The following is a 468,906-nucleotide window of genomic DNA, read 5'->3' on the forward strand; positions in this document are numbered from 1 at the left end:
TGCTTTACAAGACAGAACTGTCTTGAAAGCCTGCCTGTATTCTACTGCTTAGTGGTTCCTCTTGATTTTGATGGGGTTTTGCACATTGCACAGTGAACCTCTTTTGTGGCTTCTTCTTCATACCTTTATAGCACCCAAAAAGGCAAAAGGATGCTAGGAAATAACATCCGGAAAGGATAGTTTGCAAAGCCCCCAACAGGACACAGGGTACAGGGGTACAAAGCAGGACAGGATCTTTCGTACCTGTAACAAAAGAGCATTTTGGATATGTCCACAATTCCTACTAATGAAGAAGAGGGTAGTGATGGGTTTCTGGCCCTGCAAAGGACAGTTGGATTTCCATATTATCACCTTGCCACTTTTCTATAGGGTTAGTATTCAGGAACCCCTAGGCATATTTTATGCCTTCCCTTCAATCTCTTTTGGAGTGATGCTTGGAGAGGCTGCAACACATGGTAAGACAGATGTACAGTACTACCTCAGACATGTGTGCCACAAGTTTTCAGCTGCACCAAGCCCACTGTTCTTAACCGGGCAAGCTCCATGTATATGGCCATTTAAGAGATATTTGGGAAACCTGTTCTGTCAAAACAAAAATGGATTCTCAGCCCTTCAAAAACTATTACTTTTCCTCAAGTCTTTTAGCAAAGGAAATCTCTTTCCCACAAATACTATGGGTGGCCAAGTAGAGCAGATGCTCAGAATTGAAATGAATATTCATGCATATTGGAATCCTGGCTATAGAAGACTCAGTCTTGAAGAGCACTTAGGTATTCACTTAATTTTATTTATATGAGTAGCCTCAATGACATTAACAGGCATGAGGCTCAAATAATTGCTGGGTAACTGTCCCGAGTTACAGAACAAAAGTAAGAGAAAAGAGAAGAGAAATGGAAAGAAAAACAATGCAAAGATTAGCTGATTTTTTATGATTATTTCATGGGAAATTTTCTTTTGTATATCATTAAGTTAAAATCTATGCATAAATATGTATGCCTGAAGTTTCCTTAAGACACATTAATCCTATATTTTATTACCTTGCACATTTCAGATGAGTAGGGAAAAAGATTCCTTGACCCAAAGAAGAAAATTGATTCTGTCTATAATTTATGTAAAGTTTCTGCATATCTCCTAGAAAAGATTGTAATTAATTTTAAAGGCCTCTCAAAAATATTCACCCAGTTTACTCTGAGAGACTGTGCTTCTAAGCTTCTGCTGTTTGTCAGCTTTTAGTCATTCCATACATTCTATCTTGCCTGCTCACTTTTGGAGACAACCTGGAATAACTTCAGCCTCTCCTGGTCAGCCAGAACTGTAGGGTCTTTCAATTGCCCATAACCAATCTCTACATCCATTTAAGATGCCCTGTAGCCTCCAGCTACAGCTTCAGAAAGGCATGCAACTTCCTCTTTAGGCAGAACAATGGCACCTAGAGAGTGAGTTAGGACACCCTGAAATAGGTGGAGGTCCAACTCAGTTGTCTAAACACAGTGTCATCTGAGATGTCCTGGGAATTCAATACATCATATGCAGCAGGGAGCAGCTAGGGATGATGCTGTCCCAGAAGTAAAGGGGAGCTGGGAGCAAGGCTGACAGCAGGGCAGGTGAGGCAAAGACCTCACCAGCAAAGGAGAAGCACCACGGTACCCCGGAAAGGTGAGCATAGCAGGTCCAGCGATGGTACCCAGGGTTAGTTAAGAGCCCAAATTGCCAGATGAGACCATAGTGATAAGGTAGATCCAGGACAAGGGCACAGTCAATAGAAGTCAAACAGATACTGCTTAAATGCAGCTCCCAAGAAAAGGGTGGGAGCTGCTGCTGCTGTGCCTTATAGCAAAGATTTCTCAGACAGCTCCTTGCAATCCCAGAGACCTCATCTATGTTGGTCTGACAGGAAAGAGGAGTTCAGCCCACCACTCCTGAGATGACACCAGACACCTATGCCTAGGCAGCTGAACAGGCATGTATATTGGTATCTAATGCCATATGAGGTATCCTCATTGAGTTGGCACAGGAACCAAAGCAGTCTTCTAGCCTTCCAATGCAGGTACAATACCCTGGCCATTTCAGATGTCACTGGATGACTGCATGGACAACTGAATCATTATTCTAGCTGCTGACCATCTCAATGGCTCTGTAGGCTGCACTGATTACCTCTCCTCTGATTATATTTTCCGTGTGTGTGTAGGCATCTGCCTACAGGTGCATAAATTCAGATTCTTAATCTTGAAGTCTGACCCAACTCTTCTATACAGTTTAAGGAATTTGTCAGGAAAGAGGTAGGCAGTTAGAGAAAATGGTCTCTAGAATTCCCAGGCACTGCTACAGGTTGGGCAGAGAAGAGATTCAGAGCAGCCCTGCAGAGAAGGACTTGGGGGTGTTGATTGATGAGAAGCTTAACATGAGCCGGCAGTGCGCGTTTGCAGCTCAGGAAGCCAACCATATCCTGGGCTGCATCAAAAGAAGCGTGACCAGCAGGTCAAAGGAGGTGATCCTGCCCCTCTACTCTGCTCTCGTGAGACCTCACTTGGAGTACTGTGTACAGTTCTGGTGTCCTCAACATGAAAAGGACATGGAGCTGTTGGAGCAAGTCCAGAGGAGGGCCACAGGGATGATCAGGGTGCTGGAGCACCTCCAATTATGAAGACAGGCTGAGGAAGTTGGGGCTGTTCAGCCTGGAGAAGAGAAGGCTGCGTGGAAACCTCATAGCAGCCTTCCAGTATCTGAAGGGGGCCTATAAGAATGCTGGAGAGGGACTCTTCCTTAGGGACTGTAGTGGTAGGACAAGGGGTAATGGCTTCAAACTTAAACAGGGGAAGTTTAAATTAGATATAAAGAAGAAGTTCTTTACAGTGAGGGTGGTGAAGCACTGGAATGGGTTGCCCAGGGAGGTTGTGGATGCTCCATCCCTGGCGGTGTTCAAGGCCAGGTTGGACAGAGCCTTGGACCACATGGTTTAGCGTGAGGTGTCCCTGCCCATGGCAGGGGGGTTGGAACTAGATGATCTTAAGGTCCTTTCCAACCCTAACTATTCTATGAGTCTATGATTCTACGAATCAGTGGTTCCTCTTGTCTGTCCAACAGAGAGAGACATAAGGCTTTTACTATCATTATTCCCTAGATCTTAGCTGTTGTAAAACAGAACCATCTGCACTCACCAAATTAAAATCAAAATTAGATTATATATTTTACATGTATGTGGATATATATGTGTATAAAAAGCACCTAACTATAAAAGAAGAGCAGAAAATCTTACTGTATTGGTGGGAGTATTTAGAAGTCTCAGCAATCTCATTTTGCAATAGTCCTTTCCACATATCCACTGCAACAAATTTCTTTGAGCATACATCCAGACACCGCAGGCTCAGAAGTAGACTTTACTATGTCCTTTCTGGATAGAAGTTTAAAGATGCTGGGCTAAAGCTTTAGCTTTAGTGTTCTAAGACATTATTTTCTTCTGCAGATCATGTTAGGGCTATAAGAGAAAGGGACAACTTCATGAGAAGAGAACTGGGAACTTGAGAGGTGCATGGATGAGAGACACAGGGTAAGAGGCATCAGACACCCCATCTGAAGTCACTGTGTGGAAATAACTGCTTCTGTCTGTGTGCTTCATCTGCAGTGATGTGGAGAAATCCTTTCCCCAGGTTTGAAAGAAAAAGAGCATTGAAGAATAGGAATTGTTGCTGTACCTTGGTTAAGGCAGGTTATGTGAGCCATACATCGAAACTTTAACACACATCTAATTAGAGGCTGTTTCAAAATAACACACTTCCTCTTTCTTAGTACATTGTTATGCTTTAGAGGGACTGCATTTGCTGGAAATGGAGGACCACTCAATCTAGAAGAAAACTTTCCTCCAACACCACATGCCCTCTCTCCCCTTAAGATCACATCCCATTTCTTTTCCATGCCTCTGTCCCTCCTAACTTCTTGTCATGAATCACAAACAGCTATACTTACTTTTCTTTAAAAGCAAGTTAATAACCATGGCATGTGGTGATCCTACCACAATGCCTCCTCCTGCCCACCACCGTAGTCCCTTTTGAACTCTATTGTTACATTTTTTTAGAAGATTTGGAAAGCTTCTGTAAATTTTCTGGCCAGAGTACACTACATAGATACTTGTTCTCCGAGACATACTGGGAGTGCTTTGTATTAGGTCATAAATATGTATTTACATGAGGCTGATGCTGACAACAGCTATGAACCTAATAGAAAATTTTGCATTCAACAAGAGAAAAGATTTTCCTTTTTCATCAGCCTGTAAGTCTTGCTCTCAAATTCATTTCTTTCCACTGGATACAATCTAATATGGTTTGAGAGTATCATAGCAATCTTGATGCAGCACCTGTTGAAATATACATGGCCACCTCCTGGGGTGTGGATAAAACCTCAAAATGGAGAATAAATAACTTATTATAAAGAACTAGATTTCCAGTTGTTATTCACGGTAATATAAAAGAACTCCTGCTTTATAATTTAGAAACTCCATCGGGTTCATATCTTTATAGTATTTTGAAAGCATGCATCAGGTAGAAGGAAAGAATAAGCATTTACTTTTCCATTAAGAAGGGTAGAAGGAGGGGAGTGCTGTGCTGCTTTGTATATAAAGGTACTAGTCAGTGCTGAAAAACTGAAAATGAAAAAGCTACATACATTCTCATAAAAATAAATAAGGAGTTCATTTCTTTCATCTGTGAAAGAAATATGTTAAAGAAAGGTCCCATGACATTAAAACTTTAAGAGAAAAAAAAAAAACGAAACAACCAACCAACCCAAAAAATCTTAAACAAAGATGTACTAAGGTTTTGGGTCACAGAGTCAGGAGACATCAGCATGAGAACAGATTTGTGCTTCTGGCCCCAAACCAGGTGGAGAATGGATTCTTAGTGGGGGTTATGGGTTCCTATTGCATGCAAGGTGGGACACTTGCTACATCAATCATCCATGGTGTCTCGGTGGCAAACCACAGACCAGTGAGACACCTGACACCGAACTGAGCTTCTTGGCGTCTTGGTCAGAACAAAATCAAATGCCATGATATCACAGCAAGTGGAAATGAAAAATGCAATATAGTGAACAATAACATGTAACAAAAATCGGAAAGAGATTTGAAGATACCCACAGTAGGCTGACATTTGGACGTTGTATTTCAGTTTCAAAAAAGATGGCTATTATGTGAAAGCTATGGAATGTGACATTTTTCACCAACTAGCACTAGGCTTCTTGTTGTATCTGTTACGTACTTTCTCTGCATGTATCTGTATCTGTGCGAAAGTGCAAGAGAACGTAGTTTTTCATTACAACTTTGCACCACTTGAAACAATCAAATTATCTCATATTCTTTCTCTTTAGGTTGTTTTTCCTGTCCTAAGAATTGGCTTGGCTTTTTGAAGCCACCTGGAGAATATGGATGAATCTCGCCATTCACTCCTTCAGCCATAACCTTGATCTAAAGTACAGAAACACAACAGGAGCTGTCTCAGGATGGTATATGTGTAAGACAAAAAGAATCTAGATTCAAGATACCAAAACTTGCTCTACTGGCTATATCTGTACTGCTAAATTAAACAGTGGCAGGGCACAGGCCCTGAAGCCCAATTGTCTGTCCTGTTAAATGGTTTGAACAGTCTGTGGCATGCTTTTCCCAAAGCTAACTAGTTTTCTCCCCCAGAAAATTCCAGACACAGTTTAGGAGTTAGCATGGGCTGCGGTCCATTCCTAGTAGACATGTAGGATGCAGCTACCCTGTGTTAAAGAACCAGTACTATCATGCCATATCCATAGCCAAAGGCTTTAATACCACCTAGTTTGCCATATAGATGTAGCCACTTCATCAAATCACCATGGCATGACTGCAGGCTCTTCTAATGTTTTTTAACACATCACATGCTACAGCTACTCCAAGCAAAAGAACCAGTGAAATGCAGTGAAAAACAATGATCAATTATGCATACTTTTGACAACAGTTGGGAGCAATTGGAATTCAGCACTTACTTATTTGCATTAAAAAAAAAAAAGAATACTAGGAGGATAGTCTTATGCCTGACCACGGATCTGTCTTGGCAGTAGGTTTGAGTCCTAGCTGTGCTGAGTCTTGCTGTGTAACCCTGGGAGTTAGACTTCATATTCCTGAGTCTCAGCTCATCAATAAAACTGCAATGACAAAACATCTCAGTTCTCAGCTAATATACCCAGCTCATCAGGGCAGTGTATGTACATCTATTAGTATCATTTTGGACAGCGTGAAGCTCAATGGGCTCTCACTCTCAATTTGGGCCTCCAGGCTTCTGGAATACACCAAACAATAAAGTTCTATATTTTGAATAGCTTAGTAAATCATCTATTGGAAAAAAAGAGTTTTCACGGAGCTCGCAGTGTGCCTCATCATGGGATGTACTGCCAAAATTGTAACAATTAGCTGTCTATCTTAGGTACTTTTGTGGCTCTCAGAACCATAGTATATCAGCATATCACAAACTGTAACAGATTTTTCCTTCCCATACGACTGTGAGGCTGAGAAGCCAGTGTTAGCATCCCTGTTTTACAGCAGTCAGTGAGACCTGTATCTGAACCAGGGGAACTTGGCAGCTGGGGAAATATAATGCTTGGTCCCAGTGCCACTGCCGTCTCCCTGCTATGTCCTCACCATAAAGGAAATCCCAGCCTGGAGGCTGGAAGGGGCTATGACATACCTTACCCAGATCCCAAATGTGGAGGGATGAAGGACCAGGATCTCCAGGGGCACAGCAGAGCACATTTCTCCAGCTGCCTGGAGCTAGCCGCGAGACTAAGTCATTTGGAAGTCTAAATGCCACTGATTTCAATAAGGTTGATTTTAAATGTACCTATGAACCCAGGCTGAGAGACAAATCTGTGCTCTTAAATTGCAGCCAGATCTGATCATAATGTAAAATAGCTTACTCATGATAGCTACAAATTGAGCCAGTTTGAGTACAATTGTCTGCATGAGCTGTGGGGCTGACCAAGGTTACAGAGGACATTACTGACAAGAAAAGCCATTTCTCCTCCACAAAGTCTGAGGCAGATTCTGCAATCTCTAAGCTATTTTACCTTTTAGATACAATCTCTGTCCTGGGTGGGGGAATCTGGGAGTCAGAATTTTGTTTTCAAAATACCCTTTTCCCATCTCGGTGATAACTGACCAGACAAGTTGTCTTGCAACTTCTAGAAATGAAGTGGTTACAACAGATTAAGTAGTTTCTCATTTCAGGAATAGATTTTACTCACGTAACTGTCAAACTGAGTCCATATTTTAGGAATAAGCACCCTGTAACCCTTTTGTCTTGGTTATAGAGAGGCCAGGAATTGGAAAGGGACTACCTCTGGGTCCTTAGTGGGTCTGTCAGGCACAAGGAAATGTGGTCACTGATTTCTTCCCACTAGACCTTGAAACTCTAGGCAAGGTCCTTGAGCCATCACCAGTGGTGGAGGAGGGACAGAAGGAACTGATGTTTTAAAACCTACTTTGGAGATAAATGAAGCTGCAAAAATCATCTGCATTTTGAAAGAGAATTAAAGATCAATTAAAAGCTAAGTATGTTCTTTTCAGGTGATTTTCCCAAAGGAAATAATATGTAAATTTACATTTGCCAGGAAGCAATGTAAATTTGCTTCCTGGCAAAGAAGTGTGGCCTTCCTGGTTCTTCTGCAATATGTGTCAGAACTGTCATTATTTTGCTAAGGAGACGCACTTGGTGAACGAGACAGAGGTAGAAGCTGAGGAAATGGTTGGTTGAACAAAGCCATCCTTTCTTTTCCTTCTGTTAGGCAGCACTTAACAGAAACCGAGGTGTAAGCTAGTTTTCTTTTCAGCATGAGGTTGGGGAACACACAAGATCTTTAAATGCAGGTCAGCACCTTAGCCAGTGAGGAAGAAGTAATTAAATTACATTTGTCCAGGCTGGTTGTTAAGTTGTCCTGGGTGGCTGAACAATAGGCTTTTCTGAGCCTGGAGAAAATACATGTTTTTCCAATTAGATGAAGCAAGAAGAAGACAAAGAGGTATAGGAAGAATGCTCTAAATGACAAGAGCTGCAGAGACAGAAATTCTCATGTTTGTATTGCTAAGACAGCATAAAAGGAGTTTAAGAAGCTTGTGAAGAAAGAAAGAGGACGTAAGTAAGGCAGAAAAAATTCAGAGGCCTGAGTATCAACAACGTGTAAAAGAGACCAACATTTTCTTATTATCTTTGTATTATACTTTCTCAATCTGTAGTGGAGTTACATAAATCTAACACCAATAGCTGCAGTACTAGTAAGGGTATGGAGAACCTGTAAACAGCTCCTACTCCACCTGCCCCTGCTCCAGGCATTCCCCAACTTCAACCTCTCAGGCTCCAGTACATGCTGGGCTCAGTGTCATAATCTGGAGAAACGCTACTTTGAGAGGTAGTAATTTGAGATTTATGTTCTTCACCAAAGAACATGGTCTTCCAGGACACAGATTTGCTGTACATTGGGGAATGCACACACACTCACCCTGTGTGGTATTTTCAGTAAATCTGAAAAAAAAAGTTACACCTATATTCCTAAAAATAGATTTATGTGATCATTTCAGGCAGTGAAATATGAACATTTTTAAAATAAGTGGTTTGTAACTCCTATCACCGCTGTCTTTTACTTAAGATATTCAAAATTTCTATTGTGCTGATTTAAAAATGAACATTTTCTTTTACTTTTGGGCATGAAGACTCACAATGTATGTTATTGTAACAGTTTTCACAATATGTTGTTCTGAAAACATTATGTTGTTTTTTGTGATGTTACTAATCTTGCTTTGTGTCTTTTTCAGCATTCCGTTACTGGTAGCCTGTGACACTGTGAATGATCATTCGTGTATTTGCATGTCTATGCAAGCCAAGATCTGTGTCAAAGGGAGCAATAATCCTCTGGCACACACACTTCACACAGAAGGTTTTCTATTTTTATATAGTCTTTTGTCCCATTACTTTACTTCATTTCCTCTCTTCAAAATAGGAACAACTGTTGCTTCGATAGCATTTAGGATCCAATATGACAAATAAGTGTTTGTAATAGATATTCATCCAAGATGATTCAGTCATGTCAAAGAGGCTTTTCTCAGACACATGAGGGTGGCCTTTGGATTGAAAACAGCATAATTTGTGTCAAAAAGTCATCAGGGAAATAAAACAAAACTCCAAGAAAACTCCAAATTCAAAACGCAGATCTATCTTCCTTCCAGCAGCTATCTCAGTTGGAGAGAGCTTCAAGGACACGCTTGCACACACATACCTCTGTAGGACTCTATCAAATGTGCACTGTGGTCACTTGTTGACTAGCAGGTCAGTATTTTGGGGAGCAGCTTCCATGGTATGGCCTCCTGAACAGCTTTTCCTATAATGCTTCTTGTAATTACCTAGTTTAATGTGGCTGTAAGACCACCATAGAGTTGGGGTGTTCTGCAGTTTTCTGTTAATAGAAAATTGACAGAGATCCAGAATATATTTTAAGTTGGGTATGGACTTAGAACTCCTACTTATGGTAAGAGAAAGCCAAGAATATGATATATTTCGATCCTTATGCTTCTGATATATTTCCTGTCTTCTTCTGTATTTTTTTTATTGCTATTAATTTCAATTTAATTGGAAAGGACTGGTCTCTTTTGCTCTAAGTACCACATACATTAATTAAAGTATGGAAAGAAAGATTAAAAAGAAAGATATTCAACTTTTTTTTTTTATTATTAGACCAAATATCCGGGTCCAGTAGGTCATCTTAAAACATTCCTCAAAAACACCCTTCACAGCAACTACAAATATAGCTCTTTGTCCTCTCCAGGACAAAGACCAAAGTAGAAGGCCAAACAGATGAAGAAATACAACCTGAAAAGGAGATCAGAGCACAGTGTTTTAAGCTATATGTTAGGGAAGACATCAGTTACAATTGTTGCCATGTAACAAAGACTACAATTGCAATTAAACAAGCAAATGCAATATAATAAGAAGAAAAATCATAATACCAGTATATGAAATAATGATATACTATTATAATGCTGTATCCAAATCAGATCCTGTCATCTCAAAAAAGTTATTAAAAATTACATGTTCAGAGGCAGGTTGAAAATCATTAAGAGCACAGAGGTCACTTACGTAAAATCAGAATGAAAAGACTGGGATTGTTGACTTTGCAAATTAGAAGACCTAGAAAGCCTACATAAAAACATATAAAATAATGAATTGCTCAAACAGGCAGATTGCTGGCTCTGTTCTCCTTTGCCAAGGAGACATTCAACGAAAATGAAAGATAATCAATTCAAAGCTGATAAAAAGTAATCATTTTTCATCCAGTGCATGATAAGACTGTGGAACTCACAAAGAAGTCTTGAGATCAATAGTCTAGTAAAACCCAAAGAGGAACTTGCTTTCCTATTGACAACAAAAATATCCCTTCTTCTAACAGCAACATAAAAAAAGTATGCTGGAAGGAATAAACTTTCCAAGGTTTAAATCAAATTTTGATGATTGTGGACTTCCTTGGACACATCACTTGCACCATTCCCGCATGTTCATTGGCTCCTGCCAAAGACAAAAGTGGCCTCAATGGCCTCAATTCTGATCCAGTATGACATCGTTATGTTCCCATCTTTTCATAAACAAGCTTCAAGGACACGCTTGCACACACATACCTCTGTAGGACTCTATCAAATGTGCACTGTGGTCACTTGTTGACTAGCAGGTCAGTATTTTGGGGAGCAGCTTCCATGGTATGGCCTCCTGAACAGCTTTTCCTATAATGCTTCTTTCTTTACACATCAGGCTGCAGTACCTAATGAAGGCAGAAGCTTACGTATTGTCAAATAGCTCACAGAGTGGATTTTCTATCTATTCTTTTTCTCATTGTGATAGATAGCACAACTCTCCTTCCTCTCATTTACAAAGATTTTTCTCAAATGAACTATGAATAATTAAAATCTAACTCCATTGGTTCTTTTTTTTCTTAATTGAAGAAATTAAAGATGTATGTAGTGTGACTTCAAGGACTGCATATGAAAAGACATACATCATTTTATTCAAGTATAGCGCTTTAAATGGTACAGCACATATTTTTTTACTAATTCATGCCTCATTCAAGTTAAATATTTGCACTATATGTGGCAAATTAAGCTAATAAAAGCAATTTTATTAAACACTAGTGTTTTTGTCACATCTGCAAACTCCAATTTTTCCATTCTTGTGCTCACTGAGCAGTAACAGTTTCTGTTCTACATTTTCTTCTCCCTTTCTTTTTTTTTTCCAACCCCAATGTTGAGTTATTGCATTTATATTATTAATAAGACTGTCCATAGCTAAATGACTGAAGTATAGATTCATTATGGACATAAGCCCTCTTGCTGCAGGGCACAAGCATATTGCTGGCTGTTTGGGGTTAGAAGAAATCTCCCCAAAGGTCTGGTGTTACAGTTATTCATTAGGAGATTAGTTGCACCCTCCCTAGACATATCTCATTATGATGACTTTTGGAGACTGGATACTGGAACAGGCTAATAACTTAATGGGTTCTGTAATGCTGTTCCTCTGATCCTAACATATCACTGCTAGAAAACTTATTGAAGATCATTACTGGAGGCTAAAGAATAAGCAAAACCTGGTAGCAAATATTTTCCATATGGATCACTTGTTAATGAATTTTATCTATGGCTAATGAATAGATGGTAGGCCAGTAGATCATTGGATCATTGTATGAATTTATTCACAATGCACTCCTAAAGACCTTTCTTTCTTTTTCTTTTTACAGACATGCAGGTGTTAGAATTCTGCACCTTATTCTATTTCAGTAGTTTTTCTACCTATATCCATTTTTAAGCCATCCGGATAGTTATTGTATCTTCAGTTAATTATACACGACAAAACATAGAAGAATGAGGAGAAGTTGTTTGGTGAATAAAGGATTTCATTGTGTCTTATTTCCATAATCCCTCCCATCAGACTATTTGTAGTTCCTCCGTCTCTTCTGAAACATACCACTGCTACAACTCCCCACCATTCCTTATGGCATAAAATCCCTATCAGTTTCCCAAAGACACCTCCGGACCTTCTTTCTCCACTTTGTTTGCCTGCTAAGGTGGTGAAAGATTACTTGGGCTGCGGTTAGCTCAGCACTACTTAGTGCTGACCAACCACAGCATGCGGAATGGCCAGTTGGCCATTGCCAAACAGAATAAATAAGGATTGAACTGTCCTTGACATGACCCCAGCTGGAATAAGTCTCATCTACTAAGTCGCGGACTTTCACAAAACTTGTGGGAATGTAATGTCTTTGAAACCTTTACTCCTCTGTCAAACGGAGCTGAAATTGGCCCCCAGGTTCAGAAGTTATAAGGAGGGAACTGACAGACAGTATGATGGCATAAGCATTGTTTCCTTAGTAAACCTGGCTAAAAATACCAAACCTTAAAAGCAAGAAAATGAAGAGCAAAAAACACCATAAATTCTACAGTGCTCCCATGATAAACAAAAAGACATTATTCTTGCCAAGTGCAATGGAATGAGATTTCACCAACACATAACAGCCTGTGAAGTGCTGACTGCTTGTCGAAGTCAATGGTGCAATAGGAAAGTGACACACTGCAGAATTAGCAACACACTTAACTAGTCACTGCTCTCAATTAGATGTTGGAAGCTAACATATCAAAAATCAGTGTCTGCATGATCTGCCAGGGATTACAGTTCTGTGATCCAGTGGCTCCCATTAGAGGTAGGAAATGCTGGTTTGTAACTACTCTTTAACCTTGGCCTTAAACACTTGAAGTCTTGGGTGATATTCACCTGGTATGAATTCAGACACCTTCCTGGAGGTGCCCAAGATAGAAGGCTGATCATCCTAGCCTCTCATTACAGGTGCTGGAGAAAGACTGGATTTTCTGAAGAGCATCTCAAATCAGCTGCTGTGCTGATTTGTCCTCTGAAGGATTTTCTAACTCTCTATTGACCAGCAAAAGAGGCTTATGACACTCATCTCCCAACTTAAGCTCCAAAAATTGATGTCTAAAGTTATGTAGAAACACCACCACCCTTTAAAATGCTTGTAGAAAGACTGATTTTTGTTAACATTTTTGCTTTCCATTTCTTCTTCTCTTGAATGGCAAAGCAAAAACTCTTCATTTATTTGTCATCACATATTCCCTTGCACTGGACTACGGAACAGATACATTAATTGGTCACAGTTCCCTTTTGCTGGCTGTGCAAAAATAGAGCTCAAGCAATGCTGATCCATGCTTCATGAAAGGTGAGGTCTCTCTCAGGCTCAGTCTATATTTGTTGCAGTTTTGATGAAACAACTAAATGCTGGGCAACTAAGAGCCCAGACAAGCAGTTAATTTTAACTAATTGTTTCTATGTCTTTCTGCACTGAAAAGTTTAGGGCCTAATCTGGTTTCTGTGAAAGCAGTAGCTTAAATAAAATATTTAGACCCAGAAGAATGTATCTTACCAGTCTAAAGTAATTGAAATGCACACTCATTTAAAAACATTTGGAGTCTGAACTAGCAGACTGTATCAATAAAGGGCAACAATAGTAAGACTAATCTGTGGTAGCCTGCCTTGTAGGGTGATTATTGATGTATATGGAGAGGGCAAGCTACCTGGCCTTCTAGGTGCTATGCAATTTCGGTTCCCTCAGCAAAGCCTAGACGCTCTCCAATACCAATGTGTGCATACGTTCAAAGTGGTAACGTACATATGCTTAAAAACCTGGTCAACAATGCATTGATTTTCAGGCAAGCTATCCTTTACCAACAAGGGTTCAACAAAGTGGGTAATTATATTCATAGATTCACAGAGGGATAAACTGTGGCTTTGCCAGGAGCTCAGAGGAGGGACAGCAGGATGATTCACTGCCAAGGAGGAGAATGGGAAATGGGCTGTGTTTCAGAGGCCACAATCTTTTCCCCATTTCCCTTCAGCACAACCATCTCAGCTCCATTATTTTGAACAGCTTGCTTCCCCTCAGGCACTTGCAATACCCAAGTCTGCAGGAGGTGCAGAACCATGACCTAATCTATCACCTCTGCGTGTCCACAGGGAAGTCGCTCCTCCAATGAAGTTGCTCTCTACAATGCATGGGTCACCCTACACCAGAAAATGAGAGGAATGCTGCACATGTTGCACTAGATGCCATGAATTAGCGTGGACAGGGAAAATAAAGATGAATGTCCCCCTTTTTGCCTCCATACTATTGAACAGTTCAGATTAGGGCAAACCAGGCTGATAGCCTGCACTGAGGAAAATCCACAGCCATGTCTGTGCCTTTAGACCAGAAACATTCTTAGAAACCATGCATCCAGATGTAATCAAAGCTTTTCAAAAGCCCAGCAGGTACCACCAGGATGCAAGCAAACTTTGGAATTTCCACCTCCCATTAAATTCCTCACTTGGAAATGAAAATCAAGTGAGATTCTCATTTATAGAAAGGTCCTTTTACATTGCAAAAAGGTATGAATAAGAATCAAATATATTGTGTTGCATACATATAGCTAATATGCGTGCATGTGTGCAGAGTATCTTGTGTGAAAGGAAGCGCTCCAGTATTTGTTCAGTATTTCATCTGCTAATACAATTTCAATGTTTAAAACAAATGTTACTTCTACAGCACACTCTTGTAAGCCATACAGATGTAGCTTGTTCCACCAGGAAGGATTTATTAGTCTCAAATCCTAGCCAGATTTTTTCTTTTTCTTGTATGTTGTAGTATTCATAAGACAATTGAGTCTGGGAACTGGAAAACATCCTCACATGCAAATCTACATATAAAGCATACCTTTTAATTTATTGTTTAGATATTAGGTGCTGTGACAAGGTAAGTCATATGATGTGTAATTGGCCCAGTGAGGATTTATTGGTGTGTATAATGTATACACTTTTATTAAAGTACAAGAAGACAATTACTTTGTCAATCATTTCTAAGATGAAAAGGGCCTGGAGAAAGCATTAATTTTTCTGCTGTCACTTTTGGCACTGTAGTCCTTTCTATGTACAACTGCACTTTTAAAAATATTGCTACTGTGCTTTAATCATAAATAATACAGATGTTTTCTGGCTTCTGATTTGATGTAAAAAATGGTCAGATGTGTTCACATATGCAGGAACATGCACACACACATCAAGCAGCCAATATCTGAGTTAATAATTTATAATTAAAAACCCAAATAGATAAAACAACACATGGGAATGACACTGGTGTCCCTGTTTTGTCAGAGGAGCTAAACTCCATCTACAGGTATAATCTACCCAAGGCAATATGCATATTTCCATCTATGTTGACGTTTTTCCACTTTGTTGGAAATAAGACCTGTATAATCATCATAGGAAATGAAAGGATTTTATTTGCTTTGCTGTCCAAACCCTTTCAGTTCCACCCATCACTGCAAGCAACAAGGTCAACTGTCTCTGCTCCTGCCTCCTTGTTTCATCTCCTGTGTCAGCTTTTGTTTGATTGTACGCTGTTCTTGGGAACCACAGCAAATTTTGTTACAAACCATCCACAAGATAGATTTAAGCAACAAAGCAGAAAAGGTTCTGCCTTTGGTCATACATGGAACAGATTAGCCTAGAATTTGACTGGGTTGTCTGCTGGGATATTTGTAAAGGAAAAATAACACTAACTTGTCCTTAGGCAAAGCTGAAGTCCATCTCTGGCTCCATAAGCTTCTACGTGCAAACACCTTACAGTTCAAAAAGTTTACAAGGTACTGGTTCATACCACTCAATCCATCGTAGGCTACCACCTCTTTGGAACTCAAATCTAGTTCTCCTTAAACTAGATAAACATCCATTTGGACTGCTCAAAGAATTTCAAATATAACAACTCTCCTTCGAGCTGGCATTTCAACAATATAAGAAGCCAAGAATTCCTAGGATAACAATTCTTTCGGTCACTTCCCAAACATATTATTTACACGTACATACACGATCAATTGTAGATCTATATCAAGCCTGGGGAAGGGGTGTGCAGAATATGCCAAGCCACTTAATAACCAGGTACCAACCCAGTCTCTCATTTATTGGCCACCCGTTTTGTAGTCCATTCATTCAGAACCTGAACTAAGCCATGTCAGGAGGCTGTAAACCCACACCAGTAATCCCGACAAAAAACGTGCAGCCAAGGGGGCTACATGGGCCCAGGTCTGCTCTTGGAATGAAGAGATGGTGGCCAACACTCCTGAATGGGATGTCTCCTGAGGTCTGAAGCTTGAAAAACGCAAGTGTTGGCCTAACTGTTCTGTTGTGGAGCAGCTCTGACTTAACTTCAGAGGGAAGAGAGTCAGAGTCATACCAAACAGTCTGGAATGGCACAGCCTCTTCCATTCTCCCATGCCACATCACCTCCCTTTTTTGGCCAAATATTCTTCTGCTGTGGGGTTTTTTCATATGTAACATCCAAAGCATTCATGAACTTGAGTCTTTAGAGAACTGCAAAATAACATAGCATCACATTGCCTCCCCTGTCCTCTTTCCAGCTTGGTAGAAACCTTTAGATCTGCTCTATAGAGCCTGCTAGCAGAGGTAAGAGAGTAGCTGACAGTAGCTACTGCTTCTCATCATCTGGATGCAGATGGGGGGAATAATGTGTATTTTTCCAATGTGGTTTACAACTAAAGCCAGATGGAATGGGATGGTTCATTTCAAAACAGTTAGCCTTCCCCATAACCCCAGAACAGGGGGCCTACTCCCAAAATTCTCTTGCAAGTAGTCCATGACACAGACTAATCCCAGGACCATGCCTGAGCATCGTTTGGGAGCGTGATGATTTGTGCAGACCAAAACTGTACCGGTACTATACACACATCTTCCCCCAGTTCTTTACTAGGATTTTTCTACTTTTCACCTCTGCTTCCAAACCTCTGAACTTCTGATCCCAACCACTATGGCCACATCCATCTTCCTCCTCCTGCTGTGCTTCATGTCCCAGCCATTCTCAATGCAGCAGTCCCCGGCTTGCCTCATCTTCTCATGGCACTCACTGGATTTGAAAACCTTAGAAGCTAGAACACCCCTCCAGTGACAAAAAAGAAAGGCACAGAAAGATGTTTCAGAGACTAACAGGTTGGCTAAATGGAGGTAGCTGTGTGCAAGGACAGCACTTCTCTAACACACAGGCAATCTAACTGCCAAACTCAAGTCCTTGCCTGAAATAACAGTTAAAAGCAGAAGAGGCAAAAACTTGCTAATAAAACAACTGTACGATTTTTGTTTTAATATTGGCAGAAAACATATTTTCCCTGACCCAGTTTTTAAAAGTGCTGATTCCTTTTTCTTTAAAGCTTCCTAAAATATTCAGCTAAACAGAGACACTTTTCACATTTTGGGAAAGTTTTAATCCAAATTATTACAGTCTGGCAAAGTTATAAGTCACTGAAAACAGAATTCAACCATGATAAGGACTGAGCAACCTTAATCACAGGCTTTGCTACTGTAGTTAATCCTCAGAGGGGGTTATTACACCAATAATAATTTTAAAAGATTATGGAATTACTTAATTTTTTATTTCTTGACTTGGAGAGATTTCTGGTCTAAACATTTTTGATGTCTAATTATGATAGGGGAATACAGCACTAGTAAAAGTTATTGCAGTGCACCACTCAGACTGCTAGGTTTTGCTAAGAAAAAAAGTTTCTTGTTAGGGGCAACAGTGGAAGAGTTGCAGAGACCTTACTGCTCTTCCTAAGCCTGGATTTTCTTCCACAGGATAATACAGTTACTGGCAACAAATTCACATTTCTGTACTGGAATGCATTATTTTGTTATCTTCTGTAAGAGAGGGAAAATTCAGGAAAAAAAATATATGTACATTGATTTTATTGCTTTTTAAGTACCATAATGCTGTGAACATCATCCCTTAACTGGCAGAAAGATGGGCTGCCCTGGACCATTCCAAAAGAACACACAGTTCAGACTAGAAAGCAAAAAAAGTGATAAATCTCCCTTTCAAATATCAGCCACCATTCTTAGCATCGTTGCATCAGGCAAAAGCATTCTGGTTTTTAAAGCTTCAAATTAGGAGTGAGGAATAGTTGGTTTTAATTTTGTTTAAAAGCTGGCCAATGTTATATTTGCTTATTTAAGCTTCATTAAATTCAGGTTCCCATCTGCCTCTTTTTCATACAGTTTTCAAATCCTAAGTAAAAGCGTTAGTCCTCTCTGCTGGTTATAACAAACCATTCCTGTCAGTTATTCATCTCTTGACAAAAAAAACCCTCCACCCTTAAAAATTTAGCTGCTAGCTCTATATAAAAAGCAACAACACTACCAAAAAAAACCCCACAAAAAAGCCCCCCAAAACCACAAACTCCTGGCCTTTCCAAACAGGACAATATATTTGTAACAACATCTTTACCGAGTTCATGTATCTTCTTTATTGCCCTTCATAAACAGGCTATTGGATCCTTTGGACTTCCAATGTGAAAAATGAAAGAATTTCCTCCCTTCCTTGCCTCTCTTATCTCATAATTGCTTTGTTCAGAGCAGTAGGAGAGACCAATATAAATGTCTCTGTTGTTTTATTTGCCCTTTTCAAGCTCATTCATACTTTTCTCGAGGGCATTTTTTTCCACTTTTCCTTTTGAATGTGTATCTGTTTACTGCTCTGTACACACAAGGAAGCTAAATTGTTCAAGATTTTATTCCAGAGCTTTATGTAACACAGATAGCAGAACAAAATACTTTACAATGAGATTTCACAGTGTCTTGTGATGATGGTACAAGGTAAAAAATTTAGGGATGTGTTCAGCCCCGAGGAATACCCGTATCACCGAACTTTTGTTCTCAAACGTGTTAATCCTCGGAGCATCCATCAGCCATCCTTTCTTCCAGACATCTTGGGCTACATTGTTACAGCCGTTGTTTTGTTTCATGAGGAAAAGGATGCAGGAGGTGGCTGGATACCAACAGCTGGACTGTAGGGTTCACAACTCATGAACATCTTGAAGTATGGCAAATATGACTGGAGAAAGTAAAGAGGTGGTTTCAGGGAAGATGTTATTTCTCATGATTTCAGAGGTATAAATTGTGGTGTGGAGCTTCAAAGAAATCCCAGGACAGGATACTGGTCATATTGGTTTTGCATGGCAAGGTTTTGGTATCAGGGGGGCTACAGGGGTGGCTTCTGTGAGAAGCTGCCAGAAGCTTCCCCTATGTCCAACAAAGCCAATGCCAGCCAGCTACAAGATGGACCCACTGCTGGCCAAGACTGAACCCATCAGAGACAGTGGCAGTGCCTCTGGGATAATGTATTTAAGAAGGGGATAAAGTTACTGCTGAGGAGCAGCTGCAGCTGGAGAGAGGAGCGAGAATATGTGAGAGCACCAGCTCTGCAGACACCAAGGCCAGTGAAGGGGGAGGTGCTTCAAGCACAGGAGCAGAGATTCCCTTGCAGCCTATGGTGCAGCCCATGGTGAGGAAGGCTGTGTCCCTGCAGCCCATGGAGGTCCATGGTAGAGCAGATCTCCACCTGCAGCCCATGAAGGTCCATGCTGGAGCAGCCTGTTCCTGAAGGACTGCATCCATGGAAGGGACCCACACTGGAGCAGTTCATGAAAAAATGCAGCCTGTCAGAAGGACTCACATTGGAGAAGTTCATGGAGGACTGTCTCCTGTGGGATGGGCCCCACACTGGAGCAGGGGAAGAATGTGAGGAGTCCTTCCCTGAGGAGGAAGGACCGGCAGTGATGAACTGAACACATACCCCATTCCCAAGGGCAGGAGGTAGGGAATTCAGCAGTGATTTTGAGTCCAGAGGAAGGGCAGGGTGGGGGGAAGGTGTTTTAACATTTGGTTTTATCTCTCATTACCCTACCCTGATTTGATTGGCAATAAATTAATTTCCCTAAGCCAAGTCTGTTTTGCCCATGATGTTAATGCTGAGTGGTCTGTCCCTGTCCTTATGTTGACCCATGAGCCTTTTGCTGTATTTTCTCTCTCCTGCCCAGCTGAGGAGGGGAGTGACAGAGTGGCTTTGGTGGGCACCTGGTGTCCAGACAGAGTCAACCCACCACACCAGTAAAGATTTGCTTCCTGTGGCTGAGCCTTCTTGCCATGTAACTGCTAACCAAAGTAGGCACATGCTGCTCCTGCCTTCCTCCACCTTCGTACCTGCAGCTTAGAGAAAGCACTTTGCATGTCTCTAGCAGGCAAAGGTTGGAGAGCATCATGGGCCAACTTAACCTACGTTTATATATATATATAAAAATATATGTAAAAATATATAGATTGATAATCTGGAATTAAAATTCTAGAACCGACTGTAACATTCTTCCATAATCTTTTGCTAGCTGAAATCTGGCACAGCACAAAATCAGTGCCTGTGTTTTCAGATGACAGCCTGTAAGGTATAAGACTGGTATGGGACTAAAGGTGATATGCTATTAATTATACAACAGAACCCGCATTGAGAATCTAGACAAGGAAGTGTGGAAATGATCTCTTAAGCGAAATTGTCATTTGGTGTTTCTTTCTATCCTTTTTTTTCCTCTGTAGGTTCTTACACCACGTTCACATCTGTAGCATCCAGTGGAGCATTAAGCAATGTGACTAACATCTGTCAAACGTGTGGTGTTTGCTTATGTGAGTGCTTACTTGGAGTGTTCCCGAGGCTTGGCAGCTGGTTATCTTTTGTGATCTAAAAATCAGTCAAGAAGGACTTCTGACAAATCAGAGATTTTTCCACTCTTCTCCTTACTAATCACAGCAGTCATTCTCTTGCTGAGGTGAAGACCAGTAAATTGTGGGATTGACAAACAGAAGTACCCAGAGACACACACTGCATGGGATGGTTGAGCAAGGTAAGTCTCCTGGGGAATAGTGGAGAGCAACACCCTGTGCTGCCTCATGAGATGAATTGAAACCTCAACTTCAATTTTAGCTGACCATGTTGTGAGGGTCTGGGAACATTTTACCCAGGAACTGGGGAAGATTGTCTGAAATATCTCATTCCAGAAATCCTCCAAAACTGACAATCCTGCCACTGTACGATGTGGGTGAGAGCTCACTTTTCTATGGCCAGCTCTTTTGTGATGATCAGGCTGCTGGGTAAGGCAGATTAATAATTGTTTTAATAAGACAGAATAAAAAGAGGAACATAGATAGCAAGTAAATCTTACATCCCTTCAGACAATGGCACCCCATGTTTGTGCAGCATCACAAAGACCCCTGATGGATTTCCCCATGGCACGCTGCACAGAGTAGATCCTGCCCATGGAGAGAAACATCTCGGTTTTGGTCATTCAAGCTAATGTATCATTTTCTTTACAAGAAAACAACTCTATTCACAAAAGACTTTTGCATGACAACTTCTCGCTGCACTGTTAGACAAAGGCAAGGCCAGGCAGGCAGTGTAATCACCAGTACCAGGTGGGAACTGCCTGCAGGACCACTCTTACGATGAGCTGGCTGAGGTTGTGCTGTGGCCAGGGCGTTTGCCCAGCACAACAGAGCCTGAAGGCCATGCTAGACAGGCAGCACAGTGCAGCACAGCACAGGCTGCTCAGTTAACTGCTATGTGGATCACCAACTCTGCAACATGCAACCATCTCCTGCTCAAGACCAATACATTCCACCTCTTGATCCACATAGAGCTATCTTTCCCAAGTATAATTAGAGATTATATTAATGACATAGGAGCTTCTCAAGCCCTAAATAAAATATCCAATGGAGCAGACAAAGCCTGTTCAGGGTCACTAACTCTTCAAATACATCATCTTCTGCATGGTTCCCAGTACAGGCAGTGAAAGAGGTGGTTCGGGGAGGTTCTGCCTTGGTTCTCCAAGGAAACAGGAAAGTTGGGTGGTTGTGTATAGCTAAGGCTCCAGGACATACTACCACCTCTCTTGGGTCCTTTCCTTGTTTCTGGTCTCCATTTCAGGCTCATCTTGAGTCAGAGAACAGCTGTTGTTAACCCAGACAAGCCTCTTATCATTGACAGCATAGATACGTAACTCCATTTGAGTTACTTAATGGCCCTCTCTTCTGGTGAAAAGGTGTGAGCTGTCTTTTTATGGCAATACAGCCTTGGTCAGCACTGCAGGGACTAGAATTTAGCCATCCCAGATCCCAGGTTCAGAGATAACTACATCCTACTGACTCGTGTACTGAATAACACTATCGAGAGAGGGAATTCCATACGGGATCGTACCATCAGTGAGAAGTCTTCTGACAGCAGCGCTGTTTCCTATCAATGCCTGCTGCAACTGTGCCTCGAAGCTGGTCTCACACCACTTAAGCTCATTACTCTGGGGCTCACAGCCTCCCTGAGACAAGCAAATGTAGCTTGTGGCCAACAATGTCAAACATGACAGAGGGATCCACAAGTATGAGAATGGATGTTTGCCTTCCATGATGTCCAAGAAATCTATTTCAAAAGCTGAGCTAGACATTATATCAGATAAACTGTATTTTACCATTTATAAAACACTTGAAGTACAGTTACTGAAATACACTTATTTAATAAAATATTGAAAAAAATACCTAATAAAAATTAGCTCAATTAACTGAAACATTTTTCTTTCTACCACTAACCTAAGACATATGTAAAACTTTATGATGTTTAATGGCTGTCTGGGCTCCTGCTGTAATGACTTCAAGCAGCTCACTGAGCTATGATGCTTTTGCCATGTGAAGTTTAAATGGAGGGCAAGACATTCAGAGGGAAATTTCAAAGAGAAACATGCCAAGCTGGACTTGATGGAGGCAGAGAGGTCAGGAGAGAACAGGTAGATTTGTAAGTCGCTGACGCAAAGCAGATAGCTGAAGCCATGTGAGGCGGTGATCTCTCTGAGAGGAAGATTTTAAATGAGAAAAGTGAGCCAAGGACAGTATCAATAATCTGCAAGTAATTGCCTGGTTTTACACATGATGTCAGAGACTCTGCAGGAAGTGCCTCTTGGGATTCACCTTACACAGTGCAGAGGAATTAAGCATGGAAGGAGACAGAGGGTGTTTCTACAGCAGTACTTCAGCTCTGGTCAGGATTCTGTGCTAGAAGTAAATCTGTAGGCTTATAACACAAGTGGTCTCAGAGAAGGCAAACTGGACTCATTGAGGGTTAAATTAAACCAAAGGATGTCCCTCAGGTGCACTCCATCTGCCAATAGGAGTTCATTTCCCTGGATGAGAGTAGACCCAATACAAAGTAAAGCCTCCAAAACAATTTTAGTGTGGATGTCAGGTCTTCAGCACCACTCCTCTCAGTGTTACAGCCCTCCTCTACAGTGCCCCACTACTTGCTAATATAAGCAGAGTGGTAATGTAAAGCATAGTGCTACAGACTTCCTGTATGGACTCACATAAATCACTTCTCTATGTCTATGTCCTTCATATATGAAATACACTTAATACCACATCCTGCGCTCACTCGGACATGGAAAGGGTAAAATTGTCAACATACATCAGGCACTCAGACACCATGGTGACAAGCATCCCTCTACATGGCAGGGAAAACATTCTGTTTGAAACAAGATTTGACTAGTGTTCAGTAAATGAGATGGGGACCTTACCCTGAGCACTGAGGATAAACATATGGACCAGACTCCTTGATTTAGTGACCCGTGCCCTTTCTTGTGCACTCCAAAAAATGGGTCCTGCTGAAAGGGAATATGACAACCAATTGAAGAAACAGCATTACCAGCTCTGAGTGATGGGTACCTCACCTTGCTGTCTTCATGATCCTTTGAGATACCCCAGGATGTTCCTCCGCTCTGAAAGTGCATAATGTTCTGCCATTGTTTCATTCAGGCAGTAACAAAAACCAATTCACTGTATAACAGCAAGGAAAGGCTCTGTACACATTTATCAAGTGCCTCCCAGCTGATCTCATTGCTTGAAACCTGGTCATCATTTTTTGTGATGTTCTTGAGGTTGATTCATTCCTGTATTTAACCCAGCTGCATTCTGCTGTAGAAACCATTGAATTCAAACGAGAAGCAGTGGCCTGATACCTCATAACTTTGAAAGCTTTTGCTAATTAATTCTACACTCAGCAGAACTGCTACATCTATGTTCTGTAGCAATCATCAGTGCAATGGTTACTGACTTAAATGTAAATCAGTCTTTTCACAAAAAGAGTGCTCTTGCCTCTTACTTCAACAGCAGTTCTTCCTCAAAACGCCTAACTGTACAAACCCTCTAACAGGATCTGTTCCTCTTGCTGTGAATAACTTCATTAAAGCTGCAAATGCTTGCAGAGCATCAAGTAGCAAACTGCAGAAGCCCTATATTAAAAGCCCATGTTCCACCTGTAAAGCTTTCTATTTAAATCAGTGAAATTCCTGAATTAACTCTACAAGGACAGTTAGATTTTTGGAGCATTCGCTTTGACACACTTTACTAGCTTTTCTGGGAAAACAGTCATCTCATCCAAAAATTTTCTCAGCTATTGAATTCATGTTTGTTTGCTCGTTTCTGCTATTTGCACACAAATCTCTTTCCACTACACTTGCATCACTGAAAAGTGAAGATCCAGACTCCCAACACCAAGCTGTAATAGCATAAAACATTTTTCTGCTTTGCTGGCATGTTACATTATAGAGGCTGTCTGTAATCTTAGTAGAACAGACAATGTAAAAAACCTCCTTTCTTATATCAGAACTTGTTATTAAATTTATATCCATTTCTCATAATAACCTACATTTCCCTTTATCGGAACTCTGAAAAATAACTCCTCTTGCAGGACTTGAGCATGGCATTTGATACAGTTGTCAGAGGAATTCTGATGTCCCGTCTCGGATACATGGCAGGGGATTAGTGGGATTGTGAGTAGATGGCTTCAATCATTCCTCACAGACAATACTGAGTGAGTCATGAAGACTTTCTACTTCCAGGGCTATCACCCATGAAGTTTCGAAAGAGCCCACCTAATTCAGTGTTTAGAAGAGGGCCCTTAGTATGAAATAGTTTGGACTAAAACAGAGGCAATATACTGTAGCCACCCAGTGCTAGCTGGAATTGCCTCCACGCTGGAATTGCCTCCACGCCTCTGCTGCCTGAGGCCCCACCTGCACAGCTGTCTGAAGAGCTGATGGCCAAGGTGAACCAGGCTGCCAGAGGGGGAGAGCGGTGACCTCACTGCAGCCGTACCGAGCTAGGACAGCCAGCCTTTTCACTGCTCTGCTGACTCAGAGGTCCTGACGTTTGTTATAAAACCACAGTTTTCAATGGCAAATGAGAAGAACCAGTCTCCAATCAAAACAAGAGGTGATGTGACCTGAAACAGCCTCTCTCTTCTATCAAATCTACAGCACCTTTTATCACCTCTTTCCTGAGATACAACTAAAGACACAGAAGCCAAGCACTCAGTCACCACTCCACTGCTGAGAGGCCTGGCCTACTTCTGCCAGCCCAAGAAAATCCTCTGATCAGACATGTTTTTCTCCTTAGTGTACGTCTGGCATATTCATGCAGAACATTTTATTAATATCTTCATTCGTGGGGTTTGCAGAATATCCTCTGCTTCTTGTCTACAGAACTTCAAAAGTGCAATTAATTTTAAATAATGTAATTGAAATTAAAACTCAAATGCACCTGTAGCAGAGAGAAGAAACTTCATTGCATGTGTGCAAGAAAAGGCAGCCAGACAATCCGTGCTCTGACTGACCCCTTTGCATCCAGTTGTCCAGTTTACTAATAAATTATCCTGGGATAACATGTCTCTTGTGATGCAGCTGTAAGATAAATGTTTTTCAATACTTCTCTGCCTAGATCTAATTATTCATCCTTCTCACCTTTTTATGAAGTACTGCTATTTTAGAAACTCTTACTAGGAGTAATATATATAATATCATACCTACCAACACAAGAAAAATAATTTGTATCAGGGATAACATATTTGTGCTTTTTGCAGGGATCACATAGATGTATTGATCTTCTTTGTTTTGGAGACCTAGTCAGCACAGTCTGGAGGCAAGGTTACATACAAGAGACACAAAGTACTTATTACTTTCACATTACTTTAACAAAACCAAATAAAAATGTATTTTTAAAAATGTTCCAAGAAATAATATATTCAACTAGCCCATCCCATAGGCTTTTAGAGCACATTCTTGCAGGAGCTCTCTGGTGGCACAGAAATTATTTTTACCAGAGATCTGCTTAGGAGGAAACAGAAGAAAAGGCCTCCAGCATTCAGCTCAGATTTATGCAGTATTTTTTCCAGTCTGCATGGCAGAGGGACTTCACATGCTTTCCAGTTTATTCCATGAGCCTAAAATTTGCACCCTGAGCTGCTGGCTCATCTTCTGCCTGTATTTTACTTTTTCAGAGCTCAGCATAAGCAAGCCCTCTGGAATCTGGACAGACTATATTCCTGATGTTTCATATCCATCCAGCCCAGCAGCCCCAAGATTGGATAATGGATTGTGACCCTCTAACAAAACCCTGTCACAAAAGAGATTGAGAAAAAGCTTATTTCTATACCTATCTTCCCATTCACATCTACTAGAGCTTCCATTAATCTTCTGATTCTCAATTTCAAGATGAATCAGAGTAATTGAGACATCACTTCTTCACTCTTAAGTTTTTAAGCTTAAGGTTTTAAAGTGGGAATCTACCCTTTAATATCAGGATACTGAGCCAGCTATCCAGCTGACGTAAAGTGATGACACTGTTGCTACACGAGCATTTGCAAGCAGAGGATCTGGCTCCCCGCTCTGCGTGGAGCTTCAGTAAGCCCGAAAGAGCCATTATCTTTACTACCCTAGTTAACACCTTGGTTAATTGAAAGATTCCAGAGTAAAATAGCTCCCATGACTCTGTAGTAAAACTGCAGTCCATTGATTATGAACATTTGTACAGCTGAAGTTAGAAAAAGTAGCAAAGGAGATACCACATTTACAGTGGTATCTCCTTTCCCTTTTTGGCTGCACACTGAAGACACCTAAACAACTCAAGCAAAACAGTTATGCCACCCTTAAATTGTTTGAGGATGACATGGTTATTCAAGGAAACACAGCCACAGTTAGGACCTGCTTCTTATTACAGCTGTGCTAGGTACACACAGGTAAGTCAAGGTAGTACCTAGTCTCTGAATTTACAATCTAAGTAGACCAGATAAGAAAGTAAAGTATTACCCTCCTCTGAAGATAAACCAAGTCCTAGTTAGATGAAGTGATTTACTGACAGGAAGGGTTTCTCACAGTCAGGAATTTAACTGAGATCTTTTAAGGTGCAGCTCAGCACCTTCGTTACTGGATCATCTATCTTCCCCTTAGGAGTAAAGGTTTTTCCATCATATAAAATTCTTCCTACGGGTCTAAAAGGTTAAGCTATCAAGAAATGTGACTTATACCTGGCAAGATTTGTCAGGAAAAGAAAAAAAAAAAAGGAAAAAAAAGGGAAAAAAAGAAAAGGAAGAAAAAAGGAAAAAAAAAAACAGAAATAAAACATAAGTAATTTTTTACATCTTCAAAGCAAAGCAGAAAATATTAGCTAATTCAACCTTACAAGACCCCTACGAGTTAAGTACAGGCTACACTTCTCAAATGTTTTTTATTCCTCCCTTTCTCTTTCCTTAGCATGCAACCAAAATTACAAACAAGGTGGATAATGCTTCTGTGTGGTAACCATGGTAATCAGCTGTATCAACTACTGTAAACGGCAATATACCCAAGAAGTCTCCTAAACACATACCTACTCCACTCTCACACGAGGTTTGCTACATGCAACCACTATGTCCTAAAACCAACTTGATTCTTTTTGCTGAACAATCTGTTCCAGGTGATATTCAGGAACTGCCCTTGGCCAACGTGTTTTAGGGGTGGGTAAGCAGTCACTGGTTGCTTTGGAAAATCCTAGCCCAGTGCCAATCCACACTTTGGATATTCCCTGGCTAACAGCACCCTGGTCTCTATTCTCACAGATCCTGTTCCCCAAATAGGGCAACCTGTTCCATGACAACTCTTTCTATCCAGATTAAATTAGCATCTGGACTGTTAGTAAAGATTATTACTCGGGGAAGAAGTAAGATTTAAATGAATGGGGCCAGAGACACAATGTTTTGAGGGGGCGGTTTTCATCAAATTTTTGCATTTCCCTAAACAGCATCGTTCCCTTCATTGCTTTAAGCGAACATGTTTTCACACAAAGTTACTGGGCAGCACCTTGAGGATACAGGTATGTTTTCCAGACTACTGAATATAGACCGCATCAGCATGAGACTGACCGATGCTCTGCTTTTTGGATTACTTCGGCTGAAGAAATATGAAAGCCAGTCCTTTCCTCTGAGTGCACTGGTACAAGATGGCAGGCACCTCTAACTAGTATGACCTCTACCCTTTAGTATGCCCTACCTCAAACGTTTTTGTATTAACCTTATTTTGTTTCACAGCTTAATTCCTCCAGGTGCTTTGTTGCCACATGATGGCTAAGGCTGCTTAGTTTAATAATGTCAAACACTTTTTTTTGAAGCTAAGGGTGCTCTTACTTGGAGAGGTAATTTTTCACATGCTAGTGGTTGGCTAAAACAGAGGTTCAGCAGGTTGAGGAAGGATTTGAGCACGCTAAAATTACTAAATCCAACATGACTTTGGAACAGACAAGATATGGTTCAGCTGCCATTGTCCTGACAATTTGGCACGCCAAAATTCACCTTTTGGTCTCCAAAAGCTTATATAAATAAATGCAGCATACCTGGCCGATTCTGCAAATCGTGCTGTTATTTAGACAAGCATTACAGTCAATCCTGGAGAGAGCACAGTCTCAATCTACAAGGTCTGTGCTCTGTTTCTAGCAACAATTTTCATACCGGTATTCATTACCAAAACACTTCACATGCTTTATACCCACAAGACCATCTCTGGATGGAGAAGAGAGAAAACCAGAAAATAGTGTTGGCCACCTGCAGAAAGAAAGGAAGACTCAGACAATACTGACATTTGGGACTGAAACCCTGGGTTTATAACACAAAGACTGTTGGCAAAGAAATGCAGAGCGACGTCCGTCACAGCCCATGTAGCTCTGGGTGTCCAGCTACACTGGGGTAGTGTACAACAGTGCACGACTGTGACCTTTCAATACAGAAGTGGCCAAAGCTCAGGATTCAGATTTAATTCTGAAGATAAATGCACAGTACCTTATTAACTGACCCACGAGTCCTGGGAGATTCAAAGGCTGAATTAAAGCTACCAAATATGTACTTGCAATTCTAACAGTCATTTGCAACCAGGTTCTTAAAACACTCCCCAGCAGGTCCCCGCACTCCCCTGCTTCCCTAAACACTGCAAAATTTGCACGTTTTAATTCTGTTCTAGTCCACGTAGTTTTTTAGCCCACCTTGCTCACCAGTAGCATTATCAGTACATGATAAACACCTCTCAGGTATCATTCATCTTCTCCTTGTTATTAAGGTGAACTGTGTGTGCAGCATAACGTTTTGTTTTAAAAGGACTTGGGGCTTTCAGGGGGAGAAAGGAGGAAATTAATATAATTGTCCATTTTTATTCTGGAGAAGGGACGTAAAAGAGGCAGGCATCCCAGAGAGTAGGAGGCCATCAGGTTTGCGATCGTCCTTAGTGCCTCAGCTTCTTTATTTAGTGTGAGGAAAACACAGGGTCAACTCATTAACGCCTAATTAATAGATAAGAAGAGGCTCCGGGTTGTTCAGTGTCTTTCCCTCTGGTTTGAAGAATCGCACCGCACCTGGAACTCTGAATCTGGAAAGGGATAGATTGAAACCAGCACACTCGCCCATACACCACGGGGGACATTGAGGGGCACGGAGGGGGGACAGTGGAGGGCATTGAGGGGGGGCAGCAGCCGGCGGGCGGCCTGGCGGGAGCACGCCCAGCGCCCCCTGGCGGCCAAAGCCACGGGCTGAAACCGTCGCTTCCCCCCTCCCCGGCTCCCCGCGACCTGTAAATCCCGCGCACCACAGTGCAGAGGGAAACGCGAGGGATGTCCCGAAGACCTGCCCTGCCCTTTTTGAGTTAAAACATGAGCTTTGCTCACCCTCTGAAATGCCGTTAAAAACTGTAGAAGAGACTAACCCTTCTGTTTCCGCAGGACTCTCTTGTGCAGCTAAATTAAGGCAAACGGTGTTCTTTTTGATTACTTCATGTTTATGTTTTCTAATCCGAAGTCTTTGCCTGAATCGGATTGTTAAATACCACGGAATGCTCCGGGGGCTGAGCGAGAGGAACCAGGCCACGGGCAGGGGGGGACAGTGGCATGGAACGAGGGAAATGAAAAGGGGAGGGAAGTAATAGACATCATGCTATGTACAGACAAGCAGAGAAAGGGATCTAAAGCGGAGAGCCTGGGTTGCCTGAGAGTTTTATCTGAAATGCAAATATATTTAACTGTTTATAAAAGGGAATTGGCAGCTCTTCTGCCCCTAAAAGGGAAATTTTCGACACCTGAAGATCATGTTTATGAAGTAGAAAGGTGAGTATAAAATCATTGCTAAATCAGGAACACTGCTTCCTAAAGATGTCTCTCGTTTAAAGAGAGATGGTGCTACACCTACTATAAAACAATGAGCATTTACAAGGCAAGAATGTTGTCTGTGCCATGATATTTTGCATTGCTTCCAAAAATGCAAATAAGGAACATTTCAAAATACATCCTAAGGTCTGTCATGTTTTTCTGAACATTAAGCCTAGTTTTGTGCTACCCCTTAGAAGACCTTTATAGGATATAGAAAGATCAAGAAATCAAAAAACAACAACAGCATACTCCCTTAACTTAACTTAGATCCTGATTCTACATATGGATACATACATAGAAGAATTTCATTTTAGAACTGTAAATATTTATGTGTCTCCTGCAGCAAGTGCACCTCAGAAGGAAAGAAGGAAAGCTCTTAAAAACTGAAAGACATGTTAAAAACCAAGCAGAACCATTTCATAGCTATTGTATATAGGTAGGAAGGTTATATGTTAATGCACAATTAAGGATTTTTTCCAGTGGAAGCACAGCTCTCCTGATCAGAACTCCTTAGAACAGAAATGCAGGGCATCTCCGATAAAAATCCTGGATTCTCTTAGGTTGAATCATTCCCCTTTTCAGTACTTGCTCCATCCTCTCCCTTTGCAACTGATGGCATCTGGTGTTGGACTGCAATCACTGTCCTGCAAAGAAATAATTCTAGTATTGACATTTATAGCTTTACAGACATGTACCCTGAGAAAGGTATATGGGTAAAGATTGGCAGGAAAATAAAGGTGACAACACTAATGGTGTACACACCATTTAAATAAAAAAGGGAGGGAAAAAAGCTTCATACAAGCTCTTGATCAGATTAAACATCCTTCTCTTAAGGAAGGAAGTGAACCAAAACTGATGGGAGCTGAAGACAGTGGAGTTTTGAAGTGCTGCATGTCTGTGAAGAGAGTCATTCCAGTTCTTCTGGAAATCGACTACATTCCCCAGCTACCTACTGTTATATTGCACCAGGATATTATTGTACAGTCTTGCTACACAGCCCTCCATTATAGAGCAGCATTATTGGCATTTCAATGTTCAATGAAGGCTAGAATTGCCACAGAGGTTTCAATTAAAGAAAATTCAAAATGAAAATGGAGGGGTAAAAAAAAAAAATAAAAAAATAAAGAAGGGAAAGAAAAAGGTTGGGTTGAAAGTTTCCAGCTAAGGTATTTCTGGCTGTCTGTAACTGTCTCCTTTTTCCCCCTCTTTCCAGAAGGGAAGTCCTAAGCATCCATTTAAACTGACATGTGTTTTGCGGAGTTCTTGGGAGGAACTAAAATGCCATCGTTCCAGTGGTGTAGTAATAAATAAAAAATAGATATCCTTACCCATTTGGTATAAACTCAATATTGCCCAAGTTAGAAGGGGGTAAACTACATTTACCTGTATTCACCCTCGGCTGCATCACTGCAGGAGACTACTAGGACATACCAAAAGTAGTTATTCAGTCCATAGCAGGCTGTAATCACTATTTTTCCTAACTCCTAGTCTGGTTCAAACACTGTGTGGTACCCACCACAACCACGCAGGACTCCATATAGCCTTACCTAAACAGAACAGCCCAGTAGAATGGGTTTTTACCAATCACTTTCTGCACATCAACATACGACACTGGAGTGCTCCCTGGGTTAGCAGAGAGCACAACTGCTTGCAAAATGTGGTTTACGTTTGCCTCTACTACGGTTTGATTTTTTAATGGTTTATCTTTTATATTAACAGTCTGGACAAATTGGGTTAATTGTTTTGTTGGCTGTAACAGAGCCTATATTTGAGTTCAAGATTAACGTTGCAGCCAGTTTCCAAGGTGATGGCTACTTAATTATTGTTTATGTAGAAGTGATTTAACTAAATGCCAAAAAAATCCTGGCTAAAACTTGAAAACAAGAAGGGTCTGTAAAAAGCTAAACATAAACCTAAAGAATTCAGGCGAGCATGTGAGATCCTGGCTATAAGGGGGTTTAATTCCCTCAAACAATTTTATGTCAAGAACACCTTGCTGTAAACTCATTTGTAATGAGTTTACAACTCTTTAATTGCACTTTCACCGTTCAGTTACTTTCTTTAAAACTTTGCACAAGACACGTCTGGAATGAGAGGCGATGGTGGAAGGCAACAGCCATACTTGAGAGGGTTTTTTTCCATGCACAGGTCTCGCTTCAATCCTTATTTTTATATCTTGATTGCATTTCACAATAGCAACCAGGCACTCCAGGCAGTGTTTTTAGGGCAATTACTACAATTCTTGGGTGGTCACTCTGCATTAGATTTCATGCCTTATAAAACAACATGAGGTGTGCTATAATGACTCAGAAATATACAGCCTTTCATGTCCTATTGCTTAATTAAGGAGGGTGTTTTGCAGTACAGATATTATTGCTAGTCTGTGGTTTTTAATTTTACTACACAGTAAAAGCAACCTAATTCATACCCGTAATGGCCAAACCTGCAAATTAGTGCATTTTCTGAATTAGAAAATAAGTGAATAAACTGCAGAAAGAAAATCTAAGTGTGAACACCACAGTATTAAAGCAAATGTGCTCATTTATCCTGGGAAATGTAGCTGAGTCTCGTTCTGGTGGTATTTGACAGCATAACACCTTGGGTTTTTTTCAATACAATGAGGCTTCAGACCCCAGCCCCACAATGAGCTCCCTGTGTGCAGACTCCTGTGCAAACATGGATTTCAGCAAGGCCTACTGGGAGAGCTATCTGAGCATCACTTGTGGCAGTACTGAGAACGGGGGAACAAGATACTGGAAGGACTTGTTGAAACAGTAAGGTTTTGTGGCCATTATAATTTCTGTGAGGTGGTGAAATAAAAGCCAGTGATCTTCCAGTGACTTTTACATTAGCGTAAACACTGTAACTTTCAAAGCTATGCGTGACACCAATAAGTAGATAAGTCGCAAAATCTGACCTACTTGAATAAATATCTATAATCTGACCAACAGTGTGCTGTAATCTCCATCTCTCTCCTTTTTATAAACCCACTGCCCTTTCTTCTGGGATGTGCAAAATGGCCAACTGCCCAGACAACAGCTCGTGGAGTAAGTGCACTGACTCTGCCCTCTCTCTTTCTCCCTGTACAAGAAGTGAATAAAACTGTTGACCCCGACCCTTGCCCCAAATAATTTTGACACCAGCAATTCCCCAATGCAGACAATGAAAAGCACAATTTCTAACAAATGCCAGCCGTGCCAATGCTCTAGATTCAAAGCCTGATGTTTGAAGGCCATGGGGCAGCATGTAATGAGTACAGGGATTTGTATAGGATCCTCCGACAAGATACAAATGTCCTCTTCTAAGCACAATGGTCCCTGCTGAAGGAGCTGTTTTCTCCAGCTTGCTCCATCACTCTCCATCATCCTCATCTAGGCAGCTCTGCCTGCCTCATACCTCATGTGAATATGCCCTAACCTACAGCACTTTGCATGAGCTGGAGGACATGAGCAATGGTTGCCTACTTAAGCTGTTTAAGACAACCTTGGGTCAAGTTGGCCGATTTGGCCGAGAGAGATTCTTAGTCATCTTGGCTAGATGAGGTCATTGGCCAAGTTGGCCAAAACACCTTTCCACCAAGGCTCTGCATAGCTCTTCTTGAGCAGCGAAGTCAAAGAGCTCAGTCAGTATTGTAGTTTTTGTCCTGCCTTCAGAGAGTTTCAGCTCGCCAAACTCCTGTCTGCACCTAGCTAATAAACATTAATGCTTAATTGTTGTCCCTAGTCTGGTGGAGGTATGTTTAGTCAGCAAATAACTGTCTACTGAAGAAGTTCATGAGGTCACCTTTACAGCTTCAGTCAGAAATTCTAAATCATCCATAGACAGATTGCCTGAGTCATCACAGAGGTGCTTCCACAACTGCCTGGTTCATGGTGTTTCACTGCTTCCTTCAGAGCAAATCATGCTAGTCCTATGCTAGTATTGCTCTAACCTGCACTGACAACTTCTGGGCATGAAACTGTTATCCCATGGTGGAAGGGAATTTGTGACCAGTCTGGGAGCCAGGTTTCATCCCAGGTTCATGAAGAAGCACGTGATGGCCCTCCTGAAAGTGAAGAAACACTGTACCTCTGCCACAGGAAATATAGTGCTCTTTAGTCTGAGATCTGGCTGCTTGTGACCATGAGCCCCAAAATTACTGAATACTTTTGAAAACTATTCTGGGTCTATGACCCACAGCAGCAGTTATCTTAACAATCTGTCCACAGTGCCACGTGAAGAAATATTTCCTTCTATTGACTCAAGATTTATATGCAACCTACTTCAATGAAGCACACTTATTTTTCTCTTTCCATTGGGAAAATGGGGGGGAGGGGGAGAAGAAATGGCTGCTCCAGTTTTATTTATGCTCTCTGTAATCATAAATATCTCCATTCAGTCTCCCTCTTACAAGCAAAACAATCCAACACTGCAATCTCTTACATGCCAGGCCCACTATTGCACTCATTGTAGTCAGTGGCCAAAATTCATATGGATTTCACAGGGAATAAGAGTAGGCTTTTTATATAAGCTCTCCTTATACATCTTGCCATCTGTGCTGAAGTAAACAAAAAAAAAGGAAGCCATATTAAAATCAAGCTCAGCTGGAAACAGAAGGAGAGAAGGAAATACCAGCAATTGCTAAATATAAAGCAATGAACAGTTTTAAAAGGTGTTACAAATAATGGATGGCTTTTTTAAAAAAGTTACAGCTGCTCTATATATGACTTTCTTAAACAGGTCTATGTTGTGGCTCTTTCTCTAGTGAGTATTGGCTTTATTAATATAATGCATAAAATAATCTATAATACTCATTAACAGTATAGACAGCAATATAAATTTTTTTAAATTATTGATAATTTTTCACTCCTGCAAGGAGAAAGACTTCTTCATTACAACCCCAGCCCTGTTATGGGCTATGTGTACGCTCAAATTTGCACAGTTTCATTTAGCACAGAACCACACAAACCCTGGGATTTATCCCCAGACATTTTTCTCAGGAATAACAGGGCAAGGCTCTCTTTCTACAAAATATGATGGTGTGGCACAGGCTTTAAAATCAGTAAAGCACCCCTGTTTAGGAAAATACACCTAAGAAAAGAAGCCTTAGGCACGTGCTTATGTACTTCCTTGAATCAGCCTGATTGCTATACTCTCCCTGAGGCAGAGATAAGGTTTGCAGACACAGGTCCCAAATTTGGGCCAGCCCAGAGATAATTTAAATGCATCTCTTTCCTCTCCCTCTTTTCACTACTGAAGGAGCTGGGTTTGCTGCACATCTTAGTCCTATCTGCCTTTATTAGGCTTTTTAGAAATGTGTGAGAAAAAAATAAAAGAAAATTCAGCATCCCAGACATCTTCTTGGGTTTAAGATCTTAACAAATGAGGACACAGCTGGGCTACTTGGTGTGTGGATTTGCTAGCTGTAGGATTAAGTCCAGCTGAGCTGAAGTTTATAAACCAAGTTATTGACTTTAAAAATTCTCAAACCACTTATCAAAACACACCACATTGAAAGAACACCCTTCCCAGAATCAAATGTGGTAAAGCTTTCTCAATTATAGGCAGCCTGTCCCCATACAGCCGCCCTCACTGTAACCCTGCTAGTCTCCTGCATTTACTTTATTTCACTTATTTCAAGACTCACTCTCAAGTTGCTCTGAAAAATAGCCTTTTCTATCTTCTATCCCAAATAAGCAGGGTGTAGGCAGCAAAAGGTTGGTTGAATATAGCCCAGCTCTGAAAGGGGAAACAAATAGTCCCACATGAGGCATCATCCTCCCCCAGCAAAGCCCAGGCTGCCATTAGGTGCTACTCACCTAAAAGGATTTGTTTCTAGCTTGAAGTTAGCACAGTGCCTTTGTACACTGCTTTTCACTAAAGGTCTTATCCAGCTGCCATTAAAATCAATGAAAAGGCTCCCATTGACTTCAAAGGAATCGAGATATACCATATATTGCAGCAGATGAAAAATACCAAAGGAAAAGAAAACCTCTGTCTTGTAGCATATACTTTCGATTTTTATATAGTCTTCATCATAACAATGTTCTGAAGGGAAAGGATTGGAAAATCTTCCAAGTCTGCCAATGCTGAAAACTGGGGGAAAAAAAAAAAAACAAAAAAAATTTTTTTTACAAAATCAGACACTTGCCCATTTATTTCAATTTTTTTTTCCGTCAAAAATTGTTTTAAATAGCAAATATGTGACTAGTTTAAATTCTAAACTACCAATAAAGCCAGGAAAGTATTTTAAAACAGATAATCTTTAGAGGAATACATATTCTGTCTGCCCACTTACTCGTCGGTCACCAGACTTCCAGCTCCACCTTTCTGTGACTTCGGAGCCTTAAAAAAAAGAGTCAGATATTAGTGCTTTTATTGTTTGTGTCTATAGGGAGGATCCCAGCACCCGCTTCTCAGCCCAGCACTCTGTGACAGACATAAGATGGGATAACATATATAAGAAAAAGAAGGATTTATTAGAGTACAGAAGAAGGCTGGGCTAGAAATCCAGCCATGAAGCTTTATAGATGCATATATTTAAAACACCTTTCAGCAGCTTTATATACCATTAGAGTTATTGGATTTTTCATCTTTGACTTAGATATGAATTATTTAATTAGAAACTTCAATACCTGCATAACTTTGAAACCCTTCTGCTATTATTCAAAAAAAATATTTGCACTTAAGAGAATTTCCCAGCAGTCCAAACTTTTATTGAAAGCAGTAGTACAACCAAGGTAGGCTAGGTTATTCAGGTAATTCAGATCAGGCTACACTTTGGTTCAGATTGCATCTAGCTTTCCTTGAATGTAGTGACCCAATATTTGGTTATCATTTAGTGAATATGATTTTCTACCAAATTATTACCTCTGGATTCTTGGAATCCAACACAAGACATCTTGAAAGTATCCAGACATCTCTAATTTTTTTTTAAACACTCATTTTAATTAATTCTCTGGGTTTAAAATATTTTATAATTCAGTATCTTCAGCAGGTGTTTCTCTTTTTTCCCCCTAGTAGACTACTTTGAAGGAATCACAGGCTGCTGAAACTCTACACAGGGCATTTGTCCATTACGGAAAGGAGATCACAAAAGCATTTCAAATCCTGCTGTTCAGAATAAGAACAAGTCTGTTTCTACCTCACATGGTCGGGTTGCATGCGTGGTGGGTTCAAAGAAGAATGATGGGGAAAATACTCTGTATATCAGATGCAATTATATATTCCTATGTATAACCGACTGCAAAAACACAACTTAACCAAAGGGATCCCTGCTGACCTGCGCATGGAACTGCTCCACCTGAGGAATTCCCATCCCATGAAAGGTTCTGCAGATGAAAGATGCAGGCAACACACCGAGTCTGCCCTCTGGGGTTAACCCCTCAAACACTCTGGGAAACACAGGCAGGCAGCATCCTTCCAAGGCAGCCCTACACAGGCCCTGTGGGCTTCTGCTAAAAATCCTGACATGCTGGCACATGGGATGCTGCCAGGAGGACAACACACGCACCTGGAACACACATGCAATTCCTCCCTTGCAACCACCATCCCACCATCTGTGCTCAGAACACCACTTAGAGCTCAGAGACCCAATACATGTCTGCAGGATTCACTGTTGAATGATCAAATCGATCATGCATTTCACAGCTGACATCCTCGTGTGGGCACAGGTCATGTGAAATCACCATCAGAATATTCTGCACTGAGAGGCACTGGTTTGTACATTTTTATTGGTATCTACCAAAATATTAGTGAGAGCTGACAGAAAGCACGCTGGACATTTAGGATTTGGCATCATTTAATGTATGATTTTTTTTCTTCTTTTCCTAGAGAGCAACACCCCCATTTTATGGAAATATATCCAGCTTGACACCAGCCAGACAAAGAAATGAAGGTTTGAGTGGATGACTGAAGAGCTTGGGGTCACAGCCCATGCGGTTCACAGGACAGCAACCCCTGACACCAGGGAGGGAGGGAAGGGCTGTTTTAAAAGGAAGAACAATGATGAGCCTGTTTGATTTGGAATCCTGATAAATAATGAAAGGACAAGATAACACAGTAGTTTTCACTGACCCTAATGTCAAAATGTTTCCTCTTCCTTCTGCTTCATGTCCGAGAGTATTGACATTACCACCTTGCATTTATAGTACCCCTACCTTGACAAATGCAGGTGCTGGAAGTGATTCATTCTGGGACTCCAGCCTCACAGTTGCTAACCTGTGCGCCTAACTCCACATGAGTAGCTGAAGACCAAGGGATTACTCCTGGAAGTCAAGTGAATCACGTGTGTGTGTTTGGCTGAGGGTTTCTGACATGAAGGAGTCCCAGCTCCGCAGGATGCAAGGATTAGTTTTTTATCCCTAGTGCCTAACAAGATATTGCTCTTTAAAACAGTCATTGGTGCACAGGAATAGGAAATATAAATGCCACTTCCAAGAGAGAGGAAAATGTTTTCAGCGTAGTGACAAATATCCTGAAACAGTCTGCACTGGTGAGTGAACAGAGGATTACATTTAAATTCAACATTCTAATCTTAAATTTCTAAAATGATTAGCCATTTACAGGCTGAATAACAGCTTCTGCACTCATTCCAGCTAGTATAAAAATCATAAAGGTTAGCAAACTGCGTGGATCGGAATATAAACTAATCGGCATCTGGGATTGGGAAGAAATCTCCTCCAATTCATTGGCAAAGGCTTCCTCAAATACAGAATGGAGCCCATTATTCTGTTTGGCTGTTAATAACTCAGGTGACATTTGCCATATGCCATTAAAGAGCCTCAGGTCAATATGAATCTTATCTCTGTTAAGGCCTGCAGATTTGGCCTCAAAATTGTGAGTCCACAATTCAACACGTGAGTTGCACGTTCCCATTTTTAAACAGTTTTTGAAAGCAGTAGAGGTTATTTGGGAATCGTGATGCCAAGGTGCAAGGGAAGAAGCCATGGAGGGGCAGAGAAGAATGGAAATAAGATTTTGACATAGGACAAATATCAAAGTAGGTGATCTTTTTTTCTTAGCCAACAGCACTAAAGTTGTCTTTTTAAGCTGGAATCACAGTGTATCTCCAATCAAATCACACTCAAAGCAGTTATTCTAGTATGTCCCTAGCTGCATTTCCACAGTAATTTAGGTATGTTATTCATTGTCATGGTTTCTTACAGAAAGGGAAATAAACTGAAGGAATTGCTTTCCATAGTTAAAACAAAGAAAAATATAGGTTTGACCCTAAAGTAAGGATAAGATTGAGCCTGTTCCCCATTGGTTTTTCTGGAATAAGGCTTGAAAGCCTTATACAGGTGGAATTAAGCCTCAGTTTGTTATGCTTCAAAACCTCTGGAAAAATCACATCTTGTGCAAGAGGGGATCTGGAAAATCATTTCGGCATCTCTTTCTGGAGGGGCTATCCCTCCTACTGAGAATTGATGAGATGCGTTGAGTGATGGTGGTAGTCCTTGACTGGAAGAATGAGTTGGCTCCAAGAAACTGATAATTCTAGAGCTGCCAAGCATCCCAGATAGGAAAAACCCTCACTCCCAGATGTCTCTTGTTGCAGTGTCTGCATCCCATGGACCTGCAGTGCAGACCTGCTGCCCCACCTGCATCTACGGGCAGCCTACACCATCCTTCTGGAGTGCTGGTGGAAAGGTTATAGAATCATAGAATGGTTTGGGTTGGAAAGGACCTTAAAGACCACCTAGTTCCAAACCCCCTGCCACGGGCAGGGACACCTTCCACTTGACCAGGTTGCTCAAAGCCCCATCCAACCTGGCTTTGAACACTTCCAGGGAGGAGGTATCCGCAACTTAGTTGAAGAGTTATGTTTTCCCCAGAAGAATCGAACCACCAGGTCTATGATTACCATCTAAAACCAGAAGCCCATCTTACCCTACCTGGCAGGGGCCAAAGGAGGATGTCTAGGAAAGAACCTAAACCAGGGAGATTACATGGTGATACCTTTCTAGCACGCGTTCCCTGACTACAGCTAATTGCAGCAGGTTTCTTAAGCCAGCACCAGTGCCTCTGTGTTCTCTAGCTCTCCATAAATGTTTTTTCTTTGGTAATTCATCCGAGACCTTTCTGAACCCACATAAACTTTTGGCATTCAGATGACTCAGGTTTGTGAATGTCCTGTATCAAGAGGTTGGCCAGTACAAATCGTGAGCAGAAAAAGCTCCCTCGGGCTCTTTTGAAGCCGGTGCCTGGTATCTGCCTGTGCTGGCCTTAAGTCCAGAGGTGATGCTGTCACACACCTGGAAACCATGCCAATCATGACACCTGACAGGGCAGCCAAACACACTCTGTTTACAGAAATATGAGAAGTTATTAAGGTTATATCTCAATGCTAAGTGAGCGTCTGCAAGCCAATAGCCCCTGCACTATGTGAAATAAAGGATCCCCAGAGGTTCCTCCTTGAGCTCCAGCCAGCAAACACCTGCTCACACACAAAACTCTCCATTCAAGCTAAAGGGACGACACCTGTGATCAGTCACCCCCATGATGATACCTGTCTGGTTTCCCAACTGGGAGAAAACATGTTCCAAGCCACGCCGAGTGATTGATGGGCTCCGTGCTAATATTTGTTTCATAAGTCATAAATCTGCTTTGCTTACGTGGTTCTGGGGTAACCATAAAACACCCACTGAAGGTGGAAACTGCAAGAATTTCAGGCGCTGCCAATGAGTGATAACTCACTGTAGTTTGAATATCTTATGCATTACTAAATCAAAACTTAAATTACAGGCAACTTTTAAAAGACACTAATATGATTTCTGAGCCTCTGAATACCTTACAGATCTCTCCTTTAAGCACTGAAATTTTTTAGGCATAATACATGCAGGCCTGATGCTGCAAAATACTAAAAGCCCTGAACTGTGGTTACCAATTGATGTGGACGGTTCTTTTCCTGGGCTTTACAACTACATGCACTCATTGGCAGAAACTAAGGTGAGTGTTCACAAAAATCATTAAGATAATTTCTGAAAATCATTAAGGTAAGTAACATAAAAGGCAAAGTCCTTGTAGAAAATAACATTAACAGAGAAGTAAAAAGACTGTTCTATACTAAATATTCTCTCTAACACTGTGAGACTAGTAACAGACCTTTTTTTTTGAGACAGAAGGAAACTTAACACTGTCTAAAATCATAGAATCACAGAATCATAGAATAGTTTGGGTTGGAAGGGACCTTCAAAGGTCATCTAGTCCAATCCCCCTGCAATGCGCAGGGACATCTTCAACTATATCAGGCTGCTCAGAACCACATCCAGCCTGGCCTTGAATGTCTCCAGGGATGGCACATCTACCACCTCTCTGGGCAACCTGTTCCAGTATTTTACCACCCTCATTGTAAAGAATTTCTTCCTCACATCTAGCCTGAATCTCCCCTCTTCTAGTTTAAAACCATCACCCCATGTCCTATCAAAGGAAAAGGGTATCAAAATACTCAGGCACAGCACGAGATACAAGGAAACCTACTCTTCAGAAATACTATTGACTCTTCTTTGAAGAGTATGATGGAGAACTCTCAGATACAGCGATTGTGTCAGCCACAATACACAGGGAATGTAATGGAAAACACAACAGATAGGACCAGCTGCTGGGAACACTCCTGTGCTTAACCTACTTGTGTGTGATACCCTGGAATACATCAATTTCCCCAATATTCAAATACAAAGGGTTTTAAGATAAAGAAAACTTGCATCCAAGCAACGGAAGGAAGGTATTCTCCTCTTCCTGTCTGAAAAGGCTATGAGATTTCTTGCATTGTATTGTGGCATTTCAAAATGGTTGTAAAAGCCTGCCCCTAGGCATAAAATCTGCTCACTTACTTTGTAGCAGTGTATCAGCTAATGAGCTCTTATTTGCCTTTCCAAATTAAATTACTTGTTACAGGTAGGAGGACTTTTGCAGTGGTGGGTTAAAAGTAATAGAATGAAAAAACCACATTAAGCAACTTTTCTAGTCTGTTCTAATTCAAAGCTACTTTACTGTTCTTCTAACGCAGAAGTACTAACCTCACACATCAAGTAAAAGTTGCTGGCAAACTCCAAGGAAAGGTGCCCTTTTCTTTCACCATCAGACAGTGGCAATGCTGCTGTTCTCCTCCGCCTCCAGTGGTTATGTCATCTCTGAGGTCAGTTTTCTGCTTCTTGAACATGACTTCTCTGTTTCCGAAATGTGAAATCGGCATCAACAATCGGTAGCAACTTGAAGAAAGAAGCCTTGGGCTAACAAATAATAATAAAAAAAAATCCTTATTTTTGTCCACAATGAGAAAAATCTACAGAGCTGCCACCTAAGGGCTTTCATTGCCTTTGGCACACACGGAATCCACATTTAGAGAGTGCAGCCTAAACATTTTCACTCACTGAGCTCATCATTTATTTCGGTGGCAGACATCCCTATGTGAGACAACCTCACCTGTCATCAATCCCTCTTTAGATTAAACATGAAAGGGGGTCTATCCTCCCATTAGCACAGGGGAGATGTACTAATATGGCTCAAATTAATGTCCTAATCATTCCTTGACAGAATAGAATTTAAAATATTCCAGCTCTATCGCTCCAAAATCATACAGTCTGAGTCTGATCATTTGAAAATTGGTGTTGGTCATCAGGGATCTCAGATTTCAGCTGAATTATTCACAGTGTCGGGCACAACCACACAAATTACGCTGGGGCAGAGGGGAAGGGGAACAAAAGGGGTAAAATGAGGAACCTCAATATAAATCTAAACACAAGGCAGTTCAGCCAAAACCTGACTTCTTCCCAGTTATTTAGTTACAGAACAGTATTTTCCTCCAAATGAGTGCTTGCAGAAAACACCATCTTTGCACATACTTGCTTGAATACACACTCTTATGGGTTTTCATTCTTACTGTTTACTGGGGCCCTGGTTACATTCTCCAGCCAATTTACTCATATAATGTGTTTTTTTCTCCCTCTGGCTACCGTGAAACAAAGCTCCAAAAGGGATAGGCAGGAAAAAAAAATTCCTCTCACTAGTGTTTTTCTCTCCTAAATAGTGAGGAATTCTACTTCCCTGGCACTGTTCTCACTATTTACATGCATGTAGCTGTGTACATACCCCAGCTTACTTACCCGTGCTCCACACAAGGGATATAACTGAATAGGGTTATTCATAATCAAACCCTCATATATCTCAGCCCATGCCACGATTTTAGTCTATGCTCATGGGGTTGTGATTAGTCCTAGAGAACATTATGAAAATGAAGCTCGCTAATTATTACTCTGAGTAACAGAGAAAAGAATGCAATAGATTCTCCAGGAAATACTATAAGAGAATCGAGATTTAGGTGTTTGCATTTGTTTGTTTGTAAATGTTCTCATTACCTCATCCGTAAGAATTACACTCCATGAAAGAACTACCAGGGGAAATTCTACAGACTGTTCAATGAAAGAAGGCAGATGATAGATTATCACATCACTCCTTTTGGATACAAAAGCCTCTGAATTTTCAAATGCCAAAATTTTGTGCAGAATATTCATCACAATATTGTTAATCATATCCTTATTGACTATACAAACCATTTATAGGAAGTTTCACAGAATTTAAAAACAGAGCTGAGAGCCTGAGCTCCTATATATCTCAAAGCAATATGTTTTATCCCTATTTTAAAGCCCCAAAATTAAATCACAGCAGTTTAGTCCCTGGGAGAGTAGATTTATGTATAAAAGGAAAAGAACCCATCACTAACCTCAAGAGTTCTGCAAAAGAACAAATGGACTCAATGAGAAACCTCTAGATGATCCCAGTGTGCCTGATGTACTGGAGAAGCTATGTAACCTTCAAGACCACAGCCAACCTGACACAAGGCAAAAGTCCTAATCAATTTAACTACTGGACTAGTTCGACCATAAATATGAAAGGAAAATAGAGCACTGAGGCACCTATGAGCAGGGAAGAGTGGGTTGTGGGTTTGCTCCAGTGCAGAACACTGGCAAAAAGCCAGCCAAGGCCACCCATTCATCTCTGATGCTCCAGAAGAATGCAGAAAAATGAAATTACTCCAAAAAACCAAGATAATACGTGGCCAATTTCATCCAAGAGAAAAAAAAATCCTTCCTGACAGTCTGCGAGACCTCCCCAAAGCCGCAAAACAAGAGAATGATTATTTGATAATAATTACTCTCTTTTGAAACTGCAAGTGTTACGAGGACACTGAGAGCAACACCAGCAGTGCTGGTCCCCAGAGCCTCACGAGGGACTGAGTAACAGGAGGAATAACAGGTTCTCAGACTGCGAGACGAGGAACTGCCACCAATCTCCTGACAAAGCTCCCACTCACACATGCACAGAAAGATATACAGATTTTTCTACAGAGGGAATGAAAGCATGTATTTAAAAATATAATTTTAACGTCCTCTTAAACATCTCTACCTGTGACAGCTCTTACAGGACAAACAGTTTTATTATTCAGGGCTCTGTGCGATAGGAAATCATGTGTTCTTTTAAGGGTGGATTTGTCTAACTTAAGCTTTCAACCACTGGGCCCTGTAATGCCTTTGTCAGGTAGATAAAGTGGCTACTCCCTCTTGGATATCTTTTCCACGGGTCAGTACCTACCTGTGGTGACCAAGTCACTCCTCAGCTTCTTCCCTGATGAGCTAAATAAGTTGAGCTGCTTATGCCTCATGTTGTCACACTTGTTTTCTGAATCCTTTTTCATACCTTTCCTTTGAACTTACCTTAGTATTTCCACATTGCTTTTGAACTGTGAACACCAAAACTGGACACAGTTCCTAACAGTAGCCTTACCACTGTTGTGTATGCGGACAACATCAAATCCTCTTATCAGCATGATACTACTCTTTTTTATATCTCAGGATTGCATTGGCCTTTTAGCCAAGGAATTACAGTGAAATTTCATTTTGATGTGCTTATCCAAAAAAGAATCCTAAATCTGTTTCAAAGTCCTTGCTTTCCAAAAGAGAGCCTCCTGCCCTGCTTAGACTCTTGTCTTGATTCTTTATTACATTGCCTTGAACCTAGCTAATATTCAAACTTTTTTTTTTTTTTGACCTCTTCATCAAGCACTTCAGGTCACTCAGCTGCAATAATTTGCCCCTTTATCACTTATTTTTCCATTTCTTCACTGTTACCCTGTGCCATGTGTAAACCTGATTCTGTATCATTTCTTTGATCAGTGATAAAAACATTTGGCCTTTACTCAAAACCTGATTCCTAAAGGAATCCATTAAAAAAGAGTTTTATATAACATCCAAAGTCTGTGCAAAGCATTAATCAAATCAAAACTGGGAGCACCACCAACATTTTATATCTGACTTTTACCAGGGATCAAGTACAAAGGAGGAAAACTTGTTCTAGTTAGATCAGTGATGTCACCCCCTTCCAGAATGTTGTGAAAATGAACCCCCCAACACCTTTAAGATACTGCAGGGACAACCTGTTTGCCTCAAACACCTACCTCATATGTAAACTTCAGGGTAAATCAGCATTTCTAAAATGGATGTCTGTAGGTATGTGAGACTTTCGAGTGCCTCAAGGCTCCAAGGTATGCTGATATACTGCCTGGCTATACCTCAGATCTATCCCTAGGGAAGCCCCAGGTATCATCTACTTCCTCCTATCCAGTTTTCTATGGGCCTGAAGGGACCTGCTCTGGTCAGTCTGTATCGAAGTTGGGGTGTAGCACTGTTTCCATCTTACTCCAGAGCCTAGAAATAGTTCCCTGTAGTCAATGGCAACTAATGCAGGTAGCAACTAAGTCTTCTGGGAGGCTTCAGTAGCACCTACTTGTCTCAGTTTCATCTCTGTGAACCTACTTCTGGTTCTTTCCACAGTCTGGTTTATGACGTACTTAACATTTACAGGAAAATTCAGTATTTAATTAAGCTGAATTACACCCCAGCATTGTGCTGAGATTGTTTTGGAGGTCATCTAAATATACAGAAAAATGATGTATAGCTGCTTAACCAAAATATTATAACATAAATTTGGGTCTCTCTGTCAAATGACAGAATGGCAGCAGCTCTTCTCCATGCCCAGGGTATCACAACACTGTTCCACTCAGAGCTGAAATGGATTATTTGACAAGAATGGGGGGCATGATGTGTCTTCTAAAGGAAATGTGACTGACTCATTTATGTTTTTTGTTCTCACTCTCTGTTCTAGTTATGCCACAGATGGCAGAAAATAGTAGTCAAACCAATTTAATACAGACATTCAGTTCAAAATGTCATGTATTTTAGTTTTCCCTGTATAATTATGAGGAATAGGTGGAAACATATTGCTACTGTTTTAGACAAACAAATCAAACAATGTAACTCCTACAAAATCACCCTTAAAGTCTCATTCCTCCTACTTCCCCCCTCATAAACCAGTATAGTGGAGTTATTTTGACAAAACTCAAGCAACTGATGCAATGACTTCAGCAGCAATAAAAATGCCCCTCCATGTGACTGAGTGGGACTAGAGGTGACTGGAAATAAAGTTGTTGTTAAACAAAATCTTCATAAACTTTCAAAAAGCCCTAAAAAATGCTTGACTTTTCATCTATACCCAACCATTAAAGATTTCCAAATAATTCAAGAGAAAGCTCTATACTCTGCCAATATAGTGAAATAGATCTTTTACTTTTATTACTGCCCATCAGAAATCAAAATCACGACTCCAGCAGAACCCCCTTCTCTCTTCTGGGGGAAGTTTTAGCGAATGATTCTGTCATAACTAGGAGAAATCAACTCAATATACTGCTTGCTCTTAGAGAGCTCTTTTAGAGACTCTTCTAATTCCCTTGACAAGTCAGGGACAAGGAGGTTTTGGCTCACACACCTAAAATCACACAAATTGTTATTTTGCCACTCTTGAGCAAATGACTTCGTAACCTTTGCCCACAGAGCCAAACAGTTTGCAGTCAGATTAAAAAGCAAAATGCCTGAGAAAATCAGGGATGTGTAAAGTTGGGGAGTTAGATTATAATCCTCTTGCGAAAAAATACAGGAAGAATGGTCCGATGTTAAGGAGATGATTACGTAACTTCCTCATCTCTTCACAAAATAATTTTAGTCACTCTGTAGGTTGTCAACCGAAGTCACTGTCTGACACTTCTCTTCTTGTCTGGAGGTTGATTTGTCTCACAAGAATAGTTGCCTGCCTTGATGATTAGCCTATGAACAACTCAGAGGGGTGCACGGTTTGGGACGTATGAAGTAGAGGATCCCTTTCTAACCAGCTCCCAGTGACAGGACAAAGTACCTGCTAGCTCTGCCTTCCCACCCCTGCTTTAGTTACTCAGCAGAAGAGAGAAGGTTTGCTCAGGGAAGGAGGTTTTCATTAAACATGGTGTGCCCACAGAAGTCAACAATGTTTTTCACCAAATTCCACAGGTTAGCAGTTTTAATCCATCTTAAATTTATATTTTGGCAATTAACTCAAGCTGCACATCTAAAAATTACTTTAAATGTTGTTTCTTGCTTCCTTTGGGGATTATCTTTCTGCTGAATGCTAAGGATAATTGTAACAGATATGTACAGATGAATGCTAAAAGGACCAGCAAACAGTCTTTATACTTCAAATAAATAAAAATACATGATTGAAAAAACCCTAAGGTGTTTTCCTGATCTCCACTGACTTTTTTCAGAACCCTTAAACCCTGGATATATATAAAATCTCTATTATGATATTTTCTAGATATTCTGCCATATCTATTACCATTTACAGTCAGCATAAAATTAATGCATTGACATTAGTATCCAAGTTGTAAACCTGTAATTAAGGATATCTTCATTAGCTGAAAGCAGGAGTCAAACCTTGAAGTTAAAGTCTGAGCAGCAGACATTCCTCTTTGGATATGGCTTAGAAACAATTTTGGAAATGAAATGTCATTACCTTTGAAAAGGCTCAACCTGCATCACAAAGTATGATTTTTTTAGTAACAATCTAGAGAATTACATTTTAAGTCCCTTCAAGTAAATTAGAATTTCACTCCCTTAACCGTGCCGAAACCTAGGAGATAAGGTTTACCATAAAGTGGGAAATATTTATGGGAACCCCTTCGCAAAATCCTGGCACTCATTGGTCCCTACGATTTGCCCACAGGTAATCTAATAGCATTGCCATTAAATATTTTGCAGACTAAAATGAAATCTCCAATAAGATGAATAGATCTGTGTGTCTTCTAATATTTTATCAGAAGATGGACTTGATGCTCTGACAATTCAAGATGCCATTAGTTTTGATATGATCAGCAAAGACAGGGGAAGTTTCATTATTCTCATTCTAATACATGCCTTGTAACATAATGATCTATTGCTAAAAGCAGAAATCTCTTCTTTCACTGGAGCAAGCTTTACCAGCCAGGAAAGTCTTGCAGGCTATCAGCTGCCTAATCCAAAATTGGGATTCTCACAAACAACCCTCAGCCTGTCAAGTCCAACCCTGTAACAGATTCTATTAAAAACCCCACACATCCATCCAAATAAAACCCTCAGCACAGAATATTTGTTTTTCAGTAAATAGACCTTTTGTTTCACTAACATTTTAAGGATTTTTTTACTTTCAGTGCTATTACTTGGACACAGGTTTTCCTCCCATAAAACATGCACTAAGTGAAAAGACAGGACTTCCCGAATTTTGAGAAGGAATGTGAGTGGCAGTGCATCATTCCCAGTGACAGGAATAGCATGCCAAGCACAGAGGAATTTCTCCAGATCCAGGTATTAACCTTAATTTAAAAAAAATTCTTGAACACTGTGGCTTCAGGATGCCCCCAAATTATTCTTCAGCCACCTGTCCCTCTCTACAGCCCCACCTGTAGATGCCTTTCTTTCAGAAACAGAACAGGGAAAAAAAGGCATTAAAAATAATAATAATAATAATAAAGTGAAGCAGTTCCTTCTCAAATTACGGAAGGTGCTAAAATAAGAAAATTGAAGCAAGAAAATTAATGTAGAATGCTAAATTTAATGTAATCATATGCTTATTCTTCATGAATATGAAATTGTGGCTCTAATTCTGAGTTAAACTGGTTTAGGTCTAGAATAAAGTCACTAAGGATCAAAAAATTCTTTGAAATTCATCACCTGTAAGTGAAATCAGAATCTGACCCCATGTCAGCATTTGTAAATCGGGTATTTAACAAAATTTGAAGGGAAAACCAAGGATAAGATTTGAGTTCTATCTTCCTGAAGTGAAAGAGTACAGAAGTACATTCCTAAAATGAAAAACGCAGAAAACAGTTAGTATAAGAGACCTATAGAGCTTCATAGCTTAAAAGTGCTGTCCAAATATTAGCTAAATCCTTACTATAAACCTGTGAGGCAGATAAGATGGGAGCACTTATGCTAAAAATAAATAAAACCTAGAACTGTCTGACATAACTGTAAGATTTTATTAAAAATAAATAGGGCTGGTCGGTATCCTTAACCTCAAGGTCACAAAACAAAGTACTAGGCACTAGAGGGTGGCGGCAGAAGCCAGTACTCCAAAATCACTGTGTCTAATTAAGGATTCCAAAGAATCTCTGCTTTATGCTCTCTCCTGTCTCGGAGCATTCGCCGCGAGAACATTCAAATGCCACCGGGAGACTGACATGCTACTTGTTAGGTCAACAGTCCCATTGAGACTTCTTCTCATCAGCTTCGTTGGATTCTGGGTCAACTATATATGCTGGGCAAATAACACCGCACCAGGGCAAATAACACTGAACGGAGCTCTCGTGTTTAAAAAGGGAGAAAACTCAGGGGAAAAAAAAAAAACCAAAACAAACCCCAAAACAAAAGCTGTGTGGAAATGGGAAGAGTGTGTCGTGTGTGCGTTTGCTAAATAATTCAGATTTAAACTGTTCTGAACTTCTGACCCTCACACTCCACTGCGATGTGCAGGACTGGAGGTTTCAGTGTTAATCCACGATATATTAATGGCAAAAATGTATGGAGGCTTCCTCTTGCAGAGTGAGGCCATATTCTGCTAAAAATGTTGTAATATTAATGATGATGGCCGGGTTTAGAAATGTTTTAGTCCGCTGCAATAATGTATTTTCATTTTTAGTGAGATTGGGAAGAGAAAAAAAATGAAATTGCCCTTTTAACACTGCACCGTGCTTCCTCGCAGGCATTGGGCAGCGCGTGTCCCTTTTTCAATAAAAACATGGATTTGCCTGTTTCTGCCGGGTTGTGCGCTCCCCTCCCTCCCTTTGCTTTGCTCAGCTGTCGTTTGGCACAACTGCCTCCCTTCCAACACGTTAGAGCATATATTCTTCCACGATGCATTTTTAACTGGCAAAGTAAGGAGAAAAGAATGTGATTAAGCTTATTTTTATGCTTACAGGAAATACAAAAGACACAGTGTTCTATGTTTAAAACTACAGCATATGCAGCTTTGTGTGCACATCAGAAGGATCTCTACAAAGCAGCACATGAGGATACAAGACTACACAGGGTAAAGAGACGGATGCAGATTTCCACGCGTAAAATCTGTGGTGACTCCAAGCACGATGGATATTAAAAAAAAAAAAAAAAGAATAAAATACGAGCGGTGTCAGGAGAGAACCGCACCGACCTATTCAAACAGTCCTGCGGACTTCAGGAGGCTTTGGATCACGTCCCGGGAGAGGGATGGTTTAATAAAGCTGGGTAATATTTCTTTCCAACTACCCGCTACTTTTGAAGGCAGTCGGGAGACCGGTGACCTTTCCGCAGCCGCGCTCTGCCCGGCACGTCCCCGCCGCGTACCGCGGGGAAGCGCTCGGCGCACAGCTCTGCGCTCCGGGCCGCGGAGCACCGCAGCGCACCGCACCTGCACCGCGCCGGGGGAACCTCCGCAGGGCTCGGCCGGCAGCGGGCCCGACCCCGGGGCAGCCTCCCGCGGGGCGGAGCGGCGCGGCGTGCGGGGCGGGCCGGGCCTGGCTCCACCGCCTCCCGCCGCAACGGTGATTGGCCCGGCCCGCCCCTCGCCCCGGCGCCCAGGCCGCCTACCTCCCCGGCTAAAGCGGGCAGTAGGTGAGGGGAAGGCGGCCAGACGGGAGCATGGTCGCGGCTCCGCAGCAGCCCTCGCCGCCGCGCCGCGCCCCCCTGCCTGGCCTCCAGCGCGGCTCCCGGCGCCCGCAGCTGCGCGGGGCTCTGCGTTAGCGGCGGAGGCTGCAATGCACAAGCCGCCGCCTCCCGCCGCCGCGCATCCTCCCGCCGCCTGAGGACGCGGCCGCGCACCCGCGCTGCTAGCCCAGGGCCGCCTGCGCCCCCGCGGAGGGAGGTAAGCGGCGCGGCGGCTGCGCGCCCGCGAAGCTCCCGCCGCCGGCAGCCGTGCCGTGCGGTGCGGTACCGGGCATCGCCGGGCTGGCGGCTGCCCTGCGCCTGCGCTCGCTGCCCGCATTAAAAACTTCCTGCGTGCCTCCCGCCGCCGGGGGGGTGCTGCGCGGGGAGTCCGCGGGGGATCGTAATGTTGTTATGATGATTTTATCTTTTTGCCAGGGTTTTTTCCACCTTGGCGTGGGTGTCCTCACCCCCGTCGCACACCCACAACTTCAGGCGCTCGCCCGCGCCGCAGCGTGGAGCGGGGTCGGCCGCGCACCTTCCCTTCTTTGCCCGCTCCCCTTTTCCAGCCCCAGGGGCCGGCCGCGTCCCCCTGCACCCCTCACCCCTCCTTGGGGCCGCTGTCCCGGCGGATCGTCCCTTCCCACCCGTGGGCCCGCACCCGCAGCCGTCCCCGAAACTGCCTGGGAATGGCTCGGGCGCACCCCGGCAGGCAGTCTGCCTGCCTCCCTTCTTCTCTCTCTCTTCCCGAATCCCTCCGTCGGCTCCCTGTGCCCGCAGCACGTTTCCATTCCCCCCTCCTTTCCCCTCCTCCCCACGCGTGATGTGTACGAGGAACTTCTCGGCGCAATACTGCTTAAATATATTTGTTGTGGGGTTTTTTTTAATCACTTTGTACGCGTTGCCCACGCCGTGCCTCGCCACGCCGTGTGACGTTTCCTCGCCGGTGAGAGGTTTTGTTTGGCTGCTGCTCGGCATTCCTGTTGATGCTTTTTTATTTGGGGGTTGTTTGCTTTTAACTTATCTTCGAGCCGAAGTGCTGTCTGGCGCACAGAGGCGCATCCCCTGGGTACCTGTTTTCAGAAGGTCTTGCTTAGGATGGGAGGGAAAAACTACTTTATTTTTGTTTTGACATTGCGTGCATGTGACTAGCTGTCCTTGTCGTGAGAGGATGCAGGTTTGTGCTCCCCGGGATTTTGGGTTCAGGTTCCTTGACCTCCCCGGAGGGTGAAGAAAGCTCTGGAGGAAGGGAGTTCTGGGGATGGATGGTGGTGTTTTTCATACACTCCGTAAATAGTGTGTGCTCATACTCTCCGGGATTGCTTTAATTTTTTCCCCTCTGGCTTCATTTTCTCAACTAAAAATATTCCTAGAACGCTGGAGATGGATTTATCTCCCACCACCACCAAAAATTACAGAGCCCTGGTCATGTAGTCAGTTGCTTAGCTTTTGTTTATTTTATGTGAAAACTGTTTAGAAAAAATAGTGTTCTGATAACTAGATTAAGGGGGATTTAATCACTTTTCCATCAATGAAGGAAAAAGCCATGCATGTTTGCTGTAGGCTTTTTCTTGAACGGAAGATTATAGAGCACATTGCTGATAAATGAAGAAACTTTCCTTATCTTGATATCCTTTAAAACAACTGAGTAAGTGTGTATGTGTGTACGTGTAGGCACGTGTGAGTCTCTCGCGCTGATTTAAGCACATTTGTCAGGCTATCCTTTTGAGGGCAATTTTGAGGTACTTAAAAACCAAACTACTGTAGCTTTAAGGTGACTGCAGATAGCAGTATTCCTGTCTCTTATAATTAGCAATCTGCTGAAACTTTAAATCTTCCTCGATGGATGAGATGATCTGTGAGAGAAGAAATAGTATTCCAGCAAGCTCTTCTATTTTTTTTCTTTTTTCCCCCCACCTCCAAAACAAAGCAACAGTGTGTCTCTTCTTTATATTATTGTTGTATTCTGGTTTAAAATGCTAATGGCTTGCTTTTTTTTTTTTTCTTTTCCCATGTGGAGGAAAATAAAGTACAGCCATATTTTACACTGACATTTATCTGCGTCAAACTTTAGTTATGCTCAGGAGGTTGTTTAATCTTCTCTGAATAATGTGCAGGGTGGTTGTTGGTTTGTTTTTTTTTTTTTTGTTCTCATAACCTGTCCTCATTGTGTGTATTTATGGAAGTTGTCTTCAATTTAAGATGAAATATGGGAGCTATGCAAGTAATTTAGTGACCCATCCAGTATACGACTTAGCTAGCATATGTAAACTATGTCTTTCATTGCCTTGTATCATATAGATATCTTTTTTGATTACATCCATTTTGATATTTCATAATATAAACTGAATAACGCCTATCATATTTTAATTGAAAATTAAAGTTTGGGGTTTGAGTTAATACCTCTTCTAAAATACAAGAGTATCACTGTGATTTATTGAAAAGTCAAACATCCAGTTATACCATGTAGTTGTCTCAGAGGGAAGGACCAGTAGCACTTAATTTTGATGATTTTTTGTTCATGTTCGTTTAGCTTCCTGTAGAGGGTCTTAAATGAACTCTGAAATACATACCAGGTTCTCAGTCTGGAAAACTGCCTGACTTCACTGTATTTGTTGTCTCCGGTAGCTTATGAAATGCGTGCACAGTGTGTCAACCTTTCCCTTAACAACAAAACCTATGAGCAAATGTTCAGTGTGAATTATATTACTGAAATAAAATATTCTATAGTTGTCATGGTTACAAATAGAGGCAGGGTTACTGGTTTTCATCTGCATGCTGGGGAGGGGGAATCTAGTTTTGTCACTTTTTAATTACATTTCTAATGAGTGATGGTCATACTTAGGGTACCCAATATATTAGGTACACGGCACAGTGAATTAGATTTTTGTCGAAGTCTTGCTGAAATGAAACAAAAAGTGTTGGTGTGCAGGAGCAATCCTTTTCTTGTTCATTTGTTTTTTCCGAAGCAGAAATCTTGAGGGAAGAAAGTAACCACCTCTGTTTTGTCTCCTCTTCTAGATTAGCATGCTGCCAGGGCTGCTGCTCCTTTTCTTCAAACAATAATAAAAAGTATATAGTGTGTATGTTGACTAGAAACCCTGTTAATGAAGGGAGAGGAAGACATGGATCTAGAAATTAAATATGATTTTGGGGTTTACTGTGCACCGTATCTGGTGCTATCACTTTCAGTGCCTGTTTGTGAGGAGACTTCATTATCCCCAGGTTTGCTGCGCTCATCTTGCCAGTGATATTGCTTTGCTCCCATGTGTCCTTCTCCCAGTTTGCGATCCACTGTTTCCCTTGGAGTGGCTCCAGTTCAGCACCGCGCTAGTGGCCACTGGGATTGGGGCCTTAACTATTTGTAGTTGTTGATGCTCATCCCAATGTTGTTCTGCTTCTCCATGCCTATCTGCAATTCAGGCTTGTTTTCCTGACCTTTGAATTTAGTTCAGAGAGCCAATGGACCCAGTTCTCCTGAAGCACAAAAAAAATAAAGCAGGGGTAGGAAATCACTAATTTTTTTTCCCCTTCCTTTCTTCTCTGTGTACAGCCTCTGTGTGAGTTTCCACCACTGCACAGCTTTACGGGGAAGGAGGTACTCCTGAATCTGAAAATGGAGAGAGAAATTCCAGTCTGTCCTGTCCTGGTTAACCCCAGTCCCTTCCACTATATCCTTGTTGTGGGATTTAGTTTTTTAATCTTAAAACTGATCTGGCTTTTTTTTTTTTTTTTGTTTGGTTTTTTTGGTGTGGTTTGTGTTTTTTTTTTTTTTTGTTTGGTTTTTTTTGTTGTTGCACTTCTAAGTGTTGGGCTCTGTTTAATTTTTTTTTTTATTTTGTTTATTTTTTTAGCATCCCTTCTTTAGGTTGAGCATAGCATTACTCAGGTTCTTGCAGTTACTTGTCCAATCGATGCTCTTGGACTTGCTGCCACAGGCTGCAGACTTAGGGAGCCCAAATACCTGAGGGCCTGATCCTGCAGCTGCTCTATTTGCAGAGCATCAACTTCATAGTGCACCACGGAGGTCTAGGTCGTTTTCAGATCATTAATTCTTTGTGCCGTAATCAAGGCTTTTAGCTAGCTAAAATCTCAGCATGTGTTAGTGACTGGCTTGGTCCTTCAGCTTTTTTTCCGCTATATCTTCCATTTTTCAGTATTTGGCCTCACAGTGTGCTGATTCAGTAACCTTAAATATGACACAGTATCATTAAAGTCTGTGATTTATTTGTGTATCTGTTCACCTTATTAATATACGTCTCTCCACAGAATTAATACTGTATAAATACCTGTATCTTTAAGCCCATAAATATACAAATCAGATAATATTGCCTTGAATATACTTGCAGGTACTTCAATTATTGTATTAACCCTTTGTCACATTTTTTTAAATTCCCTTTTTGGCTTTGTATTAGTTTACTCAGTGTGGGGAGTGGTTTTAGCATCCTTTTATGCAGTTAACTCTTTTCTCAAGTTACTCATAAGCGGATGGAGCTCCTGTGCAAAGGTTGAAGACTGTCTTCTCAAGAAGTTACCTGCCAACAGCAGCTCTGGGTGTGAGGCTGTATGAAACGTAAACAGCTTTGACATGCTTCTGTCACTTCTGTGTTTCCTTTGTTACCAGAAGTACAAAGAATTGTTCCTCAGCTATAAAGAAAGAGATTAAAAGGAAATAGATCAGAACTCTCTTATGGGAACGCCTTTCTGTCAGATTCTGGAAAATCAATGCACTTCACAGGGTGTGAATGTGCCATTTACCTGTTCTGGTTAAACCAGAACTAAATGGACATGGTATGAGAGATGCCCCAAGAAGCCTTCTTAGCCCTGTTGTATGTGGCTGGTTACCTCTGTGCTGTCTTGACCACCTAATAAATGACAGTAACTGAATTCCTAGTTACACTCTTCAATAAATAATTTTGTGTTGTGGATTAGCATATTGGAACATGGGACCATTCTGTTTATTTTTTGTGCTGCTTTTTTTTAAATCTGTGCTGCCTAGGTGTATGTTTTCAAATATCCTCAACTTGGGTTTTTGCCAGAGTTGGTATTAACGTCAGAAGAACACATAGGTTTTTGGTGGTCTTAATCTTCAGGTAACTTATAGTCTGGCTTGCACTGAAGCAGTCTGCTTGAACTGCAGACAAAGACTTATTTTAAAATGAATTCAACATTGCTTTTATAGTGTTTTGTGCAGTGGTTGTGTGTGGGTTTTTTTTTTTTTGTGTGGGTTTTTTTTTTTTAATTCCTTGCCATCCATTACAATATGCCATATGACATGTGATACTAAGTGCTAGGACTTCAGTTCACGTTTGGTTTACCTTACTGGAAGACATGAATATACGGTTCTTGGGTTTGCTTCCAGTTTTGGACTAAACTCTACATAAATACGGGTAATATGCAATTTGAGAAAACCAGATTATTTCTAGGGGTATATTTTGGAACACTTTCAGTGCAGCAGTTTGCAAGAAAATCTGCCACTGATGCAGTTCCTCTGCACCATTGCTGTTAATGAAAGACTGTTAGGTGTGCATGCAGTAGGAGTGGATTTTAGGCTGTCAGTGTAGCTGAGAGCTAACTGTGAAGAATCCCTCAAGTTCATACAGGGGTATCTGAGGCAAGAATGGTGTCCTGTATAGGTCTCAAGACATGCCTCATTTGTTGAGCTGGACCTTATTCATACATCTCTTGATATTCTTGAGAGAGACTCTTTGCCAGTCTTCCCTCTTTTTAAAACAAACAAACAAAACCAACAAAAAATCGACCCCAAAACTGATCTGTGTGACGGTGCAGATGGTAGAAATCCTGGATTTAAAGTGTGATTTAAGAGCTTTTGCTTTAGACACTTCTTAAAGTCCATGCTGATGAGTAATTAATATTTAAATTGGATAATTCTACTCTGATAGGTGCTTTGTCAGACCTTGAAGGATTTTGGTTTTTTTTGGTCTGCAAAAGCAACGCTAGCGGTTTTGCAGATTGCAGCATGTTGTAACTATGCAAAGGAAGTTTCTCTCCTCAGACTGAGGCTTAAAGATGCTGTTTCCCGTAATTAGAGGGAGGAGAATTTAAATGCTGTTAGTTTTTTCAGCCACAGGTAAACTCTGGATTAAAAAAGGGAGGTAGAAGGGTTCAGCAAGTCCATTGTAATAATCACATGATGGGGAGCAACTTTAAAGTGGATGCAGCTGTGTTTACCTGTGCTTTGAAATACATATGTACTACGAATTTTGGTTGACTTGTAGCTTGCTCAACACCTGAATTCATTAAATGATTCCTGACATATTGTATACTTCAAAAAATGAGTTTTTAACTTTCTCTTGATTTTTATTGTCTCTTGCTTGCCTAGAGTGGAACAATGCCAAATTGGAACACTTAATATTGCAAAATGTTTTTGGGCTTATAAAAGTCTAGAAAACGCTTTTGAAAACATATGAAGTGCTGCAGAATAACTAAATTTAGGCAGTATCTTTTTGAGCTTACTCCTTTACCCCATCCATCCATAAAGTCTGGCAATGGAGGGGGGGAGGGGGAGAAGTTGTTAATTCTGTATGAAATTTCTTTTGGTTTGTAATGAGGGGTAGAGTGTAAAAATACATGCGTATGTAAAATGTGTAAACTAATTCAACTGTATCAACCTGTACACTATGAAACAGCTCCTCCACGGTGCTTGCATTCTTAGGTGTATCCTCAGTATATTGATAGCAGGGTGGGTCAGCAGAGCTGTTGGGCATGATACTATTGTTGCTTGGAGTATCAAGGCTAGGAGCTCTGATGACAATGGAAGCTGGTTCTTCTGGTTTGGGTTTTTTCCCCCTCTGCCCTTTTTTGAATGTCTTGTTTTAGTAAAATGTGTTGGAGGCTATAAGGAGTATCTCAGAAGAACTCTGTGAATGACAGAAATAAAAAGAATAAACTCTTCTATCTAAAACTGTAGTCCCTGGAATAGGTAGATATTTCTGGAAGGTAGGAATAACTGAGTGCCTGATAATATGACACTGGTTAAATTGTAAGGGTTCTCACTAAGAAACAGGAGGTTCATATAAATAGCTGCTTTGCAGATAGAACTCCTTTCTTTGTTATCCCTTCTCTCTTGGGGAGAGGAGTAGATGCAACAAAGCTTGTCCAGATGTTCTCCATCATGACTGGACTGTTCTGCTTTCCCCTAAACAGTGGGTTCTCCCCCAGTTTCACAAACAGCTTGATAGATTACATCTGAAAAGCCTGGCTACTACTACAGATGCTCTGTAGTCTATCCTATTTGGAGTAGAGAAATCTCAAGTACACTAAGGATGTAGCGTGGTGAGAGGTTATGAAAAAATGCTGTACTTCAGTTCCTTAGAAGGGTGGAAAAAAGTGCATGGTCATCTGAAAGATTTTTTTTTTTTTTTCTTGTCATAAAACACAAGGCAAAATATTAAATATACTGCACCGCCCTTTTTGTTATGCTATTTTTTGGCTGATCATATGAGGAAAATAGATATTGTTTAAACAAACTCACTGTTCTGAGTGTGTCTTCCTTCTCTCCCCACGTTGTTTCACATTTCTAAACATTGAGCATACCAATCAATATCCCATTAAGAGGAGAATTAACTTGGGAGAAGCTTGCATGTATTTGCATGTAGTAGCTTATTTCTTGGTCCGTGGTTTTGTGTTGCCTTTCACCATGTCATATACTTCCCCCCCGCCCCCCCCCCCCCCCCCCCTTAAGAACACTCCAAATATTTGGGCAATTACTTCTAATAGTGAGGTTTACCATGCCCCATCTTAATTTTGTCAACGTGAATTGCTGGTACAGCTGTCTGCAATGCTTTGCTTGCAGGCAACATCAGTCAAATGCTTGTAGCTACCTTTTTGCTTCTGTTTTATAATAGCTGGACATCAAAGTATGAGGCTTCAGATCAAATGTTGCTCTTGGTTACACATGTGTAGTTAACAGAAATCAATGTTGCATAGACAAAAATGAAAGTTGGATTTGATCTTTTTGAGTTAACTCTTGCCTCATTTACACTTGCGCTAGTCTGGATTTTCTGTGGGCTGGATTGAATGCCCAATCTCAAATTTGGAAGTTGTGAGACTTTGGCTGTCTGTGCCAACACTTCATTTCTTATGGTGTTTGTACAAGTCCGAAAGTAAAACCCATCCTCTTGCTTTCTGAAGTCTGAGCCTTGAAACTGCAAGCAAATGTAATGAGATTTGATTAAAAGCGGTCTATAGGGGATGCTGCAAGGGATGTGGCTCTGTGGGACCTTCTGGAAAACCTCTTGGTTGATCTTGATGTGTGAATTGTCACAAGAGCAGCTGAACTGTGGACCAAATCCTGATCTAGTTAACACTACCTGTGTTAGCAGACATGTTCCAGTATGAACCTGATGTTGCACAGTGTTTCTGTACCCTGAGGAATGAATCACTTGTGAAATTCAACTGTGAAGGTCTTAAGGTCAAAGAAGGAGTCTGTAAATCTCAGTAGATGACAGTAGCTGCAAAAGAAGGGGTTGAGGAGTGGGCATATTTTCCACTCTCTAGTTTGTGTGGTCTAGGTGCTTCAATACCTTTTTTTCTTCTTTTCTCTCACAGTTCTGTATTGTATAAAATGGGCCAAATTTGTCCTTGGCTTGGATCAGTGGAGTTAAATGAAACATTTGGTACCCTGAAAACACTAGATAAATGTTCTGGCTGTTCTTTAAGATTATAAAATCCCCAAAGTAAAACCTATTTTCTAGTACATTTTTCTTTTTAGACAAGAAGTGTGTAATTTTACGATTAAACTTCTGGGCAGTTATAGTTCTGCAACATCACAACCTTATCTCTCTGTGAACTAAATGGCAATGGGAAGTTGTGGCTGATATTTGAGTTGTTATTTATAGGAGGAAAAAATAGAGTATAGAAATGGTGTAGGAATTAAGGAAACAAAAAGGCTTTCCTGAAGTCTCCAAAATACAGGTCTGACTTTAAAGTGGTACTCAGATACACAAATGCATCTGCAGATGGAGAGGAGGATTGTGGTTCACTTGCTGCCGTAATACTCCTTACGTTTTGTTTGTTTTTCCTCTGTCTTGGATACAAATTTTGAAAGCCCATTTGTGTGTGTGTGGAGGGGATAAAATTGCAGTGAGTTTTCCTTAAACTCACCGTTTCAGTATCACACTTGAGCAGTTCACAGCAGCATCCTTCAAACCTTCTAAAAACTGTTTTTAGACAAATCTTGTGGTTGCAACAACTAAGTAACTGAAGTGTTGTATTTCAAGAATAATACAAGTAAAACAAACAAAAACCCCGAATTCTGTGCTGCCTTCTTTATTCAAAGAAATTCATGCAGCTGCAATGCTCTGATGGCAGAGTTAAGGTGGTCTGGGCTGGAGATCAAGAGTGACACCCAGCTGGGTCAGCTTGAGAAGCTTGAACTCAAGTGATGGAAATGATGCAGGTGCAGCTTGAGCCCAGGCATCCATTGCTTGAGGTGATGGTTAATCAGGGCATTAGGTACCTCTGTACTTTTCACCTGGAGAAGCCAGTGGGCTGGTAAGACTTCTGCTGCATGTAATCTGAGTGGAAGTCCTGGTTAACCATTTCCTTCCTTCTATTTTCAGGCTATACTGTTAATCATGCAGTTATTCATCTTTAGGAAAACATGAACAGGCTCAGATTCCCTCAAGGTACTTACTGAAATGATACTGCATATGGCAGATTGTAAGTCTTCCTCTGTTTAAATTTTATCCTGTGAAGTTAGAATATACCAGTTCTTGGTTTTGAGTAGTTCTGTAACATCTTGAATTTTACTATAGCCACTTCCAAGTTTGCTAACAAGGTATCTTTAAAATCATATAGTACAACCCCCTTATTTTTATATATAAAGATTGTTATTTTTTTTCAACAATCAGAACTGTACAGCCTTGGGCCATCTTCTTGATTGGAAAACTGAAAGATACACGTACCCCTCTCCCCCACCCCTACCCCCCTAACCAAAAACCCCACCAACACCCCCCCCCAAAAAAAAAAAAAAAGCCAACAAAAAAACCCCAAACAAACAAAAGCAAAGTGCTGTGGTGTTTTCCTCTGTGCTTGCCAGGCGTAGTAGCATGAATTTTATTTTTGTTAGAAATATTTTATGTATTTGTTTTAAGGTGTCAGAAAGGGGAGGGGGCAGTGTAACTTACACTTGTAATTGCTATTCTAACAGCAAAGCTGCTTTTGAGAAAAAATTAACCATCAGGTTACTATTCAAGAAATGTTAGTACTGATTTTACCTGGATAATCTGTTACTCTTAGGCAGAAACTTCAGAGAATGGGCATTGCGTTATAACTATTACATGCACAAATCAACCATTTAATCTTGGTTTGCTGTGTCTGATAACAGAATTATGTTTCACTGTAGCTGCAGTCAACACACTGTCTAAAAGTGTGTGGAAGAATGATGATGGTGAAGTGGTGATGGAGTTTATGTAGTACAATACCAAGTGACAGCATTGCTAAGTAAAACCCTTTGCCTCTGTCCTCAGATGAAATGGTAAATGTAACTCTGAATCTCTGGGTGGGCTGTTGGCAGAGAGGAATAAACAGGAGATCTTTGAATCTGAAACTAAGAGTTTCTGATCTTTGATCTTAAAAACATCTGCTAGCCAAGCCTGGAGCTGGCTTACCAATTGGTATGTGACCTGGCTGCCACTAGAGAGGGACGGAGCTCTATAAAAAGCAGGGGTGCTTTACTTTATATAAAGTGCAGATTTCAAATAAATAATAATTTTAATTTTTTTTTATTTTTTACAGCTTTGTTTTTCTTTCTGAGGGTAGAAAAGGAGAGGGTGAGTGTTAAATCACACCATTATTTATACCCAAGAACAACTTCATAACCAAAGTTTTATTGCCCAGAAACATCTTTAAAAAGACGGAAAGGCTTCACGTTCCATGTAGAGATCAAACTCACAAATATTCTTACCATAAAGCAACAATTAACTGCAAACTGTACTTTGGAAGCTGAAAACAAATTTCTAACCAAGCTGGGTGAACAGGGAAAGTGCCATATCCTGTATGAAACGGAAGCACAAAGGCTTCCAAAAGAACTTGGAAAGGCAGCGCAGTTCTTAAATGTTTTCCTTAGTGTGACGTGTTTTTATTCTGCTTATCTTTATTTAGCTGTGGCTCTGAAGTTCTGCTGCTTCACCACCACTCCCTCCTTCTCCCCCTTTTTCCCCCTCAAAAAAACAAACAAACAAAAACAAAAAACAAAACAAAAAAACAAACAAACAAAAAAAACCCCAAAAAAACAAACCAAACAAAAAAAAAAAAAAAAAACAACCACCAAAAAAAACCAACCAACCTAGAAACTGGGGGGCCAACTTCAGTTCTGTGTGTAACTGCAGCTGCTTTTGGCTGCATTAGGGTTGGGTTTGCATTGTCTGATCTGCCAGTGGTGCTACTCTTCCAGTTTGTGTTGTCAAATCAGTCTGTTTTACATACATATATAATACATATTTTCTCAAAGTAACTGCACATGCACTCTGCCCGAAGTTGCTGAATTACCTCTTCTGTCACTTTATCTTAAGCCTTCAGTTCTCTTTATATTTACTTTTATCTCATTTCAGATTAATGACAAAACACCACTCACAATTTTTGAGCATCATAGGAATGAAACATAGTGTTAACTTCAGTATATTCTGGAGAGTTTTTTTCCATCTTTGCCTTTTCTGTTTAGGCAGTAAACACTCGCGGGACAAGGGCTATTTTTCGCCTGTACAGTTAGGGCATCCTTCCTAGCTGTGCTTTGTGCCCTAACATGACAGAAATGATTCATAAGCTCTGAAAATGCTGCTGCTCTTCACCCCTTTCTCTGTTTTAGTCTACGAAGATTCTGTTTTGCTGAGGCAAAGGAAAATGTAATACGACTCTCCTTTTCTGTTTCTCGTAATTGCTTATTTTGGGGGAGGAGAAAGTATCTTGAAGAGGTAAAATTAACATTAAAATAATTTTAGGAATCATAGAATGCTCTAATAGTTTTGTTTTTAACTTCTAGCTCATATTCTAATCCAGAGAGACTTAACAGCAAGCATAGGCTTGCTAGTCGGGGTATATCTGTTTCTTCTGGAAAGCAAGTATGTTCTTTGTCTCACTCCATTAAAAATAGTAATCCCAAGAATATATTGAAGGCTCTGAACTATTTAGGAGGTGGTTGTTGCTGTAGAGGTCCACAGTCACGCCCACCAGAGGGCATTTTATCACCAATTTCTTGGGGAGAAAGTTTTTTCTTAAGTCATGAGTAAAGTAGTAAATATTGGATGGAAAAGCAGTATATGAAACATTGTACAGATAGCTTTTTTGTTTACGTATAAATACATATGCTTATTTCCTGGCTGTATTTATATGTAAATAAGTAATGATGTCAGCTTGAATGGTTGGGTTTCCCCTCTGCTTCCTAAATACTTTCTATTTTTACTTAGGGATAATCTGAGAAAAAGGAATTCTTTAAAGCTCTCCCACAGCTGGTATAGCCATTGGTTACCAGGAAACTGGCCTCCCTACCAAACAAGTGCAGCAGATACTCTGGATGATTACAGTGTACTTCTGCTCCCCCCCTTTCCAGGGCACGCAAAAGCAGAGGCTGCTGTTCAGGAGCCCTACTCATTTAGGAGGCTGGAATTTGCAAATATACTTAATTGTGAAGCCCCTGGATCTTCAGGAGACACTTGGCAGCCGGGGAAGCGTACATCTGCCAGATGGACCTGACGTCTTGCGTTTGGCAGCAGTTAATGCTGAGGCGTGATATGCAAAATCCAAGAATGACAGCTAGGAAATGAATTTTTATTTTAAAAACTGTATTTTGGTTTTGTTTTGTCTTTTCTTTCATCTGTCTTCCGTTACGAAATAAAGCCTCTGCAGGAAGGAAAAACCCAACACATTTCTCAAAATACCTTCTCTTATCCCTTTTCAGGATGCTTCCTTGTAAGGTTGACATCTTTGCTGAAGGTTGGGCTGCCCCAGTTCAGATGTGTGACCTTCCTCAGCCTGGTACAGCACACATAATGTGATTAATTCCCTTTGATTCCCTGTGGACAAATACATTCACTCCACCAGAGCCCCAGTGACTTGTTTGCAGCCTCAGCAGAGGCCTGGGGTCATCTGAGACTAAACTGCAAACCTGGGCAGGGATCCGAACAGCCAGTGCTGTAACATGTAGGCAGAGCAGTGGTAAAAGCCTTTCTCTCTGTGCAGGACCCTCTCTGCATGTGTATGGGACGCACTGTGAATGATCTGCGTAGAGACTTGGATACTCATCATAAGTAAGGCTCTGGGACCTGTGGTTAGGACCCCATCTGGATGAGGATGGAAATTATTTGGAACATGTCTGTTGCTTGCTAAGAGTAGCTCATGTCATGAGGGTGGTAATGATGAAATGTAGAAATTTTTTTTCTTGTTCTCCAAACTGTTCAGGTCAAAAGGCAGCACCTCGTTCGGGTGGAACAAGCACAGACCTGCAGACCTCCCACTGCTCCACCCTGAATGAAGTGCACTCACAGAGGCTTTGATTTCTTTGAGAATCTGACCCTAATCTGCAGAGGTTGGAGTGATCTTGTTTAGAATGAAGGGGAGCGGAGATAGAAGCCAACAGTGTAGTTCTCTGGAGCACAAGTATTTGGGGAGAAACAGTGAGGATGGATGCACTCTCTCTCTTGTGTGGTGTTAGTGGGGAGGCAGAATGTGCTGTGGCCTCCCCTTTTCCTGGGGATTCATGGGAATCATTCATGGGAAAAGTGGAAGAAATGCTGTGGTCTGAACCACATCCCACTCGAGATGGGATCAAGACCCTTAACAAATGGTGGTTGGGGAACTGTGTGGAAACAATTGCTCAGACCTTAAACAAAATGTTTGCAATGAAGGTGAGGTGGAGAATTAATCAAGACTAGCTCCTGCCTGATCATCAGCAGGCACTCTCCTAGTAAAATGCCTGAATGTTTTCAGCCTCTGTATTCAGAGGATAGATCCTTCAGCCAGGAAATACTTCTTTTTCCCCCAGCAGTGTTAGTGTCTCTGCAAATAAATGACTTATAAAAGAATTTTATAAATCCTTTAGGACTGAAACTTTGAACAGCGCTTCTAGCTAGATAGATTTGCTTTCCAGAACTATCCTGATGATTTGATAAGACCTGTGTCTTTGTCTTTGCCACCTTGTCTTCTGTGAGTTTACTAGCGTAATACCTGCAAGGGTTGTAAAGATAAGTTGTGGGTAAGAGTGGAGTTGTTTGTTTTGGTTTTGTTTTCTTTTTTTCCTTTTAATTAATATTTAAGGGCTCAAGTATAAATTAGCATTAAAAGGACTTTGGATCTGATCCTGTAGTTATTTCCTTTACTTTTAATTTTGCCTGTGGTGATGAGCTGGGCTAAGTATAAATGTGGGGACCGAGCTGTAAAGACTCAAGTGAGCCAGTGTTGTAGTGGGTGAGTTAGTCTGCTAAGAACTTTGTTAGGATTAAAAAAACCCCAAAGACACCACCCGGTTAGGATAAAAAAAAAAGTAGATGGCAGCACTAAGCTGTTCTGAGGGAGAGAGGATTTGAAGGTGAGAAGGATGAAAAAGCCTGTTAAATCTGCAATTATTGCAGCAGTGCAAAGCTCCCGCAACACTATAGTAACTCATATTAGCAGAAGAACCTTGCAATCTGGTTTCCCTGCTGTTACACTGGGAATAGATACTACTGCTTCCTCTCATTTCATTAGCAAGGACCATATGAGGTCTCAGTGTAATTCTGAGCTAAAACAAGCTCATATCTAGGTTTCGTACAGAGTGACTTAAGGATTTGACCTGGCTGCCGTTTGTATCTTGATGCTAACTTATTAGTACTATTGTTATTGTATCGGAAACAATTCATTGGCTTCCAAAGTATGTGCAAAAACATACTTACTTTCAATATATTTTAATTTTGGCGTGTAGGTCTGTGGCAAAGTTCTGGGGGTTATTTGCTCAGTTAGGAGGACCATATAGCCAGCAGTGTTGTTTGACAGAAGTAGCCTGTACCAGGCTGAAATCTTATAAACATGCTGATTATCCGGTATTTGAATTAGTATTTTGATGTGCTTCAGCCGAAGCCTTTCATATTGAAAACAGCTACTTGTCACCTTTGGTTAACTTGGCTGCTTTGATCAGTCTGGTGTCGAACACTGGTTTAAGGCACCTCTGGAGCAGGAAGGCCGGGGGGGAAGGAAGGGGAAATGGTTGCATTGGAACCAGGTGACCACCCTGCTTGGGAAATACTTTTGATCAGAGAAAGGCTGTCTTTCATTTTGTGAACTCTAGAATAAAGGAGGGGAAAAAAAAAAAAAAAAAAATCTCTATTTTGTTACTCTTCTTGCACTTCGAGGCAGTCTGCCCACCAGAGTTGGCAATATGTGCCTGGGGAAGGGGAAGAAAGTTGGATACTTTCAGGAAACAGAATGGAGAAAGGTCCATGTGGTTTAATTTTGATGTAAGCACAAAACCAGCTGTTTCCAACTTTGAAAACAGTGCCCTCCTTGGGAGCAGGAGATGCTGCTGATGGTGCAGAAAGTGAGCTTCCCCCAGAGCAGGTGGTGTGTGGAGAAGGGCTTTGTAGGGGATGCAAACCAGCAGGGAGCAGAAACGGGTGTCACCTGCTGGGTATGAAGGTTGATTTATAGGATTTAAGTGTTTTATGGAAACAAAGGCTTGCAGAGCCTAACTGAATCAGCTGGGACCAGAGCTGCAGTGCCTCCTTCACAGATAATGTCTTCCCCCTGCTCATAGCTTGAAGTCTCCTGTTGGAAGGTGTCTTATGGTGCTGGAGGATGTAGTGGAGAGCATGATAGAACCATATCAAAACTCAAGTTGGAAGAGAACTGTAATGATCATCAAGTCCAACTCCTTGCTTCTCACAGGACTACCTAAAACTAAACCATATGACTAAGAGGGTTGTCTAAATGCTTCTTGAACTCCAACAGGTTTGGGGCTGTGACCACTTCCTTGGGGAGCCTGTTCCAATAATTGACCACCCTCTCAGTGAAGAACCTTTTCCTAATATCCTATCTTAATTTCTCCTGATGCAGCCTCATTCCAACTCCTCAAGTCCTGTCGCTGGTCACCAGAGAGAGGAGATCATGCTGCTCCCCTTGAGGAAGCTGTAGACTGCCATGCGGGCACCCCTCAGCTGTTTATTCTCTAAGTGGAACAAAGTGAACTCAGCCACTCCTCCTAAGTCTTGCCCTTGAAGCCTTTCACCATCTTGGTCACCCTTTGGGCACACTAATATTAGTCTGACATCCTTATATTGAGGTGACCAAAACTGCACACAGTATCTGAGGTGTGGCCACAACAGTGTGGTGTAGGGTGGGACCGTCACCTCCTTTGACTGGCTATCTATGCAGTGCTTGATGCACCCCCAGGCACTGCTGGCTCATGTTCAACCTGCCATCAACCCAGACCCCGGGACCCAAATGAGGAGGATCCTCTCTTACCCCAGGTGGCTGATCCAAGAAGCCTGGGGCCCTAGTTAGGGCCTTTTATGGGGGGAGCACAGGCCCTAGGGCCTGTCTTGGTCCAGGCTGGGTGGGATATTGGTTCTTTTTAGTATCGATGACTAAAAATAATTGGCAGAGTTGTTGGCCATGTGTGCTTGTCTGAAACCCATGTCCGGTCCTGCCTAAGAGACACCATGTGTCAGTGGGAAGGTGCCAAATCTCTCTCCTGCCTGAGGACTCGGAGCTCCTGCTCAGCTGCCGAATGCCTCAAGATGGCTGTTGGCTTTATCTAGTGAGGAGTTCAGGAAGTGGCCTGGTTGTTTTTTGAATCTGTCATTAGTATTTTAAAAATCAACAAAAAAAACTCTTAGGAGGAATTGTTACTTCTATTCTACAGCTCCCCCAAGGTTAACTTCTCATGGAGCTTCTGCTAGTAGGTGGGTTAAAAAGGGATGATCAACATCATAGAATATCGCAAGCTGGAAGGGACCCATAAGAATCATAAAGTCCATCTCCTTGCTCCTTGCAGGACTACCTAAAATAAACCATATGACTAAAAGCATTGTCCACTTGCTCCATGAACTCTCAGGCTTGGTGCTGTCACTTCCCTGGGGAGCCTGTTCCAGTGACCAATCACCCTCTCAGTGAAGAACCTTTACCTCATGTCCCATCCTAACTTCTTTTTGATCAATTTAATCAGTTGCAAATAGAAAACAGATTGCATGGCTGGATATTTGGTGTAGCTAATAAGAAAACCCCTAAAATAAAGTAAAATAAAAACCAACAAAAACCCCACCCAAGAACATTTTACACAGGTTGGTTAGTAGCTTCTCCTGTACCGATAGTAACTAACATTGTTATTATAAGTATTGTAGGAATTTGGTGGGATTTGACTGCTAAAATAAAATGTATTTTTAGGAAAAGGCAAGTAAATTTTACTTCTGGAGAACTGGATGTGTTTTGAGGATGCTTTTTAGTATTACAATTTTTCGTGCCCTTGAGCAGCTGAGGTGGTTAACTGATACGCGTTAGGGAAGGAAAAGCTGGTTCATCTTGTGGATCTAATGGTTCTGTTGTGTCCTCAGAAAGAAGGTGTCAAATACGATAATGTTTTCTTTGTCTAAATTCAAGTTCATGTGTATTGTATCCAAATGAATGTCAGCTTAAAAACAGGCTGACCATGGAGTTGTCAGACTTTTGGTCCATCTAATCAAGTACCTACTTCCAGCAGTTCCCATGGCCAACCATTTATAATAGGAGAATTAATGCTTTGATTCAAGCAGTTGTAATTATCTTTGTCTCTCACTACCTTTCAGGGATTATTCCGGAAGTTAAATACCTTGTACTAAGAGTCTTTTTTTATCATGGACTCTTAAATCTCTTGATATTCTTAATCATGTAAATGTCTCTGATTGCTTTGGGGGGATTCTTGCATATTTGGCCTTGACAGCTGCTTCTGGCTTCAAGCTCTGCAGCCTGGTTAGACGTTTTGAGACTATCTTATTTTTATCTGTTCTATAACTTGTAGCTTTTATTGAATTCCCTTTTGTTATGAGACCAAGAGGAGAGAAACTGAAGTTATGACTTCTCTCTGCTAGTCATGATTTTACATTTTTATTTCATCTATAAGTCTGCTATTCAGTCTTCAGTCTGCCTTCAAATAAGCATCTCCACATCCAAAATATTGTTGTTACGGTCCTCTGAGGCCTCTTTTGAGTCTGCAGTATTTCCCTTGGATTTGGGTGTCTAGCACAGAGAGCAAGGAAGCAATACTGTCGATTTGATAGTGGCACTTGAAAACTGCATTATTGTTCACGCTAAGACACTGAAGGTTTTTTGGGATTGTTTTCTCTGTCTCATCGGGCAGTAGTTTCAGGACTTTCCATGACCTCCCTGGAATGGACCCATATGAATTTAGCTGAAATACTTAAAAGAAGTCTAGCTTGCCCTCCCCGAGGGCAATGAGGGCAATTGAGATGAAATGACTCAATCTATTCTGCTTATTTCAGTACAGGTTGTAGTGTCTTTAAGGGTGGGAGTTTCCCTTTTACTTATCTCAGTGGCTCTTCTGAGCGGTCCTGCAGGTTAAGACATTTTTAGGAGTCGGATCTTATTCTGTCTTTGAAACTAGGCTAATGTCAATAAATTTGTGGATGGATGCTGATTTCTCAGGTGTATATCAAGGATCCTGCAGTTATGTAGCTTTCCATTCTTTACCAAGGCTCACATCAGTAGGAGATGGCGATTTGCTAAAGTTTAGCTGTTCCCTTACTGTTCTGAGGATTAGACACTAACTTTTGTGTCTTCTTTTACTCTCATGAATACATGAAGAGAAGGGGAAGAATGACCGGTATGACTCAGCGTACATCATACCCTCTCTATTTGACAAGCTATACAGCCCCTGAGGTTTCTGTTGGCTTAAGCTGGAGCAGTAGTATCTTTACTGCTGACAGTCTTGCGTTTGAGAGCCCCAGGTCTATACTGCAGCGTGCTGGTGTGTGTTGGATTGCCCCAGCTGAGCAATGTCCTTCTCTGCTTGTGTGTCTCATTCCCATCCCACCCATTCTTCCATGTTGCCTTTCTAATGAGTCAGGTTGAATTTATTTCAAAAACTTGATCAAAAAATACCCCAAACCCAACCTGCCCCACAACAAATGTGGTTTCGGCTTATGCCTGTCATTTCTCAGATGGTGGAATAGTTGTCAGAAGGCTTCTACTTCGCTGTTTATTTATGCTGATTTAAGCTGAACACAGCTGATTTATGAAATATATCCTAAACAAAGTTAGCTGACTAGCAAGGTGTTGGGTTTGGGTTTTTTTTTTTTCTCCACTTCATGGGAACTTAATTACTGGGGGTAGGAAGGATTTGGGTGTCTGGTGTTTTCCTGGTTTTATTCAATTTTCATGAGAATTAGATCCAAACATAAGTACCGTGAATTTCTTTCAGGCTGCAAATTCTAAGAAAATATCGCTTATAAACACTGAAACAAACAAATAAAGATGTATCCCTTGCTTGTTTGCTTTGAAGTAATACTTGTATATAATCAAATGACTCCAGAAGCTGGCAGACTGCTTTAAGAACAACATCAAATACGATTAAAGAAAATACTCAGTTGGCAACCATTGGACCTTTATCACAGTTAAGGCTTCTCGGTGCTCCTGAAACACTGTGAGAATGAATAAATAACCATCTTTGGAAAATCTGAGGCGATAGTGACTGTTTGGCCCGTCTTGCTATTCAGCTGAGTGACTTTCTGCATTTCTGCAGTGCCTTTCACTCATGTATGTCAGACTTTGCAAAGCTGTACGGGTGGGGAAGCTGAAATGCAGAGAGGAGAAGGGATTTGCCTGAGGCTCTTAGATCAAATGTATTCCCAGTTCTGGTGGCAAAAATTGCGAATAGCACATTTCTCGCTAGGCTCAAGTAATCTGTTGTCCTAGAGGCCAGCAGTATTTATTTGTGCCTAGGCAGTCTCGAAGGTGACCTGCCCTCAGGGGTGGGTTGGTGTGTCTCGCTTGCAGTGTGGAGGTGAAGCTTTCCTTGTGCTTCAGGCAGGATGTAGTGATGACAGGCAGATGTAATTTTATTAACTGCTAAGGATGGTCTTATAAAAGTAAAATTTACTTCTAGTATGAGTGCCCATACTAGTCCTCACAGAATGGATGGAGAGAAAACAGTGATATTTTATAACTTTTTTCCCTCCAGAGGAGTCCTTCACCTCTGAAAGACTGAGGAATCTTCTTTGTCATATGCTGCCACAGCAGTGCCTGTGGCTTTCAGCACTTGAATTTTGCCACTTTATTTTGTGAAATATCTGTTCTTCATTTCAGTTGCACACTGGGCTGTAGGATGCTGCAGGCTCCTTAGCGAGACCCTCAGCCTGCTCCAGTGTGCCTGTGTGGTGGCTGATAGCCCCAGAGACTGTGTCAGAGCTGGTGAATGTGGTATGCAGAGGGATAGCAAAAACCAGACTGGAGCTCTAGCAAAGACATGATTTCAAAACTGGGACTGGGGCAAGGTTTTCTGAGCTTGGCAAAGGAGACTATGATGAAGATTGCCTTGGAGCTAGCGAATACAGGATAGTTTATGTAAGCAAAACTGGGAGAAAAAAAAACCCTGAAAGTTGCCTGTGCTTTGTGACAGCTTCCATGGAGGTAGAGGTTGAGGTTCTGTAGATGAGTGGCTTAGGCAAGGTGGCAGAGCTGTCATGCTAGAGGGAAATGCCTGTATTTTTGGTTTGGTGGTTATAGGATGCTAGTGTAGATTAGAGCTGCAGGTTCCTAAATGGTTGGGTTATCTGTGCTGATTGTTGCTGCTTGCTTCCTTAAATGAGATGCCTCTTGTAAGGTTGGGTAGCAGGAGGCAGCAGTGTTCTGGTTACGTAGAAGAGTGTGGGTAATTCTAATCTGCCATACAGTGCAAAGTGATACCTCCAGCACCAGGGCTGTGCAGTGAGCCTGTGCACTGTCACCGTGGCAAATGGAACTGATAGACGTGTGTAGGGCAGTGATTGGCCAGAAGGCTATCTTGATGGGTAGTCCTCATCTTATTGCTGCTGAATGGCTATGGGGATTACTCTATATTGCCTGCAGGTAGGTTTTTTAACTTGTAAAACCAGTGAGTCCTGAGGTAGGAAGAGCCTTTTATGCTGTTCTGGGAATCTGGTACCCAGGCACCAGCAATAGCTGTCAGATATCTCTTTCTCAGTAGCACAAGAAAGCCAGGGCTGTGGGGTGGGACTGACACTCTTCAGCAGGAGGGTATCCTTACAGCATAGAGCTGGAGCTCAGGCCAGGATCAGAGCAGCAGTGGGAGATGCCGCTGCAGAGATGAGTGGTGTAAGCAGCGGGTATCAGAGCAAGTAGAGTGTTGGAAATGTGAGGCCCTGTCCAGAAGAGAAACATCCGTGGAAGGAAAGTGGGATGTGCAGGAAGGAAATGATAGAGCTTTTCTTGTTTGAGCTTAAAGGAGAATTAAGAGGATAATCTGCTGTGACAGCTGCCAGGTAGCTACTGTACTGCTGCGTTAGTGATGCACCAGTCCTTTCCTAGCACCCGCAGCTGGCAGCTGCTGATAGAGGGATGTAGCCATGGATGGGCCAAGTGGAGACAGTCCCTCTGTTTGGAAGAGGGAAGAACTTGGCTTATGGGGAAAAGGAGAGCAGTTATACAAAGCAAATACTTCCTTTCTGCTTGGAATACGTGATGATGCTAAAACCCTCACAGGCTGGGTTGGATGGGGTTTTGAGCAACCTAGTCTAGTGGAAGGTGGCAGGGGGTTGGAACTAGGTGAGCTTTAAAGCCCCTTCCAACTCAGACCGTTTTATCATTCTGTGATTTCCAGTCAAAATAGGCTGCAGTGTTGCTTCTGCAATTCTGAAAACTTTCAAGAAAGCAGGAAGTAGCAACTGAGAAGGTTGTTTGTGCTGATCTTACTGCTGAGAGCTGTTAGGTGCTTGAGCCTTTGAGTTGTTCAAATTGTTTTATTTCTGTATTTGAAAACCGTCTGAGAAGCAAATTACTGTCCAGCTATTTTCCAGTTGCATTCTTGTATATTCCAGTTGCATTCTCATAGCAGTTGACCTTGCTTTCAGCCTGAGAGCGTTGCCAACTACCTCCCTTTTTCTAGTTACTACTTGATTTAATTGCCTTATCTCTTAGTTCTTGCACTGATGGGGTTTCTCCCCATCAGTTAAGAACCTGCTTATGCAGGTACAAGGTAAGTCTTCAAGATTTGAATGGTGGCTGTGGCAGAAAACAGTTAAAAGTGTTCAACCTTTTGGGGGAATATGTTACTTCCTGACAAACTGGATGGGCCACCTTATTTTTTTCTTTCTATAAGCAAATCTGTGGGCTGATGGGGCTTGCTCTGACCTTAGGATCCAGAGGTCATGATTTCCCATTTCCCTTTTTTGGCTGTTGGTAAGCATTGCTTTAGGAATGAGAAGTTTCTGCTGGCTTTGGTATTTGACTGTCATATAAGTACTGTACTGAGAGCCTGTCACAGGGCAGCTTTTCTAGAGGTGACTTCCTTCCTTCATCTGACAGTGACATCTCACCCAACCAACAAAGCTGTGTATGCCAAATTATGTGCTGGTTTGGTAGCTCCAGTGCCTGGACCACAATCTTTTCTTATCATGGGACCCGAGTCCTGGAGTTGGGGTGTTCCCTATAGTTACCCGCTGCCTGGGAAGTAATCCTGGCAAAGTGCACACATCTGTCATTACTAACTGGTCTCTGCAAGCTTCCACCTACATACATCTCACCTAAGAAGCAAAGGTTTGTGCTTTGAATTTGAGATGTGTCTGGGTTTACACTGTCCTGTAAAAGCTTATGATTACAGAGTTAACTGTTTGGTTGTTCTTTATGTCAAAAAGACAAAACTAACAAAACAAATAGACATAGTAAGAAAGTATCCTTTAAAAACACATTTGACAGTCAAAAGAAGCCTGTTTCACACTTACAAAAGAAAGTGCTGGGTGTTTTCACAAATGGTTGCGTGTGTTACTGGTTTATGCCACTTGTGGACAGTTCAGCAGTTAAGCAGTGGTGGAATGCAGGGCAATAATAGGGAAATTCACACTGATGGAGAGTGAGCTTAAACTATATAAAGACTTAAACCGGTAAAAGCTCTAACTTAAGTCAGAGGAGAATGTTGAAATGTGTTAGTTCAGAGAAAGAGATGTCCTTTCGAATCCAGCTGGACATTTTTAGCTTGAAAAGAATATCAGCAACACAGATAGATACCAAATCTGTTCTGTAAAGAGATGTCAGTCCCACTGCCTGAAATGAAACCTTCTCCAGCTCCATGCAGTACCACTGATAGATCCTTCCCCACAAGGAGGTTCAGGAGCAGAAAATGTGGATCATCCATCAGGCAAGTTTCTTGAGGTCTTTTACTATCTTTTCATCACTTCTAGTGACAGAGGGCAGCCAGCATTTGCTATATCATTTGGTTTTGGGCTGATTTATGTTTTCCAACAACAAAAAAGTAGCATTGGGGAAAAACAGTAGCGTGAGAGTGAGTTCAGTCCTGCAAAGTAGACAGGCAAACTGGTCTGCTAGGAAGTATCATAATTAAAAGCAAACTACAGTTGTCAAAATAAATGGACAAAACACAGTTTATGGTACATTAACTTGTTTGCTTACTTGCGCATAACCAAATTCTTTTGGATTAGCAGTTGGTCTCCTGCTCATTAGTGAGCATTAATTAGATTCTATTGTGGTACGTATTGGCAAATTTGAGACCAGGGAAAGAGAAGGAAACAAGAGTTGTTGGGACCATGACCAATATACTGTTAAGCACTCATTGGCTTGATCTGAATTTAAAGGCACAATTTCAGCTTTTCTACATGACAGGGATGCACCAGCTGTCTGCAACCTGCCAGGACGGCAAGGAACTTGGTGTTGCATTGTCAGTCACAACCCAGTTGCTCTATGATTCAGGTTAGATCATTATTTGGGTTTGTTTTTTTTTTTTTTAAAATATCAGAGGTACTGCAGACCCTCTTGTGCTGCCAGACCAGGGCCACGGTCTGACCCTTTGCTTCTCCCTGTCATGCTGGGATATAAGCGGTGCAGCTCAGCCTTTTTTGTGTTCCACCCATTGGAGCTGCAGCTGCCTCCACTGTTACTCATAGCTTTCCCAGAAGATAGAAAATGAAATTGGGGTGAGTCTTGCCCGCTTCTTTGTTGTCTGTGAGGCTGTGAATGCCATTAGCGAAAACTGACCGTAGAAGAAATTCTAGTGTTGCTGTTGGGAGAGCTCACGGCTGTGTCTGAACCATTTCTATGCTACCGACATTGGGAATGAAGCACTGGTTTCTGTCGCAGTCACAAATTTGATCTCTGCAACAGAGGAGACTTCTGCATGTGTGTGAAGGTAGCAGAGGAGACACTTTAGCAAATGCATTAATTCTTAGAGAATGATTATGTGGGGCAGGGTTTTTCCCCCTCTGTATCAAGGAGGTTTCTCTGTTGACTGGTGAATGTTATATGAGTTAAGAGGTACAGGAAAGAAACTGCATAATTTGTTTATCTGTGTTTTAATCAGATGTTAGCACTTCACAGTTCCACATTTGTGTCCTCCTAGCTATCTCAGCAAGCTTTTTGGATAACAGTAAAACACGAATCATGTCACTCTTATCTTTTCTTGCTTCACCAGGCAGGACTCAAATGAGGAGGTCAGTTACACTGATACTGAGCCAAAGAGCCTCAAGAGGTTTTTATCCAAGGAAAGACCACAGTGGCAGACGCACTGAGGTGATGAAGCTCCTTAGTGTTTCTAGCATCCAGAATGCCAAGGAAGAAGCCATTTTTTTCCTCATATCTGAATGTTATTTCTTCATCTTGGGTAGCAGGTAAAGAGCTTGCTCCTCTGTTTGTGAAGCACTTGTTGATCGGTGTTCTCCTGTCCTTAGCATAGGTGTTTGTAGAATCTATGGTCAGAGGTGTACTCGTTTATATTGTCTTGGTAAGCTTGGCACAGAATTGGTGCTTTTCTGTATATCCTTAATCTCATCTGGAATATGTTTCTAATAAATGTATTCTAAATTTTGTCCCCAGAGTCTTACTTCTATTGGAAATATGATTGACATGTATATCTTGTGGTGTGGGTTTTTTTTGGGTTTTTTTTTTTTTGGGGTTTTTTTTTTTGTTTGTTTTGTTTTGGTTTTTTTTCAGGAAGCTGCTTTATTCAGAGAAATACAATAAGCAAAACCAGACTGAAAGAGTTTGTTATGCTTGGTCTCCAGTGCTCCATTAACTGCATACTGCTGGCAAGTTTGGAGGGTTACAAATAGTTGTCGTTCATGCTGAACTCCTTATTTCCAGGGTATTACAACCTCACTCTAAAATGCTGAAGTACTTCCAGTGTTTTTAGATGAGACACAAGTTAATTTTAGAACTTGCGGTAAAGCAGATTGATTAGTAACTTGGGGTAGATAGAGCATGAAGAGCGATGGAGTGTCATAACTATCTGGAAGAGTCATCTGTGTCTAACTGAACTCAAGATGATGTCATATCTCAAGCCACTCTGTGGACACTGAAAGCTACAAAGATGGATTTTCCCTTTGTTGTCATAGGGAATCATCTGGATCAACTCCAGATTGGAACTTGCTTGGCCCTTTTAGTCTCCGGCTGAGAATTTTTTCAGGCATACTGGAAATAGTTCATCTAGCAAGGCTAATCAGCAAAGCCAAGCCAAGTGCTGTATTAAGGTCAATATTCCTGCATAAGAGAAGGTTTCTTGCATTATTTCCGTGTGCGTATTTTTATTTTGCTGTGATTGATGGGCAGCACTTAACTGTGTGTCTCATTGCCAGGTCGGCTGAGCTAGGCTTGTGAAGTATCTTTGGTTACGCAGTGCTGAATGTTTGAATGCTAGGCTGTCAGGTGCACTGCCAACCATTAAAATACAAAGATTCAAATTGGTTACCTTCGAAGAGAATACAGTTCATAAGAAGTCCTGAGCTCAGGTCCATGAGATGAATTAGGCAGAGGAACAGTTAAATATGAATTTCTCAACATTGTACTGTGAAAACACTGAAGCTACCTGTCTTGGTCTGGTCCATAGCTGGAAACGTAGAGGTGAGACTCTTCTAGGGTATGCACTGTAGTTGCACTGTAGCATCAGCCTTTTGGCAACACTTGGACTCAGCGGGGCTTTTATTTTTCTGCCTATCATTGAAAACTTAATCATTGAAAAGGGACATAATTGCAAGAATATTATATTGGGATTATTCTAATAAATGCCATTGGAGTTTGGATTCCTAAACCAGATTCACTAGGGGAACATCAGTTCCTATCTTGATCTAGTCTCTAGGATTTTTTTTTAAGCTGACTTTATTCTGTGTATATAAAAAACAAAACTGAGAACCAAATGGGTTTTGAGGAAGTTGTTGGACCCCATAGAGTTGAGCAGAATGCTGCTGGCCTTCTAAAATTATGCTTTCAACCTCTGTACAAGGAATATAAAGTTGGGACTTTTCCACAGTCATTTGAATCTTGCTGTGTGCTTTGAATTTATCTGCAGGAGCGGGTGGTGTGTTCTTCCCTTTCTACTTTCTACCCCCTCCCAGAACTCTTTATTTCTACATGTTTGTGCCCTATTGGATGTAAAATAAACATACTTGCTCCAGAAGGCTTTGCAATGCAAAGAAGAATAGAGATCTGCCCTTCCCATGGTGACAGAATGCCTAAATAAATAGCTGCCAGTGTGAGCAAGTAAGCTGGAGTAATAGTAGTTTAACCACTGCGAAATATATTCAAAGAGCTATTAGTATTAGAAGAAAGTCAGCTAAAAATGTCTGCCCCTTCCTGCTGTTACATGGTGGGTAGAAGAGAAATATTTATCAATTTTCCACTTCCCCCCCATGTTTTTTGATTTGAAAATTCTTATTGAATGGTGTAAGGGGATTGTCATCAACTGGGTATGCAACTAGAAGTATTTTTCCATTCAGTAAAACCCCTTGTATAATTGTCTGTCCCACCACTTTCTAGTCCTGGAAACAGCCCTTTTCCCGCAAAAGGATGGAGAGTGCTGCAATATGAGAGCTCGCTCGCAGAAAAATGTGTGCCTTTGTTTTAAAGACAGCAGTAAAAGGATTTGTTTTGGGTGTTAAATATGTCAGCGTTGTAAAGAGCCAGCAACCCACTTTGTTTTTAAATGTTTAAATAATTGTTCGCATTCTATGCCTTCTTGAATTATGATTAATTATACAAGTCACAACTTGGTAAGAACCAACCCATGAATGAAGTAGGAGTTTGGTTTTCTGCCTTTTTTTATCTGTGAGGGGGTTTTATTTTATTTATTTATTTTTTTTCTTTTTAAAGGCTGGCTCAGAGAGGCCAGCTGGCATTATTATAGAGTAATACGGGAGAGGTGTGAGCATCAAGGAGGCACAGCGTGACGGAAGGCAGCCAGAAGGATTAAGGTATCTTAGAACTTCTTTGCCGCAGGCTTAGTCTGGTGGCAGAGGGAACGTGTAATTCCCGCTTTATTTATTTTATCTGTGGTGCGAGTGAGGGAAGGGGTTGGAGTTTTGCTGTTGCTGTCTGTGGGATGGGAGCAACAGAACTGGCACTGGACTGCTGTGGAAGTGCAGATGAAAGAAACAGGAGGCATGTTGTAAGACACCTTTTTCCTAAAGCTGCCCTCCTGTTTGGCATAAAAGGAGAGTAAATGGGGCCATTCGAATGGCAAAGGTCTCAAGGGGGGATTTGAAGTAATAAAAGCATACACCGCACATGCACACCACTTCAGTGTTAATGCTTGGGTTGGCAGAACTCTACAAATATTTTGAAGTGTTTGCACTGCATATTCAGGAACTAATGTTGCCTCCTATTGTAGACAAATGTCCCATTTAACCTCTAAGAGGATAGGCTACTTCTTATTTATGCCCATGTTTGTTTATAAGCAACAAAAATAAAGCAGTAGGTATTCATATTTTTGAGATTCGTTTTTATGGAAATTCAGGGGACACTTATTTGAATTAGACTCAAACCACAGCAATGTAAGTCTGCTTCAGGACTTGGGTTTTATATTGCAGATGTCATTATACATGCATACAAATTGGCATTATACATATACATATTTACATGCTTATATATACACATACATGTATTTATGAGTGTATACGGTATATATGTTTGTTGAAAGTCCACAAAACCAATAATAAACACCCAAATTGTAATTTGAAGTTTTTCAGATTTATTTTAAAAACCTAGGTTTGAACTTGACAGTATCACTTCAATACTTGCACTGACAGTATTTCTTAAATAATTCCCATGTTTGGTTTTAAAACATAAGTACTTGTGCCTCTTATCTTCTGTGGCCACTGTTCTAAGAGAGAAAATCAACATTCTTTGTAGCTATTTTACTTTCAAGGTATTGAGCCCTTGTGCCCTAATCTCTCTTGGAAGGGATTGTAAGAAGTGAAGTGCTGACTTCCTGCCTGTATTTAAATCCTCTTTGAGAACTTTTAATCTTTTTTTATTTAATATTTTCAAGTCCGTTTGGAGCACAACACTCCTTACAGCTGCAGAGACACTTGAGTTTTAGGAAGGTGAGCACAACCTGTTTCATGATGATTGAGATCTGTATGCTGGCATATTTAGTAAGCCCTCAGGAGGGAGGTTGGCTGGACCTTAGGAACAGCCCTTAAATACACATGCGTTCACCTTCTGTAAAGCTGCTCATACTTCTGGAAATACCTCGCTCTCAGTAGGTATGCCAAAAGGCTTAACGCTGGCATTACATAGTATTGGGTTGACTAACATTGTTGCCTTAGCCGGTCTGAAGTGGCTAAGCTAAATGCCACCCAGCCCTTCCGGCCCTATTTACAAAAGTAGTTTCAGAAAACTTGGAGAGCTAACAGGTGATGGGCACATCTCAAAATGGTGGCAGGTCAGCATGGCTGCAGAGGGACGCTAATTCTTTCTTATTTCTGACTTGAACTTTTTGGAAGGAAATCTTTCCCTTCTGTATTTCTGGGATATTCCTGAATCAGAGCATTGATTGTTTTATTAAAAATACTTAATTTCTAGGTCTGATTGACATTTTTGAGTTGTGGGTTACTGTTTGTTTTTTCAATTCGTGTCTGTTATGTGGCAAAAATATTTTTGTTGTTAGCATACCTGTACTTCATAGCTTCTTAATATTATCTAAACATTGTTTAGCGTAACTTGTATGGCCAAAACCATAACAAATGGCAAATGCTTTTATTAATTTTTTTTCCTGCTCTTCATTGAATTACCCTAATTGGTGCAAGATGAGCCTACACCTTAGCAAGAGGGGAAGGAAAATTGCAGCTGGCAAGATTAAAGCCTAATCTGAAGTGAGTGTTGATAAGATAGATTTGAAGAGGGAGGCCATGTTGTCACTGTGGCACTGTTAAATCTCTCTCCCAAAACAATTGCATGTAAAGCTCCACCTGTGTGGCTAATCATGTTTGCATTGTTGAACATTTCCATAGCACAGCAGTGCTCGCAGTGCTACTTTAGATTAGATTAGCTGCATACTGTGTTGAATAGATAGCATTTTGAGTAGCAATGTGTCAAATGAATACAGCCCATATAAAGTGAGTAAAGCAGCATCTTCCGCTCTCTTTCCTCTGCCTTACCCAAACCTGCAGGCCTATCTCCAGGAGGCTATTTAAACTCATTAGAGTTGACAGCTTAGTACGACTGACCAGAAAAGTGATCTGAAAATGCTTTTTTTGTCTGATGGAGAAGGAGACTGTTTTACCTAGAGAAGAATATTTTAAGAAGTAGCGGTACCCCAAATTCACTTTGTCTCGTACAAAGGGAGCGCATCACTGTTTCTTCTGTTGCATAGCAATTCCGTGATCAAGCCCTGGATGTACAGTCGTGCATAGACTAAAATCTGGAAGTAGGTTATTAAAGAGAATAAATATGGGGGGTTTTTTTTGCATAGGTTCTTAGGTCCTAATTAGAGATTATTTTTTTGCTTTAGACAGCAAGGGAGGTGATGCAATATGAGAAGGGTGCATGTGGCAGTAGCATATGCTCCTGGGGCTGTACCTTTCTCAGATGGCTGACATGGGGATGTCACTGTGTTTGTACACCTATCTACAGAGTGCAGCGGTATCTTGGCAGCTTGTGGATGCCTGTTGTTGTATAGAGGCAAAAATAAATATACAGCTGTGGCAGTGTGCATTGCTGGACCAGGTGAGTTTGTTTTCAAAGTACAAGCCTAAATATGCTGCTTATTTTGCGGGTGGTGGGGGGAAACGTAATAAAGTTAGCTTGGAGGAACAGATGCCTTCTGGACCACTTTAATAGCTCTACTGATTGTAGCTCGGATAGACAACTGCCACTGGTTTTCTTTTTAGTACATTCACAGTGTCATGACTCAGGCAAGCAGATACTCAATTATTAATGACTTATCTACAAAGGAAAATAATTAAAAACAAACCCAAAGCAATAGAGCACTTAATTAAGAGTTGGTGGAGTTTCCACTCTTTCTTAATGGAGAGCTTCCAAGACCAATTTTAGCTTCCAGAAAGAGTACCTGCTTCAGCCTGCCTGATTAAAAATGCTTCCCATGTAAACCAGAAGTTGGATCATACTTTTAGGCAGGCAAATAAGCTTATTGATTAGACACTAATTGGAGTTCTGGAAGTGGAAGGGAGCCTGTATGTATTTCAGAGACTTCACGTAGAAACCTGCATTAGTGTTCTATTTGAGACATCATTGATACCAACCTGTACATGTGTATGCTTCTTTCTTTCAATGTCTTCCTCCCTACCTTGCATTTGTGTGTTTTTTCTCTTCATGCTAATGTGGTGTAGACTCTGCTCCCTTTTGCAGTCCTGCAGATGATCCCAAGAGCAACTTATAAGAGGCCTAAGGAAATTTTGTCCCAGATAGAGGACCAAAATGTCTTAACTCATATCTCTTATGTCATCTCTTGGTATCCTGTTGACTTGTGAACTCTCTCGGGCATTTCAGCAATGTCACTGTTACTGTCCTTCCTGTAGTAATGTAGATTCTGTTGATGTCTGTCCCTCTTCCATGTCTTCAAAAACAACCTGTAGCGAATTTTCCCCACAATAGAAGGAAAATCCAAATGTCTTAAGTAGAATTGAGGTTTTCTGAAAATGCAAGTCAGCAGAATCCACTTATGAGGTGGGTTGTGAATCCCCTTGTGGAAGAGCTGTGTATGCAATGTGTGCAAATGGTCCGCTCATCTCTCCAAGAGGCCGCATCCAGCCCGGCTCCTATGTTCTGTCCTGGTTTCCTGGCATTTCCTGCCCCAGCATGTCTGTGAAGCTCCTCCAGTTCAGAGAATGCAGCCCTACCAAGTCTTGTAGGAGTAAGACTTGCATGAATAAAAAGCTGTTTAGGTCTCAGGAATTAAGTGGTTTCTGTTCATGGCACCAGAGACCATGGTCAGCTGTTTACTGTAATAGAAGAAATCAACTCATTGCAGCTGAATTAAATTTCCAGAGGTGTTTATTTCCTTACATCTCTTGCTGTCTGGTTTTGTGTGTTGCTGTACATTTGCTTTTTTCCTTCAATGTCTTCCTACCCTGTGTTTCTGTGGTTCTTATTTCCACACTAGTGTGTAGTGTAGAGTGTCCTCGCATTTGCAGTCTTGTTCTGTTCACCTTCTGTCCATGAATGTGTCTGTATTTACAGAGGATGCGTAAACAGCAAGTGCGCTATGTAAGTGTTTAAATGGAATTTGGTAGCTTGAAATAAGGAGCAAAACCAGCAGGACGTGACCAAAAACTGATTTGCAAACCAAATGGGTGAGTGTTGTGTTAAATGAAGTCACAGTCCTTTCTCTGTTATTTTTTTCTTGTCTTAGAGTGCTGGCAGTGTCAGTGCTGGAGGGTTTTATTTTCCCCATAGTGCTCTATATGCTGTGTTAACTGGCAGTAGCTAGCTGATCAGGAAAATGATCTCAAGTCTTGTCCTCATGTCATGACTGACATGTTTTTTTTGTTTTGCTTTTTCCCCCTCGAGACATAATACACCGGAGGAGGGCTTTAATTTAATTACTTGGAAAGAAGAGTCGGTGAGTGGTCACTCAAGATCTTGCAGAGGGTTTTAACCTACAACTCATTAGCATAGCTTGCTAAAAAAACCCCGAGCAGGCAGCCTTTTACAATCAGTGCAATCATCTGCCTTAATTATGTTACTATGTTCCCTATACAGAAGTAAGTAGCCAAAATTAAATTTTATAAGGAAGCTGTTAATGAATCTGAAGTCACTCAATTTCTGCCTTTTCAGTTAAATTAGAGATAATAAATAGCCAAAACGTTGGCAGTGTCCTAAAACTTTTTTCTGGCTGAACTGTGCTTCCTCAGAGAATTAATGAGCAGAAAAATTATTTAAGGTGCAAGTTTTCTGTCTTTCCTGCTTCTGTGGATGTCAGAGGCTGGACAGTGGCATGATGTCCTTCAGGTGGATGGGCAGAGAGAACAGCATTTCTGAAATGTTGGGCTCCTGGTTTGCATCAGTGATGGGCCCAAAATCACTAGCAGCAGAAGGGAGAGTTATGCTTTAAGTGTCATCCCTACCTGTAAGGGGACTTTGGCAGCAGTGGCATCATGGTGTTTATGTCCATGTTGCCTTTCTGGTTACTTGTTCAATGCGTTTAGTTAATGAAGTTTTGTTTTCTCTGAAGGCTCAGCTTTACATCAGTCCTTAGGCACATGCAGGCAATTGGTTGCCACAGGTAGGAAAGCAAACACCTGAGCAACTTTGTCAGAGGACACGTTGCATTAGCACAAGCTATCTTACTATTTTTTCTTTCTGTGTTTTACTGTAGCTATTCTTTGAAACTTAAGTACTGATCTATCAAAACCTGTATGCTCAGAGTTTCCGTAAATCACCTTTGATGGGAAAGCTGAACAGGGCCACTCCTGCCGGTATATGCATCTTGTCAACTAGAACGTGGTCCTCTGTTGAGAACTGCAAAGACTAACATGTTCTCCCTCCCCTGAGGCAAATAAATACCTTTTGACAGTTAACTTGCTAACTGTATATTTGTGCATTGTGTTAAGCATGATTCCTGACGTATGTTATTACCTTGCAGTAACAGATAAACATCTCTTTATGCTGGCTGGGCCAAAAATATTTTTCTTGCTACTTTGATTTATAAGACTGTGGCATTTTTTGAGGTGTTTTTAAGCAAACATGTTCTGTAAATGCAGCTGTCTTGTTCATAATACAGTTTTGAAAGGGGATTGTTGATTACTGGACCCTTAAAACTACAAGACAAATTTTGGTCCATTTAGGAAATTCATGTCCATGATACAAAGTAGTCCAGCTGAGAGCATGTGGTGTGGTGGCTCCTTTTTGTATGTAAGATGTTTATCAGTGTGGTGGGGATTGTTTGGGCATTTTTTATTTTTTTTTTTTTGCCTCTCTGTTTCTGTTACTAAATGTTAGGAAGCTTAAGGAAAATATCATCTGCATTTTTAACCTTGGTGAACAACCAGCCTGCTCTGAAGCTCCTGATTAGTGCAGAATTTGATCAGAAAGCATGATTGAGAGTAGCAGCTTGTCACTGTGTGTGATTAATGACAGCTCCACCTGCCATGGAGCTTCCTAAGTGGTAACAGCAATCCAAACTCGAGTGTCCTCTTCACTGAGTCGCAATTTAGGTTGCAGATTTATTCCCTCATGTCTGCTCTGCCTCCCTCCCCCTCGTGTGGAAGAGTGTGAAGCTGAAAGAAATGGATCAGAAATACCTGTAAAGGTGGAGGATTGTCACAGGGAATTGCTGGCTGGTGCGGTGAAATAGTGGCGCAGAGCGGCGCAGACCTGCATAGACCTATTGGTGGGTTTTGTTGTGGATAGATAGCATATATAAATATAGATGTGCTGTGCTGCACTCAAAAATAAGTACTGCTAGTGCAAGATGCTATGCAGAATTAGTTCAGGTGCGCTCACCATGCCCAGGCAGGCAGTCCCACCCACTACCCAAGCTGGTCTAACTAGATTTTAGCCATTTTTCAGGATAGTTCTGTAGTAAGTCTCAATCAGAACTCTTGCTACTTTCTGGGTTTTTATCTGCATGTTTCTCAGTTCTTAAGTCAAAACTTAACATCTGCACCCCAGTATCTCTCCCTGCTAAGCTCCTGTTTGGCTTGCACTCAAAGCAAAGCCTGCACAGCAGTAGGAGCAAGCCTCTATGTCCTCCTTGGCTTTTGAGAGCAAGCCAGTCTGGTACTATACTATTCTGGAGAAATAAAGGTGCCTGGAATGTATTCCTCAGTAGTTGACGATTTCTGCATGAAGACGTGCAGATACACTAAGTCATCCTGATTGATCTCACTAATACTGTTCTGGAGCAGAGTCTTTTATATTGCTAGTTGTGCAAGCCACAGCCTAGATTATAGGGACCTCCCTGGGGAAAGCATGTCGCTCTCTGTAATTGGCAAAGAAATTAAACCTCTACTAGAAATGAAACTATGAGAGTATTGCTAATGGTAAGGAACGTGCTTCAAAATTGTGTATCAGGTGCTTCTGCTCCCTTGTTCTGATGCCTCAGGTAAACACTATACATAAATGGTACTTACAGTTTTGTAGCTGACATATCCTCAAATAAAAATACTTAAAACCAAACAATTTTTGTTTTTCCCTGGCATTCAGCATCAGCTGCAGGTGGTTTGTCCTGGTAAAGCAGGCGATGGTCAGTAAAGCAGGTAAAGCAGCAGTGCACATGATGGTAACGATGTCTTGTGATAGGAAGCACAGGCAGTCTGCAGGAAGTCTGTAGCAGCGCTGGAGGTCCAGAAGAGAAGAATTTGAGAGGTGGCCGTGGTGGATTGCAAGAATGACTCAAGCACATTCTAGCATTGATCGCCTTTCTTAAAATAAAAGCTGCTTGCATTCATGGCAGTGAGGGTGGGATTCAGGGTGGGATTCATTTCCACTTACTTCAAACATCTAACTTTAAGCTCCTTGCCCCAGGGTGCCTGCACAGTCAGGAGAAAGAAATAGATTGCCCTCTGAATGTGCCTGTTCTGAATATTGTATGTGCTGAACTTAAGCTGAGGTTGGCTTCTCGTGGCTGATTTGTGCTTAAGACCTGTTCCGTTATTATTAATGTCATGAAGTTCAAACAGGCCAAGTGAAAAGTCCTGCACTTGAATCAGGGCAGTCACCACTCCCAGTACAGACTGGGTGGTGGATATTGTAGATGAAAAATCGGATGTGACGCAGCAATGTGTGCTTGCAGCTCAGAAACAAGCTGTATCCTGGGTTGCATCAAAAGGAACATGGTCAGCAGGTCAAGGGAGGTGATTCTGGCCCTCTACTCACATGAGACCCCACCAGCAGTACTGTGTTCAGCTCTGGGGCTCCGAACGTAAAGATGTGGAACTGTTGGAGTGAGTCCAGATGAAGCCGTGAAGATGCTCAGAGCACTGGAGCACCTCTGCTATGGAGACAGGCTGAGAGAGTTGGGGTTGTTCAGCCTGGAGAAGGCTCTGGGGAGACCTTAGAGCAGCCTTCCAATGCTGAAAGGGGCTACAAGAATTCTTGAGAGGGATTCCTTACAAAGGCATGTAGTAACAGGACAAGGTGTAATGGTTTCAAACTGAAAGAGGGCAGACTGAGATTGGACATAAGGAAAAAACTTAACAATTCAGAAGGGAAAAAAAGGTGGTTCAGAGAAAACCACTTTGGTGTCGGTTTGTGGTCACATTGGATGTAGCGTGGCGGCTGCATTCATTACAGATTCCGTCTGAAAGTTTCGGCTCTGGCTGCCTCTGTGCTGCTGCTCGCTTCCAGCGAGCCTCCTCTGGGTAAAAGCTTGACACTTCATTTTAAACAAAAATAGCGATTTCTAGCCCTTCTGTTTTGAATGCAGTAGGAGAGAGCCTGTGCATAAATGGCTTGTGCTTCTCCAGTGCGAATTAACATCAGCGTTTTGTCTTTAAAAAAATGTTACCACATTGTGTTGTTACATGCCAGTATGACAACCTAATAGGACCACTGCATCCAACTTTTCCCCTCTCTCTCTACATACTGCGGGAACTGCTATCAATTTAGTTAATGAGGAAGCCAAATACAGTAACTTGCAAATACTTGTATTTTGGTGTCTCTACAATATATGGGCCTGTCTCCTCTAGTGCTTTGGTTTCAGCAGATAATACACTAGTTATTTCCATTTCGTATCCTTACTGCATAGTCTAAAGAGCAATATCTTTCAAAATGCAAGCATAGAACGTAAAGCCTGGAGAAATATTTGATCCGATTTGCCTTTAAAATGTGCATTTGTGGGGAAGGAAATGCTAGAAAATGTATGGATGATAGGAACATCTACTGTGCTTATATTTATAGCTTGGCATCACCAAGTATATGAACACATCAGCTCATCCTTTGATTTGAGGTGTTAAGGGAGTATATTTGTCCCTAATTGAATTTGGGGCCATCAGGGAGACTGTGGCTTGGCCCAAAATCCAGCAGACCTTAGTAAAAGAGGCAGCGAGAACCCAGTCCTGCTGAATCTGAGTGCTGTTCGCTACCAAGCTGTTTGGAAACAGGGCACGCAACTTCTTGAGGATGCAGAGGAGCATGGCTTTGAAACACTGTGAGCATTCGTTGATCTTGACAAAGTCCGAGTGATCCTGGCTGTTCCCAAGGCCAGGTGGTGGTATCATCTTGCCTGTGGTGGTTCACTGTGCGAGTCACTTGCCACATGTTCAAGGGAATTAAGCTTGGAAGAAAGCACTTAAAGGCTTAACTTATTCCCTGCAAGCTAAGAGGATACAGCTGGGTACTTAGCTTGCTGACACATGGTGACTTGTTATGGTGTGATGTCTTGATCAAGAAACTGAATGATTGGCAAAATTGTTTATGCTGCAGTGCTGATAATATTTTTATAAGCAGCATGGAACTGGTGGTGGTTGAGGGTTTTTATTCCTTTCTGTTGTGTTTTGGTTTGAGCAGTTGTGCAAAATGAATGGTATTTATTTAGTTGATACAGAAATATATTCTTGGTCTGTAATTTTGAGTTATCTCTTTCCTGATACATAATTCAGTTACTGCCTTAAAGGCAGAAAGAGCTTTAAGTATACTGTTGTTTACTTCTGTCAAAGCAGAATTTTACCTGCTGACCTATGAAGGACTCTTAAGATAAAGTTAGTTTTGCAGTACATGAAATGCTGTTAAACTTAGATAAGTCTAAACAGAATGAAGCTGTTGCGAAGTCCAAGTGATGTGCAGAAAACGTAGCATAAAGCGTATGTTTAAGTTGCAAAATAAAAATCAAAAGCCCTTGGTAAAATTGCTTAGTCTATAACTCAGAAACCAGATGCTTGAGTTGCTTAGAAGTAAAAAAATATTAGCTTTAGTTTATAGAGAGTGGAAAACAAATGTTACCCTATGTCTGCTGTCAAAAAAAAGTGACTGTAAAAAGGTGATGTCTTGCTCAGCAGGTCTGTATCTAGCTGGTATTTCAGGGTCTATTTTCCTCATTTTCTCTTCTTCCTTCCCCCCGATGAATGCTTTTGCTCTTGTTGGTTTTGCAGAGCTAGCACAGTGTTGATGGTGGGGGACTGGCAGACGCAGCAATCAGAATTATCAACTGCTTTGCCAAACTCGGTATTGCTGACAGCTGTGTGAGCCCACTGGGGACACTGGGATGTGCAGGTGTCCCTGCACATGGGCTTGGCCTGTGGTCCCAGTATTACTGCTAGTGATGGGCAATGAGAAAAGAGTCCAGGATGACTCAGAAGTGTAGTGCAGGGTTGGCAGGTGGGAATGTTGAGAGAACATCTTTTATTTGTAAACTGAGACTTGAGATAGCAGCACGGAAGCACAGTAAATCTGGTGTATCACGGAGCCTCTTAAAGTCCTTTTTTTCTTTTTTTTTACCTCTTCCCCTCCATATCCACTCAAAGGAAATTTTGTTTTCAGTATGCTTAAAAGAAAGCTGCTTGCTTGGAGTATGGGAAAGAAAAAAAGAAAAAAGCTGAAACTCTAGTTTCTTCTATGTGGAATATTCCATTTTGTGAAAATTACCTTAAACCGATAAGGCTATGAAGAAGTTCATTGAGAATTCAGGCCATTTTGTGCCTTAAAGGCTTCTCCCTCAAGAAGCAAAGAAAATAAGAATAAAAATAAATCCAACCATCCAATTAAATACTGGAATTTTGAAAACTTAGGCGTAGTAATTAAACAGAGCCCCTTCCTCCTTTTATTTTTTCCACCTCTTCTAAACAAGCCCAAAGCACTTTGCAAGCTATAAATGGAGGTCATACTACACAATCCAGTCCCTGTGGTCATTAGCCAGAAAACTGAAATACAGATGTCTCTGGGGCAAAACAAAGTAGTTTTTAAGTAGGACAGAACTTTAGGACAAGGAAAGGATGTCATCAAGCTGAGCTGAGATTTTCAAGGTAACTAAAGAAGATGAGCCCTTAGGTTGTCATTTTAAGGGTCTACAGACAGCAGGGACCGCAGCAATAATAAATAGGTATTTATTATTGCATTTACCTCTGTTCTCAATGCCCCTTTCTCACTCCATCTCCCCCTTGATACATGGGGTTTAGTTTGTAACATCCCATTTTGAAGTTGTTATTTAGAAAATCTGTTGTTCTTCCATTAAAATGTCATGGGAAGATTAAAGGACATTCTCTTCAGCCAAAACATAGGAAATTTTTTCTTAACTTGGAATAATTTCACTGCTCCGGTAACTGTGGAAATAAAATAATCCTGGAGGACTTGTTGAAATGGAAGTATAAGCAGGCTTTGAAAGCCCACATGTTAACTGGAAAATAAAGCACCTTCTGAAACTGTGGTGGTTGATAGATGTTCACAGTGTTTTGACAATAGGTGCTCTAAATTGTATTAAAAAAAAAATAAAACATCAGTGTTTTTAATAATTAGTAGTTGGTTTTTTGTTAAAGACATTGTTTTGCTAGATTCTGTCATCTCAAATACAGTTCCATGAAATTACCAATATTCAGTTGTAGCAATTACCATTGGTTTTATTTTTTAACTTCAGCCTACACTAACGGTATCCTACGGTTGCAGAAGAGCACCCAAAGATGTCATAAGCAATATTTCTAATTAAAGCTTCAGTCAGGGAAGAGTTAGAAGCCATGCAGGCCTCAAACAATAAAACTTAACTGCATTGCTGTGAACATGGGATTTCTAACCATCATCCCATTTTGTTAAAGGATTTTTTAAAAACTGTTGATTATACCACCATCTGGGGACGTACAATAATTCTCAGAAGTGTGAGAAGTAGTCTCTATAGTAATTCTGTGTAGAAAAATGCTGTTTGAGTGGTGGTGAAGCTCATGTGGGGCAAAGCTACTGCAGGTTGTGGTGTGTTGACATAAATGTAATGGGACTCTTTGGGAAGAGTCCTTGCAAAACTGACTGTGCAAGACCCACTTATAGAATGATGGGTATGCTTGTTGGGAAACATATGCAGGAGGTGCTCTCTGTCTCCAGAGTCATCGGGCAGGGTTTTTGACTTGCTCTGTACAGGTGCCGCAAGTAAACCTAGCTTTTGGGTGTTGGGGGTGGGACAGAGTCTTAGTAATAGAATCATAGAATCATAGAATAGTTAGGGTTGGAAAGGACGTTAAGATCATCTAGTTCCAACCCCCCTGCCATGAGCAGGGACACCTCACACTAAACCACGTCGCCCAAGGCTCTGTCCAACCTGGCCTGGAACACCGCCAGGGATGGAGCATTCACAACCTCCCTGGGCAACCCATTCCAGTGCTTCACCACCCTCACAGTAAAGAACTTCTTCCTTATACCTAATCCAAACTTCCCCTGTTTAAGCTTGAAGCCATTACCCCTTGTCCTACCACTACAGTCCCTAAGGAAGAGTCCTTCCCCAGCATCCTTATAGGCCCCCTTCAGATACTGGAAGGCTGCTATGAGGTCTCCACGCAGCCTTCTCCTCTCCAGGCTGAACAGCCCCAACTCTCTCAGCCTGTCTTCATACGGGAGGTGCTCCAGCCCTTTTATGATCCTCGTGGCCCTCCTCTGGACTTGCTCCAACAGCTCCATGTCCTTTTTATGTTGAGGACACCAGAACTGTACACAGTGCTCCAAGTGAGGTTTCACAAGAGCAGAGTAGAGGGGCAGGATCACCTCCTTTGACCTGCTGGTCACGCTTCTTTTGATGCAGCCCAGGATATGGTTGGCTTTCTGGGCTGCGAGTGCACACTGCCGGCTCATGTTAAGCTTCTCGTCAACCAACACCCCCAAGTCCTTTTCTGCAGGGCTGCTCTGAATCTCTTCTCTGCCCAACCTGTAGCAGTGCCTGGGATTGCCCCGACCCAGGTGTAGGACCTTGCACTTGGCTTGGTTAAACTTCATAAGGTAATGAGTTGAGTGATACTCAACTCTCCTTACAGAACTAGAGTAACATATACTGCCCTTCCTATAGACCTACGATGTTATTTCAACAAACAGTAGCCCCAAGTGTAATGTCTGTGGAAGGGAATAATGGAATTAAATAGGAATAACTGCATGGTCTTGCTCTGTAATCCACCTCTGGTGATACTGACCATAAATCTTTGGCTGAGCCTGGTTTTAATATTAAATAGGACCCTGCATTTTAATGGAATGAGTGCACAGCTGAGACATTAGGTCATAATCCACTGTTGCCTCTGATAATTCATTTACCTCTTCAGTCTGTCTGGTCTGCCTTTGAAGCTGTGAAATGGGTAAATTCGTAATCCCTTCCAGAGGGAACTGTGGGAAGGGTTGCATGGCATTACATCCTCCCGTAGGAAGGTCCCAGGGGAAGCACTTGTTGCAAAGATGCTGCAGCAATGTCCCTTCCTCTCCCCACCCCCGAAGTGTATGGAAGTACTGTGTCTTAGAAGTGAGAAGAGGACCAAGAACAACATGAGGTTGACTGTCCATTAGAAAAGGGTATAGGTTGTTGATGGAGAGATATCTTTGGGGGTGGGCTATCCCAGCAAAGGCTGATAGAGCACCTGGACGCTTGCCTGGAGGCTGTGTGCAGGGAATAGGATGCTGCTCTGGAGACCATTCATCTAGTCTTCTCCTCATAGTGTCTTTTGCTGGCTCTGATTTGTTACTGCAGGTTTCAGACCTTCCCTCAGCCTTCCTGCTCTTTTTTTTTTTTTCTTTTTTTCTTTGCCTCAGATACAGCAAGACAAAATTAAACAGGAATTATGAAATGATATGACACCCATATAGCTCTTACTGCCCTTTCTTTTTGTAGGATCTACCTCTTCTTCTTTTCCTGCTTCCATCTCTGCTATTTTTGCTGGATTTTTAGAGCCGGTAGTGCCAGTTGTGCATGGTGGATAGAGCTTTAACAGTGGTTAGTTCCAAATTGTTTTAACATGAAAATAATAAGCGCTGAGTGCTACTAAAGTCGAAATACCCGTGAAAGAACAGGAGGCTGTTCCTCTCAGGTGATGTTTGCCACTTCTCGATTCAGCCTCTCCTGCTCATCTGCGAGGTCATCAGGGAGGTCCTCCAAATCCTGGCTTTAATTTCATGATTTAACTTTGTCCAGGTTTGTGTCATAGGTTTCTTGTTGCTGTGGCTGTTGAGAGTGATCCTATTGGGTCTGTGGGCACCACATCTGTCTGACATGGAAGCACAGGTAGTAAATGTACCGGGAGCCTGGCTGTTCGCTGTGTTATTGGATTTTTCCTCTAGGATTGTTTTGGTTTGGTTTTTTTTTTTCTGCATAAGTATATTGCAGCAAAATCACTGGAGCTCTTAAGGTCTATAATTATTTGACAGTGTTTCAGATGAGCATTACTTTAGGGCTAGTAACCTTCAACTGCTGTTTATGATTCAAATAATGTTAATTAAATATATTGATGTTGATCTATATGATGGAGAGAGACCAACTTCTCACCAGAAGCACAAGTTGAAATGAACACATTACACAGAAGAGAATCGGGCTATTTTTTTTTTTAAAGATATTTTGAGATAACTCTTTCAGAGACAAGACTCTCTTTAATTTAATGTCTGGACATTTTTTTCCTTTTTGGAAATGGGGAAACTGTTCTTTCCTCCAGCTATTTTCAGTGAACCAGTTCCTAGAATTTTATTGAGAAACAGTAACATTTAGGTCATATGAAGTAGGCTGTTGGAGGCTTACTTGAAATATATTGTAAATATCATAGCAACAGTTATGAAAGAAGGAATATAGTCACCTCCCAGTATTAAACATCAAGTAGCTCAGCTAAGCTATTAATTAGAACTATATGAAATGCAGTGTAGTGCCACATTAGGCTGTGTGAATGAACCAGCAAGATTTTCTATCAGAGGAGAAGTAACCATCCAAGAAAAGTACACGTGGGAAGATGAAAGCTGGAATATATTTTTAAAATGGAATAAACTAGAGGGGAAAAATAATAGTTCCATTCTTCATCAGAAGAGGCTCTTCAGTGGACAGCTAAAATCTTTGGGACCCAAGAGCTGCATATGCCATCCAGGCGTAACCACATCGCAATGCTGAGAGATCTGCAAGGATAAATTAAAGTTCAAGAGCTGTAGACATAAAAACCTTCCTGAATGTCATATTTTTTTCTTAGAGTTGAAAGGAGTGTCTTGAAAGCCTGGGAATAACTTGACAGAAATTGGTAAGAACTACTAAGTATACATATATATCTATATATATATATTATTGTTTACACCAAAGTCATGCAAGTGTCAGAAGAGAACATTAAAAACTGTCCTAAATAAGGGTTTGGTTGAGTATAGAGAGTCCCACAGTGGCACCTGGTCAAATTGAGAAGCTAATCTCTATCACAAACTATCAAACATTACACTTTGGCTCCTGGGTAAGTGCTCATTAGTGGCTGGGAGCTGTGAGTGTCACTTTTCAAGTGCCGGAGAGAGCTTCTCCCAGGTGTTGTGACTACGCCAGTTCGGGTGAGGTTAAGTCAGGCCAGAAGAGGCACTTACATGGCTGTGTTGGCCCATCATCCCCAGACAAGGGGGTTATGTGAGCTCCTGGTTGTCTCTTGAGGCCACCAGGGTGGAAGGGACCCAGGTAGTGTGCTGCAGAGAAGGTAATGGAAGGTACATTCGTACATGAAAGGATGGGTACATAAGAGTTTTTACCTGAGCAATTTTGCCTGAATCCAGCCCTAAGTATACTCCTGAGGAAAAGTGGATAGTTGCAGGGAATTTGGCCACCAGCCCAGCTTTCAGACCACTTGTAAATAGAGTGAAGATGTAGTCTTCAGTGTCCAGTGTTTTGACACTTTGATTTGTCTTTGGCAGTTATAAGCAACAGATACAAGCAAGGATGGAGTGCTTGTGATGTTTCCCTGTGGGTGATCCCTGTTTAGAGAAATGTGATGTGAGAGGTGGGAAGCAGAGGGGTTTTCTTCCCCTTTATTTTCATATTATCATCATTGCTCACTGGTGTCATTACAGAGGGGTCGTTGAGGCAGTATTAAGTCTGCACTCATGCTACTCTTTCCTTTGGAGTGGTAGAAGGAAAAAGGTTTGGTAGCCTGTGGCTTGTCTTCATCTTCCCTGTCTTCAGGCAGCTGTGGTTCAGCATGGAGCTGCCTAGACAACCTTTGTAGTTGGGAGGCAGATTGGGCACATGGGGTGGATAAAGCAGACTTGAAGTCCTTTGAAAATCAATTAAATTTGCCTGTCACTTGCTCTTCAAATATATCCCAAGTGGTATGTTGATGGGTTGGTTTTGGACTGAAGTGCTGTTTTGCAGAAGATGCTGAGCTGTGTGGTATGTTGGGTTTTTGGTTTTTGGTTTTTTTTTTGGTTGGGTTTTTTTTGGGTGTTTTTGGTTTTTTTTCCTATGTGGGTTTTTGTTGTTTTGGGGTTGTTTTTTGGTACCTGGTAAAAGAAAAGGGCCATAAAGTAAGAGCTTATGGGACTGAAAAATGAATGGGTTGGAGCCTACCCTCAGTAAAGCAGATTGGTGGGGAGCTCTAAAACAAAATCCTCTCTGCCCGCAAATGATCTAATTGGGAAATGAACACAGGAAAAACAAGATTGTGAGAAAATCAAGCTCTGGAGTCATAGGGTAAGTAGCCAGTTGTGGTTTACCTTCCTGTTGCCACACTCCAAATGCTGGTGGGGTTGTAAATGGCTCTCTCTTAAAGGTATGCAAACCAGGCTGTACAAAGCAATGATTTAAAACAACAACAATCTTTTATCTTTGGTGAAGCCAACAAATATTATAAAATCTAAATTGTCTGGAAGAAGTAGTTTATCTTCAAATCCTGACAGCATTCAGCAGCTGAAATATATAAATGCACTCAATTCTAGCTTTGGAGATGAGATTTAATGAGATGCTCAGAGGGAAATCTTCGGATGGGCTTATATAAACCATAGAAGTGGGCCACTATGTTGTCACAGATAACTATTTTTTCAACTTTTGATCCATTTCTATAAGTAATCATTTTATCAGACAGCACTTGGGTCTACTCCTTACTTGTCCTTTCTGAAAATAATTTTCAACAGTAACAAATAATCATAGGCTGGAAGTGGAGTCCTGTCACTGATGCTATGGAATAACAACTGATGAATGTTGCGCAGTGCGTGAGCTGCTGGGCTCTGCACAGGTGCAGGATGCACCTTCCTGTAGTTCAAGCCTAGCCTTCCAGTTTGGGTATGGCGCAGGAAGAATGGGAGAAAAAAAGGGGAAAGGTGTGTTGTGGGTTAAAGCAGAAAAGAAAATGGTTTGCTGTTGGTCTGTTATCCTAAAAAAATAGTGTAACCAATATCTGAAAGGTATGAGAGCTCACACTTCCTTACAACTGACTTTCTTCTGACATAGCACTCTAATTTCACTGAGCAATCTGCCCTTCTCATTCACCACTTGGTATAGCTCAGTGATGAGAGATGTTACCTGATCTCAGCATCTGCTATTTAGTAGGGAAATGGCCCAGGATGTTTTTAGAAAGAAAGGTATTCTTACATTAATATGAAAACGGAGCCACGGAACTGATGGACAGGGGCAGAGCAGTTGTCGTTGTCTACCTGGACTTGTGCAAAGCGTTCAACACTGTCCTGCACGACATCCTTGTCTCTAAATTGGAGAGACATCAATTTGATAGATGGACCACTCAGTGGATAAAGAACTGGCTCGATGGCCGCACGCAAAGAGTTGTGATAAATGGCTCGATGTCCACTTGGAAACCTGTAACGAGTGGTGTCCCTCAGGGATCGGTGTTGGGACCGGTCCTGTTCAACATCTTTGTTGGCGACATGGACAGTGGGATTGAGTGCGCCCTCAGCAAGTTTGCTGATGACACCAGGCAGTGTGGTTCGGTTGATACACTGGAGGGAAGGGATGCCATCCAGAGGGACCTTGACACGCTTGTGAGGTGGGCCGATGCCAACCTTATGAAGTCTAACCAAGCCAAGTGCAAGGTCCTACACCTGGGTCGGGGCAATCCCAGGCACTGCTACAGATTGGGCAGAGAAGAGATTCAGAGCAGCCCCACAGAGAAGGACTTGAGGGTGTTGGTTGACGAGAAGCTTAACATGAGCCAGCAGTGTGCCTCACAGCCCAGGAAGCCAACCATATCCTGGGCTGCATCAAAAGCAGCGTGACCAGCAGGTCAAAGGAGGTGATCCTGCCCCTCTACTCTGCTCTTGTGAGAGCTCACTTGGAGTACTGCGTACAGTTCTGGTGTCCTCAACATAAAAAGAACATGGAGCTGTTGGAGCGAGTCCAGAGGAGGGCCACGAGAATCATAAGAGGGCTGGAGCACCTCACATATGAAGACAAGCTGAGAGAGTTGAGGCTGTTCAGCCTGGAGAGGAGAAGGCTGCATGGAGACCTCTTAGCAGCCTTCCAGTATGTGAAGGGGGCCTATAAGGATGCTGGGGAGGGACTCTTCCTTAGGGACTGTAGTGGTAGGACAAGGGGTAATGGCTTCAAGCTTAAACAGGGGAAGTTTGGATTAGGTATAAGGAAGAAGTTCTTTACTGTGAGGGTGGTGAGGCACTGGAATGGGTTGCCCAGGGAGGTTGTGGATGCTCCATCCCTGGTGGTGTTCAAGGCGAGGTTGGACAGAGCTTTGGGCGACATGGTTTAGTGTGAGGTGTCCTTGCCGATGGCAGGGGGGTTGGAACTAGATGATCTTAAGTCCTTTCCAACCCTTACTATTCTATGATTGTATGAAATTATGTTTTGGCAAAGACTGTGCTTTTAAGAAGTAGGATGGCCCTTGGAAACACCAAGAATCGCATTAGATCTTAGAAAAAAAGTTGTGCAATTCAATCTGGTATATGCTCACTAATTATGAACTGAAGTTTCTGGAAGCAAAAGAATGCTCTTTGTTTTCGCTGTTGTTGACAGCTCAAAATAAGTTAGTCTAAAAAGTATTCGCTCTTAGTTTCTCCTCCAGTGTGAACGTGAGCTGTAGATACTGGAGTCTACTGCTCTTATTTCTTGCAAAATGTATGTCAGAAGGGCAATTAGGAACAGCAATCAACATTGTGGGTCTAGCTATCCTAGGCACTGCTCGAGGTCCCGAAGGTAATCCTTCCCCAGAATGAACAAATCAAATGCATGGAGAAGGGGACGAGAAACCTACCACATACCTGAAGCTCTAGATGCGTTTTTTTGATCTGAATCTAGTGCCATACTTTCTGGATTATCTAAGCCTGCTTCTTTACTATGCCATCAAAGCAGTCTTTGGTGTGATTTAGTGTCAGTTACTTGCCAACTAATGGCCACCTCTCAGGTACCACAGGATTATTTTTTTTCAGCGTTTTCTACATTTTTCTCCAATGGCTTAACTATCCATGTAGATGTTGGCGGACCATTCTATGATTCTATGTTTTGGCCTCAGCAGTATGACAGATTTAAAATAGTTTCATGTTTTCTTGAGAAACCTCAATTTTGATGACTCTTGTTTATTTTTTGACTTAACTTATTTTAATACTTGGTCTTTCCCAGAGGATTTGTTTTGAAGGTATTCAAATGTCCAGCTGCCATTTCAGATTTTGTTTTCATTGACAGGCAGTAAGTTGGAAATCACTTTCAAGTCATCTCCCAGGTCACGCCAGGATGTGTCCTGTCAGTACTCTAAGGGTTTGTTTCTTCTTGTTAAGTTGGGACAATTGTTTGTGTCCATGTATTCTTCTCCCTTCTTACAACTTGGGACTGTTGAGCCTTGGGTTTTACAGCCAATTAATATTAAAAAAAATATTCAAAACTCAAAAAAATTCAAGTTAAAACTGAACTCCGGATGGGATCCCCTCCCCTCCACACTTCAGTCTTTGCTTGTACGTTGGCTGACTTACTACTTGGAGAAGAAATGTTCATCAGCAATTATATTCTTCTGATCAGAATCACACAGTAGCTTGGGTTGGAAAGGACCTTTAAAGATTATCTAGCTCCAACCCCTCTGCCATGGGCAGGGACACCTTCTGCTAGACCAGGTTGCTCAAAGCCCCGTCAAGCTTGGCCTTGAACACTGCCAGGGATGGAGCAGCCACAGCTTCTCTGGGCAACCTGTGCCAGTGGCTCACTCAATGTGTTGCTACATGAAAAGTAGTGGGTAACTTTTCATGCATTTTGGAGTGACACCTGTGGTAATAGTGCCTTTCCAGTGGGAGAAGGGGGTGTTAGGGTTTGTTGGATGTTGGGGTTTGGTGTTGGGAACTGTTCTAAAACTGTTTGTTCATATTTGAGTTTAGTTTACCATGCAGGATACGTGCAGATAGTCATGTTTTACTTCTGTTCCATGTAACAACACATAAGCAGGTTTCTGTGAAGGCATCATAAGGGGGTTTATCCTGGCCCTGTGGTTGAGAAAAGAGACTGGGAGGGCATTTTTCTAGTGACATGCTATTGTTAAATTTTGAGCTCGAAGGCTGTGGATTAACTACAGGTTGGCTGCTTCCTTTTCCCATGGTAAAGATAATGCTGGAGGAAACTTCCTTGTTGGAAGGAGCATAATGTCTCTTGAGGTCATCTTAATCTGATATTTTGAGTATAACTGAGTTGTTCTGGTTTTGTACTGTGTGCTTTTCCAGGTCTGGAAGAATTTGGGGATTTTTTTTACCAGTCATCTGTTTGTCGCAGAGTTTCAACACTTTCTCCAAGCTGGTTTTCACTGGCAGCTTTCCTCTAAGCTGCTGTTATTTTTCATGCCATTGTCTGTGGTGTGAATTAAGCAGCTTAGCCATGACTATTCAATTTCTCTGTTAAAGCTGGTGTTTTTAAATAGAGTTGGGCTGCTTAGCACCTCTCCAAAGTTTGTGGGTATCCTCCCATTACACTCTGTTAGTGCAGGTTTGTACTTTGTCTGTAAGTGATAGCAGCTTTCTTGGTCAGGCTCCTGAACTTATAAGGTGTTTTATTTTAGCTTCTTGCAAAAAATAACAGTTTAGTATCATTAACTACATAATTCTTATTTTCAGACTGTTTTTTCCTTTTCATTTTATTTCTAATGTCAGCTGTTTATTTCTCTGAAGCTGTGTGTGAGAAGTTAAATGTGTTGTATCATCTTTCCTACAGAGAATATCCTGTCTCTGATTTCTGCATCTCCAAAATTACCTTCCATTGTGGAAGTGGTTAGTGTACAGCCTATAACATGTCAATTTTGAATTGTGTTGGATACGCATCTTACAGTCCATAAAATCTTTTATTGATACTGATCTGAAATTGCCAGTGTTTAGTCCTCCAACATGGATTTTTCTCAGTACTTTTTGTTTTGCCTTTTTAAAGTTTGGGTTTTGTTCTTGCTTTGCATGAAAAGTGATCAGATTAGATGTCAGCTGCACTACATACTTTAATATCCTGGATAAGTTGAGCTACGTTTTCATTCCAGTAGACAGGTTTTTAATCTGATCTGTGGGTAGATATCTTACTAGCGGAATGAATATTCTACCAACAAGAAACCCCAGAGTGGTTCTGTCAGTCTTTTGCCACCTGACTCTTTATTATTCTTATTTATTTATTTGCTTCCAAGCATGCTTACCAATTTCATTCTTCTTTCTGATTGTTGTCGGGGCTCTCCAATGCAAGCAGATGTCATGGCTGAGGACACTGTCACAGTTTGTAGCAAGCTGTGAGTTCAGCAGCACAGTTGTCTGTTGGTGTGCAGCATCCTGTGATTGTCATTTTCCTATATCACATTTGAAATGCGGCTTGCAGAAGTTGGCTGTTAATTGGCTTCCAGTCCTTCAGCAGTTTTTCAGCATTAGAAATCCTAATTTAGTGTTGTATTTCTGCAGGGAGAGAGAACCATTTTCCCATCTTGGTTCATCATGCCTATGACAAATTCTTATATTTAGTTATGTCTTTTAACCCACTCCTCAACATCAACATAAGCTGTGGATTTTGAGAACATGCTCATCTGTTTTCTCTTTTACTTGTATAGCTTTTGACCTTGCTCATTTCTAGTATCCCAGAGAGCTATAATTGTAGCTGGTGGAGAAGTATTCATTTTAGAAATTGCTGTTGCATTTGGAATATGTTACTGCCACTCCTCTGTGCTTTCCCCAGCTGTGCGGTACTGTGCTGCTGGAAAAAGGGGAGATGTGAAGCACTCCAGTACCCAGTTCTGTCAGTCAGGCCAGTCAGCCTAGCTTGAGAAGTCATCAAAGGGGATTTGACTAACCCAGGCAAAGAGAGGCTTGCAAAATGCAGTGGACATTAAACCATTACTTGGCAAGTAACTGTTACACACGACAGAGCATAGTAGCTGTCTTCAGCTGCTCCTGAATGTCTGTGGGCAGAGCTGGCTTGTCAGAGCTCCACTACAGATCATTTCTCTAAAGGCTCAATTTTTAAGACATTCTTTTCATGTACAGTTGTAGTGGCAACCTTGTTTGGCGTATTAACTGCCCTGCTTGGGTACCTCTGCTTGTCAAGTCTGCAGTTCACTGCTGAGGGTAACTGGGAAGTCAGTGGGTCTGTAGCACAGCAGATAACTTGCTTTTCATGTGATCCTTGCTCTTCTTGACCTGCCTGTCTTGGCTTAGCCTGTAATGGAGAAAGTTTCATCTCTTGGTGTAGCTTGCAGGGTTCCTATGATGCTCTCAGGTCTCTTCTGCCATTTCTACATGCAGACCCTAAGGAAGAGACCACTGTCCCAGAAGATATTAAACTTTAAATGATGTCTTTCTCTACTTTCCCATGGGTGCTTTCCCATTTTTTAGACAAAAAAATGTACTTTTGAGAGTTGCAATGGTTACAAAATCGTTCTTAATGGTTTTTTTTAGATCCAGTTTTGTGTGCTACAGGGAAGTACCTTTTCCTGTTGCAGTTGTCAAATTTGTCTGCATAAGAAGTCCAAAATGGTACTTGACTTGTTATGTAGTGTGGCATGTTGATCTGTAATCTTTAGTCCTTTACCATGTGTAGGTTTCTTGGCTTTCCTCCTATGTCTGTAACTATATATTAAGCTATATATATGTAATATATGTATATTAAAAAAATGAAAGCAAGAATGTCTTCTGAATGCAACATGAGTGTTATTTGAACATCTTTTTTATTTATGTGACATGGAATTGCAGTGATAAAAAAATGTGCAAGCATGTCCCTCCAGCTTTCCTTGGGATCTTGGACAGTGTTACGTATTACTTGTAATGCCTGTAATCACAGATGGAGACTGTGCTGCAGGGGATAATCTCTTGTTGTTTGTTACACTGAGTGCTTTTTCTTTTCTTCTCCTGTTTTTTTAATGAGTCCCTTTCTGAAGTAGGCTAAGCCTAGTTGTCCTTTTATCAAATCCTAGTTGGTGATTGCTATTAGCAACAAGATAACACGTTTTCACAAGCTTGCACCTGGTTTATAAGAAAAAAAGTGTGTGTGCTGCTTTGCACATAAGCTTTGCCTCTTAGGTTACAAGGATTCAATCTGAATAGCTGATTCATGTTCTGTACGTAGCTATCTAGTACTTTGGCTCTGTGAGAAGCTGTAATGTGTTTTGTTGGGCCTATAGTTCACTAAATTAAGTAACCTGGAAAAGTTAAATGCAGAGATTTTCACCTCTGTTAAACAGCTGTGATCTACAGTTGTAAGGAATGGAGAGCAGAAGCTGAGTTGCCACTGCAGGTATGATTTTTTTATAAGAAATAAAGCTTGCTCGATGGGGCATCTTTGTAGCCTTCATCAGTTAATTGCTTGATTAGAACTTGAGTTATTAAATCAACTATGTAAATATCCGTGAAGTGGTTACTGAGGTCCTCCCCAGCAACTCTTCCGGAAGCAGAAAAGGACTGAAAAAGCTGAATCCAACATTCCTTACAATCAGTGAAAAGCGTGTTTTATGTTTCTGAACTTCGGATCAGGACCTATGGCACTAGAAACAATGAAGTGATTTAACAAATCAGCATGTGTTCTATTTGTTCCCTACCACCCACCCCACCACTCAGTTTGGACTATCTTAATTTTACTAATAGAACCATATTGACTTAATATGAGTTTCTTGTCTGTGGTATTATCTCCATGAGCTTCTAAGATGCCAGCAAGGCAGAGTTTTAGAGGGGACTGGACTATTACAAACTGATGTAGGGAGAAAAAGAAAATAATTGGGGGTTTTTGGCACAACCCCTGAAATTTCCATGTGTCATCTGCAGAAAACTTGAATCTCCAGTGTTTACATATCTGACTCTGTGCTTAGTCTTCTGACCGACAGTAAAAAGCGCCCACATGTCTCAGCAGTGTTTTGTGTAAATGTGTTTTTAGGAAGCAGAATGTATCTGTTCTGGCTGAAGGAGATAGAAGTGCAATTGTCAGTTGTTCAGCTTAAGTAGTTCTTAACTCTGTCTTGGGGGGGGAGGGGGGGGAAGACAAGAAAATAACAAAACCTCAACAAAATAATGAAACAGATGGAGAGCATTTTTTCTTAATCTTTCTGTGACAGGCAACATCCTTCTAACAGAATTACCTGTATTAAATTATGGATGAACTATATAGCAAAACTAACACAAACTTAAGTATTTTACAGCCATTCCCCCCCATGTGTGTCCCAAATGGCATTCCTCTATAGATACTCCTGTAATTTCATCATGGGACAAGCAAAACTATATCCCCATGCAGCAAAACCCTTCGTAGTGTTGGGATTTCAGTGGAACAAGTGGGAGCGAGTAGCTCTGAATCCATTTTTGTTTGCAGCCCTCAGGTGAATATTGCAAGAAACTTCCTGGCACTTGTTAAACTTCCTGGGAAGCCCTTTTCTTGGTGAATTAGCTTGTGTATTTCTCATGTGGAGATTGTCCAGGAGTCCATCTGGACATAAGAGGCTGCCACCCCGGCAGCGTGCGAGTATGGTTCTTGGATGGAGGTGCTGGGGAGATGCTGCCTATGCCTTCTCAGGGCAACCAGAGCCTTTGCCTAGCTGTTTGGAGACACCAAGGAAGAAAACAAGATCAGTGCTAACTACTTCCCAAGGGGGCCTTTGCTCAGCCCTCTGTGTCAGAAGCTGGTTGTTGTAAAACAGTCTTCTGAGTGATGAGCAGCAAGCCTCCAGGCTTCCAGGGCAGTGGGTGAGAGCAATGGGGTCAGCTAACTCGCTTCCCTAGCTTGTACAACTTGCAAAAAGTGGGGATACTTCATGTGAAATAGAGCGGCTGATCACAACAGGGCTTTTGTTTCTCCCTCAATACCAGCTCCATTAAGTTGCCATTTAAAGCAGCATAGGCTGAAGTCCCAGATGTGGGTTAGGCCATCCAGGTGTTTGCCACTTTAGGCTCTCTATACCTGAGGTTGCTTTAAATGCTGTGATTTTAATTTTATCTTGATCTGTGTGGCTACATCTATACTGGTAAACTAAACAGGGCCAGGACACGGGCTCAAGTGTAATTGTCAATTGCGTGATCTTTGCACCCTCCTGGGCAGGGTTTGGGCTGAGGGTTTTCCCTGGACCATGCCCGGGTGTGGAGGCATGTGTTCATCTGGAGGCAGGATGGACAGAAATCACCGAGTTGTAGAATCACAGGATGGTTTGGGTTGGAAGGGAGCTTAAAGATCATCTAGTTCTAACCCCCTGGCATCCCCTGCCATGGTCAGGGATGCCTTCCACTAGACCAGGTTACTCCAAGCCCCATTCAGCCTGGCCTTGAACACTTCTCTTGGGAAAAGAGTTTTGGTATGTAGGTGGGAATTACACTGTACCAGAGAGTTGGGGCTTGCTAAATTCTGTTGACTGGTATAATATATTTATTAAGGTGAAGAGCCTTTTTGATGTTTTGTTTTGGATTTTTGGATGCCTGGAGCTCACAAGCACATGTATGTACATACAGATATATGATATGAGATGGCAGAGCTGTTTTCTGCTCCATAAGGGAGTGCAGTGGTGGGGATCAGGCTTGCCTTCCTCTTGTGCCACAGCAGGGAGTAAAGAGCCACCCTGCTGGGAGAGGTGGAAAGGGTCCTGCATGCAGGCTTCCGTCCTAAACTATGCCTTGATAGCCTGATGCTTGTAGCTGTCTCATGGGGACTGAAGGTGGGATTTCAGATCTCAGACACCGGCGGGGGTTGAAGCACAAATGTCTGTGTTAACGCAAGTGCTTCAACCACTGAGCCATTGAACGGAAGGGAAACGATGCTTTTGAACTGCTTAAGGGGAAGAGGTAAAAGCGGCTCCCCCTTTTTTATTGCTCTTGGCAGAGGGGAAGGGAGATGAAATGAGGAACAAACTGGTAGGGAAAGCACACTTCGGAAGCTGACATGAGTGTTTTTCCTCCCTGGAGAGAGCCACATTTTAGGATTGGTTCCTCTCTGCAGCATTTCCCAAGCTGAAGCTAGACTCCTGCCTGCCCAGCATCCCACCTTCCGGGATGCCTTGCAGTGCTGTGTGCCAGCTGGGAGCACGGGCAGCACACTGCCATGAGCCATGTTCCTTGGTGTGTGTTCCCATCTTCTGCAAACTCTGAATCATCTTTCATGACCTAATCTGTGCCTGGTAATGAAGAGTATTAAGACTCGTTCACACAATGTTTTAAAGGTGGTGTATAACTAGAGGCCCATGTGATTTTTATTATTTTAAACATACTTTTTATGCTGTTAAATATTAATTCCTCTTTAATAAACCTGAGATGATTCTGTTACTTGGTCAGGTCTAATTCAGAGGTTTTGGAGGTGCTTTTATAAAATACTAGTGGGGTTTCACTCCCTTTTCGGTACTGTATTCATTGCTGACACAGTTCCATGGATTTGATGAAATTAACTTTTCTTGATCCAAGAGATTAAACGTGGCTGTAAATTTTTAAGCAGAACCAGTTGCTGCAGTTCCCCATCAAAGAAAATCATGTGGGCTTGAATGAGTAAGACTTAGGGAGAGAATTCTCCTGAGGAAGCTGATTAGTAAATACTTAAGTAATATCTTTTTCTTTCCTCTCCCCCTGCATCTCCAAACCTGAAACAACACAAATGATTCCTAGATCAAAAGAACGCTTGAGTCCCTTTTATCGGACAAATATCACGAACGGTAGGCTCTTAATGTTCACTTGAGTAACAGCTCAGGCTTTCACGATTCCTTTAATAAACTTGAAGTGGGTCATAATACCCACCACTGCATCCTTAAACTGGTATAAATCTTGGTTTCTAGAGTTTTAATTACAGTCGCTGCTCCCATTAGGTGGTCTTGTTTCATGGCAGGATGCTAGACAGCTCTCTTGCTCTAAGTCGTTTATGTGGACTGCGGGTATGTCTGTCAAACCATAATGAGCAATGAAAGAATGAAGAACGTTAATTTAACTGATGCTGCTTTTGCTGTTAACGTAAGTACCACCAGCTGCACCTCGTAAACATTGGTGTTCGCTTGCATGCACGTCTCTATTCAGCGAGACCTACCGTGATTGATAGAGGCAGAATTAGACTGATGGTTTGCATGCCGCAACTTTTCTATGGCACTACTTCTGTGAATGCTTTTTTTTGTTGCAAGAGACAGCTCCTAAATTTTAATTGCTTTTCAAACTAGCGAATGCTGCTTGTGTCAAATGCTGATAATTGGTTTCTGACATAGAGGTATTATAAATTAAGGAGAGGTCATCTTAGATAACGCATGTATTACCTGGCGGAGGAATGATGGTTGGGTAGAAGTGACAATTTGGAGATGCTCGCTTTGGTGTGCGGGGGTTCTCAGTGCTCACACACAGCTTCTTAAACAATGGGCCCTAATAGGAAAAGACTGGCTGCAACAATAGCAGTGCTTGAAGCCACTTTATAATTAGAGAAATTACTGAATAATGCAAAAGTCCACTAATGGTGTTTTTTCTGGCCCATTAAGCGTTCATGTAAACCTTCAAAATAAAGCTGCATACCTCCTTTTACCTGTCAGCTGTGGTGTGCACTGAGCAAAAGCACATTTGGTTCCTTTCAGGCAGGTCGTTAGGAGGGTGGTGAACCCCAAGAATTTGACACAGGCCACTTGCGCTCCAGTGCCAACTCATGTAGAAGCATCTCTCCCTCCCTCCCTTGCTCCACTGATTAAGGTGCTCTTGTGCCTCTTTGTATGAAGCTGCTTCTCACTGATATCTTGTCCAACATTTTCTTCTTTGCCTTGATGGTTTCTTAAAGTGTTTTTCATCTCTAGCATAGCTCCATTCTCACTCTGTCCTGATACACTCAGTTATTTCAGAGGTGATTTACTCCACGTTTCTGTTTTACTCCAAATATACATCAGGGTGAAATGCTCTAAATCAAAATGACTGCAGTTAGGATTTAAATTATTTAGAGTTTAAAACAAGGAATACTCATTTAAGTAATTTAGTTATTTTGTTCTGTATTGCATATAACTTATTTCCGTAATATTCACCAGTTAGTGATAATTGAAATGTTACATCTTGCAACTAAATACCTTAAATTTATACCACTGTTTGCTAATCAAAATAATATCTCTGCACACTGTTAGGTTTTAGAGCTTTATATTCTTTAATAAATATTGTAGCTTTATTAATTTTTTAACATGTTGATTAATTCATGGCAAGCCATACTTTGGGTATTTCTCTGAACACCTATCATCAGTGAAACTCCTTGTTTTGAGTAGAGATGGGAGCGATGCAGAGTGAGACGGAACTGGTGGTTATGACTCATAGGACTTGATGGTTATGGCATCAGACTACAGGCCGAGGTCTGGTCCCTGCTTCAGGGATACATCTGGGAGGGACAAGAACTGTAGTGCTCCCTGGCTTCTCACGTGTCTCCTACCTATAGGCAGTATCTTACACTGCCTCTTTTTATGAGTGTTTTTGATGTCTTACTCAGAGCAAAATAAACTGGATCTGTAGCAGTGTTTGGGTGCTGCTTCATTTAGTTTCTAGATTGCAGAGCCAGATTGCAGCCTCACTATTCTGACTAGCACAGTTCTGGTGTGTATGGAAACACAACAGTCTTGAAAGCTTTCAGGCCAAGTAGAGGAAAAACCCCCGCAGAAGTGGCCTTTAAATCGTTAATACCATGGATGTAAGCTCATAAAGCTTGCCAAAACCACATTGGATACTAATGTCCTCCTTTAGTTACAGTCTACCCCATTACTTGTGTGTATCTAGGCTTTAGAGTTTTTCAGATTGATTTCAAAGAGAATTACACATATGCAAACTTTTGGTGTCCATGCACTTAGGTGTTGTAATGAGATTTTCCAAAAACTTGTGCACAAACTTCTAGCGACCTAAACTGGTTATTACACGGCCCCATGCTTACAAGGCTATAATATTAATCCGTAATACCTTTCTCTCCCACTTGCTTTGCTCCTTCCAGCCTGTGACTGGGAAGTTAACTTTTCTTGGCCCTATTTGGAGTGACTTGGTCCCAGTAAAGAAAATACTTTCTGAGTAGCTTCTGGCTATGTTGAAACAAAGGAAAAATGTAATTCTAGACAGACAAGGCTGAAAAATCTGACTTCTTGGGAAAGGTAACAAAAGGAAAAGATAAAAATGGTAACACTTAAGCAATTATAAAAGTAATAATATAACTATATACTTGAGCTTTATAGTGTTTAAGTACACAAACATGCTTGAATTGATCTTGGATGGAAAGAAGATCTTCCATGGATGTTTTTTGTATAATTTCAAGTTACTATCTTTTTACTCATATCCTGAAGAGAATTTGCTGGTATCATTTAACATTTTCTTTAAACCTTAGTCTGTTTGAACCCTTACATTAAACCTAAGTTTTAATACTCTATTTTTAAGTTAAATTTGAAATTATTACATTTTAATCCCATATAACTGAGAAATATTTACTTTAATAAAATTTAGCATAAATTTCATTATTCTTTCTTAAGGGAGAGCAACATTTTACTCTCTTGTAGGAGTATTTCCATTTAGTGGACATCTAAAATTATTTCATTTATAGCAGCTAAAAATAAAAGTATTTCTTCCATAAATCAAAGGATCATTTTAATGAGCCTGACAAACAAAATTCCATTAAAATTTCAAATCAGCTCCTAAGTATGTTTCCATTTGGTATCTAGTTATTTTTGGTTGCTTTCCCCCTGCCCCACCCTCGAATATGTGAGCAAGCCAAAGAAGAGCCCATGTGGGTGTATTCAGATGCTGTTTCCAGTGTCATAATGTGTAACTTCAGCAGAAGGCCTATCCTCCCCCTCAGTGTTAATTCCTCATGCTCCTTCCACTGTCCGTCACAGGTTTTGGGTGGATCTGGTGAAACAAATCTCAGTTCCTCTGTCTGTGTTGGCACACAGCAGCTTTTCCAGTGCTGCTTTCAGCAGTGGCACTGAAGGCATCTACTGCGAAAGCCTTGTGCTGTCTGTTGTATCAAGACAGGTTTGGCAAGAAATGGCAGTGGTTACTAAGCCGCCTTCTTGCCACAGAAGTGATCTGAAACTCACAGTTTGGGGAAGTGAAGAAGGGATAAGAGACCAAGTAAGTTATGGAAAGGTGACATCCTTACCATCAGGTATTTCCTTAATCTAGTTTCAGATTGTGGTTGTATTACTAATCCCCAGTGTATATACACATAAATATACAGTGATTTTTATTCTCAAGAAGGAAAAGCTGCTTTATTTAGAAGGTGGGAAAACCTAGTGGTGGAAGTGAACAAGGAGATATGCCAGCCTTCCAGCTCCTCCTATAACATATATAGTGTCTAGATAAAATGTAGCATATCTGTTTACATGGAAGCCATAAAGTCAGGATAAAATTGATGAAACTCCTAGCTTCAGTACTTCTCATGAGTTGGTAACAATATTTCCTCTTCTTTCTCTCTGACAGTGGATTAAATATTCCATGTTTAAAATTGAATGGGTGGAGGAAATTAACTTTTCTTGAACAAAAAAAAAAAAAAAAACTCCAACAAAAAAACTGATCTCATATTAGAAATAAGTAAAGGCAGGATGCATTAAGCAATCAACAGGTACCATTTTTGTTGTCAACGGCTCCACTTACCTCGTGCTAGTTTTCAGCAGGATTCCAGATAATATACTACTAACCATTATTTTCTCACCTAGTTTGCTTAGTACTGACAGATAATAGATGATCCTATTACAAATAGATTTGACACTGCATCCATGAAAATGTGAAAATTGGAGTCTCTCATCATTATTTAAAATGTGTGCTCACTCACTCAAATGAAGTATAAGAGGTATTGGAGATAAAGTAGGCCAGATTGCTGGAAAGGCTGCTTCAGTGTCACACAGGTTAATGCAGATGTATTATGTATTTATATAGCCTATAGGAGGGTAACTTTTTAGCAAATGATTTGGACTGAATGTGCACTTGATCAGGACTCTCATTAATAACCCATGGCCACACTATTCTCATGGTGAGAAGTTACCTTTGCAATCACAAAGATTAATTCTTGGGCTGTCTATTGTAGTTTGGGAGAAAGAGTCCAAAGAAACAGGTGAGTCGTGTGTAATGTGCTGAACAGAGACCCATATAGACTGAGCTATAGATTAAGGTCCTGTGCTATTCCTGACATTTTGATTAAAATGGCCATTTTTTTTTTTCAGCCACAGTTCTAGAAATTGGAACAGTACTGCTTTTCTTTGAAGGAGAGGCATGCTCACACTACCTGCAGCTGAGTGTGGGCCCACTGCCAAACTGTATAACATAAAATTATGTCCTCAACATAAAAAGGACATGGAGCTGTTGGAGCGAGTCCAGAGGAGGGCCACGAGGATGATAAGAGGGCTGGAGCACCTCCCGTATGAAGACAGGCTGAGAGAGTTGAGGCTGTTCAGCCTGGAGAGGAGAAGGCTGCATGGAGACCTCTTAGCAGCCTTCCAGTATGTGAAGGGGGCCTATAAGGATGCTGGGGAGGGACACTTCCTTAGGGACTGTAGTGGTAGGACAAGGGATAATGGCTTCAAACTTAGACAGGGGAAGTTTAGATGAGATATAAGGAAGAAGTTCTTTACTGTGAGGGTGGGGAGGCACTGGAATGGGTTGCCCAAGGAAGTTGTGGATGCTCCATCCCTGGCAGTGTTCAAGGCCAGGTTGGACAGAGCCTTGGACCACATGGTTTAGGGCAAGGTGTCCCTGCCCATGGCAGGAGGGTTGGAACTAGATGATCTCAAGGTCCTTTCCAGCCCTAACTATTCTATGATTCTATGTATCCTCCATGCATGAGGTACCAAAGATAAACTGTCATTTTCCTGTTGGGTGTTAGGTCGTATTCATGTTTCCATGAGAATTCAGTAATCAGAAGTTAGTAACTAATGCGATGATGCACCCAGTGGGATTTGATGCAGAAGAGGGAAGAGTTCATTAAACATGAGACAATCAGCATTTCCTTTCATACTGGTAACTTGATTTCCCCATTTGATGGGTCATGAGAGACCAACATATTTGAAGTTCTTTGGAGCAACATTTTCAGTTGATTTGTCCTGGACTGTTACAAAATTTCATTATTTCACACAGGCCTTGCGCATCTCTGGATCTGAGTCTTTGCAGAAGCCATGCAGCACAGAAAAATGGTTTTGATAGACCTTTTCCTCAGCAGTGCGTGCCTGTAGCGTGGCATTCAGGTTGTGCAGCTTGTGGAAGTGGTCTAGGACTAGGCAGTTGTCTGGACTAATCACATGAAGGCAGTCAGTCTTTTAAGAGTCTTTGAATTATGCATATGACAAATGAGGACCATAAGAGAAGGCACTGAGTGAGAAGAATTTGAATGGAGCTGTTAGATGAGATGGAAAGGTTGTACCTGGAAAGTACATCACCAGAGAGCTGGAGCTGTGAAGAAGGCTTTTGTACTAATCCTGACATCACTCATAGACCATGAGGAGAAAACTGAGGAAGTAAACAGCAGCATCCCTGCTGCTGGAGCATGATCATTGTACATACTCTCTGTCATTAGCATATTCCCTATCAATAAATGGGCGTGTGATAGTTTTACTCAAAGCCTTTGATGACAGGCTGCAGGACGCTGACTGGGGCTGTAAGACAAATAACAGTAGTCTTCTCCATGGGTGCTGTCTGACTTTTAAAAAATAAATAACTTCCTGACTGCACCAGTGCTCGTTTCTGAAGACACAAGCAAGCTCTCTGTCTATTTAGCTGCTGAAGTTGCATGTGTTTCAGTCAGAACTGTAAACAAATGTGTCAAGGGAAGCAATGAAGGGAAGTTCTTCACCTGGAGTGTTCACGTCCTTCCAGATATGGCCAAAGCATCACAAAGATGGTAATAACTTAATGATGTGAAATGACTTGCTGTAATTCCTCATTCAGAGTAGTTGTGTGGGGACCATCCACCAAGCTTATTGAGAAAGCTTGCTAGTTGGGAGGCGCTGGAGGTAGCACTGATGTGCCATCCACCAAGCAAGCAACTGAAAATACGTGATTGCCAGGAAAATAGGAATTCTCTAGGAAGATGCTTTCCCTCCATTCACCTCATGTAGGCATCTGGATGATTGCAGGCAGTGCTGACACTTCTTGGGCAAGGTTAGCTCTCAGGCTGCCCACTGATCAAAGTTTCTCAGCACCATATGTAAAGAGCCTAAACCCTATGTTTTTGTATAGCCTAATTCTTAAATTAAATCTAGCATCTCAATTTTAACAGCATGATCTCATCACACAATTGAATGAATTCTGTGATGGTCAGATGGGCTAAAATTAACAGTTTACACCAGGAGAAAAAAATCTTGCTGTGAGAGAATTGCTTCTTTTTCTAATTATTCTCATGGAATCAAAAGTTTGATTGACTGTAACCTGCTAATCTCCCACACTTCCTCTTCGGTCTTCACTTGCTTTCTTCTCTCTCCACTAAAGAGGATCTATTGTAACTTCTCTGTTTATTCTGCTGTTTCTTCGGGGTTGACAAATTAAGCTGAAGATCTTTTTTAGTGTTGTAACTGCGAGGTGTAGAGAGGAGATGAAGAGCTCCATTAGACCAGTGTGCTGCTGGCAGTCAGCTTTGGAAATTTGGTTCATTGGTTGGGAAAAGTGGCCAGGATCTGTACCTCAAAGGTGTGACGTTTTGAGGTTTGTTATGCTAACATTGATTTGGGGTATAATGAATGGAACAGCTGATACAGGATTGAGACAAATATAATTAATGCCAACCAGCATGAATTTACAGAAAATGGATCCTGTCAGGCTAATCTGGTATCTATTAAGTGTTTTTAATGTGATGGCAAGTTTGATATTTATGGCTTCTACAAGGCATTTGACTTGGTCACACCATTTTGATTAAAAAGTGGAACAAAATAATTCAATTATTATGTGTGAGGGTTGGGAATCGAGCCTGCCCATCTTCAGCCATTTACAATTTGGTGTCCTACTCTAAACTAGTTGTCGTAGGCTCCCTCTGAAGTTGGTGGAGAGGAGAAGAGAGGGTTATTGCTTCTTCCCTGACTTGACATCAAGGGAACATGAGCTCGGAGGAAGGACAAAGCTGTTGTTGCCTGTGTTGGCAATCTTTGTGCACATCCATAGAAGAACTTCAGGGAGGCTGTGCTAAATCTGGGTCTGACCATACTGCAGACACTCCCAGAATATTGTGTTGAGGTCTGTCTGCACCTCAAGGAGGTTGATGAGATAGGGAGAGATGGTAGAAGAGTAGTGATAGTGATTAAGGAGTGGAAAGATGTGCCTTTAGGCCACTGGGATTTCTTGCAATCGTTCATTACCCTAATCCAAGAGAAAGAAAGGATTGATTAGCTTTTCTAAGTGGGAAATTAAGAAAGGAAGTGTCTTCAGTCTGTTGAACAAAAATACAGCAAGATGTGTTGTCTGGAAATGAAAGCCAAGAAAATTCATAATAGAAACAAATAGATCTTGACAGCAGGAATAATTAATCACTAAAACCTTTCACCAACACCCAGAAGGTATCACTTAGAAATTCAGTAATCATGACAGGGTTTTTATTTTTAATTCCTGAACATGGCAAGAAATTGAGTCCCGTGCCTTTATAATATGCAAGAGAATCAAACTAAGGTCAAAAAGGGACTGCTAGGATTATCTAGTCAGTAAATAACACTGTGAAGAGAATAGGGCTTCCCCTGCTGTGGGCAACTTGTCAGTCCAAAATGAGTCAGAGAAAATGGAGATGGTATTTGTGGGATCAGAGGTGCCTTCTGTCAGTCCCGCTGTACCCAAAGGGTAACGCCTAGGTAGACATGTAGCTTTGAAAACCTTTCTGGGATACACTATGATGGTGGCCATGTCACACAGTAGGAGTGTCATCGCTTTAGCTGTGTTTCTAACTTTCAGACTACTTTGTACTTTATAATTGTGTGAGAATGTTACGTTCTCTTGCAGTATGGCGGTGTTTGTTCCAATCGTAGGAGAAAGTTGCTTTTATCCTTTCAAGCATGGGCTGTTCTTTCCAAGCTAATGATACTGTGCTCTCCCTTCCCATTTTGCAGCATCACACCAAAAGGGCAGCTCTTAGGTTTTTCCCCTCACCCCTGCTGTATCTGGTACATCGTGAACCAAGTGCAGTTCATGTTTCCTGCTCTGTCTGTCCTTGTGTTGTTCAAGGTTTCACATAAGACAACGGGGGTACATGGACTTTGCTAAGAGCCAGGTACTTTGCCACTGTCCTGGCTCTTCTCCAGCAGCCTGTTCCTATCCTGCTGCTCTCCAGCTGCCTAATAGCATTCCTCCTACGCTACAAAAAGCATGATGTGGCTGTCTTCACATCACCTGCAGTTGGTTATGTTACCTGACTCCCTGGTAGTCCCTGAGAGTCTTACTGGAAGAGCAGGACTTTGTATTAAAAATCTGCAAATGGCAAACCAACAGGTTTTGTTCTGTTTCTGCTTTTTCTATTGACTTTTTTTGACAAAAATCTGGAAAAGACCTTGAACTGCAGAAAGTTGGTTCATGATGTCAAAGAAGTTGAGGTCTTTTCAGTCTCAAATGCTTCAGTGCTTTAAATGCTAGTCTCTCCAGCTGCTTCAGTAAAGCAATGGAGTTGAGAAAATCTATTAATCAAGCTGTCCTAAAACTTTCCAGCCTTTTAATCCCAATGCCTTCCAACCATTTAAGAAGGTATCTTTGCTAGTCTTTGCTTCAGTAAAGAAATAAAAGATCTTTCAACACATGTACTTGCCTATTACCTTCATTGGATCTCCAGCAAAGCCAGTGAACTTCAATGAATTGTGAAGAAGCTGACTCCACATTAAGGAAATCTAGCTCTTTTACTAGACTGTATGTATTTGTCTTCAAAGAAACCTCACTATTCGGGTGAGCAGTTTTGAACTGAACATTGCAGATCCATTAGAACTCTGCATTCATTTGAATAAGCAGTCTTTTCAGCAGTCTCTTTTTTGCATGAGAATATTTTGCATATCTTTTCTGAATGTCACACATCTTGGTAGCTTTCCTTAAACTTTTACAGGAAAATAAAAATTAAATAGGCTTAGAATGAGTAAGAAATTCCTGTTTGCAACATCGGTCATTTGGTTCTGAGTCTTGCCACAGAACACCACAGAAATTAATGTTTGGAGAATGCAGTTCTATGTTTTAACATGGTTTAGGGGAAGGACAGTGAATACATTCTTTGAGGATGGGCTCCTAAAGTGCCTGTCTATTTTCTTCCAGAGAGTTTTGTTCAGTTGGGCAGGTGTGCATGCTTTAACTTCATTTAGAACATCAACTAAAGGCCATGTGAAGAATAAAAGGAAACTTAATGGGCTACTAATGCTAGATGTCTGATCTTCTAGGTCTGTAAACTCATTACTAACCTTTGTACCTCTTGCAGTGTGTTGAAAGTATTTTTTTAGAAAAAAGTGGTTGTAAATTATCTTGGCAAACTTTGTCATAATTGCTATTTGCATTTGAGCTGGCAAAAATAGCTTTGTTTATGATCTGATACTTTTAATGGCATATTTCACTGTTTCCATTTAAACTTCGAAGTGACATCTTTGTTTTTCCCTTTTAAAGAGCAGCATAATCCAGATGTCTGTCAAAAGAGTTGTTGGTGTAGCATTTTATGAGTAATTCTTCTGTTTGATTTTTTTGTTTTTGTCAGAAATGTTTACCAAGCTCTTATAAAGCTCCCCATGAATATTATTGATATACTTCATTTTAAAGAAGTGATTATCCATGCAGGAATACAAACTGAACAGTCAGTTCAAAACCCCAAATGTTTTCTCAAAAGTTATGCGATGTTGTAGGAGGAGTTAATTCGTTGATGTAATGGAACAGGGGGCTCCTGAGCTAAAATGATTCTCCCCTTCCCTTTGTCCAACTTAACTTTTTGAAGCACAGGTCAGCATTCATGTTTGGGGGACTTCTGAAAATGTGTTACGCAGAATATTCTCAGGGTTACTGTGAGTCTGCTTAAATCTTTGATGAAGAGATGTAAATAGTTCCCTGCCTGATTTCAGAGAGGTGAATGTGATTGTGAGAAACATTGAGTAAAACATACTGAGTAGTCTTAGGAGTCCAGCAATTGCCATTTCAAACCTGGAGCTGTTACTACATCCAGTGTTGCTCTCATCTGTGGCCATTAAAAGAGTTATAGAAGTAACTTGCCCTTTAGGCATGTGCAGACATCCTCCTCTCTGGTCATTTTTCTCAGGTGATTCCTTAATCCTGGTGGCTGCAGCATAAATACTTATGGAGCATGATGAGGACTGGCAGCATTGCTAGGCTTTTTCCAAGCATATCAGAATCCTTTTGGCTTGTAAATGCTCTGGGGTCTGCAGCCCTTGCAGTGTTTTAGCCTGCAAATTAGTGGTTGGCTGCTTGTCAGCTGGGGAAAAGAGAGATCTGTAAAATATGTAATAAATAATAGATTAGGGTTAACATACACAATAGCATTCTGCGGGTGTCATGGTGCAGAGCAGTCGTTTCTTCCCATAAAGTCAAGTGGAACTATGAAAATGGATGCATCCATGCATTTTTTCTATCCCAGCCTGCAGTTCGTGGCCGCAGCTTTGCCCAGCTTCAGAGCCTACGTAGCTTCTCGTGGGATCTGTAATTACACCCTTCTCAGACCACTTGCTCAGTTTCTGGCAATGTTAGGACAACAGGTCACACAAATCATTATACAGATCTTCCTTGTGGAGCTGGAATAGTCCCAATCCAAATACACTAAAGATAAATGGGACTGCACAGCAGTAGTCCCTAACCTGCGCAGCACTGAGAGCTTTGGGTGCGTTGGTCTGTACTTAAATCCTGTGTTCATACAGCTTCCCAGTTGTGCTAAGTTCGGCTATTTGCAGGGTGACTCATTTTGATTTGCCAGACACGCTGCCTATAAGCGCCCTTCTTTTACTGCTTATGAAACAGCTACTTAGTCTGCCTAGTGAGTGTTCCTACCTTATATTGCAGTTGGTTCCCCCCTCCACTCCCCCATTCTGATTTGCTTTCCTTTGTCTTGTTGATTTGCAAAGATGCTCCAGCTGTGCCTCTGAGCATTTCATTGCCTTTCTTCAGCCCCTGGCCCAAGCTGCGGTACCTGACACAGGGAGGAGGTTACATTTGCAGTGTAGAGCTGCTTGTAAAGGGTGTTTTTAAAGCACTTTATGCTTCAGTTGATTTATGGCTTGTCTGCACGGGCAGGCATTCATAGAATATTTTCTGTGTTAAACTTTTCCTGATTAATTAAACTACAATAACTCTCTTATGTCCTTGACTTCATCCTTCTTCCTCTCCTAATCGTTTTTTTTTCAACTACAAGTGAGACAACATGGGCAGGTGCCACATGATGTGTTGCATCCTCTCTGAGGTCCATGTTGTGTGCCTCTGCTGCAGGCTGTTGGGCGACCTCTACTTCAGAGGAGCTCTGAAACAGTCCCTCATTGTTGCCAAATGTTGCTGCCTGCTCCTCACTTTACTTTAGATCAGGAGGATGCTGTTTAAATCTGCATATGTTTGTCTAACCCTACGCAGCTCTTGGCGGATGAGCTGATCTGCTGTATTGCCCTTGGATACTTCATCTGTAACAGAGAAACTCTGAAGCAATGTCCTGCTACATAAGAAAATTGTGGTTCTGACTTGACATCATATGAAATCATACTCTGCCTCATCCTTTCTTGCCTTTTGGTAACCTCTTTTTGAATTTACTAGTTAAAGCCGAAGCACAGTGAGCTTTCTGTTAGCTGCTTGTGCTGTCACTATATGTAATTGTTTGCTGATGCAGGGTAATTCTACTTTTTACAACCCAGAACTGCTGAAGTTCAGGGGATTCTGATTGATCTAGCTGCTTTCTCCAAAACATTCAGACCTGATTCTCACCGATCAGGTCTTTTGAGCCTAAGACACTTCTAACTGTTCCATCCCTTCATGAAGATGCCTGTGTTGATGGGGTAGGTGAGCTGGCACCAACTCTATGATGTTTTGTCTGGCCTCCTGCTACTTTTACCCTGGAAGAATGAGCTGCCTACTTCATGAAGCTTGCTACTATAATGATGCAATATCTAAACCAGATGCTTGGCTTCCATCAGGTTGCTTCAAGTCATTTCATTTAGAAGCTTAGGTACAGTATAGGATATATGACCTCTCTGTATTGAAGTTGTTAGACTCCCAAAGGAGAGACAAGGGTGCTGCTATAGGCTTCTGTAAAGTACCTTCAACTTCGTAAGTATTGATAGAGGGAATTGAGGCGTTACCTTTACAAATAGCACACTATGATGAGAAATGGCCACTCTTGGTTTTGGTGTTTAAATCTCCTTGCTGTGCTTCTGCCTCTTCCAGTTACGGTATTTCATTCCAGTGGTTCAGAACTGCCTGGCTGGTGTTGCTCTCCTCACTCGCCCTCAATAGCAACTGCAGTAAAGTTTTGGTAAGATTAAAATCCTTCCTGATAAACAGCCACGATTTTCTAAATTGGGGAAGAAAACCCCATCCAAATGCTAGTAAATAATGTAAATTGCAATATGTTAAACGGTAAAGACCATTAATCCTGTCTTTGTGTTGCCACAAGTAATAATCTTGACTCTTCTTTGGGTCTGCATGTCCAGGAGCACGCAAACAGATTTTGAACTTAATCCCGTCTTTGTGTACCATTTTCATGGTGAGGGATTATTGCTTTCCTTGCTCCTTTTTCTTCCTGATCCTTCTTTCTTCAGATGTCCCATATCCAGCTGTGAGGTCTGTTTTGCCTTTCCCTGTGGCACTGCCATCTAGAGTCTGCAATATGCTTTGTTAATATTCTTCATGTCTTTCATTATTGAGGTGGGAAAGAAAAAAGTTTCCTTCATGTAAAACTGTCATGGGCATCTTCTCTATCAGAAACCCATTGCATTTTTTCTTACTGTCAAAGGCTCTTTCTCTATTCTGTGAGGGCCTGGAAGAAGAGTCCTGAGATGGCTTTGAAAAGTGAATGTTTCCCTAAGGAGATCTCCCAGAGCATCTCTGGCCTAGTGTTGCCCTTGGAGATGATGGGGTAGCTGTGACATGATGAGTCACTATGCAACGGAAAAATTACTCCCTTGAGTTTTTTTCTTTCCTTTCCATAAACTGCTTCATGAAAACAGTGCTCTTTCCACAAACAGAAAGCAAAACAAAAAAGAGATTCTATTTTTATTTGAGCTTTTTCAGGCGGTCCATGCTAAATTCTTTAGTCATGTTGTAAAAGCCAGAAATACTCAGTTGAAATGTCCCAACGAAGCATTCAAGAAGTGTTAAATAGATAAAAAAGTAGACCAGCTATTTGAACAGCCTTAACTCCAAAATGAGTCTAACCCTGTAAACAAAGCAGGCTGAGGAGAATGAAGGAGATCTGTATGACAGAGAAGACAAGAATCATAGAATCATATGATGGAGAATAATGTGGATAAGATGTTTGCATATCTGCGTCTTCCTCAGACCTTTCATGTGCTGCTCCCTTGTATTATCTTGCTTTAGGTTTTAAAAAAGCTAACCTTCAGTTGGCTGGTGGCTATAGCAGGCTCTGTTTTTTCTGCATGAACGATTAAAAATTGTAGATGTTTTGCCTGTTTCATAGGATCACAGAATGGTTTGGGTTGGAAAGGACCTTAAAGATCATAACATTCCAACCCCCTGCCACAGGCAGGGACACCTTTCACTAGACCAGGTTGCTCCAAGCCCCTTCCAACCTGGCCTTGAACACTGCCAGGGATGGGGCAGCCACAGCTTCTCCAGATGTCTTGTCAGCCCCTTTAGTCACTGGCAGCTGCTCTAAGTTGTCCCCAGAGCCTTCTCTTCAGGCTGAACAAGCCCAGCTCTCTCAGCCTGTCTCCATAGCAGAGGTGCTTCAGCCCTCTGAGCATCTTCATGGCCTCCTGTGGACTCACTCCAACATGTCCATGTCCTTCTTATGTTGGGGGCACCAGAGCTTTCCTAATCTGATCCCTGGCTGCTCAGACAGTTTCTCTGTATTCCTCCCAGGCTACCTGTCCTTGCTGCCTTGCTTGCTTTATGAGATTAATTTTGGGATGCCAGCTGGCCCTAATCCCATCCCTTTAAACCTTTTTTATAATGGTCTGATTTTTCTTTTTCCCCTCTTCCTCTGTGTGATGGTACATCTTGCCTTGCAGCCAACTCTTATTACAGATCATTCATTACAGCGTGAGCCATTTGGTCAGCTAGTCAAGCTTAAGTTGCAGTGTGCTTCATTTGCAGAAATGTAGTAAGATTTTACCAGTTTTATTAAACTCTCTTAAAGGAATAGCGCATGACCAAATGGAGCTCATTGCTTGACTGATCCATCAAGTGACCGTGGATAAGTCATTCAGTTCTTCCGTGCGCTTCTATTTCCTGTTCCTTTACCATCACCTCTTTGGACTGTAAGGTCTTTTCACAAGGGAAATGATTTGGTCAGGCTATTTAAACATAACAAAAGTCATACAAATATTCTGTAATAACTGTGCTAGCAGCGTAGGGAGATATCTTCCAAGGAGGTGTTTTGCATGGTAACCCTTCTATAGTTTACAGGTAGATTTAGTAGAGTGTTACTCTACCACCTCAAAATTATTATAATTAGGTAAAACATAAATTATATATAGAATGAAAAAGGCTTAAGTTGAGGTAATGGGAGGGAAGCCCTGATTGCATTGTTCAAAGGAAATGCACTTGTAAACTTCAGATTAGTTTGTATAACTGAATTACTTGTATGCAGCAATCTTGTTGTTCTAAGAATCTTCTTAGTAGAAACTGAAACTCCGGTGCTAAAATGTGTAATCAATAGGTACTGTTACATCCACTTAAAAAAAAATTGTATTGATTTGCAGATAATGGCAGCAGTTCTTTCTTGCAGGATTACATGCCACTTCCTGTCATAAAGATTACTTCAGTATATATTACGTCTGAGATGGAGAACATAGGTATAAAACTGCTTTGCTTTAATGAATAGTCATTTTACTCTGGGCATTAAAATGAGATATATTTCTTTAAATTTATCTCTAGGGATTGTTTTGATTTCACGGGCAAACCCTGTTTTACCAAAGACTCTAGAACACTATTAAGCTTTTAAATAATCTTAGATTGACTTGTTTCTGCAAGTGCTTGAACTCGTCTTCTCTTTGATAGCAACTAATTAAGCAAAAGATTGTGCTCCTTCTGGTCTCCTCCACATCCTTGATTAGAGGGTTAACACCATGTTATCTTGGGTATTAGAAATTCTTTGCTAAACCCTAAGTATCTACCAGTAGCATCTAACTCTCTGTGCTTCGTAACAAATTTGTCACCTTCAGGGGATTAAATTCTTCATGCCAATCATGGTGGTCTCCCACTGTGCAGCTGTTTTTTGTGGTTTTTGTGGTTTTTTTTCATTGTGCCATAGCTCATGTGAAGCTTATTCATATTAAGCATAGGTGACTTCCTGTATTAAAATTACTCTTTTCAACTATTTCTAGGTAACCTGGCTTCCCAGAAACCTCCTGCTAAATGCAAGGGTTTCCTGTCCTGTTTACTGACTGTTACACCTGAGGCTGATTTTGATAGACATTCGGGATATCACAGGGTAAGTGTGCAGATACCTGTTCTTGTTGTGGTTTGTTTTTAATTTCATGGTCTCTTATTTGCTTACATGAACGCAGTTTGTACTGTGCTTTTCCTTCCAGTGACTGCAGCAAGTCCCTATCGGAGCATGTGCAACTGAGCATCTGTGTTACAATAGAAAATAATGTGGTAGGATGAATACTAATGCTGTAAACCTGATTAGGAGTATTTGAATTTGGTGGTAGCTCCAAGAGGGAGCAGTCTTCTGTGTGTACAGATTTGTAGGCCTGTATCTTACAAAACTGTAAAAAGCTCTAAGGCACTCATTTGGGTGTAGTGAACATTTTGAGTTTTAGGCTGACAAATGCGCATGTATTTTTATATTATAAATGACACATTTTTCCTAAGGTACATAATTATAAATATCTGTGAAGTTTGCAAGATCAAGTTTAAATATTTGGAAAAGGGAGATTAAAGGTTACTTAGTTTCTTGGAGGCATGGGAAGGGGAAAGAAAGAACTGATTCCCTCTCTTATACAATTCTACTATGCACATCAGAGCAGAAACTGAAATACTTCATTATGGAATGACTCTTGTGGAATTTTTCACTTCCCAGCTACTGGAGGAAAGTGTAATTTAGTGTGGGTTTTTTTTTTTTTTTTTTTTGCCTCTTCCTCAGTCTTGATCCTCTGCTTCTACTGTCTCTTCTAACCTACAATTTTTCTTGCCTCACCCCTTTCCTAGCTTCTTTCTGCAGTCTTGTCTTTTCTTCATGGAGCTAATCCTGACTCTCACTGCTGTTTATCTTTCTTGTCTTCTTGGCCTCCTTTGGCCAGCCTTCTGGCTTTTCCCAACCAGTTATGTAGATTCGTGGGATAATTCAGTCTGGAAGGCACCTGTGGAGATCATCTAGTCCAGCCTCCTGCTTAGAGCAAGGTTACCTAGAGCAGGTTGCACAGGGCCCTGTCCAGTTGGGTTTTGAGTATCTCCGAGAATGCAGACTCCAAAACTTTGTTGGGCCCCTGTTGCCATGTTTCAACACCTCATGAAGGATATTTTCCTTGTCTATAATCTGAATTTCTATTGTTGCAGCTTCTCTTTAATTGTCATATCTCTATGCCCTTCCAAGAATAGGCTCACCCTGTCTTCTCTGCACCTTCCTTCCCTTTGAGCAATTGGAAAACATAGTGAGATCTGTAGGTGCTCAGCCTGTGTTCCAGCCATCAATACCCTCCCCTGGATTTGCTCCAATATGTTAAAAGCCTTCTTGTTCTGGAGGCCTCACAAATCCTGCAGGTGGGGAAGGATCATTCTCTGGACCTGCTGGCTGTGCTCCTGCTAACCTAGCCCAGGATGCACTTTGCCTTTGTTGCAAGGGCATATTGCTGGCTCAAGTTCTACTTCTTGTCTGCCAAGACCACTAAGTCCTATATTTTTTTTTTTCCTATTTTTAATCTGTTTAATCTTTCTCACACACTGTTGTGCAATCCTTACTTCCAGTGCTTACTGTTCCTCCACAGGTTTCCTTATTGAACACTTCAGTATCCCCAGTGCATCTTGAACGTGATGTTTCTGGAAGCCTCTTCCCCTTAATGAGTTTGAACTACATTTTGCAAACAGTGAAAGCCCATTTCCAAGTCTTTCACTCTTGGAAATGGGAATATTTCCCTGAGCAACTAGCTTAAAGCTTTCAATGTAGCTTTGATAATATAAAAATCTTTTTCAATTCCTATCATTAGTATGTGCACAGTAAAACAGGAAATTGTGTGTATGCTTAAGGTGTGTCCAGGTGTGTATGGGAGAGTGTATTTAATCCTTTTCTGTGCTGCCAGTATACAGTCATAAATAGTGTATATAGTAATACATATACAAAACTGTTGCTGGAAATTGAGCCTGAATTATGAATAAGGCTTTTATTTTATATGTCTGCTTTATGTTTGTCCCTGCATGTGTGTGCAACACTGCAAATTGCAGATACCAACAACTGTAGTTATAGTTGTACTTAAATGAAATGTTCTTCAAATTCTATTTTTTTTTTTTTAGTAGCCATCACAGTGAATAATGTCTCTGTTTTTTCCTGTGTTTTAATATAGAGTCTGTATGTTGGGAGATATGCCAGAGAATGGACACAGGAATACAGTCTCAGCCTTAGCTTGACACACTGATCAGATGGTCCTTGGGGAAGGGAGACGTGCTCCTGCAAGCTTTGCTGACTGGTTCATTTTTAAGTGGCCTTAGGGGAAGGACCAAGAGGGCATCAGCAGTTCAGTACTCAGATCACACTTAATAGTTTGGCCGGGGTGGCTGAAGCTCATGTGCCAGTTCCTCGGTTTATGTCTGCCAAGAAGGGGAGCAAAAGAAAGCCACGAAGGGGGCAAGTGGAGCAGAGGGATTGAATGTGCTGAGTCAGGGAAAAAATAGTTGAGCAGAAAGTAAGAGAAGTGGAAAGGAAGAGAAAACATACAGAAATGAGGCTGAAGACTTTAACTTGCAAGAAGTGTTTCGGTTTTAATTCTGAGAAATGTCCAACTCATGAAGAAGTAGTTATACTAGAGCAACTCATAGAGTGGTGAGTGACAGTTTAATTCATTTTCTGTGGTGGGGAATGTCTAGCAAATCTGGGTTGTGATAAGTTGCAGCATCATCTAGTCACATCAACATGAAATGCTGAGGATAGTTTTAGGCTGAATATCAAATTATTCAAAGTTATTCTGTTAGGTTATGGTATGCCTGTGGGTGTTTCTGGCACTGTAGCTGTGATCTGGTTGTAACAAAAGTTAAAAAAAAAAAGAATTTAATTTGGAAATGAGAAGCCAGTTATGTCTGTGGCTCCTCCTGAAGCCTTGTGTTAAGCGTGAGAAGTTGTTTGAAAGGGGCTTGAACTCCAGGATGGACTTTGTCTCCTTCTGGGAATGGGCTGCATGTAGGAGTTGCACATTTGTCTGTCTTACCCATTTCTGGATATTCCTCGTCCAGCTGTTCCCCTTAAAAGGCCTTTCAACTTGCTTAGTTTTTCTGCAGGATATAAATGTATTTCTTAATATTAACTGTAGCCCTGTATATCCTGACAATCACGTGCAGTTGTAATTTTTGTATTCCAGCTGAGGGAGTACTTAACCCCATTTTTTTCTGGTTCAAACTGAATTAGTTTTCACCATATGCAGCACCTCTTATGGAAGGGGGGGGGGGATTTGAAATGAAGAAGTTGAGAGCTGCTTCTGTGATGCGGTTATTTTAATAACCATGGATCTCTCTGCACAGCACTGATTGCTTTTTTGGAGTAGTTCTTAGGAGGAGAGAGGGTCAGGAAGGTATGTAAACTCAAAGCGAGACTTCAAATGGCCACGAGCTTGAACTCCTAATTAATGCATTTTGCTTTTCATTTTTGTAGTTTATAGGTGGGTGAAAGCCAAGATTTGGGTTTCTTGCATTTCATCCTTTTCAGGAGAAGGAGCAAGCCGAATGAAGTAGAAACAGTTAGTCATAGAAGTCCGGGGTTACACTTTTTGTATGAATTTGTGATAAGCTTTGGGATGCAGCAGAGAAACCAGGGAATAACTTCACTTGTTTTTGGTATGATGTTCATAGAATAATTCAGTTTGGGAAAGACCTTGGGAGGTCATCTTGTCCACCCTCCTGTTCAAAGCAGGCCAAGTGCAGAGGCAGAGCAGGTTGTTCAGGGCTGTGTCTCTGGCCAGGTGAGTCTTTTAGTACCCGCACCGGACAGGGCTCTGCAGCCTCCCTGGGCAGCCGCTCTGCTGGGCAAGCACCCGCTCTGAATTTTTCTTCCTTATGTCTTACCAGTGTTTCCTTTGTTACAGCTTGTGTCTGTTGCCTGCTTTACTACATGCCACAGAAAGACTCTGTCTCACTGTGTGCTCCAGACCTTTAACCATCCACTAAATCATGACAAACTGGAGATCTGTGTTTATAAAGAGCTCGGATCAATGTTTGTCAAGCATGTACACATCAGGCAGTATTTTTCCCTGTGTGTTTGAGTCCATTTAACAGCATCTGGGTTGTTTTTTTTTTTTTTTTTGTAAACAGGGCTCTGATTTTGCTGTGCTGTTACGTAAGGGAGCAAGGCTGGAGTGAGGCACAGGCAACATTCATACTAACATGTCTATAGGTGCCAACACAAAACCTATGTTCCTTTCTGCCTATACATATACTTGTCAGGTAGGCCTAGATTTACTCACAGAGCTTGGCATTAGATGTGGTTCCTGTTCCTATCTCTGCTACAGCCACATTTGCAGTAGTTTTGCCTTAACTTCCACGTCATTAAAATGGAGATTATATACTCTTATTCACAAGAGTGCTGCAAGTCCTATGGTAACTGCTAAATGCTTTTAGTCACTTGGGAGAAAACAGCTATAAAAAGGAAAAAAAAAGAAGTATGTTTATAGTATAAACTATGTGCTTGTAGTTATACAGGGTTATGTTAACTCCATACTCTTCATAGGCTGCCTTTAAACCAAAGTAGTATGCTTTTCTGATACGTTGTGTTACTGTACAAATTAGATCCTTTTATCCAAATTACTTGTTGGAATTGAAGGAGACATACACAAGCGTTGCTAGGGTGGCCTCATTTTTCACATTCAAGATTTGGAAGTAGAAACAAAGCTTAGAAACTTGGGATTCTTTTAAAATCAAGTCCTTTCATAGAAGCAGTTAAGTATTCTTTTTGTCAGCTTTAATAATAATGAGGTTTTGGAGCTGGGATGGGTGATAATTGCAAATGGCAAAAAGTCATCAGACGTTACTCAGATTGCAGATTTTATTAATCGTAAAAGAAATTATTCACCTAGAAAGGTTGTTCTGTATGTGCTCATTTACATGAAGGCTTGCTGCCTAATTTATTTTATTAAAAAAAAAAAACCAACAACAAAAACCAGCCTACAAAAAACCCCCACCAAACCCACCCCCAAACTTCGTCCTGTTCTTCAAAACCTTGACTGCTTTGTCCTTCACATACAGTTTGCTTATAATGTCATCTGTGCTCCTGCTTATCCATGGAACAAATCTTATTTTGGGACAAATTTTATTTTTGCCTCTCCTCTCTCACAAATTTATCTGCTGCTTTTTGGATTTATTCCATCAGCTGATTACTGTGCATCTCCGCTGCATGCATTTCCTCCACAATTAAAAAGGATGATTATCTTTTATGAATGACTTCTTAGGTAGATGAGTTGTGTGGCCCTTTACATGTTTCTGATCTCCTGAGGTGTTGGTTTTTGCAGATGTAAATTAATTTTTTATCCGTTTTCTCCCACTTCTTTTATGTTGTTTTCAACATGAGTCTTCATTAAGTAAAGAAATTGAGCACATGCTTCACGATAGGAATACAATTAGTCAATGAGCTTGCCCTGTGAGCTTAAAATAGAGTACATACTTTAGTATCTCTTTAATTGGGGTGTTGGATGGTAAACTCTTCGGGGTATGGCTACAGCCTTTACATGTTCTGCTAGAGAATTCACAGAGAGAGCATTGCTACCGCATGAATATTCAATAACTGCCTGCCTGCCCCTTATTCCTTATGCTGAAATATTAATACAGCAGAGATTCTGCACCTAATCTTCCTGAGATGAGGTGCGTGTAAGTAATCCTACTGACAATATCCTGCATGGACCCAAGCCTTTTTGCAGGGTCATGCCTTTCTGGACCGTGCTGAACACCAATTACTCTCAGTAATGCAGCTGGATCTACAGCTGCTGTTGCTAAAATGATGATGCGCTTTCCCATGGAAGGCGAGGAGCATTGGCTCTGCTCCCGGCTGTGGGCCACTGGGTCACCGCTTCAGCCTGCGGAAGGACATTAGCTCCAAGGGAGGTATAAAGCTACTACTCATCGTAGCAGAAGTTCAGACGTGTGGATAGAGAAGTACATTACTATAATTCCCATTGTGACAAAGCTCTCTTTGAACTTTGCCGCTACCAAATTGAGATCCTTCAGCTGGCATTTTCATCACTCGGGCCGTTTCAGGATCAGATTGCAGGTGACTCGGTGGCAAAACAGCTTCAGAAGTACAGGATTCCCGTGCTCTGCCATGCTCTGGGCTGTGACTTGAAAACAGGATTTCACAACTGATATTGAAGACTTCTGAGTCTATTTTCTAAACTAATATTTAAAATATGCCCACCAGTTCTGGTCTCAAAGTTGGTTGTTCAAACTATAATGTATTTCAATACAAAATTATGCAGGCTAAAGTGGAGATTGGTACAGTAGTGGAGCAGAGTCTTCTGTTTCACATATATTTGGAAGCTGAGAAAGCTTCTGCTGAATTCAGACGACACAGGCTTGTCAAATTGTTCACAAAGAAACGATTGCTCTTGGATGGAATTAATTTGCAGTATCTCATTTGCCATCTTAGTTTTGTCATGAATTTCCCCTACTTGGCAGCCTGAAATGCCAAGTGAAAAAGTGTTTCAGTGAGAGATAATATAATATACTAAGAAAATGTTATTGATCACAGTATGCTTTTACTGGAAGATGACTTTTTCTGACCGGAACACAAGGGACTTTGCCTTGTTATAGTAGGAAAATATATTGTAATATGCAAACAGGATTATTGTTAAGGTCACAGCAACTTTGTTTTTACATTCTACTTCCTCTGGAAGCGAGCTTTTCCACGACTAATACTGTCAGCTGGGATAGAGCAAGAACAATTTCAGTTTTAAACTTAAAAAAGGTTACAGCAAGGTTTTTATTTTATGAAGGAAAGAAATGAATGCTGTTTTCCACATCACCAAAGGTCAGAACTTGTAATTCAATAGGCATTACTGTAGGCATTTTGTTATGGTGATGGACTGTATTGTGGTGGTTCTTTGTCAGAACCAATTAATGCACATTTTCTCATCATACATGTATTTTATGTGTATGTTATAGACAGAAAATGTTGCACATTTTGTTTTAGAGTGACTTCCACATGCAAGGACTATCAAGCACTTAATTTTCCCAGCTAATGTGGGAAGATTAGCCAACTGGAAGAGTCCATGTTGCTCACAGACAGCTTATGTGTACATCATCACTCTGTAAAGCATGAGGACATAAATTTTGTGATGGGATGCCCAGTACAGGCAGCTTAGAACACTAACACTTTTGAACATGTTTGATTTAAAGCGGGCTCCCACTGCATAAACAGTAGCTCAAAGCCATTAAGGTCCTGCTGCAGTGGGATAGCTTTCTGCTGAAGGGCCCAAAACTTCCCCTCAAGAATAAACATGACATTAAGATGCTAGTTCTTAAAGGTATTTCGAGCTACTTCTAATGAAACTCAGCCAAAACACATTCTGCAAAACTTAACTCTTTACCAAATCTTACCTATGTGTGATTTAGGTTATAGTGTTGAGAGTCATGTTAATTGAGACAGGAAACACAAACTCATTTGGAATACATCAGTGAGGGTTGCACTGCAAATCCAAGAATATTGTATTTTCTGTGTTTGTTTTCCTTTTGTCCTGCTCCATTTCCAACACATCCCTCCAGTGGTTTTCTCTGGTTTTGTTGCAATCAATCTCCACTTGAGTGAATCTGAAGATATAAACCTGACTGCAAGAATTCATCTCTGATATGGTAGTGGGTTACTAACCTGCTCAAGGTTTCCACATGGCAAAATGATTTTTTTACTTCAACCAACCATTTCCTGCACGGGCAAAGCAGTATTGCTAAAATTCTTGCAAATCGTTGTTAAATCCTGAAATTTAGTTTTATTTCTTTTACTGCTTTTTGTAAATTGATCTGGACAAGAAGTTCGTGTAATTTAGGGGAACAGCTCTTAGCTGCATGAAAGACCTATTTCTGTGCTCCCCTTTTGCAGGCTCTTCTTCTAACATGCAGATAGCCACGTGCAGGAGAGACCCTGTTTGTGTTATTAAAGTAAGCAGATAATAGTTAGAATTGAAAAGTTTAGATTCTGGCTTTTAAGAGAGAACAACAAAAGAAAATCCAGGTCCCTAGGTCATCTTCCCCCCTTCAGCTGTGAGAATTTAGTATGGTTTATTTAGTACAGTAAACAGGACTCGAAGTGCAAGTGTAGTAAAGGTTATAGAGGAATATTGTTAGATTTCCTGCAAGAGTAAATCTGTTGTTTGTACTTCTTAGGATGTTTAAAAATACACAAAACCCTCTGTTATTTTCCTCCATTGCTTAAAGAGGAGGAGAGTTACTGCTGTCGCTTCACTTTCCAGTCCCCATGGGATATTAGTTTAAGACAACTTTGCTTGTAGGATCAACTCAGCGAGTGCGGATGTCTACCCTGTGGGACTTGTGCTCCTAAAGATGCTTTGTGTTGCCGCATGTTTTCCTACCACTTGGCAGGAAAATGATGCTCAGCCTTTGTAATTCTCTTCGTCTTCCCAGGATGTGCCAGAGCTCGCCCTGCTCACAAAGCATCTCTTGTGCAGGCATGAGTCTCCAAAATGATGTGGCAGTTTGGGATGGCTGGTAATTTCTCCCTCTCAGCTGTGTTCGGTAAGAATAGGTAGAGTTTCAACACATGTTGTTTCAAAATAACTCTATTAACACAGCTGTTCAGCATTTCCTCGCAACCTTTTGTGACTAGCTCTCCAGAATGCTGTTTAAAATATCACTGGAATCGGCTAAATCTGGCCAGCCCCATGGATGAACTCAGGTACTTGTGGTTTGATGTGCCTGAAAAGATGAATTATTTAAACATAAATCCATTTAGTTTTCATGTTCCCTATCCTCATGAACTGAAAGATGAGGGGAAAGGGAGAGGGAAAAAAAAAAAGAAACCCTGTGGGAGAACAGTTTGTGCTGCTTAAATCTTAACTAAGGTGTTTGGTTTTGAAATGGTTCTTGGTGGGCACTGTAAAGACAGGAAGGTGTCTTTCTCTTTTACTGCATTCTGCACAGAGTGTGAAAATTCAGTGGTAAGCGGAAAAGATGACAATCTATAAAATCCTGCTGTATGTTTGGGGAACAGTTTGCTATAATGACACAAAAGATATCTCTTAATCTATGCTCCTAATTGTAATGCAGTAAAGAACAGCATCTCTGCTTACGAGTTCGTGAGCGAAAACATTTACACTGAGTGTTTATGGGGACACAGAGAGGCAGTTCTTGATGAGCGCAAAAGGCTTAGGATCTTTTTTCTGTGTACAGGAGTTTGGGTTTTTTTAAAGCCTTTTGCACAGATGAGGTAAATTGAAAGATGCAGAATATCGTATCTCTGATTGTGGTGGGAAGATCACAGCCAGATTTGAATCTTCCCCTGCTCAGTCGTAAGCCTGCTCATGAGGTGCTTTACATCTGTGCGAAAGACAACTCTGCACAGCCTGGATTTGAATAATAGAGTTGCCGTTAATGTCCAACATAAAGATGATTGGTTGTAGGCTTGATTTATGGGAAGCCAGAAGTGGTGAAGTATATGGTACACAAGGGGATATTTATGCTGCTAATGCTTAAAACACAGCCGAATGTTCTGTGTGCTGTAGATGCTTTCAAATGGCAAAAACAACGGTGCATATAGCAGTAAATCCAGTTATTCTGATAGTTGAATGGCCCTAGATCAGGATCTGACTGTGCAGTCTCTTCAACATGCAGAGCAAGTCTGGTAAGCCCCTGTTTAGTTACTGCCTGTTACAGGATTATCAGCTTTGAATCAAAGAAAATAATTTCAAATATGTTAGGATTTAGGGTGTATTGTTTCATCTTCATCAGTTCCTAATGCAAGAATTGTTTTTTCCAATTTATGTGCAAATAGGCTTCCAAAATCTGTTGCTGTGAACTGAGATTTTGTCAGATTTTTTTTTTCTTCACCAGATTACTCCTGTTCTGCTAATAACTGTCAAATTGCACCTCAACTCAGCATTTTCTTGATTTATCTTGCCTGCAGTAGCTAACAGTAGCTCTCTGAGGTGTATCACTTGGCTGCTTTGCAAACAGGGTGCTCTTAAGATACTCAGCTGTGCATTTAGATTTTTTGCAATGTTACAGCAATTATATTTGATTTTCAGAAGAAGAATTCATTGTCGAGTCAAACTGGGTGAATTTTTCAAGATGCAGAGGGCTTTTTCTCAGATGTTCGTAAGCTGAGCAGGCATACTGCATTCATCATTCTGTAATGTCTAAAACATATACTAGCTCGATGTTTTTAGTCTCTCTTTTTTCATCAAACAAAATATTAGTCTGATCTTCCTGCTCAATAATATCTTCTGCTCCATTTGCACAAGTCCTTCCCTTCCTAGGTTTCTCCAGCAAAATATTTCATAGGGAGGGAGGTACTGGAGAGCCATTGATTTAGGGCTGGTTAGTAACTCTTCTCATCTAATGTTGTTAGTGATGGTTTCTTCTGGCCACTTCCTTTCTGAGGCAGAAAGGTGTCATTAATTAAAGAGCATTTGCTGAGGTTGAGATGAATTCTGTCCGGTACAGAAAGTTTACCTGCATTCTCTTAAAATACCATTTCTAAACCATTTTTTACATTTGAAGCAATTTATTTCTCTCAACCCACTACTTGAGGAAAAAAGACTACAGGAAAAAAACCTGTAGGTGACTTCTGAGCTTCTGCAAGCAAAGCACATATTAGCCCATCTTAACTTGCTAAAGAACTTATCGTTTTGAAAGAAGGTGTTCAATATTAAGAAAACATAGCTGAATACCTGTCTCAGTGTGCTGTGTAGACTCGAACCAACAAGATCGATGCATCCAAATTATAGCAGTTTTATCTAGTGTGAATGAGATGCTACTTACATTTTCAGGTAAAAGAAATCAACAACTATTAATTTGGCAGAATTATTTATTTCTTTCTGATGATATTTTCAGTGTATCTAATCAGAGCACTCATGAATAGAAATGAAACAATTTAAATAGAGGCAGTGTACATTGTATGATCTTGTTTTCTCAAACTGTTCCGTAATGCGGTGAATAAATTTATCTGTTCTACTGAAAAGACTTCTGCAGAAATCATATACACTGCTTTCACTGCTATTATTAAATATGACTGTTTAATAACTCTTGGAAGATGGTTACTTCTGCTTTTGCTACAGGCACCTGGAAAAAAAATGTTCATTTCAGGGGAACAGAAGGGAAGAGTAGTCTTACAGAGCCTGAAAATCCAGACAGATGCACCAGGAGCACTTGACTTGAGAGGCGTGCTAGAAAATTATGAAATTATCTTACTCCGCTCCCCAATCCCTTGAATAGCAAGGTGCAGATTTACAGAAGGTAAATTAATGAGTTAAAAGAGGTTGGTCTGAATCAACATTTGAGCTCCTTGGAGGCCCAGGAGCAAATGTTCACGAAATTACGTGGTGACACTTGAATTTTACTCTGAATCATTGGATAAATTTGGGACACTGTGGGAGAGAGGCAGGTTTTGGGTGCCCTCACCACTAAACAACTGTTGACTGTCCATCAGGCCTGCAGGGAAACCAATGGGCTTTGTGGAGGTCTGTGTTGTCCTTGATGTTGTACTATGGACTGTGCAGCTTGGGATGGTGGTGGCTGAGGGTGACAGCAACGAACTTTGTTCCTGATGGAGAGCATTGTCGTAAGTGAGGTGGGGAATCTGCACTGGTTAAAATGCCTTTTTAGTGAAATCTTCCATCCAAAATTCAAATTTGTTTTTTAAAAGATAATATTTTGAGGTTTTGGAAAGCTGATTTTTTTCTTTCTTTTATTTCCAACCCTCCCCTCCCCCTGGAGATGATTCTTTTACACACCAGTTGGAGTATTTTTTTTTTTTTTTTTTTTTTTATGAGGAGCTTTATTTAGTCCTTGGTAAGTAAGAGCATAAATAGATCAGATAGGTGAGACTAAAGCAGCTGGAAAGTAACCAGGAAATCAAAGTGTTGTCTTATTCCTGCTATTGAAAAGATGAAGATACTAGATGCCATCATCATTTCTGTTATAGTGCTTTTAAAAGCTGCAACTCCAGTGTGTTTGGGTAGGTTTTTTGTAAGCAAAGTCTCCTAACTCACACCCACTGTACTAATGGTTTTAGATTGCAGTAGTTACTTTGTAGGTACTAGAATACAAATGTTTGCTTCTCTTCACTAAAGTCCTCCTAGGACCCTTCAGCATATGCCTTGGCACTTTTCCACTCTTTTTAACTCTCCTTATCCTTGGGAAATGGGTATGGACAGTGTAAGGGAAACTGGCTGCTGTGTTTATGATCTTTTTATTTTATTTTATTTTATTTTATTTTATTTTATTTTATTTTATTGTATTGTATTTTATTTTATTGTATTGTATTTTATTGTGTTTTGTTTTGTTTTATTGTGTTTTATTTTGTTTTATTTTGTTTTTATTTTTTTTTTTTTCCCTCGAGGAATTTTAATCCCAGAATGAATTCTAGCACTTACATGCTCTTAAAAACCTTTCTGGCAAGCATCACCTCTTAATCTTTTTACATTTCTTGTGATTAGCAGTGCTTTCTAATCCCAACACCAGACCCAACAGCAACTGTTAACTGCACTTCTTGCTTTACAGCTAAATCTAATCCTTTCAGCAGTCTAAGGCCAGCATTGTATTTATCACTCTGAAATTACTAACTGTAAGACGTTGTGGCAGTTCTTGAGTTGTTTTTTCTCACTTTCTCTTTCCTTGTCATGGATTGATAAATGCAGCAATTAGTATAAGGTTATTTCTTATATATATGTGATGATTTCCAGAAAAAGATAAAAATAGCTGCTTCTTCCCCCTCCCTCCTTTTTCTCTTCCAGTCTCTCTCTTTACTTTCTTTTTATTTTCTTCTTCTTCTGGTCCGGAAGAAGCAATTTGCTTTCTACCTGAGTTTATGATTAGTAGCAAGATGTGTAGGTGGAATATGTTTTAGTGTCTTTTTTTCCTCTCTTCCTTTCCCTCCCCCCACACCTATTAATATATCTGTTAGTAAGCTAATGCTATTAGGTTATGCAGACTGTTCCGTGTACGGGGAAAGATAAGACAGCCATCAAATCCTCACAGCGCCCCAAAAACGTCTTTCCATTCTGCCGAAGGCTCTGTGTGTGTTTGTCCATGAGGCAGCAACAGATTTTATATCCAGTCACTTAGCAAAGAAAGGGTAAAGAAATTGCTGTTATATATTTACTGCTGTGGGTTGGGTTTTTTTTTTCCCCAGCACCTGGAAAGTTGTGTGGGTGTTTACAATCTCTACAGGAACTGCTCTGAATTTGCATTAGGAAAGGGGGAAAGGGTATGCTAAAGAGCTGCAAACTTACTTCTCTGTGCTGCTTGATATTTATTTTTTCCCCCCGGGAGGGGTAGGGAAAGCTTTAGCCAGGAGCATACCGTCCCCCAAATGACCCTATTTGCTTAAATCCTAAAATAACTTTTTAGGTGGATGAAAAGAATGGCAAAGAGAAACGAGGCGCAGAATAAGAAATAGCACTTTGCAGTAGCCAACTGTGTCTTCTGCTGCTGAGGTCTTTCCATGGTCTGTTTTTCTTTCCCCAACCAAAAGAAAGACGAGCTGTATTTGTTGCTGGCAGTGCAAGCTTGACAAAGTCTTTCAGATTTTAAAGCAAGGTAGGAAGATTTTATATATGTTTATATATATAAATGTGTATTTATTCATTTATGTATTTGAAGAGGAATGGTCTTCACTTTGTTAAGATCTCATGTCTGCAGATTTTGGTATCTGAAAGCTCATCCATTTTCTCTGTCAGGGCACTAACGAAAGATGGTATTTCTCTCTGTGCTCTTTGTCTTGGTTATATCCTTAGACCATGTCAGCTCTGGCAAAAAAATGCTACTTTTGTATTTAAAACAGTAGCAAAAATGCAAAGCAGTATCTCGTTCAAAACAATCAAAATGTAATTGTGTCCTTGCCCTTCTGACCTCATTAAATGTATAGTTACTTAATCCACTTTAATCCATTAGTAGCAAGATTGTGTCGTGGTTGGAAGAAGAAACTGGGCTTTCATCTCTGCTCAGACAGAGCTGCTCCACTTCCCTGCTCAGGGGAGAACATGTCAATGCTCAGGCACTTGGTCTTTCTTCATTTTATGTTGAACAGCCGGGAAATTCCAGGGAGCTGCATCCTCCCCATGCACATATGTGTGCGTACCCCCACTATCCCTGCCTGCTCTATTTCTGGTTTCCCAGGGTGGTTTTGGGGCTAGTTGTGTCTCTTCTAGCAGTTCTCTCTCCATCTTCCTCTGTGCTAGAGTTCAGCCAAGGTCCCTGATGAGTTTGTACAAGCTTGTAAATGTTTTAGCTGTGATTTATTTAGCCTTGACTTTCCCAAGGGGTAAGGGGCCATAATAGATGATGAAATAGGGTTGCTACCCTTTTTAAGATTTCTGTGCTTCACATCTTTGAGGTTCTTCTTCCAGATAACTTTAAAACTTTAAGGGATTGGGCAAAAATCATAGTAAGTGCACAAGTCAGAATTAGGCTTTGTAGTCAAATCGCTGTTGGGGAGAAGCTGGGATGCTGGCTGGGCTCTCCCTGGCAGCCCGGTGGGAGACACCAGTCCCTACTGGTCTTCTTACCTGCAAATGCTCACAGCTGTGGAAGGAGGGGGTGAAGTGAGAGCTGACCTGGCAGCTGGCAATATTCATCCTGGGTCTGAAGTTAACTGTTGGGATGCCTCACTGCAAGCACAGGGATTATGGTGCATAAAGGAGAGGTGGCGCAGAGGGGAGCTCTGAATTTTAGGGTATTAATGCCTTTACTACCATATTCAGTGGGAAGCTGGCTTACTGAGGATATATGACAAATTAGGAAACTATGATGATTACAAATTGGGGTGAATAATACAAGAGAGGTGTGGGGTGATTACACAGTGTAGGAAAAAAAGGTTGGTACCCTGCATAAAACATAAAGGAGTCTGGGATGACATTATCAGACTTGCTTCAGTGTCGCTGGCAGCCATGGAGACTTTTGAGCTTGAGTGCTGCAGTTGTTTTACACTGTTTACCTCCTTTTCTCTGGCTGAATTTCCTAAAGACAGAGATTTCCTGAGCCCTGCCTGTGTAGCTGTTCCCTCTCCATTCAGTGCTCCTGTTTCCTGCACAGCATCGTACCTACATACATGTAACATAGAAAAATCACTTTAGATTGCAAAGATAAGAAGGAAAACATATTTATCAGGCATTTCTCTACTTCAGCAAAGAGAGAATATCTGTTCCTTGAAGTCTTCTGACCAAAAGCCATTGAAGAGTTATTAATGAAAGAAGTTAGATCCCCCTGTCTTGCTTTTAGTTCCAGTTTTGAGATCCAACTATGGAACACACGTGGTGGGAGGCAGGTGATCTCATTACCTTGCTCTTCCTTCCAGTATATCTGGTGAAAACTTTTTTTCTGGTATGTATTGTAAAAATCAATATTCCAGTTGATGGGAAGGAAGGAGCGGTATGCAGGTTGATACCTAGGGATCTGCACTCTGTTAGGTGTGAGACTGCTTTCTCTCTGCAACAGTTACAATCTCATTTTTACATACTGTCTACAAATTTTGGGTTTATATACATAAGACCTGCTTTTGTGTTTTATGGTAAGTTTCAAAGGGACAGAATTGATCAAGGCTGCTATCATGAATTGTAGATGTTCACTCCCATGAAAATTGCTTGTATAAGTAAATAGTATTCCATAAAGTGACTGTCCTAATCCCTTACATCGAATTTTAGTCTTTTTTTTTTTTTTAGCTCTGTAAATATAATTTCTTCAGTAGTTTTTGAAGCTTGGAAACTGATAACCTTCAGGCTAGTCTGTGCCTTAGAAACCTCTTCGCCTCCCTCAAAATAGCATAAGCAGTGACCACTGAAGCTGAAAGGGAAGAAGATAGTGATTAAAACTTTAATACAAATGGCTGGAAAACAGGGGAAATATCTCAAGTTCAGAGGACACTAAGATTTTATGAATAAGAAATTTTAGCACTGATATGGTTCCGAATCCCACCAGGACAGCAGTAATTATAGACACAGCAACATTTATCTGAGAGATCTCTTTCTTTACCAGTCCCCTTCATTGATGCCAGCTCAGGTTTGTGACTGCACGGCCGAGGTGGCTCTGACCATCAGCACTGCGGGCCTCGCGAGGGGGTTAGTGAATCGATATGCAAAGCATGTTTTTAACTGCTTGAAACCCAGGAACGCGCCGTACCTGACCACAGCCTATTTCAAGGTCTGTCAACTTTGAGGATTCAGTGAGCTGGCAGTGTCTTTTTTTTGAACATGCCCATGAAAATAATTGTGAATGATTAATTTTAATTACTGCTGGCTGAGGACAGATCCTTGGCTGTGTGGATGGGGTTTTATTACACTGTGTGGAAGAGTTATCTGAGCTGGGAAACTCTCAGACTTCTTTCAGTATGAAAGGTGTGTTCAGGAGAGAGCAGGTTTGCAGGAGGCTCTTTTCCCATCGCCCATAATCACTTAATACTGGTGTAGCAGCTGCCGGAGGTGTGTGCGTTAGTGCAGAAAGCACTTGAGACTAGGAGGGGGTGAATAGCTGGAGGTGAAGATGACCAATGGCTAGTCCTGTTGCTTTACAGTCTCTCTTCCACTTGCTTTGTTCCTCTAAACTGGAATTGAGCAGAGAGGATGAGTACACTGATCTGAAACGACTGTATTTCTAGAATAGCTTTAAAATGCATTCCTTCTACCTTATTTGGCCACAATCGTGCAGTAGTATTTTAATCTCTGTCAGCATTTAGAGTAGTTGTCCTCCAAAACAATCACGCTCAATGTACCTTCTGTAAAACCTAATCCAGGGATAGTGAACTATTTTCTCTGTTTCAGAGGTGTAACTGAGACAAAGACCGATTAGAGACTGCCTTACTGAAATCCGGCTACCTAAATTCCATCATTTGTGTGGTGTCTCAAAGTCTGTTGGAGAAGGAATAAGTTTGAGCATCATCTCACCTGTAACAGCTGGTCTCCTAGTCTCACTGAAACATCTTTTCTCTCAGACATGAAAACAAAGTGTCTTCATTCCAGTTTAGGAAGATTTATTTATTTTTAAGGTTGGAGTATACATTTAGATACAAAGATACCCAAGAGACAAGTGGAAGTCTATCATGTAAGCTGCTGGCTTCAAACTCTCAAATCCACAGGTGAAATCTTGTGCTTGACTTTACTCCTAGCTCTTCCACTGGCTTGCTTTTGTGACTTTGGTCATTTGACCTTTATTTTTTTCTTATATTTTAGCTTTTCTATTAAAAATATTCATCTGCTGGGCAGAGACTGAATTTGTTTGTTCCTTTTCTTTTTATATTCTTGCACAATACTAACAGAAAAACTTTCAGTTGGGAATGTGTAGATCAGAATCAAAATTGCTTGCAAAAATATCATCCAGTCGTTAAAAAAAAACCCAAAAGAGTACCTAATTTAGAAATGTCTGCTCATGGAAATATTTATTCTCATCCAATGAAATTCAGTTTAGTATTACTAGTCTTCAAACTATAAGAGTGTGCAGATCAGCAGCACTGATTTATGTCCCTACAGAGTTTTAAGGAATATTCCTAATCCAAGAGTGGTTTTCAGAAAGGTTTCCATAGAAGGCCTGCTGCTTCTGATTTGAGTCAAGTTCTGTATACAGCTAATCTTCAAGCCCTGGGCTGTTTATATATTCCTTAAAATGTGTATTTTTATTCTGATTAAATATTTATACAGTCCTTATCAACTTGATGTGACCTTGGCCTTATAGATGGAGGCAAGCAGTACATTTCCCTAGGAAATTGTGTGAAGGTGTTGGGAGTGGAGCTTGGACCCACTGGAGTCTCAGACTGGTGTTTGGGACCATGAATAATGCCTTCTTCATTGCCTAGATGGATGACTAAATAGTCCTTGTAGCATACTGTGATGGTAATTTTTTTCAGTTTAAACTGATCATGGTCACTTTCACAGCACATAATTGACTGCCAAAAGTTGGCAGACCAGACAACACCCGAGTCTTGTACCAGCCTGTAGAAATGGTTGGAAGGTGTCACCTTTTCTGATGGTTGGTAAAGTGGGCTTGTTCTGTCCTCTTCCTTTAGCTGTGTTTTCAGTTTAGAGATTAGATAACAAAGATTATGGCAATCTGCCATTGCGTTTTCTATAAGGTTTCCTTTTGCCAGGATAATAATAATCTGGACCCTCTTTTAATTAAATTAGCTCAAACAATGAACTGTATGAAAACTGCATTGGGACTTTAATGCAACTGATGCATTCTTTTGAGTAGACTTGTATGGCGTAGTGCTTGGTTTAGAGACTGACGGGGAAGGGGAGTTTTTGGGCTTGCAGGGAGGGAGGCATTTCTTCATACTTCAGTTTTCTTTGACCAAAGTCTTTAATTTGGCAATTTGAGCAGGAGTAGGGTTTTTAATAGGCTACCTCTGTTGTTATTGTTTCTCAGGGAAATAGAAGTTGGAAATAAAGGCTTTCATCTGAAGATTTTTCCTGTGCTTCTGTATATTAAATGAATAAATGAAGTTGGTTGTTACTACAGTAATTGCTGAGATCATAACTGGTCAGTGGGAAATCTCCTTTTACGTACTGACTACTTCTTGGTCATCTTTAATTTTTCTTAGGTCATGTATGTTTTTCTTGGTTTTGTTGGGTTTATTTTTTTTAATAGATCAGTCTTTTCCCTCCACCACTAACTACCTACTTAGCCTTGCATTTTGTACAGCACTCTTACTTCGTATCTTTTTCCTCCCTTCCTTTTCTTTTTGTACAGTTAAAACAAAGATCAAAATACATGCTTAGGGAATATGAGATAAATTGGAGAACAAATTGCAGAAGAGGGAAAAGTCAAATGTACTGTTAAAGTACGTAATTCCTTTTTGCCTTTTTTCAGGGTTTCCTGGTATAACATGACTTGTTGAGTGTTGTGTGGTTACACAAACATCTTTATTTTTTTCTAGCCTTGTCTATGGAGTAAAAGTTAAGTAAATGGTCTTTCCTAAAACATATGTGGAAAAGACATATTGTGATGTTATCAGTCACAGTTGTACAAGGGGAGTATTTGTTCCTGCACAGTTTATGCAGTGTTGCAAGTACCAGGAACCCCTTCTGAGTCACCAAGAAATTTGCAGTCAAAGTTTTCTAGTAATCTGCCTACCTGTTTGTCAGGAGGTGATGGAGAAGATGTGGAAGGATTTTCCCTCATGAGCAAACTTTGCTGAAGCCCCAGCTGCTGATTTATTTTTGTCCACGTGCATTTTAATATGTAAAACATAGAGGCAATATGATTTATCCTAGCTGAAGGATTTTGCAAAAGAGCAGATTCCATTTTTCCTATAGCTCTGAGTTGATAATGACATCAGTAACACTTCAGCCAGGTATAAAAAAGACCCCCAGCAATGTAATTTCAGTGCAGAAGCGAGCAGAAGTCAGGATGACTCTTAATCATGCTTGTATGTCCCAAGTGCAGCACACGATAGAAGTGTTTTAAAGAAAATGTCAGCAAAGTGCAGTAGTTTCCATCCCAAAATACTTCGGTACATATCTCCCAGGTGACAACTTGTTCTCTGTCATGATGACAGTGCCTCTTGCAGCTACAGAGTGGTCTCCAGGAGGTCATTCGTGGAAAGGAGAAAGTACAAGGGACCTAGGGGATCCAGCTTAGCTGGAAACAACACAGCTTTATTTCAGTGCTAGCTGTGTGGCAGCACCAATGTTGTGCATTGGAGATGGTGGTGTGTGAATGTGGAAAGGACAGCTTGAGTCTAAAGCCTGACATTTTGGGGTGGCAGTGAAGACTTTTTTCAGGCTGCAGTGCTGTTGGTTTTCCTCCCAAGTGAAGTGGGGGGAATGTGCGTGGGTCATACCTGTTGTGTGTGGCGGTCACTCACACCACAGGGCTGACTAGCAAGAAATGCAGCATTGCCGTGCTGCCGTCATATTGGACCTTGACCACACGAGTCAGCTGGTCAGTCCTTCCCAGATCTGCCAATTGTCCTCTTGGTCTTGAACTGACTCCAGAGTAGTGCTTGGATTAACAAATAGTCATGTGTTTCTTGCAGGAAACCTTGAGTGACCCTCAGAAGATTATTATGATTTGTTTTTGAATGGCTATTTTGATTAAATGGCCTGCCCTGCCACACACAGTGCAGCGATGTCGTTGCTTTTGTTCACAGAATAATCACTGGGGATTTGTGTCTGCATGCACATACAACAGTGTCTTCTGCTTTCTGTAATGACAACAGTAGCTGTAGTGAGAAGAAGCTGGGGAAAATTAAGGAAAGAACAAGCCCCTAAAACTCCTGAAAGAAATAGAGAATCCATATTATATTTTTAAGAAGTCTTGTGAGTATTCTTTTTAAGGGACTGTTTTCTGATTGTTTTCATTGTCTTTCTCTCCTCTGAATTACTCACTTCTGTGTGTTGGAGGATTCTTCAAACTGCTAGGTTTGTATTAACACACTAGGTTCATATTAGTAGGAAAATTATGCAGATTTTGTACAGTTCTCTTCTACCCCTTTCTTCTGCTGTTTTCTTTTAATCAATCTGCAACAGAGTCCAGCTACAACAGATAATTCACTGCTTTTCAGGTCAGGTGAAGGTAGGTCGGTGCAAAAGGCACTTTAATGACATGTGGAAAAGCTTCTTTGCTAATTGGATTGCAATACATGTGTTACTGCCCACTTTAACTCAACAGAATAATTTTAATCTGATTCCCTCACTGTTATTTTACACTTAGAATTTGTGACTTTCAACCTTTTTTGCAAGAAACAAATATTATTTATGAGACTCATAGAACCGCTGAGGTTGGCAGGCACCTCATCCAGTCCAACCTGAGGCTGCCCTCAGTCTCCGCATGGCCTGATGCTCAGAACGTAGAGTAGTTGGGAAAATCCAGAATTCAGTGATCTTAATGGGAGAATACTACTTAAGGTTAAAAATCCCCAACACACCATAGTTATTAAGTATGCTTAAATTCTGGTTTACACACAGGTATCCTTCTGCTGAGCTTAATGGAATTATGTGTGTACTCCTCTGACCTAGGACACCATTTAGTCACTGTCTCTGTTCACCTGTAAATGTAGAGTATCTTGATTTTAATAGAACTGTTTATTTTACAGGTTTTTTCCTTTCCCATTGCTGATACCTTTTTCTACACTGAAAAGAATTACATTTCCTACCTGTGAACTCTGCTGCTGCAGCAAGTTGGAAAACAGAATGCTAAAGGCATTCGTTGGTACTTACTGAGTCTGTGTTGCAGTCACAGAAGTAATTGCAGTGTCATGCAAATATACCCAATCTAGCTTGGTATATACAAATATACCAAACCAGGTTGTTCACAAGCTGATAATACTGTAGCCACAGATTGAGGGGGTTCATAATAAGCTGGTGTACCCTGCTGCTGCTTGAGCTAATTTATGGTGCTTATATTTACCTTTGCAATCCTATGACCCTGTCTGTTACTCCTGCATGACATGCTTGTAGGTGGGTTGTTATATTTATTATTTTTTCCTAGGAAAAAGCCCTTCTTTCTTAGTATTTTACACTTCAAAATTCCTTCCCTCTGAGGAACTTTGGTCAGGCAGGAGTAAGGTCAAGCAGCAACCTGTTTCATTGGGGAGCACAGCTGCTTCTTGTGTGGATCTCATCACCTCCCTGCTGCAAGGGTCCTTACACAGAAAATGACTGTCTTTCAAGAGAACACTGTCCTGTGATATAACTTATCTCGCTTAAGTCAAAAGCACTTACGCACATGAGGGAGGTCAGGGAACGCATAGCCACTCTTTTGACTGATAACCACAGCCGTGCAGTATTGTCATGCGAAGGAAACGAGAAAAATAGATAATTGGGTTGGAATTATCCAGAAATTTAACTCCACAGGGATGATGACTTATATGGTAGGTGGTATTTGGTTTTCTACTTTCAGTGCAAGAATGTGCTTTTAGCAGCCCAATAACCCCGTGCTTGGGAAATGCTTTCTGTGCTGTCTTACTAAGGAAACAGTGACGCAGAATGACATTAGAACCAGCTTTTGTTGCTGGTGAGCAGTGAACGTTTCTTAAATACTGCTTAGTGTGCAGGATTTGACAGCCTCGCAGGACATGGCAGTGCTGGGGCAAGCTGGACTCTCTTTATGAATGCGATGCACTCTTTGCGCGCCAGGCTGCGAGGGCTTATAGCCTTTGTTCTCACTAACGTTACTGTTGTATGCGAACATATAGCACCACTTCTCTTTGTCTTCTGCAAAAATCCCAGCTCATGTGTGGCAAATTGTTTCGACAGTTGGCTTTCCATTAGCAGGGAGGGAGAATAGCAAAGAGCTACTGTCTAGACCTACTTGCAGAACTATTCTGGTGAAAAGAATAATCGTAAAGGAAGTTCCTGTTTCTAGGACCTATTTGTACATTCTGACTCCTCTCCGTATAATAGGATTACACATTTCTTATCGCAACTGCAAACTGGATGTGTGCCAGCCATAAACTGTGCATAGTGTGAAAATACGATTGCAGGCAATCTTTTTTTTCCCTCTCTTCTCGTTTTTCTCACCATTCCTTCTTATTCTGGATTAAGGCGGGGGGAATCATATTAGACAGTGTAGGATGAATCACAGAGCATCACTTAAAACATTACTGTAGCCTGGTATATAGAGGCAAAACCACTTGACCAATGGAAACTAATTACAAGAAGTGTGCCTTAGGAGGAAGAGATACTGATGTTTGAAGTGTTTCCTTAATGCATACATTTGAATCTGGGGGGAGAATGAAGATTCTGTCGCTTTGAGGGAATCTTCATCTATTCATATGGTAAACATGGGAGTGACACCTGTAGCTGACTGACTGTGGACAGGCACTCACTGCGTTGCATTACTGTTTTACTTAACATGGGGTTTTGATTTACACAGTACTCTGGCAGCAGTTCAGTTTGCCTTGCAGTATACTGGGCTGTAGTATGTTGAACAGATTAAATAATTGGGGCCTGAGGTAGTTTAAAGCTAAATAAATGCTGGAAAGGGAAATCTAAGCAAAAAAGAGGGAGAGAAGACCACCCTGTTTGAAATAAATAAATAAATTAAAAAAATCATCTACGTAATCAGAAGTGGAAGTCTTTTATGGTTCATACTGTTAAATGCTGCTCTAGCCATCTGCAGAGAAATGTGCATGCCTGGAGTCTGGCCAGACTTCAGCATAGTTTTGCGAGGAGAAGATGGCCCAGATTACCCTTCCTCAGTGTCCATACCAAGCATGTTCACTATAGCTATTTCAAGACTTTAAAACTTTGGTCTGGGAAAGCGCAGTATGTCTGCTGGGATGAGCCACAGCAGCCGTTTTCAAGGTTCAACGTCTGTTGAAGATTGGCTGAACTAGGAACAGATGTGGCAATGTCAGATGGCTTTTGGGATCTTCTCTACGTCTCAAGGCTGCAAAAATAAAAATGTCTGTCATGTACTAGCCTCCATTTCTGTAATACGGTCTTGCAAGGGGTGAGCTGGTCATCCTTTTCTTGGTTTTTGGACTACGTTGCAAATTTTGGGCAGAAGAAAAAGAGTAGTTTTATTCCTCTGTCCCAATTTTGGAAGGACCAAGTTTTGAAGATGTTTGCTGGGTTATGTCACCTATGAGGTCTTGTGTTTGTCCTGGATCCCTCTTTCAATGAATCTTTTCCTCCCTGAAACAAATGTGAACTCAAGAAGTGTGCCTGTAGAACTGCCAACGCGGGCTGTACCGGCAAGGTTGCTATCACAAATGCAGCCTCGGCTGGGTGGGGGAACACCACTGCTTTCAGTCCCCTTGCTCATGCAAGTCAGGGTAGTAATGGTTTGTGCTAAATAAGCGCATTTGATGTCTTACTGAAGAAAGCCTACTTACTGAGTTGGTAGAAAAAGGAATATTTTTTAACTGCATTTTGCTGGCCATTTGCAGGGAAGGTTAAGAAGTTTTAATCAGGGTAGAAATTCCTTGCTAAGTGCATCATACAGAGAAGTTGGATGGGGAAAAACTCAAGTCAGAGCTATGGCCGCTAAAGGCAGCAAGTGCTTCTCAAGTGTAGGTGGCATCTTGGCTGGGACAGCTCTCACTGTGTTCTTGGACCACAGGCTTTTATTAACTCAGTTACAGAAAAGCCTCATCAAATGGAGTTGTATTAGTCATGGTTTTGAGGAGGGGTTTTTGAAAGGGTGGAGAGGAAGGCTAACACAACATACACTGGTTCCCTCTTGGAGGAGATTTAAGACTTCCAAGTCCTCTTTTCCCACCCTGAACCTTAACTATATTGTGCCTTTTTAAGCGCAGTAATTCTGTAGGTTATCGAAGTTATAGTCACATATCCATAAGGTTTCTCTAAACTTTTAGTGTATGAGGTTCCAATTACATGTGCTGTTGGATTCTGCATGCTAAATTTGGTTATTTCAGTAGTTGATTCTAAAGGTATAGGTGTGGAGTGGATTGATACATTTAGTCTGTAAATTGTATGTAGAAATTGGCAGAAGTCATCTGCATTTATTTCAGTATTCAAACACTGTTTCATGCTTTTATTTGTAAGGCATGGGAAATGAGTGTTTAAAAAACCCCACCACCAACAGAAGAGACTTAGCATAAAACTATATTGGGAATTAAACATACAAGTTAGGAAATTAAAAGTTCCTGCAATAAATGTGACTGTCATATTACAGGTATACTGCAACATAAATTTCCCAGCCTCTACAACATTCTAATGTGTGCAAGATGGTTGATGTAGAGTGGTTATGAGAATTACAGCCTTGTTTTTCCTAACTAGTTCATTTAAATTCTCAACCTTAATGTTCTGCTAACCTTCCGTTTTCTTGCTAATCTGCTTTAGGAAAATAAACAAAGTACAAACCTTAAGTATCTTGCAGCTCAAAGTGACGTGTACCTGGAGGGAAAGAGAGAACGTTAGGCTGCAGTAGGTTTTTGTGGTTTCGTTTCCTTGGCCGCTGATGTTAATGTTGAGACATTCCTTGTCTTCATGGAACCTATCAATGGACCTGTTGGATCTTGTCTCCATGAGACCTTGGAAAATAGGACAGAAAACAGTTACTCATAGTCAGTAAAGCATTTTTCTGTCCCCCATGTGGGTGAGCTCAGCCTTTGGGGATGCTGAGAACTCAGCTGTGTAGAGCAAGGTGACAGTATTGCATCTCTCAAAAGGTAGGGAAGGGACTACGCTGTCCCACTCAGCCTTTAAAGTTCTTTCTAAGTCTGCATCCTCATTGCAGGTACATCCCCATCTTGTTGACTGAACACATGCTGAGATCACTATTGTGATACAATACTCACACAGCCAAGAAAAAGAAAGTTTCGGAAGTAGCCTCTACAAACTAAGTAGAGGCCACTGGGAGATGGAAAACTGATTTTTCAAAATAAATCTCTGTTGTATTTCATATGCAATGCAACACTAGTCCCTTTTGAAAATCTCTTGTGGTTAAACACTTCTATCATGTCCTCACCACCTGCTGGAAATCCAACACAAAAACAAGAATAACCAAATCTTAAGTTGTAGCAGCTGAACCTGTTTCAAATAAATCGCAAAAGCTATTGTTTACGATAAATGTTATCTGATTGCTGGCAGAACCTGTGTTTATTGCTTTTGTGTATTACAGTCTCTTGTAATTTGGACAACTAAAAATTGTGTTCCTTTTTCCATTGTACAGAGAGATTTGTAAGTAGACAGACATCTATAATTATACTTAGTGGGATTGGAGAGTGTATAAAGCATAAAATGAAATTGTCTGGTTTTAATCTGAAGTAGCATCACATCAAATTTTCCACTTTTTTACATATCTTGGAACAAACATTTTTCTCATTCTTTGAATAACATTGGAGGACATTTAGGGACTGTCACGAAGATACTCTGTGCAGACCGTTTCCATGTACTCAATATTTCTGTTTTTATGTACTCGATATTTTGAAATGTTTGTACTACAAGTCAAACACTGGGTGTTTATTGTACTGGTGGTCAAGGAAAGGTAGAAAGTGCAGTCTGACGAGTGTCAATGACTATCTGGAGTAAATCTTTCATTTCGGCACAGTAATTGCTTCTTTTTCCCCCCCTCTGATTAAAAAAACCAAAAAACAACAAACAACAAGCCAGTGCAAATGGATCTTTCAGTTCACTTTTTTCCGTGTGTTCTGTCAGTTCTCTTCAGAGCTCATTCCTTTTTACTTTTTTCCTGCCCCATGAGTAATGAAGAACAGAAAACCCCAAATCATGTATAAAATCCCAAGTTGCAGCTGTAAAGTCACAGCTCAGATAGATATATCTGTATATTTTGGGGTGCTCTTGACATTGTGTCTTCGTTATTTATTTGCAGTTCATAACTAACTTTTTCTCTCGGGATAGAAGAATATGCATATATTATTTACACCTTTTGATTTTGACAAATAATGTCACACTTCATGCTTTCAGAGCACTCAACAACCCAGTCCCAACAGTCAAGAACAGGCAAGTGTATTCCACCACACTCAGGCTTTAATTTGATATTAAGTGTGCCTCACTGCTGCCCTGTTCTGATTTTGTGTACTGGTGGTGCTGGCCAAGGCTGGGTGGCTGTGGGATTTCTGCTGGCTGCCTCAGTCATCTATGTTCGTACCATCTAGACCCAAGGAAGTGAAACAATGCGAACTTGAGATGCCAACTCAATGAGAGCTGCCTGCTTTTGGCCAGGAGAAATGGTTTTAATTGCCAGTAACACCTGCGTGTTGCAATCCCTGTAATACAAGGAATGAGGTTATTCACCAGAAGAGAGGGTTGATCTGTGATTTTTAATCTGTTAAAGTCATGTCTATGCTGGGGAAGTCAGGATATGTGTGTTTGACTAGGTAGGAACTAGCCTTAGTGTGAGTGCCTGCTGGCCAGTCATGAGGGCAACACCTTTACCCTCCGCAAAAGCAGGGGAGGGAAGGGGAGGACTGGTTTTGAAAAGACCATTTTGGGAACACACCAAAAGCACTTCTCTGCTTTTGAATCAAAAGCAGCAGAGGTAGGCCCTGTGAAAGAAAATTTTCTTCCTCAGAGTTTCATGACCCAAATTCCTTTTAACCCAGAATACTTCATCATGCTACGAGCTTTGGATCATTGTGATTGCTTGTCTTAAAAAGAGATATTTTGATGGAACTTAATCTGAATGTTCACTGTTTCATAGAATGTGTATGTAGGAGCATATCTGAATGCCAGATTTGTGAAATGTGTTTTTGCAGTATTTGTTCCTCAGCTCTACGCATGCCTTGTAGTAACACAAATTACGTTGAATAATTGTGATCGTGGTGCTGGGTCAAGAAAAATGTACCATGATGTCCAAGAGCAAAAGGAGCAGGTTGGTTTCGATTCTTACCAAAGACGACCAGCCTACTTCTGTCTTTTGAAATTGCAGCTTCTTGTCTTCTAGCTAAAGCTAGTGGTCTAGGATGGATGCACGGCACAGTGATGATACTTGCTCAACTGGAGGGAATTCATTTCACAGATGCTTATGCATCCTGTCATGCCATAAAAATGAAGTGGTACTTGATGGATCGGATTTGAAAAATGACAGGCTCCTCAGGTACATAATAGGTATGCCAGGAACTGTAAGATCACAAGGCATCCTGTAGATTGAGTTCTCTGCAAGGTCAGGCAGCCACCGTCTCACATGTGCAGTCCAGAGATGCTCTGTAATTGTTACAGAGATGTAACTGTCCACTCTCTGTTCCTAGCTACTAAATTTATCCCAATAAGCTGGAAGAAAAGACGAAAAGCCAAAGGACAGCATGCCATTGGGAGAGGGGAGGACTCATCATGGACGTTGGCAGTTCTTGAGGCTCCTGCAATAGCCGGGAGCTGACTGGAGGTCCCATGGTAGACCTGTGGCTGGACGTGCAGTACACTGCTGTATTATTTGTCCTCTAGAGAACTAAAGAGCAGGCTATGACCTCAGCTCTTCTCCTGTATTTTCAATATTAAGGACAGATTTTTTCCTTCGCTTTCCAGTTTAAATTAGAATTCTTGCATGACTTCAGTCTTCCTTCTGCTTTAAAAGCCTGGATTAGAAAAGTAATTTTAAAACTTACAGAATCATAGAATCATAGAATAGTTAGGGTTGGAAAGGACGTTAAGATCATCTAGTTCCAACCCTCCTGCCATGAGCAGGGACACCTTGCACTAAACCATGTCGCTCAAGGCTCTGTCCAGCCTGGCCTTGAACACCGCCAGGGATGGAGCATTCACAACTTCCTTGGGCAACCCATTCCAGTGCCTCACCACCCTCATAGTAAAGAACTTCTTCCTTATATCTCATCTAAACTTCCCCTGTTTAAGTTTGAAGCCATTCCCCCTTGTCCTACCACTACAGTCCCTAAGGAAGAGTCTCTTCCAGTGTTTGTTTGCATCTGATCTTTTGCGGCTGTGTTTCTGCCTCTGTGTACCTGACCTGCAAGGGTGGAATTCAGACATGGTTTTGAGTGTCTCACCATGATGGCATGGTCACTGCTGACAACTTACTCTGTCAGCCTGTAGCAGTAGTTTCTCATGCTGTAGATGAGGAGTAAATGTCTGAAAATCAAATACAGCTGTAAAACCCAGTGAAAGAAACATTTATTTCCTCTTTCTGAAAATGCGTCGTCGTCCCATTTCAAAGATAAGGGAATGCATCCGAATAAAAAAACCCCCTGCTTTAATTGTGTTTTGGCCAGTGAAAAAACAATGAAACTACTGTCAGTAACTGCAGGAAGCTTTTCTGTGTTGCACAATCCAGTTGGGTCAGACTGGATGAGTCATAGAATGGTTTGGGTTGGAAAGGACCTTAGGATCATATAGTTCCAACCCCACTGCCATAGGCAGGCATAAAAAAATCAATCCATTGTCCTTTTACTGCTGGGACAGCTGAAGTTTAGAAAGGATGAGCATGCAGAACTTCCTGCTAAATTGGCAACCTGTACACGTGGCATGCCCAGACTCTCTTTGCCCAACACGATGGAGAGATTTAGGCTTCTTGGAATGAGTATGCAGCTGCCTTCTGCTGGTTGGTAGAAAATTGTAGCATTAAATACCCTTTTCCAAACATCTCAAAGCTTCAGACATTAATGTCTATCTACTCCTAATGTTTATTTTAGGACCTTCTTCCAGGTTCTCTGCTCCTCTGACCAAAAATCTGAACTGGCATGTGATGTCCTTATTTCATATCATTAAAAACCAGTGCCAACAGTTGAAGGTGACAGATGGTTTGGTGGGTAAGAGCAGTCAGTTCATTGGTATAGAGGTTCAGAGGTAAAACTTGGAAGCAGCTGTGAAGTTGGGAGCTCAGAAAATATAAGTGGCTCCTGTCTGGGTTGTATTAGTATTGCAGTTGTGTAGGCTTGAGAGACCCTTTCGCTTATTGTTTGGGTCTCTGAAGAAATGCTGACAGATCAAGGAGAACTCATGGAAAAGGTGGGATGACTCTAGGTGCCCATGCTGATGTACCAAAGCACGTTGAGAGAAGCTCTGCATGTGACAGAGCTCCCTGGGGTCCAGGCAAGGCGAGGAGATCCCCTGAGCCTTGACAGCATTCCAGGCTGCAGGCTGCACCCTGCACCTCACTCCCAGGGCACCAGAGCAGCCCTTTGGATGTTTTTCATCATCTGTAGCAATGTTTTCCCTAGGCCCATATATTTTCCCTTTTGTATAGGGCTCTGCTTCCTTGCCTGAGGAACAGTTGCAGACATCTATTTCCCTCATCCTTTCTGAGCCCTTTTCTAAGCTTCCTTCCCTCTGCAAGTCTTTGATATATTCCCTTCCCTTCCTGATCTGAAGACTGGTAAGCACAGCAGGTGAGGAGTGTTAGTGCTGCATCTGCTGCTAATTGGGCTCACAGGCTCATTCAGATAGCACTGGCAAGTGATGTACTGAGTTAATCAGGAGCTGGGGTTTGTAGGAGAATGTTCATATTATGTAGGGTAAGTAGAGATTTGCATGTCAGCTTTTAAAATTGGAGCTTACCAAAATGAGACTGGCTGCTGCTTTCGGTTGTTGGTCTCCCCGTGGTCCCCTTTACCTGGGATGTCTCGGCACCTTTACTCTGTTCATCGTCGCAGCAGCCTAGGAGTGTGAGTGGTGCTGCCACCCCCAGCTAGGAGATAGGCAGGAGGTTAAACAGTGTGTTGCATTCGGTGGTGACGCTGGCTTAAGCAAATTCCTGGCTGTTTCCTCCTCCAAACAGTACATGAAGAGCTGACATATGTTTCCTTCTGCAGCCCCGGCTATGAGGGCAACCATCCCTGCAAAGGGGCTGGAGAGGCAGCCGGGGAGGGGGAGCTGCATCCATCTCGAACAGCAGCAGCTAGCACTGCCTGAGTGTATCTGTCATCATTGAGGAGGTTCTTCCACCTGGCTTGGACAGCATGTTGGCTTTGCAGCCTTCCTCCTGATTGCTTGTTCCAGCCTGCCCTCAGTTTAGCTGCTGTAACTGACTCATTGTGGATCCTTTAGTAAGTGCAATGCAAAATTACCCTCCTTCCTCCAAAATAAAACAAAAACTTGCTTTTAACATCTTTCTGTTCAGTAATTCAGTCTACAGTGTAGCGCCTGTGGGCTCTCAGGGCAGCACAACTGTGGAGGCAGCAAATGGCAGGCAGGGGGAAGGCAAGAACTTCTTAGGCTGACTTTGCTTTTGAAGCCAAGGTATCCGCTAACTACAGCTTCAGTGTTTTTGCCTAAGGTCATGCAAGAACGCTTGGCAGAGCAAAGAACTAAAGTGGGTCTCCCCAGATCCAGGTTACCACTCTAACCCCGGGACTGTTTTTCTTCCAGCACTTGAAAATGGTCTGAACCTCCCATGAGGTACTTCATGAGAGCTTTTTAGGCAAAGATTTTGCTCTAAAAAAGTGCTACTGTTTGCTTTGTAAGGGGAAGCTCTTGTTCCTGTTGCCTTTCTGATATATCCCTTCTGTTCTTGGCTTGCTAACTTGATGATATCACTCCCCATGCATTGGGCAAAAGCTGTTTTTCCTCTATTCAAAGAGCCAGGAGGAGCAGCTGCTGTGCTGACTCTAATCTCTAGTTCTTCCCGCACTCCCGTGGCATGCCAAAGGGAGCTAGGACTGAGGAGGTGTGTGGAGAACGCAGATGCAGAAGTGAATTTGCTGTGTCATCCTTGAGTCTTACAAGCCAAGAAATGGTTTGCTGATGTTTGTTCAGGAAGGATCCAGAGTTTGTGCAGCGTGTTGGGGGAACTGCTGATCACTGGATATGGAGCACTCCCAGGCTCTTTGTCAAAACGACCTGCATCCTCAGCAGAAGTCCTCAATATCCAGTGACCTTCTTGCGACGCGGTATGGGAAATGAGTTTTTAGTACATTTCACCTCCTGCCACAGCATGCCTGTATATTGTAGGTATGGGTACAACAGCATCTTTCTGGTTGCGTGCACGCAGTAGAAAAACTGTATGAGCCATTAATTTCCCTTCCTTGCCTTCCTTACAGGCAGCTTCATTCAGGTACTCTGACATCCCCTTTTTCCAGAGGACTGTTGTCTGTTTGGGTCTTTGGTGCTTAACTCCACTGAATTTGTGTGTATGGAAACATTTAAACTTGCTCCTCTTTTTTTTAATGTCCTTTTCCGACAGTCATATCTCATTCTTTTTAAAAATAGAGTATTGGCTTCAGCACTACCCACAGCTCAGTCGTGCAGGTGCCTGGATAGATTATTCCATGCATGCATCTAGTGTTCACTCCGGCAGTCTTCTGTAATTGACAATTAATTTTTGAATCTTTTTCCATGCTGTTCTTTCACCTGGAGTGCTGGGTGTACTGGATCTCTGCCACGTCATATTTCTTGGATAAAGTCACTGTGGCTTCTTGTCTTACAATGTCTGACTCCAAGCCAGTGCGACTTGTTGAAAAACAAGAACCCTGCAAAACACAGTGTGGGTTGGAAGATTCATTAAAAGAGGTGGAATAGTTGCCGGAGAACAGTGTCTATAAAGCAAAGTCAAAAATCTTGATCTATCCAGAGAAATTTCAATACCAAATAACGCAATTAGTCAATGCCTTTGTCACAACTGTTGCATTCTTCATTCTTTTGTTGTGTGAAGAGGGGATGACATAAATAATTTTCTGGAATGCCTTATGTCCATCCCATTCAGATGTATGAAATTCCTCTGCAGTGGTGCTTTGATTTCTAACCTTTAAAAGTTATGAGCTGTGACAGAGAAAATTGTAAACTCCCATTTGTTTTGTGTGCTTGTGTGGGGAAATTCTGTCTCGGTCCGAGCACCATGGAGCCTACAGTGCCTTAAACTGATTTATGAAGCCTTTTCCTTTATTTGCTTGCAGCTGGTATGTGTAAGTCCAAATTCAGTTACCACACCTGCAGTAAAACAGTAATATATAAATGTTTCCTAACGTGGGAGAAAATCCATTAGTGGTTGAATTAAACCTTTAAAAGACTCTTATTTCCTCAGCGTTAGACTACTATAACTTTTATGTGTTATTTTAACATGTTCTGAAGTGTTAGGCAAACTACAAAGAGCTGCTGAGTATGTAGGTGATGGTTGTTAAAGTATTTTAAGAATGGTTTGCTTCTAATAAAAAGGACCCTGTCATGTAGTTCAAGGCCAGCTTGGACTGGGCTTGGAGCAACCTGGTCTAGTGGAAGGTGTCCCTGCCTATGACAGGGGGGTTGGAACTAGATGGTCTTTAAGGTCCATTCCAACCCAAACCATTCTGTGATTCTATATAAATGACCTATCAGCTCTAGTGAGAGGGTTATAAAGCAGTCAGAAGTTGGTGACTTGACAGGTTTTGTTGTTTTCTTAACCTAAGAGCACATCTCTGCCTTTGTAATACCATTTAGGTTTCATTAGGGATAAGGAAAAAGCTTTAGAGAATGACAGGAGAAATGATCCAGTATTTGCTAATGAACATTCTCCTCCTCCATCTTCTCCATCCCCTTCTTCCCTTTGCAGTCGCAGTGATCTGAGCTAGGAGTGGAGGGTGACTTGCAGTCTCCTCCACATCCCCAGCCGAGGATCCCTGTATGCACGGGAGTGCTGTAAAATGAAATACTGAACTGCTTGAGTGCATCCTGCCTCAGCAGGAAGAGTTAGGGCCCTGGCGGTGGCGTGGGTTGGCTTTTCATGGTGCCCCATTAGATCTGTCATCTAAGCTGCTCATTTGAGCATTTCTACAGTGTTAAAATGAGCCAAAGCTTAAACAGTTGAAGCTCAGTAAGTCTTGGATGAACCACGTAATTTTGCTGGCATGTTGTTGGCCATATGGATGCCGCTTGCATGAACCATTGGGCAGTGGCAAAATTTGGAGGCCTGACTTACAATTTTGTCTTTCTGTTGCTGTAATTCCCCCTCTCCTTCCTTCTCTCTCTCTCTTTCCTTCCCTCTTGCACCTCCCAAAATACATTTCAGCCAACATTTCTGAGCAGGTACAGAGAAGTAAACAAGTTGCATCCCCACACTAAATTGCTTTCTCTCCCCTTTCCTCCTCAAAAGCACAGAAGGGAATAGAAAAGGAAGATTAGTTGTGTCGGAGCTCCATCCTGGTGCCATGGGTTGCTCAGAGCCGAGTGTGTATGCTTTGTCTGGGATAAATAACAGTGAAACTCTGTCTCAATTTTCTCTGCAGTTTCTCCCACTTGCATTCATTTTAAAATTTCATTCCTCACTCTCATTATTGAGAGGCCTGCCATTGCGTGCCCAGGGGAGTCAGGTAAAACATTTTTATTTACTTTTGGCTTGGTTCAGTTCTACTTTCAGCTTCCTCTCTTCTTCAATTTTTTTTGTGTTTTGTTTTGTTTTCAAATGATTTTTGGAGGATGCGGGGGGGGGGGGGCTTGCGAAGAGGGAGTGACATTTATACTGTTTATGAGATGCCTTCAAATGTAAATCCATCTCCTTCAATGTTAGACTGCTGGATAATTCTTTCCCTGTATGGTTATCTCAGTTTGTTCTTTCTGTCTCCACCACTGGTTGTAGTCTTCATGTCAAAAAACATCTACACCAGGAATAGAGGAAATTCTGGAATTCTGGATTGGTTAATAGATTATTTGACAGTTTAGGGGTACCAGTCAAGCTATGATTTTGCAGTCCAAAGGTCTCAGCAGCCGCAGTGGTTTAAAGAGTTCACCCTTTTTCTGTGTGTTTGTTCTCCCTGCAGCCTTTTCAGGCTGCCTGTTCAGTTGTGCTGATGCTGTAGGTTGAGAGAAATGCCGTGAACCAGATTATCAACTGGTCTGGGCTAAAAATAATCCTCCAGCATAGGGAGGAGGGGAGGAGTGGTGGGTTTTTTCCTGCCTGCTTCAGTTCACCACTTTGCAGGATAACCCTACAAATGGTTGCAGCAGCTCAAACAGACAGACAACACAGTCAAGCAAGGATGGGAACAAGACACTAGAGGTTGGGGAGAGGTAGGAACTCCCTAAACTGACTTTCCAGCTGAAATTTTGGCTTCCCACCTGTCAGCTGGGTCTTGATGCATCTTGCTGCAAAGGTTTTCTGATGTTTTTTTCATGCATCTCTCTAATTTGTGTTCTTGCAGCAGCTACCATATTGATATCTCTGTAGTCAATACGTTAATATAAGCCCACCTTTGCTAGCAGTTGCTGTGGTTGCTGAGGCAGACACACGTTTGGCTGCTGTTGATCTGAAAATAGTAACCTTTGCAGAAGGCCAGAGCAATAATATATTAAACCACAGCCACTAAATCTGTGAGAGCACATCTGTCAACACACCCAAATATAACAGGTAATGCAAGCTTCCCCTTCTGCAGCATTACTCAAAAGGGACATCGACTGATACAAAATTTACACAGTGACTTCCAAATCAGTGACTAAATGGCTTCTGGGGTGAGAATGATGAGTATTTCCCTGCCTATGTGACAGATAAGTGAGGATGAGGAGGAGTTTACAGAAGAGTCTCAGGAGGCTGAGATGCTTTCTGCTTGACCGTAATGGGAGAACCGTGGACAAACTCATGTGGGTTAGCAGACCACTAGACTATCTAAACGCTCCTAAGGGGCAAAGTTCAATCAGCTTTCACTCCAAAGGGCATTATCAGGGTATAACACTAATCCTATGTAATGGTGCTCTAGGCTGACACAGGTACTGTGAAGTAGATTTTGGTGATGTAAGATTGCCCTTACTGGTTTAGCAAAGACATTAAGATGCTGTCAAAGTCGACAGGCCAAAATTCTTTCTTAAATTACACTGCTCTTATGATTGATGGCAACGAGTCTTTGCCATGAGCAGTTATCAATAGTTAACATGCCGTGAACTCTGTAGTATTAAAATTACTAATTATTTTTGATCCTCTTGACTTTTTTAATGTTTGGTTGTAGAATTTGTTTTATTTTTTAAAGGATCGTTTTTTTCCGTTAGCTGTGACCATTGTGCCTTGAACTTGGAAGTGCTCTGCTTGGTCAGCCAAGTGCTCATGTCCCTGCGTGTGCCGGGCCAGACAGGGTCTATGGGATGTTGTAGCCTGCACTCATAGTACTAGGTCAGATTTTGTCTCTGCAGTATTACTTTGATTTTAAAGCACGTGGTAGAGGCAGGAGTGAAGTCATCTTAAAATATTCACAAATACTCAGATGCACTTAGGAGGGTTGTAGCAGAGGTTTCCTAATCTTTCCCTTTTCAGGGAAAGAAATAGAAAAATATTCTGCAGGTCACTTCAATCCTTGTTCAGAAAATCGGTGGATTTATTGAGGCTGGAGGCATCCTGCTGTTCGGGTTGCTGGGAAGGAGAGGGTCCAAGGTTCCTATTCATGCATGATAATCCTGGTTTTCCTCATTTCTTTCCTTTTTTGCCCCCCCCTTCTATTGCATTACTGTGCTTTTGCTCCCCACCCTCCCTGGCCATGTGTGCCCCTCCATCTCTGCACATTGTGTTGCTTTTCCCCTGCTGGGCCCCTCTCTTGTGTATAATGGCAGCAGCAAAGTAAAATCAGTTGAAATGCTGATCTCGAAGCACTGGCACATAGTGCTTTAGAGATTAGGATTTTAGTGCATTATACTCGGCTGCTAGCGGAGCAGAGCGCTGTGACAAGGAAACGCAATGCCGGAGCCAAGGGTTCAGACTTGGAGCTGTAGCCCTGATCCCTCTGCACAAAGCACGTTGTGCTTCTCTTCCTGTGGAATGTTTTGTTGAGCATATGAGTGGAGGGGCTTGGGTTTACTCAGTAGACAAAGAGGGGTATCCAGGGGCAGGTTGAGAGCCTTTTCATCTAAATCACATCTATTAGTAAGAAAAAAACCCAAAACTTTACTGACAAAACAAAAAGAAAAAAAAAAACCTCAGCAAGATTTTTCTGACCTTTTCTTGTACCTCATTCTTTCTTTTCCTTTGTTGTATTTAGTTCTTTAATTTTCCCAGAAGCTAAGGAACATAAATATTTTTTTCCTCTTTTTCGCGTAAGCTTACAAGCTATGTTGCTGTTGTAGCAATTTGCTCTAGATCCTGGTCTCCTCTTCGAGGTTCTTGGACGATGCAGGCATTTTGGGAAATGCAATCTAATATGAGGACTAGAAGTAGTGCTGCTGCTTGTCCAGTTTCCAACGAGCCTGGCTGGGTTTTGCTGTGTGCTTGCCAGTTGCCACTGGAGCTGCTGCCTGTATGCAGGTTAGTCTGTAAGTACCCACAGCTAATTTTGGAAGGTGAACCACTGGGTTTTTTTATGCTTCAGAGAAGGCCATGCTAATGAATGCCCTCAGCTAGTGCCTGCTCTTCATTGATTTTGAAAGAATCATTACTTAACAACATAAATTAATTCTAAAAACTTGTAACCTCTAATATCTTTATCAAATACCAGATAATCACACATTTTTCAGTGTATAGTTTCTCCATTGGCTTAAGGCCACTTAGTTATATAAATATTAACACTTTCTACTGCTAGGTTTAAATCCTATTTAAAAGTGCTTCTATTCAGTATTCAACAGGGAAAGAAATAAAGTACCAGGAGAAATTCTCTCTTCTGGAACAATGAAATATTTCTCCACCACAGACTGAGGTTTGTGCTGTGTGCAAATGCCGGTGAGCATCTGCCTCTCTTCAGCTCTTGCTCTGTTCAGAAGCTCTTACTGCTGCTTACTTTCAACATCCCATTTCTCTTCCTCCTCAGCACCATGCTTGGTTCCTCTTCCCTCTCATTTTCTTGTAACTTCGTCCGTTGGTACCACTTTCCTTTCTGTCTTTCTGCTGATTTTTGCTGTGCGATTTCTGCCCTGCTGTCTTCTAGTTTTTCTTCTTGGCCTTGCCTTGACCTTCAAAGTTGCATGAGTTTTCCCTTTTTTGAAAAGGGCCACTTCTTGGACCTGGGTGTTCTAGCCCTCTTTCTTTTCTGATTGCCTTCTCTGGTCACTGTTTTATTCCATACTGTAGGTTTCTTTCCTGCATATTCTGTGATTTAAACATTCTGGTCTACTTTTCTCTTTTTTTATTGCTTGACATAACTTCCCCTTCACAGTCATTCTTAACTGGGATTTTCCCTTTTATCCTCTCCTATTACCTGTTGCTATGAAGCCACGAGGCACAAACCGCACATCCCCTACTGGTTTCCTGCTTTTTATATTCTTGGCAGCTACTTTTAACAGCAGATTCACTTTTTCATTGCATGCAGCCCTGCCCACTGCACTGACAGACTCAGAGGGTATTTTACCCAGCTGTAGTTCAGGGTCTGTCACTGCCACCTTCTTCCAAATTCTTTTTTTCTCCCTTTTCTTTCCCTGCTCCTGATTTTGCTACCTTCCACTGATCATCCTCTTTCAACCTGTCGTATGTATTTTCCATATAAAACCAGTGTCTGGTAGCTTTGAGGCATTCCACAAGTGGCCATTTGTATTTCTGTTGTCTCTTTTCCCTTGTAAACATGAGAGTTGACATTCGCCTTGCTGGGGTCAGGCACAGTGGGAAATAAAAAACGAGAGTCCTTGAGCTCAAGTCCTCCTTAGCATAAGCTGAACACACACCTGGCTGCTGTGCACCACAACCGGGAGGTGCATGCACATGAGCCATCCCATATCCCATTGCTGTGGCTGCATCCCTAATCCGCTCTCTCTTGAGCCTATGCTTGAGCCGTTGTGCCTGCCTGTGATCTGCTCTTGGTCCCTTCTGGTCCGCCTGGATTCTGGCTCTGAAGAGCCTCCCCTGCTCATCTTCTCTCTTTGCAAAGATGCTGAAAAAACAGCTGCAGGACAGGAAGCAAGACAAGGGAGAGAAAAATATCAAAATATCAAAGGCAGTAAAGTGGCAGAAAGGTCAACAAAAGTAGGGATGAATTACAGCCTTTCAGCTGTAGCCAGGAAAAGCACACTGGAGACTGATGCCTGTTTCTCCCAAGGGAGAATGGAGGCCAGAGAGCTTCCAGCATATGCTATACCCTGTAAATAAATAAACAAATAAGTAATATGCATATGGCAGAATTGTGAGTATAACAGAATTGCAGAATAAAAAAATGCCTGATTTTTTTTTCCAGAAGTGGTAATGTTGTACAAGGGGAAATCCAATTATAAATCACTGCTTTTCACCAGAAGCATCAGTTTCTAAGTGAACACTGTCAGGGTTGGCCTTCTGAATGACAGTCCCCAGTCTGCCACCAACACACACGTGGCTTTGATGGGTGGTGAGCTGTCCTGGGTGTTACTTCGTGGGATTTAGTAGCATTTCCTAGCTCTCATGTAAAGTGCCTGTCCTGGAAGCAGCTTGGCACCATGTTCAACATCCCTCCTTGCGTGCCATGTTTTCCCTGCGAAGGAACAGGGACCCCGATGGTGGATGCTCGCTGGAGACCTGGGGCAGCACAATGTTCTGTCCCATGGTCTGGAGGTAGCTGTAGCACATAATGCAAGCCATGATGTGTTTGAAAAGCATGAAAATGAAGATTTGTGTCAGAACCTTGCTTCTTTAAGTAAAAGGTAGGAAAGGTCTTGCAATTGAGAAATTTTTACATCTGACTAACCCTCATCAGTGATAGTCTTGTTTTTATGTGCTAGCCTATCTGATACGCATGGCTGACCTATAAAGCTGCATCAGATCCAGTGCAAGACCATGGCTGTGAGGAGAGTGTTCATGGTCAGGTTGTATGAGGCCTTGAGCATCCTGATCTAGAGGAAGGTGTCCGTGCCCGCAGCAGAGGGATTTGGCTAGCTGATCTTTAAAGGTCCCTTCCAGCCCAAACCACTCTGTGATTCTATGAAAACTATAATGCCAATATTGCTATATTTTAAGAGGAGCTAATTTATAACAGCAGACATGCTAGTATTGGTTTTGCTTCCATAGCAGGGAGAGAATATGTAAAGAGGGTCCCAGGTTTTCTTCTCTCTTGTGCCTCAATGAAGCTATTAAGGTAATACTGTAGAGTCAAGCTCAACATTCCATCCACAAGCATCCAACCTCCAACACATGCACTAGAATTTTGTAAAAAGTGTATTTGAGTTACTGTGCAGCAAATCTGTGTCTTTGGCATGTCTGTGTGATCAAATCACCATAAAAATACATCTGTACCACATTTTCTGTGAGCAGCCTAATGCCCTCCATTTCAGACTGCTGTGCGGGCAGTGCTGGTCCCTGACCTGGTGCTTCTTTTGATATAGGAGTGAGGGAGAAATGAAGGAATGAGAATCCTGCTAATTTATTTATTTTGTATGTGTATTCTTTCCACAAGTAGCTGGTGCAATATTTGGGCCAGGTAATGATTGCTCATCTCCGGATCTGTTTCATTTCTCACTCCTAGCTACCCAAGAGTGGTTTATCGGGTTCTGCCCTTCGTCTCTTAATTTAGGTGATGCTTTGGGAAGACCCTGCGCTGGGTATGGTGCAGAGCTGCTGCTTGCACCCTGCTGGTTGCTGCCTGCTACCAGGACATCTGAGAAGCTGGTGTGCTCTCTGACCTCGGGCCAGCTCAGGAGCAGCTTAGTAGTACCAGACGCAGCAGGGTCTAGTGGCCTGAAATCCTGCGAGCCAGGGAATAATCTGCAGCATGACACTGATTCTCTGTGCCCATCAAGTCCTGCCGCCTGTTCTGTGGTGCGGACCAGTCGCTGTATGGCTGTAGTGCAGCTACACAACCTTTAAGCTTGCTGCTGCTTGCCTGTGCTCAGGGACTGATTTTACAGGGCTCTTGCTGTGTGGGAATGAAGGGAAGCCCCAGGGCTGGACCAGTTCTCACTCTTGTCAGAGAGGGTGGTGTCGATGCAATGGGTGTAGCGCTGCAGAGGAGGTATGGGTGCTGTTGGGCAGTTGATGCCTGTATGGGATGGAGTGGCCCATTGCTTTTCCCACTGTCCTTTACCTGATGTGTGTATAGGATTGCTGTGCCGCAGCCATGGGGAGCTCAGCAGAGCTGTTGTCATTCCTTGCCTGCTCTCATTCTGCCAGGTTATACAAGAGAAAGGCTTGAGAGATGGCCCAAATTGTGCAGAGCCAACAGGTCTACCCCCTGCACCACTCTGGCTGTGCGCCTGTAAAACCAGTTTATTTGTGCCCACTTGCTTGGGCAGAGTGCAGTGTGAGTTTATGCACAGTCAAACCTGGAGTTCCTATCTTTAGGTATAAGCTCCGGGAAGGGCAGGGTAAAAACCAGGCAAGAAAAACTAAAAAGTGGTGTGTGTGAGAGCATGGGAAAACAATGCCAGACTTTTCCAGCAGCTCATGTCTAGAAAAGCAAAAGTCAGGGCATTGTTGCTCTTGGCACCACTGAGGAGCAATGCAGAGAGGGCACATGTGGCACGGTGCCGTTGTGCCACTTTCTCATGAGGTTTTCCGGGTGCTGAGCTTTCCAGGAGCGCTCTGCCTCCTGCCAAACCATGTGTGTGGCAGCCTTAAACTAGTGGGATGGGGTAACCATGGGATGGGTTGGTCTGGGCATCCCAGGAAACCTGTTCGGTGCTCTGTGAGACTTCACAGCTTGAAGACTGCAAGCCATATCTGTAATCTGATGTTTTTCACATTCTGTTTATTCACATACACAGAGGCATCTTTTTTTCCTGTGAAAGAAAAGTGTTCGTTTGCTCAGCATTTTACAGATAGATGCTGTCCTGCCATGAAGTGCTATGATTGATGCAGGGAAGCTGCTTCCAGAGGAGAACCTTCTGTGACAGGCGCAGGTGATGCCAATTGCTGGATCAGATTTTGCTGAGCCAAATGAGGATCTAAGTGGTGGTCAGACTCAGACCACTCCTTCTCATGGAGGTAGTGATACAGCCACACAAAGGACGTTTCTGCTTTTTAGTAACTGGCTCAAGCTGTATAAATAACCATTTTTATTTGGGTTTAGTTGTACTTGTGCAATACAAATGAGAAAAACAACTCTCCTAAGAAGTTTACATTGGAGAGGGACTCTCCAGTGGTTATTTTTCTCGTGCATCTGAAAAAAAATGTTTTAAGCTACAGGTCATTTGTAGAAAACCTCATGAGCATCAGTGGGAGAGTAAGGCATCCCATATTTATTTAGCCACCGTCTTCACGTGCTTTAGCTATGTGCGTGGCAGTGATGGCAGCCTCCGGTCTCACTACTTCCTTACTTACATATTTGTACTTCAGATGTATGTTACAGGGTTGTTTTTTTTTCACTGTTGAGAGGCTGAGGGCTTCCAGAGGGGACTGTGTCACTGCTGTTGGGGCCTTACTGCACATGGCTGTAGTCGATGATGAGCACAAACTTATTAAACAATGAAACGTGAGATTCCCTATCAAGTAGTGTTGTGCTGCTAATTTGGGTGTGAGGGAGATGGTGAGGTCATGAGAACGGGTTGTTAGGATATACTGGTCAGTAAGCAGGGAGGGAGCAGTCAGCAACATTGGGGAATTAATTCTTGGACAAAAAAATCATAGAATCATAGAATAGTAAGGGTTGGAAAGGACCTTAAGATCATCTAGTTCCAACCCCCCTGCCATGGGCAGGGACACCTTGCACTAAACCATGTCGCCCAAGGCTCTGTCCAACCTGTCCTTGAACACCGCCAGGGATGGAGCATTCACAGCCTCCCTGGGCAACCCATTCCAGTGCTTCACCACCCTCAAAGTAAAGAACTTCTTCCTTATATCTAATCTAAACTTCCCCTGTTTAAGTTTGAAGCCATTCCCCCTTGTCCTACCACTACAGTCCCTAAGGAAGTGTCCCTCCCCAGAATCCTTACAGGCCCCCTTCAGATACTGGAAGGCTGTTATGAGGTCTCCACACAGCCTTCTCTTCTCCAGGCTGAACAGCCCCAACTTCCTCAGCCTGTCTTCATATGGGAGGTGCTCCATCCCCCTTATCATCCTCGTGGCCCTCCTCTGGACTCGCTCCAACAGCTCCATGTCCTTTTTATGTTGAGGACACCAGAACTGTACGCAGGACTCCAAGTGAAGTCTCATGAGAGCAGAGTAGAGGGGCAGGATCACCTTCTTCGACCTGCTGGTCACACTTCTTTTGATGCAGCCCAGGATATGGTTGGCTTTCTGGGCTGCAAGCGCAAACTGAAGCCGGCTCATGTTAAGCTTCTCGTCAACCAACACCCCCAAGTCCTTCTCTGCAGGGCTGCTCTGAATCTCTTCTCTGCCCAACCTGTAGCAGTGCCTGGGATTGCCCTGACGCAGGTGTCGGACCTTGCACTTGGCTTGATTAAACTTCATAAGGTTGGCATCGGCCCACCTCACAAGCGTGTCAAGGTCCCTCTGGATGGCATCCCTTCCCTCCAGTGTGTCAACGGAACCACCCAGCTTGGTGTTGTCGGCAAACTTGCTGAGGGCGCGCTCAATCCCACTGTCCATGTCACCGACAAAGATGTTGAACAGGACCGGTCCCGACACCGATCCCTGAGGGACACCACTCGTTACAGGTTTCCAACTGGACCTTGAGCCATTTACCACAACTCTTTGTGTGCAGCCATCGAGCCAGTTCTTTATCCACTGAGTGGTCCATCTATCAAATTGATGTCTCTCCAATTTAGAGACAAGGATGTCGAGCGGGACAGTGTTGAACGCTTTGCACAAGTCCAGGTAGATGACGTCAACTGCTGTGCCCCTGTCCATCAGTTCCGTGGCTCCATCACAGAAGGCCACCAAATTGGTCAGGCAGGATTTCCCCTTAGTGAAGCCATGTTGGCTGTCACCAACCACCTCGTTGTTTTTCGTGTGCCTTAGCATGTTTCCCAGGAGAAACTGTTCCAAGATTTTGCCAGGCACAGAGGTGAGGCTGACTGGTCTGTAGTTCCCCGGGTCTTCCACCTTCCCCTTCTTGAAAATGGGGGTTATATTACCCTTCTTCCAGTCATCGGGAACTTCACCTGACTGCCAGGATTTTTCAAATATGATGGACAGTGGTTTAGCAACTTCATTCGCCAGCTCCTTCAGGACCCACAGATGGATTTCATCAGGTCCCATGGACTTGTGCACATTCAGGTTCTTAAGATGGTCTCGAACCTGATCCTCTCCTACAGTGGGCCTAAGGTCTTCATTTTCACAGTCCCTGCATTTGTTTTCCAAGACTTTCATGGTGTGGTCAGAGCATTTGCTAGTGAAGACTGAGGCAAATACAGGCAGAAATATCTATTTCTGTGACTGCTTTAAAAAAGCAAATCAACCACAAGGCAGAAACAGGCTACCAGAAAACCTTTAAATATAGAGAGAGTTAAACCTGGGTGATGTGGATAGGGTCAGATCTGCTCTTATGGGCATTTTCTCTTTGTAAGACCTGAGAGTTGGGATTTTTAAACTTTTTTGGTTTTTTAAAATGCTTCTGTGCAGACACGATATTACACTGGCATTGATTCGCTGAGTTTGTTTGTCAGCAGTAAAATGAATGAAATTCTAGAGGTACAATTTCAACCAGCTGCTGTTGTTTACTAGTGAGACTACCAGTGACCCTTAGCATCTATAAATACTTCACTGTGAATTAAAGGCAGTGAACTATCCAGTAGTTTTTCTCTTACTCGTGTTTCCCAGTTATTTTTTTTTCCTCTGCCTTCTCCCCCCCCTACCCCCCCTTATTGTTATTTTCAGTCTCGTCTCTACTGCTTCAAGAAAAGCCAAACATTAAGAGGAAGATTTAATTTCTGGCAAACAGGAGACTTGGTCATTCGTTAAAAGACTTATCAAGTTGTTAGACCGTGTGGAGATTTTTGTCTGGTCTGTGTGGTTCTGACTTTTGGTAATAGCCTTTTAAAGTGAAAATTCAGATTTAAAATATCTGAGCATTATTTTTACCTCTCCTGAGCTCATCATTCTTACTAAGGAAAAAGTTGTTTGCAGTCATTGATTAGCTACAGTTGCTAACTTCCTCATAGCTTTCGGCAATATCGCAGAAGGACTGCAGTTTCTAAGCCTCTTTTTCTTTATTTGTTGTTTTTTGGGGCTTTTTTTTCTTTTGACTAACTTTGGAGGTTTGACATGGACCAATAGGTCTTTTATTTTATCACAAGACATGAAAACAAACACTGTTTTTTCTCAAGCCTAGCCCATCTTATGAGCTGCTATGGCAGGATGTGCTTCTCAGTAGTCCGACATCTCGCTGGGTAAAATTCTCCTGCTCTCTCCATGATGCTGAGCATCTCTGCCAACAGAACTGTTACTTCCCCTTAGACACAAACTTGGACAACATCACCAGCCCCACATCAGAGTTTCTCCAGGCCTTAACTAGCTTTCGTTAGAGGTTTTGGGTTGGTTGGATGTTCAGCTTTTCCACCTCCTGTGAGGGTATGCTGAGCTTTCAAGTCTCTGTGCTCTTGCTACAAGGAACGAGGTTAGAAATTTAACTTTTCATGCTGCAGAGCAAGCCGATGCCTCCCTGCCTGGCCTTATACCTCTAGAAGTTGGTGTGGATGCTGTCAGCTGGGTTAAGCTGTCAGCGAGGTTAGAAATTTAACTTTTCATGCTGCAGAGCAAGCTGATGCCTCCTTGCCTGGCCTTACACCTCTAGAAGTTGGTGTGGATGCTGTCAACTGGGTTAAGCAAAATCTCTGACAAAAGGGCAGTGTTGGTGCCATTCATAAAAAACCCCGAACAGCCAGATGGAGGTGGTTGCTCCATGTGGGTCTGTGGTGGGATGTGAAGGGAGATCTCACACTTCTCGGCAGAGCATTGCGAGCACCAGACAGCTTCTGTCAATCTCTGCTGCTAAAGCTGTTCCGCTTTCCAGAAGGTGTTTCTGCATTTTTAGAAGGTTGGAGCGACTGAGAGACTCACTGCCTCAGGATTAGTGCTGTCGGTGGTGCTGCTGACTGTTCCTCCCACTTTGTACGCAGCACAGATGCTTCTAAACCCAAAAACTGGGAATGACCCATCAGAGAAAGGGTGGGAGTTATCCAGGAACATCTCTATTTTTACTAAAATGAGCCCAAAAGGGGCAGGATGTTGGACTCAAATGATCCTTCTGGGTCCCTTCCAACTTGAGATATTCTGCAACTCTGTGATTTCCGTATAAAAAAGAAATCATTTTTTTTCTTTATATTTTATGTTTTATTTTGCTCAGCCACCTATTTTGTTTCTAAACCAACTTATTCACACAGCCCCAACTCCTACAGGGTTTTTGAAGTTAATAAACTCATAAGGACAGGCAGTGCAAAATTTGTAGCGGATCAAAGTGACATACAGCAACACACTGGGAATATGTAAAGCAAAGAAGCAACCAGGTTTGGGGGTCAGCTGCTTTTTGATCCCAGGCAATGGAGATTTTTCTTCACCAAATACATTTCTCATTTTCCAGTCAACTGTTGTGACAGTCTTTTCTTTGAACCTTCCTACTGGGAAATTTTTCCAGCTGCAGCTTTTCTTTCACTGAAGAGAGCATCTTTTACTATCTAGAAATAGTGGTTTTTACAACAGGGTAGCTGAAGTCATTCAAGGACTTACTTTTTCAGTCTGCTGTCATTGAGCAACCACACAACTTGACAAAATGGCTGAATATCGAGGTATGATTTATAGCTGACCTCCCTAATTTCCTACCCTAAAAAACATAAAAACTGCTTCCAAACTTCTCCACATGAGAAATTTCCCTTAATTCTATCATTCGTGTCCAAAGTACAGTGAGAAGCATTTTCTCTCTCTGATGATCTTTGTAGTATCGCAGTGAGGACAAAGAGATGTTAGTCTCTGGAAACTTTTGCAGAGAAGCTTATTCCTGTTTGCTAGTGTTTTAAAGTAGGAAATTAATTCTAAGCTATTTCGCTTAAATGGCTGAGCTTTGTCTTTTTACCTGCAATTAAAAAAAATCAACATTTGTTGAAGAGAAGGAAGATAATTATATAGTAAAATTGTTGCTATTCTCTTCTTTTAAAGACAAAAAAAAAAAAAAAAAAGAAGGAAAATAAATCCAGCGGAACAGATGTGAATCTGCAGACCTGCAGTATTTAAGAATAATTGCTGTACCCGATGTAAGATAGTACTTTTTTCCCTCTATAATTTCAGCATAGGTTTTTTTGTGTGTTTCCAGGAGGGCAGTGCTTTTTCGTAAACTTTTTCACAGGCTAGTCCCTGTTTCCTGAGCTCGATTAATCCTTTTTTTTGGAAGTGGCGTGCTTTTATTCCCTGTGTTGTTATCGCAGCAGGAAGAAGGGGAAATGTGTGATGATGGAAGAATTTTAACGTTTATGTATGCCACACATGAAGTTAGGAATCCCGTGAGATTTGCTTGTGTTCTTGTATATGTGTGGATGAACATCTGTGGAATGACAGCTTAACAACTTCCTTCTGACATTATAAGGGGGCCATAATGGTACTATGTTGGGGTTTTTTAGTTGCCTTTTTTTGTGTTAACTGTTTCATTTCCTTGCTGATTTCAAACTTTGTTCATTCCATCCATCAATAGGAATGTTGCATTGCCAGGGAGTCGATTAGACCTTGAATTTGAAATTAATAATGTCAGAATACTAAGCCTGGATCTTCAAGTAACTAGGGTCCAAACTTGGGCTCCTTCCCTATTATTTCCTGTACTAACGTGCTTGCTTGAAACTCTTTTTCCTTCCCCTGCTAATCTCCTCCTCCATTGTCTGCTTGCCATTCTGCAGGTAGTCTAATTGACAATTATACCTCAACAACCTGAAGATGCAGAGGTGAATACGCCTCACTGCTTTGTGTCTGACAGAGTAGACATAAATTTAAGAGAGCAGAGAGATGCTGAAATTCTCCATGAAGTCTTCAGGCTGTAATGCCTGGACATGCTGGGCTGGGAAGGGCGCTTGGGTCATTATGTCTGGTCAGTACTGGTGGATCTCCATCCTTTAATAAACCATTCAAATCCATCTTACAACCTGGCTTGCTTTGTCTCTTTATTATTGCATTGTGTGAATTACGTTTGCGTTAGCTGTACACAAATGAGTATAAACGTATCACAAGTAAGGTTCAGCCTCGAAATGGGAAATAGGATTTGAAAGCAGCATTTTAGCAAGTTTTTGCATTAACTTCCCAATAGGAATAATAAAGACCAAAAAGGAAAAATCAACCCCAAAACTCCAATAACACCAAAATGCCTCACAAGCTATTTTTGAGGGCCTGATCCAAATCCCAAAGCACAAACCTAATCAACTTCATAATGATTAGAAAGTCTAATGTACTTTCCTGGTAATCTCTGCCTCAAACCCTTAATTTCTGTTTGAGCTATAGCAGATCTTCTAGGACATTAAGTTGTCTGGTTTACAAATTCCAAGTGATCAAAAAATCCACACCATGCTTGGTTTTTGGTTTGGGCTTTTTTTTTTTTTTTTTTGGGTGATTAATTACTGCATGAAGCCAAATGGTATTTAATGCACATTAACTATTTCTGTCTTGGCTTTAATTTTGGTTTTGTCTTCCTGTTGTATCTTCTTCCAATAAATTAAAAACCTGTCTTTAGAGACAGTGAGCAACTCCCTTGTTAACCTCCTTCTTGAGAAGATAGCTTGCATTTCTTATCTCTGTCGTTTATAAGGCAAGTTATCCATGCATTTGCAGATTTAGTGAATAGTTTTTGATATAATTTCTCTGTTTTAAAACAGAGACAGTAGTACTGACTTTGCTAATTCTCTGTGTTTTTCCTGTGTACTGAAAGATTTTATTCAACCTCATAAGTGCGACATTGCATAGAAATCTAATGCTCAGTTTGTAATTTATGATAACTCCTTCTTAGCAATGGTGTATTGATTTCCCTAGCCTCTTCTGAGAGAAGAAAGGGTGGCTTGAATATTAGAATTCTCCTACCATGATAGCTCTGTTTAATATTGATTATCATAACCATATAAACTCTTGAGATCTGTTTGATAGAAAGTTGCTAGAAACTTTGAAAAACACATAATAGCTTCCAAGTAAATAGTAGAGCACTTATAACTGGTACTTCTTACATTAGGCAATTCAACTCCTGTGTGTGAGAAATATGTTTATGTTAAAAATCCTGACATAATTTTCTGCTTGGGGAATTGAGACTTGCTAACAAAATTTAATATGCAAAGCGAAAATCTACATTTAAAAGCCCTTTTTATACAAAGACACAAAAAATTAGCAAGTTTCAATAAGTGAATGACTAACTTCAAGAAAAATTTGCACAAACTGTATAACTTGTAGAGGTGGCAATCTCACGTCAGCAGCATAGCTTGGTGGACGTGGAGCTGCCATAGTGGAGCAGCACCCAGCCACCCTGCGTAACTGTAGGGCAGGCACCAGAGAAATATCACCTTTAATGAAAACTCTACAAAGGATGAAGGTGGGCAGAAGGTTATCATCGCAAGTGAAATTTGGCCAGGATAGCTGGGGTGAGTGCTGCTGCTCCCGGGATAATTGCCATCAGCCTGACTAGCGTTCAGGATCTCTGCTCGACAGCTCATCTGAAAAAAGAGTCATAAAAACTGATTCAGCTGTAAGCACACAACAGCAGCCACCTGAGATAAATAACTTTGCTTTAATGGCATCTATTTTTCTTTGTAAATGGCTTTAATGTCTGCTGTGCTATATAAAGGCTTTCTGATATTCATTATTAAAGTTCTATGTAATGTATTTTAGCCAAATCTAATTTGAGAAGTGAAATGCATGGGAATATGCAACCCAAGAAGAGCTCCTAAGTCTCCAAGTCCTGCCTAAGAGATACAGCTGTGCTGTAAACTTACCATGCTCCCTTGTGAAACCCTTTAGCTTAAAACTGCTGTCGGGAGGCTCTTCCCCTCTTCTGCTGTCTTGTGTTTAGAAGTAATTTTCTGATTTCTAACCCAGTTCTATTCTGTGCTGGTTCTGGCTGCAAGAGTTAATTTTCTCCATAGTATCTGTTATAGGGCTATGTTTTGGATCTGTGCTGGGAACAGTATTGATAACACAGGGTTGTTTGGTTGTTATTGCTGAGCAGTGCTTACACAGAGTCAGGGCCTTTTCTGCTCCTCACCCCCCCAGTGAGCAGGCTGGGTGCACAAGGATTTGGGAGAGGACGCAGCTGGGACAGCTGACCCCAACTGACCCAAGGGATATCCCATAGTGTATGATATCATGCTCAGCATATAAAGCTGGAGGAAGAGGAAGGAAGGGGGGACATTCAGAGTGATGGTGTTTGTCTTGCAAAGGAAGCACTGAGAGTGATGAAGCCCTACTTTCCTGGAGATGGCTGAACACCTGCCTGCTGATGGGAAGTGGTGTTTTGCTTTGCTTGCATGCATGGCTTTTGCTTTATCTATTAAACTGTCTTTATCTCAACCCATGAGTTTTCTCACTTTACCCTTCTGACTCTCTCCCCCATCCTGCTGGGGGGGGCAGTGAGCAAGTGGCTGTGTGAGTCTCAGTTGCCAGCTGGGGTTAAACCACAACATATTCAGAGTAGGTTTATACCACAATTTGTCAACGTTATTTTTCAGTGTCTCTTGAAGACCACAGTTGGCTCCTCAATTCTAGATCATTTTCATCAGCCATGAAAGAAAATACTGTTGTATGTCTGATAATCCTTACCAGATTTACGCTTCCAATGAATGTTTAAAATAGAGTCTGGAACACCAAGTACTCTGTAACGAAAAACTTGAGGTTTTGTTGGGAGTAGAAGCTACTACAATTTCCAGTAATAGTTTTGCTCTCCTAGCATGCTTGTTCTGACTCTTCTCATCTCTGAAGACCAGCACTCAGAAGCTGTGGGTGATTCTGTTTAAGGCTGACTTTCTCCTTGCTGGAGTTTTGAGTTTTCAGATGTGACTCTGATGGAGGCATTTCACACTGAGCTTTATCGCACGCTTTTACCCAAATATTTTATTCAAAAGCAAACCATGTTTTTATTACGAGGAGTTTTCTTTGCTGGTCCTTGAATAAAAGGTGCTTCAGCCAAACTTGTCTTGGTACACAGCCCAGGTTATAGTCCTACTAATATTGCCTGAAATTCGCAGACCTGAGCAGGACACCTGCAGTAATACATATTAATTTGACCCTGCAATTCCATTAACAAGTGATAGGACAAGAGGAAATGGCCTCAAGCTGCCCAGGGGAGGTTTAGACTGAATATTAGAAAAAAATTCTTCACTGAAAGAGCAATCAAGTATTGGAACAGGTTTTCCAGGGAAGTGCTGGAATCACTGTCCCTGTAAGTGTTTAAAAAAACACGTAAATGAGGCCCTTAGTGACATGTTTTAGTGGTGGACTTGGCAGTCCTGGGGTGAAAGTTGGACTTGATGATCTTAAAGGTCTTTTCCAATCTAGTTGATTCTATGATTCTATGATTAAAATAAATCACACATTTGGATTTTAATCCTGAAAACATGTACATCAGAGTACCAAAGATATGGAATCAGTAATCATCTTTCCTGAACCTACAAAAATGTTAACATCCCACAATTAAGGTTGGAATTGGTTTTGGGGTTTGGCGATAGGTGAAGTTTCACTTCCCACTGTAGTTTTGGATTTATGTTCCACAGAAGTTTTAATATGCAGTTGCACTAGGAGGTTATTTAAGAATACTCCTAGTTTCAGCTGATTTCCTTAGCAGATAATTTTGTGTGCTTCACTTTGCTCTAGCAATTTCCATAGCCTCTCCAATAAAATACTAAAAAGGATCACAGTAGCTTTACCGCTCCCCGTAACATTTAGCCTGTCTATTGCATTATAGCAAAATATTGCATTTTACATGCCAAGCCTTAAAACCTTTTTTCTAAAAATGGTAACTGTATTTAATAACTAATTACTCTAATGATCCTACAGAAGTGCTCGAGACCTGTTTTAGTAGTGGTGTCAATTACAACCATCTGCACGATGAATAAAGGAACCGTGGCCCAGCTGTAGAGTTGAAACATGTTGGCATTTTCCTACGGGCAGCCATATGGTACTTAACGAAAGCGAATTGTTCACACTGCAAACAGCTCTGCTCCTGATGAATGGTAACGTTTTGTTCTGGAAAATGGTTCCACAAACACGGGGAATATTTTTAAATGCTGAAAGCGTATCTGTAAGTGACAGGCTATAAATGGGAAGATCTTTGGAAGGAGAGGGAGATGAGAAAGGAATTGTTTCGTTTGCCTAAGGGTGTTCTAGCACAGCCTTCCTGTCTCCTAATAGCAGTATCTTTTTTGTGCATACATAGCCCTGAATCTGTAAATTTTATTTATTTTGGTAAGGAAGAAGATAATTAGAAATGTAACTCTCATTTGCCATCAGCATGCCCAAGCTTGAAGCTAGTGTGAGCTTTAAAATAGCGAAGCTGAAGCTGTGAAGAATTAATAACTCTCTGCCTTGCATATGTGCAGACATTTTCTTACACTTGGAAAATGAGCTTCAGAGTTGTAACCGCAGTAAGTATGTGAGCACACAGGTTAGAAACAGGTCCTGGCTTCTCAGCACTTGGTGTTAGTCAGAGAAAAAAGGGCAGGTAACAAATCAGCTGTAGAAAATGTCTTCCATTGACTTTTATTAGAAACAGAAATAGTTGTTGGCTTTTTTTTCCCCACACATGACTGTCGAAGAATGGCTAAATGAACTCATTTTGAGATTGATAACTCTTTGCCCACCCCCAAATCATTAGCCCCAGATCTGAACTGAATCAACAATAGGCTGTTCCCATTTCATGGTTGATAGGCAACTGTTTGGGTAATGAGTTTGGTCTCAGTTCAGTTCCTGATATCTGTCTTAAAGAAGTAGCTGCTACTAATAACCCTAATGACCTGAATTGATCATTTTATTAATCTCAGAAATTGATTTTTTTTTCCATGTGGCTGATTGCTTCTGTACATGAGATGTAATCAGAAATCTTGCATCATCTGAATTATTGTTTGGTTGATTGTTGTTTTGTCCTGCATAGGTGTTCTGTGTAGATGGAGTTTGATGATTGTTCCTCAGGTTTTGTGCACAGATCTCAGTGAGGTGGTACAGCATTCCTCACGGTGAGGCACTTTCTGCCTTTTGCCAAGAGAGGGCTGTTTTTATGTGCCAGCACTCCTGCATGTTTGTAGGCATTGGAGCTGCTTAAAACCTCTTGATAGATCTTGCAGTAGTTTTGCAGAAACAGCATCGTAAAAATATCTCACCAGCCTGTACCATGCAAGTTCTCATTACCTGCGAACAGAGCTATTTGCAAATTCACAGCAGCAGTAGGGCTGCAACTCCAAAGCCTTTTGAACTGGGAGCATCTGTCACTTGAGCTCAAAGCTAATCTTTCTTAGCTCTCCACAGCACAGGGTGGATACTGCTGCTGAGAAGCCTCAGGTAATGAAATCGTGGGCCCTACTGCTAAAGCCTTCTAACACAAAGTCTGAGAGTTAACACAAGGACAAAAAAACCCTCCAGTACTAGTATCAGCCTCCTTGTAAGACACTGATTTTATGTCTCCTGTTCAGAAATCATGATCTTATGTTACAGGTATAGCTGAAATGCAGGCAAGCAACCAAATCATGGTGAGGTGCAAACACACTGTGACGCCTGTGAAACATGTAGGATTGTGATCCAAGAGGCATTAAGCAGCTAATGGCAGCACATTGTGCTCCGTATCCTTCTTGCTATTTGATCTGTTACAGCAGTACTGTCTACTGCAATAAATCTTCCTCACTTTTAATTAATAGCTGTTCATCTGTACTGCAATAATTTCAAGTAATGTTTATGTTAAAAAGAAAGTAGGGGGAGTTTTGGGGGAGATATCTCCAGGCAGGAGCATAGTAAAAAGTCTTTTCATGCAATTGAGAATTAAATACTCTAATTTGAGATCAACACATTTAGTGTGTGTTTTAAAGAGGAAGGCATAGCCCTTCTGTAAGAAGCCTGCTTTCTAAATCAAACGCAGATAAGCTATGTTTTTAACTAAGCCCTACAGTATTATTTAAGGTGTAATTCTGCATTGCATTTTCTCAAGGGCAGTGCCAATTTTAGAGGTTCCTGCAGCTCCTGTGTTGCAGTTTACAGCCTGTCCACCTCCCTCCTCTGCCCTCTCACCTTTCCTGTGCAACTTCTTTTTCACACAACCATATTATCCTTTAGATCAGAGAAATTGTTTTAACTTAAAAATGCAGAAAACAAAAAGAAAGGTAGACCCATGGTTTCTGAATGTGAAGATGTGTATTACCTTGAAGGAGAGGTTATGAAGCTTATAAATGTTACTTGCCTGGTGCATAGCACACTAATTCTGTTACAGGTTTCCGTGATGTTTGCTCCTGAAGGGAATGAGTGGAAAAACCACAAGTCATAGATGCTCACAGTGTGGGCTGCTGGGCTTGCCAGGCCTGCCGGAAGCCCACAGAGCTTGCTCAAAAGGCAGTCTGCAGAAAGCTGATTAAAGGGAAATATAGTGGTAATAAACTTTAGTCAACCTATTTAAGTAGAATACGTTTGAGGACCCAGCTCAGGATGCCTATTTGGTGTATTTCTCGATGCTGTTGTTCATTCTTCTGGATTCCTGTGTCTTGGAACACATTGGTGAAAGCTGGGATTGTTGTTTTGTAGCCATGTGGTCATGCAGTGGAACTTGGAAATGTCACCCCTTAAATATTATAAGCGTAAGAGCATTTGATACAAATGAATACATAAAGTTTCTGAATCTGGATGCTTGGATCTCAATTCAGTTGGCTCAACATAGGCATCCAGCACTATTTAAGATGCTTCAGGGTCTCCCGTCGTGCCTCCAGCTTGCCATGGCAGATGGGTATGGGTTTCCTGTAGGTCTGTTGTCATATTTGCATTGCCGACACTGTGAAGTTATTTCTTATACCCTGGGGCATCTGAGGTGGTGCTAAATGCTTGTGTTTAGGCAACGGAATCAGCCCTTCGTCCTGGAGAGCAGTGCAGCCAATCTCAGCTGTTCATATATAATCAACATAAAGGAAACTTTCTAATTCTAATTTAAGGTCCACATTACTGGCAGCTTGCGTTTGGCCAGTGAAATATTAATTTTGGATGATTTCCACTGGGAGGTATAGCAGAGCCATGTCCGCCCATCAGGGACTATATCCGTACAGTAAATTGAACAGTGCCAGGACCCAGCTTAAGCATTATCCACAACCACACAAGCGTTCCTGTTCTGGGCATGGTTTGACATCCTCAAAGACCAGCTGATGAAAAATGGCTAGATAAATGGGCAGAGTGGTGAACCAAAAACTAGAACATTTCCTACTAGTGTGCCCCAGGAGGAGGAATAGCCACACACCTCCATACTGGATGGGGCCAACCATCTGGAAGCAGCTCTGCAGAGAAGGCCCTGAGAGTCCTGGTGAACAAGCAGCTCACCACATGTCAGCAGTATGTGCCTTTGTGGCAAAGGCGGCCAACTGCCTCTTGGACACTGCCCAGCATTAGGAAGAGCATTGCTTCCCCTCTACTCAGCCCTCTTGAGACGCAGCTGAGGTTCTGGGTCCAGTTGTCAGCTCCCCAGGGCAAGGGACATGTGGACTTACTGGAGACAGTCCTGCAAAAGCCAACAGAAATGGTTAAGGGACCGGAGCTTCTCTTGTATGAGGAGAGACTGAGAGAGCTGGGACTGTTCAGCCTGGAGAAGAAAAGGGTCAGGAGGGACCTTAGCAAGGTAGTTAAATATGTGATGGGGGGAGTAAGGAGAACAGAGTCAAACTCTTCTGTGATGCTCATGTGGCAGGGCAAGAGGCAATGGGCACAAGCTGAAATGCAAGACATTCCATTTAAAGACAGAAGAAAACTTTTTTACTGGGAGGAGGGTCAAATGCTGGAACAGGTTATGAAGTCTCCATCCTTGGAGATACTCAAAACCTGACTGGACATGGTCCTTGGCAACCTGCTGTAGGTGACCTGGCTCTGAGCAGCAGGGTTGGACTAAACTATCTCCAGAGATGTCTTCTAGCCTTGGCAGTTCTGTGTTGTGTGTAATTCTGTGACTCTTAAGGCTTAATCAAATAAAGTATTTGGAGCTTAACAGCTACTGCATGTGTCAAAGGTTGTTCCAGTGATGTGGCAGCAATTCAAGCTTTTCTATGTCCAGATGCGTGGAGTTCTGTTCCTGTAAAAGATGCTGTGATTTTTGGTGTAATTCCCTCCCAGCATCTGCTGAATGCATCAGGAATTGCCATGATCCTCCTCTTCTTCACAAGTGGTGTAAGTTGTGGTTGGAGAAACTCCACTTTTCTCTCTCCATAGCAGTGCCGTCATGTGTAATCCAGCAGAGGCTTCCTTTGTTTAGCAGGGGAGGCAAATAAATGTCTATGCTGGAGTGTTGAAACAGTGTTGTTCAGTATTTTGGCCTGCAGATTTAATCATTGCAAGCTCTTCCCACTGACGCTTTAAAACCGAATTTTTAGAAAAATGAAAAATTGAGCCAATGGAAGATATTTTGTTTGGACTTCAACAGTTTTTCCATATACTGAAGAAATGCCTTCTCTGATTAAGGGAGATGTCTCCTCCGGTTTCCTTTAGAAAAATATTTACAATTGTTGTTTTAGTTTGGAAACCTCTTCCGTATTAAGGCACTTCAGCTACATTAAATATTAAAAAAAAAATTAATGACTGCAGAGCTGTGCCATTGCATAAAAGACAGAAACTGAAACCACTTATGAATAGAATTGGAGCAGACTAGTGTACATTCCAAGGAAAGTGAAATGCAGAAATAAAACATGTAATCAGCAGTTATCCTAGAATCATTCTTAGTTTTAATAATCTGTGTGTACACATCCCAAAGTATTTAAAGAGAAGAACTTAATATTATATGTATTTAGTAAATCTGACTTTGTTTTGGATGCCACAGTATAATGCTGCAACAGACAAGCTTCGATTTGCTTCATGTGAGTTTTTTTTTTTTGAAGACAGGATCTCTACCATCTTTGCTTAGATGAGAACTGTACAACACTTACATACTTTCAGCACTTAGCAGTGTGGTAAGTTATTTCTGATTTGCAATAATTCACCTTGAAGCAGGACACCAAATTAGCTATAGGAAGCCTCAGAAATGATGAGAGTTTGGTTCTGCTTTGGAGCATATTGCTGAGGGGTTGTTTTCATACAAGAGAAAACCAAGTATAGCAGAACTGAATTTAACACATAGCAGATAGTCATTGTAGTTTGGAATGTTTTATAGGTTTAAACCTTATTTTTACCTGGCAGTCTGGAGGTAGGATGATGCTGGCCTAATGCCTGCTCAGTGCTGTGGTATACGTTGGCTGCCAGCTATTCTTGCTTAGGAGATGGTTGTTTAATGTGAAAAAAAAATTAAGACCTCAGTGTTGTTTGAATAAACTGTGGTGTAGGTGGATTTGTTGGCAGGATAAAGGTGAATACACATGTACATTTTTACAACAGGATAACAGTCAGCTTTTGTTGAAGAAGCTTGTTTGTAATCGCCTTTGAGTTTTGGTTCTGGTAAGAGCTGCTGGCACTGGGGTTGACTTCTTGCATATCTTACATACACAGTATCATGCCAACTCTTCATCTTCTTGCCCAAAGCTGAGCTTATCCCTCGGAGCTCCATGCTGTCATACCCCAAATCTTACCTTCCCATGTAACACCAAGGAGAGCTGCAGTGGGAGGCACTGTGGTTCACCAGCTCCCTGGCTCCTCTTTGCTTTCTGTTTTTGAGGGAGATCCCAGCACATTTTGGAAACTCTGTCAATGACTCTCTCCACCCACGGCAGATACACAGAGACTCCTGAGGCAGAATAGGACAGTTGTTTAATGCCATGGAGCAGTATGAAGTGAAATTTAGGTGAAAGAGAGCACCATATTCAATTAGCTGCTGATGGAATTGGAGTAGCCAAAACTCTGACTGTCAGAATGGATGCTGAGTCCAGAGAAAAAGGTAATGATGTTGTGCAAAAGGGTCAGAGAAAGGTGTCACCTGCTCTTGTCTAACGTTATTAGTAGTAAATGATTGAATAACTGACTATATTTTTATTTCACTTAATCCTACGCAAAATCTCCCAAGCTGGGGTCATGGACTGAGATCTCCTTATGTTAGATAGTGTGTGCACACAGAGTAAAACCAGCATTTGGAGTCACTCCAAAGTCTAATGCAGCAAAGATGGGCTGGACCTTGGGAAAGGGTGGTACATGAGATGAAACAACACAGTCAGAGGGATCAGGAGTCAAAGCACACCCTGTCAAATGGTCACATTTTCTGTGTGTGGCACCAAATATTTTGAAAGGAGGGACAGATTTGCTTTGTTCTGCCCTCTTACAAGCTGCTCTGTGAATCTTTGTCTGTGTTGGCTACAGACGAGTGGTGTTGGAGCATTGTGCTGAGATGGTGAGGGCTGACATTGCTGATCAAAGGTGGGAGTCAGCGTACCAGGAGTGCAGAAGGGGTGATAGTCCTAAAAGGCGTGGAGAGCAAAGATGCACACACTGATGCAATGGAGAAGGCAGAGGTCTAGGAAAATAATCCCTGTAGCAGCCATTTGAAGAGGTGACTGAGCTTCCTCCTTGCAACACTTGACCTTGATAGGGTTTGGGATTTCCAGTGAGACAGCCCAAGGGACACAGCTGTGCCTGTGATCGGGAAGGAGGCTTTGTGGGATGTTGTGACTTTCCTAAATGAGCCAAGCTGCATGCATTTTCATCCCAGGGAACATAAAAAAGCTATTTAAAAATTGATGTGCATACATTAGACCCGGTCCCCAGCCTCTCTCTCTTACCCTAGGTTTCAGAGTACTACCTGAGAAATCAGTGTAAAATTACTTTGAAGAGAAAAAACTAAAAAAACACTTTCAGCAGATCAGAAATAGCAGTATCACTTTTACAACATTCGGACAAAATACATATAATTGACACAGCACAGTGATAGGTAGCACGAGGACTCATTTTTAATGCACTTAGAGAAGGAGCCATGAGATAGATACACTGGTATGATACAGAGAGAGAAGTAGATTTGTTATAGCCAAAGCTGCATCCAGGTTCCACAGACCAAATCTAACCCTCTTCTTCCACAACTTCCTATAGCTTTCACTAGGAAAAAAAACATACAATTGTGAGAACTGCCAGGCTCACTTTGAAAAATTACTAGAATTTGTCTTCAGATTTCAAAGAAAATTAATCAAATTGAGTTTTATACTCCAGTTGTCCAGTGAAATCTGCAAGGAGGATACCAGGGCTATACATTGTATTTTTGCTTCTGCATTTGCTTTACTGTTTAGATTTCAGTCTCATATAAATGTCAACCAGAGTGGCCACCCAAAGCTCTGAGTGCCCCTGATGTATGTTGTAATATATGGGAATGTCACAGATACAAAGTAAAACTGGATAATTTCACAATCCAGTGAAAGGCATGTAAGAATGGTTTAAAGGAAGGTTGTATTCTTGTTTAAAGCAGATATTTTTAGTGTCTTTCCATGGCAGAAGCTTATAGCTAGCCCATATGAGAAACTCTAACTGGATGCCTATTGTAAATGCAAATTACTTTAAGGAAAGAGCTTTTTAAAAGGTAATTTTTCTATTTTTAATTAGTCATAAAACTAAAAGCTGATATGGAAGTATTGCCACAAAAGTAATTAAACTGGACTTCAAAGAAATGAATTTAATTATTGTTGTGCAAGTTTGTGTACAGACGGCCTAAATTTCAGAATAAATATAGCCTATACTGAGGTATTTTCTTTTTTTTTCTATGCTAGTTCTAATGCATTAACTGAAAAACCTGTCTCAAGGATTCGCAGTTTCACTCCCTCAGGTAAATTGTTAGAAGAGCATAGAAACACCCTTAGGCCTTCTTGTCATTTTTCTCAGATGGTGGCAAGAAAAAAGGAAAAAACGAAGGCAAGAAATTACTAAAATCAAAAAAAAAAAAGAAATTACTTGGCTGTATTGCATGTCTTGTTTTGACAAAATCCCAAACACTTGCTTAGTGAACAGGTTGCCCAGAGAGGTGGTAGATGCGCCACCCCTGGAGACATTCAAGACCAGGCTGGATGTGGTTCTGGGCAACCTGACCTAGTTGTAGATATCTGTGCTCATTGCGGGGGGGTTGGACTAGATGACCTTTGAAGGTCCCTTCCAACCCAAGCCATTCTATGATTCTATGAAATTAAAGCAGCCGGTATAAAATGTCTGCTTACGCTGCACTTGTGCTAGTCTCCCTTTTTTCCAGACCCCACAGCCTCTGGTTTAGGAAGGTTTCTGCCCCTAGGTGATAACATCAAGGACAACTTCATAACACATGAACACAGTTGGTTTGATAAGTTTTTTCTACCTGGAGATCTTGAGCAGCCTCTGGATACCACGAACCTCTGGAAATATCTGAAGATGAAGTTACTTGTTTTTTCTGGCTGTATCTGGTTTATGGCAGATTTACCCATAGCCATCCCAACATGCTGGTGAAAGAGTGAGCAGGCGACTCAAGCTAAAACTCTGGTTTAAAACACACAATTTGCTTTAGCCACCTCTGTTTTGGGGTTTTTGGTTGGTTTGGTTTGGTTTGTTCTTCAAAGTATCTGAAACACCCATTAGCTGGACTGGCTGCTGGGAACAGCCCAGGCGGGAGGGTGCTTCAGCTCCAGCTCCTTACAGGCTGAGCTGCTGGGAAAGTCCTCAACAAGTGTTTTAGAAAGTTTCTTTTGGCACCTCAGAAATCTCTAAACAGAGCTGTAATTCTCCTGCACTGCCTGAATTAAAGCAAGGAGATCTTCATCTTGTCGATGAAGTCTGTCTTGTTGCAAGATTTTAACATATAAATATTGACCAACTCAAGCAGCAGATAAGATGGTGTGAAAGTAAAAGTAATTCCTCAGACGGTGACATGACACACAGTGTGAAGTCCAAAGAATATAGAGAACAACTGAATTATTTGTACTAAAGGGAAGTTTCTATTTAACCTGAAGGTAGCTGCCAGTGTCACCCTCGCTGCTACCAGGATGTAGGGGGAGAAGTGGTTGTAGTTCTGCTTAGTCCTTAATGCTTACTTGACCTCCAGTAGTGGGTGGGCAACAAAGAAAAGCATTAGCTTCATAGCATGAAAAGAAAGCTGAGAAAGAGAACTGAAGACCCTGGCTTTTAATGTGTCTTTTTAATTATTGCTGGAGAAATCAAAAGGCATGTTTCTGCAGAAGACCAGAATTGAAGCCCTTGTTGAAATAGCAAGGATCTGCAAGTTTTAAATACCTTCTCAAGCCTGGCCCAGCAATTCAACTCCTGTCTTCTGTGTTTCTCATGGGAGAAAAAAAAAACCCAAACAACACACCACATATATTTATAAATCCTTCATCTATTTTAACACTTTTATTCTCAGTACTTTAGTATATGCTGCTTAAAATGGACATGTGTGCAGCCTCATTATCTGCTGCCTGAATGACAAATGATTTATCAAGCACTGATAGAGCACCCAGCTTCATGCTGAATGGAGGAAGGCAGTGGCAAGGACTCTGGCTTCAGAGAGATTAACTTCCAGATAGGCAAATAATAATAACCAACAGCCCATAAGCAAAGGACCAGAAAAGAGGAATCGAGACCATAAAGCAGAATCACAATGATCCAAACAGACAAAGGGAAGCGGATTTGTGTATCTGAGCTTGAAATATGATAAGTGAGTGGCAGATTAATGTTGCTAGGCTCCATGATTGCAGTGACATTTGAAAGAGGGAAACGTGGGGAACGGCAGTGCAGGAGAACAGCAAAGATGACAGCAGCCAGTGAGAAGGGAAAGAAGTGGAGTCTTAGGCGGGGATGAAGGGTGCAGGACCCCAAAGGTGAGATTGGGGAGCTACAACCTCAGGGAGGGTTTTGTTCAAGAGGGTGGCATGGTCCGAGCTATGAGGTATATGGCATGTATATCAGTTGCGTCTGTGAGGCTGGAGGAAAGGCAGTAAGAACATATAGTTTAATAGTTCAGGCACTATAGTCCATGGTGCCTGAACTATTAAAACACCAGGATTTTGCAAAGGTTCATTTAGAAGATACCCAGGAGTTTATGCTTTCAGGTATTGCCATTCACATTACTATCAATATGTTTTGATCTGATTTTTCTCCCTGATGGTGGAAAATGCTTTTGAATGATTTGAAGTAAGTCTTGCGACATACAGTAGGGTTCGATTTATGCCTGAGCAATGCTGAACTTAAATCCGACAGTTAGATAGGCGATGGAAAGTTACCACCCTCCTGCTTCTGCTTAGGCACCTGTATTGGTTGAAGTGACTTGTAGTTAGGGTGTAGCAAGAGCTGAGCATCAGTGGTAGGTCCCAAGGGGGTGGGTGGGTGTCATATCTAATCTCTACTCTGTGCTCTGATACCAAATCCCTCACCCTGTGGCATGGGAGAACGTCAGTTCACGGAGAACCACCAAAACACTGAAAGTTTTGATTATAATGTGACATATCGCCTGTTAACCTGCATGTATGGAGTCACCCCATTCCAGCTAAGATTTTGATGTTGGTCTGTTGTGCTATGGCATTAATGAGAAATTAATAGAAATAAAGCTGGTACCATCTAAGCGCCATCAAGCAGTGTAGCCCGGAAGCTTGACCACAGACCTGCATCAGCATCTCAGACCTTTCCTGTCACTCTGTTCATGACATAGTTTGTGACATTGAGGAGGTCACCCCCTGCCTCAATTTCTCCATCCAGCCTAGATTATAATTTCCTCTACTTTTATGTCATACTCCATACTGCAGAGCTGAAAGTGTTGCATCTTTACAAAATAAGAGGAACAAAATGCTAGCAGAGTGATGGTATTTATTTTCAAAGAACTTGATAAAGAACTGCAATTCAGATACTTTGGAGTGAAAGTGCCCTGGTTTTTGCAGCTCTTCTGTGAGATGGCATTGCTCTCAGAGAAATGTTCGTATAATAAAATACTGTGAAATGACACTATTGCCAAATGAGATTGTGATGAATAGAGCATTTGTAGTATTAAATCCATGGGTACTTTACATTGTTATGACAATAATAGTTTGCATTGTTGTAATAAGTTACACTTCTTCTTCTTTTAAAAAATAGATTTAGTTAGACCTTAATGCGTCTTGGAAAACATACCCTACACTGAAATCAGATGTGCATCTTTTGGAATAAAATTGCTTTAAACATACATAAAGGTACATTGCATGGCACATCATAGGCATAGAAATAAATGATGTTTATCAGTGTGCCTTATGTAACAAGATTGCAAATACATGGTCCTTTTTGTAGTTCAGGTGTGGCATAATCATTGCCATAACTCTTCTGCTTTTAGTAAACAAAATTACATTGCAGCTGACACTTGAAACTCTTTTATTAGAAACACCCAGGGACAAAGCCCTGCATTGAGGGCGGGGGGATTAAACATAGCATTTTAGAGATTTTATTCTCCTTTCCCTAATTATAGATAAGGAGTACCATGCTTACAGCTCAGCTTCAGAGACCCTTGAAGGATTTTATGATCCTGCAGCTGCCAGTGCAGTTGGTTGAAAACCTTCCATTTTCATAATGGGAGCTGGGATGAGACTGCATTCCTAAACCGGCAGGAAAAAAGCGCTTTGGCTTAACAGGTGCCATCGATGTTGAAAGGATGATTTTGAAGATTATTAGCTGGTATGACTAAGATTTATGATGCAATCTGCTTTTTTTCCTCTTCTTTAGTACAGATAAGGGGGGTTATTATTGTTAGTAGAAATACCTATTAAAATAAACCCCATGAAGCAGTTTCAAGGATTTGATAAAAATGAATATAAAGTTGAAGTTCCCTGCTTATCTTTAACTCCAGTGATTTTCATGTGGTTATAACTCTTCCGGCATGGGATAAGGGAGCAGAACTGTGATTTTTATCCTCACTCTACAATAGAAGGGAAAAACAGGTTTTGTATTCCATTCATTAGCACATTACTGCTCAGGTTTGCATCTGCATGGGTTAACAGAGATTGCATTTAGGTGGGAGTGAATTGGGAATTTGCATGGATGGCTCATTTTCAGGTTGCAATCAGTGGTGCCTTAATACCAGGTTCTACAAGTAGTTCTAGGGAGTCTTTCCTATCAATGATGTGCTCAGAAGAGATGGAGAAGCCTAAGGGGGGCAGGGGGAAGTGTCAAAGAACTCCCCTTCATAATGCTTTTTGCTGTCAAATGTCTGGGTCTCAGGCTTCCGGTCCTGCCTGCTGAGTCACCTCCTCCCTCCCCCCTACTTTTTGCTCTCTTCTTGCATCTTAAGACTTCCATGACTTGATCTGTTGATCCATAGAAGTTATTGGCAGCATCAGCTAGAACTTTTGACAATATAGTGTGGCTTTATGTCTGTCTTGGCAAGTGTACAGGTGTCCATCCCAGGCAGAAGGGGAAACCGAATGATGCTGAATTTCCACAAGAACAGTAAGATATGGTATTGATTTTTTCTCAATTTCCCTCTTTTTATATTTTTGGGGGGGGTTCTTGTTCTGGGTTTCAAAGGCAAACAAGTCACTTTTCGTGTTTCTTTTGCACTTGTTTTTGGGGTATTATTTCCCTGTTGCTGAATTATTTTCACTTATAGCCTTGTATTCTGAAACCATTTTCTATAGAGCAAATAGTGTGACCAGATTATGACTTAGGTTTTAACTAAAAGCTAAAAATTTTAGGTTTCCTTTTTTGATTAAAGAAAAAGTAACAGTGACTCAGAAAACATTTTTTTAAAGTATCATTGCTGAATATTAAAGGAAGGGTTTGTAATTTGTATGTTTAAGAAATCTTTTTCTTCATGTAATACCCAAGTTGAGGTTTTAAATGAAATCTTTTAAATGTGTGTCTCTTTCTGAGGATTTGGGGAATATTTGTGGCATGTTGGAGGTTTTTATATATATACACCATTTGTTCAATCCAGATTTTAAATGCTGTTGACTTAGACAATTAAATTAGGTTGCAGGTTGTACAGCTGAGCATGATCTTGTGTCCCCAGCAATGCTGGGGAACGCTGCATTTGCAAAAATACTATTTTGGCTTTTGACTTTTAGTCCAGAAACTTAACCTGGAGTCTACTGACATTGGTTTGACCAATACTGTTTTTACTTGGCAGTGCATTTTTTATCTACTAGGGGATTTTCTTTGGGGAGGGAAGGAGAGGAGGTGTTTCTGACTGTTCAGCATACTGCTGTTTAAGATTTGTGAAAAACAAATGAGTTTTTGTGTTCCCAAGGAACAAAAGATTTTGCATTGGTAGAAGAGGATGGCGATCATTCCTCAGCATTCAAATGCCTGTTGGGAAAGAAGAGATCTTTTAGTAACCCTGTTACTAAAAGCATTTGAGTTCTCCATCAGTCTCATGATAGGGTGCACTGATGCCTCCACCAGAAGGTTCTTAGATGCAGGGATTCCTGTCTTGGCGGAGCTTTGAGGTCTTGATCAAAGCAAAGCTTCAAGACCTGGCTCTGCTTGCTTTCTCAAAAGCCTTTTTGTGCCTTAGCCAGGTGATAGGATGTCTTGGATTAAACTTCCAGTTGTTTGGTTGAAAGCTTAAATGCTTTTTCCAGTGATTTCCTGGAAGCCACATGGAGTTTTGCATTCTCCCCGTAGTTTGTGCAAAGAGGTGTGTATGTGCCATCCCTCGAGCAGGCCACTTTTAAGCAATTGAACGCTGAGACTTTCATTCTCACTTTATTAAAAATGACTAGAAAGAAGTTCAGAACTTTTGTATCAGATACGTGTTACATCTATTATGGTGTCAGACAACTAAGAAAAAAGTCACTGGCTAATGAGTCTTAATTGTAACAAAACATCAAATCATTGTCACTTCTGCTGCAGTAAATGGCATTCATTAAATTAATCCACTCCATTATAGAAGTATTTTGCAGAGAATACCATGACCCTACTGCTTCTGTAACAGTAATAAGCTGAACATATCACTGTGGCACTATTAGATATATTAGATATATATGTGGCACTATTAGGTATATTAGAAAGCAGTTTGAAGCATGGCTGCATGACCTGAAGCAACATCAGCAGGTCTCAGGTAGCATGTTTGAAAAAATAAGCTACCTTAATTAGAGACGGGAGTAAAGCAGACCCTAGATGTGATCATTCCTGTAGCTTAGCAATGAAGGAAATAAAAAGCCGGATCAAGAACCTCTGGCTCCGTTTGCTGAGCAGCACAAGCTAAAACAAAGCTTAGACCTTGAACTGGGAATGGAGAATTTTGAAATCTGGATATTGCTCCTTTTTCTTCACTCTTATGATCCCTTTTTAACTTCAGATCTAAACCCACCATGCTGTCTCTCCCCTTTTCACCCCGGTATTGCAAAACAGAGAACTACATCGCGCCCCAATGCTCTTTTTACTATGCTGCCATCAAAAATTTCTGGCAGGAGTTGCTTTGACTTTTAACAGCGTTCTATTTCATACCATATGTGTACATACACCAAAGGATGATATACCGTGTTTGTAACTAGGGAATGGCCTGCTTTATTAAACATCCCCCTTGCCAACAGTAAAAATGAACAGCCACAGTAAACACAGATGCAGGGAGGGAAGAATAGTCCGAGCTGTGTCGCAGCGCATTGTACCTAAGGCAGAAAACGTCAACCTCTAATTGGCTCTGAATGCAGCCCGCCTACTTAGCAAAATAGGCTGCCAAAAGCAAATTGCCCTGGTGCTCCATGCACCGCGCTGCCATCCCATTGAATTCAGTCGAATAGGAGGCTTTTGCCTTCATTTTCCAAACTCTCCATGAGTTGGCAAAAAGCTGTCGTGGGGAGAGCCTCTCTATCTAGAATAAAATCCTCTGGAGGACGCATTCCCTCCTTTGCTTCCTCCAAGGGTGCTGCCACTCCAGTTCTCGAAATTTGAAGATGACTGCAGGGGGGAAGGGGAGTGTGTTTGTTTTGTGAAGAGGTGATTTATTTATTTATTTTCTGGGAAAACGCATTTTGGCCCAGGAAGAATGAGCAAAATGACAATCTGTCTTGGAGCTCTTAAGCTACTAAGAACAACATTCAGTGCTTATATGTTGTCACGTTGCCAGCAGCGGGTATGCAGAGGCAATGCAGTAAAGAAGAAATTAATGTATGCAATCCTTAAAATTACTCTATTGAGAGCCAATACTTTGGTTTTACTTACAAAGTTGTAATCACCAGGTTTGGCCCAACATTTGCACTCAGGCACTAGGATGTGGCAGGGATGTTCCTGGAACAAACCACACTGCAGGGTTTAAGTCCATGAATTCCGTCACAAATAGCAATGGTTGGTCAATAGGTAGGTTTTCCTGCTGGCCGCTGAAATTTTCCCTTCTAAGCTAATAAAATTCATTGTCCAAAGCTGAAGTCTCCTGTAAGGGGTTAGCAGTAGAGAGCTGAACTGGGAGAGAGAGGGGTTGTTGGTTCTCCTAAAGGTTTCTGCTAAATAACTTATTTAGGAGGGAACTTTTTTCCCCCCCGGTTTTTGGATGAAACTATGCTTAGAAGCTTAATAAATTATAAGCTTGTCACTTCCATTTCATCAGCACTAAATTCCCACCTGCTTCTTCACCTCTACATCTGAGAATAGGATACAAGTCCTTTGTTCTTTTTAATCGTGTTGGCTTGCCAAACTGTTGGTACTTCAGGTCACTCTTGCTCACCTAATGATTTCATTTAGGGGTTTTAAGATAGAAAAAGTAGCCAAGGAAAGAAAACAAAGTTTTGAAAGCCACCTGTATGGGTCAGTCTTGTTTGGGGGTAGGGAAATGTCTTGGATGAATTCTCGCTTGGACATGAAATAAAGAGGGAAAGGGACCTGAACAGGGGGACACAGTGGAAGGGGAGATGGTGAGTAGAAATATGAGACAGAATGGAGATGTGGTAAGGATAGAGGAAGAATGTTGGTTGAAAGAATGATCAACACTGGGGGAGAAAACTGGGAAAAGCTGTCAGGGGGCTTCCTTCATGCCACAGAGTCCCAGCTTTAAGCTGTGCCTGAAGGTAGTTCATTATTGCCCCTTCTCCCTCCCCACCCTCCTCCAAGCTTACTCAGGACCTCATCACTGAGCTTTCCTGAAGCCTTTTCCATCACCCCAAGACCCCACTGCTGCCAGGGCAAGGAGCCCTGAGCTGCCCCCAAGTAATGATATCAGAAGCGTGGAGAGGTGGGCACAGTACCTTTTAAATGGCTTGTATGACGAGAGGATAAGATAGTGAAGTTTTCTTGTCTGCTTCAGAGAGCCCGTGGTTCCAGAGTGAAAAACAGTCCTGAAAAGGACTTGAATTCAGTGTTATTGGATATTTCCATAGTTGTGACAACTGTTTCATTTCTCATTTAAAAAAAACAGAGACTTGTGATTTGGCTCCCCCTCCCCAAGGAATTCAATCTTGGCCATTTTACTAAGGGTATTAAAATCCACAGGGAAATTGTTGTTTCTTTTTCGTTCTGTATGCACATTACTGACACAACATGACTTGTGTAGACTTCAGTGTAACCTGTACTTTAGCTGGTCAATGTAATTTATAACAGAAAAACTACATATTATAATGACATAGCTTTCATAATACGTGTGTGTTGCCTCCACTCTGCTGTTTTATGGCAGTACTACAAAATATTTTACCAGTGTCTTGGTAAATCCTATAATCTTAAAAATGAAATGGCAAAAAAAAAGTCTCTCTCTGACCAAGAAGGCAAAAGTGTGTACTTCGAGCAGTAGCTGAACATGTGAGTGCTTGAGGAAGATAATGGCATGTTTGCTAAATTGCAGTAGCTTCAGTCCCAAAGAGTGGTGACAGCAGAAACCCCAGTGTCTTCCCTCATGGGCTTTGGCTGAGCTGCGGTGTTTGGCTAAGCCTGCCCAAAAGCCATGTTAGCATAGTGGTAGGGACATGGTGCTAATTTGGCATGTCCTTGGTTGGTTTTCTTATCTCTCTCTAGTGAGCTCCAAAGCTCTTTTGAGCTGAGCCCAGAGTCACACAGGACGTCTCAAGAGATCAGAGGATTATACCTGCTCCTTGCCTTCAGTCTAAAGCTGGAGTTAAAAACCAGACAGTACCACCTAAAAGAGAGCTCTAGCCCAAATGCTGTGCTAAATGTAGCCATGGGAGTAGCTGGGTTTATCAGCATCCAGCTCCTGGCATGGAAGCCTGTGAGCCCAGAAGCTTCCTTTAATGCCACATGCTTTAATTATATAGGGAGCCAAAGCTGGAAACCAGATCCCTTGGCAGGAGGAGTCACACTGTATTACCTCTCTTCAGTGCTCAGCTGAGAGTATCTGTGTGTTTTGGAGGAGCTTGTGGCATGACACCATGGGATTTGGGCAGTGGTTGCCTCATTTGGGAATTTCCAGTGTTCCTGCAGTGATAAATGCCCAAATGATATTCCCTTTGACTTACACAACAGCAGGACGCTGGGCACCTAAATAGCTTTATTAGCAATAACATGGTTTCCTGCCTTGAGGGGTTTTGAACATGTTTAAATTGGAAACAGTGTTGGAGCTCTTCTCTCTCTACCTGAGGCTTTCTTCTAGCTTTGATCCATATTCTTTCCATCCTCAGTTCATCAGTTGGTAACTTGCATGTGTGTGTGCATTTACCAAGCGAAATTTTAAACAGACCCACGTGTAACACCAAGAGCAGTCTCTCATGTGAGTGGTACTGCAGGCTTCTGTGTCATAGCAAGGGATGCTCTTGTGTTGACTGTCAGTGGATACAGCACTCACTGTCATGGTGTCTAGGGCTGGCTTGGGCTTTCCATTCAGCCAACAGATGACGTTTCCAAAAAGAAACTTCTACAAAATGGGGAGTCTCTCGGAGATAATTACATGGTTGTATAAATAATGAGTGAGATATTATCTTCTAGCTCTATAGTCGCATCCATGGAGAGAAGAGAGAGCTTTCTTCAGGAGCAGGAGAGTTCTCTCAGCTCAATTAAATGGATGCATAGTACCAGCCTGACACTGAGCATTTGTTCCCACAGGAGGCTGTTAAAGGGAAAAACAGTTAATGTTGCATACAGCCTGTGTTTGGACCTCCTGCTTGGATTATGAGAAATGTTAAGGTTAAAAAAAACCCCACTCATTATCTGAGTTTCGAAACCTGACTGGATCCTGAATGCTCTCTGCAGCAGGGCTCACCTTTTCCACTGGCCGATTAGCTTCTTGTTATCTTGTTGCAAATGCCTGGCTTCACTATTCCTGTACTTTATTTTAAATAGCTTTTGCTGTGTGCAATTGAATATACTGTAATCTTCTTATCAAATACTAAAGCTCTTTAGTGATGCCATTTTGAAACATACTTCAGTTTTTAAATTGCAAATTCTTCTCTGACTGGAAGGTCTCTGTTCTTGGTTTAGGTAGTGGTTGAGAATATATGTATATATATGTGTGTGTGTGGCTGTATATAAATCCTTGGAAACATACCATCCCCTTTTCTGATAATGTATATCTGTGAGTTTCTGTCTAAAACACTGGAAAAGGTAACAGATTACAAAGGTGGTAGCTGCACTCCTGCATCATTTTGGGATGTTTTTCCAGTGGTTTTTTTGGGTTGCATTTAGAACCTCCAAAGAGGCAGATAAATTCTCCCTGAACAAGGTTTTCATTATTAGTTTTTATTATTTAAGTGGAAGAACAGGGCTGGTCTAGTTTTAAGTACATAGCTGAAAATCTGAGCTCATATATTCTGGTTTCAGTCAGTAACTTGTGATGTGACTTGAAACAAAATCACTTAACCTGTGAGTCTGTTTCCCTACCTGTAAAGTGGGGTTGAGAGTAAGAGGGATGCCATGAGCATTAAATATTTAATGTTTATAAAGTGCTTTGAAGACAGAGAGTGCCACATAAATGCTTATCATTGTATTACAATACGAGGAACTGGATAACCTTGTGTAGGAAGGAGAATTTTGCTAGAAACTGTAACTTTGGGAGTGAAGACTAAAGAGGGAGAAGAAAGGGCATCTTGTAAAATTGTGTATTAAGAATTTTGAATGAAATGCACTGGAGAATCTGTCTCTAAAGAATTAGCAGAGGCAGTCGTCGGGGCTGTTGAAAATAACCTTCAGAAAATCATAGGATTCAATAAATAGACAAAGTTGAATTTTCTGCTAATAAAGAGGAAAAATTCTAAACAAATTCCTCTGTTTAGCTTGGCCACAGTAATCAAGCATGTAATGGGGCCATTATGTGAATGCTGGGAAGTAAGACATCTAGTTATAGACAGGCATTATTTTGAAGTGTATGTCTAATCCACCCTCAGTGCATGTTATTATTTACCTAGAAGATCAAGGAAATAGAATGGATATGTACCTTATTCAGGAAAACAATTGGTAGAGCACTCCATCTGTGAAGATCAGTCAAGCAGCTCATACACTTACGTCAGCTTAGAAATTATTTACAAGTGGATAGGTAAAAATATACATACAATGTATGGAGCAAATTTTTGTGAGAAACTGGGACTAAAGCACATGTCTTCAAAGCATGTAATAAAGGAAAACCTTAGCCTTTGTAATGATGCCAGAGGTCTTCCCCATGGTGTCCTTCATAAATACACTGAAATATTGCAGATACAGAAATATTCAGGCCTTTCTGTCCCTCCTCCCTACTACTACAGAGAATGAGTGCGTGAACTGCCTTGGGTGGTTCTGGAAAAGAAAAAAGAATTAGTTTTCTTTTGCTGCAGGACTTTGCTCACTGCGGTGGGTTGGCCGTGGCCAGCATCCAACCCCCCCAACCCAGCCTTGACTCCCCTCCTCAACAGGACAGAGAGAGAAAATAAGATGGAAAACCTCATGGGTCAAGACAAAGATGGGGAGGTCTCTTACCAAGTACCGCCATAGGCAAAACACACTCAACTCAGGGGAAATGAGTTTATTGCCAATTAAAATAGAGTTGGATGGTGAGAAACACAGCAAAAAGTTAAAACAACTTCCGCAGCAGTCCCCTTCCCAAGCTCCTTCATTCCCAACTCTTCCACTCTCCCCATCCCCAATGGGAGGTTGGGGAATGAAGGTTGTGGTCAGTCCGTAACAGCTCCTCTTGCTTCTTCCCTGCTCCACCATGCATCCCTCCCATGGGATACAGTCCTTCACAAACTGCTCTGAGGGTACTTCCCAGGCACTGCAGTCCCTCAGGATAAACCTATTCCATTGTGGGTCCTCCACGGGCCACTGCTCCTGCCAGAGCCTGCTCCAGTATGGGCTCCATCCCATGAGGAATGGACCATGAGGTCCTCCGTGGACTGCAGCATGGTTATCTGCTTCTGCTGTGGTCCTCCCATGGGCTGCAGGGTGATCTCTGCTCTGGCACCTGGGGAGCACCTTCTCCCCCTCCTCCTTCTCTGACCTCGGTATTGGCAGGGCTGTCCTCACACTTTTTTCCTCACTCCTCTCTGCCCATGCAGGGTTTTTCCCTTAGAAACGTCTCATGGAAGCACCGCCAGTTTGGCTGGTGGGCTGAGCTGTGCCGTGCTTTGGAGCCATCATGGAATTGGCTTTGAGCAGTATGGGCAACCCCGGCTCCTCCTGCGGACACCACTCCCACATCTCCCCAGTTCAGAGAAACTACTGGGGGAAAAAGGTGTTGATGAGAAAGGTATGTTAGCTCATTGCAATAACCAGTAATTTTACTTTTCTGTTATTTATTTTTATTTTTGAAGAGGGAACTGTTCAGGTGTTTATGGGCAAGCTTAGACATGTCGTAGAATGGTTTGGGTTGGAAAGAACCTTTAGGATCATCTGGTTCCAACCTCCATGTCATGGGCAGGGACACCCTCTACAAGACCAGGTTGCTCAAAGCCCCGTCCAGCCTGGCCTTGAACACTGCCAGAGATGGGGCAGTCACAGTTTCTCTGGGCAACCTGTGTCAGTGTTTCACTACCCTCACAGGGAAGAACTTCTCCTTAGTATCTAATCTAAATCTCCCCTCTTTCAGTTTAAAGCCATTACTCCTTGTCCTGTTCCTTCATGCCCTTGTAAAAAGTCCCCCTCCAGATTTGTTGTAGCATCGCTTTATATATTATAATTTTATGTATGACTTCCCTACCCCTATATCTGTCAGGCAGGCAGGTTGCTGGATGAGGCAGGAGGACTGTGCTGTTCACATAGTCAGAGCAGAGCAATCATAACGGCCTCCTGTGCTTTTTGGCCTTAAAAATCTGTAAATTAGTAAGCCTAACAGGAATGGTGCAGTGACTCATCCGCACGGCAATCAAGGTGTCACAGCAAATCAAAAGTTTCCACTGCTGCTTTGAGATGGGGATTCAGAGAAAATGTTGATGGTAATTAAAAGAATTGCTCAGACAAGGCTGTGAAACTCCGGTGTGCCTCATAAGATATGCGTCTTATCTCCAAACTATTTATGGCTCCATCTTGGGTAGTACGTGCCTGCGCTTAGAGTGGTGGAGCAGGATGTGGCTTCCCAAAAAAAGGTGTGAAGGCACCACATAGGGCTGGATTTGGCATTCAGTGTCTTTCCCCAGTGTTCAGAGCTGTGACTTTATTCTCTCACAGGGAATCATCTGCTAGGATTATTTACTGGGAGTGCAGTACCTGGGCCTGATCTTCCGTACCCACTTCTGTTTATGCCTAAGAATTGATTAAATGATGGTAAATCACAGTCTCTGCTTTTGGCTGCTGTTTTTGCTTTCTCAAAGAGCCTGAATTTCTGGCCAAACTGATTAGATAAGCTGCAGCTACATTGTTGCTGTTACGTAGGGTGTATGCTTCTCTTAAGAGCTGTTAGGTTTACACGTGAGCAGTAACTCTACTCAAAGTGATGTCTCTCTAATATATTCATTTTTATCTCCTTGCCATGTTTTAGATCTCTGTGAAAACAAACTCCTTAGTAAGTTTTGTAGCAGTAATAAAATAATTTGCCTCAATGTCTCTCTATTAGATGTCACAACACACTTTTGTTTTTCCTCCTCATGTTTATGGGGAGATGGCAATGTGAGGAAAGATTAGTCAATCAGGAAAATGATCTGTTATTTCCCTTCTCTTTTCATCTATCCAAAAAAACCTGATGGGCTGTGATGCAAAGTGTCTCTAAGCAATGCATATAATGTATGCGATTACTGGATGCTCAGCAGCCAAATGCAAACATTGCAGAGTAGAAACCCAAGGTTTATCTAAAAATAAACAAAAAAGGAAACAGAAATCTGTACTTCAGATTCTACACACAAGCTGTTCAAACAGTCAGATCTTAATAGCAGATTTAAAAGTGTGAACAGCAATGGCCTTGGTTTTTTGCATGGTTAAAACTTGTCAGCAATACAGTCTTTTGAGTGATAATAACACTAAAAGGCTTACAACAGACTGTCCTTGGTGTGTTGCAGAAAAGGGAAAGACCTTACAGGACCAAGTATCTGTTGACCTGGGGTCAGTGTGGAATCTCTGGTCATTGTTGTAGGCTGAGAAGCTTATTGAGGAAAGAGCAAAATCCATGAAATCATTGCATTGCTTAACCATGCAGCAAAAGGTCAGAAGAGAACAGGCCTCTTCAGATTATATTTAGTAACTATGAAGATTTTGCTTGTAGTACTTGCTTTGCGACACATAGTATTTTGCCCACCTTTCTCCCTGCTCCTCTTCTGAAAAATTTCCCCTGATCTAATCTGAAGGTAATCACATGCTCATGAGCAACTTTCTTCATTTTTCAGCAAACCAGACAAAATTATTCTAAAAGCGAAGTATGAATTGTTTTGCTCCACATGTTTATTGATGTGCCAGGCCGGATCCATTCTGAAAGACGCAGGGATGGGACAGTAACAAATAAGTATGCGATGTGTCCAGATATTGAACTATCCTCTGCTGCATTCCTGTAAATTGAAGTGACTACTGTTGCTGTTAAGGTTGGCTTTACACATATTTTTTGCTGGTGTTGACATCTACTGGATAAATTCGCTACCGGCAGGAGGAATACGCGCTGTTTCAAAGAACAGGAGAGTGCTGTTCCCCTCCTCTTGGGAAGCTCGCACTGCACAGCTCTGTCTTGCAGAGTCATATACCCTCACTGCTTCCTTTTTTGCTGTTTTCTTTTTGTTGTCTTCTGTTTCCAAAACTGTTGTTTGAACAAATATTGAATTTAAAGATAGTAAATTGCAAGCGCGTTTGGGCAACAGGCTGATGAAACAGGTGTAGTCTTGCTTTCACAGACCTGAATTTTTCTGTTTTGCCCAAGGCAGTAAAGGGAAATTAGTTTATTAGTTTCACTTTGGTCACTGGCGAATATCATCCCCCCTCACAAAAATAACACTTTAATTCTGCTTGATTTGAAATAATTGACCAATCAGGAATGAGGCATGTGAAGGGAGCTATCAAGACTGAATTACACTGTAGGCCTGGAAGATCAATTGTTAGGGAGGAGAGCTGAGACACTGCAGCCTTATATTACACCTGCCTGTTTATTACACTTGGCCTGAGGGGAAGGCAATGCACCATTCTGATCTGTTGCCTCGGAGAAGTATGGATGTGAAAGGAATGCAAAATAAGGGAACAGCAAGTTATTTTTTTTAATGTTAATACATTTTGTATTGATATTGAGGACATTTGAGTAAACTCAGCTTCTAATTTATAGAATAGCATATGTGTTTTTCCTTCTTTCTATGCCAATATTCTTTGCTAAATTCAGTTGAATTTTTTTTTCTTTTTTAGCTTCCCAATAATACTTGTAGTGATTGACTGGTAGCAGTAGCACAAATACTTAGTAAAATTAGTCCCACTGGTAGATTACTCAGATGCTGCAGCTCTTCTTCTTACTCCTCCTTCCTCTGTTCTTTCTGCCTATTTTAATGATTTCATTTTAAGAAAAACGACCGGAGGCACAGTAGAGAGAGAAAAAAAAAGAAGGAATTGCAGAAAAAAAACGACTGATGGACTTATGCTTTGGCAAATCCACGGAACAGAAGTGAGGCCAGATGTTTGCTATACAGGCATTTGGCATATAAGAATCTCACTACAAGACTGCATATAGAGTTTTTGACAGCTGTGGTTGAGTGAAAATGGATGATTGCTACTTGGGATAAAATGCAAACATTTTGGCCAGTGCTTGCAAATCTAGGGGATTTAAAGTTATATTCTTAACTAGATTCTTGGTATTCCTAAATCCACATTGAGCAGGTGCTTTCCAAACATGATTTGATTTCTGTCTGTAATTTTTAAAGGTTCTACGTCACCTAACATATCTTGAGAGGGATATGGTGAGTGGTTCATGCTTCTGAGAAATGAGCTGATTCTTATTTGATCATGTTATTTCTAAAGCAGCTAATTAAAAGCTTCAGACCTCTGGCCTAGAGAAGGTAGGTTGCTGATTTACTGCATTCAGCAAACAGTCTTCATCCAGCAGTTGAAAAGATAAGACATGAGTCACTGGTGGCAATTTTAAGTGAGAAGCAAGAAAGGATGGAGGGAGAAGTGATAACAGGGATAGCTTTTAAGAGGCAGAGGGGCAAGCTGAGAAGCAGTTAACTTTGATACTGAGTGTGGTATTAATTCATTAGGATGGTGGCACTGTCCCTCTAATTCTTGAAGCATTGCCTTTCAAAACGAAGCAAAAATAGCAAGTGGATGTAAGTGATACCTATTCTATTGAACCAACCAAAAATAAAATCCATTTTATGAAACATGGTTAGGCCACAAGAGGTGATGAGCTGTGACTGCAGATGGACAGATAACGTGGGCTCTGGCCAACTTCAGTGACATGCAGTGCACCAGGAGGGGAACATTTAGATTCAAAAGTCCCAAGTGTCTGCCAGGTGACCAGAAGTCCAATATTTCCAGCCAGGAAAAGGAGTTCCTGGTACTGATATACTGGTACTAGTGCTACAGGTGCCGCGAAGCAAACAAATGTGTGGTGGAAATATGCAGAGAAATTCCCCTCTCCTGGCCCTTCACGACTTCCAAAAATGCAACAGGAATGTATATGGCTCCTTAAATGAAGACTGAGGTAGCTTTTGTGGCTATGGGAGTGGAGGTTAGCAACAGTCCTGCATTTAGGGCACCAGAAATTGGAAGACCTGTGGTTATTCCCCTTGTAATATCCCTTTGAAAAGATATTGCATAGTCTCTGGAAATTCAGTTTCTTATTGCGGGATCGGGATAAACCGTACTGTCCCACCTCAGTGTGAGGTGAATCATGTTAAAACCTCAGACGTTCATGAATCCATGTTGATACGAACTGTGCTACTCTAATGTGCAATAGATTTAACATTTTTGGGTTTTATTTCTGAGGCATTTTGCATCTAATAATCACTTTTTATATACCAGATGCTTAGTGACTGTTTTGTGCTGTAATTGTATGTGTGGTCTTGATTTCGGAGATATATATTTGTCTCCTTTTAACAAAATGTGTATCAGAAAACTGTGTGGTCAGAGGTCAAGGTCCTGGAAAAGAAATTTTATTATGTCCCCTGGTGCTAGCTGAAGCTTTTTAAATGTGAAGAATAGCAGGGTGGGATGACAAAATATATCCCCCAAGAGGGTAATTCGAAGTACAGTTTCGTTATTATACAGTTTTGCAGCGAAACATGTGATCCAGAGAGCCTATACTGGAAAATACGCTGCATTTAACCCTTTCCTTGGCAAAGAGCTTTCTGCTCTAATAGTTTGACTGATTGATTGGTCTTCCCCAAGGGCTGGAAAACTGAGAAGGGCAGTAAATCAAAGGAAATTTCTCCTGCCTTGCCCAAATGTAATTTGAAGACCTAGTCCCCTCCTTCTCCCTTCCGTAAGAAACCAGCCCCAAAAGAGCGAAAATCCTGTTAATTAAATTTTGTGAGATTTAATTTGTGACATTTGGCAATGCTGACAGTAGCTTATTCTACATTTCTGCTTTATTAACTATGAAGTCTTAGGCGAGATTAGGTATGTCAGGTCCTGGCAACCACTTAATGGATTTTTAGAAGATGGCCCATTTCCCCAAAAGAAATCTAGTCATGTTCCTGTCTCCTCTCCTCTACCTCTCCCTGGCCAGCACCTTTGGACCCTGGCCACCAGCTGACATGTAGCCAGCCCCTGTGCTGAGAGTCGGGTGCTGGCCCCTAGCTCTGCTATGTGAGTCTCTGCACAAACCCTCCGCAAACCAGCCTTTAGCATAGCAGCTATTGGCATTTGGTTTTCTTTTGTTTGCTTTTCATGCTAATGAGATAATTTAATTAGGAAAGTCAATGTTTTGGGCAGTGTTTTGCAAGCAGGAGTGTTGCAGAGGAACATTATGTTTTTCTCTCTCCCCATTTTTAACAAGCCTGGGTTCCAGACAGTGCCAGCCACCCGGGACTCTGTAGAGGTATCTGAGGAAGTTATTATGCCTTTGTGTAAAGTTCCAGTGAATTGTCATTTAGCAAACTGCTGTGCAACATTCCAGTCGCGTTGCTGCAGAAGAAGCTTGGAAAGCCCAAGAATCTGCAGCACACTGCAGCTAGAATTGATTTTTTGGGAACAGAGGGTGGTGAGGGTTGAGTTCTGCTCTGAGCTGTTCTGGGAGAAGAGCAGAGAGGTGGTTTGCAACAAGCTGGGGGGGGGAGAACCAGATCAAGTGGGAGATCTTACCAATAAAAGCCTGAAGAGAGAGGAATGGAGTTAGGAATTTTCTAATTCCGGATACATATCCCAAAACAGTATATTTTTACATATTTTCTATCAATTTATAATCGTCAGTAAGTGCATCTAAGGATGTGGTTGAAGGCCTTTCAAAATAGTCCAAGACTATTGGTCTTAGAGAGCTGGGGTTGTTCAGGCTGGGGAAGAGAAGGCTTCAAGGAGAACCAAGAGCAGCTTCCAGTATCTAAAGGGACCTAAAAGATATCTGGAGGGGCCTACAAGGGCATGTAGGGACAGGACAAGGGGGAATGGCTTTAAACTGAAAGAGGAGAGATTTAGATTAAACATTAGGAGGAAGTTCTTTCCTCTGAGGGGAGTGAGGTGCTGGCGCAGGTTGCTCAGAGAAGCTGTGGCTGCCCCATCCCTGGCAGTGTTCAAGGCCAGGCTGGATGGGGCTTTGAGCAACCTGCTCTAGTGGAAGGTGTCCCTGCCTATGGCAGGGGTTGGAGCCAGATGATCTTTAAGGTCCTTTCCAACCCAAACCATTCTATGATTTTGTGATGGGGGCTTCCCCAGAAAGAACCCCCTGTGCTTGATGTAAACCCTATAACTTTGTATGCATCCAAATTTGGCATGCAGCAGGGTTAAAGATGGGTCTAGTCTTCATCTGTTCAAACAGTGTGCGCAGCAGGACCACGATGCCTCTGGCCCTCACTGGATTTTACTCAACCTAGCAATGCTCAGGATCAGTGGATTGCAGGATGTGTTATCTACTCCACTCAGGTTGTAAAGGGATTAGCATTTGAAAGCAATGACAAAATATAGGAAACGATCACATTGGAGATAAATTTCCAAGAAGTTTAATAATGAAACATACACATACAGGTATTTTAGCAACCCCTTCTTTAGGAAGATCATATTCTCACAACTTGGAGGGAAAGAAACCAGACTGGTAAGGTATGGTGTCGCTCTCACTGTGGCTATATTTTGTTGTTCTTCAGTTGGATAGGTCTAGTTTACCTGTTTACATATCCAAAGAGATTTCCATATCCATCTTAAGTACTCAGAAATAATAAGTGTCCACACTTTTCTACAGTATTTTAAGACAGAGAACCAAAAGTCTCATTTGTGCTCCTTGCATAGTAAACACTATCCTGAGGAGACAACTGTTGTCTTGCCTTTTTTTTAATGTGTCCCAAAGCATTACCTCTTCCAGCATATATTTGGAAAATTAAATCCTATATAATCTCAAATCTACTGCTCCTTTATCACTTGCAGGGTTAGGATTTGGGCTTTTTTTTTTTCCCCCCTTCTTTTTTTTCCTTTTTTTTTTTGAAGATCTGATTGTAGCAAAGCAGCTCAAGTCTCTGCCTTGTCTTGGGTTTTGCAAGAGCTTTATAACTGTTTACAGGACTAAATCAAGGGTTTACAAAAGTAGACCTTGCTTGATAATAAAGTTGTTTCCTTGTCCCTCAAATATTTTTGGGTCTTATCTTTCTACACAGCTGCTTGTAGTTCAGCTTTACAGAATCTCTTGATTGGATTCCTGCTGCCTTCGTCTAACAAAGGAGCTTTCAAAGAAGTCACCCAAATGGAAAAAAAGAAGTTCAGTAAAAATTGTGCAAATGGATTAGTCAGATCTATGTAGACTTATAACAGTGATTCCATATGGGTCAAAGAAAGTCTTTGTAGGTTATAAATAATGTTGAGCTCGAATAAAACATTTTGGTTTTCACACTTCCAAAGTGAAGAGCAGCTCCTGAAGCTGCAAGGTCTGCTGGTACCCTACTTTATTTTAAGTTTTTCTAAAGATGCATTTACATGTGTGCATTACAGGTGCATGTATGACCCTACTATTGAGTTATATCTAGAATTTATGGCGACATTGATGTATTTCAGTGTGATTTTGGTGCCATGTGCATAAATTATGTCTTCAGTCCTGTGCTTAGGAAGAGGTGACTGTGTCAGTATGCTCTGATAAAACTGCATCCAGTAACATCTTCCCTGCAGCATATATCTGAAATCATTCAAGCTTAGGTACTTAGACATCTTCTTTATCAGTTACAGTTCTTCATGCTAGATCTGATTACAGGAAATCTCTCTCTTCTTCCTCATCTTCTTTTTGGTGTGGATTTCATAAAATACTTAGGCTTTACATGCACTTAACTGCTTTTGAAGCTTTCTAATAGACTGTTTTATCTGTGCTGCCATTCATCTAGTCTGAAAACACATAGGGCTATTTAGCTGCTTATTTTAATGTTACAGACTCTTTCTTTCTTATTTTCTTCCATTTCCCTAATGACCAGGTATCTACTTCCGTTGCTCTGTCTCCCAGCCTCTCTTGCTGATCGCATTTCTCTAATGTTATTATTTAAAAGGTAAATTTAGAAACAAATGCTTACCCAGGAAAAATTTAAATTAAAAGGTTGACCTTTATTTTTGAAGTCACTTAATGAAGTTGACTAATGGTCTAAGAAATCTGATTCTCTATCTTCAGACTGGCTGAAAGCCTGGTTTTCCTTATATTTATATCTGTGAGGACAGGCATTTTAAGGAGGCCTTGACTGGATAAGCATGGAGAGCAAGGAAAAAGCTGCTCTAAGGCTCAAGCCAGACTGTCATTTAGAGCAACATGAATAGGAAGCATTTTCTCTGCAGAACAGTGAGTGTTTTGGGCTTGGGGGAAGAAGGGCTGTGTTTAAATGTATCAAGAGTAAAATGGAATGTTAACCACTTAAGTTTAATATATCTGTAGCAATGATCTGTTTGAACCTTGTAAGAGGCCTGTAGTTAGCACGCTGCTATCTCAAATGCCTCTGGTGGTTTTCTTGCCTCTGTATATGTGTGTGGAAGCAAGGAACAAAGGAGCTTGCACAAGAGATGTGGTGAAAAATGAGTATGAGGAGGGAAGTGGCTTTTCAACTAAGAAGGTAAGAGGATTTCCAAATGGCCAAAGTGTTTAGGATAAATTTGGAGGCTGACTGTATGCATCTCTGTATGTTCCCGACATTTTAGTTCTGCAGAAAAACTTTCTCAAATTTTGTTGTTGAGTAAGCTGTTTGTATGAGACATTTCTAACACTCGTGATCATGGATAAAATTATTTTCTCTAGCAGGGGTACTCTCACATTTTACTTTCCCTCAGGAGTGATAGATTTAAAGCAATTTCTTTTTATGGTCTTTCTCACCTGCTACATTGCATATTTTGGCCTTGGAGGGCTGGGGAAGATGCCTGTCACATTCCTCAGAAGGGCTTTCAGTATTGTTTCATTAGTCTGTTACTCTTCCCTGTTCTACCCTCACAAGCCCATCTTGCTGTAAAATAAATTATGGAGGAAAGGGTCAGGTGCATGTATAATTCTCGTGCCTGGCTCCGGAGCACTTTGCATGACCGTTCTCTGAAACTGAGAGAGCTGTCTGTGTTTTGGCATGATTTTTGCAACTCATACACAGGATGCAGTCTCGGGGGACTGAGATAGGCATTTTGTTGGCTTTGCCATATCACTAAATCTCATCTCAGATTTGTCATGGGATTTTTATTTTCCTCTGGTTGCTCTATCTCTCTTCTTTAGCTTTTAGCCTTTTCCACAGCCCTACCTTAATACCAGTTTGATCTCCTTTTTGCTTTGAATTTATCAGTTCATCCAGTAACAACTATGCGTTTCTCTTCTCTTCTGTCTTTTAAGCAGGGTGGAGTTTTTTTCAGTCTAAGAGCTTTTGTTCCTTTTGGCTGCACAGTAAATTCCTTTTGATTCTGTGTGACAAACAGGAACACACGATTCCTTTCTAGTTGAGATTAAAGATGCCTGGCTACTCCAGTGATTATGTCTTGAGTAGAGTGTGAGGGAAGGCCTGTCTCATTGACTTTACCACCTTCACAAGATAGTATGTCAGCTGAATTAGCTGTACAGAGTGGTTTTCAGCGCTAACAGCATGCAGTATGCCTCCTCCTGGATTTCTGTTCTGAGATACACAAATCATACATTCTTGCTGTTGCTGGTTATGTCTATGTTGTGTGTTTATGGCTCTGATGTAGGATAGATGTATCTAATACAGCTTAAAGCTTATCTGATCGAGAACGGACTTCTGTACGTGGCAGTGGGGAGCTTCATGTTAGCTGAAAAATTGTCCCCAGAACTGAGGTTGGTAGAGCTGTAATTAGCCAAGGCTTAGCTGGGGCTGTAACTTCGGTGCAGACAGCACTGGGAATTCCCCAAGTCTGAAAAACAAGGTAAAAACCTTCTTTCTCTTCCTCAGTGCTGTTTAGGTGGACCTGAGGAGAACCCTCTGCACTCTGTCTCCCCAACAGAAAGGGGTTTTTATTGTTGTTGTTTATTCTTAAAAAAAGACAAATTCCAAAAGAATCCAAGTCTGGATAATTTTAGCTTAAAATCATGTATTCTGGAACTGGTACCAGCTGAGTTAGGATGAAAATGCTCATACATCTTTGATTACAGTGACTGCTGTCCTCCATGCTGTTCATGTGCGGTTTCCACTGGCCTCTCTCACTGTCATTTCTCAAGATGGTTTATGCTGCCCTGTGTAAAGTTCTGCGCAGAGGAATGTGATGATTATGCTTGGCTCAGGACATACTTTGTTGGAGAAGTTTTTCTTATGAGTGCAAAATATGCTTAAAGCATTATTATTATTATGATCCTTGACAAAAATAGTCTAGACAAAGCATAAACTCTGGATCCAAAAATACATTTAAAAATTAGCTAGCCTGTTCACAAACCATTTCTTACCTCACCCAGCAGCTATTTATGAGAACATTTTATATTGGTTCTAATTTTATGCAATTAATAGCAAGCACTAGCAGCTGAATACTCATTTATTAGGTAGTTATCCCCTCTGGTTTTTCTGCACATCTTGTTGCTGTCAAATATCTTTGTACCCAGCCAAAAATGACATGTTGAAGCAAGCAGTATATATTTAATGCAGTGCATAGAAAAATCTGTGACGTTCAGCCCTGGCTTTTATTTTTTCTTGGAAAGATCATGAAATACAGTAGCTGGACAAAGAAGTGAATTTGCTCATGAAGAGGGTGGTGAGTTTTAAGTAAACTTCTTAATTCATGGCTTAGTCACAGGCTTTTTTCCTGCTTGTTATTGACGTAATTGCCTGTCAGTCTCATCTGATAGTAGAATTGCTGGGGGCATGGTGTCTTGGATCGTGTGGCAAAAACTGCTAGCTATTGACTTATGTGCATGTGTGCCTCTGCTCTCCGCTGAATTAAATGTCAGATATACTCGAGCGTGTGGGTGGGAGGGGGATATGTGATTTGGTTCTCACTGGTTGCCTTGTCAAGAAGTACACTAACACAGCTAATGGAGATCCTTGAGCTCCAGAGGAGAAGGGCATTCCATTGACAGCCCCCATCCAAACAGTCAAAAAAGATAGCTTTATTCAGTGGTGGAGACCATGCGGATTTAAAAAGAAATTTTTCCAAAGGCAAGGAATAATAAAGGATATTTTTGAAATTGTAGCTTGCAATTTATAGTCTCCCTTTTTGCCTGGCTTTTCAAAAGGTTCATGAAACTGAAGGAAGGGGAGTTAAACCTGTGGAATTTCTAACCTTAAAACTATCTTTAGGTACTGATTTTATTCTGAGATGGTTGCCACTAGAGGAAAAACTTGCTTTCTTCACTCTGCTAAACCAGAAGTTTCTGTTTTCACTACAGCATCTTCACAGCACTTGTGCCTCTGTTTTTTGCCATGTTCAGTGTATAGCTGTCATGTCCACACAGTCCTCTGGAAAATATGAAATGGGATTTCTGAATTAACATATCAGATGGCCACAAAAATACAAGAATGAAGAATCTAAGTAAATATCAGTGAATCATCAACCCTCAAATCATCGAGTAAAATCTTACATGAAATCCTACCAGAACAAAAATAGCTGGCTCTGTTTGATTAAGAGGAATGTTAATTTTGTGGTCAACTACTACAACACTGCTTGGGGTCCCAATATACTCTCTTGCTGGAGGTGTTACTCCTGCGGAGAGGCAACATAACCAGCACAAATGCAGCTTCTTGGGAGATTTGGTTCAGCCTTTTTTTGAAGATAATGATTGTGGGAGGGAATTTTTGTTTTTTTTAATACACATCTATATTACTGAATTTTTAACTGAGGAAGAGTTTTCTTTGTCTGAGGCCCGTAGCTCCCTGGTGGACCAGGTGAGCATTTAATTATTTAGTCATAATAGTTGGGTTTGTTTGCCTTTTTGGTTTTATTTCTACCAGGTGAGTAACTAACATTGTTCATAGGTGCACTGTGTTATACCACTTATAAGTTATATCTCTTTTAAGTAGTTTCTTATCTTGAAGTTTCTAGGTGAGCTTTGTTCCAGCTCCCTCCTCAGCCATTATAAGCAGATCGGGGTTTTGTATCTAAGAATATATATCTAAAGAATTATCTGTCCATTTTTGTATCTAAGAATTTTTGAAGTAAGATTGGCTTCAACTGACCTGATGTTATTATTACAAAGAACTTACTGGATCGCATTGTGCACATAAAATAAATCAGATGCTGCAGTGACCTAGATACTCATTATTTATTTATGGGAATAAATATAGTTAGCATGTATTTATACTGTTCTTCAATTCCAGATGCTGTAAACTTTCACTTGCTTTGATCTCAGCTGGGAAAACAGCATTATTGCCACCATTCTGCAGGTTAGGAGACCTTGGCAGGAAGACTGACGTAACTGCTCTAGGCTGCATAACATATAATTATGAGAACTAGGATTAGATGTTGGGAGTCTCAACTCCCAGCATTGTGTTCAGACATCTTGCTCCTGGCAGATAAAATCTATGGATAACAAAGACTGTGGAGTTAAGTCATGATAAGAAAAGGATGATCACACAAAGTGAGTTGTTTATTTGATCATATTAGGTATATTAAGTATTTTAAGCCTAGCCAGAAGCACAAGAAGAGGTGGGACATGTTGGCCTGCCCTGGAGAGCAGCCACACTGCAGAGAGCATAGGCGTCACAGGGTAAAGCATTCTGTGGGAGCTTCAAGTGTGGAGGTCTAGCAAAAAGGAGGAGAAGAGGCTGTGTAAAACAATATTTGGCTTTGAAAATAAAGAAGTAATGGCTAGATTTGAGAGGTAGATTTTTCTTCCTGTGATCTTTAGGATTAATACGTGGTCACACTTCAGGTGCAGAAAAGAGCTGCATGAAAGAGGTGTGGAAAAGAACTGACCTTAAGACTACTGAGAAAACTGCAAGACAGAGCTCTTGGAAACATTTTCCTGCTATCAGAATATTGAATGATGATTTTCTTCTAACTTGGCTTTTCATGATTTGTGTGCTATTGCTTGTTATTCTGCTGGAGAGTTTGAGCAGATCATGTTTCCTCAGGTCTGAGGTATTGGTCTCTCCACCACATGCTTGTAGTTGGCCAAACTCTCCCATTTGTATTCTGGATTACCATGCAGTACAACCTTGCTCTCTTCCTCCTGACAATTAGCTGGGAGAAGGGGAGAAACAGTGCTATTCTAAGCAGAGGAGGCACAACAGGCTCTTGCCCCAGTGCTTGTAGAGTATAGTTGCTGTGCTGGGACTTTATTCGTAACACCTCTTTGGTTTTAACCTTCCAGGCAAGCTCTCAAGTTCCCTTTGAGAAGAAGCTGCCCTCCATCGAGATGTCACGGCACCACAGCCGGTTTGAAAGAGATTACCGGGCCGGGTGGGATCGCCGGGATTGGAGCTCCAACGGCACTCACGTCAGCAGCACCAACTGCAGCAGCGCCGTGAGCACCAACACCAACAACCGCCCCGGGCTGCTGCCCCTGCCCATCGTCCCCTCCCGGCTCCCCACCCCAGCCACCGCTGCCTGCACCACCGTCAACAGCGATGCGATCACGAGCTTGGTGGCGAACTCGTCTCCAGCTTCAACCACCAAAGTAAGAATATAGCTCTTTTTGGTTTTTTCTGGCGTTGATGTCTTGAGGGATGTTAGAAATGGAGCTTCATCTGTTCCTTTGAAAGATGCGTGTTCATGGTATAGCCAAGAGGAGGAAAAAAATATTCTGTGGGCAGTGTCTTTTTTATTCTTTTGTGTGCTGTGCATACACTAAAGTAGGTTTTTCTTGCTCCAGGACTGAGAGTTCCCATGTTCCTGAGAGTCCTAAGCAGAGCAAATGCTCCTTTCCTTTCAGCACTGCCTGGATTTGGGCTTTCTGTTGTTTTCCCTAGAACGTGTGGTTCCCATTTTGCTTTTGGGAATGATATTCTTGTCCATTGACCAAGGCAGAGCTGTGGTTGACAACAGGTGGATGTGGTTTTCATCCAGAGGGAGTGGAAGGTGACTAAAGGACATCATTTTGGCTGAATAGCGTTTTTTCTTCTCTTTAGTTGGTACTTTCCTGTAAGATTCTCAAAGCCTTGTTCTGAGCGCAGATTGGAGTGTTAACAGTGGGACTGCTATAACCAGGCTCTCTCATTTGTGCAGAAGTGCACACTAAGGAGTAACAAAATGTTAAGTGGCAAAGAATTGAAATCACTAGTAAATCGTTGGACTTTTTTTGTTCTAATATATAATTGGAGGGAAAAGGGCGACTTTTCCATTTTTTTAAAAACATTTAGCTCTTTCAAATCTGCAAAGTATAAGTTGTTATTCCAGTAGAAAGTCGGGATTTCTTTCTGCATGCAAATTCAGGTAGAACAGCTGGGGAATAGAAAACCCTGGCAAATTGTAAAGGTGACCACAGCAATAGCAAAGTGAGCCAGAAGCACTGCTGATTTTCTTTTTATGATATTTAACATTTTCTTTCAACTTTGTTTCATTTTAATAACTACAAGTGCCAAATACAGCAGATGCAGACACAGGGAAAGGAGACAATAAAGTTATTTAAAGTAAGCCAAGAGCAAGCTGAAATTTTACTGCAGTACCATTATTATATTGATTTTTTTTTCGCACTGTAGAAAAACAAGGTCAGTGCTGCAGGAGGAAACATTAGGGCTAAGTTTACAGTGTGATTGGTTTTAAAAATTTTCCATGGCCTCTTAAAATTATTTTCGTTTGAAAGAAGCCATTCGGATTCTGTTCAAAACATATTTAGAGTTCTCCAGATGCTATCCACAGATAGATGCATTTCAATCATGCTTTGTCTGCACATGATTGAGGCAATTTTGGAGCCAGAGGAGTCATTTCATTTATCATGACCTTTGTTCCTGGGTCTGCTTAGAGTCCAACAATTGTCTGGAGCTGATCAGCCCTTCTCCCAGATGTTCAAAACCATTTTGAAACGTAGCAGTGCCAGTAAACCATGTGTTTATTGGGGGAGAGGAGGCAGGAACAGCAAGTTAAATGTCTTTTGATCATATGCTCAATGTGAACTGTCCTCTAAATTGCCTTATTAGACAATTTTCTGATGACTTTCATTAGTAAGAATGTTTCTGGCATGAATAGATCAAAAGCAATAAATAGGCAAGAATGGAGGTAACATGGGATGCTTTTTATTCTGAGAACTGTTAATCAGCTGTGTAATCTCCCATAAAATAAATGTGTAGAAATGCATACAGTGTTTGCCCCAGCCTCTTCTGCTGAGAATCAGCTAAACAGCTCTAAAAAGTCAAAATTACATGTACTGAAGAGGAAAAAACTTTGAAAAAGAAGTGAGGTAGGATGGATGGAGATGCAGATATGGCGCCCAACAAGCTTCCAGTGAAACAGTGTCAGAGAAAACATCAGGTGCTCATACATACTTACGTTCACCCTGCCTGACTGTCTCTGTCCTTCACACAGAGCAGATTTACATGTGTAGTTAGCAATGTAACCAGGCAGTGCCTTTCCCTTGTAGAATCCAGCTAATGGTTAGGCATAAAAAGTTAAATCTATATAAATAAGGAAATCACAAGTCAGAAGAATAACGTAGTCACTTGGTTTATTAAAAAAAAAAAAAAGACAGGAATGTGCCAAGTTACCTTGAGCTGTAGAGAGTTCACAGTCTACCCTCTGCAGCCTTTTTGTGAGCCATTTTGTTAGCATGGGGTACCAGCTCATGGTAGCTGGTTTTCTTAGCTGAATTTCTTAGTTCCGTTTTGTGGTCAGGAGCAGGATATTTGATGGCTTAGCTGCCCTTCTGCAGTCTGAACCTTCCCCAGATTTCTGGCAGATGTCATTAAAGACAGTGGCAAGGGGGTGCCCCACACAAGAGGCAACATGTTGAGTAAAGTATCATGGTGTTATGGAGCAAGAAGATGGAGAACCTAGTTCTCCTTGTCTCATTGTCCAAGGATATGGGTACAGCCAGCACTCGAGGCTGAGGACAGAAAGGACTTCCTGTGTCATCCAGTTACCAGTTTTGACTTTATCATATCTTCCTGGGCTGGTTTGAAGATGTCAAAGCGTAGAGACCAATGTCCATCTCCCTTCATTCTGTGTTCTTACTAATTAATTATCATCCAAGTTAAAAGTTTGAGGGTTTATTTTGTTTTGGGTTTTTTATAAACTATTTAGTCTGTCTTCACACTTTTGGTCCTTGGTTCCTTTAGTTTCCCGGTGTTTGCCAGTTTTAGTAGCATTCCAAATAACAGTGTATCTTTTGCATCCGCTTCATTCTTTTGCCTTTGAAAATAGGGGTACCAAAATCGTATGCATCTTTTCAGCATCAGGCTTACCCTTCTCTAGCGTGGTGCTAAAATCTGCTCCCTTCCTTTGTTCCCACGTCTGCACAGCTAATAATTGCTCCAGGATTCTTGCCAAAGAGCTAAGTCAATAGTTATTAAAATATATATATAAATGCTATTGTCCTCCATTACATGTTATCAAACAGAGTCATAATCTTGTTAAAGACTGAAGTCTGTTTGACAAGATCTGTCTTCTGGATACCTGTATTGGTAGACATTGGTCGAATTCCTGTCCTTCAGCTCCTGATTAACTGAATCCTAAAGTAACAAATTCAAAATGGACGAAAAAACTTTTCTATCTATCATGTAACTGGGTTGTGAAACTCGCTGCATTGGTGATGAAATTCATAGATAAATGGTTCTAAGGATCACTAGACTATCTAATCTGGCTGAACCATTTGGTCTATACATTATTATGTAAATGTCTGTAAGATTAAAGACTTCACCCAAAGTTATGTGATATGAACAGAAAAAGCTGTGGAAGGGAGAGAAAAAATTGATCAAATTAAATGTTGGAGAGAGGTGAAACCATTTTCAGAGGGAAGCTTGAGCTGTATAACTATGAGGGAGCTGGGTTTGGTCTGTGTTTTTATGCTTCTAGAAGAGCTTTTTACATCTTTTTATGGAGGGCTTTAGAAGGGTTTTATTACTAATTATTAATGTGTAGAAGAACTTTAGAACTAATTATATTTTGCAGACCTTTGAAATTTATTCTCAAAGCGTACCTGTAACCTTCTTACCACAGATGCTTTAGTACAAATCACACTTAGTGGATCTGCCACATTTAAGTAGTTATGGACGTTTGGTCTGAGTTATTTAAGCAAAAATAGCTGTATTTTCCTCAGCTTTATTTTTCCTGAGCAGAATGACAGTGATACTTTGCACTGCTGTAACCCATTTCATCGGGGGCTGCCAGAAGACATCAGAAAACCTGTTTAAACTTCAATAACCTCTAAGAAATAGTTTGATATTACACTCCCAGTGTAACAACATGGAAACTGAGGTACTTGGAGGTAGTGATTATTGGGTTTTCTGCTCATTCTGTGCCACTGTGAGCAAAGTTCCAGCTTTTTTACTCAATTTGGCTTTTCTGCCTGGCTGCTGTATCCAAAGTGTTGGGCCACAGACCAGCAACCAGAGTCAGCGCAGTTTGAAGGGATGAGTCCCTTGATGGAGATACTTCCTCAACCCCTTGAATGCCTGAAGTAGTCAATAGGAGAGTGCAATTCCTGCCATTAAACTGTTGGGTTCAGATCAATTCGTTGCCCTCTGAGCCCAGCCATGTATGATGATTGAGCTCTGGTTTGGGTTTGTCTGTGTGCAGTGGGGCTTTGGGTTTTTTTCCAGCAGTGAGGTTATTTGTTGGTAGAAGGAAGCTATCGAAGAAATCCATATAAGACTGCAGCACTGCTTAAGATATTGGCAACAAAACAGTCTAAAATTCATTTAAGGATGCTACACACCATTCCAGCTATGTTTTCTGTTCATCTCAGCAGCACCTTCATTCTTTGTTGCTTTCCCGAATTATTCTGCAAGTTACTTGTACAATTTTCTCCATCAAAGCTCCTGTATCACAGCTTCAATTTAGAAGGGTTGTCATGGACTGTAATTTGAAATTTTCTTGCCAAGAGATTTTTTGGTTATAGAACATTTACTTTTATCATCTCTATATTATTTTTAAATGCCTGAAAAGACTGATACATCAACAGAATTCTGCAACACCAGGCGAGATCTAATTTTTTTTTCCAACCTTAATTTTAAAAACCCTTTGCTTGGAACATAAGTTGATTCTTAGGCCCTCACATACTTAATGACTTGTTATTCTCAAGGTTAAACCTATGACTAATTTTATAAAAATGGCAATCTTTAGTTTTGGTAAGATTTTCTCTAGTTGAGCTCAGGGATAACTTCATGGTTTTATGTCTTTAAATAGCATAACTGAGATGTGATCCTCGCCTCCTGTGCTTAACAGTACTCCCATAGCATTTAAGAGTTGTGTGTTGTTGGTACTGTAGATTTTATCCCACTGTGGTTAGCCACAGTTATGATGTGGGAGAGAAGACAGAGATGGTAAACCATTTGTTAACCTCTCTGGAAAGTCAGACAAGAATTGCAGGGAGAAAATCGCCCCCATTGTCTTTGTCTCCGTGCATCACTGCAACTAAATAGCGTTAAAAAATGCGTGGGGATGGAATAAAATTCTCATGCTAAAAGAAAAACAAGTCAGTATGTCTGAGGAACGCATGGTAGAAAGGAATAAAGTGAAACAGCACAGAGGTAAAATGTTATATGCTGCTTTCTTTTACGGTCCGAAAAAAATGCAGTTCCCTCAACAGTCTGTCGTATGCAGATGATTTGCTGTACATTGCAAAATTTGCGTTGTCTGTTCTCTTCCTCTCGCTTTGGAGGTTATGATTTGCTAAGCTGGTGTATGGCTTCCACAAATATTTAAAATATTGATTAAGCAGAGGAAAAATAAACACGAATTGTTTTTCAAGTTACGCCTTATGTTGTACATGACTAATTACACACAACAATTTGTTCTGCAGTGGTAACTGAAATTTATGTACTCTTTTTATTATAAAACATAAGATGCTTGCATAAAGAGAGAGATTATAAATATTGGAATACAACAGTTGCTAGAAAACAGTCAAAACATGCAGTGATGAAGTATATAGTATTTGCTGTTCCAACTTCTCTGTGCAAAGCTACTCTTTCACTCCCCTGAGGGTTTGTGTTGATAGCTGGCATAGTTTTGTCACCATTTCCGGTAGTAGCTTATTCATTCTTTGACCTGAACACGATGTAGCAGTCCAGCCCAAATGCAAGAGTGGCAAAAGCTCTGTTAAAATCCTCCCGATTCTTTTGGCAAATTACCGTGACGATAAGTGAGGCTTCAGTTGTGGGATGTCAAATAGTGCAACTGATTTTTTCCCAGGAGCATATTTTTACCTATGGATAAGTTTTTAAAATAGAGTAATGACCAGTTTCATTGGTAAATGAGATGCAAACCCATTCCCACCTATGCAGAGTCTCCTGGTGCATATGAAACTCTAATTATGGCAGACTATTACATGAATGTATAGAAAATCAGCAATGCCCAAAGTACATAACACTTGATGGTTCATAACAGAAGGCAAGGACACATTTTGCCTTGCACCCCAGTCACATTCTCCTGGTTCTCTAGGTTTGAAAGTTCAATAAGCTTTGCACAATTTACCTTTCGGGGTCACACGTCATTTAATTGGAGTGCAGCTTCCAGTCTATGCCTTCTGTGAGGAGTCTGCAAGCAAGGAAAAATGGCCAAAGTGTGACATTGTCAATGGCATGCCTTCGCACCAGCCTAGATAGGGTGAAAACAGCAGAGAGCACCACAAGAACATTATCATGGTATCCTCCTGGTATCCTCAAATAATTCTGAGAGTTGCTTTTGAGGAATGGACAGAGTTTATAGCAGGAATGAGAGAAGGAAACACAGGCATTTGATTGTTGACTTCCAGGATGCTTTTTTCTTTTTACTAATTAGAAATTGACCAATAATCTCTGCAAATTGAGTTCAGCAATGACTTTTGCTGAAATCATCATATTGAGCTACTGTGGAAAAATTACAACTCCTGGGAGGTAATTGTGCCACCACAGGACAAGAAAGCAAAGCGAGATCAGTGGTGGGTTCCAAAACTGATGTGTCAAAGGCCTTGGAGCAGAGGAACCAGTTCTTCCCTTTGAACAAAATGGAGAGACACCTGGGGCATTTTTCAAGGCTCGTCTGTAGAAGGCTATTCTTAATGATCTGTTAGCCCTCAAGAGGGCTTAAATTGTGCTGATGATCTGTCGCTTCCTCTTTCCAATTTATTTTAGTATTTTTTCTCAGGTGTATTTTTACATATTTTTAATAGTGTGGAAATTGGAACATACAAAACGTGGTTTTAGTTTGTCAACTTTTGCAGATATGTTATTGGACTGAAATTGGTCTTGAAGCCCCGGCAGACTAATTAATCTTTAAAGTCATAAAAAACTGCTTGGGTTTTTTGACTTGCAATGCATTTGTCATCTGTTGAAAGAGCTAAGAGGTCTGGCCAGTTTCTAGGCCCAGTTCCATTTGAAGATGAAAGGCAACTTTTTTGAAGCACTAATTGACGTAGCCAAATGCTTACAAAGTTGCAAACATGACAGCCTTGGCTAAAGAAAAAGCAGTATTTCTATCACTTTGATTAAAAAGTATCTTAGCTTCCAAAAGGACTAAATATCAGTAATAAGAGCAACCTAAACAAAATGTGTTGGGCGGGATTTAAGTGCTTGATTATTTGAAATGGTTTTGACTTCTTTTTATTTTCTTATTTCTTTCTCATTGTTACTTTGTTTTCATGTGTATCAGTTGCAGATTATCCATTAAAAATGCAGGAGAATATATACTTCTGCCATTCAGGAGGTGTTAGAAAATCTGTCCCAGCCTCCCAACAGGCTAAAAGAGCCTGCCTGAGAGCAAGGAACAGTGTTTCTAAAGGTAGATAACCAGAGTTGTAGATGCATAAAAACCAAAGATTGGTTGCTGTCGTTTAGGAACAGATTGCTATCGTCACCATCAAACACAGCTACAAATGAACTTTACAAGGAATCACTTGTTGGTTTCCTATTATTTTTGCTGTCAATGCTTAACTTTGCCAGGTAGGCCCTGGAAATTATCTGGAAGAAAGCTGATCCTTTCTCAACTAGGTAATTTCAGATTTTGGTGTTGCATGGAGAGGGTGTATGTCACAGAAATCATTGAGGGAGAGGATAGGTTAAGGTAAACGTTGAATACAGAGGAGCCTGATACAAAAAGTTTGTAGAAGTCTGTACAAGTGGTTGGGTGAGATGTCTCCATAACATAATTTTTTTATAAGTAACAGGAAAACAATGGTCATTTTTAAAACACTATTTTAATGCATATCAGAGGAGAATGAATTGTTTGCCAAACATAATCTTTTCTCAGTGGCATTGGTTTCCTCAAATTGCTGATTGATTGATTTGCAGTTTTCACTTTAGAACTTGCTTTCCAAACAAATTAACCAGATGAATAAAAAGTGAGAAAGAAATAGAAGTGAGCCAAGCTTCACCTCTTCCTGTGATTTCTATGGGCCTTGAGTTCCTGCTTGATACGATAGTTGTCTGTGAAGCATGATAGACGTAAAGATAAATGTGAAAGTGAGGAGCAGTACATTAAACTCTGCTGTCTGGCTCCTTGTACTGCTGAGTGCTGCACCTGCAAACGCTGGACACGGGCTAATGCGCTCTGGGCATACTGGGAAGCTCTGATCAACCAGAGCTGACGCTTCAAACTAACATTAAAGCATTGACACCACCCTGCCTGCCATCCTGAAAGTCCTCTTGAAAAAGTGCCCAGACCTTTAAGAGGAAGACGAGGATCTTGTGATGTGATGGCATGAAACAGAGGCAGCCTGTGCTGTTTCGGCAGCGCATTGCTCTGTCGGTGCCGCAGGAGGAGTGCCAGGAGTCACATTGTACCAACGATGCTGAACAAGGTGCAGATGTCTTCTGCATAAATGGAATTATAGTGACTCACTATCTTGTGAGTGGGCAAAACACAGGCTTTTTGCCAGTGCTTGCAAGGCTACCACAGGGGAGACCACGAAAGGAATTCCTCACACTTTTTCCGGACTCCAGTTTCACTCTCTAGAAGCAGCTCAAAGATTTATAATCGACCATTACTTTTCAAAATAGCATGCAGAGAAGGATAAACTTGTGGGTACCTAAGTTATTTTGTTGGCATTTCTCTCAGACTTTAAAGCATTACTGAATGTCGAAATGTTGGGTAACTGCTGTAACACTCTGTTCTTGGATGAAATAGACACTTCTCAGCAAGAAAAATGCACGTTTCACTTTGGTTTGGAGGAACTGACTATTCTGAATTCTCCCAGAACTCATTTTGCCTCTTCCGGTTTTGGTTGTTCTCTACTGCTGTCAAACTGAAACGTATGTGGCTGTTACCCACTACAATTTAGCATCACCAAACTGGTTCACTTTGGAAAACAAAGCTTGTGGAAATACTGCAGAGAAATATATGCTGTCCGTACAGTGATGTTTGTGTGTAAAGCGATATGCACCCACTGTATAAATAATGAATAATAACTAGTAATAAATTCTTCATATCATAGCATTACTTCTTACTGTTTATGATCCCAGGTCTTTTATGGTAATCCTGAAACAAAGCACTGAGAAGTATGTGAATAATATTTACTCCTGCTAAGTTGTTGCACAAACATGTCAAGAAAGAGAAGCTTTTTTGGCTGTGTAATTTGAATGTTTAAGATTGTATACTGTTTATATTATAATATTATATATAATTAAAGTTATCCTTTTATCCCAAAGGAACACAAAGTGTTATACGAAGTCCATGCATTCAAAATCAGTGAAGTAATGCATCAAGGTACATTTGTCAGTTAGCAAGTGAAGCACTCCCAAAGACCAATGCTGGGTGTAATCTGACCACATGTTCCCCTGCAATCCATATATTCTTTTATAGAAGTGCCAGTCTTTGTAAGACGAGCTGTGTTATACACACGACACCCTGCAGAAGGATCCAGTAGTTCATCAGTGACAGCCTCCTGGTGGCGCAGAAATTGCTCAGCCAGAGTACAAGAGCCAGGCAGACATGGCTGGAGGCCATCCTGCCTGAAAATGGAAATCCTGCACAAAAGAGGTTTATGGGAACAGGGAGAGTCACAGAATGTTTGAGGTTGAAAGGGACCTCTGTAGGTCATCTGGTCCAACATCCTTGCTCAAGCAGGTCCACCTAGAGCCAGTTGCCCAGGACCACGTCCAAGCATCTTTGAGTATCTCCAAGGATGGAGACTCCACAACCTCTCTGGGCAACCAGTGCCAGTGCTCAGTTACCCTCACAATAAAATAGCGTTTCCTGATGTTCATAGAATCACAGAACCTTTTAGGTTGGAAAAGACCTTTAAGATCATTGTGTCCAACCATTAATCTAACACTGCCAAGTCCACCACTAAACATGTCCCTAAGCAACATATCTACAGGTCTTTTACATACCTCCAGGGATGGTGATTCAACCACTTCCCTGGGCAGCCTGTTACAATGTTTGAGAATCCTTTCGGTGGAGAATTTTTTCCTAATATCCAACCTAAACCTCCCCTGGCACAACTTGAACATTTTTTTATTGTCTTTCATGGCAGTAGCTAGATTAAGGTCCAGTTGGGCTTTGGCCCTTGTGATTTGCTCCCTGCATAACCTCATGACACCCTTGTAGTCCTCGTGCATTGACTGACCCTTCTTCCAAAGGTCATAAACTCTCCTTTTTTTCCTGAGTTCCAGCCAAAACTGTCTGTTCAGCCAGGCCAGTCGTCTTCCCTGCCAGGTTGAAGTTCCCCACGAGAACAAGGGTTAGCAATTGTGAGATTTCTCTCAGCTGCCTACAGAATGTTTTGTCTGCCTCTTCATCGTAGTTGGGTGGCCTATAACAGACTCCTACCATGATTTCTGCCTTGTGGGTCTTCCCTCTGATTCTTACCCACAAACACTCAACCCTTATTGTCACCATCATTAACCTCTAGACAGTCAAAACTGTCCCTAACATACAGGGCTACCCCAGTGCCTCTGCTTCCTTGCCTGAAGAGTTCATAGCCATCCATTGCAGCACTCCAGTTGTGAGACATCCCACCATATTTCTGTGATATCAACTGTATCATAGATTTCCTGCTGCAAATCTTGCTTGAAGGTATTTCCAGGTACACAATGGATCAGGACGTGACTGGCAGCCAAAGATAAACTACTTTACCAACCTGCTGAACTTCTATGAGGAGATGACTGGGTTGGCTGACAAGGGGGGCCCTGGGGCTTTTATTTACCTGACTTTGGCAAGGTTTGACAGTCTCCCATGGTATCCTTTTAGCTAATGCGGAGGGATATGTAGTACCAGGCTCGGGGAGGGCAGTTGGCAATAGTTCAAAGTCCCAGTGGCAGTGGGATGAGTGGTCAATATTGGGGTTGATAACATTGAATATCTTTATTAATAACCTTTGCATTGCAATAAATACACAAATAACAAATTGAGAGGAGCAATAAATATATTAGAGGGCAGCACTCCCATTCAGAAGGACCAAGATGAGCTGGAAAATGGCCTGCTAGTAACCTGATGAAGCTCAGTAAAGGCAAATGCAAAGCCTTGCACCTGGAATGAAATAAGCCTGTTGAGGCTGAGCAGCAAATGGATAGAAAGCAGCTTTACAAAACGGGACCTGCTTCCTGTCCTGGTGGAGACCAAGTTAAAAATGAGTAGCAGTGACAAAGAAGGTCAACCAAATGGTGGAATGTGTTAGCAGAAGAGTAGCCGAGAGTTCAAGCTAAGTGCTGTGTCTGTCACTTCCATGACTACATCTCAAGTATCATGTCCAGTTTTGGGCTGGCAAGCATAAGACAAAAACTGACCTGCAGGAGCAAGTGCAGTAAAGAGCCACCAAGGTGATTTGGGGACTGGAGCATACAATGGGGGACAAGACATGCAATGAGAAGCTGTGCTGGAACTGTTGAGTGTGGGGAAGGGAAAGCTCAGGGTGACTGTGATTCCTCTTTATGGTTGTCTAATTGGGACAGTATAAAGAAGAGGGACAGATTCTTCTCAGAAGTGTCCTATGAAAGGAGAGGCAGCAATGAGCGCAACTTGTAGCAAGAGAAATAATGATTACATATAAGAAAAAAATATACATAAATTCTCCAGAATTGTAGCAAAGTCCCAGAACAGCTGCAGAATCTCTGTCAGAAACACTGCAAGCTCAGCTGGACATGACCTGGAGCAATCTAACATCAAAGTTTGCCTTGTTTTGAGCAGGAGTGGACTAAGCGGTCTGCACAGGTCTCTTCCAACCAAAAGCATTCTATGATATGATTCTGACATCATCCTAAAAAATGAATCACCACTGAAATGTACCTCACAAGGCAAAGGTGTGGTCAGTTTGCTTTAAAACAATACCCAAAATCCTCATCCACCAGTAAATACTAGAACTTTGGATTTATTTTAGGCCTTCTGAGCCTAGCTCCTATCTTGGCATAGTCATCACAGTTTTGTTTTTGAACAGCTTGTTTCCTTTAGAATTTCTGCCTCATGCTGGGATGGAGTAAGACTGAATAATTTATCTTCCTTTTCCTCAAAAGCTGAGCAATACTTACACCCCACATGGATTTGAGACATTATTATCTTTCTAAGCTTCCATTAATTATCTTTATCATCCCTGCTTTTAAAGGTCTAGCATTTATCTTTGCAAGGTTCTCCAAGCTGAATTACAGAGGAAAATTTGAGTGTATTAATTCCATTCTTGCTCATGAAGTTTTAAACTCCATTTCATAAACATTTTTCCACTGCTTTCAATAATTCTTCTGATAGTTTTCCTGTGACCAAAGTGTCTCGTGTAGAATTGATGGCTTTTAAGGTCATCATGCGCATGCATAATTACCTCAGATGTGGTGCTTTGATTAAGACATACACATACATACAGTTTTTGAAGATATGGATCACAAATACTTTGTTTGCCACATACAAAGCTGCCATTCACCTTGTTTTCTCAGGCTGCTTGGAAGTATGAACTGCTTTACAATAACATTTAGCTCTGAGGCCGTGAAGGATAATGCTGTTTCAGGGGTTTTTTACATCTCATCTAACTTATGGATTGGACAGCTGTTTCTGGTCTTTCAGTAGATCCATCTTCATTTCCATCTTCATGTTATGTAGATAATTCCCAAGTTTTCCTGTAAGTTGCCACTTTTTCCACCACTAGTTGCTTTGCAAAGGGAGAGAGCAGCAGAAGTTCAGTGTCAGTGCTCTGTAAAGACGGGAGCATACTCTTTGATGCAACAAACTGAGTGAAGTGACCCTTTTAATATAACCAGAGTAGAGCAAGACACCGGTAAATTCATCCAGGCAGACCCAAGCTTCACTTCACTTTGTGTTCCTCGTGTGTTCCCTGTGGACTACATTGCTACTCAGGTTGTGCTAGGTGGAGGAGAGGCTGGATTTTCTCAGCCTGGTGAAGAGAAGGCTGAGGGGGATGTGATTGCTCTCTTCAGCTTTGTAGTGGGTGCTTATGGAGAAGACACTGCCAGGTGTCCACCACTTCTCAGGTGTCCAGAGCTATTGTTGCATACCCTGAAGTTATCGAAAACTTAAGTGGACAAAGCCCCAGCCAGTCCAGTGTAGCATTAGCCTGCTCTGAGCAGGGGATGTGCCTGGTGGCTTTCAGGAGCCCCTTCCAGCGGAACCAGTCTGGTTATTTTGTGGTAGTGAAAGTCTGCAAACAGCTGTGGAGAGGAGTCTTTGAGAAAAGTCGGTCTAGACTTAAAAGGTTTCCATCAGAGAAGAGAGAGGTGCCACCTGCCATGCAAAGGTAGTTATGGAAGTTATGCTGACCTTGGCAATAAGTCTGCAAAAGCCTTGTGACCTGTTGGCAAGGAAGCAGATTTGCTTTGTAGCAAAGACCTTTTGGGTCGTTCTTTTGATACAGAGCAAAGAAGGTGTTCAAAACCAAAGAGAAATAAGGCAACTACAGCGGTTGTTGGGCAGCATGCCTATTTGTATCAACTCTTTGAACTAAGAGATTAAACAAAACTTAAGCAATGCTGCAAAGTTGTGGACTAGTCCAAGCTTTCATCCATTTATCTTTCCACCTTTCTACTTCACTCTTGACATCTTTGTCCTTCTCCCCCGTTCTCCATCAGACACTTGATTTAAATTCTTCTGATGCATCCCACAGCATATCTGACTGTCCTGGAAGCACCATAGCTTGCTGGCAACTACGCCTGAATCATGGGTAAGAAATGAAACACACTCAGCACTAACCACAACTATTTTGACCTTCTGTTGTTTTGGAAAATAGAATACCTCTGTGGAAATAAGATGGTCTGGAAAATAAAACTTAGGAAAAAAACCCAGAAGAATAAGGGAAGGCATCATGAAAATGCATAGACATCTTAAATTTGGTCAGATACTCTTGCTTTTCCTTTTTTTTTCCTGTCTGTGTTCCAGCCAGCTCTGCTCACAGTACAACTGCATTTGGCTAGGTCTATGCTAGCAGATTAAGCAGTGCCAGGGCACGGGCCCAAGAGCTGGAACTTGACCATCTATACCATTAAATTGTTAGCACAGGCTCTGCCTTGTGTTCGCCCTGGACCAGCTAGCACTGTCATAAACAATTCTCAGGCATGGCTTGGGGATTAACATGGGCCAACAGCCATTCCCAGTCAGCACTGTGGATATAGCCACCTTGTTTTGGAGGGTAAAAGTATATAATCCTGTAAATGTGACCAGGCTATATCATTTGGCCTCAGAGCCGTAAAACAGGTCCTGGCCCTGCTTAGTTTTCTACTTACTGGGATGGCTTTGTGTTTGAGGCAAGATTAATTGGTTTTACTTGACTTTACAGTTCCTTACTTGACCAAGTTGTATCTGAACAATAAGTAGCATGAGCACATCTCCACTTTGTGTATTTTTTCAGACAGCACACCTGTACACTAAGATGGTGTGGTTGGTCCCTTTTGTAAATTGTCATAGCAACTAAAATAGTTTGTGAACCCACTTTCCCATTACAAATAGAAATATATAGTCTGAGGGAGTCCAGAAGTATATCTTCTAGGGAATTGTTTCAGCTATTTTCCAGAAACCTTTGTGATAGTTTTGCATGTGGGCCACCAATTGCTGGCAAATTCAGTTCCTGTATCAGAATGAAGAATATGTTCTACAGGTGTTACTGGTGCCAGGGAATGATTTTTATCTTTTCTGTTGGATCCAGAAATAAGAGGGTGTGTTAGATACTGGATGGATGTTGGCATACAGGGGGTATGAAAGATCATGTTAGCCATTAAGTGTTGAAGTAGAACCACCTCTCGCTACCTGCACAATTGGTTTTTCACTTAGCAGACTGTCTGTTCTCCTCCTTTCTTACCACAGCATTGAATAGAAAATAGTACAGCTTTCTGCCAATGAAGGCCCAATAAACCTGTGATAGTTGCCAAGACTGGGGAAATTCCAAGAGTATGGTGATATCCTTTTGTCCTGCCCCATTTTCATCTGCACACTTCCATTTCCAGCTGCCCTTGATACAATTATGTACTCATTTTGATTTTTTGGAGATAAATTACGAATTCCTTTTAGTAACAGAAGTTGCCTGATTCCATGAGGAGAGCTCCAAACTGCCTTGTTGGTGCATCCTGCTGCAAGAAGAGAGATACTTTCAGCGTTTTAGTCATCATATGAACTAAAAGTAGTGTTCTCACAAGTGGCTCTCGCAGACTGCGCATACCACAGCCTATGCAAACAGAATTAAAGTAGCATGGTTAATGTATGTGTCTCCATGTGGGGTGGATTTCGTCTTGATTTTCAGTCAGTGCTAACAAATCTAGAGACATTTCAGTGCCAGATATTTTATCTGAAGTATTTATCACACGATATGTCCACTGGTCCGTTTATGATGGCACCTGGGCAGAAATCCATGGGCATATGTTATATTTGGGATACTTCCCCTCTGAAGAGGCTATAGAAACAAAGCCTGGTGAATCTCACCTGTGGCGTTATGTCTTGAAGAGCTGCGGTGACTCACTTTCTTCATCCCATCAACCATAAAATCTGCCAAATCTACCATAGCTTTGCAGAGGAACAGTTTACAAGTCTGTTTGATGAACAGCTTAGGGGTTAATAGTGGGGTATTATGCCAGTCAGGTTCAGTCAAATGTAATGCTGTTAGCACCAGGTAGTTGTTCAGTGCTGTTAGAAATGAGCTTCTGTTTCTCAGCCCTTTTCCCTTTGTATTTCTGCTTCATTGTGTTTAGTGCCCTGGCTGTTCGCTTTTCCTTTGGAGGTGAGTGTTCCTGGACAGAATAAAAGTACATAGATGGAGCAATGTGCAAATGTGCGTACTGCTGCTGAAACCCTTTAACAAGAGCTAGACTGCTTGGAGAAAGAAAGAAGGAAAGAAAGAAATGCAGTTGCAGGAAGTGAATCTAAATAAGCTCCCACTCCACCTTTTTCAATTTACTGGAGGAAATATCTTTCGTCATATCATTTGACTTTCTGATTGTTAGATCAAATTGAGCCAGTTGGAATGAGCGTTGGTGATCAAAACACAAGTCGTGAAAACCTCTGTTTAGCTGCTTTCTGGTCTCTGTGCAATTGGTTTGCTTAAATGTGCTGTAATAACCTTTTAAGAGTCATGTACCCATTCTTCACTGAGGACCCTGCTGTGCATTGTGATTATGTTATCTGTTTCCTCCCTGAATGCTTAACATGATCAAAGTGGTGTGTTGTGGGGCTTGATTTGACGGGGAGTTTTTCTTTTTGTCTAGGTCTGTTCACACGCACCCCCCAGGCTTTGACTTTCAAAATACAAACTTGCATTGCTTGTTACTTATTACTCTCTGTGTGTCAGTCCTCCTCTTCTTCCCCCCTCCCACTGCTCCCATCCCTTTCCTCTTTAAAGTATCTGCTTAGTATAGTATTGAGCAAGTATGCTGAGTAGCTCTCATAATTAGGTAATTTGAATTCAGGGGTGGATGTTAGATGTTAAGTCATGGGATGGAGGCTGGTTGTGTTGGAAGGCAACGTATTCTGTCTCGGGTAGGAGAGAGTTGAAATGCCCTTTATATCAGCACTGCTCACCAACAAGCCAAGGGTTTAGTGCTGAACAGAAATGCAATTGCATGGCCTTGTTTGCCCTCTTTCTCAGGGAAAGCAGCAGATGTTGACAGTGAATATAGTGAAGTGCGAACGGGTAAAATAATGAACTGAAGTGATAGCTTAATGGAATTATTAATGGGATTTGTGTTCAAATAGTGAACAAGGATTGATTTTTATTAGCATAGGTTTTACACATGTAAACTTACGCAAAAGATTATAGCACAATTTTCCTTCTCTGTTTGTAGAGTACGTAGTATGTGCAGGGTTCTCCGAACTTCTTTAAATATTGCCCTTTCTCCCACTTAGCTCACAGTGCTTCTCAGTGTGTAGCACTCCATGTAAATCTGTGTAATATACCCAGAGATTTAACTGAGCAGCAAGGAAACCTTGAAATTAGAACTGAAGTAGTAGGTGTTCAGTGGGAGTTTGGTGTTTGCTTGTTCATTCTCACCAGAATAAAAAGTGGGAACATGAGAGCTCAAAATGCTAAAGTGCAGCTCTCGGTGAGCTGCGAGGCCTCTGCTAGAAGTGGCTATATACCTACAAGGTGTTGGTGGAGATGTCATAATTATGAGCTGACATTTAAAGAAATGTCAGAAGCATTCAGACAACCCCCTGCTAAGATTCCACCCATGTATCTTTCTGTGTCCCCAGTCCTGCCATCTGTTATCCCAACGACTCCGGTTTTGATTATCTTTTTGTTTGCTTTTCTGATAAATGTTTTGTTTATCCTCTATGCCTTGCATGTGTGTCCAGAGATTGTTTGCAAGCCCCTTGCCCTCTTTGTACGTGGATTTCTCCTAAAGAACTATTTACCACCACGATGCTAGCAAAATCTGATCCTCTGATTATGGCTGGGCTGCGAGTATTTGTGAATGCATCTGTATTTAGGAGCTGACTTTGCCAAATACCTCTTTGGAGTGTATGTACAGAAACACATGGTATTACCCAACTTTGTTACCTGTCATCTACTTACTTGCTGCTTGTGTTATTTTCTTCACACGTTTTCTTGGCATTTTTGGATGTGAGCTGGGCAGGGACCATGCCATTCTTGGCATTTGGGAAGTTCTTTGTTCCATTTAATAGATAACATGTCTCTTGAAAATCAAAGAAAAATGCTATATTGCCTTTCTACTCTGGTGCAGCAAGGTCTGTGCAAAGTTCATTGGCTTCTTCCAAAGCAGCTGCCATACTCTACTGGTATTATTGATAATGTTAAAGTGTGTTTTATGCAGCTAATCCCACTTCAGTCCGTAAAGGATAACAGTCATAATGGGCAAGACAGTGCATTCATACAACTTGATGTTCTGCCTCCAGTAGGAGATTCATGTTGCAGGCACGGTATATTTGTACTTCCACAGTGTGTACTTCCCACAAGCTGCAGCTTGAGGATTTCCTTAACCACGTGTCTTTGTCTTTCAACCATCTGGTAAAACATGAAGTATTTGCTTGCCTTCAAGCATGCAAGTAGCCCTGCTGACCTCAGGATGGCTATGCTCATACCTACTGTTTAGAATGTTTTTAATTGTTTAGATGGATTGAGACTTTCCTATGAAGAGATACCCATGGCAGGTAGCTGCTAGTGAGCGAAACTAAAGGAGCTGAAGTGTGCTTGAGTCTGCCTGGTCCTTAGGGGTGGTTTTCATTAGGGAGGGTGAGCTCATCAGACACACGTTGAGGGAGGCATGCACAAGAGGGACAGGACTCAGCTCATGTCCATTCACCTTGCATTACCTGGCCCAAATGACCAAGTAATTTCCAGCTGGGCAGAGGAGGGAAAGCCCGCTGAGCAAGCCGTGACTTGCTGCTTGGAAGCTGTAGTTAGACACTTACCTAAATACTGGCATTTTAACAACGCTAAATGTGCATGTAAATTATGGCTGGTGATCATGTAGAGTCAGATGGATGCAAGATCAAGGTCAGATGCATAGTGTTGTAGCAAGACTAATCTCTGATGGCTGTTAGTCCTTTCTGTGTCTGAAAAAAAATTGCTGACCATGTGATTTTTTTATTGTAGAGTCACATTAGTCCTGGGGTAGAAAGTATTGGGTAAAATATATTGTACCCATAATTCATATTAATGGAAATTCAATAATGGCAACCTGTCATCCATAGAAATTAGAAATGAGTCCAAATGTTGTGCTATAAAAACATTAAAAAGACATTATGAATTACAATCTATTGCACCATGTTTTGCTCGTTATAAATAATGGAGGGAAAAACTAGTCCTTGGAAGTTTTTGGACTGTCCATTTTGAAAGAAGCCAGCAATTACTTTCTAGAGCTGACTGTGCACCATTGATCTGACTTATGGATTTCATAAATGCAGTGGTCTGCTAATTTAATAAACTTGCTCAATCTGGTTTTAAACAGGGTACAGAACTTTGAAAAATGATTTCCTTTCAAACTGAAATTAACTCTTATGGCTTTTAAACATTAGATTGTGATATTTGCTTCCAGTTTTTCATTAAAATACCTTCTGCTTTCACATTTTTCCTGGGATGGGCTAGATGCTTGAGGCTCATGTTTAATTAGATTAAAAACTCATATTTCACTTATGTTAATTTGGCATCAAGCTATGAATTGGAGTGCTTAGGCAAACCTTTATTTGGTTCTACATTGTCAATAAAGTTTACAGCTGCTTACAAAGTTTAGCACTGCCAAAAGCTTAGATGTAATTGTTCAGTAAGCTACGACTTGTCATATACTGGACAGAATATTGATACACTGGATGTGCTATCTTGTCTGAGTAGTTAGTATGTGAAGCTGCACATTTTGGGGGAAAAACTCACAGTGTTTTCAATAAATTTGCAGCAAGCTGAGTAAAGGGAGAATGCCTTTTCAAATTAATGTGTACTCTCAAGCGTGAGGTGTGATTATTTCTGTCTCTAGACTATTTTAGCTGTTGTAACCACAGTAAGCCATAAAATGGTTCAAGCTGCTCTTGAAATCTGGCTGCTTTTGCTAATCTAAAACCTACCTGTTGGACTTTAAGCGTAAAGAGGGCAAACAGTGTGATGGCAAATTCTACCCACTGAGCATCAGGATTTGGTAATAGGATATCCATAATATCCAGTGAATCTTGTCATTTGAATTCTTTCCATCTGGAGACATACCTACTCTGTTGGAGCATATAGTGTAACTAGGGACCTAAGTCTTCCATGTCAAACAAATTCTAAACTTTATACATTGTAGATCCATTCTTCCTTCCATACACCACTGTGTGCAAAATGTATTGTATCATGAATTAGCATTGACAGGGTAACTGAAGGATCATTGGTCAGATGCCAGGTTTAATTCATTTGTTATCAAGACTGAGAAACAAATTTGACAGTGACAGTAATAATTATCTTCTTCTGTAAAGAAATGCAATACAGGCTTATACATTTTGGTTAAAGGGGAGATGAGATAAGGAAAAGTAAGGCAATTATACCTATCATGCACTTTTGACCTGTGTTTTTTATCAGTCTTGACAAGCATAGAAAGTATGATGGTACATCCTGGCCAAGAAATACCTAAATTCAAATAAAATAACTTTCGACTGCTACCATATTTGTACTGCAGACTGATAAATTGCTTTTTCAGAAATCAGCTCTGTTACATTTTTTAATAAAGTTAATGGGCTAGGACAGACAGTAGTCGGTTGCTGTCTGCTTAGTGTATTCTGGTTACAAAATGAAATTCCTCAATCTTATTTCATATTACAGGTTTGGGGGTTCAGAGGAAGGAAATGAAAAATCAATAGCATTTGCAAGACAACAGAATATTGGAGCAGCAGGATGCAGGGAAACTAGCTAGTGACTGGTCTTGAGGACTCCCGCTAATATGTTTTTTCCTTTCCCTTCTGCCTCTTACAGATACAGGACTAATATTACTTACTTTTCTTTCTTTCTCTGTTGGATTCCTTGAACAGCTCTTATGAGCTATTTGAACATGGACCCCTTTTAAATTCCTGCCTAGGCAAAGATCCAGTATTTGCTGATATTCAGACCATTTTGGGGTGTTTCCATTCTGAAAGGTGTTTTGGCAGAGCCTGAGAAGTGTGTTGGTACAAGCATGAGTGTTTTGGAAAAATGACTTGCGGAAGAAGCAAGCTTCTGCAGGATGTAGGGCAGGACCATGGACACATTATTTATATATTAAGCTATCTGCATATTTAGGTACTGTTACAGACTTTAGAGCCTAGTTTTGGAAAAGTCTTGTCTAAAACTAAATGGAGATGCTCCAAGAAAAGTGTCTGTAGAAGTGCAAGTTTGTAGCAAGTCTTTGATTTGTCCTTATGTGGGGAAATATAATGATGTCAGGCCAGTGGCGAGGAAGCAGTGCTCTGTGCTGTTCACTGCTACCACAGTTGAGCTTGTCAGCCCTTGACCAAACTGAGAAGTTGACAGTGTCATCAAGACCAAGCCCTGAAGGCCTGGCCAAGAGGCTGCGTTAGTCATCTGAAAGACTGAGCTCATGGGCTGTGTCTCGTGGTAGGAATGAAAGAACAGACTTGGCAACATTTCCCTTGCAGAAGCGATCTTCCTGAAGACAGCAATCTTTCTGCTGCTCAGTGGGCCATTCTGCACATCTGTGTCCTCTCTCTTGATCCTTACAAAACATTCCTTATCTCTGTTGAGTTTTCTCCTGACTCATCAAGTCTTTCAACTGTATCTGTGCTCTTCCTAATGAAAAAAAAGAAAATAGAAAAAGTCCTTTCTTTTTAATGAAATTTCTTGTATGAAACCAGAAAATCTCAAATCGTTTCATTGATCTGTTCTGTTTTGTTTTATTACTTAAGCACTAAAAATGAAATAGATGAGACATAAATGAACTGACTTATCTTTTGTTTCTTTCCTGCTCTTGGAAGGCTTTGGTTTTTGTGACTACTATACAGGCTTGTCATATATAATGCACTTTTTTTTGCTTCTCATACATTTTCATGCCTTTCCATTTGTCTTTGCCTCCAGCAGTGTTGGGTACCTAGAAGCTCTCTGTTGCTCTCCTGGGAAGAGGCTAAGTCTAGCAGATGAGGCATAAGGAAAAGTTTAGGGAAACCTGGAGCCTAATACCATTTCACTTGACAGCTTCTGATGAATCACTGAAGCTTTGTTGGACCTTGTATATCTCTATCTATCTAAATGTTGGGCATCTATTTAAAGTTAGCTGGTAGCCTCCCTTTGCATTCAACAGAGAGGAACAGCACTCTCCAAAAGATATTTTTTCCCATCCTAAAGTAGGCAGGTTGAAGTTCTCTTTTGGTGTGGTTTTCTGTTCACACTGGCTACAGAGGGACCCTGTAGATCACTTCTGGATATCTGATATTGAAACAAAGCCCATCCTCATGTTCTTTAACATTTTATCTGTGTCAGTAAAAGCTGCATAAGTGCTTAAAGATCTAAATGTGAAAAGAATATGTGTTCTGTAAATCGTTATTGATATTTTAAGTATCATTACTATCCACCTGCTGAGGGAACAAAGTCACATCTTGCTTATACTGAATCATTCGAGTGGCAGCAACTTTGCCCAGCATTTCACAGCATACATTTATTTCCCCTTTTTATTTTGCTTTTCCTTTTGCTGCTCTTCACTAATGCAAATTTTTCTCATTTGTGGCACTAGTACGAAGCACTTGGCCCATTACACATAGCTTAGTCATAAACAAGATAGTTGCTCTTTCTCATGAACAGAAAAGTGTCAGAAAAATTCATTCTGGATTGTCAGTGACATTATCACACTGGAGTTTGCTGTTACTGAAAATTATTTTCTCTGCAGAGACAGCACTCAACCTCAAGATTTTGAGGGAAATCCACACAAATAAAGCAGTTTACCATCTCTAGTCAAATTGCTTGTTTTCAGTTATGTGGGAAGACTATAAAGGAATATAATGGAGTATTTGGAGAGGCCAGGGGGAGCTGGGAAATGAATACAAAGAACAAAGAAGTTTTGAGGCTGTTGAGGAGATGGGGCACTGTTTTCAAACCGAGTAAGGACAAAAACAAGCAAGACCCTTGGGTTGGCTTTGAAGCACTAAGCGGGGGAGCTCAGCTGCAACAAGCCTCAGCTTGTGCTCTTTTCCAGAGTGTGTGTACTCTGATGGACCGCCATGCTGAGTAACACTTGCAGGAGGTGCTCTCCCTATTGTAGATGTATAGTTGCTATGATTATAAAGGCAGGTAAACATTTTCCATCTCTGTTACCTGTTAGTGGGGGACGCTGAATGGTGCAGTAGTGGAGTGGTGAGGGAACTAGTGGGAGATCTGAGAGGTTTGGGTTTAGCTCTTGCCTTTGTTCTTCACGGGGGTCTAGGTCTTGAACAAATTATCCAGGTGTTTGAGTATCAATTGCCTCCTAATTTCAGTAGCATTTAGCTGCGGACAGCTGCGGATTTGAACTTCAGTGTTGTGTTTCAATAACTGTAAAAGAGGAGAAAGCACCCATATCAAACAGGTATTTCTGAGGATAAACACATTGAAGATTATGAAGTACTCCAAGGTTACATCCATATTTGTACCCTGAACACCCAGGGTATGGGCCCAGTGTTTTACAATTCCTAGAACTATGCAAGAACAAGTTGCACTAAGCAGCATAGAGGTAAATTGATTTAAATTCTACCAAGTGTTATCACCTTATAGTATATCACCATTGCTAGAAAAACTTAGAGCTGGCTGAAGGGAGTTGGGGAGAATAAAGACAGGTGATCTGGAATACTCTGTAGTCCAGGAAAACACAAAATAAAACAGCAAGAAACCAAGACACTGTGACATGCCTATAGGATGATGCTGTTTGCAAGAACATGATTCTAGGCTTTAGAGACTTCAGAAAGAGTTTCTAAAAGCAAACTCTAGGTGATACAATGACACCATTTTTAAAGATAACTGCCTCAGCTGCCTACCCCTTTGCCACAGATTCATTTACAGCAAGGACTGCAGGATGAGGATGCACAGCTGCAGCCTGATGGCCTATGCTTTTGGTTTGGTTTATGAATTGAAACCCATCGTTCTGCATAAAGCTGATCAGCTCAACTGCTGTAGTTGAAGCTTAGACGCACCTTCTGTTCTACTGTCCTATGAGATGGCCTTCTGGAGCCAGCAGCATCTTAGGCCTCACGGCTTAAACCACCAGGACTTACCTCTTAAAGCCCTCAGGAAAGGGCATCAGAGTTTCCTAGATAATCACCTCAAAATTAGCTGTCACTCTAATAGTGTAATTAAGAGAGACAGCAAAGACCTTGGTTGTATTAAAAAAAATAGACAAAGTATTTTGATTAAAGTCTGTTCTATTAGTAAGCTTGATGCTTAAATACTCTGTCCAGTTCTAATGTCCGTGATTGAAGAAGATGGAAAAATACTAAACTAAGTCTGAAGGAGGACCATAAACATTATCTGGGCCTGGAGAATAAGTCATAAAACATGTTTCAATCTATTCAGTTTGCTGAAGGAAGGTTGGAAGATGATTGCTTAAGTGCTGACAAATGGAAAAATAGCTGAAGTGGAGTTCATGTAAATCTTGCAAACAATACTGAGTGACTGGAATGAGCAGTTAGATGGGACCAAGAAATCAAGTCATCCCAAATGATCTTATGAGTTCTCTCAGCCTTAGGTGGTGCATCTAGAAGTACTGGAGCGCTTGATAAAAACTGCACTTTTAAATGACTAGAGGGCTGCAATCTTCCACTTAGGTGCTGTGGTGTCTTTCAGTAGCCTCTTGAAAGGTTTTGATTTGAGTGGGTCTTCACTCCAAAGATCTATATTGCAATTACCATAAATATTTAAGTGATTTATTTGAAGTGCATTCTCTTAGTTGTAGAAATCAGAGGAAAACAAGTTATATATGTATTTTTATTTCCCATGAAGACTCCTGATTTTAAAGGTCTTACTATTCCTTCTAGAGGTCTCACTGCATGCATTAGAGCAGAGTTTATCTAATACAAAATTATTGGATGATGTGACTTGGAAGTCTTTGTGGGGAAAATGAGAAAGAAACTCCCGTAGCTGCAGCACTGTTTGGGATCTAAAACTGTAGTTAGAGAAAGGTGCTTGCTGTGTTAATCCTGCTTAGAACTTTACCATGGTTTTTATCAGGTTTACTGCAAATGTCAGGTCCGCAGCTGGACTGTGTGGCTAAATGTCCACATTTGTTTTCTTTTGTTCCACTATTTTTATTTTTATAATACTGCTTTCTGCCCAGGTTTTTCCCTGCCTTTGTAGCTCTTAAGTATGTGCTTTAATCATATTGCTCATTTTATCAAAATAGCTATGGTATGGTAGCTAGGATTGCACTCAGTTGTTAACATAATGTAGCAATTAATCAGATTGCAGTGAGTATTTTAGGATCATTCAACAATAGGGCACCAGGGAGACCATTCCTTGTGTCTAGCAATATGTAAACCCATGTAGATCTCTCTATAAGACTTGGGCACAGAAAAAGGGGGATGTGAAAACAAACTGCATGACAGATGTCAGTCACTGTCACATCACAGAAGACTGCAGTGAAAGGCAGTCAGTGATGCTGCTGAGCTGCTGGTGAATGGGGCATAGGAGTCCATACAAGGTAGCGCAGCTTGGGGCTCACAATGCTTCATTCAGCTTTTGGATTTTGCCTTGTTACCTCTCTATATTTGGCCTGACATTTCTCATGTCCAAACTTCTGAGAGCCTTGTAGGTAGGTGTATCATGACAGCGTTAGAAATACGTACTTTAAAGTCACGGCAAATCCCATTTAGTCTTATAACAATGAAATGTTTATGTAGTTATAAAACACTCAAGCATCTGCCCTATCGTGGTACACGCTGCTTATCTTTCTTATTACATTTTTCATCCTGTTGGCATTAGTGTTGCCAACTCCAGATGTTCCAGTGTTGTGACGCAGTCCCCAAAATCGTAAGATTTTTACAACATAATAAATTTGGGGTTGGTTTGGTTTCTTTTACGATTTCTGAGGTATGGTCAGGTTGCATTTCACATTATCCCCCATAACAATCATGGTTAGAAAATGTTTATCTTCTTTTAAATAAAATCAGACCTGGCTTCCATGAATTATTTGGAGCCACATCACTTTAGGTCAGCCACAAAACAGGGTGCTCCCAAGGGGGGAGAGAGGGAAGAATAATTCAAACACTAAAATCCAGAGTTGTAAAGCTAAAAATCCCTGGCACCTAACCCTGAGGGTACCTGCAAGTTCCATAGGTTCCTTACTTTTTGACAGTTCAGAACACCCCTGGCATCTTCAGTTGTGTATCTGTACGTGCCAGGACTGGCTCTGGCTTACAGTTAAACCTGTCTGGGACTTGGAAACCAATATTCCTTTACCAGAATCCACTGAGCAGCATTTCTCAGAGTATGCCTTACAAAAAAAGAGGATTTAAGGAAATATGAATACAAGACAGGAGTTCGGCAGCAGCTTTCTTTTTTTTTAAACAGCACCAGGAGATCTTAAAACTGTCAAAAACTGTGGGGAGCCAGGATTTTTGGATAGAGCATTCCAAGTGGCAGGTTCATCATCTCTGCTCTGGGGTCAGGTGTGTGCTCTCTGGAGAAACTTTTTCTTTCAAGACCTGGCAGTGGATGCTCTGCTCATATTGAAGAGGGAAAGGAAAAAGCTGGGGTCCAAAGAAGAAAGAAGGGATATGCCCTGTATTCACCAAAAGAATGCAAGCCCAGCAGGTGTGATCCTGCTGTTTAAAAGAAACAAAAAAAAAATCAAAAAGGAAAAATAATTTTTCATTAAAACAAGAGAAGGACAAAAAAGCAGTGTCCAAACACACAGTCCTGGGGTAAGGCTTCAGAGCTACCAGGCAATTTTTGGCTTCAGATCCTATGGATAGTGAAATGAAGGTAAGAGTGTTGGAGACTTAAGTTGTTTCTCAGTCAAACTGATAGAACACATAACTTCATAACGTTGTGGTTAAGAAAGGCTCTTGCTGTAGTTACACATTCAATTTCAGTAGGTTGGGGTGGTTTTTTTGTAAACATGATTCTAATTTTGCAAATAGTAGAATAACTCTTTCGGTCTTGCAAGAATATACTTGTGATGATTTCACTCTCAAGTCAGTCTGTTATTAAAAGTCAGTCCATCTAAAGCTTGCAAATCCAGATTGCATGTGTCCTTTGGAGGTGAAAAATCCAATTACAGTGGCATGCGTCAGGGACCCTTCAAGCCTGGGAGGTGGATTTATCTCGATCTGAATAACGGGGGTTTGTAAGAGAGCTGGCATCACAAGTTGCTGGGCTCTGGAGAGAAGCATTTCCCTGCAGATATAAGCCAGGCTGCTCTTGTAAGAGGCAGAGGTTCTCAGTGCATCAGTCAAGCCTCAGGTTGTCACACGTCTGAAGCAGTATGAAAAAAACCCTTTAATTTTATAGAATAACCACAGTATCAGACCACTACCCTATGAAATAGAAGACCTACTTCAGTTGCCTCCTCAGTTTGAGGAAATTCAGACTTACACTTCCTAAGTCTACAGGACTGTTAACATTTCTGAATAATACTCAGTATTCTAAGAGCAGAGATACAAACCTGCCTCTCACCTCCCCATCCCACTGTGGGGCTGCAGACCCAGACAGCCCTGAGTGAAGTGCAGGAGGATTTGAGACTTGCTCCTTCCCTCAGCTTTCCTCCTGGTTTGCAGATACTTAATGAGGTTCTTGCCTTCTGGAGTTTTCTGCGGAATTTGCTGTGAGACATAGGGTATATATGTATGGTACATAGTGTATCAGGTCCAAATGCCTGACACAGAGTTCTGGGTTCTTCTTGGACCGGGAAACCATGGGGAGAGCAAAAATGGTCCAAAAATATCCTGCCCCCCACCTAGAAGATGAAGCTATAGAAATAGACTTCTGCAATTCCCAGGCCTGCACATATACAGCAGTGAGATTTTAAAGCCCTGGTTTCAAGTGTCAAAGTCTGCAGCAGTATCAATGATGCCTAAAGGGGACTGGAAGCAAACAGCAGAATATTTTTTAAGGCAGGTCTGTGGCTCCCAGCACAACCCTACTGACAGCTCGGTGGGTGCACCAGCACAGGGCAGTGGGTCATGGTGCTGGGCTGTTGGGTATTGGATGCAGAAGAGTTGAACAGACAGGGATTAATGGTGCTGCTGCTCTGAAGCCATGGATTAAGAATATTTTTGGCTTTAAATTTCTGCTTATTTAGGGTGGAGAGCTGTGAGCTTTGACTTTTTAATCCATTTTTGATGTTGTTACCGTTTGGATCTTTCTTGGATTTATTTGGACCTGGAGGAGTTTTTTTGAGGGTACTTTTAATTGGATGTGAAGTTAAGAAGATCCATTTCTTGGTCCATATTTCTGGTCACAGGAAATAACTCTTCAAGTCTTTTTTTAAAAGCCCTACAATGTAGTGTTTTAAAAGTTGCCTTGCAGGTCCAGCTGAATTATTCAGCCCTCTATCCTACCATAGTCACCAATTCCACAGTATGAATAGATTAATCAGTATCAGTTATTTACTTTTTGATTGTAAGAAATTAACTGGGCTGTAATTTCGCATTGACTTTCTATTTGCGTTTTAAAGAACAGTGTAAAAGTGAAGTCCTGACTGTTGGGTTTTTTTACTGTGTCCTTAGAATACTTAATAATTCCATCTCTATCAGTGGAGGCAACTGGCAGTCCTGTTGTAGAAGGAGATGAACATGCATATTGGCGAAGCAGACCATATACAGCAGACTGTCAGGTAACAAAATTCCAGTGCAGTAGGAGAAAAACCCCAAACTTGTAGCAGAATCACTTAATACAGACTCCTCAGTGTTCCTGTCTGGAGCACAGAGGGCAGCGAAAATTGTTTAGGGACATGGACAATATTCCATAAATGTAAAATTCTCCAAGCAAGTGGCTACAGTCTCTGGCTCAACAAAAGATTTTTCTACAGCTGAAAGTAACTTAAGTAAATACGCTGTATAGACATGGGCTGGGGGGAGCTCAAAGGAAGCCCAGGATTAGATGCAGAGAAATCTATGCACTGTAGAAATTTACAGTTTGTTGCATCCCACTCTAGATGTCTGTTATCTTACAAGACTGAGATGGGTGCGTGCTGAAAATGCTATTTATTTAGGTACCTAAATCAATTATTTCAATTATTCTGGATCCAGGCTTTAGTATGAAACCTCCAGAACCTCTCATCTTACTGCAACATTAAATGGAAACATTTAGCAGTTTGTACATCATCCTGGTAATATTATCCCATGCAATTTCCTATGGTTTCTCATACTGAAAAGACGAGAGACTACATAAGAAGTTTGGTACGGAGGTGGACAAAGCAGTAAGGAAAGTAAATTGGCATCTTTCATCATTATTTGTGCAGAAGCTGGTAACATACTTTTCCCAAGCAGCAAGACTGACACTGTGTTTAGAGTGGTGACGCTGAGGACCTGGTAAACACAGTTGTGTTAATAAATGGAAATGTGCCTGGACAGGTCAGAAAGTACGTTGCAACACAAGTATCTTTGAAAAAGTGTGAACAGAGGAATAACCCTATGAATCATTTGAAAGGATGGAGTGTACAACTGTGATCATTATCCAACCTCAGTAAATATAGCTCATCTCAGTTGTGGGCTCAGTGAAGGTCTGTGTTAGTATAGCCGGTAGTCAACAGATAGTTTGTTGAGGTTTTCACTGAAAATAAGCATTCAGGCCTCAGATAGAAAGGATAAGACTCAGTTTCATTAAAACTAAGTTCCTACAGGCATTACAGACTCAATGGGCTACCTCACCAGCTCTACAGCTTCATGAGAGTGTAGATCTCCTTTAGGACCTGTGTTGCGTCACCCAGACTGGTGCAGATGTCTGAGTTACCTCAGGCATTTAAATCAACACCAGACACCAAAGCGTAGGCAGCTGAACCTCTACCACCATTAATTTATTTTGCACTAAATGGTGAAGCTTTTTGCAAAGGCAGCAGAAATGCAACGAGTCAGCACATTGCTGGAATTAGCAAGTCATGCAGCAGTGAGGTACCCATGTGTCCTGTCTTCCAGCCATCAACTATGTCCATGACTGTCCTTCAGGGAAGGGCAGCAGAGATTCTGTCCAATGAGTGATGGGATTTTGAGGACTTAAAACGGAAAAGAGGACAACTTCAGACTAAACCAGGGGTACAGCTGCTAATAGTGAGCTTTACTCCATTGCTAAGTGATATGGAGGAAGCCCTATTACTCTTGACTACATAATTGGATGGGATATTGCTACAGAAACTATATTAGGGGTCAATCCTGCACTATCAATATGAACTGGATGAGCTAATGGCTGTTTTTCCTATGCGGTGTCGGTGATCAAATCAGAATGGCAATCTAGCTGGAATGAGCAAAAAAGAAATTACATAGTGGATTTCATGGAAAATTAAGGCTTTGGGTTGCTGTGCATATCAGTAGTCTTGGGTAAATCTAAACCTGTGAGTATTTTCCATCATTTTTCACTTTTCTCTTTCTAAATCTTCAGCCTGATGTAGTTCCTTCAGTGATTAGATCCACTTTTTTATTTCATTTTTATTGTACAGTTGAGGCAAATATTTAAGGAAAAGAAGTGGGGGGTTGGGAGAGGACCAAAAGTTAATGTTATAGCTTTTTAATTAGAAGTCTTTTAAATTACAGCAATTTTATACTCTAGTAAGTTTTCAGGGCCATTTAGATTCTAAAATACCTGCCAACTGGGAAAGCCAGCAGTTCAGTTGTTTTATTTTTCCTTCATTACGTCTGCAGCAGAATGTGGCTTTTATAGACATTTGCTTTTTCCCCAACGTTTCTTGCTGATGTGTTTGTGCCACTGCAGTCTTCAACATGCTGATTCTATGTCTTCATCGTGTGTTTATCACCTCTAATCATCTTTGTTGGGTTTTAGGTAGGGAATTGGTTACTCTTTTGGGTATTGCTGTTTAAGGTGATCTGTGGCTGCAGGTCTGTGTGCACCAAGAGGAGACATCCATTAAATATTCTTGCATGCTCATCTGCCTTCAGTCTGCTCTGTGCGCCCTTGTGCTTGCACACGGCGGGTTTCTTGCCTTCTTGTCTTGCTCGCTGGTGCCTGGAAGAGTCATCTGGAAATGGTGACATTGCCATCAGTACAGCCCAATGGAGTGCTAAATGAGAGGCAAGTCATGTTAACAGTCTCGCACAACCCTACGTCTCATGAATATTTTAGTTCACCAGCAGAGCTCCTGTTGTGCTGTACAGTCTGTACTGTGTACAGCAGCAGTGCTCTGGAATATAATTGGTGAACAGGGAATAAAATAGTGTTTCATATTTGGAAATTTTCTGTTATTCTTAGAAATAAGCTTAGTAAATTAATGTAATGGTGGCAGGAAAATCCAGGGGAATTTATTTCAGTCAGGTTAGACTCACAGGGCGTCGGTGGGGTTTCATATGAGAATAGGTCAACTGTACATTGAACTATCAAATACACATCTAAAATAAATCAAAGAGTTGGAAATATTAAAAATCAGACCCAGTTATTATCACCCTGCCTTTTGATGAAGAAAAGACTGTTCAGAAACAAATAGGCAAAAAGACCTTCAACAATTTGAGTTTTCTCTTTTTAAGCTTAACAATAATGCAAGAATTTGTTTTCCTGAGGGTGCATGGGTGTTTGTTTGGTTTTATTCCTTAATCTTCAGAAAGTGTAGATGAGACAACGCAAAGTAATAATCAGAGCACAGAACCCTGATCTAAGTAGATCAGACGCTCCAAAGAGCCTCTCATTGCATTCAGGAAATGCCTACAGTATCTGTCAGTATGTTTTGTATTAAACTACTGGCTGACGTGGCTGGGATGGGACGTCAGAGACGGTTACAGGATGCTTGATGATATGTATGAAGCCACCTGTTGTATATGGACAAGATAAGATCAGGCATGAAGGATAGCTAGAGGTATTCCTGTTGATTCCCTGAATCTTATTCTCTGTTTTGTTGGGATTTTTTAATGCAGTTATATTCTTACAGAGAAATATATATATTCTGGTTTAGTCTGAGTTTGTCTTTCCCAAGTGGCTTGAGTGAGTGTCTGTCAGAGGAAGCCCTGCAGTCTTCACTTCCTTCTTTTATTTATAGCTTGTTGGTTAATGTTGTTGCTGTTTATGATTCATAAAGAGTTACTTTATCAAACTGTTTTCACAACAGCTAGGTAAAATTGGAGAGGGAAAAGCCTATATTTAATTATTAATGTGGCCAGTGTGATTTGTGGCAGATGTTGTTGATGTGCTTTCCACTACACTGAAGAAAAACTCTCTTGAACACGCTTGACTCAGTTTCTGAGCTGCTTTCTCAGAATAGGTCCCTTTTGTGAGTCTCTTACTTCTGAGGTATGTGTCTGAACCACAGCTCAAGGCTAGCTGCAGAGATAGACTGCATTAACAGGATTGAAAATGTCCCAGTTCAGGAAAATATGACCCTTGAAGAGACCCCAGCTGCTGTAAGCACCATCAGCAGGCTTGCAGCGGTCATTAGCATTTGGGTGAAGGTGGTGGGCTCAGTGCAGAGCCTTCCTCCAGGAATATCGTCAGTGTTCTCCCTTCCCTTTGCACAGCGTGACCCGATTTTCCTTGCATTTAATTTTTTCTGCCTAGTGACACTGGAAACAAACAAACAAACAAACAAACAAGGTTATTCTGTGAATATCCCTCAGACTCCTAACCCAGAGGTAAGGGTCTCTCCTGGCTGACTGATGTCCCGTCAGCCAGGGAAGAATTTTAAAGGGTCTGTGTGGCTCAGATACATCTCCAGCTGACAGCTCTGTTGCAGAGGGTTGTTTTAAATGCGAGTTAACTGTCAACACCGAAGCACACAGCATGAGGAGAAAACTTAAGTAGAAAACTTAAAGTTCTGCCGCGACATATTTCCAAGCCTTCTCCTCATGCACTCTGGGACATGCTGCACCAGGAGCCAGCCAGCCATGGTTGGGCAAAGCTAATGCCAACAGAGAGGAAGATCTAAAACAGGGCACTCCCTTCCTCCCGCTTGTTTCTCTGCTGGGGCATTTGGCTCATGTGGCCTAAAAAGAATGAAAAAATTTGGCAACTTGGTTGGCAGGTCACCTTTAAGAGGCAGCCAAGTCCTACAGTGGTTATCAGGCAGATCCTAGCTGCAAAGGCATGCCATCGCCTGCGGCTGCACAATAAACACAGATGTGGCAAAGACAAATAGCGGGCAGAAAGGAGAATTTGAGTGGGAAGCGAAAGCAGCTTTTGCAGGGACGCGTGACTGGAAAATTTAGTAAACCAAGCAAATTGCTTACCAGAAGCTTAAATAGGATTCCTCTGGTATCCAGCAGGATTCACGATGAGTGAGCGATTTATAAACCAGCACATCCACAAAGAGAAACAGCTTCACTGAAACCAGCCAGCCAGCACCTTAGCAATGCGCTGAAATCACTTCAGTAAATAACTTGCTTTTTTTTTCTAAATAATACTTCAGCATTCCAGATTGTTACCAACATATTTGTTTGGCCTTGAACTTTGCAAGTGTGTTTAAAAGCAAAATATTTAAACAGCATTTCCTATGTTTGTAAAGCACTGACTTGAAAGTTGTATTGTGACTTGTGCAGGGGTTGATGAATCACCAGTACCTGAGGCTGCATGGAGAATCCGAGTCAGGCTTTGTTTTGAGGTGTTAGTGATTCATCAGTAGTTCCTGGGGAAATAAACTTGAACTCTGGTCAGGGCAGATAGATAAAAAAAGCCTTCTGGTTTGCCTTTTAATCCTGGAAAATAAAATAGATTTCCAACTAAGAAAAAAAAGAAACAACAAAAAAGCGTTGTATGAAATAAAGGGAGGATTGGGCAAAGGAAAGCAGTTATCACTCAAAGATAAACACTGTGTAAAGGCAGACTTAATTCTGAAGCTTTTAAGGGCAGTGGACAAAGGAGTTATTTGGCCTAGGTCAAAGGTCTGTTCTCTGCTGTAGCCTGTTAATTGTTGTACTAGATGTTGTTAATTAGGTACTGGTTTGGTAACTATCAAGAATTTTTCCAGGGATAATGAAAATGCACTCAGCGAGGCTTGCAGGAGCAGTTCCTCTCAGTATTGCTGTATTCATGCAGATATAAATCTCCATGGTGGTGAGAGTTGGGTCTTGCATCCTGTGACACAAGGACCTTTGTCTTCCGTAGGAACCAAGAGCAGGGAGAGAGGTTTCCCCTCTGTTTATGGGTATGTCTGTACTGTAACTTCTGACAAGTTCTTGAGCATTTGACACCTTCTCAGATGGGCTTTGTAGCCCTGTGTGAGATGGGTTTTAGAAAGCCTTCTGGGTTATTCCTGTTTGCTGCGCAATGCCCTGCAACCACAAGGGCACTGAATCCCCTATATGGTCTGAGACAACTGAACCCCTCCTCCCTTCTCCATCACGCCAGTTTGTAATGGCAAGGCTGCTACCTGAACTAAGTTAGCTCATTTAAAGGCACTATAACTGTGGTAGAAGCATGTCTTCAGTTTGATACAGCAGATCATTTGACAATAAATATCAGGGAGGCAATTGGAAGCACCAGCTCTGACTGAAGTGTGGGAATGAGTCAGCTGTTTGGCACGTATTCAGTTTTAATCGTTGCTTTTGGAAAGAAGATGCATTTTTCTGCCTGCCTTGTTTATTATAAACAATGCACATGTTATCCTTTTGAAACAAAAGTAATACGTCTGCCAAACAAAGTGTTGAGAAATTGAAGCTTAACAAATGCAGATAAATTCAGAAATTAGGCCTCAATTTTCAGTAGTGAGGGCAATTGACCAAGAGGTCAATGTACCAAAAGATTTTTTCACTAAATCTCCATCACTGTTGATTTTTATATGAAGATTAGATGCTTCTTTACAAGATGTGCTATAGATCAAACAATAATCAATTCAGGGAAGGTTTGTGGCTTCTATTATGCAAGAGGTCAGGTTGGATAATTTCAAAGGTCATTCTGGCCTTCTCCATGAAAAAAAGACCATTGAAAAAATCACAGTTTATATAAAATACAATTCTCCTCTTGCCTGATGTTAAATGAATTGCAAAAGCATGTTTGAAGAAATCTGTCAGATTGTTCAGAACACTGTTAAGAAATTGCAGCTGCACTGGAGACCGGAACACACTGTATTTTGAGGATAAGCAAATAAAATTTGTTTCTAGCAGGATAAATATACATTCATAACCCACGTGGTTTTAATTTATCACCCTATCAATGTCTTTGAGGACAGTTTTAGATTAGAGATTCAAAGTCTTATGTCACTTAGTCCATGTGTGAAGTGTTCTTCACTCTACTGTCCAGATCACACTGCAGTGCCTGCTGTGGATTAGTGTGTTGGAAGCACATACAGTGTAGTACTCTGGGGTCTCTTTCTTTGCTTTTGTTTGGTTTACTTTGGTATCATCTTTGTTACTGATGACAAGGTCAAAGAAATTTGCCCTCCACATGGAGCATACTTTTTACTGACCTGGAGTAGGGTAGGATTCCCCTCGCCAGCTTCCTGGCCATGGTATGCTGCCTTCGCTTGAAGAGCTAAGCTGTTGACTGCCACCTTCATTCAACACCTTGGCACAATCTTTCAAGTATTCAGGACCAAGGCTCTGGAACAGCTTAGGCAGAGGCCAAGACCTTGCATTAGAAGTCCAGTTTGCTGTGCAAGTAGAACAGGAGACACAGAGAAGATGTATTGGACCATCCTTGTGATGGGTGGTTGGTGTTGCTGGGGGTATGCACAACACTTGAGTCATAGCTTGCTGTAGCCACACGTATTGTACCACGTCCCAAGAGCGTTGAGTCTCCTGGTCTACAGCAGGCGGTATTTTGTGTTGCTGCAGATCACTCAAAAGTTTTTAGTGACTGTGAAGGTGCCTGCTCTGGTCCTTGCTACCCTGTGGCATGGAGGCCCTCAAGGTGAGCAGGGAGGTGGAGAGCAGCAGTTCTGGCAGAATTCTCTGTGGTTTTAGTGTCACTCTACACTGGAAAGCAACGGCAGCTCCAGCAAAGTACTACATGGAAAAGGACAGGACACATGTTACAGCCCCAGCATCTTTGAATTATTTTTTTAATATCTATTCCAGAGTTTAGGCTGCTGATGCACTAATCTTAAGTTCTTCTTTTTCATTCTTCCCCCTATGTAGCCATATAGCAGTCACCTCATAGGTTAGGCAACACAGCATTATTTTTGCTTCCATTCCAGTTGTCCTTTTGTTCGTGTGCTCCATCACATATTTTCCAGAGACAATGTTGTGATGCTTAAGAAGACAATGCAGAAACCTCACCTCAAATCTGAGAGTAATGTAGACTAAAGCTCATGATATGAGTCATATTTCTTGGAGACAGAAGACCTAACACTGGCATAGTAACAAGGTTATACAATATTAAGGACTGTTATCACCAGTAAAGTGAAGACATTGTGATTATTCCTGATCATGCGTGCATCCAGTCTTGTAATACCAAGCCTATAGCGTTGATTTTGCAGGACTTTCTGCTATAGAACAACCAAGCTGAGTTTCTTTCTCTCTTGTGCTTCATAAAATTTCAAAAAATTAATTATGTTGATGGTTTGTTGTGCAGTGTATGTTGCAGTAGGATTGGGTCCAGGCAGCTCTTAACTGTGTATCACATCAGGCAAGTCACAGCACTTCTTTGCATCTCTTTCTCTGCCATCCTCTTCCTGTCTCTTAGTTCTTCTGCAATTTTTTGGAGCTAGACACTCTCCTGAGGCAGGTACTCATTCTTATGTATTCCTGGCATGTCTCGCCCCAGCTGGGATTGTAAGATGCTGCTGTAATAGAAACAAACAAATAATAATAACTAGAGATAAGAAGAAAAAAGTATCCAGCTTGAAATATGGATCCCAAGGTGCCTGACAGAGAGAAAAACTAAGCACGTCTTAGACAGAGGTCATTGAAGGAAAATAAATAAGGATGCTCAGCTGCCAGATTTACAGGCTCCTGAGAAAGCTACAATTAATAAAATATATTAATTGAGAAGTGTGAAGAAAATCTGAAAGATTAACGTTTATATATCCTGAGAATAAACATTTCATTGAGAAAAGGCAACGTTTATATTGCATAGCATAACCAAGCTCAGAATGACTATTATAGCTAAGTAGAGATTTGTGATGCTCTGACACAACGCACTGAGTACGTTATCAGTACGTAATACATTAGTCATTACGTCGTACTCACAGTGTTTCTAATGGACTCACAAACTTAAAACATCTTAGCAGCTCAATATGGGATGGCTGCGTGTGATTTTTTTATCAATGCAGCTAAAAAGCCTTGCAAGTAGCTACAGTAGATCTTGAAACTGTAACTGTTATTTCCAGCATGGACATTTCACTTTTTCAGACCCTCCTGATAGCTGTGGATTTTTTCATCTTCTCTGTCAAACGCAGATTTCGTGCTGCAGGTGAACATTTAAGTTGTAACTTCCCCTACATTTCCTATGGAAAGAGAGAAAAGGAGGTTGGTACAACCTAACCTTTGCATTTTCTTTCAGTCAGTCATGTTTCCTTTACTTTGTCATCACTGAAAAAGATATTTTATGCAGATCACAGTTCTGCTTATCATCAGCTTGATTGATCCTTATGTATTCCTTATATATTATCTGCCAGTGCCTTCCAGTGGGTCAGGATTGGGACTGAAGACTTTTTTAATTAAGTAGATTCCGCCCTCCCCCCCCCCATTTCTTTCCTCAGCCACATGAATTCCACTTCTTGGAGTGATTTTCATAGATGCTATTCTTTATTCCTGAAAGCAGGTTTGTTCTCTCTGGTAGCTTTACTTCAGATAAAATATTTGTTGGGAGGGGAAAGAGTAAAGTTTCAGACTGAAAACAAGGCTAGGACATAGCAGGTTGCGGAAAGGATAATGTTTGCTCAGTAGGTTTTGTCCTGATACTGTAGCATCGTGTGATACAGCTGCTCTCATTAAAAGAAAAAGAGAGAGGGGCGACCTGCTAGGTCATGTGTCCATCAGTGCTACCGCTACACAACTCACTTCATCAGGATACCTATCTTACCTTCTTCTGTCCCAAAATTAAGCTGAAAAACATGACTTCCAGCTGATTTGAGAGCAAGAGTACCAACCTTAACTCCGGATTTCTTCTTGTATTTTAAATGCAGCCTGTAACATTACTCCGAGTGTGCTTTTTTGTGATGGACTGGTTGTTTGGCTTTTATTTTGTGTCTGACATTGGTGTCTAAGACCTCTGCCTCCCAGTCATTCTGCTATTTGACTCCTCCCTAACATTGCTATGGCATTTTCAAGAGTGAATTCCGCTATTACTCCAGGGTGTTTTCAAAGTCCTTGTGGTCAAGTTCAATTCCATTTATTTTTGACATGTGTTTCCTACTTCAGAGACCACAGTGCATCACATTACGTTTCTGTCAAACTTTGTTTCGCCATAACTTTATGACTCTTCTTCATTGTCCCACTTTCTGCTGCCAAGTACCACAATCCCTAATTATTGTGTTTACATATATGACATCAATCATAGACTAGGGTAGAGGGTTGGATGCAACACCTATACCCACTGTTATCATGATGGTGAATAATTGCTTCAAGTTTATTTTTTGTGTCTTTTTCTGTGACTCATGTCATTTTGAAGTGTGAATTTTACATATGCATCCCATCTAATTTTAAACACTTAAATGAGACACCAAAGTTGGAATGGCATCCATATAATCAGAGATGGGTATCCAGTGAAAGTCTGACTCAGCTCATCGCTGGCCGCAGAGAGGGAGCTTTGAGAACAACATGCCTGAAACACCTCTTTCAGTTACTTAGAAAATGAATCCAAGCCAAAGTTTCCTAGTTCCAAACACTGGAATACGTGAAATTGCTGTGGATCTTGATCTTTTACCCAAGTGCTTGCATTCCTTTTAAATAAATGTCACTCAGATTAAATTCACATGAATTTTATTACAGTCTTCAATGAGTTAAGCAAATGTGCCTTTGAGAACGGTGGACACTCTACATTGTTTAAGAGTTTGGCTGTTCTGGGAGGAGGAATGGAACCAGTGACATCCTCATGGTACCAGGGACCATGACAGGTGAAGACATGAGGAAGTCAGTAGGAAAAAAGGAAATCAGGGGATTTCTGGGAATGGCTTGGTTTGCAACGAAAAACAAAAGAAGATTGGCAGTATTATTTAGAATACCATCTTTCTTCCAAGTGATCTAATTCAGAAGTAGAAGTCACTAAGGTGGTAAGGGTGGAGGGAGAGCTGGGATCTGATTATAGTTATGAAAAAGGAAGAATTGAAGGACCGTCATTGACTGCACAGATAGGCAGTGACACTTGGGCAGAGTAATCTAATCACGAAGGCCTGGACTGAGAAAATACAAGTTCTTTTCCTCAAACCAACTCTGTGACCTTGAAAAAATTGCTTGACTTCTGGTATTGATACCTCCTCGTGGGAATTATCCATCTCACCATTTAGGACATAAGGTCATGGGAGTCGGGCAACCTCCTATAGCGCTGGGCCAGTGCCTAGCACGACTGCACTCCCATTTGGACTCCTAGCCATATTAAAAGCAATGGTACTTTAATACACTGCCAGCCTGGGCAGGAGGAAATTGGGAATCTCTGTGTGAAAATTCTGAGTGAAATAACTGCTTTTCTCTCAGCAAACCACCTGGGAGATTTGTTTTGTTTTGCTTTGATAGCTTCTGACACTGTGTCTTATATTGCGACTTGTCAAATTATGTCAAAATAGTGATATGCTGCCGTGTTACAAACCGTATTTATTGTTAATTTCACACTAAAATGTTATTTCATATCACTTCGGAATCTGGTGCCATATTTACTGATTTCTGTATTCCATCTGGAACTTATCAGCCTTTCCATGATGTCTGCCAGTAGCCCGAAAGTTTCTTTCCTGATCTTCTCTAATACCCAGGGAGAACTTCCATCTGGTCCTAGAGATCTGTTGCTTTTAAGTTCCTCTGGATTATTTTCTTTCTGTCTTGCTGAAATCACTTCAGATTGTGGTTGTGACATGGGCATTTTTCCTCTTTTTCGAAAGGCGTTTAGAATATACTAGTTTACTTTTAGCTTTCAGGGTACCCTGCAGTTTGCTTCAATTTTCTCTCCCATTCCTTCCCATGATTCCAATTCATGTGATTGAAATTCTTTTGTAATTCTCCATTAGGAATTAGTAAAACAGCAAAAGCAAGAAATTAACGTCCCTAGCCCATGGGGCTTTTCACAAAGTTAGATGAAATTAAAGCAAAATAATGAGTAGAGACACAACTGAGTTTTTTGCATTCTTTGAATTTCCTTTCATAATTTATGTAGTAAATATTTTCTTCTTTCTCTCTCTTACTTTTCTTCTTTTCTTATCTTTTTTGGGATACGTGACTTGTTATCATGCGAGTGAATTTACATACCAAATGGTTTTTAATGTTGTGTTGCTGCTTAGGGTCATGACATGTATTTATTCTTTTTGAAACATGAGTAGTTTTAATTATTTTTGTGCTACTTGTGTAATTCTGGATAGCTGCTAGCAACTGAACTTTTACATTTGTGTTGGTGTTATTAATAAAGTATTGTTTATAATTTTATGAAGATTTACTGCTGCTCTTCTGTGTAAATTAAAACAGTCATTTACAGCAGAGGCAAAGCTTTCAGTCGTACTCCAGGAGAGTCCGTTTCACATTTATTCCAGGTACTATACTTGTTCTCCACCTTAACCACCCACTTCTATCAGATCAAAGTTACATGTGTAGATATGTCAGGAGGTTGGATTACAGAAATGTTTCCATTGCCTAAACATTAATAGTCTTGACAGCATCTACTTTTCTTTTAATTCAGGTTGCCAGAAGAATCTACATCCCTTAACATAAGCATTTGCTGCCTTTTGATCTAGTACTCAGTCCTTCTGTGTCTCCGCAACCCCAAGAGATAGCATGGTGCTCTCCATCTTTGCAAATACACATCTTATCAGCATGTATTGACTCCATCGCTTGCACCAAGGAGTAGCCCTTGCAGCTACAGAGTGCAAGCAGGGGTGCTAGAGGGGGTGAGTTACTCCTTGTTATGAGTGGTCATGGAAGAACTGATGTGTAAACTAGATTTTGTCTTGTGTTTTCACTATTGATCTGAAACTCCAGCTAAGGAAGGTGGTGTGAGATGCTAGAAGCTTCTCTGTTGCTGAGTGCGCTGTAACTGTGCCCCTCAGATTGCTGCTCTGTACACTTGTGATCCAGAGGGAAGAGACATGGTCAGCTAAATGTCAATAATTATTTCTACCAGTAATAACTCAAAGATGTGATTGATATGATTTGTCACTCACATTTCTCTTCATCCTTCTGAGCCCTCACTGGCTAGGGGACAGCAAGTTGATCACAGCTTGCACTGTGGTTTTTTACTATTAAAAAAGGAAAGAAAAGAAATGTAAAGTGGGAGATCAGAAGGTTGTTGCATTGCCATTTCTTCACTGGAGACACTGTATGCCTCTTTATTAAAAATTCTCCAATACAGATTATACCTTAAGCAGAGTCTAAATCAACTTATATTAGATCAAAGTATCTTATTTCCAAAATCAGCAGTTAATGCCACCTCATAATACTCACTGTTATTAATGTAGTCTTTAGAATGACAATGGAATTTCACTTTGTTTTTCCCTTGGGTCAATATTTTCTAAATCAGCTTTGTTTTAATCCAGATTAAATTTCATTGTAGACAATTTTTTTTGTCTTTTCAACAGGTTATAAATATGTAAAGATAGTTCAAGGAAACTGAAAGAAGTTTTTCAGAAGCACTGAGAGAAGCCTTTGAGACAGTCAATACACTAATACTAATAATCTTATTTTTTCAATAGGTCTTGCTCTTTCTTTCTGAGAAATAATAGTCTATGCAACATGGGATTTGACAGAGAATAACAAAAAATGTTACTCTGTTAAATTGCAAAGATATTTCAGTGTGCCATTATAAAAGCAGCAAAAGAAATTAGAATTGGGTAGTTTACTGAAGCTTATGAAGCTGTAAAAAAAAAAGGGATGGAGGAAGAGGAAGCAAAAAAACCCCAAACTATACAGAAGTACTTTGGCAAGTGCCTTCTAACCAGTGATTCTGAAGCCTATATGTTGTTTCGGGGTTGCAGAAGTGCTGGACTTGCTGTTTCTTGGTAGTGCCATTGGGTCTTTTGTTCCTGACGGTTGGTTGCTGCAGATTTGCTTGGAGTGAGCCGAGCTGCAAAAGCCTTGATGAGGCGGCTGCTGTTCACTGCCCTAGTTCAGACAGAGCTTCTGCTGTAAAGTCATCTGTCAAGGTGGTGGTTGAATTCAGACGCCAGCCAGTGCCGCCCTTCTCTCACTCTCCAGTTTGGTTTTGATAGCTTCTTCTGCTCCTGAATATAAATTTGGAGAGCGGGTTGGCAGCAGGCGTGGGATTGCTTTTGTTTCTGTAGTGGAAAACTCTTAATCTTTTCTTTGATAGTGATTTTCAGAGCTATCCTTTTAGTTCTGTCAGGGGTATATCAAATCAAAACCACTCCTATTCCCTAGAATTAAGGCACGCATCTCTGAAAATAAGATTTCTAAATTTTCCAGATTTCAATAAACTAATATCCCTTTTCCTTGCTGGTCCTTGCAGAACTAACTCTGGTCTTAGTTTTGGAGCTAACACATTTTATGCTCAAATGGTGCCCCATATTAGGAATTGCTTATAGCATCAAATAAAATCACACATAAAACATCTTGGCATTCATGTAATTGTAGTCAAGCAGTTATAATATGGAAAGTCTGTATTCAAATAAAAATGTTTGCAAATATGCATCTAAGATCTTATATAATCCTAACCACTGCAAACACTGTGCAGGTAGTTGGTATCCACAGAGAAGTACAGTTTTACCCCTAGAAGTGTTTTCCCTAATATTTGTAGAAACAGAAAGTTCTTCTGTATGGATACTTCAGTCTTTTTTTTTTTTTTTTTTTGGCAGGGGTGTGGGGTTAAATTAGAGCTTGGGGATTTTTTTCTCTCGCTGAAAGAAAAGAGGCACAATGACCAGATAGTTTATAATTTTAATAGTATGTGCATTACCCCCTTTTTTAATAGTTTTTTATAAACAAGGTCCTAAAAATTCTAACCACCAGACACTTTCCAAAGATACAACCATCTTACAAAGTTCTTATGATAATTTCTACCAAACTAGTATGTTGTACATGAGGGCTGTTCTAAGATGACTTTGTAGGTTTATTTGCTTATTGGCAACATGATTTCTAGATTCCCAACCTGCTGCATAGTATGATTTGTAATTAAGGATGCTTCGTGTGAAGTAATCTACATAAAGCACCATGGTAACTGAAAGGCATGTAAGTATTTTAAGTTCAGGTATAAAAAGATACAGAGTATTAAATGTTAATTCCAAAATTGCATTTGGGATCCTCTGTAATCTCATGCTGTAGTAAGAAACTTGTCTTCATGGCTGAGAAGATAACTATGGTCTTTAGAACTTGTGGTCTACCTCAATTTGGTGGAAAGAGATCCTCATAGCTTAAACATGTTTTGTGACTGAACAAAGCCAGTCTGCATGAGCCCAGCAAAGCATGAGGTAGCGCTAATGCAGTGTTAATTTCCTAGCAAGATAAGAATAATTTAAAATAATTGTATTAACAAATCCATTTGCTTGTGCACCGCACATTTCCACCAGTTCCAGGGTGGAGGAATGTAATGCAAGTTCACTCTGGGGTTTTTCCTTTTCCTGTGAATATTTAGGATTTTGCTCACGAAAGGAGCAGCACTTAAACACCTTTGTGTCCTTACACCCTCCACTGTGTTTTATTTTGCAAAAATGCAGTGTGCACATAAGTGTTAGAAACAAAAATGCCCCTCAAGCTTCAGGTTTCTGCCAGAATCTCAGTGATTAGCATGGCTCTGCTGGAATTCGCCTGGCCTTTTTGCAAAAGCACTTGCATAGGTAAGATAGCATCTGGTGAACCTCTGGGAAGGGTATACGCTTGTTTGGCTTCATCTTATATAATGCAAAACAAACAAGAAGATACAGAAGATATCCTGTGTTTGCAAAACCAGTATTGGGCAAGCAATGTTTACTGCAAATGCACAGAGAACTTTTGCCTTGCATATTTATTTAGCAATAATATGCCTTCCCTTCAGTGCTACTGAAAAGTTAAAGGTCATCGTGTGTGGATTTAGTGCTGCAGGAGTGAGATTTGAATACACATTTATAGTCCTTACCCATCTGGGAGACTTCTCAGAACCTCAAGACCTCCTTACATCTGTGGAGTTAAAAGCTTGAGGTAACCCCGAAGGATATTTCTTCTAATTCATCAGTAAGGCTCGATTTGCTGGCAGTAGCTGCAAGGCGATTCCTTCCATATGTCAGGTGGTCTTCACTATTCTACTTGCAGTTGAAAGTTCATTTTTTTGCTTGCAATTTCTAGCGTAAACAGATAGCAACAAATATAATCACAAGAAATTCAAGAAAAAAAACCAATGTAGCAAAGCAAATGAAGTCCCCAAACCACCTCCCGCAATCACAGTGAAAGAAGATGTACCAGTGTACACACATCATGTACCTGAGATGTACCAAATATGAGTCACTGCTTAATGTTCTACTGGGAGCTGCTCATACATGTACAGTATATAAGACTGTTTACTGAATATTTGGGATGATTTAGGATAGGTAGAAAACTCTTAAGGCTTTATATGTACATTGTCGCTCACATTGTGGTTTGTTCAGACCACGACACAACCCAATGTCAGAGACTTGCTAGAAGTAAAATTTCATTCCACGTATTTGGGTAAGCACAGAGACCCCCAAAAGTTTGAGTTTCTGTGGCAGGGTAAGAAGAATGCTTCTGCTTCTCAACTACATAAAAATACATCTGTTCACAGTGTTATTAAAGGTGCATTTATGGAAAAGTTACATGATCTTGAAAAGGATTCCAGAAGAGTATTTTTTACAGTAACAACACTATCATCCACTGTAGCGAATGAAAACTGAGATTATGTTGGGCAAAACCCAGTAATTCAGCAAATCACTTAATTCTTTGAATGGGAACATTTTCCTTCCAACTTTCAGCGACAAAGAATTCTTTCACATGAATTCTGTAAGCTGCAGCAAAATGACTTCAAACAATGGCAGAAATGTTCTTTTTTTATACCATCAGCTTTGGATGATTCACTTTTCAGGAAATGCAAAAAGTAGTAAGTCGGCTGCTATTGTCTGCTTCACCTGTCTTATTTTCTTTCTTGTTTGTTATTGTTCTTACCCAGATAATCCTACTGCTTGATCAATGTCCTCATACGTGCTTTGTTTTATTGCACCTACTTAGAATACTTAAATCTCAGTGGCACTTAAAGAATAAAACTGGAGTTAATTTGATTACAGTGTTCTTAAGATGTAGCAATTAAACACAATCATTTTTAAATAATATCATTTAATAAACATTGTATAAACATAATGTAAGCTGTAGATAACTACTGCAAATATATAGTAAACAACTTTAGTGTATATTTTGACAAACCTTCTGGAAGCTTGAAATATTAATTTACATTTTTATAGAAGCTGTTGTTCATAGCAATAAGAAAATAGAGCCCTATGTATGTTTAAAGAGCACACATTTGGGGCAATAGATTGAGTGTTTTCAGGAATTTTTAGAGTAATTACCTTAGGTTTCTTAAGCAGGGTATAAAATTTCAGGTTTGGGCTGGCCCTGGTCTACTTACTGTTCTGAAATTTCTTCTGTGTACATTGCCTGCTAAAGAAATGAAAAATTGTTCAACACCAACTGTAAACAGCCATCTCAATGAGAGACATGGAAAATTAAACGTGCTCTCCAAAGCCCTTAAGGCATCTCTGCTACCCTCGTTGAAATTCAGTAATGAGATCTGGCCCCTGAGTAGATGGAATAAGTCACCAGAGCAATGTGGAGCTGGGAGAACTTGAGCAAAATGAAAAAGTAGCTCCTGTGTTAGGAAGGACATATTTTAATTATTTGGGTTATTTGTTGGTTGGTTGGGGTTTTTTGGGTTTGTTTTTGTTTTCTTTTTTACTTTGGACTGATTTTTGTAAGCTGTTTTTCTCCAAAGGGAAAGACAATAGTCTGTCCCTTCAGTGACAAGAAGATCCTTTGTTAGTGATGTTCTTCACAGATTTCCAAACCGTGGGCACATGTCTAAGTAAAAAAAACAAGAGTTGTTTAAAATAAAGATAAAGAGCTTGCAAATACAGACACTGCAGATAGGCAAACTTTTTTAAATGAAGGATTTTTTTAAATGGACAAGTTAGACAATACCAGAGCCTCCTAATTCAGTGCTCCAGTGGCTTTCTGTCGAGGCTGGTTTAGCTCCCTCAGGAATTTAAAGCCACTTCGAGTCTGAGCAGTGCTCTGGACCATAATTTGAGGTTTTTTCGTCAGCTCAGCTGCAGTAATGGACTATGTGCCTTCTTATAACCTGCCTCACTTCTAAAGAAAAACATGTTAGCTTAAGTCTCAAATGTACACATGTGGCTTAAGCTCATTTTGCTTCTCCAGAGGGGCACACTAAGAGAAAACACATGATATGTTACTGCAGCTTGGTTATTACTTGTTATTTTACAGTAACTCAATTGTTTGTGGTCATCTGTGTATAACCTTAGTCCCGTGTAGAAGAATTTAATGTAATTCCAAAAAAATCCCATTAAATTCTCATTCCAGTTCAGCCTTTGTAGATCTGGGTATGTTTCTCTTTTGCTTGTATTTTGTGTTAGTCCAAAGGTCTTCCCCTTTCAACTTTACTGTATGCCTGTGCTGTCGGTTGGGTAAGAAAACAGAGAATTGATGTGGAAAAATGAAACTCGAATGACAAGTACTGGTTAATGTATATCAACCGTAATTCAAGTTGTTATACAGGTAAAAAAAATCCTTGTTACTGGGAGCTGAGTGCCATAAAATCTACATTACATGGAATGTAAGATATGTTGAACAAAATATTAATGCACAATTTAAAAAAAATTATACCAGCCTGCAGCTGTCAGTGAAGTATGCTTTCATTTCATGTCGCTGACTCTTTAATGCCTCTTCAGCTTAACCCATGTCCTATCCTTGCTTATCCTCGTGTAGGGAAGTAAACAGATGTCCCCCTGAATGATGGGCAGTAGTAGAAGTCTCCAAGCAAGAGACTATTTTTACTTCTGATGTGCGTTTGTTGTTTGGGGTTTTTTTGTAAGTTTAAAGTGATAGATGCGGAATTTGGAAAACAAGAAATCTGTGTTGAATAACTATATGAAATAACATAGTAATACATGTTTCCTACCACTTTTATATCAGAGGGCTTTCGAAGGCGACATCTCTGTGTTTAGCTGCTTTATTTTCCCCTCAAATTCTCAGTGCCTTTGTCCTGTTGGTGGCTTGGCCGCAAACATAAAGGCATAAGCCAGAAGGGATCTTGGGGTTTGGTTTGATTTGCTTTCTGTCTTACACAGCCAGCCTGCATTTTGACTTGGGTAGATCACCTTCACAGTATAAATGAAAAATCAGATTTGGCTACCGCTTTTTGTTTCTCTGGTTTTCTTGCAATGGGTCATTGAAAGTCATTGAAAGAAAGCCTGAAGGGAGATTCTGGAAAGCATTTTTCTTCCTCCTGTCTTATTTTGTACATTTGAACTACTTCAGCAATTTCTTTCTTTTTGCTGGTCAACTCCTCGGAGAAATTAAAGAATTATTTATTTATGATTATTAGTTTCCTTTCAGCATTTAAAAAAAATGTCTTCAATGTTTGAAGCACCCCAGCAGGCATCGCAAGCAAAAGCTAGCAGAGAAAACAACAATAAAGCAAAAATAATGACAAATTCCATCCAAACAAAAGAGAGGAGAGTTGTTCAGCAGCAATAATTAATCAGGTTTCAACATACTTGAGATGCCTGTGGAAACTACCTGACAAATTGATGGGGTTTATGGTATGCCCTGAAGATCTGAGCTGATTCAGTTGCAACTGAGAGCGAGAGCAGTTAGCTCATAAACCTATATGGAAGGCATTTCTTTTTGTAACATCCTCATTAGTAATAAAAATTAGAATTAATCATGTTTATTACACATTTCTCCTGGAAAATTTCTTGTGAGAGGGGAAAAAGGGAGGGTCCTCTCCTCTGAAAATGCAGGATAGGCTCCCATTTCAGGCAGTTTCTACTGGGCAGCTTTTCCTCTTGGAAACCAGTTGCAGAAATCTTGACCCACCCTGCAAGTTCATTCATTTGGGGCAATTTGGGTATTTATAGGGAAATACCAGCTCCTCCAGCTCAGCCTTCCTGCAGCAGGTAGTCAGTGGAGGCACATCACAAGGAACAGTCCCTTTGAACCACATGAAATACAAACCTAGCTGTTGTCAGCCTCCTGAATTTACCCATTCCCGTCTCCTAATTAAATCTCATAGCATTTTCCCTTGCGTGTGAATGAAGTGGGGTTACGCCTAATCATGAGAGAGTTTCAAGCAGAAGGTTTGCCTTCTGGGCTGTTTCTGCCATGAGTGCTTCATGATCTCTTTGGCTGGTGGTGCTTACTTTAGCGCTGGGATTGTAATGGATTGCATGGAATGAAGTTGTAACTCAGGGCAACAAAGGACAGGGGATGCTGGTGAAGCCAAAACAGTTTCATCGTAGCCTATCCCATAGTCTTAGCCAAAAGACAAGACAAGATTAGATTTTGGTTATTGGAGAAGAGGCTGAACTGCAGCTTCTTGGACCTTGGTCCCACCAAAGATCAGAGATGTTAACACAGCCCACTGGCAGAGGACCCTGGACTTCACCCTTCAGCAAACACTGAAGACAAGATACAAGGGATAAAAAATCTGTACTCGATATTCCCTCAGTACATCCAAAGCCTGATCTGTGGCTGTCAAGCATAACAGGAAATCAGTGCTACTCTAAATCATCTCCCTCATTTCATCAGTTGTTTCTCCTCCCAGGATCCAGCATCCTTGTGAGGACTGTGCTCCACTTGGCGCAGGACAAGTGGAGGAGGACACACGGAAGAGCCACTTGGTCTAGTGCCAAAGGCAAACATCCATTTCATAACGGACCTTTCGTTTTCCACAGACAATTCTGTCTGAACTGTCAGAGGAGTGGGATTCTCTCATGATAGCAACAGAAGCTCCCACTATGGTTCCTGGCTTTCACAGGTCATCCCAGATACCCTCACTGTTTCTTCCCATCGTTATTAAAGCAAAAGAAAATAATTTTTAAAATGTTTTTGTTCTATTTCCTTTGAATATCCCCTTCATATATTGCAGAACAGTCATATGTTTTTGGAGACAAGGTTGTTCCATTGAGAAGGCTATGGGTGATGGCTTCCCCATGCTCCTTTAAGGTCTTGATCTTGGTTTTTTTGATACTAAATTGCCGGAAAAGACCTTCTCTGGAGGGCACATATAACTCTGCTAGATTTTTTCCCTTGTACTTCCAAAAAGGTCTGTGTATTCTTTAGAAACCTGTGGGTTTTGTGGTCACAGAACATCAGTTAGCCTAATTAAAAGATTTTTGTAATGTCTTTTTATTTTAAATTATGCAAAAAATTGGTTGGTGAGATGAGCCAGCAGGAAAATAATCCTAAGTATGCGTACACTAATCCTAAATATGCCTATACTGCCAGCCTGTAGCTGTGTTACATCCAATCAGAGATTCCTGTGGCATTCAGGAGTATTAAGTCATGTAAAGGGAGTTGCTTGATGGCTCATGGACCTGCATTTATTTATACAAAAACTGCCCTCAAAGTGTTCTAAAGGGCAAGATTTTTTTCCTCCTATTAGGGTGTGGACTTTCTGCTCCTTGAATCTAAACTCTTGATATTGCATGGAAGCATGTTATTTGAAGTAGATTCATAAATGAGTGAAGCACTACCTAAAAACCAGGTGGAGTTTTGATCCCCATCACTGTCTAAGGAAGCCCTTTCAGAATTTCATTTTTCTGCCCATGTGTTCACTGACAGGTCATGGCCATTTGTTATTGAGCAAACCTCATTTTGTGTTTACCTCCTGTATTAACAGAGAACAGTTATACATCCTCATGCTGTTACCTCTCTCCTATCGGCTTCCTGGCCACATGCTCCCTACGAGATCCACCTTCTGTGGTGCCACATTGAACCATGAACTTACCTCCAATGGAGAACACAGTTTGCCTCTTTTAAATCGAGATTATATCTGTTATAAAATACTGCTATTTCAGACCTGGTGAGCTAGGAGAGTATTAAATAGATGATTCAATCGGTTTGTTTCTCTTCCTCCTGTCGGCATTCTCTCAGTTTTGTTGTTAGTTGGAGTTATGAAAATTGGACCTAAAGGAGACCGCAGAATGCAAGCTACAGCATGTCAAGACAAAGGTAAGAAAACTGCTCAGAATACTCTGGCTAGAGATCCTCTAGATGAGGACAGAAGGAGAAAAACTGCTGGTGGCACTTTGAGCATGCTCTTCTTCAGATTGCTACATGGCTAAAAGGCGAAGAAGCATAACTCCTTAGGACTGTAACTGAGGGCACTCCAGTCCCAAAAACAGAAACAAGAAGGATGCACTTTTGAGATCACTGAGATATTTTTCCCTTCCTTATTCCTACTCCTTTCAGTGCAAAAACCAAGCAGACCCTTGACATGTCTGAGTGCCAAGATCTAGAACAGAGAGGGAGAGTCTGCAGAGTGGGAGAACTATCATGAGGCCAGAAGGGAGGTGTGTGCACGCTGCCGGTACCCACATGGTCACAAATACAGTCCTACTTGTTTTTTCTGTAGCTGAATCAGGCCTTGAAATGACTACTATAGTTTCAGCATTTAAAGTGGATCCAAAAACATGGCAATTAAGCCCAAGTCATCACAAGGTGGAAGGCCTTTGAACGCATAGCCAATACCATGGCAAGCACAAGGCAGATATTGCTGGTCCATAGACTTAAGGATTTTCTTTTCCCATTTCTGGTAAAATGAGGCCCTGCAGTGTTAGTCCAGCCTAGTTTAATAAGATTTAAGCCACTGAGCTTTTGCTTTTTCCTTGTAGACTATTTCAACATTTAATAGCGTCCAGTCAACAAAATTTGATTAAACAGTCCTCCTCTTTCCTTTCACTTAAAATACAGGGACACAGGGCCATCCTGCTGCTGTTTATCTGTGTAGGACGTCACATGATACTGCCTTGGTACTCAGCTGATAGGGCGATAGGTGCTGCAAGAAGAAAATACAGTCATGATGAGGGTGTCTGTGTCTATATTCAGAAAGATAGTCTTCTGAACATAAGACCTGACAGCGATTGCTTTCATTCCATCTGTTTCTGTTCTCCACCCAAACATGCATACTTCTACCAAAGAAATAAAACCTTAAATTACTTGTATGGTCTGCAGTCGAGCTACCAATAGAACATACATATATATATTGCATGAGCCAAACCCTACTGTTCCTACTCAGCTCAGCTTCTCTCCATCATTTCAATTAGACAGAGTTTTGCTTTAGTGTGAGATGAGTAAGAATCATGAGCTTTGGTCCAAGACTGCTGCAGCAGTTCTGTGTCATGCTTTATTTTGCTGCACAGCAGTTTGCCAGATACACCATATTGAAGATGCATTGATCTTAGTTGCTTCCAAAACTGACACTTCCTTTTCCAGTCCTGCTTTTTAAAATTGGACAACAGTTGGACAACACTGAGCTTCCAAAAAATGCTGATATTCCACTCCCTTTTGAAACAATATTTTAATTCAGGGGCTTAGTCAAGAGTTAAATGTTACTGATTCAACCATGCCAGTTCAGGTTGCGATTTTTATTTTACTAGAAAACAGTGATGCTGGTATGAAGCCATATTACAAACACAGATACACCCTTGGCTAATTTTGTGATAGAGTGGCATGCCAAAACCTGATATTCTACCCATGAGCTATATATTTCTGTGTTGTTTCTAATTTGTGTGTTAGCATTCTGGCTTTCTGTTTGCTGCAGAATTAGTCCTGGTCATACCAGTACAGCTTATGCCAGTACAACCCTTTAGTACAGGCAGCGCCATAATCTGTTGTAAAGCCATTATGAAAGGTCAGGAAAAGGTGGTCCGAAGGATTTTAGTACAGAGTTTTAGGACTAGGGCCATGTCCTGGTTGCTGGAATTTCAGTCAATAAGGCTCCCTTCCCAAGTTGGCCAGAATAGAGGAAGTTTTGACCCCTTGCACGCTGGATTTTTAATCTCCATTTCCATATCAGGTGGCTCTGGCAGAGGATGGGATGCTAGGAGGAAAACACGTCTTTTGATAAATTGTGGCTTGAGACAAATAAAGCAGCTGCTGTTGGTCTTTGGCCTTGTTACCTCTGTGCATCATTTTATGTATCTGCCCTTTGGAATGTGCAGAATTTACATGTGTATGTCCCTTTTTCTTGTAAAATGAAATGAGAACAGCCTAAGTTCATTTTTTTTCATTGAGAAGAATTCCCTTTCCATAGTCGTTCTTTCCTTCTAAAGTAGACTATTGCATTATGCATAAATAATATGATTGTTTCATTTGGGAGTGGATGAAATCAATAAATGCCATTGTTTTGTGCGTCCATTGGGATGTGCACACGAAGCTGTGTCTCCTTCTCTGTAGCTCTTGTTAAAATACAAGACCGTATTTATTTTCAGTATGAACAGAGCCAGAGAGAGAAGTTTATCCTGGTATCTTGAATGCTGCATTACCAAAAGGCTGATGATGTAGCAATAATTGAAAGTAAGTACTGCAAAGTTGTTAGGATAAATTTTGACATAAAAATGTAGGTTGGTTCATAAAAAAGTTGCAGTGACAATAGCTTATAGTGACAGCTTTTCAACAACTGTATGAGCCTCCAGATGGAAGGGAATTTGGCTTAATGAATTATAGGCAGTCTGTATAACACAAGCTCCTTTTATAGGAGCAGATTAAAACAAAGAATAAACTTATTCATACTGGCATGTGTTAAATAACATCATTGTTAAAAACATGGAGTTGAAAAGAGACTGAGAAATGCAGGACTTAGAATAATGCACTGTAAATATCTCAAGACCTTTGGGCTCCCAAGCGGGGCACTGGGCTGCCTTGTTTCAGCATTATCCGATAGCGAAACTTGTCGTTGGCCAACTGCAGAGGCTCACAGCCTTCCGGAGACGAGATGACCCCGCAACAGGACCTTGTTCTTCATGCCTGCTCATGCCCTCATGTTCTCTCCCCATGCATTTTCTCTAGCTCTGAGCTGGTTAAGGTTGTTACTTACACCCGGTGACAGATAGTTAGAGCTCCCGAGAGCATTTTTTTTCCCAACCTGTGTCACACACAGGCTACATGACCTTGGCAAATTACTTAATATCTGCTTTCCCATCCAGAAAATGATGATGATACTTACCTGCCTCCCAGGAGAAGCATTTGGACTTCATTAAGGATTAGGATATGCTTTTAGTTTAGTTAGCTGTGTTGAAATGTGCTTGGTAAGCAAAAGTTATTGTTAAATAATGAATGAGGAGAAATGCTGTCAAAGTAATATAAGGGACTGAGCCAATGCTAAGAGCAGTAATCAAATGAAAATCACATGTGCCGTGATGTCAGAGCAGGGGAGTTTGGCTGAAAACTAAGAATAAGCAGCAGATGTCAGTGACTCATGAAAATAACAAATTTGTATTTCTAATTTTGTCAACATACTGTGGCACTTTTCATAGGATGGATTAACCGCTGATGAGCTTGTAGGATTTTTTACGCACATAGCGGTGAGTTAAGGACATAGTTATAGCCTTCAGCCTGTGCTTCTCAATCTGTGGCTGGCTTACGAGGCACTATTAAAATGCAGAGATTTAAGATTTAGAAATGCAGGGAATTTCTGTGAAACTACTAATCATGGACATGTAAAATAGTAAGTTATCTGTGTAGGCAGCGCTTTGCCTTGATAGGGAATATTTTTCTAGCAGGTCTGTGTCTTTAGACATTTTCAGGTGGCCTATTTGGCATCTTTCAACTCAAGCAAGCAGACGTGTAATGGACGGGTGCATTTACTGTGGATGTGGTACCAATACTAAATCTTAGGTATTTTCTTACCTAATAAATTTTCTTACCTCAGAAAGGTGCGCAGCCAAGCACTTACTTTCCCCACTCCCTGTTTCACCAGTGCAGGCATCCTAAGCGTACTGGCAAAGCAGATGTGTATGTTTTGTCAGCACGACTGTGTGGTTTTGATAATCCATCTCCTCAAACTCTGTGAGGCCTCATTTTTCTCAGCATGTTTTATACAGAGCAGCACCTGGATGGTTACCCGTGAACCTCATGAAACCTTCCTTCTTATTAATTTTTCTAATTAACAGCCTGTGCCTGCCACGTGCGGATAATAATGCTTGCATCCTTGCACAGGTAAAAGGAGTCTCTCAGCGGCAGTCATTTTTTTCCCTCTTTGCATCTCTAAACCGACCTGACGCATTTGTTTGGAGATGTTTTTTTGTATGGAACCCTGGCCTCTGCCGAGACACTCTGCAGGGTGCTGGAGGTCCTGGCGTCGAGCTGTGGTGCTGCTCCTGCTGGCCTCTGCCCACTCCCCCCCACAAGCCAGCGAGAAGAGAGAGCCGAGCGGCTCCGCAGCGTCACTGACAGCCTTTGCCTCTCCCCGGGCATCGCGTCTCTCCCGGAGCACAGCAGCACATTGTACAACGCTGAATGACAAGCAGTTCTATATTAAGAAAAACATGAAAACGCAGCTTATTAGAAGCCACGGGGTTGATTGAAAGCGTAATAAATGGCAGCCTACCAACAAAGATTGTTGCTCTGGGTAGATAATCTGATTAGTAAATATTTATTTCATTACAAAGTCTCTTTTATGGTTTGATCCGCATTCAGTCAACAATTCTAAGTGACCTCTTCAGCATTTTAAATGGTATCTGGAGGTTCTGCCATTTGAACCAGGGATACCATAAACAAATAAGAGGTTCAGTGCAACTGGAGGTAGGGGTATGAAATACAGTAGGATTTATTTAGAGAATCCTGAGTGGCCTCTGCTGTTTGAGTAGGCAGTTTGTTTGCTTTGAACTCCTAACTTGTTTAATCTTAAACTTTGAGAAGATACAGAATTATCGCACTCATCCAGGGACGACTGAAAAACATTAACTTTTTGATTACTACTGTGCAGGCACCCATTTCACTGGTGCAGGTCACTAGCATATCTCATAACCTAATGGTCAGCAAACTGTACTGTACCTGGATTCTTCAAGCAGTGTAGCAAATGCTTTTTGCCCAGGCATGCCTGGTATAATCAGCTATCAAGAAGAAAGGGAAAACATACCATTTTCATCAGCTTTGCCAGTGCATTATATGTACCAAAGTAAAGCAAACAAATCAGAACATCTTAATAGTTGAATTGCAAATATATATTGCACAGTCTCAGCCTCCATGAACTCTTCAAAGTAACATTCAAAGTCTGCAGAAATAATAAAAGCATTTTTACTTTGTCCAGTGTATCAAATAAATGAATGCAGATTTAAAGAAGAGTGCAGTACATTCTCCCACTGGAGGTTGTGGGTTTAGCTTTAAATTCAGAAAATGCTTAAGAGAACCTTATGAAATGTAATAAAGTTCTCCTTCCCTGAGCTCACACTCTCAATCTGAAATTGTATTGAGGGAATTTGAGTTTCAATAGTGTCCTTACGGAGCAGCTATGCTTATTACTTAGATATTAGAGGTGCCCTGTTGATGTACAAGCATTTGAATTCCAAAGGGAAATAAAGTCTGTATTTTCAGCTTATTATTGTACAATATTGCAGGCACTCTGCAGTAAGCGTCTGAAAAAAATTGTTCGTTTTCCCTCCTAACTTTCACCACCCAACGTGTTGTCTTGGCTTCCTACCTCTGCTGCGAAAGAAAACATCAGCTTAAATTTCCAATTCCCTAGTAAGAAGTTACGTACATTATAACACTATTATAGCTAATGTTGTTTATGTACTTAATTCTTTGTGCTAACAGTGGTGGGCACAGTTTGACGTCGTCGTGCCACGTAGGTGCTCGAGGAAAGTACTAAAATTACCCAAGAGCAGGCTGACAACCAGGCAGCATGTCCTCTCCTGTTCTGTCTCCTTTGATGCTGACTTTTAATGTCCTGCTAAGTTTGCCTTGTAAATACAGGTGCACACCAGCTAGCACAGCTGTAGGACAGCTAGCTCAGAGAAGCAGAAGCAAAACCATACAGCGGGCACGTGGATGTACTTGGAAGGAGCTGCTCTGGGATGTGCCTTGTCACATCCCTCACCATCTCATTTTCACTTGCATATGCTACTGTGGTGTTGCGGGAGTACACTTGCTTACAGCCTGGCTTGTGAACCCAAATCCCAGTTGTCCTTCTTCCCACCCTGAGTGCTAGAAATGAAAAAAGGAAAGAGCCAACCCAAGCGAAAGCTGTCGGCTGTCTCTACTCTCTGCATGAAATGGAGCATAGATGAGAGTGCTCTAGGCAAGCACCAGCTTCGAGTTAACTGCCAGGTCAACGCGGAAGGCCAGGAGCTGGTCAGTGTGCTCCCAGCACGTAAATGAGACGATGCTTGCTGCTTTTTGCAATGGATAGGATTATTTATAAATGACGCATGAAAGGATTTGGAGGTCTGGGAAGGCAGCACCGTGGCCGAATTAGAAAACACTTGAACGTATTTGTTCAGCCAAGTTCCTTGGCCATGTTTTCCCTAGCCCAAAATAAGCCCCAAAATGAGAGGGAATGGAAGATTTTTTCTTGCCATCAGAAGAACTTCCTCTGCTTCCAGATATACTGCCATAAAATGAGGAACAAGCTGTACTGTGTTGTATATATTAGGAGAGCTCCTATTCTCGATTTTGTTTCTTTCTGTCCCTAGCAAGTACAGAAATCTTGCTGCTTAAATAAAAACTGAGGGTAGGATTTGCCCAGCTGAAATCAGGGAGCTTTGGCATTGGCTTCAGTCAGAATGGTAGGAGCTGAGCACACATATGGGTTTTGGTTCATGCTTCCTTTGGGCAGCTACGGCACTTTTGTGCATAACTAGCCTACTTTGCATTTCATTATGTCTATTTAAGCTATATTTTAACTCTAGATTGGTGGGGGCTTAGCCCCTGAGGTCATTTAAGAGTGGAGGAAGAAAGTCACTGTTGGGTTACAATGCATTTTAGGTCTTCCTGATGTAGCAAGATGCAAGACACATAATAATTTCTCTCTGTGTTAAATACTGATTTATTCTTTTCCATGGCACATTTTTTCAAGGCTTCATGCCATCAGGTTTCCACCATCGCTTTGTGTGTGTGCATGTGTTCACATGTCAATACTCATTAATACCGGATGTCCTGTCAATTCGTTATATGACACTGAAGTGGACCATGCATTTGAAAGCATGTATTGACATTTAGGAATTGCCTGTATCAATCAAATATTTTTCTCCCAAAGGAAGGAAAAGCCCAGCCAAATAAACAAAATATCTCTTTGTGGTGTGCAGCTTTTGCTGCTGAAACATAGACAGGAAAGAACATACACTTTCGTTTTTACCCTAAAGAACAGTTCCTTGCAAAGGCTGTAGTACACAACTCATCAGATGGGCTGGTAGCTGGAGGTCAGTTTGTGAGGTTTTCTGCCCTTGGTTTCATGGGTTGCTAGGAGTAGCAAGGAAGAAGGTCTTTTAAGTTGAAGCCCCATAGCCATGGCTGCAACCTTCAGAGCCCTGGAGAGGATGAGGTAAGCTGGGGGAGCCTGAGCACACTGCACAGGCAGAGCAGAATTGCTAATTGAGATAACTTAATAGTATAGCCCATTCCACTACAGCCTGATGAGCTAATGGTTTATGCTGTATTTCTCCAGCCAAATGCATTTGTATGCATTATGGCTAATAAACACACCGGCCAAATTCAGATGGGAGCTAAGGCTACGTGCATTTCCAAAGGAGTTCATTGCTGAGAGAAGAATTTTCCATGCTCTTTTCCTGTACTTTAGTTTCAGTTTTTATGGGATTAAAGAGTTTGGGCTGTTGATAATGCATCCTGTGAACAGTGGGTCCTCTGTGGATAGGAGACGCTGGCAGGGGGCTGCCCCCACTTCCCCACGCGTCGGCACCACGTCAGGGCCTGTCAAATACAGCTAGGTCTGAGAGTTACTTTTCAGAGGGTTGGCAGTTTGCTGGAAAGAAGTAATTGCACAAGTAGCTTCTTTCAGGAAGAAGTGGGGGGTCTGACTTGGAGTCCAAGGAGTTGTCAAGCAATTTCTGACACTTGCTAGCTCATCACGCTGCTGTCCTCTGTGACCTTGCGCAAAGAACTTAACCATGCACAGTGATTCCCTCCGCTGCAAGTACCTGGTCATTCCAAAATGGAAAGGGTTTTACATAATGGCAAAGGGTTTGCATAAACAAGCTAGTGCTGGTATGGACATCAGGGATCATGTCTTAATAGTTCTATAACGTTGCTGGGTCGGGGCTGATGGTCACACTGGCTGTGCTGCTGTGGCAGTCAGAGGGGATCTGGCTCAGCGGGTTTGTGCTGAGTCTCCTCACTTTTATAGGTTATTGGCTGGGGAGGGAGTGTTTTGCAGCAGTTGGGGTCCAGCCAGGGCAGTGTGTATCTTTTCACACACACTTTTGAAGCATACTGATTTTTGGCTATCCCACAGATTTCTTCTTTTGCAATGGCAGAGCTCCAGGAAGTGTCATGTTGTCCTCTTGTTTGTCTCACATGGGTGATACTGACCCATCAGCACTGTGCCATACAGTTCTTTGTTCCAGATTGTGCAGTTTCCAGGTGGTACTTGCTGCTCTGCCCTACTAACCACTCCAGGTTTGGTGAAGGTGTACTGTGTGGCACCAAAATAGCACTAATTTCTGCAGAACAGGACTGTGGAGACCACATACAAACCATTGTTCTTGCACCTTCTTTCCCGTGAGAAAAGGGTGAGCCTGAATAGCTTCCCTGGAGTCCTTGTCATTGTAGTTCCTCTGCCCACAGTTCACCAAAGGGCCTGGGCATGGAGACAAGCTCAGACTGGTGCTACCACATGACTTCTGGGACATGGGATGGCCAGTGTTTGGCACAGAACTGCTGTGTGTGGAGAGGCATCAAGGACCAGAATGAAGACATGGGATGCCTTTGCTTTCACCATCCTCACTTGAAGTTTAAAGAAGCCAGACTCAGACTCAAGAGAGGGGCTGTCAAACAGTAGAGTTTTGCAATACCTAGCTCCTCCTGGTTGCTGCTTAACTGCTTCAAGGTGGGCAAATCCCTGTGGGCCAAGTGGTGGTAGAGGGCTCTCAAGCCATTCTCCACATACTCCTTGTTTAAATATAGATTAAATTAATGACATCCTGGTCTCCAGAGGGTTCTTAAACTGTAATGGGGCTCTTGGTGGCATCCATGTTCCCATGTATTACCCTGTCCATAGCAGTTACAGATTGATGAATAGCAAAGCCTACCAGCCCATCATCATGGAGGTCTTGGGGGGTGTTCACCCATCACACAATTGGCTTATGTGTGACGTCAGATCTGAATCAAGCTCCATGGCCAGCATCAGCCACCGCTTCATTCTTGTCATACTGACTTCTCCAACCTCTCTTCCAATTCTGCCCTCTGTTCAGAGTTCCTTTTAGTAGTTTCCTTCCTAACTTCCCTTTGTTAACAATTTCGTACTCGTATTTTACATTTTCCCCAAATCTGTCCTCTTCCCACCCATTTTGTGTCCTGTTTACTGTTGAAACTCCTTTACGTTATGTATTCAGTAAGAAATGCCTCTCTGTGTGAAACGCCTTCTGCCTGCAAACACCCCGTTTCCCTTAAGACTTCCAGCAATGATCTCTGAAAACATCCACACCACTTCACGGAGAGCTTGTCTCTGGTGTATTCAGATGTCAAACTGTTTGTGTCTTGGCTTGGAGCAGACACTGTCTCATTTGTTTGCAAAGCCCTACCGTGCACATGGGACACTTTTCAATAAATAATAGCACTGGAGTCGTCTGCTGCATTCTATAGTAAAACTGGAAAAAAGAACCCAAACTTTTCACAGTTGGGGACTGTCTCTCCTCGCTTTCTTCGCTGCATTTTAAATTATGGTTTTGCTCTGCTTCTATTAAGCTTTGTGATTGCCTTCTCCAGTGTGTGAGAGCTCCCTCTTCCACAAACTTGAGCTAAAAATCAGCTACAGATTCCTTATGGGGAATCTTTCTGGGAAGGGTGGAATTTCTTCTGATCGAGATGACACTGTGATCTCTACTGCCACTTTTTTTTCTCCTAAGTCTGAAGACTGCGTGTGGTAGAGGGTGAGGTGAGGAGCAGAAGGCTGATGCACCTTTTATGAGCTGAACCCACCATGGACACGGAGGATCTTACACCATCCCCGCAAGGAAGCGAAGAACCTGTCCTCTGACATAGAGCTGGGCTAAGCAGAGCTAAACTAAATGAGCAGCATGTAACTGTTTCCCTCCTGTTTTCAAGCCATGCTCATCGCTGCCATGTCCAAACTCCTTGCAGTAGTAGACACATCGGCCACACGCTGTTTGCTTTCTCCTCCCCTCTGGCCTGGCTCCCTGCTGTCTCCCTTTTCCACTGGTTGAGTTGCATGAGGCATCCTGGGGCATTTTGCTCAATGGGGGTTAAAGAAAGCAAAATGGGGGATTTTAGGTAGGTATTGCAATGAAATGTGAGGTATTGTGGAAATCGGCAAAGCAACACAAGAGTGTTATAAGAAGGGTGTAAGCTGCGGTGAAACCAGACAGTCTTCTGGTCCATTTATCCATGAGTCTGCTGATTTTGATATAAAAATGTCTGTGTTTGCAGGGGAGGTGTGTGTGGAAGCAAACAGGGCTCCAAGGGGACTTGGAAGGAGGAGTGTCGTAAACATGCATTAGCGGCACTGTGTTGCTAAAGGTGCCTATGTGCCAGTTTCACCATTCTCCTTTTCTGCCTGTTGTCTCTGCTCTTCTTGAACAAGCAGGATATGTCTGGATGTGAAAAAACTCCTCTCTTGAAGGGACATTGCATAGTTAAAACAGTGGCTAATCTGAGAGGTGGCCAACCAGCACCACTATCCGAGAGCTCTGGGTTTGTTTGTGCTCATGAGTGTGTCTGCATGTCACACCCCTTCTCTGCTCAAGAGCCACCAGAGTACTGTAATATAGAGGAATCCTGCTCTTGCACAGAAGCTGATTGAAAAACAAACCCTTGCTGCCCTGACATGCTGTTTGTACAGTGGATGGCTTTAAAATTACTGCTTGGCGAATAATTGATCCGTTAGACTGGCAAATTGGAAAAAATCATCTCCGATGTCATTTTAAATGCTCATAGAGGACTAAACAGCATTGGATTTATTTCTTCCGATTGACATGGCAGCAGCAAAATGGAGAGGAAAAAGAAAGTACAGAGAGAATGAGGCTTTAGGGTCAAACAAAGGAGTCCGATGCACTCAAAATGAAGCATTAGTGCTTTGAAGAAAAGCGGGGGAGAGAAAGACAGACTTGGTGGAGGGGGAGAAGTACATGGCTCCCCTTTCACGTGGTGATAGATAGCTGAGCAATTCAAGTCTGCACCAAGGGTGGCACTGACCAGGGCTGCCATCCCTTTCCTGCCTGGGACAGCGTGGATCCATCTCCCTGTGAGCAGCCAGCCTCATGCACTCAGTCTGCTCCTCCTCCTGGGTGGATTGTCCTTGCCTTGGGTCCTGGGGCTCGCAGCAGCAAAGGGGATGTCCTCGCCATGGTATTACACCTTCACATTCTTTTTCCTGATGAATAGTTAAAGTATTTCCATCCCATCAGGCTACTCCAAGTGAATTGTAGCCACTCGGGAGTTCAGGCTTTCTCCTGAAAAGCGGAGGGCTTGATTTGTGTCTGCCCCTGAGCCAGGCTGCAACAAGGCTTGAGCCTATTTCCCACCTCTCAAGAGGACTATATCGAAGTTGGTTTCCCTTGATCTGTCCCAATTCATGTCAACTCTGCTGTGCGCCAAATACATAAAGCATGCTGTACATATATAGTAAGTAGAAATTACTACAAGATTATTCCAGTAGCAGATGTTCTTGCAACTCCCCAGAACAGAGCAGTGGGACATTAATAAAGAGAGAAAATTAAAATAGGCAGGGATTGCCCATCTGGCTTGATCTTACACGGCATTTTTGGAGAAGAAAGCAGCAAGAAGCTGGGAAGCATGGTCAGGGATGGGGCTCTGCTGTCAGAGTCCTTGGAGTGAGAAAGCCTGACCTCAATCAGAATAAAATGGGGGGCCCCAAAGGATGGGTGACCCTGAGCCTTGGCCGTATTTAACATGAGAGATGGCCAGGTAGGTATCTTGGGCCTAAATTGTAGCTGGCACTTTAATAATCTTGCAGCCCTTGCTTTGGCAGACTGATAGTTTTTGTCAGAATCAGGAGGACATTTGAAAAATGTATTTTCTGGACTAGATTCCAATTTGGGGGCCTGTCAACCTTGGCACTGTCCTTTCTCTTAAAGTAAGGTCACCATGACATACTTCGCCTGTGGAATACATGCCTCTCCGAGGGATTTAAATCTCCAAGACATAATGTAATTCACAATGTTGTAAATATCTTCAGGTTTGCCAGTTCTTGTGATTTGATTGCAAGTTTTGCAGCGCTGTCTGATTTGGAAAGGGCAAGAGAGAATGACGGTTGTTGTGGTGGCCTTTTTTCATTTGCCTTGAGGAAAACTTCAGCTGTGGAATTGGGAAGTTAGGGGGGAATATTTCAGGGTTTTTTCCTTGGCTAATACTGAAGATCTATTAAAAGCATCCTGAATATATTTTTTTGGGGGGAATACTTAGAAGAAGCAATTGCGTATGCTGAGAAATGCATTTCCATGGCTCAGGATTGATACCGGGGAGCCCAGTGGGCCCATCATCTCTGGCTGTGTCACGAGGTCTGAAGCCAAGCCCCCCACAGAGAGCTGTGCTTTCATATTCAAGGACAGGTACACATTTCATTGCTTAGATGAATCCAAACTGGTGCTTCCTGTCTTCTTACTGCATTTCAGCGTTTGTCTTCCTCGTATAACTTGGTTTCAGCTCTGTATCTCCACAAGAGCAGCCAAGTTAGCCATGTCTTCTGATTAGTTGGGCATGTAGGATGTAGGCTGCTTTCTTTGGATCTTTTTTACCAGCAATTGTCGCAGAGACTCCTACTGCTTCGCCTGAAGCTCCCTATGCTCAGGTATTTGATTTATCACAGTCCTTCAGCATTAATAATTTCCTTTGCCCCTCACTTCGCATCTCTGGGAAAATTAGAGCTCTTCATGCAAATAAAGATTGCTTATATTAATAATTAAAATAGCAGAAAAATTAAGTCTTGGTTCCTCAGTGATCTGCAACAGCTTTTTGTGGCTGGAAAAGTATCCACTTGAGACTGCCCTTTGTCTTCTAGCTTCAGGCTTTTATAGAAGTATGTCAATTTTCTTCCTCTCCTAGACATTAACCTTTAGTGAGAAACAAGGTCAGGGGGTTTAGAAATCCAGATAGCTAATCTTTGCTGTTCTTTCCTTGTCAAACAAGGCTGTAATATCCTCAAAGAGATCCAGTGAGCACGTGAAGCATCATCTCCCCAGTGCTTACCCTCCGTGGTCTCTTTTCTCCCTGCCTGAAATGAGATTTAAAAATAAATTCACAAGTATTCCTTCCTTGCTGCCTGCATATAGTATTTTTGAATTTCATTATGTAATAATTTCTTTCTTCACTTCCCCTCATCAGCTGTTTGGTCTTTTATGCGGGAAAATTGTCACCATCGTGACAGAGACATCGTCCTTCAAAGACATTTTAAAACACTCTTTTACTGACTCCTGCAAGCAGAGCAAGAGAGGTTAATGCTGATAACTTCTGCTTTATCTCAGATTTTATGTATAGATCACGGTGGACATTTTATTTACACATTTCTGCAGAATCAAGTAATTTCCCATTCAGGGTGCATATAGGCTTCTTAGAGGCACACGAAAGCTGTAGCGCTCTGAAAAATGTAGTGAGCTCTAACAGACACGTAACAGAAAAATTGGCAGTTTTATTTCTGGCAGTTTTAGAATGTGTCCAGTTTAACAATGTGAAATATTATAAATATTTGCAGGCGTTTTTCAAGTAACATCAGATTAATAGATGCTATTTTAAGTTGCTAAACATGAGGCGTTGTGTTATTCAACTGATCTTCTGAAAAATACGTTCTTCTTTTCTTGTAATTAATCTCATTAAAAAGTCTTTAGCTGGTATGGAGAAATAATGGATCTTTAATGTTTTGTTTGATATTGAAAGCAAGTTTTATAGTGAGACATTAAGAAGTAGTTCTAATGTGCTGCTCGGCATGTATGGGTACTCACAATTGGTTATGCCTAATGGGAATGTGATCAAAACCGCAGCTTAGGCCAAAAAACTGCATGAGAAATGTGCTCAGGGAGGATAGGATGGGTAACTTGGCACCTGGGGCCAGCATCCTCCTGGTCCAAACAGAACAACCTCAGGGGAAGCAGCATGTCTTTTATGTCAGTAGTTCAAAAAGTCACATATCCCATGCTACTAGTGTGTGCTCCTATTTTATTAAATATATATATTCACAACTTTTTTCCCAGCATTTTCATAATTCAGCAAAACTCTAAAACTCTGTGATCTGAAATCTTCCTATTTAAGAAGTAGATCTCAAAGTTTAGCCGCAAACCAAGTGAAATTGCCCACTAAATGTCTCTGAAATATCTTGTAATCACTTGAAACAGCTCGTCTGGATCTTGCTCAGACACGTGGGTCTTACTCTTGTGTGTATCTTGTTCAAAGACTTTCCCTGTCTGTTTTGGAAACAGTAACCACCTGTGACAAGTATCCAGAGACTTAGGGGATCCTGGTAGAAGGCGACTGTAAGCCAGCCAGCTCCCCAAAGAGGTGGTATTAGCAAATAATAAGCTTGCAGGCTAGCAAATAAAGTTGAAAAAAAAAGCAAATATTTAGTGTGGTAAGAAACTTTTCATTTAAAGTAATTTAAAGGTGCTTCCTTGGGATTTATTGTCCAAAGTCAAAGACCAATTCATTTCACTTGCATGTAGCAGGGTGTCAGAAACTGACAGGTGAGAAGGAAATGATGAAGGTTCTGTGTTGGGAATTGAGTAAGGTTTTTGCTATGGTCACATGTAGCATTTTCTTACATAAACTGAGAGGGCAGCCCAAGACAGTGCTTTGCAAGGACTGGCCTGTGCCAAGGGACCCTGCTTGCCTTCCTGGCACACCCAGTGCTGGTGAGTGTGAATGGCAGTACATGGGGAGGAGATGAAGGGGTTGGAGAAAACCAAAGCTGCTCTCAGTTGATTAGCATAATGCAATTCTGTAAGTAGAAGTGGAAGTAGGAAGGAAAGAAAACACCCAAACACACAAATATAAAAAGGGAGCTCACTGGCTGGAAAGTGATACTGAAAGAGGAGCTTTCAGTGAGCTGGTAGGAAAATCTTTCTGGTGACAGGTACAGTTAAGCATTGGATTGGGCTCCTTGGCAGGAGTCATCTTCTTGGGAGATATTTAAAAACTAATGAGACGTGTACACTGGAGGCAGGCTGTGTTTGTGGGTACCACCTTTGAGGTGACTGTTAGAGCTCCTCCCAGACTTCTACTTACTCCGGTTTTGGGTAATACCTTGCAGGCTGGGCGCATACCTTACCCAAACCAATATCCTGTAATGGAAGAACGTTAGCGTTGTGCGAGCTCAGCCCTCTGCCTCCTTTCCTGCTGAATACATCTTCCCATAATTCGTAACATATGTCTTGACAAATACTATCTGAACACAGACTAAAGAAATACACCTGACAATTATGATGATGGAATTTTTACGCTTGTAGAACTGCTCTAACAACATGCACTTTTTCTAAGATTTAGATTTCCTGAGAAAAAGCATTATTGGCTTTTGTTTTCAGTTTAAGTATTGAGGAGTTCAGGTAAGAGAGCCCTTGTATAATCCCCGCTCATGGCTAGAAATTCATAGGGAAATTGGCAAGACAAGAATTTGCTTGATATCAAGAAATGAGACTGAAAGCGCACATTTTTGCAGCTGTGTTCTATGCTGGTTTTGGCGAGTCATGTAACTCTCTTCTCCACTTTCCATAGCCACTCTGAGGCTCGGTCTGATGTCTTTTGTAAAGTTTTGGAGTAATTTAGAGAGCAGGACTATGTAAGTTCTAAATATTATGGTTATTATCATTTATCTTGTGAACATTTTTGATTGAAGTCCTACATTTTTGTATCTGTCTTAAGAGGTTTTATGGGGCATTTTTTTCCCCTTTTCCTTCTAGTTCACAGTTTGTGTAAGTAGTTTACTGGTACAAACTGAAACTTCACAGGTTTCCCATTGCTACTAAATAAATTGCTACATTACATTGTCAACATGTTCCTAAAGAACTTACATGAATAAAACTTCAGATAAAATGTGTGGGGCCAGAAAGATCCCCTGGTCTTTGTGGCAGTGCTGAATATTGTGGTCTAAGAAATGTTAAGTCGCTTCAGTGTTGCTGAACACAAAGGGATAACTTCCTCTTTTTTGTGGCAGAAAATCAATGTATAGTGTCAAGACTGTATATTGACAGCTTGATTATAAAGGACACTGAATATGCTTGACCCTGGAATAACACCAGAATGGAACAGAACAAGACATTTATATGGCACCAACAAGGGTAGCATGCATTAAATCCTGCTTGCTCTTCTCAGTTACATCAGATATTTTTATATCAGGTTACCATTTCTGTTTCTTTTACAGATCTTTTTGATTTCTGTTTGCTTTTCTTTATCTCTTTGGCACTGGTACTTCCTAGCACACATGTAGCTGGCGGGTTCATTTCTGTACTGAAGCTTTGTCACGGCACATCACTCCTAACCCTTCAGAAACATCTTGCATAGATTATGGGGGAAAGCAAGAGCTTACGGTTGAAGCTGTCTGAGAACTGAATTTTATGTGGGTTTTGTCTTTCTAATTTCTTGTAGCAGGTGTAAGGTTGTTGCCATGGGATGGTCAGAAGTGTCCACATTCAGACCTAGGGCTAGCAGGTGCCATGCTGGCAGAGTTGGGGGGTCTCCATTGCTCTGCTGAGCAGTAGTTTGTCCCTCTGAGCACAACAGCAAAGGACTAATTCCCATGGCATGTCTTTCTGACTTCCTACATATGTTTTCAGTCTCATTTCAGGTGTTATGTACTGTCTTAACACCAGCTGGTAGGTGCTGGATATCTTGCCCACTTCCAGCTGGAGTATAAGACAGAGGACAAAAATGAAAGACCATAGTAAACAGTATGATTCATTTCATCCAAAAAGGACAAAATGCTAAAAATAGTAGCAAGAAAAATCTCTTCCTTCTTTATTTTACTATTTTAACTCAGGGACAGCTGCAGTTACTAAAAGCATATTAGGCAGTTGCAAATGAAGGAGAAGTGAGCCTGTAGGGTAATTGCTAAAAACCTATTTGACAGTATGAAATTCATGAGAAGTTCCAGTTTTCATAGAAGACTGTAACCTCCTGCTTGTGAGTCACTTCTGTGGCTTTCCTTCCTACCTCATTACTGCCTGACCCTGAGCATTGCAAAACTTGATCTCTCTTTTGCAGCAGAATAAACCGTGGTGACATGATACACCGTCTCTCCTTGACGTATTCTGCTTCCCATTAACTGTTTTCTCTGACATTTCATTGCTGCCATAGTTCTCATAACACTGTTATCTCTGTTTCATTGTAGTTTCCCTTATTTTCCTTTGGCAGTGACCACAAATTCCAGACGTTTCAAAAAAATGGGAGCTATCTCAGCTGTTTCCCCAAGCAGAGCATTCACACCCGCCTGGGTGTCTGATACCCTCATCCTGAATGGGATTTTGTTCTCCCTTCTCTGCACATCACTTTCTTATTACCATCTTCATTTCAGAAATAGAATCATAGAATCAGCTAGGTTGGAAAAGACCTTTGAGATCATCAAGTCCAACCATTCCCCCAGGACTGCCAAGTCCATGGCTCACTTACGTGCAGATATCTCCCAAAGCCAAGGAGACAATGAGCAGTTAAATTTGGTCTTACTTTTTTCAGCTCCTTATTTCCTCCTATGAATGGCTAGATACTAACATTGCTTTTTCTTTTTTTTTTTTCTTTTATAAAAGAGATGCTTATTTAGAGATATATCATTCATGTTTCTTCAGTCAGTAAGGAAAGGTCAGTCTGTGCTGTAAACAGGGCTGTGAACGTGGTACAAGTTAGGACGCCATCCCAGCCTTAATCGCAATAGCTTGTAATAGAAACAGAGGACATGTAGCAGGATAGATGTCATCTCTGGTTCATCATGTGGGTGAGGATCCAGCCTGCATGCTGGTACCCAAGGCAGCTAGATTAACATGAAGTACTGCTGGAGGTGCTGCATTCGTAATTACTTAGCAATTACTGGCTCAACTATCTCTTTTCAAGTTTTTCTTTTTTCGTCTTCACAGGAGAGCAGGAAGGAACAGGGACTATTTTAACTTTGGAAGTGGGTATTCATTAGTCCCCTCCCAGTCTTGAGCTTTCAGGCAGGCATGCATTCAGCAGGGAGAAGTTGCCTTTCCATGAGCTCAGCGATTGTTTCTGGACAAAGTTAAACAGGAAATTAGATAGCTTTTTTACATTCCTGCAAAGCTGCTAAAGCACCATGTGGATAAAGTTGAATGCAGATTCGTCAGGAGGCGAAACATCCTTTTTTATTGTTTGGAGAACATTGGCGCATACAGATGAGCTTGGCTCTGGCAAGTCACTTAGGGAGAAGAAACCTCAAATCTCTGGAATCCTCTTACCATGTTATCCTCCCTCTCAGAGCAAATTTCAGTCCTAGGATCTTTGTAGGAAGCAGTTATATAAACTAGGGAACTGAAATGTGTTGCCTTTATGTGTATGTTTGTGTAGTATCCATCACAAAATGCAGCGGGAGATGTTGCAGTGCTTGAAAGGTGCACCACATTACAAACCAGATGACGGCACGTGGGGAAGAGACCTTATCCAATTAGAAGTACAATTTGCTATAGAGAATAAATGTGGCAAACTCATCCCTGACAAGTTGTTTATCTGTTTATCTCAGTTGCGTTTACAAAGGAAGGCCCGATGCGCTGGCTCCTTTTGTGCTGGGTGCTTCAACATACATGTCTAAAAGATGTCCTTAAAATAGGTAACTTGTGAGGTTATCACATAAGACAAGAGGTGGATAGAGCAAAAAGATGGAGGGGGGGCAAGTGTGACCATTATATTTAATGTAATAGGCTGTGGTCACACCATATGCCTGACTGCTCTGAAGTGTTTTGTAGTCAAGATCTCACCTAAAATACCCCAGTTTTTGGGAAGATTGCCATAAAATCTTTGCTGACCACAGGGATTTAAGATTTTCACTTAAATCACATTTCTAGAATACTGTTACAAAACTGCATTTTTGAATATTTTATCCATGGCTTTGGTCTAGAAATAATCCAGCAAATGGTGATGGGATGCATGCTGTTATTAGAGCTTATTTTTGTGCTCTTGTTTGTTGTTGTAGTTTGTGGAGAAAGGCCATAAGTTAAATCTCTAATTCACAACAAGTTTTAATGTAAATCATATCCCATTACAGTACATCATAGTGATATAATACAATATGTTAGTTTGCCCTAAGTGGATGTATTTGTCTCTATTTTCTGGCTCAGATAATAGTTACCATCTGGGTGTGTGTTTATTTTTTGTTGTTGTTTCTTTTAATCATTTGTGGTGCTGCTTGTTTTAAAGCTGAAAATGAGTAAAATTTGAAGCTGATTTAAGGAAATCGCCTGGAGAATATCAAAGGGAACATCAGACACTTTAAACGCCTCACATTTTTAACCTATTACTGAGAACATTTCGGTAGCCTTGAGGCATGTTCCTCCCTTCCTACTCCAGTATCTGTCTTTGGATATCTTATAAAATCAGCAGCACTGGGGTTGAGCATGAGAGAGCAGGGTAGAATCCCCAACTTCAAACCCCTCTCTTTTATCTGGACTTAACAAATATCAGATAGCGTTGTGAAGGACTTTGGTGTTGCCCATCCCCGTGGGCAGGATGCAGAGAGATATGTCCAAGCTGACTCCAAATCTGAGTGTTCATATTCCTGGCTGCTGTGAGCATTTGTGCTGCAGCTTGTTTTGTCTTAGGAATCTCCGTATGTAGCTGTAACATCCAGTATCTGTATATTTTTATATGCATGTATTTTGTACATCCTTCAGGCTGTTTTATTCAATCCCTTGCAAGTCTTTTTATTCCAAGCCAGTCACCACTGCATAGTATGTAGGAATGTAGGTGCCTAATTTGCACCTAAATTTTAGGTGGCTGGTGAAGATGCCCCCATAAAGTAAGTAAGTGCATAAATTCCTTATAAAATCACTGGGGAGAAACAGTTGCTTTGAAGGCTCCTGAAAAGACAACTTTTCCACCTAACTTTGACACTTAAGTTGCTCTCAGTAGCACTGTGATCTTCTTCTTTCTGATGAGATCTCAGGGATTTGGGGTATGATACACTTTTTCCTGTTCTGCTCTGGTGCAAGAACTATGGAAGTCAAAGATCATAAAGAACACGCTGAAATGAATGTGGCCTCTATCGGTGAACAAAGGATATATATTCAGTTTTCTGGTTTGGGGCACCTATAACAATATTTTAGATGTGGATTTGGAGAACATAAATGTAGGCTCCAAACTTGCACACGTGTAGATAGGGAATAGATGCTTCAGAGCAATACATCTGCCTTCTGACGGGTTCCTCACGCATAGGCAGGCATATGGCTGTAAAAAGGTCAGGTCTCAAATCACATAACTTTTACCCCAAGAACTGAGCAAATGTGACCCTATTTATTCTAGCGCACCCCTGTCCATAGGAAATACCTTCACCATTGGCAATACACAACCCACAACCCTGTGTATGCTATTAAAAATGGGCAGACCTTGCTTAGCTCCCTACTGTTAAGTCTTGCAGCACCCATGGAAGCCAAAATGAATCCTTGTTCTTTCCAAACTGTCTGTGCCTCTGGGTAGGCTTGATGACATTAGCTGAATGAGTACCATATGTAACACGGCTTGTCCCTTGTAGACCTCAGAGAGATACCCTTGAAGACCTGGTAGCCATCTGCAGGTACCCGCAGCAATTCTTGCAGGGCATATGGCAGCAAATGCAGATGTACCACTCAGCACATCAGATGGGGACCCTGTCTTGGTTTGTCTTCCAATGTATCCTGGAAGCTTCCGTTTTCTTGTCCCATGCACTAGTTTGGATACAGCTTTCTAAATTGCTTTTGAGCCCTATACCCGATTTAATTTTCCTCACCTCATGCAGAGAAAGGCAAAATTTATCCCAGCATCTTTCCCAGGCATAAAATACTTGAATCATATTTTCTAATTATTTCTATTCAGACATGGAAATCCTAATCACACAGTCCCTAATGATGTTACACGCAATGAAAGGAAGGGCCTTTTCCAAAATACTTGGCTTTATTGTGTCATGATTAGAGGCAACAAATAAGTGAGAGAAAACAAGGTTTTAGTTAAATGGAAAAGTCATGGCTATTCTCTCTATTCAAACTGTTTTGATATGATAAACTGCGAAGAAAAGAAATTACACATGAGAAAACACTTGAAATTGCTATTGGTATTGTCAAACAGTACCATTTGCTTGAAAAATACCTAATGTTCAGACAACAGTATTCTTCAGAAGTAGTGTTGAGATCAAATCCTGTGGGGTTGACTTGCGTTTAGTTTGAGAAACATCCTTCTTTGCTGTCTAATTCCGTTATTTCTAATTGTGCCTCTGATGAAAATTTCCAGATATAACAAGATTTATCTAGACCAAATATATGGCCACATGATACTTATATGTGCCTCACCACCAATACAGAGAAGCATCCAAACTAAGCAAAAGTAAAATAAATTGAAAATAGAATTATTTTATTTTCTGTAGACACATATCCCAAATTCTTTTGTTTGTTTTACATACTGGAGTTAAGCACAACTTTGCCCGTGCTTTACGCTCTGACATCTCTTTTTTATTTGACTGCATAAAATATATCCGATAGAGTGCTCTTGTTTATTCAGAGATTCAAAAGTGGGGCACAGAAGCTTCTTGTCTCTGCATAGTAAAACTTCTGTTAAGGGGAACCAGCTATACTCCTAACAGAAAAATGGCCAAGGGCCTTAAAGGAAATTAAAATGAGCCATAACAATTGGAATTCATACAAGAGCATAAAGGACCTTCCTAAGATACATGCATTAAAAAGCATTGAACAGGAAAGAATGTGATAATGGAGATTATCTCTCAAAAGCAAAAACAAAATCGGAAAATAAGACCTTCAAGTGAAGAACAAAGCTGCGTGGCACCGTACCTACAACAGCGTCACAGGGAAAGCACGCCTGTAGCCTGGACCTCCTGCCTCCTTCTCTTGCCAGGGCCTGAGCTGAGAACAAGCTCTGAAACTCTTGCAAGAGAAAGGGGGCTTCAACAGTCAATCAGACAATGATTTCTTAGATACTGGGGGATGAAAGCTGAATCTGACCTGGATTTGTCCAGAAAATACATTGTTTCCATAGTGGACATCATAATTTCGGGGAAGGTTTACCAAGAATTGTGGGAAGTTTCTATTCATGGCATCTTAGAAATCAAAAAAAAGAAGTACTAAGAGGTACCATTCAAAAGGATGCTGTTATTCAAACACTTTAGGAAAGGCCTTTTTATTCTATTGTGCAGGAGGTCGGAGCAGATAATACAGTGATGTGTCTGGCCTTCTAATCAATGCAATAGTATAAAAGCCCAAATAACTTGGAGAAGGCAATGTCTGGAATTCATGGTGTTACAGATTTGAAAATCAGTATCAAAAGGGGTCTGGTTTCAACATAACAAAGCAAAAGCATAGAAGTAAAGGAAAGAAGGGGAGTGACTGAGGGATGGCTCACATGGCACCTGGGTTGTTCTCTAATTTGATGGCTCATCTTCTACACTCCTGCCCTTCCTCCTTCTGCTCGTATAGTTTCCACACTACATGTGCTCCAGGATCTTTACACAACTTTACTGTCAGAGAACAGCAGCACCAGCTTCTTGGCAACTGGGTGAGAGCCAGGGGCAAGGGCAAGAGCAGGGCAAAGGCAGTCTCATGGGACCTCGTAGCATTTTCATTACTTGCCCCTAAAATAGGCTGGGTTTGAAACCTGTGACTGACCGATACAAGCTGAGCTGGCTCATGTTTGAATGCAACTAAAAGAAATGTTCTGATGCAACTTGAAACTTAGTCGTTTGGGGCACACAATCCCTTTTGTTTTTTTAAATAGAGAAGGCACATAAGGCTAAAGAGAATCAGCAGAATAGCCCAGTACTTCTGTACACTGGTAATGAAGTCATAGGCAGAATGTCCATGTTTACTCAATAGGCAATATCCATAGGCTATAAGAAATGTCTAGCGCTCTGTACAAATTAAAGCCTTTTCTCAAATGGACCAAAAGCCATCAACTGTCTTGTAACACAGAAGCATATCAGCAGTGTCCTTGATTGTTGCAGCAGCAAGAAGTTTGGTAGGTAAATATGTGCTGATATTTCTGCAAAAGACTTTGCACCATAATAGAGAATATAAGAAAAACAGTCCTTGTCTGACCCAAGAAAGTATCTTCTTTGATGGATCACGACCAATACACAGAGCTCAGATCTGCTTTTGAAACAGTCCTCCACCACCCCCACCTGGAAAATTATCCAAGTGATGTCGGAAAAGCTCTAACTCATTAATGCTAAAATCTTTGAGGGCTTATCCCAAGCTCATCTGAAGTCAAAGGGCATATTTATATTGACTTGATGAGTTTTGGATCAGACACCTTGGCTCTTCACACATGTGACATATAGCTCCCTAATTGTGTGCACATAAAAAGAGAGAACATAAAAGCTGTCGAGTTTCTGTGCCCTGTGATTGTCCTCAGTGATGCTTCGTACTCTTTTTCCAGAAGGCTTCTGCTACCTTCTCACTCGAGGCTGTTTTGATGACTTAATAAGGGAAAGCTCTTGCCATCAAACAAAGCTCAACCAAATACACATCTTCTTTGATGCATCCCAGGTCTTGGACTGAATTTCTTCAAAAGCAATAAACAGAAAAAAAGAGAAAACAATTATCAACTTTGTGCGTAGACATCTAAGCTTCTGAAACAAAGCTTTCTTTCATGTCTTCTGAGCGTTCAAGGCTAGAAGTAGACTTTTGACCCGATTCTCTAGAGAAACTCCTTCAGAAAATAACTTCTCCTTTGATTGCTTGTCGGGGTTTTATTTCATGCCAGTCTTACTAGACTAATATTATAAAAAGGACAATTTCAGGAAATAACCTTGAAGCCACAGAGAGGATGTTAATAGCTCCAGAAATAAGGAAGCTGCAGGTCAGTTGGAGAACACAGAATTAGCTGGAAGAATCAACATCAGCAGACATGCTGCTATGTGTCATGAAGATCGCTTCTTCCCACTGGTGCATGTGATACACCTTTTGTTCGCATTACCCGTTAGAGTGGTTATCAGATTTATCCCCACGAAGGACAGCAAGAGCTTATATGCTCAGGGATGAGAGTAAATATTTTACAACAATCATTTTCTCATGTTGTCATATTATTTTATTTTACTCCTGGAAATTACATTTTTCATCCTGCGGATTCCCAAGTTGTAAGGTGCAATGGAAATATTTCATGACTGAAAATATTTCATCCTGCTTACTGCATTTTATTTTTGAACTTCCTCCAGAAGTGGCTCAATTCTGAAGAATGATGAGCACATTAATACTCTCACATTGAAAACCTAGACTGCATGTCGGTTTACAGGGGTTTTTTTCATTGTTCTCTTTAACGCTGTGAATTGTTTACTCATATGAAAGTATTTGTAGATGGCTGACATGAAACCCACAGACGTAAGACGTGGCTGTGCTTCTTGAACCACTTGAGTTCTTTATTCATGTGTTAAAGAGCTGGACCTTTCGGACGGGTTCTGGGAGATTTGCATGTTCCTTAGATGATGACACCGATACACACAGAAATACATGAGTAATGCAGACAGTAAAACCAAGTACATTTTCATCTCTAGCTTATGGAAAATAAAATAAGCTCGATTTCACATAGATGCTAAAATTGCTAAAAAAATTGGGGGGTGAAAGGAAAAGGTCCCATTTCCACAGCAGAAGTTGCTCCCTCAGTATTCCATTGCTAAATTATTGCTCTCCAAGCTTTTTACTCCTCAGACCTATCACAATTTTACCACCATACTTGGTTAGCCCAAAGCCAAACTTATCCACTTATTTCTCCCAATTAAAAGCATTTGGAGATTAATTCTCTCCAAGCCCATCAACACTTTGCTATTTTGTTGCTTTCCTTTTACCATTTAATATCTCTGTAGCTCTTCTTTTTATGTGCCACATTTTATTTCTTCATAACCACTTTGGCCAACATGGGGGTTGGAACTAGATGATCTTTAAGGTCCCTTCCAACCCTAAGCATTCTATGATTCTATGATACATTTGTAGAGTTCAAGGTCACAGATGCTGCCTGTGATTACCTTCTGCAAGGCCATACAGCTTCACCCAGTGATTCTGGAACATATCCTATACTTTATGATGGAGCAAGAACATGGCGTGAAAATCTCCTTCATCCTTAGTTTGATTGATGATGGGCAATCCTCCTCATTCCTTGAGAGTATGTTCCAGTGGTTTACTAATGTCAAAACCTTCACATTATTTCCCATTTGAATGGACCTTTCTACAGCTCTCAGCAGCTGGATCTCTTTAGTCTTTGCCCATTATGTTAAAGAATTAGACGGTTTTTCCCATTGTGGGGTAGCACTAGGCTTTGACGAAGTCTCCTTTTACCCTTTTTAGTGTTGTAAGATAAGAAGGAGAAAATATATTAGTCAGGAACCAAATAATGTAGCCTTTGAGGAAGCCTCTGAGGAAACCATGAGCTAAATTACACACAATTGTTTATGCAGTGCAATTTCAGGGACATGACAGTCCTATTAGTGTCGTACTGTAAAGATTCTTACCATGCCCTGGAAGAAAACATGACAAAAGTAAGCAAACAAGGGAAATAAAGTTATTAATCACAAATCTGTTTTTTTCTTTCTTCATATAAAAAATAGTGTCAAAAAGTAAGCAATAAAACTCCACATTAGTTCCGTTTATTCCCTAGGGAAGATACAAACCGCACAATCCATGGAAATCATACCTACTTTTAGTATGGAGGCAAGGGGTATTCAGTCCTAAAATGCAGCACAGATGATTATCAGGGATAATCCAGCTAGTTCTAATGATAAGTCTGGTTTGAAAGATGAGTGGGGGTTTTTTTTGACCTAGCAAAACTAAAAATATTTACGAAAAGACAAAGTAAATCCCAGGAAGCTTTGTAACTGGAGAAAAGCTTCAATTCTATTACTTGATGAAGCAGCTCTGAAAGTATTCGCTTAAAATCTTAATGTCATTTAACCTCCAGTTTGTTTAAAGACTAATTTGAGAAAGAAAGTTAAATGAAAATTAAGCATCTTAAATTCAAGTTAAATCCCTCACAGACTCTGTCTTACCTTAGTCGGCTTACGTTGTCTAGCTGTTTGGGGTTTGGTGCAATGAGCTTTCAATAAAACTCAAGTTACAACAGCATTTCAGTGTTCAAATAAAAGCAACATGAGTAACAGGTAAAGCTCTGCAAGTGTCGTAATTTCTTCATGTTAGAGTCTGGGTGGCAGCTTGTTTCCAAAATGCTGTCAGATTCTTTGGGGACCCTCCTTTTCCTCTTTTATATGGTCAGTGGTGAGTTTCTCTGCTGGCAGTGATGTTTTTGAATTGGACTGTAGTTTCCATTCTTAATGCATCAGGTTCTGCAATGCATTTGAAATTTTATTTTGAAAACCTGTATTCTTTGCAGTACTGCTGCAGTCCCATAAATTCTTAAGCTTGACATTCTTAAGGGTGCTTGAAAGTTCTTTCACTTGCATTAAAAATATAGATTGTATATATCAAAGTCACCTGGCTTTATAGATAAGGTACTTTGAAAGTTTGTATTATTTATATGGCACACTTGCTGAAAGTACTAAAATAGTCTCTTCAAGTGCATCTTCTTCTATTAAATACTTCTGTAGGTTTCTTGTAACTTAAAATTTTAATTAACATGTTCCATAGGCCTGCCAAATAATTAACTCCTCAGTTATATATAGTCAAGCAATTCCTTAGTTATTAAACAAACAAAATATTGATTACTTGTAACAGAATCTTCCTCCTGTCATAAAAGCAGGTGCATGTCATCATCCAATTCAAAGTAGCATCAGAAACAACCACAAACAAGGTTTAGAACTGCATAATTTTGTTTCTGTTACAGGAAAGTTTTTTACAAAGTTTTTAAAGACAGAGAATGGTTTTTTTTTGAACACAGATAAACAAGCAGATTGTCACCTCGAAAAAGAAATAATGAATTGAAAGCAATCCAAAAAACTTTCCTTGGAAGTTTCTCAAATGTAACATTGTTTTGACATCAAAGTCTTCCCTTTAATTCTTGGTATGTTTGCAAATGATGCCAGTGTTTAATGTGATCATTTATAGTAAGACATGTCTCCAGAGGAAAAACTCTGTGGTTTAAAATTACATTATTGTGCAGGAATGAGGTGGGCTGTTTTTATGGATGAGCTTATGGCTTGAAATAACAGAGGTTGCTGCATATTCGGTGGACTCAATTAAAGAGTTAATTTGTTAGGATCTTCTAGGATAATCTTCTTTTGAAGGGGAGAGGCAAAATTGTCTTCAGAAGAGTCACTCTGATTACAGACATCTCTATGGCAAGATTTTTGCTTGTCTGGCTTGGGAAAGAGCTTTAGCTTCTTATTAAATTTAAGTTTACAGTTAGAAGTCTTGCAGTGGATATTTCACATGCAACAAGAATATCCTTACTATGTTTAGAGTACTGGGGAGTGTCAGGGGATGTCTGTGACAGAACGGAGAGTAGTTACCAGGTTTCATGAACTTTTATTGTCCTTTCTTACTGCTTACTCCTGTTTTGCTTTATTCACTGGAGGTTCTAATTCTCCCCAAATTGCTGCATTGGAATCTAATTCCCTCATATTGCTGTGCTTTGAGAGTCTTTATGGTGATGAAAAGAATTAGTCTTTTTAGCAAGTAATTACTTAAATTACCTTAATTATATAATAATGTAAGGTCAGCAACAAAATTATATATACTCTAGCTGAGTTGTTATAATGTTGATGACATTAAGTGCCAAGTACTAACTTCCATCCTGTCTCTCCCAAAGCCAAGGTTTTGTACAATCCCACTGCAGTTTACTCAGTATAATTTAGTTTGAGGTGTTTATCATAGTGGAGATGGCCAAAAAGGTGTTTGAGATAATTAGTTAAGTGATTTTGTAATTGCTAAAACATCTGTCAGAATTAATTCCGGCAAGGTAGCCATTTTATTGAAATAAAAATATTCTCATAATACTTTGGGCAAAATAGCTCCCTTGAAGCCATTGAGATGGCTACAGGGAAGAATTTGGGGCATTGAATTAGTCTTTGGTTGCACACTGCAAAAACTGTCTGCCCTTCTGTTGTTTTAGCTTAGGAAGACTTTGTCGAGCTCAGTGCAATAAGTCTTTAGCCACTTATAACAGAACTCCTTTAGCTTCTTCAGCACTGTGGTTGTTCTGGAGAGTCTGAATGGGCCTTGTGCTCATGGGGTATTTTTCCTGTGTGTTTCTCCTGACCTCAGGTGTGCCGGCACTACAGCCTTTTCACTTGTTAGGGCTCTAATGAGAATCCATGGATGTGTTTGTTTCAAGATTTACTTTTTGTTCCTTCATACAGCTCTAAGTCCACACATCTCTTTTTCAGAGTCCATAAATGAAGCTGAACTCCCACAATATTATATAGATATTATTTAGAGCATTTTTTTAGAATTTAACAGCAGATAACATTTTGAGAGCTAATGTTTTGGAAAATGCCAGTGAGGCTGCAATGGAGTATCTGTGGTAGAAAAAAACAGTCTCATGGTAAAAACTGCATATAGAGACTAAAGCTGCCCCGTTGTAGTGGTGCTCCTTTAGGAAGTGCAGGCTGTGTGTTTACCATGAAGTTAAGCAGTGTCAGTGAACAGACACAGTTTGGACCCATGGCACCCGATAATGCTCAGTTGTGTGGATGGTTCTTGGTATACTTTTGTCTTGACCCAACTGAAAATCTCCCAGATAGATAGTTCCCAGAAGCATTGCAAAAGTTGTCACTACTTTGTTGGCTGGTATGGATATAGCCTTACTGTCCATGCAGTCGAAGGAAATGCAGTTTAATGGGGGTCATCCAGGTAAGGTCTGCCATGCGTAAATTCTGCTTGGCTCTGTGATAAGTACAGGAGTAGTAACTTCTGTCCAAGCCATGTTTGGTATAGATGAACTGTGCTACTGATCCTAATCTTGGCTTGCATTCTGATAATGGATGATGATGTGGAGTCACCAAATGATGTTATGAAGCTGAAAGTGCTGTTGAGCTCACTTTGATGAAAGTGCTCATCATCAAAGTGATGAAGAGAACTTTGTGTTGCAAGTGTTGAACCTGATTTATGCAGTAATAGAATGCGTGTGTGGCACATTCTGAATGCATTAACTCATGTGTGTGTAGCAAAGCAAAAGATGGTGAGTGGAGGGAAAGTACTCAAAGTGTCCAGAAATAAATCTGCATCTATTTTTCTGAAATTTTCCATAAATATATTGACAAGATAGGGCAATCAGTGGGCACTGATATTAAATATAGGGAAGAAGCAGAGCTCAGGAGATGCTTATTAAGGTAGGAAGAGTATCCAGAGAGGTAAAACTGGTGATGGAGAGGAGGACAGGACAGTGTAGAGGGACTGAGTGGGTCAGAAAGTAGTTGGTATTTACAGTCATTAAGATAAAAAACAATTAATGTAGCTCAGTAGTGCAGAGCTGGTGTTAGCTTCCTCTTTTACCTTTTAGACCAGACATGTTTAATAAAGACTGATTACATCAAAGGTAGCTTAAAGGTATTTATGAACTTGTGCTGTGTCTGAAGTTTTCTCACCTCCATGAAAAATCAAGAGAAGTTGTAGCTCCAGGTCATTTTCTGCTATGGTTCCCAGGCAGGCCAGCCAAGGACAGACGGGTGATGAGCTGGAGGAAGGCTCAGCATCTCCAAACACACCACAGCGAAGCAGCCTGGAGTACTGCATCACCACGGTTCCCTGCTCTGAGCCTGAGCTTTGCCCTGCATTGAAGTGCTCAGAGTCCACATCACCAGGGACAGCCGCGATTTGGCATGGAGGAAGGGCTCCCAAAATGGTTTAATCAGAGAAGATGTCTCTTGGAACCTTTTTGAAATACAGTAGAACAGCAAACTTACCTCTCCACATGCATTCAAATCTCCCTGGTCCCATTTTCACATGGAAAGAGCAGAGAGGTGTCAGGGCAACTGGTTGGATGTGTGCAGGGAGCAGGGCCTGCTATAAGGCAGTTTGCTGTTTTGAATGGGGGGAAATGCATTTGGTGGAAGTTATATGAAAGGCATTCACAGAAATATCTCAGGGTATTTTTATTTAAGTGCTGGATGTTTTCTATCTTTCTACATCACAGGCATCACTGCTGGGCAAGACACCCATGATCACTGGTAGCTTTCTTTAGGGGGAGGCGAAAAAAAAAGGTAATACACAAAAAGACATTGGAAATAAGGACTTTTCTTTCCTCTTTCAAAGAACTTTAAGATTTAATTCTTCTAATATGTGTGCCTGATCTTATTTCAGAGTCACTTTGAAATTTTTTGGGGGTGATGCATGAAAAGTTCCTTGGGAATGAAAAGAAGTTTTAAGGGTTTGTTTTTAATTGAAAGAAATGTTGAATTCCATTGCAACCACCACTTTGTTTCTCAGCATTTTCATTGGTGTTACTTTTATAATAGAGAAGCTTTTGTAGCAGCAAATTTTGTAGTTTATAACATAACTGAAACCATTTAGAAGTTCGTACTTCTGTGACTGAACTTTCATCTGTAGGAATATACGTCAAAACATGAACATTGTCACCTGAAAAGCTGAAGCTTGTGAAGAATCTCAGCATTTAGCTGGAGGCAGAGCATGCAGTTAAACCTGTTGCATCATAGTTTACAATAGGAAGTCATCACCACCTCCCTGCCTGTCAGAAGTCTAAGTTATTTGTTGCAGTTGAATAAAAAGAAAAAAGGACAAATAAGAAGATACTAGATACAGTGAGACTTTACAGACAGTGACTGGTTTTGGCATCTCCTTCATATCTTTATATTTCCAAAGAAAAATTTGGCAGTTGGCAGATGCAGTACAGGCAGCACAACCACTGTGTTTAATACTGAGAAATTAATGCATTGGCAAGTGAAGTTCGTAATTGAGAAAGAAGGAATATGTGCTATAGAAAACTGCAGTTTATAAGTATTTTTATTTGCAGGTAAAAATACACGTGTGTGTGCATAAGTACAACGGCAAACAGCACAGAACTAAATTGTGTCTCCTCTTGCAAGGAGATGGGGGGCATTTAATGAAATGTGGAGCATTTAAAATTGATGAAAGATAAGGCAAAGTCACCAAAACACAACTCATCCATAACATTTACAGCCACAAATTACCTCAGGTTCAAGAACCCGTTACGCATTTTTTCGTGCTCAGATTTTCCCCCGCTGCATCCTCTCAGTCCTGAACCTCTTTTCCCCAAGTGTCCCATAGGGTTGATGAACCTTACTGTTACCGAAGAAACGGCACAGTATTGATGAAAAGCATGTGGGATCTTTATGCCTCAGGGCCCACATTTCCCATGGCATAGACATTACCAAGTGGTAGAGCTTTCATCAATTTACCTTGTACTCAAGTGATTCACTGAAAGAATTGAGGTCGCATGTGTCCCATAGTGCATTTCACTTTATCAGACAGCAGATGGTAGTGCCTTTCTTTACATATAAACACTAATATTTTCTATCATATTTATAGACAGTTGTTATGTTCTTAGAAATTAGAGAGCTCATCAGGCCCTACTTAATCTCGAGTTTTCTCCAAGGAACTCTCGCACAAGGACATACTCTTGGAGTATGGGTAGCAAAGCAGCTAGCATTATCATCCAAGGACAGTCTGCTCTCTAGTCTCCCTAGCTCCCTTCCTAGTGGCAGAGTTTGGAGAGCTAAAGTACTACCCATGGTAGAAGAAGGTTGGCCTAGGGGCCACTTAGTCACCTGGACATGTACAAGTCCATGGCACCAGAGAAGGAGAGAGCAGTGGAAGTCAGTCACTTGGACCTAAGCAAAGCTTGTGACAGTTTTCTGTAATACCCTTGTATGCAAACTAGAGCTGTTACTTTCAAATTGGAGATACATTTTGGATAGGTCTACTGTAAGGTGGGTGGAAAATTGACTGGACTGCTAGTGTTGATCATGATCACTAGTGTGATCATGACATGAAGCCAGTGACTGGTTCCTGGGGGTTCCTCAGGGGTCAGCTCTGCAGAAAAGGACCAGAGGACAAATTGAATGTCAAGCCATCAGTGTTGCTCCTGTATAAATGGGAATGAACTGCATACCAGTTGTATCCATTAGTGGGAATGTTGTCAGCAGATCCAGCGAAGAGTTGCTTCCTCTCTGTTCAGCACTCATGTCTAGTTTTGGATAGTCCACTACAAGAAGTACATGGACATAGCAGAGTGAGCCCAGTGAAGGGTCACTAAATTGTTTAGGGAGGTAGAGCGCATGGCATAGGCGGAAAAGCTCAGAGCTGGGTTTTGTTTGGCATTAGTAAGAGAAAGCTCTTCTTGCTGTGTAGAGCTACCTGTGGGAGGGTAAAGGGCAGGCAGAGCCAGGCTCTTCTCAGAGGAGCACAGCAGAAAGAGAAGAGGACACAAACACAAGCTGCAGCAAGGGAAATTCCAATTAGATATTAAGAACAAAATGAGGTGGTCAAACATTGGAGCAGGTTGCCTAGAGAAGGTGTGTAATCTCCATCCTTGGAGATACTCCAGGCTGCTCTGAGTAAAGCCCAAGCAACCTGAGCTAACTTTGAAGTTGGCCCTGCTTTGAGCAGGGGGTTGGACCAGATGGCCTCTAGATGGCCCTGCCAACTTAAATTATGCTGTGATTATATAAACCACAGGTCAATTAATTATTTAAAAAAATCTCCAGTAGTCCAGCTGATCAGTTCAACGTAACACTCTTAACACTGTCTTTCTGACAATGCAGGAGCTATTTTAAAGTCTCTTCTTATGCTCCTTTTTAGTCTGGGGCCACAGTGCCTGCAGATACCTTCTTAGAGTAAACCATACTGCTTTATGGGGTTTCCAGCAGCCGAGGGGATGAGTGTTGGACCATGGGTAGATGGAACAGTGTTCCAGGGCAGGTTGTTAAATACCATGTCCATAAGGTGAACTGAGTGGTTTGCACTTTCTGCTCACGAATGAGATCTGGGGTCTCTGGTTGGTTAACCTTTCTTACCACTGTACACCGAATTTGGCACGGAACAAGGTAGCATGAGCGTGTTGATATCCAGACAACTGAAGGTCAGCAGGAGATACTGATGGGTGAGGTATCCTTCTTGCTTTCCCTTGATAAAGTTAACAGATAATTGTTGCACCTGCTTTTGCTGCAGGTCCTGACGCTGGACAATTAACTTAGCAATTTCTAACCTTCTACCTGAACTCTGAGAATCAGATCTATACTTAGTAAAGCTGCTGCATTTCACTAAGTTTCTACTAGGGATCAGTTTGACCCGAGCTATGCTCTGCTGTTGTCTAGTATCAAAGCTTGAAATTTCTCAAATTGCTTAGCAGTATAACTGCTGCAAAAAGAATTAGAGTGGTTTCAGTGTATCCTGGTTTGCTGAAGGCCACATCTAACCTGGGTAAGCAGTAGTTTAACCACAAAGCCAATTTTAAATGTCCTTTATCACAGATGCCTGAATTCACCATGACCAGTTTCCATTCTCCTTCAAGCTGTGACCTTATATTTGCCCCAGAAGCCTGTTGGAGAGTGGAAAGGTGTGGAAAAGATTTTAAGGGATTGGTAGAGAGGCCCTGGAGACAGACGTCAAACAGTGCTTTCCTAATCATTCCATGGACTAAACTGCATGACATCAGTATGATTCATGCAAGGTCATTACAATTTATATCTGAATAGAAAGTGAGGATAGGATACTGAGGAAAAGAAAACTTTCTGTATGTCCAATTTTGGTTTAAAGTGCAAACCAAAGTCATAAATAAATGCTTAGGTGCCGTCTTAAGGAGCTGGGGGTGAAATAAGGTGGAAGGCACATTTAGAAAAAACCACATTTGTAGGACAGTCTCCTGTTGTTTGATACAGATTATCTATAAAGCTAAAGTATGATGATAACAAGCACAGTAGCAAAAGCATATAATAAGTAATAAACAAAATCTGTAATGCTTGGTACGGTTGAAATTTATGACCTAAAATTTTGTTAAAGCCCCTGCCTCTTCTAAGGGGAGTAGTGAGGGTTGCCGCCTATTTCTAAATGCAGGTATTTTGCAGTGATTTCTTTTTGCCTGCTCCCCACCAACACTTCTCAGGCGATCTCTTACTTCTCTTGAATTACTATATAGCATTTTGCACAATGAATGGCATTTGAGTGTATATTTGAAATGACCAGGATTAGTATTAGAAATTAAATAAAATATTACCTTTTTTTTTTCCTTTTTGTAAATTGCTCCAATAGTAGCAAATTAACAGTAAATTGATAGAGAAAGGTAAGCACAGATCCTTTAAATCATAGTGAAGTTTTTGGCATTCAAGCTAGAAGTGTCTCAATTTAACACATCATTGGTTTGTATTATTAGAAATTTCATTGGTTTGTGGAGCGTATGATGGTTATGCTCTAAAATTGAAAGTACATAGACTCAGGACTTCTACAGCAGGCTGAGCTCTTACGCTGTTACTGATCAGTGTGCAGCAACTGCCATGGCTTGTTAATAAGCACAGGCAAACCACCATTAAAACCCTACTTGCAACTGTATAGAAAGATTTTTAACAGTACTTATTTTCTTGTTTATAGTTCTATATCAATCATGAAATGGGAACTGAGAGACCCGTAAATGTCATTTGCCACTTTTCGAGTGGCATGAATTTATCATCTTCACTGCATTTCATCACATTCATCTGTTTCCTTCCAAACAGCAGTGGGGATTAGAGTGGAAATGTGTCTTGAATCATTAAAAGAAACTCTGCTTAAAATAGTAACGTAAATTAAGCTAACAAAATTGTTTCAGTTAATACTTAGTCAGTGTGATCCAAACTCTTTTACAGTTTTGAACTTTATTCCCTGAATATTATACTAGAACTGCCTAAAAATAGGGAAAACAGTATTTTTTGGTAAATAGTAAAACATCTTTAAAATCTTACTAAACCTTGAGAAGGTCTTTATTTACTAACCCTTATGACTGCCTTCTTCATGGTATATTTGGTGGCAACTTAACAAGGATGTATTTTGTCTATAAAGTCCTAGCATGATATTTATGCTTGTCATGTGCAGGCTCTGCTAAATGTGCCTTCTGCCACGATCCTGGAGCTAGTTTTATTCCGATGGTAGTTTTCCTGTCTGTGGGGAGGGTGACTGAGTGAGCAGTATGACACTCTCTGATAATAAGCATTTCTCCACTCCTGTGTGCTGCTAGGAGATCATTACTTGGTACTTGAGATATGGTCTTTGCCTTTTCCCGCAATGGATTGGCCTCATCTGTTGTCAGACTTTTGCTCATAAAGGCCAACATTCTTCACTGTTCCTTGTTAAATAAAAAATACTAAGATGTTCCTGCTAATCTAGCATAAGAAGCTGATGTGTCTGCAGCACAGGTGGTTTCACTGGCTTGTTCCAGCAGCGTCCCATTCGCAGGACAGAGCTGCGTAGCCTCTGCTGGGTGCAAGCCTCATGGCTGGACAGCTTGTGTAAGTAATGCTTAGGATGCTCTTTGGTCCTGCAACATGATGGGACATAAGCATGGGGGGTCACCAGGCTGCGTAAGGAAAGAGTTGTACCTTTATCAGGTAATGACGGGTGTAGTCATGGGATGAAAGAGGGTTTGCAAAACACTTGTGAAACCAAGTAGCAAAGAAAATTATTTGTTTCTCATTTCTGGAAGCTCCCAAGTAACAGTGTTTTTGGAGCAGTTAGCAAGTTGGATCCACCCTGCAGGTTATAAATTAAATATCCTCATTTAATCTATTCCATGTGCTAAAATACCTCCATGTTTGAGGATACTCAAATCCAGCCGCATTACAGACAAACAATTCCGTAAAAGTTGCATCCTACCACAGTCTCACAGATACGTTTGGGCAAGGACAGTATGCTGCAGGACATGGCTCCTTTAGCATGAAGAATATCTGTACCATCTACACTTGTGTTGAGACATTCCTCTGCAAAGTCTATTTCTTAATGGAGCCAAAACCAGGATTTGAATGAGTTGTACTTGAAAGCAATTGCTTCTCTGCTTTTAATTAGTACTGGTTGAATACTATTAGTTGAATAATGTATTTGATGAATAATGCTGTTGTCCATCAAATAAATTATTCAATTAATCTTTTTTTTTTGCATTAGCTGAACACTTCTATAGAAGGTTGCAAATATCCATTGAATAATCTATTAGAATGATGCATTGCTTTTCAAATATACTATGCAACAAATAATTTTATCTACTACTCAGCCAAGTTTTCCCTTAATTAAAATTTGCATGTTTATAACAACTGTGCCTGAAGAATCACAAAGAATTTAGGTAGTAGCAGACACAAGGTGGAGAGAAGTGTTTCTATTACTGCAAATGATTTATGTTTCATAACTCCTGTGGTATTGTGTTTTAAGAGTGTGACAGGGATGCCAAGAGCTTTGAAGAATCTTTCTTTTCCTTTTTCTTTTCTTTAATAGAGTTACTTTTAGACCGATCTCCAAAAAATGATACACATTTTACCAGTGACGTGCAGCCACCCTTGCAAAAGAAGTGGTTTGCAGTCAGTTCATTGTACAAGGGTGGACAATGAAGAAACAGAGGCTGAGGAAAAGAGCCAATTTCCCTGCAAGTAGGTTCACATGGCAGGCAACATCTTCTCATCTGCACTGGCATGCAGAGAGCTCTCACTGCCAGCAAACAGCTCAAGAAGCCAATCTCAGAAGAGCCGACTGCTCCTGTCGGTGTCCAGAATTGTGGGTGGCAGGGGACCCAGCTTCCAGAGTTAATATTTACACCAGTAATTTGTGCAGGCAGTTCAGATGCCAGGGAAAAACGAGAACACGTTTGGAGAAAGCCCTAGTAGGATAAGCAGTGAGTACAGGGGTAATGGCTCACCTCTGCCTCCTTCAGTTGTCACCACCTAAACACGTGTGCATACATGTATGTTGGGACTGGGAGGCAAAAGGAATGTGCCCCAAACCCCATCTGGCTATAATGGTAGACTAGGCAGCCTGGTCTGCTTTTCCTCTTCAGCTCTTTGCTAAGAAACTCTCACCTTTCAAAAGAGAGTCTGTTGTGCATCCAGACAGGATCTGTGTGTCCAAAGAAGGGGATTTCAGTCCCTTGCACAATAGGACAGTGTCCCTCCCACAAGCACCTTGCACCTTCCTAAGCCATTTCATTTGGCACTGTTGCGTTTGGAAGAGTTTGGTTTCATTTCAGGCAGGAGGGACTGGTCAGAGTCTGGTCCTGCTGGTACTGCACGGGCTTGTACCGTGTGTAACATCTCTGCAGAGTGGGTATAGCCTGTGGCCTGGGAGCCAGAGCCCCACATCAGGGAGTTTGGGTGTCCAGCCTGAATCCCCTGCCTCATTTCTGCCAACACCCTCCAATGCGGGTAGCAGCTCACGTTTCCAAATGTGCTCATGTCCCCTTTTTGGAGTTCCGGAGGCCCCTGAAGTCTGGCTTTCAAAAGCCTTTAGGTGCTTCTGGGTTTTCAGGCTTGCAGGTTTGGTCAACCTAACTCTATCTCTCTGGACCTGGGGAGAAATTAAGTGCTCCATTCACCTCAGCACTTTTGGAAATCCCTTTGGTGCCTACCTGTGTTATTAAGACACCTGACTATTAAGACACAAAGTGTTCAAGGCCAGGTTGGATCGGACTTCGAGCAACCTGATCTAGTGGAAGGTGTCCCTGCCCATGGCAGGGGGGTTGGAACTACATGATCTTGAAGGTCGCTTCCAACTCAAACCATCCTGTGATTCTATGATTATATGAATACCCTTTAAATTTTGGCCCTAGGATGTATTGCCAGCTGTGGTGTTCAGCGTGGATGGTCCAGCCCATGAGGTGCTCTGGGAGGTGATCATCCTGGGGAAGAACATGAGCTTTAGCAGAACTGTGGTGCATGGGGCTGCCTGTTGGGCATTTTTCACTAAAACTCAAATAAAGAATGAAAAGCTGTCTTGTTTTAATTTAGGAGGGGAAGTAAGTCCTTCGGTCATGCAATTACATTTCTCTTTAGCTGCCAGTTAGTAAAATTAAAGAATAATTTAGAGGTTCAGAGGATCTCCATGAAGTATAAAATAACCCAGTCACCACTGCGTTTGGGGACCAAAGAAGAGAGTCAAGGAACATGGATTGAGGCTGTTAAGGTCATCTGGTTTTGTCTCACCAAAATCAAGTGGGTTCTGATGTCTAGTTACTTGGTAAAGGACACTTTTTAAAGGCAAAAAAAGAAAAAAGCCATTTATTCAGGAATTTAAGTCTTGGATTTTATTGCTAACACTTGGGAATAGTTTTACAACAACTCACCATCTCTCTTGTTCTGAGTGTCTGTCTCAAAATGATGCAGACTCTTGATCTAGCCAAGTTACCTGTATCTTTTTATTAAAGTTGCACTTCCTAGGATGGTGGATTTAATTTAATACAAATGAAATTGTGTCTAGGTGACATGATCTGACTATGTTATCCCAACTCCTACATTATGACATTTCTCTCACACTAACTAAAAGCTTTGTTGCAACATATTAATACAGAAAGGGTTATTTGTTTTGCTAGTAATAAAGGCTGTATATTTGCTGTTTAGAACTAGTAATAAGGTTGACTTTTACACAACCTTGGGGAGAATGTTGCGTTATTTATTTATTTTTGAAGAGTTAAAAATTAAAAATGCATCTTGTGTATGTTCAGATGAGACGAGAGCGAAGGAGAGTACATACAAATTCCATCAAATACAATTAGCATAATCAGAGGCTGGATGAGAGCCACAAATGATTGCACAAGGAGAAAAAAAAAGTAGTTCCTGGGATCTTGGTACATCGCCTGAAGCTGAGCAGGACACACAGCAGTAGGAACTATTTTTACCCAAGGGCAATTTTTACTGATACTGCCCTTGCAAGCAGCTCTTATTTTATTATTTTTATGGATTCTTTTTCTGCCCTGAATTTGTATACTGAATTATCCATGAGGATAAATGTCAGACTGGATTAAGATTAAATTAGGAACTAGATGCTCCAAAACAAAAAAAAAATCTCTCCTTCCTCTGCACTCCCTTTTATTTAGTTTAGTTTGGGGTTTGGGGGAGGCTGGGGTGTTTTTTGTCTTTTTTCCCTTTAGATGCACGAGGCTGCAGCTACACAGACTGTGTATTTTCTTTTGAATCTTTTTACATGAAATTTTCTGCACAGATAATTTAACTTCCAGTATATCCCATCTCCTTTGGTTTAGGTCATCATTCTCTTTGTAGAGTTCCTGAATTTCTTTCTTCTGCTTGTAATATAGGTGGATGATGTTCTTTGTCATTTTTTTTTTTTCCCTTTTTCACTCTGGTTCTGCTGCAGTGCACACAGGGGCATAGTCAGAGAGTTTACAATGGCTCCTGCCTTCCAGAGAGTGAGGAGTAATTTAGACCACTTGTTATCCAGGGCTGCCAGACTCTAGCTTCCAACAGAGCCAATGGAGAGAAGTAGTCATGACACCTAAATTAGGTACCTGTATTGCATCGTTTAACTGCTGCGCCATGATCTTACCAAGTTAGTTATAATAACCCTATTGATGTTAGCAGGTAAAAGCTTGGTGTTTAAAAATCCCCCCCCATGTTCTACACAGAGTCATGCTTACCTGCAAGACAGGCTTTTCCCTGCCCGCTGCTTTCTTCCTGAACTGGTGGTTTTTTTCTGTCATTTTGTGTCTCATCTTGTATTTTCTCGTCTTGTGCTCACCTCCCTTCCACTCCCTCTGACACATGCAAATGCTCCAGAATACCTTCATGCAGTCATACTTTATTAGTCTTTCTCATATGCATACTTTTCTGGTTCATTTTTTTGCTGGGCTTGTGTTATTTGGCATTCTTTTTACATTTTAATACAAAATATGCTTAACAGTGTCTACTTAAAATTGCAGTTGTTTAAACACCCTAAATGGTCCCTTTGGGAAGTGGGAGGAGTGCAGTGCATGCGAATACAGGCAGCTGATGATGACTTGTATTTAGCACATCTTCTTTAGCACACAAAACCATGTTTAGAGGATTGATTAAACCAGTTTCTTGCTCAGAGCAGCTTCCAACAGTTGCTTAATCTTTAAAACTAAAATAATAATAATAAAAAAAATAAAACAGTGCTTCCTCTCTTTGTGCATTCAGAGATTTCCGACGGGAAGGAGTTGGTCAGTTGAGCACTACCAAGAAGTTTTTGAGAAGTAAGATTGCAAGCACATACAGCTAGAAATAGATGTTCCTTCCCACTGGGGAAACTTCTGAATATCTGAAACTTTCTGAATATTGGAAAGATTTGGGGAGGCTTTTAAAGTCTTTTAGTTACACCACTCTTTCCCTCTGGTACTCTTACAGTTGGGCTAATGCTACTAATGCCCCTGGGCTTACACCTCAAGGTAAGATGCTGTGCTGGGAGTGTGACAGCTTTTCCAGACGTGGAAATGTCACAAGTTTAAAACCTCCCATTTTATGCCCTATACAGCTGTAAACAGGAGTTTTATTCCACTGAGAAAGGCAGGTTTGTAGTTTGCCGGTGGAGTTAGCTCTCCTGGCTAGATCTGAAAGGGCTTGAACTCCCTAAAGCTGGGTATTGAAAAGGTGTAGACAGTCACATTTTATAGATATTTTACTTTTATTAGTGAAATTAAAGAAAAATACAAACTGAGACCTACCTAACTCAACCTTTGGTAAATAATTTGAAATGTACAAATTTAGTCATTGAAAAGAAGGAAATTAAAGGATGTCTCAAGATGACTAGTTCCAGAGGCAGGTAAATCCATTTTTAAATAACAGCAACAACAGTATCTCACACTGTTCACCTCTTTAAGAATCACAAAGCTGTTTAGGTAGTAACCATTCTGTACAGTACATACTGGGAAAGCTGTGTCCACTGCTAAAGGTGCTGAACATGGCCATGATGTGGTGAAGCAACGTGGGACTTGATGAGAGGGCTCCCGCACCTCCTTAAAGCAGCAGGGGAATATTAGGCAGGCAGAAATGTAATTACTGGAGTTGAAATTAGGCCAAGACAATGGGACAGACAATACATTCTTGGAAAATGTGCTCTTTGATCATAAATATCCGTGAAGCAAGTTTGCCAATCATATTGATTTTGGCAGTGGATTATCACTGACAGCAAGGATCTGCTGCCCTCCTGCTTTAAGCTGTGCCCTAATAGGTTTTTATAGAATCATAGAATCGTAAGGGTTGGAAAGGACCTTAAGATCATCTAGTTCCAACCCCCCTGCCATGGGCAGGGACACCTTGCCCTAAACCATGTGGCTCAAGGCTCTGTCCAACCTGGCCTTGAACACCGCCAGGGATGGAGCATCCACAACCTCCCTGGGCAACCCATTCCAGTGCTTCACCACCCTCACAGTAAAGAACTTCTTCCTTATATCTAATCTAAACTTCCTCTGTTTAAGTTTGAACCCATTACCCCTTGTCCTACCACTACAGTCCCTAAGGAAGAGTCCCTCCCCAGCATCCTTGTAGACCCCCTTCAGATACTGGAAGGCTGCTATGAGGTCACCACGCAGCCTTCTCTTCTCCAGGCTGAACAGCCCCAACTTTCTCAGCCTGTCTTCATATGGGAGGTGCTCCAGCCCTCTTATCATCCTCGTGGCCCTCCTCTGGACTCGCTCCAACAGCTCCATGTCCTTTTTATGTTGAGGACACCAGAACTGTATGCAGTACTCCAAGTGGGGTCTCACAAGAGCAGAGTAGAGGGGCAGGATCACCTCCTTCGACCTGCTGGTCACGCTTCTTTTGATGCAGCCCAGGATACGGTTGGCTTTCTGGGCTGCAAGTGCACACTGCCGGCTCATGTTAAGCTTTTTGTCAACCAACACCCCCAAGTCCTTTTCTGCAGGGCTGCTCTGAATCTCTTCTCTGCCCAGCCTGTAGCAGTGCCTGGGGTTGCCCCGACCCAGGTGTAGGACCTTGCACTTGGCTTGGTTAAACTTCATAAGGTTGGCATCAGCCCACCTCACAAGCGTGTCAAGGTCCCTCTGGATGGCATCCCTTCCCTCCAGCGTATCAACCGAACCACACAGCTTGGTGTCATCGGCAAACTTGCTGAGGGCGCACTCAATCCCACTGTCCATGTCACCGACAAAGATGTTGAACAGGACCGGTCCCAACACCGATCCCTGAGGGACACCACTCGTTACAGGTTTCCAACTGGACATCGAGCCATTTACCACAACTCTTTGCGTGCGGCCATCGAGCCAGTTTTTTATCCACCGAGTGGTCCATCTATCAAATTGATGTCTCTCCAATTTAGAGACAAGGATGTCATGTGGGACAGTGTCGAATGCTTTGCACAAGTCCAGGTAGATGACATCGACTGCTCTGCCCCTGTCCATCAGTTCCGTGGCTCCATCATAGAAGGCCACCAAATTGGTCAGGCAGGATTTCCCCTTAGTGAAGCCATGTTGGCTGTCACCAACCACCTCGTTGTTTTTCGTGTGCCTTAGCATGTTTTCCAGGAGAAACTGTTCCAAGATTTTGCCAGGCACAGAGGTGAGACTGACTGGTCTGTAGTTCCCCGGGTCTTCCACCTTCCCCTTCTTGAAAATGGGGGTTATATTACCCTTCTTCCAGTCATCGGGAACTTCACCTGACTGCCAGGATTTTTCGAATATGATGGACAGTGGCTTAGCAACTTCATTCGCCAGCTCCTTCAGGACCCGTGGATGGATTTCATCAGGTCCCATGGACTTGTGCACGTTCAGGTTCTTAAGATGGTCTCGAACCTGATCCTCTCCTACAGTGGGCCTAAGGTCTTCGTTCTCACAGTCCCTGCATTTGCTTTCCAAGACTTGGGTTGTGTGGTCAGAGCATTTGCTGGTGAAGACTGAGGCAAAGAAGTCATTAAGAACCTCAGCCTTCTCCAAATCCATGGTAGCCAGTTCTCCTGATAGCTTCTGGAGAGGGCCTACATTGTCCCTAGCCTGTCTTTTATTTGCTACGTATCTATAGAATCCTTTCCTGTTATCTTTTACATCCCTTGCCAAACTTAATTCTAGCTGGGCCTTAGCTTTCCTAACCTGGTCCCTAGCTTCTCGGGCAATGCTCCTGTATTCTTCCCAGGCCGCCTGTCCTTGCTTCCACCTTCTATAAGCTTCTTTTTTCCCCTCTAAGTTTCCTCAGCAGCTCCTTGTCCATCCATGGAGGTCTCCTGGCCCTCCTGCTGCACTTTCTTCTAGTCGGGATGCAACACTCTTGAGCACGTAGCAGGTGATCCTTGAATATCAGCCAGCAGTCTTGGGCCCCCCTGCCCTCTAGGACTGTATCCCATGAAACCTTACTAAGGAGGTTCCTGAAGAGGCCAAAGTCTGCTTTCTTGAAGTCCAGGGCAGTGAGCTTGCTGCGCGCTCTTCTCACTGTCCTGAGGATCTCAAACTCAACCATCTCATGATCACTAGAGCCAAGGCTGCCCTGGAGCGTTACATTTCCAACCAGTCCCTCCCTGTTGGTGAGCACAAGGTCCAGCATGGCACCTCTCCTCGTCGGCTCCTCTACTGCTTGAAAGAGGAAGTTGTCTTCCACACAATTAAGGAACCTCCTGGATTGCTTGTGCCGGGCCGTACCGTCCCTCCAACAGATGTCAGGATGGTTGAAGTCCCCCATGAGGACCAGGGCGTGCGAGCGTGAGGCTGCTCCTATCTGTCTGTAGAGCGCTTCATCCACAGAGTCCTCTTGATCAGGCGGCCTGTAACAGATCCCCACCGTAATGTCCCCCGTTGCTGTTTTCCCTTTGATCCTGACCCACAAACACTCTGTTACCTCATCACCCATCCCCAGACAGAGTTCCATACTCTCTAGCCTATCACTGACATAGATAGCAACGCCCCCTCCCCGTCTGCCTGGCCTGTCTTTTCTAAACAGCCTGTAACCTTCCATTCCGACATTCCAGTCATAGGAGCCATCCCACCATGTTTCTGTGATACCAATGACATCATATTCCCGTAACCTTGCACACATCTCTAATTCCTCTTGCTTGTTCCCCATACTACGGGCGTTTGTATAGAGGCACCTTAGCCGAGCTCCAAATGAAGCCGACTCAATGGCTGGGACAGCTGGAACATCTCTATTTTAGACAAATAGGCAGGCTACTATACAGAGAACAACTCTCCAGGATGTGTTGATCCCATCACAGGTTCCTGAACATGTTGGATTGACCACATGAGAAATATTGTACAGGTGTTTAGTACTGGGGCAGTGAGTCCTACATGTTTGGGCTACACTGGACATACCCAGACCAGTTACAGGTGCACGGTGTAATGTCCAACCTGCCAGTGTCAGCAGCTCTGTGCAAGTTCCCATCCACGTGCTGAGGCTGATCTTGCTCAGCCCCACTTCCATCACATGCTTTGACCGAAACAAAGCATGAACAAAATGTGACCTTCATGAGATATTTTTTCCTTCAAAATCTAGACCTGGGAGACATTTGCTGGCATTAGCAAATGTAAGACCTGGGTTTCAATAGCAGACACATTAGATAATGATGCTTATGAACCGATGGTACTTTTATTCTTAGATGAAGTTGAGTATACCTATGAGGAGGGTGTTAGTTAAAATAATGAGATAAAATCTGAGAAAGTGCAAAATAATACCTGCACATCATCCAAATGATCTTTGTGTGTGAAATGCATTGAGATTGTACCCTGATCCTCAACTGACAATTTTAAGTCCTACCACAATACAAATAATAACCAGATATTTAGGATAGATTAGAATTTACTTTTGGATCCATTAGCATTTCTGTTGAATCTGACAAAACGATTTAGAAAACCTGTACGAATACAAAGTGCCTGCTCATCACATTTTGTGACAGCTGGGTGAATACTTGACATCTTTGTGCTCTTAAAAGAACATACGCGAAGACTCAATTTAATTTGTAGGGTTGAGGGAATTTATTTCCCTAATTTTGAGCCCACTAGCACATGATGGATTTGAAAGTTCAGTTCTAACAGGAGTATAATTGGGTTCTCATTTCACTTGGGAGGGAGTGTGATAGAAAGTGTGAGGAAAGAGACAGAGACATGGGGAAACTAAAGTAAGAGAATGAAACTGTGAATACTCATGAAAAAAATTGCAGTGAGACTAAAAAAAATGTAGCAAGGCAAAGCATGAGAAAAAGACCACTCATAAAAATAAGGTACTCTTTAAGGGGACGGAAGAAAAAAAATAACGCATTCTTAATCATAATGCCAAATGTCTTTTGGCTGGAAAGATATGATGCTTCAAAATATACTCACTGTGGTAGCTGAAAACAAAGATAATTTTTAAGTCTTTATGTTGTGGGAAGGGAGAGAGGAATGTTTCTCTAAATGCTTTCTCAGGCTCAGTGAGTAAAGCAGCTCATCAAACATTCAGTCTTACAAGGATAGTCTTTCACTATCAATATGATTCTATCACATTTGTGGTGGAAACGGCAAGCTGCAAGGATAGGACACATGGCTATGGCCATACAAACTGCATCTTGTGGGTGAACCTCGAGCTTGCTGACCATCAGAAGTTAGTCTGATGCCTCCAGTGATTTAATCTGGGACAAAGACCAACCCACACTCCAGTGGTCAGCCGTTGCTTGTCAGAATACTTAGCGTGGTCTGTTCCCTGCATGCATGAAAAGTCCAGGGAGATTACAAGTGACTTCATTCTGTCAGGTGGCAGATATTCATTCACAGGATGGACGTGATGTCTGCTTACAGGTGCTGGGCAATGTATACCTAGAAATTGAAATGGAACTGTGCCAAGTGATGGGGAAGGAGTCTTCTCGTATGACTGCTGAAGGCTTCTGTAAGAGACACTATAAGATGGGAGGCATACTCCTTTTTTTTTTTTTTCTGGAAAGCCGGAAAAACCCCTCTGCTTTAGCCCCTGATGTGTACGGTGTGATTGGTGGCTGTGTAGCTTTCCTCTCTCTTGTGTTACTGAGGACTGCTGCCATGTGAGTGGCATGAATGCCAGTCCAGTGTCCTTCCTCATCCCACTGTAGCATGTGGAGCCAGGATTCCCAAGCAGGACTGCCTGCCAGCATCCTAAAGCAGCTTTGTTAAAAGTCTGTAGGGAATACCTCTCCACATCCCTCAAGTTTATCTTTTAAACAATTCACTTAGTGGAAAAAAAGGGCAGGTTTCACTCTCTAACTGTCAGTGTTTATGTTTTCCTGTTTACTTCCAAATGAGCTGGTTCTGATGTCCCCACCCTTTCTTCCACCTAGCTTTGGACACAGAGTCCCTTTGCAGCTGGTTGCTAATGGGTTCAGCTGAACCGGCATGAGCTCAAGGCATTTGAAGGTACATCTTTGTTCAGTGCCGTAGGACGTTGTTGGCTGCGCAAGGTTTAGCTCAATACACAGCAAATGGAAGGACTTTTCCTGTGCTACTTGTACTTACTTTGATTTTTAGGTAAGAACTACATTTCCAGCTGTATCATTGGCAGCTTTCATTAACAGTCCTTGTTGAACAGTAGCTTTTTCATCTTTGTGCTTTGCTAACATTGTAGATTTAAATGGGATTTTCTGTCTTTTTGATTGTATCCTGATATTCTGTCACCTTTTGATCTCTGTGTAGTGCACATAGACTGTAAATTCCTTCAGGTACAGACTGTTGGCAGGGTGGTGTGTCGGCTGTATTTTTTCTTTAGAGGGTGCCTAGTATGGCAGAGCCCCAGATACTATGATACTATAAAATAATAGTACTAGTAGTAGTAATAATAATATTAATAATAATAGTAGTAATAATTTCCACATTACCCTTGTGATACCTGGGAAAAACAATTTTTGTTTAGAGTTTATTGAGAGCTCTAGGAAGAGCTGCAAATGGCAACCTACAGACACAGCAAATGGCCTGAAGTACTGATACATTTCTGACTTTATACAGCAATTTATGCTTAATCCGATCACTGGTTAATTTAATCCTGTTTCATTTGATTGGATCCCCTGGAACCAAATCATTTGTATTGTGTTTTAGTCTGGTATTTCTGATCATTGTCTTTGTTAATTTGATCAGGATTGATTGAACCAGTCATTGAAAATAAATCACGTAATTAATCAAATGCAGCATTAGAAAAGCAGATCCTCAGCTAGTCTGTTAGCTTTTACCTCTTGTTTTTCTTCCTCAGTACATGGAGTTTGGACTTCCTTAAGAAACAAGTAGAGATGAACATTTTAATAGCATCCACATTTCAGTAGTACAAAGGGAGAGGTCTATATACATGTGTCTATTTAATTGTTTATTTAGAATAGAATAGAGCAGAATAGAACAGATTAGAATACAAATAGTTCAGTTGGAAGGGATTTACGGTGATCATCTACTCTGACTTTTTATCACCTCTCAAAGCATCGTGATCTCACAAACTGACCCTTTCTGAGGCAGGGATGTTGAGTAGAGGGTCTTGCTTAATGACTCAACTTCCTTAATGACTCAGTGATTTTAAGGGAATCAGCATGTGATCTATGTTTGGATTTGGCACAGAATCATCAATGTAAAATCAAGATAAGGCTCTGTGCACTGTGCTTGTCTGAAGCTAATGATTGCTCCAAACCTGTGTTATGAGTGGGAAAGGAGATGTAACAAAGATTATTTTGATCTCCACCTGTTGTGTGGAAAGGGAAGTATCCCATTTTTAATTTTTCGAAACTAGGTATTTGGTCCTGTTTTGACTCTTTTCTTACTCTGATCGATGCTTGTGACCAAAGTTGGTCATTTTGATCACACTGTTAGATTTTTATAGATCTATGTTCCAGTTGAAGCTCTATTACAGCAAACCACGGCTGTGTTTGTCTTCTGGAGGTGATGGTTGCACAAAGAACAGCTAAAACTCCCTTTGCCTCTCCTGAAAGGCACAGCAAGTTCAGCAGGGGACATGCTGCCTCTTCAGGGATGTTACCTGCAAAGACCCCAGGCTGGTGTCCCTGGCAGTTCATCCTGGGGGTTACGAGGGCACTGTCTGCCCTGCACCCATCCTAGCAGAAATAGTAGCTTCTGATGAACCCTGACCTGCAACAGCGGAGGAGGAGAATTAGGAAGCTCAGATCACAACTTGCTGTTGTAGGTGAGATATCCCTACCAAAGGTCATTTAATTTTAGGTTGTCCTTCCCTACATGGCTTACAGACCCAACCTGCACCATTTAGGGCTTACAATAACCCCTCTCTCCCTCCGTGTTGCCCTGAAGTTTCTTGAGTGGGAGATTATTTTTAGAAGTGGTTTACTTTGTGTTAACTTCCCAGGAGCAAAGAGAGTGGGAGATTTTATGGTTTTAGTTGCATGTATTTTCTTTAAATGCTACATAACAGAGGATTTTCAGAAGCACAATGTCCCCACCCTTGCTGGTTTTCCTCCTCTTAGTGAGTCCAATGGCCCAAACTGGACACATAGAGGAATTGAAACTTAAAGGAATAAAAAGTAAAGGAATGGAAAGCAATTTGTTGTTGAAGGCAGTGTAAGTAAAGCTTCATCTTAAGAGTACCCATTTATCCTTGGATGACGAAATACTGTTTAACACCACAAGTTGCCACAAACAGAGTAAAATTGAAAGATCATCTGATTCACACCCCAAAAATGAGCGTGAGGTGCCTGGAAAAAAATGGGTGGCAACATAGCACAATTTTGGCTACTAGTAACACTAGCCACAGCTACACCATTATCTGTTTTACTTTAAATTGTGTGGCTGTGGACAGCAAAGTATGTCTAATAGCCATTTGCTAGATTTATAGCTTGGTATGCAATGTGTTTGCCATAAATCTTCTAGAAGGATGATGATTGAGGCAGCTGAAGCGTTCATGCTAGTCCACGAATCACTTTTGCCAAAGGAAATGGGAGAACTGGGCAGTTTCCTACTGGTAGCATGGAGATATGAAAACAAAATGAGCAGGCATGCTTTGATATAAAACCCACAAAGCAGAAAAATTGGAGAAAATGGAGACTGTGTTTCCAGAAAAAACATATATTAGCACTCTATTGTAAATCAAATTAAATGACTGCCCAACTGCCTGATCCTGCACTGAACTTCTTGTGTTATTAAAGCTCTGAATGGAAGCAGGGATGCATCTTGAGACCTCATTCCCAAAAAGGATCTGCCAGTCATGTCTGGTCAGAACAGCTTGGTGAATGTTTAGCTTCTTTTAAGAACCAACTGGGAGATTGATGGGTTCGAGCTGTTTTTGCACAGACTTGTTTGAGTCTTAAAATGCATTTTCATCTGTCTGCACAGAAAAAAAAATTAAAAAAAAAATTTTGTAAGAATCATTGAGATACATAATTTTGGATTAAAAGGAAATGCAGTATATTATTTTAGTATTTTTTACTGCAGAATACATTTGTGTTTCTCCTGCACAACCCCGATTTTTAACAAGAGCAGAGCAATTACAGGAATAGCCAGATTTTAGATGTTATCTTGTGTGAAGGAAAAGGGATGGGTTATTAAAGTGTATAGCCTCCTTGAGAGATGCAGTGCTCTAATCCTGTTTTTCACATCTTAATTTTAGTGACTGCATAACTTACCTTCGTAAGATACTCTTAATTGAACATTTCAATAGAATTGGAATAAAGTCTAATATATCTGGGATTCCTCCTCCACTCTTTTAAAATATGATGTGAAATTTATTAGTCTTAATGTACATATCCCAGAGCTAATTTTTTTATCTTATAAATCGGTTTCTCCTCATCTTTTTTATGGCTTTTACTTTCAGATTTAAAGAATAAATAAATTCTTGATTGAAAAGTCTTTGTTGTTTTGCAGTAGAAAAGGGGGGAGGGGCAGCTTTATAAACGTAAAAGGATTTTTTGTTCTTTTTTAATTATTTACAAACGCTGAATTAAAGGACAGTGGAGTTTAAATTATGCGTTAAATTAGCATTTTACTGATGGAAGGCGCTCAAAGAAAGTTGGAATTTTTAAATTGCTATTAGCCAAATTCAGCCACAACTTAATAGCTCTATTGATGTTGATGAACTTAAGGAAGTGATAAATCTGGACCTATAGGCTTATTTTTCTTTTTGCTGTGAAAGGTAAGCACGCTATTTCTGCAGTACTGACTATCCTTTGTTTGAGAGTTGACCAAGTATACTTTGATCCTTTTGTAGAAAAAGAATTCTCTGTTCTCCCTTAAAGAAAGCTTCCTGAGACCTGGATCAGATTATGGAAACTAAAGTGAGCACACAAAAGTGCTTGTTAGAAAGTGAAATTTATGTGCAAACTAAATGTGCCCTTGATGATAGCCTTATTGATCAAGCCAAGTTAATAAATCAGTAATATCATGCAGCACTGTTCAACACTCCCAGGCTGATCTTGGTTTTTTTTTTTTTTTTTTTTCTTTTCTTTTTTTTTTTTTTTTTATGTGCTTTCTGTGTAGGCAGATAACATGCACTTTCCTGCCACAGAGCGTGTAGTACAATTGAAACACTGAATTCAGAGGGCTTGCATGTAAAATGTCGGCATCCAATACATCAAAAGGGATTTTTTATAGAAGTAGCTTAATCCTGGGATAGGAGCCTAAAGTGACATAGCTTTTAATCTATAAGTATTCCTCTTTATATTTCTAAGGCTTTAGGCCCTGATCCAGATGAAATTCAGGGTCCTGTTTGGATAAGAAATCCATGGGAAATTTGAGTCAAAAATGCTATATGGAGTGACTTCTGAACCTATCAATGGCCAGCATTTGCATTCAAGATAAATGTTTAGTTTTCAAGCAGTCTGCCGTTAGGTTGTTCTTCAGTAGCTTTGCCAGTACACAAGGGTTACATCGTTTGTATGCCCTTGGGATTCTGGTCTGACAAGCACTTCCATTATTACCCATATTTCCTTTTGCCCTCTGACAAAAAGCACTTATGATGAACTGGATTTATTTGCCTCTACCATGGGATGCCTGCAGGATCTCTGAGAGCCCTCTTGCCTTGCAAAGTGCATGTTCTCTGCCGTACGTGCTGCCGCGTTGTTCCTGATGTTGCGCGTTTTCTCCTCCGTTGTGAGACGATTTTGCATTCGTGGCTTTGCTCTGATTTGGGGTTGATCTGCATGCCGACCGTGTTAGCAGAGGAGGTTCTGCTCAGGCTAAAGTGGGGCTTCTGTGCTCGAACCCAGTGTCGTGCGCTGATGTCCCTGGTGTCCTGGAGCAGCAAGTGTCGCAGCCGGGACCTTGGTTCGATACCTCAGCTCCGTTCCCTGATGTTCTCGCTGAGAAACGAAGGCAGCTGGGTGAGTACCTGAGCCTCTGCTGGTAAAATTTGCCAAGACAGAATACAAAGTGGCATTTATGAAGCGCTTTTTGTCATTCCATGGTCCCGCTTTCATTCCCACCTAATGCTGAGCAACTAACTGGTAGCACTGGTGTAAGAGCAGTGGTTATCACGGGCAGTGCAGCCACCGGCAAGAAATAGACACCACCTATGGTCAGTTCACAACCTTCTTTTATCCCATCTTTCTTCTCCCTTTTCCATAATCTCATTCCTCCTTTTGCCTCCCCAGACCTGCAGCCAGTGTGGATAGTGAGTCTTAGAAAGGGTTAATGAGACATGCTACTGAGGATACAGCAACAGTTGACCCATTCGCAGTATGGAGTTACCTTCCCGTGCATTGTCAGAGCTTGGGAATTTGACCAACTGTCAGTGAGCAGTTCTTGGCCCAGCTACGGCTCAGGCCTTTACCTCCTTTAAAGATCTCCGTAGGTCTTTAAATCCTCTGAAAAATGGGAATGGATGCAGACTGTATCCCACTGCTAAGCCATGTGCCTTGCCTGGAGGCTTTACCTTAGTGCTCCAGAGCTCACACTGGCTGGTGGCTCGTTGCTGAATGGTGCTTAAGATGCCAATATTGAATTATTCTCTCCTCTTGAGAGGGAACTAAGACTTCTTTTGTCTTTTATGCGGGATAGCGGCATTTCTCCTATGAGTTAACTGCATTATCCTCTTTCTCACTTCTTCCACATTAGCTTTGGAAAGAGAAAAATAACACTGTGTCATCGCAGAATTGCCTGGCGATGGGAACTGTAAGGTAGATGAGTTCTTCTCTCCACCCATGAGCAAGTTCTTGAATGAGGTTTAACTGCAGGACAGCTTGTTCTGTTCCTCTTGCTTGCTGGCATGTCCATATCTCTCAGGTTTTTAATAGATTGCAATACATCCATCTCTTAAAACAAGTTTCATTTCTTGAAATGAACTAGCCCAACAGCCAGTGCTAGGGAGATATCGCTGTCATCACTGCATCTTTAAAGGCTCTGTATCCGTCTTTAAGAACTTCTTTGGCCATGGACTAGCCTCAGAAATATGCTCGGGATCCAGTCCAGCATGCTATAGGAATTTACCCCAGCTGAAGCTCTATCCCTGTGTGGTTCAGATTTTACATGCGTGCCTCATGCATACAAATAATACCTGTTTCATGCAATATTTAGCAGTATGAACGGCAAATTAGACCATAAACTCTTTGGTGCAGAGACCACTAAGCTTTTTAGAGCACCAGGCACGTTCAGGCTTAAAACCCAACCAGGGCCACCAGTCATTACTTGTTAGAGTGAGGCACGGCTAACAGCTTTAAAAGGAATTCCCTCATTAAATTGAAGTTGCTTTTACCCATGACAGGCCATAAAACCTGAATCCGTGGGAGGGAATGTTTGCCTCTATGCATGCATGTGTCTTAGCCTTTTTATTTTCAATGGGGAGAGAAAATAGTGTGGGTTGCATATTGGATGCATTATCTTAGTATTAAGCTGCCATTCCCAATCTCTTTTGGATAATTGGAACAGAGAATCACTACTTCTCGTCCATCACTTTAAATGAAGGCCTTAGTAAAATAATTTTGGTCACTGGGAACCACAAATAAGATCCCTCTATCCAGATTAGTTCTTTTTTGCTCATGAAACTGTTTGAATAGGTCTTAGCACGCTGAGCCGTAGCAGGATGTATGTCAGGAGTTTTACAAGCCTTTGGAGAAATTGCTCAAATGTGTTTGCAAGGACCTCCCGGGAAGTGTTTTGTGGTGTTGAGCCTGGGGAAAATTGTACTGGAATTTTTGTTGTTGGATTTTTGTTGTTGTTGGGTTGGGGTTTTTTAATTCCACTAACATACTCTGTAATGCTGCCTGGAGTGCAGTAGGTTTTGTGTTTCCACTGATGTCAAAAAGATCTTACTAAAAGTTTAGGTCTTATTTCGTCTAAGAGTTGCAGAACTTTGGACTTAAAGTCAGACTTAGTTGTAGCTATACCGCCTGAACAGCTGATAGTAACCATGTTAATTGATGCAGTGTAGACCGAATTACTAGTTCCCCATCTTTATCACCAGCTGATTGCTGTGAACTCACGAATTTTCTCGTAGATATTCTGAAAAGCCCCATGAAGCTGAAGGTTTTTAATGCTTTAATATAATAAGGTTCAGTGGACCAGCTGTACACCAATTACTGTTGCCTATGGGCCATGGTTTATGACTGAGCTACAAAAAATGGACAACCTGGCAACTTGTCTGTGTTAGTCTCATGTAATTTTGAAATTGTTCCATCTTGCTCCATTCTGCCCGTACATCTGTATTGCAGTTAATTTCCTTAAAACTGGGAGATTGCTCACTGCTGGAGTTCAAAGTGGCAGGCATGAGGTGAAACGCAAGCTTCAACTGAAAATTTTACTTGTTCTTCATGGTTATTTCAAACAAAAGAGGGGAAAAGACCCTCAGATTTGGATTTGGTACTCCAAAATAGCACAGGCTGAACATTTTAGGGGTGCTGCAAAGATTGCTTTAGTAATCTTTGTAGTCTGCCATAAATTTCAGGCAATTAAATAGCCAGTACTACTGTTGACTAGCCAAGCTTCAACAGACCTTTTAGAAACCTTCTTGTCTTTTCATGTAAATAGACATTTGGCAGTATTTTAAAATGTATACCCAGTAGACTTTATAATGCATTTCCTTTTTTCATGTGTTTCGTGCTTAATTCAAACAAGCATCTGACATGAAAGCTAAAGATGAAAGTGTAACATAGTACAATTAGTTTCTGTGAAGTCTGTGGATCACTAATGGAACACATCTCTTCCCCCTGCACAACTAGCATAATACAGGCTATTTTTTGGTCATTTGTGTTGTACATTAAAAGCATCAAATAGAGAGCTGTCGTGCGCCTGAGCGCATGGACACAAAGTTCCTTTGTTTGATAATGTTGGAAATAATTTTGCTTTCCAGATACGCAAATCGGTAATTGCTGCAATCGGATCAGAGACATGTAACACTTGTAATGTAACCCTTCATGTATTAAGAAAAATAATGCAGAAATTAGATCAGCGACCAGATGTATGTGGTGTGTTGTGATTTCATACCAACTCATCTCTAGCTCTTTCTGAGCAAACAAATACAAGCTGAGGAGTACATCTGGAAAGCAATATTCTGGACTTGTGCATTTACATCCACTAAGCCTCTAAGAATCAGGGTTTGTGAGTGTATTTAGTGAAAAAATATTTTGGAAAAAAAATAGCATTTTGTGGAAGAGGAGGAGAAGTATTAATTGACATAAGAGCTGCAAACCTTTTTCCTCTTCATTAATGCTCAAAGTATAGAATTTAGATCTAGATTTGGATGCTAACTCCACCAGTTTCAAGTGCGAGTGTCCAGTGCTCTAGTTTTGTGGAAAGCAAGCTTTCAGTTGCAAAACAGGCAACCACGTTTTTGTAGGATTTAGGAGAGCTGTGTGTCACATACTCGCTTTCTTACCCGTTCTGTATAGAACATATGGGTTCTTTTAAAATTATATCATGTGTGTGGTTCTGTATTATTTAAGGTACAGGAATATTTTTTCTTAGTTTAGATTGACACTGTTTTAAAGCAGCTTGGGGATGTAACAAAGTTACACAAGATGCTGCACATCTTGACAATGCCACACAATAATGAGAAGTATGTATTTAAATCCACTTGTAAGACCCAGTTCATAGCACGAAGAAATCCAACCACAGATGCCACAGGTGGAACGTGTGGGGCATTATAGAAGTTGTGAATCCTCCTGTCTGTTTTGGTGATTCATAAAAATGCCCAGTTCTCTATATTGCATTTACCGTTTTTAAAAGCTTTGCTTTGGGATAAATAATAGTGTTTCTGAGGGAAGTATCTTAGCTGATATATAGACAGAGAATGCTGGTGGTGCTTTTTTTTGCTTTTTTTTCTACTGCAAAGTGTTTTGACCACTGTTAAACAGTTTAGCTAGATCCAAAGGGGTACATGAACCAGTAACATGAACCAGTAAACCACCTTATATCCTCCTGTGTCAAAGACCTTGTACAATGTGAAAGCTAAAGGTTTTCAGATTAAGCCTCTTCACAGGAAAATTTATAGATAGAAAGCATTTCAAAACTGAGATTTGTTTCTTCCCCTCCTACCCAACAACAACAACAAAAAAAAGATTCCTAAAACCATGGAAAAGAATAAATTGATGCATTTTGAAAAGAAATAATAATTTGCACACAAGCTGAAAATTCTAACTTCAAGATTCCATACAAAAGAAGACATTAAGAATGACATTTCCCTGTAAACATCTGTATTTAATGAAGTATAGCATTTCTAGTGGGGAAAATATGCCAACTGTGGCATCTGGGAGCAAAGAGCAGCACATCAAAACCACTATTCTCCATCAAGGTCTGCACCCAGGACTCCTGACTCCCAGAGCCAAAGGAGGATAAAGCTCAGGTGGAGAAGGGGGTTGGTGATAGCGGATGTCACAGGCAGTTGGATGAAGGAGGGAGTGTTGGAGCAGGGCAGAAGGGCTAGCAGGCATGTTGGTAGGGTAGAAGGGAGGGCAGGAGGAAGCAGGCACCTCGATGGATTTAAAGACACAAGGAATGACTGATGGGCTTGGGAAAGGTGTACATCTATTTGCAGAAGGCATAAATGGGCCTGCTAATGACTTCTTTTCATGGGGTACTGATGATAGGGAAAAAAGCTGCTGGTGTTGACAGAGATTTCATTGGTACTACATGACCCAGGGCATTTACGGAGCCTCTATACTCACATCTCAGAGCTAAATTACTTTCCAGATGTAAGGCGAACAAGCGATCACTCAGACTGGTCTCCTGTTCTTTATGGCTTCAGTCCTCAATACTCTTTCAGCAATAGGAAGCTGGTTCTGTTTTCTTGGTCTAGAGGTTCTGACACCAGTAAAAACAAAACAAAAAACTTTTAATCTTCCAGCAATGAAATACTGCTGCAGAGTTAAATAAACGAGACCTGTTGGAGCACCCTTGTTTTCTACATGCCTTTTCTCAGCAAAGGCATGGTTGTTTAGTAAGATCCCCTAAAACTGCAGGGGGGAGAAGGGGTCTGGCTTAGCATTTAAATTCATGTGATAGTTTCTTTATCAACAAATCTCTTTCAGATCATATCCCCTTTGATGATTATTCAGCCCCAATCCTTCCCCTGCTTTACAGTTATTTTAACATCTCTGAAGAACTGCCAACATACCCACTTTAGTGGCCAATGACTATTATGCTGCTTTTTTTTATTGGCATTCAATTTTCAGAGTTGACAGACAGTAAATACTAAGACTTCTCTTCAGTGTTCTACAGTGATTTGTCCTACAGTTGTAAATAAGTCTCTCTTGTTCTGCCTTCTGCTAAACAAAACTCACTATTTTTGGAAGAGATTGAGCAAATAGAAGATTGTCCCATTTTATGTAAGCTGTGACTGAATGGATATTACCATATTTGTCTGGGGTTTTTTTATTTTCAAGGCAAAAGAAGCAACTTAGTTCTGAAAATGCTAGTTTGCTGTGGATTTTTTTTTTTTTTTTTTTTAGATGGATCTATTAAATTTCCAGAAGTTGGTTTTTTTTCTCCAAATATTGTGTTTTGCATACAGACATGTTGTGGAAGCCTGGAGGAGAATGATATTTATAGATCTTAGGATATCCTCTTGGACTGTAACAAGCAAGCAAACAAACAAGCAAGCTACTAGCTATGAGGAACCATAATTATTCCCAATAGTCTAAACATTTTTACTCTGTATTTCTCTCTCTCTTTGGCAGACACCTTGCATTTCCAAGACTGAAAATCAGCCTCAAGGACTTGCAACGAGTGTCAGGTGGGGACAGACACCCATCAATCAGTCCACGCCCTGGGACACTGATGAGCCTCCATCTAAACAGATGAGGGAGAATGAAAACCCAGGTATGTTTCTAATCTTATTTGTAATTCTACAAGGGAAAATCGTTCAAAGCAAATTCAATGCACTATCTCCATTTATCTCCATAAATTAGACTTCATTGTGAGCCCTTTCTTTATTTTTTAGCAGATTTTTTCTCTCATTGTAAAGACCCCTCAAGTTTCTTCCGTGCTGGAGCTAATATGAATGTATTAAGATGCCTGCAAGTTCATTAGAGTGGGTTGGGTTTTTTTCTCCTTCTCTGCCTTCACTAGAGGAAAAGGCACTCTGTAATACTTTAAGACCTCTTTTGTGTCCAGAACTACCTGAAATGATTTCCAGCTTCCAGACACATATCATACATTGTGCTACTATGCCAGACGCCTAATTACAATCTCTTTGTAGTGGCTGGAGCACTATTATTATACACACAGAGTGTTTGTCAGGGAGCCATGAAAGCACGGTGGGGAAAGAGGTTAATTTTCTTGGAAGCGTGTGCTTAAGCTGCATAAAGCGCAAAATACATAAAACCACAAACATGCCGCACGTCACCTGATGAGTATTTTAACAATTGCACTCACATCGCCATAGCAATTTTATGCACTTACTGGCTTGCGTCGGCTCCAGACCCTGGACCGAAGTGGGGGCCGTGAAGGAGCAGGGCGCATGGGTGCAGTTTGGGAGCAGACGTGGGTGCAGGAGGGGAAGGCTGCGGGTGTTTATCGTTGTTCTGTTCTCCCCGGTGCCAAGCCCACCACCATTGCTGGCCTTCCTTCGTGCCGCAGGTGCAGCGCCCTGGGTCACTACGGTGGCGGCAGGCAGCCAGCCGGCCCTGATCACACACTCCTACGGGATGACACAGCCTCCCACCTTCAGCCCGGCCGCCAGTGTCCAGGCACCCATCATCGGCGTCACGCCTTCCCTCCCTCCGCACGTCACCCCCCAGCTCCCGCTGATGCCGGCACACTACCAGCTCCAGCCGCAGCCCTCCCAGCCCCTCAGCAACATGGTGGTCAACCTCCAGAGCCAGCCCTTGTACACCAACAGCCAGCCCCTCAGCATGTCCTCCATGAGCGGCGTGGGCCCAGTGGCCCACCCGGGCCCCGGGCCGGTGGGCAATGGCCACCTGGCCTGCCCCATGCTGCCGCCGCCACCACCAGCCCTGCCTTCAGCTGCCCTGCCCAGCAGCGCGCCTGCCACCAATGGGCAGGCAGCCGCCCCGCTGCCCCCCAACACGGCGGGGGGCCCGGACAACACCAATGGGGTGCAGATGCTGCGGACGATTGGCGTGGGGAAGTACGAGTTCACGGACCCCTGGCACCCCAAAGGTAAGGCGCGACGGCTCGGTCCTGTGGGGGTGCGGGCATGGAGGGGTGGTGGGGCCAGGGATGGCGGCGGAACCCTGGGAATCCCGCCGCTGTCTTCAGGCCCACCAGCCCAGCTCCGGCGTCTGTCTCCACGCTTCTTTTTGATACATAGCTTTTATGAGTTGATAACGACAAAAAACAGTGAGTTAGAGAGAGGGAGGATGAGCTGTGCGTGTATTTTGTAGTGAAAAACAACTTCCAGGCCCGTCAGATAAGCTCATGCTCCCAATGGTACAGCAGCCATCATCCCGCACCTCTCCCTTTGAAACACGCACCCATGTTTCCATCCAACCACTCTCCTTCTGGCTTCAGTTGTGTGTTAGCCACAACACTAACCACCTTCTTCAACCATTGTCCACTCCCCGAAACCAAATGCAAGTAACCCTGCTGACTGAAGCTGAACAACTTAGAACATTCAGCGTTAAGGGGAAAACTCTGCATTACCAGCTTCATTGGGCTGAAATGCTGCAAAACGCCCTGGATGAGCGTTCTGAGAGGTTGACCTTTTCTGATAAGTAGTTTTGTAAATGAGCCACACCGTTGGGTCACGTTGGAGTGTTATTTCCGAGTATCTTACCCTAGACACTTCAAAAACAACTACACTCAGTGTATTTAGTTTCTAATTTCATTTGCAGAGTTTTCCCTGCCTCCCTTCAATACCATGACTCTGCCTCACGTGCAGGTAGAGCGAAATGCAGCTTACAAAAATATGAACACAGACCTATCGGCAAAATCAGTTAAATTGATTTTTAAAAAAACACCGCCTTCATTAAGACTGTGATATTTTATGTATACGTTTGTATTCAGATACAATCCATGTGTAAATTATTTACTTGCCAAAAGCTATTAAGTCCTATTGTGTAGCTCTATGCTAAAGACAAGGAATCTTCATTAAAAATGATTAGTCCAACAATTCTTCCTCCTCATTACGTAGATTGTGCTTTGGTATGTGCAAATCCTTACCAGACATCTCTTGAAAAGGAGTTCAGGCACAAGCTCAGCAGTACTTCTCTAAAGCTAAATATTTGGACTGCTTTTAAATTTTCAACTCCAAGCCCCAGTAATGATGAGAATGCTTGCTGAATGGCAAGCTTCTGAATTTTTCTTTAAGATCTAGATAGGCTTTAAGTGATACTGGCCCAGTCAGGTAGCCAAAAGTTGACGAACAATTGCTATATAAGAGTTTTGTTATTTCTTTCCCTTAAAAAAAAAAAAATAAATTCAAAATCCACAAAAGGTGTTTGTCAAGGCAGGTTTATAAGTTACAAATCCTGGATTTTGAAGAAGGAGGGAGAGGAGAGATTTATGCTCTAATCCTGGTAGACTGAGCTGTAGTGGTTCTGCTGGATGTCTCTCTTCTCCGTGGAAGCTATTTGTCTTCTGAAAGGCATCATCTCCACTTTTCATAGCCACCTATCCCAAGTTACTGCACTGGATACTCCGATGCGTGATCAAATTAACGCAATTTAAAGGATTACTTGGTGTCATTGGAGACGTGCAGATATACAATACAAGGGAAAACACATAAGCTTAAACCACTTTCACTGTGGTAATTTGATCACATATCTGAGCCCTAGTGGCACTAACCCAGTGAGACAAATGAGCGTGTCAGTGACTGCACACTTGAGGTTAGGAATACTCTTAAAATGCCTTGCATACGTAGGGCCAGCAGCATCAGCTGCTATTTACTCTTCCTCCATCAATTAACCTTCAGCATATCTCTGGCTCACAGATGAAGTAAATTTCAAACAAGAGCCTAAGTAAAAAGATCGTAAAATATTTAATCACTCTTTTAATATTTAATTTGCAAAGTAAGTCTTAGTCAGCATTCTTGCTTAACCTGCTGTAAACCCCAGTCTAGTCTAATTGTCCGAGTGTCACTGACTGCCAAGGAGGCATTCATTAGGGTGAGGAGGAGAGTTCCTCACCGGAGTACGCCAGGCATGCCAGACCTACCTCTGGTCTGGTGTTTGGAAACCTTTGTACCTTGGAGAGGCTCATAAGGAGAATATTAAAACAAACAGTATTTCCAATCCGTGACAACTGCTGACACATTAGCTGTACTGTGCCTCATAAGCTGCAAGCTAAACGACTGTTTTCCCAGGGATTAGTTAGCTTGTCTATGACCATCAGCCATTGAGTTATTCCCATTCCTGTAGTGGTTAAAAGCAAACAGACATAAGGTAACAGAGCATGCATATACAAATTTCTCATAAGCAGGACCTATTTTATAGGGAAAAAGTAATCTCTTCCTCCATTTCCAGTCTTAAAAGCCCTTATGTCTAAAGCTGTAATTCCTTTTGTCAAACCTCAAGTCAGAGAAGATACAGGTTGGGTTTCATTGTTTTGAATGAGAGAGGAAGAATCAGCAAAGAAAGGCAACTGGGGGTCGAACCAGACCTTAAAAGCTTGCTAGGATAACATTCATAATATAAAGTCTGTATTTGCTTTAATTTCCACCTTCAGGGATTTCAGTCTCTAAAGCCTGACTGATTTCAGTCTTACTTTATGGCCACCTTACTCTCCAGGAAGGAATGGAAACTGTGAGACAGTACTAAGCTGTTCAAACAGACAAGTTCAAACTAGTTCTTTACAAGTTTCATTTAAATATTCTCTCTTTTTCTTGGGGAACCTTGGACAGTATTATAATAAGAGCCACTGCTAATGGCCTTAAGATCTAACTCATTATCCTGAGATACTCTGTATTATTATTTCACTTGACAATCCAGTCTTGTACAGGTTTGGATAATTGCCCAACTATCCCTTAAGTGAAAGAGCAGTTATTGCTGGTTGATATGATAAGGTTTCTTATATTTTTAGACTTTATTAGGGAGCTGCCTGGAATGTCATGTTTTATTTCCCGTAATTATCTTTCATTTGGCTGTGTACATGTTTGGGCCCTATTACACCGTATTCATGCAGAACAAGGCTTCTCACTTGGCTGTTTCTAAACCAAAGTAAACAAATACGTTGCCAAAAGTTAAAGGCACTGCTAGTTTGCCATCTCATTTGCAATAGGTCAAGAGATCTCGCTTACAGGACTGAAAGAGTTGAGTCATTTCCATGGCCTTGCAAAAAACACATTTTGATAACAAGAATCGTGATATAAACCAGATATGTCATTCTCTTCACAGTGTCACAGCTAATTCCTACCTAATTCCATTGAAACGTCTTGTAAGAAAATAATTTTTGCATGGATTAGAGAATCTTCTTGGTCTGGATGGGGTATATTCTGTGAAGGGATTTTTCTTTTGCTTCTGTAATATGTTAAATATGAATGTTAAGTTTAGCTACATGATCCATTTACTTAGTGAATTTATAAAGCAGTCACATTATGAGAGGCATAAATAATGTTTCAAAGTAATTACTGCTTTTAGCAATGTGTGAAGAAATGTAGAGCTGCCATATGAAATGCATGGGATCTTTCACCAATCAACAGCAGTTTCGAGAGGTGTCTGGTTTGGCCTGTAGTTACTCTTTGGATAGGATTTATGCCAAATACTCCTAGCTGACTTCAAAAGCCTTGTCACCTTAACACAGACATGTGACGTAATATTTTAGAGCAGAATCAGCCCTTGTTTTCTATCTATGTCCTAAGTCTTGCTCTGTAACCTAAAGATAAAGTGGCAGGGCAATGAATAAAGCAGAATATTCAGAACCATGAAGATGTTAATTGTGAACATACTCAGGGAAGATCCCAGGAATTTTGCGTAGCCAAATTTTTATGTGGCTTCTTCAGAAAATACAGAGTTGCAAATTCTGTTCAAACATAATTTAAGTATCTTCAGGCTACATGATGTGCCAGCACAAGCTGTAGCTTGCACAACATGCCTGCAGAGAAGAGAGAGGGACGGAAATCATCCCTTCGGTTTCTGACACAAGGTACCAGTATCTCATGCCATGGCACAGTGACAGAGACCAATGTCTATGTGCCTGCCAATCTAGTTAAGTGCAAATGGAGAGAAATTAATCACTCTGATGAAGGACTAGAGGAGATTGGTTTCCTTAGAGAAATAACTGAACAACTGAGATTTAGTCCTTGACTTTTTCATAGGGCAGTGTGCTGCTTTATTTCTGAGACATGTAGTAAATCCAAAACTGCACCCCTGTTGGGTAGCCCTGCCTTATGTAGGACATAAATGTTTCAGTGTGGACTCTGAGATCTGTTATACCTTTGAAGACGCTTTCTTCATAAACTTGATATACTTTGAAGCACAGTTGCTAACACAAAAAATGAGGAGAATACGGTTCATCGTTGCAGTACTTTCTCCTGCAGTGTAAAATTAGCCATGGACATCATGGGTTTTAATTTGTGGATGTTCATGGATAATATTGGTGTTTGTTTCCATAGTATTTTTGTTCTATGATTCTTTGGTTTGCAGTCCTTAACTAGCGGGAAAAGAAATCAGATGCTAATTAGCATTCAGAATGTAATAACTGTAGAAACATAACAATATCAGAAATAAAATGAGTGTTAATCCTTGTAGCACTAATTTCTTAACACTTCATTTTCAAGCATCACCAAATTCCATGAACTGAACAGTAAAAAAACTACAAACGAATACTGTTGCATCATCACTTATTGATTGCACCTTTCACACTTGACTTTATTGCATTGGAATTCTCATTAGACCTTGGACAATATTTACTTTCCGTAATCGTGAATAGTAACAAGGCAGACTACAACATTTTGTCAATAACCATCAACTTTTTCTTCACAAAAGGCTGAATTTTCAAAGGCATTTCATCTTGACCTGCAATTCTTTGAGTGTTTCTAGTTCTACACATGAATGCTGGGGGGTGGAGGGGTATTTAAATTCAAAGTGAAACCTAGCATTTGGAATTCTAATAACATTAATTAAAGGTTATTGTGTGGGGAAGACTCTAGACAGCCTGTTTTCAGTTCTCTTTCTTGCACCAGAATACATGGCCTATATAACCTTAGGAAAATCTGCCGTATTTTTGTATTCATAGATATAGATAGAAAAATAGATAATTACAAAAATCATAGGTACAAAATTATATGTAATATTTTAGTATCTGTGTGTACATAGATATATTAATATGTACGCATACGGTTGTGGGGAAGTTTACAATAGAAACTACAGCGCATTTCGTCTCCTGTTTCTTGTAGGAGAGTTAGGTTGGCATGGAAATCTGTTAGCATTGTACGTGCTTCTTGCTGTGTTTTCCTTAACATGGTCGTGATTTTCTTGGGCAGCCTAAGTGATACCAAGATACAGATGAATAGTCATCATTTGTAAGCTCAACTTGGTAATGGTGCATAAGAGTTCACAGAATCGCAGAATGGGTTTGGTTGTCTGGTCCAGCCCCCCTCTCAAGCAGGGCCACCTAGAGCTGTTTTCGTAGGACTCTGTCCAGCTGACTTCTGAATATTGCCAAGGATGGAGACTCCACAGCCCCTCTGGGCCAGTGCTTCATCACTGTCACAGTAAGAATGTGTTTCCTGATGTTCAGAGGGAACCTCCTGTGTTTCAGTTTGTGCCCATTGCCTCTGGTCTTGTCAGTGGGCACCTCCAAAAGAGACTGGCTTCATCTTGGCACCCGCCCTTCAGGTATTTATGTATGTTGATGAGATCCCTCTAGGCCTTCTTCTCCAAGCTGAACATTCCCAGCTCTGTCAGCCTTTCTTCATAGGAGGGGTGCTCTAGTCCCTTCATCATCTCTGTGGTCCTTTGCTGGACTGTCCAGGAGCTCCATGTCTCTTGTACTGAGGAGGCCAGAACCGGGCCCAGCACTCCAGGAGAGGCCTCACCAGTGCTGCTTAGACAGAAAGGATCCCCTCCCTTCATCTGCTGGCAATACTTTGCCTAATGCTGCCCAGGATACCATTAGCCTTCTGCTGCAAGGGCACACTGCTGGCTCATGTTTTAGCATGTTCACACACAGTAATGAACTGAAAGCAAACTGCTTGAACAGGTCCTCTAAAATGTAATCTTTTTCAAGATTAATTACAGTCTTCTGTCATTGGAATAATCTTAACAGAATTGCAAAGTTGATGAGGGTATCTAAGCCATTGCATGAAATTGGAATACATTTCACCTTTTTGTGTGCCAGGTGGAGTATTTTCAGTAATTCCTGCCCTGTCTTTAAATGCCACTATCGGTCAGGTCATAACAGACAGTGATTTAGTGCGCTAAAGAGTCAAAGAGGACTTGTAATAGCCCTAGAACATTGCCTTGCTAAACGTACAACATAAAGAAGGTCATTGAATTCTATTTTGATTGACAACTTTCAGTGTGTGACTTGAGATTTCTAAGTTTCAACTGCAGCAGGAGCCTCTCACCACTGCCAATATTTTATGAGGGTTATTGTTAAAAAAAAAGGTTGGGGTTGCTAAAGTGTGGTAAAACTCCCTGAACTGCTTTTAAATGTCATCTGCTCCATGCTGGTTTTCTTTATACCTGTTTTTGGGGAGGGTTGGTTTTTTTTTCACAAAAAGCACCAGTTTTGTAACTGTAGTTCATCTGTTCTTGAAAGTACAAAGCTGAAGATCTTTGATTTGACTCTGTTATGTGATGTTGTCTCATCACATGCAGATCCACTTAGGTAGTTAGATAATGGTACATGCAAAGATGTCTTGAGTTTCTTCCCACCCTGAAATCTAAGACATAGTTTGCTTGACAGTGGCCACTAAATGCATTCAAAATAAGTCTGAGAGGCAGCACAGTTCTGTTGAATTTCTATTTTTTCCTTCTGTCCACACAAGGCTGTACTCACAAAGTGCAAAATTTCTCAGGGGCTGGATGATAACCAAAATCTAGGCTCCTTTTTGGCACAGAATACATAAGTGGCCCAAATTTCCAGGCAGGCTGCCTATACATCCATCCAGATACTGTTCCAACACTCCCTTGCAGAGATCTGGAACTGCATTTGGATGTTCTGAAAGTTACTCACTGTCCAAAACACTTGCAGAGTCTCTGTTCTCATTTCAGAATTCCTTATGTTTAATTTCTGATTTCTCTGACCTTGTCTTCCCTTGGTCCTCTGTCCTGTTCAACTCCTGACACATATTTGGGCACAACCCTTGTCTGCATCCACCTCTTTGGATGCAACGGGATCATCATATACCTCCAGCCACCTTAAAGCTACCTTTCCTGAATGTTCAGTTCTCTCCACAAGAATGTTCAGTTCTCTCCAGTTTGGCCTTTTCTTGAAATTCCCAGTAGCATTTCTTCCTCTTCACACAGGATAATTCCACTTCTTTTGCTGTCATGACTTAACAAATGGACAGTCAAGTTATATGGAGAGTCAGCAAAGAATGGGGACTTCATGCTCAGTCCAAACTGAACAAGCTGGATCTGTCAGGAGCCAGACTGTGCATTTGTGTATATACTTAAACATTCGCAAAATGGGCTACTTTGTGATATCCAGAGATTTCCAGACAAGTGGATTTATTAAATTGCAAATGGTTGTTGGTTTCCCTACAAGAAAGTGGAAATGCCCTTTTTTTTTTTTTTGTAACCAGAGGTCCTCCATGGAGCAGTGCCTGAACTCAGAATGAAGAAGAATCATGTCTGTCTTATTTCACTCAAAATGAGAATTATTCTGTCCCATGTTAGGTTAAAATAATCTAAGGAGATTTGTGAAATGAAAATATTTCCAAATAACGCCTTTTCTTACCCTGCTGTGCCCTGAGATTGCTGATGATAAGCTCTGCTGTCCTACAGCGAGGCTGGGCTGAGCTTTGAGCTGCAGTCAATAATAATAATAACATGGGATTAAACAACACCTTGCAGCTTCAAAGTGTCTTTATGGACATACATTATTTTTTTTTTTTTAATAACACCAAAAATTAATTGTTTGCTTTTAAATAACTTTAGTAAGACTAAAGGTACTAGGACTTTGGCTGAAGTAGGAGCAAGAAGAACTCAGGAAACTAGTTTTGGTGTAACGTCCCACAAATCTGCTTGTTTCAGATGTTTTCTGTGTTCAGAGGATAAATACTACGAGGAGAGGAATCATTTGTGTTTTGTAAGTTCATAAGCACTTTGAGTAGTGCTTTCTTTTCTTTAGTTTTTCTCTCATTGTTTAAGTAGGAAATAATTTGGACAGCAATTTGAATGGTGTAGTGCATGCAAGAAAATTCTTCCCAGCAATGGGCATACTTGTTTCTGTATATTGTGTTCCTGTACATTGTCACAAAGATATGCTACCAAGTTGTTTCCACACAGTAGGATGGTTAAGCTTCTTACATCCAGTCTGGTTTGTGTTCTGTGTATATTCAGGATTCTAATTCTACCAAGTGAGGGTAAAAAGGTATTTGTATATAGTTCCATCTTAATGTTTACAAATCATTGCATTAGATTTCCAGACTAGATATTCTGGGAAGTATCATAAGGTGATGAAATCATCACTAAGAAACAGGTACAGAACGTTGCAGGAATGATTACTCACAGAAAAAACTTCCATCATCTAGATGTGTAAGTAGAAGTGGCATGAAGTTTTGTCATATTAAATTCAGAAAATTACAGGATATAGTGTTGTACGTGCTTCCTTTTGTACTGGAAAAATGCTTGGGCTGCTGACGAAATCAGGAGGTTCAAGACAAGTATTTGACCAGGAATATAGACAGTAATACATACATACACCAATGTGTACTGACAATTAAGTTAGAAACATTTGACTAGACAAAGAAGTGCCAAGATAGGTAGTCAGTTTGCACAGTATGACTATCTAATACTTTCCAAGGAGCTAAAATAATTGGAGGGTTTGCCTAAAGACTTTTTACACTATCTTTTGTACAATGCTCATTGGCATTGCAACATAAAAAAAAAAAACCAAACAAAAAACTCCCAACAAAACCAAAACCCAACCCAAAACCCAAAAAAAAAAAAAAACCCAGAAGAATGTAGGATCAAAGAGAATGTTATGTTTTCATTCATAATTCCTCTGATATTTCAGAGGAAGACAAAATGTGTTTTGGCCATCAATCTGCACACTGAAGTATTTGGGTGAGGATGAGGAAGATGGTATGAAAATGATAAAATTGGATAAAATGGAAGAGTTCTTGAGAAATGTGGGCTGACACTCTTCTTCAATCTGACTGATTTATAGAGGATCCAAATCCAACATCATGCCCAGCTCCTCTGCATGACCTTTTCCTTGTGAATGAAGAGGAAAATGTTCCTTGCACCCCCAAGCTGTGGATGTTCTTTAAAACAAGGATCATTTTGCACAAAACACTACCATCCTGTGGAAAACGGAGGAGCAGTGCTAGTAGGTTCCTATTGCCTGTAACCTAGGAAATAGGAGATTCTGCTCTTTACCTTTTCCTGCATGCTGTGTGGACTTTGTTACAGATGTGAATTTTATAGGTGGGTGAGTTTGCTGGGGTTTAGATGTTTTTCTGCTAGATATGTTCCTATCATGGCCAAACTGTGCTGTTTTATGAGTAGTGCTTTAAGGGTTTTTTTATACTTCTCTAGGATGGATAGAGCTCTGATTTGGAAGCCATGTTGAGCATCCAAATAGAAAAGTACTTTTTAGGAGAATTTCAGAAGAACTTTTGCTGGATGGATAGCAGGTACATCCAGCAGGAATCAGTCAAGTGATTTCAGGTTTAGGCAGGTACAGGTATTTAATCATCAGTATGTGGAGAATCCTTGCACTCTGAAGAAATTCAGGAATCCCTCTTTCATTTATTTAAGTGTAGCAAGAACAGGGGCTCATGTTCCTTCACTTACAGAAAAACACAGGTTTTCATGTATTTTACTTGCCGGAATGGTTAAAGCAAATTTGACATCGTGTCCGAGAATTAGCTATTCAAGGGCAGTCAGATATCCTCATGAGTAGAAATTAAGTACATTACAAGAACAGTCAATCTGTTAAAACTCCACACCAGTAAGATTTCCTTCTGTGAGAACTTACATGCGTTCCATAGCCCTTCCCTGGAAGTACCCCTTATGCCTTTGTATAAGCCATCATTACTTTACCTTTTTCTTTCTTTCTCTCAAAACTGCCGTATAGGCAAACCATGTGCAGTGAATCTAGGTGTTATCAGTCAGAGGTGTTTTAATGCCCTTTCACAAAAATAAAGTAGTGCTGAGAACACCTCTTGGCTTTAAGGACGAACTCAATCAAGAATTTTACTAAAGCCAGGAAATCATTTTAGCATATGCTTTTGTCCAATTTCTGGGATGTTGGAGTGCTAGATTCAGTATTTCAGTAAGATTTGTTATTTCTTTTTGTGTTTTAAAGAGAGTAGTATGTATATACTGAAGATCTATATAAGTGTCTGGAAAAAATGTGCTAACGTATTTAGAAGACAAATTCTAAGTATCAAAATCTGTTGTAATAGACAGGAAAAGGAGCAAAACTCAAAAATACAAAGTCCTTTTGCATTTATTGAGTTAGTAACATTGGCTGGTTGCTCCCACTTTGAATGCACTGAGAGCAGTGTTGGGTTTTTAAGATGGTGGCCTCACACTGCGGTGGGAGATAGCCAGCCCTGGAGTAGAGTAGGACCACACGGTGTGTTTATGACAGAAAAAGGAGTAGCCATGTTGTATTCAAATGAAATAAGAGACGTGGCTTTAAGGATATAATTTATAATTACCCAGCCTGGATCTAGATTATAATTACATAGTCTGGAATTATGCCAAGATACTGAAATTAATATTTCAAGTTTGGAGGGAAGAAAAATGAGACAGTGTTTGGCTGGGTTGGTAGTTGGCTGCTGTGCCAAGAAAGGTTGGACCAGATGATCCTGGAGGTCCCTTCCAACTTGGTGTTCTGTGGTTCTGTGATTGATTGATTGTCTGTCAGCCATGAACTCAGAACCAGGAGAGTTCAAGGAACCTTCCTTCTGAAACCACATAAAGAGGCTTTTATTGAAAAACTTACATGCAGAATAGAATATGTAAAAAAAGACATCATTATAAGGAAAAGACATGATGACATCTTTGAATGTTATTATGTGGTTAGTAAATGAGAAAGAAGAATCATTTATATTCAAAAGAACCCTATTCAGCCGTCAAGACTGTTAGGTAAGATTTCTCCCCTGACTTAACTAGATTTAGAAAGTTTATCCTAGGGCTTTAGTACATCCTGTGTGGTGTCTGAGTACGGGCAGGGCACAGCTCTCCCACAGGTGCTGGCTATTTGGGGGTTTTTGGCTATCCCAGGACATGTCAAAGGGCACCGGGCACCAGGCACCAGTGTGTCAGCAACTGCACTGAGTTCCTGCGGTTGCCCAGTTGAACGAATCACTCTTGTCTCTGTTGACTGAACTAATTAGGTTTTTGTAGATTTTATAGGAGCTTATACACCTAACCCACTTAAATGTACTTGAATTTGAATATCTTATCATAACCTGAATCCCGTTCTAAGTGTCACGAATAAGGTCAAGAGTCTCAGCAGACGGACACCTCAGCATAAACGCAGCTTCACTGTCAGAAGTAGATTATAACAAAGTACAACCCTTGTATTATTTTACTGTCATTGTATTAAGAGGATATTTTGATACTATTGATTTTAAATTACCTAAAATTAATATTTGCCTATTAACTCTGAAACATGTTGATCTAGGTGGGGTAAGCAAATGCACGTAGTCCTTCTTTGTGATCAAGCTGGCTTTCCTCATCCATCCACGGAAAGCTACTTCTGAATGTCATACATCCAATGTTTTACCAGGCATCATTTTCAGTAGCATAACTAAGGCTAATTCGGGCATATATTGTCAATAGTTTTGACTCATGGTTTGTTAAACTGCTGCTGAGCACTGTTATCTCATGTAATTTCCAGTGCTATATTATACTGTTTCATATGTTAAGGCCTCCTAAGAGGGTTAAGGCTGAGAGAGGCTTACGTACCTCAATCAGCAGACATCACGTTCAGTAGTGGGGGTCCCACAGGGTACTTGAGCTTTTTGGTTCAGCAGTGACTTAGAAAAAAAGAATGCCTTGTATGCTGTTTCCACCAGCACTTGGTCTTTTCTCAAAGGTTTGCTCACTAACTCCCAGCTCATCACGGTCCTCATCAGCCTGTGTAATGTGCTCATCACACGCTCATTTTAAGCTTTTGATTTGGCCAGGCTGTCTGCTGGGGAAAGTTTCCTCTGGTAGAAGTCTCCAAGTACATGAACAAGTGAGCTCTAAGTGTTACTAATAAAAAATCCTTTAATCCACTTCAACAATGATAAATTAGAGCTGAGTACTCCTCCTTACTTTACAGATACATTCAGTTCAGCATTTCACTTAAGTCAGGAAATCATCTGACAGGAAAGAGAAAAGTCCTAAATATCCCAGTGTGGACAATGGGAATTAAAGGCCAAATGCTCAATTGCTCTTACTGGCTATCTGAAGCACCTACTGAGCACTGAAAATTCCACTGACATGGCTAGTTCATAGCAAATTCACTGGTCCTTGCTCTTCACCCTGCCTGGAATTTCCCTTTTAATTTTCCTCACATTGTAGTTGGTGCATGATGGGGAAAAAAAAAAAATAAAAATGATGATCTGGGCCACAGAAGTTCAGATTGAGCAAATATCTGGCTAAAATATACTTTCCTGTATTTAGATGGATTTGCTACATTGCCTTGGTATTACATATGTCACAGCTAAAATCTGTATTATTATACCTTCCAATACCTTTCCAGTGCCTAAAGGAGGCCTACAAGGACAAGGGGGAATGGCTTTAAAATGAAAGAAGGTAGATTTAAATTAGATCCTAGGAAGAAATTCTTCCCTATGAGGGTGCTGAGGCGCTGGCACAGGTTGCCCAGAGAAGCTGTGGCTGCCCCATCCCTGGCAGTGTTCAAGGCCAGGCTGGACAGGGCTTGGAGCAACCTGGTCTAGTGGAAGGTGTCCCTGCCTATGGCAGGGGCCAGGAACTAGATGATCTTAAAAGTCCCTCCCACTCCAAACCATTCTATGATTCTGTCCACTTTCTATCATTTTATTTCTGTTTCTATGTTGAGGAACATAGCAGATACAATGAAAAATGAAGTCTTTTTATTCTTCTTTCCCAAAAGGGTGCGAGTTTGAGTGAAGGGCTCATCCACAATGATTTATGCCTCTTGTAATCCCTACAGATCTCTTTTTCAGTAGTGGCACTTGAATATTTCCCACAATACAGCTTATTGCAGCATTACAGCAGACACAAAATAACATCCAAGATGTAGGAGGGCCCTTGGAAGGGTGTTCAGGTGTTCACCCTACCTGGCCTTACTGCTGGGTTCCTTGTTGGAACATCTCAGGTACCTCCTACGTGCCACCGTTTTATGTGACGTGGTCAGGCTTTAGGAGGCAGCACATGTTGCAGTATCTGGTTTCCAGGCATCCATCCGTTATTTGCAGGCAAATGTAGGCTCATTGTTTCATGTCTAATTTTGAAAATCTGGCCCCAGCGGCAGTTTTTTTGTGCATCACTGTGCTGACATCTGGCTTTTACTGGCTTGGCAGACAGTCTGTATCATTAAGTAGTACCAAACTATGCATTAATATGGACAGAGATGATCCTGCACCAATTTCCAAAAGCATGGTAGGGCTATTGGCAAATGAGATAGTTGAAGAAATTCTCCATCTCTCTTCCTTTTCGTGATATATCAGGGAATAAAATTGAGGGGAAAGCAGAAAACAAACTAATGTGAATGTAATTCCCAAATTTCAATCTTCTGTATATTATGGGTCATTACCCGTTAATTTGCTAAATGGCAGTTTTCTATGAAAGAAAAGTTTTGTTTAGCTGTATAATGATGACAGATGATGTAATTAGTATCATCCCCACACTGAAAATGATAAAAGCATTTCTTTTGTGTGTCACTGCTTTTAGACAGTATAATATCAAAAATGATAACAGTATGAAAATTGCACTGGCCGCTTTCATATTGTACATGTAGAATACTTCGGTGATATGATACAAGTAATGACAGGTACTTTGCCATGTATTCATTTTCTCCACTCTCTAGCCTTTATATTACAGCAAAATTAAAGCACGGCACTAAGCAAACCAGACGTGCCTGAATGCAGACCCATCTTATGAAACTGTAAACGGCCAGAGTCCCTTTGCTATTACTGGTTATGATAATTAAGCAATTATAAACAGGAGTTTTGAAGGAGAACATTGAATCGTTTTTGAGTTAAAGAAGTTGGGGGGTATTTTAATTTCAGGCCACATTTGTTGCTTGAATTAGTTTTAATTATATTCTGTATAAGTACTTGCCCTGTATCCTGGTCTTGATAGTGGTAGATATTCTCATTTAAATATAAATAAATGCCAAACTTATTTAACATGGAAAAGTGACTGCTGTGACTGTGTAGTAACAATTTTCTCTTTGTTGCCATGGTTTGGATTTTTATATAAGCTTTGCAAATATAATAAAGCTAATGGAGCTCTTCATCCAAGGAAATGGGTATATTCAAGAAAATAAATTACATTTTGCAAGCTAATGAGCTCTACTAATTGTGTTTATCCTTGTGAATTAATACAATTTAAGCAAATCTATCCCCCAAAATCAAGCATTTGATTGCATTTTAACTGCGTGGAAATCAGAACATCCGGATCAAATCTGAGTTTACTGGATATCCACGGGGTAGGGGGAAGGTTAGTCTTCATTGACTTGTACAGCTGGTGCAAGCTTCTAGTGAAGCAGGAAAAGTTAAGAGTTTGCAAGTTGCGACTTTCATCATTATGGTTTTCTATTCAGCTACTTCCCGCACAGGCAGTATTCTCAACAAAGAGTTGGGTGCAATAAATCCTGTGTAATTCGATAGCAGGCATGTTCTAGTCATGCTAATTAGCCCACATGCCCATAGGACAGGATAAAGGAAGGAAGGAAAAGGGAATAACAGTTGTACTTTTTTAAGAGATAACTTGTCTTCACCCACTTTCCTCTCTCCCTCCCTTTTCTCACACTTTCCTTTGCCAACATTTGTATTTCTTTTTTTTCTTCTTCTAAGCAGATTTTCATTCTAGTGAGGCATTTTGGGAGATGTAGGACAGATTAGAAAATTCTGTGTGTATTCTGGCAGATTTTAGGTTATTCTCCAGTTTGGCTTTTTGGAAGGATATGGGAGAGTAGAGAAAATGGTCAGTTTGAACACCTGAAATGCTGCAAATAGCCCCAAAAAGTCTCAGGCGAACTTTGTTGTTCAGCTGCAATAGGCAAGCAAGTGCTGGCCAGGAGATTTTTGCTATTGGGGGTGACAGCAGTTGTCAGCAATAGATCCTTATGGAGGTAGTATAGCTCACCATACATTGGATTGCTGCAGTTTTTAACACTATCAGGGGGTGTGCGCCTGAGATGAAGTCTGAGCCTAACTGACTGTACTTCCTTCGTCCTGACTGCACTGTAGCGCTGCTTTTTTATCCTGCTAGATCATATTCAGCACCAATGCCGGAGTCCCAGAAGTTAAGCAGCCGTCGCAGATTCCTCAGATAGAGCAGACATGAGATCAGAGCTCTCCTGTTTCTCGGCACCAAGTCCCTCTTCATTTAAAACCAGGATTGGGAAGCAGAGCCAGACAGCCTTTCTCAGCTGCTGAAAAAATAGCATCTAAAAGGTGGATAGCAGACACAAAAAAGGGCTCAGAAATGAAATTGTTTGTTTGTTTGTTTATTCCAGCTCAGGTAAGAGCTTGTATGATCTTTCCCAGTCTGTGCACTGGAAAAAAATACACTCCTTCCGTCCCTGGCATTCAAGTGCTGAGAAGGGCTGTTAGGACTTGTCTTCTAGAACTTTTGAATTAATTATGTTTGTGTACTGAGAAGAGCACAGCTCCTCAGTGTAGATGCAATTGCACTGTTACAAAGATGCTTAGAATAACTTAGTTCTGGAAGGAGTAACGGAGAAAAATTGAGAGTGATAGTATGATCTGATCAAACCTGCAAGCTGGCATAATTGTGTCCAGACTAGAAGTTATATTGGTATAATAACTTTGAGGGAAGAAGAGAGTCTTGTAAATGAAATATTTATGTAATGAGAAGTATTGATGCACAGAGCTGTTCTGGATTCCACAGATTCCCAGCTCCTCAAGCAGGCATTGACACAGACCACAGTAGCTCCAGAGGAGCCATGCCACAGATATAGAAGTGTAGGGTCCCAAAGTACACATTAACAAAACCGACATCTTGTCAACAGTATGGAGTGTAGAGCTATCTTCAGCAGAGGTTACTGTGATTGTTTACAAAAGAACAAGGAATTTAGTGACATTTTCATTATTTAACTTCATATCAGCATTAAATGAAAAAAGTAGAAGCCAGAGGAAGGATACAGAACAAAAAGCTTTATATGAAAAATATTATTCACCTCTGATGGAAACTAGGCAGCTGGGAGAAAAGGTTCTGGAGTTTGTTCAGTTCTTGGCATTGAAAGATTTTGATAGTAGCAGTTTGAAAGTTATCTGTTGGAGAAAAACTGGATCTCAGAAATGAGTACAGCTGTGATGACATGTTAGTTTTGGGCTTCTGACTTACTGCACAGACCCACGCATGTCAGCAAGAGTTAAAATCAAAGTAGAGCCTCAGTTTTGAACTTCCATTTTCTACAGCGTTTGAGTCAGATCTTCAGTGTTTCACATCTCTCCAAGTAGGGTTGTAGGGGTCACTTCTTGGGCCCCACTGGCCCCATGCAGATTCATTGTAGAATTGTTTCGGTGGAAACAGAACTTTGATACGTCATACAGGTTGCTTAGAGACCCCTGCAAAGTGCTGACCACCCCAAGTCTGAGAGAAGAGATAACCTGCGTGGAGCTGAGCCCTATTATGGGTTATAAAGCTGGGACAGGTCTGAATGATAGAAGGAGTTCTGGCAGGCTGTTAGCTCTCATCAGCTGGGAAAATTGAAATGTTTATTAATAAGAACCTTTGACATGAAATGCATGATATGTGCCCCCTGCACTAGGCCCATGATTAATACTATTAATTATGGGGAGTTCATTATAGTCTCATGGGGATGTGATATGTAATTCAGCAAGCGTTTCATTGTAAATTAGCATTAAGGTCCACTTTAAGTACAGTAGCTATGTATAGCAATGCAGACAGAGCTGCAGTTAGTATGTACAATAACATCACCATCTTATTAAATGATGGTAGACTTTTACCTCAAAGAATTATAGACCTATTAGCATTTCGCCTATGTTAAATCTTTGCTGTGGCTGGCAGTGTGATATCTGTTGCAACTAACCTACTGGTGCTATAAAAACTTTCCTCAGTGGTGTTAGAAGAGCCTAGCTCCTTGCTGATTTTTAAAAGAAACCAGATAATTTTAAAATTTGGCTGGAAGTAGTCTTGATTGGAGTTTCATTAGCAATTAAAAGAGCATGTAACCTAATGTTTTTTCCACTCTGGTCCAGAGAAATTATGCACAGTGGGCAGCTCTTCAGTTGGTGTAAACCATCAGTGATGTAATGAAAGCAATGAACCTTCACTGATTTGCACTGAGAATCTTGCCTGCTCCAAATTGTTCACACATACGCCTTCCTAAGGCTGTGCTTTATTGTTAACTTGTTTAATAATGAAAAAATATTTCATCTTACTTGAAATTCCTTTTCCCTAGCTTGTCTTCAAGGAATCCCTAGTGATATCGCCTCTGTGTGGCCTGTTTCTTTTGAACCACACATGCTGATTCACTTACCTTCATACAAATGACCCTTATATACAAACACAGTTTCTTTTCATCCTTACGTAGCATCTCAGAAACCAAAAGATACTTGGAGCAGCTACCTTCCTGTGGTGAATCCTGGAAATGGGCAGGAGCATCCTAGCCATGGTGGCCCCAAACATGTATGCTTTTCAGCAGCTGGGGAAGCAGCTGGTGGCAGTGTGGGGAACATCATGCAGGTGCCAGAAATGGGCTGAAGGACAGAAGTCTTCATTAAAAGTCCATATGTATATTAAAATGTGTTGGTGTTTAAATAGGGATCCAGTCAAAATAGAAAACAATAGGAGACGGGGGGGCACAAGAACCAGTTGTTTTTCTTTTGGAGGAAACTGAGTTATTATTCATATTTATTTGTTTAGGTTGCAGAGAGTTTTAGAAATGCAAGGCTAGAAGGGGCCTCATGGGTCATTGTGTCCAGTCTTCTACAATCATAGGTAACTGTGTGCAAAACATGTAGTTTAGGAGAGTCCAGAGATCACTATGCAATACATACCAGGGACCACAGAATACTTCCTCTCCGAAATTGATGACCTGTAGTGAAAGACAGAAAGTCATAGCTGTGCTGTGCCAGAGGAAGACAGGAAGAAAACTCAAGAGCAACATCAGCAGCTGAGGTCCTCGGCATTTTCTGTTTGTGTACCTGGGAATCTGATGAGTTTTGTCGAGCTGCCTACCTAAACCAAGGCCGGCTCGAGTCAGTTGTGAAATCAGAGTAGCTCTGCGAGCAGCTGTACTGGAGAGCAGGGTAGCAGCCTGCAGCCACTTGGCACGGAGGGATGCAAGTCGTGGGATCCAGCACCTGTTGGGCTCTAAATGCTTTTCTTAGAATTCGCGCAGCTGACTGGCTCCTGGGGGAAAGGCAGCAGCTGCCGGGCAGCAGTGGTTAAATATAGGAAACGGAGGGTGCCACGTCCAACTGGAAAAGGAAAGAGGCAGACAGGCATCCAGCCGCAATAAAAATTCTTCTTGGTGAAAAGGGCCCTGAGGTGATCAGGAATTGGAGGCTTTTACACCGTCTATTTTCTCTCTTGTCCGTGACTGCACCTACAGTCGCACATACGTCAGCCTCAGATAATGCTGGACACTGAATTGGCAGTGACCGCATTAATGAGTGTTAGTTCTGGAATGTTTTGAAGTAGTATGTGAGGGTCCTGCCTCTCACTGCGAGCCATGTATACTTGCTGAGATGTGTTGTCCTTAATTTAACTTGATTCTTTGCAGCACCTTTAATAGCAAAAATGCTGTGAAAAGCTTAAAAATGAAGCAATACAGCTTTAGCACAGATGGAGTTTGAAAAGGACATTCAACCTTCTCTAATCTTCTACTGTAATCAGCAAGTAAAGCAAAAGGAAGAACAACCTGGAAGATAATATTTTTCATTCTGATAATGTGCAGTACTTAAATTTCATCCGGCATTTACATGGCCCCTTTATTGAAGAGCGTTCCTTTTGCTTTAGCTGGAGGGCTGTTAAAAAAGGAGCAAAAAAGCAAAACCCTTTGCGTAGCCACCTTTCAGGTGATGCCAGACATCCTCACAGAGAAAGAGAACAATGTAAAGTTGAGGAGGCTCAGCTACAGATTGGAAGATTATTCCTATTCTTCAGACAAACACAACAAAAGAAGGCAAGAGGAAAGAATGAGGAGGAAGAAACTCCTGTTTTGCTTTATTTGCATGCTGCACACATCCAAAAGAGAGAGGCTCATGGCACACAGGTATGGCACAGCCTCTGGCCCTGGCTTACCTCTCCGTTCTGGGAGGACATCTGGCCAGCACGCTCTCCTCTCCTCCCAGCCCTTCTCCTTCACACTGGGCTGCAGCTACTCAAGCTGGCTGAGCCTGTTGTTGGGATGATATCATGCAGTTAAATTAATTCCAAAGCTGGTCAAGCTTGGAATCAATTAGACAGGAGACAAAAAAGGAAGCTGGGAAAAAGAAAAACAGACCAGGTGTAAAACAGCATGCAAAAAGAGGGAATAGTGGGCATCATCTAAAAGGTGGCTTGGGGTTTGGTTTAACACAGGATCTGCAGGTAACATGAGCATATGACACTGCACAGATCCCTTCTGCCTCCAACTATCCATGCAGGGTTTCACTAAGTGCCTCTCAGCCATACAATCAAGATAGCATCCAGAGCTCAAGAGGAACATGTTCCTTCCATTTCAAGGACAACACTTAGATGGACATAAAGATTTATCAGCTTAATATACGGCAACCATCTCACTTTACCTTTACCTCGTTCCCAATGTCTTGACCTTGCTGTTGAGCGTAACCCAGGCCCAGGAACAGGCAGTGCTGAGCAGGCCTAAAGATCCCCCTTCACAACCTCAGCAGCTGCTGCAAGTTTGGGCCAATAAATCACAAATGTTGGGAGGAAAGGACCATCCTCCTACTGCTTGTCCTGACAGCAGTTCCCACAGTGGGCGGCTGATCCTTGACTGAACCTCGAGACACTGCCATATGCAAATAGTAGTAATCTCTGGTTTGTTCTTCCTCCAAGGTTGGATGCACCTGCATGTGTCTGTCTGCTTGGAAGCTTAAATAAACCCAGTTGAGGATTGTTTGCTTTTGCAAGCCTGATTCATCAGCTTGGTTTCTAGAATGTGTAAAATACTTCCCAGTTGGTCAGAATGGCTTTTTGCTATCTTTCTCCCAAGTTTGTCTTAGAGAAGACTTTTTAAAAATATGTAGTTTTTAATCTTCTGATGTCTTGGATGCCAGCCTGCAAAATTGTAAAAGAGCTGATTTCTCACTCTGGTATTTGTAATGTTTTCCATTTTCTCCAGCATAGCTATCTCAGAGACCATATGAACAACATCAAAAAGAGTTAAGTTACAACTTTATATATCAAGACAGGTATAAGGAAGGGAACAAGGAACTCAGTAAACCAGGGTATATTAGGAGCTTCTTCAAGAAGCCACTCAGACAAGCTTCAATATAATAATCCCTAGCAGGGCCATCAGAATTGCAACCTATACCAACTTTTACAGCTGTACATTATACTGTTGCTACATTATTTTTGTTTACATACAAACACATTACAAATAACATTTAAGAAGGATTTGGGGGTGTTGAGTGGCGAGAAGCTCAACATGAGCCAGCAGTGTGGGCTCGCAGCCCAGAAAGTCAAACATGTGCAGGGCTGCATCAAAAGGAACGTGACCAGCAGGTCAAGGGAGATGATTCTCCCCCTCTACTCTGCTCTCGTGAGACCCTACCTGCAGTACTGTGTCCATCTCTGGGGACCCCAGCACAAGAGAGACATGGACCTGCTCAAGCGTGTCCAGAGGAGGCCATGAAGATGATCAGAGGGCTGGAGCACCTCTTGTATGGAGACAAACTGAGAGACTTGTGATTGTTCAGCCTGGAGAAGAAGGTTGCTCGGGGGAGACCTTATAACAGTTCTCCAGTACCTTAAGGGGGCCTGCAGGAAATCTGGAGAGGGACTTTTACAAGAGTGGGTAGCGACAGGACAAGGGGGAATGGCTTTAAACTGAAAGAGGGTAGATTTAAATTAGACATTAGGAAGAAATTCTTTACTATGGGGATGGTGAGACACTGGCACAGGTTGCCCAGAGCAGCTGTGGCTGCCCCATCCCTGGCAGTGTTCAAAGCCAGGTTGGACGGGGCTTGGAGCAACCTGGTCTAGTGGAAGGTGCCCCTGCCCATGGCAGGGGGGTGGAACTGGATGATACTGAAGGTCCCTTCCAACCCAAACTATTCTGTGATTCTATGATTCTATAAACATTCTTAACAAGAAAAGGAAAAGTAAAAGGTCGCTGCACCAAGCAGTCTGTGAATTATTAGTGCCTCCCTGGCCTTGCAGCCCAGAATAGTGCTTCCCACTGAAGTTGGTGGGACTACATCCTTCCTAAATTGCCCTCCCTGGTCAAAAGCATTTGCAGAGCCAGGACCCACACTGTTAGATTAAACTTCAACTATTTCAGCTACAGCAGGGAAAATCATGATTAGGTCCTTGAATCTGGTTCTAAGTGCTGGTCCTAGCTTTTCCACATACACTGTTAGCTCTTGAATAGATCACCAGCTGGTCTTCATCTGTCATCAGTGGAGAAAGAGGCATTGCTGGAGGGCTAGCCATCTTTTCTGTTGTTTGTAGAGCAAACTTTAGCAGCTGGCTTGGGGTAGGGATGTGACGTTTGAATGCTGACTTAGAAGCCTGGTACTTCTCACAGACTGCCTTGCAGTTTTTAGTCTCCTCATTCATCTTATCCATAGTTAAGGGGAAGAGGTGGTTTATGGTTATTTCAGATTTAAAGTTCTTCTTTCAAAATGCAAGGTTTGGGCTTCTGTATTTCTGTTAGAAGTTATTTGAACAGTTCAGAGGTCCCTTCAAACCTAAATTATTCTGTGATTCTATGAGCCTAAATTTTTGAACAGTTCCTTAAAATTAAAATCAGGTGGGGAAAAGCATAACTTTCAACTAGTCACAGAGCTACTTTAAATCTCTCTTTTGAAAGTTTCCCTTTGGCAGCTGTCGGAATTGTGCACAGTTTGCCCTCCAGGACCCATTTACTCTCTGTTGGCAAATCAGGTTCTTAGATGAAAAAAATGCTGGGAATATTTTTTTCTTGGGTCTCCTGTCCAGAACACAAATTTAATGAACACTGCAAGCCCTTTAAACATCCTATATGTTCTCATGCAAAAAGCTGGTATGTTCAGTGCTGAAGTCAATGCTATCTGGATCAGCAGTAATAAATTAAGTACATATGAGATGGGTCCTGGTACCCTAGTACAGAGATCCAGCTGGCACAGAACAGCCTGCATCCTTCTTCTGAAACTCACTCATCAAGAGAGGGTGCCTGTGTGTAAATAATCCTTTGGGAATGGTCCCTGTTCTGTTGAGTGAATGTTATTTGGCCCAGACCAAAACCACATGAATGGCAGAGGCAACCGAGTTCTAGTGCAGAAGAGTATTCCCTGGCAAAGCTGAAATTACTAGTACAGCTGTATCCTCAGGGACCCCAGGCTTACAAACTCCTATTCGTGGTTTCTAAGTAAATGCAGTCTTCCTTCCTCTCAGTACATGCTTTTTGTGGGTTGTTTCATTGGGTTTGGGTTGTTTGTTTTGGGTTTTGTTGGTTTTTGGGTTTGGTTTTTTTTTTGTTTGTGGGTTTTTTGGGGTGTTTTTTTTTTTTTGCTTTTCTCACTCTTAAAATGGTTTATTTTTTATTTTATTGCAAAGTCTGCTTATTACCCCTTACTTCATAGGGTCTCCATGATGCTTTCCATCAAATCTTCCTGATTCATTAGGACTAGGAGCGACAGCATGCTGTTCCTTCAGCCCACATACAGACAGCATCAGATGGACAACATCTTCTGTAATATCATCATCAGTAGAGAAGCTGAACCTTTAACTTCAAATCCTGGCTCTTTGCCCAAATGAAATAAATGAGTGTAGACTGACCGCCATCATTTCTGTGAATTAACGCTAGAGGGAGGCCTGGCAGACTTAGCTTATTTTATCTTTACAGACTTTGTATCCTACACAATTTTATAGACTTCACACATCCAGTTTTACTAGTCCTTTTCCGTAAACTAAAGCCAGTTTTTATACAACCCTCACTTGTTGCGTCCTTGTCGGCATATTGGTTACAGCTTGCTCATCACAGACATCTCATGTTATTTTTATGAGTCGACTAGTAAACTGTCACTATTCTTGCAAAATACATTGCATTTTCACATAGTATGAAATAGCGGGCTTTGTAGTTCATTTTAGTAGCCAGAATTCTCCAAACATTTCTCCTCAGTAGTTGGAAGTGCACAGAAGCAGGCAGTCAAACATTGCAATAGCATGTTATTGCATGTGAGGATTTTTATTCTTTTTTTCTGCATTCAAAACTAAAAAACCACTGCCAGCACTGGGAATTGATCAAACCGAAACATTTGTGTGTGACGCCCTAATAGATTCTATAATGCCGTTAGCTTGGCTTACAACATGGCAGCTAGACAGGCATATTAGCCGCATCCTTTTACATGCAGACCTTGCTGTTCAATCGTGTTTGGCTAATCTTCCCTTAGGGGAAATTGGATTTCGGCCCCTCTCCCACCTCCAAACCCACTGTAAGATATAAAATTGCTTTTTAGAAGTCTCTTTTTCTCTAAGGCACTTTAATTGGCATAAGGTAGTTGCTCTTATAGAGAGACTATTGATTAGCATTTTTATTTTGCTATACTTTAAAGTACACCAGTTTCAAACGCATTTCATGAAATACCAAGGCAATAAACCTAGCAATAAAAGGCCAGAATGAGGACTGACTTGGCTTGCTTACTCCTACCTGTCTCATTTGGTTTGGTTTTTTATTTTTAAAACTGGCAAATGGCTGAAGCTGTTGTTCATTCTCCTTCTCACCATCCCTTTAGTGAAACCCAAGCTGGACATGGGAGCCAGTGTCAAGTACACAGCAAGATTTGCCCCCGGGGTTGAGGGGACAGGAGTTTCAGGTAGCCTTGTCCAGTGCAGCATGTTCTGCACTGCTCATGTCAGGAAAAAAGGAGGCACAGCCTGTGCTTAATCTTCCCCTCCTTCCCCAGTGTTGGAATTGCTGACAGTACTGTGGCACCAACCTTGAGGAAGTGGGACAAAGTCATTAGAGAAAATAGATTGGAAGGATTTTTCCACAGGAAAATACGCATGCGTCTTAATGTCTCTTGATTTTTTTTCCCAGCATATTTTATTAGACTTTTTTTAAAGTCTTTAATGCATTATTTTTTCTTTGAAAATATGTTAAAATGCCTCTTCTAGTCCTCAGCGCCTATATTAGCATGAGTACATTGGTGACCACTCTCGGGGCTTTGTTACTTTAAGCTTTCTTTGTTCCCAGAAATTAAATAAGTTACAGTTTTAAATGTGACAGTCCCGGAACTTCAGTCTGTCTTATGTCTGTGTCAGGCTCAGTTTTCTCTTACTTAATGGGTTACTGACAGCCTGAAGTCAGGATTTCACATGTGTTCTAGCTACAGAGCATGTCCTGAATGCTACGTTTTTTCAATTTATCGTCTTCTACTGCCTGTCATATCCTAAAAGTAAAAATAACACTTGGCCTCTTTCTGTTTGCCAGCACCAGTGAAAATAAAATTTTAGTATGTAGATGGCAAGACTATGTCTTTGGAAAGTTTTATATTCAGTGGAGTAAATACTCAAGTTGCCAGAGCTTTGTAGCAGTAGAGTACATGAGTACTCAAGAGCAAAAATGTTGAGTGAAAATAACTTGGTGATCCCAGTCCAATCTTGTTACATTACTTATCATCAAAATCCAGGGCTTGGAGGCAGAATGATTTTGACCTAAGACGAAGCATTCATGTGTTTACTCTGTGCTTTCTTTTATAGAAACCATTATGGGGGTACTCTGCTTTGCCTGGATCTTATGTTTAATGGTACTTTGCATCCATCTATGCCACTGAGACAGATTTAATTTTAGAATGTTTCAGAAGCGCCTTTTCACCAATCAGGCATTAGCTGTACGAAATCACCATGAACTGCTTTGCTTTCTCAGCATGGCTCAGCTTTATCCTCAGTCAATAGACATCTTATCAATCCTTGTTCAAAGACATTCTCTTGCTTCCCCTGGGCTGGTGCTGGTGATAGATAAAAAGTCTGCAAGCTTGGGTTGTGATTTGTTAGTCCCAAGTTATTTGAGGCAAATAGATAATAAACAAATTTTGAAAGTCCACCCAGTTCATTAGAACTGGAAGCAGTCATTTGAAAGTGTGGTGGGGTTTCAGAGGGCTCTCAGCTTCACAGCATGGCCCATGATGATGCATGTACAAACCAAAATGTAATATAAAGTACACCTCTTTCATCTTCACAAAAAGGTTTTATCATACAGCCTTAAAGACCTTTAGATCTTTCTACATCTGAAAGGAAGATCCGGCATCTCATGGAAATTCTCAGTATAGATTCAGAACCCCTTTAGTAACTATTCCTTTGAGTCTCTGGGTTAATTCTCATTTTTGTTTTGTATTAAAGTTTCTTTTTTTATTACCTTTATACTTACAAGGGTCATTAGAGGATTATCCCTAAACTTCAGAATATTAGCAGTTTCTGACAGCTCCTGCTATTTCCTTTCCTGTGGTTAACTTGACTTTTCACTTGAACCGAAAAGTAATTCTTATGATTGCTTTATCTTAATTCTAAAAATTTCCCTGAAGGACGTCTTCAGTTTTCTTTAGTGTCAGTATGATAGTCTTCCACCTCATATCAGACAAATGAAAGGTTTCACAAGAACAATTTTTTCATGTTAAGAACACTCTACAGCTATGGATAAAGATTACTTTTTAGAAGCGAATCCATTGGCACTTCTGTAGCAATTAGTATTAGAAAATAACTTCATTTTTAATGGATTTGTCTATGGGTACATGGGAAAAACATAAGCAAAACTTCTTCTTTAATGAACATAAAGTATAAAATGTTCTACAATCAAAATATACTCTATGAATAACTAATTGTAATCTGTGCATATGCCCAGACAGTTTTCCTTCCCCATCCACTAAGCTTTCAAGACAGCTATTAGTCTAAAACAAACAGCCATTTCCAACTGGGAAAATGAAAAACTTTCTAGAAGGTTGGGCCCTCTGAGGATGCTCCAGTACAAGAAGGCAAACGTAAAAGCATTTAAAACTCAGAGGGGTTTACTCTCATGGGTCAACATGCAAAGGACTTAAGAGAAAATGAATTTGTATCAGCAGTGGTATTGGTTTTAATTAGAGTAATGCAGTGACTGGAAAAGTACAGGTAAATGGTGAAATGTGATACATCTGCCACCCGTTTCAGCCCATCACATCCTTAGAAATCCAAATACACTGACATGGAGAGACTGAGAGACTGTTATGCTGCTGCCTTAATGAGTCTGCCTCATTACTGTGGATGAAAAGCTTCTATAGGCATATTTCCCAAATGTTAGCAGTCCTGGATGCCTGTTGTAGGGCCTAGGGTGAGAAAATTGCACCAAACTGATGAAGGTTCCTGCAGCAGCAGAGGAGTGCCAGGATGTTTCCTGAATTAATTTGGAGGATTCTGATAGTGGATTCCTCCTCCTTCTCCTCTACCTCTTTTCTCTACCTTCATCTTATCCTCATTCTCCTTCTCCTTCTCTTTTTCCTTCTCCTTCTCTTTTTCCTTCTTCTTCTCCTTCTTCTTCTCCTTCCATCCCATCATTCTTACCTTGGTGGAACCCATCATGCCACCTCCTACAAAGTTATTTGGAAGAGTTGGCTCTCAGGTTACAGTTTCCATGTCATTGTTCATCAAAGGTTGCAATAAAAGTCACCAGAAATAGACTAATGGGGGCAGGTTTCTGAAAGGCCCCAGTCTGTCGGGATACCAGAGGCTCAGGAATGCCAGTGGGATATAAGTAGATCACAAAGAAATGATAGGAACTCATCATACAACACTGGACATTTAGCTGAGTGAATAAATATACGGTCTTTCTGCCAAATTATTTATGGTTGTTGAAACAAAGGGAGCATTTTAATGGATAAATTATGTTATAAGGCTTAGAACTCTTATAGTTTTACCTAATTGTTCAGGTGATATCATTTATGATTATGAGTCAGAGAGAAAAACTACATACACAAACGTTTTATTTTTGTTTAGCTGAAGGAAGCAAGACGTATATGGGTATGAGTCTCAGAAACAGATGTGCACAAAAATGTATGCATGATTTACAGCAATTATGTATGTAAACTTGATAGTAATGCATGTGGCAGATGACTAAAGACCTGAGGGGTCTTTTGCATATGTAAAATTATCCACTGATTCTTTGGACCCTGTTTTCACACTAAGATGTGACCAGATTAACTCCAACCCGTGTGGCATTGAGATCCTTAGAGGATACTGTAGGGGTTTTCTCCCATTTCTTTAAACAAGCATTCTTTTTCATCAACCTGTGTTACACATAAAAATGTAAAGGAGAGTAAAAATAGCTCAATTGAAACAGTGCTCTGAGCTACCTGCCTTCCCATCAGGTCTTGTACAGTAGTTAGATCTGATTTTTAGAAAAAAGTGGAAGAAATTCTGCAGGAGGCACTCGTAGGACCTCTCCTAAGCTTATATAGCTCATCGTTTTCATTTGAAATCTCCTTCTATTAATATTCCATCATTTCAAAGTAGAGAGGAATCCATATGGCAGAAGGATGAGAATAACAGGATTTTCTCTTTGTTTACCTTTTATACAAGGTAGCTGGAAAGGTAAGTAGGGTTTCTCTGGGAGTAGGGAGGATTTGGCTGATTTTTTTGTAAAGGTTTTCTATGGTTTTGTCACTTCAGCATGTTCACTTTCATTCAAAATCAGTTCAGCTTGTACTGAGAGCTGAAAGAGATTTCCAGACTTCTGTAAGGTCTGAAGCTTATATGATCACAGTACTTTGGTATCCGTGGGTCTCGCTGTTCCATTATTTTTTAATTTGATTAGCCCATATAAGCCATATTTCACCAAGGGTTCCTGTTCTCAAAGAATGCCAGTTTTCTCCTAATTCCATTAAATACCTAATGAGTAGAGAGGCTTGTACATTGTCTCTGCTGAAGAAATGCCTCAGGCGCATTAGGAAGATCTCACTTCTATCAGAGAGTCTTCCTGAAAACCAGAAGATGCAACCACGAGACTCCCTCCCTAGGACACCACCCTTGTGTGCTCACAGACTTACTTGTTTGTCTTGGCTGAGTGTCCGATGGTCAAATGTTGCTATCCCCTGCATTATGCTGATGTAACTGAGGCATTTGCCTTGTTGGCTAATAAGCCTAAAATACAATTAATTGCAAGGGGTCAGAGAAATCTCAGTGAAGAAAGCTGCTTAGAACAATGCAGCTACTTAAAGTTAAGTATCTGCAGAGGAAATGTTTTACCTTTGTACAGGCCATCAGATTCTTAGGTGGCAAATGGCTTAACAGGGCTGACACTGTGCATGGCCCCGGCATGTGCGCGGGCTGAAACAAGTCCCTTCCTGCTCATTCCCACACTCCTTAGACATGGAGGCCAGGACACAAAGTTGTGGTGACTTGCTAAGGTTCACAGAGCATATCTGTCACACAGCTTTGAAACACAGCACTTGGTCTCAGCAATCTGTTCCTCTCTTCTGAAATGACAGTAACACATGCTAACACACATACTCATTTAGATCTCAGCCCTAATGTTGATTTACCAACAGGCTTCCAATTTCTCCTCCTTCTATTCCCACACATGCTCCTTTCTCCCCACCCCCATATAGGACAAAATCATGCACCATCACAGTCGTGCATCAAACCCTGAAAAGCTCTGCGTGCGTTCAGCTTGCTGTGTGGGACTTCTGAAGGGGATGTTTGTATATAGAGGATTAGGGACTTGGAATAGGTGGCACTTCATGATTTCACTGACCAAATGATTCAAGCTGCTTTTGCAGGTCACCCATCGGGATCATACTGCATTTTTCTGGATGTTGCATTAGTTTGAACAGTCTTGGATGTGGAATAAGTTCTTGTTATCCTGACTCCAAAACTGTTTTCTCTGTGTTTTGATATTACAGTTTCTGCTGGTCTGTGTTGTTAGTGTATTATATTGTTATCATGTGCTTATATGCTTGTCCTAAAACCACGATAAATAAAAAAATCTTCAGTGTAGAGAATGAGGACAAGTTGGACAAGCCTGGCTGCTAAATTACTTTCCATTCCTGTGGTGGTTTCTCTGTGACTGGATTAAAAGAGGTTGTCAGTGTATGCTCATCCTATCCCCTGGGTAGGTATAATTAAAAGCTTGGCAGGTTCTAGTACAGCATCTTGTTTAACCTCTACAAGTACCAATATTTACTCAGAAATTTAAAACAATGCATTCAGCCCTCTCTTACTGGAAGGCAAGAGGAATACAAAGTGGCCAGTCATGTCCATGGCATGTCTGCTCTCCCCGTGGGGTTTCCCTTTCATTATCTCTTGGCTGTTTTCTTTTGTTTAATATAAGAACTGAATTATGAACTGCTCATGAATTCCAGATCATACCCACAGTCTGCTTCGCGGAGGGCTCTCTTTCCTGTATATAGTGATCACCTTTCTCCTACCCCCTGAAATGCAGCTAGAAATGAGACATTTGCTCTTCTTTATTTTCCAGCAGTTGAGTATCATGATAGCCACACTCACAAACCTACAGAGCTGTGTCCATCCAAACCCTTTTCTCTGGTTCCTCAAACTTTTGCTGTTGCTGTTGGAGAAAGCGCAGTAGGTTTAATCGTGTATGGGTATAACAGCATAGAAGACAAAGCTTGGAAATTCTGCACATTAAAAACAAAATTCACTTGTTACATTTAAAATAATGGTATTTTTAAATAACAGTAAATTTGAAATAATAGTATCACTGTATTTCTCCCACATTTTCTCATTACAGAAAAGGGATTAAAATCCTTACAAGGGCATCTGAATGGTGTCTTTTTCTAAAAAGTGCATTTTTACTCCAAGAAAAAAGAAAATCTCCACCTCTGAAACGGTCTGTATCAGGCAACCTGGAATGAAAATATGCAACTCGAGAAAGCCACTGAGTACACAGCAGCAAAAAAAGAGATTTTAGTACCTCTGCACGCTCTAAATATTGAAGCAGGCTCTTCTGCCCATTCCTTTGTTCCCTGAATCCCTAAAGCCTCCCCCTGCTCCCTTTCACCGTGACACCTCTGCAATCTCTTTGAGCTCCTACGGCTTCCTACCAGCCTCAGTCTGGCTCATTGCTGCCCTGGAACTGCAGTCCACTCTGCTTGCTTTTATTTTCTTTTACCCAGACCATATCTGTCCCATGTCCCCAGAGGAGCTTAGGCATTAGCATGCGAATGCACCAAAGCAGGATCCGGGCTCCAGGCTGGACTTAGGAGTTCTGAGCTGGGCTTTAAGAACAGAGGTCGATAGCACAGCAGGGCATCACACATTGGACAGGTCATAGGAAAGAAGGAAAAAAAGGGTACGTCTAAAATCTCACCTCAGTACAGTGTTACAGTATATGGTTGTTGGGAAGCAGTGGTAACTCCAGCCAGTGGGCCTTTCCAGTGGCCATCCAGGGACCTAACAGTGCTTAGGTGTACATATAGGCATCTTAATTCTGCTGGTTACCACTAATGGCTGTGAATGGGGTGTCATTTCACCTTTCAGCCTCACTAATGATCTACCCCCCTGTGGCATGCTATGCTATGTGCTGGATATGTGCCTAATTACATCGCCTTGTCGTAAATCAGGCTAGCAGGACGGTCTGTGAGGAGTCCGGAAATCACTGTCCTGCTCTTTTATGTGAACTTCTTGGTGATATTCTCAGTATGTGTTCAAGAAAGACTTGATGGAAAGGTTGCGGCTATCATTCCTTGAAGATGAAACAGGCTCCTTGGTGACTGGCTGTAGGACTGACAATTCTGAGGCTGCCAAAATTTACTTTAATCATATATATTGTATAATTAATGTAATGTGAGATATGTGTATATAATGAATAATGACAGGGTGTCTGGAGCCTTGTATAAGTTAATAAATAACCTAAATTAATAAATAAAACAAACGCATGGGGCTACTCATGAAGAGAACTGGAAAGCAACACAAGGTGAGAGCTGCAGCTTGCTGCACATGCAGTTGGAAGAATCTGATTTAATGAGTTCCCTGAAAAATGCCCTGGCTTTCCGTTTGATCATAGGGGTCAGCGAAGACATTCATAGTGATCTGTGATGCCCTACGTGATTTGTGTTCTGCAGGTCTAAAGGAGACCTATCGTTTATGTGTGGGCATAACAGCTGAAATTAGGGGAAACATCTCCAGTGAAGATTTCAGAGGTAGGAAACTTGCAGGCTGGAGGTTGCCTCAACCATCGCCTTCTAGAATGTATCAGCTGGAAATGAGATCAAAGTGTCATGTCTCTGCATGATGGGGTTGTACTTGGGCTGATTTCAGGTCCTAGCTGTTAAAATGGGTCTGGTACAAAGCTTGTTGAACAACTGCCTGGCAATCAGAGAACAACTGTAAATCATTTTGTGAAATACAGCCTGATCTGCATAGTTTCTGCTAAATTGTCTTTTATAGTTCAGAATTTTTTTAAGGCTCAAATCTGTTAATGATACATAATACACAACCTAGATATATAAATGAGTAAATCCACAATATCATTGCCGTTATTCCTAGTCAGTCTTACCCTGGCTACTTTCAAGCTCTGTTTCTAAATCAAATTCATGAAATACAAGTCCAGATTTCTTGCTGGAAAACATTAACTTGGGATTTTATTGATGCTACTGAAGAAGCTGTCCTGCTCACACTGTGAAAGCAAGGAGGAATGAAGTTTTACCTAGATCCTTATGAATGTCTGTGTGTTCTCCCACATTAAGAGTGAATTAGGAGAAAATCAAAGGGAATTGTAAGTGTTGTAAATAGCTGGTCATTGGAATTAAGATTCAGAAAGGATGGCTACTTCACAGCAGTGAGCAGAGGTCCTCCAGGTAGACCTTCTTGCCTGAAGAGAAAGATTCACCTAAAGTGCCCCTAAATCAAAAAGAAGACAAGAGCAAGTATGCAAAATACATTTAAAACCGAGGGGAGTGATTTACATAGGAGGTGGGGTGTGGAAGGAGACCACAAGGTTGCAAAAGACCTCTGCTAAGAAGAGCAACAGGAGAAAAAAATAGATATATCCTCTTAGATCTGCAGTGAGTCACCGCAGGTCATGGTTTATGGGGGTTTTATTGCATGTTTCTTGTGTACCTTGGAGAATAAAATCGTATGCATCTGATTAGATTATTTAGTACTGGGAGTGTAAGGTAAGAGCATAAATTGAATGCAATTATTTTTAAAGGAAATTATATTCCTGCAGCTTTCTGTCTGTCTGCTGTCCTCTATCTTTTCTTTTTATTGTCTTTTATCTTGGTTCTAAGATGGCTTTCACGTTCTATCTACCTTGCAATCCCCTAGCTTATATGAAGGCAATTCACAGCTCAGTGCATTGCCTGCCTCCTCTGATTGTTTACAGCTGGTTTATTAACCAGGCTTTGTCTTGGACTATCCTTGCTTCCTCGGGAGGGAGGGGGAGAGCACAGTTGTTCGTTTTGCATTAAACATGTGTGCTGATGTGGAAATATCCAACCATACCCCTCAGCGAAGATATCTGTGTTAAAATGAAACCAACTTTTATGGGAAAAAAATTAATTTATTACTAGTGCAAGGTTATTACTTGGACCATATAACCCAGTGTAAGTATGTGATATTGCCTCCACCTAAGAGTCCTGTATTCCTGATTAAAAAGTGCCAGAGGGGAGTATATGCCTTGCAACCACTTATCTGCCCCGTTTTCAATTTCACCTGCTACAATATTCCATTTGAACTCTTTCTTAGAATTTTCCAGCTGAAGTGAAATATTTGACTTTTGCATTGGGCTGCAATTTTGGGGTGAGAGGGCAGGGGCTGGAGAAATTTCTTCCTTTTCCCTGCTGCCTTCCTGTTCCTTCCCCTAGAAATATGTTGCCGTAAGTGCCTTTGGCAAAATAGTGATTAGCTATAATGAAGATCTGTCTGAGAGAGATTACTGCCTTTATGAGGTGGCATTTTTCAATGTGACTGTGCCTGTACCTTCCAGGCAGTTTGCTTTCTCTGTTCACAATTATATTTATTTATTTTGTTCTGTAGTTTTAAACACCTAGGTTAGGCCAGGCTGATTTATTCATATTATTTAACACAACATGTAATGTATTGAACCACACGTTCTAACATATGATCATATTTGCCCTCTACAATAATGAACCCATGTATAACTATCCACTTACTCCCCAGATTCCCAAGGAAAGAGTTACACTTTGCAGCATGATTGGAAAACTGTGTTGAGAGATGTATCTAGTCTAATGATTTTCGGATCTCCCTGGGCTCCAGACCTGGTTCCTGGGGTAAGATTCATTTCGCCTTACTTCAGAAAATCTATAGAGTAGATGTTGACATTCCAGGTAGTTGTCATGGGCTCTTTTTCCAGTCAGTGGAGATCAGGACAAGAACATTAAGGGAGTCAAATGTGAATTGTGCATGTGACTCCATTGACTCTGTTGACTACATCTCTACTGTCTTTTAAGAGAGCCATGAACAACTGGCACAGGTGGAGACATTTACACCAAGCTGGATGGATCCCAGCCCTTACGTCCTACTAAAATTTCAGCCTGTAAGTCTGCAGATGTTTTACCATCACCTCGAGATCCTTTTACTCAAAACTAATGATCTCCTACCTCCTTTACACAGTTGTTGTGAACAACAATATCACCTCACCTGCCCTCTCCAGATACCATGTTCAACATGGATGTTTCCTTCGTCACAGCCACGTTGAATGCACAAATCTTGCCGCGTTTTCTGCCTTTCCATGATACAGGCTTTCCAGATCATGCTCATAGCCTAAGCTCTTCTTCCATGTCTCTTCATCTCATATCTGAGCCACTAGAGCTTCATTTTCTTCAGTATTGACATCACCAGTTCTCTTCAGAGCTTTCAAGGAAACTATTGAAAAGACTGTAGACTGTCTTCAGGTTGCCCAACTTTATGAATCTCCCTGTTGACCTCATTTATTCTGCTTCATCAAACATATAACCTGCATTCACATTAAAGGTCCTTAAAAGTCTATGCCTTTCCTGTCTACCAATTTTTAGTCACTACTGTTAACTACTGAAGCAGCTACTGTGATCAGATGTCATACCTGAGACATCATATCTACTTAGGAGACCATCTCTTTCCTTTTTAACCCAGCTCTTTCTTTCCCCATGCTGCTCCTTATGCTTGGGAAGTATGCCTGAAAGCATCAATAAGAGCACCACGTAATTCTCCTTCCAGTCCATCTAGAAAACTCTGCTCCATCATGTTTAGTAGGGGCTCACAGGTAGCTCTAGGAGATCTGTACTTAGACACGAGCCACATCCCTGTTGGGAGAGCTCCATGTCCATGGCTAGCGCACGTGTCAGTACCTTTATGCTGCCTGTCCCTTTGAAAGAGTAATGTCATCGTTATTTCTCCCCTTGAGCCAGGCAGCCTTTTGGCCATATGCAGTGGTCCTCATCTATGCTTCCATTTTGACAGAAGCCCCGTTGGACTCTTCCAAGCTCGGTGTTCACCTTTCCTGTTGCTTGAGCAAACATTACTCTGACTTGCATTGCCTTTTCCCTTCCCAGTGCTCACCCAATCACTTTCTGAAGCTGCACTTTCCCCATGACCACCCACTCACCCCCACACACGCTGCAGAAGTAAGCAGAAATAATTTACTCTTTCTTTTAGACCATGGGTACGCACAGGATAGACCATTTCTTCACCTTTTCAGAGTATCACTTTGTTAACATCATTTTCAAAAAATGTCTTTATCTGTGCTTTTACAGGGATGGCCTTTTTAACCTTCTGCAGTATGTTCTTGGACTTTATGATTTTAACCAGGTCCATTATTATCTAAATACCAGGGGAAGCAGGCAGGGGAGGCAAGAGAGAATGGCAAATGATTCCTTAAAGTGCTGTTCTCAGTAGCTCTTTACAATATACATTAGGAACATCAGGGAGAACAGCTTTCATGGTAGATCTGAGACTGTTAAAAAAGAAGTTATGGTGCATAGTCACAAAAAAAAAAAAAAATAAAGGTGCTGGTTCATATCTGTCACCATCAGCCTTGGCATTTCGTGTTTGCATACAGCGATCCTGTTGTGCACAGTCTAGACAGAGCAGTGTCAGGTTTGCTCCTGCTGCTTTACAGTCATACTGGCTATAGTTTGCTCGTGAACAAAATCTCTTTAGGTGTTTTGGGATGCACAAGGCTTAAGATCTTAAAATGCTGCTCTCTAGAGTGTATGTTCATATTAATGGGCCCATAAAGATCCTCTTATTTATTATTGTTTAATTATATGCAACCTGTTGCTGCAAAATAGCTGTGTATAATTGCTGTTTATTTCTCTGCGGCTTGAGTGTACATGTATTTAAAAGATACATTTTGGGTTTAGTGAATTCTGTGTTACTGACTGTTCAGTGACTTTATTTTCCGTTGTCTTTTCTCTAAATGTTCTTTTGATATTTAGACTGTTAGTGATGATATTATTACATTGCTGTTAGCTATTGAATGAATGATTGCTGTTGTATTCTTAATGTGCTGATGCTGAAAATCTGTGATATAAATAAACTTCCTCTGGTAACATCATTATAATAGCACAAGCAGCAGAAATTTATGGAAAGAACAGATTAAATGCTTAGACTTAAATTCTTCAGTGTGCAACTCTGCTTAAACTGCTGTGTCTGAATTTTGGGTTGCTGAATCAGGTGGAAAAAATCAAACTGACACATCGCTTGTCTGTGCATTTTTACTATGATATATTATGTTACTAAAAGAAAAAGCTCAAAAGCTACCATTGATAATCCTGGCTAAAACTTGGAACATAAATTATTAAGATCTGTAGTTTCTTTTCAAAGTGGCCTGGGACTTAATGCATATATCACAGCAAGGAAATGTAACATCAATATGTACTTATGCATTATAACATGAGACATTTTTATGTATGTAATAAAGCATTCACTATGTAACTGTTTATCTAAGCAACAGATAGGAAGGTTGAAAAATTCACACAGTTAATCATATTTATTTAGCTAATTAACAGCTAATAGCATTAATCATAAATGCATGAACATTTAAAAAGTAATTTATTATTGAGTATGAAAACTATTCTCACACTTGCTTTCCAAGTATATTTTGTTTATTTATATGCACAAAGTCTCCCAAGATACCCAGTCTCAGTGTTTCATGTAGTCATCCCATAAATCCCATCCTGCATAAAATGCAGGATGCAAAGCACCGTATCAAGAATTTATCAGAGGTACATACACCTCCACTAACCATCTCCAATTATCCTGTGCAATCACTTCGAGGCTAGGGAAATGAGACTCCTGAAGTCAGTGTTGCTTATCTCTGGATTGCTGTAGTCACCTACACTTTCTGCAGAGCTTCAGGATTTCCCAGGAATGGGTTGAAAGGTAATATTATAATTATGGAATAACATGAGTGCACCAGTCCCCAACCTTTGCTGCCCCTTGGCAGCATGACTGAGCAAGTAATGTTGTACACTGGGATCATAATTTGTTCTCCCTGTCAGCCTTAAGTGTTAACTCCTTAATTCCCCGTAGCTGGGAGCAATACTGTCCATTAACAACCTGTTGCAGATTAGTGAGAAAGCTGAAGACATCACCAACATCTGGGTTTCTGATTCAGTAGGCTGGTTTTCTTCCTTTCGATAACTTTTTTATTACAAGTTTAATAGTGCCCACTGAGAGTCGCTAATAAATGAATGAGAGCTCATTTCCTGCACAGGTTTTGTCAAATTTGCCCTGTTATCTCCCAGGTTTAGACTAAGAGTAATAGAGTGACAAGGCTTGTCTTTGAAAACTGTGGAGAGGGAGATGTGTCTCTCTGGGGGAAGAGCAGGAAGACATGAATAAAGGCAAAGTCAAAGCACAAAATTGAAAAATAAAATAAAATCACGTTTTACCTATATTTTTTAAATGTTTATTTGTAACGACGTTTATATTAATCAAAGTAAATGACTGAACTCAGCGGGTATGCAAAAGCCGAAATATATAATCGCTCACAGAAAGCATCACAGCAACACATTAGCAGTGCTGTGGAGATGGCTGTGTGGGAGGCATTTTCATACCAAATCCAAATCTTTTTTTTTTTTTTTTTTTTAGTTATTTATAATTGTTTCAGGAAAAAAAAGTACATCCCTTCAGGGCTTTGGACTGGAAGAGCGGGTGCTTGCTTTCTTTATGGTGGTGCATTTTAAAATTGGCCGTGTTCTCCATGACCATTTTAGAGTTATCATACTGTGGTACAACTGGTTTACACCAGCTGAATTTTGTTCCAAGTGTGGTTTGTCTGGTTTGGGGTTCATTTTCAATGAGCTGAGCGTTAGTTAATTGCAGAAAGGAAAGCTTTCAGTTGGTAGCTCCGAGCTGACTTGGACCTTAACTCTGCAATGATTTATGCACATATTTAATGTGTCCTGTAGAGCAGCCAATGGGCCTGGAGTTTGTGCTTTATGATACTACCTTCCTCTGGAAATTGGAGAGAGATCTGCTGGTGGGAAGCTTTAGCAAAGAGTACCCACAATTAACAATAACTTCAAATGCTCACTTAAAGTGGGCTGCAAAGCACACAATTAAACACATGTTTGAGTCTCATCATACTGGGAGACTGTTTCCAAATATTCAGAAATCACCTGGGCGTAAACCTCATGTAGATGCTCTTAGAGCTGAAGAAATTCAATGTAAAAATAAGGAAGCTGAGTATTTGTATGCATGTGTACAATTTGGTATTGGATCATTTCAAAATTGCACTCCTATTCTGAACATAAGTTACATTTCTCTTTTCCACCCAGTGAACGAAAACTGCAGTACAGCCATGTTGTGATCTAAGGATTTACTAATATATTGCAATTTGTATACTCAAAATGGTCATTTTAGCTTGCAAGTATTTTTACCTTTAAAATTATGCCTGAGGCTATACAGATAAGGTCTGTAAAACTATGAATTATTGTAGTCCAATTGGATTATATGAATTATGAGATTATTTTTAAACTAATCTGGATTCCTAATTTAATAGAGAATAGCGTCCTTTTCTGGATTTTTGTGGTGGGGAGAGAGAGGAGAAAGGGGGAAGATTTTCGTCCCTCCTATAGAATACTGTAAAGAGATTTTAAAGGAGGAATTTTAAATTCTATAGAAAGGTTATAATTTTCTCTGAAGTCATATGGAACTCAGCACAAAGTGCTGATGACTTATTTTCATGTAAATTCTTCATCTTGATGTAATTCATATGGCATCAGCACTGATAAGTAATCAGACCTTTCTGATAAAATCTAAAGCATAGAAGAATAAATGAATGCCATGCAGTTAACTCTTAACTGCAAAGCCATCATACAGCATTGGTTTCAACTATGTAATCTATAAAATATACGAAAAACATGTAAACCAGAGTGACTGCAGTAAATGTGAGCCTGACAGTTGCTCATGGTGCTGTAGGACACAGTATTGCACTATGCTGTGGGCACAATCCGCAATCTGAGGCTGACTTGAAGCTTGCTGAACTTCTGCCTGGCATGCTGACCCCCGTCATGGGGCAGCAGTGTATTTTAATATCTAATTAAAGTTACATGTACGAGTAGGCTTACAGACACCCTCCTCACTCCGAGCTGAGGACTCTCTGTTCAGATCCCAAATGAATTTTGTTTGTGTGTGTATCAGTGTTTTCTGCTAGCCAGGGACAAAGACATATTAATACTTATTCAGTCTTTTGTAATATCCTTTGCAATCTTCAAATTAAGGTGCCATGTAAGTATATTGTACTGTTGTCGGCTGTTCTTGTTATTAATCCTGAAATAATAAAATGTGTATTAGATAGAATCAGGGCAGCTCAACGGTATATTGCAGGCTATAAGCTTTCATTAACAGCTACAAGAAATTTTTTGTTAACTCAGTGTGTGTAGAGACAGGGAGGGAGAGGAACTGGAGAGAGTGTGATTTGGGCTCGATAAAAAGAGAATAAAGCACAGATAGGATTTAGATTCTGGTCCACTCTGGCCGCTCCTCAGCTTTGTCCATCAGTTGTCTTCTGGCAATACATTGTACTACATGCTCAAACATAGTAATGGTCCTTTATAATGGTCTTTTGAACATGTGTTTTCTGGCCCAGGTGGGTTAATGCACAATAGGTTTTTATTTTTACTATTTTTTGCATTGCTCTCAGCAGATAGGTGAATGGCAAGTGCAACAGAATGAAACAGCTTTGGTGTTTTTTTTTTCACTACAGTGAAGGACTAGTTCATCGATAACCAGAGCAGATCTCAGTCACCAGGAGACTGTAGTAACAAAAAGGGGTACTTAATCATCTGGCTTGGGTAGGACCATGAAAGAAAGCCCACTGCTATTGTTGCAATCTGACTGATGAGGAGAAACAGCTAGAAGTGAACCACCAGCTCCTACTTCCATCCATCTGCTCCCTCCTTTCTCCATTTTTCTAAATATTTCTTTTGTGCCACTTAATTATGATCAGCAGAGGCACTTGACAGAAGCTCTTTGTTCTGACAGGCGTGGTCGGTCCTGTAGTCTCAGCCCTCCTCTGGCTATGAATGGTGGAGGAGCACTACAGAAATAAGAGGAAGATTATAATCTCAGAAGGTCTTTTCCCCTCACCTAGGTGTCACACACACCTGGAAGGACAGGCATGCATTTTTTCCCCAAAGGCTTTCAGCTGGAGTGGCACGTGAAAACCCATTTCACGTGTCAGTGTGCAGTGCCTGCTGCTTTCATGTTTCTCAAAGGCATCTGATGCTGCTGAAGCATCATGACAACTTGGCTGTCTTTGGGATCGGAAGGTTCAGCATCTCTTGGGCCTGCTGCATCTGCTGGTTCGTTTGGCAAGAGAAGCACTGGTTCATAGTAATGCCTTCCACCTCCCAAGTTAAGCAGAAGAATATATTAATTGTAGTTATGTGTTGTCATCTGTACGCTCGGGAAACAATTACAGAAAACCTTCTTAATTTTCTGTGCAAAACTGAGCCTCGGGTGTTCTGTAATAAACTAGCAAACTGTGACTTCAGCATTTGGATGTATTTGAACCTGAAATGACTGTTGAGCTAAAAATGAAGCAATTCTTAGTCTCATTCCTTAATTCTGATCTTGTCACTTTACTTGCACAGTTTTCTGAATTTCAGGTCTCTGAAGTATCCCAGAGTAGCATTGTTATGAGGCATTATAGAGTCTTTTGTGTGGGATTATATACGTCTGAGAAAAGGAATCAGCTGATTCTCCTACATGAATAGTGCTGCATTTCTTTAGCAACATTTCTCCTTGATCTGCATGTTTCATTTTTTCTCACTAGATTACAAAGAGAAATTGAATCGAACAAGTCATAGCTGATGCTAGACAAGGAAACAGTGTGTTGTTAGAGATGGGAAGTGGAAGCTCTGTGTCTTCCACTTAGGCCCCTTCCCTTTGCTTTGGATAAAGGGAGGATGCAGGGGTTGTGCCAGCACCCGGCACAGTGCTTTGCAGAGCAGCACACGAATGCCCTAGAGTGTGAAGTTAAGATGAGTTGAGCTCTGCCAGTTTAAGCAGTCAATCAAACCAGTCTGCCTTCCTCATCAGTTAATGCAGTGAATGAGATTCATAATGTGCCATGAAATGAGAAGCTTTTCTGTGGAGGTTTAAAAACAAAAATGTGACTGCTTAGATAAACGCTATACACTTACCTTCAGTTCCCAAACATATGCTGTCAACTTCAATTAGATTGAAAATTATCATAAGATTTGACTTTTGCATCTGGGCAGTGTCTTAAATTGGGGTGTTGGTCAAAGGTAAAGGCAATCTGGCCACCAAAACATGTGGAAGAAACAATGGGAGACTACAGAAAGACATTGCAGCTAATGGCAACTGTTAAAGCTGCAAGGCTGGTTTACCAGCATTCCTGTAAATTAGCTTCTCAATCATATTTAGAAATTCTGTTATCATGCAGCTGTGGTTAAAAATCCCATTGCAAATGGCAGTTCAATGTTGCAGGATGTCTCAAACGCCTCATCAGTGGTGCTGATGTTTCTTTAGTGTTAATAGCAATACAACTTTGTCGGTATTAATTGAAATGGCCCTTCCAACAGATGCAGAGGCTTATCTAAGCCCATCATTATAGTAGCCATATGCTTACTGGGAAAGTGCAGTATCTTATTTCACAGAAAGTTAAAGAATTATTGACAGTTTAAGTGACAGCATGGGATATAGGGAGATGCCATAGTGAAAAAAGTTATCTGATAGCTTAGATTTATTTTTTCCTGTTGAGTTTAAATTGTCAGCACTCCTTGTAATAATAAAACTCTTTCCATGGAGAGGACTATAATTTAATTTACTACTGTGAATATTGATTCCTGGATAGTACACTCTTTATCCTGCAGATGACCTAGATCCTTGGTTCCCTAAGGGTTTTGAATAATAACAGCAGCAAAAGGGTCTGGATTGCATAAGAGACTTGATGGAGATTAGTTACTTTCTCTGCTGACATTTTAATTTTATTCATTTAATTTATTCCTCATATTCCTCATCTTGCTTTGTAAGCTGGAAACCATTGTGAGTTGGATTGGTGTTGATGAGCACTGAGTCTTTTAAGCATCATTCTTCCCAGTCAAATCAAACCTTATGATCAAAGTAAACCAGAAAAGACCACGTTCACTTACAGAAGTGATTTAATTTCTCATGAATTGAAATAATGCTCAAAGAGATGATTTAGTTCTTTAAAACTGTTGGGAGTATTCCCACAATGCAGGGAAACCTGAGGGAGATTCCTCGAGAATCAACAAAATTCACTACTGCCAATTCCAGGCATTGAAAGAAAGGACAAGACCTCCAAAAGTGATACAGGATTCTTGGAAAAAAAGAGGAAAAGGCAGGCAGGAAGGAAAAAAGGTCAGTGGACAGCAGGAGAGAAGAAGGGTGTAGGGGGGAAGGTGGAAAGGGTGTATCATCTGCTTTCTCAATCCCCAGTATTGAGGGTGCACTTGGACAAAATATTTGGTCCAATATATGGTTCAATATATGGTTCAATTGGACCAATACTTGATTCAAGGGTTTTGAAGGCTCTGGAGCCAGAGGGACCAGTGATTAGTCAGGGTATGGGGAGCCGAGAATTACCAGGTTTCTTGAAATTTCTTAATGTAGTCCTGGAACTGTGTCAGAATTGCACCCAGAAAACCTAGATCGGAACAGGACGAAAGAGGACAACTTCGGCATAAAACGGGTTACTTCAGCAATTTTTTAGCAGTATTTTCTTTGCCCAGTTATTTTGAGCGACTCTAAGGCGATTAGAGCAGCTCGTTACTGACGCTCAGGAGCTGAGAAGGAGACTTGTGTTCCCTTTTGAGAAAACTGTCACTACCCCTGCGTGAGCTTAGATGGAATTGAATAAAAGTCTGTTTTGTGCTCAGAGTACCGAGCAAGCCCTCTTTATGCTTTCGGTGACTGTGGGTTAATACAGGCAGCTGGGGAATCTGTAGCCTGTTTCCTCCGTCTTGCAGCCGTCTGTTCTGTGAGCTCAATTGCAACAGAAGATACTGTGTATGTACATTACTATACCTCTTTTCCCTGTCCCCTAAGCATTTCTGTGCTGCCCACAAAAGAAACCTTTACCTAATTTAGTGACTGTTTTCTCCCTCAGATACTTCCTAGTCAAGGGACAAAGTAACCAATACTTTTAAACTTAGGAAAATCTGTCACCATCTGTATTAGAAATAAGGAGGAAAGACGTAATTGCCCGGTTAGGGTTTGTGGTGGGCACATTTATAAGTGTAGGTAATTTCCTAACTGTAATGGATACATAAAATTGCATTTGTATAAAATTAGAACTCTCAAAAATATCATTAAGTCCCTGAAAGTTATGTCTTAACTTTGTCTAAGATGAGACAACAAATCTGCCAGTACAGCTCTGTATCTGTCATGGACATACAGAGAGAAAATTACGGTATGTGGGAAGTGATAAACCCTCTAAACCCATCTCTGTCTGGCACCAGGACTGAAATACGAGAAAGAGATTCTTTGAATAACTGGAAGATATTTTTGTTGAAAATAAAATTTTTAAAGTTTTAATACTAGACTTTTAGGTCAGAAGGTTATGTGGTTAGATAGCTTGTTTGTGTACCAGGAAGACCAGTCTACTTGACCACAGGTTCAGTTTCCAAGCAGATAATGACCCCAAACATTCTTAGAAATAGTATAAACATTGAAGAAATGGTATAATGAAATCTGAAAAGAAAGCCAGGATGGAGCAGCCTGGTTTTTAGTCATAACCTTAGCCATTTGGAGCAAATGCAGATTTTAGTTCACTCAACACAGTCGCTGCTGTTCCTTATATATCTCCAACACTTCATGTTGCACAGTATGTTCATACAGCACAATCTTGAGGTGGAGAGAGAGAAAAACTAACAGTTCTTAGATAGATGTGGTTTCTTAATTAAGTGATGCATTTTAAATCATCAAATATATTTAAATTTTGGTCTTGGCAGTACTCAGTGTTATTACTGAACTTGAAATCTAGGTCAGCCTCTTAAAAGATTGCAGGGTAGGGGGCTTGTCAGCACTGGGCAAAAGCATTATACATTCAGGCTGGATGCGAATATGCAGAGCTTCATATGAATTTTTATTGCTTTAAAGAAAAGGGTTAAGGAAAAAGCCAGAAGGGTTTGGTGGAGAAAAAAAGAAGTATCTGCATTTGTAAGTAACAGGATTTTGCAATTTAGCCCATATGTTAATGGCAAAATGAGCCCTTAAAAGTATTCTTTCCTACAATACTTCATTTGTGGCTACTGGTTAATAAGGCTACTCTGATTTCAATAGTTGCCTTAATTTAAAATGCTACCTTGATTTTTACAGGAATGGCTCTTATTCCATGAATAAATTATTACTTTGTCACTGTTTTTGTCAGCACTATTAACTATGGAATTTATTCTGGCTGGTCATTTTAAGTGTCTTCCTTATCAGTATTGTGCCTGGCATTCATTATCCTCTTATCTCTCTGCCATTTCTCTCAGTGGAGAGGTAATGGATTGATTACTTTCACTGCTATATTGGGCAGGATGTACAACAAATTCTCTTCAGCTCTACAGCTCATTCATCATGGATATCCTTTAATCCCCCATCCCTGAGTTTAAACGTTTCATTTTCTTCATATATATTGGAAATTATTAGCAAAGACAAGAATCCAAGCAGTGCATCTTTTATCACTCATTTACTGTAAAACATAGTCACTAAAAATCCAGGGGGGATTCTCTCAGTTTGCTGCTCAGGGGAGTTTAAGTGCCACAGAGCCACTAATTCAGTATTTGCATTTTCTGAAATACTGACTTCTGTATTGCAACTGGAGCATTATTGAAATGAAAAGCCACAAAAAAAATGTTCTTTGTGAAATGATGCTCCCCAGTGTGCTGCACATACTTACAGGTGGTAACAGAATGTCTGCTCTATGGGTGCATATTTTTAACTTCTGGATAGCATTTGAATACAAAGGTAGTTTTGTGATAAAAAATCATGCTATATGGAAAACTCTGTTAGAGTGATTTGAATGGGAATCGCAGGGTTTCCTCATCTGGCAGATCTTTAGCAATTGGACAAGAGGAAGTAGGAGTGCAATGCTTGGCTTTTCTAAGAAACTTGTTCTTCCTGGCAAAACTATCATTGCAGAAGAGTCGAGCAGTCATCAACATTTTGCCTGGAAGGACTTAGGTGAAGGACCAAGATAGTAGAAACTCTATAGGACAAGCTAAAACTGAAATTATACAGAAAGACCCTTTTAGAGATATAGGAAGAAAACATGTTCCTGCTTTAGGTATATGAAGGACACACAAAGGCTGTGTATTGCAAGGCAGGGTCCCCTAAATATAGCCATGTAGAAGATGTAGCTCTATATCACTATCTGTTCATCCTTCAGAAGGTGCATTTGCTTCTCTTGTCATTGGCACTGCTTCTGATACTGATGTTTATCAGTCTAGTCTGCACACAGACACTGATGTGAGGTTATACTAGCACGTCCTGTGCCAAAAGTGCTTAACCTGCACTTTTTGAAAGCATCAGCTTAATCCTAGGAACAGACAAACCTGACTCCAGAACAAAGGGAAGAAAGAAATATTCAAAAGGTTCCAGACAAGTATTAGTCAAATATGCATAAAGGCACGAGACGCTAGAAAGTATCTGACTGAGAAGCAAAACTAGAAATTACTGATAGTCCTGTGACTTAGTCTCCATTAGAGTCAAGCCCTTCCTGAGTCTTCTGCTGTTGAGGGCTTCTTGGAATACAGCAAGGTTCACAAATGACCTTTCCAATCTGTTTCCCTCATGTCCATGCCCCGATCTCATTCTCCTCATCAGTAAAGGCTAAGATCTTGTAAGAATTATCCCACACTGGTCATGACTGATAGAGAGCAGGGGAGAAATTAAAAAATGGATAGCCATACGGTGACATGGAAGAGCAGCAGGTTCATTCTAACAGAGTGGTGGTATTCATGCATTTGTTTTTAAATAGAAGAGACATTATATCAATCAATTAGAATGATGAGTCATCTAAAATGCTGTCAATATTCAAGTGACAACAGCTATGATGCTTCTGAGTGGAAATAAGAAAGAAGGAAGGAAATCTTCTGGCTATTAGAGAAGGACCTGTATTTGGGCATGTATTGTACAGCACTACAACAGACTGCAGAGAATAGATCAAGCACAAGTGACCCACTGTTTAAAGATGTAAAGAGATGGAAAATGATCTTTTTTATTTAAAGCATAAATACTGAAATATTTCCACTAGTGTATCTGTAAACCACGGTACTGCTGCATGTTTTCCATCGAGAGTGCTTGCTTCTAATGGCAACACACTCCTAACATGAAGTTTAGCAACAAAAATATATTTCATATCAAGATCCTTTAAGATTGTCTTGCCTTCTCAATTAAAAATTAAAAAAATCAAAAAAATACCACTTCTCATTAGATCTGTATTCAGTCTCTGGGGAAACAGTTCACAAGGAAGATTCTATCACTTCAGCCAGGTAGTGAAATCTCTGTAAGCATCCCATTGCTTCTTTGACATCTTCTCTTAGATGTCTTGTCAGAGTCTCTGCCCCTGACATCTCTTTTAGATGTCTTTTGTAGTTGCTTTAAATGGAACATGGCCAAAAATTAAGTTCTTATTCTTCCCTATGTCCCTTTTATTGTTACCAACAGTGCTATTATCATCCCCATCTCTCAGCAGTCGGCATGTTCATAGTTACGGTTCTGAATGTTTTACTTGCCAGAATTTGCCTGGTCTGATCAACAAGGTTTTTGTCACTGCTCTAGAAATAATTAGGAAGGACAGATTTCTCAGTAAGAGAGAGGCATGCAAGCAAATCTAGACCCGTGTTAGGATCCGTGAAGGTTACTTGCTTAGAGAGAGAAGATTTTTAGTAGGGCAGAAAAGCCCAACAGAGAGGGGAAAAAAAGGAATATTTCTCTCTGTGCTGTTTTAATTTGTACTGAAACTATTAATAGCCCAGGCTTTTCTCATTTCCTGTATTTTTCACAGTGTGTTGTCTCTTTCTGCCTTTGCTTCCACCAGACTGAAATAAAGAGTTATTTGTTGTCTTTAGAAATGTCATTTGTCCTGTATCACAGTATTTGATTTCCTGGCACCTTTTGCTCGGCTCCATGGTTCACAGTGTGGATAATGTTGTGTCTCAGCGACCCCATCATATTGTAGTACGACAATTCTTTCAGGTACGCATGAGAAGGAGAACTGGTAAAAGAGTTCGATGCATTCTACCACAAAGAGCACTCTGTATTTCAGCCGATCATTTATTTAACATTTGACAGCTTCCAAAAGGAAAGGAGGGTTATGCATGCACTGAAATGCATTCTGGAAGGGTGAGATTCAGCCTGGCTTACAGTCAGGCAGTCTTCACATCCACCTCATTTGGCTGATTTCTGTTAGTATTTAAACAATTTCAAAAGCAACCCTTTATAGAAGTCCTGCTTTCAGTCTGCCTTACCCTTGAATGTAGTTTTTAGGCTCCAGCATTCAGACAGAAATCAATTATTCACTGTCTTTAGAGAAGGTATCCCACAGACTTTGCTCCTCTGGACCCGAGACAGGGTTCATAGAATTAGTCGTAGACAGGTTGGAAGAGACCTCATGGATCATCTGGTCCAACCTTTCTTGGTATAACATGACCTGGACTAAATGTCCCAGCATCCTGTCCAGCTGAATCTTAAAAGTGTCCAGTGTTGGGGAACCCACCACTTCCCTTGGGAGATTATTCTAATGGCTGATTGTTCTCATTGTGAAATATTTTCCTCTTGTGTCCAGTCAGAATGTTCCCAGGAGTAACTTGTGCACATTACTCCCCATCTTTTCCACGTGGTTTCTGTGGGTTGATGCCATACTCTGGACTACAGTGGAGTTTGCTGTGCGCTGGGACTGAGAGCTGAAAGGTTGGTGTCCAGGAAACTGCAGCCTCGCAAATGAGATGCCCAGTGGATTTTTGGGTGCTCCACTGTCAGGCAGTGCTGATGCACAGGCTTTCTAGGTTACCCTAGAGCTCGTATCCTTTGGCAACTTGAATCTTGTCCTTGGTGATTACCTTTCTGCTTGTACTTTTGGCTGAACTCAAGTATCCTATTTCTGTTATCTGCACCAAGATGACTTGAAGCTCAGCAGCCATCTTCCGATTTCCTATCTGCAGGGGCACCCACCAGTGTGGTATTTCCATCTAACTAGTACAAAATAAGGTTGTTTCCTGGTTTTTGAGCGTTAGCAGCTTCTAAATTAGCATCTTTTCTAAATTGCTATCTCCGCTATGGATTTCCTCTGTGACCTTACTTTATTTTAATACTTGTGTCAAAAATGTATTCAAATGGATGTGTCAAGTTTGTCACCAGGAGCCCTTAATACTGTTCTTAATGCACTAAGACCATTATTGAGAGACTAAATATTAGCTTGCTATATTTTTATTCCATCTATCACCTGTGCACTGATTTGACAATTTTGGTCATTTTGCATGTTTCTGCTTTTTAGTGTTCTGTGAGTAATGAGAGATTAAAATTTTGAATGTTGAATAGCTGAAGAAATAGTAGTCAAATTTCACTGAAGATGATACACAGTTTTCAAGAAAGTAGCTTAGATAGGAAAGACTTCTTTATGAACATTTATATTAAAATATGGTACTTAATTTCTGATTGTTTTGATTTTGATTAGAAATGCTAATTCAAATAAATTCAAGCTGAGAAAACATTTTTGAAAACTTGCAGTTGAAAAGAGATCCGTAACCATCACAGAATAGGATATGGGAGAATTAATGAGACCCTTCTTAAAGCATGTCGAAAATGAAAAGCTGAACATAGAGCTGCCAAGTATTAGCAGTATTCTTTAAAAGCACGCAATACAATATTCACTAAGTTTTGATCAAACGTTTCACAAATGGTGAGGATTTATCTCTTTTCTATAAACTGATTTTATTATAAGGGCCTTTTACTATTAGATGATTTGTCTTGCTAGGAAAATACTCTCCTTTTTTTCATCTTCAGTTTAGACTGAGACTTAGTTTAGAAGATTTGAAGATTTGGGGGTTTTTGGTTTCTTAGCACTATCCAGGATGACTGTTCTCCCAGTCTCACAAGAACAAGTGCCATATCGAGTGTTTGCACTGTGAAGTTTGAGAAGGCTATTATCAAACTCTGGGAAAAAAAAATCTAAACTTCTGCTTTGTAATAACTTTCTAATACAGTATCAGAAAGATGCAAAAGATTTGCCTGAAGACTGACATTTAGCTATTGTGCTCTTTTAAATTAAATGACAGCTCATACAGGCGTTCCAGGGCTAGGTGTAGAATCCTGTTATTTAAACATTGTCAAAGCTTGGGTTTAATTAACTCTAATTCAGTGTAGTTTCCCCATCCTTGCATACTCTTTCTGTCTTTCCTTTACCCCCTCTCTGTCTTTTCTTTCTGCTGGCCTTGAAAAGCTTCAGAGCACTTGTCAGGGTTACAGTGTGATTTCAAATGCTTTCGTGCCTGTTGCTGGGTGGAAAGAAAATTATGTCCTGGCAGAACAGCAGTGAAGCATTTCATTGTCAGCCAGGAGATTCAGGTTGCAGGATGAAGCTGGAGTGCTAAGTCCCAGCTGGGCTGTGGCTCTAAGTGTTTCAAATGATGTATGTGTGGTTTCTAAGGCAAACGGAGCCGCGCTGCTTCTCTGATCATAATCATGAAGCGTGCGCTTGGACTTCCAGAGCCAGAATGAACATGTCATTTGTCAACTTCACCATCAAATGAGGCGGTGGAAGTGTCCCTGTGCCTGTCCACAGAATGTCACGGGAAGGGCTTGTCATGGAATACCCGTTTGGCCAGTTTGGGTCAGGTGTCCTGTCTGCTTCCTCCCGGCTTCTCCTCCTCCCTGGCAGAGCATGGGACTGAGAAAGTCCTTGGTTGGAGTAAACATTACTTAGCAACAACTAAAAACATCGGTGTTATCAGCGTTGTTCCCAGTCTGAAAGTCAAAAACACAGCACTGCACCAGCTACTAAGGAGAAAAAATGACTGTTGTAGCTGAACCCCAGACAGGCTGTTCTGCCAGCAGTACTGGGGGCTCTGGGACAGCAGCACACTGGGGATCACAGTCTAGCAGCAGCAGAGGATGCAACCGGGGATGAGCAGCAGATCCTAAGGGAATCAGCCAGCAGTGTTTGGCAGGGGATGGTGAAACCATCAAGAAGTGGGGTGGTGTAAACACATGAAGAGATCAAAGCCTTAAGTTGCCCTTCATTCGGTGCTCATTCACATCATTATTTTTTGGCAGAAGTAGTTCAGATTAAAGACAACCTTTCCTGAATGCTTTTAAAGAAATAAATTGCCTCCTATGCATATCTAGCTCTCTTTCTCCTCTCTTTGATATGCTGCTGTGGTTCCTCAGTCTCTATGGATATAAGAATTATTACTCCGTTTCTTCAATGTGATTTTGGATGGCAAATATTCCTAGGCTCTGAATGGCAATTTTGTAATGGAAGTTGCACTAGAATAGGCCAGGAACAAAACACTACCAATTAAGGTTTGCTTTATGTAGCTACTATTCAGAAGCAGTCATCCAGCCTTTGGGTTGTAACAGTTTTCCATCTCAGTTATGCCCAGACCAACAGTTTGGCTGTCAAAAGTAAACCCTAGAATTCCTTCTCTTTCTATTTGAATTCCCCTTTCCCTCTTTGCATTCAGTTCACATGCTTTTGCTTTCAGAGCTTTCAGAGCTTTTATGGCTTCAGAGGCCTCTTCAGTTCCTCCTGATGTCTTCCCAAATAGTGAAAAAAAGTCACATGCTGATTTTCCCCAGACCAGGACACCTTTTTGCCCTAATCAGCTGCTAGCATACCCCTGGTGTCCTTCATGCCGGTGGCTCCCGTCCCGGGTGCTCCCTGCCCACTGGGACTGATGCAGACAGCCCTCAGCAATTTCTGCCTTTCAGTAGATGAGAGTCAACCCAGCTGGATCAAAGGAGTTGAAAAATGCAGACACCTAATCAAAGCTAATCAGCTAGCCTTCCTTTGTACTTAATGGAGAGAGATGGACAATCCTGGGGGAAACCCAGCTTTGCTGAAATAGATGTCCAAGAAAGTGAGATGACTCCGCCTCTCGAGGTGCCTGTGTCTGTAGAAGGAACCTGGATAAGGAATTTAAGGCTAAATGCCTTTTACATAGCTAAATGTAGATTTGGTTCATTTTCAGCCCAAAATATGTACCCCGTATAAAAGTATGCAAGTGTGTTTATCACAATTCAACCTTAACAACCAGTATGTTGGGGAGTGCTCTCCTGTCCTCTGCCTGAGGGACCAGTGGGCACAAGGAAAGCAGTCACATCCTCAGCTGTCTGCTGCAGTGCTAACAGAGGTGGACCGTAACAGCTGTCAAAGCTGACACATCATAGATGCTTTTAGCATTTCCCAGCCTTGAGAAGAAAAAAACCGGCTCAGACGTTTTCCTTAAATATTGTGTAGATTTTCCAAGAATGCCCCACTTCTCATTTAAAAAATCATAAATAAAGATTTTAATAAAGATAGCTTAGTTACTTTCCATCACTCAAAGACAGCTGTGATTCTTCTTATTAAAAACATTGATCTGCATTGGATACTGTTAGTACTGGGAAATAAGACTGGGTTAACGATACATATTGCCACTGCATGTATATCATATACGTGAAGTTATAAACCTGAAAATGGGTATACGAAATAAATACTTCAACTTGAAATTGATAAAAGGGCAAGAGTTGTGTTACTTTCCAGTCTAGCAGAAACAAATAGACGTGTACAGTACATTGTTCTCCTTTGCTGGTTTTTAAGGCATGAAAAGCAATTTGAAGTGTAGTCTTGCTTTAATGCCATTTAGATTCCTCCCACAGTAATGTCAGCACCTTTCATGTGTGTGTGTGAGTGCCTACATAACATGTTTCTAAAAAAGAATCTTAGCTCAGTTCTGATTTTAAAAGTTCTGTTGTGTTGCTGCTATTCGTGCAAACTCTCAATTTTCTATAGCTCCATGAAAAAAAATGCATAGAACGTTTATTGCTGAAGTTTCCACCAGCCCCTCATGGCCAGTGCTTTGGGACTGGTGTGGTGCTTTGCTTTAGATTCCAGAAGGGTGATTTAGAGCAGTTTGAGTTAAAGGAGATCTAAGCTGATGGGGCAAACCATGCAGTGCCAGGAGGGCTTTGTTTTCACAGGTCCAAATGCAGGCTAGTTATACCTGTGAACCAGCTGCAAGTCCTTCCTAGAGGGATGAGCTATCAGCTTAAGCACAGCGGCAGCCTGCATTTGGTCCTGTGCTAGCAGTCACACACATCACCATGCTGTGTTGAGCTGGTTTTCTGTCATGCCCTGGGTCCTTTTAAAACCCAGTGCTGCTACACTCCGCTCCCTTTTGTGGTCTGAAGGTACCTGATGAGGTGATGCAGGCATGAGCTTTGGGGCTGAGTACATCGGGACCATCGCATCATTCAGGATATGAACCACATCTGTCTATGAGAAGGTGAGAGGGCAGTTTGCTTCATGCACTCAGTGCTTTGATTAATCCATTCAAATATTAACATGCCTGGTGAGGTAGACTAAAATATCCTCTGGATATATAAATATTCATATACTAACATCTGCCACAGATGCATAGTTACAATTCTGTTTTCATGGGAGGACAAACGTCTCTTTGAGGAAGGTCCAATGTAGCAGAGGGTTTCTCTCTTCATACCTGTCACTTAGGAAGTTGTGTAACTTTTAAAAATCTTTTATACTTGCATTATTTTAGAGTTAGCCTGGTTTGTGAGGATTTAACTCCAGCATAACAACTATCAATGTTTCTGGATCCCTTTTAGTATGTGTATGTGAGGTGGTACATGTTTCTCACAACATAAAACAACCTCTTTGATCATTTGCAGGCTGATTTCTGCCACTGGCACAGTCCTGAAACAAATCTGCTTTGCACAGTTAACAGTATCAGATTTTCTTTACAGTCTTGACCTCTACTTTTGGCACTTAAGAACATGCCTTCCATTTTCCATTGGCACAGTACCTCAAAACGCCAGGTTCTTTTTCTTTTTCTTTTTTTTCTTTTTCTTTTTCTTTTTCTTTTTCTTTTTCTTTTTCTTTTCTTTCTCTTTTTCTTTTTCTTTCTCTTTCTCTTTCTCTTTTTTCTTTTCTTTCTCTTTTTATTTTTATTTTTATTTTCTCTTTTTCTTCTTTTTCTTTTTCTTTTTCTTTTTCTTTTCTTTTTCTTTTTCTTTTTCTTTTTCTTTTTCTTTTTTCTTTTTTCTTTTTTCTTTTTCCTTTTTCCTTTTTTCTTTTTTCTTTTTCCTTTTTTTTTCCTTTTCCTTTAATTTATTTTCTTGCTTTACAGTCTCACTTTATGGTTATCCTGCTCCAGGATGTCTTTTCACTAGCTTTACTCCTAGCTTCTGTCTGCTGAATTTTGCCTGTAAGTCTACTTGGCCTTCTCCCAAGCAAAGAAGAAAAATACTCAAAAATATAATCAACCATCTTGTTTGTCAGTAGATTCCATACAAATCTACAGCAGCTGGCTTGTTAAATATTAAGTTTGACATACTGGAAATCTTTGTTGCTTTCTATGTTGTGGCATAGGGAAGACATTGTTTCAGTGCACCACCAAATATGTGAATATACAGCAACCATATTCTATTCTCTTTTTGCTTTCAGAAAGGACTTGAAAAAGATTGTTCTTCAAGTGGAGTCAAACCGAGTCATATATTGAATATCTTTTTCCCTTCTAGAAGCTCTATTCAATACTCCACAGTTGGTTTTAAAGAGTTATATTCATTTTCTTCATTTATAGATTGAATACTAAAGACCATGAAGGAACTGGTTTGGGCTACTTTTTGGGTCCATCAACTATGAAGTTAAAAAAACGTAATAATAACTAGAATTCACACTTCCAATTCTGATCTCTGACTTCTTTTACTTAAACCAATATTAAGGATTGGTGTGAAAGTGGTGTAAAATTAATGTGATTAAGACAAGAATTTTATAGTCCTCTACAAAAGGGGATGTCTTACTTTCACGTGAAGTTGTCCTTGCAGACTATTCTCTGCAGAACAAGCAGAGATTTAAAGCTCCAATGAATGGCTGTTTTACAGAGTAGGTATTTTCCTCCCAGCTTTATCTTTTTAACCTTTGACATTACTTAGATTAGTCAAAAGCAGTTTGACCCTATTATTTCAGGAGAAATCATTGTTATTTCTCCATGACAAATTCTGTATTTTTAGGTTAAATTTTCAAGAGCTGTTAAGTCCCAGGCTCAGACGTTACTTGGGCATTTTGAAAAGTTTATTTTTTTCCATTGGGTTTTTTTGTTGTGTTTTGGGGTTGGGGGTTTTTTTTTTTCATTTCTTAGAGTTCTTATAGATAAGGACCCCAGAGCTGCTGCTTCACCTTCAGTTTTATTTTGCACTTACAGCATTATGTATTTTTTAAAAATGTGGCAGCCTACCCAAATTGCACTTCAGTCTAGCAATTTAATGTCCTTAGGAATGCACCGAATTATCTTAATCACATTCTTCAATGATACATTACTACCTTTAAAAAAATACCGCTAGGAGAAAATCATAAGTGTTCAAGGAGGAGTTGAAAAATAAAGATGTAACAGCTAAAGGAAAAAAAGGAAAACTAAACAAAACCCAAGATATAAATTAAGCTGCCTAGAAAATTAACATTAACAAGTGTCAGGAAATCAAGAAACAATTTTCCTTTGATGGTATTGCAAATATGTGTCTGTATAACTATATTTATTTTACAGTATAGTACTGGGAACCATAATCTGTTCTCAGTTAAACTGATGTGTTGGTTAGAACTGGTAAACACTTCATGTCACTTAAAATGGCTTTGTATCAGTTTAACTTTCCTAGTTATTGCACAGCCATAACTGAGCTAAAGCAAACACCGATTATAGATAAATAGCTACTGACTGCTGTACTATTGACAGTGTCTTCACTGAAATAAATTGTCCTTGAAACTATTTTGTGCTATAAGACACCATTTCAATCAGCGTTTTTTCCCTATCACACTAATTAGAAGCCATTTAACCATCATTAGCCAGATACATATTTCCAGAATTTGTTACAAGAGATGATGTGGTTTCAAAATGTATTTTATATTTTTAATCCAGTTTAATAAACTTTAAATAGCAAGTAGATATGATTGTTCATTAAGATGTAAAATGGTCAAATACTCTATTTTCATTTTAGAATGTCATGCTTTTAATTATGTTGTTGCTATTTAGTACCAGAGAAACATCCCGTTTTCTAGGTCAATGTTTCATATTTGTGTTATGATTAAAAGTTTGACATTTTGAATAAAAATGTACTAATTCGTTCTATTAATTAAAAATAATGACCTAGAAAAATGCTTCCAAGCTAACCTAAAGACATCAGTGCAATGAGACATGACAGTTGTGCCATATTGTCATATTTTAGTAAGCAATGGAAAAATGTATATACAAATGGAAAAAAAAAATTAAGAACCATTTTCATTTTTAAAACCCTGTATATGAAATCTTCAGTTCACAGAAAGGGTCACAGATACTTGGGAGGACAAAACCAACTTCTGAAATATTGACATTTCCTGTGAAATGTAAAGGGCAGCTTTTGCACAGGTAGATATTTGTTCTTTTTAAATACATGTTAGCCTTCTGCAGCCAGAGCAGAGAGAGGGCAAGCACATGAGAGGTGAAATCCTGAAGCCTGTGAAGTTTAGCCATAGATTTTTAATGAGTTTCTTCCCAGGGTTGTTCATTTGTATGTATAAACTGCTAATACCATAATGTTAATTAAAACTACCATTTTCATAAATATGTATATGATATATGAAAATTAATGGTTTAGAGAAATAAGAAATAATAAACGAAATTATAATAATTATCTCTCCTGAAATCAGTTCAGACACACAGCTCACATTAGTTAGAGACACCAGGTTCTACTCTGTGTCGTAGGGGAAAATATCATTGAAAACAAAGTAAATAATCACGAACTGTTTTGTTCTCAAAGAATGCAAAATAAAAATTAAAAAGTCCACAGAGAATAAATGGTGGTTATTTCATTTCCAGTTCCGTATGTTCCTTTTGGAGATTGCATCACTGAATTTAAGGCTGCAAGAAAGCATCTGCCCTTTGAGAGGCCCTCAAAGGCAGCCCTCTCCTCCAAATTAGTAGTAAGCCCTGTTCTAGTGTGTCACAGATCAGTAAAGTACCTTAGAGCTGGACATCTATTTCCATTTTAAATTTGGCACGCTAGATTATATTCTAGTTTAAGCCGAAGAAACAGATCGATGGGAATACCAATGTGACTTTCCCTAAACCCAGTGTACCAGAGGAAGTTTGTACATCACCTACATCCGTTCATTTCTGATTTTCATTGTGAGACACACAAATCAATTCTTATCATGAATCTTCTGTCTAAATTAGATCCCATTATTCTCAGTTTACCTAAAAACGTAGCATGTCCCGTCTCCAGATCTGCATGGTTTCAACACCTTTAAAATCCCTATCAGCCCATGATGTTTCTTACATTTCACTATCTTTAACACTGAGATTCAAAACTGGAAGCAGTTAATGTTTTACTCTGCATATGGCTTTTCAGAACAGTGCAAGTGGTTTTATGGACCCCTGTCATCCTGCAAACTGCTGCTGGGGAGCTATTGGTCTAGATATTTCGGTCATTAGCAAGAGAAGCTGCTAGTATCTTAAATTAGAATAGATCTTTGCTTTCCCACTAAGACCTCTAGAAAAGAAATTTACTTCAATTCTTTCATAAAACTTTACAACTTCGTCTTCGCAGTGCAAGCTGGAGCCCTGGTGAGGCTGTCATTTGAACTGACGCTGTATTGCAGCCTCTTTTGTTCTCTCCTCTCCTTAGATGCCTGCTTGCTGCCTGCTGGCTTGCAGGAGCGAGCAGGATGACTTGTGGTGACAGCTGTAAAGTTGCGGATAGGAGCAGATAGAGGAAAAAAGCCCTTGTTCGGTTAGGAGGGGCTTTATATCTCTCTGTTTCCATAACTACACAGAAGGAGAAAAACATGCTTCTTTCATGCTTATCTAGATTCAAAATTGCCTGTTGTCGTCCTTTCGTAGGTTCAGCACCTTTGCGGGTTGGTCTTAGTAGCATTTTCGAATTATGAAATTATTGTGAAATTTGTATATTGTCTTCACAGTTGAAATTTTGACTTAATCACTGTGTTTTCTGAGGTGTCCCTTTGTTTTCATTTGTATTTGAAATGTTTTAGCCAAGTCTTATCAACCATCTTCATTATGTGAAAGCCATTCAGCTCTCAAAATAGTCATTATAAGCTTGCTTAATTCTTAGAGAGCCCATAAATTTTAATACTCGTTAAATAAATCTTTGTCCTTACTCGTTAAATAAATCTTTGTCCTTTAATCTCAACAGACTTCTCAAAAGTGTCTTTTTTTTTTATTATTCTGAGTTTGGTAAGGCAGCTACTTAAACACTTACTGATAAATTGTTCCTCTATGAATATAAACATTCGCAGTTAAATGGTTCCTTACATTATCAGCCAGTCACAGCTCATGTTCTCTTGCCATACTGTACAAACTCACTGTTCAGGCAACACAGATACTGGGAAGTGATTTTGCTAGGATTTATACAAAAATACTTAATATTAACAAAAATTACTTCCAAAAAGTTTGTTTTAAAATAAAGATTTAAAAATCCAGGTTTACCCTATTAAGGAGAAACACGAGTTAGGCAGAAGTGAGGAGGACATTTTATAAAACATTTTTTAAACAGCTACAACACTGTTAGACTTTGAAAACTTTACAGTGCTTATAAAAGAAGTAAAAAAATCAATTAGCAAGTCTTTCACATCACTAGGACAGGTAGAATCTAGAGATTTGCAAATGTTGTAAGTAGGGAGATGTACAAAGGAAATCTGACACAAATTATGGCTTTTTTAAGATGTGATACCATGTTCCTAAAGCTCATGGGGCACAAAAAATAGCTTATTTATCATTTTTTCTGTAGTCATTTATGATTCTTAGGTAAGTTAACAGCCTTGGATTTAACTATTTTAGTTACTTCTGTAATCCTGAATAAACAGGAGTGCAGCCACCGACACTTCTTGAAGACCCCACCTGCAGTACTACTTTCAGCTCTGGGGCCCCCAACACAAGAGGGATGTGGACCTGCTTGAGCAAGTCCACAGGGGACTGCAAAGATGCTCAGAGGGCTGGAGCACCTCTGCTATGGAGACAGGCTGAGAGAGCTGGGCTTGTTCAGCCTGGAGAAGAGAAGGCTCTGGGGAGATCTTAGAGAAGCCTTCCAATACCTAAAAGATGCCTATAATAAAACTGGAGAGAGACTTTTAACAAGGGCATGTAGTGACAGGACAAGGGGGAACAGCTTTAGACTGAAAGAGGGGAGATTTAGTTTAGGTATTAGGAAGAAATTTTTTACTGAGGTGGGTGAGGCACTGCAACAGCTTGCTCTGTGGCTGCTCCATCCCTGGAAGTGTTCAAGGTTGGATGGCGCTTTGAGCAACCTGGTCTAGTGGAAGATGTCCCTATCTGTAGGGGTGTTGGAACTAGATAATCTTTGAGATCCCTTCCAACCCAAATATTCTATGACTCTATAGACCAGGGAACCAGTCACTGAAGCAGAGTTGTTGGGTTTCAGACTCCCCCAAGAGAGGGCCTAGAGTTGACTGGCAGCATTCTCATTTTTTTTAATTTTGCAGTATTTGATTACACTTGTCTGTTCTGATAGTGCAATGAATCACCGAGACTCTTTGTGGGGACACAGTCTGTACCAAAGGAACAGTTCCCTATATGTCCACTGAACCAAGAGGTGCTGTAATGTGCATTTAACCCAGTGTGTAACATATACCTGGTACTAAGCCATCCACTCAGTATATAGGCCTAAATACTTTGATTTAGTACTTTATTATTTATAGATGATGTATAATATCTTCTGAAAGGGTGAGATTTCAGTGCCAAAGATGTGAGTTGGGTTTATTTGCCTTTATTGGGCATCATGTACTGCAGTATATAAATGCTAAAGAATAGGTGTGTTACCACTGGTCAGTGAAGACGGATTTGTTTCAAAGAGTTGTGTTGATTACACTTCTATACCTTTTAAGGATAAACTAAGTCCTGCCCCTGCTGAAACTGGGCAGCACTGCCTTTGTCTACAGTGGGCAGAGGAACACCCCCCTTTGCTAATTAATGTGTGTTAAGTGCTTTGAAGTCTTTGACTGTCAGGTGTTACACCTTACAGTGGTATTGTTTAATAATTTATTTTACTCTAATAGGTGCAGTTTGTCCTGGATGCGTCACTGATTTATTTTCAGAAACCTGTCTTGTCTTTTTTTCTTATTTTGGAGAACGAACATTTGGTTTGTCGGCTGCACATACGCACATGTGTGTGACTGACTGCTGTTAATATGCAATTCGCAGCTTTTTTCCTATACCACCAGAACTGGTCAGCGTTTCACCATCATTGACATGTCAGGGAGCCTGTTGGTTACACTACTGGTTTCACAGATAGGTGCTGCTTGTTCAAAGCCTTCAAAAGTAGGGAACATTTAGCTAATGCTTTGCACTACATAAAGAGATCAAAAAGGTCTAAAAGCTATCTGCTAGTCTTCTGCTACAAGCAATTAGGATAATACTGAATCCATCCCAGATCACATAGTGATAAATATTTTAGCCTTCCCTTAAGTGTGTATTGATATTCAGGGCTGCCTGCTGGTAAATAAAACAAACAGAACTAAATTTATTTTTGAATCTGGGCTATTCTGCGTTTCCAGCGCTCACTCACTTTTTTTCCTTCTCTTTCTGCCTGTGTCTCTCTCTCTCTCATTTTGTCTCCAGAGAAAATTATTGTCTGCCTGGAAATCAAGTTACACCGCTAACTGAAATAGTGGCATGTTATATATGGAACAAGGGGCCAGGCTGGCAGTTTGCTGGGATCCCCTGGGGTTTATTTGCCTTGGCCAATATAGAACAGGCTACAGCCAACTTTATATTTAATCAGGGGTGAATCTTAAAAACAAAAAAGTCAGATCCTGATATAGGAAGCTGCATCTTTATCTCAACTCTCAGTGGGCATTTTTATGCTGGATCCTTTGGTCTTGCTGCTTGTCCTTACATAGGTCGCAGTCTGTGTTGGAAAATGAAAGAGATCAGATTGTCTCCCTTATTTTTTCTCATTCTTTGCATCCATATACGTAATGTAAATGCAGTCTATTTTCAAAGCTGGTCACATACACTCACTGTGAATTTGTAACCCTGTATGATTATAAATTAGCAGGCATGGAAACCATAGAAGACTTTACCTTATAAATCAAAGCAGCAAAGGCAGTCTAGCCCCCAAACTCCCTTTTTTATTATTTTTATGCATAACTTTGATACCAAAATCTCTCCAAAGTTGCATTTAAAGTAGATTTTCTAGAAATAAGAGGTGTAGATCATCTCTAAATATAGCCCAAAAATATGTTGAAATAGTTCTATAGCCTAATATAGGGAACTATCAACTGTGCAGTGTGTGAAAGCATCCTTGAGGTATCTCCTAATGTCAGTTCCAGTGATGATAATAGCCTGGAAATTGTTTTCAAAACATGATATGGTGACAACCCTGAGTTTTTAATATATTTAGAAAGACTTCATTTACACGTAGAGTTGTAGTTTCTTCCTCAAGTGAGTAATCACCCCAGCTGACTTTGTTGACATTTTCTCATCATAATAAAGTGAGAAGAATTTGTCCATGTGAACAACAAAAACTTATTTAGCACAATGGGGCATCTCATTGTCAGTAATCCTTTGAGTAGAATTAACATATACAGCCACGTATGTGTTGTTCAAGATAGAATCATAGAATCATAGAATCGTAAGGGTTGGAAAGGACCTTAAGATCATCTAGTTCCAACCCCCCTGCCATGGGCTATTAAAGTATTTTCCCACTCTCCAGCACCTGTTACTGTATTGTCTAGCAGCACAGGTGTATAACAAGGTCAACAAGACTAGGATCTAGACAGGTTGCCTGCACTACAAAGTCCTACACTATACCTGTATCAGCTTAAGAGTATGACAACTTCACACCTTGCATTTCACATTGCTGTGCTGACGAAACCTAGCAGAAGATGACTCTCATGGCCTTTTGTTCAGAGTTTGGTATAGCTGTGCCAGCAGTGATACCTCTCCATCAGCATATGCTCCATGTAGGTGTGTAGCTGGGTGGCACAGACTCTGTAGGGTGCAGCCTTGTAGCGCTCCTGTAGTCAGTATTAAGCTTGAAAGCTGGAGAGGAATTTTTTACAAGGGCATGTAGTGACAGGACAAGGGGGAACAGCTTTAAACTGAAAGAGGGGAGATTTCGAGTAGATATTAAAAAGAAGTTCTTCCCTGTGAGGGTGCTGAGGCGCTGGCACATGTTGCCCAGAGAAGCTGTGGCTGCCCCATCCCTGGCAGTGTTCAAGTTTGAATGGTGCTTTGAGCAACCTGGTCTAGTGGAAGGTGTCCCTGCCCATGGCAGGGGGGGTTGGAAATAGAAGATCTTTTAAGGTCCCTTCTAACCTAAACATTTTATCTGGCCTAAGGGCTTATGGAAGCAAAATACTCAGGAGATGGCCAGAAGGAGTCAAGCGTTTTCAGATGCCTTTGGAGCAGGATGGCATCCTGTGGAAACTCCGTTATAAATACAGACTGGGAGAGGGGGACTGGGCACACCAGTGTCATACAGACAGTATTTTGCATCTCCATCCCAGGCCATTAGCAGCCTTGACACTTCACAGTACAGAGAGTGTTTCACCATTTGTCTGCCTTCCCCACCTCACCAATAAAGGATCTTTGTATAGGGGAGTCCCAGCTTTGTTACTCCCCCTTCTCCTTCTGCTCTTGACAAAGAAGCTCAAGTGGAACTGAGATCCAATAGGAAAAAAAGGTGAAAGTGTTTGAAAATTTGTGTCTAGTCTCAACTATCTAATCTCGCTCAGTAATCCCTGGGGAGAGACACCTGTGTTAGTGCACTCTACAGCAGAACAGGCTGGGTTGTGCATGAGAGCTGCTTCTGCCTCTATTTGACTGCAGAGGCAGTCCAGATAACTAGACATGTAATTTTTAGAGTCCTGGAAGAAAAGTGAAGATCACATGTAGTATCTGAAACATCCTCATCTGTTAATGATTCCCACCAGGCTTTGCTCATTCCCTTTTTTCTCTATGACTATTTCCTTCCAGGCCAAAAGAGAATAAGGGACCTATTTCTTGCCCTCAGTTGCAAGTAGGAAGCTGTTCTCCAGAGGTGTGTACTTGTCTTCACACCGCATGGAAGGTGCTGAAGCAGATAGTGTACTTGTCAACTGGGAAATAACTAATCCCTGGCCTGAAAATCATGGGAAACACTAAGGGATGATGTTCAGTGGTGGCTGATCTGCAGTGTCAAGATTCCGGAGGGGTAGAGAGCAGCAACACCAAGTCTGTCTGCTTAACTTCATCAGACTGGCCTAATGAGGCAGCTAGGCAGTTAGTTATTTCTCCATGCAGCTGCTTCGAGCTGTGTATCAGCAGCGTGAGCGTTGATGGAGCAGTTTATTGTGGTGCTTTCCAGGCTTTGGGGTTCTCCATGTGTCTGTGGGCATTGAGGAGAGAGACATGTCAAAACTGGTGAAAAGTCATGAGTTCCTGTGTTGTTCAATAGGACAGGTTCACCATGGTACACACTTCCCACCACTCACAACTCTTACTCAACTGCTACATCTTTTGCTTCATATTTTATTTCTCGTGGCTACACACGTTCTACCACTCACTGTCTATCAAAATGAGCAGGTGTGGGCAGTGCTGGCACTTAATGGTTAAAATGATTGTTTTACGTAACTAAAGCATAACCTTGGGAATTAATCTTCTTAGTTGTTAAGGCAAGAAGGTAATTGGATTTTCCTTCTGGTAACTTTTCTTGGCTTCTCCCGTTTTCTGTCCCAGTCATGAAAGCATGAGGCCATCTGGGCAGGCACTGGTCTTTTGCATGTTCTTCACAAGAATAATTAGCAATGTTTCATCAATTACCCTTTGCAGTTTTATAATAGGTTAGTTATTCCAAGCAAGTTTAAAAAAACACTGTTTGTAATATGTTCTTCCATATTTCATGGCTCATTATATTTTAGCTCTTGCTGCCCCATTTTAATGCCTTATACACAAGAATATGTGTAAAGAGTTCTTTATTAAAAGTTAAAAGAAACCTGAGAGCTTCCATTGTGTCACAGGAATGTGCATTAGAGAGGATCTTTAACTGGGTATTCACAGTCTCCACTGTGCTTGAAATACAGAATAAATAAACTTGGGGAATAAGTTCCTTGTTCCTTTTTATTTCTGATCATATGTAATTTAAAAAGTTCACTATGTAATTTCTGTTCCCTTTACTTGATCTACACTATTACACAGTTGTACTTGGTCCTACATTAGATCTAAGGCTTGTGGGCTCTTTAGTTTAATTTGTAATTTGTCCGTTAATTAAGAGGGAGAAGATGTAGTGCAATGGGTGGAGCTGGGGACCAGGAGTCAAAGTTTCTGAGTTCTTCCTGGCTCTGTTCCTGACCTGAGGAAAATCACTTACGCCTTCTGGCCCATATTGTCTCTGGGACTCTCAATATAATTATGTTTAAATGCCCCCAAGCAATGATACAAAGGCCGGTAATGGCAAGATAGATAGAAAGTGCTTCCTTTCTCAAGTTCCGCAGAGATGTTCAGTTGCAGGTTTCAGGTCAAGTCCCCTTTAGGTTCAACCGCTACGTGGCTCATGTAATGGTGGAAGAACATGTGAGTGTCTGTTGTGTACTTCCTTATGACGAAAACATTCAACCAGTCTTTGACTGAGAATGATTCATCATTGATAGTGATAAAGAAGACAGAGAGGACTGGCTTGGTTTCTGTGTTCCCAGTGTGTATGCGCACCTGGGGTTGGAAGGAAAATCCATTGCCCTCTGGATGCGAGAGCATTTGCTGTGATTCACTGAGGAAAGGGAACATCAGTGCCCACCCTGCTGAAACCTTGCACCTTAACTGTCCTTGCACTTCATTTTTATTTGCATCTCTTAAAAAAAAAAAAGGCATAAAATAAAAACTCTCTGTAAGAACAAAGAAACCAGAGGTGTAAATAACCAGTAGGAAATTCCCAGCACATCCCTTTCTGAAGGTTTTAGAAAATTCCATTTGTTGGAGGAAACACTGAAAATTAGGAGGAGCCCAGAAGAGGGACTAGCAGGAGACAGTTGAGATCATTTTTCACTGCCAGGACTGCACTGTGTTGTCTCTCCTTTTACAACTCATCGGCAGGCATTATTACCTGGTGAAAAAATTTGTTTTGCAACTCATCCCGGGTCCTCATAAATCATTAATGCCTGGCTAAGCACAGCGTGAGCATCACAAATACTCTGAGAATGAGGGCCCATTCTGATGTAACCTTGTGTCCAATACTAATGCCTGCTAGTTATCTAGTAATACAAAGGAGCCTCAGCAAGGAAGATCGATGAGTCAGTGAAGTCTCCTGACTTCCTTCTCCTCTCCACCTGCCTCGCCTCTTTCTAGTTCAGAAACTGAGCTGTGAACAATACAGGGCTGTTTGTAGTCATCTCTCTGTGGAGAGCACAAGCCAGGGAGACAAGGAGGGACTTACAGCCTCCGCACGTCTATAGAAAAAGAAGCCGTTTAGGGACTTGGATGCTCAAACCAGCTCTCACAATACTGGAGATAGCACAAAGAGCTCAACATCTATAGGTGCAGCAGCTGAACTTTGGGTCTTGTTATTCCACAATCTTGGCCACAGTCATGAGTTCAAGGATGGTCTCTACTGACCTGCTTACCCTGAGCTCACCTCCAAAAACCCACAGCCCGTTCAGAGTGCAGGTAAACTCTGTTTCTTCTCTTCCTCCCCTCTCCTCTCCTCTCCTCTCATGTTCTCTCCTCTCTCCTTCTGTCCTCTCCTTGAGCAGAGCATCCATCTATGCAGTTGCTGTTCATAACAGTTGTGCTCTTTGAACACTAGAATAATTGATCATGAGCTTTAAAAGGAGGAAATTGAATGAGGTGAGTTGGAGATTTGTGTAAGTGTAATCTGAAAACTTGTACAGCTTAGTCTTGGTTGGAGCCCTTGTCCTGAAAGGCTTCTGCAAGGAAGGTTGTAAAGTCACAGACAGTAGAGAAACGGATTTTGAATAGGAATTTAGGAAAAGTGCAAAAGGAAATCGAGGACAGTAGTTGGGTAAATTTGAAAAGGGGAATGACAGAAAATAAAAGTGTAATTAAGTAGGCAACAAGAGAGTTTCAGAAAGTGTAGAGGGAAAAGTAGCAATGTTTAAGACATAAAATGATAGAGATTGTTCAGGAGGAAAATGCAGTTGCTGTAAGTGAAAGCAGGAAAATGGACCAGGATAGAAAAAAAAAAAAAGGTCATTTGTATGTGACAAGGAACAGAAAAATACCTCCTCCACAATCTCCTCCAGAATATGCAACTAAGAAAGCGCTTGATGCTGTTCCTGTGAAACCAGAGACCTTAGTCCCTTTGACCCTAAATCAGGTACAACACCCCTTTGTCCAAAGCATCCTTGGTCTTTAACTGAGGCATGAAGCGTTCACGGTCAAATCATACAGTAGGCATCACACCTCCAGCAAAAGCCTGAAACTTTCCTGCAAAAAAGTGCACATCCAGAGCCCGTTACAAGTTTTGCTCGAAATGTATCATTGTACTTTAGTTCAGATGAATTTGTTAAAAATAGTCCCTGCTATGGCACCCACAGGACAGAGTGGTTTATTTTCCCCTATTATAGATCTGACACAAGCCTGCTGTTATTTCTGTGCCCTCTCTAATGATCTGCTTGCTCCCTGGAGAGCACTGACCCATTTCAGCTCAGAATAATTAGCCTTTCAGACACTACTGTGTTTCCATTAAATAGACATAAATGTGCAAGGTGACATTTATTTACTAAGGCCTGAAAAATGTGCACCACAGATGTCGGGGCTTGGGAGAACTTCAATTTCTTTTCATGCAGCAGTTGTATATTTGCATGCTTTCATGTTGTTTATCTGCTTAGTGCTTGAACTCTTGCTGAGTTTCACTGAGGAAGCAGGAGAGCACAAAGATTATTTGGGTCTTCATTTCACTTTACAGTGAAATCGCCCTTTGGCGATGCTTTGGCAGCCCAGTGCCCAAACCTGACAGTGGCTTTAAATGTGGCTTTAGTTACACAGTCTTCAGGTCCCTTTTAACTGTGTGTAAGGAGGTGACTCCACATAAAGAATTGCTGTTGATTTACAGATCTGTCTGAAGAGAAATGTGTTCAGGGCGTTACACAGAGAAAATGAGAACCTTGACCTATTGCAAACATAAAACCAAAATTCTTTAGTATTTAAAATCAAGTCTTTTATCATCTTGATCACTGGCTTCTGAACTACCAGACTATTGCCCAGGTGAAAAGTATATTATTCATCTTGATAGTCACTTCGGTCTGCAAAGTTGGAGGGAAGTCTTACATCCACACATGAAGTCATGGCATGCTATTATTTCATTCTGTTAGTACCAATAGGCTTTATAAAAGGAGGCATCACGCAAGGTAGGTGCTTTATTGCAGGATGGAAACACTTTCATAGGTTATTTTAATCATTACGATTCTTTCATGATGTGTGAAAGTTGATTGTTGCTGTAAATGAAGCCATTGAAGGCTAAAAAATAAAAATGCTGTGATGGTAAAAATCCTTGAAGTGCAAAAAATGGGAATTGCTGTAAAAGGCAGTAATTTATTCTCTGTGTGAGATTATTTTTTATCATAAGGATGCTTTTAAGCTAATTCTGAAACAGATACAATTGTAGTCCATATAGCTGAGGTATATTGCATGATGCATTGATAATTTGGCTAATTTTTTGTGGATGGTAATTTATATATTATTTAGAGGTACTATTTTATTCTGTTGACTGAGAGGCTTAACACATTTTTACTATGTTAAAGGATAAGCTATTTTTGCAGGTCTTGTGGTTTTATTGTTTTGACCCATACCCAGTTCATATTGCATCATAGTACCATATTTTTACTAATATTGTTCTAGTATGTTCAAAACTTATTTGCATTTGGATAGAAATTCATTAGCTCTTGATTTTTATTATGACAAATTATTTTAACTTTTCTGTGATAATGCGTTCTCTGTGTTTCTGATTTGCTGATGCTGAAATATTTTCTTTTTGTTTTTAACCCTTCCAAATTTAGGATTGTTTTTGCTTTTTTTCTGTATATATATTTCAGTTGTTTAGACCTACTGGTTCCTGCCTTTTTCTTTTTCTTTTTTTTTTCAATATGTTATGTTCGTATCTTCTGTCTGTGTTGAGCCAATCTTACCAACAAAAATATCAGTTGTTTCCTGTTTCTCTACTTCTTTACAAAAAAAATAATGAAACGTAAAAAGTAAAAATAAAAAACTCTTAATGGGAACCCTGGCACTGTCTGTCTTCTCTGTTCTGCAGAAATGTTGAAGGAGTTGAACCAGCAACGCAGAGCGAAAGAGTTTACAGACCTGAAAATTATTGTTGAAGGCAAAGAGTTTGAAGTCCACCAAAATGTTCTAGCTTCCTGCAGCTTGTATTTCAAGGACCTGATTAAAAGGTTTGCCTTCCTTCCAGCTGTGATCTGCTCTGTTCTTTTGTAGGGCGCATTTGTGTCGCTTTTTTTTCCTCCCCTCTCTTGCAGGTTTATGAAGATTGAATCTCCTGTCACAGAGCCAGTAGCCATTCTTTCCACCTTCTCTGAATGTATTTCCAAACTGAGACTCAGACCCATTTGTTACACATCTGACTCGTACAGTGTGATTATTTCTAATAAGTAGAGGCCAGTTTTGGCCGAAGAAAGTGTTCCACCACTGAGAGATTTAAGATTTAAACTCAACTGCTAATGGTGATTCAGACCACAACTAAGAGCTATTGCTGTCAATGTTTTCAAGGGACTCTCTGTCACATATGACAAAAGTCTGTCCTTTGGGCTACAATAAGCCATCAGCATTCTGGTGAATGATGCTGAGACGTCATGCTAATAAAGCATTTTGAGTATCGTAATCCCTTCACCCTGAAATCTTTGTTACATGCTTTTGTGTGGCTTTTATGGGCAAAGGGATTGATATTTTTATTATTTCTGGGCTTTTGAAAGACGAAAAGACAACTGATGAATTTCTTTAGAAAAGATTGGAAATAAGACAGTTTTCTGGTCAAAATATAGCTCAGTCTGCATGTTAGACTAAGGGTAGCTTTTTCCTACAAACACTCTAGCTTAGGGTAGGTACAATATGTACATTTTCTAAACATCATGTCTCCGCCTTTGCATTTTCCCCCCTCTGTTTCTAGCTGGTTGATTTTAAACAGTGCATGATAATATTTTTTTTCCATTACATTGATTTTTCAATTTGTATGCTTCATATACTTGCATAGGAATAAATTGGTACTCTTGTATTATTAGTAAGTTAGAGTAGCAAGTAGGGAGGAAAAAAACCATGAGGATAACTTTCATTTTTCTCTCAATCATCAGCAAATTAATGCAGCTGCTGATTTTGCCTTGCAGTATTTTCCTGAGCAGACTGAGCCTGGACTGTGCTAAAAAATGGGATTAAAGAACATTTTGCTTGCTTCAAATCCTGTATTTAAATTTTACCAACTAACACAATAGTGACTGTATTTTATTTCAGGATGGCATATTGGCTGGTATCTCCTTTCAGTGTATTATGTCCTTTTGCACAAAGCTGGTTTTATAATTATGGATATATATTACATTTCTATGATATAACTGTGCTGACTGCCTTATCAATTATTCATAAAAAATATGTTGGCCCAGGAAGCATGTCTTTTCCCCTCTGTAAATCTAATGATTGCTAGCTGTAGCTATGCCAGATCTCTCTTGTCCTTTCTCTTCTGTCTGCTCATTATCATATAATTGTTAAGGCTACAGTATATTCTTTTCAGGGTGATAAGGAGTAGAGTCTGTAGGGAAAGAAAAATCTTAGAATCAACTTACAGAAATCCAATAACTGACTGGCCAAAGACTGTAATTTGGATTTTCCTGCGAAGACATCTGCTTGTGTGCAGAAGTCACCGGACAGCATCTATTTCTAAAAGCACACTGAGGAATCTTACTGCTTTGTTATTTAGTTATCAAATGGAGATATACTTTAAATTGAACACTGCTCTAATAGGAACTCATTTAAAGCAAACAAAAAAGCCCAAACCTTTAAAAATGCTCTGAAAAGAGACTATGAAAGCTTATAAGCATTACAAGAAAAAAATAATGCAAGATTTAGCCCATTTGCCAGCATCGCCACTTTTTGCCTTCTTTCACATCATCATCAGCAATAAATAATCCAGAGGTCCATTTGTGTCCACAGTCAGGTCTCTCCATCCCAGTTGTCTTCCCTATATAACCTCAGTTGCACACATGTAGCCTTGATGAAACCTAATGGAGTTGCACAGGTGTATCCATGGCAAAAATACCTTTATTACTGATGATGATGCTTGGATAAGGAAAAATTCAGCTTGATGTCTAGTCGAGTTTGCAAAACTGTCAGGTGAGAAAAATAAATATTCACTTGTAAACTGAGTAAAAGTGTGTCTCTGTGAGACAATAAACTCAGGGCTATGGTGTGGAATTCCTGAAGATTTTCTGGTTTAGAAGATACCTGCAGTGTAAAGGCTTTTAGAAACCCCATGAAGTCAATGAAAGGACTCAAGTTGCAAGAGACACTCAGTATTTTGAAGGATCATGCCCTTAATACAGTATCATTATAGTTGACAGAGTCATTAAGTTTATAAATACAATACATCTAGAACCCTCTCCTGATATTTGTTAGCATCTCATTTAACATAGTACTTAAAGCTTTATGTGATTTATATTGCACTTTGTGTTATTATAGAAATCAAAACAAGAAATGGCAGCTTTTCTTAAAAAATAAGAGATCTCTTTATATTAAACGTAATATAAAGGCCATTTCAATCATTGCATGCTAGAGTTAAACTCCTATGCCATTCCAACTGAAGGCACCAATGGGTCGCCAGAAACGTCAAGGAGAAGATGATCTATTCATGAGGGTGCTATGTGCATCCATATAAACATGCAGAAAAATAATATCTTTAACAGTATTTACTTCAGCTGTTCTTTGCCACAGGCTAGTTATTGTTAACCTCATGTTCTGCTATTGATTCCACTGTGTGTTCAAGTTGGTATCTGATGGTAGAATAGCAAGTACTGTCTCCAAAGAATAAAAGGGAAATGTTCAAAAACAAATAAGATCAATTATCTCCTCCTTAAAAAAGAAAAAAAAAAAAAAAAACAAAAAGCATAATAGAACTGGAGGTGTTACCCATCTTGAGGAAGGCTATTTGATGAGAATTAGTCATAGAAGGGAAGAAAATACATTATTTTTATTGCACTGTAGTGAAAAGATGATAACCTGATTTGATTGACCAAAGCAATTCTGAAATTATTTATGAAACAAATTTGGTAATGAGAGTGCACTTTGAAAAAGTTCGTTTTTCAGAAAATAGTTAATCCTGCAGTGTGCTAAACATTCTAGTCCTTGTCCAAAGAAGTTCTTGTTCCATGTGATTTATCTTCTGAACAGACGAGCATGGCCCTTTTGAGGTTGGGTTAGTCCAGTCCTGAGCCGAAGCTCGGTACCATACCAAGCGCTGTGCTCTTGGAAACAGGTTAACCAGTCCCATCAGGAGTTGTGTAGCACTCAAGACTAAGCCAGGACTCAATGTTCATCTCTCTCCAAACAGCAGCTGACCATAAAAAACAATCTTAGTCCTTTTCAGTGCCAGATCATCTGGAAAGGATTAGGTGTATTAGGAACAGCAGGTGTGAAATGTTCCTGACATCTGTTCCACTTCATTATGCCTACCAAGGCAGGGAAATGAGGTGGAGGGGAGGGATGGGATGTGAAGATGGGAGCATGCCCAAGGCTGGTCCCACAGTAGGACATATTGCAATAACCTTAGGGGCTGTGGGGCTATCACTCACAGCCTCAGGAATGATTTTATACAACATTAGACATTTGGGGAGTGCTAGGTTTCCTTAAGTTCCCTTCATAAAATCCTCCTTAAAGTATATTCTTTTTTTGGGTGAATATTTGAGCCTACTTCATGGCAGGTGTGGGGTTGAGTACTTGGCTTTACTGCTTGCTCCTTCAGGCACAGAGCATGTAGAGGAGTTGATACACTTTATCTGTGCTTAGGGAAATAATGTGGTTAGTCAGCTTCTTCAAACTGTGACCCATACAAGATTACTGCAGTGTAGGACTTCAGGAGAAAATGGATGATAAATAGCAGCTGGAATAGGGTTCTGTCCCCTAAATGCCATCTTGTATTTTGAGTGCACCACCAACTACAGCTGCCTCCAGTCTGCCTGACTTTGGCCTCTAGTTTGCACCTGTATTTTAGATACTTAAGAAATCAGCCTTCCCAAAGCAAGGGCTTGATTTATGGTACAGCCAGTGAAGAGAAGCACCTGGAAGGCTTCCAGAAGGAGCCTTTTCTCCTCATTCAGGTACCTATGTGCAGGCAGGTAGGAAATCCCTCTGGAGCAATGAGGGGTGCTTGTCTCTCACTGTTAGTCAACCAACACTTAGACCCAAGGTTGGCATCTAAGGCGGGTTTAGTCTAAGCTCGCCTTCTAGTCTACTGCTGTAGTCTGCAGGGAGGAAGACAGACCTCTCCAGGAGACAAGTCCTCTCACCATAAAATGGGTGTCTAAGATACGAGGTGAAGGAGGAGGCCATCCTGCTTTATAGTTAGAGAGAGATGAGGTGATATGCTTAGGCTGTAAACTTATGATGGGTGTTACTTTGCTTCTTTCAGCGGTCCAGCCTAAGCTGGTTATCTAGGCTTCCTGTGCAGTCATGAGGGAAGATGGGAATGTCCCTAGGGTATTTCATCCCACCTTATGATAAATATCCTGAATTGCCTTCCGGAAGTACTCATTTTTCATTGCCTAGAGAGAAAGGTCAGTCACCCAGCCTGAATCGCTGTTGGCTAAAAGTATATGAATGATTCCTTCCAGAAACTAGTGTTTGTCCGAATGTCACATATGTGTGTTTATATATGTACACAGAAAGAAAGAAATAGATCAGGATTAAAAAAAAAAAAAAAAAAAAAAAAAAAGTCTTCAAAACGCCCTTCTCACAGAGCACACATTTTCTTGGTTAAACCTTTCTTGGTTTGGGGGAGAGGAGAAATGAGCTCTGTGTCTTTGTATCTGTCCAGAAGAAATGGTGGAAGACGTGTGTGTTCTGGAAGGAAGGAAAGAACAAAAAATCCCATGGAGAAGCATCATTTTTTCCAGCTGCATTTGGGATAGACAAGGACAGACACTGGATAAATGGAATGTCTGAAATATCCGTAACAGAGTTTCACCGGAACATTTTAATTTGCTACTTTCTTCTTAACCCAACCCAAGGTGCTGGAATCTCTACCAAATAAGACATTAATCGTAGGAAGCACTTGACATGAAAGTCTCTTCTTGGCCAAAATGCTGGCTTTTATAAGCAGACATTAGTTTTATTTCTCTGTGGTCAGTTACTAAAGATACACAGATCTGTCCTACAAGCTTTATCTTGTCAAGATTTGGTGTTAATGATGCTTTCTCATCTAGAAATCCTGGCTGCCTGATTGCACTAGCACAGAGTAGCAAGTCACAAAAAGGAAGCATTTTTGATGCTGTGTGATCTGGCAACTCTGTGTTCATCCTCCTTTTCCTAAGGAGCACAGCCAGTGACTTTATGGCCAAATTGCTTTTCCATGATATCTTGCCTCTTTTTGTAAGTGTTCAGATTTATTTATTTATTTGATTTTATTTTTCTAAAACAGGGTCATATATACTCTCTGAGGGCTTAAAGGCAGGGCAGGAGAAGTAAACCATTCAGGGTGAAAGGACCAAATTCCTCTTGCTTTACACCTACACTGAAGACAGAGATGTCATTCTGCATTTTACACTATTGTGTGGAAATGCAGCATTTGGATGCAAGACAGAGAAACCTGCCGCTATCCATCTGAAACAGTCTGACAAAACTGCAAAAGCATTTAGGTGTCTGGAAAACAGACTGTCTGGTTTGTGTTTACGTTGTAAAAAGCCCAAAATGAGAAATGGCAGATGAAAGAAAAATCTACTCTTGGTGACCGCTTCTTGTTTTCCTTCTTATTAAGAACCTTGCTTTTAACTCTGAGAGAGGAGCAGGCAGCATTTCTACATCTGCATGCTTCAGCTCCATTGTAGAATGTGGAAACAAATCATAACATTTCTTTGAAAACAGAGAAATAGGGAGTTAAAAATATGGTGTTTGTTTCAGGTGCCAGGTTTCTGTTAAACCATTTAAAGGAATCTAAGAATGAGAGGTTGTATTGGAGTATAAAATACTCCTCACCCTTTACTGCCAGGGTGCAGGTGTAAATTACTCTGTGGATGACACTTTTCTCTTAAATGAGGGACTTAATTGCTGTGTGTTGGGCGCAAAATCCTGGCAGGAGAAGCAGGTTTCTGCCTTGGGTGGCCCCTTTCTGTGAGCATGCTTTGCTTGCTCTGCCTGCCCAAGCAGCCGCATGCCTGTCGGAGCTGCCTGCTGGGTTTCAAATTTTGCAGCTGCCAGGCCTTGGAAAACATGTTTTCATCAAGCAAAAATGTCTGGTCTTCTACATAAATGAATTGCAGCTTACAAATATTCAGAGGTGATGCTGGGCTGCCAGGCTAAGCAGCTGCCACAAAACCTGTAGCTGGCGTTGCAGCCCAGCTATTTCCAGCCTTGCGAGCATAGACATGGATTAGGAAGGTGGGTGGCTTGGGCTGGATGCTCCTCTGAAAGGAGAAACGTGTCAACGTGTCCTGCTTTGAAGAGAAAATGTGGCAAGGAAGACAGAAAGCCTTGAGGTGCAGTACAGAAATTAAGCTTCTGCCTTGTACTGGCTGCAGCTTGCAGAGGCACTGAGCAGAATCACTTAACCTCGCACTCCTCTCCCTCATTGACAGCGTCTCTGTTTACTGTAGTTTGGGCTTTTTGCTCACATAATTTCTTGACACAAGTACAAATACTGCAAATCTTATCGAGGAATGACAGACTAATCACCTCTCCTGCTCTGGCTAGACCCATCTGCAAGCCATGCAGCTGTCATACAACCACTCATAAGATGCTGGTGTGTGTGACCTACCTATATTTACTTATATCTCGCAGCCTTGTCTAGGCTTGACTGTGCTGAAATTTAGGGGTGAAAGGGAACAGTTATCTAACGAGGTGCAGTTCAAGCTAAATGGATCAAAGACAATGAAAAAAACTTCCACAGCATAGAAACTGGAGCTGTGTTCTTGAAAGCTGTCATTTTTGGGCCGCTACCAAAAGCCAGTCTTGCCCTAAAACAAGGGTAATCAAATCTCCGACTCCAGCATGCTCGCAGGTAGCTCCAGGGATCAGCAGTTCACTTCCTTTCATTTAAATCATCAAGAATTAGCCACTGCTGGATTGGGATAATGAGTTTGAATTAATAGGGGCAGGTTATGATCATATCAGATCACAATCCCGCTCTTTTCGCTTGCATAGCGCAGAGCTTCTGTGACTGAAATACCCCAAGCAGTTCTGCGAGGTGATGTGTGCAGAAATTGATGGGGTGAGAAGAGCTCCATGCCCTTTTCTGCATATACTGTGGCCATAGGTGACACAATATATTACCTTTCATTGATGTCCAGAGCACAGGCTGGCTCTACATATACTGTGAAGAGCACTAGAAACACCCTGTAGCTGAATGAGAAAGCACCAGTGCCTGACAGAATTAATTCTAATTACTGAAATGCTGATTGGGATCTTTGGGCACTACCATAATCATAGTAGTAGTAATAAATAATAATTGTGGTTATCATTACTTTATTATTGTTTTCCCTCTAGACATTGCAGTGATGAGAAAGAGCCTTGGATAGACTTACCTAGATAATTACTTGTATAAATTTCACCACATTCCTAAGAAACAGATTTATTAGCTGCATAATTCCAACTCTCTGCTAAGCTGGTTTTTGATGATGTAATAAATATCATTAAAACAAATCAGACAGGAGTTGGTTAAGGGGGTGAGCTTTAAGTTTACTGAGAATAAATTCTTTATTCTGTCATTTTACTTTTACTCTTCCTTCCCATATAAGCCACCAAAACCTGCTTGCATCTTTTATTCAGCTTGAACAAATAGTAGCTCTCACCCCAGGCTATTTTGCCACATATTTGCTGAATTAGATGGCCAGAGATACTTGCAAACAAGTTAGATCCCGTGCTGTTAATAAGTTGGCCCAGTTGTTTTTTTTTTACTTCTCCACTAGCTCCCTGTGAGAATGAGTTTATTCTCAATCCCTGGCAAAAGTCTAGGTCATGAAATGCTGTTCTTCCAAGGGCACTTGCTATTCACTTCTTCATTCACTTGCTAGTCATTTAAGCCAGCATCTTCAAACTCATCATCTTCTTTCTTGAATCTCAGCAGGGAGGCAGATTTGTGCCTCCAACTGTGATCTCCGACACTATAGCGTTACGGGCTGCCGCTGATCCCGCGCCTTTAGAAATAGTCTTGACCGAGCAATTAGATTGTGTTCTGTCAGTGAATAGCATTAAGGATATATAAGAGACCTGGCTCTTTGTTTGATTTTATTCTGGCCATGTTGTCCATGAACAAAAGCATTTGCTGTTAATCCCATTGCTTGTCTTGGTTTGTAATGATCATTTCTGTGATGGTGAATTAGCAGGAGCTGCTAGTGCATGCCTGAGCTCACAGCCATTAATTTTCCTGATTTTCTTCTGATAGAGCAGGTGCAAACTGGCAGCATTTGACCCTAATAAGTTACACTAGTCTTGCCAAATTTTGTTTGCCTGGAACAAGAATCATTATTTGTATCAACATCCTGGTAAAAAGTGAGCAAATGGATTTGTTGGTCCAAATTTTCATGACAAATTTGCAAGCCTGTGTTTAAACAATGTAATTTATTTAATCTTGTGATTTTACTAGTTCTTTATCGTAATCAAACAATAGCACCATTATAGTATATGTTTTCTTCTCTCATGAGACAAATGGATAGTGGCTGGGGCTCAAAGGTAATATTTATCTACAAGATAGTGTAATGAAGGCAGAGATTTGCAAGTTAATACATTTTGAGCTGATAAAATAATTCCGAAGGAGAAGCTATGTAGGATGTAGTTTATTTTTTTTTAAATCCTATTTAATAGAACATTCAGTGCCTTATGACATACGTATTGCAATGATGTTGCTCTATAAATGTCCCTTCCTGTCATCATTTACATGATTGATTACCTTGCAACTGCATAAACTTGAATAACTCAGTAAATAACCTGTTACCTCACTATGCACATGCTTCTTGGGGCTTGTGTTGTGGAAATGTATGTTGGTATGTTTGGGCATCTATGCTTTTATATCTCTTGAGCATGTAATTATGGTAAATCAAGCTCTCCAGTGCGAAATACGACTTACTGTGCAGAGTGCTGTGCCTGTTCTGTTCATAGCTGAAGGCTGGCTAAAATATAACAAAGTTTCTTTGTTGCTTCTTCCAAGATAAATAGACGTGGGAGTTTTGAAGCATTAATAACTCTGAAGATGATGAAAAGTCAAATAGCGGACGGTTAAGATGCAGGAACATTGCACTCTGTTCTTTGCCTGGAGTTTCAGTGTTTTAAGGTTTATGTTCCACAGTAAACAAGATGTTCAGTCTAAATTGAATAGACTTGAGCAGGAGTTTCTAATGAGCACATAGCTAACAGACTCTTAAGCCTCATGAGAAGCTGCCTGTCCCAATCTGGAGTCCATCCCTTGGTAATCAAAATAATTTGACAGAGATAAAAAGAAGTAGCTTCTCCTCATTTAAGTGCTTCATCTTACATAAAAATCTTGGATTTCCTGTTTTCTGGGGGCTGAAACACTGTCCAAGGAACAAAGCAATTTAATTTGATTATTTTTTGTTGTTCTATCTGTCTTGGTAGCAAGTATTTTGCTCTTGTGGAATGGGAACACAATTACTGTAGGGTAAACATTTATGTTCCTAATAATGAAAGCAAGTCAGCATATTGAGCTGAGGGGGCAGATCCTGCAAGGGCACAAGGTGAAGAGGCCAGCAGCAGCTGGCTGGTGGGACAGGCCACTGCTTTGGTCCATGCAGGGAGGAACCAGCTCCAAAATATGGGCTTCAGATGCATCAGTCCAGGGTGGAGCTGGAGCTCCTCCCTGCATGCTGGCAGTCCCATAGCCTCCCCTTAGCTCAAACGTGCTTTTACTGGAGGATACTCAGATTCTGGAGTTGTATGAGATCCTGAGCAACAGATAGTCAAACACAGGAATTTTATTTTTTTAATTACACTACTAGATCAGTGTGTTTTCCTATTTCTTAAATCCTGAGTCCAATATGAACAATATTGAGGCTAAATTATGGAGGTAGGTCTTTGCCACATCTCCTCTTGGGAGAAGCACGTAATGGTGGTAGACTCTCTGTTCACAAGCAGAGGGGTTGGACCCTGGAGAGGAAGAAAGAAAAAGACACCAAGTCCCACATGTCAGGGACAGATCACAAATGATAATTCTGAATGTGTCTTTATTTTTAAATATAATCATTTACTTCAGTGCCCTTTTGGAGCGCAAAGCTTAAATATACGTCATACCTTCGAGTCTACGGCACAGTGAGTCATATGGCTTCTAATGTAAATAGGTGTCACAAACTGTCAGTCCTCCTGTTCCCAACCAGGCAGCCTGGGAGGAAGCTGAACCAACTGTTCCTAGGCAGTAATGTACATTTACATAAAATGTTTCACATTTTTCATGTTTATTCCGTGCAGATGGCTCCATTTTGAACATCCAGAATTTGTTTTGACTTTGTGACTATAGCTTGTAAACAGAGAGTTGGCTGGCATCTGTACCGGGTATAGGTAGCTTTTCGTATTTGATCTAAAATTGAGTGAGGCTGCAGCCAAACCATTAGTCAGTCAAAATAATGTTGCAAGCCAGTTAAAGGCAGCATATCCAAACCATGAGGGAAGCCTGAATTAGAGGCGGTAGCGCTGTCCATAAATTGATAAATTGATGCGCTAGCGGTGTTTCACTTACACAGCTACTTTAGCCAGACTCTAAATGCGCCTTCGCAAATCAAGGCATCTCACTATTAAATGTTTTGAACTGAATCACACAGAAATTCTGTTACGTGGATGTGTTGATACGAATAATGCAGAGAAAATGCATGGATATACATATATTTATGACTCAAGATGCAGAAAACTCAGTTGTACTGCTAGTAAGCATGAAAACACTACTGCTGATTCTTGTCACTGTGTATTACATGCATGGAAATGATTTTCAAGGACAAATGAATACCAAAAATGTAAAGTTCTCTACTTTTTCTTTTGTCAGTTCCACTCCTAAGTCTTGCAGATGAGGTTTTAGGGTTATTGTTCCTGCTATCAGTATTTAAATGTTTTATCTCTTTTATATATTTGTTAACAGAAAAGGACACCAATTTTGCTTTTGTTATTTGAGAGTGTAGTTGAGTCATCTTTTGCTTTAAAAAGCTACCTGTGCCTTTGTCTTCTCTAGTTTAAGTAATTAAGTTGAAGGATAAGTAGCCAGAGTATATTCAAAGGCCTTGGCTTTATTTTGTTAGACCTAATTATTCCAGACAATACAAAAGATTTTTCAGTAACATCCCCCCCTTACCCATTCAGAGTGTATCTGTGCTTCCTGCTTATCTGCAGGTCCAGTTCTGCTTGCACATTGCTCAGGTCTATCACCTTGCTGGAGAAATACATGATTTGTAAATCTGAAAGAATTCCCCAACAGCTACCATAAAATTGAGCTGTTAAAGAGCTCTTGGAGGTTGTTTAAATGTAAACCTAAACAAACCTCTTTGCTGTTTAGCTCAAGATAAATCTTTTTTAAAGTCCTCTTCTAAATCACTTCCCAATTTTAATGAGTTTATATATCAGCCTTTGCCAGATTTTTACTATAGCTATTCTCCAAGATTACAGCCATGATAAAGTAAAGACTAAAATTGTTTATTATATATTATTCTTCAGAAGCAAAACTTTTTCCCCCAGAGGCTGTTGGGAGAGCTATTGATTTTCTGCCACAATGTGAAATGTGTGACCTTTATAATATGAACAATGATTACAAGGCCAATAAAATGACATCATTCTGTTTAAACTTTGGAGTTCGCAGAGCAAATAGCAGAATGTGCCACATTTAATGGTGTCCACGGACGATAAGTGCACGTTGCCTGGCTTCAGGTGAGACTGAAACACAAAGCAGGCAGGCTGTCCATCCCCCAAATACCCGGTGTTTGTGTCAGGAGTGGGGAGCAGAAGGGTGTGCACCAGGTAGAGATGTGTCTTTTCCCAGCTCTTAAGGCAAGAAATCAGTGCTTTTCTGATAGCAGGCTTTTCTAAATGTTTCCATCTACCGATGCCACTGACAAAACTCCTCCTAATGTGATGCAGGATGCGCTATTTGGGGCACAGCTGTATACATTTGTACAGATTGTCCCCAATCCATTGTATATGCATTTACAGGACTAAATTTTATTCTTACAATACAGCTTTAGCCACTTCGTTGCTGAGAAAAGGCTCCATCCCAAATAGATGAAATATAACTGCACAGAGCATACTGATATTCTAATGTGTGTGTGAAAACAAGGAACACAGAAAGCTTCAGTTGGGCTTGGGGGGTGGGGCCACAACCTAATTTACTGAAGTCATTTCCAGAAATCTATGGAATTTCCCACTTCAGTCACATCAGTCCATTTCCCCACATTATTTTCTTCTCTGCCTTCAAACACGCTTTTTTGATCTATTAGGACCTGCTTCAGCCAATTCCCTGTCCATTCTCCAGCCCGTACCAAGTCAGGTCTCCAGCATGGAAACCAGGATAGCTGTGATTTCCCTGTGCAAGCTGAACCAAGCCTGCACTCAATATTTGATTCAGCTAAACATGGAGCCGAAGGGCTCACTGCTCAGAAAGCACAGGCAAAACAGCACAACACATGCAAGGCATCACGGAGGAAGGAATAGGGATAATATTCATTCCCATTTCTGGCTCATTGTGTAATATCAATAATCTCTGTAGCTTTGTGTTCTACTTGCTGTAAGTGGCTCTAGTGATTGATTAAACACCTTAGCTTTTCTTTGGTGTTTAATCAATTGCAGCAGCAGTTTATTGCTTAGTGTATTACAAAGTAAGAGAGATTATTACTTAATTATTCTGAAAAATAGCAGCTTGCAGTTGTTGCTAACATGGGTATGTGTCTACGCTGACATTTGTGTCACATCATCCTTTCCTTTGTGCCTCCTGGTCAGTGCACTGGGTGAAAGCATGCGATTCCCAATGGATCACACGCAGCCATTCCCACAGCCATCACCAGCACAGTTAGTGCCATTAAATAAAATAATAATTGCTTATGGTGGGGCTTCCCACAGCGCAAAGAGCCTGATTCTGTCACTTGCTGGGTACCTCAAATCTCGTTTAAATATTAGGCAATGTCCTTATTAACCAGCCCATGTGAATATGAAATCACTGTCAGGTACAAAGTGCTTCTGGAAGCAATTCAGCAAGAATTACACAGGTACCAGGAGGCATTTTGATAGCCCAGGGTGCAGCACCGGATGCGTGCAGAACTGGAGATAAATCAGATATGGGGAATGTTATTGGTATGGTATATGTGAGTGTACGAAAGGAAAAAAAAATAACATTGTGACATCCTCTTGAGGATCTGGGAAATAGCAACTCTTCTGTTTTGGCACCTGAGGTTTTCTGCCTTGAGTGCAAAATTAAATCCATATGCAAGAGTTCAGAAAGAATATTGTGGTGTGATAAAGCATAAGGATTCAGGGTAGTGTACACATCTGTGCACATAGGGGTACCGCGGGTATCGTGATCAGTGTGTATTCTTGCCCATCTGCTTGTGGAATAGGATTTACCCTCCCCCCAGTATTCCCATGCAGAGGGATAGTCCAATATTTGAAATAAAAGGGATTTAGTCCTTTGGTTTGCCCCTGTCTTTCTCTGTGATCGTAGGCACGTGATTTTGTCTTCTTGTGCCTCAGTTTCCTCAGTAACGACCTTAGAGAAGCATATGAAATTGAGGACTACTAGCTGTTCCTCCATTGTGGTAATGGACACTACGTAAATACTGCCAGTATAAAAGTGAAGCCTTTTTAAAGCTTTGATCTTGCAAAGATTTATATTAATTGAAGCTGTGCCCTTGACTTAAACAGGGCCAGCCAATGGAAGACCAGTGACAAAGCATCCACTGCAAATTTTAAGCATTTCCCAAAATGATTTTAGGGATTATCTGGGGATGGAAGGGAGGGGGTGTGTCATGTGGGAAGAAAACTGAACCTCGTCTGTTGTTTATTTTTCCTCCATTATGGTAATAGAGGTCTGACCATCACCTTTCTAGGCAGCTTTGTGAATCCAAGAGGTCGGTAGTGCTCTTGCTCATGCTTAAAGCTGGCATTGCCTGTGAATAGTGATGCTTTGGCCAGTCACGCAACATTGTATGCCCGTTTTGTGTCAATCATGCAATGGCTTTTGCAAGTACTCCAGCAGAATTGGAGCGAACAGACGTTGACTGTCCAGTGACTAGGAGAAGTTCATGTTTCTTTGAGAAGGTGCTGGATGGTCCTAACCATTAAAAGAGTTTATTTTCTTACTCCCAACAGATTTCCCCTCCCCTCCTTGATGTTACCAAATTTATCATCACTTTTGTCTTTCAGGTGTAACCTGTCTTTAGTGTTGCAGACACATCAGCCAACCATGTATTAAGAACTGGGCCCTTACTTTAATTCAGTATAATTTTCTTTTTGTCCAATAATTTCACAAGCACTAATCCACAGTTCAAATGCAGGAGATACTTTGATCCCCAAATTGTTCAGCACTTCATGCGGGAAAAACCGTAGGCCACAGTCATGAAACTCCTAGAGGATGGCTGCTGGCTTCCTGTGGCAGAGCTGGTTATTGTTTTCCCCCCTCTCCCTTCTTTGCTCTAACCATTTTGTCTGTCTAGCTTGTCTTGTATTCAGTTTTCAAAGCAATTGCCATGAAGGGCTTCCTTTTTTTAGCACCTAAAAGGGAACAATAGATTTTTAGAATAAGCATATATATTTTTTCTAGAACCGTCTGTATATGTATATCACATCAATCATATCTATACTTTAATATAACATGCTGAGAAGTTCAATCTAAACAGAAATTAATTTTTTTCATTGTTATTTTTTATGAAAAGGTCTTTAAATGTATCCTTAAATGCACATGACATTTAAATTATTCTAGTGCTGGATTCCTGAAAAATAGATGACCTTTTCTCTTGAAATTGGAGAGTGGTTTTTCCTTAACAGTTATATTATCCACGGAAGATGAGATGTTAACCAAGATGTTAAAATGTATTGTTTCCCTTTGAAAGCTAATCCCGTTCCTCATTTTCATTAATGTTGGCTCGTACATTTTTTTCTTTTTCTTTCTTTCCTTTTATTTCTTTTCCTTTCCTTTTCTTTTGCAACTGTTTTTTGCATGAAAATGCAGAGTAGCAATAAACAGATTTCTCGTAAGGCTTGCTTTAAGACTCTTCTCTTTCAGATCCAGTTAAAGTTTTAAGTTCAGTTATTTTAAAATTCATATTCTTCAGTTCCATAAACAAAAATAATGGAGAAATGTAATGAGGTGCAAAGCGATTTTCTAGCCCTCACTAATCAGTAAATGCCAACAAAATCGGGATGGTGTAATGTCCGTAATCTAATTGTCTGCTGTTACCAGGTCACCACGAGACAGTAGCAGAAGCGGGGAGAAGCTGGAATTGGCCATGTCCAACCTCACTGCGGACGTCCTGGAGTTACTCCTGGAGTTTGTTTATACAGGTTCTCTGATCATAGATTCAGCCAATGCAAAAACCCTACTGGAAGCTGCCAGCAAGTTCCAGTTTCATACTTTCTGTAAAGTCTGCGTTTCATTTCTAGGTAAGAACCACTCCATCTGGGGAGGTTTTAAGATCTCGTTTTAAGGTTTGTAAGCCTTTCTTTTAACAACTCTTGAAAGATAATTAGAAACAGCAAGGTTAAATATAACGAAGAAAATTAAAAATTATTTATTTGGGTTGAGACTTGAATTTAAAATGCTGACACAGTGGCCAGTGGAAAATGATCTAGGGAAGTGGAGCTGGTTGTTTGGGTGGCACCTGCCTTCATATCTTGGATAGACCATTTTGTTGAATCTTGTTTCATACTTGGTATCACAATGACATTTTGTTTCCCAAAGGTTGATCTCTGCACAGATACCAGGCTGTAACACACAGGTTGCTTATAACCATAACAGCAAATGTTCAGTGCTGCACCAGGCCAACGTGGCCAAGCACTGGAAGAGTTGGAGGTGGACTCCCACAGAGGAGTCAGGATCTGCAATTTTCTTGCATCCATGAGAAACTCCTTCACATGTCCAATGTTCCTGTAAACCAGATCTGCTTAAACTACTCCTGGTTCACAGGGTTTGTTATTTCATACAGAGTTATGGTCTGATGTTTACGTGTCATTAAAAAGGTGGGTGTGAATGAAAGGTTGCTGTGCCCACCTCTAGTAGTTGATGTGCCTTGCTGTCAGGGGAACCATTTGCCCCAGCGAGGGTGTACAGACCAGCATCATTGCCAGTGCCTCTGTCAATCCTCTCATGGCCATGAGAAGCCCATTCTTGTCCGGAGCACCATGTCATCCTCCTCCTTTCACTTTCCATGTATTTTCCAGCACAGACGGTTTCAAAACAGTCCAAGAATTCCAGCTCAGTTCACTAAACTTTACTGGTCTGAACTAGAACCAGCCAGCCCCATTTCTGTCATGGCAAGAGAGGAGGCAGAACAGGAGCTCAACTGGAACACGTCGGTTTAAATTCCTGCCTCTATCACAAGTCACTCCTTCACTAACATTGCTGTAATATCAGTTATTGAGACAGTAATAATTTACAAATTGTTAACACAAACTTCCTAATACAAAAAGTGTGAGCTTGCTCTTATATGACCTACTTCCCATGTCCACATTCCAAATATCTTTTTTTTTGATGTGACATTCTACTCAGGCTCCCTCTACTCCTAGCTTGGTATGGGAGATGTCATTCTCTCTGGAGCCCAAATGAACTGTAGGTTCTTCCTGGGCAGTACTCATTTAAAATTGACATCTACAATTGCAGAGTGTGGAAGATCAGAGTTTAGAAAATTTTGCACTCGTTTAAAGAAAACAAAAATCAAATTAGTCTCATTTTCACATAGAAAATATGAGGGTTAGTGGGATAATCTCCTGGGGAGATTCCAATTGGAAGCAAGAAGAAAATTTTTCACAATGAGAACACAGCCATTGGAATAATCTCCCGAGGGAAGTGGTGGTCTCCCCAAAACTGGGCACTTTTAAGATTCAGTCGGGCAGGGTACTGGGACATCAAGTCTAGGTCATGCTTTGCCAAGAAAGGTTGGACCAGATGATCCTTGAGGTCCTTTCCAACCTGGGATTCTATGATCCAGTTTACTACTGTGTTAATTTTCAGTGTTGAGCTAGCGTGTTGACTAAGCTGGCACAATGGAGGCATCAGTAAAGAATCTGTAGTATCTTATTCACCTCTTCTTTCCAATTTATCATATGTCGCTAGTTTAAAAGTCTGTTCTCAAATGGGTGGGTCATGGTGAAATGAAATTTATGCTTTGCAATCCCACTGTGTTGGCTGTGCAACTTGAGTGAAGGCTCTGGCTCTAGCATTGCTTTCTCCCATCTTCTCTTCACCACCTTTTAAAAGCAATTAGATCTTACGGCCTTTCCAGGCATGAAAGATGTGTTTAAGTTACATTATCTTTAAACATTCAGCCACAAAACATTTTTATTTCACTAAATCAATGTGAGATTTCTCTTTTTCAATAGTTAATATTTTAATTCAGTGAACCATGTTATGATATGAAATAGTACAGTTGGTTATAAGTTCAGTGGTATATGGGGATTCACTGGAATTTTGTATTCTCGTTTGGAGAATTCATGGAGTGTAATTGCTTATTTTTATTTATAGCTGTGGCTGGATTGCTCTACAAAGATAGTAGAGCATTTGCCATCTAAAAAGTTTAGGGAAGGGCATTTTATCTTCTCTCTGGCTGTGTTTTTGATTTTCACCCAGCCACCTCTGCTCACCAGAAAGCAAAAATCTGGTAAAAAGCAGGGGTTTTTCCAGGGTTTCTGGAGGATCCACCAGTATAAACCTTGATTCTTCCAAGTGGCCATGTCTAAATAGTGAGAGAAGTGGAAGGAAGACCAAAGAGGCTCAAAGAACTAAAAGCCCCAAATTAATTGATTTGTTCAATGTAGAACAGCACCATCACAGAGGAAATTCCGGTCATCATTTATAGCCGTGATGCTCCAGCAAGGTCCTGACTGGTTGATATCTGGGCAGCTCTCGTGTCTCCGTCCTGGGCCTCTCAGCAGCATAGGGCAGAGGCACCCCAAATCTACTTGCAAATGCTGCAAAATGTATCCAGAATATTGTTTCATTTCAATGGGAGGTTTCTTAACCGGCTTCACTGGACTAATTATAGCCAGGTTTTCTCTCTCCCCCCCCCACATGCTGTCTCCTCTGCTTTTGTCTAGACCATGAAAAATGGCAACAGTTTTATGCCGACTGATGCAGTAATGCTGACAAGTTCGTACAGGCACCATATGATAACTGGGCAAATGTTTGCAAACTGGTCAGGACACCATAGGTATTTCCTCCATCCATATGGCTGAAGACTTAAGGGTTTTTTCCTTCTCCTTCTTTTTCTCATATTTGTTTTATGCTATCATCACAGTCATGGCTTAAATCAGATTTCAAGAGATTCATTGGTGTCACAGTTTGGGTCCGTGACACAGGGATCCCTATCACAGGAGTGAACGAATTCTGAGCATGTATTTCAGCCTGCTGCTGATAACATATAAGTATTCTTGCTTAAGTCTAAAGAAGTTGGTGGAACCTTTTAGATTCATAGAGCAGAACAGGAAAGAGCAGGGGCTCTGAATTTTCTTGGTCTCCTAGGCAAAGGGCACAAAGTTTGCAAAGAGTATGAGAGGGAGCTATGAGAAAAACTGAATGATAGACCAGTGATGAGACCTGCATGAGACCCTTCCCTGAGGGAAGAAGATGACTTTATGGTCCTTATGAATTTGGGAGAAAGTAGAATTTTTTGTTCATGCAAGGTGGAGAATTTTGAGTCAGCTGGAGAACCATGCTGCCCAACACTGGAGAAACTGAGTCATCAACCATATCTGGAGGTAGGAGAAATGAGGAATGCTCTCCCAGGGGAAGTGAAATTTTTGGGTGAAGAATGTATCCGAAAGTCTTCCACCAATCTCCCATCCTCACATGCTTTTGACACTAGTAGGAATACGTGAGGAATAAGATCCCCATCAGAATGTGCACAGAATATCATGAGGAAGTGCATGTTTTATGTCAATTTTAGTTATATCCAAGTCATCATCTAGAAAGCATCTCTAAGTGAAAATACAATACTTAATGCACACAGAAGGGATTACATCCGCCACTGAGCTTCCATCATACTGTCACCACGATCTCACTGAGTAATCCTTCCTACGTACCACCTATCTCTGACTTCATCTCAAGTTGTCCCACTCCCAGAAGTGCAGTCTTAGCAGTCTGCCTGGCTGGTTATCTCATGATGACTTTGCACAGGATCCCACTCCAAAATCACATCTAACAAACACAAGTGGAGAATACCAGCTGCTGATCTGCAATATTGTGACAGACATAGAAGCAAATATGCTATCTGGCACTGTCTCAGACCAGTGAGAGCCTGCTAGATTACATCTGATATCCTTAAAAAGTCCACTCATAAATCGCTTATGAACTGTCCTTGAGCATCAGGAATAGCTTAGTAGTCAGCAGTCATGTTCTGGATCAACTCAAGGTGAAACTCCACAAAAATGTGTTGTTACAAGTCCAGTGCCACTGTGGCAAAACCATCAATTATTGTAAACATGTCAGCGTCCAGAGAAAGATGGCTCAGGAGCAGATGGAGCAGAACTGGTCATTAGCTGTCTTTGTCATGTCAACATCCAGAAGCACCCCTGGAATGCAGTCGCTTGGGATGGGCTATATTATAGACCAGAAGTCTTTATCCAAGTACTCATGCAGGCTTTCTTTACAGTTAGTGAAGAGTAACAGGCATTGGTAAGGCATGGTTCTGCTCATCCTGAAGTCGTTTCCCAAAAATTGTTATCAGATTAATCCAAAATATTACCAGATTGCTTCTTGGAATTGTTTGCTTATGAGTGTACAGAGATACTAATGTGATTGCCCAGTTGCACCATAGACAGCTGGAGTCAAAAGATATCAATCTTGTCTCCAAATTTTGAGTCAGAGGCAAAAAATGGATGGTGTGTTTTTTATGTTCACAGGACAGAGATTTTCCATACCGTTTATAGCTGTTGCTCCAATGTCTGCATTGCTCACTTGCAGTGAACCCCTCTAGTTCACGTGCCAGCCCTCATCCTAAGAAGAAACCACTCTGCCCACCTTCCTGTGGTGCTCATCACATCACAAGCAATGTAGTGCAAAGAAGTGTGTTACCGGCCTCCTGAACGTACCCTACTCTGTATCTCCATGGGACCCCTTTCTAAATGGCCTTACAATTCTTGCTGAATCAAACAGGGATAAGGTCATTTGGGTCTGCCACCCAGCGGTTTCTTGGGGAAGAGGAAGGAGTGACACTCAAAGGGACAAAGTGGAGCTGCTTGGACACCAGTGTACAGGCTGCATCAGTCACTCAGCATTGTTAGAAGGTAGAAAAGCCTGTCCAGGTGAAAAGAAACCAGTTATGACTTATCTGCCCTGAGCCACAGGCTCAGCTGTGGGTGCTATGGGAATCTCTCCTGATAGAGGCGGACCTAGTCCCTTGAAGGCAGACTCATTCTTGCAAGTTTTTTCCATCATGTGCTAGCAAATGGCTGCTTCATGAATCAAACTTGATTATTACATTTATTATAAGGTGGAGCAGTGTCAGATTTGTCTTTGACTTGAGAGTTTGCCAAGTGATGATGAGAGTTTTGGGCTCTGTTAGGTGATTTTTTTACCCCCAGCCATGTGTATACATGAAGCTGTGCCAACAGACAGAACCAAGGAACCTGGAAGAGGTTTTTGGGTCTTTTTTTTTTTCCCTCTTTTTCCCTGGGGAGAAAAAAAAAAAAAAAAAGAAATTTTGGGAGCTTTGTGTTTTATAGCTATCAGTTTGCAGCCTGTCTCTGGGCAGTCTTTGAGTGACAAAATCTACTGACAGCAAACAGTGCCGCTGCTCGAGTCTGCTTGAGGAAATGGGCTCCTTTGAGTCAGTACAATCAATTGATGCAAAATGAGATAACCTAGTTTCAAGACTGCTGTATCGGTAAAAGAAAATAAAAAGAGGGAAAAACAAAACACAGAACTCCTAATCTCATGCCAGGTAAAAAGAAAGTAGTTTATAATCTCATTTCAATAAAAGCCATATATAGATAGTGTGCAGGTTGTAAATCTGATGAAGGCAAAAGCTGTGTGGAGAGAAAAATCCCCGAGCATTGCCAGCAGAAGCAATCTGGGGAGAGTTTTGTTTGAAAGGATGTGGAGCTATCACACATTCCTGGCCAGTGCTCTGAAATAGTGCACTAGGATATGACACTGCCCAAATGTGATATATTTCTCCTCTGACAGCCCAGAAACCTGCCAATGGTACTGATGCTCTTGTGATCTATTGCAGCCTGTCTCTCTCATATTCTGTTTTTCTCAGTCCTATATCTTAAAAGAATATATTCTGACTATTAGTAGTGGCTTGGTTAACAAAAGATGACAAGAATCTGTGAGTTCCTCTTATAAATGTCTGAAATTGGTGGTTTTTTCTTCAGAATAGCTGAAAAGGAAAAAAGTACAGTCAAATGTACGGTGTAGCACACTTTAAACGCAAAGCTACACACTGTGCTGTTACTTCTGTTTGCTGGGTAGGAGATAATGCTGTCTTCTCTGTGCATGATTTTCTTTGAAACCCACTACACAACATTTAACAGAAGGCGTTAGTATAATCTGTGTTTTGCATAAGGGATGTCATCACATTGCGGAGCAACAAAGTTCCTTTGAAAAAAAAAGAGGGGGGAGGATTTCTTTTTTATTTGAAGTAGCTTAGTAGCTGAACAGGGCAAAAATAATCATAAAGCGACTGCAGCATCCTCAGAAATGTCCTTAGTGCTGTTCGCATTTATTCTTAAGTGTCTGCACTGGCATTTACATCTTTGCTGTTTCTCAAAGCAGCATTGTAGGCAGTAGAAATAGCAGTCTCTTGGCTGGGCTCCTGTCCCTTGGGAAGCCCCAGCTACTATTATGTCACTATGTTTCCCCAGTGCCTTGTGAAGGCTTACACAAAAAGCAAACTCAGAAAGTGCATTTCTCTCCCCATCCCCAGCTCAGTTGTTAAGACAGACTTTGATTTTTGTACTTTAAACCCCAATCCTAAAGTAACCTAGGATGCTACTACTACCTACCTACCTGAAACTAATTAGGGTTGGAAGTTTGTCCACGGCACTTACTTTTTTCATGATCTCATAAAAACCTTGCTTTTAATAATTCTCACTTGGGTTTGTTTGTTTGTTTGTTTGTTTTGCTCCTTTTAGAAAAACAGCTGACTGCTAGCAACTGCTTAGGAATATTAGCCATGGCTGAAGCCATGCAGTGCACTGAACTATACAACATGGCCAAAGCGTACGCCCTGCAAATTTTCCCAGAGGTGGCAAACCAAGAAGAGATCCTTAATATCTCAAAAGACGACTTTATTTCCTACATGTCCAATGACAGTCTGAACACCAAAGCGGAGGAACTGGTGTATGAAACAGTGATAAAGTGGATTAAGAAGGACGCTGCAATCAGAGCTCAGGTAAATGTAATCTCAGCAGCCTCACTCTGCTCCCTTCCCATGAATGCCTCTTTTAAAAGAGAAACCATCTCCATGCAATTTTAAACATGAGGGTGCATAGGAGATGGGATGGGCAGTTTAGATAAAAAAGGGAAAGGAATGCAGGCTATGCACAAAATGTATGTAGTTTCCAATCTGATCCTCGTATCTGATTATTTAGAATCAAAATCTAGTTTGTGACATGCATGGTATGAAACTAGAACCTCGAGTTCTTGGCTGCAGGCTTGATCAGAGATAAATCAGGAAGGATTAGAATTGTGTGAGATGCTGTTTTAAGAAGGGGATGCATTTTAGTAACAGTAGGAAATAAAAATCTGTCAGAAAAATCTGTGTTTCTTTTGATGCCACATACTGAATGAGTGTAACTTCAGTACATGAAAAAAAAGATTCTGTATCTTTATTGGCTGCTTAGATAAGCCCCTGGGTATTATATATTTATTAGAGTTAGCCTTTCCTCAGCCATCTGAGCTATGCAGTTTGCTCTTGACTGAAGAAAGTGAGTGTATTACTTTACCCAGCACTGTCTCCAGATAAAAGCTGGAAGCAATGACTGTTTGGAGGCTGGTGATTGTCCTTGGGACCAGAAGGCATCCCTGGTGATATTTTAAAACCTGCCACTTGCCTGCAGTGCAGCTCTTGCAAGTCGGCTGTTGTGGGTAGTAAATTGTGATGGTCTGAATGCCAAACCTCTCCATTTGGAGGCCAGTTCTCCAAACAGACCCCAGAAGGAAAAGGTTGTTTTCCTCCTTTCCCCTCCTTTGGAGACCAAAGTTGCTGGTCTATTCTGGATTTGTTGATCCCCAGTCACAGTTTTGGCTGGTTTAAGAAGGACAGTCCAGTTGTTTATGGACCAGATTGGGACTCAGGAAAATACTTGGCCACACGTCCACATCATGAAAGGCTGTACGTTCTTGATTTAGATGGGAATTCAAGCACCTAGATGTGCAGTAGGATATTAAATGTGCCATTGGATGGGATCCAGAGCAGCTGCACCTCTACCCCTCACCTGGAAAGTGGAAGAAATAGCAATTCCTGACCTCACCAGACTGCTGGATGAGGATAAGAGCATTAAGGACAGTAGGATACTCCATGCCAGGTCAAGCCTTGCTTGCCTATGCTGCCACTACCGGCTCAGCCCTTGGCCCCTGACAGCAGCCTGCAGCCCCCAGGGCCTTTCTCCAGACTTGTCCTGTGCTGTATGAGCAGCTGATATAGCTCAGCAGGGAAATCCTGTGCTGAGGACCCGCCGCTCCCTCTGACCACCTCCAAGGTGTGCTGGGGATGCCATTTAGTATCGCCCAATATTATTATTGCCTAAAACATTTACACAGTATCATTGATTTATTTTTGGGCTCTTGCTGGCCTTGAAAAACACTTTTTTACTGAATATTTCCCTGCTTGCTTGGAGTTTGATGGCAGCATTCAGCTCTGTGCAGCTCTGAGCTCTGAACCCAGTGCAACCTCAGGGATTACTCCCAAGGGCCAGAGCACGGCAGGCGTGTGGCAGAAGCCCGTTTGCCTGGTGCAAACAGAAGGTGTCCTTCACCAGGTGGTCCCAGTCACGTTTTCAGAATTGCTGGTTTTAGTATTTCCTTCTGCGCTCTGCTGCAGCAATGTCATGAATTGGGGTTTTTAAGTGGTCTTGCTGCTGCCTCCACCACCACCTCCTCCTCTCCTCCTTTCGTGTTGCAGTTGGGTTGGTTTTCTGTGCGTTTTTTATGTCCAGATTTCTTCCCTCTGTCCTGGTTCTGCAGTGCCTTTGTAGTTTGCTTGTTTCATTTGCTTCTCCAAATTTCTCTGTGGTGCTTTGGTTTCATGCATTAGTTTACAAGGGCTTTTAATTTTTAATTTGTATTTATCCAGAGATGAGGGTCTTGAATAAATTAATATTAAAGATACCGAGCAGATAACTATTTTCATGCCCAGTCCTACCACTAAACTAGCTTCTTTGGATTGTAGCTCTCACTTTTTTTGTATTCTGGGCACGGCTTGATCTATTATAAAGCTCTTAGTTAAATAGGTACTTACTTTCTATAAGTAGGAACTCACACTTACCATGAAAAGTACCATCTTTACAATAATGACTTCTGCATTTTCAGAGCCCAGGAACAAATAGCTCTGACAGTGGTTAGGAAGGAAGATAGACCTAAATAATCTTATTTCTGATAAAGATGATGAGTGGAAATTTGTGCTTGGTGTACAGCAAGGCACACCATGCCAGGAACTGCCCGAGCTCCAATGAGATGCACAGGCTGCTCAGAGTTTTGCAGAACTGAGTGACCATGGCAATACCGAAGGTGGGATGGACCTTCTTGCAGGAGCTATGCATGGATATTTGGACTTCATTCGCAGTTTGGTGAGATGTGTTCACTCAGCTCTCAGTGAGGAACCAGCATGTGGAGGTCAACAGTGCAACAACAGGCTTGTTGCCCCTGTACCCAGTGGGATCTGTTGAGAATGTTGCCGGAGAGGTTTTAGCCATGAATTACAATAGCCCCAAGACATCATTCCTGCTCTACTGCACTCCTCAGGGGACTAGTCTGGGTTTATTTCTCTCTCCCAAAGGCAGTCCTGGCAGCTAAATCTTTCAAGACCTGGATTTCCATGGCCCACATTTTCTTTGTATCTGTCTCCCCTCTCCCCATCTCCCTTTGCCTGAGAGAACAGGCTCTTTTGTCACATTTTTATTTTCAATAGCTCCAACAGCAGGTGATTAAAATGCCTCTTTGGCAGCTTCTTCTAAGCACTGCATTGCTGATTCTCCCAAAGGTGGATGTCTGGCACAAACAGAGTAAGGTCTGTACTGTTTGTCTAACCTCTGTGTCCATCTTCGCTGGCAAAGCTTGGCAGGGGCTTGGTCAGCAGAGACATCCCCACGGAGGAGCTTGAAGAAGGAGCCTTCTCTCTAAGTCAGCACCCTATGCCCCCAGGGCAGCTGCAGCCCTCCAAAACTCCTTGTGCTTTAATGGCTTTGTGTCACTGGAGTGCAAGCTAACACCTGGGGACAGTAAATCTCACCACTAGCATTCCCCACGCTGCAGCTCCTTGTGCTGTACTCTTACAACAACTTACCCATCACTGCCTCCCTTCCTGCCCAAACCCCTTTCTGAGAGCCTCTGGGAAGGAGATTTTCAACAGAGCCTCCTGTTCTCCTGGAAGGGCACTGAGTTTGCTGTCTTCGTGCTCGTCTCTGCTTTTCTAAAAGCTCTTCTTAGGGTATCTAATTATTTCTGCTTTTCCTGATTCATTCCCCACCAGGCTGGAGAGCAGTGGCAGGGAAGGAACCAGGATTTGCTTGCAACGCAAATTGAAAAGCTGTACTGTGACTGACTTCTTGTTTTGCAAATTGTGCTCATATGAAGTCTTATGGTGCTTAGAAAAGTGCTCCGTGGCATTACAAAAGGCAGCAGCACCTGAGCCTTGTTAAAAGAGAGAATAACAGTCCTTTAAACGTTACCAATCCATCTACGTAAGACGAAGAGGCAGTTCAGAGACCGACATCTGTGTTAAGCTAGGATTTGGTAAATAATCATATCCAGTGCGTTGGAGCAGCGGGCTCTTATGGTAACGTTTATGGAGCTATTTCAGTGCTGCTGGAGGTGCAGTCACATGAAATCAGTCTAACCAAAAGAAGCAGCCTGTGATGTGAGTTCTGGACTAGTTAGGTAATTTCCTGTACCAGCGGACATGGAGTGCTGGTTGTAGGAGTTCCTTTGATTGCTTGTCACTGAGTGGAAAGCCTGCAGCCGACTGACACATCTGGAAAAGCTGAATCTACTGGGTTTTTTTCTGTTTATTTCTCTTCCTGACTGATGGACAAGATGGTAGGGTTTATCCTAACAGTTATCCCCTTGATAAGCTTATTACAACTCCGGGGAACTCATGCAAAAAATATATTGTATAATGGAGGCTTTACTGTCTGGAAACCAGCACAGTCTGAGCCATCTGAACAAGAAAAGATTTCTGCCAGCCCCAAGCAGTCTTCACCTGAGCTCATCCTCCAGCTCTCTGCATGGCCTTGGGCAGATTGTTTCACCTTATTGCCCCCATTTCTTACACTGGAAGCTGGAGGGAAGTGGTGCCTCCCAGTTGGGCTGTTGGGAGGATCCGATGGATAACGAGCTGTTGTCTGCCAGTACTGAAGACTGCCAGAGCTGTGCAGGGCTGTAGTCGTGCCCAGCATCAGCACAGGATGGGGAAGATGTGAAGTTGTTGAATGTGCAGCAGTTTGCTGCCTGCCCAGAGCACAGACATACCAAAGCTCATTGGAAACTTTCCCACCTTCTGCTCCAAGTCCAAAGTTGTATCTGTTTTCTCTGACATAAAAAGGATAGTAGCATGTTTATTAATAACAAAGTCTGGGAAAGCAAGACTGCCAGTTGCATGAATCTTCCCTCTCTCCCTGAGAAGGAACAAGAAGTGAGGAGAGGACAAACATTTCAACAAGTTGCCCAGAGTAGTGCTGAAAGAGAGGCAGGTACTGCTGCGGTGAGTGACAGACAAGAGGCTTAGCTGAATGGCAGCCGCCCTTTGTTGCACTCTGAAGGATATAATCGTGTGCCCTTTTTTCAAACCCTGTTTAAAATCATGCTGTCCAGCAGCAATATTAAATGTCTCCACCATTAAAGCATTAAAAAGCCTTCTATGAACTGGTGTCCTTGGAGGCAGATTTGTCTGAACGGCATCTTCATGGTGACTGAGAACCAGAGATGCGTAGACAAATTTGAGGTAATTTAGAGAAGAGCAACACAAATGATTAAAAGACTGAAGGAACTGATGTGAAGAAAAAAAGATTAAAAGATGTGAATATGCATGACTTGGCCTAATGACAGCTGTAAAGGGATAAATGTCTACAAGTGTTTGAAGCCCAAAGGAGAGTTGACTGGAAGGATGCAGGGGGTGTAACAACAGTAAGGGCCACTGGGATGAATTTGAGATTTGGCAAATTAGTCTAAGCAAACACAAAGCCCACCTGAAAGCCCTGCATCTGTCAGTGAGGGTAAGAAAAGGTGACAAAGAGAATGAGAAGAGGATTTATGTCAAAAATGCTATAAATGCCCATGAGCTGTATTTTGGCAGTGACAGAGAATGGCAACTCAGGCAAGATCCAACAGAGGAAAAGGGGTTGGTAACCATGAGAGCAGATGGGAGATCCCTCATCTGCAGTTAGACTGTTGAGATGGTAGCGTAATTTCTCAGTCACATTTTAAAGAGTCTCCAAAGTTATGCAGATGAGCAGCTTGCTCCAAGAAAACAGAGTGTCTGACAGGGAACAAGCACAATCCCAATGCTGGTCTGCGGTGACAAGGAAGTAATGATATATTCAGAAGCTGATACCTGATACCAGCATGCACAAATTACTTAAGTTCATCATAATAGGAAATTAATTGATCAATCAATGTACTTAAGGGCATTAAGCTTCAGGGAAGCAGTGTTCAAATAAGTATGAAAGGGAAGCTTCCAAGGGAGCCTAAGTGAATTAGGCACTAACACTCTATTTCGGTTCAATTAGGCTTCTTTGAAAAGCCCACACTACCCTGATGCTTTGAAATCCATTTGTGGGAAGAGCAGACAAATTCAAAAAGATGCCATAATGAAAGTGCAAGAAGCTCCAATTGCTCTGAGAGTGAAAAATGCAAGGGATGAGCAGTAACCCCTGTGATTTCCCAGGGATGGGCTGCTCAAAAAGCTCAGATTTAAATGAAGCTATTGCAGACACACTCAGAGCCTGTACGGGCTTACAGAGAGAAAAGAAAAGGCAGCAGCAGGAACAGAATCAGTGCAGGAACATGCCCTTAGCTATATATTGGAGGAAGAAACTGCATTAAATAAAAAAGAGGATGCAGGTGGCATTAGCAATCCCTTAAATTTCCCCCATGCAAAACTTTTAAGTTTTTTTTAAGGGATACCCTTGACTGAAAGTCTACTGAATTATTTCTCTGAAGTTTAAATTCATTTGAGGAGGTCCCTCATGTCCCAGGCTTCTCAATCTCTTCATTTGTGTCTTTCCCAACACATGTTCCTATATTTTACAAAATATTTCTCTGCTGCTGCTGAAGCAATGGCATTACAAAGACACACATCCACAAGCAGTTCCTCACACATGTTCACTTGCATTGCTTTGTGCTGCACATGGCCCCAGGTCTCAGGACCGACCTCCAGAACCAAAATCGGTTTACACAGTGGGCAAGGAGGATTTTGGAGAATTATTGCACATGGATTCATGTTTCATTGTGTTGTAGGGGTGGATGTGTCAGGAGCTTCAGCCATTTCGATGTTGGCAGCATGATTTTGTGGCATCTGTGTGATTACAGGTGTTTTGAGTAGGTGACTGCCTATAAACAAGAGAAATGCCACTCACCTCTGTAGTAACCTTTGGGGGGAACTTAAGGGGTTTATTTGATAGAGTTTAGTCAGCAAGCTAGACATTGCATGGCAAGAGTGAAGGTTTTTTAAGCCTTAGTATCAGGTAAATTCCAAGTGTGATGGATCAATGATTTATCTTCCTTCATCATATTACTGCTAGAAATACCTACCCATGTGCTGCTTTGCGAACAGGTTGGAGATGCGGACAGCAGTTCGCTTTACGTGGCACTGATGACATTACAGTGTTCAGTCAGCTGTGCTGCCAGAAAGATGTCATGTTGAAACCTTGTTTCAGGAAGACAGAGGGGCTGCTTTTTACTTCTTGCTAGGCACGAGACTTATGCACGTGGCATGCCACCACTGAGCTACCAGCTGAACCCAGCGTCTGCAAACTGAATCTTCTGCCACACATTTATGTCATGATATTATGAGGCTGTTGGCTGACATGCTACCATGCCTTTTGGTCTAATCTGAAGGCAGCAACGCAATTCCCAGAAGCCAATACAGACGATTAATAAACATGCCAAGTGCACCAGAGACTGCACAAGGTGTGACCTTGGGTGTAGGAATGTGCAGGGGGTTACTGGAAATACAGTGTGTCTTTGTAATACCCAGGGGTTAGATGTATTAAAGCAAGTATCTTCATTACCAAGTAGCAGGGCAGTGCCGTGAAAATCTAGCCCAAAAAGGCATATTTCTGAGAATGGCAAAGCAGTGCACCAACAGCATTGGCTTCCCCAAATGTGCCAGTTCCTGCTGGGCTTGCACTTGGAAACTTGGAGCCAGCAGTATTTTGAGTATCAGGTTGGTAACCTGCTGGGGAAGCCTGGGCTGAGCTGGAGATGGTCGCAGGGAGGCAGCATTCATGTCACTACTCCAGTGCATCTTCTGGCATGGCTACCATGCCACATCCCCAGCTGTCACCGTTGGCACAGCCACCTGGGCCACTGGGTAGGCATCAAAGGCTAGCATCTGCCGTTTTGGGGGTTTGGGAGGTGTTTTTTAGCTAGAGCACCCTTTTATCATGTGAAGGAGTTTTAGGCAGTGGAGAACTGATTCTGCTTCAGATCTGTCCCTGATGGCTTCCTCTATGCAAGGAGGTCCTTGCTGCAGCGCTTACATTGGGCCAGTGATGACATGGAGCAAGTCTGAACCCAGGGTTTATGTGAGATGACATAAATCTCTTTCCTAGCTCTCAGATGAATCAAATATATTCCTACTTCATAACGTTTTTAAAAACTCTATTGCCATTATGCATAAAGAGCTGAAGCAGCAGTTTATTGGGCCAAAACCCAATTGTAATGTGGGTAACCTAACTTCTGTATTTGTGTTTCTAGCTGAAGCCTGTTTCTTTAGGCAGATAGCACAAAGGGTCCTTTGTAGGAGGAACAGTAAACTGGAGAGACAGATGAGTTATAAGGCATAAGGGAAACATTATTTTAACCTCTCTGGGCATTACTTCAAAAATGTTAAGAATCTTCAGAGCTTTCGAGTGTAGCATTTAATGAGCAAGAAATTTGACTCTGTAGCAGTAAACATACTTCCTTTTAAAACTAACTGTATACTGTTGTAGCCCAAGTCTATGCAGGAGCACACTGAGAGTCCTTTTGGAGAATACCTGTGAGGATTTTACTGGATTCGAGATTTGAGAATAAAAAGATTATTTTAAATGTGATACTGAAGAGTGTTTTGTAACCGAGACTTAAAAGATACCAGAACAAAGCCCACTTGCAAGCAAGAGTTCATAATACTGATATAATTACTGGGAGAAGAAATGTCACAAAAAGTTTAGCAAAGTAAATGTCTTCACTCAAACTACCAGCCAGGAACAAAAAAAAACCCTACGTTGAACTGCTTTGTAATCCAGTTTGCTCAAGCTCTGCCCTGCATAACAAGATGGGAGTAACTTATGTATGAATTGCCGAGGTGAGTATCTCCAGAGAGGACGCCTTTAACACCGGGGCGGGGGGAAGCACAGCGTCCCGGAGCCTCAGTTCGGAGCGGCAAGAGCGACCGAGGGAGCCTCAAGTCCTCGACAGGACTTGCCCATGAGCCGGCAGCTCAGCTGACACGAGCAGCTGACTCACAGGGGGCGGCGCCAGGAGTGACGGCACCAGCCCTCAGTGGGTAAAACCCATCCCAGGGAGCGCGAGCGACCAGGGCGTGGCGCGGCAGTTCGCGCAGGCAGAGCGAGCGGGCAGCGAGCGGGGTGGTGAGCACTCGCCTCAGGAGCAGGGCCCGCTCTGGGAGCTCTGCCCCGGCGGTGGCCAGCGTAGGCACCCAGACAGAGCCGATGAGAGGGGAGGCTGCGGCGCAGACCTCGGAGTGTAGAGAGTGCCTCGACTGGTCTCTTGAGGCGGGGGTGCACGATGGACAGGGCTGCACTCGGTGCGCCCTGGTGGAGGTCCTCCTGCAGCAGGTGGCTGAGCTGCGGGAGGCTGTTGGAGAGCTAAAAGATGCCAGGGAAGCTGAGAGGAAGCTGGGCTGCTTGCTCCAGGCTCAAACTGTGCAGGGGCTGCAAACGTCCAGCATTGCTCGTATAGGAAAGAAGGAGGGCAGCAACCCAGGAAGCTGGGAATTAGTCACGAGAAAAACTAACAAAAAAAGGAGGAAGAGGACAATTAACGACAAGGGGCTTCCTCCTAAATCTGATGTCCCCACCCAGAACCGCTTTGCGGTTCTGCAGGGGGCTAATGAGAAAGCACCCACCACACCTAATGAGCACCCTGCTGATGCACCAGTAAAGAGGATCGCTACTGGTGCCTCCAGGAAAAAGAGGAGGGTCATAGTAGTAGGGGACTCTACTTTGAAAGGCACAGAGGCACTCATCTGCCGGCCTGGTCCAGTCTCGAGGGAGGTGTGTTGCCTGCCGGGGGCTCGGATCAGGGATGTTGCTGAGAGGCTGCCTGCTCTAGTAAGTCCTGCTGACTATTACCCCCTTCTAGTGGTCCATGTGGGTGCTAGAGATATAGACAGCAGTTGCCTGGAGGACATTAAGAAGGACTGCAGAGCCCTGGGAGAGGTGGTTAGGGGCTCTGGAGCTCAGATAGTTTTTTCATCGATTCTCCAGGGCAAAGGGGAGGACCTTAAAAAAGCTAGGTGTGTCTGGCAGGTTAATAAATGGTTAGAAAGCTGGTGCCATAGTCAGGGGTTTGGCTATTTAGAACATGGGGCTCCATTTGGGAGGCCAGATCTCCTGGAGGCTGGTGGAGCTGGTCTGACAAAGAAGGGGAAGAGCTGTTTTGGTAGGAGGCTTGCCAGGCTGGTCAGGAAAGCTTTAAACTAGATGTGTTGGGGGAGGGGAGCATTGATCCATCCCAACATTCCTGGTCAGTTGCCAGCACCTGTAATAAGTGCTTGGAGCGATGTAGAGATGTTCCAGCTGCCCCAGCCATTGAGTCGGCTGCATTTGGAGCTCGGCTAAGGTGCCTCTATACAAACGCCCGTAGTATGGGGAACAAGCAAGAGGAATTAGAGATGTGTGCAAGGTTACGGGAATATGATGTCATTGGTATCACAGAAACATGGTGGGATGGCTCCTATGACTGGAATGTCGGAATGGAAGGTTACAGGCTGTTTAGAAAAGACAGGCCAGGCAGACGGGGAGGGGGCGTTGCTATCTATGTCAGTGATAGGCTAGAGAGTATGGAACTCTGTCTGGGGACGGGTGATGAGGTAACAGAGTGTTTGTGGGTCAGGATCAAAGGGAAAACAGCAACAGGGGACATTACGGTGGGGATCTGTTACAGGCCGCCTGATCAAGAGGACTCTGTGGATGAAGCGCTCTACAGACAGATAGGAGCAGCCTCACGCTCGCACGCCCTGGTCCTCATGGGGGACTTCAACCATCCTGACATCTGTTGGAGGGATGGTACGGCCCGGCACAAGCAATCCAGGAGGTTCCTCGATTGTGTGGAAGACAACTTCCTCTTTCAAGCAGTAGAGGAGCCGACGAGGAGAGGTGCCATGCTGGACCTTGTGCTCACCAACAGGGAGGGACTGGTTGGAAATGTAACGCTCCAGGGCAGCCTTGGCTCTAGTGATCATGAGATGGTTGAGTTTGAGATCCTCAGGACGGTGAGAAGAGTGTGCAGCAAGCTCACTGCCCTGGACTTCAAGAAAGCAGACTTTGGCCTCTTCAGGAACCTCCTTAGTAAGGTTTCATGGGATACAGTCCTAGAGGGCAGGGGGGCCCAAGACTGCTGGTCGGTATTCAAGGATCACCTGCTACGTGCTCAAGAGTGTTGCATCCCGACTAGAAGAAAGTGCAACAGGAGGGCCAGGAGACCTCCATGGATGGACAAGGAGCTGCTGAGGAAACTTAGAGGGGAAAAAAGAAGCTTATAGAAGGTGGAAGCAAGGACAGGCGGCCTGGGAAGAATACAGGAGCATTGCCCGAGAAGCTAGGGACCAGGTTAGGAAAGCTAAGGCCCAGCTAGAATTAAGTTTGGCAAGGGATGTAAAAGATAACAGGAAAGGATTCTATAGATACGTAGCAAATAAAAGACAGGCTAGGGACAATGTAGGCCCTCTCCAGAAGCTATCAGGAGAACTGGCTACCATGGATTTGGAGAAGGCTGAGGTTCTTAATGACTTCTTTGCCTCAGTCTTCACCAGCAAATGCTCTGACCACACAACCCAAGTCTTGGAAAGCAAATGCAGGGACTGTGAGAACGAAGACCTTAGGCCCACTGTAGGAGAGGATCAGGTTCGAGACCATCTTAAGAACCTGAACGTGCACAAGTCCATGGGACCTGATGAAATCCATCCACGGGTCCTGAAGGAGCTGGCGAATGAAGTTGCTAAGCCACTGTCCATCATATTCGAAAAATCCTGGCAGTCAGGTGAAGTTCCCGATGACTGGAAGAAGGGTAATATAACCCCCATTTTCAAGAAGGGGAAGGTGGAAGACCCGGGGAACTACAGACCAGTCAGTCTCACCTCTGTGCCTGGCAAAATCTTGGAACAGTTCCTCCTGGAAAACATGCTAAGGCACATGAAAAACAACGTGGTGGTTGGTGACAGCCAACATGGCTTCACTAAGGGGAAATCCTGCCTGACCAATTTGGTGGCCTTCTATGATGGAGCCACGGAACTGATGGACAGCGGCAGAGCAGTTGATGTCATCTACCTGGACTTGTGCAAAGCATTCGACACTGTCCCACATGACATCCTTGTCTCTAAATTGGAGAGACATCAATTTGATAGATGGACCACTCGGTGGATAAAAAACTGGCTCGATGGCCGCACGCAAAGAGTTGTAGTAAATGGCTCGATGTCCAGTTGGAAACCTGTAACGAGTGGTGTCCCTCAGGGATCGGTGTTGGGACCGGTCCTGTTCAACATCTTTGTCGGTGACATGGACAGTGGGATTGAGTGTGCCCTCAGCAAGTTTGCCGATGACACCAAGCTGTGTGGTTCGGTTGATACGCTGGAGGGAAGGGATGCCATCCAGAGGGACCTTGACACGCTTGTGAGGTGGGCCGATGCCAACCTTATGAAGTTTAACCAAGCCAAGTGCAAGGTCCTACACCTGGGTCGGGGCAACCCCAGGCACTGCTACAGGCTGGGCAGAGAAGAGATTCAGAGCAGCCCTGCAGAAAAGGACTTGGGGGTGTTGGTTGACGAGAAGCTTAACATGAGCTGGCAGTGTGCGCTTGCAGCCCAGAAAGCCAACCGTATCCTGGGCTGCATCAAAAGAAGCGTGACCAGCAGGTCGAAGGAGGTGATCCTGCCCCTCTACTCTGCTCTTGTGAGACCCCACTTGGAGTACTGCATACAGTTCTGGTGTCCTCAACATAAAAAGGACATGGAGCTGTTGGAGCGAGTCCAGAGGAGGGCCACGAGGATGATAAGAGGGCTGGAGCACCTCCCATATGAAGACAGGCTGAGAAAGTTGGGGCTGTTCAGCCTGGAGAAGAGAAGGCTGCGTGGTGACCTCATAGCAGCCTTCCAGTATCTGAAGGGGGTCTACAAGGATGCTGGGGAGGGACTCTTCCTTAGGGACTGTAGTAGTAGGACAAGGGGTAATGGGTTCAAACTTAAACAGAGGAAGTTTAGATTAGATATAAGGAAGAAGTTCTTTACCGTGAGGGTGGTGAAGCACTGGAATGGGTTGCCCAGGGAGGTTGTGGATGCTCCATCCCTGGCGGTGTTCAAGGCCAGGTTGGACAGAGCCTTGAGCCACATGGTTTAGGGCAAGGTGTCCCTGCCCATGGCAGGGGGGTTGGAACTAGATGATCTTAAGGTCCTTTCCACCCCTTACGATTCTATGATTCTATGATTCTATAACAGATGATTAGAGAAAGGCTTGAAAGGGTCAACTTCAAGTACGTGTTGATTACATATTCCTCTGAGTCAACACTGACCCAATGATAACATTTAGGCTTCCTTGTAGCAAGATTGGGACCTTCTGAGCACAGCGCCCAGGGCAAATGGATGCAAAAATTCCCATCAGAGGGGACAATTAATCACCTTCCCTCCAGTTTAAGTTGACGTCTGGTTGTAGATATCTCAATGTGATATGGTCTTAGGCATGGTCTGAGGAACACGCTCCCTTTTCCTGGATCTGATGGCTCACAGTTTTAGGCCAGAAGGGGACACTGATATTCTCTCCTTCCCCTGGTGCATGATGCATCCTCTCAGCTCAGATTGCTCTGGAGACTGTGTTAAGTGTGTTGACTAAATCTCTGTTAATTATAACATGAGTTTACACATGTCTGGCTGACAATACTTGCTTGTATGTGCCTATTTAGGTGTCTGAATCCAGAGCTGGATCTTTCCTCTGAAATGTTGAGGTAATTAAGAAAAGATAAGATCTCCCAAGATTTTTCTTTCTGTTTTTTATGAAACATGCTTGTGATTGCAGGCTTGTTGAAGACCTTTCTTTTAGTTCAGCACTCAAATTGGTATCAGTGAATTAAGTGCCTTGAGGCCAGCCAGATAGCATCTCTCAAATGTTGCTACTCTTCTGTGTCCCCAGTGACTGTCCAAACAGCCTTTGCTTGTGTCATAACCCTGCAGAATCACCTGAGCTGTGCACAGGACCGTGGGGGTATCTGGCAGCATCACTGCTCAGCAGGGAGTTTATGGACTAGATCTTCTGCTGGTGCAAAACATGAACAGCTCCCTTCATCCAACAGGAGCTAAGCTGAGGTTCACATCACCTGAAAAAACAGTCCTGATGGTGTTCAAAAACTTTCCTAGCATAACCATAAATTCGCTAGATTTTTGCATAATGTTTTCCATTTTCAAGGAGCTGAGGCATGGTCTCCCATGGTTTTGAGTTGATCACTCCTAATTTTAGGCCAGAAGGAGCATTAATGTTCTCTGCTTCTGGCATGTGAGGCAGGTTGTAGAGTAGTCATGAGTGATTCCCAGCAAAGACCTGAGAAATACTTCTACTTGTCCAGCCAGCGCCTGTAGTCGAGTAGCAAGAAAAAGACATTCCCAGGGTTACAGGGGCAAACTGCAGCTCCAGGGACCTGAAGTTGTTGTCTGCTGAATTTGGCCTTGTGCTGTTTTAATAAAAAACAGTAACATCCGTAGGTGCAGTAGATATTTCATAGCTGTATAAGGAACAACGGAAAGATGAGAGAGAAGAGAGAGCAAATAGCAGATGGCAAGAAGGTTGAAATGCTTTGTGGTGCTTATTCCAGTCTTAAATGAAAAGGATAATAGTAACAGGATATTTAATACAATCATAGCTAACGGTGCTAGGGAGCCTTCGTAAGGAAGAATCCAAAAGAAGAAGGCTGCTGATTGCCTAAATCACTTGAATATTCTTAAATCAGTGAGACTACATGAAATTCACCCTTGACTATAATGCTTAAAAGAGGTGGTGTGAAAAGCTGTTGTTTTATAAAAGCCTCTCCTGTCTTCTAGAGACACTGCAATGGTATGTACTCTCCAAATCCCTTGGTGAAAAACACTGCAATTATATGTACCATTAATGCCATCAGCAGCAAGCCCAAGTTGCAACTGCGTGTGGTCGTGCACACACACACACAGATACAGAGCCAGCTTTTCTGAGCTGTTTGAGCAAAGAGAAGAATAATAGTGAAAAGTGACATCGGTTTTGATATGTGACATTAACTTTCAAGCTGATGAAAGGGAGCAACATGTTCTAATTATTATTCCCCTTCAAAATAAGCCATGAGCTCAGACAAAAGAGGAGACAAAGGCGGAAGCGGGGGGGGGGATGCAGGAGAGAAACAGAATCACATTTTCTCACTTATCTAATCAAAGCAAGGTGGGTGAGTGAGAGGGAGAGCTTGCCGTGCTCAGGCAGCGGTGCTGCCCCATTTATTCTGGGAAAGGTGGGAGATGGAGGCAGTCCCTCCACTGGACCTGTGGGAGTTGTCCATCCCTGCTGGAGGGGAGCTCTCTTCCTCTACTTCAACTGAGTTTGGTATATTGTGGTGCCTGTCAAAGCCCTAATTCAGTGGCACAACTGTTTGTGCCTGTGTGTTGCACTGCTTTGTGTTACGGCTGCTTCCAGCACAGACCTGCCTTGGGAGCATCAGGAGCAGCTCTGGCTTGTCCCACTGCACCGAGGGGAAGTGCTGGCAATGCTATACACTTCCATATATTTTACAACTTTATTTAAACTGCCTTTTAGCAACTCATACTGCTTCCTTACCAGCCTGTAGTGGGGATTAACCTCCCCCGTGAGGATTGTCTGGCTTTTCCCCTGTACACCCACTATCCACGTTATTCCCATGTTCTAATGCCACATTTGCCTTGGCTCCCATGTAAGGTTAAACGCCTCCAACCTTCTTCAAAAAAGCACTTCCTGAAATCAAAGCTTTGCCACCCACTGCCATATGTCCACTGCTTCCTCTCCTACAAGGTACCATTTAATGACATTAAGATATCTGCAGCCAAGTGCCTGACATTTCTGACTCTGGGGAAGGGAAGCAGCCATTTTACCTCCTAGAAAGTGCCTTAGGAATGGATTTCAGCAAGTGAAAAGAGAGGAGTGTCTTTTCAGGTTTGGAGGCTGTTGAAATGATCTCAAGCCTAGTCGTCCCTGTGCCATGCCAGAGGTAATAGCAAGGAGCCACGGACTCCGTGCTCACCTGGGTTGGTTGGTTTTTTTTCAGAAGAGGAGTGCTGACACTTCCGCCAGGTGGGGGATGCACTGCCTTTTGCATCCCCCAAACAACATTTTTGCCCCCAAACAACTGCAGGGTGGCCAGGCCTCAGCTCTACAGACTGTATTTAAAATTGCCAGTCCTGGTGCCAGGAGGGCTAGTGAGCAGGAGACCCTAGTCATCTCCCTGCTGCCATGACCCTGCAGGCACACATGGAGTTCGGCTCCCTACAGATAGTTACACCCTCACTTTGGCTGAGCTCACACCAGGATGACATGGCTCTCCAGCAGGAGAGGAGTCCTGTTAGGAGGAGAAATCCTCTGTTTTCCTCCTAAATGTAGCCTGCTTCTTTAGTTGGGGTGGGGAAGGGGGAAGCCCTGGAAGCGGTCCCATGTGTCACTGCATCCTCACCTGCCTGGCCAACCCATTAGCTGGCTCAGGCTGCATCCCTGCCCTCCCATCTCGCTGTGCCCCTGCCCCATTCCCATCGCTGCTCCTGCTGTGACTTAGCTCTCACACACTGCAGGGACAGGCACAACTGCTGAAAAAGAAAGCAAACGCCAAGTAGCTTCTGGAAGGCTGGAGGCATCTGCAGGCCAGCAGATGCTGCTGGCGCCCAGCGTTCCTCAGGACCAGTCACATGGACCTCAGGAATATTTATTTGCATCCTGGCCTCAGTCCCAGTTGGGATATTTGGATGCTGCCTCTACATGAATATTTATTACAACAGATGATTATCTTTCCTTGCTGCGCACCCTTAGTTTGCATCCTGTTTGTGTGCATTGCTTTTCAAGAACCATGTTTTCCTATTACTGTGCTCTTGTGCTGTGTTGTGATATAACCAATTACATATAAAAAGAAGAATCTGGGGATGGGCTCTTGGTTTTTTGATTGCAGTTTTCTCTCTTGGGGTTTTGTTCTCCTTTAAGCCGTGTTCAGTGACAGACAACTTCATTTGCTTGGGTGTCCTTTGCCCTCCGAGGTTTAATGTATTTATTTAGAAGATGAAACTTACTGTCAGTATTTGTATAGCACCCTCTGGAGTCTGACTTCCCCAAAAGCTAGAACTACATGATTTGTTTCACCAACAAATAAACCATATTAATTAAAAGATTTTCAGCAAATTGGCTGATAACTATTCAGTCTCTGCCACAGCAGTTGTTGAAATCCACGCTATTTACCGGCATTTGTTTCACATTTATAATGCCAGAAAAGACTTGTTTGGGGTTTTTTTTTACAGTGCAACAACCATGCTCACATTTCAAGGTTAATTTGGAAAACTCGGAAGCTTACTCCGTGTCTCCAGTGCAGAAAGTGTTACATTCAGCCTGAGTCGAGAATGGACTTTTATTTCAAAAATCCCTCCATATGGTGCCATATAACAAGAGTTTCCACCTTTTGAAGGTTATTTTCAGTCTCCTGGGACCAAAACTAGCCTGGGTTAGGGAACACTGAGGGCTGCGTTGTCTCTGTCCCACCCGATCTCTAGGCAGGGTTTGTATGCAGCATCCATGACAAGTGTCTTTCCAGGCTGGGTGACAGGGGCCGGTTTGCCGGGAAGGAGGCGGAGATGCTGAGCAGCTGAACTGTGGCACAAAGGCTGTAGTGTGTTATTATTTTTCCCCCATCACAGTATGCTGCGGAGTTGCTGGCAGTGGTGCGCCTCCCCTTCATCCATCCCAGCTATCTGCTAAATGTTGTTGACAACGAGGAGTTGATAAAGTCTTCAGAGGCTTGCCGGGATCTAGTGAATGAAGCCAAACGTTACCACATGCTGCCGCATGCCCGACAAGAGATGCAGACACCAAGGACCCGGCCCAGGCTCTCTGCAGGTAAAGCAAAACTTCCGCAATGACACCAGCTCCCTGGTACGATGGTTCCTGGCCATAGCTAGGACATGTCCTGGACAGGGCACGGAGCATGGCTCCTTCCCTTGGCTCCTGCTCAGAGCCTGGTGATATTTCAAGTTCGATTTTCCATTTCTACTATGCTGGAGCATTTAGGAGCCTTTCCCAGTAGTCAGATGTGGGTGTTTAGATGTACAGTCCTGAAACAAGATTTAAAAGGAGCCTAATTTGTAGGAATTATTATCTTTGGTAGACCATGACATTCCACTGTTGTCCTGAAAGTGAGCCCCTCGCCCTCTGTGCCTCAGTTTCTCTAGCTGCAAAAATAGGTGTACAGTTGGCTTCCTTGCCATTCAGCCTCTTCTTGGGAGGATCTGACTAATATTCTTAAAACAACTTCACTTTCATAGCCGTGTGTAAATATATTATTCTCATATAGTGAGTCTTACAGCACCAGTCCAGGCTATTTGCTTCTTCCAAAACAAATGGGTCACTCATGATATATTCCCTTTTGAAGACTCAGCAGCAATGGAGAACCGTGTCCCTTCAAGAAGTTTCTCACCTAAGGAACACATGCATTTTCCTTTTTGGAAAAATACATGTGAAAAACCCAAGCACTTCAAACTAGCCAGCAGAGCCCATATCACAGTAATGTAAGAATCATAGAATAGTTAGGGTTGGAAAGGACCTTAAGATTATCTAGTTCCAATCCTCCTGCCATGGGCAGGGACGCCTCACAGAATCTTGGACCATGTTGCCCAAGATTCTCCCCTACCTGGCCTTAAGAAATGTCCTAAATATTTGCTGAACAGAGAGTGGTGCAAGTATCATGTAGGAAAACTACATACAAGAAGGAGTCAGATGGAACAGGTGAATTGTTTTAACATTCTGCCAGTACTTCTGCCTCCCATAAGTACAATCACAAAGCCAGGCAAAACTTTCTGTCACTGCCACTGATGCTAATGTGGCACGGAGATGGCATATCAAACCACGGCATTTGCAGCTTCTGGAGACTGCCTCATCAGGGCACCTTTCAGAAGGATGAAGTGTAGAGGACTTTCAATAACAATCTACCCTAAAAAGTCTTTCACTGAAGACAACGACTAATGGTGTGATGTTTGAAGGGATTTTGAAAAGTGCTTATTTTATGTATATAAAATTGAAGGTGTAATACGATCCATTTCCAGAAGCTTGTTGATGAGGGAAAAGTGATTCTCTCGGGGTAAGAGAGGGTGATTATAGTTTTTTAGGTCAGAGTCTAATTATATAGAATCATGTTATTTTGCGTATCAACGGCATTCATGTAGGCACAAAGGATCTCTAAACACCCTTTGTGGACTCACTGCAGCATGTCACATGCCCTCTCGAGGTCATTGATTATAATCAAGTTATGTCTTGCACAGGTGATTAGATTTTCTGGTATGGCGCAAAAATAATGATCTCTTGTTACTGAGAAATATTTATTTAAAACTGTACAGCACTTTAACTTAATAACTTTTAGGAGAGTAACCTTGCTTGAATGACACAAATATATTTTGTGAAAATGCTAATGAAGAATGACGATAATCCATTACTCTGCAGATGCATTTCTCTCCACTGCAGCTCCTCATCTCTCTTGCTGGCAATCTCACTCCCATGCTTCTGATCCCCCCACCTGTGCACACTTGTCTCTAGGCTGGGCACCGTAACCCACCACAGCAATGGGTCCAGCCATGAGCACAGCTCCCAAAATGGTGATTCCTTCCAGTGCCTGGCCTCATGGTCCTGCTTCTGAGCCTGCCTCTCCTGGCAACAAGTTGCACTGGGGTGTACAATCACTGCAGAAAGATTTTTAACACTTCTGCTGCATGCTAAATCCAAAATAACCCACAGAAGTTTGCTGGTGGTGTTGGAGCCACAAAATGTCCCAGAGTTAAACTGTGACCGTCACTGTGGGGATGAATCTGGAGTAACATTCAGATGAGACTTGACTCAGCTCTGGCTGTGAAGTGGGAATAAAAACTCTGAGATGTGGATTGCAAAAGTTTTGTTCAGAGAATTTGACTTGCTATACAGCCTGTGTGTTATGGAATCAGCTGGGGGAGCTGTTCAAGCTGTTCTCAGTTAATAGCTATATTAGGACAGAGGCTATCTCTGTCACATTTACTAGCACCTAGTACACTAAGACCCTGGTCCGTGGCATGAGCACATATTGCCTACATCTGGGAAAAGAGAGGAAAGAAAACACAAAAAAACCCAACACCAGAAAATGACATGTTAATAGAGTACATGAAGAAAGAAGATCAGGAAGAAGAACCATAACCATAGCCTAACCCTCCTCCAGACATTATCTTTTAGAGTAGGAACACCTTTGTCAGGTTAAAGTGCAAGCATGCTTTTCCTGGATAATGACCAAGCTCCCAAGCTATCACAATCCTTGACAAAATTCCTGTTTTTTTCAGTGGAACAGGAATTTGCTGCCTCACTCAAAGACTGTTCAAGTCAAAGGACATATTTACATGGAACTGCCTTTTCATTTCTTTCCCCTTAAATTTTGCCCAGATGGCACACTCCCTCCCAAGTTCTACCAGGCATGTTCCTAGTGTCGTTCCTCACCCACCACTCTCCCCCACAAACACACTCTCTTTTTTCTCACTCTTCTTTATTTCACTGCACGGTCTAAACCAGAGTTATATACGAAACATTAAAATTACCCTGACTGACGAGTATTTTTTATAAACTCCTACCTCATTGAGAGATGACACTTTATATTGGTTTTTGTCTTACTTGAATCCTAGGTGTAGCCGAGGTAATAGTCTTAGTTGGGGGTCGTCAGATGATTGGCATGAATCAGCGTGCTTTAACAGCAGTCACTTGCTTAAATCCTCAAAACAACAAGTGGTACCCGTTGGCCAGCCTGCCCTTCTACGATCGAGAGTTTTTCAGTGTGGTCAGCGCCGGGGACAACATCTATCTCTCAGGTAAGCAGCAGATTTCATAGAAACAGAATCACAGAATGGTTTGGTTTGGAAGGAACCTTAAAGCTCATCTAGTTCCAACCCCCCTGCCATGGGCAAGGACACCTTGCACTAGACCAGGTTGCTCAAAGCCCCGTCCAACCTGGCCTTGAACACTGCCAGGGATGGGGCAGCCACAGCTTCTCTTGGCAACCTGTGCCAGTGTCTTGTCACCCTCACTGTAATAAATTTCTTCCTTACGTCCAATCTAAATCTCCTCTCTTTCAGTTTAAAACTGTTACCTCTTGTCCTTTCATTACAGCCTTTATAAGACCCCTTCAAGTACTGACAGGCCACAGTAAGGTTTCCCTGGAGCCTTCTCTTCTCCAGGCTGAACAACCCCAACTCTCTCAGCCTGTCTCCATAGCAGAGGTGCTCCAGCCCTCTGAGCATCTTTGTGGCCTCCTCTGGACTTGCTCCGAGATCTCCATGTCCTTCTGTTGGGGCCCCAGAGCTGGATGCAGTACTCTGGCTGGGGTCTCACAAGAGAAGAGTAGAGGGTCAGAATCACCTCTCTTGAACTGCTGGCCATGCTCCTTTTAATGCAGCCCAGGACACAGCTGGCTTTCTGTGCTGCAAGCTCACATTGCCAGTTCATTTCCAATCCACAAGTATCCTCCAGTCCTTCTCTGCAGGGCTGCTCTCAATTCCTTCATCCCCAGATTTACTAGGCTGGGAGAAAGGTTTCCTCCTTACAACATAGGCAGTAGAGAGAAAGAAGGACATGCCAGAGTTGTACCCAGCTGCTCCTGGGGATGGGGGGGGAGGAAAACAAGTGGAAGGGAGGTTGGGAGAGAGGGATTTCCCTGCTTTTATCATTATCCATTTCACTGTGACATTAATGTTGTCTCAGAGCAGTCAACAGCAATATTTTGCAGTTGCAACATGAAGAAAATAGGTCTGACAACCATCAAGCATGCAAAGAGGTTTCACTGCCATAGAAACACAATTTAAAATACTGTCTGTAGTTGAGTCTAAATGGTGGGTTATGGAATTTGAGACAGACAGGCTGAACTGCTGAATATGTGACCTACACTTAACGGTATTTGCTTAAAGAAGCATTCACGTTTTGCACTTCTTGTTGAGACCTCTCTTTTGACAGTAGTCACTAGCCCTGTAATCTTCTTAGTTTCCATGAAACTGAGACCATGCTTCTTAAAAGGCTTTAACTCCCCAAGTAGCTGTCTATGCTGCGCCCGTAGCATCATGGTGTCTGGGTTTTTGCAGTCTGGTGGTACCTCTGCTTGGCTGGAGGGGGAAAAGCAATTCCCACCAGGCGATGCAAGGATGCTCTGATGGCAGCTGAGGGAAGGTCTAATGATAGAAGAGGAGGCTGGGCAGGGAGGTGCGGATGTGTGTGATCCAAGGATGCAGTTGGGAGCGCAGACGCAGGAGGCAGTACCAGTAAGGGGTTACAGCTGTTGCCTTTCCCTTGCCGAGTTCCCTCACTGCATTTTCTGCAGTAAATTGCTGCCTGTGGTGTTAAATTCCATCAGTACTGCATAGAGGCCCTAAGGATTTATTGGGACTTATTTCTTGACAGTTTTTTTGCCCATGCTTGTTTTGTCACTGGAGTGAAAGCCTTCTATGGAAGCTTTTCTGAGAGGTTGATATTTAGTTATTCTTAGCTAAGGTACTTTCCAATATGTAGAGCCATTTTAGGCTGTGCCATACCTGCTAACAAAAGCTGTTGAATCCTAAATTCAAAGCTTATTTTAGCCATTTCCCTTGAATCTGTATGAGCAACCTGATAGTACTTGCTGGCTACAGTAGGAAAGCTGGAAGTCCTGCATGGCTGGAAACCTAGCTGAGTGTCGGTTGATATTTTGCTTTGCTCAAATTTACAAGACACAGGAAAAAGGGAAGGGGAACCAACAGAAGTGGGAGTGAACCCCTGCCAGCTCCAAGTACTGGTTCCCACACTGCATATCATAGGTTTGGAGAGTAAGGAAGCCTGATTTTCTCATTAAACCACAGAACTGAGTCTAGTTTCTTTTTCTGGCTTGACTGCTGACTCCTAGTGTGGTCTGAAATGAATCATTTCACCTCTTTGTGCTTCAAAATGGGAATAGAAAGACACCCACTAAGTGGTTACCTTGGAAGCTGCAATCAGAAGTTAAAAATGACCAGTATGAGTGTTTCACTGGAGCATCCTGAACTATTTCACCAGAGTGGTACATCTGATTCTTTCTTTTATCAGTTAATGAAAATAAATTAAAAAATTGTCTCTGAAAATTAGACATTAAGCTTGCAGTACAAGCACTGACTTTATTCTGCCCATGTATGTGTTGCTTCAATCCGTCACTGTGTTAAGCATTTTAGATTTCAGACTGGCCTGTGTCTCGCAAGCCAAGATAGGCTCTTGCCTCCTGACACCTTCTTGCAAGTGTTGCAGTAAATTAATAGACTGGAAGTTATTTATGAACACTGAAAAGGGTCTATCCCCTTATGCACATGTCCCTCTCAGTCTGACATCTTGATTTTTTCATGCATCTTATTTAAAAAAAAACCCAACTAAACCCAGCCTTTGGGGCACATGAATAAATGACACAGATATGCATCATCGGAACAGATGCTCACCATTGAGGGTGATTTATTTTAATTAGTCAAATGTCATTTGAAGATTTTTTACATTGTGACTGGCTTTGATTGCTGTGTGCAAAGCTGCTGCCATTCCAGGATCTCACATAATTCTCCCCTTTTCTTTCCCTCACCCACACGTCGGTGCCAGGCGGCATGGAGTCAGGTGTCACGCTCGCTGATGTCTGGTGTTACATGTCCTTGCTCGATAACTGGAACCTCGTGTCCCGCATGACAGTCCCAAGGTGTCGACATAACAGTCTGGTGTACGATGGGAAAATTTATACCATTGGAGGGGTCGGTGTGGCAGGCAACGTTGACCATGTGGAAAGGTAAAAAAAGAAAACACAAAAGCATGCTGCTTGCTGGAGCTTTTTCTTCACGCTATGCTAAAGGAACATTACCCTTTTAAAGGACACATCAAATAGGCCGTATGTGTTAAAATAAGCTTTTCTAACAGCTAAGAAAGGAGGAAACTATACAGGATTAGATTTCTTTTTAAAGCTTCAGTGGAAAGCATTGTTTCAAAACCAAAGACGAAAGCTGCCAGTCTGTTTTGTCAGTTTGCTCGAGGGAGCAAAGAGAGGAATTAAGCTTCTCTGGACACTTTACACAGATTATACAATGAACTAATAAACTTCCTTTGAATTTAGTACTGATGAAAGTCTTTACAACCACAATAATCCTTTTCGTTGTTTTTCTTAAACCTCAAAAAAGCAACAGCAAAGTAAGTTTCTCACACGTGCTCTCCTGGTAGAGGACCTCAGCCTTGACCTGGCTGGAAGGAAGATCCTCCCTTTGGTGGTCTTGGCCTGAGGCTGGGCCCTGCCAAGCTCCGAGTAAAACAATCACTAAATGGAAACAGTTTTGAATTCCTGGGCAAGAGGGAGGGACTGACTGGAGATGGGAGAGGATGGAAATTCCTCTTTTCAAAAAGATTCCAGATATAAAAATTTTGCTCTTCTCACATGGAACTTAAAAACCAATGAAGGAACAAAAGCATAAAAGAAACATTTCACAGGGTAGAATTCCAAAAGCAACTAATTTCATGTCAACCATAACATTCAATAAAAACACAAATTTTATATACATACCAATGTTTTCATTAAAAAATAGAAACCGCTTTGAAACATAGTATGTAAGAATATTCCATTCCAAAATGACCAATACAGCCCTAACCTTATGTAAACACTTCAAAGTGCATTGTGACAATAGAGTAATGATACATTTTTGTGAAATGTTTTTTCTTAGTGAATTTGGCAACCAAAAATATGAGAGGCTTTTTTCCCCTTTTTCTCAGTTTTAATTGCTGAATTTCAGTACTTCAGCACCATTTTGATGCAGGCCAAGCCAGAAAGGGATAGGCCTAAGAAAGATTTTCATTAAAAAAAAAAAAAAAGACCATTTTCAAAGGGTCAGGGTTAAAGATGCTTTCAATCTATTATTTTGGGATTTTGGTGCTGCAACCTTTATGTTCCATTTATGCAGGAGGTGCTTATTTTTACATGTAAGTAGATACGGTAAATACTGAATACCAAAACCTTTATTAAAAATTTATTAATGTTTCAAAGCCAAACACACAGGAAATTAGGAAATGCCAAAAATAAAGTTTTCTTCTGCAAATCTACTTTTTGGCACAATCTTTAATCATATGATGACTTTTTTTTTCCCTAGAGGATTTCTGCCTAGTTCAGTGCATGGAACAGACCAGTTGTCTGTATGTATGTATGGACAGGGAGATCCTGTCTCGTGGTGGGTGGTCACCATTCACATATGGCTCTAGTTTTGTATTCCTCTGCCTTCACAAATTTGGCGCTATTTGACCTAGGAGACAAGAGCGTGACAAAATAGCCCCTGGAAAAGATGTGTGCTGTGGGACAAGGTCTGTAGGCAGCCTTCCCTCACAGCACAGGCACAGGCTGAAGAACTGATGCTGGTGATGATGCTCTCAGCAAGTCAGGGAAATGCAGACTGCGAAGAATGAATGATAAATCATAGCAGTGAATGCAATACATGAGCATTGCCTCCCCCCTTAACCCTGAGCATAAGAGGGCACTGTCCTCAGGACTTGCTTTGAAAGAAATCATAACGTTTTGTGCAGATTTATGTATGATTTCTGAGGGTGTTTGTCCTGTAATTTAAGTCAGTAAATTTTTAACTAGCAGAAGTGGTTTTGTGAACATGGGAAGGAGAGAGCCCGGTGTTTCAGTCCATCTCTCAATAAAGATGAACATCGAAATAATGCTGTTGTGGATAGGTGTCTTGATAGATATCATTGATTGAATTATCTCTTTTTATTTTTCTCGTTTCTGTTTCTGCTCTGATTCTCATGGTCTCTCTTTAACAAAGCATCCAAAATGTTGATCACTTGAATGAACTCCAAATCAAGCAAAGTCACCCCCTCTCCTTCCTTCTCATCTCAGTCACCCAAGCCCTTGCCACAAATGACCTTGCAGCCTGCAAAGTCACACACAGGCTTTCGGCTCAGGGAGAGCAGCCATGCTGGTTTGCAGTTGTAACAAGCCCACCAAGAGACTTGCATGTGGGAAAGGAGCAGATTTTCTCTCTATCGTTTCAGTGCACACTGTCTCAACCACAATAAGGGTGTCTTGTCATGGGGATTTGCTAAACCCGTGGTTATAATTAATCTGCTATTGTCTATAAAGTGACTTGTGAGACAAAACCATGGAAAAAGTGCAACATGGCCTCCTTTGGGTTATTCCAAGAACTGAAAGATTTTTTGGGATGTTTCCGTTTTCACTCTTTGTAATAAAACGGCAGTGGGGGATGGCAGAAGCAAAGCATGACATGGTTGAAGCTGTGTGTTTTGGAAAGGGAATTTCAGGGTCTGCTGTTAGAAATGCAGGTGAGAAAAAGCTGACCCTTGTAGCTGTGCTGAGCGAAGTCAGGCCTTCTAAGACAAAAGCATTTGCCATTTGGATGAGACAGCTAGTTTGTGCAAGTTCAGGAATTTAAATCACTGTACCCCCTTTTGCAAGCAGTAAATCTTTCTGAATTTGGGTTACAACTGTAAAAAAACTGCACGAAAATACAAACTGAAGTCACTTTAATTGCTCAGTTGTCTGCTGTCTTATGCTCAGTTAATGCCCACTTCTTGACTCTGCCTTCTCTTTCTTCCCCTCCCAACCTCAAGAGCTACAGGCAACCGAGCTTCCCCCACCATATTTCTGTGAGGGCTGCACATTGCTCTTCAAATATTGTTTTGGTTTGGATGGGTCACTGAGATGCCACCTCTTAGGAGGGGGGAAACCTCTATGTCATTCCAGCAGGTCTTACAAAAGTGCTGTATTAAAATAATAAGGTGACATGATCATATGCTCCAAAGCGGGTGATGCCAAAAACTTCATTTACTTCTGAGGTTAACATTGTTCCCCTCAGTGTTGGATTTCAGGGATGCACGCACTCGGGTTTTGGTTAGTTTTTTACCTCAAAGGAGGCATCTGACATTATAGCCCTGTTGTCCACTCAGATGGAGGTATGGGGGCTTATCCAGGCCTAATCCTGTGGTCCTGGGCTGTGCCACCAGTATGAAGAGCGAGGCAGTGGACACCCTCACCCTGTGGAACACCTACCACTTCCCATCATCCACATGCAGCTTATCTTTCCCAACCACATTTTGCTTTCTGCTTGCTCAGTTAGCGCAAGTGTGACCATGGCCAGCTTTGGCCAGGTTTCGATGCATATTCACTGGCATGGTGGAAGGCATGTCTCCAGTCCAAAGTGACTTGACTTACCCTGACCTCACCTCAGTTAGCAGCCCCAGAGCATGGAGACTACAGGGTGTTTCACCACAGTGGGTCTTTGAAGACAGAGAAAATAATGTTTTCTCCCAGTTTCCTTCTTGTTTTCCACCTATTTTTCGTGGAATTCTTTTAATATTTTATCCTAAATGGTTGAACTCTTACAAAGATGTCTTTATTGCATTTTCTTTTTTAAAAACAAATGTCAGATCATCTCAGCTATACATGCTGCCATCTAATTCATCTGCTGCGCCATTAGAAAGCATTAAAGCAAGGAGGGATCACTGGACTACTAATGATTTATGGCATCAGCTCCTGAGCTCCTGTCTCTGTGCTTTTGGTTGTGTCATTGATGCTGAAAGGTGCAGCATCAACCAGAAATTCTGGTGCCACTTAAATCAGTGGGTGTTTTCCCATCAGCTTCAGTAGGGCTGAGATTTTTTACCTTTTCTCTGCCATTTGTCTGTAAAGAGGCAGTAAAAATTCTGGCTCGATGGGTAATATTACAGGACTATCAGTCACAAACAGATGAGTAGGAGTCATTCGTTACTCATCTTAAAACAATATGCATGTGCCAGAGGGGCTGAGTTATATGTCCATTTTTGTGGCTATACATGGGTATATGTTCAGGGAGAGTTATGTTTTTGGAATGAGTGTTTAGGGAAATAACAGCGTGGCTGCAGTTCTCCATCAAGCCCCTCTGGCAAGTTTCTGTGTGACAGGGAGCAAGTCATTAGGTGTTAGGCGAGAGGGTATTACACTTTCTGTCTTTTTCTGAGATATGAGTTGAGTTGGGAGGCGGCGAAATGAAGTGGATCCATGAACTAGGTTTTTAGATAATGGATGGGACCTGTAATATATGCAATTTGAGAGCTGAGAAGACTGCGTAAGCTGACAAGACAATGTATGTGACTAAAAGTGTGGAAATGTGGGTGCTTTGTGGTTATTATCTGTTTGAAGGACAGTGAAGATGAATCCCCTTGACCTGACAGCTCTTCTACAATAGGGTTGTCTAAAATTGGGAAATTACTTTGGTTGGCAGTGTGTACTTGGAAGACTGTCTAAATATTCAGTGTAAAGAATAAGCTTTATAAGCTTTAGAAACTGCTACAAAACCTACTGTTTTACTGAGACATCACACAGGAACTAGGGCTTCTCCCCCCAAAAAGGTGGTGGGATCAATAGCCTAACTGAAGTGCATCTACATGAGTGCACATCATGGGCAACAGGAGGAGCTGGAAGACATCATTGTGCAGCAGGAAAACTAACGACATAATTCCATCACTGCAACATGGTGAGATAACTCACATAGCTAGAGTGCTGCAACAGATGGCTATAAACTCTTTAGAAGGGATAGGCAAGGAAGGCGAGGCATTGGGATAGCCCTGTATCATAGGGGCTTTTGTCCCTAGGTGCAGGTAACTCAGGGGGCCTACAAGGGTGTTGTGAGGTTATGCAGGGAGCAGATTAGAAGGGCCAGAGCCCAATTAGAACTTAACCTGGCTACTACTGTAGAAAACACTAAAAAATGTTTCTGTAAATACATTAGCAGCAAAAGGAGGGCTAAGGAGAATCTCCATCCTTTATTGGATGTGGGGGGAAACACAGTGGCAAAGGCTGAGGAAAAGGCTGAGGTACTTACTGCCTTCCTTACCTCAGTCTTTACTAGTAAGACCAGTTGTTCTCGGGGTACCCAGCCCACTGAGCTGGAAGACAGGATGGAGAGCAGAATGAAGCCCCCATAATCAAAGGGGAAATTGTTCGCAACCTGCTGCACCACTTGGACGCACACAGGGCTATGGAAGCAGATGGGATCCCCCCAGGGTTACGGCGGGAGCTGGTGGAACTGCTCACTGAGCCACTTCCCACCATTTATCAGCAGTCCTGGCTAACCAGGGAGGCCCCAGTTGACTGGAGGTTAGGAAATGGGACACTCACCTACAAGAAGAGCTGGAAGGAGGGTCCAGGGAACTACAGACCTGCCAGCCTGGCATCAGTGCCAGGGAAGGTTATGGAGTGGATCACCTTGAATGCCTATGTGGCACATATAGGACAACCAAGTGATCTGGCCCATGCATGACTTTATGAAAGGCAGGTCCTGCTTGACTAACCTTATCTCCTTCTATGACAAGGTGGCTGCTTACTGGCTGAGGGAAAGGCTGTGGGTGTTGTCTACATAGATTTTGGTAAAGCTTTTGACACTGTTTCCCACAGCAATCTCCTGGGGAAACTAGCTGCTCATGGCTTGGATGAGTGCACTCTTTGCTGGGTAAAAAACTGGGTGGATGGCTGGGCCCAACGAATGGTGACAAGAGTAGTTCATTCCAGTCAGAGGACAGTCACAGGTAGTGTTCCCCAGGGCGTGGTACTGGGGCCAGTTCTGTTTATTGTCTTGAGGGTATATTCTGGTTAATATGCTTGAGGATAGGAAGGCTCTACAGAGGGATCTGGGCAGGCTGGATCAATGGGCCAAGGCCAGTTGTATGAGGTTCAACAAGGTTCAGTGCCAAGTCCTGCGCTTTGGTCACAACAACCCCATGCAATGCTACAGGCTTGGGGAAGAGTGGCTGGAAAGCTGCATATTGGAAAGGGACCTGGGAGTATTTGTCAACAGGCAGATGGACATGAGCCAACATGTGCCCCGGTGGCCAAGAAGGCCAATGGCATCCTGGCCTCTATCAGCAATAGCGTGGCCAGCAGGGCCAGGGCAATGATCACTCCCTGTACTGGGCACTGCTGAGGCTGCACCTCAAATCCAGTTCTGGGCCCCTCACTTCAAGAAACACATTGAGGTGCTGGAGCGGGTCCAAAGGACAGTGAAGCTGGTGAAGGGTCTGGAGCACAAGTCTGATGAGGAACAGCTGAGGGAACTGAGGTTGTTTAGTCTGGAGAGAAGGAGGCTCAGGTGAAACCTTATCACTCTCTACAACTACCTGAAAGGAGGTTGTAGTGAGGTGGGGGTTGGTCTCTTCTCCCAAGTAACAAGTGACAGGACAAGAGGAAATGACCTCAAGTTGCACCAGGTGAGGTTTAGATTGGATATTAGGAAAAATATCTTTACCAAAAGAGTTGTCAAGCACTGAACAGGCTGCCCAGGCAAGTGGTGGAGTCACCATCCCTGAAGGTGTTTAAAGAAAGTGTAGATGTGATGCTTAGGGACATGGTTTAGTGGTGGACTTGGCAGTGTTAGGTTAATGGTTGGACTTGATGATCTTAAAGGTCTTTTCCAAGCTATATGATTCTATAATTCTATGATGTCTTAAGAAAATTAAATATATAGCCTTGTCCAAGGATAATTTCTTAAGCCCCTCAGAACAGTCAAAAAGAAAATAAAAAGGCAAAAACCAGCAATCCATTAATGTGATTTTAAACAACATGTGAATTATCTGGTGAGCAGATCAATATGACACTGTACAGCTTTATTTTAAATAGTGGCTTTCCTGCAAATAGAATTAAATAATGTATAAGAAACTAGAGGGTACATGTCTGTAAGCAACTAACTGTGGTGTAAGGATTTTATAATGCGAATAAATGAAGATACTCATATGGCTGTTTAACCTAGAAGGAGAAAAATTAAAGAGACTGAGGAGGAAAAAAAAATAGTCTTTTCAGGTACTGAAGAGATCAAAAGTCAAGAAGGCAGAGGAGCAAATGGCACAGCTTGAAATGAATGGTTTTCTGCTGTTAATACTGAGGTGGTAGGGAAAGAGCAAGAAAGGAGGTGGAGAGTTGTGGAAACCAGGAAGATCATTTCTGCATGTGCTCTTTTCAATCCTGGGCTGTATTTTCTGCTGAGTTCAGATGATTTGCCATATCATGAGTACATAAATAACACATAAACTAGGGGATAGTGACTGCACAAGGATCGGGTGAGACGACAGTGCTTGGTGCACATGAAGCGACAGGCAGGGGGACACACGTCCTGCATGAATGAAAAGTCTGGTGTCTGGAGCCTGGCAGGGCCATGGACAACAGGGTTGCAGGGACTGATCTGAAGGCAGAGGAAGGTGTGCGAGGGCATCTGTGTAAAACCACATGTGAGTCCATAGCATACAAGGACTGCAAAACCAGGAGGCCTGTGAAAGGAGATGTCCTTGAAGTTCCAAGTTCAGGAGATTGGATGGGTTGGTAGGCCCATAGCCAAGGACAGGCATGGACACACCAGGACTGGAGGGAGCAATGGAGGAGAGGGAAGAAAAACTTTTACTTGGCTTGAAGCCAGCTCCCATTAAGTCTCCACCTACGGCTTCAAACAGGGGAATCAAATGCAAAGCTAGACTAATGGAAAGAGATCAATGTGATTATTCTTTAAATCAGTTCTCTCCCCGCTGGCCCGTGAGCAGAGCCAATGTTAAAAGCAGCTGAGGAGCCCCATTAGCACTAGTGGCAGTGGAGTGACAGCGGCACTGGAGATGACACTACACATGGAAAGGCCCTAGGGCAGAGAGGTAAAGCAGGTGTCATTATTTCCTGTCCTGGAAAGTTACAAAGATTCAACTTTATTCATTTTTAAACCAATATACTTAATCTGGTGCAAATTCTTGTGTGAACACATTAGGAGCTGACTTGAGATAGACCAAAATGATGGAAACCTGCCTTGCAGAGACTTAAAGAGCTTAGGCTACTTAGTTTATCCCATAGAAAGTGAAGAGGTGACTATTTTTTTCTGCAAGTCCATATGTGAAAGAAAGAGATTTGATAGCAGACAGCTTTATAATCCCAACAGGAAAAAAACCCGCTTTCTCAAGGGTGGGAGCTGAAGCAAAATAGAGACTAGAAATCAGGTCTACGGTATTGCAATGAGGGAATGAACTAGAGGAATAAATTTCCCGGGGGGACAGAGGGACTTGATGGACATATCAGGAAGCCTTGAAGGCATCGTCATCTTTTCTTCAGCCCCAGGGGTAAGTTAGGCTTGTAAGAGGGTTGCTTCACTGTACAGCCTATGTAAAACCCACATTAGATGTCTGTGTTAGGTGGACGGAGACTTGCTTCCACCTACTTCATGGTTCACTGATTTTTTAAACCAAATGACCTCAAGACAAGAGTGTTTTTTTAAGCTCCTCTTGCACCTATGTCCAGTAGATTTGCAGCCTTTGGCTTTCAGCAGATGAAGTGAAACTGGTCATTCATGGTTTCCCAGTGACAGATGCAGGGTGGGAGAAAGAAAGATCAGTTCTGTCATCATAAAGCATAAACGGAGAACAATGAAAGTGGGTGAGAAATGGGTCTGGGGGACCTGAGGTCCCAGCAGTGATACTCATCCAGAAAAAGGATGATTGGTTCTGTAATTGGACCCTTTCTCCAGTATTCCTATAGACATTGGTTCTCAGCCACAACCAGCCTGCAGGATATGTGAAGGATGTAACCCCTCCTTCCCAAAAACGTATTGGAATGATCAGAAAGTCATTGGGAGGAACACATCTGTTTTGGGAACTGTGGTTTGCCAGGTGCTTCTGCCACCACCAGGGAAGGCAGCATGGCCACTCACCATCCCATCTTGGGCCACTTCAGCTGTCCACAAATGTTCCTGGTGCTAAGTCAGAGTGGATGGTGTGAGACAGTACATATCGAGTGACAGGTATAATTTGTATCTTAGAAGCCAAAGTGCTAGAAAGGAACATTAGGTCAGTCCTTGGCATTGTTGCTTTCCCATTTCTAACCAATTGTAACCAATTTCTTAACCAGCTTTTAATAAGACATCAAGAATTAAATTACCAAGCCCCAAATTACTGCTGTAGATGAGTTAGCAAAGTGTAACCCAAAAGCAGTGTATGAAACTGTATTATGCAAGATTTTTGCATATCTGCTAGTATGGACTGAGTGCTGCCCCAAGTGCTGTGGGCAAATGCAGGAGATGCAGCATATGCTGCCTTCCCTGGAGGAGGTGCTTGTGCAGTCAAAAAGCATCTGCAGGCTTGGGTTTGGTACTAAGTGTTAAGAATCAGCCCAATATAGGTGTGTCATGTTGATTGCTCCCAGCACCGTGTTGTTTAATCTTGTTATATTTCTCCCCTTTGATCACTTGTTGTAGATGAATTTAATTTCTCAGTAACTAATTCAGAGCATTGTACAAGGCAGTTCTCCATGCTCATTATAAAGGACTTGCCTAATTTTATTTTTTTTTAGTTAAAGTTTGCCTCCCTCTTGCTTTTGCCTCAGTTTTATGAGTGTGTTAATTACTTTCAGTTATATTACTTGGAAACTCATTAATGCGTTTTCATTAAGCACATTATCCTTGTGCTGTTTCCACCATTTATAGAATTTCTCCCAGGTTTTTCTCCCAAGAATTCTCCCAAGAATTCTCCCAAGAATTTATTTTTCCCAGGTTTGAGCAGTGAAAACTTGAGGGACATGTTATAAAGGGAAAAATCCCCTGTTGCTAAATCATATTTTACAGATGGGTTCATGGCCATGGATTCATTTCATGTTTGCATATTGCGTATCACTAATATTAAGAGCAAAAATCATGAATGGGAGATGAGGGCTTCTGTTCTTGCAGTCAACAATTCTGAATAATCGCTATGCAGGAAACTCCTATTCGACTGAATGTGCCATTACATGGAAATATAGAAGCCTAAAAATCATGTTATTTTGTACTGTCTCCCAGACTCATTTTAGAGCAGCTATTTGGATCCCTGCCACATTATCTTTAAAAAAAAAATTGATGTCTGTACTTGTGACATTGTCTAAAATGAATCTTCATACATGGATTATTAACTGTGCATCCCTTATGGTCAATGGCTTAATTAAATCAGATACTGATGACCTTAAAACTAATTTAGCACTTTCATGCCTACTCTTTTCTGTTTGCTTCATGTCAAATATGGATGCAATGGTGAAATCTTATTTCAGCATTAACATTTTCAGCATCCTGCAATGAAGCACACTAGTTTGGTTTGCACAATGAAAATTAAATGGAAGCAGCTTATTCTAGCACAAAATGTGCATCACTGGCCAGTTAACCAGAGGAAAAAGAGCTATCGCGTTGCATTATGTGCAGGTGAGATGTGTTCCACAAGCTGAACAACTGAAGAACATTAACAGTTGCCTGCCTGTAGTCACTATTGGATATCACTGCACTGATTTGCAAGAATAATCTCATTGTATACTCATTAAAAGAAATTAATTAGTGGAAGACATCTTAACAAAGATGTCCTGAGTTTCTTTAGCTTGGACTATAATGAGATTTGAGAGGCATATACAGAAAATAGAACCAGCTTTCTCTGGGCTTTTCTCAATGTTTTAAAAGCTTAGAAAAAGCATTAATTACACTGTTTACCAAGTGCCTGAATTTGTAGGATGTTAAAAAATACATTTCCACCTCTGCTTTTCTTCTGCTTGTCAAGCTGCTTTTCTGTTATATCCCAGCCTGCTTTCTCTGCCTATCTTGCCCAGCATTGTGTCATCTCAGCTCATTCCAACTGCTGTTCTCCTAGGTACGATACAATAACCAACCAGTGGGAGACCATCGCTCCTCTGCCAAAGGCCGTCCATTCAGCCGCTGCAACTGTCTGTGGTGGGAAGATCTACGTCTTCGGTGGGGTGAACGAAGCCGGCCGAGCTGCGGGGGTCTTGCAGTCCTACATCCCTCAGACTAATTCGTGGAGTTTCATAGAGTCTCCCATGATCGGTAAGAGATGCATGGTGTCAGAGTAAACCCTTAGTACAACAGACATCTCTGTGCTACAGGCATTTTAATGCCTTTGCAGAAAGCAAATGAGTTGGGGGGTGGGGGAAAATACGTTTATGACATATTGGCAGGAATGCATGGTCTATTATACCAGAGAGGCAATTATCTGAATCTTTACTGAAGGCAACTGCCACTCATTAATACAGCTAGTTATCAGCTAGAAGTGATGAGTTCAAATTAGAGGAAAAAGGAAAGCAGTTACTGGGTATGGACAATTAGTGATTTTAGATCCAAAAAAATCGCAAAGTGCAGTGAAACTGCATCCTGGCATCATGTGCTGCTCCATGTGGTTTTACACCACCATTGGTTAATGGGTTATTACTTATAGGTTTGTTAAGATGCTGCCTGTCCTGTGGGAAGTGGCAGTCATTCTTAACTGGGATTTACCAGTGGTGTCCACAGGCATACATGCTTCAGAGGCTGAAATCTCCAAGATATGTAAATTACTGAAACTGTGTTTATAGATTATGATGCCCTCAAGCTCACTGAACATTTTACTGAACAAAGAGCAAGACAAGAGGCCAAATTTTCCAATGTACCAGCCAGTGTCAGCAGCACAGACTTCCTTCCAAAATGAGGATATGGCTCATAAATTTGCAACTTACTTGCTTTCTGTAGCAATTTGCACCATGAGTGTTTAGGTTGCTTTTGGAAATATGGTTTAGTGTTCAGCCTCACAAGGATGTTACTACAGAGTAACAGCCAACCTGGGCCACCCGCTCTGCTCTGGGTGTACAGCCTTCAGTCTGGCTGTACTCGAGTGCCAAAGAAACAACTCTCATACAGTCAAAGAGATGTTTTGGGGTGGCTTGCTTTGACATCCTAGATTCATAGAATGGTCGGGAACCTTAAAGGTCATCTAGTCCAACACCCCTGCAATGAGCAGGGACATCTTCAACTAGACCAGGTTTCTCAGAGCCTCGTCCAAAGTGATCTTGAACATTTCCAGGTATGAGGCGTCTATGACCTCTGGACAACCTGTTCCAGAGAGGTGTAGATGCCACATGCCTGTTTCACCACCCTAAACCTCATAGTCACATTGAAACTGTGACATGAGGTGCTTCATTTTTAAAAAATCATGGTCTCATTGAGCCTGCTAGAGCCGTAGGAGTGACAAATAATAAATTACAGAAGCACAGTTATAAGGTATTCAGGTAAGGTCTGAGAATATTCAGAAAGCTAAAACAAGCTGCTCTTTTTATTGCAGCTTGTTACAATTATTTTGACTCTCTTCTTGGGGTTCCCTAGTAGACCAGGTCATGAGGAGCTGGTGCAGTCACAATGCAGCCTCCGCTATGCAGGGAGTGCTGCTGTTTTCCAAATCCCTTGCTGCTGTTTGTGTCCAGCCTAACATAACATGACATGCATATGATGCAGCATGAAGCACCCAGCGGGAGGGCGTTAACCGGCAAAAGTCATGTTTATGTAGTACAGCAATGCAAACAACCCTATTGCCTGGCTTTTTCTATCACATGGCTACAGCTGCTGCTGCTCATTTAATCCACTGACTGACAGTATGAGGTTTTCCTGGACTCACAGCTTATTGCAAAAATGAATGCATTATGCAAAGAGGTATTCCTTTTCCTTACAAAAATAGTGCAAGTACCACAGGAGCTAAGAAATCGTTCCCTGGGCTCGTTATTCTGTCTAGCAGGCATCAACACCAAGCGTGCTTGGAAAAAATCATCCAAACAATCCAGAGTTGTGTTCATCACCTGTTCTAATGGACGGGTACTGTTATTTCCTAACAAAAATACATGAAAGATACTGGTGAATTTAAAAGATGGTATTTATGTTTTCTTGGTGTAAGCAAAGTTATTTAGTTAACCTGAAGGCATAAAATACATGATAAAATGAGGAGTTGCTGTGTGTCTTTGCTGGAAAATGTATAATGTCAATTTATTCACAAATAAAGTAAAATAACACAGAGCCTGAAAAATGGCACCCCCATGGAGAATGTCTGGGAAACTGAACTGATGTGATGCATGATCTTCACTAAAAGGCAGTGGGAATGTTAGAATTATATACTTTAATTTCTCCATCTCTACAAGAACCATATTGTCACCTGTATTTGTAAAGTACCCCCAAGTACTGGATGCCACACCAAGTACGGTACAGTCTAAACCCAAGCAGTGAATTCACTCCCAGTTTCTATTTATTCTTTAGCTTTTACCTGCCAGGAGGTGTTGAGACATGGATGCCTGTGTGCAGTAGGTATGACACTAGGCTCACTAACACGCTGCACATGGATGCTGTGGTAGCCTTTGGGTAGGTGCTGATTATACACATTCATGTTTGGAGAGGAGAGGGTCTTTCTCGGGTCCCGTCCTTTGCCCCACATCTGTCCTCCCCAGCTTTGGAGGGACAGATGTTCGTGCATCAGTGCAGCCAACAGCTTGATGTTACTGGAGTAATGTAGCCTCCTAGGGCTTCCACATTGCATAATTTTGGTAAACCACATTGCGCATCTCCTTCCTTTGTGTTTTGAGCTCTAAGTTTGCTGCTGTCAAGCTGAAGTCCTACAATAGTAAATGAACCCAGGCTACCTATTTGCAGCACCTGCCTTTCCATTTCTTGGCAGGCTGCCCTATATCACTCTGCTAAAAATGTGTTTCATGCCCAGCTTTCTGAGGTTTGTCTTATTTAACAAGATGGCCGTAGACATGCTGAAGTCAGTGGTTGTTACTAAGCCTAATTATCTTGTCATTGCCTTTTAGTTCACTTTGTGCCTTCATGCCAGGACACTAAAATGTACCTTTTTTTGACACTCTGAACACTCAGTGTCTGTACTGGGGGAATTACAAGTTTTTATTAATATTTCTGGATGGTACAAAAACCAATGTTTCGTCATCACCACTATTAAATTTTAAAATCTGGTGAGAACTATGGGAACACAGAGGTCAAAGATCTATGAGCATTTTTGATTTCCAATCCAAGTATCTAGTTCCTCACCATACCATTTGCTCCTGCAGTGATATGTGGGACAGTCACAGAGCTGAGAATGTAAGAAATATCTGGAAAACAGCATTAGTAGCATCTGTGCATTTTTACTGCACTGTCCTGTGGCTTAGTTTGGTTAAAATGCATAATCATTCCCATTAACTTATTTTTGGACTTTACAAGAAAAATCAGATACATGTCTTCCCCCTTTCCCCAAGGCTGATAGTTTTGTACCCATGTGTGGGTTTGGCCAGCTTTCACCTAGAAGTCTCAAAGCAATGAATGTTTCATCTCATCCTACAATGTATTTTTTTTGCCATGACTAGTTCTTGGTGTTTCTCCCATTAGTAAGGTTGAATATTACTTTCCTTTGTCTCACCCATTTCTCCTCTATTTATGCCATAAGCTCCATTCAGAATGGTTTTTTCCACTCCTCAACGTTTTCCCCCTACACGTATTTTCTCTGCCTTCCTACCTCCCCTTCTTCTGTGTGGCCATGCTTTGTCCAACTCTCTTCAGTTCATCAACATTTTGTCTCATAATTTGATGCTGAAACTGCCCCACAATGGCAGGTGAAGCTTTCTGCTTTGGCACTGGCGATCCCACCACACATAGATGAAATGCAGTGTTTGTAAGTCAGGACACTCAACTTCAGGGTCTCTGAGGAAAGTTTGCTCAAGGGTCATTGAGGAAACCAGAGGACCCTGCAACCTGTTGTGTAGTTATGAGAAATCAGCCAAGAGGAGAGCACCATGCCAGAGGGCTGACATCTGAGACCCTCCCGTTAATTGCAGTATCTGCACTTTGCCCTCATGAGCTATGTTAAGGATCAGACCACAGCCTCCTGGCTGTTGCGGGACATTATCTTATCCATTACTATGCCATTCTTGAGCTTGTCTGCATAGTATTCAGAGAGGGGAAGAGGCACTTACTATTAAAAGCAGATTTATTTTATATTAACTAGTCTCCATTCTCCAATCTGCTTCATCATGTGCATCAACCTCCCCACTGGCCACCTGTGCTTGCAGAGAGACCCTTTGGTTGGAGTTATATCTGGACTGGTGGCATGCCTGCATTTCTTCCTCATGATAAAAATGGTAAAAAAACTAGCTTGTTTTTAATAACCTTTTCCCATATGAAGTGCTGTTGCCATTCATTGTAATGCTACTTCAGTCTCTGACCGAGTGCTTTACTGGAAGGCAACATAAGATCTTTAAGCAATCATGGGAGGGAAAGCAGGACTATGCTGCTTGACCATATAATGTACTGAGAGATAGGAGAGCCACAAAACACATCACAGATAGCACACTGTCATTACTAAGTGAGGAACACGCAGGTAGGTTAAGTTATCAACCCCATGTGAAGTACACCTCCAGCTCAAGGATTGTTGTTGAGTGCATACCCCTTCCTGCAATGACCTGTCACTAGAATAGAAATACTTGCATATTTTCCTTTAGCAACAGCAAAGAAGAGTGATTTTATTATGTTATCCACTTGGAGAGAAGAGTACCTTTTATCTATTATTTCCTTTACATTTATTCTGCCTTTTAATCTCAAGTCTGCTTGCTGTCCTGGACAAATCCCATTTAAGATTTTCCAGCCTAAAATGGATTACTATATCTGACAGCCCCAACACTTGCATTTTGGAGGGGAAAGGAGGCTGCTTCTCTGTTTCTATGCTGCTTCTCCCCTCTCTTCCTTCCCTCTGGTAGGGAAGGAGTTTTGAAATAACCAGTATCCCCAGTATATCCCACCATAAGACTCTGACTTATAGAAGCTCACATTTACACGCAGTAGCATTGACCAAAAAGCCCATCCAGAAGATGCTTCTGCAAAATCAGGCTCCCCAGCCACCCACTTTACGCTATGAGCATGGTGAGGACTTAGAGCAGCAACAGAAGTTGGAGTCTCCTGAGTGTTTGCAGGAGGTTACCAAGCCCTGGGAAGGACAACAGCAAGGGAAGAGTGTGGGTAGGACCTAGGATGAAGTGAGGTTAAAGGCTGAAGGTGGTCATCCACACCTGGGTAGCAGGAATGATGGCTTGAGTTTTCCAAGCTCCTTGTATGCATGAACAATTTTGCCTCCATGGTAACAAAACAAAAATAAAACCCACTGTCTTCTCTCTACCTGTCTCTGGAGGGTGCCCCGTGTGTCTTTCTGCCACATCTTCATCAAGATCAGGAGACTGCTGTGAACGTCTCCCTTCCTGAAAGAAGCAGCAGGGATTTCTCTGTTTCTCTATCACAGGCTTATTTTATACCAATTTATGAAATGGTAGCTAAAGACAAAAGCAGTAAAAAGACAACAGATGGGTGATGTATTGAAAAATTGATGAGAATCAAACACGATTGACTCTTAAAAAGTAAGAAAAAGAATATCAGACTGTCTGCCTAGTTGAAAAGAAAGAAAAAAGTCACTATAAAAATAACCAAGGGGTTTCCCTCTCCTTCTTTAACAAAAAGGAATGTGAAATCAGTGATTCAGTCTCCTGAGAAGTCGTTGATTCTGCCTTGCGGGAGCCCCATATAATTTCCCTGTGAGATTTGGGAGCCGAGTTCTGATTTTTTATGCAAGAGTTTCATTCTCCTGCAAAGCAGTGCTATTTGAAGGAAAAAACCCAGGAAGATGTGATAATTAAATATGGAAAATTTCTGATGAGTGTCTTAACTGGAAAAAATGTCACATATGCAAGTCTGACTTGGAAAGGGATGTGAGCCGGGTTGTTAGGACAGATAAGTCTTTCTGATGAATTATAGTGGCTTAGTGGCACTGAGAAGAAACTGAATACTCCTTGTTCTATTTTCTGGATGAATTAGTTTCTTCCCATCTGTTCCCAAGGATCAGTGACATTTTCCTAATACATCCGTGGTTTTTTGACATATGCCTATAAATACTCAGCGCAATAGGAGCCCAACTTTAACCCGTAACATGTTTTGTCTGGTTTCATGCCAGGTGCTGCGCTCCTGTATGTCCCCCTGGGCACGCACTGACATGGGGTGAGATGAAGTGGACCAGACCACCCCATGGCCGTGCTGGAACAGAAGCAAGACACCACAAAACCATTATTTCGCTTCTAGTTTAACCAGTTCAAACCTCAGTTAGGGAAATTACCTCTCTTCTGGAGACATTCATCAGCTTTTGCTTGACTTCTGACAAATTAAATCTCTTGTAAAATAGTTAATGGAATAAGATGGTTTTACAAGAACCTCAGGGTTACAAGACCAGTGATGTAAGAAGTAAGCAAATGCCAAAAGTAAAGCTGCAGGGGCTGGTTTAAACCCTTCTCTTTCTGTGTTCATAAAAGGACACAGTCATAGTGTTATAGATCTGGGAGGAACATACAGACCCCTTCAGCATTATGTAGAGGCCCTTATCAGAGATGTAAGAGCATAATAAAGCTGGTATCGCACCTCCTCTCCAGCGTGCTGCCCAGCTCCCCACATGTAGGAGGGCTGCAGTGGCTGAAGCCATCAGGACTGTGTCCAGGATGATTCTGCACTGGAGGCACAAAACCAACCTTTTCTGAGCATATAAAAATGCAAATTTTGGAAAGGCTTTACCTTATATCTGTGTATGGAGTATTTTTATGTGCCCCCTGACAGCAGGATAGCCACCCAGGAAACATCATCTTCACAATGCCAAAGGGCTTAGGCTCTTGCTTCTTAGAGAATTGGTGTGCGGTTTAACTCCAATAAAGCAATGTATTTTCCCATCTTTTGTTCCAGACACTGCTGATTGGTTTCACTGAAGTGTTGATTAAAAAACCTGTATCACATCAAGACAGACACCATCATGAGAAATTTCAGCCCAACTGGCTCATATTTAATCATGTGCATATGGCATGCTAACAGCATACGGGACAAGTCAACTAATTAAATTAGACTTATTTTATTCAATAATTTATGGTTAGTTTTACCAATATTTCTAATAATGCCACAGCTAACACAAGAGTTTTCAAGAATCCTTGGAAACTCTGATTGAACCTGATTCAGGATAAGGGACTTCCCTAATTTCAAACTCCAGCGTCGCAGAGTTTATTGCTAAAGTACAGGACTGCTTGGAGGTACACACACATCTGAAAATAAAAATGCAGGTGAATTTACGAGACAGATGAAGGCAAAAAAACATTGGGTTTCAGAAAATCTTCTGGATTATGTGGGTGACCTTCCCACAAGCAATAGCAGAATTCAAAAGAGAACCAACTCTTTTTTGGGTGTTATTAAATGGGGCTCTACGCTGTGGGTTTCTTCTGCACTTAGTTGCTGCACAGGCATGGGAAGCATCTGAGTTAAAATTTGCAGCAATTCTAAATCCTGAAATAACTTGACATCTTAATTCTGTATGTAAGAGTGGAGCTTTCACGGTGACTCCATTAGGCTTCGGGAGAGGATAATTTTGCTTTACCAGTTTAGAGGGAGGTGCATACTGGGGGGATGAAGGACTGATGAACTTTAAAAGTGCCTTTGAGAACTTAGAGAGAGGAGAACAAAACCAGGAAAGGTTTCCTCATTTTTCTTTCCCTAGCCTTGGAGGTTTTGAGAAACGTGACTTATCTATAAATAAGGGGAATGTATAAATAAAAAACCAGTCTCCAAACCTGAGCCTAAAACTGATCTCAGTGTTGCTTTCCATTGACAGATAACAAATATGCTCCTGCAGTCACTCTCAATGGGTTCATCTTTATTCTTGGAGGAGCGTATGCACGAGCAACCACCATCTATGACCCAGAGAAAGGCAATATTAAAGCAGGTCCCAACATGAACCACTCCAGGCAGTTCTGCAGGTGAGAAAAACCATTAAAACTAAATTACTGGTGCCTTAACATTTTCTGCTGATAAATAAGCTAATACAACCTAACAGTGAAGGGGAGAGGGGAAGGAAGGTGTGGATCATCTGGGGGCTTTCCTCATCTCTTTTTTGTATGTGTTCAGGGATGCAGCATTTCCCAAAGTACACATCTAGGGCCTACTATGGTTCATGTGTCTCTTCAAGTTCAGGCGTGATGGATCGGGGGGAGGGACGTGTGTCGGGCTCCTCCAGTGACTACAGGAACACTGTCTTTCTCAGTTTGCCTTTGTAACCAGAGGATGATAAATACCCACTGTAGGAGAGACCACTATAATGTGGAACATGGTTTTGCCAAAAACCAGCTAAAAGATCCTTGGAATTAAAAAACCACCAAGTAAGCACCACACACTGATATTACTTATTTATTACCTTCTTCCGGTAGCTTTTGGGGCTTGCTTCCCCGATCCCGGTCACAAGTTTAAGAAACTTCCCAAATTGGCTGACAAAAATAAAACCTAGCACCCATCGCAGGTACTGGCAGAACTTAAAGGCCTTTTAAAAAGTGCTCATGGCTGTTACAGGCAATCAGACAGGCTTGTTTCAGGCTTTATACAGCACCAGCCCCATGCAGAGCAGATCCTGCACCGGGAACTGGCGGAGTTATCGGTTCCATGGGGAAAAGCCATCGCTGGTCCACAAACGCTGCTGCGGGCACTGGGTGAGGTTTCGTTACTAGTATTTGATGCAACGTGTCTCAGGGCAATGAGCAAAACCAGGACAGAAAGGTTGTGCCAGGCATGTGCCCAGGCAAAACACTGGCAGGGTTGGGAGGAATAGCAGATGGGGCAGCAGCTGGTCCCACAACAGACCAGCATCTCCCAATTATGCAGCTCACAGCTCTGCTCCTGGCCCCAGCGGTGTCCCTAGCCCTCATCCCATGGTTAAAAAACACCTTCATGTTTTAGGTTGTTGCATTTAACCATTCACTATGATGCAAATGAGAAAATTCCTTTTAAGAAAGCGTGCTCAGTTTTTCTCTTTTTGCTGTGTGGTTGGGGTTTTTTTTTTCCCTGGTTTTCTTTTTTTCCCTTTCTTTTATTAATTTAAGGAGCGCCCTCTCTTGGCTGCTGGAGCAGATTTTATTGTAAAGTAAAGGGGTCCAAGCAGCCAGCTCCATGTGCTTAGACCCTGCAGTAAGGACGGGTCTTCCTTGTCCCTCCACTCTAGCAGGAGGTGAAGCCTGCAGTGCTCAGGCAGCTGCTAATGGTATTTTTCTCCTGAAAACCAGAACTAAAGTGTACAATGCAGCTCAGGATCAGAGCCCAAACCAGTCAAATGAAATGGGGGGGACTTGTAGGTTTGATACATTCCTGCGTCTTCCCGCAGAGAGCGTTGAGCGGCTCTTAGAACATCTCTGTTTTGTGAAACGTAACAAAAATCTGCTAATGAAGTATCTGGAATATACTATAAAAGAAGTTGCATGGATGATTTCAACCAGGAACTGTTGGCTGAGCATCTCACATTAAAACTTCCCAGGGTTTCTAATGTGAAGGGAACTTTGCACCCTGCAGAAGGGAATCAGTGGGAGACCCTGTGATGGACGAAGGAGTCTAACCAGTGACCTCAATACTAGCTGCTGCTGTGGCACCATAATAAACTGGTTTTGCTTAAGCAGAGTATGACACCCATCACTAAACTTTCAAATTACTTTTTTTCTGAAGCCTAAAGCAATAGTGTACTGGAAACTTACCTTTATAGTGGGACAGCTACCGAAAAAAAGAATAGTTCATACATCCCAACTGGATGCCAGAAAAAGCACAATTTCAAAAATTATTAAATGTGCTGGGAAACGGTCAAGGAAAAATGTTTCAGCCAAAAAGAGATGTAAAACCTATGACAAAAAATAAATCAGTTTGTATGGAAGTAGGAAAGATGATTGGAGGTTAGCAGTAACAAATAGGTTAGAAACTGGCTGCTGCTACAGGAGCCTGGGGAAACCAGTGAAGTACTGATGGCTCATAGGAGTAAAAAGAAAGGCCCTTTAAACCTTTGGGGATCTAATTTCTGATTTTGATCAGTCATAAAACCATTGCTGATGAGACAGCAAAGTGTAACACAGCCCAGTCGGCTGGCTATTTCTGATCTGTGTTTGGAAGGGAGGAAGATGGTTTGGTTCCATGTTCTGCTGCGAGGGTCCAATAGCAGTCACTGTTCGCAACAAGGATAGGTGTGAACTCAGAAATTAAGTTCTCAGATTAGCCAGCCCAGCTCTCTTAGATGCAGGTGTCTTTAGAGGCTTCAGTGAGAAGCTGATAGAACCACTAATGTTGATTTTTAATAACTCTTACAGCTCAGGATGGATCAGGGCACGGCCGAAGTGTTTCCATATTTTGAAAAGGTGAAAGGGAGGATTTTAGTGCAGCAATTAATTTTGCGAAGTACCAACATCAGGCTAAGTGGTCTCATTTAGCCTCATGTTAGTCCTCTGCAAAATACCAGAGTGGTTAATTTGGGATTTCATCAACAAATAACTAGATGCTAATAATATAATGAACAGTAATCAATGAGCTTTCCTGGAAAATGGGTCTTGTTAAACCAACCTGTTGACTTCTGCTTTTTGGGGGGGTGCAGGGGGAAATTGCATTCTTTGTTTTGGTTTTTAATAAAACATGCCTGGCTGCTAAAGACAACTGATGTTATAATACACTGCAATTTCTCCAAGGTATTTGTCTGGTATTATATGGAATTAACAAGGCACACATTAGAGAGATTAAGTGTGCTTCACTGACAGATCTCAAAATGTAGTTGTTAATGAGGAGATATCATTGAGCAAGGCCACCAGTAGCATGCACTGATTCTTTTTCAATGCTATTTAATAGATCTACCAACCATCCAGGTAATAGAAGAATCTCCCCTGGTAAAGGCTGCAGGTGGTGTAACAGTGGGTAAAAATGTTACAGAAGGAGCTATTTTAGTCAGTTATCTTCATGTCTCAGTTAGACGGTCTCAAGCTAGCAGTGGTATTTTAAATGCAAAGTAATACATGGAAGAAGCACAATCATAGCAGCCCTGCTCCCCTTAGAAAATCAGGCCCTCAGAGGACACAAAGGAGGCCACTCAGAGCTACACAACATGAGCTCTTCTCGCAAGGCGGTGGATAAAAGGTCAGTGCAATATTGGATATATAATACAAACCCTAACACGGCAAGGAAAACAAGTTGAAGCTGGGAAGAGAGAGCGCTGCTGCTTACAGCATGGCGAGAGGAATGCAGGTCTTGGGTCCATGCATCAACGTGAAAATACCAGCAGAAGTTCAAAGTGAAGCCGCAAAAATGACCCTGGGTTGCAAATCAAATCTGTGACATGAAATTTAAGGAGTTTATCAAAGAAGGGCTGAGAGGTGACTTGATCACTGGGAGCAAGTGGAAAAGCTTTCAGGCTCGCACACAAAGGCGTAGCAGGTTACGGGGGCTAGAAAGTCAAGTTACACATCTCAGCCTTTAAGTGAGGCACTTTCCAAACAGCCAGGATAATTAAACAGAGAACCAGCAAGGGAGGGGGTGAACTCTCCAACACTCAGTGTTTTTAAGAGGAGAGTAGATACTTTTCCAAGAGGGATGATGCCTGGGGAAAGGTCCATGGCCTGCATATACACAAGCTCAGATTAACTAAGCACAGAGATCCCTTCTGACCTTAGTCTATGAATCTATAAATTCGCCATTCCACTCATTAGCATGGATCACAAAAAACATGTTTTAAAAGCAGCAACATAAACAACTTAAAAATTAACTGCATGCTATTGATCTCCTCTCACCAGGAATTACTCGATACTGAATTTGCTGGGAAAAATCTTGACTGCATCACTTTCGTTTTTATCTGCACTGTTTCTACATGTTAGTGACTAGGGATCGTGATGGCTTTGAGCACGGGGAAAAGAGATGTGCATGGCATTCCCTGCATGGTAAAATTAAAGGTCCATTCAAATGGGTTTAATATCAGGTTAAATTACTTTTAATGAAAAACAAAAAATAAATGGTTCAGGTCTCCAGCTCACAATCAGCAGAAGGGCAAAGTGAGCATCATTTTCTGATTAAGCCCAGCCTGATGGAAGTCAATAAGAAATTTGTGTTGACCTAGATTTAACCCTTTGAGGGATGGTGCCAAATGGGCAAAGAGCTGTACTAGGCCTGAACATTTTAAAATTCAATGAGAACTCACACAGAGGTCTCGAACATCTTCTACACAGTGTGTGAGGGAAATATTTGACATTTCCCAAGCATCAGGTAAGCGTGTCCTGTTTGCTGCATGGACCCCAGCTCGGTTTGGCAGAGATGAAGAGATCCCCCTGCTCCTTTGCGGGATCTTTGGAGGTGGAGACGGCAGACAGCCACACACAGGGATGAAGAGCTGGGACAATCACACCTTGCTCTGCTGGATGCCTCCCTCCAGAAAGAGTTGCACAGACATCCCTCCCCTCCAGCAGTGGCAATTCCTCCCTTTGCAGGCAAGCATTCTCCCTTCCCGCAATGCCCTTCAAGGGTTTATTTTTCCTCAAGCAAAAAGAATACTGAATGCGTTTCTGTGCATGATTAAAAATTCCATATTCTGCTTGCTTAGAATGCAGGCAGCATGCAAACAGGCGTGTGCTACAGAGAGCCTCCATGGGGCAACAGCAGCAGCATGATGGTGCCAGCAGTAATTCCAGAGAAGCTAATTTAGTACCAGCAATTCCCAACAGACTCCAGAAAAGCATTTTCTTCCTCCTCCTCTGACTGTTAACCAGTAAGATTTATTAGGTGGTTCTGCCGAATGGAAATCTTTAATAAAACTTTGACTCAGGCTGAACAGCACAAGACCAGGGTTGGTTTGTGGATTCCCCCTTCCCCCCACCTTCTTTTTAACTAAGCCCTTGTTCTTGAACAGCGAAGCATGGTGACTCCTGTGCTTAACTACAAGACATTGCTAATGTACTGCACCAGCTGCAGACTCCCCCAGCTGATTCCTTTCCTCATTGCAAAGTTTGTGGTAACTCCAGGCACTGGAAGGGGTTAGAGCACAGCTTGTTTGGATGGATATTCCCAGGTGAAGCTATTACAGAGCACAAATCCTTAATGGCCTTGCACTTCTCAAGCCCACAGACGTAAAGGCTGGTCTATTCAGCAGGCAGCATTTGCTGCTGGAAGTGTTTGTGGTCCAGAAGGGAAAACCAAAATCTTCCAGCATAACTGGAAGGAGACATGTGTCTGGGACTGTGCTGCATGGACAGTGGATGAGAACTGCCACACCAAACTAATTGCAGTAATTTCTGTCTCTGCTGGCGACATGAAGGATTTTGGAGTGCGTTAAAGCATAGCTGGTACAGGCAGAGCACTCAGGCTGTTACTGATGTGCAGCAGACTTTGGAATAAAACATTGCTGATTTTCAGCACCGAGTAATGATGCTACAGCATGGTTTTGGATCATTAGCAAGGGAAAGTGCTCACGAAGCAGAGGAGAATCTACCTGGAGGTTGGCCAAAACACCCACACTAATAATCCTGCTTCACAAGGTGGCATGATACCCTCCTAACTGACAAGAACTAATGCGGACCCTCATTTATCCATCTTATTATAAAGATGAAACCTCTGGCAGCACAACACAGCCACCCAAGCTCAAGGCCTTTCAAACATAACAACCTGGCTGCAGACAGCCACGGAGGTTGTCAGCACAGCTCCCGAACTCAGGATGGCACTTTGGCACCCTGACCACCACTACCCGCAGAGACACAGCAATGCCTTTCTCTTCAGTCTTGCAAACCACCATGTGGGTTTAAAGAAGAGTTCTCCAGTTTAAGCAAAAGCTTAAGGGTTGGTTTCAGCTCTGCCCAGCACTGCATAGAGCCACTTCCCGCAGTAGCTGCTATGCTGCTTGCTTCTCATGCCTCATGCTAATGCCACCCAGTTGATGAGCATCATTTGATTCCATCTGTAGTAAAGCCCCCCTGAACTCTTAGGGCAGGGAGGAAATCCATCCACTAGTAAACGTGAGGATTTTTTTCTCTTAAGCAGATTCTGTGTCTAACTGATGTTATTAAATAATGTTTATGGAACTGCTCCAGATATGTGCATGCATAGCCAGGAGTGAGGAGGGAGAGGAGCTTTGTTTGTGGCCTCAGATGATAATAAGTTTTGTGGAGTCAAAACACCACATTAATCCAGGCATTTCAAATATTTTACAACCCCAGACATTACAAGGCAGGATTTATTTTTAAATCATTTTTAACATTTCCTGATAAGGCTGACATGATCTTTAAGACTAAGCAGGAAATTTTTTTATTATTATTATTATAATAATAAATTAACAACCTTTGCTGGTAGTGCGACTGCTTGGGCTATGCCTAGGCATCACGACTGGGAGAGGGAAGGGCTGGAACAGGAGCTCCCAGGCACTTGGCTCTCAGACACTACAGAAGAAAGGTGCTGACGTCCTCCACTTTGGGTTGCTGCCAAATTATTACCCATCAGGAGACTTTACTAGGAAATGCTTCTGAACGACAAGTGGAGGGTCTGTATCACTCTTGGTGGGAAAGCAACCACCAGGCAAATGGCAGCTGAGCTGCGTGAGCAGGGCCCCAGGTGAAAGCACCCCCAGCTCGTGTGTGCTGAGCCCGGGTGCTCCACGCCCGAGCTGGAGCACAGGCAGGTTTGCTCACATGTGATTAAAAATGTTAATTAAAAAGCAGTGCAAAGTCAAATGCAGCCACAAAGGCAAATCAGATCCTGGGCTGCACCTGCAGGGGCATTACTTGCAGAGATAGAGATGTGATTGTCCCACTCAGCGCTTGATGGCCGCACCAGGAGTATTGTGCCCACTTCTGGTCACCACCATTCAAAAGAGACACGGACAGACTGGAGAGGATCCAGATGGGGGCCACAAAGATTGACGGGCTGGAGAACCTACTTTCTGAGGAAAGACTGAAGGCGTTGGGTCTCTTCTCCCTGGAGAAGAAAAGGCTCAGAGGGGACCTCACACAGTTTTCCAGCACTTAAAGGGCGGCTACTAAGAGGATGGAGGCTTTCTCTTCACAGGGAGCCACACGGAGAAGACAGGCTCCTTGTGAAGAGAGGAGCCACACGGAGAAGAAGGGGTACAGGCTGCACCAGGAGAGGTTTAATCTCAATATAAGAATTTTTTACAGTGAGATCAGTCATTCACTAGAACAAGCTGCTGAGGGATGTTCTAGAGTCCCCATCATGAGAGGTTTTCAAGATGCGATTGGACAAGGTGCTAGATAATCTCATCTAGTATCCCTTTCCCATGGAAGGTTGGACCAGATGATCTCTCAAGGTCCTTCCAACCTGAGCAGTTCTATGATTTTATGATTCAATAATTCACTTTGTTCATCAAGTCCTTTAATGGCCAGCTGTCAGAGAGGGATCTTCTCTGCCACCTGTTTGCTCAGACAGGAAGGACTGCAAGGTGGATAGGCAGAGAAGAGATTTAAAGGGTGTTTAGATTACGCAACCATAGACAGCCAGGTCCCCACCAGCCCTTGGTACATCTCGGCCTCCTTGGGATTTCCTTAGGAATGTGATTCATAGCTTCATGGAGGTCAGTAGATGGGCTGTATTAGCAGTGGCAGAGTTGGGGAATAGCCACAGTGTGATGCTGTGACACTGCTCATGGTTTGGGCAATAAAGGATGCCCTGGCACCTCAGGTGAATCAGCCACAGTGCTGTGGGTGAAGCCTCTCTAGTAAGCGACAGTAATTATACGGGGAGTAGAAAGCAGGGTTGTTAGCGGCCGGGTAATCATGGCAAGATGCTGAGCCGTGTTTCCCTGAAAGGCGTGGATGGGTGACCTCCCTCCTGATGCCAATTACCTTCACCCCGGGCATGCTGCTGGGGAGATGGAGGTCCAGCTGCTCCTTAGCTGGGGAGGTCGCTGCTCCCAAAGCTGCTGGAGGGTTTGCATCCCCGCAGCAAGGCTCTGCGTCGTGGAGCTCCCTTCCTTCCTTTCTCTCCAGGCTCTGACAACCTGTAATCATTTTATCTCTCAGCATTAATGGCAGCAAGCAATAAACTTGCATCCTAATTATTGTAATTATTTCTTTCTTTGTACGTCAGCCTTGGTAACGATGTTTTTACAGCTGATGAGATGGAAGAGAGGGGAGAAAAGAAATATTGTCACAGTAATGAAGAAAGAGCAATGAGCATACTCCTTTCCATTCACTTTCCTCAAGGTTTTAGAGCCCACTTGAGTTTCCTGTTCTCTAAGGTCACAGAAATTAGCAGTGATTGCCCTCATACTGCAAGGTAGCAGCAATCTAGGACTAAATTTGTAATTGATCTTAAGTACCTACCTGCCAGCATAGCCCCAGAGGTGCCTAAATGTCTCCGAAGTCCCCTGCACACGTAAGTACCCACTGCGTACTAAGAACTGCCTATTTCTTGATAGCAGGAGAAGCTCACTGTTTTGCTTAATCTCAGGCATGACTTACAAGCTAAAAGTGTTATACCAGTCTTGTCTATGGGAATTGCATATGGAGGGGGAGAAGCTGCTCTAATCACCACTTAAAATTCACATGGTCTTTCAGAGGGTGGGATTCAGCCTCCATTTCTTCCCCAACGCGTTAGCACCATGAGGGGAGGCTGGTCCCAGCCACTGGGCAGGAATTTCTTTCCGTGCTGTAGCCCAGGTGCTGGAGAACAAGAGCAGCATTTGCCCACCCACTGTAACCTCTAATCCAGAGCATGGGCTGGGGAGGAACCCAGACCCACAGCATTTTGGGAAGCTGTGCTTGGCTACTGAGCTGCTGTATGGTGGCAGCAGCTCTGGCTTAGAGTAGCTGCTGCTAAACATGAGATAGAAGAGACCTTACTAGAAGAAATGTGGGCAGCTAAGATACCACACAGGAATTTGTAAAGCACCCAGGTCCCTGTTTAGAGACCTAACACTAGATGCCCAAGGGGACACCAGGCACTTAAGACTTCAAGTAGGAACCGATGGTTGCTTGGCTCCTGTTCCCAGGGTCACCTACACAGAGGTCTCCGCACAGAGTCCTCCTTCTGTCCTTCCCATTCATCCCATACAGGTCAAAAGCTCCATGCAGAACAGTTTCACCAGGTAATGAGCAGGAAGTATCAGACAGGCCCCACGTGTAAGTAGTAACAGCCACTAAGGTCCTCTCTTGTGCTGGTGTGAGGTGCTGTCATCTACATTAGCATGTCCGTGCCAGTAAATTAAAGCTTGTTAGAGGCCGTTCATGGGCCCTGGACCTTGTTCATGAACACCGATGGAACCAGCCTCAGGCTTCAGGCTCCACACTAATATTTCTTTTAATGGCCCATTATTGATAGTTCTGCAGCCAGATCTTTCTTAGGGATCTTTTCTGTGTTAGGGCATTTGCTTGGGCTTTCCCACTTCACCCAACAAAATTGCTAAATTAACTGGTGTTTGAGTACTGTTTTAATGACTGATCAGCGTTTTGTTAGAGAACCAAGGCAGGAAAACTGCTCTATACAGCAGTCCATCTCTGACATTGGATTGTCTTCACCCAGCACATCCCAGATGATATCCCAACTCAGATAAGATTCCATCTCCTTCAATTTCACTAATAAGAAAAATGAGTGAAACACAAATAGCAACCACTACCCCATGGCCTCATTTCTAGACTCTTGCTGGTTTCGAGCAGCCCCTTGACCACATCGGGGCTGTTTCAGCACGTGGTGAGATTGTCCTTCCCCGATCCTCGTGCTGTATTTTCCAAGCAGCGTTTCCCAGCCTATCTTGCTTTTAAATAGTAACTTGTTCCAGTTTAGATCTGGGCTTCCCACCCCCCAAAAAATACCTTGAATGCTAAACTGTGGTTTAATGTGCACATTTGTCTGATTTACTGGGTTGGCTGGTCCTGCCACCTCTGCTCCCTGCAGGCCAGAGGGACCTGAGCAATGGCAGGAGTCCTGGCCAGGCAGCGCCTCTGTGCCACCAGCTCTGGCTCTTCAGACGTGGGCTCCTTCACTCTCAGAGCCATCTTTCAGGATGACGCTCTCTTTACTCAAGTCCTCATTCTTCCCCATTTCTCCCTGATGTTTCAAAAATAATTACCAGTGGTTCAGGAAGTTCATTAGCAAACTCCCTTAGGACCCTGGCTATGTATCATCCAGCCCTGCTGATTTGTGGATAGGCTCTAATCAAGTGTTTCAAGTCTCTCTCTCCTTCCTCCTCCTTTCAGATTAACAGTTTTTTTGACAAGATTCTCATTATTTCCTATTTCCTGGCGGTACCCAGGGACTGGGCTTATTTGAGTCCTCGCTGTTGTCATTGTGGGTTTATTTTTAACCTCAGGCTCAGCTTCTCCACAAGGGCAACAGAGTTTTGTGTTCTTCAGAAACTCGTGGCTTTGTCAGTGCCACTTCAGTCTCAGTTAATGCTGGGTCTTCCAGCGCTCTCTGTCTTTTGCCTTTATCACTTTTTATTATTCTTCTTCCCACTGCTCCAAAATTAGCCAGAAGAAATGATTGCTTTTACAAAGCCTACAAATTTACAACTCTTCTCCATTACAACCCTTCTCCACCTTCTTAGATGTAGGCCACCTTCTTTGCTGCAATTAATTTCTCATCTTCCTCTGCTTATTTTTCTCCCTGCTGACCTCTGGTGTGTACACACTTTCCAAGTCTCCATTTTCCTTCCCAAGACAACCATCCACTGGCTCCTGTTGGAAGGGACCCAACCACCAGAAAAGCCACCAACAACCTCATCCAGCTTAACAACATCTTTAAATGTTGGAGGGCAAACTCAGGTTTACCAGCAGATGAAAAGCACAGCTGCTCCACTTTTGGGTTCCCCCTGTGCAGGGGGAAGGCAGCATAGAGAACACGGCAGCCCTGCATAGGTTTTTCCCACCCAGCTGCCTCTGTTGTCCTCTGCCCTTTCCAAATACACACACAGGAGCTCAGCCCCTCGTTGTCCATCTTCATTAACCCAAAGTGAGTGTCATGCCCTGCACATGACCGCTGAAGAGGATGAGGTGTAAAGTGGGAGGAGGAAGAAGAGATGAGGCTGAAGGGCAATTTTTCTTTCAATACCTTGCACACCTCTGCACGTTTCCTCCTATCAAGAGCCTACAGCCCATGGGATTAGCCCAGCCTCATTATCCTTGATTTGCAAGAGATGTCTGAAGTAAGTCAAACACTTTCATTTGAAACAAGCAGTCAGGTTTTTTATCTTTAGTCACAAACATCCAGCTCCCCTGCAGCCCCTCAGCCATGCATCCGCAGTCATCGGATCTACATGCCCCAGGCTGGCTTTCCCCTTGAAACCACCCTTCCTGGGTGCACAAAGAGGGCAAGGTCAGCAGGAACCCCAGGCTCCCACAGCAAAGCATGGCTACGGAAGGGGCTGAATCAACAGGGCATTTTTTAGAGGGTTTTCCCCCAGCTTTGCAGCACTTATTGATAATTAGAGGAGTAATTACAGGGCTTATTCCAACCAATGCAGCAGAGACCCCAAACTGCTTGGATTGCTTTTGCACGTGATGGTGTTATAGGGATGCATCATCCTGCTACATTTGCTGCAGATCTGTATGTGGGCTGGAGCATCTTACTTGGACTCTGTTGTTTAAATTAGAGACAACATTTACCTCCCTGGCAGGGGCACAAAAAGCATTAATTTGGGAGAGAGCAAGGGAGAGGTAAGAGAAGCACCCACACAGCTTATGTAGATAAGAATAAAAGGTATGTTCATTGTTTACCCCTTGTAACGCAAGGTTGGGTTTGTTTTAAGCCTAAAAAGAAAATTGTTGGGTAAGAAAACTAACTAAAACTTTATTTATTTTTTTTTTATGAATACAGTGCTGTGGTTCTGGATGGAAAAATATATGCCACTGGTGGGATCGTTAGCAGCGAAGGACCTGCCCTGGGAAACATGGAAGCCTACGACCCTAAAACAAATACGTGGACACTTCTACCAAATATGCCATGCCCTGTTTTTCGACACGGCTGCGTAGCAATCAAGAAGTACATCCAGAGCGGCTGATGTTACCCAGGAGTTGGATGGAGAACTCTTTGTATCTGTTGAAAGCAGGCGAGAAGGATACTACTACTTAAGAAACAAAAGCAGCAAAGCCAGTCAGTGAACATATTGCTCTAAAGTCTTGAATAGTGTCTACATTGAATGTAGAAAAATCATCCTCACCTTTTGGTGAACAAGGAGCAGAGAGCTCCGTGCTATGTAAGATAATTGTAACTTAATAGTACAAGAGTGTCACTAGATGTTATAGTGGCACTTGTTCTGGACATCGGCTTTTGGTCAACCCAGGTGCAATAGAATTTCACATATTTTTTAAGCTGGGGAAGAGAAGAAAAAAGAAAATCTGCATTTTACTTTAGAGCTCAAGCTTGATTCTTAAATAACCATGCAGATTAGTTTTACTATTACACTTTAGGCGTCAATCTATTTGAAAGGTCAAAGTGTCCTTACCACTTTGATTCCTACATTTGTTTTTAACAAATACATGCTTTTCAATACCAATGACTGAGAGGAATCTTGTGTGACAGATGGCTTACATTGATGTCAGTCTTCCATCAGATCAAACAAATCTTTCAGTTCTCTAGAGCAGAGCCCGGAAGGGAGGTGAGGTGGGACTGGGGAGAAGAATTGGTAATAAATTCCATTTTAAAAAATTAAACAAAAACAGGTCTGTTGGGCTGGATGAGTTTCTGCTCTGGGTGATGCTTCTGTGGGCACATGTGGCCATGCCCATGGGTCGGGGGGCCTTCTAAACCGCTTCCTCCAGCTTTCAGCTGATGAGCGAACTTGCAGTGCTCGATTCCCGTAATGCAAAATGAAACCGGTTTCGATTCCAGAGGCATTCTCCTGATAAACCAGAGATTTGGGATCCCATCTGGAGATTTGATTGAGATTCCATTAAAACGCACAGCGCGGTGTGGGACTTCGACATTTTCATCACATGGAGAAGGTGCCTCCTGTTGCAGCTGCGCACTCAGTTTTGGCTCTCAACCAAAATTCCTTACGTTGGGATATACGCAACTATCTTTTATGTAAAGTGTGAGAAGTTTTTTATTTTACTTTCTGAGTTTCCCCGTAGGTGTGGAAACCTTATACTTCTCTTATTTACATATTTTAAACACACGAGTTTAAATCCCATGGTAGAAAAATGCATAGACTTAGGCCCAGTATAAGAGACTTAAAATGATTACTATGTAGAGTTGTAAGTATATGCACAGCACAGGGGTTATATTTTTATATATATTAAAATATTGTCTATCCAGAGAGCATTGTGATGTGGAAATTCTTTATAAATTTATACATGAAAGGATCAAAGGGGAGATGGACCGGGTAACGTAGAGGGGGCAGGGGAAAGAAGCTTAATGTTCACAAATAGGAAGTAACCCCAAGCTAAGGATTGTCCAATTTCTTTCCAAGTAGAGGGAAAAAAGTTGCCGTGCTTGCCTTTGCAGACTCAAATCCCAATGCCATGCCAGTAATTCAAGGAGAGTCCTGTACAGCGTGTGGGTGAGATCTTACAGTCAATATCTAGTTGAATTTCATACCAAATACGCTAGCCTTTTTATAGGGAGGGAGATCTGCCTACAGCTTTGGGGAAATCAATGCAGATGGTTAGCTAATCATCTTATTTTATTAATAATCGTTTATAAAATAAAAGAAAAAAAAAAGACATTTGTATCTTGCAGTATTTAAAGAAAAAGTGCTCAAGTCAGCTGAGTCAAGCTATAGGATGACTCAAGTCTCTCATTTTGACAGTGAGGTTCCAGCCTTTGTTATGCAGTTGTTTTATTTATTCTTTAAAGAAAATAATAATAAGCACAACAGAATTATATACTAGTATGTCATTTAAAGTATTTATGTCAAACAGGGTGCAAGTGTGAACCTAAAGATTGGAGCACAAGTTTCTAACTGCCTGGGGCAGGACTAATTTTAGTGTTGGTGTGTGTCTACCTCCAAAGGAGGTGCTACCTGTCAACAAGACCTAAACACATTCAACATTTCCAATTTAGCTTATTTCTTCATTTCTCACACTGGAACAAAACTGGCTATTTCTGTGAATAATATTAAAAACAGGGTTATCTGTAATGGTATTGTATATAGTTTATGTTTACTGTTAAGTTCTTGTTATATTATAATAAATATATTTATAGATCTAGATTCAGCATCCAGATTGGATTAATTCTGTCATGACTGACCAAGAAGCAACACTGCATGAACAGTGACTTCAGGTTTCACCCCAGCCATGGATGAAAGTGTGTCCATTCCATCCAGCTAGTTTCCCTCACAAATCCCAAAATTCATTGCTGATACTTAAATGCTCCAAAGAACTTCCATTACTGATACTTAAGTAGCTTCCAAAGAACTTCCATTTTTATTCCAGAAGTTGTTCTTGGAAGTGATTCTGGATTTTATTCAGCAAGACTGTTTCTTCTTCATCCATTTTCCCAAACTTACTATTAAGGAAAAAGGGCTCAAGGTACTTCAGGAAAGTATCTTGAAAAAAGCACTGATAAACAGCTTCGTTGTTGTTGATGGTTTTGTTTTACATGAAGGTTAGGATTTGTGCTTTAGGATTTAGACTGTGCTGCTGCTGCAGCGTCTAAAAGGTAAAAGCTACTTCTGCCCTATGGTCAAAATTCCTTCATATCTGGAGTGGGAGTTCTGTACCTCACTGGATACATCTTTCAGAGAGCACTTAAGTGCAGCCGTTCATGATTTCTTTGATGTTTCATTAGGGTGCCATCTGGTAGTTGTAAAACTGGATACGGAACAAAGATGCGCCAAATATAACTAGTCTCAAATACCACCGCAGTGGAACATTTCAGCTGGATCTTAGGAGGTAATATCTGCTCTACACATTAACAGGAAGACTCTAACATCTATTGAAACTGTCTCCAGCTCTTGCAGAGTACATCTGTGCAAGTATTTAGGAGCGTGAAGCGCAGTTTTTAACCAGCTTCGTGGCTCAGGTTGCACAGCCTGTGAAGGTTACCAGAAGCCTTGCGATGTCACACAACCCTGCTGCAACAATCTGCACCAGGTGGGATGAGTTGCCAATCTTTTCATCAACACTCTGCAAAGGTCTCTTCCTCAGCACTAGTCACTAATACTTGGTAGGACGAACAAGACACAGGCTATTTGCTTTACTTGTATGTGGAAATCATTTTAGTTCCCCTCTGGGAAGCTGCTGAGCACTTTTGCCACATGAGTCGTGTGCACCTCTGAATGCTTTAAGAAATCCAGGGACAGGCTGGCTCAGCCTGGTTAGGATAAACACTCTGTTCACTGGCTTCACTCTCCCCTGGCTCCCCCCTGGGAAAGAGGGCGATCTCCAAATGGAGCTGTTGGCTGCATTCAGGTAATCACCCACCCCTGACACTTTACGCAATCATCCACCTTTCTCCCCTTGTTTCATCTAGTGGCAAACACACTGTACTAATAAAGCCTCAGCAACCCCGTCTTTTTAATTAGCTGCAGCTCAGTGTTAAGGCTGAGCTTAGCGCAGTGCAATTGGAGCAAGCCAACTAGAGCGTTCGTTACACTTCAGCTTGCCCTTGCTGGAGTCCGGACAAACTGAACGCCAGCACGAGCACCCACCTCCTGCAGCTGCAGGGAGCAGGGATTCAGGGATTAGCTGGAAAAGGAGCCCTGGCCTGAGCTTCTGCCTGACTTCATGAGCACCATTGTGTTTAATGGGCAGAGACAGCAAAGGCCCAGACTGCTTCCAGTACTCACCCTCCCGCCCAGCTTCTCATGAGGAACTTCTCTAAAAAAACTGGAACTGATCCCAAAGCTTTTCTCTGCTGTCTCACATGCAAGGGCAAGGCCTCAGAACCATCCTGCCTCTCCATCGCCATCTGAAAGAGGTGACTTACTATATATAATAGGGGATAAACCTACAAAATAGCGCATGCAGTCAAGCCCTGGCAGGCTGCAGCCAGTGCCAGGCCCCCAGGAAGACACTGACTCTGTATCCACTTCGTCATTTTTACAACTTGACGTGCTAATACAAGGTGCTTGGATGAGACCCTGAAGCTCACCCCTTAATGCCTTCTTTCCCATTTCAAGTCGGATAAAACCGGGAGCCTTAAACGTGCTTTTGGCTGAAGTTGAGGCACCAGCACGTATGGGAAGGCAGCAGTAAGTTCCCATCATCAGCGAGTGTTCTGGGTTGATAACTTTAGACTGCAAAAAAGTCCAGAAAGAAAACGGTCTGGAGGGAAGCAGATGGATGTGTCTCAGGCACAGTGTTCCCATCACTCATTACATTAAGCTGGACAGCAACACCAGAACAGAAACACTGTTTTTCTTCCGAAAAGCCAATCTGTTTGAGGCATGATTAAACACTCGCTGAGGTTAGAATTCATGAAAGCAGGAGCTGCCATCGCAGGCTCCTTAGCCAAGCTGTGCAAGCATGACAGGCACAGCAGCACCATCTCCACCTGCTGGAGACTGAAACAAAAAGGGAAGTGGCAAACTACCTTAAAAACCAACTCTCCCGGTGTTGGTGGTTTTCCCGGTCACCGGTGGTTTTCCTTTTGATAACACACTGCTTTTCCTAATTCCTGTTTAGATTGCAGATTTCTTAAAGAGTAACAAATTCCACTTTATCTAAACAAATTCTGCTTCATTTGGTAAGAGCTTTACACACAGAATTACATGTTTTGGCTCTGTTACTACCTGGGAGAAGGAAGCTCCAGTGCTGTCATCAAGCCAAATCTGACTCTGAGTTTTTCATTAGTGGTGGTCTACACAATGCAGGTTTGAAGGGCTGCCTGCTGGGTTTAATTTCATCATCTGTTATTTTGAACAGCATTCTCTTTTCCTTCGGAGCTCATCTCCCAGGATTCATACTGGCACCAGTATCCAAGTCTTTCACGACCTGTCCAGAGAATAGCACTGGTAACTCAGGGCTTTTTAATAGCTTGACAGCCAACTTCAGCATGTAGCTTGTAAGTAAATTAATACAGAAGTAGGAATTGTGATGACAGCTGGGGCTGAGATGAAGATTGCTCTACGTCATGCCTCGCACCACAGGCGATGCACACGCTTCCTCCAGCATCGTGACCATTGGTGACCGTTTCTCATGGTTTTGTGGCTAAAGAGCAGGCACCTAACAGAGGTCACCAGTGACATTCCCACGTAAGCTTCACCTTCCCACTTCATTAAAGAAAAATGTGTTTGATTACAATAATCACTCTCCGAGGTAGAAAGGAAGCAATTCCTGCTCGCATATTGGGAACTTAAAGCAGTCCCTAATTTGTAATGCAATGTCCTTGTGCTGGTGGACAGCATCAGAGTAAGGAGCAGTGAACTGAATAGCAAAGGTGACGCACCAAATGCTTTAAGAGTATAATGACCATTATGCTCTACCAGAAACACTGTCCCTCCACTCAGGTAAAAATAATTAAATCTTGCAAAGCAAGCGTGAATTTCCAAGCCCACTGGAATTTCTGTAGCCACTCCATTTCCATTAAAAGGGAGCATCTTTCAGTAAGTTCTTTACTCTCATGTCCAATGAATGCAGCGCTCCATTGCTTGTTGATATCAAGTTCAATTTTACCTGCTTCATTATGCTCAGCTTTTCTGCAAGCTGCCTGTTCATGTGCTGGAACATATAAATTCCACAAACAGCCTTTACAGGGAAAATGAAGAATGGAAATGCAGCAGGGAGTGCTTGGGAATGGCTCACATTTTTGTTTCCTATTTGGCAAAAGGTATGCATTCCCTATGGAGATTAAGACAGCCAGAGGACACAGTACCTGGAGAGGATATTAGACTTTCCCTAGTGCATAAGGGTTTCAAGTTCAGGAGGTAACCTAACATCAACACCTCCAGAAAGCCCAGAAGTCTCTGCCCTGCTGACACAGGGGTACTTCCGAGAGAATGCTGATAATGTGACAGTTACCAAAAGGGCAAGTGAAATGACTGGGTAATTACAGGGCATTCACCTGACAACAGTCCCAAGTGAAAATGGAAAGATGATATCTAACTGATCATGAATCAAAGAGATAAGAATAAATACAATGATTTTCTAGAAAATCAGCTATCACACAAACCTGATCTCATTCTTTGACAGGATTACACATTTGATTGATAAAGTAATAGATTTTCAACAGCATGTGACAAAATACTTCAACATTCTCACTCTACAGTATTCAGACAGCAAATATTAAACAGGCTAAGAATAGGCAGATTAATTGAGGACTATCTAATCTGTTCAAGTAATTCTCAATTTGGTATTATCCGAGTATTTCGAATGGGGGAATCCTCTTCTTCCAAAGTTCTTGAAGGAAAATGTTGACATTAATCACTAGTCACAGACTGGTGGAAACACAGACTAGCAGAGCAAAAGACAATGAAGAACAAATAAGTCTTATGTATTGTGCTGGCTCAGATGCTAAACAAAACTTCCTTCCATAGAGCTAAGCGGGACCTCAGAGAGGTGGGAATGCAGAAGGCTGACATTCAGGATGGAGAATAGCATCATAAAAAGCTGTAAGTCTGAGAAGAGTCAAGCAAAAAGCGCTCCCAGCCCAATTTCTTGGCATAAAAGGACTAAATTGATCTTCGAATGTGTAAAAATGGGAAGAGTGAGTAGGAATCAGTGATTTTTAACTCTATATATGGCACTGGTGGGACCAATGCTGGAATGTCCCATCAATTTCCTCTGTGAACAAATCTTATAGAAGATGTTGAAAAATTGACCTACTGCAGAAAAGAGCCACAAAATTGACTTAAAGGCTGGAGGAAAAATGCAGTCAAAGCCATAAAGAGTTCATTCTGCTCAGGAAAAGACAACTGAGAGGCTACTTGATCATAGTGCATTAGCATCTTCGTGGGGAGGAAAAAAAATCTATGTATGAAGAGTCTTGAACATAGAAGACAAGAAGCAGTGCCTGCAAGTAGAAGCCAGACCAAAACAAACAAGGAATACGGCTTGTGTTTCTACTCATGAGCTTAATCACTTGAGGAAAAGCTCAGAGAGGAGGGCAGATGTACAAACTCTGCAGATCAAGTCAAGATGCCTTTCTTGAAAAGACTGTTAAGCCATACAGAAGCTAATCTCGCATGCACAGGGTCATCTAAGTCATACATGCTACAGCATCAGATTCAACAAGCCAGTGTTTTCTGCCAACATTATTCTCAGTGAATAAAACCCGAATTTTTGTGACAAATTGCTAAACATTTTAAATCATCATTAGGTGTCAGCTCATTTCCATTTCCAAAATTTATTCTCATGTATTGAAAAGATTAACACTGTAAAATTTATGCTCAGCTTGTGCTTCTGTGCCTGTGCTCTGCATCTTGTGAAACTTTTTATTAAAAAAACCCAACCTTTCTGCCTTCTGGACACGCTTTACACTTTAGAGCTAGACTCCGAAGCACTCTCACCCCGGTATAAGGGCTAGATGTTAATTTTAAACCAGTTACATCTCCATGCTTCATGAAAATGTAGTCTTAAGTGTTTGTATTTCCAATACTTCAGAAGTCTACACCAAACCATAATTTCACAGAATGGTTTGGGTTGGAAAGGACCTTAAAGCTCATCTAGTTCCAACCCCCTGCTGGGGCAGGGACACCTTCCACTAGACCAGGTTGCTCAAAGCCCCATCCAGCCTGGCCTTGATTTATTTATTACTAAACTGGTGTTAATAGTCATATACATGTGACTGCTCACATTACATTTCCTTTACGTCACTAAACCTTCTGTAATGCCACAGAGAATGCAGTGGGCATAGCTTCAAAACCCATTTCAGAATTCATTAGGAACCTAAAACAGAACGGCAATTTGTCCTTCCACATCTCCAAACTCAGGGATCACTGTTCTTCCAGGTAGCTTCCACATACAGAGGGGATTATACAAGGTGTATTGAAGTCCGCAAGAGAATGCGGAACTTTCACAACAGAACTAGAGCTGGGGTTCTGGAGATGACACATAGTTTCTTAGCTAAAACATTATTTTCTTTTCATTCTACAGCAGAAAGACTCAATTTCTCAGCAAATTCATGTAGTCCAAATTTAACGTATTTTCTAGGATTAATTCATCTTCTATATGTTGGTCTCTTTACTTCCTTTGCTGAATAAATACTTCAGAGGGTGCCCTTTTGAAACTTCCCCAAGTCCTTCCTTCCTCCCAACCTAAAGTCTCAAAGCTAACAGGTTACCTTCTCTGGACTCCTATTTCCATGCAGATACAGTCAAACATCTCTGCTTTACAGAACAATTCAAACTTTACATTGATCCAAAGGGGTTTTCATCACGATGCCAGTCATCTCAGGACAAGTGGTGTGAGCATTCCCAGCAGCCATCCAGTCTCAGGGAGCTGCACATTTCTCACATCTACTCTGCCAAATTCCTGATCGCTGAAAGACACAAGTAAAACACAATATGGAAAGGAGTCCACCACAGCAGAACCAACTTGACTTCTGCAGTACGCCAACACATCCTAACTGATGTCCCAGCACTGATACTCCAAATGCAGAGCCTGAACAACCTCCTCTGCTCTCAACCTGCCCTACTCTTGTAGTTGAATGTGAGGAGCCTTCCAACACAGCTTAACTCCTTCTGCACCTAAAAGCAGCTTTATTCCAGATCAGCATCTACATATCAGTAAACCTTAGTGGCCTGGTTTACACTAACATTCCACTAAAAGTGGTAAAACCATTTTAAATTTTAGCAGCTTTTAATATTTTTAAAGGAAAAAGGATTTTCCCTACTATTAAAGTAAGGCTCAACATAGCGTAAGTCAAATGCATTCCTGAAATAAATCTAATTAAGTCATAGTAGTCACAGCCATTTTCTGGCAGTGGGTTCAACTGAAAGAGACTCCCTATGCAAATGTTCACACTGTAAAAAAACTACATACCTAGAAATGGAATGAGGCTGAATTAATTAGCGTTAAAGTTTATAATCACTCATTTTTACATAATAGTTACATGACCACAAGTGATGCATAAAAGGGAGAGAAAAAAAAAATGAAGTGTTTGGCTTCATTAATCAGTTCCTAAGTTCACTGATTTAGCTTGCAGAATTTATTCACATGCTGTGCTAGCTTAAAACCCCATATATTACAAGTCCAAATCCTACCCAAGTTACACAACAATGGGATCTCATTTTTAATTTATTTAAGTAAATTATCTGAGGAGCTTAAAGGAGGAAACAGAGGATCTGCAGCACCACAAATTTAAGGAAATATGGGAAATAGTATTTCAAAGCTACATTCAAGGGAGAAACCAACAACAGAAGGAAGCAGTGTTAATCACTGAACACTTGACAAGTATGAGCGTAACACAAGCTTTTACTAAGGCTTTATTAGCAACATGCAACGCCACCCAACTATTCCTCATTAATTCCTGCTTTTGAAGCACCACTCAAAGTTCCCTGAGTATTTTTACACAAATCCTTTTGTCAATGCCAAAATAAAGCACAGTTTTGACCCTTATGACTGATTATTTTTACAGTCACTGTCAGAAATCAGGCCTGGAACTATCCTCTTTGTTACCGTGGCCATCACCATGCCTGAAAGACGGAAACAGATACCCAAGACCTCATACCCTGTGTTCTTCGTTCACAGAGTGCAAATCTCTTGGATGGTGTCAAACCATGGTGCTGGTATCTGCAAGACCATTCAGATACAAACACCACATCTGACCATACTGATACAAAACTAGTCCAGGCTGTCATGGATCAACTTCACTATTATACTTCTTTAGTAATTTACATAATAGTGTATTTAATATCTAATTGTGCTTTCAAAGCTGCATATAAAAGTGGAATCAGAGTCAGACATGAATTAAGTTACTGCCACCCTCTTCCTCAAATAGCCTTTTGCCCAGGAGCCTGACAGTTTAAAGTACACAGAAAGGAAAAGAGGAAAATAAGCAGGTCTGGTTTATGTCCTATACCCCAAAAGAGACTGTAACAGATCTTTAGTACAGTTTCTCATACTCTTTTCCACATTATATAAATCACATGCAGTTTGTTAGCTCCAGATAAATCGCTAATGAGTAAGATGTGA

General features: G+C 41.5%; 1 protein-coding gene across 5 annotated transcripts; it reads left to right on the top strand.

Moving 5' to 3' along the window:
* The first annotated feature begins 50,784 nt into the window (after nucleotides 1–50,784).
* KLHL29 (kelch like family member 29) lies at nucleotides 50,785–461,042 on the top strand. Of its 5 annotated transcripts, none has more exons than XM_030490107.2 (15): nucleotides 50,785–51,049; nucleotides 121,528–121,634; nucleotides 206,730–207,035; nucleotides 307,768–307,881; nucleotides 313,669–313,810; nucleotides 314,570–315,112; nucleotides 382,294–382,432; nucleotides 397,624–397,823; nucleotides 404,511–404,770; nucleotides 421,904–422,102; nucleotides 424,895–425,077; nucleotides 427,845–428,025; nucleotides 438,894–439,087; nucleotides 446,727–446,871; nucleotides 458,708–461,042. In XM_030490107.2, the coding sequence occupies exons 1-15, from the start codon at nucleotides 50,911–50,913 to the stop codon at nucleotides 458,889–458,891; spliced, it is 3,036 nt and encodes a 1,011-aa protein (XP_030345967.2). In that variant the 5' UTR covers nucleotides 50,785–50,910; the 3' UTR covers nucleotides 458,892–461,042. The 5 variants fall into 5 exon arrangements, with proteins under 5 accessions (XP_030345967.2, XP_032775909.1, XP_030345966.1 ...); XM_030490106.2 differs by lacking the exon at nucleotides 50,785–51,049 and adding an exon at nucleotides 51,407–51,665 and having other exon boundaries at nucleotides 458,708–460,145; XM_030490108.1 differs by lacking the exon at nucleotides 50,785–51,049 and adding an exon at nucleotides 52,562–52,622 and having other exon boundaries at nucleotides 458,708–460,145.
* The last annotated feature ends 7,864 nt before the right edge of the window (nucleotides 461,043–468,906 follow it).

Source organism: Strigops habroptila, chromosome 6 (assembly GCF_004027225.2).
Source record: "Strigops habroptila isolate Jane chromosome 6, bStrHab1.2.pri, whole genome shotgun sequence".
Lineage (NCBI taxonomy): Eukaryota > Metazoa > Chordata > Aves > Psittaciformes > Psittacidae > Strigops > Strigops habroptila.

Excerpts from the sequence above, each read along its gene's own strand:
- KLHL29 (XM_030490107.2), top strand. The coding sequence starts at position 50,911 with ATGGATATTAAAAAAAAAAAAAAAAGAATAAAATACGAGCGGTGTCAG. Across the intron at positions 51,050-121,527 it reads GGATGGTTTAATAAAGCTGG|GTAACCTGGCTTCCCAGAAA; the intron begins GTAATATTTCTT and ends AACTATTTCTAG. Across the intron at positions 404,771-421,903 it reads ACGCTGCAATCAGAGCTCAG|TATGCTGCGGAGTTGCTGGC; the intron begins GTAAATGTAATC and ends CCCCCATCACAG.